The 576,716-nt window shown below is 45.8% G+C and overlaps 5 protein-coding genes and 2 long non-coding RNA genes across 21 annotated transcripts; 3 read left to right on the top strand and 4 right to left on the bottom strand.

Moving 5' to 3' along the window:
- Nucleotides 1–13,217: 13,217 nt before the first annotated feature.
- On the bottom strand, nt 13,218–30,202 carry LOC139585522 (uncharacterized). The gene is made up of 3 exons (XR_011677104.1): nt 29,951–30,202; nt 24,534–24,697; nt 13,218–20,910 (listed from the first exon to the last, which is right to left on the bottom strand). It is a non-coding gene; the product is annotated as an uncharacterized lncRNA (long non-coding RNA).
- Nucleotides 30,203–44,053: 13,851 nt separating this feature from the next.
- On the bottom strand, nt 44,054–45,357 carry LOC139585519 (uncharacterized). Its single transcript, XR_011677103.1, has 3 exons — nt 45,136–45,357; nt 44,549–44,660; nt 44,054–44,221 (listed from the first exon to the last, which is right to left on the bottom strand). It is a non-coding gene; the product is annotated as an uncharacterized lncRNA (long non-coding RNA).
- Nucleotides 45,358–46,531: 1,174 nt separating this feature from the next.
- On the bottom strand, nt 46,532–52,179 carry ACKR3 (atypical chemokine receptor 3). The gene is made up of 2 exons (XM_071418311.1): nt 52,043–52,179; nt 46,532–48,496 (listed from the first exon to the last, which is right to left on the bottom strand). Exon 2 carries the CDS (start codon nt 48,467–48,469, stop codon nt 47,375–47,377), a length of 1,095 nt encoding a protein of 364 aa, XP_071274412.1. The 5' UTR covers nt 48,470–48,496; nt 52,043–52,179; the 3' UTR covers nt 46,532–47,374.
- Nucleotides 52,180–92,330: 40,151 nt separating this feature from the next.
- IQCA1 (IQ motif containing with AAA domain 1) lies at nt 92,331–199,839 on the top strand. 3 transcript variants are annotated; one of them, XM_071418312.1, is made up of 19 exons: nt 92,331–92,653; nt 103,650–103,974; nt 106,957–107,070; nt 109,397–109,585; nt 110,306–110,377; nt 122,460–122,632; nt 145,730–145,814; nt 151,820–151,942; nt 155,939–156,014; nt 163,683–163,789; nt 163,965–164,057; nt 171,499–171,560; nt 174,019–174,101; nt 176,453–176,560; nt 178,972–179,168; nt 188,631–188,717; nt 191,277–191,454; nt 194,382–194,620; nt 199,282–199,839. In XM_071418312.1, the coding sequence occupies exons 1-19, from the start codon at nt 92,346–92,348 to the stop codon at nt 199,399–199,401; spliced, it is 2,739 nt and encodes a 912-aa protein (XP_071274413.1). In that variant the 5' UTR covers nt 92,331–92,345; the 3' UTR covers nt 199,402–199,839. The 3 variants fall into 3 exon arrangements, with proteins under 3 accessions (XP_071274413.1, XP_071274414.1, XP_071274415.1); XM_071418314.1 differs by having other exon boundaries at nt 92,513–92,685; XM_071418313.1 differs by lacking the exon at nt 188,631–188,717.
- Nucleotides 199,840–212,648: 12,809 nt separating this feature from the next.
- On the top strand, nt 212,649–225,867 carry ASB18 (ankyrin repeat and SOCS box containing 18). The gene is made up of 5 exons (XM_071418315.1): nt 212,649–213,340; nt 214,662–214,929; nt 222,169–222,667; nt 224,191–224,304; nt 225,682–225,867. Exons 1-5 carry the CDS (start codon nt 213,031–213,033, stop codon nt 225,865–225,867), a joined length of 1,377 nt encoding a protein of 458 aa, XP_071274416.1. The 5' UTR covers nt 212,649–213,030.
- An 8,958-nt stretch (nt 225,868–234,825) lies between these two features.
- On the top strand, nt 234,826–236,408 carry GBX2 (gastrulation brain homeobox 2). Its single transcript, XM_071418317.1, has 2 exons — nt 234,826–235,522; nt 235,742–236,408. The coding sequence occupies exons 1-2, from the start codon at nt 235,027–235,029 to the stop codon at nt 236,263–236,265; spliced, it is 1,020 nt and encodes a 339-aa protein (XP_071274418.1). The 5' UTR covers nt 234,826–235,026; the 3' UTR covers nt 236,266–236,408.
- A 14,602-nt stretch (nt 236,409–251,010) lies between these two features.
- AGAP1 (ArfGAP with GTPase domain, ankyrin repeat and PH domain 1) lies at nt 251,011–575,477 on the bottom strand. Of its 13 annotated transcripts, none has more exons than XM_071418328.1 (20): nt 574,912–575,477; nt 475,088–475,146; nt 470,847–470,934; nt 470,180–470,191; nt 456,659–456,744; nt 452,994–453,135; nt 449,207–449,341; nt 432,115–432,242; nt 425,729–425,884; nt 421,086–421,178; nt 383,853–383,957; nt 372,281–372,449; nt 359,171–359,332; nt 341,111–341,272; nt 309,966–310,043; nt 300,786–300,940; nt 298,592–298,682; nt 291,955–292,177; nt 260,124–260,379; nt 251,011–258,790 (listed from the first exon to the last, which is right to left on the bottom strand). In XM_071418328.1, the coding sequence occupies exons 1-20, from the start codon at nt 575,072–575,074 to the stop codon at nt 258,587–258,589; spliced, it is 2,667 nt and encodes an 888-aa protein (XP_071274429.1). In that variant the 5' UTR covers nt 575,075–575,477; the 3' UTR covers nt 251,011–258,586. The 13 variants fall into 13 exon arrangements, with proteins under 13 accessions (XP_071274429.1, XP_071274419.1, XP_071274430.1 ...); XM_071418318.1 differs by lacking the exon at nt 574,912–575,477 and adding an exon at nt 506,680–508,207; XM_071418329.1 differs by lacking the exon at nt 470,180–470,191.
- Nucleotides 575,478–576,716: the final 1,239 nt, after the last annotated feature.

Raw genomic sequence — 576,716 nt, 5'->3', positions numbered from 1 at the left:
TGGGAGCCGGCTGAACTCACTTTCCACAGCCACCAGGAGGAAGGTGAAGCTGAAATTCTCCATCCAGGAAAGGAAAACAAAACCTATTTGTTCCCTGCCGATTTTCCTGCTCTTTTTTTTCCCCCTCATCATCCACATGGGGAACAGGGCCTTTTCCTCCTGGGCTCCACCTGCCTCCAGCTGACCCACCCTTTCCCTGCCAACCTGGGGGCTGTACTGTCCAGTCCTGTTCTTTTGGGGACAGCTTTTCTCTGGAAAAACCACCCAACAGAGACCAGGAGCACAGCAAATCCACCTTTCCCAGTTTGGTGAACACAGCCCTCCTCATTGAAACCCTCTGGCCAGGCAGGAGAAAGGGGAGAAGGGCCAGGGCAGTGGGATGAGCTCCCTGATCCCAAAGGAGAGCACAGCACCCTGCAGATGTGCCTGCATTCTGAGAACCAGGGGCAAGGCTTAGGGGTACTTTTTCCAACTGCACCACCCAAAAAAAGTTAGCTGTAATTAAATAAATGAATAGAATCTCTTCCCAGACCAGCTGGAGGTGAAGCTAGAGGTGTTCCTAGAGGATGCTGGGGAAGAATTTGCACTTTTGTGAAGCTGGGCACCACACAGATCCCTCATCTGCACCTCACAAACACCCAAGGGCTAAACCTGCTTCCAGAGCAGGCGGGCTCCTCACTCCTTCATCCCCAAAAACCTGGAACACAGGAGTGGGTGCCATGGGAAGGGAGGGAGCAGAGCAAGGGACAGCAGCAGGGACCACCATGAGCCCAGAATGACTTTCCCCACCAAAGCTCCCACTTGGCAAAGGGACCAGGGCTCAGCCTGGGCACCATTTGCAAATCTGGGAGAGCCAAAGGACTCACTCCCTTGGGAAGCCAGCAGGACTTTCACCAACAGCATCAGCAAACTCCAGGGGTGGGCTCCTCATCCAGCCCCACGGAGCTGTTTTAACTCAGACACGGCAGGAAAAAGGAATAAAAGAAATAAAATCATTTGGTGTTATTGTTGGCTCCTTTTTTTGCCAGGTTAGTGAGTTAAATCAGGGGCTGACAAGTGCTGAAGCCAGCACTAGATAAACAGGGAGAGCAGGATTAGGGCAAGGATGATAAAAAAGGGAAATCTCCACCTTTTTTTTTAAAGACATTGCATTGTTAGATTGCTTCCAGCTGCCTTACCCAGCCAGGATGGCAAGAAACAGCCACCAAAGCCACCAGGCAGGAAGTGCAGGGATTAGGGAAGAAAAGGATCAGAGCCAAACACAACCTGCCCCAGGATCCAGCTCTGGGCTGGGCAGCCTGAGAGCTTGATAAAGGCAGCCAGAAGAGATAACCCACTCACAAAGCAAAAAGAGGCTGTCTGGAACCACTGCCTTTGGCCTCAAAATCCAGATTCCAGCCCCAAACTCTCCTCTGTGGGAGGCAGAAAGCAGCTGGCCAAAAGCACAGGGTGGAAGGCTCTTCACATTTGTCAGGATGACCCTCAGAAACACAACCTGGGAAAGCCAAAAGTTCCCCCCTGGATGCATCCCCAGACACCTCCTCAGCTGAGATCCCTGGTGGTGAAGGAGATGGAGCAAAAAGGGAACACAGACTCCAACAGTGCTCCCTCTTCTGGGTTCTGGCATCCACATCTGCGACAGATAAGAGTAAAATAAGTCAAAGAATTCTCCTCCAGGGGTCTGGAGACAGGAGGATCTCCTGGAGTGCTCCTTCCCACAGAAGGCAGAACTGCTCAGCTGTTCCAAGCAGCAGCAGTGACACTTGGGGAGGGGGGAACAGGGGAGAGGCAAAATCAAAATGACTGAGAGATGGTGAAATACCTTCAAAAAGAAAGCAGGAGGAAACAATTCTGGCAGCAGATAGAAGAGATTGTATCTCCTTCCAGCTTCACTGGCTGCACCCAGTGGGGAAGGACAGACCCACAGCTGCCTTCACTGCACAAAATCCCTTTTCCTTTCTCGAGACCAAGCAAATCCCACATTCCCAGTCTCCAGACCAAGCAAATCCCACATTCCCAGCCTGTAACTCTGTGGCTCTGACCCTTCCACCTGCAGCCACCCCCACCAGGCTCCTCCTCAGCAGCAGGGCTGAAGGAGTGGGGAGCCCCAAAGTTTTATCTGTGGGCAGGAGGAGCCCTCACCACAGGTTCTCATCATAGCCCTTAAAGCACCTGAGGTGCCACTTCTTGTACTGCTGCTGAGCCTCCCTTGGGCCACCTGAGGCAGATCTTGGACACCACCAGCACCCAAAGGTGCCATTATCACTGCTTTCTAATTAAGGAATGGGATTATTGCCGGGTTAATAACGATTTACTGCTCAGGTAAACATCAGTTTCAGAGGTTGTAAAGGAGTAATTAAATGGTTTAAGGTAGTTATAAGTTTCTTTGCTACAAGGCAATATATAGCTTCCAAACTCAATAGATAGTTGCTACAAGGTTGATTTTGCTTTTCTAAGCTATCACTTTTACTTAATTTTGTTGCACTGTGGACATTTTAATCTAATGGGTTTCTGTGGCATGTACACACATGATTCTATTATAACTTTTAAACTCTTAGCTCATTTTATATAACTACACTCTTATATTATAAATTCTTCACTATCTTATCAATACAGTTTTTACTTACTTAAGGTATATTTTTACTTACAACTATAAAAACAAAACTTTATGACTTTTTTTTGCTTGATGTTTGTATATTATATTTTTACATCAATTCAAGCTTTTTATAAGGCTGCAGATTAAACCCTTCAGTGTCTGTAGAAGTTTCTGGTTTTCTAATTCCCACACAAAGAGATTTTTTCCTGGGGGTTTTAGGACTGCACAGGTTCTTCTTATCCCTAGAAAATCCCAAATTCAAATTCATTTTTCCATCCCCTTTTCTCCTGGAGAGGAAGATGCTGCCAGCGTGGGCTGTCACCTGGAGCAGGCTGGAGCCCAGCAGGAGCCAGATTTCCTCACCCTGGGAATGATCTCCCTGCTGCATCCCTAGGGATGAAACAGCAGCAATTCACATTTCATCCAGGAGAAAAGTGAAAAGCTAAACCTCTCCTCCCTTGGTGGAGAGATACAGAGCCCTGGAGTTCCTGTTTATAGAACTGCAATCAGTGCAAGCACAAATTATGTAAAATCAGTCAAGAGTAGGAAATTGCCATCAGAATTCCTCTCTCTCCCTCTTTTTTTTTAATTAAAAAAAAAAAAGGCAATTTAAACCCACTGTGGCTGCTGAGCTTTCACAAAAGCTTTCCAAGCCTTCATTTCTGTGCTGTGTGTCACCACAGAAGACACACGAGACGCAGTGAATTCCCCCCAGTTAATTGGAATTATGCCACAGAACAGATGTGTGCTCTGGTGCACGGAGAGCCTCTTTCCTCTCTTCCATCCCTAAACGCCTCCTGCCTCATCCCATTAGCTCTCCCTGTGCCCCTGCATCCCCTGACGTGACATAACCAGCCCTGACACCCTCATACATCACCAGGGGAGGCAGCAGCACCTCCACACCCCTTGGGGGGAGCAAGGAGTGGTGCTGCAGCCTTGGTGGGGAGCTGGGGCTGCCGCCTTGGATTTGGGAATTTGGGAAAGCAGAGATTTCCCCTTCCTGAGCCAACTGGGATTCTGCAATCAGGCAGATTACAGGAAAGAAGGGTGGAATTCATGGGTGAATCATATGGAATTTCACCCTCTAGGCTCGGCTCCCAGCTCGTGGCAAGAGACAGAGATGGGAGCAGGAGCTTTGCAAAGCACGAAAGGATCCTCACACACACCCAGCTGTGGTGGAAATGCCTCCACCAAGCCCAGCAAGCCAGGGCTGAGGGGGAATCTGCCACTGCAGGGAGGATATAAACCCAGGGCAGAGCTGAGACAAAGGTACAGGGTGCTCTGGAGACACTTCTTCCAATGGTTAAACCCCTTTTATCTTTGGAAAGCAGCAATTTGATGCCCTTTTCCTGACCTCAGTGCCTGGCTGGGCCTTCCCTGTCAGAACCCAGGACGTTCCTGTGGCTGCCCTGGAGGGCTCTAGATCCTGGCAGGGGGCTCAGAGACCTTGGCACAGAGTCACAAACACCTGTGCCTTCCATTTTAACCCATGGAAACAATTACCAACTTTGTGTGAAGGTTTACAAGCCACAATGGTTTGAGTAGAATGATAGTGAACTTATCACCAGGTGAAAATGTAGAATTTTGAAGTTTTTAGAATGGGGGTTCAAGAAGCAAGATAGGAGAATCTAAGCATGTTCTGTCCTTCTTCTTCTTAGCCTACATCTTCTGCTGTCATGGTTGCACTTTTAGATTGGTTTAGAGTAGAGACAAACTGTCTAACATAAGTAATAATATTAGAAAATTATTGCAAATGATGTACATGTAGTTTTTATAAACAACCCTGAGAACGAGAGCAAAAAAATCCTGTCTTCTTCTTCAGCCTCAGAGCTGAAAAAAGGAGACTTTCTAACACCTCCAAGTCATCTCAACACCAGAAACCTCGTTCCTTCTCCTCCCTGGGTCACAGAATCCAAGAAAGTTTTGGGTTGGAGGAGCCGTTGAAGCTCATTCCACCCCTGCCATGGGCAGGGACAACTTCCAGCACACCAGGTGACTCCAAGGCCCCTCCAGCACTTCCAGGGATGGGTTGAGGACACCTAAGCATGGAGTTTTCCCTTCCCACTCCTGCCACGCTGAGCACAGACCACCATGGGCATGGAAAGGACACCCTTGGGCACAAACTGGTGTGGATTTCCTCAGTTCTCCTCCTCTAGCACATGTGAAACCTCCATCTCAGCCCATCCCTCCCCATTTCTGTTGTTATCATGACTCAAACTAATCTCAAATACACAAAAGTAGATTTGCACACACCCCTCTTGTGGGGCAGCACACTCAGGGTCACCTTTGATGTCCCCTTCAGGTAAGTTGCTCTGGGAAGAGCTCAGTGCAAGGTGAATTTTCCAGATGTGAGTCACTCTCTGCATCACATGCAAGGGAAAGAAAAAACAAACCAAAAACCCAGCCCAATTTTACAGCATTTCTGGAAAAGGAATGCAGGGAATGTGTCGTAAACACTCCCCCCACCAAGGAGGTGGTAAATTGAGTTTGAAACACTGAGCTTGATGGGAATTATTGCCTTTTTCTCAAAGTTTTGTTCTTCCCATTCCTCAGTTTCTTTTTATTGTATTTGAGAGGAGCAGGGAGTTTTTCCTCTGCCTGACTCTCCTGCTGTACCCTAGAACGGGTAAGCAAGGAAAAACCTGTGGCTGTGTGTTTATTGTCACTGGCTCCAGCCCAGGGAATCCCAGCCCAAACCATTGCCAAGGCCACTCTGCAGAGCACCTTTCCCACCTTGGGAAGGTCTGTAGCCAGAAACAAGGACACAAACAAAAGCACCCAGCAGTTTTTCTTCCCCTCAGTGAAAATATTTTAAGGGTGCCAGATGAAAGAGCCAAGCCTGGCAGGGCACACTGCATGGGATTTTCATGGATCTGGTTCCTTGGGCTGGGTGAAGGAATGCACTCAGATTGCTGTTTCCCCTGTGGGAAAACCCTGAATTAGCAGTTTTCCCAGAGAAAACATGGAATTAGCAGCTCTCCCTGTGCAATATTGCTGCATGCAAAACACCACAGGCTAAGCAAAAACCCACATGTACAAAATGTTCTGTCAAACTGCTCAGTGCTTGGTTTTGTCTCCTCAATCCCCTGAGTTCAGCAGTTGTTCCATCTGCTGATGGGAGCAAGGCTCTCCTTCACAGAGCCCTTTGTCACAGAGGGCTCTGCTCTGCAAGATCCAAGGGAACAGCAATCCCAAGGAGAGCCTGGAGATGCTTCAAGGCCAGCTTGGAACAACCTGGTCTAGGGGGAGGTGTCCCTGTCCATGGCAGGGCTGGAATGGGACAATCTTCAGGTCCCTTCCATCCCAAACCACTCTGGGATTCTGTGGCTGCCCGGTGTTGAATTTTTGGGATGGTTTTCCTTAGGACTGGCTTTAAAGTGCAGCAGGAACAATCGAGGGTTAACAAGGTTAGGCTGCATTATGTCCAGATGAGTATTATCAGATGACCCCAAGCAAGGGTTGTATTAAAAAATGCCTTAATTAAAAAATACAGGTCAGAAGCAGTTTAAGCTCCCTACCCCAGGTTATATTCCTTAATTAGACGGTTTGGACACATCCCTCAGAGTGATGGATGAGCTGTGGCTGCCTCGTGGCACCACAGGGAGAGGCAGGACAGAGCTCCCCAGGCTCAGGGTTGCAGCAGTTTGCTTCATCCAATTCTCCTCTCTTCTCTTCTTCTCCAAAAATTAACAGGCTGCAGGCATTCAGGGATGAGAAATCATCCATGCACCGCTGCCCTGCCTGCATCAAGGTCCTCACCAAAGCTGCCAAGCTCACAAAACTGCCCTATAAACCCCACACCCCAATTCCAGTACATTTCACTGGGTAGTTTTGCGTGAAACCAAACCCCTTCTTAGCAGCAGCATCACAATTCCCTGCTGGAGGAGATGAACCATCCCCATGGACACCAGCAGGATGGTCCTGCTTGAAACATCCACCTGGTGTTTGGGCAAAAGTGCTTTTCCATTCAAAACAACAACAACAAAAAACAAACAAAAAAACCCCAACCCCCCCCCCTCAAAACACAAAAACCCCAAAAATAAACCCAAAAAACCCTAAAAAATAAACCCAAAAAGACCCAACTCCCCCAACTTAAAAAAAACTCAGACCAAATAAAACCAAACAAAAAACCAACCAACCAACAACAACAACAAAAAAAAAAACCAAAAAACCGAAAAAACCCAAACAAAAAACCCACCAAAAAACCCCCCACAAACAACCCAAAACCCAATGTCCATTCTTCGACCAAAGAATTGGAGAAGAGCATGAGGAAGTGTCAGGAAATAGGGTGAGGAGCTGAGTCTCTCACCCTGGATGAACAAAGACCTTCAGCACTGGAAAGGAGGGAAAATGAGTCTTTTACATTACAGTTTAGATGCCAAAAAACAGATTGCACCTTCAGTAAAAGTTTAAATCCTGCCCCCAAAAACCCCCATGCCACCAAACAAACAAAAAACCCCAAACCCTTAAAAATAAATAACCCTTAAAATAAACCCTTAAAAAAATTCTTTTTATAAATTTTTTACCTCAGTATAACCCTTTGCACATTCAAATAACTTACATATTTAATTTATCCACTGCCATAAGTAGATATTTTGCTACACAGTTTGCAATTCCTTTGGGAAGGCAAATCAGTAATCTGATGGAGAAAGCCACAAACAGGAGAAGGCTTTCCAAATTAGAGGAAAACCAAAGGCATTTCCTTCAAAACAAGGTTCTTTACTTGGCTGCTTCAGGATAATTTAGGGGGTGCTTGATAGGTATTTCTGATAAAATGGAATGGGGACAATCCCAGGGACAGCTGGATTTTTTGGGATTTTTTTGTCATGCTCTGTGTGATGCTTAACAGGCTCCCTGGAACAGAGGCTAGGAAGAGTTAAGGAATAAATTAGGGATTTATTAAAAGGATACACCTTAGGCTGTACAAGAGCCTGACCAAGGTTATACCCAAGAGGGACCCCAAGTCACGAGCTTTCACACTTTTGTAAGTTTTGGTCCATTTCCACGTTGGGGTTGATTGTCCAATTACAGCTCCAGGTTCTGTGTCACAGTCATATTTTCTGGAAAAATCTCTTTGCTCAGGATTCTTCTCCTGAGAAGCTGAGAAGCCTCAGAGAAAAGGAAAACAATTCTTATCTGAATTGCTTCTCCTGTGCTTTGCTGCTTTGGAACGTGGTTGGAGATTGTTTATCCAACAGATGGTTGTTTGATTGGTTTCATGTGAGTTGCTTTCACTCTTTGGCCCATCAGGGCCAAGCTGTGTCAGGACTCTGGAAAGAGTCAGGAGTTTTCATTATTATCTTTTTAGCCTTCTGTCTGTATCCTTTCTGTATTCTTTAATATAATATAGTATCATAAAATAATAAATTAGCCTTCTGAGAACATGGAGTCAGAGCCATCATTCCCTCCTTGGTCTGGGCACCCCACAAATACAATATTTCTGCAGTCCCATCCTCCCAGATTGCTCCCCTCAATTCTCTGTTTTTACACTTTTTGGGCCTGAAGCTGCAGCAGTTTTACACCATTTCTGGAAAAGGAATGCTTTGTCCTTGCTTCTGGGGCTGGAAAGGGATTGTTTTGTGTGGCTGAACTGTGAGGAGAACTTGCTAACACCTCATACGAAGTTCAGAGTTACACACCAATGCAGTACAGAACCTGGAAAATATGAAAGCCAAAACTTATGGCATCATTTGTGGGTCTCCATTAAAAGTCATTTTTACCATGCTCCTGCCTCATTTGCATATTGAAAACTGATGAGTTCAGGGCCATGTGGGAGACACCCTGTGGCCACAGGTCTCTTCACAGAGAGCAGCAGGCACAATCTTCCCAGGATTTCTCCTGGGGAAGGCAGGGAGAAAGCTCAGAGAAAGTAGAGAAAACAATTCTTATCTCTATTCGCTCCTCCTGTTGTTTGGCACATGTGGAATGTGTTATAGAGATTGTTTACCCAAAGTGATTTTGTTAATTAGACTCTGGTGATGGTTGCTTTGATTGATTGACCAATTAGGTTAAAGCTGTGTCATGACTGTCAGAAAGGGTCATGGGTTTTTCTTTAGGTTTATAGTATAGTATAGTATATAGAAAGTTATATAGAGTATATAGTATATATTATAGTATAGAATAGTTATATAATATATATAATATACTATATATTTTTATATTATATATTTAAGATAATATATATTTTATATATATAATACTATAATATAAAATATATTTTATAGTATATATTATATATACTATATAATATACTATAATAATATATACTCTCTGTATTACTATAACTCTATATAGAGAGTCATATAGAGTATCTAGTATATATTATAGTATAGAAGAGTTAAATATAACATAATATAATATAATATAATATAATATAAATTTATATATTTTATATAAAATATGTATTATATATAATCTATAATACTATAATTTAACATATATATTATAGTATATAAAGAGTATATAGAGAATATTAGTATAATATAGTATAGAGGGTTATATAGAGTATCTAGTATATATTATAGTATATAATAGTTATATCATATATATAATATACTATATTTATATTTATATTATATATTTAAGACAATATATATATTTTATATATAATACCATAGTATATAATATATAGTGTATATTATTGTATATATTATATATACTATATAATATACTATAATAATATATACTCTATTATACTATAACTTTCTGTATAGAGAGTATGTATAGAGTATTACTATAATATAATATAGAGTGTTAGTATAGTTTGCAGTATAATATAATATAGTTTAATAAATCACTTGTTCAGCCTTCTGAATCATGGAGTCCCTGCCCGTTATTCCCTGGATGGGGGTCGTCCTGCATCGATAACCCCCACCCCGTTTTCCTGCTGCAGAAACAGCCAGAGGTGGTCCCCATCTCCTGTAAAACCACCGCGGGGACAGCACACCTCTGTTGGGACCCCCTGCATCCATCCTGCCCCCATTCCCAGCAGGGAACATCTCCATCGGGAGCAATTAGTGCGGGGCTAATCGCAGATCAGAGCCCGGTTTTGGCAGGCCCCGCCTATCCCTGTAATCCCCGCTCCCTCTGTGATCCCCGCCGGCTCCAGCCGCGCCTGCCGAGCGCTCGGGCATGACCGGGATGGGGAATGGGCTTTGGGAAGAGCTGGATGTGCTCACAGACCTCGGAGCCCGCGGCATCCCCCAGCCAGCACCCCCAAAAACACCAGCATCCTGTGAGAAATACATTTATAGTCTCAAAACTCTCAGAATTCTCAAAGCCTGACAGAAGGCTCACACATCTGTATGCAAACCTTGAGACAAGAAATGCTGACTTAGAAATGCCCTGGAATAGGACAGACATTGCTGAGAGAGAAATAGGACTAAAAACAAGTTTCCAAAATTGGCCTTGCGAATAAGGCTGGATACTTTGGAGAAATAGAGCTATGAAAGGTGCATTGCAGTAAGACCCACAAGGGGTAAGTTTTGATGAGTGGCTTTAAGGCATCTACAGCATGGTGTGGCAAAAGCTGATAGGCCAAGAAACACTTATCGTGTATTGTAATTAGGAAATAGTTGCCTTCTGATTGTGATGGCATGAATTATAACATCTGTGTTGTCTCATGAGACTGAAAATGGAATAAAAGTTTTTAAAACACCTCTCGGTTGCTCCATCTCTGGGTCAGGAAAGGGTATAATCCAACAGCATCCCCAAAAAAAACCCCAAAACCAGGGGGAAAAGCAATGAAGAGACAGCACCTCCTCTTGGAGAGCATCACTAGGGTGTTTGCAGGATCAGGGCAGGTTTTCTTCCATCCCTTCCATCCCAGGTTTGCGACTGGAGAGGAGCTCTCCCAGGAAGCCTGCGGGGCTCCTGGCTCTCATCCCCTCCTCCCCACAGCTGCACATCCCATAAATCAGCAGGAGAGGGAAGTGCAAGCAGCCATCAGGGGGTTCCTGAGGCTGAAGGGCAAACCCTGCCCTGAGAGGCACCCTGACACCTCCTCTTCCTTCTGAGGGAGGGATGGAAGGGGCTGGGACCCAGGGATCCTGATCCTCTTCCCCCTGGCTGACATTTGGGTTTAGCAGCAATTCTGCTGCTATTCCATCTCCTCAAATCCCATTCCCTTCCCCTCCATCCCAGGGATTTAGAAGGCAGCAGGATGGTGGCACTCAAGGTGAAGATGATGAGGATAAACCATGGGGAGCTGAGGAATCCCAAATGCCACATCAGAGCATCCTATGGGATGAGGGAGAGGGGGAGCAGAGCTGAGAGCAGAGCTCTGAGGCCTTTAATTCCAAACTCTGCTTTGGTACCTGTGCCTTAAAATCTTCTGTTCTTCTAACAAGCTCTGTTAAATGAGGGGGAAATGAACTTTCTAAACTGCCTCTTTGAAAGCTGGGAACCAAAGAGGAAGAACCCAAACACAGTTATATTGAAAATCCTGGGATTTTAAACTAAGAGAGACCAGGAGAGTGCCCCAAGGGGAGGCTGATTCCTGGGGCTTCATGGCTCAGCTTGAGCATTCTGCAAATAAAAATAAAATAAATAAAATAATATGAAATAATGCTGAATAATATGAATAATGCTGAATTCCAAAGGGAATTCCCAAGAGCTTCACTGGAGCATTTGCACTCCAAGCGTCACCCAAGGGAGCAGCAGGACTGATAATCCCAGGATTTGCTCCACAACACCAGTTCTTTTCCCTCTCTCCTATCTTGCTTCCCTTCCCCTCCCACTCTGGCTTTCCTGGGACTGCCTCTCCCCTGGAGCAGCAGACAGGAGGAATGTGGCACACCAGGTTTGTTTGGATAAAGCAGGTAGGGGGGATTACTGTGAGCTTCCCAGAGTGGCACGGGGCTCTGCAAGGAAAACTTGGACACAGGAGAGGGAAAAACTCCAATCCCCCAAACAATTCAAAGTGCTGGTGCTCCAGGAGTGGGGATTAGGCAGGGTGCCAGTCCATAGCTATGTTTCCAAAAATAACTGAGTCAAAAATCCCTAAATATCAGGAATTTCAGTCCATGTCCTCCAACACCCAGTGAGGAGCCTGGAGTGATGGTGGGACTGGTGTCCCTGGCTCTGGTGGCCCTGGGAGCCATCCCCAGGGAGCATGGCCTGGATCACAGCCCAGGCTATCCATCCTTTACCCATTGCCCTTTTGCAAATATTTTCCTGCTGGTGAAGAGCAAACCAAGGGGGAGAGAAGGTTTGAAAGGCACTTGAGGTTAAGTTCAGAATCCCCTGACCCCACAGGCCAGGTCTTGAGCATGCCAACAGGGAAAACAGGTGGAGAGGGATGAATCCTCAGCCATGAAGGCTCCTTGTGCTGACAAATGCTGTTCCCCACTGAGAGCGGTTTTAGGTTGTTGTGCTACCTCACAAGGAGGGGCAGCTCCAATCTCTGCTCCCTGTGACAGGGACAGGACCCAGGGAATGGCTGGAGCTGTGGCAGGGGATGTTTAGGTTGGATTTAGAAAAAGGTTCTTTCCCCAGAGGGTGCTGGGCACAGCCCCAGGCTGCCAGAGCCCAAGGAACAATGGACAATGCTCCCAGGGATGCACAGGGTGGGATTGTTGAGGTGTTGGACTCCATGATCCTCATGGGTCCCTTCCAGCTCAGGAGATTCCATAATCCAAGATATCTCTCTCCACAGCATCACTGTTTGCTCTGCCAGCAGGGGATTTTATAGAGAACAAAGGTAAAGAAATCACACTGCAAAACTACTTTTTAAACCCAGCAGAAACAGGCACAGAGCTGGAAAAGCACTTCCCATGCCTTAACCCTCCCTGGGATTCCAGTGCCCAGAGAGTGGGAGATGCCAGAGGGGCAGAGCTGGGCACACAGGAGTGGAGGCTGCAGCTGTTCCTACAGATGTGCACAGCCTCAGCCAGGATGGAAAAACCTGGAGAGGTTTCCTTCCTGAGGATCACTGCTGTGCAGGTTTTCCTCCTCTGCCTGCACATCTGGCTGTGCTCTTAGGGAGCAGCATTTGTGAAAAATCCCAAGGATATTCAGTGGTGCAGCAGGCACAGCATTGGCAGCTGGGGCAAAACAAATCTGTGATGTGCCACATTTAAAATTTGCTCAGTCTTGGTAAAACCCAGGATATAAAGTGACTCCAGTTTGGTTTTTTTGGCTGGGAGGTGCAGAGTCACCTATGTGGAAGCACTTGGAAGGTTCAGTGCTTTCCCCTGAACAGCCCCAGGAGGAGAGCCCAGCCATCCAAGCCAGCCTTCAGCACAATTCCCACAGAAATCTTGTTCTTCCAGTGGCTGGGTTTTATTTCTCGAGGTGATAACCCATAATCTCATTAGCCTGGCTCCTTCAGTGATGCAGAATATCTGATTAGCAAAGGAGCCAGGGATTCAGGAAGCAAGACTGCACCCTCATTAAACACAGGCAGTGCTTTTCCCAGCCTTCTCCTGCTCCAACAAGACATCAGTATGTACAACGTGTGCTCTGCAACTGCTTTGGTCTAATCCTCCTTTTTCTTTGCCTTTCAGCTTCTAAACCAATCTGGGATAAGCCCTGCTGAGGAAAATGCCAGGCTGGCTTGTGCCAAGTGAGTTACAAGAGCCACAGCTTTTGGTTTTGTGTGGCAGCACTTCCAGAAGCAAGTCCTGTACTGAGCCAGGTCCAGGAGGAGAGCTCTGGGATGAGTTTCCATCACCAGAGACAAATTTTCATCACCAGAGACAAGACAGGTTGGAGAGAACCAACAAGAATCCAGGATAAATGAGCCGCTTCCCAGAACCATGATTTTTTTTTAATTAAGCATCAAAAAAAAAAAAAAGTTGACAGCCTTTCTCAGACATTTCACAGCTTTCAAAGCATCAATTCTTCAAGTCAAGTTGTCCAAAAGTCTCATTATCAATACCTTCTAGCTTCTGCTAAAAGAAAAAAAAAAAAAAAAGAAAAGAAAAGAAAAAAAAGGCAGTTAAAATTTACTTTGACATTAAAACAGACAAAAAACACTTCTAAGATTACACCTATTTTACCTTGGGGGGAAAACCCCAAACTCTATGTTTTGAAGCCACGTTTGAATTCAAATTATTCTCCTTTTCATGTGTAGAAAATACTGGTGATTGGCACCAGAGTGATGGAAACCAGACTTTCAAATGAGTCTTTTATAAGGCAAAGTGCAGACAAAGAAAAATTGACTTTTAGGAAATAGCATTTTTAACAGATAAAAACAACACCATAAAATAAGTGTCATGACATGCAACCAGCAAAGTGAGTTCTGAAGGATATAAAGTAGTGAGCCAGAGCTCAGAAGACATAAAAACAGAGCTGGCATTTATCTGGAAAATCAGGATAATTGTTACCAAGCACCTGTTTTGTCTCTGTAACTCTGGAGAGTGACCCAAGTTGAGGTCACTGCTGTGCTGTGGGAGTGCAGAGCAGAGTCAGCACAGAACAATTCCCTCAGCCCAGCTGCAGGCAGCAGGAACATGGGAATTCCCTCTCTCCTGACAAGCTCTGCTGGGATATCCAGCCTGGAGTGGAGCTGTGGATGATATCTACTGGGATATGGAATGGAGCTGTGGGTGATATCTGCTGGGATATCCAGCCTGGATTGAAGCTGTGGGTGATATCTGCTGGGATATCCAGCCTGGAGTGGAGCTGTGGATGATATCTACTGGGATATGGAGTGGAGCTGTGGGTGATATCTGTTGGGATATCCAGCCTGGAGTGGAGCTGTGGGTGATATCTGCTGGGATATCCAGCCTGGATTGAAGCTGTGGGTGATATCTGCTGGGATATCCAGCCTGGAGTGGAGCTGTGGGTGATATCTACTGGGATATCCAGCCTGGATTGAAGCTGTGGGTGATATCTGCTGGGATATCCAGCCTGGAGTGGAGCTGTGTGAGGAAGGGCAGCAGTGGGAAGGGAATCCAGCATCTGCCAGGTGCCCAGGGCTTGCCATCCCATCCTGGCTTGTTCACCCCAGGGAATGCCAGGAGCACTCCCAGAGCACTAAAATGCTCTGGTTTAGGGCTTTATTCAGTGTTTTCCTCCTCAGCAAGCTGTGCAGACTTTCTGTCTCTCTGCAGCCTCCAAAATCTGGCACGCTGGAAAGGAGTGCAAGGCGAGGCAGAGCTGTTCCCTAAGGTGGGGCTGCTGGGACCAAAGGAGATGCAAATCAGCCCCAGGGAATGCCAGGAAGTGCTGGCCAGGCCTTGGGGGCTGGCTCTGGGGGCCCCCAGCCCACAGTGAGCCCTGGGTTCAGGGAGGGGACTGCCAAGTGGGCACAGACCCAAGGGCTGCCCTGGCTCCCAGCTGCAGGAGCTGCTGCTGGCCCCAGCGAGGAGCCGAGTCCCTGTGGCTCCATCAGGGATTGTTCCTGCCAAAAGATGGTGGCAGGGAGGAAGGGAGCCTTTAGATGTCCTCAGATCCAACAGAGCAGACCAACAGCTCAGACAGGCTCTCAGGGAATTTAGAATCACTCAGTGGGTTGGGTTTGGAAGGGAGCTCAAAGCCCATCCAGTGCCACCCCTGCCATGGCAGGGACACCTTCCACTGTCCCAGGCTGCTCCAAGCCCTGCCCAACCTGGCCTTGGACACTGCCAGGGATCCAGGGGCAGCCAGAGGTTCTCTGGGCACCCTGTGCCAGGGCCTGCCCACCCTCCCCATATCCCATCCATCCCTGCCCTCTTGCAGTTTGAAGCCATTCCCTCTTGTCCTGGCACTCCAAATTTTTGTCAAAGTTTGCTGAGCAGCTTCTGGACAAGTTTTTACTGTGGGGAAGTGTGCTGGTGAAACAGCAGCCAAAGGCCTACAGACTGAATCCTGACTGAGCTGACAGCTCTTAATGAGAACAGAATTCTGCAGCTGTGGAAAATAACTTGTTTTCCCTGAGAAAGAACTCTAGGACTGTGGAAAATAACTTGTTTTCCCTTAGAAGGAACTCTAGGACTATGATAAATACTAGCCACCTGTATAAACTGTTTTTATGCTGTCAGATAGAAAAATGAAAACTATCTTCCACAAAAAACTGCATGTTTGAGTGACCAATCAATAAAGTAACAACTTGTTACTGACCAGTTGGGGATAGACAGGGGATGTTCTTTAAAAAACCTATAAAAAGGGACACACAAAATAAACCAGGATTGATCCTTTCTTTTTGCATCATAAAATGTGTCTTACATCCTTCTTTATCATGCACCACAGTGACAGGGAAGGAAAAGGAGAAGGGGAAAGGAGAAGGGGAAAGAAGAAGGGAAAAGGGAAAGGAAAGGAAAGGAAAGGAAAGGAAAGGAAAGGAAAGGAAAGGAAAGGAAAGGAAAGGAAAGGAAAGGAAAGGAAAGGAAAGGAAAGGAAAGGAAAGGAAAGGAAAGGAAAGGAAAGGAAAGGAAAGGAAAGGAAAGGAAAGGAAAGGAAAGGAAAATTACTGCAGGTGCAACATTCCAGGTCTGGTAAGAAGCAAAGATCTGTGACCACTTTTGTGTTTCACTCCATTTCTTCAGCTTTGGGCTGTGTGACACATCCAGCAGCAGAGATGGGAGCTCCTCCATTAGCCCTGCTTGGAAGTTGCTTGCCTTTCAGAAAGCCACAGAATAATCCAAAGCAGCTATTGGCACCAGATGGCATTTGGGCTAGAGGGACAGACTACCCAGGGATGGGGGAGCTGCACATGATATAAAACACATTCCCAGGTTTCAGGTATCATCTGCTGGCTTTTGAGAGTCGAGTCTCCACCCAGCAGGATCCCAGCACAATTCCAGAGGCTCTGCATCCCCAGCTGACACAAGCCAGAGCTCTGCTCAGCTCAGTGGCATTGCAGCCACTCTCTTCACTCTCTTCATTGCAACTTCTCTTCAACAGGATCTGCCCCCCTCCCAAATTTCCAGCTCGGCATCCTGTGATCCTGACAGCACTCTGCTTACTCCAAGGCAATCCAAGTCTTGGCAGGACTCTGTTTAAGCACAAACATTCCCAATGTTGTGATTTTCCATCTCTAATTACCAGGAGAGTAAATTCTGCTGGGGATGAGGGTGATTGCTGCCTCCAGACTTGCTGAGGTGCTCACAGAGAGGGGGAGAGTGAAGGCCAGGGGAAGGAGAGGAGGAAGGAGGCTCTGCAGACACAGAATCATGGAATTATTTAGGCTGGGAAAGACCTTTAAGATCACCAAGTCCAGCCATCAACCCAGCACTGCCACCACATTCTAAAGTGCCACATCCACACGTTTTTTGAGAACTTTCAGGGATGGTGACTCCACCATTTCCCTGGACCACCCTTTCCATGAGGAATTTCCCCTAATGCGCCCCAATACACAGGCAGCACCCTTTCCCTCAGGGATCCAGCTTGCCCAGGGGTCCATGAGACCTTCAGAAGTGGTCCTGATGCTTCTGTTTCAGCAGCCCAGTGGGAAAATTCACACGGGAATTGTTCCTCATCCTCCTGTCCTCCACTTCCAACAAGTGCACGTGAAGGCACATGGCCTTGAGTATCCTTCCCATTCTCCCACCCTGGATGCTGCAGGACTTCCTCCAAGGATGAGTTTAAACCTCCAGCCTAAGCTCTGAGGCAAATCTTGGCTATTTACCAATTTGTTTTGTTTTTTAATCTCCTTTGCTGCTAGCTCTGTGTACTGGGGTGTGAGTTAGAGCCAGCAGCACTCATGAGCTCACAGGATCAGGAGAGAGCAGGGGAATTTGGGATACAGAAGCTCTCCTCAGGCAGAGGGGAGGTTTGCTGAGGAAGGGGTTTGCAGTGAGGGACAGTTTGGATTCCAGCAGACCAACACACCCAGCCTTTCTCATCCCACAGATTTTTTGTTCTCCACGTTTTCCACAGACAATTCCTGCCAGGGTTTTTCAGAGGTTTAATCTGTCTCTTGAGGGAGCAGATTCAGCAGAGTGATAATCTTGGCTGATTAATTTGGGTTGATTAATTTTAACAGTCTGCTTAACAACACACACCGTGTGGCCACGGCCAGAGGAGTTTCATGGCCTTCACCGAGATTTAAAGTAGGTGTGAAACGCTTTAGAAATGGGTCATTGCTGCAGGAGAGGTGAAAGCTTCACTGCCCTAATGAGGGAATGGACCAGCCAGGGGTTCCAGAGGGATTCTTGCCCTTCTCTGAAAGGTCACTCAGCGTCACCAGGTCCCTAGGTTTCCTTTAGAAAGTTGCAGAAGAAAGGACAAGGTGATCCAAGAGGTTCTGGATCTGCTTTCTGGACTTCTCCCTGGGTTTCCTTTAGAAAGTTGCAGAGGAAAGGACAAGGTGATCCAAGAGGTTCTGGATCTGCTCTCTGGACTTCTGCACCACCTTAAGGAGAAGAAATTTATGTCCTCCTCCAAGGCTTAGTGCACAACCCCTGTGAGGTGTTCATCTAAAGGAGTCACCAGACTCGAGAAAAAGAGAGAGAGCTCTTAATCAGAGAATTCCAGACTGGTTTGGGTTGGGAGGGACCTTAAAGTCCATCCCATTCCACCCCTGCCATGGGCAGGGACACCTTCCCCTATCCCAAGTTGCTCCAAGCCCCGTCCAACCTGGCCTTGGACACTTCCAGGGATGGGCAATCCACACCGCTTGTGATGTTTTAATGTTTTTGAGAAAAACAACCCCCCTGGAATGTCTTCCCTCACATTACAGGACACGACAAGGGTGTTCCTGGAACACATTTTGTGATTTGGAGTTGCAAGCGGCCAAGGAAAAAGTTTTGAGATGAGATAGCAACAAAATCGTTTTGCATTCCTAAATCAATGCGTGTGCAGGTTTTAAATTACATTTTTTCAAGTGATCTTTACTCCAATAGTACAGTGGGTTATTTAGGAGTAACTGAGGGTCCAAGACGAGAGCTGGCCCACGTGTTGAGTCTTCAAGCCACAGTAATGGCAATATTTTTGGAAAACATTGTCATATTTAGTCCAGCTAAAAAGGAAAGAATTCCAGAACTGAACTCACATGTTGTAGGAATTTATTTTTGAGACAATACTGATTTTTTCCACATTGAGCAACCTGGTCTAGTGGAAGGTGTCCCTGCCCTTGGCAAGGGGTGGAATGAGATGGTTTTTAGGGTGCCTTCCAACCCAAACCACTCTGGGATTTACTGGAGCATTTCCAGTACTTTTTACTGCACTATTTAGACCTGAACACCAAACAGAGCTGGACTTGAAATCCCTGGTGCTCACCCACCTACAGTCATCCAAGTTTTATACATAATTAAAAAAAAAAAATTATACATAAAAACAGCATTGCTCCAGAGGCACGAGCCAGGTCAGCCCCTCTCCACTGAGGGATTTGTTCCAGTCCAGCCTGCCCATTGTGCTTCTGGGCACTTATTTTCCATAATTTTTCCACAGAAAACACAGGCAGAGAGCAGGCACGTGTGTCAGGAGAGGAGAACAGGACGAAGGGATGGAGGAAGCCCATCTCCAAGAAATCCCTGATTAAAATTGCTCCCAAGTTCCTGTTTCCTCCACAAACAAAACAGGCTGTGAAAGTCCAGGCTGGGGTGGATAAAATATCAGCCACGTGCCTGACTTACAGCACTGGGACTGAGGTTTGGGCACCATGTCAAGACTTTCCCCTAGGAGCCTATCCAAACCCTCATTGCTTCTGATGTGGAATAATTTGGAAGTGTTTTTAGGCTGCCGGCTGGGATAACACAAGGGCTATTGTAAACACACACGCAGCTGATCAGCACCAAACCCACACAAATATGGGCTGCACACACAGAAATAACCTGCAAGAAAAAAAAATACAGAGTTAATCAAAAGGCTCGATTAAAGGAAAAGATGAAATCGCTGAGCGGGTCTTGAAAAAAAAACAAATATTGTTTTATGGCAAGAGTTATGTTTCACCTAATTTTAATAAATGAAACTTATTTAAATGCAGACCACTAGATTTAAAGAGCTCCAGCCAGAGCCAGCTGTCATCCAAGTGTGGGCACTGAAGCAAGACCATAATTTCCGTGGATGCTGTTTCAAAAACACTGCTGCCAGCCAAAAAAAAGTTGGGAAATTTGAGAGAGCGTGACCAGGGCAGGGAGAATAACCTGCTGCAGATCCAGTACCCAGCCTGGAGCTCCATCCCTGATGCTTCCCCATCTCTGGTTTGAGTGGGAAATGAGAGGATTGCTCATTTGGAGTCAGAGTTCTCTGGGATAATTTGGGGTTCTCCTCTATGGTCACCAGGAAGAAATTCCTTTCACCTGTGAGAATTTTCCCAGCTTTCTGGGAAACTGGGGTTTCAGTGTGGAGTGGTGTTTTGCACCTGCCAGTGGTGTTTTGGAGCTTCCAGGGCAGGCTGATGGGAGCCTGAAAATGGGTGTCTTCAAGGGAAGTCACAGCCAGATGTTGGCATCATTCACACTACAGGATGAAGAGGCTTTTTTCCAGGATTTCCAGGTGGCTCTGCTCTGCCTCGTGGCATCACATCCTTTATAATTTCCTCCAAGTTTTTTGGCAAGTAGATGAAACAACTCATGCCAATGGTGAGCAAAGAAGTCAGAGGCACCTGCAGCAAGTCCCCTTCCTGCTGGGATGCTGAGCATTTTTCCAGCTCCCCTGAGAGGTGAGATGGGACCGAGGACACAACCTCCTCCATGGCATCTGCTTTTCCTGTAGGGAATGGAGTCTCTCCCTGTCTGACCCCAAAAGGACTCGAGATCTCCAGGCCTTTCTGTCCATCCTGCCAAGCCCAGGATTTAGAGGAAGCAACAGCAAACCAGTCTGTCAGGGTTATGGATGTGGAGTTTTTACATCTTGGCACTGGATGGATCTTGAGCAGAACCATTCCATGTGTATGAGCCTTGCTCCCAAAACGAGACAGCAGAGAGTTTTCCCGGCAGCAATAAATCCATCTGGATAATAACAGAGTGGTACATGATGCTTTTGTGACTGCACCATCTGCAAACAATATTTCCCTGAGTAGGAAGTAGCTGGAAAATGAAGTAACATTCCATGTGGAGAGGCTCAGGTTCTCCGCTCTTCCAGCACTGGCGCTGCTTGGACCAGGCTCATGCTCAAAGCAATGCTTAAAATAAATAAAAGGAATTGTCCAGGCCTTACGTGGGCCTTTGGTATCTCCTGCAACCACTAGCAGGCCAGAAGGACTGATTAGAGCCCTCTGGATGTGATCCCTGCTCCAGGCCAGGCTGATTTTCAGGAAATAGCAGCACGTTGACACCATCTCCTCAGGGCAGACTCCATCCCAAGCCTGTTGAAGTCTAATCACAGATTTCCTCTGCTGCAGCAGCCTCTGGGCACAGCAATGTCATCAACTCCTGGCCCATTCACAGGGGCATTCCCCAAAGGAGAAGACTGGTGCCAAGATTACTCCAGTCAAAATCCATCAGCAGCTATTGTAGGAAGGAAAACAAAGCTCAGCACATCCAAGGCAAAGTGTGGAAAAGGGTGTAAAACAATTAAAGCACCTAATAAAGCATGGAGGGAAGTGGAGAATAGGAATTTTATGTGAGTTCATCGTGTACAAGGCTTAATTTAATCAAGATAGGAACCAAAGTCTGACCCTCCACGGGAAAGTCCTCACATCTTTGTCCTTGGCCTTGTCTGAAGGGCTTTGCTGAAGCCTTGGAGACTGTGGGCTGAGACAAAAGAGAGTCTGAATCACCCTTTGCTTGGTGACCTGTCCTGATAACCCTGTCAGTCGATTTCAAGCACTACTTTTATCCAGAATAAATGCATAGGTTTTGCATGAAACAATCAGGATCTTGCCTTTAGTTCCCCCAGATTCTCTGTTACGCAGGAAACCCTCTAACCTGGACTGGGGACAGGTTGAAATTTAAACTTTAAACTTCAAATTTAAACCTTTAAACCTAAGATCCTGTCCTAACTCAAGGTGCAGTAGGTTGCCCAGAGGAGCTAGGGCTGCCCCTGGATCCCTGGGAGTGTCCCAGGCCAGGTTGGAGCACCCTGGGACCGTGGGAGGTGTCCCTGCCCATGGCAGGGGTGGCACTGGATGGGCTTTGAGGTCCCTTCCAACCCACCAGTGACAAGGAGCACACAGGCTGGAACTGGGATCATTTCAGGAAGCAATGATCTCCCCAGGGCCTATGCACAGAAACATTAAGGAGACTCTCTGCAGGCTCCAGTGACTTTTTTTTTTTTTTCCATGTGAGGAACATTAGGAATGCATGGGCTGCAAAGCCACTATCATCATCCACAGGAAGATAAGGAGCATTGATTCAGCTCAAAGCTCAGGGAAGTGGGGAATTGGACAAGCAACCTTCACCAAGCCAGGGTTTGGAGGCACTGGGAGCAGGGATGAGGCTTCATGCACATCTTTGGAAGGGGGGGGTGATCAGAAGGAGAGCCCAAGAATATTCTCAAAGCAGCAATAAATGAAGACACACATTTTCCTGGGATGCCCTGTAACTTGATGGCATCCAAAGTGCTGAGAAAAGCAAGGTCCTGCCAAGATGGCATCACTGGGAAGTTTAGACTGGAGATTAGGAGAAACATCTTGAAAGGGTTGTCCAGCCCTGGCACAGGTGCCCAGGGCAGTGGTGGAGCTGCAATCCCTGGAGAGATTTAAAATCCACATGGATGTGGCACCTGGGGACATGGGCTGGTGGTGGCCTTGGCAGTGCTGGGGGAATGGTTGGACTCCATGATCTCAGAGGGCTTTTCCAACCTTAATGATTCCCTGATTCCATGAAATTGCAGCAAGAGAGCAACCACTTCACCGACAGCCAGGAGTCAGCGCAGAGGAGGAACTGGGAGAAGTTTTTATGACCACGAGGTGTAAAAACACATTTCTGATTTCCTTCAGAGCTCTCTGGTCATCACACAGAGCAGCATGGTTGTGACACAGAGCAGCAGAGAGGACAGCTGGATTCCTACTGTTCCCATCAGCCATCCAGCTGGAAAATCACAGACAGGAGGCAGGAATGGATGGGGCTGCACTCTCATTTTCCTGTGATGACCACTTTGCATGGTCCCAGCTCCATTTCCCCCCAGTTCCATTTGTGCTGGTGAGGGCACAAAAAACACTGACCCTGCTTCCATGAAGCCAAGCTCTGGCTGAGGCCAATCCCAGCTGGAACCAGCAATCCCATAACACCAGATGTGTGTCCAAGGAAAAGAAAAGCAGCACTCCTGCTCCTCACCCTTCCAAAAAAACCTAGTGGGACCTTGGGAATGTCACCTAAGGGGAATGTGGCAAAGGCAGGTTAGGTGTGTGCCAAAAGGGATTTGAAAAAGATGTTTGGGTTTTTTTTTTTTGTTGTTGTGGTGTTTTGTTTCTTTTAAGGACTTTTTTTTTTTTTCAAAAATCAACATTCTTTCAACACGCTTTCCTCTAGAAAATTCAACCTGCAAAAATCATTGCATATCAACATTGGGAAATGCCTGGTCAGGTCTAATTAACATTATAATTCCAAGGCAAAAGGGCTTGGCTCCACAGACCTCAGCACATGTTCTTTCACATTGGACACCACTCCCTCTGAAACACTCAGAAATTCCCTCTGCCCTTTTCCAGCGTCTCCCATCATAATTTGGATCATGAGGCTTGAGGCCAGCTGTGGATTACAAGTCCTGACCCTACTGCCAGGTCTTTGCACAGCATGAAAGGGAGGCAGCTCCACCAATAGGAATTCAGTGAAAAAACTTTTGCTGGGGGAGAAAAATTGGAAAAAGGGAAAAGTGGCTTGCTGCAGGGTGGAAAACTCAAATGTTCAAGCTGCCATTGTGTATTTTTCACCGCAAAGTGAAACACATCTCCCAGGAAGCAAGAAATTGCTTCCTGTGAGGGTGGGCAGGCCCTGGCACAGGGTGCCCAGAGAACTTCTGGCTGCCCCTGGATTCCTGGAAATGCCCAAGGCCAGGCTGGACAGGGCTGGGAGCAGCCTGGGACAGTGGAAGGTGTCCCTGCCATGGCAGGGGTGGAGCTGAATGGGCTTTAAGGCCCTTCTTGATGCTAAAACCCCCCAATCTGAGTCCAGGCTGCTCAGAAACACCCACCTGAAGGCTTTACCCACACTGTGATGACAGCCCTGGCAGCCCTCCAGGGTCATTAGCAGTTAATAATAATAACCCCAGCAGTTCTGGGCTCAGTATCACAGGGTCTGAGGGCTTTTCAAGAGTTCAGAAGTACTTAAGAGCTTGGTTTGCTTTAGCTCTGGAGAGTCCAAGCTGGAAACCTGTGTGATCCCAGACACTCCTTGTAGGGAGAGAGGGATGGTGCTGGGTGATGGAGAGGCAGAACCCGAGGGAACTTTAATGGCTCCAAGATCGAGCAGGTTGAGTAAATGTGGGAGGTAAGCAGGGAGGCCTGGACAGTCTCCAGTTTTGGACTTTGGATCCTCATTTTGTGAGGTGCCTCCAGGGAGGATCTGTGCTGAACCACTGCATCTTGCAGGGAGTTCACTGGAGCCTCTCCTTTCATGGGATCATAGAAGGGTTAAGGTTGGAAAAAAATCCTCTGGGATCATGGAATCCCACCCTTAACCCAGCACTACCAAGGCCACCACCAACCCATGTCCCCAAGTGCCACATCCTCACAGATTTTAAATCCCTCCAGGCATGGGGACACCCCAACTTTTCTGAGCAGCCTGTGCCAGGGCTGGTCAACCCTTTCAGTGAGGAAATTTATCCCAAAATCCACCCTGCCCCTGCCCTGGCCCAGCCTGAGGCCGTTCCCTCTGCTCCTGTCCCTGTTCCCTGGAGCACAGCCCGACCCCCCTGCTGTCCCCTCCTGGAAGAGCCACAAGGGCCCCCTGAGCCTCCTCTGCTCCAGGCTGAGCCCTTCCCAGCTCCCTCAGCCCCTCCTGGGGCTCCATTCCCTGCCCTGGCCATTCTCCAGTGTCCCCTCAGTGTCCGTCTGGCTGTGAGTGCCCAGAACTGGCCCCAGCCCTGGATGGAGGGGCCTCAGCAGGGCCAGCCCTGGGGACATTTGCCTTCTTGGGCACCTGGGATCACCCCTTTGGTGGTGGTTTCACCTGAAGCTCAGCTCAGTGGGTACCTGTCAGTGTCCCAGCTCCAGAGGGGTGTCGTCAGCTGTGCCTGGATGGAATGTGAGGGTTCTCTGTGCTCCCCTTCCCCTTTCTGGCAGAGCCAGAGCTGAGCACCAGCACCACTCACAACGCTCTTCCCCATCCCAGTTATGGTCCCAGAGCTCCTGCACATCTGGAAAAGCACAAAACACCCCGTGAAACAACTGCCCTGAAGTCAGATGCCTTCAACCTGAGTCACTGAGAGGAAAAAGGCAAAGGGCGTTAATCCAAGGAGTTTTGCAATGAGGAAAACAAACCCAAACCAAAAAAAAAAAAATAAAAAAAAAAAATCACACCCATCAGGGAAGCTGCCTGCCTCAAGGAACTACCCACAACAGCTCAGCTGTCTCTCAGCACCCCTGCAAGTGCAGAGCCAAGACATCCGAGCACGCTTGGACCTCCTGGAAGGAACTCCAGGGCTTGATGGTGAGTTGAAGTCAAGTCCGAACACACTTTCTGTCACCTCCACACCTCCAAGGCAGCTCACAGGGCTCTCCTGCTGGCTTCTCACTGGGATATGTGAGTCTGGGGAGTGGAATGGCAGTGCAGCCCTCCCAAAGGTGGCCATCAGCCCACATCGAGGGGGACAAGTCCAGCTGCTATCACTCAGACAGTGTTCCTCCCAACTGTCCCCCCAAATCCTTCAAAAGGATGAACTGAAATAGCTTTTCATTTTTTTTTTCATTTTTATTTCATTCCAGCCAACCAACAAGCACTTCAGCTGTCTACTTTGCCTTTTTGAATCCCCATTTTTTTTGGCACAGCTGCGTGGTCCTCAAGCAGGTATCCTACAGATACCCAACTGCTGTGCTCTGCAGCCCAGCCACCTTTGAATCCTCAATGTTAAAAAGATTTGTCAGGCACTATCTGCTTTTGCTGGATATTGCCCTCAGCCCAGTGGGACTCCTCTTTTCCCTTTGAATCTGGCAGCACAAGTCCTGCTGCCTGTAGATTTATATGGAGGTACATCAAGTTCTCCTTCCAGTAAATAGGACTGGATAATCAATTCCGAATGAAGGTTTGGGAAAAAACCCTTCACAGACAGTCCCTCTCAGGGAAGAGTTTTTAAACTGCTTCCAAGTTGCTAATAAAAAAAAATCGTTTTTAAAAGCAAATAATGATGTGCTAACAGCGCTTCCAATTTTTGGTGTCTTCCCAAAGCCACAGCTCACGAGGGTTAACATGCAAACCCAAGGAACTGTGGGAGCTCCTGGGCCTCTTGTTTGCAAAAAAAGAACATTTCAGCAGCCCCAGAAACAGGTCAAACAAACATTGCTCAAGAACCACACAGGTGATTGCTGAGCTCGCCTTGGAATGACAGGAATCTGCTGGAAGAGGTCTCTGCTGCCTATTCCAGGACTATTTCCTCCAATTCTTTTTAAGTCAGTGCTTCCAAGAGTTAAAACTCCACTGGTTTTAGCCAAGCTCTCATTTTATTTCAGGCATGAAGGGAGCAATATTTATCATTCAAAGGAGCCAGTTCTGCTTCATCCCTGCTCCTATTTCTGTCTTCTGCCTCTAGACAGGAGCATCCCTTCCCTGTGCTAATTAACAGAGGGGATAAAGGCACACCTTGGGGTTGAGGGCTTTATAGAAAATTTAATTACAGATCCTGACTTTGTAATTACCAGGAAAGACTCTCCCATTATCTGCCACGGGATCCCTGAGGCTTCACCTGGCTGGAAAGAAGCAGGAGATGGCTGGAAAGGCTGGGGTGGAAGCTGATCTCTAGACAAAGTGTAAGGCACAAGGGGCCACCAAAAAGCAGAAGGGCCACCAAAAACCTCAGTAATGATGGCAGCAGGGGGGACATCAGCAGGTCAGAAGGAGAGAGAAGCCCTGAGAGGTCACAGACACCAAAATGGGCTTGGCAGGACTGAAGGGAATGGAGGCTAAGGCCATAAGGAGATAACAAACCTGTAGCATTGCCAACACGAGCTCAGCTGGGCAGCTTTAAGTCCATCAACAGGCTGAGACTAATCAGAAGGAGATGCAAGACCAGAGCAAAAGGAAAATTCTCCTTAGAGAAGCTGAAAATGTTCCTGTGCAACCTGTGCTGCACGTTCTCAGCTCGGCCCTTGGAGCGGGGAGCACAGAGTGGCTGAAGATGATCAAGACCACTTGTGTAGCTCCATCTCCGACCTGTGAGCACTTACATACTCACTCTGGTATGTGCTGAGCTGGTGCCTCACGTTCCCCATTCCATAAATCCTCTCCCCTTGCAGGCTCAAGTGATGGAAAACGCTCTCTGAGCAGACAATGAACTCGCTGAGGTCAGAGGGGGACTGCAGATGGAGAGGTGCAGCACGAAACTGCAGCCTTGCAGGGGATACAAAGGACTCCTAAGTCCTAAACCCAAATTTTTCTAGAAGCTCTGCACAGAACACCCCAGTGGCACGGTGCACCATGACTGAATTCCCTGGGCTTTACCAGCACAGCTCCCAGTTTAAAGAGGAACCATTCATTAATGATGCACTGGGCCATTGTAGGAGTCTGAGTATTTCTCAATGCATTCAAGGCTTTGCCAGCCAGCTCCATAAATCAACTTGCTGGAAAAATTGCCTTAAAAAAAGCAATTGAATGTCGTGTCAGCAACACAACCATGCAAACTAGAATTCCTCACCTTGTGTACTCCCAGGGCAGTTTATAACCTGTATTACAGAGGTGCTGCTCTGCTCCTTGAAAATTGTCTTTAAAAATACCCAGTGAGGGAGAAAAAAAAAAAATTCCTGAGTGACTGTCACGGGGAAACAAAGCAAGAAAAGGGGAGGAAATGGCGATTTGTGGGCCACTGTTGGTGGGCACTTGAATGGGAGCCCCGTGCTTGACACTGCCATGACTCTGAACAAAACCAGAGCCAAGAGCTATTTGTCAAGGGGCACCCAGGCACACAAGTGGTGAGAACCTGGCCCTGCTGTAAAAACGTGTCAGGCACTTTTCTGTGGGGCCTGATGGAGCCCCTGATGGATCGCTGCGCCGCCGGGAGGGGCCGCATTGTGAGCGGCCAGAATGAGACATCTGCTCCCTTCTCCCTCTCCTGAAAGGACATCCTGCCTCAGCCAAGACCAAATGAGCAGCTCCTCATACACAGAGATGGCTCTGGCCTCCCTCACAGCATCCCTGAGGGCTCAGCTCGGGATTCAGGAGCTGGGATGTGCAGCCGGCATCCGCCATGGCCTCTGCTCCTCTCTGTCTATTCCACCCCCTTCTGAGGTGTCCCTGCTCAGGACACCGTGTCCAGGCTCACCCAGCACAAGCTCTTTTCCTTAAATCTGCTGTGTGGGCATGGGAATGCTGCAGGCAGCATCATGGAATGGTTTGGGTTGTTGGAAGGGACCTTGAAGGTCATCCAGTGCCACCCTCTGTCGCCACGTTTCTCTTCACAGAGAAGAGCAAGGCACAGTTCCTCCCGAGGATATTTCTGGGTTTCACATTCTCTGAACCTCAGAGAAGGAAAAAACAGTTCTTATCTTATTTGCTGCAGCTGTGTTGTACCAAAATAAAGTATAATATGGAGATTGTTTACCCAGAGTGATGGTGTTTTGTTTCCTTGGCCTGTCAGGGCCTATCAGGACTGTCAGCTGACAGTCACAAAATTCTATGCAGTTATGTACAGAGTTGAGTGCTTAACAAATTCAGTTTAAATGTAATGTAATGTAGTGTAATATAACATAAAATAATATAATGACGTCATTAATTAACCTTCTAATAAGATGAAGTCAAATAGATCATTCTCTCCCCCTCATCGGGGGCAGAAATATCCCCGATAACCCCCTGCCATGGCAGGCACACCTTCCACCAGCCCAGGTAGCTCCAAGCCCCATCCAGGCTGGCCTTGGACACACTTCCACAGTTTCTCTGGTAACCAGTGCCTCATTTTTCCCAAATTTTCCCTCATTTTTCCCAGCAACCCATCTAATCCTGTCCTCTGCCAATTTGAATCTGCTGCCCCTTGCCCTGAACATCCACTTGCCAAAAGGAACCCCCCTATCCTCTCCTCAGCCAGAGAAGGAAGGATTTGCAGCAGGATGTGAGGATTTTCAGGATTTTCTGGAGCTGCCAGTGCAAGCAGGCTCCCCATTCCCAGGTAAGCCAGCAGCTCCTGGGGATCCATCCCCTTCCCTTCCCACCCAAGGCTCACAGGCACAGCCTCAGGGAAGCAGGAATAATTTATAAGGCCTGATTTGTGGAAAAAGCAGAAAGTTTCTATAGAGGGTTTCAGTTCTGAGCACATTTTACCCCCAAGAAAATGGAAAATACCAGGATTTAACACACTGGACGAGCCTTCAGCAGCCCTCTCCTGGCACCCAACACCCTGCAAGTGTAGGATGGACTGAGGAGCTGAGGGAGGGGGAGCTGGGAGCTGCCTGGGAAGGGACTGGAGGCATAAAGAAAATAGGGGAAATAGAAGCAAAGAAAAGAACAGCAAAACGGAAGGAGCAGAAAGAAGGACGTCTGTGTGCTTCAAACGTCTCCAAACAGAGGCCCCACTTTGCAAATGCTGCTTCACCGGGGGAAGGAGGGGGGGAGGGAGGGGGAAGGCTGGTTTCCATTTCATTTTCACTTTGAAAACGCCATTTTCCCGCACATCCACTGAAGTGCAAATTTCCTCGGAAGCCGTCTGAAGAGCCAAAGCTGAACTTTTCTAAACCACATCTGCTGGGCTTTACAAAGCCGTGACTGAGGGAGCCCCCGGCAGCCGTGAGCAGCATTCCCAGAGCAGCTCCTGGAATGTCCCCAGCGCCCAGCGGGGTGACAGAGCAGCCGAGGGTGACACACACACAGGTTTGTCCAGCCCCAGAGCTGGGAACAGAGATAAGGAGAGGCTGCTGGGTGGGGAGGGGGTGATAAAAATGGGGTGACAATCAACACCTCCCCAGCTGCTGGGGGAGAGAGATCTGCCCATCCTTCTGTGAGGAGCTGAGCAGTGCAGGACGTGGGGATAACACTGAGGGAGAAGGCTGAGAATGAGGATGGGGGGTGTTCATGTGGAAGTTGTTCCCTGGACACCTCCAGGGATGGAGACTCCAAATCTTCCTGGGCAGTCCCTTCAATCCCTGAGCACCCTTTCCATGGGGAAATTCCTGCTGTGCCCACCCTGAGCCTGCCCTGGCCCAGCCTGAGGCCGTTCCCTCTGCTCCTGTCCCTGTTCCCTGCAGCACAGCCCGACCCCCCGGCTGTCCCCTCCTGGCAGGAGCTGTGCAGAGCCACAAGGGCCCCCTGAGCCTCCTTTGCTCCAGCAATCCCACCTGGAGAGCCCCACAGCCTCCATCTACTCCACATGAAGTAGTGGAGTGGGTGGGAAAACCGCATTTGGAGCAGAGTTTGGAGCAGAGCTTGTATTCACATGCTTAGGGACATGCCAAGGAAAAGCCTGGGCACTTACCTGCCATCACCCAGGGCTGTGTCCTTGCAGCTTCCCCAGATCCCAGGCAGATGGTTTGTACAAACAGCTCGGGGGGAGAGGGCTGGAATTCTCTCCAAATTCCCAGGAGGACACAGCAGCCTCCCCCCTCCCAGCACTGCCTGTCCCCAGCCCCTTTGCTGCAGCTGGAGGGGCTGGCAGGGAAGGGACAGACACGGGGACAGTGCCCAGGCTGGCAGCTGCAGCGCTGGCAGGGGTGCCCAGGGAAGCAGCTGTCCCTTCCCAGGGGCTGGGTGGCAGTGCTGGCACCCAGGGCTGACAGGGGCTCAGGGGGTGACCCTGGCTGGGTGCCCAGGGACTGTGTTTGATGGGACAAAGGAGCTGGGCAGCCCCAGTGGCACCAGCTGGCAGGGCTCAGCTCTGGGCCACTCCAGCAGACTCCTGCAGCCACTGGGAGCCAAAAGGAGGGACACAAAGCCCAAATCTGCTCCCACAGAAGGAGGCATGCCAGGCATTGAGCTGCTCCCTGCCCTGCAGCCTGTACCCCCCTCTTCCTGAGGACTGTCTGCAACAGGACAAGGATATGCAGACCATCCCAATTTCCCCAGCTCCTCCCTTTCCACAGCATTCCCATCATCAGTTGTGGGGATCTCCTTCCCAAGGCCATCCCAATTTATAAACCCAGGCATTGAGGGTGAGACAGAGCCCAGCTCGGTGCCATAGGAACTGCTCCTTTCCTGGAAATGTTAAGGTCTGTGGGTTTTGCAGGGCAAAGGAGCCCTTTGGCACTCAGTTGAATATGTTTAATGCAGCCTGTGGAGCAAACAGACCATGGTTAATGCACCCAGAATGGCTGATGACTCTCTGCTGGGCAGACATGAAGAGGGCAGTAATTCATCCCACTCCACTCTGCTGTGCACGTTCCCACTGCTCCAAGGAAGAGGTCATGCCCTCTTTTTCCTTCTCAGCAGCACCCTGTGCCTCTGGTCTCCCTCTCTGCTCTTTGCCAGGTGCTGGGAATGGCCCACTAAGCCCTTTTACTTGATTTTTCCCCTTTTTTACCCCCAAAAGCTCCCTGCAGCTCACTGCACTGAGCTGAGCAAGCCACAGCTCCCCTACCCAGTGCCCTTGAAAACAGATGGCAGGCCCAGGTTTTCCCTGACAAGCACAGGAATGAGAAGTGACATGGCTGGAAAAAACAAGCTCAATTCCTCTTGGCAGGATATTAATTTAGAAATCTCTGGTGTCGCTGCCCCGATTCACAGCGAATTTGAATCCGAGTTCTCAACAACCCAGAGGTTTGACAGGGGAGGTAATTGGAGGAAATGGCTTTGTAATCCAGCTATTGTGCTGGCAAGATCCAGCTCTCCTCAAGAACAAGGTTCACTTCCTGGCATGGCTGATTCAGCAGCATTTATCTGTCCCCAGTGCCTCCTGGCTTTGCCCCTTCAAAGCAGTGCCAGAGGTGTGCAGGGCATCCAGGATTCCTGCAGCCTGGGAGAGGCAGGAATGGGCTGGTGGAACCTCCAGGGTCAATCATTTCAAGTGGACACAAGAGCAGGACTGGGTGAGCCTGGTGTTCCACACCCCCCTGGGCAGGGCACGCAGCAAACATCACCCATGGTGGGTGCTTGTGCCATGCCAGATGCAGGAACAGGGGTGGGAATGTTCTTGTGGCAGCAATCCCACCTGGAGAGCCCCACAGGCTCCCTCTGCTCCACAGAAATCACTGGGTGGGTGGGAAAACAGCATTTGGAGCAAAGCTTGCAATCACATCCTCAGTGACATCCCAAGCAGCACATCCCTCAGGAAAACCCTGTGGAGTTACCTGACATCACTGGGTGGTGGAATCACAGAATTATTTGGGTTGGAAGGGGACTGGAAAGCCTCATTCCAATCACCTGCCATGGGCAGGGACACCTTCCACTGCACCAGGTTGCTCCAAGCCCTGTCCATTCTTCTCCTTCTTCAGAAAAAAAACACTTAAAAAAACCCATGTAAAAAACACTTCTGAAAAAAACACTGTAAAAAACCCAAAACAACTGCATTAGGTGAGGGGAAAGCAGCATCAAAGGGCCAAAGAGTCTGCCCTGGTCCTACCTGGAAAAAGGGAGAAAGAAAAAGGGGAAACAGGTCCAAAATACACTGTGAGCTGAGCAGCACTTGCCTAGAAATGCTCATGCATGATTCTTATATACACAGTTCCTGGTCATCACATGCAGCAGCTTCCCACTGCTCCAATAAACAATAAATAAATAAATAAATAAATAAATAAAAATAACAATAATAATAATAATAATAATAATAATAATAATAATAATAATAAATAATTCCAGAGATACAAGCACAACTTGGCAACACCAAACAAGGAAAGCCAAAAGAAGCCACTTTAAAAAAACCAGTATTTTTGAATAAAATATACATTTTTAAATGCTTATCCATAAGCTTTTTTTTTTCTTGATATCTACTTGAAAGACAAGTAAGGCAGAAGTTGGAGGGGTTCTCTGCACGATTTGTGAAATGAAGCCACCAGGCTACATTAGAAGCTAATAATTAATGATTATGATTAATAACAATAAGAATAAAAATAATTATAATAAAATAATAAAAATAAAATATAATATAAAATATTTAATAATAATAATAATAATAATAATAATAATAATAATAATAATAATAATAATAATAATAATTTTTCCCATTTCATTGTCCTGTGTGCCCATGCCATTCCACTGCTCACTCCGTGTTCCCAGCTGCCCCTGTCTGGGCTGGAAGGTGAAGATGCTGGATGTGGGATCCCCTCCCAGGCTGAGATGGGCTCATTTGGCAGCTGGGGCAGTGTGAAACCCTATCCCTGCTGCCCTGACAGCCCCTTGGGGAGCCCTGGTGAAATGAGCTCCTGCCCTTCAGAAGGCTCCTCTGTATTTAAATAAACAGCCTGGGGATGGAGCAGAGCAGCACTGAGGTACCCCAGTATCTGAATATATCCTTTGAGTGCACACCAAGCTGGTTTTGGGGAGGAGAAGAAAGGGAAAAGCTCTTTTTTTTTTTTTTCTTAATCTGCTAGCAAAAAAATATTGGGGCAGTAAACAGGCAGCAATCACCCAGGGATGCCTGGAGAGCTCCTACCCAGGGGCATGCAGAGCTCTCATCTGGAATTGATTTATTCCTGTTCACTCTTGGTGCTGCTCAGCTGCAGAGGTGCTTGGGAAGGGCACAGTACTGCAGATCCTGAAGAGGATCCAGTGCCAGCTCTGAGAATAACAAATCCTGGGGGTCTCTCAAACTCCTGGAGGAAGACTGCAGAGAAAATCAGCAGATATTAGGAAAAAATTGTTCCCTCTGAGGGTGGGGAGGCCCTGGCACAGGGTGCCCAGAGAACCTCTGGCTGCCCCTGGATCCCTGGAAGTGCCCAAGGCCAGGCTGGACAGGGCTTGGAGCACCCTGGGACAGTGGGAGGTGTCCCTGCCATGGCAGGGGGTGGAACAAGATGAGCTTTAAGGGCCCTCCCAACCTAAACCATCCTGTGATTCTATATTTGCTCCATGGATTTTATTCTACATCCCATTTTGCTGCTAATTCCCTCAGAAAGCTCTCCTGGTGCTGAGGATGGCCAGGATCTCATTTAATTACATCCAGCAACTCCAACTGCTGGAGCAAAACCACTTTAGGTATGACCATGTTGAACTTTGAAGAAATCCCCCCAGCCTGGTGAAAAATGAAGATTTAATTTGTATATTCCCCTGAAGTGCTGACTTACACACCTTGCAATGACCCATCCACAGCTTTACACAATCCTTCACTTTCCTCATCCTGAACACAGGTTCTGGAGGGTCAGAAAAGCACAAGATGTGCTGCCTCACCTCTGCTTTTTGGGGGAGGAAAATCCAGGAGGAAAGGAGATGCCTCCCGGGATCCCCCCCATCCCAGCTTTGCACAGGCAGGCTCACACTCAGCCTTCCTCTGGGAAGGGACCACACAGGCTCAGGTTGGAGGGGAAAAAAAGCACATGAAGATCATGGAAGTCTCAGGGCAAGTAAATGACTGTTAATTGTGAGATATTTGATTGCAAGAAGCACCAGATGGCCAGCCATCTGGTTTTTATTACAAAATTAAACAAGATTAACCCAAACAGGATTTCCTCAGCATTCTTCTCCGACTGGCTCACAAATACATCTTTAACACCTATGCTACAGATAGAGCACAATTCAGAAGCCCTTCCTGCCTTTCCCTAATCTGCTTGGGCTAAATACTCTGCTGAGCAATGCCCTTGCACCTCGAGATTTCCAGCAGGATTGAAAAGAAGCAGGGGATGGAGCAATTGAGAGAGGAGGGAGATGTCAGCTCCAAGAGAGGCAGCTCCAGCAGGAGCCCTTCCTTTCCCACTGGTTAAAAAGGCATCAGGGCAGGAGAGTTGCCAAGGGCAACAGAGGCAGCTGGGGTACCAAACCCTCCTGCTCACTGCTGGGATGGGATAAAACAGCAAAACTGGGAAGAGTTTCTCTCCTCTGAAAAGCAGCAGCCAAAACCACCTCTGTACAGGATTTTTTTTTTTGCTTTTTTACACCTTTGCCCAAATCCTCAGGAAGTTTGTCCTGGTGCTGGCACTCCCTGCCCTGCTCAGCCCCACCACTGCAGAAACTCATTTGTGCTGTGCATGATGAGGGATAACAATGCCTTGCACAGGCTTTGCCCCAAAACATGAACCCTGAAGCCAAGCCCTGCAGAAGCAGCTGAGATTTTGCTGAGCAGGCCTTGCTGGACCCAGTTAATCCAGCGAGTTTTCTGCCCTCAGCTCCCAGAGCTGCTCTGGGAGCTGTGAGAAACGACACCCACTTCCAAAAATGTAGAAGGTTGATTAAAACCTTATCAAAAATACAACAGAAGACTGAACAGAGAAAATATTACAGCACCAGGAGCAGAGGATTTTTCCCACCATGTTCTCATCCACACAATGGAGGTTTGGCCTTTTAACCGTTTAGCTCTCCCAAGGTTCTGTCCATCAACTCCTCCTTCACTGTCCAGGGGTGGAGATCACTTCCTTAAACCTTGATTGGAGCTCAGGTGCTGCCATAGTGACAAGCTGACCCTCCCAAATGTCCCAAACCCAACAATACAAGTGGGTAAACCATAACTATAAATCTATAAAACCTCTCCTAACACATATTCATGGTATTTGTCTTTTAACTGTGAATATCAACCCCTGCATCACTCATCTGTCAGAGCCACCCAGCTGCCTCTGCTGCTGCCCCTGGAAGCTAAGCTGCCACCAAGGTGGCCTTGCCTGGGCCACCCTGCAGCAGGCAGGGCTGCAGTGGGACCCTCCCTGCAGCTGGATCTCCGAGCTTTTGTCATGCAGATCACAGCCGGCCTCGTTTGTTCGCAGCAAATCGCTCGTGAATGGAACATAAAGCTGTTCCAGGGGAGATCTCAGTCCCCAGGGTAAATCCCTGGGATATGATGCATCCAGAAATTATCCATAATACCCCACTCACACCCTCCTTTCTGATCAGGAAAACCTGGTGGGAGATTTCAGCTGGAAAACAACAGGCTGGGGCTTTAGCTCATGTAAATAATTTTTGTTGTTGTTGTTGTTTAGCTTTGAAAATCTTCACTTTCAGAGCTCCCCTGAAGAGGAAAGCACCAGGGATTCCTTTCTGGGAGAGCAGCCAGCAGCTCCCTGAGCCCCAGGCAGTTTGTGCCCCGTGTCCCTGCTGCGGGAGGCTGGGGAGCAGCACACAATTCCCCATCTGCAATGTGGCAGGGTGACAGGCTCCTCAGCACAGCATTCCCACAGCCACTGCCCCTTTGGCACATTCTGCAGGCCCCAAGCTGGAGGTGGCCCAAGAGCCCAAGGTGCCCATCACCTGCCAGGCTGGGATGGAGCAGAGCAGCACTAAAGGTGCTTTGCTCCTTTTCCAGCAGCCACAGCAGCTGCCCTCCTTGCCAGGCTGCCAGCACTGGGGGTCCTGAAGGAAGCCCCAGCTCTGTCCTTCTAGTGGGCAACTCCACATCCTGGTGGCTCTTATGATCACAGGATTAGGTTGGGAAAGATCTCCAAGGTCATCGAGTCCAACCTTTGGCTGTCAGCCAGCCCAGAGCACTGAGTGTCACCTCCAGTAGTTCCCTGGACACCTCCAGGGATGGAGACTCCAAACCTCCCTGGGCAGCCCCTTCAATCCCTGAGCACCCTTTGCATGGGGAAATTCCTGCTGTGCCCACCCTGAGCCTGCCCTGGCCCAGCCTGAGGCCGTTCCCTCTGCTCCTGTCCCTGTTCCCTGCAGCACAGCCCGACCCCCCGGCTGTCCCCTCCTGGCAGGAGCTGTGCAGAGCCACAAGGGCCCCCTGAGCCTCCTTTGCTCCAGGCTGAGCCCTTCCCAGCTCCCTCAGCCCCTCCTGGGGCTCCATTCCCTTCCCCAGCTCCGTTTCCTGCCCTGGACACGCTCCAGCCCCTCAGTGTCCCTCTGGCTCTGAGTGGCCAGAACTGGACACAAAACTTGATGATGATTTTAGGTGTCACCCCAGTATGATTAATTCACCCAGATTTTAACATGTTCTGGAAACCATATAACTTCTTTCATTTTGGGTTATGGTCTGTCTTTTAAAAGTAAAGAAATAATATTTAAAATAGTCTTAAATTGGATAAAAGCATGAACTGTAAACTCCTCATGTTTCCAGCCAGTTCAGTGCCCCTTTTCATCCCACTGGAAGCCACCAAAAGGAGATTAAGTTCCCCCAAGGCCAGGTTACCCATCTCCTTGTGGCCAAAGCCCTCAGGCTTGCACAAACTAAGGACAGCTCAGAGGAAAGATCAAACATGACCCAGGTAGAGGCATATTCAGGGAATTAACTGCAAAGCTCTAATACAGCCTCTCTTCTTTCCCCTTTGCTTTTTCCACAAGAACCAGGCTTGCTCCAGCATGGAAAATGATTTTGTTTTTCACAAATTTATTCTCAGGAGTGGCTGTTCCACTCTGAGCTGCTGTTTCTCCAGAAGAACTGGGTCCAAGGCAGACACCTCAGCTGGAAAACTCCCATCCCAACAAGCAGTGTTTGGAGCTGAGAGGACATCCTAGCCTATTTTTAGGAGGAGCAGGGAATTACTAGATCAGCAATATGCTGTACTAAACATTTACAAAGCACAGCTCAAAAAGCTGGGCTTTAAACAAAAGGAACAGATGCTCTGACAAGAACCCTGCACAAAATATTTCCTTTGCCAAGTGAGTAAAGGAAACCTATTTGTTTGGGGTTTTTTTAGCTGAAGAACCAGCTTTTAAAGGCAATCCCTAGTAAATGAGGTATAAAACTGAATTCAGAACAGTTTCTCGCCTTTCTTGCCTTTCCAGCAGAGCATCCTCTGGGCTGGGCTTTCACTGCCAGCCAGCTGGGGAGATGCCCCCAAGGTGGAAGCATACACACGAGGAAAAACCAAGCACTTGAACAAGCTGTTAAAATTTGCAAGCTTTTTAAACATGATTTATCCATGCTGGGTACTCCTCTATCTCAGCAGATGCTTCCAAGTGTCTGGCACTGGAGAAAAACCCATAACTTTATTCCATGATGTATGACTAACCTGTGTTAGACTTGCACAGAAACAATTGGCTGCTGGTGGTGCAGGAATAAAAAGTCAGTGGATTGCACTGTAAACCAAAAGAGACTTCCATTTTCTTGGAGGGGTTTCACAAGAAGCTGCTTCAGTCTGTCAAACATGGATTGGAAGGGGCTGTGGGCAACCTCTTCCTCAGGAGCCACAAGGAAAAGGCACTTCCAGCCAGGAGAAGGGACCTCCACGTCTGGGACCACCCCCCAAGGGGCTTCCAGACAAAAAAAAAGAGCAGGAATTGGACCCCAGCATCTTCTCTGAGAACAGTGGGGAGCACATGGCTTTTATCTGTGCACCACTGGAAAAACCAGCATGGACACAAGTGGGGAAAACCAGACCTGCATTTAGCCTGAGGAGCGGCTTGTCTGCTTTTTGCCAAATCTGTTGGATAATCTAACAGGAGATACTGCTCCCTACAAACCACACTGCTGGCAGCAGGACCACCAGAGCACCAGGGAGGCCTGGGGCACTTCTCAGCTCCAAAATGGCTTTTACAAAGCATCAGCCCTTGTCACCTGCATCAGGGGGCCCAGAGAAATGTCCCTCAGCAGGAAAGGACCTGGGAAAGATGAGCAGAGAGCTTGGTGCTCCTTCCAGCCCTGCTGGATTTCAGGAGCCTGCAGCACCAGATAGTACAGGGCCCTGCTCCTGGCTGTAAGGCAGACATAAGGCTCCTGCAATTGCAGGGAAAAGAGTTTGCCCAGCCTCAGGTTTGCAGGAGGAGGGCAAGGAGAGCACAGGAGGCAGAGAAAAGCGAAATCAATCCAGAAGAATCCATTGTATCTATCCTGATGGATGCAGTGCTGGCTATCAAGCAGATGCTGCTGCTAAAAGCAGCCTTCCACTTCAGTGTGGGCTTCTTGAAGCTCTCACCTTCATTCCTTGCAAATGAACAACAGGAGTACCCAGAGAGGCTGCACAATATGATAAAGCTCAAACAACACCTCAGCTGACTCAAAATCAGAACTCAATGTGTTTCTGGTTAAGAGGGCAGCTTAATTTATATCTTAGAGCAGCAAAGAGGGGAAAAATCCTTCCTTAGCTGTGAAGCAGAGGTTCTGGATACAGTCAACAGCTCTGCTCTTCCCCCAGCAGTTGTCTCCATCCCTCTCCTGCGAGGAATGGGTTGATGGGTTACCTCAGAGCCTTGTTTTGAGCTGTTCTCCTTTATAATCTCCCTCTAATGCACAACTTCAGCTGTCAGTGGAAGGGGAAAGGTGATTAAATCAGCTGGTGAGGACTCCCTGCAGGAAGGTACAGCGTGTGCAACATGTGCAGCACAAACCTGCAGTTCATTTCCAGTTCCCTTTTCCATCACCCTGCAAGCTGACACAGCTTTAGCTCTGCAGCAACATGGATGTGTTCCAACTGCTTGGAAAGTGGAAAGGGCTGGTCACTTCCCAAAGGAAAGGAGAAGGGATTTGTGAGATCCCAAGCAATATTTCTGGTGCTTCCTTTCACAGTCTGTGTGACAGCAGTTCATCCTTGGGGTTGTACCACCCCCAAATGCTCTTTTCCTGCCTAGACATTGCTTGGCACAAATGGAAATAGCCTCTCCCTCCCAACAGGCAACAAGCTGTGGTCTCACAGGGCAGAGGGGAATCCAGAAACTTCATGGGAAGAAATCCAGGCTGAGAGGTGCCTGGGAATTTCTCAGTGGCTTCAGGGAAAAGAGGTTGTCACCAGATCTATGGGAAGCTCAGGGAGAAGGCCACGTGTACAGGGGCACTCCCCACCCTGCAAGCAAATCCCCTTCACTTCCCCAAACTGCCTGCACCAGACTTTGCAGCCACGTTAAGGAGTGCAGGACACAGATGCCAGCAGACTCTGCAAATTTTACACCTGGAGACATTTTACACCTGGAGACATTCCTCACTCTCATACAAACAGCACCTGGAAGTGAATGCAGAGTGAAAAATGGATTTCCAGCTCTCCAAGAGAAAACCTACCTGAGGAAAGCACGAGACTGCTGCAAGCCCACTATTTCAGAGCTGTTGTGGAGCTGAACCTGTCTCAGGGTCTGGTTTTTGTTCCTTATTAATCACTTTCACGAGCCTTTGCACTTTTGGATTCCAGCCTGACTGGAAGCAGCAGACACTGGAAAGCTCTGAGAGCTTTCCAAAGTGTGAACACCCCCCGCTCTTGGAGAAGGTTTAATGCACTTCAGGTTTGCATCCAGGCTTCCAGGGGCTGAGCCAAGCACTCACCCCTCTCAGACACACAGGGTCCTCACGTGTTTGGGAGTTTCCAGCCTGAAATCCAGGCTTTCATCCTGAAGAATCTTTGGCAGAAGCAGGGCCAAGAGATCACCAGGTGCAAAGGAGCTGAGATGGTGCCCGGGGAAGAGAGCAAAATACCAGGGCTGCTGATGGAAAAATCCACTTTCCATCCCTCCCCAGGGATCTCCTAGGCTCCATCACCCTCATCCCATAATGAGATTGAGCAAAGAATGCCTGGCATTTGCTCCACAACTCAGGCAAGGTTTAGAAATCCTTGAATGATGCCAAAAATCAAACGTGGGTGAGCAAAGCTGCCTCTGAGCCAAGGGAGCCAGAGCCTGAGTGGGGAAGAGTCTCCCTCTCCCTCTCCTGTTTTATTCTCCAGCAGTACAATGAGGGCTATTCTCTGCTGGAAGCAGGAATCCAAAACCCGCTGGTGTTTTATGGATGGAGTGCAAAGGGAAGGTATGGATTCTCCTGTGCCAGCCAACTTCCCATAAAGCAGCCATGAGGAAACACTGGAGCTGAACTGAGGGGAAGGTGTGGGGTTGGCCTTTCCAGCTGACTGCTTCCCTTGCTCTCTCAAACCCCTCAACCACAACGTGGCATTCACCAGGCCAGACAGGATGGGAAATGAGAAGGAAACCTCTCTCCCCACCACCAATCCTCTTTATAAAAACTGCCACCCACCAAAGGCACGACCTTGAGGTTCCAGCCAGCCCTGGAACAGGGTGGCTGAGCTGGGGACAGGAGATCCAGATTGTGTCACCAAGGGCCACACAGTGCAGCACTCCCACATCTTTGATCCTGCCACAAGGGAAAAGAGAGCCAGGAGGGAGCAGGGCCATGCCACAGAGGGCTCCTGGGCTGCTCCATGGAGTCACATCCTGCATTCAGGTGCTCTGGTCTCAGATATGTTACCAGGATTGATTAAATGGATTAAAATGCTCTCTGGAGTAACTCCATGTGCTTGTCACGGATAACCCTGAGCTGAACAGTCTTTGCCCAGGACAGTGAGTTGTGGTTAGGCTGTGATGGGATGCCTGGAAGAAGGGAGAAGCCAGCTTGCTGCTTGGGAGCCCTGAAATGTGCCTTTCCTTCCCTCTCACACCTTGTGGGCTCTCCATGGTGACCAGTGACAGGAGGGAATGCCAGGGAGCTGTGTTGGGGCAGGGTCAGGCTGGAGATCAGGGAAAAGTTCTTCCCCCAGAGGGTGCTGGGCACTGCCCAGGTGTGGCAGTCATATTTTCTGGAAAAATCCCTTTGCTCAGCATTCTTCTCTTGGGAAGCTGAGGAGCCTCAGAGAAAAATGAAAACAATAATTATATCATTTGCTTCTCCTGTGTTTTGCTGCTTTGGAATGTGGTTGGAGATTGTTTATGCAACAGATGTTTGTTTGATTGGTTTCATGTGAATTGTTTTGACTCAATGGCCAATCAGGGTCCAGCTGTGTCGAGGCTCTGGAAAAGAGTCACAAGTTTTCATTATTATCCTTTTGAGCCTTCTGTCTGTATCCTTTCTGTATTCATTAGTATAGTTTAGTATAGCATTCTTTAATATAACATAGCATCATAAAATAATAAATCAGCCTTTTAAGAACATGGAGTCAGATTCATTCCTTCCTGCCACGGGGCACCCTGCAAATACAAGACCCAGGCTGCCCAGGGCATGGGCACAGCCCTGAGGCTGCCAGAGCTCCAGGAGGGCTTGGACAGCACTCCCAGGGATGCCCAGAGTGAGAGGCACAGCCCTGCCCAGTGCCTTCACTCCCCTGAGAGACTCCCACAGCCCAGGCCCCAGATAATGAGGACATTGGAGAGTTGTGTGCCTGCTGGATGAGGATCCAGGGAGTGACCCCAATGGTCATGGAGCTGATGGGAAGGGATCCTGGCGAGCTGGTGACGATGGGAGCTGCAGCCAGACCCACCCTGACACACAGCCATGACTTTGTCTTATTGTGCATCGCAATTCCCCACTGCAAGACACACAAATGTGCCTGTAGGTGGCCCAGAAACACTGGCTTATAAAAAAGAAAAAGGGAGGGAAGAAAAAAAAAACCCTCAGAATGAATGCAGCGTCTGTCACCCTTTTGCAGAATTGTTATGTTTTTTGTGTGTAGTTGGTGCTTGTTTTCCAAAGATTTACATTTTTATGTGTGTGTCACTCGCTTTTCATGCATTCGGAGACCTCAGAGCTTAGAAATTCAAAACACTTGTCAGTCACGTCAATCCTTTTGGACACAACAGAGCTGCCACTTGGATGGATAAAAAAAAGCCCACAACAAAACAACAAACAAAACACACTTTTCTCTCAAGCTGTGACTCGGTCACCCCGCTCAATGTGGGCAGGACAATGTTCAGAGAAAGCAAAAAGAAAGATCTGAGTTTTCATACTCATCGGTGGAACTAAATTGATTAAGGTCATTTCCTAGGTAGGTTTGAAATCTTCTGCAACAATTTTTTGCTTTTTTGAAAAGAAAAAGAAAAGCCTTCCTCCCCCCCAACCCAAAAAAAAAAAAAAAAGGGGAAAAGTCACCACTGCAAAAACATTAAATCTGCTTGGGTAACTCAGAATGTATGTTGGCAAGGCAACATATCTCAGCTTGAACAGTAAACCTGCTATGTCAGAGGCTCTGCCACATATGAAAGAGGCTTGGGTTTCAATATCTCATGCTGAATTTACTGCTTTTCAGCCTTTCACGGCCAAGTATTTGATGTCTCTCCTTTCACTGCTGCAATCGATAGGGTGACCTTACGTAAGAGTTTCCTGACCTTTGCTGTTGTCAGTATTGTTCTGCTAAAATGTAACTTAACTCTTTTTCTTTAGTCTGGAAATAGCACTGTACAGACAGCAAACACGAGAGGGGCTTGGGGTTTTTTTCCCCCCTTAACCTAAAGGCAAGAGGCACCATCCATCATCAGAGTTGGCTTCAAACCAGAGGATGACAAGAAGCATCATCTGCAGAGGGTCTGGTTGGTTTCCCAGTGCTTTCTTGTACCTTTTTAGTAAGTTAAAAACCCCAAAAAGCCTTACTCTGATGCTCATTCCAGTGCCATCCTGCTCAGTATTTTAGGATTGAGGGGTCTCCCTGGATTCATATCACTGGGATGTTGGTACTACATTATAGCATTTTTTAAATTTTTAAATTACAGCATTTCCTTTAGCTAAGGCCTTGCATGTATTTCATGTAATAAAAACAAAGAGATCGAGACTTCTATGAACAAAAAAAGAATTGTTTTCAAACAGTAACTACCAAAGTGGAAGGAGGCTGATTTTTCTCATGGCACTGGATGTTGGAGAGTCAGCCACATGTTTTAGACTTACAGCTGGCTTATCCATGCCAGGATCTTTGGGAGCCTGGTTTGAATCCCATTATAACCCTGTAATGCAAGTGCTCTTGTGGGAGCAAACTGCCATGGTTATCCTCTGCTGTGCTGCTGTGATTTCATCTCTGAGCTCTGGCTGATGTGGGTATTACTCTGCATTAGCCATGCAGATGCACACATCACCACTCACACCCATACATTTGCACAGGATTATGGCTGAAATTCCTGATCCTGCTTATAAAAAGCCCTATAAACCCCAGAGAGCTCCTTTTAAACCAGCAGCATTATCCTACTGTAAATCCGGGGTGTAAGTCGGAGCAGGCTCTGCCTCAGATGCTCTTCAGCCACACATCCTCATGGAGCAGGGAGGCTAAAAGCAAACCCTGGGCTCTGCACACACCAATTCCCCCCAAAACCCATCCCCAGCACATCCCCAGCCCCATACCCATTCACTTTCTAAAGTAGCAGCTCCACTCTTGACATGGAGGAAGTCTCAGAAAGAGTTAGGAGCTGGGTTTGGCAGTGCTGCCCCTGCCCCCACATGCTCCAATATTGCTCACAGCTGAGTTATTTCTTGCTTCTTAGGAATTTTAACTGGCTTTTATGCTCAGTGAACTCGTGAAAGGAGAGTACCTAAAGTCAGCAGCGCTGAAACCATGAATTAGCACAAGGAGAAAGGGGCCAGTTGGGTGTTTCTTGCAGTACATTATCTGCATAATGCCAGAGGAGCTGATTTAAAGTCACTGTGCTACACCTGAACGTCATTTATGGCTCATAAAAGGAAAGCTGTGTTTAAGGAACAATAAAGCAGCACTGCACTTTGTGTGGAAGAAGAGAAATAAAGCCTTTCTCACGGAGCAGATGCATTTTTATTTGCTCAGTGCCTGCCTCTGAGGCACGTGGAGATGCTTTACCAGAAAGCCCAAGAGTTAAGCAGGAGGACTCACTCTAGGTCATGGATTATGTGCTCATTTTTGTGCTCATTGATTTGTGCTCATTTTTCCAGCCAAGCCTTAACACAGCAATTTTGACCTCCTGGAAAAGGTAAGACCTGAATCCCCATGGACACCTGTAGCTGTCAGAGGAGCAGGGAGATCCCCAGGCACAGCAAGCCACAAAGCCACAGCAGGGAAGAGCAGGGATCCTTCATAAAACAGAAGCACAGAGTCATGTTGATGGTCTGGGAGGTCTTTTCAAACAAAGACCAACCTGTGATTAATCCCCATTTGTCACCCAGCCCAGAGCACTAAGTGCCATGTCCAGTCTTTCCTTGAACACCTCCAGGGATGGGGACTCCATCACTCCCCAGGGCAGCCCCTTCCAATGCTGAACAGCCTTTTCCATGAAGAAATTCTTCCTGAACACCCCAAGTTCCAGGCTCGGGATGTTTGGCCAAACAAAGTGACAGGAGCCATCACATCAATCACTCTAAGTCACAGTCCCATCACAGATGACACCTATTTTCACTCACCTGCTATCTGCTGATAAATTCCCTCATTTCAGTCTCCGAGGAGTCCAGATCCACACTTTGGTCTCAGTGCAAACACCAGCTGGGGTATTGTGTCACACAGGAGAAAAGCTTCCTAGAGCACAGACAAGTCTTTAGCTATTACACCATTTTATGCCAGTTTGATTTTTGAAACTTTTGAGCATGAAACCAAAGTCCTAATGAGAAACACACAATTACAAACTCCATCCCTCCTGCCCCTCTGCATTGTTCTGCTCTCCACCCATTTCCCATCCTCTGCCCACCACCCCCCTTCCCACAGAGCTGTGGCCACCTCAGGGCCACTCAGCAGTGCCAGTCCCTGGAGAGGATTTGGAGAGAGGATTGGAAGGTTCCCACTTCCCAAACTGCTGCTGTGGTGGGGTGCTGCCTCCCAGCTCCACTTGTCCTTTCAAGGGACAAGGCGAGTCCTCAGCTCCAGGTTTTCCCATCAAGGAGCTGGAAAGGATCCATGTGTGCACAGTACTGACAGCAAGGGTCATGGTCCTGACCTTTCCCTGCTCCCTGTCTGACCCTGCTTTTGGAAAAGGCACCATCACACCACGATTCACCTCCCCAAGGAAGAGGCCTGGAGACTTTATCAGTGTGGTTGAAGCAGCAGGTCTGCAGGATCTCCCCAACACTCAGCACCACCCGGGCTCTGTGCAGGGCCGACGCTGCTCTGTGAATACCAAACTGCTGAGGGAAAGAAAAAAAAAACCAAAAGAAATTCTGTGAGTTTCTGCCAGTGTAAAGCTACAGCACCACGTGAGAACAACCCACTGCCTGAGAGGCAACCTGAACTGAAACAGTTCTGCTGCTCTCAAATGAGCAACACCCCACAGGGGGACAGGAGCAGGATGCCAGAGCTGTATCCAGCACACACAGCTGCACACAGGGATACTGAGGGAAGGGAAGCAATGCCCAGCTAAAGCAGGACATTAATTTCTCAGCATTAACCCATTTCAATGTCAGCATGAGGGAGAACTTCCCTTGCAGCTCAGCAGCAGCTTAAGGTTAACAGGAAACTCAAAACACCCACAGTGCACAAGAAGCATCAGCACAAAAAGCTACTCCTGCTCTCCATCCTGGCAGCTTCCCTGCAACCAGAAATCCTTTTTCTTTTGGGATTTCTCCCCATTTGGGAATGGACTGGTTGTTTTTTAGCAACACCAGTATGAGGAGGGGATGGCAGACTTAACATCTGTTTTTACAGCACAACCTTTGAGGAGGCAGTAATGGAAAGTGTAGAGAGAAATAAAAACCAGTCATTCCCAGATTGTTTGGCTGCTGGGATGGCAGAGGGATGAGGGCATGCTTGGATTGAACAGGAATTTCAGTGTAGCACTGCCCTGGAGCAGCAAACATGGCTGGGAGACATCACTGATTTGACATTAAATACCTTGTCCTGAGGTGAACACCACCACGATTCCTTTGCTGGCTGAGAGCTCCACTTGAGGCATCCCACAGTGCCTGGATCCTGCCCCACTCGGACACTATGGCCCTGCAAATCCACACCAAAGGGAAGAAGAGATAAAAAGGGATTAAGTGCTGTCAGGGCTGCTAACCCCCAATTCCACAGCCAGCAAAACCCACAGAGGGCTGAACCTGGATTAGTCCAAATATCCGCTCCATCTGCACACTTCTGTATTTTCCTTCCCTGTGTTTATTTCTAAGCTACAAACACAGCTTTCCAGCAGTCCTAGCATATTTTACCTCATAAATCCATCACTTTTACCTTCCCCACCAGCACAGACCCACTCCTCCCAGCCCTCCCTGCTCACCATGCTCCAGTACCATCTCCCATTCCTCCATCAGTTCTTTCAGGCCATCAAACACCAGGAAAACTCTGACTGACCTGTCTGCTCCTGCACCAAAGGACTGAGGTGGCCTTGATTCCTCCTTTTTGGCTTTGTTTTTTTTAACCTGAGGAGAAGGCCGGCAAGTCAAACCACTGGTAGGCACAGGTTTTGTTTTCTTTTTCTCAGATCTTTATTTTACAAAAATAACTTACAAATAGAGACAACTCTCAGCAGTAAGATCACTCACTCTGTGCAGGAGGATACAGCCTGGTGAAGCAGGGGTGTAGGAGTTAAGGGCTCTGACAATACTGTTAATTTTAACATGATGGCAGCTATATTACACTACATATATTTCATGCTCCAGCATGTGGGTGTGACACCACATAAAGCCATGGTCCATAAAGTGTGCCAGCCAGGGAGGATGCTCCCAAGAGATCATTTCCATCCTATTTATCAGCATCCCCTTGGAGCCAAACGGCCACCTAACACTCAGACTACAGCACTCTGGATACACTCATCAACAATATACTTCAAATACATGATAAAAATATATTTAACTTTCAAATACACTTGTATAAGGTACACCAAGGGGCAGAAAATAAAGTCTTGAGCTTTTAAATACAACACACTATATATATAAACATACACAAGGAGACGAGGGAATCAAGATGTGGAAGGAGAAGCTTATCCATGTTATCTATGGTACACAATGGCTTTGTCTGCTAGGAAATAATTTCCACTTGCATAGCATTGTTGAGGATTCCACACTGGGCTAGGAGGAGAAAAGGCTTTCATTTTGGTACCACTTCCACTTTGCAACTGATCCTACTCTTATATTACACTTTGTCCTCTCTCTTTTGTAGGCTGGAATTCACGCCGCGTTCGTAACAAGCACATTGAAAGGAAGGGGTAAAACAAAATAAAAATAAACAACAAACCGTAACGCACAAAAAAAAACCCCAAACACATCAGGTCAGAGAGTCAAGGAAATTCCTTTCTGGCCTTGCAGTCATTTGGCATTTTGTTCCAGAGCTGAGTATTCTGCTTCTGACACTCTGGAGGCGTCGATGAGTTTGGTGAGGCCAGTTTTGGCAGAGTACTTGAAGATGAAGGCTTTCATCAGCTCGTATCTGTAGTTGCGGTTGATGAAGCTGTACAGGATGGGGTTGACGCAGCAGTGCACCAGCGAGAAGCACTGAGTGATGTGGAGGGTGGCGTAGAGGAAGTTCTCCATCTGGCAGCTGATGGGGATGAAGTGAAGGCTGTAGAAGATGTCCAGCAGGACGGCCACGTGGTAGGGCAGCCAGCACACCAGGAACACCACCACGTAGGAGAAGATGATCTTCCCGTTGCTCTTGCGCTCCTGGTCGCTGGAGGTGGAGATGCTCTTGGCCAGGAGGAAATAAAACACGGCGATGACGGGAAAGGGGATGAGGAAGCCCAGCACCACGGAGATGAGCTCCATGCCAATCAGCCACTCCTTGAAGCTCTCCTCAGGGTAAACAGGCCTGCAGTAGGTCTCGCTGTTGGAAGAGACAGTCTTGAGGTAATAGGTGTCCGGGAGGGAGGCGGAGAAGGCCAGGAGCCACACCAGGACGCAGATGCAGCGGCGGATGATCTTCTTCTTGCGGCTGCTGGAGTTGGTGAAGTAGGCGACCGAGAGGTAGCGGTCCACGCTCATGCACGCCAGGAAGAAGATACTGCTGTACAAGTTGATGGAAAATATCAGGTGGGTTATCTTGCACGTGATTTCCCCCATGTGCCACTGGTTGTGCTGGACAAGCGAGACAACCCACACAGGCAGGGTGATGACGACACACAGGTCGGCGATGGCCAGGTTGAAGATGTACAGGTGGGTCTCATAGCCCGTCATTTTGGCCTGCAGGTTGACCCACACCACCACCGAGTTGGCCACCAGGCCTATGACGAAGATGAAGATGTAGAAGAAGGACAGGGTGTAGAGCAGGGCGCTCTTGTTGAGCGTGCCAGGGCATGTCGTGGCATCCACCGTGATGCACTCGCCGCTGCTGCACGTCCAGTTGATCTCCGTCAGGTTGGCCGTCTCCAGGAAATCCAGGATGGAAGTCAAGTCAAGCGCGCTCATGGTCGCTCGGGTTGGAATTCAAATGACCTAAAGGCAAAACAGGATTGAAAGAAATGACGTAAATTACGGAGCTATTTCTGCTGCCGTGTCATACCGGGACGCGCCGCTTTAGTAACAGCCTGCTCTTGCCAGGCACCTTCCATCAGAGCACTCCATGGAGCAAAACAACCAAGACACTCAGCAAAACTTATCTGCTTGACAAAAGAGGAGCAAGCACCAGATTTCGTGTGATTTTTTCCCCTCTCTTCCAGCTCACATCTGACATCATCAGGTTGGCTATCGTCCCTGGGTGTGAAATCTGCAAAGTACACCGTGGCCAAATAAATGTGAGGCGACTAAATCTGTCTCCTCCAGCAGAAATGATGCTCCTATCTTTCAGCAGGGGAACCTTTAAGCCATTTCATCTGCACTCCCTCAAGCACAGTAGAATTGATCTGGCTGATACATGGTACCGTAAAACATTTACCACAGGCTCTGGTCAGCATCTCGTCAAGTCATACAGATGTATAAAGGAGAAGTGGGGAACTAAAGGGCTTTGTACTCCTATCCAAACTTCAATTTAAATTCTGCTCTGTCCTCCCTCCCTCTTTTCTATTTTACAAAGTATCCCCTGCATTTAACAATCATTACGCAGCGTTGAGAAGAGAAAAAAAAACCTCAGAGCTTGACTGCTGAATAGATCTGCTGGTCTTAAGTTTTCTTTTTAGAAGAGTGCTTTGATTTCAAAACACTCCCCCAAAAGTTGGCTCCACAACTGCCTCCTTTCCACCCTTTTGCTTTTCTATATCTACTTTTGCTGCCTCTTCAGTGCTTTCTTCTACCTGCAGGCAGTGGACAAAGCAACTTGTTAACTTCCTCACCAGCAGAAAGAAAAGGCCCTTAATGGCTCACACAAAACCCCAAGTGGGCTGATAAATGCCCTTGTGGTTTTGGGGAGGTATAAAAATGCTGTCCCCCTCCCCTGGCACCCTCACAGGACCCTCAGTACCACCCACAGGACTGTGCCCACGATGGCCAGGCCGCTTCTGGAGTGCAGGATCCAGCCTGGGACGTGTCAAAATAAAGCAGTTCCCAATGGATGGATCCTTGTTCCCTCATGGCTCCACTTGAGCTGGCCCATCAGGTCAGCCAGCCCACCCATGGACACATCCAGCATCCCCAACAATGGTCACCTTGCTCTTCCCCATGACCCCACCAAGAGAGGGACCAGCCTGGGGCAAAGCCAGGGTGGCCAAGTGACCAGAGAGCAACGGGGATCTCCAAATATCCCTGACCCCACCACAGGATCTCTTGGTAGGGTTTCCAGGAGCACGGAGTGAGGGGTAAGCAGGGAAGAGCTTGGATGTGTTGAATACCCTCTCCTCACCCCCTCTCCCCAAAAAGGGAGACACAGCACCTCTCCATCTGCATAATCAGCTCTTCCCAAAGCTCCCACCCTCCTGCCTGTCAGGGACAGAGGCTCAGGAAGAGAAGGAGATAAGGGGGGAGATTACCCGAGAGGACTCAAGGCACTATTGTCCCAGCCGAGGGGAAGCTGGTGGCACTAACAATGAGGGGGGCCCTGCACGCATTCAGGGGAGATCAAATCTCTCCACAAACAGGCCCAAATTGACTCGTGAGGAGATCTGGCCTATGCCTTTCATCCTGCTGGCCTGATGAAAGACGGAGCCGAGACTCAAACCAAATTAAGCACGGCTTTTACTCAAACACTGGCTAAAGAGGGAGCTGAGCCAGGGGCAGCTCTCCATCCTGGGATAGCCGATCCTGTGCTCACCTCGGGAAAGCAGAGAGTGATTTAACCCACACTGTGCAGGGCAGAGGGGCTTGCAGGCAGCAGGGGTGGATGCTTCCCCTGGATGTTCACTTCACCCGAGGGCTGCAAGTGGGACACAAGGATGGGGCTCCTGCCAGACCTCACCCAGGGTCCCCAGCATAAACACTTTCCACTCCTCTCACACACAGGAGAAACAGCACCATTCCCAAGTTCCTGTACCTCAAAACTCTTCAGCAATTAAAGCAAACTCCCTAAAAGCCACAAAACTTCCAGCCCCAAAGCAAAGGCAGCTCCTGCTGGTATTTGGGGCCAGCAAGGGGAGCACACCCCGCTACCCCCCTGACACCCACAGAAGTAGCGTGGGTGGGCCTGGGCTTCTCTGGAAAGGCACATGGTCTAAAACAAGAGGAACAGGCTCACTCCACATCCCAAGACCCCTTTTCAGGACAGGACTGTGACCACTCAGCTCCAGCACATACCTCATGGAGAAGAAACTCAGACCTGGCTGAGGGGTGTCAGATTCCGACAGAGAGGCAGCACCAGGGCAGCAGAGAGCCCCCGAGGCTGGGGCTCACACCAGTGCTGGGGGAACCACGGCCACCACAACCACAGCTGCTGGCTCAGAGCCACTCTGGGGATGTTAGGGAGCAGGAAGGATGCTCGGGCCGATCCCAGCCCGGCTGCTGCACACACGTGCATCCATCTGCCTGTGCCTTCCGCATCCCCAGCGCGGCAATAAAAACCCGACACCGAGCTGGCCTCCCAGGCTCCAGTCCCGCCGGGGAGGAGGGCTGTGCTCACAGATTACAGCCCCACAAACCCGCCTGTAGTCTGGGATTAGCTGCTGTAACCCGAGCTCCCACTCCCACCCAGATTAGCTGGGAGGCACGGGGGGAACCCACCAGACAAACTCAATAAAGCCACTCCGTGCTCCTAAAAAAAACACCTTCAGCGCTCCCTGCAGACAGCGCAGCATCCGAAAAACTCCTAAAGGAAGCTGGGACTGTAATTTGTGTCCACGACACTGCTAAACTCCTGCAGGCCATCACCCCTTCACCTGGCAGGCACATGTGCTGAGTCCAGTCGCTGCTAGTTTACAGGACAAGAAGGAAAGGAGACGCACCCAAAATCCTGCTCCAGACCCCCAGAGCTGTCCCTGGAGCAGATGCAGCCTGCAGGATTGAATCCTCCCCATCCCACTCCCGCCGGCTGTGACAAAGCAAACCAGCACCAGCAGCCCGGTACGGCAGGGCAGTGGCCGAGCCTTCAGCAATGTGGGGAGCAGCCCACAGCCCGCTCCTGCCCGCACTCAGACCTGCCTGCCGACTGCCCAGGGCTGTGGGCAAGCTGCGCTCTGCCCTTCCCAAAGGGAGAAGGAAAAGTCAGCATGGCCGGGCAGGCTGTCACCCGCACACCTTCACCCTGCCCGTATCCCGGATCCCCAGCACGGGGAGGCGGCCACCACAAGAGGACACCCATGCCCGCAAGGGGCTTTGCGAGCCCGAGCCCGGCACATTCAAACTCCCCGGCAGTTCCGAGCTGAGCAAACAAACAACAACCGCGGGGGAAGGAGCGGAGCCGAGGATCGCACCTGGGCACGCAGGGGCACCCACACGGGAGCGGCGGCCGCTCCAAGCTCCCGCAGACCCTCCCGCCACGGGAAACCCGGGTGGGGACACGCAGGAGAGGCTCCCCCCACCCCGTGCGAGCCCGGAGGGACGCGGAGGAGGCTGCGAGCGCTCAGAGGGAGCGAGCCCAGGTCCCGCAGCCCCGCGGGGCTCCCCCGGCGCCGCCCTTACCTCGGGGCCTGACAGCAGCGCTGCCGGAGTGAGTGAGCGCAGCCCCCCCGCCCGCGCCCTTTATAGGGCCGTGAGGGGAGCCCGCCTCCCGGGGGCGGCTCCGGCCGCCCGGCTCCCAGCGGCACGGCCCCGGCACGCCCCTAAAGGCGTTCAGCAAGGCCGGAGATCAGCTCAGCTCAGCCCAGCCCAGCTCAGCCCTGCCCCGGCTCGGAGCGGCCCCGGCCCGGCCCCGGCCGGGTCTCCGGGAATGGGAGCGAGGGGTGCGGGCAGCCGGGGTAGGAGAAGGGTGATACCGGCACGGAGGGGAAAACAGGGGGGAAAGGGAGAGGGAAAAGCGGGGGAAAGAGAGAAAATGAAAAGGAGGGAAAAAGCAAGAGAGAGGGAAAAGGGAGGGAAAAAGAGAGCAAGAGAGAGAGGGAAAAGAGAGAGAAAGAGCAATAGAGAAGGAAAAGGGAGAGAAAAAGTAGAGAGAAAGAGAGCAATAGAGAAGGAAAAGGGAGAGAAAAGAGAGAAATGAGGAAAAAGGAAGGGGGAAAGAGAAAATGAAAAGGAGAGCAATAGGGAGGGAAAAGGGAGAGAAAAATTAGAGAAAGAGAGGAAAAAGAGACATAAAAAGGAGAGGAGAGAAAAAGAGAGAAATGAGGAAAAAAGGAGGAGGAAAAAGAGCAAAAAGGAGAGAAAAAAGAGGGAAAAGGAGAGCAAAAGCAGAAGAAAACAGGAAAAAGAAAGGAGAAAAAGAAAATCAGGGAAAAGGAGAGAAGAGGGAAAGTGAGAGAAAAAGCAGAAGAAAAGAGGAAAAAGAAAAAGGAGAAAAAGAGAATTGGAGGAAAATAAGGAGAGAAAAAGAGGGAAAAGGAAGGGGGAAAGAGAAAATGAAAAGGAGAGCAATAGGGAGGGAAAAGGGAGAGAAAAATTAGAGAAAGAGAGGAAAAAGAGACATAAAAAGGAGAGGAGAGAAAAAGAGAGAAATGAGGAAAAAAGGAGGAGGAAAAAAGAGCAAAAAGGAGAGAAAAAAGAGGGAAAAGGAGAGCAAAAGCAGAAGAAAAGAGGAAAAAGAAAAAGGAGAAAAAGAAAATCAGAGGGAGGAAAAAATGAGAGAAAAAGAGGAAGAAGGAGAGGAAAAAAGGGAAAAGAGAAAAAACGAGAGAAAAGAAAAAAAGAAGATAAAAAGAGAAAAATACAGAAGAAGAGAGAGGAGGGGAAAAGATGATGAAAGAAGGGGATAAAAAAAGGGGAGGGAAAGAAAAAAATATTTTAAAATGTGAAGAAGCATAAAAAAATTATGTAAGAGGGGAAAAAAAAATAAACAGCGTGTCTGTAGTTGTTTTTTATTTTCATTTGTTTTTCCCTGCCACAATAAAGTATTGAGGTAGACAAGGCAAGGGGAGGCAGCAGATCTCACCTCTGCTCCCTCCCCAAGGGCAAGAAAAACTAATGCCAAGGAAAAGCAGCAAGAAGCCAGGGAGTCACTGACTCCAGGTGTAAATCCCCTTCCTTGCATGGCTCCTGCATGGTGTAGGAATCAGAAAAATAGAAAGTTCCACAGACACTGTGGAAGAGTTTGATCTGAAACCTTAGAAGAAACTTAGAAGATTAATGTGAAAATACAATACACAGACAATAAGCAGAAAAATGATAAACTTATGTTTCTACAGTTGTAAGGAAGAAAATGCCTTGAGTGAGAAATTGTATTGATAAGATGGTGAAGGATTTATAATGTAGGAAACTGTATTGATAAGATGATGAAGGGTTATAATGTAGAGGTGTCATTTTATAGAGTAACTAAGAGTTTACAAGTTTTAATAGAAGCATATCTGTGTACATGTGGTAATATCCCATTAGATAAAAGTATCCCCAGTGCAGTAGAAACAAGTAAAAGTGATAGCTTAGAAACCCAAAATAAACCCTGTGACAACTGTCTGTTAGTTTAGAAAGTTAAACATTACCTTGTCACGAAGAAACTTGTGACTGCTCTTGAGCTATGGCTGACTGCTGCTCCTTCACAATCTCACAGCCTCTGAGACTGATGTTTATCTGAGCAATAAATTGTTCCCAGCCCAAAAATAGTCCCATCCCTTTATTAGAAACACCAGCACTCATTCTGAGGGAAAGGGGGGTCAGTCAGGCTGTGTGTCCCAGGGATATGCTGGGATTGATGTCCATCCACCTGCCCAGCCCTGCCAGCAGCACTGACAGCTCCCAAAACACCCAAACCCTCCCTCTGAGCTCACACTGACCTACAGCTCCTAAATCACCTCAGCAGGGCTGAGCCACTGCCCAGCCAGCACATGCAGCTGAGCTGACACCTCTGAACCATGACTTTTTGGAAGATACAGGGCTCAAGTTCAGCCCTTGAACCGGTCCCAAAAAACACATAATCCTATATCCACAGGCAATTAACAGGACAAGGAGAAATGGCTTCAAACTGAGAGTAGGTTTAGATGGGATATTGGGAAAAAATCTTCCCTGGGAGGGTGATGAGGCCATGGCACAGAAAAGCTGTGGCTGCCCCATCCCTGGAAGTGTTCCAGACCAGTCTGGATGGGGCTTGGAGCAGCCTGGGATATTGGAAGGTTTCCCTGCCCATGGCAGAGGGTGGCACTGGATGGGCTTTGGGGTCCTTTGTGGTTTGGGTGCCAGGGAACAAGAACACAGGGATGAGTCTCCCACCATCCCATGTATTGTATTTGTGGGGTCCCCCGTGGCAGAAAGGAATGATGAGTCTGACTCTATGTTCTCAGAAGGCTCATTTATTATTTTATGATAATATATTATAGTAAAGAATACTAAACTATACAGAAAGGATATTTACAGAAGGCTAACAAGATAATAATGAAAATTCATGACTTTTTTTAGAGCTCTGACACAGCTTGGCACTGATTGGCCAATGAGTAAAAACAACTCACAGCAGAAACCAATAAAACAATCACCTGTTAGTAAATAATTTTTAAACACATTCTAAAAAATTAAAACACAGGAAAAACAAATGAGATAATTATTGTTTTCCTTTTTCTCTGAAGCTTCTCAGCTTCCCAGAAGAAAAAGCCTAAGCAAAGGGATTTTTCAGAAAATATCAATGTATTACCCATGGGTGGAAAGGGTGTGATGTAAATTGTCTCATCTCCCTTCCTGACCCCGGCTCTCCCTGGGTGAGGTCCTCCCAAATTCACAGCTGTTGGTGAGCAAAGTGTTTCAGCATCTGCTTGAATTCTGAGTGCTTGCCCAAGTCCATGGATGTTGGTGGGATTGAAACACAGTGATGTCCGAGAGTGACAGGATTAGGTTTAAAAATAAGCAGGGACTGAAGAACTTGGCTAAATCAGGCTCTGAAAATCCTAGGGAGAAAAAAAAAAAAACCAAAAACCAAAAACAAAACTAAAGGCACTCTAGCAGCACTCTGATCACTTAGCCAAAAAAGCAAGTGGAGTGGTTTTGCCTTACTTGGTGTGCCAGAAAATAACATCAAAAAGTGCAAAGTCTTCCTCAGCTCTCCAAAAATACCAGCCAGCACCTGGAACCACAAAGCTGCTGCCAGTCCAAGAGTCACAGGCAACCTCCCCTGTCCTGCACTTGGCCCAGGGCAGAGCCCTTGCTGCCCTCTCTGGGTTCCTCCTTTCAGGTGTCATTTTCTAGGAGCACTTTCCTCACAGGAGAGCCAGGGCCAATTCCCTTTTAGCTACAAAAACTGGATTTTGTTTGGTGCTCAGGCATTAAAACTCTGCACGATGCAAAACCACCTGCCTAGACCAGAGCAAGCAGAGCTGGGAACCTCAGATCGAATCAGCAGAAGGTCGAGCTGCTGCCTGCTGCCTGCTTGCCATGATTAATTGGTGTCTGCCACCAATCCAAGCAGGTGATCCCAGAGATGTGATGGCAGATTGCAGCTGCACTGGCCAGCAACTCCTTGGAGATGCAGCTGTCCAGGTGATCCATCACTTACTGAAATGAGACAGGCTGGGAGAACTGGGATTGTTCAGAATATTCTGGGGGAGACCTTAAAGCACCTTCCAGGGCTTGAAGGGGTTCCAAGAGAGCGGAAGGATTTTGGATAAGGGGAAATAGCTTCCCACTGCCAGAGGGTGGGGTTAGGTGGAAGAAATCCTTCCCTGTGAGGGTGGGAAGGCCCTGGCACAGGGTGGCTGCCCCTGGATCCCTGGAAATGTCCAAGGCCAGGTTGGACAGGGCTTGGAGCAACCTGGGCTAGTGGAAGGTGTCCCTGCCCATGGCATGGGTGGAATGGGATGAGCTTTAAGGTCCCTTCCAAACCATTTTATGATTTAGGAAAGCAAAATTTTGCAGTTTTCACCCTGTTATGGAGGAGTCTGTGGCAACATGTCAGTGTTGGGCAAAATGCAGCACTGAAAGCCAGATCATTATTTAACTGCTTTGGTTTACATTTATGTTTTGTTTAACTGTCTGAACTACAGCGTTATTTTTTTTTTCTCCAAAAGCACAAGTTTTTACTAATGGGGGTAGGGGAGAGAAAAAATCCTGAATTTCTCCCAGTCCTCACAGCCTTTCCCTATTGACTGTGGGAACACAGGCCTAAAGCACCCTCCCTTTCTCTTCAGGCTTCCCTTTCCAGCTGGGAGGCAGAGGGAAGCTGACACCCAGCCCTGCCTACTCAAATCAACAGAGAAATTAAAAATAAAAAGTAAAAAACTCCAGTTGGCAGCTTCGAGTGCTGGGAAGACACAGGTTTGGGAATGAGAGAGAAGGCCAAGAAGGCAAAGTGCAGATTCTATTGGGTGGGGGAGCATTCTGATTGCACAGCAAGTATGGGAATGGGACAAAGGGGAAACATTTCTCCAATTGCACAAGAGAGGGTTTGCGTGCAGCAGGAGCGAGGTGGGACCAGCTTCACACACACACAGAGAACGGTGCCAGGAGCTCAAACACCTACCCAGCCACACCAAAACCCAGCACAGCCCTGGAGGAAGGCAGGCTGTGATCCATGAAGTGTCCAAAGGGGAAACCCAGCATGCTGTGCTTCCTCCCTCTGCCAAGACAGTCAGTCCTCTATCCTCTCCTGGTCATGTTCCTCGCTGCATCACAGGGATGATGGATGATGGATGGATGGATGGATGGATGGATGGATGGATGGATGGAGGGAGGGATGGATGGATGGATGGATGGATGGATGGATGGATGGATGGATGGATGGATGGAGGAACGAGCCCCTGTGCTAACAAAAGGAATGAATAGCTGACTGCGTCAGGAGTCACCTCTGCAACGGCAGCAGAAAGGAAACGAGCGGCGCATTTCCAGCAATGCTGCCCGGCTTCACTTCCCCCAGCAGCAGCAGGGAACAATCAGGGCATTTAGTGCCAAACCCTGCCCCCAGCAGCATCAGCAGCCTCAGGGAAGCCCCAGGGCTGCTCTCCTGTCCAGCTCCATCCTGTCCAGTCTGGAACAGACGCACGATGAGGAAGGCAGGGGGAAGAGAGCAGGGAGAAGCAGCCTCCCACTGCCAGGCAGGAACGTGCTCACAGGCAGCTCCAGGAAACCAGAGTCCTCCTCTGCACAAGGATGGAGCGAGCCAGAGGTGCCCCAAGCTGAGGAAGCTGCTCAGGGGGTGGGAAAGGCAGTGCTAGTGAAGCTGTGGCAGAAAAAAGCTGACCCCTTAAAAGTGGAGAAAGAAGGAAGAGAAGTGCATGGAGAGGATGCCAGGGCAACCACAGCCCATCCTAGGGCAAGGCTCCTGCTTCCCCTAAACCACTAAACCAAGCAATAAAAGAGAAATCACAGCTCAGGACTTCCTTTCCTCCTCCACAGCACCCACCTGTTAGTTCAAAAGTTCATGAGATATTATATTTTTATTGCAAAAAGCCGCTCAGGGGCTGGTTTCCATCTCTGCTGCAGCTCCAAGCCTGCATTTTCAGCTTCAGCACCACAACAGTAAGGACCAAACAGAGGAGGAAGATTTTCCAGCATAAAGCTGAGCTTCTTGGGCTGTCACAGGCCTGCAGCATCTGTGGTTTGAGGCAGCACATGCTGAAAGCTTTGTGAAAAGCTGCCGGGAGGGATCTGTGTTTTCCAGGCCCTGTCCGGCGCGGGGACACTGCCGTCAGCTCTCGCCTCCTGACAAGTGATGGTGAGCAGCTCTGACTCAGAGAGACAACTCAAAGCACACAGTGCTTCACGTGGCCCTCTTCAGCTGGGCCACCCAGGCTTTTAACCATTCTCTGGCTTTGTCCACCCAGAGACAGAATCATGGAGTCATTTATGTTGGAAAATGCTTCCGAGATCATCGAGTCCAACCTGTGACTGATCCCCACCTTGTCACCCAGAGAACTGAGTGCCACATCCAAGCATTCCTTGGGCAGCCCCAGGGATGAAGGAGAGAGAGACAGCAGGAGAAAGGTTTAAGGCCTTGTCCACCTGCATGGCAGGGCATTTTCTGTCAATCTCAGCAAGCTTTCCCAAAGCCAAGCAATAATACGGTGACAGTTCCAGCAGGATCCGCTGAGGAAAGGGCTGGCAGAGCAATCAATTTGCTATTTTCAATGTAATGAGAGCTTTCAGGAGAAATCAATTGGTGGTGGAATTAGGAATATGACCTGTGTAGCCAGTAATTATAGAAGATGGGTCTCCCCTTCACAGTTCATTTCCATCTTACCCTTTCCACTAAATAAAGGTGTTACCAATGGATGTTATTTGCTGCTTCTTAATCTGCTGTCAGAGGCATTACTGCCATTTATTTGAGAGCGTGCCAGAATGTGACCATGAGGAGGATAACATCAAACCCTGAGCCAGAAATCCTGCCTGGAGCAGCTAAGCAGGCAGCAGAGAAGATTTTTTCAGAGATACTGATTTTTACATAAACATTATTCAAAAACTTCTCCTGTCCTCACAGCGTACTCTCAGATTAGCAATGAGACGTGAACATGGCAAGGGTAGGTTTTGACAGGAGCCATGCCATGGAAATCTGCATCGGCAGCAAGTGGCAGGCTGGGGACAGAGAGAAGAAAGCAAGGAGCTGGAATTAAGATGATGGGATCCCCCCCACCTTCACTTGCTTCCATGGGAAAGAGTCCTGTAGGTGTAAAACAACTAAATGTTACAGGCCGGTAAGAAATAAAAAATTCATTAAATCGTAAATCTTTTGGAAAGGGGATCTACTGGGGAGATTATATTCACTTCTCATGGACATATTAATTCAACAGTGGCATATCATATTGTTCTCTGCAGGGGAAAAAAGACTTATTGTTTTAAAGTCTGATTTTTAGAGCAGTCCTTGAGGAAGGAAAGCAAATATAATCTTGGCAAGGAAAACCGAGTGCGCGAGCACCGAGGAAGGGACATTAAACGCAGGGCCCAAGTCCCAGCTGCTGAAAGTCAGCGTGGTTTGACTGCAGTTCTTGGAGCTGAGCCCATGCATGGGAGCTGAGAGTGAAGGTCACCTCCATTTAGCCACAACTCCTTGAAAATGTTAAGTAAGTGAACACAAAGGGTAATTTTTTACTGTGAACAGTCACTGTTTGCCCACCAGCCAACAGGTGAGAAGACAAAGACATTGCAGCTGCTTTCGTTTGATGTTTGCTGGTTGAGAACTGTCTGGTCATCTCCTTCTGGATAAATTCTGGCCCAGCAGTGGAAATTGCCAAGCTCTCCTGGCTCTCAGTCCAGCCAGACACTCAGGACTCAAGGAGAACTCAGCAGCCACCTGCAGAACATGGGCTCTCCAAAGCCCTGCTCCGTGCTCTAGCTCCTTCCCAGCCTAGGCTCCCTACATGCCAGGTCTCCATTCTCCAGGAGGCTTCAGTGGCATGTGCCAGATGCTCCTGCTGCAGATGCAGCCCCATCTCCCACCTAAATTGCATCACATGGAGACAAATAGAGCCCTGCCTCCCTGGAGAGACCTTTCCTGGCAGACACCTTGCACACAGCAAGTGGGACTGACCACAGGCCCCCTTCTACAGGTATGGTCACACTCCACCTTTGGCTTCCCACCTGTCTCCTGACCACAGAAATTTTGTGTTCCTTTGGAAGAGGAGCATCCCTGCTCCCTTTTTTGCTCCCTGCCTCACTCCTGGAGCGTACCTTTCTTCAGGGGAAACCTGTGGGTTGTAGGAAAACACCTCTATAGGGAATAGCTAGAGGAAGGTTTTCAGCAGACACACAACTCAGTGCACAGTAACTGCTCGTGCCCATGGCCTTCCCCTCACCACCCAAAGGAGTTTATTCCAGAGGAACAAGGGGAAAGCACAGCTTAAGCTCCCCACACAAGATAGCAGGGACTGACCGCAGAGCGGCTCTTGCACCATGAAACAATCGATGCCTGTTTGACCCCGTCACACTCTCAGCCAGCTCAGGCACAGATAACCCAGCCTGAGCCATCAGAAAAGATGGGATTTGCTTATCACTCAGACTGCACAGGCCACTCTGCCCAGGAGAGCTCACACATACAAGCTCCTGCAGGATTTCTAGCTCTCCACCTTCCCTTTGCCTGGCTCTCTCACTGACAGCTTCCCCAGCATCCATCCCAACGAGGTGTGAAATTTGAAGCATCACCAAAGTGCACACGGGGCTGTTCCTAGGTAATTACACGAGCAGATAAACTAAAAAAGGGCTGATGAAACATTAACCACGAGCAGGCAGAACAACAAAGGCAGTGCACCCGAACCACAAAGACTCTTAATGCAGCATTAAGTCAGCTGGACCTTAGTTGTGTATTTGCCATGTGGATTCAATACCTCCTTGAGATGGAAAACAGGAATAAGGCCCTATTTGTTTCCACACCTGGGCCAGGCTCCTAGTTGAAACAGGCAGTTCATACCAGCCAAACACTTGGACATTTAATTTCTGTTGCTGAGGTCCTTAGCAATGGCTTTAGGTTCAAGGCACACTGGCAGCAGCTCGTAGCCCAAAACCATAGGAAACCAGAGGGGTTTTAAACTGCTCAAATTATCCAGTGTGAGCATGAGAAGGAGGTAATGTGGGCTTTAGCTTCTGTCCAGGGCCCCTGGAAACTTAATCCTAGCTGATTACACCATTTCTTTTCTTTTTTTTTTTTTTTTTCATAGAAGAAATAAACAGTCTTTTGTACCAAACATAAGGCTGCCTTATTTTGAAGGAAGATTTATCACCCAGACTAAATCCATGAGTTCATTCTGGTTTTGTCCCAAACCTTCAAAGCAATGTTTTACACTTCATGACACAGTATCAGCTGGTTCTGCCTCTGTGCCAGGCCGTCCCCAAAAGACATCCTACTTTTCTTTATAAAAAACAATAAAAGAATGCAGACCATCTCATCAGTTGTTTAAAGCCTGCACAGCAAATTCCACACAGGCATGTCAGAGCCATGCAAACACATCTATAAGGACTGGCTTCCCTGCAGACCATGAACACAAGCAGTGTGTTGGGGCTTGGAGTGACCTGGACAGTGAAAGATGTCCCTGCTTATGGCAGGGGGGTGGAACAAGATGAGCTTTAAGGTCCCTTCCAACCCAACCATCCTGGGATTCCGTGGTGTGACACTGCTCAGTGGAGGGAAGTGACTGATGGGTCACACAATCTGCTGAAATAAGGATTGCTCAGTGCCTTCCCTGCACCAACAGGGGCTCTGTTGTGCTGAGCTGAAACCTTGAACTCATTACAATGTCACTCTGTCTCTGGATCCCATATCCTGTGGGGGAATCTTCTGGGAATGTATTTTGGTTCAGACTTGGGTCAAGGAGAGTTGACTTGACCTGAAAATAAATCCAGGCGATCTCGAGCTGAAGAGCCATTGACTACTGTTTGCAATACAATAAAGTGAGCAGATCAAACTGGGCTAAAAGCCAGGCTTAACATAAATCCAGGCAAAAGGGGGAACAAGAAGATGCATTCACCACCACGACAAAGGGGACATTTTTTACACTGGCACAGCTCAGAGCAGCGACTGAAAAGCGCTTCCCAGGCAGCATTTTAGTGTCCCATATGGTGTGTGCTGCTTAGCTGTGCTGGTATCTCCAACAGCCTGGCAGCCAGATAAGAGTTACACCACTTGGATATGTGTGAAAAAGATTGTGGGAATTTTTTTTTTTTCACCATTTTTAACGTCACTAGCAGGAGTTCCTCTGCTTGCACACAGGGCAGCTTTTGTGAGAGGTATTTTATATGGATCCCCAAGGAAGGGTCTCAGTGGCCGGGCTCTGAGCTCTATTGTGTGCACGTGTGTGTAATAACTCTCTGCAGCTTTTGGTTTGCAGTCCAGGTTGAACTCACTGCAGCTCTAGGATGAAACCTTCTGCTGGCTCACTGTACCACTACCTTCACTGAAGTTAGCCTTTCTCCTCTTCCAGGAGCTGTCAAAATGTTTGTTGGGTAAAGCAAGTTTTGATTCAGCTGATAATTCCCAGACCCCTACCCACATCCTCAGAAAAAGTGGACATCCCCCCAGCTCTCCTCCTTCCCAGGGCTCAGCTCCAGAAGCAGCAGCTTGATCCACCAGCTCTTTGCCCACAACACAAACCCCACTCAGCGACTTTCCCAGCTCCTCAACAAGACTGGTTGTCCAGCAACCACTCAGGAGGATCCTCTGCCCAGCCAGCAGCCCAAGCACAGTAATTTGGCCATTTTCCCAAAGTTCCAGCTTTACCAGCAAAGCTGTCCCACAAGGATCCAATGAATGCATCCTCCAGGACAAGCTGTGGGTGATGACAACATCTAGTGATGCTTGGACATCACCTTTTTCTGCCCCTGCTAAGCCTCCTCAGAGCTCTCCTAGCACAAGCCTTTACACATCTCCAACCTAGAGCAGCTGGTTCATCTCTGGATAAATATTAAATGAAGTTCAGCCCTTCTGCTGACATTCATTATCCACTCCATTTTACAATAGGGAGCTGGTCAAATCCCTGCAGCTTTCCCAGACAAAACCAGCCAGGGTTTCAGGAGATGCTTTCAGGAGATGAAGGCAGCCTCTGTGGGAAGACATGAGCGCCACATTCCTCATTTGAGTGCAACTATTTCTAAACACAGCTCAGGGAAAGCTGCATATTTATTTTTTTATTGCATTAAAACCCATTTTATTAACCAACTGGTACTTTAATGTGGATGATGCCTTTGTTTATAAAATAAATTATGCTGTTTCCTTGCATCTCCCACTGTGATTGCATGATTCCTGGTCAGATTGTATAATGTTTGATCTAAGAATGTATAAACTCCACTAAACAAAGCTGCAATAGAAAGTTGAATAATAAGTCGAGACTCCAACCTCTCTCAGGGAAAAAAAAAAAAAAGGTGAGTTTGACAAAGTAACATGCTGAGAGAGCCTGGGAATCTTTGTGATGGAATAAAGTATTTTAAGAGGGGCTGAATATTCCAACTCAGCATTTCCCATCTGCGCCTTCTAAAAGTGACAGGAACTTCACCCCTGACTCAAGCAAAATCTTCACAAATTGGGATTTCTTTTACAACTGTGTGAAAATTAACACTTTCACTTGCAATTAGCAGCATCACAGCCCTGCTCACACTTTTGCTGCAGAAACAAGCTGCACATGAATATTCACAGGCAGGCAATGCCACCTCGAAGAAACCAGTGCTGGGAAGGGCTTTACCTGTACCTCCTTCAGACAGAGGAAAGGCACAGATCAGTCTCTCCACAGGGGTTCTGCAGGTAGTTGCCCCTGCTCATCTTGGAGAGCTCTGGGACAATCATGGAATGGTTGGCAGGGACCTTAAAGCCCATCCCCTTCCACCCCTTGCCATGTCAGGGACACCTCCTACTGTCCCAGGGTGCTCCAAGCCCAGTCCAACCTGGCCTTGGACACTCCCAGGGATGCAGGGGCAGCCACAGCTGCTCTGGGCCCTGTGCCAGGACCTGCCCACCCTCACAGGGCAGAATTCCATCCCAATATCTCATCTAAACTTGCCCTCTGGCAGTGGGAAGCCATTTCTCCTTATCCTGTCCTAAATGTCCTTGTAAAATCACTTCTCACCTGAGAAGAATTTGCTCTGCTGAGGCAGGTCTAGGCATTATGCATGTAGAAACTCGAGTATTTTTTAATGGACACATCTTCCCTTCCCAAAAATACCCATCATCACAGTAGCTGAACTTCTCAACCCCTCTGTGTTTGCAGGACCATCTTAACACTCTTTTATGTAAGTCAAATTCCGCTCAGAACAGCAAAAACATGAGCAAAACCAACCTGGAGATTTTCCAGCCACCAGTAGAGGTCCCAGCATGGAGAAGACCTGCCCAGTCTTTATCCATGACCTGCCCCTTCTTTGCTCAGGTGCCAAGTGCATTGCAGCCACAGCATGAGAGTCCTTTCTGCACAGCTCACACCACTAAAACCATCTGGTAAAGAGGGAGAATTATTGATTTTAATATCACAAGTTTGACATAGAGGGAGTTAATGCAGCAGTCTTCAAAGCAAAGCTATGGCTATTTCAACTCCATCTTTCCTGGCCAGTGCAATAAAGGCTGAAGGAGCACAAGAAATGCAGGAAAGGGAAGGCACTAAGGAGGAGGAGGTGGGAAAAACTCCAGTACTGCTTCATGGATAGTCCCATTTCAAAGCACACTGCTTGTGGCCAAGCAGTGAAAGCCAAAATTATGAACTCAGTTACCAACGAGACCTGGAGCAGAAGCTGTGCCTAGAACTTTAAAAATCCAAGTGAAATGTCATTCCTTGGTGGTGTTCCATCCTCAAGCCAGTCTGAAATCATCCTCAGGATCTGATGCATGTTCTATGATGTCCTGAAGAGCCAGAAGCCACCCTGCTCCACCCTTTCCAGGAAGGATGGGCCCATCCTCTCCTCTTTCTGCACGACCTTCCCTTTCCAGGGTTTGCTCCTGCACCTTTCAGCTGCACCAAGGCACAAAAGATTTAAAAAGTGCCCATTTTCCACTGTCAAAGAGAAAAAGGAGGTTCCCTGAGGCTGCTTTCCACTCTCTAAACAGCCAAAAAGTTGTTCTCCACCAGAAAAGAGATCTGGAGCTGATCTGAAGCCCATTAGTGGAAACTGGTGGAGCCCTTGCTGTCCTCAAGGAAGCCAGGAGAGCAGAAAGCAGAGAGCCACGCTCCTCGGAGCTTAAAATATTTACTTAAAACTGGATGCCAGGAAGGTGAACCAAAACCATGCTTGAAAAGACAGAGTGGCTATTTAAGGGATGGAAAGACAGGTTGTAATTATAGGGTCATGGGATAAATTTAACATGGCTCATCTGAAACAAATTGAGAAGTGATTAGGCACCCAAAATGAAACAAACACCTCTAAGTCCTTTATTAACTCTTGCTTGGAGTAGCAGAGGAAATTCAGTTTTAAAAGCAAATGCCTTCTCACTTTGCAGAGAATTTTATAGAGATGAATCAGGTACTAAAGTTCTTGCCAGCAGTTGTTTTGCTTGGCTGCCTTAAAAGCAAACAAATAAACAAACCAAAAACCCCCAAACAACTCCTTGACTGAAACTTCAGGCTAGTCCTGGAAAACTCCCAGCCCACCAGTAGAGCTGCTGGGGAGTGTTCCAACAGGCAGGCTTTGGGCAGAAGAAAGGTTTTCTGCCGAAAAAAAAAAAGGTTGAGTTTCATGGACATATCGTCATGGAAATATTTTCAGTTTTCCAGCAGGATAAAAATTGAAGGAACAACATCTTAATTTTCAAGGTTAAGTCATCGTTTGGTCTAGATCAGCTGTTGTTCCCCACCCTTTGTGGGTGAAACTTTCTGCTGGAGTTCCCTTAACATGATTCATCCAACCCTTTCCCAGGAGAGACATTGCTTCCTTGGCATCCCTCCTGTATCCTGAGAAACACAGTCCAGCCAGAGGAGAATGGAGGCAGCTGCTCCAGGCTCTTGCACAGAAACAGGAGGACTTAATCATGCTCTTGACACGAAAAAGAAAAGGATACATTTGGTTTTGGACCAAGCAGCAACGACGAGTCAGGCACAGTGCTGTAATCAGCACACACCCACCGCTGCCTCCAGGAGCGAGGCAGGGTAATTCATGGGTTATTACAGGAAACCAGGGGACAGCAGCATTGCCACCAGGCCAGCTGCCACCTCTGCCAGTCCCTCTAAATCCTCTGGGTCCCCCAACAAGCTATGAACGGCCAGATGGATGAAGGAGAGGGTAAAAGGCACTCCCAACCGTTCTGCAGGACCTTCACCAAGCAGCCCCTGTTGAGCAAGAAGCCCACACATGATGATTGCTCTTGCAAAACAGACATTACACACACTCTCGGGGCTTTCCCAGGCTATCAAGACATTTTGACTCATCCTTCAGGACTTGGCATGAAGTACTTATTAGCACAGACAGGTGTTTGGGTAGCAGGGATGGCCAGCCATGGTAGGTTCTCCAGAACAGCTCCTCGTGCCTTGGCCATGCTGGGAAGTCAGAGCAAACCAAAGATGGATTTAGGGTAGTCCTTGGCACTCAGCATTGGTCTCACAGTGTGTTTGCACAGAGCAAAAGGTGCTGTTCACCATGTTTGGGCTGTAACCATCAGTAACTCCTGGGCCTGCCCAGGAGTTCAGGGCAGGTCAACATGCCATGAACAATTCCTGTGCTCCAGAGATCAACATTCAGCAGTGGCTGGTGTTTACCTCATACCCTGAGTCATACGACCACTGTTAGCTCTGCCTCAGCTCATTTAAGCAGACAGGGGTATGGTGATGCTATCTCAACCCCTCAAGACTTGTTTTGTTAAAGGACCCCCACGCCCTGCCTTACCTTCATGCATGTGCTGGCATTCAGCCTGGAGGAGCAGTGAGCTAGAAATCCCAACATGGAGCCAGAAATAAATATTCCTCTCTGTTTACTCACTGAACTGCAGTCTCTTGGCCTTCCCACTCAAGGAAAACTTATCTTTGTAAGATTTCAACCAGCATTTACACCCCCATAACAAGTCCACACAGAACTTGAATGAGCCAGACTAAACGGCTACGAGTGTTTTTGAGGTCATTGAAGTCAACAGAGCAAATTTCCTGTTGGGCTTCTCTCAAATAATGTAAAACAAAGCCATTTATTTACTCTCAAAAAGTATCTGGGATGACATAAGCCTGCTCTCACCAGCAAGAGGCAAGTGGGGCTTGTAATCCCTTGCATACATTTGGTCATTGAGGTCTTCTCTGAGTTACAAGTGGAACTTCACACTTTGGGACAGCTGCTTTTGGAATCCTTTAGGACCTGATGCTACCAGCTCAACATCCAGCCTATCAAGTACTGAAACAGAAACAACACTGCTGAGAGTGAACAGGATTTAAGAAGCAAAATTACCACATTTAAAACCTTTTCAGGTGTTTCAACCCTGCCACATAGGTTCAGGAAATTCTGAGGCTCATTCCTACCTTCTTTTTCTCCTTCCTGCAGATGATGTGAGGGTTTTCATGTGAGTCTGGTACATGTCAATGCCATCTGTAAGGACCCTCGTTCCTGGATATTCACCAATATTTTATTGCACAGCTGAAAAATGTGAGAAGGAATAAATTATGAAGCATCTTGAGCAATCATGCACTCCTATGAGGCACTTAGGATACTTTTAGGAAAAATGTACAACTACATTACAAAGCTCCTTGTTCTTCAAAGTGATGCTGATGCTGCAGAAAGTGATAAATCAATACTGCAGAGGGCTTTCAAAACTGCTTGTTCCTTAGGGTTTATGAGGGGGCTCTGATGTCCAAGTTAAACGTAGGGGTTGCGTGCCTCCAAACCTATGTTCTTCCCTTCTGTGGGCTTTAGGCTGCCAAATCAAATGCAGAAATAGCTTCAAAAAGGGTTCAGAAGATGTAGGCGCACCCCAAGAAGCTGAGACATTGTGCCTGCTCTTACAGACACAAAGCCATCTGAAGTACTGAGGGGCAGCAAAGCTTTGACACACGGAGAGTCACGAGCTGCTGGTGACACGGAGCCATTGGCAGCTGCCCAGCTCATTATGCCCAGCCATCCTTTGAAGGCTATCGTTCTGTGGAACAGAAATCAATACCCCACACACTGCAGTGAGCTGAGCCGGGGGCTGGGGCAGTGGATCACCGGGAAAGCAAGGAAGGGAATAACACACAGGGAGCAGGCACAGCCTCGCCTGATCCTGAAATATGGAGTGAAAAGGGGGAGCCAGGAACACAAAACCTTCAGGTTCCTGCTGCAGGGAGCCTGGTTTGTGGTCCCTCCACACAAAGGCAGGTGCTGCTAATGGGTCCTTGCCATCACCCTGTGTGGCCAGGCTGATGTCATAAGCCCCGTGTCAGACTGAGGGCTCTTATAAACACTGCCTCTGCTCCAAACCCACCATCACTTCCTACAAAAGCCCTCCTTTAATCTTCACAACATCGTCCCAAATTGCACAGGAAACACACCTTCCAGGGAAGCATTTTCATATTGATCACCCCTGGGGATCTGTGTCAGCAATGGATGAAGAAAGGCTCTAAGCACATCCGACAGGATCACTGTTGTCCAAGGCTTTGGATCTCTTTGTTGCCCTATCAAGACACGGCTCCGACCCGCTGGGCTCGTACCCCTCAATGCCAGGGGCTGGCTCCAGCTGCTTTTCATCGCTGTCTAAGAAATTATCACAGGAGACTTCATGCAATTAGGCCTCAAAAATGGGCATGTCAGTCCTCCAGGGGAACTAAGCCTGCTTCATGAAAGCCACTTCAGCCTTTGCTTTCGCTGCACAAGGTGTTTTTTTTACCCTGAGGATTTCTATTAAAGCGAGACACTAGTCAAGACACAGCAAGCCACTGTAGTTTTTTACCTCTTTGTAGCTTATCAAGGTGAATGTCAGTGGAAAAAAAATTTTAAAAATCTCAGAGGTGACCAGGCACAGAGATGGCCATCTAAAGTTACATACTTTGGTACAAGAAAAATAAAAAACCCACCCCTCTGTTTTTAGTAAAAGCAAACCTGGTCTGTCTCAGCGCCAGGACTCTGTTCAGAAATCGCCGACGGGAGCGTAATGAGCTGCACAAAGGCAGCCCTGTCACACCTCACTGCTCCTCCCTGCAGACTGAAACCTCTCTGAGGATCCTCAGCCTGCCTGAAGGCACCTTCCAGCCCCCATTCCCAGTGTCCTGGTGCCTGGCCTGGCACCAGGGTGTGTTTCAAGGCCATGCTTCTCAGGGTGGCTGCAGCATCCTGCAGGATTCGAGGCACGGGCTGCAAGCTGCTGGTCCTGCACACAAGGAATACCAGGGGAGGATGGATAAGGATAATATTTGTTCTGAATGTGTGTGCTGCAAGAGCATGCTTCAAACCCAGCTGTGCAAACAGAGAAAGCAAGGAGAGGTGTCTCTGGTGAAGGCCAGCTCTGTGTGGAAGGCTCTGGACAGCACAACTCCTTTTTCCTCCTCCACCCATTCCCAACACTCCCTGATCTCTGCAGACCTCTCAGCTTGAAGACACACGTGGGGCATCCCCAGAATTAAAAGCCTGCCATGTTATGGATTGCTTTAACTAATCCCTGTTGAAGCCAGGCTGCTGCATCTGGCATGTTCAACTCACCTGGACTGGAGCTCCAAATGGAGGTGATGCTCCCATCTCAGCAGCCCACGTTGAAATCCCAAGGCTGACAGGATTAAGGAGAGGAGACAGGAGTTGTCACTTCACCACTTCCCTTAGCATCTTCCTCTGAAGAGCTTAAGGCTTCTTACGTGGCCAAAACGTCTCCTGCATTTTCTCTGGTCTTGAAAAGCAGCAACAAATTGAGACAAGGTGAAGAACTAAAGCATTCAAAAGTTGCAGCTGACATTCCCACTGGAGAGATCCAAGCTATTCCCAAAAGGGAAGCAGTTCTGTCTTGAGAAAAACCCCTACATCTTGCATTTTGGCTGGGCTGGACCCTACAACATTTATTTTCACAGGCAATTTATGCCTATGCAGCACCTGCTCACCCAGACCATCCATCACTCTCCAGCTACCCAGGCATTCCAGAAAATAAATTGGATAAATGTGGTCCAATCCTTCCTTTTTTTTTCCTCCTGGATATGACACTTAATTCCACACTGAAAACAAATAAAAGCTGAATATCTTTCAGTGTGAATGACTGCAGGATTTTACTGCAGATGTTTTATCCAAAATATTTCCTAAACATCTTCACTCAGCAAACAAGGACTGAGCCTGTAACTTCTTATTGTGCTTCATGTTTTTATTGTGTCTCTGAAATGAAGACATCATAATACAAGTTAGTCTTGATCCCTTTTTTTCCTTAACTCTGTGTTCAGGGGAAGCAACAGGATGAACTAAAATACAAATTTACAGATAAAATTCATATTTAGCTTTATGGAGAAATAAACTTCTTTATTGCTGGACATTTTCAAAGAGATATTTCCTTACTGTGGCTGATCCAATCTGCAAAATTTCCTTTCATTTTCAGTCCGGATATAAAACATCAGTGATCCAGGGGATAGAAATATTTGTAAAATGTCCACTTTTTCCCTGGCCCTCACCAACACACAGGAATTGTTAGAAAACAAGCTAGAAGATGAGAAATAGATTCTTGGCTGAACTACAATTAAGTTGTAGCTTTCCCTTCACTTCCAGAGCTTTATTAGGCAGATTTTATTTGATGAAATCAATTATACGGCACGCTGGAGATAAGTTAGGGAATTAGCTTTGCTTATGCTAATGCCTATCACTCCAGGGTGGTTTTGCCTGGGAAGGAGGTGTGGAATTTAATGTGATTTATTTAGGAACAGGCCTCATGATTCCAGGAGGGGAAGATGGCTGCAGGGAGGAAAGGTGAGGGCAGAGCTCCTCAGGACCATCACCTGTGGCATCTGCTCATTCCCTAACATATTTTTCTTCCAGCACACAGAAGTCTTGTGGAACTTTTGAACACTGGGAGGGGCAGGGAGATGTCGACTCCTTCTGGAGCTTTTCATTGGGGTGGTTTCACCTCTTGCTGGACTAACTCTTGGCTTCCTTATTTCCAGTTCTGTTAATATAATACCAGCACTAGAACACTGCAGAAGGGCCTGACAGAGCCTGTGCCTGTGGGGAGAAATTGCTTTCCTCTCTTCTAAAAATGGGGCACCTCTCTTCTAAAAATGGGGCACCCACCTTAATCCAGCTCCAGGTGCTAAGGGCACAGATTTTCACTGTTGCTATTAACCTATCTCATCTTGAGATCCTTTGGAATTAAGCACCTCTGGAGAGGAGGGAAAACCCTTCAGTACCCATTTGACACTGGACAAAATCAAAGGCAAGTCCAAAGGCTTCACCTGATTGCAGAAGGGGACAATTATCTGCTAATGATGGTGCCTGGAAGGCACCTGATGACACAGGGCTGGGTACAAAGCTTAGGAAGCGCCACTGGTGTGAGTGCCACCTCTCCTTCCAAATGTACTACTCAGACTGGTAATAAACTGGAGACACTGGTGGTAAAAGGGCCTGACTGGATTTGACACAGAAATCTCACAAAAATTGCTCAAGTGTCCTCTTCCAAACCAAGATTTCAGAGGCTTCCAGCACTTCTTGATAAAGCAACACATTTCCAGAAAAGGCAGAACCAAATGAGCAAAGTCAAATGTGAGGCTTTGTTTGCTTTAGAGCACAGGAACCAGCCCCCAGGAATGAAACCTTATCTGGTGCCTCTAACAGGCTGGATCCCTGTGCTTGCCTTGCTCCCAGGTTTCCTCCACACAGGCTGGCCTCTGAAGAGTCCTCCTGTGGCCACATGAAAGGCTTTTCACACCTCTGCATGGCACCAGCCTTTAATGCAGCCCAAAAATCAAACCCACTCTTAGATCCCTTCCTGCTGGATCAGAGCTCAGGCTGCTCAGCCTTGAGCCCCCAACATGCAGCCTAAATGTACCGTGAAAAAATCTGGAAACAGAGGCACTTAGGCTTTTAATAAATGGAGATTTACTTAGTTTGAAGCTCAACATCAGATTTCTGCTGTACTTAAAGTAAATACCATCCATTAATGAAGAAAACATGGGAATTTTTTTTTAATAAAAATAAACACATAAGAAATTTAAAAGCTACAGCTTGTAGCTTTCTAAGGATTGCTTTTAATAAATTGTACATGTACACACTTTCATGGAAATGCATTTGACTGGGAAAAAAAAAAAAAAGCCTGTTCCAGAGCTTTTTCTCCAGTTTGATAGAAATGCTGCCAAGTTCAGGCTACCCAAAGTGAGACACATCAGGGATGTCCCTACAGCTTGGCACTGTGTGGGTCCCTGCTGGGGGCACATGGCCACTCAGACCAAGCAGAGAGTGGGGAGCAAGGCTGAGAAGGGGATGGAAATCTTAAAAAAAGGGGAAAACAACAACCAAAGCTTCCTGATGATTTTCCCAGCTGATATCAAATACCAGCACCAGCTGGTTGCTGGTGGATGGAGTCCACACCAAAGTGAGGGGTCTGGTTTCTGTCAGCCACAGCAACAGGGAGTGGGCTGAGCCCCACAGAAGGGCTGCAGCAGCTTTTGGGGAAAGCATTCCCAGGGAAAACATTCCCAAGGAAAGCAGACTCTCCTTCCCACATGCCAGCCAGGGGCACCTGCTTATCACTAGCACTATCTGTGGTGACCAAGGATGGCATGTGAGGGCACACAGTGCCAGGGGCTGGTGACCACAGCGAGGGAGCAGGCACTCCTGTGTCTCCAACAGCAGAAAACAACACAAATCCCCATGGACTGAACCCATTTACAAGTGTTTTAACCTCATTTTCACCACTGCATTCCCCTTCCCAGGCTTCCCCCCCAAGCACAACAGCAATTCCCTGCTCCCATCTCTGTGACCCTTCTGTTGTCCTGCTCCCCCACCTCTACACATGAACGTCACCTGTAAAATCCAGCCCCAGTCAGCTCTCCCTGACCTCTGCACCACACAAAAATTCCTCCTGCTAACATCAGACATGCTTGAATTAGCAAGGAAATGAAAACAAGCCACAGGAAAGGAGCGGGCTGGGGGAAAGGTGGGGATGGAATGCTAAGCAATCATGTCAAGTCACGGCTGGCCACATCCCGTTAGCCATGTCTGAGGGCTCCTTGTGTCAAAACAGCCCAGGAGCAATCCTGCCCAGCCAATCCTGCAGCTCCTTGGGCTCTTTTCTGGGACACAGCTCCTTCAAGGCATTGGCACAAGTGGCTGCACATCCCAGAGCTGCTCTGCTTTACACCAGGAGAGCCCAGAAAGCACCCAAGGCTCAGCCCTACAAAATCACCACCACTTTAGGAGATGCTTGGCAAAGTTACTGTGCAGCTGGGAGAAAGGAGCTTGGAAGGGAATGAATGAATTTTACTTGGTATTAGAAATTTGCAAAGTTCTGATAAAAGTCATGAAAATTGAAAAAAAAACCAAAATCCCAAAAACAAAAACATACCAGTGTTATTTCCAGAACAAGCTTGTTTTCCCTATTGCTGGTTCTAACACAAACACCAGGAAAGATTCCAGCACTGGCAAAAGCAACTCTTTAACCCACCTCATAAAAATAGCTGAAAGTAAGAAAATAAATTCATTTTCTTTTCATCCAATATCTCTTCAGCCTTGTTTTTGCTTGAGCATCCCAAGAAACAGAGCAGAGGTGGACAGTCCTTTCAAGGTTGACCAAATTGAAGCATTGAACAATTTCTTTAATTTACCCAAGCAGAACCCTATTCCCAACAAATTTACATGTGAAAAACTGTCTCCCAAATTAATCTAGCCATGACTCTGTGGGGGGGTAGGGGGACTGTCATTATATTGATGTATCTTTATATTTTCTATATCAAGGAGGTCTAAAACTATTTCCAACTCTCATTTTGCTTTTTTCATGAGTCTATTTTTAATGCTGTGATGTATTTTTCTCACTGATAATGCTCTTAGAAGCCCATTTCCTCCAAGCATCCCTTTAGAAGAACATGAACTGCAGGAGCAACAACCACAGCCAGAAGGGCTGGGATCCTCAACACTCAGGTTGGGCTGCAATAGCAAAAAAAAAAAAGAGAAAACCAGCAGTGTCTGGCTCTTGGTAGGCTGATTAAGTGAGAAATGAGGAGGGTTTGCTTCCCAGGACAGACTATTTGCTCCCCACCACATAAACTAGAAAGGTCTTTATATAGAGGAACATTTATTAGTTCTTCCTGAGCTCTCCAGATCTGATCACACTGCAGTACTCCAGTCTTCAATGTGATATGGAAAGAAATAAAGTTATATGGAAAGAAATTAGGTGACCACCTTCAAAAGAGCCCCACAGGTTATAACCCTGGGAGAAGACAGTCCAGGAACATTAAAGATCAGACTTAAATCCAACGACTCTAATGAAATTGTGTAGCTGCAGATGTGACTCCCTCCTTAACAGACTGGACCAAATTCAACTCTGCTCCAGCACACCCAGCCCAGCCATGGCTCCCATCTCCAGCCTTAATGAAAGCTTGTCCATGGTTTGAACCCAGCAACAATTAACCTTGACAGGGGGAGATAAGATTCAAGTTTCAAAGCACAGAGGGTTTGCTGGGGTTTTGTGCGCTTTCATGAGGCTCTGATTATTATTTTAATGCAGTTGTTTGTGGTTTAGTTTCCTTTCCTTTTCTTTTTTTATTTTTTTTCAACTCTCCTTAATGGTAACATTGAAAAGATAAAAGTTTATGCACTCAGGGCAGGAGCCAAAGGATGGCCCAAGTCCAACCTACCTTCACCCCACCACACTCCTCAGATACGCTTCCAGACAAGGAGAATCAGACAAAGAGGTGCTGTGGAGACTTCAGGACTGACTGGCCTCAGACTTTTTGGAAAAGGGAGAAGAACTCATTAGGTTAAAGGGAAAGCCAAAAGTAGTTGGGAGAGTGCTTTTTTAGGGGCCTAAAGTAAGAAGCCAACAGATCTCCACGTACTTCCCAGCAGGAAGCCTGCAGTCATCCCCAGCACTGCTGATAGCCCCCCGTGCTTGGCAAGGTTCCACCCAACCATCTGGAGCTCATCCACCAAGGTGCAGCTCTGGGGGAGGAGACAGAGGGCCTGGCAGAGGTGTTCAGAGAGGAGGAGGTCGGGAGGGGGATGAGGGCTTTGGCTCCTGAGGGTCAGTGTGGTTTCTCTGGATGGCAACTGAGGGTTGTCCATTTTTACCTCTTTGTAGCTTATCAAGGTGAATGTCAGTGGGAAAAAAATGTAAAAACCAGATAAAAAAATAAAAAAACCCAACTGCAGGTGGTGCAGCTGCCACTGGTGTGGAGAACCTGAGGATAGCCAGCAGTCAGTGCTGGCAGCAGCATGGAAACCCTCCCAAGAGCTGGGCCTGTTGCACTTTTATCGGTGCCATCACCACTCACACCTGGTGTGTCCCCCTGGCAGCTCCAGCCTCGTGGAGCAATACCTGCCTCCCTTCTGGTCTCCCCAGCTGATGTTTTGATCCTGCTGGTGCCTTCAGCAGAGCTCCATCCCACGGGGGCCAGGAGCTGGCTCGGTGCCTTTGAAGGCAGCAGCGGTGACGCTCAGCCTCGCCGAGGGATGCTAATGAGAGCCTGCTCTCTACTGAGGTGGAAGTACAGCTCTGCAGCCTCCACCAGAGCTCTCCAGACAATGCAGCCACGGGAGGTCTTTCAGCAAGAGGAGAGAATCAAAGCTGGAGAATGACCTGGTCAGAGCAGCTGGGGAAGGAGATGCAGGGGGGAGGGAGGTGGGAGAGAGCGGGCGCACTGCAAGCATTGCAGTTTTCTTCATTTTCTTCCCATGGCCATTGGAGAGGTCACAGGGGCTCTCACTATGGGCAAACATCATCTGGAAGGGTTTGCCACCTGTGGGGCTAGCAAATGTGCCAGCAGCCTAAGAGAGAAGCAAACTAGAGTGCAATATTTGGTGTTCATTTCCAGTCTCTCCAGACACACCTATGCACACTTGTGTCTCTCCCTGCTCTGCATTCATGCTGCAGGCACTGAAACCACTCATTAAGTTGAATACATGAACTTCCCTCCTCTCAGCCTAAAGCTGACCTAGAGGACACCTTGCTGGAGGTGAGGGGAGCAGGAAAAAGGAAAAAAAGCAGAGAAAGAGAAAAGGACAGGACTGTGACCGTGTTCACAGGGGTCTCAGGATGAGGGAAGAGATGAGGATCTGACTCCGTGTTTCAGAAGGCTGATTTATTATTTGATGATATATATTACATTAAAACTATACTAAAAGAATAGAAGAAAGGATTTCCTCAGAAGGCTAGCTAAGAATAGAATAGGAAAGAATGATAACAAAGGCTTGTGGCTTGGACTCTCTGTCCAAGCCAGCTGGGCTGGGATTGGCCATTAATTAGAAACAACCAACATGGACCAATCACAGATCCACCTGTTGCATTCCACAGCAGCAGATAACCATTGTTTGCATTTTGTTCCTGAGGCCTCTCAGCTTGTCAGGAGGAAAAATCCTAAGGAAAGGATTTTTCATAAAAGATGTCTGCGACACAGGACTTTTGCCATGAGACCACCAGTAGATCACATAACCACCTCCCACTGCAGCAATGAAAACACAGCCCAGGCTGAGGCTGAGCTTTTCCTTCCCAACACACACCTCCATGCTAAGGTGAAGCTGCCACATTCTCCCCATGGGAGCCTTTAAAGATGCAACTCATTCACCTTTTCCCAAAAACAACTCCTCAAGCCTCATCCCAGTGTTCCCAGATATTTTGTTCTTTGTTGGCAGGCTGTAAGCACACCCATTTGTCTCCTTAAAACTCCTGCAGCTCTCTGCCCTCATGCTAGGAGTGACCACTTACTATCTGATGACCACCCCTAGGACCAGAAACCTGGGAAGCTCTTTTTCCAAGGGCTGTTTGGAGCCCAGGAATGGCTTTTAAAGCATGTTGCTCTCACTGAAACCAGCCAAAGTTAAGGCACAGCCTTTTTTTAAAGAGCAGTCCCACAAGGCTCTGCCATGAGGATTTCAATCACTGGGGAGAGGAGAGCCAGGGATGCTCCTGGACAAGCCCTGCAGAAAAGATGCACCTGCAGGCAGAAGTCAGGTTCCTCCCAGAGCCCAAACCAGCACCAAGCCCACAGCTGAATTGTGTGTCTCCTTTCAGGTTTTCAGCCCCTAGATCAAAGGACAAAGCCACAAGGGCACAGTCATCTGTCTGACCTGTCCCAGATTTTTTGAACTACCCTAGAAAGCTACTTTGGGCTTTAGGGGAAAAAAATGCTCTTGATAACACAGAAAGCCAAGTTTTAATATTGTGTGCATCATGGTGTGGCTCACAGCAGGGCACCAACCTTGCACAAAATCTAGTTCAGGGGGAAAAGTCTTTCTAGTAGCCCAGGAGCCTCTAAAAAGGGGAAAAAATGGGGCATCACACCTCAAGAAAAACAAGACACACTGACAAACAGACTGCTCACAGCTTCCAAGCAATAAATGAGCCATGGGCAGCCTTGATTTTTAACAAGACATAAAATGGTGTATTCCAAAGCTGAAGAACAGCTCCTGGGGCCAAACCACCAATCCAGGGCTGCTTAAAAATCCCACAGCTTGTGAGACCTTGCAGATCAGTGCTCTGAGGTGCTGCTGAGCACGGGATGGTTCAGCCTTTGCCACATCCTTCCCTGCACGGCTTTCAAGTGCCAGCCGAGCACAGCGTTTTTCCTGCTGCTGGGTGATTTCAGATCCTTGACCTGGTAATGGTATCACATCTGCTAACTATTATCAGAGGGGGGAGAAAGGCTCTCCCTCCTCACTTCCCTGCTCCAGCCCCGCGCAGCACCCCGTGTTGTGTCTGTGAGAGCTGAAAGCAGCCGAGCTGCAATTCAAACAAATCAGATCTAATCACCCTTATCAGAAGGGTGATAAAATCAACGAGGCTGAGAGGCTGCAAAAACACCAGGCAAAGAGGTATTTCTTGATGGGCACGGAAAGCCAACACCTCTGAAGAGCAGTTTTCCCTGCAGAGACATTGGATCACAGCGGGGGCATTGCTGAAGAGAAGTGTCTGTGCCGGTTCCCTGCATCTTTTGCAGAACTAAAAAATGTTATTTCCCAAACTCTCCTGCTTAGGAGGGCCCTGAGACAGAGAGGGCTGCACTCCACAGTCCCCCATAGCTCCTAAATTTTGGACAGAGCAGTCACAATCACTACAGATGGACTGACACCGTGCCAGCCAGATGCTCAAGAGGTGCAGCGATGGTCCAAACAAAACTTGGAGACAGATCCAGGTGCTGTGGAGGTGACCACAAGTCTTACTTTGTTAGCACAGCTCCCCAGCCCAGAGCTGGAATCTGGCACAGGCCCAGATGAGGGTTTCTTGAGTGTCAGACCCCCTTCTGGAGGACAGCACAGCCCTGGGTGCTCAGAGAAGCACAGTGGGGCTCTAAGGGTCAATGTGCACACAGCAATATCCCACAGCTGGTTCTCTTTGCCTGCTCAGCTCCTGATCCCAAACTGACCATCTCAGTGGCCCTGTACCACGACAGGAACAGTCCTTGGCAGTTTTCCTGCCTCGGGCTGCCCAGGCTTTGTGAACTGGGCTATGATGAGATCCTTCTGGTTAAGCTCAGCTCCAGAGGAACCACCTGGAGCCCTTGGCCAGCTCCAGGAGAATCTCTGCCTTGCTCTGACTCACCTTCCCGTGGCTGAGGAGCCTGAGAAGCGTCCAGGAGAAGAGCCTTGTGCAGGATGAGGCGTGCATGGGTGTGCAGACAGACAGGGAACTTCCTGACACACAGCCCTGACCTCGCTCCAGCCAGCGTGACGCAAAACAAAGCTCCACTTACCCACTAGCAGGGGATGTCATGCAGGGATGGAAAAATGAGGGCTGGCAGAGACCTCAGGGGGTCACCTAGTCCATCTCTGTGCCAGGTTGGAAGAGTTAGCAGTGTATTATCCCTGTCAGGCACGCGTCTAACCTATTCTGAAAGGCCTCTGGTAACAAAAGCAACATATTCCTGGCTTTTGCTATTTATATCCTGATTTCGAGCACTGCTTGAAGAATGGAGGGCACAGAGGGGAATTGCTGCATAATAGCTGGGAATAGCTGCATAATAGCTGAACACTGCATTACTGAAATCTTGCAGGACCCTGGGGGAAGCTGCTGAATAGGTAAGTACATATCTGTACAAAATGTAAGGGCAGGGCCACCAGCAAGGTGACAAGTGCACATTGGAGTGCCCCAATGGGCCTGGCCAGGCCACCTGGCAGGGTTGTGACATCTGGCAGAGCTGCCCAGGGTGGTGATGGAATCTCATTCTCTGGAGACATCCAAACACACCTGGATGCGTTCCTGTGGCACCTGCTCCAGGGGGTTGGACTGGAGGATCTCCAGAGGTCCCATCCAACCCCAATTATCCTGACCCCCTTTCGCTGTGCAAGGTGGTCTCAGAGCTGCCTGGGTCCTGCAACCTTTGCCTCCCACAGAAGCTGTCCTGACATCCTTCCCAGGGATTAAAAAGCCAGGCAAATAAAGAAATAAAGTGGTGTTCCCAGCTGCATGGGAGAGGGTGTCTCTGCAAGATGGGGGTCTGGGCATATTGACACAAACACGCAGACTTTTGAAAAGAAGAGTGGAAACGCTTAGCACAAAATCCCATTAGCAAATAACGGGATTTCTGGGAGCACCATCTGTGCACCACATTGAGCACCCGCCCTGCAGCACGGAGACCCAGGCACGTTGCATATGGAAAGCCAGACAAAAGAATATACAATAATACACAAAGGCAGGGAAAACACATATAGCACGGGGAAGAAGCCAGAAGAGACTTTTTCCTCCCCATCCTCACAATACCCAGAATCCCATTCCCTTCACAGCCTTCCCAGCGTGGCTCCTGAGGCACCTCACGTCCCTTTGTGCCCACTGTGAGGCCCCGTGATGCTGCCACAGAAGGGGAGAAAGAGCTTTGACCTGAATGAGAATCAGCTGACAAACCAAAGCTGTTGAGTGCGAGGTGACACAGAGGTTCAGCCTTAGAGATGGTTTTTTTTCCCCCCTTGGGTGTTTTCCAGGGAGGTCTCCCAGATTTCTAAGGCAAGAGATTACCTGGAAAAGGCTCTGTCTCATCCGTGACCATCTTCAGCTCCACTGCAGTGGAAAAGTCCAGCAGTAGCCACGCTGGGGCAACTGAAAAAAAGCAAGAGAGGATTTGGTGTGAGTGGGTTTTGGAGAGCAAAACAAACCCAACTTTACAAGTTGGCAACTTGAAGGAGCCCTCTTGAATGACACTCGAGCACCCTTTCTCCTCTGCACTTCCAAACGTCTCCGTCTTTGTCCGCTCTCCCAAGGGCTCTTCAACAGCCTCCTCCAAAACAGCTATTACAGCAATTACTGCAATTAATTGATTTGCATATCCCCAAAGCCCCATCATTAGTGCAACACAGCCAAGCGTGTTAGTGTTTAATAATATCAATCAACAATTATTCATAACATCCCGCCCCGGCAGACCTAAATATAGAGACAAGCATTCATGCGAAAACAAAAAGGAGGGGAAAAAAACCCCAGCAGCTAAACAAAAGAATTAATTTAGAGCAGAATTAGGATCATAGAAACAAGACAGACAAGAGACAAGGTCAGATGTCTCGCTCCCAGCTGATGTGAGACTCTCCCAACCTGCCTGCTCTCAGTTACTGAGTGAGCTGCAAGTAAATGAAGTGATTTTCTCCTTGTAGTAAACAGCCAGAGAGCTGCAATGAGCACCAACACAGTGGGGTAGAGGCAACAAGAGGTGACTTCCACAGGCTGCTGGCCCTGTTCAGAACAGCACTTCAGCTAAAGCTCAAGAGGCTGCCCATTTAGGACAGCACTTAAACACATGCTGAAATTTAGGTACATGCTTAAATCCTGCTCCTCCCTGGGCCAGGCACGAGTTAAAGGGAAAGGCTGCTCGCCAGTTTTCCAGGCTTTTGTAGCAATTCAAGCTGCATCTCTTAGGGACTGTATGCTCTTTGCCAGCCTCTGGATTTGGAGCCACATGGGGATGTGAGGCCAGTGTGAGACCAACACTACCAGGATATCAGAGAGCTGACACGTCTTTGCCATCCAGGGTGTTGGATGTGCCCAGATTCCCCTCTGATCCCACATCTGCTGCTTCACTGCTCACTTCAGGGAGGGTTTCCACCACCTTCAGCACCAGGAGGAGGTTTTTGCAAGAGCACAGGGTCAGATTACATTAATGTAATTAACAGATATGTTGATCAAGCAAGGAGAACAGCTCTTGCCCTGAAACAGCACGTGGAAAACTCAGGCACACAGCTCCTCCAATGGTGCTGGCACCAAAAGCAACGAGTTTTTTATACTGCTGGAGGAACTGGCAAGACCATGGTGGTACGGTACAAAGCCACAGCCTTGCTGCAAGCTCCAGCTTTTCACTGCTGGTGGAGTCCTGCTCTGGCAATATCCTATTTATTGAAGGAATTAGGCCAGGAGGGGCTCAGGAGGTGCTTCCCGCTCTCATGGAGGCAGCTGGAGCTGGGCAGGAGTGTCCTCAACCCTCATCACTCACAACATCCCAACCATGCAGCAGCATCAAAGCCATCCTGAGCTTCCTTCATCCTCACCCAGTGCATCCCAAGGTCCCTCAGACAGCTCTGCCAGCACAATTCCAACGTGGCAAATGGTCCAGATATCACAGAGGGTGGCAGGAAAGATGGACCCGGCCATGAGGAGAAACGTGGCTGCAGGGAAGGAGCAATTCTACCCTTGCTTCCCACCCTTTGGCACTGAGACAAGCTCTCCAGAACACTTTTCCCTCTGCTTTGGCTCTGTCAATCCCATAGTCAGATCCCAACTCTGTAAATCACATCAGCCTGAGAAGAGGACATGCAACTTCCCAGCTCTGGGCCCAGGGCTCCTGCTAAAACTACTGACTGCAGACTAAACAAAGCTTTTTTTTACCCTGCCCACAGTCTGGACTCCTAACTGGAGACTCATCCAGCATGAAATCTATTCCCATTCCTTCCCCACCCCTCCCTGCCTCCATCGGTGCTGATGCTGGGGGACACATTGTGCCTCGATCATAGGAAGGAATAAAATGCAACGTCTCGTTGGCAGCACTCTAAATAGAAAGAGAAATAAGATTTTAGAGCCCCCTTGCCTTTTGTTGGCCTTCCAGCTTCCCCCAGTGCCTGTAGCCACACACAACGAGCTGGGAGGTGTGCCCAAAGCAGGAGCAGGAAGCAAAGCAAACTACAATTGCAGTAAACCACTTCAAAAAGGCTTCGGTTTCACTCAGAATTGCCTGAAAGGAAACTTGACGCCTCATCCTTCATCTTTCACACGTTTGAAAAGAAACATTAGTCTGATTGTCTGGGTTTTTCTTGGGAAAAAATGCATTTCTGGAAGTCAGAGTTTAAAAGAAAAACATAAATAGGAAATATAAATGCTTCCTTAAAGCCATATTCGGGTTGTTTGTGAAAATCCCCAGCAGCTTTCATTGCCTCCCAACAGCGACTGAGAGATTTCAGGGGAAAAGTAAGACATTAGAGGCCACACTGCTATTTTCCAGGAGAACGTGGAAGGGGAAATCCAAACCAACTCCGAGCACAACGCTGAGGACCTTAGAGAGAAGTTTGCCTGGGGCAAACATCTCCTAACTGGTGTAATTACCGTGAAAGGTCATCAAGGACACCTCCCTGTGCATGCTAGAAAAATTCATGTGAGCATTTCGCGTGGTCAGCGCAGAGTTCTGACATTGGGCCACACGAGATGACATCAGCAAACAGGCATTCCCCTCGGAAAGAGCTGAGGACATGGAGCACCTTCCAACTCCTTGCTCTCTTGATTTGAAACACGGCCATTAACAAGTCCAAAGCGACCAAAAAACGGGGATAAAAAGCGAAGGCTGCGCACGCATTGGCAGCAGTGAGGACAAAAGAGCTCAGTCTGCAGACATAATTGGATTTAAGAGCCAAATTTCTCCCGGGAGCTGGCTGCTGGGAGGTTCTCCTGTGTCCCATGATCCAGCAGGAGCTGGCTCCTGCCCATGGTGCCTTTGGGGTGGCAGCCAGGTCCCGTCGCACGCCGACATCCACGTGTGGCTTTAGGGGAGCCTTAACGAAAGGCAGATGCAGAGAGAGGTTTGCAGGAATCAAACATCATCCTGAGGTGCTTCCCTCCCCAGGTCCCCACCGAGGAGGGATGGGCTGCTGTGGAGAGAGGTCCCTCTACAGCCTCATCCCACAGCTGGAGCCGTGTCCCCTCTCCTAGGACACCTCGAGCAAGGAATCCTTCAAACCCTGCCCTCCTCTCTGTACAACATCTGGGACTGGCCACATCTGGCCACCTGGTTTCACCTGTCTCAGGCAGAATGACCATTCTGGGGCTGGACTGCTTCATCCAGAGCCCCACATCTCCCTTTCAGAGGTGGGGGAGAAAGGCCTGACCCATTGCAGGCCTTTGTGAGGACTCGCTGTTGGCATCTGCCTCTCTTGGCAGGATGAGTGTACAGTCATTCAGGCTGGAAGGGATCCTCACAGCCCCATCTGCTCCAAATCCCTGCTCAAAGCTGCAGGAAACAAACCCAGCACATCCCCCCTCTGCTCCTGCAGCCAAAGGCACAGGTGGGGGACACGTGAGGAGCAGGGAAGGATGCAGGACATCTCAACACAAGAAAAATCCTGCTCTGAGCACTGTGGAGAACAAATTTCCTGGGCGAGAAGAGGCTGCTGAAACACAAATAGTCCTGCCTGAACACCTCAGCTCTAACCTCTCCCTCCAGACACAAAAAGCCCTCCCCACAAAGCAGGTTTTAATCCTCAAGTCCCATCCAAAGAAACACTCAGGCAAAGAACTGACCTTTATCTGCAAAAACAAGTATCCTTGGTGCTTTTTTTCCTAAACTTTACCCCCTTCTTCACAGACCTGGTGGCCCTGCTGTGCACCTCACAAAGCAGAGCTGTCCCAGCAAGGGCCCACCTGCTTCATTTACCCCACGCAGCCAAACTGAGGTAAGAGCTGGAACTGCTGCCTCAAAGGTGTCCCACCACCACACACTATAATAATAATAAAGAAAATAAAGAATTTTCTGTCAAATAAAGAAAATTCTGCAAAGCCCCTTTTTGGCTGAGCAAATTCACCTTTTCATACTTGGTGATACAAGAAGCAGAAAAATCCCTTCTCCAACTTAGACCAAACCTTTCCCTGTGCTCATTCCCAGTGACAACCCTGCAGCACTTATGAGCTGTTCCTTCTCTGGCCTTTTTGTTTCATTCCATAACACCAAAAGCAGAGCCAGGCCTGGAAATTAAACTGCACCCACTAGTTTCATTCATAAATTTGGCTGCACAACCACCAAGTCATGTCAGCTATTGTTGTTATTTCTCACAGTTTACCACCTCCAGGCCAAGGAGTATTGTTTTTATTGCTATTGTGAGAACAAGAGCAGGGGAAAAAAATAATCTTATGCTTCCCTTCCCCTCCCAATAAAATATAATAGAGAAAAAAAAAAAACCAAAAAAACTCAACAGGGAGGATGTTGGATCCTCAAGGATTTTTTTTTTTTTTGGAGCTATCTACAGGAGCTCAGCCTGGTGCTGCAGGTTTCTGAGTCTGAATTTTTATCAATGGGCTGCACTGGGTCCATTTGAAAAGCCAGCAGGTGTTCGAACAATGAAGCAGAGCTGCCTCTACATCTGGGCCACAAAAGTCATCGCCGTGTTTACAAGAAACAGGATAAGCAAGAAAACATCCTGCCACAGGCACCTAAAAAGCTGCAGCCCCTTGTTATTCTTTTTTTCTTTTTTTTTTTTTTTCTCACACTGGGCTGTTTATTTATAGCACAAGAAGCTGAACCAGGAGGAGGAAGAAAAGAAGTGAGAGGTTTCTCACTCGTTTCCACACAGGAGTGACGCACGTGCGACGTGGCAGGCGCTGGCTTGTATTGTCCCTTCAGCTCTGGGATCTCATTAACCCCTCAGCTCTGGCTGCAATTAATTAATGACCAGGGCACAACCTGCTGGGTTTGTTTCATCTATGTGACCAGTTAAGCCTGACTCATTCTGGGACACCCTGGAGGGAAACTGAGTCACCATGTACTGGAAATAACGTCCCTAAAGCCTAAACTCACAGACATTATGGGGGAGGGATGAGGGAAACTCCTCATCCTCAGCACTTAAGGTTGGATCCTGAGGGCCAACAGAGCAAGAGGCTCTTCCAGAGCTCAGAGAGGACACAGAGGAACTTCTTCCCTTGCACAGTGCACCAAGCACATCTGCAGAACCAAGGGTTGTCACCAGATTTCAGCTGCTGATGGCTTGTGGTCCCCCACAGAACCACTGCTTCTGCAAGTTCTTTCTCATGACATTTTGCTCTGCTTCATTTCAACTTTTAAGTTTTAAACAAAGCAGGACACATCCAATTTAGTAACAAGATCAAGTTTTTTTTAATCAAATTCATTGAAGATGCACCAAAATGAAACCTCTAAAATATTTCTCACCATCCTTAAGAACAGCTTGGGAAGCTCCAAGGCATCTCTGCCTTCCAGACTAACACTTTGTGACTCAAGTCATTCTTAGGTCCAGCAATTAAGTGTTCCCTCACTTCATGTCCTCCCTTTACATTTTCACTTCTGGAAGCCTTCAAAACACACCAGTTAGAGCCCCCCCCTCAGAAACCTGGGGGAATGAGAGCTGAGCTGCTCAGCCTCTCATGGAGTTTGACTTCCTTGCTTTTGAGCTGAGTCAAAGAGGATTAACTCAACAGGTGTTTTACTGAAGAGTGGGAGGGAAAACAAAACAAAACACAATGAAACAACTGCCTACGTGCACGAATAGCAGATGAATTCCTCCTCCTTTTCTGAGGAATGAACTGCTAAAGCAGATGGCAAACATCCCCTTCTCCTCCAGCCCTGAGTCACTCTTACTTCTGGCTTTAAACACTTCAAGTCCCAGAGCTCAAATGCTTCCCCTCAGTCAGGTCTGGAAGGGGATCTTGCTGATACAGACCTGACCTCTGAAGAGTTGAGCTGCTTCCACTGCCCCTGATTCGTGGTCTTCTGCACCCTGGTCATGCTCAGAGACACCAGCAGGAGTACAAAGGACTTTCCAGCAGTCTCTGTGCCCTGTGCACGGAGTAGGATGGCTGAAGCCCAGACTACTGCCCTGTAAATTCATGATAACACCTCACAGCTCTTTTTTCATGAGCAGGAAGAACATCAAACAGCACAGGAATAAACAGAGACCAGCATCTTCCTCCCCTTTAGGCCATGGAAAGCAAATTACAAATTGCTGTTCTGATTTCTCACCAACCCAGGGCTCTCCAGCTGGTCCCACCAAACCTCCTGTTGGCCACAGCATGAGACATGGGAGCTTGGGTCAGCTAAAATCCCACTGCAGCTGGAGGGAGCAGACAGCAGCTGAGGCTGTTCAGTGTTTGTGGAGAATTTCTTGAAGCTTTCAGCGATTAATGTGCACATAAGCCAGTGTTAACACCCAAACTTTGTCATTTTTCCATCAAAATCATGAGAAAAGCACATAAAGCACTTCAGATTGCTGATGGTGAGCCTGTACAGTGAGGAAGTGGTCAGAGGCTCTGTATATCTTAGCAGAACTGAAAAGGGTCTGTCTAGAAGTGTCATTCCACATGCCATACTGAATATATCTTCACAAGAAATGCTACTTATTTCCAATATTTGGGTTGCAGGATGATACAGAAGTGAACTTTGCCCCTATAAGTGACTAAAGCTTGACAGAGGGTTTGTGTGAATTTATTAAAAACTCCTGAGCCGAAGCCAAACATTCAAGCCAACCAATGTCCTAAAACGTCTGCTTACAAATTACTTGGATAATTGCCAGAAGCCCAAGTCTGGTCCCTTTTTCTGTTTCTTTCTCACCCAAAAAACATCTGGTGTGTGTTGCCAGTCTGTATTGACTGCTCTCTTGATGCTGTAGGCATCTTTAGGAACAGCATCCTATATAATTAAATAGCTGAGTGCTGACGAACTGTTGTCAAGACAGAATAAAATCAATCCACTCCCTGTTGTGTCATAATGATACAGAGCTGGCACTGTTTGAACCAGCTTCTTTGGAAAGCTTTAATTTTATCAAACAACACTCTTTCAGGAGAGATGATTTGGGGTTTTGCTTTTTAACAAAGAGAGAAGTGGAGTGCAGCACACGGCACTTAATATCTGGCTGAGATTTAAAACGCATGCTCCTTATGAAGTGTGACATTTTATCCCTGAAGCCACAGGAACATTTCCCACATTTAAGTGATAGAGGGAAAATTCTTCAAATTAGATTTGAACTTTATACCTTCTAATTCTGCTGCAATCCTCCTCCTCCATGTATCACACTCGGGCCTGATGAACACACTGTTATATCAAAGTCTAAAGGACCTGAATGCTGACAAATCCCCTTCACTTAGCCTGGAAGTAAGCAGCAAACCTCCTGGAGATCCAGGAGTCCATGTTAACTAGGAAAAATAGTCTGGAAGTAAGCAGCAAACCTCCTGGAGATCCAGGAGTCCATGTTAACTGGGAAAAAAATATCCTGGAAGTAAGCAGCAAACCTCCTGGAGATCCAGGAGTCCATGTTAACTGGGAAAAATAGTCTGGAAGTAAGCAGCAAACCTCCTGGAGATCCAGGAGTCCATGTTAACTGGGAAAAAAAAAACCTGGAAGTAAGCAGCAAACCTCCTGGAGATCCAGGAATCCATGTTAACTGGGAAAAATATCCTGGAAGTAAGCAGCAAACCTCCTGGAGATCCAGGAGTCCATGTTAACTGGGAAAAATATCCTGGAAGTAAGCAGCAAACCTCCTGGAGATCCAGGAGTCCATGTTAACTGGGAAAAAATAGCCTGGAAGTAAGCAGCAAACCTCCTGGAGATCCAGGAGTCCATGTTAACTGGGAAAAATAGCCCAGCCACTGGTCACAAGGCTGAATGCAGTGGTCAGAGCAGCCCAGCTGGCAGAGCCACCCCTCGTAGGTGTCACCGTGAGCTGGAAGCCAGCACTTGAGGCCACAAGGGTGACTCCAGTCCCCAAGGTTTGCAAAGGGGCACCCAGAGCTCCTTTAAACATTTCCATCCAAGCCTAAAGGAAAACCAAACATGCACCTGCAAGGAAGTCAAGGTCAGAGGGAGGGAGCAGCCCTCCTACAAAGGTGGGCTGGGTGAGCTGGGGGTGTTCACCTGGAGAAGAGAAAGTTCCAGGGAGACCTCAGAGCCCTAAAGAAGCTCCAAGAGATCTAAAGAGGAACTTTGGACACGGGCCTGGAGTGCCAGGGCAAGGGGGAATGGTTTTAAACTGAAAAAGGGCAAGATTAGGTGGGATAATGGGAAGGAATTGTTCCTGTGAGGGTGGGCAGACCCTGGCACAGAGTGCCCAGAGAAGCTGTGGCTGCCCCTGCATCCCTGGAAGTGTCCAAGGCCAGGTTGGACAGGGATTGGAGCAGCCTGGGACAGTGGAAGGTGTCCCTGCACATGGCAGGGGGTGGGATGGGATGATCTTTGAGCTCCCTTCCAACCCAGACCATTCTGGGATTCTGTGAAGCCCTGAGCAACAACTCCCCAGGCTTGCCCATCACAAGGTCCTGCTTCTCACTTTCCAGACTCACAGGTTTGCTGTGCAACTCAGCTGGAACCAGGTCCCCATTTGGGGACAGCTATCCTGCTGTAACTGCTGTCACAGCCATCTCTCCCTTCTGGGAGAGCTCTTCTGTTGAGCCCTTCAGGATGAGAGGGACCCACAAGGATCATCAGGTCCAACTCCTGGGCCTGGACACCCCAAAAATCCCACCCTGTGCCCAAGAGCCCCTTCAGAGGAAGCTGCAGACCCTGGTGAGGTCTGTCCTCTGTCTCCTCTAGGCTGAACAAGCCAAGTGCCCTCAGCTGCTCCTTCCCTATCTTCTGTCTCTCCTTTGAACACCATCTAACAGCTTTAGATCTTATCTAAAGCTGCCCCCAGCACTTTAGGTTAGGAGGTGAGGCTGCCCCAGCCCAGAGCAGACAGGACAATGCCCTCCCTGGCCTGGCTGGCACTGCTGGGGTGATGCCCCAGGACAGGGATGTCCCTCCTGACTCCAGGCACCGCTGGCTCAGATCCAACTGGCCATCGACCAGCACTTCCAGATCCCTGCTGCTCTTTCACTCCCCAGTGTGGCCCTGCCTCCAGGGCTGCCCCATTCCAGCTGCAGAATCCAGCACTCTGTTAAAGTTTCACACAGCTAGTGGCTGCCCAGCCTCACAGAGCACATGCCACACTACATCCCAGGCTGTCACACTTGTGTCACACCCTGTGGCCACACAGCAAACAGAATGCTGGACTCCCAAGTGGTGGCCCAAAGCCTCAGCCCACCACGGATGGAGGAGGAAGCCCTGACCCACAGCTTCTCCCTTTGCATCTCTCTGGGCCAGCAACACTCAGGAAAAACCCACTCCACCTTCCACCCTGCGCCTCGAGGGACAGCCCAGACCTCTGGAAGTGCTTTGAAATACAAGTTGCAAAAGCAGAACATTATTCTCATTACGTTGCTTGCTTTCCCTAAGCCCTCCTCAATAACAGACAGGTGCACTAAGCTCTTTGCCAGGGACCCACGTTGAGAGGAACAAGACCCTCCAGTTTTATGTTTTACCCCCTTTGTAAGCTCACAGTCACCTCTTAAGCTTGTAATAAAAGATTTTTTTTTTTCAAAAATGATGGCACCTAGTTTCCAAGGCAGCAGGACTTTTAAGCCTGTGTTTGCAAGAGCCTGAGGAATTAGAGATGCCAAAAGGCACAGGCTGTACAAAACCCATCCCCTGTTCCTGCTGGATAGATCAAATAACACACTTGGAGTTTTTAATGCAACACGAGCTGGAGGAGGAAGTGGCCAGTGATGCTGTACAAAAAATGTACAATGAGTGGGATAACAACTACAAATCCCTTTAATCTCTGGTCTTACCTCGACATCTCAGACTGTTTGGAGCCTGCAGGGATTATTGGAGATGTGTGATTCCAGAATGGAAAGAGTGAGATGCTTCATGACTGACCATGAGTGGTCCCCTGGACCTCAGCTGCAGTGAGCACAGAATCACAGGATCACTTTGGTTGGAAAACACCTCCAAGATCATCAAGTCCATCAACCTGTGACCAATCCCCACCTTGACATCTAACTCCAAGCACTGAGAGCCATGTCCAGGAGATCCTTGGACACCTCCAAGGGATGGGGACTCCACTGCTGCCTGGGCAGGCCCTTCCAAGGCCTGAGCACCTTTCCATGGAGAAATTCCTGCTGATGTCCAACCTGAACCTGCCCTGGCACAGCTTGAGCCCATTTCCCTCCATCCTGTCCCTGTTCCCTGGAGCACAGCCCGACCCCCCGGCTGTCCCCTCCTGTCAGGAGCTGTGCAGAGCCACAAGGGCCCCCCTGAGCCTCCTTTGCTCCAGGCTGAGCTGTGGGGACATCAGAGCCCAGGCAGACCTGTGTCCTCTCACTCCAAATGACTGAAAAGCTCAAGGAGTCAACTGGAACCCTGTTGGAAATGAGAACATCTCCCACTCCCTGCTTTCTCCGTTTATAAATGTCTATTTTCTTAGGCTAAACCAATTTACTCACTCTCAGTCATACACAGCTCCCATTTCAGCTCCAAAAAGGCTCCTTTCCCATGGAAGAAAAAATAAAAATCAACTCTACTCATTTCATAATTATTTTTCTTCATGACTTTTCCCAGCAACACAACTCATTTTTTTCCCGAGTTCTCTATGAACTGATGAAAAGGAAAATCCCCTCAGCCTCCCTGCATGCTCTCATGTACATCACTTAAGCTTCTTTGTAGCTCAATTTCCCATTTTTAAAAGGAAGACATTTGCTTTCCTCCAACTTTTTTTAGGGGGGTTGGAGAGTGGAGAAGGCAGGTGGGGAAGTGAGCAATGAGTATTATTTCATCATTATTACAACAACAATCTTGTGTACTGTGACACCGAGGGTGCTAACAGAGGGCAATAAATTCAGATTAATAATTAACATCCACATCGTATCAAGCCATCTTGGTGCTTTCATTTCAACTGCTTCAGAAATCTTCCTACTTCTTTATTGCAAACACATGCAATAGGTCGATCAGTCCTTAAAACCACACACGCTGATGGAGACAGCGCTGCTGGGACCCTGCAGGTAAAACTTTTGGCTGAAAAAAGCACAGTTTGGCATCAGAAGCGGCGTACAGATGCCAGCATCAATGGAAATAAAAATGCAAGGTTCCTATTTGGGTTGCAAAGACTGGAATATTTTATTAAAAAAGGAACAAAATACAAGTTACTTACTGCTTTTGAGACCCTCCTGACCGGCAGGAGGATGAGGATCAGGCACTGGAAGGAAGCAGACAAATTTCCCATGTTAATTTCAGCGTGAAGAACCACTTTGATATTAACATTGAAAATTACAAGCTGATTTTACAGCATTTTCCAACCTCAGCACAAAGAAAATGCAACAAGTTCTCCCAAAACCCCCCCACTGATCCTATACACTTAAAGAAATGATGTGGTGGGCATAGTCATCATATGGCTTGAAAAATAATATCCTTAGATGCTTTTATTATGGTCTTCAAGATTCATGTTTTCAAGCTTTTCCTCCAAAACCAGGGAGGGCTAGAAACTTTATTTCAAAAACTTGATAGCCAAGAGTCTCACCTAATTATGTGAGCTGGGGCTTCAATGGGAGAAAAAAAAAAGGAGGGGGGGAACAAAGAAAAGGAATGCAAGCATACAGAAATTTGTGTAAAAAAAATATGATCACTGGCAAAACTTTACTTATTGTCCCAAACTTCTTGTTTTTTTCCTTCTCACTGGCTCTGTGGATAAGTGCATCTCCCCCCCTCCCAAAATCTGTGCTGTAATCCTGTCCTCTAAATTGGTTTTTTAAGTCCTAAGGGAATGGAAGACCACTAGAAAGTTGCCTCAATAGGGAAAGAAATAAGAAGAAAGAGGAAAAATGTGAATGCAACAGGGACAAGCCCTTGGTGGGAGAAGGAAATAACAGGGAGGGGGGAAAGTAAAAAAAAATAAGGAGGAAAGAGAAAAAATATAGGAAAAGGGAAGAAAAGGGGGGGAAAGTACAGGAAAGGGATAGGAACATATAGGAAAGGGGAGAAAAGGAAATATAGGAAAGGGGGGAAAAGGAAAAATACATGGAGGGAGGGAAGGAAAATAAAGGAAAGGGTGAAAGGGGGAGGGGGGAAGGAAGATATAAGAAAGGGAGAAAAAAGGAAAATAAAGTGAGGCAAAGAAAGGGGAGTGAAGGAAACTAATGGGGAGGTGAAAGTAATGGGGGGCTGGGAATGAAACTCTCGGGGCAAAAACCAAAACTAAGGGAGTGGGAGGCGTGATACTGATAGCAACGAGGGACGGTTTTAAAGTAAAAAAGGAGATATTTAGATCAGATTAAGAGAAGAAATTGTTCCCTGTGAGGGTGGGCAGGCCCTGGCACAGGGTGCCCAGAGCAGCTGTGGCTGCCCCTGGATCCCTGGCAGTGCCCAAGGCCAGGCTGGACAGGGCTGGGAGTCCCTGCCCATGGCAGGGGTGGCACTGGATGGGCTTTGAGCTCCTTTCCGACCCAAACCACCCCGCGATTCTGCGGGCAGAAAAAGGTGGAAAAAAGAAGGCGGAAGGCCTGCAGCTCCCTTGGCTCGGAGAAGAAGCTGCGGGCAGGGCTCGGCCCCCCCGGCCGTGTCCAAGGCAACGCCGCGGCCGCGGGCGGCTCGGGCCGGGCCCGTGCCGGTGTCGGTGCCGGCCCAGCGGGACTCGGCCTCGGTGCCCCGGGGCTCCAGGGACGTGTCGGTGTCGGCCCAGCGGGATTCGGGCTCGGTTCCCCTCGACACGGGCTCCCCCTCGGTGCCGGTGCGGCTCTCGGTGCTCAGCATGTCCCAGGCGTGAGTAGCCCGGGGCTGTAGCGGGGCTGAGGCGAGAATGCCCTCAGAGGGGGGAAACACGGCCCGGGGGGAGGCGGGCAGGTGCACCCACAAAGCCACCGCATCCTCTCAGGAAAGCCGGGCAAATACTGAAATTATTCCCTCAGACCCTTTGTTCAAAAGGTTCCTCTCTCTTCCAGCTCATGTTTGAGAAAATGCCCTCAGAGGGGTGAGATACAGCCCGGGGGGAGGCGAGTGCACCCCACAAAGTGACCGCGTCCTCACAGGAAAACCAGGCAAATGTTAATGTTATTTACTCGGACCCTTTGTGCAAAAGGTTCCTCTCTCTTAGAGCCCACATCGTGTCTTGTTTCCCCCCAGTAATTTTAGCACAGTGCAAAGCTTTACAAGTTTGTCTGCAAAAACCAGACAATGACGGCATTGGATCAAAGTGCCTGCAAAGAGCTGTGCTCACTGCCCCAGAAACATCACTCCAAGCCCAGCAAGTATTATTTCTGTTATTAATAATAATGTGCTGTGGTGCTGGGAGCTAAACTGTGAGCATCTTCCATAATATTATCCCTCGCTGTTGTGCTGTTTGCTGCTCCCAGCTCCAGCAGCACAGCCCAGTTTGTGGAGGCTCTTTTTCCCAGTTCCAAGCTGGGTATGGCATATTTAAGTTCACTGAATATTAGTGCATTAGGGAAAAAAAAATAGAAAACCTTGGGGAGGTTTTGCTACCTCCTTCTGCTCCTCTCCTTGACACCCAAACCTGACCATATCCAAACTGCTGTCCCAGCAGGTTGTGAGCAAAGCCTTTCCTGGCATCTTTCCCATGGTCTCCCTCCTCTGGCATCAGTGGTACCAACCTCAAAGCCCACTGCTTCTTTTACCCAGTATCCCATTTCCAAACTCACAGCTTTTTGCCAGGGAAAACACCCTCAGATCCTAAACCATCCTTCCAAATTCAGAACCAGAGCAGCTCTCCTTGTCACCAACACTTTGGGTTTCATTGAGCTGTTAAGGTTGGACAAGACTTGCAAAATCACCAAGTCCAGCCTTCAACCAAAACATAGCATTAAATGCCACATCTGCTTCCAGGGATGGATGTGACACCTGGGACACTGTTCCCCTGGGCAGCCTGTTCCAATGCTTAACTACTCTTTTCAGTGAAAAACCTTTTCCTAATAACCAATCTGAACCTTCTTGGCTTAACTTGGGGCCATTTCCTCTTATCCTGGTGCTTGTTGCCTGGGAAAAGAGGCTGAGCCCCAGCTGACCACAGGCAGCTGCAGAGAGCAATAAGGTTTCCCCTGAGATTGTTTTCTCCAGCCTTCTTTTCTCCACTTTTGCCTCCACACATTGGTAGCCCCAGCCAGATACTTCTCCACTGCTTTCCAGCCAGGCAGCTCCTTGGTTCAGGAGAGGAAGGTGAAAGGAATGAGGAACAACATCCCCAAGGGCAGGGCAGAGACTGTCTGGGGGCTGTGTCCAAGGACAGACCCAGCTCAGCCTGCAGTTGGAGGAGAGCTTGGTTAGATCCCTGGTGGATTCACTGCAGGGCTTGTATAAATCCTGCCTAACACTCTCATGGAATCAGTTAACTGAAGTTCACAGGGTAGTGGAGAGTTGTCTGAATTGTGCTCTTTAAAAGAAAAAAAAAAAAAAAGAGATAAAGGAAGAAAGAAAAAAACCCCACAAAAGCAGCATTTGACCTCTTCTTCAGAGTTATCTCAGAATCTGTCATTCCTACCCAGTCTCTGAATCATGGCTGCTGTTATTTGAGCCAGATTAACACCAAAGGAGTCAAACTGAGCGTAGCTGGAAAAAACACTTGTGCTTCAACTGGTTTGGCTCAGTTTAATTTTAACAGAGACAGGGATTTTAGCATTTCCTATGGCATTGCCAGCACTGAACAGCAAATCCATATAAACAGGATCATATGCCCACGCCACATGACAAGAACACACATCCACTCCTGTTTCTGAGCAAGGTGCTGCTCAGGGACTCCAGTTTGGTGTTGAAGCTCCTTGGCTCTGGTTGCTGTAATAACACTGTAGCTGTGCACAGCACAGGATTTACAGCTGGGCTAATCCAGCCCTTCCTAAACAAGCCAGAGTTGGATCTCAAAGGCTGCTGTTAAGGTGGTTGGTTGCAGTGAGGTTATGCTGGCTGTGTACCATAAATCAGAGTTGTTTAGGTTGGAAAAGCCCTCTGAGATCATCAAGTCCAAGCCTTAACCCAGCACTGCCAAGGCCACCACTAACCCAAGTGCCCAGGTGTCACATCCAAATGGCTTTTAAATCCATCCAGGGATGGGGCCTCCACCACCTTCTTCTTTCCATGAAGAACTTTTTGTTACTATCCAGTCTATCCTGTGTCCTCTCAGTAGCTAATTCCCAGTGGGGTTGATAAGAAGGCTGGAGAGGGACTTTTCACACAGGTATAAAGTAATAGGACAAGGAGGAATGGCCTTAAGCAGGAGGGCAGGTAAAGATGGGATATTGAGGAGAAATTCTCCCCTGGGAGGGTGGGCAGGCCCTGGCACAGGGTGCCCAGAGCAGCTGTGGCTGCCCCTGGATCCCTGGCAGTGCCCAAGGCCAGGCTGGACAGGGCTGGGAGCAGCCTGGGATAGTAGAAGGTGTCCCTGCCCATGGCAGGGGTTGGGATGGGATGAGCTTTGAGCTCCCTTCCAACCCAGACCATTCTGGGATTCTGTTCTTCTCTAAACCTTCCCTGGTGCAACTTGAGGCCATGTCCAAGGTATTTTAAATGCCACATGACAAAAGTGAATTACCACAGCCTGCCTTAACTGAAGGCAGTGAGACAGAGAGACAATAATGAAAGGGGGCAAGGAGAAAGAGCTTTGGTTCTTCAGAAACAGGACTGCTACACAGCTTTCCTTGAGCTAAACCTTGGGTTCTGAGGCATGTTCAGCACTCTCCGGGTGCTGTGATTCTCAGAGGTGTGGGCTAAAGCAGCAGGTGTCATTCCCCTGCCTCAGGAAGCTGTGTCAGGGCAGGGAGGGTGCTCAGAGAGCAGCAATGCTCTCTTAGGGTCACTAAGTGCAGCAGGCAGCCAAGGGAGAAGTCAGCATGTCCAGACATGCCTGGGATTTTCCAGGGACAGTCTGAGCCCTCTGGAGGGAACAGAGCCATCAGTGTAGGGTGATTAAAAAGTGCTGGGGTATCTCACTTCCCAAAGCACTCAGCCCCAGCCATTTGCATGCAGATGTACCTTCTGTTCCAGACACTGGAGATTCACAGAGATGCTGCTGCATTTATGTTTTCCTGCTGTTTCCTCCTTTTTTATGGATTTGTTTACCCTCTCCTTGACCCCTGGGATCCTGACCAGTGATTTCTTACCTTGCCCCTGACAGCCCTAGCCCAGACACGTTCAAAGCCAAGCCTTGGCACTGCTAGCACTCCTGCCAGGTTTTAATCAGCTACAAGACATTTGCCACTGCCACCAAGGAGCTTTAAACAATCAAAGCGCTTTAAAATTTAATCTCGTGTCACAAATAGAATTTATATTAATTCACTGGTTAAATATTGATCTAAGACAAGATCCTGAGCATCTCCCTTCCCGCTTCCAACAGAAACAACCAAAGCAGAGCTCTCTGTTTTACATCACATCCCCGAGGCTCAGCTGAAGAAAATTAAGGTTGCAACACCCAGATGTGAAAAAAATGTCAGTGCAACTTCTAATCCCCTCTCGTGTCCCCCCTCAGTTCTGTGGCTGCATTACGATGCAGTTTCTGATGCTGTGATCACATCCTATTCCCTTCCCACGGGGCCCCAGCCTCATTCAGCCATTGGTCCGTTGTTGAATATTTCTTTTTATCCCCTCATTCAGCGTCTGGCCCCAGGCCATATTCTTCAAATTCCAACCAAACGCCACAATTATTAGCTTCCTCCTGGGCATTCCTTGCATGTTCTCTCTCATACATCTCCCAAGCAGTCAGAGATTCATCTTTGCCCCTCTTTCCACCCCTGGTGAGCATTAGCACATCATCTTGCTTATGTTAAGGCAGGAAATCAGAGACAGGATCAAATTGATCACAGCTAAGACTCAAAGCTACAACTCCCTCCTGTGCCTCCCTTCATCCTTAATGAGCAGGTAGGGAAAGATCTTGTGTATTACTCTTTCAGTGTCTCCTCTGGGAAAAAGCATTGTCAGTGGAAATATCCCAGCAGCACTTGTGCTGTAAAACAGGGAAAGAAAAGGCTCTAGTTTTCCAGGAAACTGAGTAGATGGTGTCAGCTTTGTGCCTAAAGCCTCCTGCTCCTGGCAGGGATAGAGCAGCACCCAGACACAGCCCTTTATGCTTGGCATTGTAGGCAGCTGGATGGGTAACTGCCCCTTCCTTTTCCAAGGAAGAGAGGGGTAAAAAGAAAAAGATTATACAGGATGGTTAAAGCTGAAATAAACTTTGTTGTCAGAAGCAGTAAAGTGTGTTATGGGCAAATCCTGCTTGGAAGGAAAAATTCTGCTTGCAAAGGAGAGGAGGCTGCTGTTCATGTGACACAGAAGAGTTTGGGGTGGGAAGGGACCTTGAAGCTCATCTCCTGCCAGGGGCAGGGACACCTTCCACTATCCCAGGCTGCTCCAAGCCCCATCCAACCTGGCCTTGAACTCTTCCAGGGATCCAGGGGCAGCCACAGCTTCTCTGGGAAACCTGTGCCAGGGCATCCTCACCTTCACAGGGACAAATTTGTTCCCAATATCCCATCTATCCCTGCCCTCTGGCAGTGGGAAGCCATTCCCCCTTTTCCTGGCACTCCAGGCCCTTGTCAGTAGTCTCTGTCCATCTTTCTTGCAGGTTCCCTTCAGGTACTGGCAGGCCACAGTTAGGTCACCCCAAAGCTTCTCTTCTCCAGCATTCCCAATTCTCCCAGCCTTTCCCCATGTAGCTGCCCCATCCCTCTGCTCATCCTGGTGCCTCCTCTGGACTCTCTCCAGCAGCTCCAGGTCCTTCCTGTGCTGGGCTCCAGGGCTGGACACAGCTCTGCAGGTGGGGTCTCACCTGAGCAGGGCAGAGGGGCAGAATTCCCCCTTTCCTGCTGCCCAGGCTGTGGGATCAGCCCAGGGCACAGCCCAGGCAGGAGCTGAGGGACAGGAGGGCAGCCTCTGGAGCATTTGACAGCCCAAAATAGCTTTTCCCACACCTTAATTTCTTTGTCATTTAGGAAAACGTTGTTTTTTTAAAAAACTCATGAAAGAAGACAGTTCTTTTTCCTGCCAGCCTTGTGAGTTTGGCTGGAGCAGGTGCTTGAGACCTGCTGAGGTGTGTTGCTGCTGCTGCTCCATGGAGCTGCTTCCTTGCCTTCCCTGCAGTTTCCCATTACATTTCTGCCACACAAATCTTTTATTCCCCCTTCACTTTCTGTCATAGTACCCAGGACTGAAATTGGAGATGACAGAAGCACAGAGCTGTTCACGTTAACAATGCCAGCAGGCTGTGTGTTTTCTTCTCTTGTCACAACCAAAGCCTACTGAGGTTTATCCTTTATTTTCCCCCAAATGCTTCCAACTCTGTAAAACATCGTGGCTGGAGCAAGCCTGCTTAAAAAGTCATCTGGCAGAGTCACATTCACCACCAGCTGAGAAGTTTGGCATAATTGTGAGACTAATCTTATTTTAGAAGCAAGGCAGGCTTAAACAGGCTCATGAGCCTGAACTGCTCCAGACTGCAGGCTAAAGGCTTTGAAATCAGCAATTAATTCCAACAACATTTCAAGCAATTTGGTTCACAGGATCAGTGCTGAGTTGGAAGGGACCCACCAGGGCCATTGATCCAACTGCTGGCCCTGCACAGGACACCCCAGGACCCCCACCCTGTGCCTGGGAGCATTGTCTAAACACTTCTTGAACTCAGACACGTTTTGTTCTAAGGCCACACTGATCTCGGATTATGCCTGCACCTCTGCAACACAAAAAATGTTTGCCTATAATAGGGCAAAAGAGAAAAGGGGGGGCTACTCCTGTAATGTAATCACCACCCAACACCTGTGAGGGAACAGGTAACTGCTGACCTGGATCAGCCAGCATCATCCTAAGCCTGGTCATTTTTAGAAAGAGAGAAGAAAAAAAAAAAAAGCAGCAGCAGCATTAAAAACCCTTTTTCCTCTCAGGGCCTCACTTTCTCCTCCCAACCTTTGTCTCTTGTTTCTTTATTTTCCAGAGGCTGCAGGGCAGGGCTCCCTCCCCCGTGTTTGCCCAGGGCTCAGCACAATGCCTGACCTGTCAGGCTCCCAGTGTGGCCAGGGGACCCTGAGCAGTGGCCCCTGCGTGCACTTCCTTGTCACCAGCCCTGCATCTCTGTCTCTGCTGCCTGTGTGTCCTGTGCCAGGCTCCTCAAGCCCTGCTCCACATCCCAGGAGCTGTCACAAACCCTGGGGCACTTTCTCCAGCCCCCAGCACAGCCCAGTCCCATTTCTGAGAAAGAAATACAAGGTGGGTTTGCAGTGGCAGCAGAGGTTCCTTCAGCAGCGTTTTAACACACACAATTTAGAGTTCCTTTAATCACACAGGAGTTCCCAAACGAGGCGAGGAAAGCTGGAGTCAGAGTCAAATGTTTTGCCTTCCACCTCCTTCCATCCATCAGGATAAACCAGGGAGACTCAGGCAGCACTGCACTGCAGCTTTAGCATGGGAAAGCAGGAGATATTGCTGAGGGCAGCCCAGAAAAACCTGGCAGCACAGAAGCCAGGGTTCAGCCCATGCACAAATCCAGAGACAAGCTGTGCCATGTCCTGGAATAACAGGGGTAGTGTTCCCTTTGGCAGTGAATGAACACAGAGACGCTCTGGGGGGAAGAAGAAAAGGCACACAAAGGTGACCCCACTGATGGCAGATTCTTGCCCTGGCTCAGGAGTGGCCTGAGGGACAGTTTGCATGCTCAGCTCAAACCCTTCCAAGAAGGGCATGCTTCAGCCTTTAAATCAGTCCAGCACCAGTGAGCAGGCTCACCTCAGCTGGACTCCAAACCAAGAAGCTTTTCCAAGTCTTAGGAGAGATGGGTCAAGCAAACATGCAGACTCAGAGGGCCCTACAATGCCAAAACAAGGCATATACCATTTAGCAGGATTTTAAACATCTCTTTGTAACTTCAGCAGGAGAAAAACCCTATGTTATTAAGCTTCACTCTAAATAAGGAGAGCAGGCTTTATTTTGAGCAATATATGTGAGTTTTGAACTGGCAATCAGGTTATGGGTAAAAGAAATTCTTAAACCCATGTTTTAGTCTCTGTTTCTACTTTGTGGGAGTGAAGAGAAAGGACATCAGTGAGGAGTTAAAGCTCTGACCTTCCCTCCAAGCTGTGAGCTGCCAGAAATCACTCTGGGGACTCTGGAGTTCAGTCACTTGATGTGCTTCTTCCTGATCCCATTACAGCATTGCTTATTTCCCCCATAGCACCCCTATTTGGGAGTTGCTATGACAATTTGTAACATTACTTACAGTGCTGTATGCACAGAGAGATCAGAAGACAGCTTTCTTTCCCAGGATTTTATTTTCTTAAGCCTTGAATAAGAAAGCTAGGCTCATTACCTGCACTAATAGGTGAGTTAGAGGCTCTAATCCAACCTAAATCTGGTGGAATATCCTTGGGCACAGACAGCTCAGAACAGAGCACACCCTACAAGGTGGACCAGTCACAGTAAATAAAAACCCAGTGCATTCAAGGCTACATTGTCCTCCCCCTGCAGCGTGTGGAAGCAATTTTGAGGGAGTTCACAATTTAATGCAAAGGGACACTGAGCAAATAGGCAAAAATTCCAATAGGGACTTAGGGATCACACAGTGTCTGATTCACAGGCAAGGAGAGGCAGTGCTCTCCTTTGCTTTTAAGGCATAACCTTGAAGTTACTCCTCCTGACTACCCCTGAGCACATTTGTCTCTAAAGCTGAAAGTCCCTGCCAAGTCCCCCAAAAGGAGCTCTAAACACCAGGCACAGCTCACCCTTCAGACTAGTCCAGACGGGCTCTCATTTGGGCACCAGTAAAACCTGGAATAATAATTTTAATTCCGTTTTGTGCATCTGTCCTCTAGTTTTTAACCAGGGTGAAGGGGTGCAACACTCAAATCAGATTTCTGCTTGGCCTGTACCTATCCCACACCTAAGAAACTTGGGGGCCAGGTCCCTGAACACAGCAGGTACATAGGGTTATCAGCTAAAAATTTATCACTTTCACATCCACCTTCTCCTTCAGCACTTCATATTTTCCAGTGGGCCCATCCTTTCTTTTGCCCTCGTGTTGCAAAAGCCACAATCATCCCATAATATCCATAGTCTTAACATCTGACCCCCAGCAACCGTGCCTGCAGTCATCCCTGTGCTTATCTGATAAACTAATGCTTTATGGAAGCAATTATGTCCTATCTGCAGTGCCTCATGGTAAGGTCCTCCAGCCCCTTCCTCTCCTCCCTCCACCAGCCATTCCCAATATAAAAAGAAACTGGATATGAGCTGGCTCAGCAGGAGGAACCACTTGACATTCCTCACTCAGAGAAGGCAGATTATTGTAAATCGGTCACTTCTCTGCGCACAGAGCAACCTGCACGGGAAAGGCTCCAGCCCCAGCATCCCCAGGGCTCATCAATCAGCTGGATGGCTGTGGGGACACCCCACAGGGCAGGGCTTCCTCTGAGTTTGACAAGCTGTGCCCTATCCGTGAGAAATCACACAAAGTACGCAGGACAGCGCGCCGTTTCCTCCCTCGCTGGAAAACCCGCATGCCTCACATCCTTCCGTGCCCTGGCTCCAGCTCTGCTGGCCTTGCTCGGCCCCATCTCCTCCCCTCGGCCGGCTTGGTTCTGTTTATCTCCTGCACCTGGGTTAATTGCTGCAATTGACTGATACGGGTGGTGCAGAGGGATGTAAATGAAGTAGGAAAAAAAGGGAAGGGGAAAGAGCTGGGTGGGCTGCAGAAGCATTAGGAAAAGCAAGGCCAGCTGCATCCTGCAGAAAGCCAGGTCAGCTGAAGTGTATAATACGCCCTCTAAAACGTTAATGGTGCAAATTCAATAGCAGGCTTTGGGTTGTTGGTGTTTTTGCTGACTGCAGGAGGGAATCCCACAGCCCTGTCACCACCCAGGGCACCCCACACTTGGGGCACTCGGGGGCTGGAGTTTGTCCTGTCCCACCCCACACGTGCCTCTTGCAGCAAAAGCCTTGGGTCACTCTGACCTCCAGGACTGGGAATGATAAGATCAGCTCACAGAGCTCCAGCATTTATTGTCATGCACAAACAATGCTAACATCTGTCCAGCTTTCTGGTCAGGATAAATAAACCAACACTCCCCCAGTGCAAGGTCTGCTCTCAAAGCTCATCTAACAGCAGCAGGGCCTTTTGCTGTTCTCATCCCTCTTTGAGAAGCTCTAGGAACAGCAACTTGGTTCAGCAAGGATGGGTCTAGATTGCACCATTGAAGCCTTTATTCCTAGGATTAAGGAGCAAGTCAGCTGTCCCTGTTTCCATAGCCACTGTTTTCCCCTCAGCAGGACAGTGTGAACGAACTGGTTTTCTCCCAACACAACCATGGCTCAGTGCTGAAGGAATTTCCTTGCTCTGTTCCTAGAGAGGCATTTTCAAAGACGTAGGATTTTATCACTTATCACTGCCAAGAGTCTGCATCTGGCAAAGGAGAACAGGATCCAAAAGTGTCTTCACTGCCACAGGTGTTATTAACACCTTGCCATGACAAAACTGCTCTTTGAGTTCTTCTCTGAATAAAAACCTCATGGCTCATTTCTTGCTCCTTTAGGCTCATCGCCCAGGACATTCTGATCTGCTTTTCACATGAAAAGCCACTGACAGCCAGTCCATGCTCACCTTAGAACTCCACCTATTCCTACCAAAACTACCAAGTGAGCAGCATTACTGCTCCTGGAAGTGGAGATGGCCTGAGATGACAGCTTCCATGCCACATAATCCCACAGCCACCAGAGCAGACATTTAGCAATTCCTTGGAGTGCAACAGTTGCTACCACAGAAATAAATCAAATTATTTTCCTTACCTCACATTTGAATTAGGCCCCCAACTTCACTCCAGCATTTGCACCAACCCCTCCCTTACCCTGCAGTTAACTCCAAGCAACCTCTTCAGAAAGGCAGAACAGCTTTAGAAACACAAATTGGTCCAGATCCCAAAAGTGCAGAGCTTCAAATAGTCCTTCCCCCTATTAAAAGAAGGAAGGACTATTAAAATGCCGATTAAAAGGCATTGGAGGGAGACACCTTTTCAATTAAACCATCTTCTCAATTAGCACAGCTGAATAAAACTCCTGGCACTGTTGGGGATTGTAACTTCAAGCACTTGAAGGATGCTTCAAGCCTTTTAGAATGAAGCTGGAAAGCTTTAAAGTATTAAGCTTGTTTTAATAAAACAAATCCAGAATCTTCTGCTAAGGGTTTTCAAAATACTTTGTAGTTAAAAACTGTCACAGACATATTTTCTGAAAAATCCTTTGCTAGGATTTTTTCTCCTGAGAAGCTGAGAAGCCTCAGAGGAAAAGAAAAACAACAATTATCTGCTGCTGTGGAATGCAACAGGTGCATCTTTGATTGGTCCATGTGAGTTGTTTCTACTTGATGACCAGTCACAGGTCCAGCTGTGTTGGGACTCTACCACAAGACTCTACCACAAGATTTTATCATCATTCCATTCCTTTCTTTTCTAGCCTTCTGATGAAATCCTTTCTTCTATTCTTTTAGTATAGTTCTAATGTATCATTTTCTTTTAATATAATATATCTATATATATAATAAAATAATAAATCAGCCTTCTGAAACATGGAGTCAAGATTATGATCTCTTCCTGAAATGAGAAACACCATCACAAAAAAACCTCCTTATAAATGTAATGGCTGACACTTCCAGCCTTGCTCTGTGAGAAATCCACACCCTCAGAGCCCTGGCTCTGTGTGCTCACTCCTTCTCTCACGTCAGGCTGACACGAAATTCTCCTCTTCCCAACCAGCACTTACTGCCAGATATGGGCAGACACCCAGAGAGAGCTGGACACCATGCTTCAGAGAGAGAGAGAGGAGTTCCTGCAGCCCCAGGAGGACCCTGAGCAGGTGATGAAGATGCTGGCCACTGCCTACGTGCAGTACCTGGCCATCCTGCGGAAGCTGGCCGAGGCCCACGCCCACCTGGTGCACCAGCAGAAGCGGGCAGCGGTGCGGCAGGCGCTGGATGGGGTCATGGGCCGCATCCTGGAGATCAAGGGAGAGATGGTGGCCCTGGAGAAGTGCGAGTGCCACTCCATGGCTGCCATCCTGCTGGAGCTGCAGCGTGTCCCGGTAGGGTTGCTTCCATGGGGAGCTGGTCATGGGAAAGATGGGCTCTGTTTGGAGGCCTTTTATTTGTAACCCTGCCTGCTGCCTCTCTGGGGGCACCAGGAAACTTCCATGTTTTTCACACCTCACAGACGTGATCTTCCATGCAGAGGGCAGGGAAAGGGTGACACATAGTCTGAGGGTGATCACAAATGATTTCAGGGTTCTGGAGCATTTAGTGAGGGATTCTGGGGCACACTCCTGACACTTCCAGTTGAACGCAGCGATATTGAAAGAAGCAGATGGCTCCCCAGCTGGTGTCACCACCATAATTTTGAGGGTTTTGACAGTGCAATGGCTTGTGCAGTGCCAGGAGTGCTGGCATCAGTTGGCACCCAGCTCTCTCAGAAGGAGTCTTTGCCTGGGAGCAGGAGGGTGGGACCAGATGACCCTTTGTGGTCCCTTTTGATTTGACCCATTCCATGATTCCATATTACAGCATGAATTTGTATTCATAGAATCCCAGAATGGTTTGGGGTGGAAAGGACCTCAAAGCCCATCCAGTGCCACCCCCTGCCATGGACAGGGACATCTTCCACTATCCCAGGCTGCTCCAAGCCCCATCCAGCCTTGGACACTGCCAGGGATGCAGGGGCAGACACAGCTTCTCTGGGTACCCTGTGCCAGGGCCTGCCCACTCTCACAGGGAGGAATTCTTTCCCAATATCCCATCTAACCCTTTTCTCTGTCAGTAATAACTTCACAGCTTTGCTGTTAAGTGCAGGGAGCTTGACTCTGCCAGATTTTAACGTGGGGTGAGATAGAAAATGGGCCACTGATAAGTAAAGTGGAGTCCACTGCAGCCTGCCCTTCGTGGCACGGTGAAATCAGCACCGTGAATATGACAATGAGGCCAAGCGTGGAAGCTGTGCTTTAAAAGCCGCAGGAAAAATGAGCTGGCAAAGAGGGTTACTTCTCTCGCAGACAGCTCCATCTATTGTCACATTCAGGTACCGCTGCTTTGCTAAAACCAGCTGAAATTCCTGCTTTTTGTGCTTTGAAATTCCTGCTTTTTGTGGGATGGCAGCTCCGAGATAAATTGCCCAGTATCATTATAGCATCACTCTGAGATCTGCATCGTGTTTCTGTTTGCACATCTGCAAATTTAGGAAAGGATTTGCCAGGAATTTCCACCAGCCCTTTCCCTTCAACATTAAGCAGTGTTTTAAACTATTTTAAACACATCTCCAGGGAAAACAATCCTTCAAATCATATTTTGAAATCCTTAGCACTGCTGTTTTCATGACTCAGCAGTAAATCCATCTGCAGCAAAAAGTTGGCAAGTCTGAGGATTCATGCCTGACATCTCCTCAAAAACAAGCATAAATTCAAATTCCTGCACCACACCTTAATTTTAAGAGGGCTTAACATACCTACCTACCACAAAAGAAATCAATCACTGAGGAGATTTCAAGTTTTTTCAAAGAAAAAAAATTCCATACTAGATAAGAATATAAATTTATGGGGTGTTCTTTTTAATAAAATATTTCAATATTCTTGAGAATAGAACAAAATTACTGGACAAATAACTCCTGTTTCTCAAAGGATCTGCCCAGAAAGGATATCTCCTGTCATTCCTTTCCCTTTGTTATCAGTGCTAAAATCCTGCAGGATTGAAGGCAGAGGACACAACATTTTATATTCTATGTGATGATATTGCCTGGTTTGTACTGTGTCACTGCAAGGCCAAGCTTTCCTATTTCCCCACAAGTTCTGTACCTTGTGTTTTTGTGCAGTTGCCTTCCAGCATCCAGTCACTCCATTTTCTGGGGTAATTGTGGAGGTATTTGGATCCATAAATCCCATGTGGAGCTGGGAGTGGCTAAAAAGCCACACATTTGACTTGAGGTTCAACATCCCAAGCCTGACTTTTCAGTGCTGGGCCCCAAAAAGAGATTATGAAGAGAAGCAGGCTCCCCACCCCTTCCAGCCCTGGCACTGGGGCTTTGATCTCCTTTTTCCAGTCAGTAAAAGTCACAATCCAGAATCACTTGGAATTACAGGCCAGGTGAGACATCAGAGATACTCCTACACTGATTCTGTTCCCTGGCAGCCTAAAAATCCTCTCATCCTCCAGGAGGGTGTCCAGACAAACCCTTGATTTCTTAAACCTCCAGATTTTAATCCACCCAGAGTGATTTGCACTCAGAGTACAGCATATAATCCTTTCCATCAACTGCCAAGGGTCGTTGGAAGGTGCAAACAGGGAGCTTAGCAAGACAAATATTTAGAAACTTTATCAGAGCAGACCTCTGCACTGATAAAATCATCAGGGATAAGCACAGCCTGACTTGGAAGCTTTCTTGTGGTGTCATGGTACGGATGTCCCTCAGTGTGCAGCTGAGGGAGTGAGGGATGAAACTGGGAGAAATGTAAACCAGTTACATCTTCTTAATTACAGAAATTAGTAAAGACAGGCACTTCTGGCCATGTGTGATTTTAAGAAGTGTCTGAGATACCACAGTCACAGGCAGACAGACTGTCTACAGCTCAAAATACCTATAAAAAACTCTAGAATTATGCTTTGGTTCCTTATAATGGTAAAAAAAAATGGCAAGAGAGCAGATCTATTTTTCATGTTGATTAAAACAAGAAGTGGGATGATCACACAACCATAGGTATTCAGCTTGGTGGAAATCATGTTTAAATTTCTAGCAACCCTGCCAAATATTTTAGCAATTTGATAATATAATTGAGCCATTATAAGAAGAACGATTTCTGGGCTCACATGGTTCACAAACTGGGTTGATTTATTTGTTTTTGTTGAATTAGGTCTAAAGTAATTGAAAAATAACAGCAGCTGTTACAAAGGTCAAATTCCCCAATACTCAAAAAAATACTCAACAACCTCTGTCCTTATTTTATTGCTTTGTAGAGGTGTTCAATTAATCAGTAATGTGTTTTAAATACAGTCCTAAAAAGCATCTTGTGACTTTCTTCCTCCAGGAAGACATAGAAATACCCATCCCAAAGTATTTCATTCAAGAAAACCTGGGAATCCTGCAGTACAGGGAGAAATTCCTGCATGAGATTTTGCTGAATGCTGGTTTGCTAGAACAGGTAAATGTACCCCATACCTACATATTGTGCTTGGTTTGTTTAGTTCACAGCCACATGTGTCTGAACACGAGACACTGAAGTGAGAAGTGCTTTACAGCAGTGAGGAACTAAAAGTGTGTTTACAGATAAGGCACAAGTAGAAAGAAACCTTAGATTTCCGTGTCAGACAACATCCAGTCACATCTCAAGGCTGGGTAAGACTGGAATGATTCTACTCTGCTTTCTGTGTGTGAAAATGTCAGAAAGAGCAGCACTTTGGCCAAGTCAGTGCTTTATATGTCTAACTAACCCTTATCCTGTAACTAGTCCTGCTGATGCTCTGTGCAGGCTGCCCTAGAACAGAGGCCAGACAGAGTTACAGAATAAAATAGGGATTTATTAAAAGGATCTCCTCAATGGATCCACCTTGGGCAGCACAAGAGCCCAGCCAGGGCTATACCCAAGATCAACCCAAAATGGTCACAAAAATGGACAACTGGTCAAGGGTCTCTAAATTTTGTAAGTTCTGCTCCATTTGCCCATTGGAGTTAATTGTCCAATTACAGGTTTAGGTTATGAAGTCCCATCCTGCTTGTTTTTCTCTCTCCAGCCCCGTTGTTTGTGCTCTTGGGCTGAGATTTGGATCATTTGTCCTTGGTCCCCAGCTAGAGCAGGAATTGTTTTGTCTCCCTGCTCTTTGAGGAGTGCTCACCATGCCCTCATATGAAACTCAGATTAAAGCAGTGTACACACTAAAGCAGCACAGAATCTGAAAAATATAAAAGCTAAAACCTGAAGCATCACTACTGAAACCAAACTGTCCTGGCCCAGGATTCCTCAGTGGAGCAGGCAGAACTCAGAGTTCAGGTCAGCACAACTGCTGGCATTCACTTGTTTATAACCTCTGAACAATGAGTGCAGTTTCCCCCGTGCAGATACAGAGCTGCAGCTGCTGGGAGGAGCAGAAAACTGAGTTTTGGCAGAGCAAAAGTCATTACAGACAAATACATGAGCACTGCACTGAAGGCTGCTCTGGATTTGATATACTTTTGACCTTTTGGGAGTGGCATGTTGACCCCTGAAGTAAACAACTGTGCCTACATGCCTGGATAACTTGGATTCATGGATGTTGTAGCCATAAGAGACAGTGCTGATGGCCCACTTAGTCACAGTGCTGCCCTGAATTCTCCAGCAGTGATTGTGCCTGTTGATCTCACAAAATACCAGAGGGAAAGTCCCCAGGGATGGAAGCAGCCCCAGGCAGGCTGCAGAGACAGAGCACAGGCTTCCCTGCCAGAGAGAGGCTTTGCTGGGCAGCTGCAGAGCTCCCCTGGTTGAGTTCTCTGCTCTCCTGCTGTTGCTCTGGGGAGATCCTATTTCAGCACAGTTTATCCTGGAGCCTTTTTGCTTCCCAGAGTTCTGCTCTTGCCCCTTCCCAGCGTGGCATCCATTAGGGATGAGGTTGTCTAGTGAGCAGCCAGCTCAGGCAGAGCACCAGGCTCTGGCAGGGTCCAGGCTGCTGCAGGGAGCCAGGGGATTCAATAAACAGCAATAAAATCACCTCAGCCAGTGCAAATCCAGTGTCCTGTGCTGCACTTCCAGCTCACTCACCACTGGGATTGCTGCAGGGCTGTCAGCACTTCTGCACCTCATCCTCTCAGGAAATCCTGGCTGCTGTGTAACCAACTGGAGCTCTCCATGTCCGTGGCACTGCTGTTAGGAGCAGTCCAACATAAATCAAAACCAGCAGAGTTCATCTCAGGAATCTGCTCTGCACATGGTTTATGGGATTCTGTTCAGGAAATCTATTCTGTGTAATTGTGTCCTAGAAAGCCCTGCTGAAAGTAAGTGCCACACAATATAAATATAATAATTAAATATGAGCTGCCTCCAGCTGGGAGATGAACATCAAGAAACACTAATTCAGCTTTTCCATGGGGAGCATGAGGGTTCTCAAGAGTGAGAAGGGGGAGTCCCTTCTGTTCTGATCCATTTTTCCCCTCTGACTCAGAGCAGCCCCTCCTTCCATTTTCATCTAAAGAACTGTGATCCCAGCAGCACCTCCAGAAACCCTCCCTTCAGAAAAGGAAAGGAAAACATTCCACAGCCCAATAAACTCTCCTTTTAGAAGGACAAAGCCCCATGGTTGTGTCTTTCTGCTTGAATGGATCAAGTTCAGCAGGGCTGCATGAGCCACTGTGGCTTCCCAGCAGAGCAGGTTTTCCACCTCACACATCAACAGCAGTCTCTGCTCTTTGTTTCCTAAGATACCATTTTCTAACTGAGGCAGGCAATTTACAAGACATAACTTTCCTGTGTTGATTCCTTTTTTTTGGCTGTGCTGTAGAAGGAAGCTGTCGCAGCCATGACACTTGAGGAGGGCATTCGGGTGATCCAGGTGGCAGAACGGGCTCGCCAGGGCCGCGCTCGAGCAGCCTTCATGAGGAGAATTTACCTTGAAGAGAAAAGGCACAGTAAAAAACAGGAGCAACAGATGGCTAAAAGTCCAGATGATGCTGCCACTTGCATTCAAAAGGTGGGTTTCTTGTGTAGCAACAATTCTAGCAAAACCAAATGACAATGTTTTGGTCAGGAGAGCAGCTGTAGGCAGCAACACAGCTCACGTGATGGGGAGCTTTCAGAAATGATCCTTTTTAGGGTGTCCAGCAAGGTGAAATACATCATTTAAACCACTTAAAAAATGAGACAGGACCCCCAGATGTAAGATCAATGGAACCAGTCCTGCACTGGCAATGCAGGATGACTTTGTAACTTACACGTTGTTTTTCCATTCTGATTTTTATGACCTCAGTTGCTCTTTCTGGCCTCCCCTTGGAATTCAGTGCATCTCTGAATTCATGCCTTTTTCTGTGATCTCCAGGGGAAGAGTTCATCCCATATCTGGAAAAAAGGACAGAGGGAGGTCAGTGCTAAATTCCACAAAGAGTCCTTGCACATGAATAATTCAGACAATTCAGCCTGATGAGAGCAGGAGCTCAGCCTAAATCTTATGTCTGAACTTCATGAAGCAGTGACAGTTTTTAGAAGCCACCCAGAGCAGCATGAGGGGATAACAAACCTCAAAATTTGTTATTAAAAAAAAAAAAGAATAGCAGATGGCAACCTGTTAAAAAGCAATAGTTTCAATGGTATACTGTGCCTTTCCTTCCTCTATTTGTTTTTTCCTGTGTCTGCCCCAGAAAAGGAAGCTGTACCAAGGCCCATTTGTCTGATCAGAGTTTTGTTTACAATTCAGGTCTGGCGTGGGCACAGGCAGCGCAAGGAAACAGAGAGGCTGAGAGAGGAGGAGATGATATTTCTGGGCATGGTAAGTGGGGCTGTGCCTCCAGAACACAAAATGCCACCCTCTGTTTGTTCTTCAGGCTTTTATCATTCAGCCCAAGAGGAGAAATTAATTTCTACGATTCCTCCTATTTTAAAAGGAGTCTCCAAGGAATACAGAGCTCAGCTGAAATGATAAATGGCACAGGAGTAGCACAATTTGTCTTCTGCTGAATGGGTTTGTGCTGTCCATACATTCTCCAATGTGTGTGGCAGATGTGGAAACTGCCTGTGGAGAATTTGCCCTGGGTTCCAGGGAATATGACCTAGGCATGATCAGCAAGGAAATTTTGTTAATCAGCTTTTCAGTCCTGATTTCAAGAGTGGTGAGGTGCCTTATGTCTGGAGTAGAATTCATGAAGGTTGGAAAAGCCCTCTAAAATCATCAAGTTCAAGCATTAACCCAGCACTGCCAAGCCCATCACCCCTAACCATGTCCCCAAGTGCCACATCCACACATTTTTTGAACATTTCCAGGGATGGTGACTCTACCACTTAACTGGGCAGCCTGTTCCAATGCTTGACAGCCCTTAGAGTGGGCTAAAATAATGACTTCTTCCTAACATCCAATTAAACCAAAGAAGCAAAATCCTCTTCTCCCACCCCTTTGCAAGCCACTGCCTGTGTATGTCAAGAGCAGGGAAGAGAAACCTAAGAACTGGCATGTTAATCCATCAATATTTCTCTAAGTCCATATAAAAATAATCAAAATCTTCCTCACATAACACTGCAGAGGCACAGGGAAGTGAACAGCTGCCCATGGTCAGTTAAAATGCACAAGGGTGAAAGAAAAAAATCATGGCATCCTTTCCACAAGGAATCTGTTCCTCCCACCCCCTTCCTTGCAACAAACACCCCAAAAATAGGATAAATTCTTTACTGTTGATCTTTTTTTTGCCCCCCTCCAAGTTTTTGGAGGCACTAACAGGTGTCAAGCTTCACCCAAGTCCAGCTGCAGTAGCACTGTTGGATTAAGGGTTTTTTTTGATTTAGACATGGAGTAACTGAGAGGTGTTTAAAAACTTTTATTTTTAGTTTTATGTGAAGGGTGAGATAATGCAGTTGTTATAATTTATGTTATTATTATTATTATTAGAAGCTAATTATTTCTTAATTATAATACATTATAAGTGTATTCTTCTATAAAAATTTAAAAATTTTCTACAAATCCCTTTTTCACATAGCACAGCCCTTGTACCAAGTTAAGTTCTAGTAAAGCAGCAGCACATCACAGAAACATCCAGCACTGCTCTGCATTTGTTAAGTTTATTTGTGCTTCCATGGTCCACAGTTCTTAAGTGATTAATTTATAAACTAATAATTTAATTTTGATTTAAAACATGCTTTCTGCTTTTCCCAAGCAGTTTGGGGGATTTTCTTGCCCAGCAATGGAATTGCCCTTAGCTACTTTAGAGGGTTCTGAAAACTGATTGTGCCTAGAGAATACATCTCACATCAGTTAAAAATACCATTAATACCTTACCTTTAGGATGGAAAATAATGTACATTTACCTAAGCTTTGCCATGTTAAATACAGGTAACACCTTAGGGATTACTGCCTTTAGTATCTGCTGGTCTCTAACAGCTAAACAAAACCTTGGGTGCCAATTCTGCCTCTGTTTAAGACAAAATTCCCAGAGATTTTAACCAGTGCAGACCTAAATACTTGGGATGTACTGAAAATGAGGTAGAAAGGGCACCTTTTGCAGAACAAGGGATTGTTTCCTGTCAAATCCCACGATGTTTCTACCGAGTCCTTAGGAAGGAAATGTAAATCTGGCATCAGTTATCTGAGGGTTCACAGCCAAGCCCTCATTTCATGGTGGCCAGTGTGGGAGGAACTGGAAACTAGGATGTGAACAGCCTGGTTTATGGGGAGCATAATGTAATCTATATTATCAGAGGGATGAAGGGAATTAAAACCAAACACATCGAGTGCATTCAGTTCCTGACCTCCATTTAAAAAGCAAGAGAATTGATGTTTGCTCCCCTGCACTCTGACTCATTGCTCTTTATCAAGTTTATAATCAAAGCATGTGAGGGAAAAAATGATAACTCTAAATAAAGTTTTAAAAATCCTGTTCATCTTTCCAGGGTTTTTCTATTCCCTTTCCATGCTGCATTCCCTTCCCTGGTTTCCAAAGGAAGCAGACATTGGTTCCCACTGATAGATAGGCAGGGAGCTCCAAAGGTCAAGTCCCTTTGATGTATGATCACGTCAGCCCTCTAAAAAATGACCACAGATCTTCATGTGTAAATATGTTGAATTTGCTTTTCTAATGCTGCACGACTTAGATAAATTAGAAGACCCAACCATCCATTACTCCAAGTCCATCCCAAAGGAGACTCGACTTTTGTTGCAATAAATATAAATTCTCTTATAATTAGGGCTTTTTTAAAAAAATGTCTGTGTTACTTTCAGACAAAGACTGCTTTGCACAAAGAGCTGATCCATCTGAAGTTCTGTGTAAAAGATTTCTGGGAAAATTTGATTGTGTTGGCCTAAAAAATAGGAAAATAAGTGTCAAACCCAAGAATTGTCCAGTTTTTTTGCATAATTCATTGTTATTTTCTTTACTCTCTACTTGCTTCACAAAAAAATTATATATCTTTTCTGGAATTTGATTCTGTTTCATCTTTTTCTTGATGACAGAGAACAAGCCTATGGTAGAGAGATTTTTCCTGGCTCAAAAATAAAGCCTCATTATTATTATTATTATTATTTATTAAAGCCTAATTGCAGAAACAGCATGATCCCCTCAGCACACGTTCTCCAAAGCCCCGATAAATCACACTTTGCAGTCCCAGTTTAATTTGTGAAGAGAAGCAAGCCTCCTAAGAGCACATATATCTTGCTAACTGTATCCTGAGCTGCTTCCTGATCTTCCTCACATTCCTGCCACAGGGCTGTTTACTGCCAGCTCCAGCACGACCACCAGAACCACTGCTCCAGGCACGGGGCTGTGTTTAAACCACACTGATGTGGCAAGAAAACACATTGAGCTGTCTGAAAACACAGACGTGCTGTCTGGGCAAACCTGCCTTTCCTTGCTCTGTTTTACCCTCCCAGCTCCATTTAACACACCAGGGTTTTAAACTGCCCTGTTCTTCTGGCATTTATAGATTCCCTGTCACTGAAAGCCCCCTTCGGAGGTTATGATTGTTGAATTTTGCTGCAGAACTGTGTATCCTGGCTTTTGGCAACTGCTGTGTCTCAGGGTGGTGCAGACTGCTCCTGGATCCCCCCCCTCAGCACTCTCCTGCAGGAAGTTATACTTTTAATCTCACAGCACAGGCTACTGGAAAGAGGAAAGGCTGGGTTTAACCTAAAACATTAGGATAAACAGTTTGCCATCAGACTGATTTATGAAGGGTAGGAGGATGTTGGGGACTGGAGGAACAGTTGGCTTAAAGCAATTAAGTGGGAAGAACACGAAGCCAGCAAGTGCCCAGGTGGCCAAGGACACTTTTGTGTACCTGCCCTGGGCTGGGCACTGGTCAGGCTGTTATTTTCTTTACTCACTACTTGCTTCACAAAAAATTTATGTATCTTTTCTGGAATTTGATTCTATTTCATCTTTTGCTTGATGACAGAGAACAAGCCTATGCTGTGTCCAGTTCTACCTTGTTCTTCTCAAAATATTCTGGAAGTCAGGCCAAAAAATTCCAGTCAATGCTTTGGTAAATCCTCTGTTGTGTCTGGAGGAGTTAAAGAATTAAAGTTTGCCACGTGCCTTATTTTGTCAGGATGTTCCAACATTGGCAAGTAAAAGTTGTTATTGGACCTCCTGAGAATTTTGTTGTTTCTGCACCACCCAGAGTAAATCACACTGCCTTCCCTAAACCTGCTGAGCAGGAATTAGAGGAGTCCAGGAGAACAGAATACAGAAAGACAAGTCCCTCTCTCCACCTGGAGTGCTCTGATACATTTTCCCCCAAGCCTCTTCTCCCTGGGCTGGGCTGACTCAGAGCAGCCCCTCCTTCCATTTTCACCAGAAGAACTGCAATCCCAGCAGCACATCCAGAAACCCATCCCATCAGAAAAGTAAACACTGCACAGCTTAAGGAATTCTCCTTTTAGTGCCACAAAGCCTCATGGCTCTTTCTGACTTTTTTCTCAAATGGATACAGTTCAGCAGGATGCATGAGCCATGTGGAGCCACTGTGGTTCCCACTGGAGCATCAGGTTTTCCTCTCCACACCAGATCCAGCTTCTCCTAAAGGTCCTCATAGAAACACATCTCCTAGGATATCAGACTTCCAACACATTGCAGGACAAGCCAAACCCCAGTTTAGGGTCTCACAGCTGTGAATTTACATTTACAGAGCTCTACCCTGAAATTCCAGCCTTTCCCAAAGAGCTGGAGGTGCAACACCTGCTGCTCTGTGATTCTCTGACATGCTATTTCCAACATCCTTCCTTCCTCCATATCCAAGGCCTGCCTGGATGGGGCTTGGAGCACCCTGGGCTAGTGGAAAGTGTCCCTGCCCTGGCAGGGGATGAAACAAGATGAGCTTTAAGATCCCTTTCAACCCAAACCATTCCATGATCCTTTTCACATGAAAGGATCTGTGTGGTGTTAAATCAAAAGCCGTTTTCTCCTTCTTAGCTCTTTTAAACATACCCAAATTTAGGCATGTTGTCTTGGTTAACGCTTTATTTATATCTGAGAAAACAGTCTGCCAAACATTCCTCCTTCTCTGAATTCCTGATAAATATAATTCATTTCATCCAGTCAGAAAAAAAAATAAAATCAGCATTTCCCAGAATAGCTTTCTGTGTAAACATTATAGACTATGGCTAAATAAATATTACACAGGACTTAACAAAGTACAAACTCCATCAAGTGAAATTTAAAATATTTCATCAGCTCTTGAGAGTGGGCAGCTACAGCAGTGGTGCAGATCAGGCCTGGTTTTGCCAAGTTTAAGATTAAAATGAGTTTTGCTTGCCTGGGTGTCAGCACAAAATCCTCTGTTATTTCACATCTCAGCAGTGATAACTAATCTGTCCTGTTTTCAATAGAAATTTTGAGCCTGCTTATTTTTGAAACAGAAAGACTCTGGGAAGAAAGAATGCTAAATAATTTGGCTTTCATTGGCTGCAGTCACACTAACAATGAAATCACTGCCTTTCAGAGCCCAAAACATGCTTGCCATGTTTAGTCAAGTTTAACAGCGTGCCCAGGTATCATATCAGAAATAAATAAAACCCAAATTATGTAAACTCATCTGGCCCTGCGTGTAAACCTTCAAATTTTCTTTATCTTCCTAAAAAGTATTACATGTAAATATATTTCTAAATATGTATTATATGAATCTCTAAACCAGCCATTTTCAGTATTTTTTTAGCAAGGCCTCCTACTACAAATGCTTTGTTTGAATGCATATGACAATTACTTTAATTGGCAAAGCCATTGGAGTGAGTCAGAGAGTAGGGAAGCTTTAATGAATGCAATATATTTTGCTTACTTGTTCCTTTTTTTTGTGCCTAATTTAGGAATTCAGCCATATAATTGATGTGGCTATCACCATTTGTGTACTGTGGAACCTCTATTAATACAATTTTCATTTGGGGGGTTGGAACTGGATGGGCTTTAAGGTGCTTCCAACCCAAACCACTCCATGATTTTATGATTCACAAGATAAGAGACCTCTTTAAAAATCTATTCTTCCCTCAGCCAGACAAATTATATTGAGGAAATAAAGCAAGGACATAGCTCAATCCTACTGCAAACTTTTAAATGCAGTTTGGATCACAGTTCAAAATTCAGCAGAATTGTATCATAGAATCACAGAATGATTTGGGTTGGAAGAAACCTTAAAGATGATCTCATTCCATTCCTTGCCATGGGCAGGGACACCTTCCACCTGAAGAAAAAGAGTTGTAAGTAAAGAACAAGACCCCAGCTGCTCTGACAGTAAATTATTTTAGTCTACATGCCTGTGTAGTCCAAATGTATAAAAAAAAAGAATTTCCCTTTCACTACTGGTTAAAATAAGTGACTATTACAACTACTTACTTAAAAAATATTTGGAAATTAAGCTTCTCCCCGAGAGAAGCAAATGGTAATTGTTTGCTTCTCTGAACATGAACTGAAAAAATGCTACACAACTGGTCCAAATTTTGAAATCTTACCATTAGGGGCGATGCTGGCTGTGGCAGAACATTTCCTGGAGCCCCATAAAACCACAGAGCATGTGCTTCAGCTCTGCTGTTCCAGGCCTACGACAAGAAGCTGTCCTAAATTAAGTACCCAGCAATAAAAGCTGCAGTAAATCTACCTCTCAGGCATAATAGGGATGTTGGCCTTCCAACGTGGAGGGAAATGAAATGTATTTATTTCACTGCCACCGAGCCTCTTGCCCTCCTAATGGAACAACTGAGGAGCAGTTAGTTCCACAGCAGGCCCTCCTTCTCCTCCTCCTCCTCCTCCTCTGTGAGGAAGAGCAGCCCCAAGCATGCTCAGGCAGCCTCAGCACACCTCTGAGTGCTTCACAATGAGCAGTGAAGGCTCTGCTGGGGAGCTGACTCAGCACCAAGGCAGGGCTTTCCAGCCAGGAAAGGGATCTCAGCAAGCAAAGCCCTGAGGTGGGGAGGGAAAACAGACCCAGTTCTGTGGAACCATGGAGTGCTTTGGTTGAGATGGGCCTTAAAGCCCAGCCAGTGCCACTCCTGCCATGGCAGGGACGCTTCCCACTGTCCCAGGCTGCTCCAAGCCCTGTCCAGCCTGGCCTTGGGCACTGCCAGGGATCCAGGGGCAGCCACAGCTGCTCTGGGCACCCTGTGCCAGGGCCTGCCCACCCTCACAGGGAGGAATTCCATCCCAGTATCCCATCTAAACCCACTCTGTGTCAATTGGAACCTATTCTCCCTAGTCCTGTCATTCCAGGCCCTCTCCAGCTTCCTTGTAACCCCTTCAGATACTGGAAGGGGCCCTGAGGTTTCCACACAACCTTCTCCATGCTGAACATGCCCAGCTCCCTCACCCTGTCTCTAGATGGGAGGTTCTCCTGTCCCATTATCACCCACATGGTCCTTCATCCCACCTGGGAGCTATAGGAAATGTCTTCTCCCTTCTGCTGGTGCATCATCCCCTTCCCTAAAACTTAAATTCTTTTGGGGAACGAGCAAAGAACAGAACAGAAGAATCTTAGCAGCACACTCGTGACTGATGAGTTGGAATAAAATTCTCTTTCAGACAAATGTCCATTTTGCCTTATTAATTTAAACAAGGATTTTAAAGACAAAGCCCATCAAACATTAGATAAGCCTTTTAAGTTAATGGACCATGTAGTCCTATTTTCCCACAAACTCAGGAATCTTCATAATATGTCCTATTTTTACAGCAACATCAATTATTAATATGTATACTTTTGCTGACAGAGGACCACACTAAAAATGTGAGTTTCGTTATCCAGTTCTGGGTCATTAACTGTGAAAAGCTTGTAAATATAATGGTTTATTCACATGGGAAGCCTTCATTAAGATGCATTATTCTACAACTGATGTGGCAGCATTGCATTATCAAGTTCACTGTCTCCATCTAATATTTGTAATTTGTTTCTAAATGAGTTGCTGTTTGTAGGGCAAGTTAACAAATTTGAATTTCACATGGCCAGAGAAATTTCTTAAAGATGGGAAAATGCTTCTTCCCCCAAGGAAAAGCTATTTATTAGCATCTTCCTGGAGAATGCCTCCCTTTGATTCAGAAGCAGGAACATTAGAGGCGCTGAGAGAAGGGATGTTAGAAATAAATTGGCTTTTGTCTTCCTTCCATGCACATTAGAGGGCTGTGGAAGCACACTCAGGATCGTTTCAGAGCTCCACAAGAGCCATGTGGAAACATGGAAAGCTCTTCCATGATGCTGCAAGGCACAGGTCACAGGCTGGCCAGCAGGGATTCCAGCATTCCTGCTGGAGCTGTTGGAATTCATCCTCTCTCTTGGCACTCTCCAGCCATTTCACTTCCTATTCCCTCTTGCATCTTCAGATGGCCAAAGCTTTTTCACACCTGTTTCCTTCTGAGTTCTGCTGGTTGGCAAGAGCAGGGCTGTTGGAGAGATTCTGTCTCCTTTTGAAGGCCCAGGAGCACCTGAAGATGAACACAAGGCCCCAGGTTGTGCAGCTGGCTCCTCATTCCTGAAACAGGGTTAGGAATGTGCTTTATGCTGAATGTTTTATGCTGAAACCATAAAATCATGGAATGGTTTGGGTTGGAAGCACCTTAAAGCCCATCCAGTTGCAACCCCCCAGATGAAAATGGTGTTAATAGAGGTTCCATGGCAAACAAAACCCTGAAGCTGGTGAGGTTTAGGGTGACACATGCTTCTGTGATTAGGTCAAGAACACTGGGGACAAAATAAAACAAGTTTAACAGAGCAGCTTTCTTCAAAGCTGGAAGGTATCACCTGTGCTATTCATAGCTTATTTTCTTTTTTTTTAAGTGTTTTAATAGTCTAAAACATTTTATATCATCATTTACTCGACAGAAGAAAAGCATTTTCTGTGAAAATTCCTGACAAATGGTAGACAACTGACAGTTCCATCCTCTAGACATCTTGTTACATCTCTTCAGCAGCTCCCACTGCCCCAGTGTCTAGGTTATGTTGCTAAATTCCCTTCCACACTTAATTTTGTCTAGCTCCTCTTCTTATTCCCTCCCTCCTTTATCAATTAATTCACTTCTTGAGCATCCACATGCTTGGATCAGTTCTTACATTTTTAACATAGTCCCCATTTCACTTGGCCCACGTACACATAAATTCTTTTGATGTCTCCTCATCCTTGTTTTCCTCAAGTCCATTCATTTTTTGTTTACATGACTGCATTGATTTCAAAGTGACAGAACAGAGAGCCAAGCCAGCTGTACATTCACCTGTGCTGTTGAATTTAAAAACCAAGTGCCCATGGCATGATGTCCTCACTGCCAGCCAGTGCTTTCCTCCTGGTTCTCCTCTCCCAGAAATGGAGCCAGCCTTGGGTTCCTGACTCCTCCTGCTCTTCCCCCATAGGCAGGGCACTCTGTGTAAGCTCCTCATCAGCCAGCCCTGAGTCCTTCAGGCTTTATTTCTCACAGCCAGCTGTGCTCCTCATGTCCTGCTCCCATCACAGCTGGAGCATGTTATTGCCAAACAAGAAATCAGGAGAACTGGGGGAAAGAGAGGATACAGCCTTATCAATTTCTGTTCTCTTTCATGCTTTTTCTTTAGGGAAATATTGAAGGTGAATGGCTGGAGTCTTGTTCTAGAAGTAATTCTCATTTCTTCTGTTTTCTTGTAGTAAAATGGACTGTGGAAAACAAAAAAAAAAAAAAAAATAGAATACAACAGAGCTTCTGCAGGTTTATGTGTGTACTCCAGCCCTGGTGCTGAGTACAGTGATAAACTCCTGTTAGCAAATGTATTGATAACTGAATGGTGCTCAGACAGGGAACTGGACAAATATTTACCCAGGACTGAGCTGGGTTTTGCCAACCAGAACATTCCCCATGGCCTTGTTGTTATCAGCATCTGAGCCAGCTGGTTCAGAGCTACCTGGGCTGTGTCCTCAGCAGCTTCTTGACAAGAGATATGGGCTGTAGCAATTCTCTTTTTTGAGAGAAGAATTTCCTAGTGCTGATCTCACATTGGCACCTCCTGTTTGCCACTTCAAACAGCTCTTACCTTGTCTGGCTTTGGGGCTGCTGAAAGGGGGGCTGAATAAATTCCCAGTGGGACAAGTTGGTCATGCAAGGCTCCCTCAGGATGCAGTGGAGAGCAGCTCAGAGGAGCTGCAAAGCTTCTGGGATGGCAGGAAGGAGCTCTGCTGCCTGTGCTGCTGCTCCCCACCTTGCTCTGCTCCCACTGCCCTTGCTGTGGCAAGATCCATCCTTGGCTGGCTGATCCATCTTGTTATGGAGGGAGATGAGTAACTTGAGGAGGTGGCAGGAGAGGAAAAGACAAAAGGGATTATTTTCCACTTTTTAGGGAGCTGAACTGGCTCACTGCAGGCTCAGGTGAGTGCCAGAGCCTGAGCAGAAGGGAGGGATCATGCACCCAGCAGTTGAGGTGGTGCAGGAGCTGGCCCTTCCCTGCTCACCTGGTGACATTGCACCTTTCAGTGTGCAGGCTGTGCTGGAGCGGAGCCTGTCTCTCTCCATCAGCCTCCCTAAAGCTGCAGGTTCCTCATGCCCATCTGCTGGGAATTTCTCAGGAATCCCCTGAGGATTGCTGTAGGGACACAAATAGAGGAGTTGGTTTTGGATCTCAGTCTGGAAAACAGGGCCTGTGGGGGCTCCTCTGGTTTCCAAAGGAGCCCCTGAGAGAGCAGCATCACATCTGGCTGTCCTGGGCTTTGTTTAACATCAGCAATGCAGGCAATGGTGAAATACAAATAAACACTGTCAATAGTAGCTGTGTTATGCTCATAAATAGGTGCTGGTGAGGAGGAAGATTGGAAACCACTTCCCTGAAAACTGGGAATTGAGCAGAGGCAACATCTCAGGGTAAAAGGCAGCACTTGGGGTCACATATTCAGGGAGGGAACATGTGCAGCCACCTTTCAGAAGCACACTGCCGTTCTTATTTCCTGCTGAATATTTTCTCCCTGGTGGCCTTGACCCATTCCTGGAGCACAGTGCAAGTCACACATCCCAGATGCAGTAAATTGCTTTTCTGAATGGGGCCTGTGTGCTTGCTTTGGACACTGGGGGATCCCTCTGGGTGCTCAGAAACCAAAGTTGCTTGGCACTTATTAGTGATTTTTGGAACCTGTTGGAAGCACAGAAAACCGGGGAATAACAGATCTTAAATATGAGCTGGCCAAAGCTTTGACAGAGCTTTTTGTCTTCATGGGAGGCCTCAGGAACTGAGACTTGGAGCACACCAGAAAATACATCACCAGAGCAGGAAGAATGCATTACTGAATCAGTTTGAGATATGCCAGTTAAGGACAATTTCTGTATGCTCTGAAGTTGAAAGACCAGAGCAAAATTATATTGGGTTTTTTTTTTCATGCAAACCAAGCTTTTGTTCACATATGCTGCCACCTATGTCAGTTACAAACTTTGAAAAGAAATAAAATTATACTACAAAACCAGATTGTCATATTTTCTCCTCTTTTCCCTTCTTAAATTTGCCATATACCATCAGACAATATGATTAATAATTCCCAAGTACATGAAAAAACCAATTTGCTCCAGAATTAAGAAAACCGAAAACCACAAAGCCAGTTCACAAGTTGATTTTTAAAATAGATTTTCCTCTGCACTTACAAGGTAGCAATAGCTCATAAAACACTGGGAACATCTTAATTTTATCAATGATTGCAAGCTGAAAAATGCAAAGTTTCAGCCCACCCACACAGATGGGTTTTTTCATGCTTCTGTATTTGAATACCAGAAAGACTTTCATTTTTCTCCCTCACACTACATGTGTAAAATCAATCACAGAGCAGAAATTATTGTAAGACTTGAAACTGGCTGAGAAGCCTTTCTTTCCAAGGTTATCAAATCATGGGAAACTTGGGGAGCTGTGATTTTTGTTATAGTGTTTGGGGGGAGGCAGGGGGTTGTTTATTCCTTTTTTGTTGTTGTTGTTCCTCAAGGGAAGTTGATTTCCTAAAGGAGCCTGACCAGCTGCAACAAAATACCAGGAAACCACTGACCAAGCAGTGTGCATATAAAAAGTTCAGTGCACGAATTAAAAACAATACTGGCTAATTAAAAAGCTCCAATGGGAAGTCCAGACATTTGAAAATTCAATTAAAAAATTCTCTGGCACCCTTCTGACATGGATAAAGCTGGCATTTGCAGAACAGCAGCTTTCTCACCTGTCTCATTGAGATCCAGGATCCCACGCTGCAAAGGTTGTTTTTCTACATTGCAATGTTGTTAATTAATGCTGAAATACCAACAATAGACCATTGTGTGCATCCAGGCACTTTTTATGAGCACAGGGTTGGTTTTGTTTCCTGGCTTCCTGCAAGTAAATTAAGGCTTAAGCTCAGATTCACTGTCAACCTGGCATTCCAGTAAATAATAAGTTTCTTTTCATTCATACCTTTTATTTTCTCCTCTCCTTTTCAGAGCCTGCCTCCTGAGTTGGAGGCAATGAGCAGTTTGCAGAAAACAAATGTCCTGGAAGGTGAAGTCCAGGAAAGAGCAAACTTCTCCTTCAGGCATGAGCTGAGGGCAGCAGAGGGGCCCCACATCAAGGAAACCTTCCAGGACGAGATCACCCAGTGCTTCCTGGAGTGCAGGTGAGCACAAACACTGACCCCTCAACCAGCCCATTTGCCCCAAAGAGCCTGATTTTGAGTTCCTACAAACTGCAAAATCCATCTTTAAGGCAGTGCTGCCAGTCCCAGGTGAGGAGTTAGCTCTGCACCAGCTGCAAAGCCCAAATGCTGAGCTGGAGCATTCCTGACTGGGGAGAGCAGAGCTCCTGGCAGGGGTCAGAGGTGCTCCTGCAGTCACTGGCTGTGGATCAGGCCCACAAATATTCAAGTGGGACACCTTCACCTTGCACATTACCTTGGGCCCAGTCTCTGGAATTACAAGCAGCACACTCTAAACTTCAGGAGCAGTGACTTTTCTCCCTGAGGTTTAAGAGAGGGAACTCACTCTTCCATGAGATGGAAGGACCATTATTTGCCATAGCAAATCACATCACGTCACTGGCACTGCCATCCTACTGCTGGTATTAGCCATGAATCTGAAGCACTTCTGTTCTTGAGGCCTGACCTTGGAGCCACTCCCCCAGATGGAACTTTACTCTGCTGATCTCAGGGAAACTTCACATCTCAGTAGAGTTAAGCACGTACTTACACAGTTTTAAACCCTCTGCTGACACCTCTGCTTCTCTCAGGAAGTTTACTTCAGCCAAAGAATTTTTGAGACTGGCAATTCTGACACTGGAAACTCTTGTCCTAAGGAATATGGGCTGGTTTTATAATTTTATGGGATTTGCCCCATCCAGAGGATCAGTGTGTGAAAGTAAATTGGGAAGCAGCAACCAAAACTTCCAGGATTTGGCAGCAAGGCTTCATTTGCTCTGCATAAAGCTGCTCTGCAAACTGTTTTTGTGTCTTGAGCTGCTCAGGGATGTTACAGGGCTCATATTTGTCTTGTGGACCAGTGTCATGCCCATTAATCATTCAGTGTTTGCTCGGGGTGCTGGACTTGCCTTCAGCATGCAGTTTCCAGTTGGAAACACAAATGCATTCTGATAAAATCCTGCCCTGTTTGTTCCTTGACTCCTTCAGTCAGGTTTGGGCAGCTGTGCTCCAGTGAAGTGTTTGTTAAAAAAGAAAGAATGATCAAAACCAGCACTCTCACAGGTCTGCCACAACCTATTTCTCTTCTTTCTTGCACTTTTGCTTCTTACAGACTCTCAAGACTGCAGTGTATTTTTACTCTCCTTTGGAAAGAGCTGCTGGTTTTACAAACCTCAGTTATTGCAAAGCACTTTCCCATTCCTTAAATCAGCCCTCTCCCAGGGCCTGCTCTGCACACTCCTTGAGCTGCCATTTCCTGCCATTCCCCACAGCTCCCAGCATGTTCTGAGCTACAGAAAGATCTTATTCCCTTTGCTTAATATTCCTCACCTAATAGTCATTCCCTACCATAGGTCAATTGTGTCCAATTAACTTGGCTGTGGAGCTGGGGGAGAACTCCCTGAAATACTGCAGGAACCAATGGCAATGTTTCTGTAGCAGATTAGCAGGGAACAGGCAATCTCCCAGAGAACCAGCCTGAGCCATAAACCTCTTTAAAGACATTATGAAACACTATTAAAAGTTAAATCTGGTCCACAGAGACCCTTAACAGCAGAGCCAACCAGCAGCCTAAGCCATCCAAAGGATCATTTGAGGGAGCTGAAGCCATGGTTCAGTGGAGGGAGGTGCAGAGGGGTGGCTGAGAGGTCACTTCATCAAAACCCCTGCTGCCTGATTCAGGGCAGCCCTCAGCCTCATGTACCTGTCCAAGGTGGAATGTAAAGTGCTGAGCTTTCTTTTTGCAGCCCTTACAAGCAGGATGCAACTTGCTTGCTACATTTATATCTCAGCTTCAGGTGAGACTCGAGGCTAGAGGCACACCTGAAGCCCAGCATATGAACATACCTGATTAAAGAAGCTCCAAGGATTCCTTTTTCTGGTCTGCCTAGTCAGGTTCAGTAGTCTTGAATCTCATCTAGATTTGAAAATTAACAAAGATTAAAGCAGCTGCTGGAATTTAAGCACCACATTAACTGTTCTTGGATAGTTTTATGGATAATCCCCATAGCAAGGGATTATATTAGGTGGGACTAAGATACACCCACAGGGTGCTTAGAGATAAGCCTCCAGTCAGGCTTGCTCTGCTGCATTTGAGACAGAGTGAGAAAACAGCTCCCTTCCAACCTAGTACAATAACCCACCCATCTGAAACAATATCATATTTTAACCATTAACCATTTTCTATCAAAATGGTCTGATTAGGCTTCAAACTGCTTTTTGGCTCAAGTTGTGCAGTTCTGTGGCCTGCCTGAGAGCAGGGTCATTGCAGTGGGACAGTGGGACTGCAATCTGCAGGTGGCAGAGGGACAGTGTCACACTTGTTGCAGTCAGTGTTTGATCAGAGAAGCCCAGAGTGGTTTGGGCTGGAAGGGACCTAAAAACTCATCTCATTCCACCCCCTGCCATGGACAGAGACAGTTTCCACTAGGCCAGCCTGCTCCAAGCCCCATCATACTCCCTGCTACTCTCTCCATTCAAATGAACTCTCTGTCATGACCCCTAAAAATCATTAGTGCATGGCTCAGCCAAGACCAGACAGCTCTCATTGATAAAAGCTCTTCTGATGATTTAGCAGATGAAATTCTGCCCCTGGTGAAGGCAGTGGGAGAGCTGCCATCAGCTGCAGCACAGGCTGGCCATGGCCCAGTGCTGGAGCTCATTTGACTCTGGCTGAGTGAGGCAGTGATTTACAGAGCTGAGAGGAACCAGAGCGAGCTGCTGAGCCCTGCTCTTCACAGCAGGCCTCTGTCTAAGTGACCACAATCACTTTCCCCTCAGACACATTTGTTGGCATCCAAAAGAGGTTTAAAAACAACAAAAAAATCAGCCTATTTCTCCATAAGGGGAGTGTGTGTATCCTGCAGAGCCAGGCTTTCCTGCCAGAGAACTGGGAGCTGTGTCCTGCTCAGCAGAGGGCCAGGCCTGAAGTGTCAAGGTTTGCATTAATTATTACCTGCCAGGATATATTTTGGCTGTCCCCTAAGCCAGTCTGACAGATCAACTGCTAATTGTAGCTTATAAATTATTCTTCAACTAGGTTTTTTTGACAGAGTTTACAATTTTTTATAGTCTATTAAATAAATAGATAAAGGGGAACAAAGATTCTTTTGAATAAATTGTGCTGTGTGGAGTAGAAAATAAAGCCAAAGTTCCATATTTTATCCTTCACTCTGAAAGGACTGTGATAGAAAATACAATTAGCAGGTATTGTCTTTCAGCACAGTTACTCTTAGATTACAAAAGGAATGAGCACATATTAAATTTCTCAACTTGTAAGAGCTGCTGTAAATATTTATCACTTTCATTGCACAAGGGAACAGCTTCAATCATTTCAAGACCCAAAGCAGCTTCTTAGGAAGAGAGGTTATAAAAAAGCCAAGGAAAGCAAAGCCCAAAGGAATGGACTAAATGAAATTGTTCCAGTTGCTTATATCAATCCTGCTGCAGAAAAGATAAAATAATTTTGATCTAACATTGCATTTTTCAGCCTTACCATCCATCCTTCAATTTACCTGGGTTGACTTCTGTGGAGATGCTCTTTTTTGGTTTGCAAATTATTCTCATAAGGCCTTCCAGATTTCCATGTGGCCTTGTCCAGCCATACTAGAAAAGAAAAATAATTGTTTATGAATGCTTTGTGAAGAAGCATCATGCAGTTTACCTACAGACCCACACTTCTTTTATTTTTTTCCCAACAGCAGGAGTACAAATGATCCAAAATTAGCAGTAGCTATGATTCTATAGATTTGAGTCTGGATGGTAATCACTTGAGTCCCACACATTCCATCCATTCAATTAATAACAGAGTTTCACATTAAGATACAGCAGAGCTGGGGTTTTAGCTTCAATTTCCTTTCCTGTTCCAAACCAAACCCATTTTTCTGTTAAATTTCACATTTAGGGTTTTGTGCTAAATATGCAAAGGCACTCATCATCTTCTCAACTCTTTACCCAGTGAATAAACCAGTTCCCAAAGAACGAGGCTTGTTAGACTCATCCCTAAAATGAATTTCAAAAAGGGATGGGCAGAAAAGGGGAGAAGGATGCCTTTATTATCCAGAGAAATACAGCAGTATCTTTGTCAAAGACAAGTCTTTTCTGACAGAAATCAATACAAAGGATGAGAAATCAAGATGAGGTTTTTATTACCAGAGATGGCCTCCAGAATCACAGGGGAGAGCCTCACACACGGGCTCTGCTGTGCTGTGCCTCATGCCCTCGAGCTGTAACAAATTACTCCATGAATTTCTGGCAGGATTTATCCACCACTGCTCAGAGCTCTGGGGAGCATTTCATCAGTGCCATCACTGACCTAATAACAGGGGATCTAAGTAATAGCAACTTTTATGGAGGCTGTGTGTTATTCCCACAGATTTGGGGATTGGTTTTCGGGAGGGAGGAGGCAGTGAGGGGTAAATGTGCTTTCATAATAGGTTTACACTTTACTGATTAGCTTTGAATGATCTTCTTGCTCTGCCTGCTGACTCGAGTACTGTCAGAAAAGGAATTGGCCAAGCTTCATGGTGAGTGAATGAGAGAGACTCCTCCTGAAGCAGGGGGGGTTCCTGTGCTTTATTTATTCATTTTGAACATTCCTGACAGCCAGCCCGGGCTTTGATGCAGAGGGAAGAGAAAGAAATAGGAAGTGATGGTGTTTTGTTTCCCTTTTTTCCCCAGCCTGTTTTGTGGAGCTGAGTTTACTGCCAATACTCCTGTTCTTGGGGCTCCCTGGGCAGCAGGGGGTGGGGAGGGGGGAGGCAGGAGGGAGGTGAATGGAGAGAGAGGTTTTTGCACTCAAACCCCACAGAATAGGGAAAGTGTTCATTTGTCTTGATGCCTTGTCAAGGCTGACCTAGAACAAAGACTAGACAGAGTTAAAGAATAAAAGTAGGGATTTAGTAGGAGGCCTCAATGGATCCACCTTGGGCAGCACAAGAGCCCAGCCAGGGCTACACCCCAGATGAACCAAAATGGTCACAAAATGGATGACTGGTCAAGACATCTCTCACTTTTATCAGTTCTGCTCCATTTCCATATTGCAGTTCATTGTCCCATTACAGCTTTAGGTTATGAGTCCCATCCTTCTTGTTTTTCTCTCTTCAGTCCACGTTGTTTGTGCTCTTGGGCTGAGATTTGGATCATTTGTCCTTGGTCCCCAGCTAGAGAAGGAATTGTTTTGTCTCCCTGCTCTGTGCACAGAGCTCACCATCCCATAATGTGAAGCTCAGAAGTACACACTAAAGCAGCACAGAATCTGAAAAATAGGAAGGCTAAAACCTGAGGCATCAGTGTCAGGCACTGCCCATTTCCCACTCCATGCACTCTGCTTTTTTGGAGTCAGTGGTGAAGCTGCCAGGCAATCCCTCAGCAGGGAAGCCTGGCCAACAGGACAGAGAGGGATGGCACCCCAGCAGTGCCAGCAGCAGCACCCCCTCTGCTCTGTTTCCAAGGTGTAAGAATTCCTGCCTTTTAGTCCAATACAAGGCCAGGGAATCACGGCTCCAAACCCAGCCGGGCTTGCGTCGCTTTCCAGTCCCATCTGGCTCACCTCAGCCTGCCAGCACTGCTTTCCAAGCAGCCCAGGAGCATGGACTGCACACTCCACACAGCATGGCAGCCACTCCTGGAATAGCTGATGGGAAAATTGCCTAAAAACCAGGTTTGGTGGCACAAGCCTCTCCAGCAGACAGTTGTCCAAAAGCAAGGGCCAGGCTGAAGATCCTTGGAACACAACCAGACATGGAGCCCTTTGATCACAGGCCTCTTCCCATGCAATGCCCTGTGAGTCTGGGAAAACCATTCCCTTCTTCTCTGCCACTCCTGCAGGGGCATTCCTGCTGTAGGAACTCCTGCAGGAATCCCTGCTGAAATTTGTATTTACATTTAAATACATACTATGTAAACCTTCTATCAGACTTTAAAAATTCCCTACAAATCCATTTCCCACACTGCAGGGGCGTTCCTGCTGTAGCAACCTACCCAAAAAAATGCCTCTTTGGTATTTGGCACTTGATATTCAGCACAGAGAGGAGTTGCTGTCCACAAGAGCTGTCTGTAGATGGCTGAAGAACCATTCTCTTTTCACCTAATGAAAACTCTCATTACTTGTTTTCCCTGTCATCATTGTCACATGCTCACAAACCACTTGCACGTGACATTCCACCCAGGAGCAGAAGTTACCAGCTAGGAGCAGCTGTGAGCTCATGGTAATAATCAGGATTTGGGTATAAATAAGTGGTTGTCTGCTAATTCCACCAGATGAGGATGAGCTGAACTAAATTAGAAAGAGATCTGTACCTGCACCATATTTTCTCCTGGAGCTGAATACATCTTCACCTGCTCTCTTGTACTTTGTGCAGTTTACACAAACCAAATTCTTCTGGGAATAGCACAAAAGGAGATTCTCCTTCTGAATTCTTCTGCAGGGTTGTGTCTCTTAGCCAAATCTCCTGGTTTTCCTCAGGAGAGTGCAGACAAGCTCTGAATTATGGAAATGAAGCTCTGAAAGAGGATGGCACAACCTGGGGTGTCCTCTGCCCAAACACTTGGTCTTCCTTCAGAAGTAAAGAAACATTATTAGAAGAGGCAGTATCTGGGGAAGAGGGTTTCTATCAGTAGTTTCACCTCTGTTTTCTGACAGAGCCAGCAGTCCCAGGTTTTGCCAAGGCAGCAATCCCTGTATCCCAACAATTAATGCTGGTGAGTGCCTCTGTCCCCTGCCAGGAGGCATTTCTGCAGGGACAGCTTCCATTCAGCATCCCTCTCCCTGAACACAGCCCAGCCTGCTCCCAGGTGCTTTGGGGAGTTTCAAACTCCAGCAGGAACCCCCTAGCACAGGCTGTCCAGGACCCAGCACAAATATCCTGGCAGACAGAGCCTGCTGAGCTCCTCGCTGCAAGCAGCCATGGCAGTGACTTAAAGACCATCTGTGGGAACTGAAATCCTGCCTCTGGGCTCCCGGCTCAGACAGCCTCCAAGGCTGATTAATTAATATAATTAGGAGCTGTAAACATTAATGGGTAATGTTCAAACCTTTCCTAACACGTTCTTAAAAGCTTCCACTGTGTAGTTATCTGTTGAGTAATTTTGGCAGGCATCTTTAGGGCTGGAGGGAGCAGGGGAATGGAATGCAAATGCTCCACTGGCTCACGGGAGGAGTGAACCAAAGCAAATAACCCACTGGGTTCCTTTAATAGAGGGGAAATAAGTTATCAGAAACAAGAGAATTGTTTGTTTATGGCAGGGGAGAGTGGAGCCAACAGCTCTGCAACCTGTTTTCCCATAGATTGGAATCAACTACCTAACCTGAAAGCCATTTAAAACAAAACGACAACAAAAAACCCCTTCAGGCCTTTCTTGCTTATGGGATCATCTTTTTAGAAGTGTGAACCCCTCTAATTCCAAAGGAGGGGCAGCTGTTATGAAGTCCACCTGCAGTTAATCTACTTTACTGGGTGTCCATGGATTTACAGGAGGCAGGGGACACCTCTGGAAGCTTCTGTGCAGTGGCAGAAGTTGCCTCCTTGAGTGCAAGCTCAGAATTTACGAGTGTGCTGACATTAATGGAGGCAGCTCCATGGCTTTGGGGGGCACCAGCAGGAAGCCCCTGGATTCACCTATTTCCCACACACAGATAAATCTTGGCTGCAGGTATCTGAAACAGCAAGGCCACTTGAACCCTGGTGTCACATCTCCAGAGAGGCATTGATAAGATCACCAATGCTGCTTTCTAAATCACCACAAACTCCAAGATAACGTTTTATTTCCAGTTTGACACTTGGATTTATGATTGCCACCTCTGTGCAGTGATTGAAAACACATGCAAAGGGCTCTTTGCAGTCCTGGATTTTGCTCATTCAACTATCCAAATTTCTAAGGAATTAAAAGAAGCTTCTTAAAGCAGCACAGGTGCAAATTGAGCTCCCCAAGGGGTTTTCAACATAACAAGTAATGCTCCTGCACTCTTATTTAATCACCAAGTGCACCAATGCTGCACATAAGCACATCTTCACCAGATTTCCAAACACTGTGATTCCTTTCCAGATAGACACTCACCTATCTCAGATCACAAAGCCCTTAGGGACCTTCCCTGACTGAGCTCTCCCTTCCCTGAGAGGTTTTGCATTCACTGGGAAGAGGGTCATGTCCTGATGTTATTTAATTGTCCTCATTCTAAGCAGACTCCCATTGACTTCCACAGCGATTCAGAGAATAAGACATTGTTGCTTTTGAGCCTTTTTCAAGGCTGTTACAGCCAGGCAGAATCACAGTCTCGTTCTCCAAGCAGTTGACCAATGCAAAACCAGGAAAAAACACATCTCAGTGCCGTGGCACTTGGGGCTTTCTGCCTCTGATGGGGTTTTCCCTCAGCACCTTTTGCAGGAATGCTCAGAACTTCCAGCATTTGTGAGCTGTTACCCAGCTCTCCATCAGGCAGGATTTGCACTGCACACCTCTTGCCACACGTGCACACAAATGATGCAGAAGCAACATGAAAAGCTCATTCAGATCTCAACAGCCTCACACCAGCAAAGCAACAACAAGCACAGCTCTTCTACAGACCAGGCTCTCCTCAACCTGCTTGCTCCCAAATCACTTTGCCCAAAAAGGCTTTACCTTTTCCCCATCCCATTCCTGCCCTAGTTCCTGTCTCTGTAGTTTTAGCTGTAGACCAAAGGCAAGATTGTCCTCAGCCTGTGTGAATTTTTACAGGGATAGCAGAGACATTTCTGTTCCAAAAGGCATGAAGACCAAAGAGAAAGGTAAAACTCCTGTGAGCAAAAAGATGGGTCCAATTAGACATTTTCATTTATTTAGCATAATTATGATGCCTTTAACTATATTGATCCATTCTCACAGACCTGCCCATCCTGACCACTGCTCTGTAGGATAATTCCAGGCTTCCCAATTTTTGATTTGTAGCACTCTAGAAGCAAAACTGACCATTACAAAAAACTGAGGCTAGATTCCCTTTCCTACTTTCTTCAAATGGCTGCAAGTGACCCACGGATACCCACAGTCCACTGACCTTGAGGCTAAGCCTCCTGCTTAGAATTAAAGCTCCTAAAAATATTCCCTCCTTTATACATCCAAAAGTCTGGAATCAGCTAAAGTAAATAGCATTAGTCTGAGCTGGCCCATTTGCACACAAGAAAAATAAAATCTGGTGACTAATTAGTTCATTTTCCTAAAGCACTTCATACTCATCTCCATAATACTTAGGAATTAAAAGTCTGAAAATGCAAAGTGTTCCCGACCTAATGCAGCAACCCCCCCAGTGAGATTCCCAAGGACACTTCCCAAACATTAGGTTTATTTGTTGTCATAGATACTCACACAGACACAAACATCAGTGGCACCCAGGGACTCACACTTGCCAGCAGCTTGTTATAATAAAGCTCTACATGTCTGAAAGGCAGGATTGGGCTTTTTTTTTTTGCTTTTTTTTCCTCTGGAAAATCCTGCAGGCTGTGCCCGTTCAGTGGGTGTGTTAAGCTGCTCCTCCTCTGTTCCTTTCTCAAGCAGAGTCCTAACACAGCAGGCTGGGTTTCTGAAGGCAGGAACAGAGCAGTGGGGTGTTTCAGACTGATAACTGGGGCCTGATGTTCACCTTGGAGCTGGTTTCTCTTTCAGGAATCCAGCTAGATACCTACTAGGCTTGGCCCAGGGGAGCCTGCTCTGCCATCTGATCTGCTCTTGGTTTAACCAGCAGAGCCTGGTCCTAATCAATGAGAAAGAAAGAAAGGAAGAAGGGAATGAATCCCAAGGGGAAGGGGAAGAGCCCCAGCCCAGCTATTATTTCACTCTACTGTGACAGGGAGAGGTGTCTTCTCCAGCAAGTTAATACAGAGCAGGAGGAAGAAGCAATTTTCCCCACTTCCCCATTTCCAACAAGCAAAGATCTGCTGGGATACAGAAACAAGAAACAGGCGAAGAAAAAAGAGCCAGGAGTCCCACTGGTGCCTGGCAGAAGCACTGAAGAGCCAGTGGCTGGCAGAGAAGAGGTGTTTAATGGGTATTCTGGGAAGAGAAAGACTAAGGGAAAAGCTCAGAACTAGGGAGAATAAAAATGAGCATGAAGCACAGAGCAGTGGCTCCCAAGCTACAGCCCTTGCTCCACAGATGGATCTCTTTGGAGAAGCAAGCAGAGGAGCTGGAAAAGGCATTTTCAGCCTTGGCTCTGTAGAATGCAAAGAAAAAAGGAGGCAAGTGGGGTAAAAAAGAACCGTGGCATGGACTGACACAAGCAGAGCAAAGGGAGAGCAGAAGCAGCCACGAGGAGCTGGAGAGGCAGAATCAGAAGAGAAGGGATGAAAGAGGCATAAAACTGGGGGAAAAAAACCCTATGAGTTACCATTTTGATAAATAGGCACAGTTAGGACCAAAGACTGACAGAAAATAGGAAGTGTTTCCAAGGCAAAGACAAAAGAGCAGTTCCCAAATGTCTGTGGCAGGTGAATATATTAAAAAAGACTTGATTGCCAAGAGAACAGATTTGACTTGGAGAAGATGAAGGAATCAAGTCATGGCTGGGAATGTGGCTGTGGATGACAGCCTGTTATTCTTTCCCCCAAGAGAAGAAGGATATGTTTCATTCTGAAATCCAGTTGTTTCCCTGTTTTCACTGGCAGGGGCTTTTTCCCACTTTTGCACCCTGGGGACCACAGCAGGGGAATGTCTGCTGGAACACGAGGCTGATTCAGGGCACTGTGACTCCAGTGTGCCAACAGGATTATTTAACAGGCTGCTGACAAGTTCCTCAAGTGCTGAATTCCAAGTGAATTCCACACCCAGCAGAGAAAAATCCAGGCTTACACTGCAAATCCAACAAGCAGGAGCTGAGGGGGAAGGAGGACACAGGCAACAGGAGCAGGTTATCCCCTAAACCTCAACATCTCCATGGTGGAATAGCTGGAACAGGCTCTAGGTGACAGCAGAACACTGGCTGCAGTCCCAGGGCTGGGAAATATGGCAAGCACACTTGAGACAAAGCTTTTTTAAAAATTATTTGATAATTTCCCTCAAGACTACCAGGCTGCTCCTTTGTTAGCTGGGCAGTGTGGGTTGGTGAGCACCTAGGGAAGCTCTTCCCAGGGAAAAATTTAAATTAAAGCCACTCTGTCCAAATCCTGTACTCAGATTCAAGGCTGAAAAGGTTTGATGGCAGTATTTCTGTGGGCAGAGCAAGAACTTGCCTGAAACGTGAGTCACATCCATTCCTTCCAGAGCCAATGTGTTTCAGTTTTACTGGGAATTTCAGCATGGGAGAGATTAGTCAGACTCCATCAAGCAGGTTGTTTTTATTATCCAGGTCAGAGTCCAGGGCTTTTAAGTCATGCTGCATTGCAGCCCTGTGCAGAGACAACAGAAATTCTAATTATTTATAGTCATTTACTCTAAAAACACCCAGCTATTATGGTTTGTGCGCTGTGTCAGGCAGGCTTAGGATCATCCTAGGCTGAATAAAAGACATTTAATGGCATATAAGGGAGTTTCGGTGGCTCTTCTTAGGCTCTACTTGTACAAAATAACTGTATCAAGAGTAATAATAACTAAATCAGTAAGATCTTGTGCCAAATACAAATGTGTTTGAATTTCCCCATCCCTGGAAGAGTTCAAGGCCAGGCTGGACAGGGCTTGGAACAACCTGGGACAGTGGAAGGTGTCCCTGGCCAGGGTATGGAATGAGATGAACTCTAAGGTCCCTCCAACCCAAACTATCCCTTGATTCCACAACTTGAGCAAAGGGTGTAGAAGCATAAAAAAAGCTGGTTCAATATTTCCTGAGACATTTATGGAATAGCAGGAAACTTCCTGGCCCTGAAATCTGTTCAAATACTCCCCTGTCTCTTCCCAGAGCCCCTTACTGCCTCAGTAATCCTTTGGTGGCTTGGAAAGGAAGTTTACTCTCCTGCTTTGTGTTCCTCATCACACAGGGAAACCAGCTCTAAAACAGCTCTTCCCAGATTTTTTATTTTTTTCTGGAAAGCATCTCTGATCCAGCAGCCAGTCCTGAAGCTGCTGCTTGAAAGCATGGCTGTGAGTTAAAGCCAGTGTAGCTGCAGGACTCCTCCAAGCATTCCAAGGCAAAGCACAATTGTTCCAAAACTCCAGAGCCAGAGCTGTGCCATATGCTAAGGTGTACTTCCATCATAGGCTCAGCTCTCAGGGCTGCTGCACAGGGGGTAACTCCATCCCATGACATCCTCCCACCTCCATCCCCTCCTGAAAAACCCCATCTGACACGTGGCTTTGTCCCTGTCCCTTGTCCCTGTGTGATGCCAGCCTGGCAGCGAGGGTGGGAGCAGCTGATTGCTGCCTCTCCCACGTGTGTGCCTGCATTCCCTTCTGCCCAAATCTCCCCATCCCTTGCCCCAGGGAGCTCTGCTATCCTGCAATGAGGCCATCCCAGACAACTGATGCTCTGCAGAGGCCTGGCAAGCAACACAGTCACGTCTCCAGGCCTGGAAAACAACACAAAAGATTGAGCAAAGCTGCCCTGCAGGGCTCACCTCCCAACTGCATGTCCCACCCCACCTTGCCTGTTCCACCACTTTGGGGAAATGACCTGTGTTTGGGCTCTCTGCTGCTTCCCAGAACAGGCTCCAGCTCCAAATTGCCAGAGAATATCCCTTTTATCTCTGGTTTTCCAGCCTCTTTGCCACGTTGCCAGCAACTCTCAGCAGCACCGACCCCGTCTACCAAAGAAATTATTTAAAAGCACATTATTAAGCCATCATTTAAATTAACAATAATAAAAAAGCTGCACTTTGTGCTTATTTTTGATTAAATCTGAGTGTACCCCACTGAGTAATGTGCAGAAGGAATCAGTCATTTTGAGAGGCAAAAGGTATTTAATTCTATCAGTCTGCACAATTCCAACCAATTTTGAGAAACTATGGATCACGCACCAGAGCCACACCAAAGAGGTACAGGATTAGAACATCCTAATTTTTCTCTCCCAAAACTAAAAAGGTGATAGTTAAGGAACCTGGCACCTCCAGGCATTGCAGTGTGTTTCTTGGACTGCAGAGATGACTGGGGTTTTGAGCTAAAACTCCTGATAAATGGCTGCTCTTAATACCATGCCTGGCTTAGAGCTGAGCTCATCTGGAATGTTTCTCCTGTTTTTTTCCCACACTTTTAAAATGCCAGAGTAGAGGTTCTAAATTATTTTTCTTTCTAGTGAGCTCTTTGGTTATCAGCATTGGCCAGGAGTGTAAACATCTCTAATTTTATAGATGGGCTCTGCAACATTCTCCTTTTTTCCCTGGTTTTACACTCCCTGTACACCTGATGGGGATTTATTCCAATAAGGCTGCAGAAGCCACTTGGGATGAACATGGAAAAATCAAGCACTGAGACAGCTTTCATCTGCATGAAATTGCCTCAGAATTATCATTAAATAGCTCATTTATGCTTTCACATAAACCACAGAGAACCAGATCTCTTGAAGTGGACAAGGAGCTGTCCCTGAGCCATGAGTGTTCCCTAGGGGACAAGAAGGTCAATGGGATCCTGGGGTGCATTCCCAGCTGGTCAGGGGGGGATCCTGCCCCCTGCTCAGCCCTGGGAGGCACCTCTGGGCTGCTGTGTCCGCTTCTGAGCTCCTCAGGACAAGAAGCTCCTGGAGGGGTCCAGCAGAGGCTGCAGAGGTGATGAAGGGATTGGAGCATCTCTGAGGAGGAAAGGAGGAGCTCAAGAGCAGCCACAGCAGAGATGGGACCTCTGTAACATGTATAAATATCCAAAGGGTGGATATTTATATATCTGGATATCCCAGAGCATGGACCAGGCTCTGCTCCTCAATGGGAGGACATGAGGAACAGGCAGATGCTGATGCCCAGGAGTTCCACCTGAGCAGGAGGCAGAAATTCTTCCTTGGGCAGTGACCAAGCAGTGAACAGAGTGTCTAGAGAGGCTGTGGAGCCTCCCTAACTGGGGATATTCCAGAGCCATCCAGACACAATCTGTGCCCTGTGCTCTGGGATGACCCTGCTGGAGCAGGGAGGCTGGACCAGACCCTCACTGTGGTCCCTTCCAACCTGACCCATTCTGGGATTCTGAGCAGTGAAAGAGAAAGCAGTGTCTGGTTACATCCCTAAAACCCATTTTCAGCTTCTCCTTTCCCACTGACCTCTTCCTGCTGCATCACAAGTGCTTCTCAAGGCAGTTCATTCTTGGGTGCAAATAGTGATTCCAGTTTTAAATGAAATCTCCAGCCACTCTCCCAAGCAGTGATGCAGTGCCTGATGAGCCTGGTCACACTCTGTCCTTTGGAAACTCCTGAGGTTAAATCATGGTCAGGCAGCACGTCAGGGGCACAGTGATGTGTGAGTGGGACAGCCATGACACAGTGCCTGGACAGCATTTTAATCCTGAGAGGCAAAAAATGAGTTCTGCCAGCCTGGGCTGGATTTCTGCACTGATACCACAGCCATAAGGCAGAGATAGGAATACTGAAATGTGTCTGATGCCACCTTTGATGCCACCTCAGATCCATCCATTTTCATCACACTGCAAAAATTCCATCAATGAAAATCACACCATTTCCCCACAAGCAGGGTTGTCTAATCACCATAGCACTCCTACATGTCCTCCTTGTTGGAATATTAGATATGTAGTATTGAAAATAAGGGTGGATCAAAGCACAGAGCTTCTGTGCTCCTCCCAGGCTCCCATTCCCAATTTTCCAGGCAGATCCAAAGGGTGTCCTTTTGCACAGCACACACAGGGAGGCTGGCACACCCCAGGAGCACTGCATTATCCTCAGTTTTAAGTGATGGGCCATGGCAAAGCAGTGTGGAGCAGCCAGGTTAGAGCCTTCTTCCCCTCCTGTAGAGATGCATTTTGGTCCACCTTGACTTCTGAGAAGCAAAAACATTTGCTCAAATTTCTCATAAACAAATCCCATAAAACAAAATGCTCTCTTATACTCTATTTCATTCCAAATCCCAAAGAAACTTGTGATGTTGGAGGGCAAGTTATTTCTTTTGGCTGGCCTTGCTAGAAAAAAATGGCATGCTTTATTTTCCTCTTTACAGGATTCATATTGTGTTAATAAAGTACTCTTGATTCCCTCTGGCTGACTCTGCAGGAAAACTATTCTTGAAAAGCTCCTAGTCTGGGCTAAAGTAATCTTGCTTAAAACTGCCCATAATTGTTTCAGTCCCTTAAGTTGAATGCTGAGCACTGGAAATTCTGCCAAATTTGAGCCAGGATTGGGTGTTCTATGCTGGCAGGATAAGCTGACCAAAGGTAAGGAATTCAGTAAATGCAGAGGGAATTTGACCTGGTGTTTCTTTGAGCCAGCTTCTGTATTTCTGACCTTGCTCTGAAGAGAGTGGAGAGACATGAGAAGATCAAACCAGATGAGAGTTTAATGGGAGCTATTCCATCAGCGAGGCCCCAGCCCTGGAGCAGCCCCTGGGGGCAGCTCTCGTGCTGCTCTCCTGCTCAGCCAGGGCTGCTCTCCTGCTCAGCCAGGGCTGCTTACCCTGTTCAGCAAGGGCTGCTCACCCTGCTCTCCTGTTCAGCAAGGGCTGCTCACCCTGTTCTCCTGCTCAGCCAGGGCTGCTCTCCTGCTCAGCAAGGGCTGTTCTCCTGTTCAGCAAGGGCTGCTCGCCCTGCTCAGCCAGGGCTGCTCACCCTGCTCTCCTGTTCAGCAAGGGCTGCTCACCCTGTTCTCCTGCTCAGCCAGGGCTGCTCTCCTGCTCAGCAAGGGCTGTTCTCCTGTTCAGCAAGGGCTGCTCGCCCTGCTCAGCCAGGGCTGCTCACCCTGCTCTCCTGTTCAGCAAGGGCTGCTCACCCTGTTCTCCTGTTCAGCAAGGGCTGCTCACCCTGTTCTCCTGTTCAGCCAGGGCTGCTCTCCTGTTCAGCCAGGGCAGCTCTCCTGTTCAGCCAGGGCTGCTCTCCTGTTCAGCCAGGGCAGCTCTCCTGTTCAGCCAGGACTGCTCATCCTGCTCTCCTGTTCAGCAAGGGCTGCTCTCCTGTTCAGCCAGGGCTGCTCTCCTGTTCAGCCAGGGCTGCTCATCCTGTTCTGCTCAGCCAGGGCTGCTCTTCTGCTCAGCCAGGGCTGCTCACCCTGCTCACCCAGGACTGCTCATCCTGTTCTCCTGTTCAGCAAGGGCTGCTCTCCTGTTCAGCCAGGGCTGCTCACCCTGTTCTCCTGCTCAGCCAGGGCTGCTCTCCTGCTCAGCCAGGGCTGTTCTCCTGTTCAGCAAGGGCTCTCACCCTGCTCAGCCAGGGCTGCTCACCCTGCTCTCCTGTTCGGCAAGGACTGCTCACCCTGCTCACCCTGCTCTCCTCCAAAGGCTGGAGACAGCCACCAGGAAGCTGACACTGGAAAGAAGCCTGGGGACAGCCAGACTGGCAAAGAGGGGGAGCAGCCCTTCATCCTCAGAGGAAGGCAGCTCTGGTAAACACAGGGTGATCAACAACTCCAAAAGAGTTTCCTTCTGCAAAGGAAATACACTCGAGGAATATCAGAGCTAGAAAACCAAGCATGGGGTAGTGCTGGATCTCAGTTTTCCCTCCAGGGGCAGGCATGGGACATCCAGGTGTCCTCAGATTCATCAGGAGATGCTTTCAATGTTATTCCACACCTTGCAGCTCTGCCCAAAGCTGTTCTGCACTGAAGGAGTCAAGCCAAAAACCCTAAATAACCTTCCAGGGATTTGCTTTCCAGCTCCTTTAATCTTCCCATTTCCATGCTTGATGGGTACATTGAGTGTTCTCTAGGTTAGTCTGAGCCTTCAGCACAGCTTGGTTGGTACCAGCTCTTGCCAAGCAGTTCAGTTCTATCAGCCAGGATGTGATTTCTCCCAATCCTCAGTTAATTCAAATGGGAGCTCTGAGAAAACTTTGGGCAACAATTTTTGAGTGTGTGGAGGGTCATGCAAAATCAGAGCACCAGAACGTTTCATCAGTGTCAATATTGCAAAGTTTTTCTTCTGATTGTAGCAGGTTTTCTTTTAACTTAAGCTAATATTGGAAGAATAAGTGGCTTTGGTTTTCCTTGGCATTATTCATGCCCAAGCTGCCTTTTATTCCCATTCAAAAACCTAGAGCCATTTGCAGTGCTATCATCCATGTCTCCAATTATCTCAAGGAGAAAAACCTAATCCCATTTTCAACCAGCAATGATTTGTCAGAATTTTGAAGAGAAAAAAAATAAAAATTGAAAAATCCTTTTCCCTCGTGGTTTTACAGCAGGAATCAGGATAAACCAGGAGTCCTGGCAGAGACAGCTCATGCCCCAGCCCACCTGAAGGGGAACAGAGATTCCCATTTTTCCATTGCATTAATTACTTATTGCTATCCCAAAAAGACCAGAAGGATCCTTGGAAAGGTAATAACTTCATGACAAAGCAGAACAGACTCTTTTGCTGCAAGAACTCAAGCAGCTTATGAACAACTGCACTGGGTCAGCCAAAGGTCTACCTTTCCTGGCCAGTAACACCACATGTAATAAAACTATCAGGGAGAATTACCACATTCCTCATTTAGCTCTGTCCCCTCCAACAACTGTTCCCAACTATTACTTGGCTTTGAAGTTCCCTTCTCCCATTTCAGATCTAAGGCAGGCACTGGGGACCCAAAAGACCATTCTAATTATGATAGTTACTATAATAAAGGATATCACCTTTCCCCACAAACCTTGCCTCCTCATTCCTCCATGGGAATGCTTTCCCTTGCACATTGTTGGCCTCACTATACTTGATCTTCAATTTTCAAAGCTGAATATTTATGCAGAACAATAAAGTTTCTGATCCTCCAATTACCCTGCACTGAAATGCTTCCATGCATAACAAGCACACGTACAAGCAAACACTGGGAGGATCAGGACCTGAGATAAAACATCAGTTGTAATGTTGCCTGTGTCCAAACTCATTAAAGATGATAAGAAGCCCGTGGAAATCAATCTCACTTTAGAAGTAATTCTGTATTTGCCCAGGTTATTTTTTCTGGAAGTGATTTTCAAAGAGCTAAAGAGATCACAAATACAAAAGGGAAAAAAAAAAGCACCACAGCAAAGACACCTAAAATAAACCAGCACTGCTATTTAAGCAGTCTGAGAGAATCCATATCAGGTGGGATTACAGAAACAGGCAAGAACTACACAACTGAGGAGGGTTTTATTTCCTTAAAGAGCTCCCCCCTCTTTGTGTCCCTTTTCTGCACAGAACACCCCTGTGTCCCTCCACTCAGAGCCTTCACCATCATTCATGCCTCCTCTTCTGCACACAGCCCACATCTTTTCCCCTCTTTGTGTCCCTTTTCTGCACAGAACACCCCTGTGTCCCTCCACTCAGAGCCTTCACCATCATTCATGCCTCCTCTTCTGCACACAGCCCACATCTTTTCTTCCCCTGAGAAGAGTTAAACACTCTTGTTCCTCCAAAGAACAATTTATTTTTCCTGACAAGGCCTTTTATGCAATTAGCTGGAGAAGCCCTAGCCAAAAAGAAAGAATAACACATGTAAAACCACGCCAGAGAACAGAGTAGGTAGGAACTTGTTGAGTCTATTACCAGACAAAATGTTTAAATCACTGGTGTGCTCTCATAAATCAAAAGCCATATTTAGTCCTAACTATAACCATCCCTGAGCAATGTGGAATAGAGAGAAAACACTTTAGAAAAAGTTTGAAGCTCCTAAACGAGGACGGGAGGAAGCAGCAGATGAGACAAGCACAGTGCAGGGTCATCTCCCAGACAAAGAATTTATTGAACAGGTGAGAACGGAGGTGCCACAGCATCGAGGGCTGAGCAGAGCCTGCCAATCACCCCGACTTGTCCCAGTCTGGTGGTGATTTGGAGACATTGCAGAACCATTTGAACCTAGTTAAAACTTGAACATTTATGTGGGGTTTGTGCTGTACAAATATTGAGCCCAGAAGAGCCAGAACTCTTTGCTACAGATCACAGACAAAAGGATTTGCACTGCAGACCATAAAAGATCATTCTTTTTCAATTACACTTGACAGGTCTGAGTTATTGTAAGAGGAATAGGTTTGGAGCAGTAACAGTGAACCAGAGAACATAATGTAATTTGAGAAACAGCACAAAAACCTCATCACATCCTTTTCCTTTTCAGCTGGGAGTGCAAGATCGTATCTTTTCACCCCTCCATCCTTGTTCATCCCTTTACTCTTCCACTTGAGCTGCTTTGATTCAGATTTAGGGCCCCCATTCATCCCAATTAGATGGCTTTTCTGTAAAGCTGCTTTCCAACCCCTGCTCTGCTTCCGTTGACAGGATTTCAGTGCTTTCCAGAAAAGTGATGGATTTCTCACATAGCACAATTTCTAAAGGTCCCTTCTTCAACAGCATCCTCCTCAGCACAGCAACCTTGAGCAGTTGTGTTAAAGCAGTGGCTCTGACCCAAAGAAGGATCTTTTTGCCTGCTGTGAGCTCCAGCACTCCTCATTTTTATTTGCAGCAGTGCAAGCAGAGGCTGCTGCTCGGTCCCTGGGAACAGAAAACGAGGAGCAGGTCACCCCCAGGAGCCATCCTCAGCTCCCTGCCTGCAGGCTTTGGGCTCCTGAGGGCCTCCTCAGGCTGCTGCTGGGGTTTGTCTCACAAGGAGGAGGTTTCTTCCTAGCCCTGTCCTTCCATCTCTCCTTCTTTACTCTGTTCAGCCACCGAGTCCAGTCCCACCATGGGATTTTATAAACTTCATTTGTTCCTTCACGCAATTGGTTTTTACTGGAACTGTGTCCTCCCCAAGAAATCCAGGACAATTTGCTTCTGCTTTTGCTTGCAGTGCTTAGCATGTTGTCAGCATTCCCACTGAAGCAATCACACTGAAAATAAGAGTTGCTTCTTCCAGTTCTGGCATTTACACATTTTTATGAGACGCTGGAAAAGTACAGTTGGATATTTTTCCCCCTTGCAAATGCTGAGACAGTAATAAGTAACAGATTCACAGAGTTCTGACTCGGATCTAGGTGTCTCTGACATGTACCATGTCTTTCAAATATATTACACACTCTAATGCTCCTGTTATCAAGAGCTTAAGCTTTTTACATCCTCCTCTCCCCATCAGCAGTGGAACCAGGGAGGATTCTCATCACAAAGCTCCCCTGCACACTTCCCACAAAACAAAGCAGTCTGCTGGGGCTCCAGTTGGGAGCAACTTCTTGCATCATCTGGGATCATTTTCTTACACTATTATTACCTCTAATCACCAATACTTCAATGTTTCTAGGAAGTTTCAAAAGGGGAAGGCGGTTAAAAATTATTTGAACAAATAATATTGTGAAGCAAGCTCAGAATCCCTCCAGAGTGTTTGGGACCTCCTCCTAATTCAGGAGCTGTTCATGGGACATGCCTGGTGGGACCCTCTTCAGCCCTAGATGGAGTGTACCTTATCTGATGGCACAAAGATATAAGAATTTAAAATTATAGAGTGGTTTGGGTAAGAAGGGACTTTGAACACCATTTAGTCCCATCCCACACCTTCCACTGTCCCAGGTTGCTCCAAGCCACATCCAACCTGGCCTGGGACACTTCCAGAGATGGGGGGCAGCCACAGCTTCCCTGGCTGCTCATTTTATTCTGGTGTTTCCAACTGCAAACCAAGGAATTTAGGTCCAGTTGAATCCAAATGAACATCCTAAAATAAATGCCCGAGACAACCCATTGCGATGGCTCTGAGTAGAACGCTGCCAGAAAGTGAAGGGGGAATGAAAATTGAGATTCATTATGTTTAAAGTGGACTTTTGACCAGGAAGATGAATGGCTGCATTTTTCTGGGCAAATTTACAGGCCAAATGAATCCCTGGTTTAACCTCTGAACTTGGAGGGTTTCATAAAGGGAGGAATTTGCCTATTGGGGGTCACACATGTGAATTCCCAGGCATTACAAGATTGAAGCTGTGGTCATTTCAACCTAGAAGAGAAAGAGGAAAACCCACAAGAGGGTGGGTAGGGAAATAAGATTTAAGAGTGCTGCTTCCAGACCATCAGACAGCAATGGATACACTCAAGAAGAAAGCAGATGCCCTGGATGAATTAGAACATCAAACTGTTTGGTACTCTCTGCTCTCAGGTCACTGATGACCATGGAAAATCACATCCTGCAGTGCCCTCAGCTAGAAAATCCCAGCTATCCCTGACTGCTCAGTAAATGCCTGACCCTCTTCCCATGGAAAATCCCAGCTATCCCTGACTGCTCAGGAAATGCCTGACCCTCTTTCCATGGAAAGATGGACATTGTCTTCTCCTCTCCTCGTTTTTTAACATAAGCACCTACTGAAGTTGCTACCAAAAAAACGTGAGAGGAGCCACATCACCCCAAGCAATTGCACCCTCTCAGAGGAGGAGAATCACACAGAAAATACAGATTATAAACCAGAAAACCCTTCCCAATTTCAGAATATGGTAAAATTTCTACAGCACTCAGATGTACTCAGCATACATCCCCAAAGGTAAATATCACAGGATGGTTTGGGTTGGAGGAACCTTAAAAAGAATTTCATTCCAACCCCCCAGCATCTCCAAGAGCTGTAAATGATTTAAAAAGTGAAAAAGGGAGTACAAATACCAAATGTAACATGAATAAATATTGGCAGCTGGCCCTGGTATCATGTTCAGTGGGCTCCCAGCTGATTCTTCACCCACAGTGCATTTGCCTTTCCTTCCTCCCAGCTGGCACTGAGGTAGCAACAACCTCAAGTACAAATTTTGGGAAGTTTTTTACTGTTACCAGACTTGTAGCAGCATTTAAGGCTTCACTTAACATAAAACTGAGCTATTTTCTGTCTGTCTGTAAAAAATGGAACATGAGCTAACATTAAATAATAGATCAGGCAGGGTTTTGAGGCCAAAATCCCATTCTTAATGGATTTTTAAAAAACACACTGACAAGCACAGCCCTTTGTTGATGCAGGCTGGTTTCTGGGAATGCAGTGACGAAGGATTTGCATCTGTTTGCATGTAGAACTTGTAACTGTGGAGCAAGCCAGAGCTCCCAAGCACAGATGAATGTTTGTTGATTCTGCCCTAATTGGTGTTGCATTAATAGCAGCAAGAGATCCCAACCCTACACGTGGTGCTTCAGAAACAGAACAGATGCTCTGTTCCAATGATCTCAGCTTAAAACTGAGCCTGCAGCTTAACACCAGCCTAGCAAAGTCCCTTAAAGTACCACTTGTTTTTAAAAAAAAATGAAAACATTTTTAGGAATGGTGTTGACCTTTCTGAGCTCTTTTCTTCTCCAGGGAAATTTAATTTCATTTAGAGGAAATATAACCATGCTGTTTGAAAGTATCACAAGGGTTTTTCTGCACTGTCAGAATTTTCTTTGGAACAGAAAAATCTTCCTGATATTACCAAATAAACAGAAAATATTACAAATATATTCCACCAAGCAACAAAAGGGAAAGAAGTTAAAGGGTTTTATCAGTATAAATGGCCTTGGGGCTGAAATTATTTTCTATATCTTTTAATCCCTTTCTGAAAGGTCTGGAAGCTCCCTGTGTTACCCATGAAACCTTCCCACAGTTACCAACTGCCCCTTCCCAGCTTCCATTGCCACCAAGTCCACTGGAAATTTAGGAGTGGTAATCCTCACATTTAGAGATTAAATCCTGATTTAAGCAAAATAACTCTTTGAAAAAAAAATAAAAAACAAAAACAAACTGGATGTTGAAAGCAGAGAGCTGGGCTATGAACATGAAATAATGTAAAATAACATAATAGCCATTCCCAGAACGATCTGGGTTGGAAGAGACCTTAAAGCTCATCCCTTTTCCCCCCCTGTCATGGGTAGGGACACCTTCCACTGTCCCAGGGTGCTCCCAGCCCTGTCCAACCTGGCCCTGGACACTTCCAGGTACAAACACTTTAATCTCCATCTCTCAGCTAGGCAGGAATCTGCAGTTTTAGAAATTTCCCTGAGAATTTGCAGTTTTTGTTGGGCCATGGGATAAGAGACATGGATTGGTAACTGTCTTAATGAACTTACAGGACAGAAACCACTGCCATAAGAAGCTTTCCTGCTATCTAACATCTTTATCAACCAGGGGGAAAATGATGAATTCTAATTCCTCTTCCACTTTTTTTTCTCCCACAGGCATGTCACAGGCAGGTTTCCTGACTATCCCCCTGAGAAGACAGGTGGTTCCAAGGCTATTATTATTGAAAAACATCCAGAGGAGGTACTGTCCCTCTTTTAGTGAAAAAAACCTCATGGTGTTGGAGATGGATTTGCTACAAAACATGTCTGTTTATTTAAGTAGCAATTTTCCCTAACAGTGGCTCCAGTTCTCCAAGACCCTTATGGTTAAAAGCTTTTTGTTGCAAATATAAGAATGAAGTTTTTTCCCAGGATGTTTTCATCAGGTGCTAAAATCTGTTCCCTTTTGGGCTGTGCAGCCACTTAATCACCACTGAAGGTGCTCAGGTGATGGGAAAGTAGAGAACAGCAGCAGAGGAGAGTTTCCAGTGCAGGCAGGGCTAAGCCTTGATTTACTGCCAAGGCTCATTAAGCAAATTGAACATCCCAGCTAAGGAAGTATCTCAGTTTATCTTGTGTGTTGTAGGTTGTTTTTCCTGGTAAATCCCTCTCCTGATTTCTCTGGCTAATGGAAGTGGCTGATAATCTCTTCCTCTGATCACTGGGTGTCACACAGGGAAAGTGATTAAGCCCAGCTGAAGGCAGTGCTGAGCCCTTGGAGCCTTTCCCACCCATCCCGAGGAGCCAAGGGGGTCATGGCTCTGGTAGGGGAGAACAGGAAGCAGGATTTGGCCCCTGAGTCAACCACTGTGCTGGGCTAGCAAAACTTAAGAGGTCAAAACCCAAATTCTGTGGTCCTGAAAGCCCCACCCCTGAGATTGTTGCATGATTTTTCTGCAACTGGTGCTCTAACGCAGGCATGGTAAAAGAGGATTTTTATAGAATCACAGAATGGTTTGGGTTGGAAGGGATGTAAAAATCCTCTCATTGCAGCCACCCTGACACCTCCCACTAGCCCAGGTTGCTCAGAGCCCCATCCAGGCTGGCCTTAAATGCTTCCAGGGTGGAGAATTTTGGATCCAGTCCTCACTGGGATCTCTGTGTGGTTTGGGGGGATGTAAGGACAGCACAGAGCACAGCACTAACCATCAGCTAGCTTTGCTAAAAACACAGGAAAACTGCTGCAAAGAGCTCCCTGTGCCCCACTAAAACTGAGTTTGGGGCATGCTCCTGCTTTTAGCCAAGTTCAGGGGCTAAACCCTGCTGGGCTCTGCTCTGCTGTGTGGAGTTTGTGAGGTCCCTAGGATGAGGTGAGAGATGAGAATCTGACTCCATGTTCTCAGAAGGCTGATTTATTATTCTATTCTATTCATATTATAGAATGCTATACTAAAACTCTACTAAAGAAAGAGAAAGGATACATCAGAAGGCTTTACAAGAATGAAATAATAAAAACTCATGACTGAGTCCTCAGAGTCTGACACAGCTGGCTGGGATTGGTCATTAATTAATAACAATTCACATGGAGCCAATCAAACATTCACCTGTTGGTCAACAATGTCCAAACACATTCCAAAGCAGCAAACACAGGAGCAGCAATCAGATAATTGTTGTTTTCATTCCTCTCTGAGGCTTCTCAGCTTCCCAGGAGAGGAAATCCTGGCGAAGGGATTTTTCAGAAAATGTGACAGTGACACTGCTGTTCAGGCAGGCAGAGGGAAGGAGACCCTCAGTGAAGTTTTCAGCCTCTAAAGCAGAAACTCCTGCCAGAGTCCAGAAGGTTTTGTTGGGAGCCACCCAACAAGTGGGGCTGACTGCTGGGGAAGGGTTTGGGGGATGTGGTGCCAAATAGAGCTGCCAGCATCAAGGATTAACACAGCTGGGGAAGAAAACATAGCAAGGAATTATTCTGAGCAACACTGGATATGGAGGTAGATTGTGGAGAAATGGGTTTAACTTCCCTGTCATGCTCCTTGCTTTCAATTCCCACCTTCAGCTGCTTTGTTGCCTTTGCTGAGCATCTGCTTTTTCTTTGCATGGAAAAATGGAAGCCAAAAGTCTGGAGAGGTTGTTTTAACTGCTTGTTTTCCCTGCACTCTGGGAAAAAAAAAAACCTTCCTCTATTTTCCTAACAAATTTTCACTAGTAATTATCTGATTTTCACCAATTTTGGGGCCTGGTTTTTTCTCCCTTTTTAGCCAGCAGAATGTGTGTCACAGCCTCAAGAGATCTCCCCAATGCAGCTGGCCAGAGAAAGTTCAGTGCAATCATGATTTTACCTGAATGTCAGACAAGTAAAACATTTTTTGTTCCACTGAGTCAGCCTGCATATTAAAAAAATCCCTGAGGCCACTGGGTTTGTTCCACACACTGGTCTACTGGGCAACATAGGGAAGGAAATCCTGGCCCCATGGAAGCTGATGGGAGTTCTGTCCTTGACTCCAGGGGGGACAGGAGTTCACCTCTTGTCTCTATGAGCTCCTGGATGAGCAGGGGTTGGTTACTCCCAAGTCAAACTCCATGAAAAATCAAGACTGAGCCGTATTTAAAAAGGGAGCATTTTATAAGGCTTCAGTAAAGACACTTTGGGGAAAATAAAATACAAATTAATCACTTCACGAACCATTGCTGCATTATTATGCATTCTATATTTCTTGATCCTTTGACAACCCTGACCTTACTTGACTTTGTGATGTAGCTGGCATTCTGCACAAACTGCTTCCATGACATTTTACAAATACCTTTCCAAAGACATCCCAATGCACAGCACTTGGTGCTTCAGTCAAAAAAAGAAGTGCTGTCCCTCAAAAAGAAGCTTTTTCTCTGCTTTACTTGCTCTTCAAGAGAAATTTAACATTCCAGGACATTGGTGTAATCTCCCTGCATCTGTTCCAGATTTCTGTCCCTAATGGTTTTTTATGTTTTGCTCCACAGATAATCATCAGTTGTGACAATTTTTAGCTTTGCCCTTATCCTGCTGCCAACAAAATTATGATCTTTCCCTGTAGCTCATTAAGTCTCATCACCATGAAAATAAGCCAAGAGAGTTGCCATTTCACAGGCACTTCCCCCTCTCCCAGCTCCTCATTTCCAATATTGAATAACATTGAAAAACAAAAAGAAAGGTGTCAGAGAAGGACTAAAAGCCTTAAAATATTCTGAATATTTCTAGTTAACCATGCAGGAGGGAAACTCTACTTGGCCTCTGTTAAATTACACAACACTTAAAATGCTCACCTACAGACAGCAATCTACCTACCCCAAAAAACCACACCAAAAATCCTCCATAAAGAAGAAACATTTCCTAGATTCCAACAAAACTTCTTTCTGTAGAATTAATATTCCAAGAGAGGAATTTTCCCTCCAGGAACACTGGGCTGTGTCCCTGTGAAGTGTTAGAGCCAAGCTCTGAGGCTGCTCTCACCTGCATAGCTGGAGACCCAGCATTCCCAAACTCACCCTAGCCCTGCTTTTCTTTTGGGCCCACAACTCTAAAAGGCAAGAAGTTCAAGTAAGGTTTTCTTTCAAGGAATAAGGGAAGGTTTTATTCCTGAAGAAGAACTTTTACCCGAGCCAACACCAAAACTTCCTGAGTCTGAGGACAGCAGAACAAGTGAGTCCTGCTGGCAGCTGGAAGTTTTCTTATTCTTGGCTCATACAAACCAGCATTAGACACTTTCATTCACAGGCTACACTCTGGTTTAGTGCCTAGTTCTTCCCTTGCCTCCAAAAAAAAGGAGATTTGCACTGCAAGACATTAGAAACTGATATAGGAATACAAAAGTCAATTCAACTTTCATGGAGCATCAGTTTTAAAGGAAAATGTCTTTTCAGCCACTGAAGAAAATGTTACTGGAGAAGAATCATCACTGGTACAACAGGAGTTCTAGGAAAGACTGGGAAAAAATACAAAGATGCTAAAATTCATCTGCTCCTGCTGAAACACAGTCTCTTCCTCAGTATTAAGAGTTTGCTAACTACTTTCTGTATCATTTCAAAACCAGACAACCTAGCAAAGAAAAGGGGAGTCCAAAACAACTTAAGAAAACATCTACTTCTCTTTCCACAATGAAGTTTTCTCCAGAGCAAAAAAAAACCAAAAAACCCTACACTAAAATGTGGGTGAATTGCCTACTCATCTCATACTAACATTTCCTTGCCATTCCCTTTCTTCCCTCCTGTTTTGTCAGATGGTTCAGGCATCTTCTTGCTGTGATATTTTCTGGGTTCCCAAGATGAAGGAGGAATTGAGAATCTGACTCCATGTTCTCAGAAGGCTGATTTTTTATTCTATTCTATTCTATTCTATTCTATTCTATTCTATTCTATTATATAAAAGAATGCTATACTAAAGTATACTAAAGAATGGATACAGACAGAAGGTTTAACAAGAATGAAGAATAAAAACTTGTGACTGACTCAGAGAGTCTGACACAGCTGGACCATGATTGGTCATTAAGTAAAAACAATTCACATGGAACCAATCAAACATGCACCTGTTGGATAAACAATCTCCAGACCACATTCCAAAGCAGCAAACACAGGAGCAGCAATCAGATAATTGTTGTTTTCATTTTCTCTGAGGCTTCTGAGCTTCCCAGGAGAAGAAATCCTGGCTGAGGGATTTTTCAGAAAATGTGGCAGTGACACCTTGGAGCTGGAGGGGAAGTGGTTCTGGATAAAAGAGCAGAAGCCACTCAAGGTTGGACACACAGCTTACCCCAGCTCTGCAATCCTGGAGCTGCTTGGAGCAGAGCTGGAGCAGCTGCAGCAAGGCCAGGCAGAGGCACAAGGACACTTGAGCTGCTCAGCGCCATCCCAGCAGGTTCATGAGAACACAAACTCTGGCTCACCCCTTCCAGCATCACTGCTCTGTGCAGGAACATGAAAGCAGATCAGTGCACTCAGAGTGTGGATGCACTGAGATTCTGCCTGCAGAATGGCCCTGCTGCAAACAGGGACCTTTTGTCAATCCCATGTGTGTGTGCAGGTATCCTGCTGGGCAGAGATGCTGGGGATGGTTCTGCTTCCCCTCTGCAGGCAGAGCAGAGCAGAGGTGCCAGGGCTGGGCTCTGGCTGTGTAGGAGCACTGCAGTAAAGGATACACTCTGAGTAGCTGTGTTGGTTTTGGATCCAACAGGCCTGCTGGGACACTAAAAAGCTATTCTGAACTCCAGTCAATCTGTTAATCTATCCCAGGGAATGAAATGCTTCGCTGCTTATCAGCACAAGATGTGACTGAGCAGTGCTCAGGGCTTGAATTACCATATTTAATTAAATGTAAGGTACTGAAAGGTTTGAGGAGAGCCACTAATGGAACTGCTACTAATGGCTGCAAAGCACAGCCCTTGTCATTGTCCCCTTCCAGCATCCAGTGCTCAGTACATTAAAAGGTGTACTTGAGAAAACAAATATTTTCACTGTTACAGGAAACACATCTTACAGGAAGAAATGTTTTATTTTCTACTCTTTCACAGTACTGCCAGTATTAGTGGTCCATTAATAAACTTCAATGGGTTTTCTGATTTAGACTCATTAGTGAATGATCTTAGAATTCCTCTCAGGGACAAGAAAGCTGCCTACAAACAAGAGAATGGTGGAAGCAGCAAATTTTCCCCTGCCTTTTTCAGATAATAAAGTATAATTGGCCAGGAACTAAAGATATGGGAATTGATGGAGCTGTAGCCAGTTATCAGCTGCTACTTGCTTGCAGGGATAAAGATGCTGAGCTGTCCCTGTGTATCTGTCAGGGTTTGTCACAATATCTCCATCCAATCTCCCTCAGCCACTAGAACAATTTCAGTCTTTAGCCATATATTGAAATCAGACACACCTCAGGGCAGCCTCTCAAAATCCATTCCTGTAAAAATCAATCTGCCTTACAAACACCAGGACAAATTCATCATCTGGGTCTGAGATAATTCATTATGAATTCATCATCTGGGTCTGAGTCCAGAGGGAACTTGGAGTTGTGTGTCATTAGAATATTCTGCTCTGGACAGCTTCAGGAACTGGTCTTACTCTATAAAAGCCCCCATGATTTGGGACAGAGAAATCAGCCTTTCCCCAATGATAAATCGGGATATTCAGCACCTGTGCTGCAGTTGGTCAGCACAAAAAGGCTTCTCTGGGATGGTCTGGAATTCAGAGAGTGCAGCCTGTTGGATATTGTGTTTTCCAAATCCCTTTCCTCCCTGCCTCTTTCAGATCCTTGAGGAGCTGGCTGCCAAAAAGGCACAGGCAGAGGCAGAGAAAAATGAAAAGGATAAGAAGGGAAAAGAAGCCAAGGAACCTGCCCCAGAGAAAAAGCCACCAAAAGTTGAAAAGCAGGTAAGGAATGAAAGCAGGTTGTGAAGCCTCAGGTGTGGGCAGGGGCTGGAAAGTGACATTAAAGTGGTCACCAAAGCTCCAGGCTCAGGTTCAGGACACCAAGAACTGGCTGGGGTTGATCTCTCTCAGCCTTCCCATGACCTCAGGGATTCTGGGGAACTTTTTACCTCTCATATTTTAGGAATGGCCACAATTGAGCTCAGTGGGAAGAGCTGATGGATGTGCAGACTGTCAGGGACATCAATGAGAGCAAAAATCCATTTTGGGGCTTTGAGATCATTGCCAGGACACAAAGTGGTAACCAAGCATTCTCTGACCCTCTTCCATGGAAAATCCCAGCTATCCCTGACTGCTCAGGAAATGCCTGACCCTCTTTCCATGGAAAGATGGACATTGTCCTCTCCTCCTCTCATTTTTTTAACATCAGGACCTGCTGAAGTTGCTACCAAAAAAACGTGAGAGGAGCCACATCACCCCAAGCAATTGCACCCTCTCAGAGGAGGAGAATCACACAGAAAATACAGATTATAAACCAGAAATCCCTTCCCAATTTCAGAATATGGTAGAATTTCTACAGCACTCAGATATACCCAGCATACATCCCCAAAGGTAAATATCACAGGATGGTTTGGGTTGGAGGGAACCTTAAAAAGAATTTAATGGTGCAGAGGAGTTCATCACTGCCACCCCTTGCAAAATTAGGAATTAAGAGCCTCAGAGCTTGTGTGGATTTCAAACCAACTTTTAAACCCCATCAGCCATGCATAAATAAAGCCATGCATTTTCCATGTCCTCAGGGTAGGAACTAGTTTTGTTTCAAATATCAATAGACACCACTTAATGTACAATATACCCCCTGAAATCTTTGTACACTTAATGTACAATAACCCCTGAAATCAGGTAAAGCCCTGCTTCCACAAAAGACACTTCCACCTTATTTCAGGAGCATCTTCACAGACCAAACCACCTGTGGAACAGAGCAGTGACCAAAGGGCATCTTCAAAAGCAAGCTGTGCAACAAAAATTGTCAGCTTTTGCTGAAGCAGCAGCTTTTGTTTCTCATTTACCTCCACAGTATAAACAAAAGTTAAAAGAATATCTATTTTTTTAATAAGGGTCATTAATCTCTCAGTAAATATGTGGAGGAGAAGGGTGAGTTTTCTAGGGTAAAGCTTACTCTTCACTGCAAGTTTTACACAAATTAATTTGAAGGCCTAACCCTAGAACAAATATATTTCAAAAAAATTATGCTTTTCTTGGACAAAATCCATTAATCTGGCCAAAGCTCTCAGAACATCTAGCCAGGAACCTAAATTACATGAATTTAGGAAGCATCAGTCAATTTAATTGGAAGGTAGATACCTAAATGTTAACTTGTAAATGAGCATCTTGAAAACACTATTTGGGGGTTTGGGGTGGGTGTTTTTGTTTTCCCTTTAAATAAAAATGTAAATGAAAATACAAAAATGTAAATGAAAATACACAGCAGGCTGAAGGAACAATTACATGGAAGTTTTTCAAGGTCTTTAAGCCTGATTGCTTAACTTTGGTAACTAGGAAGAGTTGTGACCGCTCCTGTGCAAACCAAATTTTTAAGTTCTGGTCACACATATCATCAGTCCCTTGTTACTGTAACCAGTTTGCTGGGTGACACTGTCAGAGCCCTGGTGAAACTCCTGAAACTGGATGGCACCTCATTCATCTGCTTAAAAACCTGATTTTTCCAGGATAAAATTGGATTCCTTCTTGGTTTTGCACATTTCTGAAGATAAGAACCAACAACAGCAGAAATGTGTCTTGATCCCCTGGCAGCCTCTGCAAGGCTGTTTTGAATTGGGGTGAAATAACAGCGTGGAGCTCTGGGGTTTTATAACTTCATGTCATTCCCATCTCCTCAGCCATCACAACTCCTGTCAAGTAAAATTCTGAGCCATTATATCAGGTTCTCTATGGTTCATTGAGAAACAACAAAGGGAACATTCTCTCCAAGGTTATAGCACTGACAGGGGGGAAAAAAAAGAGTATCTTAGACCAGTTGAGAAGTATTTGGAAAAGTTCTAACAGCAGGACTCTTATTAAAATAAGTGTAGGCTATAAGTCATAGGGATGCAGGCAGAAAAAAGCTCTGCTCCCAACTTCAGCTCTTTAAGAAAACAAAAGTTGGATCCCAGAAGGAAATTTAAGTATTTCTGAAAAGCCTGATAGCAATCTCTACAAAGAGTATTTGATATCAAAGGAACTTCACTTTTTCTTTTCTCTGCAAGGTGCTGATTTGATTTCCCTAAGGAAAAAAACAACCCATGGCTCCATCCCCAAAAAAATCCCTTTTTCCAAAAGCAGCAGCAGTCTGGGCTGCCTCACCCAGCAACCTGCTGGAGCTTGTCCCACTGAGTGAGAGCAAGGCTGTGCATCCCTGAATTTCACCCAGAAATGTCAAATTGTGAGGCACATTCCTGTGCCTGGTGAAACCTCTGAGGGGAATCTCCAAAGGAAATGTGCACAGTGAAGCTAATTCAGTTTTCCCTGCTGTCCAGTAGGAATCACCTGGTGTGGAGCTGGCTTTGGAAAGCCTCAGAAATAGACTGAGGCTCATATTTCCACATTTCTTAATTAATTCAAATTATATTGCCTAAATTCAAACATATATTGCTGGTTCGAGGGGCCTTAACTCATTTAAAACAGAACAAGCATGGACTCAATCCACTGAAAATCAAAAACTATATGAACTGGTTTCAAAGGAAAAGTTCTTTTTATTGTGTTGACTCTTGGGCTGTTAATTGAGACAAGAGAAAACAGAACAGCAACTGTCCTTAAGACACAAGAGAGTGGGTTTGATTAAAATCAATTAAATTGACACAATGATATCATTGACATCAGTGTATAAAACCACTGAAGCAAATAACTAAAACAATTCATTGGCTTATTTATAACAATAAAATGTAGATGTGTCCTGTGGTATTGAGAGGCTAAAAATGAATAACCCATTTTTAGGATGGTTTGGGGGGAATTTGTTTGTTGGGTTTTTTAATAGTTGACACATTTCCTCTCAGAACATCATGGTTGAATCATTTTCTATAAAATACCATGGAAAAAATGGTAAAAGAGGGATTCTGCCCACTGCAAATGATCCAAGGATGAACCATAACCTGTGAAACTGGGAATACATTGGAGTAACTGGGGATTTGAGCTCAAATCCTCCAACTTTTTGTTATCCTTTAAACAAAGTTCTAAAACAAAACAATTCTTGATGTTCAGTCAAGAACCTCCCAAGTCTCTTTCAAATGCATCTATAGGGTAGAAGTGATAAATGTATTATTTTCCTGTCCTTCTGGGCCCAAACTGGAATTACTGTAATGATACTTTAATTAAAACCAGATATTTGGTAACTCCCATAATGGGGCTGCAGCCGTACCTGCAGGTAGCAGATATTTCCCTAATTACAGAGCTAATTTAGGGAGTGTTTAGTTTTAATCATCCCAAGAGCTGCTGATATTTTATCTTGCTGATAACAAGTGGTTTGCAGGTTAATTAGCAAAATCCTGATCCTGTTTGGTATAAATCCACATTCACCTCCTCCCCAAACAGTGATCTAATCTCTCTTTATCAACTATTACTTCACTCACATTTTAAGATTATGACAAGATGAAGAAACTTTGATCATTTTCTGGGAGGTTTTTGCCCTCAGAAATACTGCTTCCATGAAATGAAACTGCTTCAGGAATATGGCAATAGCAGCAAAAGTAACAGAAAAAAATGGCATTTAAATGAAATTCTATTTCAATGTTGCAAGTCTCCTACCTAAATTACATTTTCAAACAAGCTGGAGTTTAATTCTTGTTTAATTTGGTGACTTCAGCTGATAAAATGACTGGTGGAAGGTGTCCCTGCCCATGGCAGGGGGTGGAATTGGATCTTTCAGGTCTTTTCCAACCCATTCCATAATTGTGTGAAACAATGCTGTCAGTAATTCCTCTCTTCACTTTGCCCCTAATCTAGGTAGTGGATGAAGGCTGGAAAATGGGTCCAAGCAATTTCCTTTTGATGCTGGAGGAAGGAAGCTCTCAGTACCAAGGTCAGTAGCAGAAGATAACAATTCCAGCTGGAATGTTCTCCCAGATCAGCTTAATGGCAGTGTCATTCCTATAAGGTCAGGTGGGCAGCTGCCCAAACTATGGAATGTTATAGAAATTAGGATGTTAGATTTAAAAATGGTGTTTAGGAAGGGAGGCTCTCAGGACCTCAATTCTTCCAAGGAAAATTCTTCTGTCAAAACCATTGAGTTAATCATGCAGGAAGGGACATTTCTGTGGGTGAAAGTGAACAAACTCAAAGCAAAGTGCTTCAAAAAGCAAAAAAAAAAAAGGCGTTTTAGGATTTTCTGAGGGTAACAAGGATGACATCAGAATAGCCAATAATTCAAAAGCAGCAGACTGTAGATCAATTTTCAGCATCAGTGTTTTCATACTCCTGTAATTCTACCTGTCCTGTCTCCTCCAAGAGTGAGAACTCATGGAAGAGTCCATGGATTCCTTCACAGCTGCTCAAATTATTTTTTATTATATCTTTGAATAGGAGGAGCATTTTCCCAAGCAGAGGCACAAAACTCTGAATGTACTTGCTTCATGTCAAGTGTGTGAAACTAAAACATAATTCAGACTGAGCAAGGGGTCTGGCTGGTTTTTCACCTGGAGAAAGCCCCAAAAAGCAGGGATTTCTTAATAAAAACCATGAAAGGGCATTTGGTTCTTTCCCAGATCTCTTCTATCCTCTCCTCTGCTTTTGATATTTCTGTTTATCTCTTCGACTCTTGTCCTCAGTGCTCAGCCTGATCCACAAGTGAATTAGGAAGTAAGTCTTGCACTTGTCTAAAGTGGAAAATTGGGTTATTTTTGCTGTATGTCTGCAGATCTTGTTCTGATACAATGTGGAAAAATATCTTTTCTGCTCTCCACTCTTCAGAGCTAGTGCCTTGCTAAAATTCCTCATATGAAAAGTCTCCATTATTCCCTCCTGCTGACAAATTACTGGTGTCAAGTTTTCTGCCTGATTTGAGCTGGCTGGAGAGAAAGAAGTGAACTTAAACTTGCTAAATGTGCATCAGTAGTTTGGCCTGACCTCTGACTCGTAACAATTAGGATTTTCTTACACCTTATAAATCACAGAGCAGCTTTCTGGCTAAAAAAATGGAGCTTTGCATCCCATCTGCTCTCAACTACCACGTCAGAACCCTGCTGAAGGCAGCAGGAGCTTTAGATAAGCATCAAATCCATCCAAACTTCTTTCCTGAGCTGGCCAAGCATGAAATGGCACCTGGAAGACAAAGGCAGCCTTGGCAAGAGTGGGGCTCCCAGCCAGGCAGTGCCCAGGGCAGGGCAGGAGGGGTTTGCCTTGGAGGGAATATGCCTGGCTGTAAACTCAGCTCAGCTGTGGGTACCAGAGTTGTCAGAACCCAGGACATCCCTCTGGCTGCCCTGCAGGACTCCAGACCCTGGCAAGGGGCTCAGAGACCTTGGCACAGAGTCACAACCACCTGTGCCTTGGATTTAGCCCATGGAAACAATTACCAACTTTGTGTGAGGAGTTACAAACCACAAGAGTTTGAGTAGGATGACAGTGAATTTGTCACAGGGTGAAAATGTAGAATTTTGGGGATTTAGAATGGGGGTTCAGGAGGCAAGATGGAGGAATCTGGTTGTGTCCTTTCCTTCTTCTCCTTCTTCTTGTCCTCCATCTTCTGCTGTCATGGTGGCACTTTTGGATTGGTTTAGAGTAGAGACAGACTGTCTAACAAAGGTGATAGGTATTGGAATCTCTGCTGGTCAGTGACCCCAAGATGTGTCAGAAAGTCTCTTTTCCCAGCCCAGCAGTGGAAGAAGGAATCAGAACCCTTCAGTTCTTGTTCTCAAGGTTGTTTATTGCTTCTTATCTATAACATTCTTTCCCTGACCTGCTGAGCTCTGTCCAGCAGGTCAGACAGAGGCACACTGACCACCCTCAAGGCAGTGTTATCTTTTTATACTAAAAACTACCTGTACTTTATTTACAATAATTTTCCAATACCTATCACCTGTGTTAGACAGTGAGCTTCTACCTTAAACCAATCCAAAAGTGCCACAATCACCCAGAAGATGGAGGCTAGGAAGAAGAAGGAAGAAGGACAAGGCACACCCAAATTCCTCCATCTTGGGACCCCATTCTAAAAACCCCAAAAATCTATTTTTCACCCTTTGACAAACTAACTATTATTCTACTTAATAATTGTAATTCCTCATATAAAGGTGGTAATTTGCTCAATGGGTCAAAATCAAGGCACAGGAGTCCTGGGCTCTGTGCCAAGGTCTCTGAGCCCCCTCGCAGGGGCTTGAGCCATCCAGGACAGCCAGAGGAATGTCCTGGGTTCCAACAGATAGGTATTGGGAAATTACTGTAAATAAAGTACACACAGTTCTTAGTATAAAAAGCCAACACCACCCCAAGGGTGGCCACTGTGCCACAGCCCAACCTGCTGGACAGATCTCAGCAGGTCAGAGAAAGAATGGAATAGATAAGAGAAAATAAACAACCTTGAGAAGCAGAGCTGAAGAATCTTGACTTCCTTCATTGTGGAGCTGGGAAAAAAGAGACTTTCTAATACCTTGGGAGCCATTCCAACCACAGAAACCTGACAGGAGTGAGGAATAAAGACACCACAGGGGGGACTTTGACAGCCGTGGAGACTCCCAAATTTCACAACTATCCTGTGTGAGGAGCCAGGGGGTTACAAGGGGATGGGGGATTGGTCACCAAACTGTATCTGAACAGCAGGACACCTGCTCTGAGCCCTGCACACACAGAACTTAGGGGGGTTATCCCCACAGTGTGAGTGCCTCTGTGATTCCCATTTCCAAACATAGAACTTTGGGGGTTATCCCCACAGTGTGAGTGCCTCTGTCATTCCCATTCCCAAACACAGAACTTAGGGGGGTGATTCCCATTTCCAAGCACAGAATTTTTGGGGGTTATCCCCACAGTGTGAGTGCCTCTGTGGTTCCCATTTCCAAGCACAGAACTTGTTGTGGTTATCCCCACAGTGTGAGTGCCTCTGTGGTTCCCATTTCCAAACACAGAACTTTGTGGGGTTATCCCCACAGTGTGAGTGCCTCTGTGGTTCCCATTCCCAAACACAGAATTTTGTGTGAGAAGCCAGGAGGGTTACAAGGGGATGGGGGATTTGTCACCAGACTGTATCTGAACACCAGGACCTGCTCTGAGCCCTGCACACACAGAACTTTGGGGGTTATCCCCTCAGTGTGGGTGCCTCTGTGGTTCCCATTCCCAAACACAGAACTTTGGGGGTTATCCCCACAGTGTGAGTGCCTCTGTGGTTCCCATTCCCAAACACAGAATTTTTGGGGGTTATCCCCACAGTGTGAGTGCCTCTGTCATTCCCATCTCCAAACACAGAATTTTGGGGGGTTATCCCCACAGTGTGAGTGCCTCTGTCATTCCCATTTCCAAACACAGAATTTTTGGGGGTTATCCCCACAGTGTGAGTGCCTCTGTGGTTCCCATTTCCCAGTTCCACACCCCACACCTCCAGCCCATCCTGCTGGAGCTGCCAGCTGCTGCCCAGCTCTGAAGGCACATGAGAAGGAGCCCTTTTGTGCACAGAGCACAAGCAGGAGCCCTCAGAGTGGAAAAGCTCTCTTGCAGGCTTCAAAGGATACCTGCAGTTCTGGCTCAGGCACAGGAGGAGTCTGTAGCTGTGCAGTTCAACTTCAGGTGGGGTTTTTTTTCCTCCTTTTCTCCTGGTGAACTAGGTCTGTTTGACACCACACTTATTTTTAGTAATTAGCTGTTTTAGCTGTTAATTTCTCCTTGCAGCACAATCCTGCAGGGCTTTTCATTGCAGGGCACTCACACAATACTACCTGGGGGTTGTCCAAAATGATTTTATTTTGAATCCAACCATAGGTTCTTTGAATCAAATTCTTTCATCAGAATCAAATCTACAACAACATCCACCCAGAACACCACAGTCTCTTGAATTTTTAATTTTTAGGCTGCTTTCCTCTCAGTAGCAGAATTATGCAGGAAAAAATTAGGTCTGAGTTTGGACTTTCTACTGAGAACTTTTTTTCCCCTAATCTTATACAGAAATAGGTCACTTGCTATCAGCATTTGCACAGAAGTTCAGCTTTGTTAGTGCAGAAATCTTGAAGACATAATTGAAGCAACAGAGGTGGATTAAGAAATGTTTCTATCAGGAGTAATTCAAAGTGTGTCTAAAGTTCCCCTAAATGACAGCTGACCAAACAACAAACATCTTTGTTTTGTCACAGCCCCCAAAACTTAATTTGAAGAAAGTGTTCCCATCCCATGAAATTGGTGCTTTATACATAGCTGACTTAAATATTTTTTAAAATATAAATCAGTTTTGACAAAAATCTAAACATTTCACTCTGTTTTTAACTCCTTTACCAAGCTAGAGCTGCTGCCTAAACTTCACTGGAAGCATTTTATCCTCCTAGATCTGTACCTGGCCATTTTTCTAGTGGCTAAACTCCACTTGCCAAGCCCTAAAACACTTATTTTAAATGATGTGGTTGGAAACAGCCTCTTTGTGTGGCATCTCCTGTCACACTGGAATAACCAGAGTTTACAGGGGGCAAATGCAAGGCTGAGCCTTTTCCTCCCTCTGTATTTTTGCAGTGTATTTTTGCAGTGTGAGGCAGCAATGTGCTATTTTCCCCATTCTACAGATCATATTTATGACTTGCTCAGTGTCACAGAGGATATTTGACTTCAAATACTCCATGGTGTGCCCAAATATTCCTTGAAGATGTGGTAATACTCTGTATTTTTAACCAGCCTTCAAAAGATTCAAATCCTTTTGCCAAGAGGTTCAAAGTGGCCATTTCAAGAGAAGCTTCATGATTCAAATAAATATTTTAGAATTGTTATTAACAGGCTGTTCTGTGAAATTCTGGGATATTGGAGTTCCCTACTGGCCTGCAGAGCTGGGATGCAGATTTAGGAGTACTCTGGGCTGCCTTTGAGCCCTGAGCTAGCTCTGCATATAAAACAATCCCCAAATAAGCAATACACTATTTTAGAAAAGGTGACATAAATTTCACCGCACACACACAGGCCCAGAAATAGCTCCTGGAGCTGGCTGACCCTGCCTGTAACAAAATACCAGACTCTGCTGACCAGCCAGTGAAAACATAACATCCTTAGCCTCCTGACCCCCCTTTAAAATTAACTTTGAAACATTTTGTTGATCTATAAAAGAATAACAGAGCATCTAGCACCTATGAGTTATTGATCTCTCCACTAAAATTAGGCCCCTCTAACCCAGTGGTTAATATAACACTGAGATAACTCATTGCCAGGTAATCCCAGAGTCTGGGGGGACCCTCCCTGCTTTGCCTGCAGTGGGTATTAACCACTAATCAATCTACAAAATGACAATAAACAATTATGAAAAAAAAAAAAACAGAATAGAAAAACCTACAGATCCCTCTATGAAAAATAAATCTCTAAAGCCTGGTACTCCTGTGAAAACATAGCACTGGCAACCTGCTGACCCAGTCAGGAAAGTGTTTAAAAGTTCACATAACTCCTATGTAATGTCCCCTTTCCCCAAGGCTGGAATTCCAGGCTGGAGGAGCTACCTCATAACTTGGGCAAATCAGCTTCTCCTGCTGAACTATTACATGACATCTGTCATGCCCTCTGATGACCCACAAGTAATTTAAAGAAATTAAATGTACTTTGGAGTTTCTTCCATTACCAAAATATCCCCTGTCCTCCTCCATCCCCACCATTCTCAGTGCTGAAATTAAGATTACTCACCTGCAAGAACTACTCCCTCTATAAACTTTGTAAAACTACAAATCTTCTGCCTGGAATTGGGCCCTGAAAAAATTTTTTGGGGGGGATGGAAAGAGCAGCCAGTCTTGGATTAATTAAAACTTGGATGTTAAAACCCTTCTGAATTTGCATGGTGCCTTCAGCAGGCCAGGGGTGCAGGGGAGAATATCAAATATGATATCTGTACAAATAGAATATCTGTACAAATAGAATGTCTGTACAAATAGAATGTCTGTACAAAACTGATTCACACAGGAGCCAACATCTGAAAGTGGAAAACTGTCATTTCAAATCATCAGGAAATTGAATTAGCACACAGCTGGAGATTAGCTGTCATTTAGGAAGATACAATCAGGGCTTGAAAGGCAAGATATGAATTGTCTTCCTTCAAATTATCTCAAGGAGTGTAGGAAAAAAAGAAGTGTTTCCATTAAAACCAGGCACTTAGAGAACTCAGATATGCACTGAGCTCGTCAGACTTCATTTAGTTTTCTTTCTAAAGAGCAAATTGCAGTTTGCCTCAACAAAAATAATGAGCTGCACCTCAGGATCATTAGGTACTTTATCATAAATAGCTTTTTTTTCATCCCCAGTTCCACAAATTCACTGTGACTGGGTGTTAGGTCTCCTTGTTACTTCTCCTTTGCACAGCACTTCAAAACAGAGGGGCTGGATCTGGTGGTTCTTGTCTCTTTTGGGCTTAACTGCCTTTTAATTTCTGAATTGAGCTTAAAATCCCCTTAAAAAGTGAAGCCTCTATGTGGCCTTGCATCCCTTGTGGTCAGCTGCAGGTTATTGCTCTGTCACCCTCACTGTCCCCTCCTCTCTCCCACCTCCAAATGCTCAGTGCTGGTTTTATTCCCGTTCCAGTGCCCCTATTCCCATATTTCAGCCTCCTGGGAATGACTACAAGGGCCAGCTCCACAGGATGCAGCAGCTCTAGCTGAGCCATGGGGAGAAGAGGGAAATTTGTGGGTTGAATTAACCCCCTTCCTTTGGTCCCCAAGCCAAGTGACACTGGTGGAGAGCACATCCTTCAGGGCAGGAGCCACCTCTGTGCCTTGTTCATGGAAAAGATTGAAGCCTTGTGCTGTGAAATGAAATGGAAAATAAAATAAAATAAATTAAATAAAATAAAATAAAATAAAATAAAATAAAATAAAATAATGCCAAAATCAGGCACGGGACAGGGCTCGTGGAGATTGAGCACGCTCCAGGCTCTCAGCTTTACAGCCTCACTATATCCCATTATCCTCCTGAATTCTGATCCCATTCTGCAACCCAAGGCAAAAGCAGAAATCCCTTAACCTCAAGGTTTGCAGATCCTAACACAACAGGGTGTTGTGGGGTTGTGAGGGTCCCCAGGATGAGGTGAGAGATGAGAATTTGACTCCAGGTTCATAGAAGGCTGATTTATTATTATATTATATTATATTATATTATATTATATTATATTATATTACTATACTAAAGAAAGAGAAAGGAGACATCAGAAGGCTGGAGAAGAATGAATAATAAAAACCTGTGACAGACTCAGAGAGTGCAACACAGCTGGACTGGGATTGGTCATTAATTAAAAACAATTAATATATTTGGATAAACAATCTCCAGGCCACATTCCAGAGGAGCAAAACATGGAGAAGCTGAAGCTTCCCAGCTTCCCAGGAGAAAAATCCTGACAAAGGGACTTTTCAGAAAAGATCATGGTGACAACAGGGCTCTGAACTTGGTGAGGGTCCCTAGAGCCTGCTGCTTTCCTGTAGCTCATCATTTAATAAAAGCTGCCTACAGCCACCCTTTCTTTTGCCTCCAGAAGCAGTTGGAGAAACCAATGGCTTCTGTAACTTTTCCCCTTTTTTTTTTCTTTCTTTCTTTTGGCTAACAGTCTTTTGGGAGAACAGAGATAACAAAGCAGATTTTCTCCAGGATCATGACCCAGAGCTGATCAAAGCAGGGGAACGGGAAGAAGTGGAGGAGGAGATCAGAGTGCAGGTGAGCTTACAATAGCAAGAGGACACTGCTCACGTGCATTACCTGGGGAGATTTTTCTCCAGCTGCAAGAACTGGCCCTGGCACAGCCCTTCCCTCCCTCCAGAGTCCCTTCTACCTGAACATTTGTGGCAGAACACAAAACTGAGGAAGGTCCCTCTGTGTTTGTCTTGGGCAGGTCGATGAAGTGATGCAGGAGAAGCTGCTGAGAGTCAAAGAGGCTGTGGATGGAGAGACAGGTCCAGGTCAGGTCAAAGCTGCCAAAGAGAAGGTAAGAGCAGCAAGGTGGGAGAATTGAGGGGCAGCCTCAATTCCATCAGTGCAAACCTCAGGGACAAACATTAAAATGTCCCCCCATAACATTTACTGAATCTCAAGTCAGGAGGATCTGAAAATCTCTTCACCTGTGGCAATTTTCAGGGCCTTCTCCATTAGCTCTTGCTCTTTAACTTGTATAAATATTGCTTAGGGCAAGTTGAGCTATTCCAGACATAAATCACTACAAGATATTTCAGATTTTCACCTTCCTGAAATCCTTGGATGCAGTCAAACAGCAAAATGGAAGCACCCTCTCTTTAGGGTGACCAGTTCAGATTTATAGTTTTCCAAGGAAAACAGGGATCTGGAGGCCAGTGAGTTTTCCAGCTGCTGGCTGTTTTCCTCCTGAATAAGGACTGGTTATTATGTTTCAAGACCATACACCAAAAAAAAATCCCTCTGAATGTTTTGATGTAACCTTTCATTTGTCTGTAACACCACATAGATCACACACAGCCAGGTACTCATTATGTTACTACATCCTCTTGAAGGGTTTGGGAATTTGCAATTAAGCCAAGTTTATTTAGGCATAAAAAATAGCTTAAACCCTCCCCAAAACATAGCACATGTCATGTTCACATCTAGTTTTATAGCATTATCATATGAAGAATTCCACAGCTTGTGGTTCTCTAAAATTCCTTACCAAAGCATTTAAATTAGAGATCATGTCAGTGCAAAATCACTCAGAGCTTACAGCCCACCACTCAATCAGCAGATCCACTTAAAACCCTCAGGGCAAATAGCCAGCCCTAATCTCATGCTGCACTTCATTTCTGTAATACCTTTTAGCATGCAAATACTTGCTGTTGCTCTACTTCTACTCAAATTATCTTTAAAAATGCTCTTTCACCTGACAAACCTCCAGGGACAATCTAATAAGAAAAGACTGGGGCAGCTCTGAAAGCTGATCCCAACTGGATTCCTAAATCTGTTTCAAAAATAGGGGGGGCTTAAGACAGACAGACAAAATATTGCAACAATCTCCCCCAAGTTTTCATGGGCAGCCACATTTAGATCAGCTGGTCTGTGCCCTGCTGCAAAATGTCCCATTGGAATTACAGAGCTTTATCTTAGGGGCTGGGTTGGGTTTGTTTTTTTCCCTTCAGTGTAGTGTTGGAATAGCTTAGGGTGGAGATTATTTAAGATTTATTTAACTTTTATCTTCCCAAGTTGTGCCAGTAGCCTGAGAGAACGAGGCAGGGAAAGAAGCACTAATTAGAGAATAGAAATTCCTTAAAGATTTCATCTAAAATAACCCCACCCAAGCCAAAACAGTTCTGTTTGAGGGATGGGGAACCAAAGGAAAGGTGCAGTTTAAGTCAAAACACATCTTCCCTGTGCAAAGCCATTTAAAATGTCCATTCAGCACTGGAAAAGGCTTTTTCCAATTAGTATTTGCATAAATATCTCAGCCATAAACCAAACCAGTGCATACCTGTGCACACAGACTGCAGATCTGCTTTAGGATAACCTGCTCTAGATAATAAGAATAATATGAGCTGGAAAGTTTTGGGAATGCCTCATTAATTTATTATTCAGCAAAAAAAATCTCTTCTCTCTCTGGAAAGTTTTTCAAGCAACATTTGAGGTTCCATATGTCTCCCCTCAGCTCTGCAGCACAAAATAACAGGCTCAGGTTCTCATTGTAGCCAGGAGTGTGTCTGAGTTCAGTGTGAAACATCCCCCCGCCAAAAAACAAAGGGGATATTCTGCATTCTCAGGAGAATTCAACATTCTTCAGAGGAATCAGACCTTCTCCTGCACTCTGGCAGTGGGCAAGGGGCAATGAAAGGGTCATTTCTTCAGGAGAGCTTTTACAGGTGGAATTTTGTGTCTAGAGACCATTATCCCAAATTCCTGATGCCACATTTGGCCATTCTCTCTGTTTTAGGGAGGGATTTCTTCTGCTCTCTTTGTCAGGGAATAATCCCTACCAGAGGCAGGTGTTCTGTGCCTTTCCAAGCCTTAAGATGAGTAGTTCCCAACTCAGAAAATTTCTGTCAAATCCATATTAAAAACAAAAAATCTGCCTGACCCACAGGAACCAATCTGAGTTTTAAAGTCCCTTTTGTGGGGAATACAATAAGGACATTTTGGAACTTGAATCTAAAGGGAAATTTCTCCCCTCCAATCAGTGTTCCAGACATCTCAGGTCTTAGATTTAAGAAAAACAATATATAACATCTCCAGGCCTACCCAGAGCCACTCCTTTATTTCCATCAGTTCTTTATCACTGATTCCCAAACCTTCAAACACCACTTACTGCTAAAAGCTGACACTTAGCCCTACCAAGGGCTGCTCTTAGACCTCCTGAAGATAAGAGGAGTTTCTTTGGAATGTCTTCCTTTATCAAAATACCCCATCCTCCTCTGTCCCCACCATTCCCAGTGCTGAAATTAAGATTACTCACCTGAAAGAACTATTCTCTCTATAAACTTTGTAAAACTACAAATCCTCCATTTGGCAGCTTTGTGGAAGAACAAACTTGGGTGAAAAAAAATTGTTCTTCTCATGACAAGTGGGTCTCCAGAGCAGCAGACTGATGTGGAAATAGCAAAATGAATTAGATTGCAGCTAATAGTCAATAAAGCACAGTGCAGTTGCTGGAGTCACAGATCCTGTGTGTGGTGGTGTTCACAGGGGTCCCAGGATGAGGGAAGAGATAAGAATCTTGACTCCATGTTTCAGAAGGCTGATTTATTATTTTATGATATATATATATATTATATTAAAAGAAAATGATACATTAAAGCTACACTAAAAGAATAGAAGAAAGGATTTCATCAGAAGGCTTGAAAAGAAAGGAATGGAATGATAATAAAACCTTGTGCCTGACCAGAGTCCCAACACAGCTGGACCTGTGACTGGTCATCAAGTAGAAACAACTCACATGGACCAATCAAAGATGCACCTGTTGCATTCCACAGCAGCACATAATTGTTGTTTTTCTTTTCCCCTGAGGCTTCTCAGCTTCTGAGGAGAAAAAATCCTGTCAAAAAGGATTTTTCATAAAATATGTCTGTGCCTCTTTCCAAGCTGGGAGCTTCCCACACCCAGGGATGGAGCAGAGTGTCCTGTTTGAGACACACTTTGCTGGCCTCTGATTCTTCCAGAGAGCCCCTGGTCCCATGACTCACTGGAAAGGGGATGGGGACACAGCAGGAACAGAGGAATTGGGTCAGCTCTGCTCTAAGCTGCATTTTCCTTCTCTTGGCACAGTGGCAGCTCATCCCCTGCCCAAGCAGGATCACCAAGGTGGGACTGGGAGCACTGGGAAAGGCCAGGCTGAGGAAGGGCTGGCAGGGAGATGTCCTCTGAGGGAGGAACATGGCAGTCACTGATCTGGAAGTTACATTTAAGAGCTTATCAGAGCTCTTTCTTTCGAGCCCATTGTGCTGCTTTTCCTGCTCTGCTCCCCCAAGGATTTATTGCTGATCCCCAGTGCAGGTAAAGCAATGCATTGGAAATGAACACACCCACACATACACAAAGGCATGGCCAGAATTCAGGGAAAAAAAAGAAAAAAAGACACAGAAAACCCAGGAAAGGGGGACATGAGAACCTAAGTGTGGAAAACTTGTTTCTGAGCTAGGCCTCAACACAGCTTTGGAGGTTCCTTTTTGGTGAAACTGGGTAGAAGCAAGAAAACCACAAGTGGCTGTGACAGAAATACTGACAAGATGTATAAATATATCTATAAATATAAACATATCTATACCTATATCTATAGATATAAATATATAAGTATAAAATATAAATATAAACATTATATTTATATGAATATAAATTAAATTAATTTCTACTAATTGTTATAAAATTAAATTAATATATAATAATTATATATAGTTATAATATAGCTATATGTATAGGTATAAGTTTATATATAATATGTAATATAGAAATATGAATATTGTATGTAAAATATAAATATCAATATAGATATAAATGCCAGGAGAGAAGCTGGGTGAGAACTGAGGAAAGGCTGGGTTTGAAGGCTCTGTTTCCCAAGCCCTGCTGGATTTCCTGTAACTGCTGCACCCAGAGCCCTCAGCCAGCTGTAGGAGCTGTCACTTCTTTGGATCCTAAATCCAACAGGGATGGCAGAGCAGAGTGCCTCATTCAGCAAGTTAATGAATCAGTGGGAGCATCTTTGTCTGAGCATTTTTCAGTGTCAGAAGCTGCTTGTTTTATCTCACCACTGCTAGAACAGACTTCTCAACCCAGGTGCCATGAAAAGCTTCACTTGCTCAACCTCCCATCTTAAACATCTCACATGATCCAAGGAATCCCCTAAAAAACTGCATCAGCTGCTGCTGTTTCCCTTAAACCACAGGAGCACTTCTGTCCTGTCCCTGTTCCCCAAGGGAACCTACAAGAACCACAGAGAGGGACTTGTTACAACAAGGGACAAGTTTTACAATGATATTTTCTGAAAAATCCTCTTTGCCCAGGATTTCTTCTCCTGGGAAGCTGAGAAGCCTCAAAGAGGAATGAAAACAATAATTACTGATTGCTGCTTCTGTGTTTGCTGCTTTGGAATGTGGCTTGGACATTGTTGACCAACAGGTGAATGTCGGATTGGTTCCATGTGAATTGTTATTAATTAATGACCAATCACAGCCAGCTGTGTCAGACTCTGAGGAGTCAGTCACCAGTTTTTATTATTCATTCTTGTTAAGCCTTCTGATGTATCCTTTCTCTTTCTTTAGTAGAGTTTTAGTATAGCATCATATCATATCATAATAAATCATAATAAACCCTTCTGAGAACATGGAGTCAGATTCTCATCTCTCACCTCCTCCTGGGGACCTCACAAACACCACAGACAAGGAGGAATGGCTTCCAACTGAGAGTGCCTTTAGATGGGATATTGGGAAGGAATTCCTCCCTGTGAGGGTGGGCAGGCCCTGGCACAGGGTGCCCAGAGCAGCTGTGGCTGCCCCTGGATCCCTGGCAGTGCCCAAGGCCAGGTTGGACAGGGCTTGGAGCACCCTGGGATGGTAGAAGGTGTCCCTGCCATGGCAGGGGTGGCACTGGGTGATTTTCCAAACCAGCCATGCCATGATTCCTGTGGTGGCCATAGCTGCAGCCAGGACTGTGAGATCACAGCCAAAGGGTGCCACAAATCCTCCAGTTTCAACCATTCCCCTCAGGGACACATTTGGACAGCCTCTCCCTCCTGCTGCCATCCCAGCAGCAGCCAGGGCTCTGGAATTGGCTCTGAAATCAGGTTCTTGTCTGCTCCAACCTCTGAGCTGCCCAAAACGTTTCGCTGGGTGGGAGAAGCCACCCCTAGAGCACAGGACAGAACCCAGTGTCCCTCCCAGCTGCCACCTGGTGCAGCTCACTCTGTGGGGTCAGCAAAGCAGGAAATCACCCAGTCAGGGCATGGCTGCACAGGAGCTCAGCTGGCACTTCAGGCAGAGCAGCCAGGAGATTTCCATTCTAAATGAGCAGCGTGTTCACATCCATTAAACATTATCATTTCCTAAATAATAGCAGTTCCCAGTAAGACATTTTGGAGACAAGCCATTGTCTACAATTCATATTTGCCCTTATCACATCTCAGCCTGTGCCAAATTCCCTGCAAGTGCTGTTGTTAATTAGGAAAACACATTTTTCCTCCACACAGTTCATTTTTGTTTTGCTCTGGAGTTACTTTATTGGTGAAGCTGCCTTGAGGACAATACCAGTTGGCCAATAAATTCAACATATGCTTTGTGTCTTTACATAGGTTGAAACGAGCTTTTCTTCCCAGTCAGACACAAATATATGTAATTTCTGGCTTGTTGGAAGAGAAGTTAAAAAGACAAAACAGGAGGAACAGCAAAAATAAACCAGTGACAGCCTCAATATTTCCACAGTTGTTAAAACAGCATGGCATGTGCTTTCTTCTTCCCAGTCCTTTTCTTCAAAACAAAATCCCCCTGGCACATTTGGATCAATATTTGCTGCCAAACTTATTTATGTAAAGAAACCTAAGGTTTAGTTCTCCAAATACAGAGTTGTTTGCTTTATCCTAACCCAAACCATCTCCTTGTGTCAGTAGCTGATCCATGTAGTGCTGGGCTTAGGCTGCATTTTCATCTGCATTATCTTTGTGGCATCACAAACAGGAACAGGTGATGGAACCACAGGTTCCTCACATTGTGTCTATCCCTGAAAAACCTGAAATTGATGTATTCCTGAAGGCTGCTGATCTATTCTGTGAAAAAGCCCAGCATTTTCCAGATAATTGGATAGGATTTTTTTTTAAACTCAACAACACAGCCTCCAGAGCTCTGCAGAAGTATTCACTCTTATAAAAAAAAGCAAAGTAAATGACTGTATTCCCAGGAAAGTGAACATAAACTTTTGGAAAGAATAAGCTGTCTTGTTCAACTAAGCATTTAAGCACGTGCTTAAATTTAAGCTGTTGGAGAAATCCCCTGGTGCACCAAGGTTTCTGTGTAAACAGCTCCACTGGAGCAATGCTGAGGTGGTTTAAGGAGCTCACACACCAGTGGTGGGCACTAACATGGATTAATGATGCCCTCTCCACACTACTAATTATCCCTAACCATATTTATGGCTCCTGAGCTGTAATTAATGGAGGGGCTTGACAAGCCTGAGTCACATCTTCCTTATTTATGTTTGCCAGGAGTTTCTTTTTGTAAGGTGCAAAGAAATGAGGGAGACGAGTCAAAATCTTTCTGTGGTGAAATTGTGGTGAAAAGATGAAAAGAGCAGGTTGTGTTTTCTGACCTCTTCCAGCTTCTTCCCTGAGGCATTAGGGAGGAGAAGGATGTCCAGTGGTTAGGAGGGTAGCCAGAGTCTCAGGAGCTTTTCCTCTCAGGGAAGCTGCTTAGATATTTTACTTAATATATATCTATTTTTTAAAAAGGCATAAACAGTCTCTGGAGCAGCTACTTAGACCCCACACCCTTTTCCTTCCTGCTTCCTTCTTGAGCAAGGGCCATGTCTCCCCTCACCCACAGAAGTGGGTTCCAGAATCACGCAACTGGAAAAGGTCTCTGAGAGATCATCGAGTCCAGCCCTTAACCTGCCCTGCCAAGGCCACCACAAACTGTGTCCCCAAGTGCCACATCCACACAGCTTTTAAAGCCCTTTAGGGCTGGGGATTCCACCTCTGACCTAGACAGCTGTGCCAATTAAAAAAAAAAAAAAGTTTAATATCCAAGCAAAAGGAAGGAGAGAAGCTTCTTCCCTTGGAGCAAAATGACCCTGGGATGCTTTGCTATGTAGCACTGCTGGTTAAGGATTTGGTTTTTGTCTTTGGGCTACGTTCAAACACTGAAACATTGGCTGTTCTGGCCCTCACTTTGCTTCAGTACATCCAAAAATATTTATCTGTTCCAAAGTCACTAACTCCTCCTTGCTTGTGTGGTCCTCAGGCAAGCAAGACACCTGCAAAGAAAAAGATATCTGAGCTGGAGAAAGATCTGACTCCTGGCAGGTAAGGAGAACCTTTCTGCATTAGATCTCCAATATCAGCCTTGGTTTTCTTCACCTTCACCACAAACACAAATTCGAGTCCCCATTGTGCTGTCACACAGCAGCAGGAGCAGTCCCTCCCCTGCAGGCAGGTGAACTGCAGTGGGCAGAGCTCAGCACATGCAGCATTTCAGCAGGAGATGGGCCCTGGGTGCATCTTTCCCCTCCCTGCAGGTGCAGAAGCACCTGGCTGGTTTGTTGGCTCTCAGATTTTCCATCCCAGTAAGGGAGGCTGCAGACACTCCCCAAATCCCCCTCATGGCTGAGCTGTGGTGTACATGCCATAAATCAGTCTCATGGATCACTCAGAGTCCTGGCAGACCTGGCCTCCTCTTGTGGACCCTTGCTCTTTGAATCACTCTTATTTTATTTGGAGCATCTCAGAGGATTTCTCCTTCTGCCCTGCCATTTTCAATGAGAGTGATGTGTTCCCTGAAAACCCAGCCATTTTTCACACTACACAGAGGCATCACCACAGGGAACAGCTGATCCAGGAGCAGGGCTGGAGAACAGCACAGTGCCAAACACAGTCAGTGAAATTCACCCCCCCAAACCCATTGGTGCAAGAACAGCCAGACCTGGACTCCATCATTTGGGTGCTGGCACCACACAATCAGCCAATGAGCTCTTTACCTGCTTTAAAATATATTTAAAAAAAAATTAAAAAACACCTCCAAGCAAATATTTAAAATCCATGTCTCATACATTCTAACAGAGCAGGACCTCTCCTACAGAACAGTGCCAAAATCTGATATATTCCCTGCTTTTAAAACTGCTCTTGCACATATCTGCTTCCTTAGATATAAACTTACCATGCAGCCAGCTGAAAACATGAGCTTTTTAGTAGCTGGCTTTTTATCTGGCATTTTGGCTCCCTGCTTTGCTCTTCCCTGCTGAGCATTTCAGAAATAACCCAGAGAGGAGCTGAATAACTGAGATTAAAATCTCCCTTTTGGCCCAGTGAAGGGGGCACAGGGGGCTCCAGTCAGCACAGACTGGTCACATCCACCTCCCTCGCAGGGGACATGCATCATTTAACTGGCACAGTAAAAATAATAAACCAGGAAAAGTAGAAGTCCTGCTCCCACCAGAGCTGCCAGGTTAGTCCCATTCCAACTTCTGTCTGGTTTATGATGCATTCCCAACATAAAACCACTGAGGATGAAAGCAAGAGTCAGAGCAGCAAAATCAACCTTGTTGAAGGTGCATTAAATTTTGGATTTGCTTATTGCTGCTCCTACATTAATTGTGCCACTAAGACTGCATAAACATAAAACTCCTCAGCTGAAATGGAAAAAAAGGCTGCAGACCTCAAATTATACCTGGAGGTTTATTAGCCAGCTGAGAGGCACTATTAAATATATTTATTGTAGCCAGACCAGGACATCCCAATTAAGATAGGTGAGAAAGACAGAATAATTGAGGGGAAAGAATGTGAAAATTGTGGAAAAACACTGAGAGATCTAAAAAGACTGAAGTCAATATTGTTTATGATGTCAATACACTGAGAATTTCTGACAGGTTTATTCAGTTTTCATCATCCTGGAAGCAGTGTTACTCTATAAAACCAAGTGCCAGAAATGTCCTTGAAATTAATACCTAGAATTCCAAAAGAAAGCATAGAGAGGATCCACATCACTAGAAAACCACACACAAATTTAAGTGTTTTAACTCCTTCATTATTGGGATCTACTTCCAGCCACTAATGGAGATAGGGAGAAACTTCCCCTGGGGAACTTTTGCCCATTTGATGGAATCCCAAACTGGTTTGGGTTGGAGAAGACCCCAAAGCCCATCCAGTGCCACCCCTGCCATGGGCAGGGACACCTCCCACTGTCTCAGGCTGCTCCAAGCCCTGTCCAGCCTGGCCTTGGACACTGCCAGGGATGGGGCAACACTTCCAAATTGGATATTTTTGCCCCAATCCCCCTCTGACCACAACCCTGTAGGTGGTGGATCTGAGTGAGGCATTCCCAGAGTGTTCCCAGAGAGATGAGGCTGTCTGTTGCCAACACAATGAATTCCAAGAAGAATTAATGAATTAGTACTAATTGGAGAGCTGGGTGAACAGGTATAGTAGTGTTAGGATTGCCATTATTGTGTAATTTAAAAATAATTTCCCAGTAATTGATATTAATGAATGAGTCCATTACACAAGTCATAACTGATCTGGCATCACCTGAAATGGGTAAATGGAGTCAGCAGGAGAGGGGGACCGAGCCTGTGAGGGAGGGAAAGACATTGCTCAGCACAAGACAGAAACTGTGCTTATTGATTTCGCACTGATGGCACTAATCATGCACCTCTGAGCCACAGAGGGCATTTATAAAGCTGGGCAAACAAATAACTCCCAGGCTGGCTCAGTTCTGAGAGCACTGAGCTTTTCCTGACCATTTCTGACTGATGTCTCTTGCCTGCAGGACCATTGATTCCCTGTACCAGCAACTTGCAGAAGAAAGATTGCTCATCCAAGTCAAGAATGTGAATCTCTCTGACTACATGGGTAAAGTACCCCTTTTGGAGCAAACATGGTGTTTGGCCAAACCTCCAGCCATTCCACCTTCACTGACCCCTATTTCAGTCAGGACTGAATTCAGGTCACTGCACTTTGAATATCTAAGGCCAGGTATGCAAATCAAGGCTGCTCAGGAGCTTTCACTTCTGCTACAGAAGGCAGGATCTGTTTGCAGAGCTGGTGTTTGACTCCAGGCAGCAACAGCAGCAACCTTGAACGGTTGTGGATGTCACAGCCACTCTGAGCTGGAGCCTTCAAGGAGCCCTTGCCAGGCAGTGCCAAGACAGTGCCAGTCTAACAGAGCAGGGGTCATAATCCATAATGCAGAATATTTCCCAGAGAGCAGCAAAAATTGTACCTCCAGCTTTTGTTGTCTTTTGTAAAGACTCAGCCCCTTCCCTGCACCTCCCTGACTGCCCATGAACTTTGAGCAGTGCTTTGAGGCATATCTGGCCCTTCATGTGAGTAAGATGTGTCTCTGCCTAGTTCTGCATTTCACACTCCTCTTGTCTGGTTTCTGTTAGCTGCAACTGCAGCCAGACCTGCTTATCTATGCTCTACAGAGAAAAAAAAAAGGGGTAAAAAAAACCCAAACCCCACATTTGCAGACTTTAGAGGCGTCTAACACCATGCCCACAAACATTTGGTGACACACAGGGAAATCACAGCATCTTAACAGCAGAAAAACCCCAAGATTCAGGTATGTCAAAGGCCATGGTTTGAATTTGCAGCCATCCAGAAGAAGTGCTACAGGCTGACAGTACAAGGCCAAGGCAGAAAAGACAAATTCAATATCACCCCCAAATGCCATGTTTATATAAACTCTTAGAAGCACCAGTTCAGCCTGCAGAGCCTCTGCCCACCCCTCTGAAGAGCTGTTCATTCTCTCAATTAAGTGTCCCATCCATTTCATGCTCATTAAAGACCACCAAGTAAAGGAAGATTTCCATTCTTTGTTCTCCCAACCTATCAAGGTCACTTTTGTCCAACAAACATTCCCCCATCACAAATGCTTTTAAAACAGCACATCTCCAACCATTTTTTGAAATCCAGAAAAACTCTTTTGAAGGTTCCAAGGACACAGTCAAAGCCTGCAGAGAAAGAAGCCTTCATCTGCTCAGCCTTCCATGGCTGGAGCCTAAGGAAGGTCACTTCCAGTTCCTGGGGAAAGGACAAAGAGTGGAACTGTGCTACACAGCCAGTAAAGGCACTGAAATGTCCCCCCTCTATGACAAACTGACATCACTGAACTAATTTTCTTGGTGACCTTATCTAAATTAGTCAGAGAATATCCACTGTGATTTATGTGCAGTTGCAATTAAACCCTTTGATGCCTTCTAATTAAATCTGTGAAGATTAATTCCTATCCCGTTCTTTTGATTTCTCCTTAAATAAAAGATAAAACCTGAAATTAATTTTATTCTTCAGAGGGGAGGGGGCAGTTGCACCAGGCCTTGTCTGCCTTTTTGCCCCCAAATTATACCTCCACTTTTGCTCTTAACCACTGCTAATTTGCCTCTGCTCCAGAGGCCTCTTGCCCTCTGCCTTCTTGTCTCCAGTAAAACATAATATATTATTATTTTTCAATAATAATCACCATAATCACATGTAATTTATGCTAAAAATAATCACTGACTGCATCACAACCGCTTTTCCTGCTTGTGGCCCATCCTCCTGTATCTTTGTTCTCCAACACTGCTTGGATATGGGCTTTGACAGGGCAAGCAATGTGATTATAGCTGTGCAACCAGAGCCAAGGCAAGATTAAATCCTTTCAGCTCATGTCAGGGATTTTTAGTTTCCTTGGGTTGTTTTGTGGAGGTTTTTTTGAATAAAAAGGGGGGGGGGGGCGGGAAAGAAGAGGTGAACTGCAAAGCAGAGGGCCCCACCAAATGAGGTGACACAGTGAGGAGCTGAGATGGGACCCAGCCAGGGAAAAGCTTGTTAAAATAGCTTTTCCCCCTTTTTGAAATCCTTCTGAGAGCTCATGGTTCACTGGGATTCTAGCCCTGCAAAATCCCAAATCCAGGAATGCTTTGCCAGCAGCGTGATTTATGGCGCTGCTAATGATTCTTCTCCACAAAGTTCCTTTCAAGGGTTACTGGAAACCGTCTGCTCTCTGCTGAACAACTTCCACAGCCTGCTCAGCTCCAGTTTCCCTCTGCACTTCACCTTTCTCAGGGCCACATTCCACCAGAAGATTGCCCAGCTCGAGTCCCTGAGCCTGGCTCTGCTGAGCGTGTGCTCCAGCCCCGTGCTGGGGCAGCTCCTCATTCCCTGAGTGATGCTTTCTGCAACAACTCTGGCACATTTGCTGAGCTCCTGCTTCCTCCTCACAGGCTACTACGACTGTCTGGGGAGCCTCCTTCGTGAGACAGGGGCCCAGCCCATGCCCTCCATCCCAGAAGTCAGGCAGCTGGTGGCACTCTATGGAATATTGCCCTTGGGTAAGAGCACACCAGAGGGCAGAGCACTCTGAGGCTTTGCTTCCTGCCAGAAAGTGCATCTTACTGGCTTTGACAGGGTTGATTAGTGGCAATCTGAAGCATTTTGCAGTCTAATTGTTTTTCAATGAAGCCTGCAGAGTGAGGGCTGTGCACTTGAACAGTGCAGAGGGGCAGGCATGCCCTCCCCAGCCCATCTCAGCTTGCATGGCAACAGTTTATGAATGGCAGCACATCAAGGGAAACCACTTGGGAAAGATAATAGCTAAAACAAGCTCCAGTGATCAAAATTAATCAAGTTAAGGGAAGGGCTAAGGTTGCAATTTACCTTTTACAAGCTGGCTAATGTTACTGGTGCTGCACGGTGCAATCGTTGGAGGAATTAGTCTGGATACATTTTGTACATCACAGAAAACACTTGTAAATGCCCTTGCAGTTTTAATGCCAGGCTTAGCCAATATCTAGCAAGGCTCTGCTGGGTCAGGTTGTTTGCTTTTAATGTAAAATCTATCCCATTTTTCACTTGGGAATGGCATTGTGCCAAACACCAGTGATTGCAAGAAGTGCCTGTCTCGGGGGCCTTTATCAAAACCTCGTTTGTGCCCCTTTCCACTCCTGATTAGATTTTCCAGCCTCAATACTTCACTTGCCTCCTTTTCCATTCCTGAATGGAATCTCAGTGGATCTCAGGGAGATTTTAACTCCTCCAGGATGTGTCAGTGTCTGCTCATCCCCCTTAGATGGGCAAAATCACCAACATCTGCCTGCCTCCCACCCTGAAACACAGAGCAAACACAGAATTTCTGTTTTCCCCTCCTTCCAAAGTGCTCAGGTTATTCTCTCCTCAGCTTGGATGGGGCTTTTCCCACCTGGAGCAACACCCTCAGCTGGTTTGGGGTAAGGCTGACGGTCTGACTGTAGTCAGCTGAGAGAGCTCAGCAGTTATCCCTGTCTGCACAATGTGTTTCACATATCCCCAGACTCCTCCAAAGCTGTGTTTCGACACCATCTGATCTAGGGAAATCAAGCCCTGAGACACCCCCTTAATCAAGAGAACCCATAAGTTTTCTGCCATTCATACAATTGGCAAAAATTCTAGGGAGAGGAGACCCTGGACTAGTTAAACAAACAAAAGGTACTTGCAAGAGCAGTTTGAAAAATGCCTTGGAGTAACAAAAGCTATTGCATGAGCCAAAAAAAAAAGGTTCAGGAATGGTTTCACCTATGGGGTGATCTGTTACGGATGACATTTCACTTAATTGGTCTCCAAACTTGTTCATCATGAGATAATTGTGTATCACAGAAGTGAAAGTTTTTCTCAAAATAGCCACCTGATGGCAAGGAAAGCCCCAGCTTAAATGGCATTAAGAAAATTACAAGCAGCTGAAAGGAGAAAGAATATTAGAAGCTATACTTCATTTTTAACACAGAGGAGTCTGCTGCTCCCCTCCTAATAAATCTTTGTGCAATAGTAATGGATTGCTGTGGAATGACCAAATATTAATAAAGCCTGGGTGGCTGACAACTTCCTACACCCTGCACCGTGCTGGAATAATGGCATTTGTCTCTGTGCTCAGTTCCCTGCCATTTATTTGGGATGTTAAACCATTAGGACATAGATAACCACCCTGATTGGATTTGTTTTAAATAGCAGCCATCCCCATTAAGCCAGAGGGCTTCTCCAGGCTGAGGCAAAGGCTCCCTCTGCAGCCCATCAGTTTTGGGGCCAGTTTCACTCCCACAATCTGGTGGACACCAGGCTGAGAGAGCTCCAGATGCAGTGGATGCTCCCAGGGATTTTCAAACACATTTAAACAGCACCACTGTTGACACAGCACATCTTTAGGCATAGAGGCAAAGTGGGCATGGACAAAACATTTGACATTTCCTGCCACTTCCACCTCTGGAGGTTCCCCTGTCCCCAGTTCATGTGCTGGCAGCTGCAGGGAAGACAAGTTCCATCCCCATCAACCACCTAAATCTGTCTGTGCTTGTGTTTTGCCAAGGTGAGGCTTTCCCAGGTGATGGATCATATTTGTCACAGCCAGGATGATTTACCTGGAGCAGCCATGGAGACAGAGTGGGAATGCTGAGCAGGCACAGCAACCCTGGCACTCACATTTCCTCTGCTCTCAAAATCATTCCTTTAGCTCACAGGGGTTTAAAAGTGAAGTTTTCCCATCAGGAGGTACAAAGAAGGGTGGGTGGGTCTTGTTCCAAAGAGAGATGTTAAATCTGCTGGGCTCTCAGCTCTGGTTTTACAGAATTGAACTCAAGAGCACTCATGGCATAGGAAGGAAACAATTAATTCATGTTATCAATTATTTATGGGGAATAAAAAAGGAGGAATCATTCCATTACCTTTATGGCAGATTTAAATGAAAGCAATAATAGTGCCTTATGACTTTTTACAGGTTCCCAAACTGTTCATGAGAATGCTCCTCTGGTGAAATCCCTGTTGCTGGCAGGACCTGCTGGTGTTGGAAAGAAAATGTTGGTCCATGCCATCTGCACAGAAACAGGAGCCAACCTCTTCAGCCTCACTCCTTCCAGCACTGGGAAGTATCCAGGCAGGGAAGGCCTCATCATGATGCTTCACATGATTCTCAAGGTGGGCAATTCTCCACAAAGGTGGCCCAGTTCTTTTGTGGGACAAACAGGGGGTTGTAGTTCCTCCCTAACAAGGAACATACACAGCTTGGGCAAAGCTGCTCAACCCAATTTGGAGTTCCTTCCCTGACTTCAAGTGTTCAAAACATCAGGAGGAATTTCTGGAATTTGTGGATAGGGCTGCCCAGGGATTGGTGGGTCCCCATCCCCGTGGATGTCCAAGGAACAACTGGACATGGCACTCAGTGCTCTGGACTAATTGAAAGGTGGTGATAAGTCAAAGGTTGGACTTGATTTTAGAGGTCTTTTCCAACCAAAATGGTTCTGTGATTCTGTGAAACCACTTGTTGACAGCCAGTGTGTTCAGCTCTGCAGAGGATTTAATTCCCCAGGAGAAATCACTGGGAGCAGCCATATTTTTCACATTAAGATTTATGGGAGCTTTGTGTTACCTTGAATATGAAAAGCAGCACAGATAAAGAAAATTCTGTTCTCTGTTTATGTGCACATCAGCCAGGAATGCTTGCCATGCAGCATTTAATCAAATGCTAGGCTGGGGGTGGTCAGAAATTTCCTCTCTGGGGCTGTTGCTGGACAAGAGCTCTCTCCCCTATATTGCTCTCTGTTTACCTATCAGCAAGTTCTTCAAAAGAAGGAATCCTGGTTCAGGATTACAGGAACAGAAATGTATGAGAAGTCTGGAAATGAAAGCAGGCATATGAACTGTGAAAAACATAGCCCAAACCCTCCTCCTAAAAAAAAAAAAAAAAAAAATAAATACACTATCCTGGCAAGTTTTCTTCCAGATTCTAAATCCTCAGCATTTCTGCTCCAGAAATGGGAGCTGGTAGACATTTCCAGACAAATAAAAAAAAAAATAAGGAAAAAGCCAAAGGGAATATTTTTCCAGTGCCAGAGGTCTACTAAAATTGGCCTTGCTGGGGATTTATCAGCTGTATTTTATGGAATCCAGCACTAGAGTGGGTTTTGTGACAGGTGAGCAAAGCCACCCTCGAGGAGGTGGTGCTGAGGGAGGGGTGGCAGTGCTGTGATCACACACCTGTGATGCTGTGGCACTGGCACTGGGCCTGGCACTCCCTGACACGATTCAGAGCCATTCTCCTGAGCTAGCAGGATAATGTCCCTCTTCTCTGCACATTTAACCTTTCTGCTCTCCATTTCTCTGCCCTCATCCATGGCAGAGCTCAGCTCTGGCTGCAGGCCAGTCCCTGCCAGAGCACAAGGGCTTGGAGCACAGGTGAAATGAGGGAAGCCTTTGTACTCCTGGACAAGGTTCCAGCTGAAGATAGCAAGGGGAATATAGCAATTTTGGTATTCTTGCATATAAATAATATGAACAATAAGAGGAGTATGCATAAGATGTGTATTTATACACATTAATAAGAATACACACACACATCATGTGTGTGTGTGCCTACATTCAAACCCCTACATTTTTCCACATTAATTAAAAATAACTGGAAATACTTCTCCAACTCCTTCCTCAAAACCATGGGGAGCAGTCCAAGCTTATTTCTCTCCTGCAAAGGACAGTGACACTTCAGTGAGCCCCTGTGAGTTCCTGGGATGGAGTTGCTCACAATCTCATGGAATCAGGGCTCTCCAGGGCTGTTGTGTTTCCCCAGTTTGAGGCTTTCCCAGGTGATGGATCATATTTGGCACAGCCCAGGATGAATTTACCTGGAGCAGCCATGGAGACAGAGTGGGAATGTGTTGTTGGTTGGGGGTTATGTACAAATCACAAACAGGATGGGATTGCTAGGAACGTGTCTTGAGTTGTTTTGGTTTTTAGCATCAGTTTTATTACATGGTTATGACAATGGGAAGATGCCAGCAGCTTACATTTTAGGCAGCAGACTAAGAACTTAATGTTACAACTTATTTTAAAAGTTTTTTGACTAATCACATAAAGTAAAGGCATATTTTTGACAGTAGTTTTATCCAATCACTATAAGCACACCTTTTACAGCTTTCCCAAAACACTCTAATTTTTTAAATTCTCACAGGAATGCTGAGCAGTCACTGCTGCAGGCACAGCAAAGGAGGCACAGCATCCCTGGCACCCTTGTTTACCAAAAGGTGACTTGCTCCAACTGCAGCACTGCTGCAAACCCTGCTGCTTCAACAGCAGAGCCAATGGCACAGCACAGGTTTCTCTTTCCTGGGTGTTCAGTCCATCCCTGGGAGGGTGGGCAGGCCCTGGCACAGGGTGCCCAGAGCAGCTGTGGCTGCCCCTGGATCCCTGGCAGTGCCCAAGGCCAGGTTGGACAGGGCTTGGAGCAGCCTGGGATAGTGGGAGGTGTTCCTGCCCATGGCAGGGGTGGCACTGGATGGGATTTAAGGTCCCTTCCAACCCAAACCAGTCTGTGACCCTCTGGCCTCACGCTGGCCTTGAGTGGTGCTGCTTGGTACTAGCAGCATCCAAATCCACTGTGTTCCATTTGCATTCCTAGTTCCTGTGGTGGTCTCAGCTCTCCCATCACCTTCTGTCCCCATGGCTGACCATTTCAGCTCAGAGCCTGTAGGTTCTCAGAGCCAGGCTGGAAACAATCCTGCCCCCACACAATTTCCACCTCTTTATTCCTGACAATGCCAAATGTGCCTCATTCCCCCCTCTCTCTGCTCCAGTCCAGCAGCACTAGCTCAGCCAAATACCTGCCTGTACCAGCAGGAATATAGCAAACATCTTAAAATAATCAATTGTTGCCTCTTACTGCGCATTTATGAGACCACAACTGGACATTGTGTGCAGTATTGGGCTGCCCTGTTTAAACAGGCCTTGACAAGCAGCTCCGGAGGAGAGCTGTGGAGATAAGGGGCAGGAAAGGGGCACACACACAAATGTCTGAGACACATCTGGACAAATCCAGCTGTTTGGGGCTAAAATAAAGCTGGAGGGAGAGGGAGTTTAGCTGCTGTTTTCAGGGTTTTCATGGGATAACACAGAGAACAGAGTCAGACTTTGCCCAGAGTGCACAGAGATGGGACAAGAAGAAATGGGAACAAGTAGCAACAAGGAAATTTGTTTGTGTATTAAGGAAAAAGTTTTATGAGGAACCAGAGGACAAGAAATCTCCTATATCCTGCAGGAATTTACTGCTACCCAAGCTGAAGAAAACAACACACATTCAAAACAAATTCCTTGACAAGAGAAAGCTGAGCACTGGTACCTGCCCTCCCCGAAAACTTCATTTTTCACCACAGTACAAAAATCTGGTTATTTGGATTAATGTAAGACTACACTGGACAGTGGCACATGTGGCAGACAAACCATGGAAGTCGCTGATAGCTTGCAGCTGATATTTTATATTTAATATTCCCAGCTCTGAGTCTTACCTGAGCCAGCACAGTACCCCCCATCTGAGGGCCCTGTGTGCAGAGATCACTGAAAATGCCCCAGATCTCCATAATCAGACACTTCTGGGCAGCTTTTTTTGGAAACAGCAACTTTTGTTAAGGCAGCTTTGTACTCCAACTTCCCAGAAGTGCCTTTATGGAGAGTTAGTCAAGCAAAATACAGACCTGGCACTGCAAGTTGTGAGTGAAGGACAGGAAACATGACAGCTCTTTGCCTCTTAAATTCTGATCCACACAACCAGGATTTAGTAAATAAGGATTTATGGTGCTCTGTGAGAAAGGTGAAGTCACCTCACACTTTTGATTACCTGTCCTATGTGCAAACAAAAGAGTTTCTGTAATGAAAGGAAACTCTGGAGAGCATAAAATGACCATGAGGAAACTTTCCTTCCATGACTGAAGTGTTGGCTGCTGGCACTTGTTTGGTGGAAGACGCCCTAAACAAGTGAATAGGATTGGGGAAAAAATGAAACTTTAATTTGTTTCAGATGCAAAAGCCAAATTCTTTTCCCCCCCACCCCCCTTTCTCAGGGAGGGGACTCACAGGAGACACAGCAGCCCTGATCCAAGAGAGCTTGTGTGTGACTCCAGGCAGGCATTTTAATGTCATCCAGAGGAAATGACTTCTCATACCAGAGCAGAAACACCAACATTTCAATCTGCCTGTTCAGAGATGGGAGGGAGATTGATATTGAATAGGGAAACTATTGAAAGAGGCTGCAAACACCAAGCTTGAGCAAATCCTGCCAGGTCAGCTCTGCTTCACAGCCAAAAGGGGAGGATCTGTGTCCAGCAGAGAAGCACTTCCCAGAAATCCTCCCCCCAAAACAAAACTCACTCTGGAAGCGTGAAGCAGAATATTCCACATTGAAATCTTATTTATTTCAATAAAATATATTGATACATTTTATTATAAAATAAATATTGAAATATTATTTCTAAAATTATATTGAAATATTATTTATTTCAATGTAATATCATGCAATGATTTCAATGTAATGAAATATTTATTTAATATTTCAATATTAAATCTTATTTATTTCTAATGTGTAATATTGTAATATAATATGTATAATATTATATATGTTATATAATTGTATCTATTATAATAATTATATATTATACATTATAATAAAATACAAGAATAATGTAATATTACATAACAATTTAATGAAATATTATTTATTTAATATTTCAATATTAAATCTTATTTATTTCTAATGTGTAATATGATAATGTAATATAATATAATCATATAATATTATCATATGATATAGCATAATATCATATTATATTATCATATTTTATCATTATAATATATCATTATATTATAATATATCATTATATTATATCATTATATTTAATATAATATTATATATATCATGTAATATTATATACTATAATAATTATATATTATACATTATAATATAATACAATAATAATGTAATATAATGTAACAATTTAATGAACTATTACTAATTTAATATTTCAATATTAAATCTTATTTATTTCTATGTAATATTACATAACAATTTAATGAACTATTATTTATTGAATATTTCAATATTAACTGAAATATTCCACACTGGAATATTCCAATTAAGCCCCATTTCCCAGCCTGAGCTGCCAGCTTGTGCCAATTACCTCTCCTATGTCCCCATAAAATCCAGGAAAGATGCAAGGAAGGGCAGGGAAGGAGGCATGGAAGCAAAATCAGATCCAGAAAGGAGCAAGGGCAGAGGGGAGAATGCCCAACTCAGTGACACAAAAGCCCAGGTAGTTCAGAGGTTTAGCTGCAGGCAATAAAAATGCCAAGCAGGGGGTTAATCACGAGCAGAGGGACCCAGCCCCTCCCAGGGTCCATCCCCTCTCAGGGCACAGAGCACACACAGAGTTCATTGTGCCCCAAGGCACACCTGAGGAAAGCTCCTCAGAGCAGCTCTGGCCAGGCTGGAAGGTTGGGGAGAGGTGGCCAGGAGGAAATGCCAGCAGGGGAGCTCTGTATGTGTGTGTCAGCAGCTCGGTGTGAGCTGTGCAGGGTCACAGAAATTAAATATTGTCCAGAAATATTTCAGCACCATCAGTGCTGGAGGACTCTTATCAGCCTCTTTGGGTCTGCTCTTTAGCAGCTCAGAGGTGACTGTACAAGTGTTACACCCAAAAAAGGGATATGATGCAGTTTATTTAGATTAAATTATACAACCCCAGCATTTAGAAGCAACAGAATTTTCAAGGCTGCCATTAATTTAATTTTTTTCCCACTGATTTGTGTTCATTTGTTCATAAGCACTGCTGTATTGTCAGCCAGACCATTGTTCTGGCAGGTTCAGGAGCTTGTCCTGGTACACTGACAGAATTCTGTGTGTGTTTAGCATTTCCATGCCACAAGACTCTCCCACCACAGCTAAAATTTGACAACAGTACAATGAGTCTTTCTTCCAGCATCCAGAACAATTCTGCTCTTGGTGCAGCTCAGCCTGCTGGAATTCTGAGATCCTTGAAGTGTTAAGTATCAAACAGTGCTCAAATATGCAATTATTTCTGTGAGAAAGCAGCTTGAACTTGTGTTACCCTAAGGTTAAAAATTAAATTTATCCTGTTGCAAGTCATTTTCTGCCTCACAAACCAGAATACAGTGGCATCATCACTAGCACAGGAATATTTACCTGGTGATGCTCCCACTGATCAGGTCTAATCACAGGTTTCAGTGCAGCATTTCTGGGGGTATAAATTACACAGCACTAAGTTTTTCAGCAGTAACTTGAGCTTCTAAAATATCTTGGACCTTTAAAAAAAAAATAATTCCATCAAATCCTTCAAGTTTGGAGGAGCCTTGTGCAACATGTGCTGGGCAAGAATCAAATTCCTGCATTTTCAAGTGTAACAATTTAACTGTTAAATTCAGGCTCCCAGGTTTGAAAAGCTGAACCTCAGGCTTTCAAAAATGCTGTTTGATCTTTGGTGACTCTTGACAGCAGGATGAGAGGGATTTTTAAATTTTTTTTCCATAATGATTTTCCCGAAGAGCAAATCTCACTCAGTGTGGTATTAGAAGGGTTAAGGGGCCATCTGCTGGCAGCTCCAACAAATTGTGGAATTGCAGCGAAGCTAATAAAATTTCAATTACAAATTAATTATGTACAGTGCATTTAATTATCCATGGATTCAAACTGTCCATGGATAATTCAAATGGAGCATTTAACAGGGGGATATACAGGCAGCTACAGATCTGCCAACAATTTAAATTAGATGCCAGTGGATTCTGGGGGTCTCATCTGGATTTCCAAGAAGAAACAGCCAGGCTCAAATACAGTGTGTTGAATTGGGTTATATGAATGTCTATTAAAACCTGAAAAATCATGGAATGTTTTGGGTTGGAAGGGATTTAAAGCTCATCCAATGGCAGGGACACCTCCCACTCTCCCAGGGTGCTCCAAGCCCCAGTGTCCAGCCTGGCCTTGGACACTTCCAGGGATGGAACATCCACAGCTTTTCTGGGCAACAAACACATGCAGGCCATTTTCTACATTTAGCTCTTTGCCTCAAAACAGAAAACACAGGGAATTCTCTCTTTAGGGGCCAAAACTGAGGTTATTCATTGTATTTCCACTTAGTGGGGAAACAAAGGGGGCAAAGATGAAAGGTGTGACCACAGTGAGTGTTCTCCTGTGAAAATGAAGGTATAATCTAGTTTCAGACCTAGGCTGCATTTCAGGGGGGCTGCTCAGCACAGAAACCATCTCCAAGCCAAACAAGGAATACCTGCACCTCCCAGCCTGTAGAGACCCCACCAGAAGGACAAAGAGAGACACCAGCAGTATCCAACCTTTGCCAACAGCTTTTGTAGCCTCTGTAACCTTTCCCCACCCTTATTTCCCACTGCAGCAGCAGGCACTGAACAGGATTCCCATGGATGTGATATCTTTTCTAATAAGTTGGTTTTGGTTTTTTCCATCTTCACTATTAACATTAAATATTTGAGTTCCTGCCATCTACTAAAGGAAAAAGCTCAGGAAGGACATGGACCTGTTGGAGTGAGCCCAGAGGAGGCCACCAATCTGATCAGAGGGATGCAGCACCTCTCCTACAAGGAAAGGCTGAGACAATTGGGATTGTCAAGCCTAGAAAAGAGAAGGTTTGGGGGTCACCTTAGAGCCCCTCCTGATGCTCTGTGCAGGCTGCCCTAGAACAGAGGCCAGACAGAGTTACAGAATAAAGTAGGGATTTATTAAAAGGATCTCCTCAATGGATCCACCTTGGGCAACACAAGAGCCCAGCCAGGGCTGCACCCAAGATGGACCCAAAATGGTCATGAGGTCACGGGGTCTCTCATGTTTATCAGTTCTGCTAGATTTGCATATTGGGGTTAATTGTCCAATTCCAGCTTTAGCCCATCCAGTCCCATCCTGCTTCTTTTTCTCTCTCCAGCCCACGTGATTTGTGCTCTTGGGCTGAGATTTGGATCATTTGTCCTTGGTCCCCAGCTAGAGAAGGAATTGTTTTGTCTCCCTGCTCTGTGAAGAGAGCTCAGCATCCCCTGATATGAAGCTCAGAACTGCACACTAAAGCAGCACAGAATCTGAAAATATAAAAGCTAAACCTGAGGCATCACTTTCAGTGCCTGAAAGAGCTACAAGAAAAAAGGAGAGAGGCTATTTACAAGGGCCTGCAGGGACAGGACAAGAGGGAATGGGTTTAAACTGACAGAGAGTGGGTTTAGATGGGATATTAGGAAGGAATCTCTCCCTCTGGCACAGGGTGCCCAGAGCAGCTGTGGCTGCCCCTGGATCCCTGGCAGTGTCCAAGGCTGGGCTGGATGGGGCTTGGAGCCTCCTGGGACAATGCCACAGGGGTGGAACTGGATGAGCTTTAAGGTCCTTCCAGCCCCAGCCATTCCAGGGTTGTACAATCCAACTGGACTTGGAGCTATCACCTGACATATTCTAGGACTGACCAGCTGCCACCCATCAAAGTGTCACACGCTGAAGGTGGCATTGCTTCCACTTCACCCCATCAGCAGCACAGCAAACAAAGTGACCAGCCCTTGTTCCCTGTGCTCTCCCCCATCCCCAGCCCACCCCTCCTGCACACCCACACTCACTCTTTGAAACACAGGCACAAAAATCAGCTGCAGAGCTGCTCACAACTTAATTCCTCCTGCCTGGCTGCCAATCAGCCAGCAGCCTGTGATGTACACAGCCCCTGGGTTTTGTCAGCTGCCTTCCTGGAAGCAGCAGCTTCAACTAGGGGGAATTAAAGGAAAAAAATAAAAAAGAAATAGGCAGGATAGAAAGAAGCTGTGCCTCTCTCTCTCTCTCTCTCTCTCGTTACCACTGGTTCCTCGAGCCGTCACTTTTTGTTGCTGAGCAAACTCTGAGAGCCACTGGAAAGTGATTAAAATTTGGCAGCAGAGTGTCTAAACCTCTGGAACGGCTCAACCTCTGGCGTTTCTATAGCAATGGGGAAGAGTGCAGGATGTGGAAAAAGCCTGTAGCATTGCTGCCATCCTGCTGTGAACCAGGGGTATCGTGCCTCCCACTTTGGAGCAGGAAAAACCAGTTTTGGGCAATGCCCCCCCCCTCCCCACACACCTTCAAATTTAATTCTTGGGCTCACTGCAAATTAAATGTTTCAACCAGAAAATTGACAAACTGTTTTGCTCAATGAAGAGTGCCCTCCCTCTCATGCAACAACCATGCCCTGCCTGTGTCCCCATCCAGAAAAGCAGGGTGGGATCCCAGCCTCAGCCTAAAGCTGCCCTTGGACTATGATTTTCCACTGAACACCAAATCCAGGCTTCATTTTGCAGGAACACAACTGAATTCATGCTGAGAAGTTAAAGATAAGCATAGCAGACAAAATGATCCAGTCTAGGGTGGGCTCTTAATGCTCCATTCCTAACTAGAAAGAGTTGGATTTGCCAAGCACTGCTACCCATGATTGCTCAACATTCCCAGGGATAAAAAATAAGCCAGGCTAATTGAGCTGCTGAAATCTGGATACAAAAGCCCAGTGAAGGTTCCCAGGTGTGAAATTGCAGCTGTTCTAATCAACTCTTTGCCTTTTCTCCCCCATTTTCTCCTAGGTGGGCAAGGAATTGCAGCCTTCAGTGGTGTGGATTGGAGACACTGAGAGAATATATTCCAAAGGGGCGTCGAAGGGAGAAGATGAGGTGAATTCTTCTTTATTTCAGTGCAGATAATTTCTCCTGTTGCACTACAGTCCACACAAAGCACATACCACTATGACCAGACCTGCCAAAGCTTGCTTGATAATAGCTTGTCTCACTAACTTTTTTTTTTTTAGCTTTTCAGAGAGTCTTGTGACTTCTTAAGAGCCCCCAAGAGGTCACATTTCTCTCTTCCACCTATCCTTGCTTTATTTAAAAATAGTCCAGTCACTGCTCATCAGTGCACTGGAAAGTAAAAGGGAAAAATGGAGAATTTCAAAATATGAGGCAAGAAGCTAAAAGTTGAGATGAGCTTAAATTGTTCAGCTCTATTAATTTGAGAAATTGGATGGAGCCAAAGTGAACAATAAAGTAACAAGGATAGATTTCCACTGCAAAAACAATGAGCCTGTGTTAAATAGTTACAACTACAGATTATTTTCTTTGGGCTCCCAGGAGTCCTAATGCCATTGCTTCCATTCCTTCCTCTCCCGTGGGGCTTCAACATTGGAAAGAAAATTAAAATTCTGCCCCATATTCACAGCAACAACACCACCCCAGTTCCTGCTGCCTGCAGAATATTTTGTTTTAGAGCTTTATGTGGAAAATTGAACCTTTTTATCTTAGAGTGTCTGTGGGGTGGTCACAAGAATGTATTTTGGAAAGGCAGCACAAGGCAACCCAACCTTGGCTGGGGCTGTTCCTTCTGCCAGGGCTGGGTGAGATGATGGGGGTGCACTAATCCTTAGAGGTGATGCCTCAGGTTTAGCTTTGATATTTTTCAGATTCTGTGCTGCTTTAGTCTGTGGGACTGGGCTTCATATGATGGGATGCTGAGCTCTGTGCACAGAGCAGGGAGACAAAACAATTCCTGCTCCAGCTGGGGACCAAGGACAAATGATCCAAATCTCAGGCCCAAGAGCAGAAACAACATGGACTGAAGAGAGAAAAAACAAGCAGGATGGGACTGGATGGGCTAAAGCTGGAATGGGACAATTAACTCCAATATGCAAATGGAGCAGAACTGATCAAAGTGAGAGACCCCATGACCAGTTGTCCATTTTGTGACCATTTTGGTTCATATTGGGTGTAGCCCTGGCTGGGCTCTTGTGCTGCCCAAGGTGGATCCATTGAGGAGATCCGTTTAATAAATCCCTGATTTATTCTGGCCTCTGTTCTAGGGCAGCCTCTCAAGGCATCAGAGGGACCCTTAGTGGTCCCCACAGTGGGAGGGAACCTTTCTCTTGGGCTCAAACCCTGACAGAGAATGCAGATGGGGACTAAAATTAGGATTAGGGGCCCAAAATGGCCTGGACTACTCATAATCCTTGCTTGCTTTGCCATCTGTGTGGAAAATTTTCTTGTCCTGCCCACTTCAGAGTCCAGGGTATCCCCTCTGGCCCTTGTACCCATCCCAAGACCTTCCCTTGATGGGAGCCTGTTGGCTCCAGGCTTGGAATCCCACACATCCCAAACTGTTCACAGCACACCCAACACTTAGAGGAGAGAGCATGAGCCTGGAAGGACAGGCAGAGGTCCCTTGGGAGTGCTGGAATTTTGGAGAATGGTTTGCATTGAAAAGAGCCTTAAAGCTCATCTGGTTCCACCTCCTGCAGGGCAGGGACATCTTCCACTAGACCAGACCCATCCTAAAAGATGAGCCAAGCTCAGCCTTCAGAAGCCAAAGCAAGTATCAGTCACTGTGCTCATCCCAGGGTGACAGAAATGCATAGCATGACCATGAGAAGAAAAGGAATGATCCACCAGATGTATTGTGTTAAGACAAGCTTATTTAGGAAAAAAAAAAATAGTGCTACTCTACCCCAAAACTTGTGGGAAAGCTTATTGATGAACAGTAATGACACCACAACAATCTGGTTAGGCTTCTCCAGCCAATATTCACTTGAACATTATCAAATATAAATAATATTTATATTGTATATGAAAGGTTCTCCAATAAAAGGTTCTGCTCAGTACTCATCTGTTCTGTAAGTAGCAGTTGAAAATGTGTTACAAAGCCAAGCAGTAAATTATTGCAAAGAAATGAACCCTGAGCTCCCAGAACCTTTGTTCTCAGAGCCTCAGCAAAGTTAGAAAGCACAGCAAAAAATAGGGAGTGTATTTTTCACACTTAGAAGTCAGAAAATCATAACCTCCAAGAGCTGGGAGGATTCCAAACCAGGTTACAATTTTCTGCCTGTCGAGGTTCATCAGGTGTGCAGGTCCCTGTAATATTTCTCCTTGAGCTGGAAATAAGGATTTCCTTCTTTAAATTAATTGTTTCCTGCCTGCCTTTGAATAACCAGACCATAAATTCAGTAGTGAAAGGCACTGGCACAAACCCACAAAAACACAAGCAGAAATCAAGTGTTTACCTGAATTTGAGGAAGCAGAATCTTCCTACTTTGTGTTAATATCTCACCAGCTCACACCAAATACAACCAGAGCACTGAAAAACCCCCAAAATCCTGTTGCAGGCAGCAGGTCCAGCTCCAGCTCATTAACTCTGAGCTGTCAGCATCCTTAACAACTCTTTCCTTCTCCTGTTTCCACGTGCTGCAGGTGAACTTCAAGCGCCTGGCCAGGCTCCTGCCCCAGTTCCTGAGGGCTCTGAAACCCAAGGACAGGGTTCTGCTGGTGGGCACCTCCAGGAGACCCTTTGATGCCAATGTGGGACCTTTCTGCAAAGTCTACCAGAAAATCATTCTCATCCCAAAGCCTGACTACCTGACAAGATTTGGCAAGTATTTCACTCATCCTCGGGGTTAATGCCACTGCTTCAAATTCCTGCTTGTTGCCTGGTCATCCTCAGAACTGCCCTTCAGCTCAAGTCATGCCTATGGTGTGTCTCAAGTCCTGGAAATGTAGGTTAAATCAATACAGGCTACTCCAAAGGCCAAATAATAAAAATGGAAGCTGGGAGAAGAGTTTAAAATACTCTTCACCACCAATTCACATTTTTCCATGAGTTCAGTGTGCACCAAGCTGAGCTGGTTCCCCCCCCCCCCCCCCCACCCCCCCATTTCAGCACACATTTTCTGTTTTAATTCTTAATTTTTTTTTCTACACATTGCTTCTGAATTTCTGGTTCCACTTTGCAGTTCTGAATTTCCAGTCTCCATACTCCAAACAACACAACTTCTCAGCCTCTCCAAAACCAAACCATGTCAGGAGGACTAAATTTTCTGTCTCACAAATTTCACTTTTTGTGCTTACAGATCACAAGAGAAATTGTACAGGCATCCATGATTTTGCATGTCTGGTCTATCAAATGTTTACAGTGACAGACAGGCCCTCCCAAATTCTGACTAAATCATTGAATATTCCATGTACTGAGACTCAAAGACTTCAAGGAAAACAGGGGTTTTTTTTAATAAAACAAACCTCCAGTGTTTTGAGGTTTTTAGGCACCCTGAAATCTGCAATAAACAGCAATAAAAGCAAACCCATTTGGCTCAGGGACCTTGCCACACAGGCACTCTCTGCTCTGTCCAGTGTCACCTTGTTACAAAACTCTGACAAACACATTGTGCAGTCCAGTTTCATCCTGCATCCCTCAAGGGCAGCCCAGGTACCCAGGTGATGCACATCTGGGTGAGCCCAGGACAGAGTTTGGCTGCCTGGCACATTGCAAACCTCTCCCAGGTTCCATAATTTTCCTGCTGTGGATGGGAAATGGTCACCAAGCAAGGGAACAAGTGTTTCATGTTAGGTGACAGCTCTGAGGAATTGCTGAGAGATAAGGAGACACAAGCAAAGCCTAGAGAAAGGAGGTGACAGCAACTGCATTTAGCTGTGCTCACTTCTGGGGGTTGAACTGCCACATTCTGGGACTCTCACCACTAACCTGGAGTCCAAAAAAATGACCAGCTCAAGAGGATTTCAACTGCACACTTCAGAATGCCCAAAAAAGTTAACTTGTGGCATTTTAAAGCAGAATAAATGTGTAGCTTTTTAATTCTTTGATGTTGCCCCATTTCAAACAGTGCCTGGCTTGTTCTTCAGCCCCAGCCTTCTCTGAAGTTCTATGGAAATTGGATCTTCAGCTCCCAATGCTGTCAGTTTTCAGTGCCTGACACCCCCTTTGAGAAGGAAAGAAACTTGTTTTGACAGAAAAATAATGACATAACAAATCCTTGTAACACACAGTGCACAGCTACCTGTGTGCTGCAGCCCTCCCTCTGGTTACAGAGCAGAGTATTCCAATCTGTGCTCAGTGGGAGCAGTAAATATACAATGGAAATCATTAAACTGGAAGATTCACAATCCCATACTGATTTCTTGCCATTAATCACCCAGCAAGGCAGTGCCTTGTGTTACACACCTGCACCAGGAGCTGCAGCACACAATATCTGCCTGTGTGCATCAATTCCTCTTTTATGAATTAGTGATTCAGCCAATATTTATTGAGCACAAGCACGAGTCAAGTGGGAGACCACAAATTGCTGGAGTGAGAAATGCAGAGCAGAGCTGTCAATAGTTATGGGCTCCAGTCCAGGGAATTGATGTCCAGGGGAGAACAAGGCAGCTTTTCCAGCAGCACCAACCTCCACCCAACATCTTCATGCTACATCTGAGCATTCAGGCACAGCAGACTCAAAATGTCTCATTCAAGAAACTTTTTAACCTCTTATCCATAATCCTCCTAATCTTTTCCAAATATTTCTATGTAATGCTTTAAAGCAAAGCCTGAGGAGGCCACATCAAAGTTCCCCTAAATTTCTCTGAAATAGAGCTTTACTTAACATAAAACAAAGCAAAAAAATTGGTATTATTCCTATTCTTTGGGAACAAAATCTCAGCCACTTCACAACCCCAAAGAAATCAATCAGGTCACAGAAGTTCACAGCTAAAAGTTACAACCAAGTTCACCTTTCAAGTAACCAGAAAACCCCAATCAGAGAAAGTTTGCACCTTTAAACATGTGCCTGATAGCTGGAAGCCTCTGGGACATGGAGCCCCTCAGCTCAGCAGGAATAAGCTGTGATGAGGGGCAGAGAAATAAAAACAGGCTGGTGGTAAAGGTAGTTAACACTGCACATCCAAATGGGAGCACTGCACAGGTTCTGTGTGCACACAAGTGGTTCTTCCCATTCGTACACACATACCCACCCCACTCTGTGTGCCCTCAATGACTTGCTGAGAAGCACTGACTGGTGGCTAAAGATTATCAGTAAGGGTTTAAAAGCACAAATGCTGCAAATCTGAAGAGGAAAGAGAGCACACCAAAAAAAAATTTTGAATTTTGGCTTTCCTGATCGATAGTCCTTATTTTCATGTTCCAGTATCAAAATAAATAATAATAAAATAGTATTATACTTGAGCTGGAAATAAGGATTTCTTCTGGAAATAAGGATTTCCTCTTTAAATTAATTGTTTCCTGCCTGCCTTTGAATAACTAGACCATAAATTCAGTAGTGAAAGGCACTGGCACAAACAAAAATTCTCAGTAAGGATTTAAAAGCACACATGCCTAAAAGCCCTATGCTGCAAATCTGAAGAGAAAAGAGAGCACATAAAAAAAAAAAAAAAGAATTTTGGCTTTCCTGATTGATAGTCCTTATTTTCTTGTTCCAGTATCAAAATAAATAATAATAAAATATCTTGCCCCTGCTTTCCTTGAATTTCTGTCTTTGCATTGTCTCTCTTGCATGTCCTGGTGCTCAGCCCTGTGGAAGCACTACATCCTGCAGTGTGGTGGGACCCTCACCAAGCTGCTGAACCTCAACTGCCTGGCCCAGGTGTCAGATGGCTTCACCCAGGGCCACGTTGTGGACGTGGTGCACACTGTGCTGACTGAGCTGAGGCTGCTGCAGATGGCCAGGAAGCCCCTGAGGACTGTTGAGTTTGTCACTTCTCTGGCCAGACACGACCCAGTGTACAACGAGGAGGAAGAAGCGTTCCAGGTGAATTCTCTGTTTCATGTCTTTTGTCATTTGGCTCGGTTTGGAAAGACAGGAGTCTGCTAAGGAAGGCAGGAGCCTCCCCTGACATGGAGAATGTAAACCCTCCCCACCCCTCTGAATTGCTATAAATTTGAAATTAAGGGGCTCTCAGGCAAAAAAATATGGGAGCAGGGAAGAACAGTTCTTTATTAGGGAAGAAAATAAAAGGATAAAATAAACAATGCAGTACACTAGAACAACACTGACAGAGTCAGAACCCAACCTGACACCCTGTGGGTCAGGGTGTTGGTGGCAGTCCCATTGGAAATGTGGCTGCAGCCCTCCTGCAGTGTCAGGGCTGGTTCTGCTAGAGCAGGGATCCTGTAGAAGGGTGCAATCTTCCTCTGAAGATCCAGTGGAAGAGGCAGCTGCTGTTCCTCTGGGAAATCCAGTGCAGAAGCTGTGCTGGTGTTCCAGAATCTCCAGATTATATCCAGGAAGGAATGCTTGGCTCCTCCCCCTGGGCTCACATCTGCCAGTGGGATGCTGTAGTTCTTATCAGCCATGCAGTGACATTGAATAGCTGTTATCAGCAGGTGTCTCCCTGGAGGGAGGAGTGGGTGTGGAAGAGATAAGGAAAACTGCCCAATTAACAGAAGACAGCTGCCATCCAGATGGTAACAGAATACATCTTGCCTTGCAGTCTGGAACACATTCCCTGCCATGTCCAGCCACACTTGGTGTAGGGACCTGCTCACTGTGCCGGTGGGTTGGCACCTCACTATTTGAATGATGATTTAGGGCTCAACAGCACCAAAACCCATCTCCCCCAAGCTGGGATGTGCCAAACCAGTCCTTATTTTGGCAGCACAGCTGGCAGAGTGCTTTGGTGAACCTGCTGCTGCTCTTGTTGAGCAGAGTGGCCTCCACATGCATGGATAAAACACACAGGGGCCATCAATTCCATGCATTTGTCCTTTTCCTTCCAGAGCTGAGGTGTTCAGCAAGCATGGATACATCACCCTGAGAAGGCAAAACACCTGGCCATTCAATGTCCAAGATCTAGGCCCTTCTCTTAAATAATTTCAGAAATAATTTCTTTAGAGTTTTTCCTTCCAGGCTTTAAAATAAATGAGTTTCTGCCTCAAGCTCCATCCCTCAGGGCTATAAAATCTTGAGGGCAAAACTGAGAGAGTTTGAGGTGTATTTTTTCACTGGCACAGGGTGCTCAGAAAAGCTGTTGCTGCTCCCTGGAAGTGTCCAAGGCCAGGTTGGATGGGGCTTGGAGCAACCTGGGATAGGAGAAGGTGTCCCCACCCACTAAGGGGTGGGATGGGAGAGCTTTAAGGTCCCTCCCAGCCCAAACCAGTCTGGGATTCTGTGATTCCACACATGCCTCAAATACCCATGGATCACCTTCCAGCCTGATAAATGCTGCAAGGTCCTTGGGCACTGGGCAGAGCCCTGCTGTGCCCCAGGGAGCCCCAGGGGCTCCCAGTGAGGTGAGACCTCTGGATTGCTCCAGCAGTCCCCAAAAGAGCTTTCTCCATCCCATGGCCCCCATAATTCCTACTGCCTCTAGGAATTATTGAGAATAATTCCTAGAAGCTAATTTCAGCCAGGAACCTTTCCTGGCTGGGAGGTTTCCTTGTTGTCCTGCTCCTTGAACCCCCCAGCACCTCCCACCACAACCAGGATGCTGATTCCCACAGTGTTCTCCAAGGCTTCTCCCACTGCTGCCCTAATGACAGTGCACATTTCTCCCAACCCTGCTGAGTACTTCCCAATTTCCATTTAGAGCCATTTGGCTCACTCAACACATGCAGAATTTGTGATATTTGGCAAATTACCCTTTTTTTTTTCCTCATGCTTGCTCACTAAACCAATATCTCTCCTCAGGGAAAGGCTAATGGTTCAGTGTTACAGCAAAGAGAAAAAAAAATACTCCATCATTCCCAGCTCCAAGCAGTGATCCATTTGTACCCTGAAACATGAGAGCAAGTATTTAGTGTGAGTTTAACTTGAAAATATTATGCCAGTCACTATAAAATGTTCCTGTTTTGTACAGCACAAAGTGCCCAGGCAGCCCTTCATTTGGAACACAGCTCAAATGATCCTGTCCTCAGCATCCCATGGCAATCATCTCCTTGCATTAATTACAGCCCTTAAGAAAGTATTTCCTTTTATCTGGTGGAATTTTGTTTCCCTTTCAAATGTCACGGAGCCTTGCTGCAGCACCTGTGATATGGCACAGGGGAGCAGGATTGTCAAAATAGCCTTGTGCATTAATTAACTCCAGTAATCCCCATCTCTCCTCACACAGAAGCCCCTCTTCCCAAGCTTCCAATCACTGCCATTTCTGGACTTTTCCCTTTGCTTTGCTGTGTCCCCTGTGGAAGTGGGGCAGCTAAAACACTGTGTTCCAAGTGAAGATTAGCCCTGTGATGAATCTTGGGTTTTTCTTTCCTGAAAGCATGAATCTCCCAGTCTAACATTTATATTCTGCCAGGGTTCCAAAATGAATATAAATAATGCAAAATTTGGTGACAATGTGATTTCTGCCTTCCATTTACTCAAATTCTGGCCCCAATTACACAGCCACATTTTTTGAAATTATAAATTAGTGCACCATGGTGGTTGATATCAATCCTCATACAGAAAGGATTTCTGGAGAGGCAAAGCCAGCTAACCACACCAGTTCTGCCTGGTAGTGACTGGACCAAAATCATGGAATGGTTTGGGTTGGAAGGGACCTTAAATCTCACCTTGTTCCGCCCCATTCCGAGGACAGGGACACCTTCCACTATCCCAGGTTGCTCCAAACCGCATCCAGCCTGGCCTTGAGCATTTCCAGGGATGTGGCAGCCACAGAATTACCCAAGAAAATGCATTCCAAAGCCTGTGGACATCATTCCTCCAAAAACCGTATATTTTAACACTGATCAGTCACTGCTGCCAGTAACTTCCATCCCCAGTGCAGCTGCTGGTGATAAATGGACTTTAATTTTAGCTGTGTCTGAGGAGCTGATTTCATGGAACAGCTCCACCAGCGAAATAGACAAAAGGTTACTGTTGTGCACTGAAATATTTGGACAAAGAATTGGGAAGAGAACAAAAAGAGACGTCCAGGGTCTCTTGGCTTCTCCTGCCAAATGCCTCGAGTCCTTTGCCACTGACCCAGAGCTGGCAGGGAGATGATCAAACAGCTCTTTCCAGCCCACCAAGCTCCCAGAAAGCTCTTGGCAAGGTTTTCCCACCCTCTCCACCTCCCACATAAGGTCTGGAGGGTGTTACACCCAGAACACAAAAATAAGGGGAATAAAATCTCTCTGGCCTCGTGGAGTCTCATCCAGGGCCAGAGACATCACTGGGCTCTCCTGGCTTCCCTCAGCTACTGCCAGGGAGCCCAAACTCACAATCCCCACCTCATCCCTCTCATGGGAAGGACCAGAAACAGCAACACATCCCAGCTCTGTGGTTCTCCCAGAACCTGGAATAGTTTGGCCTGGGACTGAGGCAGCAAAATTCAACTTCACTGAGAGCCACGGGGTTCCTGCCCACCACCATCCATGTCCTGCCTGGATGTGGGCACCCAGGAGGCTGGAAGCTGTTTTCATCAGGGTTTTTGGAGGAGAGAAGCTCAGCTAATTCAGATAATTAAAGCAGAACTGCAGTGTCCAGCAGGCAGCTGGAAATTTGACCCCATCTTGAAAAGGTGGCACCAGGAAGGACCATCTGGGGTCAGGAGAGGAACATGCTGAGTTTTCCTTCCCTATTCCCTTCCAATACCTCTTCTCCCAGCTTCTCTTCCTGTAACACACACTGGGCAAGTGGAGAAGGCAAACTCTTCAGGGATTTGGGGTGGAGCAGATGGACTTTGCAGGATGCCACGTTGAGAGGGAGCTTGGAGATGACCTGGGCAGAGATGTGACATTAAATAGCAGCCCATGGTCAGGAAGGAATGTTATCAATGCCTGGCACAATGTGAATCTCTGGTTTAGGCAGGACTTTGTTGAGTGAGGTTGTTGTAGGGAAGAAGGAGTAAGGAAGGAGTAATTCCCACCCAGAGCTGACTTCAAAGCCTCCCCTTTTCCTTCACTTCCCATCACTCTGACACAGCCTAGAGCTGCCTCCCTGACACCAGGAGCTGGGCAAGTGTGCAGAGCAGCTCCAGCAGCATCATTTACAAGTCACAGGCCTGTGAGCAGGCATCTGAAAGCAATAAACAGGTTCTTAATGCTGGGGGTTTGTTTGGCTTCCTGAGCTCCCTCATGGAAATCAAAGCTGTCTGCATCGATTTGCAGAGGCACGAGGAGGGGATGATTTGTCTGTTGCCAAGTCTGGAGCAGAGGGAGCTCTGACAAGAGCTATATTCTCTGGAAATGGGGTTGATCATGGAATTTAACATTTCCATAACTATAGCAACACAAATGGCCCAGCTAAGTATTGCTGCTAATGAGACTCAGCTCAATCAATTGCTGCACTTCTTGGGATAATAATGTTCTCAAGAGATCTGAGGGTTTCATTTTGGCTTCTCCACCAGCCAGCCTGGATTTTAAGAGGTTTGAGTTTTTTAAGGAATGCTCTGTTATAGCAGTAAAATGTTTAAGTAGTCTGACTTGCCCTGGTTTTTTGGTTTGTTTTTTTTTATTATTTTATTAAATGCTTTTTTGGTTCTCCAGGCCTGGTATGCCAAGACCCCACTGGGGAAAGCGTGGAACGCAGCACGGGAAACAAATGAAGAAGGAAAAGGAAAAAGAAAGAAAAAGAAAGGGAAAGGAAAAGGGAAAGGGAAAAAGTAACTTCCTCAAGGGTTTTTCACCTGGCCATTCCAGTCACAACTCTATTTCTCTGTGAAGGCATGACAAATTAATGTTATAGGTATTCCAGGGAAGAGAATTCCTCTCTGAATGAATTTTTTTAAAGTTAAAAAAAAAAAATCAGATGAGATGTAACATGTAGCTCTCAGAGGATAAAGAGTTAATGACCACTGACTTGCTCAAGCATTATTTATTCTAAGAGATTTTAGGGGGCAGAAGGGTTCATTACTCAGGCCTGTAACATGCCATCAACTTTTAGGCCATACTCATTTATTTCAGCAAGTAACTCTCCTTAAAAATTGATGTCACTTTAATGTCTTTCATTACTTTAATATCCTATATGCTTTATAAAACTAACTGCTTTATATATCTGTGGGTCTAAAGCATTACAGTCCTCAATAAAACCATTACAGCTCTAAAGACTGCTTTTTAATTGGGATGGATTAGGAGGCACTTGGTGCAATCCACCACAAGCTGAATATTTACACAGCTGCAGGAGGAGCAGCACTTGCACCTTTTGAGGCCTTAGCACAGACAAATTCATATCTGTGGGTGTCAGCAGAAAAAAGCCAAGCAGCCAGCTGGTAATTTGGGTGGATGGCCACCAAAATCTGGTTTAATTTTCTATTTTCCCATAGAAAGTAATGCCTGATTAGCTTGTTTGCATGAACAGCAATGTGTTTGTTGTTTAATGCACCTTGTTTACTTACAAATCAGCAGTTTTGAGGGCAAAGGATTTATAAGGACACTCTAAAATTTTGGGACACCCTACAGGACACTGATGGAGGCAGCACCACCTTCATGTCAGGCACAGGATCACATTCACCAAGATCTTCTCTAAGAGCCACAAACACCTGTTTTTCCCTCTGATCACAGAATTCCTGTGTGGACTTGACAACAGGTACCTGGAAATACCCAGCCCACCATCCCCAGGGGGCTGAGGAACCTCTCTGTGCCTGCATCAGCAGCCTGGGAGGTGCAAGCTGGGCAGCACTGCTGGAAAAAGCTGCTGGGAAGGGGATGGTGTTGAGCCCCTCCTGCTCCTAGGAGGGAACCAAAGGGAAAAAGGCACTCCTGGGAACAGGAATGCCTGAGAAAAGGGGCCTGGGAGGATTCCTGGGTGTAACAGACTGCACAGAAAAGGATTCAAGCAGTTGTGTCACTGTGCACAGTGGAAGGACCTGGATAGGTCTGGTTAATAAAGGGAATTTTCTCCCTTTAGGCTATCCCAGCACACAGGATAGAGCCACCCCAATTTGGGATTTCTCTGGCCCTTCCTAGCTGTATTTTACAGTCTGGTTCAGGGCTCCCCATGATTTCACCCTTCCATCCTTGAGGCTGCACCTCCAGCCCCACTAAGGAGATCCAAGCAATAACAGAGGGAATTCTTGTTCTATCTCCCCTGTGCCACCCCTCAGGACATTCCTGATGGACACCAGCCCTTCTCCCAGCAGTAATCCAGCTGCTGAAATCTCCACAAGAGGGATATAATGTGGGATAACCCACACTAGGAGCTGCCAGCCCCTGGCTTCAATCCATGGCAACGTGCAGCTGCAAACATCAGCTTCCCATCCCTTCTTCTTTGTGGGTGCCCAAACTCAGCAGCACACCCCAGACTGATCAAATAAGGCACTTCTAACTTCATCCTTGGGCAGAAAAGCTCCAAAGAGCTGACAGGGTTGGTGTTTCAAACCCCCTCATCCTTGCTCTCATGCACAGGGAAACTAATTTGGGTAATTCTGCCCTCAATCTTGCCGACAGCAGAGCCCTCCTCTGCACACCAGGGCTGACAGCAGGGCTGGGGTGATGGAAGGAGCACATTTCAGGAGGATGTAAGCAAGCCCATTAACTCATATTTCAGCAGCCTCACTGCAATCTCAATAGCAGAGCAAGAGCAGCTGACTGGCAGCATCCATCTCCAGGGCACAGCGAGGGTGCTGAGCTTCCACACACCTCCAGGTTTGGCCAAATAGGCACCAGTTTGTGGGGAAAAACAAACAAACAAACAAAAACTAACCAAACAAAACAAACAAAAACCAACCAACCAAACTAAAAAACAAAAAACAAACAAACAAAAAAACCAATATCCCCCCAAAAAATCCCCCCAAACCCCCACCAAAAAACCAAAAACTAACTAAACAAAAAAACCAATATATCCCAAAAAATCCCCCCAAACCCTGACAAAAAAACCAAAAAACAAACAAACAAAAAAAAACCCACCAAAAAAACCCCAAAACAAAAAAACACCCACCTCCCCCCAACCCCCCCCCCCCCAAAAAAAAAAAACCACCAAAGCACAAAAAAACCCAAATAAAACCAAGAAATAAAAAAGGGCATTTCTCCTTTAGGTGTAGCTTGCCCTCGTGGCTGCTTACATTTCTTTCTCTCTGTGAGGATCCAGAAGCCCCAGCTGGTTCAACAGACAGGCCAGGGGTGCAGGAAGGAGGTGACAAAGGGATGGTGAGGTGTCCCAGGCCAGGCTGGTGTCCCTGCCCATGGCACAGCATGGAACTGGATGAGATTTAGGGTCCCTTCAACCCAAACCATCCCATAAAGCAGAAAAGCTCTGCCCTCCTCTGTCACCATCACATTTTCTGAAAAATCCCTTCACCAGGATTCCTTCTTCTGGGAAGCTGAGATGCCTCAGAGAAAAATGAAAACAAGAATTATCTGATTTGCTTCTCCTGTGTTTTCTGCTTTGGAATGTGGTTGGAGATTGTTTATCCAACAGGTGAATGTTTGATTGGTATCATCTAAATTGTTATTAATTAATGACCAATCCCAGCCAGCTGTGTCAGGACTTGGGCAAGTCACAGGTTTTTCATTATTATCTTGTTAAGCCTTCTGTAAGTATCCTTTCTTTATTCTTTAGTATAGTTTAGTATAGCAATATAATAAATAAAATAAAGAAAAAATTAAAAAATAAAATAAATACATAATATAAAATTTAATAATAATAAAATATATAAATAATATAAAATTTAAAAAATAAATAATGTAAATTTTTTTAAAATAATAAAATTAAATTAAATTAAATAATGCAATAAAAATAAAAATAAATAGAATAATGAAATAAAAATAAAATGATAAAATGTAAATAATATAATGTAAATAATTAAATAAAAATAATAACATAAAATAATTTTATTGTATTTTATTATATAAAATTAATATACTATCACATCATTCCCTCTAAGAACATAGAGTCAGATTCATTCCTTCCTGCCACGAGAAACCCCAGAAAATACCACAAAAGGGGAGCTCTGGGGGACAGCAAAAAGGGGGCCAGGCTGCTCTGCCTGCTGGTGTGGAGGTGGCAGCAATCCAGCAGCAGCAAAGCTGAGAGAAGAAGCTGTCATGCTCATTTATATATGGAAGTGATCTAGAGAATGATCAGCTTAATTATTTAAATGTCCCATTACTATTAAATTACTGGGCATTCATTGTAAGAACAGTCATAATACAGTAACTAATTTGGTATTAATGTGAATGTCAGCATTTCATTGCAGTTATTTTGTACTTCATCATCAGATAATTTACCAATAAATTAATTGCCTTAATTGCTTCCTGCAAACTCAGGAGAACCACATATGACATGACTTTTAGAAAAGTCTTCATGCTCACTCCCCCACCCTCGAATTTTAACCACACCAAGCAGGAACTCCTCTTTGGAACACCTGGAAGGGGGAGCAGAAGAGAAATAAAAAGTCTTAGCATTTCCCTGCCCTGTGGATTTTAATGTGCTTTAAAAGCAGCCCCCAAGGCCACGCCTGGAATAGGACAGGACACAGGGAATGGCTCCCACTGCCAGAGGGCAGGGATGGATGGGATATTGGGAATTAGGAATTGTTCCCTGGGAGGGTGGGGAGGCCCTGGAATGGAATTCCCAAAGAATCTGTGGCTACCCCATCCTTGGAAGTGTCCAAGGCCAGGCTGGGGCTTGGAACACCCTGGGATAGTGGAAGGTGTCCCTGCCCATGGAAAGGGCTGGAAATACATGAGCATGAGCTGCTCTGCCTCCTCTCCTCCCCTGTGCCAGCCCACAGATGGGATCATTGGGATTTCCCCTGCCTGCCTGACAGCCACAGCCCTGGGGTTTTTTTTACTAGAATATTTCCTGAAAAGTCCCTTTGACAAGATTTTTCTCCTGAGAAGATGAGAAGCCTCAGAAAAGAAATGTAAACAATAATGATCTGATTACCTGGAATGTAGTCTAGAAGTTACTTACCAACAGGTGCATCTTTGATTGGTTCCATGTGAATTGTTTTTAATTAACGACCAATCCCAGTCCAGCTGTGTCAGACTCTCTGGTCAGTCACAGGTTTTTATTATTCATTCCTTTCCAGCCTTCTGATGTCTCCTCTCTCTTTCTTTAGTATATAATTTATTTTAATATAATATCATAATATAATGAATCAACCTCCTGAGAACTTGGAGTCAAGTTCTTATCTCTCACCTCATCCTGGGGACCCTCACAACGCCACAACAGGGATTCACCAGTAGCACTAAAACTCTGTTTTAACAGAGCTGCCACCCTCCTTCCCCCAGGAGCTCACAAGAAATTTTCTGCTGTTTTCTTCTCCAGGAGATGAGGGGGAAAGACTGCACTGAGAGCACAGGGGGGAAGGACAGCTCCTTCCCCTGTTTCTGGCTGTAAATGTTTGAAATGAGTACTCAGGGCTCTTCTGCAGAGTGCAGCAGGCTCAGAGCTCCTGCTCCACCAGGGATGGATCAAAGGGACTGCAAAGCACTAAATCTTCATTGATGCTGATTTCCCTGCTTCTGCAGGCCAGACTGGCAGCTCCAGGTGGGAACAACCAGGGAACACATCCCAGCCTGCCTGAGCCCAGGCTCACAGCACCCGTGGCAGCCCGGCATTGAAGCTGCCAGCGGAATTAAAAACAAGCCAAGGTTTCTCAGCAAAACCCCCCAAATCCGGTAACACAAAGTGAAGCTGACTGTTCTATTAACTCCCATCCTGCATCAGCAATTTTCTAAAGTGTGGAAACATTATAATTGACTTTTCTGCTAGTAGCAAAATGTCATTTTTCCTTAATACTCTCCAAGTCAGTAACGCATTTCAAAAGCCTCCGATGCCACTACCACAACAGGACTTACAAATTAGCACATTTTTAGCTTTTCATTAAACACAATGCCCCAAAAAAAAAAAAAAAAAAAAAAGAAAGAAAGGGAAAAGTCTTCTGGTATTAGGGTTTCTCTCCTCATTATTGAAAGTACTGCGACTTTGGAACTTCTGGCAGCAAATTATAATGCACTCAGCCTGGGGCCATTGTAAATCAGGGCTTCAAAAAAGGTGTCATGTAGTCGGGCCCTCTTCAAGTACTGAAAATATCAGAGTCTATTTGAAAACACCTTCTGTAGTCTCTCACTAGCCTTGCAAATCACCACAGCACTGGGTAGAGCTGCCTTTTATTTTTTTTTTTTTTTTTTTTTTTTTTTTGCCTCGTGGCATCAAGCCATTTCTATTCCGACCAGAAAAGAGGATTATTTCGTGCTGGGATTTCAAATTTAAAAAAAAAACCAAAAAACCCCTACACCTAAGATAACAAGCTGCATAAAATCCCCAAATCGTTTGGGGCTCTTGTTAGGGTTTGGACACTGCCTGTGGGGCTGTCACAGCCCTGGGCTGAAATCCCTTTTCTTGGCACAGCAGGGAAAATCCCAGGGGATGTGCCAGCATGGAGAGAACCCCATCCCACCCCAAACCCCCCCAAAACAGGTGCCACCCTGGGGCAGGGCACTGCCAGGCTCTGCACCAACCTGCCCAACAGCCTTGAAGCCAAAGGAGGGAAATGCCAACCCCAAATTCTTTCCAGCTTTCCCCAGTCCTCTGGAAAATGACTTATCCCATCCCTAACCTCCTCTGAGCATCCCCAAACAAACCCACTCAGCTTCCTAAGGTTGGAATCTCCTCTCCTGACAAGTTTGATGCTTCAAGTTGCTCCAATTAGCAAGAAAGTCATCATTAATGACACAACTAAAGCAAAGGGGGAGAGAAGCCCAAAATAAAGTTGTTCCCTTCCCAGGAGGGTGTGGGGTTTCCTGAGGCCCCTGTGGAAGGGAGGAATGATGAATCTGACTCCATGTTCTTAGGAGGCTGATTTATTATTTTATGATATTATATTAAAGAATGCTATACTAAACTATACTAAAGAATACAGAAAGGATGCAGACAGAAGGCTAAAAGATAATAATGAAAAACTCGTGACTTTCTCCAGAGTCCTGACACAGCTGGATGGAGATTGGTCATTAAATCAAAACAATTCACATGAAACCAATGAAACATTCACCTGTTGGATAAACAATCTCCAACCACATTCCCAAGCAGCAAAACACAGGAGAAGCAAATCAGAAAATTGTTGTTTTCCTTTTCTTTGGGGCGTCTCAGCTACCCAGGAGAAGAAATCCTGGGCAAAGAGGATTTTTCCAGAAAATATGACAGTGACAGGAGGGCAGCTCCAAACCTTTTATCCTCTCCCTCAGGGTGGGTTGGAGGGTCACTGGTGTGGGCACACCTGGTCCCAAAACCTCACAGGTCTTTTCTGACGCAGCCAGGACTCTAAAGCAGGTCCTGCCCTGAGCCACCATTCCATTTTATGGAATGGCTCAGTGGATCACGAGCAAATGGGAAACCCAAATCACCTGACATTCCCACATTCCCACCCCAGGCACAGCATTGTTTGTGGGATTCTGGGGAGCAAGGAGAAGCCACCATGCCTGACCACCCACTGAGGGGGATTTTGGCTTTTTGAGTCAAAATTACTCAAGTTCAAACTCCAGGAATGAAAAAACACACACACACAAAAAAAAACCCAAACAAAAAAAAAACCACCAAAAAATAACAACACAAAAAACCAAAATGAACTAAAAAAAAAAAAAAAAACAAAAACAAAAACCAAAACAAAAACAACCAAACACAAAATAAAACAGAAAGCCAAAAAAAAAAAAAAGACCAAAAGAAAACCAGAGGGAAAAGAGAATGGGGTGAAATGATGAAAAAATCCACCAAGAAATTCTGTTTGGACAGCGAGGGAAGTCATCACTGATAGGACTGGCCTGGGCATGGTGGGCTCTAAGCCCCAGTGAGGGTTTGAGGAGAGGTCAAGGCCTGGGTACAACCCTGGGCTCTCTTTAGGAATAACTGGAGCAGTGAAAGGGCTGGGGGATTAGCAGGAGATGGGAATGGTGCAAACGAGCCATTGGCACCTCTCAGCACAAAGTTTGGGAAGTGACACTCGTAATTAGCCCTAATTACTCACATCTCCATCCCAAATGCCAGCACTGCCTCCCAGAAAGCTTCTCAGGGAGGGAGGTGGTGCTGGGCAGGGAGAAACAGGGCATGGGTTGGACTCGATGGTCTTTAGAGGTCTCTTTCAACCTCATTATTCTGGGATTCTGTGCGGTGCTACCAGGCATCAGGCCCGCCTGGAATTTGGGGGTTTGGTGGGCTCGGAATGGAAGCCCCACATCAGCCCCGAGGGGAGCAGCCCCTCCTCTCCCTCGGGGTGGTTTGGGATACACACAGCCCCAAAGCCTGCCCCATCCTCACTGGGTCATTTCTGACCCTAAAGCAGGTGCTGCCCCTTTTTCCACTGTTCCCTTTGATGTTTCCAACCCCATCCCTGCTCCCTCCAATCCCCCAGCCCTGGGATGTCACTGCCCTGCTGGTGACACCACATTTCAGCCATCAGGGACACACCAAAGTCCTGTCCCCCCATAGCCAGAGTGGGGTCAGCTCAGGGGTGGCAGTGGGGACAATGTGCTGGTAGGTCCCTGCTGTGACAGATGAGCCCAGGACCAGCTGCTCTGCTCTGCACAGCACAGCACAACCTGTAATTTACAGCCCTTGCCCCACAGGTGATGGGAATGGGGGCAGAGCTCAGCAGGAACCAGGTGCTTCCCTCCTGGAGCCCCAAGGAGAGGTGGGAGCCCTGATGAACCTGGCCAAGGCCCCACTAATTAACCCTGACAGGCCCAGCTCTGGTGGTGTGTCCAGTGGGAAGGGATAAATCAATCCCCCAGAAATGGGTGTGGGATGGATGGCTGGGTTTGTTCTTCTGCACCCCAGAGGGCAAGCAATTATCTCAGGAACTTTCTGTTGAGGGTGTGCTTGGGAAACACATCCTCCAGCCCATAAATAACTCCCACAGCTGCCTGGCACTTCCAGGTGTCAAACACTAATTGTGCTCAGGGGTGACATGAAGCCAAGGGAAGGGCTTGTTGGAGCTCGTGGTGGCTTTGCACCTCCCACAGCCATGGCAGTGCTGGAATTCTCTTGGGTTTTGTGTTGCTGAAATGGGATTAAAGAGGTGTTAAAGAGCCTTTTTTTCCCAGCTCCACACTCGAAGAAGTCAGGATTCCTCAGCTCTGGTTCTCAAGGTTGTTTATTTTCTGTTATCTATAAAATTCTTTCTCTGACCTGCTGAGATCTGTCCAGCAGGTTGGGCTATGACACACTGACCACACTTGGGGTGGTGTTGGCTTTTTATACCATAAACTATGTGTACTTTATTTACAGTAATTTTCCAATACCTATCACCTATGTTAGACAGTCTGTCTCTAAACCAATCCAGAAGTGCCAACATCACAGCAGAAGATGGAGGACAAGAAGGAGAAGAAGAAGGACAGGACACACCCAGATTTCTCCATCTTGCCTCCTGAACCCCCATTCTAAACCCCCAAAATTCTACATTTTCACCCTGTGACAAATTCACTGTCATCCTACTCAAACTCTTGTGGTTTGTAACTCCCCACACAAAGTTGGTAATTGTTTCCATGGGCTAAATCCAAGGCACAGGTGTTTGTGACTCTGTGCTAAGGTCTCTGAGCCCCCTGCCAGGGTCTGGAGTCCTCCAGGGCGGCCAGAGGGATGTCCTGGGTTCTGACAGAATTCCAGCTGGGAATGGGGTGAACCTGCTTCAGATTGCACGAGCTGGGGGGAAAGGGCTGGGGTCTGAGTCCTGCAGTGCCCAGTGCTGTGTCCTCACCCTGTCATCCTCCCTAAAACCCTTTTTGGTGGCAGTCCGTGAGGGGTGAGGGTGCCACACAAATCACAGATTCGGTGTCTCCCATCCCAGGGGGAAATCCCACATTTTGGACCCCACAAGGAGCCTCTCGTCCTGAGTCTGGGTGGGGGACACGTGATGAGGGTCAGCCCAGCTGGTTTTGCAGGCTGGCACCCAGGGTGACATTCCATGAGCACATAACTCAGGGGGTAAATAACTGGGAGGGCTCCACCTTGCAGAGAGGATGTGCCCCAGGACTGAATTCCCAGGGGATAATTAACAGCTCTTCGGCAGGGAGGTGGGGAGAAATTGCATTTTTACTTAAGCTGAGAGCAAATTTTTATTATTATTCCTGTAATTGATGGGGAAAAGGAAAAAAAAAAAAAAGGAAAATCGTGCAGTTATAATTGGAAAGAGTTTGGAGAGGGGTTTATTGAATTATTTACATTTGACAAAGATGAGCCACTATAAAGCAACTGTAGCACAAGACCTTTCCATGTTATATAGAGCTGTTAAAGGGAAATGCTTAAATATCATCTAATTTCCAATAAAAACTGCACAAAATCAATGCAGCCTCGGGACAAGTTTATATTTCATCAGGCAGCAGCTCCTAAAGAGGAGCTGAGCAGCAGCAGCAGCATCTGCAGAAGTGTTTTAGGGGGGGGTTAAAGGCATGACCCCCTCCCCAGGCACAGGGACAGGGACATGTGTGTTGGCAGGGCCAGCCCCAGCACAGCCACATAGCTGGGCAGTGCTGTCACAGGGAGAGCTGCAAATATAAACGTGGGGACGTGCTGGGCACAGGGTGGCCCTTGGCAAGGTGGCACCTGGCTGCCATTGGAGCTCCCACCTCGCTGTGCCCGGGCAGGGATGGAGATCCAGGGGGGATGAGCGAGCAGCAGCCAACAGAGCCCCCCTCCCATGGCCCCAAGGTAGGTGTGGGGCAGTGGGGGCATTGCCACCCCTCATCCCACAGCCACGGGGTGCTGGGGGGACCCTGCCATCACAGGGACCCCGTCTGAGCTGTTTGGGGGGGCTGGGAGGGCATGCAAGGTTTAAATCAGCCCCTGTGCAGGAGGCAGTGCTGCACCATGCTGGAAACTTCCCTGCAAGAATAATAATAATAATGATAACAATGATGATGATAACAAAACAATGATGATGATAACAATGCCATGCCTGCTGCCAGGGGGCAGCTGTAAATCGGGGTGGTGGTGCCAGGAGCTATCTGGGTGTTTTACCAGAGCCTCATGGGGTTTGGGGCCAGCAGGGCTGAGGTGTCCCCAGAGTGAGGGCTGAGCTATGTGGGGGCACACCTGGGGACAGGCTCTCTGCAAACCCTCCTGCTGCTTGGGCCAGGAATGAGTTTTCCCAGGAATGGGGAGCTGGAGCAGGCAATGGAAGGTGTTATGAATAGACCCCCTTGATGTGGGGAAGGGAAATGCTGCAGGTTTTGTTCAGGGAGAAGGGGCTGGAGATCCATGAGGGGGAGGCTACAGGGGCTCACTTCACCTTCTTGGGCTCTGCTGTGTGCAGGGGGCATCCCTGCTTCTGAAAAATCACTTGTTTTTTCAAATTTTTAAAAGTTTAATAGTAATAAAATGGTTATAAAAATAGCAATATAATTAGAGTAATAAAAATTGTGACAATTTGGATTAGGACAATATGAGACAATAAAAACAAAGAGTTATGGATGGTCCAGGTACCTTTTCTGGGCAAAATAAGCCCGAAGTTAACAGAGGATTAACCCTTAAAAGCAACAGCCTGTTGCATATTCATACACCTCATCCATGGTGCATAAATTCCATTCAAACACAGGATTCTGTCTGGGCAGTGTCAGCTTCCTCCTCTGAATCCTGACAGCATCTTCAGGGCTAAGCAAGGTGGGAAGAAGTTCATTTCTTCTGATAATGGGGCAATAAATTCTCTCTCTCTGAAAGATTCAGGTGTCCTGTGGCTGCTATGTGGCTGTGAGCCCTTTCTTTAGAAAAACAAAGTATCCTACATAGCATAGTTTCTATTTTAACCTTATGTTATAACCCAAACACTCTACTTAAGGAAATTAATACAACATAACTTTCTAACATAATACATATAATTTTCATTTTACTATTTGCAAAAAGCCAATCATAAAATACACATTTTTCACACTGCTGAAGTAAGGACACAGCAGGATGATCCCAGTCTTGATTTTGGCAGGGTCAGGCACTCAGATCCTCAGGGCTGTGCTGGCAGGGGATGTGCCCCAGGCACACAGCAGTGACACAGGGGAGGCTGTGGGGTTTCCTCCAGCACCCAAACTCGCTGCCTGAAGGCAACAAGTGCTCTACAAGCTGTTGAAACACCCTTGATTCCCTCCTACACCCCACCAGGGGGTTCTCCCCATGCTCCTGGCCAGCCCCAGGCTGTCCCCCAGCTCTCCTGGCTCCTCTCTGCAGTGAATCCCACCTTGTGCAGCCACATTTCCCCCAAACCCAGCAGCATCCCCACAGCACTCTCCACATCTCACAGCACTTGGCTGGGCTGGCAGGAGCCCAGACCCGGAGTTTGTGTGCCAAGGGTCCCTTTTCTCCCCACCCCTGCTGTCCCAGGCTGTTTTTAACCCTGGCCTGGCACTCAAGTGTTTATATGCAAATAGATGCAGATTGAGAGGGGTCACAGGGAATTAGAGCCCACGAGGTCTGCCCTCCCTGCTAAATTTACCCAGGGAGGCAATCCCTGCTCGGGGAAGGTGATCCCTGGGCTGGGAGGCAGGATTGTCACCACAGAAATAGGAGACAGGGTCACCAGAGAGAGGAGAGGGACAGGAGCCAGGGCAGCTCTGGGAATGCCAGCCCAGGGTGAAGGATCCCTGGCTGTGCCTCTCCCTGCACCTCCAAACCCTCTGCTGGGCTGGCTGAAGGAGCCCAGGGGGGTTTTCATGCCAGGGCAGTGCTTGGGGGAGGTGGCTCAGTCCATAGCAGAGGGGGAGTGGGCACTGAAAGGCTGGGTGCAGCAAAACAGCAACCAGTGGTGAAAGCAGAAGGGAAAATGAGAGGTTTGGAGGCTCCAAACCAACACAGAGGATGGGCACAGCCAGGTGGGAATGCCAGCCTTGAGACCAAGGGGAAAAGAAGGAGAAAAAGGAAAAACCACATAGGATGGTCTCAAATTATCTCCCAGTGCTGCTCCCACAAGCAGGGCCCTTAAGGGGGGTCCTTCACCAGGAACCCCTGAGCTCAGCAGACCCCATTCCCAGGGGTCCCAGGATGAGGGGAGAGATGAGAATCTTGACTCCATGTTTCTGAAGGCTGATTTATTATTTTATGATATATATTATATTAAAAGAAAATGATATATTAAAACTTACTAAAAGAATAGAAGAAAGGATTTCATCAGAAGGCTTGAAAGAAAGGAATGGAATGATAATAAAATCTTGTGACTGACCAGAGAGTCTGAGCCAGCTGACTGTGATTGGCCATTAATTACAAACAACTCACATGGACCAATCCCAGATCCACCTGTTGCATTCCACAGCAGCAGATAACCATTGTTTACATTTTGTTTCTGAGGCCCTCCCAGCTTCTCAGGAGAAAAGATCCAAATGAAAGGATTTTCCATAAAATGTGTCTGTGACACGGGCACACCAGGGAGTTTCTGGGGCTGCAGGGCCAGAGCTGGTGTCACCACAGCCATGCTGGGGACACACACACACAGGGGACCCTCAGGTGCCTCTGGCAGCACAGGGGGTGCTGGCTCAGGGATGCTCAGGATCCCCAGGAAGATCCCAAAATGTTCTCCCAGCCTCAGGTGGGCTCCACAGAGAGGGAGTTCCAGCTCTGGTGTAACATCCCAAAATGTGCTCTGAGCAGGTTTATTCCCCACAGAGCTGGGTGGCAGGGCTGGGAAGGGGAGGCTTTGTCACCCAGAGGCTCCCAGTCAGTCACGAGATGCCAGTCTCTATTCTTGTCCCCAGCGCGGATCTCTCTGGTGACCTTGGGGAAAGGGGAAGTGGGAGCAGGGAATGCTCTGCTGGCATCCAGGGCAGCTTTCTCTCTCCTATACAAGGCACTGTCTGGGGAGCAGCTTCCCCTGCCAAAGCCCCAGGAGCATTTGTACCTTGCTGCAAGGGCCATCCCAGCATTCCAGGCTGGGCCAGGAACACGTAGCCCAGATTTTTCCACATTGCAACCACAGGATTGGAATCTCGTATGAGAACCGTCATGAAAAAAAAAGAAAATGGAGGGGGGAAAATAAAATCCTCCCAGAGCTCAGAGGACCCAAATAAGGTTATTGGGTCAGAGGACACAAATAAGGTTATTGGGGATGGACAGACAGCAGTTGACTAAATTTCTTTTTTTTTTTTTTTTTTTTTTTGTTTCCTAAACATTAGGCACTGTTTCCCTCCCAGCCTAAACACTTCTGTCTCAAGTTGGAGCCTCCAAAAAATCCAGCAGTTTAATCCAAGACGTGCTGCTGCAGCATGGCCCAGTGACCACCTGACCCTCATTGTAGCCCATGTCCATCATGCTCCAACCCCTCTGGAGATATAAATACCCCACAACAGAGCCTGGACTGGATTATAAGTAGACAATGAGCCAAGAGGATGGAACCAATGGGCTATAAAAGCCTGGCCACCCCCCCAGGCAGGACCTGCACACCAGGAAGCACTGGCATGAGCCAGGCACCAGGAGCTGGGACAGTAAAGCTGAGGATTTCCTCCAAGTTGGACCCAGAGCATCCCTTGGGATCTCGTGCTCCCATCGCCAGGTTCTACACAGCCCTGGTCACAGGGGACCTGAGGAGCCTGCAGCTCCTGACTGAGAGGTACCACCAAGATGTCAACCTGGTCTTTGAGATCAGTAAGAACCAGCTGGAGTGGCAGGTGAAAAGCCAAGCCTCCTATGGACTCTCAGGTACTTTTCCTTTGAAGGCCAGGCCAGGAAGATGAAGTCAGTGGGTGTTTACTAACCCTGAACAGGAGAGGTGCAGTGCATCTTGGTGCCATTAGTGTGCCCAAGGTTTCTGGTTAGCCCACAGTTCTGGTCACTAATGTTCACCACTTTTAATATTCTCTTCTGCTCCTACTAACCCAGTGGAAGTGTAAAATCAGTGCATCCACATGATTTCTTCAGGCTGGAATCAGGCATTCTGTATTTTGGGAATGCTCTCAGGAGGGCTCACAGCCCAGATTCCTCATGGTCCTATCAGGAGGGATAAGATGCCCTGAGGTGATGCTCCCCATGGCCCCAGGTGCTCAGGAGATGGTCCAGGAGGTCCTGGAGCTGCTGGGAAACCCAGTTCCTCTCTTTGACTCATTCCAAACCCAGCACATCCCAAACCCAGCCCTCCATCACCCTCCCACCTGGCTTGGGTGCCTTCACTCCCAGCAAAGTCAGCTTTTCCTTTCCTGGGGAATTCTGAGCTGCCTTTTAGCTCCTGCCAGCCACTTGCACATGGGGCTGCAAGCCCTGGTGGCCAGCAGGGCGTGGCTTGCCCACCTGATTCCAGCTGGAATCCCACTCCTGGATGAGCACACACTGAGGAGGTTTTGTTTCCCCTCCTGCCAACTGCAGCCAGAGCCACTGAGCTCAACCAGCCCCTAAAGCTGCCAGAGAAAAATGGGAAAAGAGGAGTCAGGAGCTGCCTCCGCCACCAGGCTGCAGGGAAGGGGAGGAGAATGCAGGGGCAGGAGTGAACCAGGTGCAATCAGAGCCCCATTTATTGTATTTGCTGGGAAATATCCCAGATGAAGGCAGGAATGATGGATCTGACTCCATGTTCTCAGAAGGCTAATTTATTATTTTATAATACTATATTATATTAAAGAATGCTATGCTATACTAAAGAATACAGCAAGGACACTTACAGAATGCTAAAAAGATAACAATGAAAACTCCTGACTCTGTCCAGAGTCTGACACAGCTTGGCTCTGATTGGCCGAAGAGCCAAAACAACTCCCAGCAGAATCCAATGGAACAATCACCTGTGGGTAAACAATCTCCAAACACATTCCACATGTGAGCACAGCACAGGAGAAGCAAATGAGAGAAGAATTGTTTTCCTTTTCTCTGAGGCTCCTCAGCTTCCCAGGAGAAAAACCCTGGGCAAAGGGATTTTATCAGAGAATGTGAATGTCACACCCATTCAGGGCTGTGAGTGCCACAGCCATTGAGAGATGTGAGTGCCACACCCATTCAGAGGTGCAAATGGCACAGCCATTCCCTTGTCCCGCAGGGCTGTGGGCTCTGGAGGAGCGCCTGGAGCTGAGCTCCCCTCTGTGCCTGGCCGCCCGCCACGGCCACCCCGACTGCCTGCGGCACCTCCTGCGCCGCGGGGCCGACCCCAACCTGGCCCCGGGGGGAGAGGCCCCCCTGCACCAGGCCTGCCTGGGGGGGCACAGCGACTGCGTGGAGCTGCTGCTGGAGTACAGGGCCCAGCCCAACCTGCTCAGCGAGCGGGGCATGGCCCCACTGCACCTCTGCACCTCGCGGGATTCCCTGCGGTAAGCACGGCACCCACCCTCTGCTGGGGCTGGCATGGGGCTGGCATGGGGCTGGGATAAATGGGAGGTGTCCCTGCCCTGGCATGGAGTGGGATGGGTTTGGATTTGAGGTCCCTTCTGTTGTAGTTGAGATGGAGACAGATGGAGACACTCTATACTAAAGCAGGCACCCCTGATGATGAGGAGAAATTATGCATCTGACTCCACTGATATCAGAAGGCTAATTAATTACTTCATTACATATATTATTCTCTATTATAGTATTCTATACTATATTTCATTGCATCTAAACTGAATCTGCCAAGCACTCGACTCAACTGCCCAGAATCTCGGGACTGTCAGCCAGCAGTCCCGACACACACACATGGATTCACTTGGCCAATGAATCAAAACACTCACACCAGAGTCCAATCCCCAACTGCTTTCAGGTAAACAATCTTCCACTGTGCATTCCACTTGTGAACAATCTCCTTAATTTTTTACTGACAACAAGAGGAGCAGTAAATGAGATAAGAATTGTTTTTTCTTTCTCTGAGGTTCAGAGAATGTGAATTATCCTTGGGAAGAAATAGCCAGAAATATCCTTGGGAAGTTGTGCCTTGCTTTTCTCTGTGAAGAGAAATGCGGCCACAACACTCCATTTCCAGATGGCTTCAAACTGGTTTTATTCTAGCAGGCATGCTTTTTAGACATTCTTACAAAGCTCAGAAGTTTACACTTTACTCATTGGTTAGAAAAGACAAACAGAGTGATTATTTATTGTATTTGTGGGGTTCCCAGATGAAGGCAGGAATGATGGATCTGACTCCATGTTCTCAGAAGGCTAATTTATTATTTTATAATACTATATTATATTAAATACTTTACTAAACTATACTAAAGAATACAGAAAGGATATTTACAGAAGGCTAAAAAGATAACAATGAAAACTCCTGACTCTCTCCAGAGTCTGACACAGCTTGGCCCTGATTGGCCAAAGAGCCAAAACAACTCCCAGCAGAATCCAATGGAACAATCACCTGTGGGTAAACAATCTCCAAACACATTCCACATGTGAGCACAACACAGGAGAAGCAAATGAGAGAAGAATTGTTTTCCTTTTCTCTGAGGCCTCTCACCTTCCCAGGAGAAAAATCCTGGGCGAAAGGATTTTTCCAGAGAATGTGAATGCCAAAATTATTGGAATAGGCAGTTGCAGGTTTCTCTTATTTATTCTCTTATTTATCCTTCTTTCTTTCTTGGTTTCTATGTCAACGACCTTGGTAGGAAATTCTTTCAGGGGTAAACATGGGTCCCCTTATCAAACATGGATCCTCTTATCAAACATGGATCTTCTTCTCGAGCTTCTCCCTGGCTCACAGAAGTTGCTGTAAAACCTCTTCCACCCAAACCTTCCAACCCAAACCGTTCTGGCATTCCGTGTTAACCTTGCTGTGCATCCCCTGTGCACACAGCCCAGGAGCTCTGCCTGTGGGAAGCAAAAAAGATGCCATGATCCATGGCAAGGCTTCCCACATGCTCCCACATCTCCCCACTGCCACAGCAGAGACAAAAACAATTTTGGTGCCAGGCACATTGCACAGCCTAAGTCTTCTCCCCATGGACAGCCCAGCCTCAGCCTTTCCTTCCACCTCTTTCCTGACTATTTCCCCTAAAATCAGTTTGTCCTGCAGCCCAGACCCAGCGCACATCCCAGGAGATGCTCAGGATGGGTTTATGGGATGTGGAGCAGTGCTCCCACCCCCTCACCCCACACAAGCCATGTAGGGATCCCCCTTGGTTCACAGGCAGGGCTGAGCTCCTCCAGGTGCACCCACATCCCACCCTGGATCAGCAGCACACAGATGAGCATAAAAATTGTCTGGAAAAATATGGAAAAACACAGAAAAATATGTTTCTGTAGGACTTTAGGTGCCTGGATAGCTAGACACACGGAATCAGGATATTTTCCTTCTTTTTTTTTTTATAAAGAGCTCAGCCACTTGATATTATCCTGATGAAACTGCTCAGGGCCACAGTGAATTCCATCACCTGCCAGCTTCCCTGGAAAGCCAGCCTGGCTCCCATCCTCTGCCCTCCAGGCAGGCAAGATTACCTGGAAGTAGGTGGTGAAAGCAAGGTTCCAGCTTGTCATGGACAGGGAGAGAGTTCTGGAGAAGAGAAGCAGCCAGAGAGGGAAAGGTTTGATCCCTGCTCATCAATAAGAGTCTCTGCAGAATGTCCAAAAACCAGCTATTAATCAACTCCTGGTTCAGCCAAAAACATCTGGGGATGAATCCAGCACATCCTTGGTGCTGTGAGGGCTGGAAGGAGTGGGATAGGAGAGAGAGGGTGCTGCAGGCAGCTCTGGCTTTAATTCCTTCACCTGAGCGCCCTTTCCACCTCCAACCTCATCCTAAAACCCCAGTGCTTCCCTCATTTTAGGCTGCCTCTCCTGAAGAGTTGGGGCCACCAAACCACCCCAGGGCGTGCAGAGGATCTCCTGGACCACAGAGGTCTTTGCTTCCAGGCTTGGAAAAAAAACAACTATTTTATATAGATGCATTAAAAACGGATCTGCTCTCACTGATTTGCATGTTCCATTGCCTTGGAAGGCAGAGGGGGATGGCAGCACAGCCACCAAGGGGATCAGACAGCCCTGAGGTGGCAACAGCTGAGTTGTAAGGCCTGGAATATTGGGGCTTTATAATGGAAATGCTGCGAGCCCCTTAACTGCGGCGCCCGGCGCTACGGGGGCTTCTACAATAACTGAGCCAACTCCCTTGAAAGATCAAAAATTAATAGACATTTCAGACAGGGTTTGAGGTTTCGACCACTGCTTTTTCAATAGCAAAGACTTTGCTAAAGTTAGAGACTGAGGAGGTCAAGCTTTGGGTAACACAAACATTTCCTCTTTGATTAGGGGGAGACTACTTTACCTCGCCTCCTTTTTTTTTATTTTATTATTTTTTTCATCGAGTAGTAGATTTTAGGTCATCCTTAATTTTTTACTGACAACAAAGAGCAGGTCATTGACCTACATAGAGAGCTATTTTATTTTTCTCCCTCTTGATAACAATGGCCAGAACACCTATGTGCCAGGTTCCTCTGTATTCCCATATACTCGGCAATTCACCATGGGGGCAGGACTTAAAACCTTTGAGCCTCTCAGTGACTGGGATAAAAAAAAATTATCTGGGCTTCCTTCCAGCCATTTGAGCTTCAGAATCCATGAGATTTCAACAAAAAGGATATCAGAGCTTTAATCTAGGAGCTTTTTGAAGAGATGGAAAAAAAAAGTTCCAGTAAAGTTCAGTCTTACCTTCTTCACTTTAGGAGCTGTTCATGCCAACGTCGGCCTATTTAGTAGAGTTCCTCTCCTTGACCTCTTTTTTACAGCCGAGATAATTAACATGGTGGGGTAAGATGAGTCTCTAAATTCACTGCACTCTCTCCCTGGCGCTCTCCCTTTTCCCTCTTAAAGCTGGGGATGATTAAAGGAGCCTACCTTTATTGGCACCCCGAAAAAAAAAAAAAATAAAAATAATTGAGGGGGAGAGGAAGAGCCTCGGCAGCAGGAAGGGGAGGGGAGAGCGGGTGTGGGCCTGGCAGGGATGCAGGACACAGCTCCTGCCTCCCATCATGGCAGGGAGGGATGCTGAACATCTGCAGAGCCCTCCTCCAGGTCTCCCTGGATGTCCCAGGCTCCCCTCGAGGCCAGGGAGAGCCTGCCTGGAGAGGAATTTCCCTTTTCCAGCCTCGCACGGAAGGAAAGAGCTCGGCAAGGGAAGAGCTCTGGGAAGCCAAGGGATGGGACAAGGAGATGTCACCCCCGCTTCCAGCTGAGCAATTCCCTTCTCTGAGCCTTCCCCCCACCCTGGGAGCTGGAGGCAGAGCTCTCCAGCTCCTCCAAGCCCCCAGAGGGGAGGGGTGGGGGATGGAGGGTGGGATGAGTCCATGCAGGAGCTCAGGGGATCCGCTCCAGGAGCGCTGGGATGGGGAGCAAGCACCATGGACAGGGGGAGTGGGAGGAAGGAGCAGGAAACAGGAGCTGAGCAGGAAGGCAGGAGCCTGAAAAGGCCAAGACAAGGCTCCCAAATGCCAGGAGATGGGGACTGACCCAGAGGGGCCGGGTCCAGGCACTCTCCAGCTGTTCCAGCACCATCCTGGGCACTCTGCCCCTGTGGCTGTGGGAATGAGCAGCACTGCAAGGGAAAAAAAGCTCAGGGATATGAAAAGCCAGCATTTAGCATCATCTAGTGCTAAACCTCATCCTCTGCTCTGTTCAGCCTTGCTAAATACGTCACTGGGAGCATTTGGAGCCATCGTTTTGGGAAGCTGGGCAAGAGCAGCTCCTGACTGGGTCCTGACAGAGGAATGAAGAGCCCAGAAGCAGCCACAGGGCTGGCCCTGCCCTCTTAGACGTGACAAAATGAGGGCTTTCACAGATAAACCTTGGGGATGGGAGGGAAAAACAAACAGGAGGTTTTTCCTTAAGGAAACTGGGGCCTGAGTGGGTTTTTGGGACTTTGGGAATTTCCCTGCAGCCTCCGCTGCCCCAAGCTTCTGCTCCTCCTGCTGGCTGTTCTTCACATCCCATTTCTAACAAATCCCACTTTCCCAGCTTGGGTGGTTTGCATCCCAGCCAGTGGGAGCCATCCTGGCATAAGGAGGATGGGCACATCCTGCCCTGGCTCTCTGATGGGTGAAGAGATTTAAAAAATCAATCCCAAATAATTTTCTCCCATTCCATTTGATCCAGGAGCTCAGGGCAGGGTGAAGGTGGAGCACCAGCACCACTCACCCCAAATTCCCTTTACCTTAAGAGGTGACTTGTCCAGCAAGGGGATGTCACCCCTTACCTGCAAATGACTTGGAAGGGAGTTTAAATTAGTCAAAATTAGGGGCCAGGCTGGATGGAAAACAAACTTACCTGTTTTGCCACTGAATTTCTGCTGAGATAAACAGAAAGCTGAACTCAGTATGCTCTTTCAGTATTCCCAGAAAACTGGAGAGGAGCCCTTGAAAAAGCAGCAACCATTACTGGGCCTTATTTAATGGGATTTTAGTCCAATCTGGTGGCAACAACCAGGCTGTGAATGAAAATACAGGAAGCCAGAAATGCTGGGGAAGTGTTGGAGCTCGTGAATTCATCAACAGAGATTTTAGAGTTTAACCAGAGCATCTCCCCAGAACCTGCTGATGCCCAGGTATCCAAACAGGAGGCAAAGGCTCCTCCCAGGCTCCCACCTTTTCCATTCACTAGAAGAGATCTTCCCTTGTTCATAACTCCCTGCCAGCATTCCCTCTGTGCCAAGGGATGAGCACCCAGGGGGAAAATCCAATATAAAGCAGCTTGGGTTTCTTCCAGCACTTGAAAACCAAAAAGAAAATCCCTCCAGGGATGCAGCCCCTGGGAAGGATGGCCTTTCCACAGGAGAATATTTGGGATGTCCAGCAGGAGATGAAGAGGAGCTGAGCTGCAAGGGTGGGGTTCTCTGTGAGGGAAAAGCCCAGGGCACAGTGAGGGTTCTAGGCTGGGTGCAGCCCCTGGCTCTGCTGAGGGACAATCCCTCTGTGCTGCCTGTGCAGGTGGAAATCATCATCCTGGGCACTCTCACCCAAACCAGGGCAATGTTTGTGCCCAGGTACAGCTGCCTCCTTGCCTGGGAATGCTTTAAGCATGATCTACCCCCCAAAAAAGAAAAAAAAAAGAACAAAAGGGGATTTTTATCACAGGCTAGGCTGCTGCATTTTTGCAGCCAAATCAGCAATATTTTTTTTTTCCCATTTTTCCTTGCAGGACCATCCTTTAGTTTGCCCTGAATACATTATTTTAGGGTGCAGAGCAACCTGTGACATCAAGATTAAGCTACTCTGGAGAGGTCCCCAGAGAATAATCATAATCAGGGCTACAAATTCCCTGGTGACAAGGATGGCTAAGACCAATAAAAGAGACCAAGTGTTTGAGTGATCCCCTCAACAGCAGCCAGCAAGCCCCAAAAAAGCCTCAGGGAAACAAAACACTCTGAAGAAAGGGATTCAGCATCCTCATGCAAAAAATGAAATTGGAAAGTGGGGGTCTGAGGATTTTGGGAATGGCACAACCCCACCTAAATCCACTCTCAGGCAACCACAGCCCAAGCAGAGCATCTGTGGTGGAGCCTCTGGTGAGGGCTGGCACCCCTGGGAGGTGCAGGGAAAGATCCTGAAGGGATTTTTCCTGGTATCTCAGGTTTGAGATGCACAGGAAAAGCAGCTCAGGGAGGTGTTTCTAGATTCTGCTCTGCCAAGGACAGTGAAAATCCTCCCAGCAAATCCTTGGGGAGGTGATGAGGCAGGTCCACAAAAAGTCAAGTATATTGATATTAGTGTTAGCATTATTAGCATTATTAGCATTATCTCATTATTTTATTATTGGTATTTTCCCCACACATGTTAGCATTCCCCTGGGCCAGGAAAAACAAGCAATATCCTGGTGCTGTCCTTCCTCCCTGGGGTTCCTCTTCTTCCCCATCCCTGCTGCTGGAAGGATCAGGCTGGGACTTCTCTCCCCCTCGTCCTGCTTCTGTGTCAGCCCAGACCCTCCCCCAGGGCTCCAGTGACACCTGAGCTGCAAGAAAAATGAAAATTAGAGAGGCAGGAAGGGATTAAAGGTTGGTGCTCCTCCCTTGGACTCCGTGATCCCTGTGGGTCCCTCCTAGCTCAGGATATTCTGTGATCCTGTGAAAACACAATCCTCTGGAGCAGGAGCACAACACAGGTGTGGGGTCCCTCCAAAGGGGAGGGAAAATCCATTTTTCAATCTAAGCAAGTGGGCTTAGGATGGTCAAGGAGTTCAGGAATGGTCAAGGATAGTCAAGGATAGTCCGGGACAGTCAGGATAGTCAAGGATGGTCAAGGACTCTCAGGTGGTCAAGGGTGATCAAGGTGCTCAAGGATGGTTGAAGACGGCCAGGGTGGTCAAGGATAGCTGAAGGCAGTCAAGGATGGTTGAGAATGGTCAAGGTATTCAAGGATGGTCAAGGCAAAGGACAGTCCAGGATGGTCAAGGATGACCATCCATGCATGACCCTGGTCAAGGGGCAGAGGGAGATACCACCCAAACCACCACTGCCCTCACTGTGGAGGGCACCAGGGCACAGTGCCACCCTCCCAAAAATCCCAGCTCCAGCATGACTTCCCCCCTCACCCCACACCACCTCCTGCCCCACCATCCCTCATGTCTCACCCCAGACCACCCCAAACCCCTTCCCACAGGTGTGCCAAGCTCCTGCTGCTGCACGGGGCGGCCGTGGAGCTGCCGAGCGAGGCGGGAGGTGACACAGCCCTGCACGTGGCCGCTAGGCACCGTCTCTGCCACCACGCCCGCCTCTACCTGCAGCGCCGCGCCCACGTCGACGCCCGCAACGCGTGCCAGGAGACGGCGCTGGGCGTGCTCTGCGGGCAGGCCCCGGCCCAGGACGACCATTCCCTTCAGCTTTTCCAGCTGCTGCTCAACCACGGCGCCGACGTGGAGGCGCGGGACGAGAGCTGGAGACGGCCCCTGCACCGGGCCTGCGGGGCGGCCAACGCCGAGCTGGTGCGGCTGCTGCTGCGGCGCGGCGCTGACGCCAACGCCATCGACTACGACGGCGTGTCCCCGCTGGGCTGGGCCCTGCAGGCCGCGGCCTCCCGCCCCGAGCTGCGGCCACACCTCACCGTGCAGCTGCTGCTCAACCACGGATCCCAGAGGATTTGGCCCCAGGCCTTCATCAAGGTACCTGCCCCAAAATGGCGCCCAGAAAATTTGGCCCCAGGTCTTCATCAAAGTACAGGCCCCAAAATGGCGCCCAGAGGATTTGGCCCTCAGCCTTCAGCAAGGTACAGGCCCCAAAATGGCTCCCAGCAGATTTGGCCCTCAGCCTTCAGCAAGGTACAGGCCCCAAAAGGGCTCCCAGAGGATTTGGCCCCAGGTCTTCATCAAGGTACAGGCCCCAAAATGGCTCTCATAGGATTTGGCCCATGGCCTTCAGCAAGGTACAGGCTCCAAAATGGCTCGCAGAAAATTTGTCCCCAGGCCTTCAGCAAGGTACTGGCCCCAAAATGGTGCCCAGAGAGCACCTGGCATGCAGGGGGTTGAGGTTGGATGTGGTTGTTAATTGTTGTGGTGTTGTTGAGGGTCCCCAGGATGAGGTGACAGAGGAGAATTGACTCCAAGTTCTCACAAGGCTGATATATTATTATATTATATTATATTATATTATATTATATTATATTATATTATATTATATTATATTATATTACATTACATTACATTACATTACATTATTATATGAAAATTATATACTAAGACTACACTAAAGAAAGAGAAATAATATAGACAGAAGGCTAGACAAGAATGGATAATAAAAAAAAAACCTGTGACTGACCAGAGTCCTGACACAGCTGGACTGAGATTGGTCATTAAGTTAAAGCAATTCACCTGCTGGGTAAACAATTCTCCAAATCACATTTGCTCCATGGAGCAAATCCATGGAGCACAGGAGCATCTGTGTCTGTCGGGGTCACCGCTCGCCATGGTGGATGGATGGCTCCATTTTTAGTCCTGGTTTTCCTAGGACTGAAATGTGCTTTTGGCTGGAAATTTGTATGGGTTTATTTTTTTTCCCCCTTCTAATTGTGCTTTAAGTATTGCAGTCCAGAGGAGCAAAACATGGAGTAGCTGAAGCTTCCCAGTTTCCCAGGAGAAGAAATCCTGGCAAAGGGATTTTTCATAAAATCTGACAGTGACAGTTGGGAGATTTGGGACATCTGAAGGTGGCAGGGTGGGAGAATTTGGGAGAGTTTCCCAGTCTGGGCAGGAGTTGGGCAGTGATGAAAGTGAAGGCCCAGCAGAAGGGCAGGATGGAGCCAGCACGGCTCAGAGGGGTTTTTCCTTGTGCACTGGAATTCTAGGGAATGACAGAGACAGGCTTGGCACACGAGCTGCCTCATGGCTCTGCGTTCCATTGATTTTACATCAAACCATAAAGAAAATATTATCATGCCTTGTCAGGCACAAGCCAAAAATGTAAATAAGGAGCAAGGGCTGCATCCAGAGGAAAAAATGCCTCAGCAGAGTGGGAATTCCCACTGCTCCAAAAGGCACCAGGAGAAACCCCACACCTGCCCCATCCCAACACGGGGGGGCTGTCCCAGCCTGGAGTGGGGTGGGGTGGGACAAACCCTGGCTGCAGCAGGTGGGTGTTGTCCCCTCTGGCCCTGCCTTTCTGTCTGAGGCCTCCCATCTTCCCTCGACAGGTGCTGAAATCCTGTGCAGCTGTGCCAGAGGTCATCGAGGTCCTCTTCAACTCCTACTCCCAAATCCCGGTGTCCCAGGAGTGGAGAGAGGCCGTGCCACAGGAGGTGTTCCAGGTGAGGCAGCCCTGCTGGTTTGAGACCCAAGGAGGGGGTTTTTCCCAAAGAATTAGGGTTTATTTTCCCCACAGAATTAGGGTTTATTTTTCCCCCAGACTGGTTTTTCCCCCCCACCCAGACTTCACTTGGATGGAGGAAAAACAAAAGGAATTTTCCCTAGAGCAGCACCACACGCCTGATCCCTCCAGGCTTGCATCCCTCCACCTCCATCATCCTCAGACTCCACATCCCTGCCCCAGCCTGCCATAAAATTCACTCTCAGCCTCCAGAAGTGAGCCTGGAGCCAGTGCACTTCCCAGCAGGAGCCCACATCCCTCATTTTGGTTGGAAAAAGCTCTTCCTTGGATGTGCAACAGGTACAGGCAGCCCACTCTGGGGTGATTTGGGATGGCTCCTGGCCCCACAGGCTGTGAGGGATGGCTGGAATGCAAACAAAGCCTTCAGGTGTTCTGAGGAATGGGACAAAGGATTTTTTTCCCCCAAATTAAGGAAAGGCTGAGGCTGCACAGCCCAATCCTGTTTTGTTTCCCTGTTCCCTCAGGGACAGACTCTCTTCTCCATCAGCTTTCTGTGGGATGCTGCTGCACCCTACCTGAGACTGGCTTCCCCCAAGGTGCAGGAGAATTGCAGCCCACAAGGTCCCAATTCCATAGGAGAATTGCAGTCCACAAGGTCCCACTTCCACAGGAGACTTGCAGTCCACAAGGTCCCAGTTCACAGGAGAATTCCAGTCCATGAGGTCCCAATTCCACAGGAGAATTGCAGCCCACAAGGTCCCAGTTCCACAGGGGAATTGCAGTCCACAAGGTCCCAGTTCACAGGAGAATTCCAGTCCATGAGGTCCCAATTCCACAGGAGAATTGCAGTCCACAGGGTCACAGTTCCACAGGAGAACTGCAGTCCACAAGGTCCCAGTTCCACAGGAGAATTTCAGTCCACAAGGTCCCAGTTCCACAGGGGAATTGCAGTCCATGAAATCCCAATTCCATAGGAGAATTCCAGTCCACACAGTCCCAGTTCCACAGCGGAATTTCAGTCCACAAGGGGAATTGCAGTCCACGAGGTCCCAGTTCCACAGGGGAATTGCAGTCCACAAGGTCCCAGTTCCACAGGGGAATTGCAGTCCACGAGGTCCCAGTTCCACAGGGGAATTGCAGTCCACAAGGTCCCAGTTCCACAGGAGAATTCCAGAGTCCCTCACCCACCCTTTCCCTGTGTTAGTGCCCGTTCCCCACACCCACAGCCACACCTGGGCTCTTTCCCTCTGACCTTCATCCCCAAACACCTCCAGCTCCTCTGGCAGCCAGGAGAGGTGTGATCCCAGGTGACAGAGCCCATGTGGGTGGCACTGTCCCTGTTGTCCCCTCTCTGCAGCAGCACCAGGCGTTCTACGAGTCCCTGCTGGGGCTGGCGGGCACGGCCCGGAGCCTGCAGCACCTGTGCCGTGCCACCATCCGGGCACACCTTGGGGACAAGTGCCACTGCCTCATCCCCCTGCTGCCCCTGCCCAGCGCCCTACAGGAATTCCTGCTGCTGGAGCCCCAGGGAGTGGTGCTGTGAGGGGGCACATCCAGGAGCACACCCAGGAGCAGATCCATGGAGCTCAGGAGCATCCGTGTCTGTCAGGGTCACCGTGGTGGATGGGTGGCTCCATTTTTAGTCCTGGTTTTCCCAGGAATAAAATGTGCTTTTGGCTGGAAATTTGTATAAGTTTATTTTTTTCCCCTTCTAATTGTGCTTTAAGTAGGTTATAAGGAGTAATAAAATGATTAGTGGCTGGTAGGAATAATGCTGATTGTAGAGGATCCCTGCAAAGCAGCAGGGGCTGCTCAGGTGTGGGAAGGGAGGGACAGGGCAGGGGACACTAAATCAGCTCAGGGGACACTAAATCAGCTCAGGGGACCCAAATCAGCTCAGGGGACCCAAACCAGCTCAGGGGACCCAAAGCAGCCCAGGGGATCCAAACTAGCCCTGGGGACCCAAACCAGGGGACCCAAACCAGCTCAGGGGACCCAAACCAGCCCAGGGGACACAAACCAGCCCAGGGGACACAAAACAGGGGACCCAAAACAGTTCAGAGGACCCAAATCAGCCCAGGGGACACAAACCAGCCCTGGGGACCCAAACCAGCCCAGGGGACCCAAACCAGCTCAGGGGACACAAACCAGCCCAGGAGACACAAAACAGGGGACCCAAAACAGCTCAGAGGTCCCAAACCAGCCCAGGGGCCACAAACAAGCCCTGGGGACCCAAAACAGCCCAGGGGACACAAACCAGCCCAGGTGAGCATCAAATTCCCTGGGATAAATGTCACCTGGGAGTGGCACAAGCAGAGGGGCTGTGTAGAAGCCCTCAGCAGGATGCAAAGTCTAGCAGCATTAATAAAGACCCTAAAATAAATTTAAATTCAGTTGTTTTAAATGTAGGAGTCACCCAGGATCTTGTGGCTATTCCATGCAGCAGGGTGACACAAATCCCTGAATCTCCTAGCCCCTCCCATACACCTTGTACCTGTCACTGTCCCCAGGCTGGCACAGGAGGGGGCTGGAAAACCCAAAATTGTGCAGTTAGTGGTTTCATTTCCCACAGTGACCTCCCAAAGGGAGCAGGAGGAGCCAGGATTTACCCTCAGGCTCCCCAGGTTAATTCCTGCTGAACCAAAGGATGTGCACACGTGCATCCCTTGGGAGAACAGCTGTCCTACTGCCACGGTGCTCCCCAAAATTCTTCCAGTGCTCAATTACACCTGGTTTTGGTTTGGTTAAAAAAAAACCAACCAAAATTATATGTATTGTATTTTTAATATATGAATATACATATTAGATATAATTGTTTGTATATATATATGCATATATATATACATATATATACACACATACATACAAATAAAAATATACATATTAGATATAATTGTGTATATATATACACATATGTATACATACACATACATGTATATAATTATAGATATAAAGACATAAATTTATATTTTTCTATATTTATGTATTTGTAAATATAGATATAATTTTATATATAAATAAATATTTTTATACAATTCTTAAAACATTTTATATATATATATAAATTTCATTTTATGTATAGTTATTTATATTTTATATGTGATTTTACACATCATATTTATATATATAATTTTGATATTTATTTCTATATAGAAATAATATATAAAAATTTCCTTTTCTATAAATATTTATATTTTTATATGTAATTTTATGTATAAATATATATTTTATATATTTTTCAATATTTATCTATATATAAAGTGCATATATTATATTTTATATAATTATTTATATTTTTTATAATTATGTATATTTTAATGTAATATTTATATATAAATATTTAATATAAAATTTTATATTTATATATTTCATATAATATTTTATATGTAATATTTTTATATTTATATATAATATTTTTATTTACATATATATTATATATATATATATATATATATATATATATATATATATATATATATATATATATATATATATATATATATATATATATAAAATATAAATAATATTTTTATATATATGGATAACTCATTTTTCCTGTTTGGCTGGACTTTGCATCCCTGGCTCCCAGAGCTGCTGCCCTTGGAGCATGGAAATGAGAAGGAGAAGGAATTAAAGGAATTCTTCCCCTCTCCCATCTTCCACCTGCTGCGTCCCTGTCCCTCCACGGACAGCCCGAGCACTGCCAGCCCTGCCCCGCCTTGTGTCCCCAACATTTTGTGCCTCCCGGGGTGGCCCCATCCCCAACCCCCGTGCCCCTTCCGTGCCTGTGGGACTCCGGGCTTTGTTTTGGTGGGAATTGTCGGGGATTCAGGCAAATTCCATCCTGGCTGAGCTGTCACCCTCATCTGAACCAAGCCAAGCTCAATGTCGCTGCTCCTGTCATCTTTGTCACCTTTGTCACCTTTTACCTCCGGGTGCGCGGGGGGGACACAGAGAGTGCCACCAGGACACCCCAAAAACCCAAATCCACAGGGGTGGAATGGGGAATGCACCTCAGAGGGGACACGAGGGGACAGAGGGCGACAGAGGCGGACACGAGGGGGACAGGAGGGGACAGGGGGGGACAGGAGGGAACAGAGGGTGCCAGGGAGGACAGGAGGGGATACGGGAGGACAGGAAGGGACAGGAGGGACAGGAGGGGACAGGAAGGGACAGGAGGGACAGGAGGGGACAGGAGGGGACACCAGTGCGGGGAGGGTGCACGGCTCCCCGCGGCCGGCAGGGGGCGCGCTTTGCTCGGCCGTCGGGGGCAGCCGGGACCCCCCGAAAAGAGGCGAAAAATGAGATTTAGAGGCCAAAAAAAAACCTCTAAAAAATGGACTCCGAGCCCTTGGGGCTGGCGGGGGAGGTTCTGCCTTCGGTTCGAGCCCTTCTGCCGGCGGCGGGGACAGCGCGGCGGCCGGAGGGATGGTGCTGGTGCTGGTGATGATGATGATGATGCTCCGGGTGGGATGATGATGATGATGATGAGGCTGATGATGATGATGCTCCGAGTGGGATGATGCTCCGGGCTGGGGTTGATAAGTTTGGCGGGCGTTTTATAAATATATATATATATATATGCTTTTTATAAATATATATATATATGCCCTAAATTATATATACCCCAAATACAGATTTTTTTTAGATTTTTTTTTCCTTCTTGGCAGCGCCTTGTTTTGATGCAGATGTTCTCGGTTTTTTCGTTTTTTTTTTTTTTTTTGGAGGTTATTATTATTATTATTATTATTATTATTATTATTATTATTATTATTATTATATTTTTGGCTATTATTATTATTTTCCAGCAGCTAAAGACGGGAGGTCACATTAACTTCTAATACGGAGACACATAAAAATGCGATTATGCCTGCTAAACAGAACACAGTAGGCTGCTAGTTAAGACAATGAGATTTCCAGGAAGCGATGCATAAATTCTTCAAAAAATGACACATTTTTCACGTTTCATTCCAATTAAATTACTGAGGCAGCTAACACAGCGCTGCACACGCCATACATTTGGGGGAAATGAAGGCTTTCTGTGTTTTTTCTCTTCTTCTTTTTTTTTTTTTCTCCTCTTTTTTTTTTTTTTTTCCTTTTTAAGTAGATCTGGATGTGCGTGTTTTCTGAAAGACGTTTAATATTAAGCTGCTATTAAGGCAAAAAATGTCAGAGACCTTCCTCTCTCCTCGAGGATTTTTTTTCCTTTTTTTTTTTCCCCTCTGTGTGTGTGTGTGTGTGTGGTTGGGCTGCTCCTGCTCGTTTTCCCACCCTGCGGTATTAAAGCACCGATGGTCCAGCTGCAAAACAATTTCCAAATAATGGGAATTCCCCGCCCTGCTGCACACACCTCTCTGATTGCAAGGAGCTGGGGAGAATTAAGGAGTGATGCGCACCTTCCCACCGGAAAATAAAAATAAAAGAAAATAAAAGTAATAAAATAATTTGGAAAAAAAAAAGGTTTTGCCGTCCCGTCTGGTGTTTTTGCCCTACCCGGGCACCCTCTGGAGCAGGATCCAGCCCCCCCGGGATGCAGGGGGGTGGTGATCCCGCTGGGAAGCCGAGTTTGCCTCTCACCATCTGAACAGGGGGCTCGTCAAGGCGATAATCAAACCCCGAAGTGGCCCCGGTAATGAAACAGCGTTTGATTTCCTTTATTTATTTATTTATTTCAATTTTTTTTTTTTTTTAAACTCGGGCTGCGCCGGGCGATCCGCAAAGCGGAGATACGAATCAGAAATGAGATTTTTTTTTTTCTTTTTTTTTTTTTTTTTGAAGTCCTAATGAACCTGATTGCAGGAACATTTATAATCCCCCATGGCTTTAAATGAAATCAGATATAATCAGGAGCTATGGGGAAAGGGAGTGTTTACAGGCAGAGATTGGGAAGTGCTGCTGTATTAGCAAAGATGCTGCTCCTTCTATTGATGTCTAAAATGATGGATAATGTGAGAATGGCAAATATACTATTTGTCTAATGGCTCTGCAATTAAATTCCCCTGTAAATGACCCATGCCTCATTTCATCCTAATCTATGGAATTTTGATTGAATTCGTCAGCTCTAATTGAAAAATACTGCACTTTAATGTCTGCACTGCAGTTTCAGGACCGCGCTGGTTTTAATGAGACGGTGCCCCTCTGACCCGGGAATATTTTAGACTTTTAGTCGGGATTTTTTTTTTAATTTTTTTTTTTTTTTTTTAACCCGGCCGATTTCTCAACTCGATTCCACGAAAAGCCGGGAACGAGAGGGTGCGTGGGGTTTGCCAGCACTGAACTCTCCGTGGCGATGTGTTTGGTTAAGATCCTCTGGAAGGCTCTTAAAATACTCGGACTCCACTTGTTTAAACCTGTATCCATTTAAAATAATTTTTAAAATAGCCTATTTGCCATTATCCGAACGAATTTCGGGATAAGAGCCGGGATTATGGAAGTCAAATTTCTTTTTTTTTTTTTTTTTTTTAACCTGCACCGTGTTATTTTTTACCCTTTTAGCCTTTTTTTTCCCCCTTACCCGAAAATCCCGAGCACCTTCAAGTTTGTTAAAAAGGGAAGGGGGGAGGAGGGAGGGGGGAAAAAAATTAAAAATAAAACCAGAAAAAAAATAAGAAGCGTGGAGTGGAAGTGGGGGAACCCCCGGGAGGGGCTGGAAGGAGTTCAAAGGGGAACACGCGAAGGAGTTAATGGGATTAAGCGGGGGATGAGGGGTTTGGGGATTGTTTCGGGGTTTGGGGATTGTTTTGTGGTTTGGGGATTGTTTTGGGGTTTGTTTTGCCTTTTTTTTTTCCCTTTCCCCTGTGCAGGGCAGGGGGGAGGAAGGAGGGGGTTCCACGCGTGGGGGGGGGGCGCATCCCCCGTGCACGGCCAGGGGCAAATCCTGAAATCCCTGAAATCCTGCCCTCCCACCCTCTGGCTGCCAGCTCCCAAAACTCTCCCAAAATTCCGGGATAAGCCCGGGAGCTGCCTCCATTCCCCGCGGGAGGAGGAGTGCGAGCCGCGGCCGCATCCCTGATTTTGGCTCGCACCTGCATCACTGAGAGCTCGCTGATTTTTGGGGGGTGATTCTGGTCATTCTGCTCAGGGTCTCCTCTATTGCTCACCTCCCTCTCCTAGGGGAAAAAAAATAATAAAAAGAAGACTTTAAAAGCACCGCAGGGTGATGTGGTTTGGGTGATTTTGGTGGCGTTTCCCACGCAATTAAAATTTCCCCGGCAAATGCAAGAATTAGCTGGAGAGAGGCTCTGGAAGCCCGGGTTTTGCTTTGGAGAAGATCAGCCGCTGCAGATCGGAGCTGGGGGTGCCCAGGGGAGGGTGGGCAGCGATCCCTTGGCAGGGCAGGCGGGATGTGCCGGGCTGGGGATGCTGTGCCCGGGGCATTCCCACCTGGAGGGGCTCCAGCGCATCCCAGCGCTCCCTTCTCTCCAAACTGCATCCCCTGCCTGCCTCCAGTTGGGGTTAAAACCCCAGGAAGGGATCACAGCCACCCCACAAACCCTGCCCGCTCCCAGCATCGCTGCTGCTCCTCCCCTGCGAGGTTTTTTGGGGACAATCCCTGCCCGAAGCCTCCTGCTCCTGCTCCATCCCGGGAGCAGCGTTTGGGTACCGCATTTCCAGCTGGAGCCGGGGCTGCTCCCTCCCCACGGCCCAGCCTGGGGGGAAAAGAGCTCCCCGAGCAAGCCCGACCCTCTGGAGCGCTGATTCCCACCAAATCTTTGGGGTTCGCCCCCTTTTTTGCCTTTTTTTCCCCCTCGCTCCCTCCTGCTCCACTCCCTGCCACAATCGCGCCCCGCTCGCTCCTGCCACAATCAGGGATCGCCGAGTTTGGTTGGGTTTTTTTGGTTTGTTTTTTTTTTTTTTCTGTGGTTTTTTTTTTTTCCTCCGGGAGAAAAAAAAAATCAGCTAATTATGTGCCGAACAAAAAGCCCATTCTTGCCCGAAATAATGCTGCCGTCCTGCAAAGGCACTTGTTTGTGGGCAAATTTTGAAGGGGGCTGACAATAAAAACAGCTGCAGGAGCTGCCTGTTGGTACACATTGCCATTCCTAATTATCCCTGCCCTTCCCGCAATCCTGAAAAAATGGGATTTTTTTTTTTTTTTTTTTTTTTTTTTTTTTTTTTTTTTTTTGCCCCTCTCGGCTCGCTTGGCTTTGCTCCCCGCTAGAATTCCCAGGTTTTTGGGGTTTTTTTAGCATGGTGGAAAGGGAGGGAGGAAGGAGAGGGATGCGATCGCAGAGTGGAGCACGGGGAAAGAGGGAAAAGGGGGAAAAAAAATGGGAGAGGAAAAATCCACGAAGCATCCACGAGGAAAATGGGAAATCTCCCCGAGCTGCTGCACATATGGTGGCCTCCGCAAGACGGAGCCAGGACATATGGAAATGAGCTGGAAAATCCAACTTTTCCCACTCCCTTCAAGTCGGAGCTGGGCCCCAAAAGTGTTTGTGCACGCACATCACACAAACCCCCCCTGCCCATCCCCAGCCGCAGCTGCTCCCCTGGCCATGCCCCCGGGAAAATCCTTCCCGCACAGACCCCCAAATCCTGCTGGGGGTCAGCACCCCAAAAACGGCAGGGTGGGGAGCCGGATGCGGCAAAAAATGCGCCGAGACCCTCAAATAATAACCCGCCCCCCCTTGTTTAATTGAAATGAACGTTTTCAGATGGTGGCTGGGGGATAAACTGACCCAGATATCCGGGCAGGGGCCGGGGAGTCTTCCAGCCCCACGCAGCGGGATTTGGGAGATTTAGGGGATTTGGGGGGCTGGCAGAGAGCTTGGCACCGCAATCCCACACGGGTTGGGTTTGGGGTGATCCTGGGGAGTTTTAGTGGGCTCCGTGGTTGTCCGCAGCGCTGGCAGGGTGGCACCGCAGGCGCGGTGTCCTGCGCGACATGTGCTACCCTGGCTGGCACAGCGGGGGATGCCCAAGAGGGGGCTCCTGCTGATCCCGGCTTTTGGGGACCCTTCCCAGCGGGATCTCCCGCTGATCCCGGCCTTTTGGGGACCCTTCCCAGGCGGGATCTCCTGCCGATCCCGGCCTTTTGGGGACCCTTCCCAAGCAGGGGCTCCTGCTGATCCCCGGCTTTTGGGGACCCTTCCCAAGCGGGATCTCCTGCTGATCCCGGCCTTTTGGGGACCCTTCCCAAGCAGGGGCTCCTGCTGATCCCCGGCTTTTGGGGACCCTTCCCAAGCGGGATCTCCTGCTGATCCCGGCCTTTTGGGGACCCTTCCCAAGCAGGGGCTCCTGCTGATCCTCGGCTTTTGGGGACCCTTCCCAAGCGGGATCTCCTGCTGATCCCGGCCTTTTGGGGAGCCTCCCCCCGGCCACAGCCGCTTTGAGGCGGGGTCTGGCTGCAGAACCCCCCAAAGCCAAGCGCAGGGGCACAACCAGCACCATTGTCCCGGGAAATCTTCAACTTCCCAAAGGCAGGAGGGATCCCACCCACCCCCAAGCAACTCCCCTCCTTTCTCTTTTTTTTTTTTTTTCCCTCTCCTTCTTTTATTCTTTTTTTTTTTTCCTGCATTTAATTTTATTTTCCAAACCACTTGATCTTTGCTTGGGAACCTCCATTAATTGCCTGGGTTTGCCTCTTCGCCTGGTCCCTTTATCATTATTTATGGCCTTTGAAATTGTGTAAAGTTCCCTTGACGTTCAATTTACAAGTTTGGGGCTTTTTTTTTTTTTTCCTTTTTCCCCCCTTTTTTTTTTTTTTTTTTTTTGTTCCAGCTTTTGTCCTCGCCAAAGACGTCGTGTTGGAAAAGGCTTTGAGCCGGCCAACATGAGAAGCTCGCCGGAGAAAAGGGAGCAGCCCCTCCATCGCTTTTAATTCCGCCGTGTTGCTGAATGGCTCTTTTACATAATTGCAGAAGCAATTTCAAAGCCAAGCCAGGGGCTGACTTTACCCAGAACCACATGGAGCCTATTTGGGGGCTTTTCAAAAAAAAAAAAAAAGAGAGAGGGAAAAAAAAAAAAAAGAAGAAAAAGAAAGGGGGGGGGAAGAAAGGGGAAAAAAAAGAAGGGAGGGGGAAAAAAAGAGGGGGTGAGCGTGAATTAAAAAACAAAAAGAAAGAAAAAAGGGAAAAAAAGAAAAAAAAGGAAAAAAAAAAAAGAAAAAAGGAAAAAAGGGGAAAAAAAGGGAAAAAAAGGGGGAAAAAAGAAAAAAAAAAAAGGAAAAAAGGAAAGAAACAGGGAAAAGGAAAATGTTTCGGGAAAAGGGCTGTTCCAGGGTTTGGGAGGCAGCGCGGGGCTGTGCGGGGGGGGTTGTCCCGGCCCGGGAGCCGCGGAGGTTCTGCGGGCGGTCCCGCGTGGGCCGCGCCGTCCGGGGCGCCGTGAATGGGGCGTGTCCCCGGGGGCGTGGCCTCGCCGCCAAACCCCGCCCCTTCCTCCTCTCCACCAATGGGCGGCGGCGGCGGCGGCCACGTGGGGCGGGCCGGGTTCCCAGGCGGCCAAAATGTGAATGGGCGCGGGGCAGCGCGGGCGGGCAGAGCGGCGGCGGCGGCTCCGCGGGGGCGCAGCGCGGGCGGGGCGGCCCCGAGGTGCGGGAGCTGCCGGGCCGCGGCCCCGCTCCGCCCCGGCTCGGCCCAGCGGCCAGCACGCCGCCGCCGCCGCCGCCGAGCAGCGGCAGCAGGATCGGGACGAGGAGGAGGAAGAGGAGGAGGAGGAGGAAGGTGCCTGCTCTCCCGCTCGCTCCCGCCGCCGCTCCGGCATGAGCGCGGCTTTCCAGCCCTCGCTGATGATGATGCAGCGCCCGCTGGGAAGCAGCACGGCCTTCAGCATCGACTCTCTGATCGGCAGCCCCCCGCCGCCCGCCCCCGGGCACTTCGTGTACACCGGCTACCCCATGTTCATGCCCTACCGGCCCGTGGTGCTGCCGCCGCCGCCGCCGCCGCCGCCCGCGCTGCCGCCCGCGCTGCCCCCCGCGCACCCGCAGCACCACCCGCTGCCCAGCCTGCCCTCCGGCTTCTGCTCCAGCCTGGCCCAGGGCATGGCGCTCACCTCCACGCTCATGGCCACGCTGCCCGGCACCTTCCCCGCGTCCCCGCAGCACCAGGAGGCCGCCAGGAAGTTCGCGCCGCCGGGCAACTTCGAGAAAGCCGAGGGCATCCCCCCGGACGGCGGCGGCGACGATGGAAAAGCTTTCCTGGGCAAGGACGGCGCCCTGCTGCCCTTCCCCGCCGCCGACGCCGTCCAGGCTTCCCTCGGTGAGTGAGGGATGGGGGGAAGCGGGAGATGATGGGGGGGACCGGGCAGCAGGGAGGGCTGAGCTCTCGGTAACATCGGAGCGAACGGAAGATGCGTTTCCCGGTAGATAGGGAAAAAATGAGGGAGAATAAAAATGAAAAAAGGGGGTGGTCGAAGCATGGTTTTTGGGGCGCTGGGATGGTGCGCGATGCTAACGCGAGGCCTCTGCTCCCTTCCAGCCGGGGCTCTCCGCGGGCAGGGCAAGGAGGACCCCAAGGCGGAGGAGGAGGCGAAAGGCAAGGAGGAAAGTTTCTCCATGGACAGCGATCTCGATTACAGCTCGGACGACAACATCGCCGGGCAGGCGGCTCACAAGGAGGAGGACTCTGGCACCGCGCTGGAGGAGAGCCCGCAGAACCCGCCCAGCTCCGGCAGCACCACGTCCACGGGCAAGAACCGGCGGAGGCGAACAGCCTTCACCAGCGAGCAGCTGCTGGAGCTGGAGAAGGAATTCCACTGCAAAAAGTACCTGTCCCTGACCGAGAGGTCCCAGATCGCCCACGCCCTCAAACTCAGCGAGGTGCAGGTGAAAATCTGGTTCCAGAACAGGCGGGCCAAATGGAAACGGGTCAAGGCGGGCAACGCCAACTCCAAGACGGGGGAGCCCTCGCGGAACCCCAAGATCGTGGTGCCCATCCCGGTGCACGTCAGCAGGTTCGCGATCAGGAGTCAGCACCAGCAGCTGGAGCAAGCCCGACCCTGATCCCTGTCCCTCCCTCCTCCCGCGCTCAGTTTTTCACGGGAAAAGTTCCCAAGCCCGGGGTTTGAAGGCGACCCACCCGCATAAAAACAAAACCGAGAGAAGCAAAAACAAAAACAAAACAACAAAAAAAAACCCAAAACAAACCCACAGAAACCATCAACAACAGCAACCAAAACGCACCGCAAAAAAACTAAACCAACACGAAAAAAAAAGAACCCCGCGTTGTGAGCGCCTGGTGAATCCCCAGCACGGGCGAACTTTAAAGCGAAACTTTGCGCTCGCCGCGAGGGGAAGAGGCTTGGGAAGTGTTTGGGAAATCTCGGAGCAGGGATATCCCGGCTGGAAGAGGCGCACAGACCCCCCCTCCCCCAGAACAGAGATATTTATTATAGCGAGGCTGCGCTGCATCCCCCGGCCGGAGCATCCCCAGCGAACCCCACCGCGCCTTTTGCCACCTTTGGGGTTTTCTTTCTTATTCGGGGGCGAAAGGTAAAAAAACATAAAAAACAAACCAACAAAAAGACGAGAGAACAAACAGACGAACAAACAAACAACAAAAAAAAAAAGCCGAAAGAAAACTCAGAGTTTCATTTCATGCCTTTTTTATTGTTTGGTTTTATTGCCGATGGCTGAGTGGCAGGCACAGGGGAATGAGTTTTTAAAATCTTTTTTTTTCTTTTCTTTTTCTTTTTTTTTTTTTTTGCCTGGCTTTCTGTCGATTTGGTTTGCCTATTCTACCAAGCCATGTTTAAAGGAGAGAAGGGGAGGGAGGGTGGGGAAGGGCAAAAAAAAAAAAAAAAAAAAAAGAGAGAAAAAAAAAGCAGCACGATCTTCACTATTGTCTTTAATTTATTTCAATGTAGCTTATTTCCTTATAAGTTATGAAATTTAAAAGCAAACTAAGTCTTGTGAATAAAAACCGACAAAGAAACAGAAAAGACTTTAAAGACAAAAAAAAAAAAAAAAAGCCAAAAAAAAGCCCTCGAGCCCCCGGCTGTTCTGTCCAGGATTTGGCGTTGAGCTGATTTTCCTTTCCCCTCCTGCGCTGCCGGAGTGGAGTGATGCTGCTCTCGCCTGTATTTTCGATTTTCTGCTTTTGTGTTTGTTTTTCATATTTTTGTAGCCACATTTATTGCCGGGGAGGGGGGAGCCGGGTGGAAAACTTTCTCTTTTTTTGGTATTTTTTTGTTTTGTTTTGTTTTGTTTTTTTCCTGTTCCCCTTATTTTGAGGGATGTGCAAGCTGCAAAAACCCCAAACAATCTGTTTGGCTGTGCGTGCTCGGGGCTGGCCGCGGGCGGGGGGCAGAGCACCCCCGGCTCTGAGCCCTGCCCGGGGGTGCAGCCCCCGCCCCGTGTTCGGGGGGTGCCGCCGCCTCTCCCTCCCACCCCCAGCCGGGGCTTTGGGGCTCCGCTGCCTCCCCCAGCCCCATTTTTGGGGTTTTTTGGGGGGTGCAGCCGCTGCCCCCAGCCCCGCGCCCGTTCCCGTTGCGGCGGGGCCGGATCGGGGCTGGGAGGGGTCGGGGCCGAAGGGTCCCGCGTCCCCCCCTTCCCTTCCCGCATCCTTTTCATCCCCACCCCCTCCTTTTTTGTTTTTTCCCCCCTCCCCATTATCCCGGCTCCATCCGTGCCGTGACATCGGCGGCGGCGATTTGGAATTAAAAATGAAATTTTCCCCAGGAAAACGGAGCGCCGGGGGGGTTTTGGGGTGGTGAGGTCTATTCAAATGAAATAATTAAATCTGGGAAGGAGGGGGGGGGTTCGTTCTGTCCCGGGACAGGCTCCCAGGCTCGGCCGCGTCACACCGCTCGCGCTTCATCACTTATTTATTATAATTATTGTAATTAATGCTGTTAATATGGTTTTGTTTGGGTCTGAGGGGGTTGGCCGTGGCTCCGGGGGTGCACGGGGGGGGGATCCCCATCCCCACCAGTCGCTCCCCAAAAAGGCACAACCCCGGCCAGCATCGCCCCACGGGCAGCCGCGGACACGCGGGAAAACACGCGCAGTTCCAGCCTACTTTAAAAAGCTTCAAAAAGCTTTTTAAAAACCTGGAATATTCATTATAATGACGATAATATTTTTGGGGGGTTCGCCGGGAGCCGCGGGACACGCGTGGGACAAACCCCCCGCGCCACCCCCGCCGCCGCTGCTGCTGCTGCTAAAAACAAAAAATCATCTCTGGAATTGCTGGGATTGATCCCGGCCGGATCCCGGTGCTGTCCGGCCAGCGCGGAGCCTGCAGCACGCTCGGCTGTGATCCCAAACCGGGGGATGCACCCCAAACCGGGGGATGCACCCACAAACCGGGGGATGCACCCACAAACCGGGGGATGCACCCCGAACCGGGGGATGCATCCACGAACCGGGGGATGCACCCCAAACCAGTCTGTGCCCCTAAAACTGGGGGATGCGCCTCCAAACCGAGGTGTGCTCCCAAACCGGGGGATGCGCTCCAAATCGGGCTGTGCCCCCCTAACCCGGGGTATGACCTCAAACTGGGCCGTGCCCCCCAAACGGGGCCGTGCCCCTGCCGGGGCTGCGAGTGCGGGGTTTTGGGGAGCAGCAGCTGCTGCTCAGCCCCGTTCCCTCCGGGGATCCCTCCCGGTGCCAGCCCCGGGCCGGGGTCCCCCCTGCCCCCCCTAAGCCGGAGCGGGGCCGGAGGGGGAAGCCCCGGGCCGGGGGCCGGAGGAGAAGGAGATAAACAAGCGAGGGGGTTGATAGCTGTCATCATCACCATCATCATGGCTTTCATTTGGCTGCCTAATGAGTCAGATCACAGGCAGAGAGAAAAATTGTCAATCGCCCGGGCTCTAATGAATTTTTTTGCAAATTGTAATCAAGCCAGGCCGTCTCAGCTCGCTGATTAATGAGACCCAGGAGGCCCGGCCAGCACCTCAGCTTTTTATTCCATCCCGTCCTCCCTGCACTAAATTAACAGCAACTTGTCTGAGCTTCAAATTAACTCCCAATGATTAATTCTGATGGGGGGGTCTGAAGAATAGCTCGTCCTAATAGGCACTGGCCTCTGATGCTGTTTGAAATTAATACACTTCCCCTTTGGCTGCCGGCTTTAATCCAAGGCTGGGCTTTGACATCACTATATTTGTTGTTACAATAAATTCCTCTTACATCTGCAGATCAAATAATCGCGGGGCTCGGGGAGCGCGGCGGCGGCGGCGGCAAACCCGAACTCGGAGGGGACGGGGAGCTCCTCTCCTCTCTCTGCTGCAAAGCCTGGCTTTAGGTTTAGCCACAAATGGGGATTTTTAAGGCTCGGCAGCAGGGCTGGGATGGCGCTGGGATGTTAAATAAGACATCATTGCCTTTAAATCCCCCCCGCTCACCTCCGTGAGCCGGCGCTGCCCGCAGCCCCCCGCACCCAGCGCAGCTCGGTTCTGTGTGTCCCGCATTAATTGCTCTCATTATCTCAGCCGGCTCCAGCTTTTCCTGCCTTTTCCCTGCCCCGGGAATGTGCCAGGACCCGGCTGTGCCCGGCCGGGCTGCGGGGGGCACCGCAACACCCGCGGGGAGAGTGCCCGGGGCCGGAATCCCCTCCCGAGGGACCGAGCATCCTCCGATGCCCCTGGGGAGGGACCCCCATCCCCGAGGCGTCCCGGGGGCTGTGTCCCCTCTGTCCCACGAATCCCGGTGCCATGAAGCACTCGGCACCCTGGCGCACCAGAGCAGCGCCGTGTGCGCGGGGACAACCTGTGTGAATTACAAACCGCTCCGTGAAAATGGATCGCTCATCCCAAAGCCTTGGGCAGCGTGGAGGGGGCGCCGCGCCCGTGTCCCCCCGTGTCCCCCCGTGTCCCCGGGGGTGCCGGCTCCCTTCCGTCCCCTCCCGCCGCCGCGGGATGCTCGCCCGCCCCTCGCTTGCTCTTTTCTCCCTCCCGCTACGCCCGGCCCATAGAGAGCCTTAATCTGTTTATTTCGAGCCACTTCATCCTCTCGGCCGCTTTTGTCCCGGCCCCAGCCTCTGGCTTTGTGGCAGCAGCGCGGAGGGTTTAAAAGCCCCTTCCCCTATAGTTTGAGGTCTCCTTGGCTGCCGGAATGACAATGGCTGAAACAGGATTACACTGACCTGATCCTATTAAACTCGCCCGTCGCTCTGTGCCGCCCTCCTTCCCTCCCTCCCTCCGGCCCCACCAACTTCACTCGCCCAACTTTCCCCGGGCGAGAGGGGGAAGCCAAAGGCCGCCCCTCCGAGCAGGCCCGATGGAGCAAGGATGGAAGGATGCAGGGATGGAGGCTGCTCCTGCTTTCTTGGCTTGTTGCTCTTTTTTTTATTTATTTTTTTCCCCTAACGGAGCCACGTGGATTTTAAACCCGCGCTTCACCTCCCAGAATCTCGGGCTCCGAACTAAAAGGCGGCGTTTCCTCGGTGTCCCGACTGCCGGCTCTGGCAGGAGATTGAGTTAAACCCGTACAGGGCGATTTCAGCAAAAACCAAAAACCACCCTACGGAATTCTGAGGCATTCGTACAGATTGAAGCCCTCCGAGCAAAACCCTCCTTTGAGGGGATGCTGGGCGCAGCGTTCTGCCTTTTTCAGACAACCCAGCGTGGGGAAAACCCTGGGGATGCACATCCCGCATCCCTGGGGGCATCCCCGGAGCATCCCCCGGGCACGGAGCGAGTCCCGGCTGCTCCCGGGACCTGCGGCAGGAGCGGAGCGGGGCAGCCGCGGGCTCTGCTGGGGATGCTCCCGGGATGCTCTCAGGATGCTCCCAGGATGCTCCGTGCCAGCACCTGCGGGGGAACGGGAATTGATGCCCCGGGGCAGTGATCTCCGGGCAGGGGGCTCGGCTGAGCGGGCGGTGGAACCGGGGCTGTTTTCAGCTGAACTGCCGGGGTGGCTGCATTGAGTCAGAGCCCTAAAACCACGCTGGAAATGGGTATTTCAGCCCCGAGTGGCAAAGGGGCCCATCGCCGGCTTTTAGTGCTCACATCCTATTAATTAACCCAGCAAAAGACAAGCCGGGGATTCCCGGTTATCGTTTTGCAGGAGAGTGTTACCGACTGTGTGGTGCCACCTGCCTGGGGCTCCCAAACTCCTCTAAAAGACCCCAAAAATGGCCTCCCCAAAAGGGCCATTTGCAGCGATTTTTAAATTTTTTTAAGTTAGCACGTCTTGATGCTACCTGAAGTGATAAAAATTGCAACTGCTTGAGTATAAACAGAATTTTTTACTGTTTTCCTCCCTGTTTTGATCCTCTTCAAGATTTTTGGTTTTGCTGCAAAAGCATCCATACTTGGGAATGTTGTGGGAAAAGGTGAGTTTGGCCCCAAAAGCCCTTTAAGAATCTGCATCCCTTGCTGGTATTCCCAGAACAGCCAAAAGCAGCCATGGGAATGGGTTAAACAAATTACCAGTGCAGAGAGTTCCCCAGTGGGAGCAGCTTTCTGTCCCCATTCCCTCTGAATCAGGCTCATGGCCATTTTTAAGACACACATCTGTATTTTTTTCCCAGCCAGATGCTGGGCTCCTAAGCCCACAGCTGCTATTTCTGCCCCCTCCCCAATTATTTTCAGATTTCCCCATTTCCAGAGAGGCAATAAGTCCCCGCCAAAGGAGGGTAATGGCAAGGCTCTCTCCGAGAGAAATTGTTAATTTGGGATTTATAAAGGACTTTCCTTAATGAATAATAGTTGAGATCGATCTGTCTTCCTGCCTGGTGCTGCAAAGTAACATTTGTAAAGTGAGGTGATCCCAATTACTCCCTCTAATGACCCTCTCCAGGAGAGATTCCAGAGCTGCAGCCAGGAACCCTCTGCTCCCCTGGTGCCAGGAGCATCCCCTGCTTCTCCCAGGGGTCTCTGGATTTATCCAGCTCCCAATCCCCATTTCCCTGGGTTTATCCATCTCCCAATCCCCCATTTCCCTGGGTTTATCCAGGTCCCAATCCCCCACCTCCCTGGATTTATCCAGCTCCCAATCCCCATTTCCCTGGGTTTATCCATCTCCCAATCCCCCATTTCCCTGGGTTTATCCAGGTCCCAATCCCCTCATCTCCCTGGATTTATCCAACTCCTAATCCCCCACCTCCCTGCCTCCATCCAGGTCCCAATTCCCCATTTCCCTGGATTCATCCACCTCCCAGTCCCCTCATCTCCCTGGGTCCATCCAACTCCCAATCCCCATTTCCCTGGATTTATCCAGCTTCCAATCCCCATCTCCCTGGGTTTATCCATCTCCCAATCCCCAATTTCCCTGGATTTATCCAGCTCCCAATCCCTCATCTCCCTGGATTTATCCAACTCCCAGTCCCCATTTCCCTCGATTTATCCATCTCCCAGTCCCCATTTCCCTGGATTTATCCAGCTCCCAATCCTCATTTCCCTGGGTTTATCTATCTCCCAATCCCCATTTCCCTGGATTTATCCAGCTCCCAATCCCTCATCTCCCTGTATTCATCCACCTCCCAGTCCCCCCATTTCTCTGGATTTATCCAACTCCCAACCCCTCTTCTCCCTGCGTTCATCCACCTCCCAGTCCCCTCATCTTCCTGGATTTGTCCAACTCCCAATCCCCATTTCCCTGGGTCCATCCAGCTCCCAATCCCCCATTTCCCTGGGTTTATCCAGCTCCCAATCCCCACCTCCCTGGTTTTATCCATCTCCCAATCCCTCTTCTCCCTGTATTCATCCACCTCCCAGTCCCCCCATTTCCCTGGATTTATCCAACTCCCAATCCCTCTTCTCCCTGGATTCATCCACGTCCCAGTCCCCTCATCTCCCTGGGTCCATCCAGCTCCCAATCCCCATCTCCCTGGGTTCATCCATCTCTCAATCCCCCATCTCCCTGGGTTTATCCAGCTCCCACCTCCCTGCCTGCTGTGGCTCAGCTCCAGGATGTCCTGCAGGATCCTGCAGGACTCACAGGAAGGTTTGGGTTGGGAGACACCTCAAAGTTCATCTCATTCCAGCCTCCCACCAGCCCAGGTGGCTCCAGGCCCTGCCCAGCCTCGCCTGGGACACTTCCAGGGATGAGCTTGGCATCCCAGAGGGGAGGGAACGATGGGGAGGTCCCCCCTGGCATTGTCACCCCCTGTGCCCAGAGTGCCAGGTCCTGACCCCCACCCACCTCCTGGCTTGGCAGAGAGAGGGGAAATGACTCAATTATTACCAATTAACTCAATTATTACTGATTACTGCCCAAAAGTGTCTTCACAGGAGAAAACACCAGCACTGAAGGGCCCTGGGATCAACAGGAGGAGAATGAATCCAGCAGCGAGCAGCAAGGCCTTTTCTCCTTAATTTTTTTTTTGCTTAAAATATGGATCCATTCCAGATCAGAGCCAACTAACAAAGTGTGGGGGGTCTCTCTCCATCTTCTCCAGGTCTTCAGCCGGAGACTGGATGCCTTCAGGGCATTGATGAGTTTGCAGGTGCCTTCTCCAGATGTTTTCCTCCCTTTCCATCCTTCCTCTCTTCCCTCTGCTTCCTCTGTGCAACAGGGAATGAAGGTGTGGAAATCCCATTCCCTTCTCTCCTTTTCTTGCTGTCATCCCTCATCCAGAGGCTGGTGGAACATCTGGAGAGCCAGGAGCCAAGGCTGGGAGGTTTTTCCCATGCTGCAAATCCTGCTTCCCTGGCTCCCCAACACTTGGGAGAGAGATACTCTCTGGATTCTGTGTGCCCCACCAGCAGTGCTCCCCTTTCTTCCGGGCCTCCACTCCAAGAGCATCAGCCCAGAGATGTCTCACCCAGCACCCAGGGAATTCTAACGCCACTTTCCCAGTAATTCCAGTGGAAAAGGAAAATCCAGGAAAAAATTACCTCCTAAAAAAAAAAAGGCAAAATAAATTTCTCTTTGAAATCCCTTCTGCACTGCTGGAGTGAAATAGAAGCACAAGTTGTAAGAGCCTTGCTCTGGGTCACCTTCAGATGGGGTGACCCAGGGACCACGCTGCCTTTGGCTGCCTCGCCCCTGCTCCAAGGACTTTTTTGGGTGTTTGAGTGCAAAGAACTCAACGCTGCTTTTCTCTCCCTGCCTGCAAAACCCATCCCCGTGCTGATGCAGAGCCTGGCACGGAGCTCAACCCTTCCCTCAGCTCGCAGGGAGGGGATTCTGGGATGGATGAAACCCCCGATTATTCCTCACCTGGCACAAAAGCTCGGCAATGCCAGCGTGAACTGGCCGGGCCCCATTAAGTGGCAGCCACCAGGCAGTAAATAAATTGGAACCATCTCCAGAGCTGATTAGCTCGCTAATTAAGCTCAGTTACGGGGAAATCTGCGGTCAATCAGCCCGGCCATTACCAGTTGGATCCGCAGAGCGGGAGATGGGGATGGTGCTCCTCTCTCTGCTGGGGAGAGCAGGGCAGGAGCAGGAGGAGGAAGAGGAGGGGGGTGAGGAGGAAGGTGCTGCCCAATCCGCTTTCCCCAGCAGCAGTTCCGAGAGGCTCATCCATCCCGGGTGTGGGAATCCTTACAATCAGAGGGTTTTAGGAGTGCTACAAAAGGCAGGCCTCAGAGAGAGCAGAACTGGGATTAGAGTTTAGCTGTAGCCATAAGATTTGTCAGCAGAAAGTTTTTATAAGAAGTAGAAAAGTAAGGACAAATAGAACAATGATCTGGGTATTAACACTTGGCTAGAATACCTCCCTCAGTTACAGAAAGGTAAATTTACCGAGATATTAGGAAGTTCTGAGCTTAATGATGGAGCTCTGTGCATTGTATTTTAATGCTTACAAGCAGGTATTGTATCCAAAATAAGTGAGCATTGTTTGACCAAAGGTACGTGTGCTTATAGTGTTTGGATAGAACTACTGTCAATCTGCTTCTGCTTTTGTGATTGATCAAAAACTTTTAAGGGAAGTTGTAACATGCAGTTCTTTGTCTGCTGCCGGGGATGTGAGCTGCTGGCATCTTCCCATTGCCATAACCGTGTAATGAGACTGATGGTGGAAGATAAAACAGCTCGAGATACGTTCCCCAGCAGTCCCGTCCCGTTGGTGATTTGTGCAAAGAGCCCAGGCAGTGATATTGGGGATGCCCCACAGCTCCCCAAAACTGCAGCGTGCCCCACAGAAAAGGGTAAAACCAGGGCTGGAGGGTGTAGTGGATTTCCTGGCCGGGCCAAGGCTGCTCCCCATGGGAATTTCCCGTTCTGCCCCATCCCTTTGCTCCTGGCTCTTGCCAGGCAGCAGCTGGGGAGGCTCAGGGGATGCTGAGGGACATCTCCATCCCCCTCTGGGGGGTTCATTTCCCTCCATCTCGGGGATCTCTGTGGTCAGGATGACCCTGAGATGTGTCAGAGTCTCTTTTCCCAGCCTGGCAACCAAAGGAATCAGGACTCTTCTGTTCTGCTTCTCAAGGTTATTTATTTGCTGTTATCTATAACATTTGTTATCTCTAACATTCTTTTCCTGACCTGCTGAGGTCCATTCAGCAGGTCAGTCCATGGCACACTGCCCAGCCTCAGGGTGGTGTTATCTTCTTATACTAAAAACAACTACCTGTACAATGTTTACAATTCCTTCCCAATACCTATCATCTACGTTAGACAGTGAGCTTCTACTCTAAACCAATCGAAAAGTGCCAACATCACAGCAGAAGACGGAGGCCAAGAAGAAGAAGGAGAAAGGCTGGACATGCCCAGGTTGCTCCATCTTGCCCCCTGAAGCCCCATTCTAAAAACCCCCAAAATCTATTTTTCCACTCTGTGCTAAATTCACTATCATTTTGTGGCCTGTCATTATTCATACAAGGTTGGGAATTGTTTTTTCCAAGGGCTAAATCAAAGGCACAGGGGTCTTGGGCTCTATGCCAAGGTCTCTGAGCCCTCTGACAGGGTCTCGAGTCCTGCAGGGCAGCCCGAGGAATTCCCTGGGTCCCAACCCCTCCAAGGCAGCTCCAGCTTCCTTGGGCTGGCCCAAAGCTGAGCTGGGATTTCCAAGCTGGTGGTGTCCATCCAGAGCTGGCAGCACTGCAGGGTGAGGTGTTCTGGTGTGATAGATGAGGAATGCCATGATTGACTCTCACCATTAATGGACAAATATCATGTACATAGGTTAAGAAAAGATTTATAATTTATAGTTCTGCTGTATCCCCTCGTGTGGTTATCAAGGGACAGCTGGGAGTGCTGGCTTGTCACTGTGGTGACACTGAACTCCAATCAGGATTTGAGATCTCCACCATTGGAAAGCAAAGAAGGGGATGATGGACAGAACTTTGGGAGGGGTTAAAGGGTTAAAAAGGGTGAAACTTGCATTGTGAGGGAGCTGAGCACATGGCGGGGAAAATCCTTTGCTCCCAGTGCTGTAATCTTTTTTCTTTATTCATTCTTCTGTTATATTTTTGATAAGGTTTAACAAACCTTCCTGAACTATGAGAAGTGAGCAGCTATTTCTCACATTTGGGAAGCCCTTTTGTCCCCCCTGCTGCCAGTGGGCATCAGGCAGGGAGCTCTTCTCTCCTCCTCCTCCTCCTTCCTCTGGAGCTCGGGGCTGCTGCAGATCCCAGCCTTTCCTTCCTTACATCCACATTCCCGGCCTTGGATTCCCACTCATCCTCCCAAACGATGCCAGTGTTTGCTCTGCACCAAATCAGCAATAAATGAGCATTTTTTACTGTAAAAGGTGACCAGGAGATTTTCCTCAGCTGAGCAAGGAGCCTTGAGTGGCAGCAGCACCAATTCCTGAAAGGCTGGAGCAAACTCCAGGGATTTTTGTGCGTTCCCTGGAAGCCCAAGGTCGATCCCTGAGCAGCGGCAAAGCTCCATGGAATGGCAGTGTGAAAAATGTGTATTTTGTGATTGGCTTTTGGCAATCATTAAAATGAATATTATTTGTGTTGTGTTAGAAAGTGATGCTGTGTTAATTTTCTTAAGTAGTGTGTTAAATATAGTTTTAGGTTATAACATAAGGTTAAAATAGAAACTATGCTATGTAGGATACTTTTTTTTAAAGAAAGGACTCACAGCCAGATAGCAGCCACAGGACACCCAAATCTTTCAGAGGAAGAGAATTTATTGCTCCATTATCAGAAGAAATGAACTTCTTCCCACCTTGCTTAGCCCTGAAGATGCTGTCAGGATTCAGAGGAAGAAGTTGACACTGCCCAGACAGAATCCTGTGTTTGAATGGAATTTATGCATCATGGATGAGGTGTATGAATATACAACAGGCTGTTGCTTTTAAGGGTTAATCCTCTGTTAACGTGGGTCCTTTTTCAGGCTTATTTTGCCCAGAAAGGTACCTGGACTGTCTGTAACTCTTTGTTTTTATTGTCTCATATTGTCCTAATCCAAATTGTCCCAATTTTTATTACTCTAATGATATTCTTATTTTTATAACCATTTTATTACTATTAAACTTTTAAAATTTTAAAAACGAGTGCTTGGCATTTTTCACAGCATCACCTCTCCTCTCCCACCGCTCCAGAGCTCCTCATCCTCTCCCTGAACCCAGGGAATCTCCAAACAAACCCATCTGGTGCCGGGCGATCACAAATAAATAAGTGCAATAATAACTAAGTGCTAATTGCTGGCGCTGGGCGTCAAATGGTTACTGCCAGAGCATTTATTGGGCAATTAAAGGCTTTACTGGGCATTAGGAGAGATCAGTGACTGCCTGGTGGGATCCCCAGCCTGGCTTTCCCTCTGCACTTGGAGTGGTTCCACCAGGAACGGCCACGTTTCCCTCCTGGTCACCCCCACAGGTTGTGCTCTGCCTTTAGGGTTGGATTTGGGCACCTGAAAGGTTTTTCCCAGCCTAAATGGTTTTCTAAAGTCACCTTCTGGGCATTGCCCAGGCGGGAATTGCGAGGTTTCATTGTGGAAAAAGCTCAATTCCTGCCTGAGATCCACCCCAGAAACAGAGGGAAAAGGGATGAGCTCAAACCCCGGGCTCAGAAGAGCTCAAATTTTGGCTGGGCTTCTCCCAAATTCCAGTGGGAGGTGGGAACCAGAGGAGCTTCCAGGTCCCTTCCAAGCCACACCATCCCATGGCCTGGATGTGGGATGCTGCAGGTGCTCAGAGCTTTCCAGGGGTTCTGGCATCAGCCAAAACGATGGAAGAGATGGAATCCACTGAGGATTGAGACACTGATGGAAGAAAAATCCACTGAGGGTTACTAAACTCACTGGAAACAGGTGACTCGGAAGTCCCTGAATTTTCAAGTTCCAGGCTGGGGAAACTCAAGGCAAAACCCCCACAAAATCAGATTTCAGACACCTCCAGCTCTGGTTTTTGGCCACTGGTGGAGAAATAAGGACCTGGCTCTTTAAGGTCACTCTGACCTGACCTCCACAGAGCACAAAATGTTTTTGTTTAAACACCAGATGGATCTGGGTCTCTTCTGGAAAACAAAGCTGTTATCAGGGAGAGTCAGCCCCATCCCACCATCTCTGAGCTTCCTGTGCTCATCCCATCGCTCCCCTCACCAGAAATCAGGAATCTGAGCAGGCTCAAGCAGGAGGTGATGGGTTTCCACCAGGCCAGACTGGGAACTCACTGGAAGGGTCCCTGCAGGAAAAAACGTGCCCATCCCATTGCTCCCCTCACCAGAAATCAGGAACCCAAATCCAGTTTGGATTTGTATTTAAAAAAAACCCAAATAAAAGCCAGCAGAAGTGCCCAGGGAATGTCCTGGATGAGGGCTAAAAGCAGGTGGTGCCTACAGAGTGAGAATCTTCTGGGCTCTGGAGGAGCTTCCCTGAGCTGGTGCTCCCAGCATCCACCAGAGTGAATCCTTTGGAGGCAAGGGTGGAAATGCACAGCAAGGCCCTGATGGCAAAGCATCAGTTTGGGCTCTTTAGGAATTATTTTTCTTCTCTTAAAAAAAAAGGAAAAAAAAAAGGCAAAAAAAGGGGATGTTTCCTCCACTCCCATTATGGGAATCAAGAGTTTTCCTTCCCAACCTCCTCCTGCCCCCCGTTGCTCTGCTGTAGGATGTTTTCTTTTTTCCCCAGGCATCAGTGAATGCCACCAGCTGGGAGCGTTCCAGGGGTACACAGGGGTGGGCTGGGGGTAAGGTGAGGAAGGTGGGCATGAAAGGCATCCTTGAATCTGCTCCACCATCCCTGAGCACCTGGATCTTCCAGGAGAAGCCAGATCTTAGGAGGCTTGTGAGGGAGTGAGAGCAGCCAGCCGTGCCCATCACGAAATCAAAACCCACATCCCTTCAGGAGAGCAAAGGAGGGGAGGGACGGATGGCTCCTAAAAAAAGGAGCACTACTACAGCTTTACACCCAGGGGGAAGCCAAACAGAGTTCTGCCAGGCTGGAAGTTCACATTTCAAATCCAGGAGGGGAGAGCACAAAGCAGCACCTCCTGCCTGGGTACTGGGGGGTTCAGCAGGGTGGGGAAACCTTGCAGGAACAAAGGGGAGCAGCTGCTGCCTGACAAACCAGCCATGTGAGCCCAAAAAAGGGGGGAAAAGGAACATCCACGAGCAGTCCTGCAGCTTTTCATCCCTCACAGTGCTGCTGGAGCCTCCCTGGAGCACTTGGGAAGGAAGAGCAGGGAAGGAAACACTAAGTTCCCCCAAATCCCAGTGGGAAAGGAGAGGTGGGAGGCTGGATGGGCAATGACAGATTTCGGTCAGGGCACAGCAGGCTGAGAGGATAAACCCCAAACCCCCAAATCCCAGGCTGTGGCAGCCCCACTCAGAGCATGAGGATACAATTTCACCTCTCCAGCCCTGGCCAGGTTTTCTCTGGAGCAGGATCTGCACTGGTGCCCTCTGGGGCACCTTGTCCCTCCTGGGGTGGCTTTGAGGTCAGCAGGACTGCAAGGTCAGGAAAAGAGCCAACCCCAATCTGCTGCTTCTCCCTCTTTTGGAGGGAAATCCCCCACTTTTCCCACCTTCCCTCATCTCTGAGCACCCCTGATTTCTCTGTGAGACAAGCACAGACTGGGCAAACCACAGCACTGGTTCTCTCTCTGTGGTGCCCTTGTAGATCCTAAATGTCCCATTTCATTCTTCACTCCAGGGTGGTTTAAATCATCTTTAAATCATCATTTCCCCCCATTTCCATGCACTTTTATGGAATCTTTCCTGCTGCTCTCCAAGGACCACACAGCTCTCCCAACTTTATGTAATTTTTTCCTTCAGGGACCCTTCCAGTGGGTTCCCAGTCTGGCCTGGTGGAAACCCATCACCTCCTGCTTCCCTCTCCATCACCTCCTGCTTGGCTTCTCCTTAAGCCTGCTCAGATTCCTGAGTTCTCCTGGGGCTGTACTCAGGACAAGACCTCTAAAACTGTAAATAAATGTCAATTACTTGCGCATTGCTCAGAGATTTGAGCTGGTACAGAGAAGCCTCGTGGAGAGGCACCATTTCCCTCCAAAGATGGGATTAGGCCATGCCACTTCCTGACCTTAGAGATGTTTCATTATTCTTACTTTAAATGATCATTTGGAGCAATTTAGCAGATACAGATGTAACCATTCCCAGCCTAATTCCTTGGATCCCCTCCAGAGAGTCTTAAAGCCAAGGTGCAACACTCACAGCTCCCTTCCTGGGGGAGAAGCACTGTTTTTAATGGAAGCTCCCATATTTTTGGCTGGCAGATCTGTCACTCACACTCCACGTGCACTCCCAGAACTCTTAGATATACACCCATTATGGCCTGGCTGACTTATTGCTTTTTAATTTATCAATTTGCACCATTACTGGCAATTCTGCCATCCCAGCTCCTGGACAATCCCTCATCTTTATGGCTGGCAAAGAGTGACAGGAGCTGAGCAGGAAAAGGAGGCAGGTGGGACCACGAAGACTCAGGCAAAGAACAAGCTGCAACCAACAAGTTTTCTTGTCTTTATTAGAAAGAGACCTATACAATATAGCAGCCTCTCTCTGCAGTACTTTACAGCTTTTTTGTTCCTTTTTTTTTTTAATTTTTACTTTTATTTTTAATTATTCAGAATACTGTACAGCTGACACAAAAAATCTCGACGTGTAGAGAGAGAGAGAGAGAGAGGAAGGGGGAACATAATACAAACTGGCATACTTAATCAAACCCAAATAATAGGAAACAACAAGCAAAGTGAAATGTTTGTCAATTGGTTTAATTACAGTACAAACAATATAAATAAAGCATCATCGAGTCATTGTAAAACAAACTTGCTGGATGAGGTAATATAAAAACAACAACAAAAGACCTTTTTTTTGCCTTTTTTTTTTTTTTTTTTAGAATTTCCACACTGTCTCATCATCATTTATACATTATTATTTACAGAAACAGAAAACAAACAAAAATAAACCCAAACCCCAACAACCCAAACCTTGCTATGAAGCCTGCCATGTGCCAGGTATCTCCTGCCTCTACCCCAGGCAGGGGTACCCTGCTCACCTGGGCTCCCTCCCTACTCAGCTGGACAGACAAACACCACAAAGCAGAAAGACCTGGAAGATTTGGGGGCTGAACACAACATCCAGCCCCTGCAGGCTGGGCCAAGCTTTTGGGAGATGCTCAAATCCTGCTGAAGCCCAGGGGTTTTAAGGCAGCAGGAGCTGCAGGTCCGAGCTCTTGGCCGTTCCAAGAGTCAGGAGCATCACAAAAGGAGTCCCTGGTGTTTTAGGGGACACTCCTGCCCCAAATCCCCCTCAGCCTGTGCACCCACATGCAGCTACCAGTGAAAGGTGCTCCTGAGAGTGACACAGCCAAGAGGGACACCTGGGGCTAGCAGAGGATGGGCACATCCTCTTCTCCTCAGCAGATTCCATGGAGAATCCAGCTGAGTCCCTGCTTACCTCAGGAAAAAACACTGGGGGGGTTTCAACAGCACTTCCAAGGAATTGAGGGAGTGGGAAAGGCAAGATCCTCCCATTGTTTCCAAGGTCCTCCCATTTTTCCATGGCCTTCCTCACAGCTCCTTCCTGCCCTCTCCCTGTGGATTTCCCCTGGGAGGACAAGAAAGCAAAGCCAGGGTAGAGATGGTGGCAGCAAGGCTGGCTCAGCTCTTCCCAGCCTGCAGCACCCCAGGTTTGTGGCACCCCCACTGCAAGATTTTGGGGCCAGTTGTGGCCAAGGACACCTGGAGGGAGGGATGAGGAGCTGCCCTTGGGGAAGAACCCAGCTCTTAGAACATCTCCCTTGCAAACATCTCCTCAAAAGCCCCAAAAGGCAGCAGGACCCCAAGGGCCACTGAATCCCTGACAGCTCACTGGTCCCACACCCAGGTTCAGCCAGAAGGATGAGTCTCAAGAAAATTGGTATTAAAAAGAGCCTCTGAAATGCAAGACTCTGTCCTTTCTACCTTCAGAATCTCCTTCCCTGGAGCTTCCCACCCCCAGGGCTGACCAGAGGGGTTTCCCCTCTCCAGCAAGGAAGGGATGTCTCCTCTCCAGCCCTGCAGGCCAAGCTCAAGGTTTTCTCAAGCTGAGTGCTGCTGCCTGAAGGAGATGGATTTTTGGAAAACCTCTGAGGCTGCAGCAAGCCTGGAGCTCATCTCCCTGCACCTCTCCATCCCTCCAGCCAGTGTCCCCCACCCTGGAAGCAGCTGGTCTGAGTCCAGCTGGGATAAACACCCATCCAGAGGCTGGCTCCAGCTCCTGGTGGTGATTGGAGCATTCCCACAGTCCCTGCCAGCAGTGTGGCACCAGTACACACACACACAGAGCAAGTGCAAAGTGACCTCCAGGTGACACCTGAGGGCTCAGGACACTCTGGCTGCACTTCACCCACCGGTTCAACTCAGCTTAACCCCTACATTTGGGATGCAGATGCCAAAAATCCCCACACCCAGCACCAAAAGCCTTCTTGGGCCCTGCAGGAGGAGTCTGGGGTGTGGGGCACAGAGGAGATGTGGAGGAGCTCTCTCTGTGAGGGGTTTTCCTCCTCATACCCTGCAATTCCTGAACACCAGGGAAGTGTTTTCAGCTGCTTCAGGAAGTACAAAAACCCCACATGGATCAGTTCTGGAAAGAGGGGAAGAGCAGGGAGCGTTCAGTGCCAGCAAGCAAGGTGCCACTGTCCCCAAGGCATGCCATGAGACCTCTGAGGTGTCCCCCACCCACCCCCCTCACATTCTGTACACAACACACAGATGGAAAAATGAGTAGCTCTGAAGCACTGCCAAACAGCCAGGCCTTAGCACTGGAAGCTAAAATAAACCACATCCAGAAAATCCATGGCTGAGGGGAAGCTGAGGCTCTGCCTGCCAACAGAACCCAATGTGCCACGGGGGTTTGGGATGCAGGCAGGCACGGGGAGATGAAGAAGTTAAAACTGCTGAAATGCACAAAGACATCTTTATTTTATCCACCCACAAGCAAAATTCTCCCCCCTGAACATGGTAGGAAACGATGGGAGTTCATTCACCCACATCTTGCTGTCACCCTGAAATGAAACATGGGGCCAGAAACATGCTTGGCAATTTGAGGCTGAAGATGGCCCTAAAAAAACCCCAAACTGACCTTTTACTTTTCAGAAATCATGCAATTCCCCTCTCTAAACGTGAACTATTCACAGCTCCTGACAATCCTGGCCAAAAGCCCTCAAACCTCCCTTTAAAGTGTGGGCCAGACTCAGTCAAGGTAAACTGTCCCAATATTTACTGTAAAAACTGGCCCATGCCAAACAACAAAGCAAAACCTACAAATATCCTAAACCAACAAATCCACCCATCTACAGCTCTGGATGTTTTGCTCTACGACCTCTATTATTATTTTCCAATAAAACCATTCAAGCCAACCTTCCTTTTTTTTTGGTAGCTTAGAACTCAAAACTCACTGCAGAACCTCTTAACTTGGGGTAGTTCAGTGTTTCTTTTTTCCCTTGAAAAGAACTTTACTCTGGAGCAGTTTTGGGCTTTTTCCCCTCTTGTGCAGCAAACACAAGAACATCCAAACCTGGCTTTTCTGTGCAGTCAATTTTACCCACAAACCATCCAGGATGGAAGGTGTGGAACTGAGGGTCCAGGCCCACAGGCAGAGATCCCACCTAAGGATAGGATTGCTGCAGCAGCCCCTGGAGGGGGAAGGAAAATGCCTGGTGCTGAGATGAGGATGGGGAAGTTGTCTCCTCTCCAGCCAAGCTGCCCCAAAGTTTGGTCCCCAACGCTCCCCTCGAGCCCCCCCTCTGACAATAACCACGTAACCAAACATGAAATGACCATTTCACCAACAACAAACCCCAAAAACCATCCCTGTTAAGGTGCAAAGGCGGCTCCCCGAGACGTTTGGGAAGGGCCCCTTGGGGACCCCCTTGTGAAATCTGTGCTTGTCTCCACTACCACTACTCTGTACTAGAAACTACAAATTACTTCATTTCTCCCCATCTCCATACAAATATAAAAGCTGAAGCTATTCCAACCCCATAGAATCTAATTTTTCTACATTACAGTGCCGGAGATCACTTCCAGACCCGGACCTGCGCTCCCACCTCGACTCCTCTCCCCACGTGACTCGGCCTTCTCTGGCCCAGGGAAATCTCCAAGTGCAGCTAAAGCTTTTTCTTTTTCTTGCACTAACACACATTAATTTAAGGGAAGGGGGACAAGACAGTGAATGAAATAATGTTTACACAGTTATTTTACACTGCACCCAAATGCTTCAAAATCCTCTCCACCTTCCAGGAGCTCACCTGGCTTTCCCAACAGCACCAAGGTTCTCCAAGCTTTCTTTCTTTTCTCTGCTCCTTTTTTAACCAACCAAAACTGGAAATCTGGTAATGGGAGCCCTTGGCCAAATCTCTGCATTCAGGGCAGGACCCTGAATTTTCCCAAGGTTGGGTCTTTTTCCTTTATGAAGAGCAAGGAGAAGGGAACTGTCCTGGCAATTTCCAGGTTCAGCTGTGACACACCCGACTGAATTCCACAGCAATTAGCCAAAGGGAGGAGGAAATGGGGAAATACCAGTGGCTGACCTGCTCCTAGTGTTTTAGTCATGGATAAAGTGCAGAGGAAGGGGGATTTCAAGGTATCTGGGATGAAGGGGAAGGGTTTGGTGCAATGCCAACCACTGCCACAGACTCCAGAGAAAACAGCTCTGGCTGCTGGGTTTCTGCTGGAATTTCTCATGGACTGGGTCACAGCTAGGGCTTGTTTTGCTCCCAACATGCTCCAAGGGTGTGAGGATTCCAAAAAAGCAACAAGAGTGGCTAAACACGAGCCAAGGAGCAGGAAAGGGGTGAGAGAATGGAGTGAAAGCATCAGGAACCATGATTCCTGTGGGATCTCCAAGTGCCAGGAGATCTTGCCTGGTTCTGCACCTGGATGGCTCCAGGGGCAGCCTCTGCAAAGTGCAAACACATCCCCTGACAGCCCTGTGGAACTCTCCAAGCCAAGCCCCACCAGGACCCAGCCAAGGAGAGCCTCCTGCACCCTCTGCCTTTCCCCCCTGTCCTCCACCCTGCAAGGAGTGACTTAGTGACAAGGGCCCTGGGTGACTTCACCCAGCAGGTCCCTTCCAGCTCAGGATATTCTGGGATCTCCTGACCTTCCAAGGGAGCTCTGCCACCTGCAGGGCTGGGAATCCTCCCCACAGACCCCCAGTCCACACTGCTTCAACACAGTTATGCCAACACTTAGGGGAAAACCACATTTAGGTTAAAAGCAACCATGCTACCACTTAATTAAAGCAGCACTTGGCTTGCCTGGATGCATAATTTTTCCTGTAACAGACTGGAATTTCCTCTCCTAAAAATATTCTGTGCTTTTTCAAGGGTTGGCTCAGAAGATTTTTAGGAAAGGACCATGAAATTTGTCCACCTGCAATCTGCCTGGTTGCCCTTGTTTCTCAAACATCACCCTCAGCCTTGTCAGAGGGAGGTGGCCCAAAGAGAGCATTAAACAATGTACAGAAAATAACCTTAATTAAGGAAAAAAAACCCCAGCTCTGAAAAGGAATGTGCACTTTGAACCCTGGGTTTGAAACACTGGACTTGGTTTTTGGGATACAAATGCCCTGGAAGCTCCTGGGGGGAGCTCTAGCACCTCTGGGATTGCCATTCCTGAATCCCTGCTGTGGCAAAGCTCCTGAGCACCAGCACACAGAGGGGGTTTCACAGCATCCCCTTCAGCTGCACATCAGCTGGGCTGTCCCCTCTCTGAGGGACCACCTCTAAGTACCAAATGTCAGGAATGGTGGAGAAATGGCAGTTCAGACAGACACCTTTTCTGAATTAAAAAAAAAATAAAATAAATTCAAATATTTAGAAGTATCCCAGTGGGAAGGGAATCAGCTGTGTCTGGTGCAGTCAGCCTAGGCTGGCTGGAGAAAGATTCCCTCCCTCAGATACTCAAAGGTTTAGAAAACAACAAAGTACAGAAGGAGAACACCACCAAAGAGGAGAAGCTGATCAATATCCCTGTGCTTCTACCTCAAGGCTCATTTTTCAGCCACAATTTTGCCTCAAATCCATAATTTTTCATTTTTTTTTTGGTTTTCTTTAAGATAGCCACATGGCATTTCTTCCTTTGCATTTTGTCCACATTCAGTTTATTTAGCAACTGCTCCTCCCATTTGTGTGCTGAGTGAAACCCAGAGCCCTGAGGAAGAGCATCTCTGAAGGTCTGGAAAATACACAGGAGCAGGTAGATCTGCAAATTACTCTGCTGTGTGCACCTCCCTGCCTTCACATAATTGCTCCTTTGCCATCCAATTCACTTAAGTTTTCGACTTTCTCCATGATAAACCATGCCCCCATCTCCACATTGCCATAAGCCACTTCTAAAGAAAAAAGAAAAACAAACAAACAAAAAAAATATCACTTTTCTGCCTGCCAAAACCTCTGCTTCCCCACGCCAGAATCCTGCTAGTGAGAAGCAGGAGAAGCTGGGATGCAAGACCAAAATGACCCAATCAGGTATTCAAACTTGGAATTGAAAGGAACTGTCCAGGGCACTTGCACAAGCCATTTTTCTCATCGAAAGCAGCGGGCTGGGAGGGAGCCCTGCCTGCCCTGCTGAAGGCTATCAATTCTGAACTTAATCAAATCTGATCTTCCCCCAGCCAGAATGGGCCTTTTTGTCTTGGCTTGTGAAAGCTTCCTGACTTCTGGAGTAAAATATATTTGCAGCGCTGAGGAACAGCCTCTTTTCTCCTTCCTAAAAGGTCTCACATGATTTTTTTTTCCCTTCCCTGATCTCCTTTTGATATGTTGTTCCTCACAGACTTTGGACAGAAGAGTTCACTGCTGGGAATATTATCAATGTACAATAATGATCTGTAACCCACAGATCCTAACTAGTTGCACATTATTTAGTTCACATCCATTACAGTTTATAAATTAACAGAGATGTCATTTTCTGTACAAAAAAAAAATCAATGTATATTTACGGTCCTTTTTTTTATTCAAATAGATTTTAAATACATAGAATCTAGAGACACAATACAAAAATCTGTATAAGTTAGGCAATGCATCACAGGAGTGACCAAAAAACTCAACACGATTTACCTTGGCAAAATGACAGAACCTATTTCTGCTGGCTGAAAATATAACCAAAAAAAAAAAAAAAAATTAGCCTTTAATGCATTTATTAATTTCACCAAACGTACTTGAAATGTTGTTTTCCACAGCGGTATTCATTATTCCTTTTTGTGTTTCAGGCTTACTCTTATTTATTTTTTCCATTTTGTTTTTACACCAAGGAGACTGCAGTCAAATAACACTCAGCAACTCATTTCCTCTCTTTGGACTGAAAAATTAAACAGATACTAAATTATGACAGTGAATTTAGAAAGGAGGGCTCCAAGGGCTCGAAAGAACATGTCTGAGATAATATGATGCTTCTAAGAATATTGCAATCACATCCAAGCAATCACCGAAGCGTGCCATGTAACTACCTCCTCAGCTAATATGCTTTTTTCTCCGTGATGACTAATCATGTTCTATTAAACAGCAGTAATGCTGGAAGAACTCAACTATACAAGTGTAATGAAGCCAGTATTCTCCCCGGACAGATTAGCTACAACTGATTTGACACATACCATCATAGGAGCTTCAAACCTGACAAACTCTGTGCTTGCTTCTGATTTATGCCGTCAAGCTCTTCGGGAGAAGAGAATGGAAATCCAGGCGCCGCAGAGGTGAAATGTTCTGATGTGCTTCACTGTCACTTAGGGAAAGTCACCGTCTCTCCTTCCTTCTTTCCTTCTTTCTTTCCTTCCTTCCTTCTGCTCCGGCTCGCCTCTGCCCCGCGGTGCCGGTGCCACGCGCGGCCTGCCCGGCATGGCCCCCAAACCAAGGGCCCGCCCACAGCCCCCGCGCTCCTCCCGGGCCCCCCGCACTCCGCTGGCACTCGGGATGGACCGCAGGGAAAAGGGAGGAGGAGGAGGAGAGGCAGCGGACTCACAGAGCGGAGCTGCGATGGCAATGGAGGAATGTGAGGCTGCAGCTGCCGCCGGGCTCAGCCAAGGCGCTCCCCTCAGATGATGGTGGGCATCCTCCCGCCGCTGTTGTTGCGGTTGTTGTTCTTCCTGGACAGGTTTGGGGTGGCCATGAGGGCAAAGCGCTCGTCGGGGCAGCCGTACTGCAGCAGCACGTCGATGCACTCCTGGCTGGAGGCCTGCCGGGCGTAGGCCAGCGCCGTGTTCCCGTGGGCGTCGCGCGCCATCACGTCCACGCCGTACTGCGGGGCGACAAGAGGGGGGAATCACAAACCACATACCTCACCTGAGCTGTTGGGAGCTGTGCTGTGACAGTTTCCAGAGGGGGTTTGGGATTGGAGGTAAGGAAGGGCGAGGGAGCAGCCCGGCAACACGAGAATGGCGGCGCTGAGCCACGTACGGAAAAAATGTTTCTCTGGGAGGGACAAAATCGTGTGGGACAAAATCTGCCCTAGCAGACTCCAAGCTAAGGGAATCTCTCCTTCCTCATTTCCCATGCTTTTCCTTCCTTTCCAACAAGCAGCAGAGAGCAGAAACATGCTTTCCCACCACCCTCTGAATGTGTGCAGTGAGGAACAGCCACCCCGAGGCCATGGTGCCCTGAAGCCTCCAGGAACAGCTCTGGCCCATCCTGCTGAGGGAGGGCAGCGAGTCCTTACCCATGTGAAAAATGCATGTATTTTATGATTGGCTTTTGGCAAATATTAAAATGAATATGTGTTGTGTTAGAAAGCAATGCTGTATTAATTCTCTTAAGTAGTGTGTTAAATCTAGTTTTAGGTTATAAAAAAATGTCAAAATAGAAACTATGCTATGTAGGATACTTTTTTTAAAGAAAGGACTTGCACTGAGATAGCAGCCACAGGACACCTAAATCTTTCAGAGAAAAAGAATTTATTGCCCTCTTATCATAAGAAACAAACTTCTTCCTGCCTCAAAGGCGCTGTTCGGATTCAGAGGAAGAAGTTGACACTGACCAGACAGAATCCTGTATTTGAATGGAATTTATGTATCATCTATGAAGTGTATGAATATGCAACAGGCTATTGTTTTTAAGGGTTAATCCTCTGTTAACAGGGGTGCTTTTTCAAGCTCGTGCTGCCCAGAAAAAGGTACCCGGACATCTGTAACTCTTTGGTTCTATTGTCTCATATTGTCCTAATTCAAATTGTCCAAATTATTATTACTCTAATTGTATGACTATTTGTATAACCATTTTATTACTATTAAACTTTTAAAATTAAAAAAACCCCCAAGTGATTGGCGTTTTTCACACCCACATGAGGATGTGGGTGTGAAAGCAGCAGCACCACCCTGAGGCCATGGTGCCCTGAACCCCTCCAAGAGCACCTCTGACCCATCCTGCTAAGGGAGGGCAGTGAGTCCTTACCTACATGAGGAGGCCATGAAGCCCTCCAGGAGCAGCTCTGGTCCATCCTGCTGAGGGAGGGCAGCGAGTCCTTGCCCAGATGAGGAGCTCCAGCAGCACCACCCTGAGGCCATGGTGCCCTGAAGCCCTCGGGGAGCAGCCCTGGCCCACCCTCCCGAGGGACCCAGCCCTGCAGGAGCCCTTACCCAGATGAGGAGCTGCAGCAGCACCACGTTGCCCTTGCGGCAGGCCAGGTGCAGGGCCGTGCGCCCGTCGCCGTCGCCGCAGGTCTCGTTGACCTCGTCCCGCGTGCCGTGGGCCAGCAGCAGGATCACCGTCCTCAAGTCCTCCTCGGCCGTGGCCCTCAGGAGGTGCTGGCCCAGAGAGAGCTCCAGGCACTGCAGAGGGGCGAGGAAGAGCTTCTGCTCGTACTTGGCGCGTATCCAGAGCTCTTTTTCTTCCCTAGGGAAGCCAGAGGGGACAGGTCACTCTCAGCTGGTGTCGCAGCCAACAGTGCTCAACCAACAAGGAGGTCGTTTCCCCTTTCAAATTTATGTCAAGAAAGCCCTCACAGGAACAGTTCAGCCAAACCTTAGGAGAACTTCACCCAAACCTTGTATTTTTAGCAATATTTGTGTTGTCCATCCTGCTGTTCCAGTGCTCAGGATCCTCCTTGATGGATGCTGTGCCCATGGGGCTGGAGGATCACAACAGCCAGGAGGTCTTAAAAAGCTCTGGGCCAGCAAGAGGTCAGGGCAAGAGCCCTCACTTTGGTCACAAAGATACAACAAGGAGCCAGGTTCCACTTCAAGGCTGGAAAACACACTGCAAAAAAATGCACCCTGTTTCTGTATCCCACACCAGAAGTAACCAAATGGGGGCTTTGTCCCCCTCGAAACTGAGTAATGCTCCCAAAGGCATAAGGATGATTTCCTCTTGTTTTGCCAAAATTCAAACCAGTGCTTTGAAGCACCTTTTCCTCCTGATTTATCAAAGAACCATCAGAAGCTTTCTGGTGCTATCAGGTTACAGCAGAACAAGGACTACAAACAAGGCCCTTCACTCGCCCCGTTTTAAAAATTACCATACAATTACATGATCTGAGAGCAGCAGCCCCAGACAAAAAAAGTCCCATTTAGAGGTCCCTCAGGTAATCTGCTCAGCCTGTGAAAACCACAAACATCACCTGAGCCAGGCAACTGGGTCCTGGTGACAGATTCTCTCCTCTGGAGTACAAAAGGCCAAGCTCTGTTTATGCCTTTCAGCCGTGTTTACACTGCTCCCAGTAATCTAGTGTCAGGTTAGCCCTAATCTGTTTTTAAATACTTATGTAAACATCTCCTTCCACCAGCAAATCTGGATTAGTTTTGCATCATTTCCTGGGACATGTGGAGTGACCTTGCTGTGACCTGCCTGGATGCTTTCAGGCCCAGCTTCCCAAAGCAGGCACAGCTTCCCTGCCCTGGCCACAGTTTGCCCCACAAACAGAGCCAGGCCTTTTCTTCAGAGCAAAAGTGCAAACAGAAAATTAGCACAGAGAGTGCTTCTTTTACCTCAAGCCTCTGAATGGCTCCTGCAAACTAAAAGACACACCAAAAAAACCCCCTCCACAACCCATTTGGGCAGTTGCAAATTAACCTTTGATGGCAGGATCTGATAAATGCAGTATGGCTGCAGGTATTCCAGATGGAGAGGAGGAAGAAAAGGAGTTCTGTTATCAGAATCTTTAATTTATGGTTTTTCTAATTACATTTTTTTAAGGTAAAAAGCCAAACTAGAACCAGTGCCACGAAAGGGATAAAGTAACACACAATTATCTACAATAAAATGGGCATTCTTGGAAAGGCTCTACTCCCAGTATCCAGCTAGATTATCTTCAAGGATGTTAGCAAAGATCTCAGATTATTTTTAAACTCACAGAGGGTTATTGAGAGTATAACCAACACATCCATGTTTAAAACGTGCCAGACTGGAAAATGAGGTGATTCAACCTGTGCTGTTCACCCCCAGTAACACACACCAGGGCTCTGGGAATTTATTTTTCATATGTCCATACATCCTAAAGGCAAAATACTCCTCAGATATGTAAGTAGTATTTTTTTAGCTTAATCAAGAGTCTGTAAATTAATCTCTCTCTCCCCCCCAGACCATCTTTGGAGTGAGAGAAACTTTTGACTCCTATCAGAGCACTGGTTGTTCAAGAAAAATTTACTTTCTATTGAGAAAAAAAGCTGTTTGACACAAATTGCCTACTTCCAATCACCATTCAGCCTAAACTGTAACAGTGAGGCCAAAAGGAGAGAATAACTGCTCAGTTCAGGCAGAGGCTCTCCAAGCTTGAGGCTGGCAGGTTCACAAACCTATCAGCACCAATTTCACATTTGCTCTGCACATTTTCACAACCCTGATGCTCCTGGAAGGATGCAAGAAAGAGAGATAGGGATGCCCCAGCCCTGCTCAGCTTTGTCCTACTGCCTCAAAAGGCTGGGGAAAGAAGAGGAAACTCTTTAGAAGCCAATGTCACAGGAAGGGGAATGTGCTGCCACCTGCCTGGGCACAAATTAATTCACTCAGTAAGGTCCAGTTCCACCTCTGGAGTCACATCAAGGGTCGTGGTGGAGCTATAAATCAAAATAAAGGTGTTTCAGAGGCCTCAGACGTTTGGAGCAGCATGTCACTGACATCAGTATGGAGTGAGATTCAAGTCTTTTTCAACAGTACAAACTGGGCACAAGGAAGATTTGGATGTTAGGGATGAAAACAAAACCTCATCAGAGGTGGGAGGAAAAGCACACTGGACTACACCTCATGGACAGCCACAACACACAGGGACTGCTTTCCAATGAGCATGTCCACAAACATCCTGCCTCCATCTCTGGCACAAACCCTTTCATTTGGATGGGAAGTCCTGGGGACTTTCCTGGGAGACAGCTGCAGCTCTGCCGCTGGCATTCATCTCAGAAACCCTGACAACAAGACATAAATACTGCAATTGTTGCTCTGATGCCCCAATTTCACTTCTGGGATCCACAGCTTGTCTTGGTTGAGGTTTCATTTCCCCCAAGGAAGGCCAGTCCAAGAGCAGAGTTGTCAGCAGTAGATCACTTAACCTCATTGCAGCTCCCCGGAGGACCACTGCTCACATCCCCTGTTAGTTAATGAGCTAAAAAATGAATTATTGGAGCGGTCAGCAATAAGCAGGAAGAGGAGGCACAGTGTTTCATTTCAGCCAGCACTGACATACCTTTAAATAAATCAACTGAAGAAGAGCACGAGGAAGTGTGAGGGAGAGCAACTCATCAGGAGAAAGACACTGAACCAGTCCCTAAAATAAAGGCTAGTAAATATTGCCCTCTTTTCCTCCCTTAATTGCAAGCCTGCCAATTCTAAATGACCCTCTCCATAGCAGACACTTCCAGCTGTAGTTGTCAAAGCCAAACCAAGACTCTTTCAGTGAACTTTCAGCAGTGGAGTCCTTGTCTCAGGAACAAATCAAAGCTGCTGTGCTGTAGAAGGAACATCTTCATGTGCTCTTATGGTCCCAATGACACCAAACACTGGAGAAGGTCTGAGCTACCTCTTCCTCATATGCAGCAAAATGAACAGATTATAAGTTCCTAGATAAACTTAGAGAAATGAACAACAGAGCCCTAAGGTCAGAAGTTCTTTGAGCCTTTTCTCTCTAAATATCTGTGTTCAAACCCTGATCTGTATCTGCTGGTGCAAACCTTACTGTGTTTGCCCCTCACACAAGGGGCACATACAGCAGAGAATCACTGCAAAACACTCCACAGAAGCAGGAATGAGTCACCAATCTTGTCCAGAAAGTGCCACCAAGCTCTCTGCTCCTGCAGCAGCCTCCATCACTCGTGAACCCCGAGAACACACAGTAGTGTGAATAACAAAATCCCTGCTGCAGCAGCAGCACTGTACACAGGTAAAAGGTTATTAGAAACAGATGAAAATTTCAGTTCTTGGTTTATTTTGATCTAATTAGGTGATTGCTTCTCAAGATAATGTCCAATTATTTAAATTACTCTGCCAGCCACATCACATCATTATTATGTGGAAACATAAATACTGGGCACTGGAAGGGGGAAGGGTAAGCAGGGAGAATCAGAGGAAAGGAAAAGCAGATTTGCTTCCAGCACAGCCTCGCTCCAGGAGCTGCCCTGTGTTCCCCAGCCGTGGGCTTGCACTGGAGATGCTCCTTGAGGAGCCCACATCCCACACAGCTCAGCCCCATCATGTGCTGCACTGGGTTTTCCACCCTACCAATGCCATCAGAAGCCTCCTCCTGTTGGTACCCACTCTTCATCCTGACTCCTCCTCGCTCTCATTCACCTCTGCCTTCACCTCCACTTGTCCCTCACAGATATTTGGTGGAGTCACATCAGCAGGCAAACAAGAAGAGGATGTGCAGGGTGGGAAAAGAAGTGGTGCTCATGCAGTGACCCAGAACTGCCTCAGTGGGCAACAGCATATGGCTGGAGAGCCTGGGAACTTGCCATCAGAATTCCACAGCTCCAGAGCAAGAGCAGCCTTGCTCTTCCCAAAGCATGACTAAAAGGATGACTAAAATGTCATGTCGTTATCCAGAGTTACTCACCACTTGTTAAAAAGCTGGAACGAATTCTGAAGGTTGAATTGGAAAGACAGTGGACAGCAGGTATTTACCATGGCACAGCATTGATTTCCCACTACCAGAAATGAGAGCAGGCTCCTTACAGGCGCTTTGAAGTGAAGTTTTATCCTCCACACCTCTGACAACACTGAAAAGCTCCTGATTTTTTTTTCATCCTTTCTTCTCTCCTGCTACAGGAACTAATTCTGTAAGAGAGGAGGCCTCTCAGTGGTGTCTCCACGGTGGCTGTGCAGGTGCTGTGCCCGTGTGTTGCCATTTCTGGTTGCTCACTGAAGTACAACCCTTTAACGCCGTGGTAACCTGGCCAGCTCAGCAAGAGCTCTGCCAAATTTCCTCTCCTGTTGGCCAGCTGACAAGGTTAATGTGTCTCTTCCAAGAAAATGAAGTAAATCTAACCCACTGCACCTCCCAAACTCCTGGAAGAGCCCCAGGATGTGTCATTAGCTTCGTGGTCCAGCACACAAGGAGCACATATCACTTAATGACCGGCACCGGGCAGCTGCATGTGCCGGGGCTTCCCCATTAAACATGATCCCAAAAAATGGCACTGCTTTGGACAGGGCTGGTGATGCAGTGCTGGGATGGATGAAAGAAAAACACTGAGGGTGGAGGCAGGATTGAAATGTTGGAGAAAGGTTAAATGCAATTAAAATGATGCTTTTAATTGCAACAGCAAAAGCGGGGAGAAGAAGAGAGGGTGAGAAGAAAGGGGCTAGCAGCAAGGAATTTCCAAAGTGCCTTCCTGCCCTGAGCAAAGCAGGAACTGGGAGGAGAGGCATGGAAGAGGGGCTGGGAACAATATGCTGAGAAAACACAGGGGCTTCCTCTCTCTCTGCAGGAGAAGACCCCTCTGCTGCATTGCAAAGGCAGCGCTGAGCAGCTGAGCGGCTCCGCGCCCCGCATGCCTCCCCGCCCGGCCGCGTTGCTAAGGGGGAAGGCACGAGCCCACCGGGAATATCCAGGTCCCTGGCAAACAAGAGGGCTCCAGACAGCAAACAAAGACCGATGGGTATTTATCCCTTAATTACTGAGAGCTTTGAAGAAACGGGCCCACTGTAAATCCCGCCCGCCCAGGGAACGGAGCGCGATTTATGCGCGCCGGGGCAAAGAGGAAATAAATATCTCTCTGGCTCCCGATCAATATTATGAGTGTTTTGCCAACCTACAGGGTGTTTTATGAGCTGTAAGGACAGAAAGGGATCATTAATAATTAAATAAAGTCTATCTATTAAGCTTATTACTTCACACAAGTTAAACATCCCCGACGGACGAAGGGCAGCCCCATAGGAAAGCTGTGGATCAGCCAGCCCGTGTCTTGCCTTGGACTCTGGTCCAAGTGAGCAGTGTGGTAACCCAGCCTGGAAATGATTTAGTTGCTGTCTGATGGGCAACTTATCTGCCTGAGGACTGTGTTCAACCCACTCTTCAAATTTTGGTCCAGGAGACAGACAATTCAGTGCTGCAAAGTCATGCCAAATTCAGGTTACTTCTACTCTCAGTCCTTTTCAACCAAACCAAATGGCACAAATCCCTGGAAGAGTTCAAGGCCAGGATCTGAGCACCCTGGGATGCTGGAAGGTGTCCCTGCCCATGGCAGGAGGTTGGAAGGAGATGATCTTGGTCCTTTCCAACCCTCACCATTCCAGGATTCTATGAAATGAGGGCGGTTTCCCACCAGCAGCACCTCGCACTGTCAGGGACTCGTTTCCTGAGGCCCCCAGCTCTGGACCTTCTCCACCATTAACTCTCCTATTCAATTTTTCAGTTTTCCTTTCACAGCAGTGTGTTTCAGGGAAAAAAAAAAAGGCCCTGCTGTGTGTGAGGGACAGAGATCACTCATTTGTGCAGAGCTCAACGTGCTTCTCAAATTAATCATGGCTTGCCTGGCACTTACCAGGATCACCATTACTTGGATTCGGTGGAGCTCTCCACCTTTTTCCCTCTCTCCTGACAGCATTCCCCTAGACAGGGCTCCAAACCAGCTGCTATTTCTGCACTTGTGGGTTACCCCTCCATGAGTAAGCAGCAGCCCTCCTTGAAGCATTAATACACCCACAGGATTTATCACTGCCCAATATTAACGACCAGCCTGGCCAAGACATCAAGGTTTACTGACTTCAGGCCTTTCAGATAAATACTCTTCAATTGTGGGCTCTGATTTATCACAGAAAATTGCAGCCAACTTCTGTTTTCATTGCACGGCACTCCATCTAATAATTTTTAAGGTTTACTCAATAAAATATATCACACCTGAGGTTTACTCCGTGTAAAGTTAAGCAAAAACTGTGACATACAACAGCAGGGGATACTGTGGGTACTAAGATAAGGCTTATTAAGTTGAGAATAAAGATCCTAAGGGTGACAACTGTAAGCTCTGCAAGTTGTTTAAATCTTTTCTCAATAAAAATCCAGGTTTTTTCTTTGTTCTGTACCATTATGTGAAATGAAAACAGTCCCTAGAGATTTAATAAAAACCTTGAAGAAGCCACAAGTTGTCCTTTTCCTCTAACCCCAAAAGCCACAGAATTTTTTGAAACAGCATTGCCAGTGACATTTCAGAAGGAAAAACCCTAACAATGGTAAACTCTAAGGATTTAGAGCTCACCACAGTCCTGAGACCACAAAGACTATTAGAAGTCTGGAACACCTCTGCTACGAGGAAAGGCTGAGAGAATTGGGAACGTTCAGCCTGGAAAAGAGAAAGCCCAGGGGGGACGTAATTGTGGCCTGCCAGTTCCTGAAGGGAGTCAGCAACAAAAATGGGGAGAGATATTTACAAGGGTCTGGAGTGACAGGACAAGGGGGAATGAGTTTAAACTGACAGAGAGTGGGGTTAGATGGGATATTGGGAAGGAATTCCTCCCTGTGAGGGTGGGCAGGCCCTGGCCCAGGGTGCCCAGAGCAGCTGTGGCTGCCCCTGGATCCCTGGAAGTGTCCAGGGCCAGGTTGGATGAGGCTTGGAGCAGCCTGGGACAGTGGAAGGTGTCCCTGCTATGGCAGGGGTGGAATTGGATGAGCTTTAAGATCTTTTCCAACCCAAACCATTCTGTGACTGTGATTTTAAACACACAGATCAGTGAAAATAATTTAAAAAGCACCATGAAGAGTGGAGGGGGATGGATTTCTCCTTGGGTGTCTAAGGAGAGACTTCTCAAGAATCTGGAATGCAAAACCCAGGAACAGCAGCTTCCTCACACCCACCCTCTGCTGAACAACAGGAAAGCTCCTAAGTTCAGGATCTGATTCCTTTTATATACTGGCACATCAGTATCAAGGTAAACATCCACACAAAATTTAACCCAAACCATAACACTATGATGGCTACCCAAAAAAAAGGCTGATAAATGAGTTATCACTGTGTGGCTCTACACACAAGTAAAGTGTTTTCCATTTATTGGGTGGTCAACCTCAACACTTGGGCACACCACAAATATTACCTAAAAAAAGCCTGCAACAGTTGCATAGAAATGCTAAAACCAAGAAGTATATTTGCTTCTTGCCTGTTTTCAGTAATAAATAAATATATATATATATGCAGGGAATAGTAATTGGAAACACGTACCTAATGCATTTCATTACTCGTGTGTAACCACACTTAACCTGATGTCTTAAGTGTATAAATCAAACTGCATTGTGCCAGTACCTAAACACAGACTGGAAATTTCAATTTGCCATTTGATATACAGTCACTCAGGTCAGAAGATTCCATTAATCTCCAATTTGTTAACACTAATTTTCTCCTACAGCAAGGTCTTGCTCAATGCAGCAGTGTTTTAAGTGGAGCTTGGGAAACCATTACTTATTAAAAAAAAAAAAAAAAAAAAAAAAAAAAAAAAAAAAAAAAAGGAATTTTTTTTATTTTTGGGGTGCCTCGACGTTGGAAGGAAACGATGAATCTGACTCCATGTTCTTAGAAGGCTAATTTATTATTTTATGATCTATATTATATTCAAGATTGCTATAGTAAAACTATACTAAAGAATACAGAAAGGATACAGACAGAAGGCTAGAAAGATACTAATGAAAAACTCCTGACTCCCTCCTCAGAGTCCAACAAAGCTTGGCCATAATTGAACAATAAGTAAAAACAATTCACAGCAGAAACCAATGAAACAACCACCAGTTGGTAAACCATGTCCAAACACATTCCAAAGCAGCCAAACACAGGAGAAGCAAATCAGATAATTCTTGTTTTCATTTTTCTCTGAGGCTTCTCAGCTTCCCAGGAGAAGAATCCTGGGCAAAGGGATTTTTCCTGAAAATATGACAGTGACACTTCTCCAGGGTGGCGGACGGGGAGCGACACACAAATATTGCAAGGCATAAATCTCAATAGTGTGTGCCAGGTGGGAGATGGAGCGAGGTGGCTGTGTGAGTGTCCCCATGGCTGAGCAGCGTGTGCAGCAGGGCTGTGCTCCTGCCATCACACAGCATTAGGGATACCACAACAGTGCCTGATGTGAGTGGCTCTGGAACGCATCCCATGGCAAACACAGTGAGGAAGAGAAATGGAGCTTCTCCTCTGCTCGCCCTGCTGCAAAGTGGAGGAGCAGCAGAACGGAGAGTGCCTTATAAATAATGAGGGAAGGGGAAAAAAACCACTTGGAGGGGGTTGACAGACTTCCAGAGCAGAAAGATGTGGGAATCCATAAAATCAGAGGGTTTTGGGAAAGCTGCAAAAGGCAGGCCTCAGAGACAGCAGAACAGAGCTAAGCAATAGCCATAAAATATGTCAGCAGAAAAATTATGTAAAAAGTAGAAAAGTAAGAAAAATAGAACAACAGTCTGTGTACTAACGCTTGGCTAGAATAACTCCCTAAGCTACAGAAAAGTTTATCTACCAAGATATTAGGAAGTTCTAAGCTTAATAATGGAGCTCTGTGCATTGTATTTTAATGCTTACAAGCAGGTATTCTATCCAAAATAAGCGAGCATTGTTTTAGCAAAAGGTACATGTGCTTGGAGTGGTTGGATAGAAGTACTGTCAATCTGCTTTTGCTTTGTGTGATTGGTCAAAAACTTATAAAGGAAGTTGTAGCATGCAGTTCTTTGTCTGCTGCCGGGGATGTGAGCTGGTGGCATCTTCCCATTGCCATAACCATGTAAAGAGACTGATGCTGGAAGTTAAACAGCTCAAGACACATTCCCCAGCAGTCCCATCCCCTTGGTGATTTGTGCAGAGACCCCCAGGCAGTGATAGAAAGAGATCTCAAATGAGTAGAAAGAAATCTCAAGTGAGAGTTTGCTTGAGGCTTCCATCATAGCATCAGTAAGGTGGGACAAGACCTCTAGGATCATCTAGTCCAACTGATCCAAAATGGTAAAAACATGTTGTGGGCTCCAGGAGAACCCAATGTTTACCAGAGGATCAAAAACTGGAAGAGGATGGTCTAATTGCAAAGCTTCACAAAGACCTTCAGAAATGTTTCTCAATTCTTTGTTAACAGTAACTCCTACAGTTTGGTTTGCAAGGAGAAACAAAAGTCCTTTCACGGGGCTTTAATGGCATCTTAATTCCAGTAGAAGCAGTAAGATGATGCTCTTTGGAGTATTTGGGAAAGAAGAACACCCTCCAACCATTACACTGAATTTATGTAAGACATAAAAGAGAAAATACAAGTAATAAACATTGTATTTGAGCACAGACTCTGAAGAAAAACACATTTGGAGCAGCAAGCAAATAAAACCAACTGCTTGCTCTGCACATGTCAGCAGTGGGAGGCAGGCAAGCTTGGAGGGGAAGGTCCAGGGGCTGGAAGCAGCTGGATGATCCCTGTGGGCAGCATTTCTGGGATCCACATTCCAGAGATGCTGCAGGGACCTCTCTGCTGTCCAACTCTTCCCAAGTAACTTGGAGCTCTCCCTTCTGCTCCCCTCACCTTCTGATGTCTCCTCATTTGCATCCCAAGTACTACAGAATCCTGAAGTCTGGAAAAGACCTCCAAGATCGAGTCCAACCTTCAACCAATCACCATGGTGCCCAAGGCACTTATTTCTGTGTCTGCTCATTCCTTGAACATTTCCAGGGATGGTGGCTCCTCCATCCCCCTGGGCAGCCCTTCCAATGCTTAACCACTCTCTCAGTGAAGAAATTTCCCTAATATCCAACCTGAACCATCTCACTGATGCCAAGGACTCTACAGAAATTGTTGATGTCATCAGACCCTTCCATCAGTCTCCCTTATTAATGGCTGTTTTTATTTAGAAAAATGATGCCTTTTTTGGCAAGGCAGAGGTCCCAAAGTATTCCCACTGTTCAGCAAGTGATGGGATTTCCTTCCACCTCAGTTTTAGTGGATTGCAGGTGTTTGATGCCCTTCTCAAACCATAAATCATAATTAGTTAAAAAAAAGGCCATTGGTAGACCTGCTCTTGTTTCTGGAAAAGCAAAGTGGATGAAGAATTTCCTTGGAATAAAAAGGGATGAAGCCTTGAGAATCCTCAGCAGTTAACACCCAGAGAAATCCATGAGGTCCCTCTGACTAAAAAACTGAAATCTCAATGATTTTTTTTTGTTTGTGCATTTCCAACAATGGGATGTGCAACACTGGGGTCGCCCAAATGTGTCCCCAAAAAGGTGACACTAGAGATGGATGTGGCTTTCAGAAGACATGGAACTGCTCAGATCCTGCTGAAGCTTTCCCAATGCACCTCTGCCTATTAATCACTTGCAAAGCTTTGGGCTTTTATGATTTACAAGCCATAAGGTGGATGTTTGACAGTGGGAAACCCAGAGACAGCAAAGAAAATCTGCACCGGGGACACCTACCAAAAGTGACAGCAAGTTCCACTTGGAGAGAAACTCAGAGAGAGCTGTGCAGGGATCTAAAGGCTGAATTAAAGCTAGAATTGAGGAATTAAAGCCTCTTGTGCAAGTGTTCCTGGTGCGTAAGTGCTCTCTCTCTCTCTCTCTCTGTCTCTCTCCCAGCAAATCTCTCTTCAGGCCACATTTGGAAATTATTTTAAAAAGATAAAATAACCCTAATCTGTTACCAATTAGGAGAAACATGTGAATATTATTTTCTAATTTGTGACTCAAAAGTGAACTCACTGAAATAATTACACTGACTCCTGAATATTCCTATTGTGCTCCTGAAAAAAAAATAAACCCAAAAACGAACAGTGGGTATATCCTCTACTGCCCTAGATGCCCTGGGGCTGAATGTATCAATAAGAACCATCAAAGCCCTGGACATGGACTGCTAAAAAACTGTAATTTCTGCTCCCAGCCCAGGGATTGCCAAACAGACTCGTTCCCTCCTAATGGTCTTTGTGCACCTTGGGCTTGTGGCAAGTCAGCACGAGCCAAGGAGGCCCAAGCTGAGTGGCCAACACGAGGTGTCCAAGCTGTCCACTGCACAAGTGACCCCTTCCAGCTGCAGGAGCTCTGAGCCAGGATTTATGAGAGAGCAGCAATGGAGATTTCTTTGTAAAACCCAGACACAGCACGACTTGAGTGAGTAACTCCTGAAAATTGGTAATTTCCTGGTGGTTAGCAGGAGAAGGCCCACCAATGGGGAAGCAGAGGCTGCTAATAAATTTATAGTGCGTTATATGCCAATTAGACCCCCTCAGCCCTTCAAGAGGCAGCACCACCAATCAGGTTATCATTCCACAAATGTACTCTTTAGGGCTGAGCTCATCACAAATCAATCCTGCATTTCAAGTGCAATTTTCATTAGCGTTACCCGGGACCGCACTGGTGAAACAATGCAGGCAGGTATTCTCCTTCTCCCCTCAGAGCACCCTTCCCTGATGCCTTGTGCTCAGCTATTTTGCTCCTCCTGGTGCACAGCCACGTCTCAACTTCAAATGGTAAATAATCACTTTGAATAGCACATTAATCCTGCGCCAGAGCAGATTTATTACACGCGTCACACACGGGAGTTTCGCCGTCACTCGCAAGCCAGCCGTGAACCCCGTGCTTAAATTACATCCTTGTACCTGACCATGCACCATGGAAGGCTCTGTCAATACCAGCAATCAGCAGCTCCCTCAGCTTCCCACCCTGTGACATCCACAAGTGTCATTTGGGAATTCAGAGAGAGGAAAAATACACCAATAAATACTCTGTAAGGTTTAGCATCTGCTTTAAACCTCTGGTCACAGCTTGAATCACAGCTTTTCCTCTGTGCAAGCAACACTGCACTTTGGATGCTCTTCTTTGCTTCATTTTTGCTGAACAAGGCCAGAAACAGCCTTTAGTTTTAGCTTTGTAACCTATGGCAGCACTGAGGTGCCTCCTGCTCAGAAACACAGGGCAGCCTGAGTCACCAGGAATGCATTTTCCTTTTCTTTTCCTTCTCAAGCTGGGTACAGACCTTGGAGAAGCACATGCAGGAACCTATCAGAGAATATCCTGAGCTGGAAGGGACCCACAAGGATCATCAAGTCACCCCAACAATCCCACCCTCTTTATCCCTGAGTGTGATATCCAAATGTTCCTTGAGCTCCTGCAAATGTTGGGGCTTGGGGCTGTGACCAACCCAACCTGACCCAAGCCTAGGTGGGGTTACAGATGAACAATCCATGTTGGGTGGACTTAAAGAACAAGGATCTCCTGACGCAAGAATTCCCAAAGCAACCTTCACTTCCCTGCTTCTCATCCAGGCAAGGTCCCCTTGAGTTATGGCAGGACCAAATTTTACTTCCTAAACCTCCCCTGCCCCCAGTCATTCTAAATTTTTATGGAGTCTCTTCACAAAAAAACCTCAGCCTAGGAAGAGCAGTGCCTGATGCCCCAAGCCTTGGGCTGTCACCTGCATCTTATTTCTACTTAACCTCTTAAATAACATTGGAATTCACTTTGTCCCCTGATGGGCTCTGTAATGAGAACCTCTTGTCAATCAGGGCTCCATTAGCCGGGACAGACTCCCACTTCCTGAAACAATTTATTGCATTCCCAGCAGCGAATGGGCCTGGCTCCTTTTGAGCCCTTTGGGTTTTTTTGGGGAGCTATTCATTGGGAGCGGGTGTCCCTTGTGTCCCTGCTGAGCGGGGCATTGTTCCCCCCATTGTGGCTCCTGGAAACGGCTTCCTGAGCTGACCCACCTCTCCTTGTCCTGCCCAGGCCCAGGGTTTGCCAAAAACTTCTTTGGGCTGCTCAGTTCAGCGGCCCAACACAAAACCCACCAGCTGTTTCCAGCCACTGGGGCAGGGGGAGAAGCCAATCCTGCTGTTAACCCCTTCCCAACAAAAGCCTGGGGACCTGGAGCCCGTAGCTCCCTCTTCCTTAAAGAGCAGGGTCTGCTCTCATTTAGCATGAAACTAAAGGCAGTTTTGTTTTCCTCTTCCTCTCTCTTGGTTACAAACTCAAATTGCAGCTCAGAGGAAAAAAATCTTACTAATAGAGGCTAAAACCACTTTGGTTGGAACATTATCTTGAGAGGAGAATTTCCATTTCCCTAAGTGTGTGCAGTCCTTACGAGGTTCATTTGCAATGAGTCTATCTGTTTTGATGAGATAATAAAATGCATTTTATTTAAAAATATCTCCATTTCCACCCCCCCCAAAGGAATTTAAATGGTCAGTTAATCTTTCTGCTTCAGAAACAACCCACTGAGTAAATAAAAGAGGGCTCAAGATTATATAAACCAAGATTTTTTTCCTATTCTAACACTGGTCTCGAAGACTAAAATACAGATGTACCTGGGCATTGGCTGTGTGCCTTTTTAGTATAAATCAGTTTAACTTTTAGCCTGGGAAAGGGAAAAAAAAAATGGAAACAAGATGATAGTTATCTGCAGCCTTCTGTGATTCTCGAGTCAATAGTAAATGGGGGGACTCGTTAGTGCCATAGTGATCCAATCAGGATGAAATTATGCAGTCATGTAAGAAATAATATCTATTAGGCTAATTTAATCAACGAATACTTTACAGATGAATTAGAATGCAGAATCCAATTATTTCAAACATTTGGACTGTCAGCCGCTGTGTTTTTGAAGCGGTGGAGGCGGGGAAAGGGAAGGCTTGAGGATCCTTTCAAGGCCAGGGTGGCTGGGCTGTGTTTATAGCAGGAGAGCTGAAAACAGCAGAGAAACTGACAACCACAATCAGCACCTTCCCTGGCTCCTGGGGCACCTTCCTCTGGGATATTGGCAGGGACAGCTCCATCTGCTCTTTGCACTGGCTCCCAGTGACTGTCTCCAGTCTTGGTGATTCCCCTGGCCAGCCACCCTTTAAAAGGAAGTGTCACACTCTAATGCCAAGGGGTGTTTGGTTACTGGGAAGGGAAGATGTGCCCCTGGTTGGTGCACAACACCCTGGTGCTGCCCATGAATTGCACATGGCATTTATTCCCTTGGAAAGCCAAGGTGCTGCTTTGTGGCAGCGTGCAAAGAGAAATGGGACAGACACAACTACTGCCAGAAGGGGAAACTGGTTTAAAACAGCACTTGACTCAAAAAGGAGTCATATTTTTAAATAAACTGCATTTTATGATCTCATCAAAACAGATAGACTCCTTGCAAATGAACCTCGTAAGGACTTGGTCTGCTCTTTGCACTGGCTCCCAGTGACTGTCTCCATTCTTGGTGATTCTCCTGGCCAGCCACCCTTTAAAAGGAAGCTTCACACTCTAATGTCAAAGGGTGTTTGGTTACTGGGAAGGAAGATGTGCCCCTGGTTGGTGCACAACACCCTGGTACTGCTTTGTGGCACCGTGCAAACAGAAATGGGACAGACACAACTACTGCCAGAAGGGGGAACTGGTTTAAAACACCACTTGACTCAAAAAGGAGGGGACAAAACTGGGGGGCTGTGAGTACACAAACCATGATCCAGCCTGACTCAACATCTGCTCTGCTGATGCTCTGTCAAACCACGACAGGATCATGAAGCTGGCCAGAAAACCATCACTGCTCCATCAAGGAGACCCAGGGATTGGCTCCTTGCTGTAGAATAAAGGCACATCCCACCCTCTCTGTGGAGAATTTTCTCCCCAATCCAGTGGAATTGCTGTTTCATAAAGTAACAAGAGCAGCCACCCTCTGCATTTTCAGTATCAGAATGGCTTGGGTTGGAAGGGACCTTCAAGACCATCTCATTCCAACCCCTGTGCCATGGGCAGGGACACCTTCCAGCATCCCAGGGTGCTCAGAGCCCCATGGAACACCTCACACACACAGAGCTGGTCTGATGATCCCATTTACCATCAGAGCAGCTGTTGCAAGAGCTGAAGATGGCAAAGGTACATGTTTTTGTGTCAAGCCTACAGCACAAAGTGACATTTTCTCCCCCTCTCTCATTATCAGTAGAAGTTGTTTGTACAGAGAAAAACAAGGCTACAAGAAAGTGATAGATACTTTAACCATGTGGAATATGTTTTACAAAGAGCTGAAAGAACTTCACAACAGAGCTTAAACTGAAAAAATCCATTTCACTCTCTGGGCTCCAGCATTTCTTTTGACTATTTGAGAGATATCATGAAGAACAGAGCAAACCTGGTGCCTGCTGCAGAGTGCGGATGCCCCACTGCTCTGTGAGCTCTGCGTGCCATTCCCAACGTACCTGGGATCCAAACATTTTTCTGCCCTGTCATCTGGAGCAGTAAATGGACTCTCTTGCTTATTTAAACATTTAATGCTCTTCTGATCCCCAAATTATGCCTGTTTCCCATGATGGATTAGCACAGGATACAGCACTGACAATTTTCTGCAATCTGCAGAATATCAAATTTTGATTACTTCAGGAGCAAAAAGTAAAGTTATAAGCAAACTGATTGATAAGGAGCAGAGGAATACTTCATGTGGTGGCTCATTGGGAGCCTTGATGAATGCCTGGCAGGACTGTGATGAGTCCCCACAGAAGACATGCAATAACTCTGAGGAGATTTAAGGTATTTATTGCTCAAATAAAACAAAACCAAGTGACACGAGTAGGTGAAGCAGCACTGGGTGATTACAATCTGCTGATCAAGACCAAGTGCAATTCCAATTTTTTTTTTTGCAGAGCGAAAAAAAACCAAACTAATTCTCCAGCTTGCCTACAGAACACTGATGGTTATTTTGGGAATTTTGGATGCTGCTTTCTTCAGGAGCAATGGGGCTGTTTCAGTGCCAGGTCTTTATGGTGGATTATCATCCAGTTAATGCTGGCAGCTGTTCTACTTCTGGGTGTCAAATTATTTAGCAGTCCATTCTTAAGATAAAGTGATAATAGATATATTTTTATCTATCTATCTATCTATCTATCTATCTATCTATCATCTCTCCATCCATCCATCCATCCATCCATCCATCCATCCATCCATCCATCCAATAAAGCTGTAATACATATAAAATATATAAGGTGTGACTTGGTGATCATGGAGGTTCTTCCCAACCTTAATAATTCTATAATTTTCTCTCTCTCTACATGCACACACATTCCCTGGGCCCCACTCCCTCCCAGCAGCAGCAGCTTTTCCAGCTGTGAGACTGAGGAGTTCCCAAAGGAGCATCCCTAACACAGTGCTCCACAGCAAGGTGTAGAGAGAGCCCCTGTGAAGGGAAGAACTGCTCTCTCCTCAGTCACAAATCTCTCTCTTCCAGGGCTTCCCCAGCAATGTTATTGTCAACAATCTCCCTGTGCTGGCAGAGGCAGATGTGATCCTTTCACTCTGGAACTCTGCTGAGCTGTGTCTCTGTGAGAATCCCTAAAACTCTCCCTGAGAGAGGGGCTTTGTACTAAAAGCATCTTCCCCCAAACAGTTCAGACTGAAGGAACTTTCTGAGAGAGACAAGGCAGGAAAAAAGCCACCAGAGGAGAGCATGATGCATTTGAATGGAGGGTTGGACCAGCAGCACCTTCTCCTTCAGAGAGGGGAGCTCACCTGAGCCACAGGGCTGTTCTGCTATTAAAAAAGGCACTTGCAGTTAAGCAGTGAAGACAACAGATTTTTTTTTATTTTCAGTTTGCTATTTCTGGGCGGGGTTGATGGATGTTTTGGACAGAAGAGGCTGAAAGGAGGCTTTGTGAGCCAGCATGATTAAAACAGTTGTCTTGAGCTGAGTTTGTCTCTTGTGAAAAGAAGTGAGGGAGACTCCAACCAATCCATCAGCAAAGCACTGCTGGCAGACACAGGCACTGATCAGACACGACAGCTTTGCAACAGGTCTGAAACCCAAGTGCAGGAAAACCACCCTGCCTGTCTGTGTGTGTGTTTGCTACAAGCATCCTGAAGATTTTCAGCTGAAAACCAAGTGCAGTAAAACCACCCTGCCTGTGTGTGTTTGCTACAAGCATCCTGAAGATTTTCAGCTTTTCCTACTCCAAGAGCCAGCATGGGAACACCAGTGGCTTTGGTGGCACTCCAAGGAGGACAAAGAAGATCGTGGTGGTAAAACAAAGGGTGCTTAAAGCCCCCAGTGTGAAACATGGTGGATTTGGAGGATTCTATGATGTGGTATTTAGGGACCTGGCAGTGCTGGGTCAAGGGCTGCACTCCATGATCTTGGAGGGCTTTCCCAACTTTACCCATTCCATAAATCCATGATGTTTTAGATGCAAAGCACAACCCTAAGGCAGGGTGTGTATTCCCAGCTATCCAAACAGAACAAACACCAAGGACCTGCTGCCTTCCCTGCAAAATGCTTGGACTTTCCAGGGCCATCCCATATCCCAAATCACTTGCCCTCTGCTGATAATGCTTAGGATGAGACTCCTAAGCTGTATCAACCCATTTTGTTTACTGTAAAATATTCTTCCACCCTGAAGGAATTAATGATTATTCTGAGATCTAAACCATGTGACAGACTTTGCTGGGTATTTTGCACAGCTTTTATAATGGGAAAAAAATATTGCTATTGCTGATGTGATCTGGCAATTAAAATATCTTCCATCTGACAAACAGAAGCAGTCAGAAGGAGCTCTGTAGAATTCCTGAGCATTTGTTTTTTAGCTCCTGGATGAGCCCAGAATGAGAACTGCTGGGTGAGACCCTAAATTACATCTTGGTGGGCATCTGATCCCAATCCCTGTGAGCTGAGTGCCAGCAGTCCCTGCAATGCTGATGTTTCCTTATGGTCTGTCTTTTGGGAACGGCTTCTGAGGGATCCAACAACCTGGCAGCCACCTCCAATCCTGCCTGGATGCTTGGAAAAAAAGCTGCAGCTCCCTCAGAGCTCAAGTGGGCAGCAGCCCCTTCACAGGAACTGGTCTGTGAGCTACCACCACATGTCTAATTAATGACCCTGCCGGTCGCAGCTGGAAGAGCTGAGCTGGGGGTGATTAATTAAATTAGCTGGCAGAGGAAATTACAGTGGAAAAGCCAAAGTTTGATTGCTCCATAATTAACCACAGTGCAAATAATATCTGCATCTATAACTTCCAGCCATGAGATCAGAAGCCAATTGAATTTGGCACTGATTGAAGCTGTAAATATCCTGTGGTGAAAAATGATAGGTTTGTTCTGAAGGGAAAACTTACAGAAATGGACATCCAGCAATGCAGGAGGGGAGCAGGGGACAGGGAGGAAAGAGCACTGGAATTAGATCCTGAGCTCAGCTGATTCCTGCAGTGCTAAGAGGACTCAAGGTGAAACAGGAAGAAATATTTGAAAATTGGAATGCTGTGAGATTCCTTAGCAGAGCTTTGGTGAATCCAGACAGCAAAAGGCACTGAGATCATTCCATCTCCTGCCTTGCTCCTGTGTTTCTTAGTGGAGGGAATCACTGCTTTCCTTGGGAAAAGACTGCACAGCTGGAGAAATACCCAGTCCTAACAGCTCCTCCCTGCTCCTACACCCTCCATCCCCCACTCCTGCTCTTAGGAGCACTTTGTTGAACTACAAGACCCCATTTTTCCAAGGAGATCACCTCCAAATGTCTGCAAACCCCTCCATCCGCCTCTAAATCATTAACATTTTATTAACCCCCTTAAGCATCTCCTGCTACTCACTGAAGACTTGAAATATTTCTTACCATTCTTCTCCAAAATTCTCTATTTTGGCAAGTTATGTACCCACCTCAATGCTGCATCACGTTGGATTGCTGGAGTCTCATCCCTGTTCCACTGCAGCTGAGTTCTGGCTTAAAGAAAGCTCAGATTTTTAAACTGTGGCCTGAAATGCAACCCCTCAAATCCCAAAATGAACCAAGATTTATTTCCATGCTTCTCAAACTGCTGTCCAATGTACTCTTGCACAAAAACTGCATGATCCAGGAAATATTTAATTTTCATTTTTTAAAGCAGTGAAACCAATTTTCCTGAGTGTTGAGTAAAGTGCACTATATTCACATACATAAGATTATTTCATGTTTTGTCTATTTTATTTCTATTTTTATACATCATCTTGAATTTATCAAGGATATTATCCATATGCTTGATAAATTCTTGATAAATATAAAATATATGCCTGACCATATGATATTTACCTGATAATTATGTTTCTCCAAAGGGAATCCCCTTTGTGTGGACCAGAATCATCCCCTGAACCAAATTTGTGGCCTCTCCTGCTCCAGACCTGAACACTCCTGTGGATACTGGCACCTACTTGACCATCAAACCCTCCTCACCAGGGCACACCAGTGCAAAAAAAATTTACAATTCCACAAAAAAACAACAACACAACATTTAATTGTGAACACCCAAGTCCTGCTCTGCTTTGCCATTTCTCTGAAAATGTGGGGAATCACAAAACCAGCTCATTTTTATCTACTTCATCACTCCTGGCTGACAACACAATTTTTGGGGTGCCCTGAGAGCCTTCCCTGTAAGCTGGGCTGTTTCCTGCATGTCCCATTATTGGTGTGGCTGTAAAAAATGCAAACCAAACCTCTCCCCCCAGGATGCCAAATGCACTTGGCTCTCACAAAACACCACATTTGACATTGGAGGCTATTTTCCTTCTGTTTCTGAGGCATCCCATGTTCTCCTCTGCCACACACATTGGTGTCAAACGAGCTGTGTGATTCCACAAAAATGCAAATGTGGCAACAAACACCAGCTAAAAATCAGCTTTGGACATGTATGAAGTTCAGAAGTCCCAAAACTTTGTCAGAAGAGCCATCCTCATCTCTCATTTCACTTGGAGCATTCCCACCATGCATCCTGCACATCCCTAAACCTTGTGTGCTCCTTCACACCTCCCAAACACCCCTTGTAAAACACACCATGACTTAAAAAAAACCATTTAAAATGTTAGTGACTGATTTCTAACAAAAAAAATCTCTGCATTTCAAAGGGTCCTGCGGCTGCTGAGTTTATCAAGCCTCCAAAGAAATTTTGTGAGATGGTGTCCAGAGCTGGGAGCACCTACACCAACCCAAACTGGAGCTCCACCACTCAAAATCGCAATTGCAGCAGCATTTCAAATAATAACACTTATTTTAAACACTGTTTTAGATAATAATATAGTTTTAAAGAATAATTTAACTTTTCTCCTTGACCACAAGTCCGAACAAGTAATCCTGATTATTTTCTGTGGTTGATTCTTTATTTTTCACCTTTTTGCCTGAATGCAACAGGTGAACCCAAGCAAACTCAGGAATCCATTTAGGACAGGTCTGAGCTGTGGGAGGACAAGTGGCCAAAGCAGATGTGGTCTGGAAAGGCTCAGCCAGGAGCACACACACATCCCTAGCAAAGGATTAAAGCTGCACATTTTGGCTTCTTGAGATGAACAAGTAAAAAAGTCAACTTCTGAATATCATCTTTTCATAAGAGAGCCTTCAGTTTCAGCACACAGTGACAAATCCTGTTCTTTCCACTTGCAGAGGAGCCTCACAAGCACTCCTGGGCTTGTGATTTAATTCAGCTTTCCAAGCCTGGCTGCTGCTGCACAGACAAGTGAAAATAAAATCAAAACATCCCATTGGAAATTGTGACCCGGATGAAACCAGGCAAATGTAAATCTTTTGGAGGAAAAGCCAAGTTAGCAGGAAGATTTCTAGGCCATGACATAATCATCTGTGCAGCATGAAGGCTTTTTGAAGCTGGGCCCATGCACACCTTTGAGGTTCACCAATTACCAGGACACGGCTTCTCCTCGCTCCCCAAATTCTCACACAAAAAATGCCTCAGCCACAGGACTTTGCTCTGTCTGCACAATCTGCTTAATAGGCACAGGCAGGGATTTCATCTCCCTCTAATTCCTCACCTGTGCTCCCCTCAGCACTTTAATTACTCCAGAGCTGCTCTGCTTTCTTCTGGTCACTCATTTCTGCTGGGGCTTTGCTGCTGCCCCCTACTCCAGCACCCACACATGGAAAAATGCAGCTGGAAGAGCATGATCCCAGATGAACAGAGAATATTTGAGAGCTGTGGGGAACCTGCATTTGGGCTGCTGTGTATATCAAGTTTCAGTCCAGTCAAAAGCCAGCACCATCTTTTCATTGCTGCCCTTTTCATTTAGTTATCTTACTGAAGTCTTATCTCCCCAGTCCCTTGCCATAGGCTACCAGCTTCCTGCAGAGCCAGAAACAAAGCTCAGTCTTAAACAAAGGGGGGAAAAAAGGGAAAAAAGCACAAAAGAAAGTTGGTCACAGTTACTGTTAGGGAGCCCTGCAGGTTCTGTAGGCAGGACCAAAGCGAGGGGATGCTGCTGCCTCTGTGCCTCGTGTCACCGGCCAGCAAAGCCACCAGGAGCACACACAGGCACTGCCTGCCTTCAAAGCATCCCACCACTGCCTTCAGCCACGCTCTGCTGGCCCAGGAGCTGGAACAGATCCATCCAAATGGCTGGAAGAGGCAGAAAGCACAGGAGGAACACAGCCACCATCACCGGTGACAGGCGCCGAGAGCTCGTGCCACGACCTTCCTGTGACATCCCACCCATGGAAAACAGAATCCTGGGGATAGCACCTCCCACCCTCCCTCTCCTCAGACTTACCCACAACCAGTTCATGTAGCTCTTTAACAGCAGAAAATGCAGAAAGAGCAGAAGGAATTTACACAGCAAAGCTCCCCCAGCACAAACCAGGACCGAAGTGGCTTTAGCTCAGAAAGCAATTGGAATTCTGTTTGGTTCAACTGTGCACAGAGGCAGATGGGACCTCAGGGCAGGAGGAATGAAAGGAACAGGTTAAACCTCAACCACACAGAAAAGCTGCAAATAAAAAGAAAACATTTTGCGTAAGTTTTCTTTCTAACAGAATGGGTATTTTCCAATCTGCTGGGTGTTTCCCCAAGTGCTTGACTCACAGCACTTCCCAAAATACTCTCAGGTGAGCCTTTGCATCTGACCTGGGCACCTCATAATAGCTGATGCTTGGCACTGCCATTTTTTAACTCAATTGCTTTGCTATTATGACATGTTTTTTATTAACATGTTTTTTAACTCAATGGCTTTACTATTATTCCTTGTTTTTTATTAAAATGTTTTTTATTATTAAATGTTTTACTATTATTACAAGTTTCAGCCTTGCAAACAGCTGAATTTCCAGAAAAACCAAGTGTCCAATGCTTTTCCTTTAAGAAGTAACTGATGAGTAACTGGTGAAAAAGAACCTTTGCCCAATGCTTTAGACAGCAAACTTCATTTTCCAGTTGCTTTTAGCTTGCCATATTTAAGATGAAACTCCCCATATGTATTCCTCAGGTGCTGTGGAGTAGCAGATATGTGCATCCACACATGTGGTGTGCAATTTAATGCCGGTGTTAACGATGCCAAGGAATTTTCTGAGGAAAAACTAACCCACAGTGGTTTCCATCTGATTCCTTTTCAGTGACCCTGGCCATCAGCCTGATGTAAGCCATGTTTCCCCTCAAGTTATAAATTCACCATCCATTTTCCCCATCTGAAATTAAAATTTTGTTCTAATTAGCCTCTTTCATTCCTCTGCTGTAGTTCCACACTGGCCTGAGCAGTTTCTAATAAACACTGATGTGGTTTTCTCTCTGTTAGTGAGCTCTGAGTTGGCCTTTTCAAGGGGCTTTTTGGCCAAGCTGATGTGAAGTCCACTGAAAACACACTGGTCTTCAAACCTCTCTAGTCTGGTAGGTGTCTGGGAGAGAACTAACACAAAAAGAGAAATAATCAGTCTGTATCCAAACAGAAAATTAAGCTTGAAGCCAAGATCCTACACAGTTTTGAGACCTTCAGGACAGGCACTCACCCACCCACCAGATGGGTTCTTATTCCAGCAACCAAAAAACCAAATCAAACGAAAAAACAAAACAAAAACTATTTTCTGTTGCTGATTATCAACTTACAGACACTCCTTTCCCCAGAAAATCCCCTTTGTTTGAGTCCTGAACTCAAATCCTAGATTTCTCCAAGTTTAGCAGCTCATTAGCTTCTTTTTCTAGGAAATTTCAGCCTTAACTTGGTATTCTTCAGCAGGGCAGGCAAATCCACAGAGAAGGAGAATCCAAATTTGTCAAGGATCTCACCAGAATAAAGGTACCTGGAGCTGAGTGTTGCTCCAAGGCCTGTCCAGGCTGGTCTTGGACACTTCCAGGGACTCAATGAAGTGGTACTGATGCTATTTAGATTGAAAAGAGGAACAGCACAGTGGCTCTTTAATAAATGCTTTCCTAACCTGCAGAAGGAGACAGCAGCACTTCCTTTTCAGGTTTCTCTTTCACCACCACCAAGGAGGAAAATAACAATTGTAATAATTATTGCAAACCAGGCTCCTGTTTACCCAGAGGCTGAGCTTTTATCAGAGGCAGCTTTGCACACAGGAAAGGTGCAGCTGAGCCAGGGAGCATTTCATCTAAAGCACTCATTAACTTGGACAAGCAGGGTCGAGGGTGTTGTGGTTGTTTTGTTTTGATTTTTAATCATCCAGGCATCTCCCAGGCTGCCGTACAGGCACCGGTGTTGCACCGGATCAGCTCCTGGGTGACAAGGGCTGCCAAGCAGCTGCAAGGACAATAAAACACAATATTACTACTACTGCTACCACCTTTCATCTTTGGAGTATTGTATCTGAGCTTCCAAGGCCTCCAAAGGACTGAAGTCTGAGCAGCAGCCACCCAAGCTGATGTTCACTCACCTCACTCAGCTCTTCCTGTCAGAGGCATTTCCTGGAAGCTACTGGTGAGTGACAATTTCATTTTTTTGCTTAAATTTAATTGCAAACCAGCCCAACGTGGAAGCACACGAAGGGCTCACTCCTCCAGCTGTATCCCAGAGTTTCCTGGCAGCACTGAATCAGTCTCTTTATTTATGTCTGCGTTTGAGGACGCGATGCCGCCGCAACCAATAATTTATCCATTTTCCTCATTATCTCCGTGAAATATCTGCTGTCCAAAACACAGCTAATAGAACTCCAGCTCGCTGGGAGTTGTGCTGCTCAGTGGAGTTCAGCCACCAGGAAGGGCAGGAGCGAGTTTTTACTGATCCTCAAGTCCAAGCTGGAAACCTTAAGCCAAACCTTAAGCCAAACCTTAAGCCTAAGCTGCAGTCCCAGAGCAGCTGTTGGGCCGGCAGCAGCCCAGCTGTCTAAACTTTATTGGCAGCAAATGTCATCCTTGCACACAGGAGCTGCGTGCCTGGCAGAGCCAAAGGCACATCTTGGGCTATCACATCCCATCACGTTCCCCTCCAGACGAGATGTGAAAACCGGAATGGGAAACGTCAACAGAGTCCGGAGCGGGGCACGGCCGCTGACAAGCACAGCACGCCGTGACAGAGATGGGCTTGGAGTTGCAATTAGTGGCACTGTCATTTTCGGGCCCTCCTGCCAATTAATTAAGCCTGTCAAATGGAAAAACAGCGGCATTCACATGATAATTTATATCGGGAGAGACTGGCCCGGCTTTGCCGCTGCTGCTGCCGCCGCCGCCAACAAAATCCCCTCCGAGCGCTTCAGGAAAAAAAAAATATAAAAAAAAATATATATAAAGAAATGGAAAGGGGAGGGGGGGGATAGAAAGAAAGAAAGTTAAACTGTCCTTGTTATAATTGTTAACTCTGATCGCTCAAGTAGAAGACGGGCTGATTAAAACTCCAAACGAGCCCCCAGCTCGCTTAAATCTCCGAGTCCGGAATGATAGAATCAGAGGAGTTTATTCATACCATTAAGCCCCAGAGAACTTAATTGAAAGAAGAGCATAGCCTGGACCTTGACAAGCGGGAGGTCACAGTAATTGCTGCCGGACATATTTAACATTAAGATAATCAGGCCATTAATTACCCTTTGGATCATTAAATCAGCCAGTTGCAAAATGAAATTTCTGCCTCTATTACTCACTTGAGAGACCACAGGGGTGGCTTTTAATTTATCAGTGAGCTTGAGATACAAAGGACCAGGCTTGGGGAGGAAGGAAAAGGGGGAGAAAGGAGGGGGTTTGCTTCAGCAGAGGCAGGAATATCAATCCGCCATGCTTGGTGATCGTGGCAAATTAACTAGGTAAGATAACCTCAGCTTCTAAAGGCAGAAGCTGGGGGTATGTAAATAGATGAGGGCAGACAGGGAGATCAGAGCCTGCACACCACTTAGCAGGATAATAAAGGAAATCATCCTTGATTATCAGTGCTAATTTGGACACTGCCGGTAGCTTGTTATGCGTGTTCTGAGTAGCATTTAATTAATTCAATTGCTTGTTAATGAGGGAAGTGACATGTGGGGAGCAGATGCCACCCAACTGCAGATGGGTTCTGGTCAGCCCTTCACAATAAAATCTTTTTTTTTTTTTTCCCCTTCTTCTTTCTTTCTTTTTTTTTTTAATTTATTTTCAAAACCCCCCTTCCCCCAGCCCTGGAACTGGAAAGGTGTCAGGCGTGGAGGAGCACTGAAAAGGCACAAAACACTGACCTCATCAGGCCAAGATCTGCCACGGAGCCAGAGCTGATAATCAGGGCTAGAGAGGTACCTGTGCTCCCCCAGGCCCCATGCATTCCCTCTGCCAGGAATTAGGACCAGCAGCAGCACAAACTGCTGGCCAAAAGGAGCAGGGGCTGAGGCAGGGGGGGAACACAGCAGCCCTACAGGATGCAGAGAGGGATCTGAGGTGCTCCGTTTCCCTCGGCTCACCCTTCATCTGTGATGAAGCATTAATTATTTTTACCAAGAAAAGGATGAATATTTTCATGGAAGGCATAGGTGTTTTATTTTCCATTTTGGTATTTTTCATCCAAGTCACTCCCAGCGATCAGCCCAGTGTCACGGCCACTCTCCTTGGAGCAGCACGAGCCAGGCTTTGGTGCAGCACTGTAAAACTCAGCTCAATGCAGAGCAGCTGCAAAATGCTGTCCCTGACACCATTAAAGTGAGTTCATTATGAGCAAGGATCAAAGTGGATCTTCCCTTGGAAGGGGAGAGTCGATTCCCAGCACCGCCAGCTCCCAGCTCAGCCAGTGCTGGATTTTCCTGTAACCCTTGGTACCCAGGATAAACAGAGAGTGCTGAGCAGACAGAGCTGAGCACTACTGCTGCTCCAAGCCCCACTTACAGAGCTTAAAACTCTGCAATCCACTCACCCCTCAATTCAAAACCACAGTTTTAACAGAGTCAGAAATTCCACCTGCTTGTGAATACTCTCAAGGAGATGCTGGAATGGTGAAGCCCTGTCTGTGTGCAGCCAGTGCAGATATTTGGCATTGTCTGAGCAGCAGAACAACATCCCAGTGTGGCTGGGATGGTGCCTGGACATGAGTCTGCCTTCCCTCAGCTTGCCTGGCAAGCTCCAGCTGGTGGAGGTGGCACATCCATTCCAATAGACCCAGGGAAACAGAGATGGAGCTCGGGGAAGCAGCGTGAGGGAGCACATAAATAACCATCTCCTGGAGTGGGCAGAGGGATGGGGGCAGCTTGTCTCCTTTGGAAAAGGCCAACACCACTTTGAGAAGTCAAATGAGTCTGCAAACCAGAAGCCACACAAGCACGAGGACAAAGCAAAACAGGTGAGCTGTGTCCAGAAAAAGCTAAATATCTGGTAGAGGATGGACACCCCAGTGCAATAGGCAAAGAATTCCCAAGCTGGCTTCCCCACATCTCCAACATTCCTCCATGGAGCTGCTCAGCCCCACAGGGCTCCTCCAGTGCTGCAGCACTCCAAAGCAGCATTGTGAGAGTGTGCTCAAACAGTATCAATAGCAATTAGAGGGAAAATCCTGATCCCATCCCCAGCCCCAGTTAATTGTTGCAACATTGATTTACTCTAATTTGACTTCTCACTCCAAATTAAACCCGCATTACCCAAGGAGGGACTGCAGGCAAGCTCCCCCTGCTCGCCCCCTCCCCTCAGAGACAATAAATTTCATATTGAATACACTTGGAAAAAAAACCTGGCAGTTGTTGCAGGATCCATACCCAAAGATCTTTTTCCTTTTTTTTTGCTCTTTCTCTTTTTTTTTTCTTCCTGGGAGTAATTAAAAGATGCTTTTCTTGACTAATGATGCCCCTGTTTAGGAATGGGAAGTCGATACTCCTTCAGCAGCAGTCAGCTTCAATTTGTCACAGGCCTCCCCAAGTTGGAGCGGCCTTCTCGGGGCTGCTGGTAATTGCTGGAACCAATTACTGACCTAATCAGGGACCCACGGACACCACAGCACGGGCCAGCTGTTCCCTGCTCCCTGCTCCCTTTCACACTCCACTGTTTGGGTTTTCCACCATTTCCCCAACTTTCTGCGCTCAGCAGAGCTTGTGTTTATTCCTCCTTCCTCCCAAAATCCCAGGGACACCCTCAGCCCTGCCTCAGCCACTTCCTTGGGGATCCCGGCACACCTGTGCTCCCAAAGCCTTCCAGTTCAGGGCCAGAGGCCATCCTGGCTGCTGCTTTTCACTGACAGGGGCACTGACTGACCTGGACACTGCAGGATGCTCTGGGTTGGAATGGGCCCTAAAGCCCATCTCATCCCACCCCTGCCATGGGGCACCTTCCTCTACACCAGGTGGATGTGAGCTGGAAAATATCAATATTAAAGGATATAGCTGGGCAACATCCCTGACCAGTGCAGGAAGGATAATACCTTTTGCTGAAGGCTTTGATTTTACACACCCTCCCAATCTCAGAACCTTTCTGGCCTTCAAAGGAAGTGTCCAGGTTGATCTTTTCCCATGATTTGCCTGGATGAAGAATCTGAAGTGCATTTGAGTGGGCTAGAAAAGGAGAGCAGCATTTCACATGGTTTAATCACGGAATCTCCTGAGCTGGAAGGGACCCACAAGGATCACTGATCCAACCCCTGGCCTGCACAGACACCCCAACAATCCCACCCTGGGCATCCCTGGGAGCATTGTCCAAACCCTCCTGGAGCTCTGGCATTCCCTGGGGCTGTGCCCATTGCCTGGGGAGCCTGGGCAGTGCCCAGCACCCTCTGGGGGATGAATCTCTTCCTAAAATCTGACCCAAACATCCCCAACACAGCTCCAGCCATTCCCTGGGTTCTGTCCCTGTCACAGAGAGCAGAGATTGGAGCTGTCCCTCATAAGGAAGGTGCAGGCCATGATAAGCTCTTGAATTTGGTATCTTATTTCTGAGTGTGCAAAATGACTGAAGGGAAGCTGTACTCACAGATCTGCTTTCAGAAATAATGGTGACATTTTCCTGGGTAAGACTCCTTCATTATGCCATGACCTGGGGTAGCCATGTGGCAATTCCTCCTGTCAGAAACCATCTCCATGAATCCTCCACCCCTTTCCTCCACTCCACAGAAACACACAGGATGCCACTGCCAGCATACAGTGATCAGTGCCAAACCTCTCCCAGGCTGAAGGGACTGCTTTGAAAGCCACATCAAGACTTTCAGGTTCCTTTTAGTCCGGCCTGGGAACACTCCTTGAGCCTCCCAGCCCAACAACTCAGTATTTGTGGAGCAGCTCATTACTACTTTTTTTTTGGTGTCCCTAGAAATCTGTGGGTTTCCACTGATGGCTTCATCCTCAACAGAAAGACACAACATGAACAGGTGAATCCCACCTGATCCCCTCTAGAAGTGTCTATTGAGGGCCCATCACAGAATCAGATTCCCAGAATGGTTTGGGCTGGAAGGGACCTTCAGGACCATCCAGTGCCACCCCTGCCATGGGCAAGGACACCTTCCACTGTCCCAGGGTGTTCCAGCCTGGCCTTGGGCACTGCCAGGGATCCAGGGGCAGCCACAGCTGCTCTGGGCAGTGCCAGGGCCTGCCCACCCTCCCAGGGAACAATTCCTAATTCCCAATCTCCCATCCATCCCTGCCCTCTGGCAGTGGGAGCCATTCCCTGTGTCCTGTCCCTCCATGCCTTGTCCCCAGTCCCTCTGCAGCTCTCCTGGAGTTGCCTCTTCCCCTTCAGTCCCTCCACAACAACAAAAGGTTTGTTTAACCCTCCTTTCAGGGCCATTTCAGCTGCTTCCAATAGAATTCCTCATGCAAAACTCCAAACAGCAGTGGGAACATGGGGAGCAGAGCCTCTACCTGAAGAACCTGGATTTATTTTATCACCACAGCTTGGACAGAAGGATTGTGATGCTGGCAGAGACCAAAGGGAAGCACAAAAGCAGGCAGACAGTTGGAAAAAGCAGAACTCTCTGGTATTTATGTAAAAAATTGCATTTCAGTCCCTGCTGCAAACAGCAGAGGAATGGGAGCAGCAAAGCAAGACTGCAATTGCTTTGTGGGAAAATTTCCACATCATCCTAATTCTGCTTTTTCTAGCACCTCTTCTATCACAGAAGCGTGAACCTGGACAGAGCTAGAAAATCCTATCTATAAAATGAATCTTTTTGTCCAAAAATGTTGCAGTGCAGGAGAGAAAGTGCAGTGATATCAGTGACAATCAGAATCAGCTGAATATAACCATGAAGATGCACAGAAACAAAGTGGGAGAATTAAAATAAGCCCTGTGTATGAAATACTAAGAGAAAAAAGTTGATTTTCTAGAAGTAAAATTCAACCCTGAGTGAATTATTAATTGAAATGGATGGTGCTCTTTTCATCACAGTCACATGGATTTTAGACTTTTCATGATGATTATTATATGACTACTGAAATAATGTGATTTTTTTTTTTAATAGCATTCCAATTGAGTGCAAGCATTTTCCTTTCAGCTGTTTAGAATTACTCACCTCAGCAGTAAGGAGCAACATATCTTTGTGAGGTGCAAGAATATAAAATCTCTGTACTGAAGTGATAGCAATGATTGAAAGTTCATTTCAATCTACCTGACGAAATCATTGTGCCCAATAATACACAGGTATAGAGCAGCCACCCCATTTGTGCCTGAACAAAACCTCTCTTTGGGGCTCCCTGAGCACTTTTAGATGCACAGCCATTCATCTAAGCAGCCTGATTAATGCAGTGGCTTCATTCTCGAAGATGAACCAAAGGTGGCACCACAAATTCATTTTTCAGGGCTAACGAAATAACGCAAGAAGGAACAGTTGACTTTTCTACACACAAGAGCACAAACCCAGCCCTCTGCTGCAGGAGCTGGCCCAGGCACAGTGATCCTTCCACCTGATCCAAAACTGGAAAAAGTATTCTCAAAACATCTGTCTTTGACACCGATCAGATTAATTCAGCATTAAAACCCCCCAGTTTTAGGTAGGACAACACCTCACAGGAAGATTTTCACTGTGTGGAGCTATGAGAGGCAGGTAAAGAGCTGTTCTCAAAGGAGACAGCCCCCCAGCAGCTCATGGTTTCACATAGATCACACCCAAAGAAAGTCAACAAGTCCATGGCTGTCACCATCGTATTTCCTGGAAAAATCCCTTTGCCAGGATTTCTTCCTCTGGGAAGCTGAGAAGCCTCAGAGAAAAAGGAAAACAATAATTATCTCATTTGCTTCTCCTGTGTTTTGCTGCTTTGGAATGTGGCTGGAGATTGTTTATCCAACAGGTGAATTGCTTTTACTCAATGACCAATCACAGCCAGGCTGTGTCAAACTCTGAAGAGTCATGAGTTTTTCATTAGTATCTTGTTAAGCCTTCTGTCTGTATCCTTCCTCTATTCTTTAGTATAGTTTAGTATAGTATTCTTTAATATAATATAATATCATAAAATAATAAATCAGCCTTCTGAGAACATGGAGTCAGATTCATCTTTCCTTCCTGCCATGGGAGCCCCTGAAAACACCACACATGGCCAGCAGGACTTGGAACACCCCTGAGCAGATTGTTGTGAAAAATTCATCCAAAGACCTGACAACCGGGTACAAATCCCCTGAAACTCTGAAGGGAGATTGTTAATGACAAACTGACAGTCCAAAAGGCAGGAACTTGGTGGCCCACTGAGACAAAGGAGCACATGACAGGACAGTTTGGATGGAGGAAGAAGCAGGTGGGAGGTTTGCATCTCCCCCTGAACAGAAAACTGCAGAGCTGCTGAGCAAACCTCCACAAGAGCGAGAAAGCAATGAGGTCACTCAAATTTTGCCACCTCCCACTTTGACACACGTTCTCCCTGGGCACACAGTGAGGCTATAAACAAGGTGAGGTTATAAACAAGGTGAGGTTATAAATCACGACTTTCCCACAAGGGAGAGCTCCAAAGCGGTGGCGGCTCGCGCCGGGCGAGGCGTGGCGAGCACGAACCCACCTGGTGGAGTCTGGGGAAGGCTTCACGTGGCCTTGGCTGTTCTCCTCCCACACACTGTTGGCCAGCTCGTTGCCAATGGCTGACATGACCTTGATGAGCTCGATGGGCCAGTCGTCCAGGTCCAGGGAGCGCACGCGGGACAGGTGCGTGCCGAGGTTGCGGTGGATACCTGAGCATTCGATGCAGATGAGGGCTCCCAGGTTGAGGCTGGCCCAGTCGGGGTCTGCAGGGCAAGGACACAGCAGTTAGGACAAGGGAACACCCCACAGAACTTCCCAGCTGGTGGTTGTGCATGAAGGTTTTGGTTCTAGAGGTGTCTTGTCCTATGGAGCAGCTGGGAGGTTGTCCAGGGTCAGTGGAGATGCCAACGATTCAAGGGTACAGAAAAATGAAACGTGGTGTCTCAAAGGATGCATCACTCCACCTCCAGCCAAAAAACCCCAATGAACTAGAGGGGAAAGGAGAAACAGAGGCAATATAACCATGGTGGTGGGTAAAGGATGATGGAGCAGTGAAGAAAGTCCCTCCCTGGGAACCCAGAGCTGCTTGTAGTCAGCTGAAAGGGGAAAAGGAGAAAAAAACAGAGCCTAGAAACAATTATCTCCTGCTAACTCCATCAATAACCACACACACCAGCAGCTATGTGTGGCCCTTCCATCTGACTCTTCTTCCATCTCCAGCATCAGGGAGATAAACACCAAGGTGGAAATGTCCCACCTGGAACACCCCCGGTTCCAGGGCACGAGCCAGAAGGATTGCACCCACCCAAAACAACCCCACACAGGGTGACACTGGGACAAACCTGACACAGGATGGGAAAGCCCATTTCCCAACATGGTTCAAAGCTCTTTTGCCACTGTACTGTGTAATTCAAATCTAGATTTGTATGGATTGCCTTCTCTCCCAACAAACATTCACCTTAACAAATGCAACTGAAGACACATGAGAGGAATTTTGGTTGGTTTTTTCCTAACCAGATCTTTTCTTCATGCCTCACTCTGTGCATCCCAAAGAACTACCCCAAATGCCATGCAGGAAAATGGGGATAAATTAAGAGGGCAGGCAATTCTTGTTCCTATCTAAACAAAATTAGGAGCTGATAGAAAATGAATTTCCAGTGTTTCCTTCTGTTGTGAAAAATTCATCCAAAGACTCGTCTCTACTTTGTGTAACCCACAACTGAAAAGCTATTTCTGGCAGCCAAAATATGTAGAAACAAAACATTTTCTAGTTCTTTCCCATGTCATGTTTGGACAAAAAATAGGAAAGGAAGTAATTTTAATTGTGAAGTCCTACATTTCACTGAAGGCACTGACTGACATTTTTCAACGAGTCCATTGAAATCTAAAAATGCAACCAAAAAGAAAAATCCCCCGTCTTATTCCAATTGAGCAGAAAAGCACATCTTTTGTTTAGAAGTTCCTGTTCATACCAAGTCCTATATTATACATAATTTAATATCCACATTATAAATATACAACATTTCAGATCTCAAAAAAATCAGGTGAAACAAAACTCCTGTCATGCTTTCCAAGCTTTTGGTACAACAACTACAACAAACTCTTTCAATTCCATAATTCTTCATATACCTCCACTGTTGTTTTGCCAGTGAGGGAAGCAGTGGTGTACCTGAAACACATTAAAAACCCCTCAAAATCTCAATTTGTTGGTATAAATTTGAACACAGCAAGTAATAATTTGGAATTTGCAAACTGTGACTCGGATGAAACCCCTGACCTGCAAAGGCCAGGGTTATCCTCACAAAAATCCAAAGTGCAATGAGCTCTAAGAGGCATGAACTCAGAATGAAGCAGGAGAATGGAATACCAACTCACATTATTCCAATTATTCTGACAGAACTGGAGTTAAGGACCTGACCTCCCTCCCAAACACCTCTCTACTTGAAGCACATGTAATGCATCTCGTACTGAAAAAATTCTTTAAATACTCCCCTGCTTCAGAGCATCATAGAATGGTTTGGGTTGGAAGAGCCTCTCAGTTGCCAGCACTGCTAGGACTGAAGGAGTCCCCCAAAACAACCACCAGGAGGTTCCATGAAATTTTAGCAAGATATTATTTTCAATTTCAACAATCTGACAACACAGAGCTGGGTGGGAATGTGGCAAACGAGGCAAGGCAAGGGCTGAACTCGTTACAGAAATAAAAATTATTTTCACCAATGCACACCACAAGTGGTTAGAAAGCTGTAATTATTCAAGGTTGGGGTTTCTTTAACTTTAAAGATGATGCAAACCCAGCTCCCTTTTCCTGCTGATGGTGAGAGTAACTCTGAATTGGAGGATGTTCACAAACATGTGGCAGGTGTGGGCATCAAGGTTTGAGCAGGTGTGGGCATCAAGGCTTGACAGCAAAAGGAAGAAAAAGCCCACTCAGTGCAGCTAGAAGTGCTTTACTTAGAATTGGTCAAACAAAAAATGAGCTTTTTAGCACCACTGAATACATCCAGATTACAATTTTCAGCTGTTCATAGCCTCAAAAATGCTCAGCTCACTCCTTCCCTGAAAATTCTTCCCCACTCTCTCACCTCAATCAGCTTCACCCTTTGGAGGTGAACACTCCCTAAGGAGAATAACCCATCCCCACTGTCTCCTTCATCCCTTTGGATTCTGATGAATGGCTGAACCTTCCTGAGGTCAGCAGCTGTGAGATATCCCTGGGCTGAGCAGCAGGAATTGCTGGAAGGAGGAGCAGAAGAGCCAGGGAAAGAAGAAGCAGGGGTGAAGGCATCTCCAGTAGCTGCAGAAGGGGGAGAGAAGTTTGCAACTCTCCTATTCTTTTTTTTTTTTCCTATTCTGCATGAAAAACTGAATTTTGTGATGAGTGGGACAAGATTGTCCAAATTATTATCTCAATGTTTGGCTTTCAAATACAAACTACACCAGAGTATATGATCAGACTCCTGGAATGGAAAACTCATGATGAGAATACATGTTTTTAAACCCTCCCTGTTTTCTTCTACAACAGCAAAGACCTGATGCTCCATCTTCTCCAGGTATCTTGGAAGAGGTGACTGCTATTTATCCTCTGCTGAGCCAAAATCCAGAATTCAGCTGGGTTTGCCTGAACTATTGGATCACCTTGGGTGGCTTTTCCAGAGAGAGTCAGCACCGGGACTCTGCTGCTTTGGAAAAGGCAACACCAGCTTCCTTTTGAAACATTAAATCATTTCCTGGGCACAAACTCCAGCTCCTAAAGAGCACTTTGCCTCTTCTCTTGCTCTGGGATGGGAATGTTGGCAGGAGAATATTGAATAACTTTAGCTGGAGGCTGCCAAAGGGCAGGGATGCTGGTGGAACACAGCTGCTGGATTAACACCCAACAAGGCAGAATTCCCTGGTGAAACAAAGTGCTCAAACAAAGTGCTCCCCCTTTCTCCAGAAAGAGGGAGAATGAGACTTCTGAAGTGGAAGATTGATGGCTCCTGAATAGAGCTGAGGGATGGCAACATCTCACACTCCTGTGCCCCCTAACATCTGGCTCTGTGGAGATGCAAACAGCGTGAGGCTTCCACCGAGTGCCTGGGTTTGTGATGTTAAGTGCTCTGGGGGTAAGGACCTCCGCAGCAAGGGAGGCAAGGGAATAAAGCAAAGCCCTGCAGAAAAAGTAGCAGGCTGAGGTTCACCTCCTCCCTGTGTGTGTGTTTACACTTTAAGATCCACAGCTTTGGAAATAGCTCACATTTTTCCAAGGAACGACAGTGGCCTTAAAATCAGGAAGGTCAAACAGCAAGAGGAGTCAAAGAGGGTATAAATCATCTGTGAGAATCCAAACAAGTCCAGCTGAGATTCCAAAGTCATCCCCCCATAAAAGCCACATAACAGAGTGTTGCCAGAATGGGCTGTCCCACTCTGCCCTCTCCCAGCAACGAGCTCCTGGCACATCCCTGCTGCTGGCACCAGGCACCGGGGCCAGCTTGACCCATGAGCAATCTGGCTGAGAACCAGATTGGGTGGGGGGAAAAAAACCCCAAAAAGGGTAAAAAAAATGCTGTTTTCTTGCACAAGCATTTTCTTGATGAAGCATTCATCCTGGCTGCATAAATCCTGGGATATGTGCATGGTTGGGGAGAGAAACACCAGCCTTGGGGGCAGTCTGGGCAGAGCTGAGGTGGATCAGAAGGATGTTGTAGAAGTTGTCTGCACTGAAGGGATTGCATCTTATAGATACATAATATAACCTCCCAAAATATATAAATAAAAATGTAATTGTATATTTTATAAATACATATCTAGTTAGCAAGGCTAGGAGCGTGGAGTGTGGGTAGGGCTGAGGTGGATCAGAAGGATGTTGTGGAAATTGTCTGCACTGAAGGGACTGCATCTTATGGATATATTATATAACATCCCACAAATAAATAAATAAATAAATATAAAAACAATAGAATATGTTTGTATATTTTATAAATAAGTATCTAGTTAGCAAGGCTAGGAGTGTGGAGTCTGGGTAGAGCTGAGGTGGATCAGATGATGTGGAAGTTGTCTGCACTGAAGGGATTGTATCTTAAAGATACATAATATAAGCCCCATAAATATATATATATATATAAAAATGGAATATGTTTGTATATTTTATAAATAAATATGCAGTTAGCAAGGCTAGGAGTGTGGAGTCTGGGTAGGGCTGAGGTGGATTAGAAGGATGTTGGGTGTGAAAGTTGTCTGCACTGAAGGGATTGCATCTTATGGATATATCATATAACCTACCATAAATAGATATATTAAATATATTTGTATATTTTATAAATATATATCTAGTTATCAAGGCTAGGAAAATGCCACCCCCAGTGGAGCAGGACCCAGCACCACTCCCACCATGGGCTGCTCAGAGGCAGCAGTGAGTGCTTCAAATGAGCTAAATATCCATAAATGAGCTAAATATCCATGCAGGTCACTCCCAGACCCCCTACTCATCCACAGCACACACCCTTCCTGCTTTCCTCCTGAGCTGCATCAAAGCTTTGGGGGAAATCTCAATGGCTGCCAGGTCACTATGAAAGAACACCAATAAATAAGACTTGCTTTGGGCCCCAGATGCTAAAACATCACTCAAACCAAGCTTTTCCCTGGTTTAGCATGTGCTGGATCACTTAAAGTCAAAGCAGGGACCAAATTATTGGTGCAAAAGCACCTGCAATAGTGTACAAATGTTCCTTTTACACTGGGGGGTCAAAATGGCTTAGGCCAGGAGTCAGAATCCCGAGCAGCCAATCTTTAAAAATAAAAATCACACCTGAAGAAAAGTAAGCGAATATTTTTCCATTTTAAGCATGTGTCAAAATGGCAAGGAAAGTTCTGACTTCCAAATATCAAAGAAATAAAAATGCACAAGTTCTCAGTCCTTTAGCTCCTACAACTAATTGCTTTAGAGCAAGAGAACTTCCTTTCTGTGGCTTTGTTGCAAACCCCTGGAACTAAAGAGCACCAGAATAATGGCCTCAGTCGGGGTTAGTGAGGTGAAGCACAGCTCAAAGTATTCCTGAGAACACTCTTCTGAACACTAAGCATATGTTTCAAAAAATAAAAAAAAAAGGGGGGGAAGAAACACAAAGGGGAAGAAAAAAAAATTCCAAAATCAGTTTTCTAGTATCCAGATATAATGAGCAATGACTTTGGTTTCTTCTGACAAGCAAGCCTGAAAAACCAAACCAAAAAAGCAGCAATCAAGCTCTACCTCTTCGAAAATATTACCATGGCACGTGTGCTCTCACCACACAAAACAGGAGGGAAATGGAAAGGACTGGTGTCAAACAGCAAACTTTCTGCCTTTTCTTTGAAGGGAAGTACAGAAATGCTGACATTCAACGTGAAACAATGAGGGGGAAAAATCAGGATGCACTTGATGTGGCAGATATTGAGCATAAATTAAGATCAAACAAGTCTGGTTAAGCAAATCCTTCACGAAGCAGAGATGTGCAAACAAGGGAGGGGATGCCACAGCAGGGAGCTGTGGAAACCCAGGACACCAGGAATATTTCTCTGTCTGCTCTGGGGTGCCCTGACCCTCAGGGCAGCACTGACTTTGCCCCTCATTCATGGAGAAAGTTTCCTAAAGATAGGAAGATAGACTAGATAGACTATTATCCACAAAAATGTGAAGTAGATTGTAGACAGCAGTGTAGGTGTATCACTTGGTGAGAGATTTAGGTTTTGGGATTTTTAGTATGTAGTGGACGGCAGCAAGATGGAGGGCACAGGGTGTCCTCCTGGGTTTCTTCTTCATGCTTCTTCTTCCTCCTTCTCAATGGGTTTGGGTGGCATTTTGTAATTGGGTGGAAAAATCTGCATTGCAGCTCTTTGGGATCAGTTATTGGGTTAAAAGGGGAAATCTAAGTGTAAATTCTTAATTGAATAGTTTAGCTTTAAAAGACCTTGTAACAAGAGATTGTTGGCCATTTTGTGCTTTCTGATGAAAAGCTGCTGAACTCATGGCTGTGAGACTGTTTTACTGATAAGAAATAACAAACACCTGAGTCCAAACAGGAATGACTGTCTGGAGTGCCTTCAATCCAAACCCAGAGAAACCAACAGCTGAACCCCCCCCAGGGAGGCAGGGCTGGGTGCTGCCAGGGCCTGGCCAGGGAGGAGGGGTCAGAGGTGCAGTCAGGTGCTGTACTCACTCTGTGCCTCGCAGTCCACGCAGTGGGAGTTGCCTCTGATGTTCCTGATGGACTGCAGGGCCATGGCCTCGTTCTGACTGGTCAGACGCGACTGCGGGGAGCCAGAGACACCGGTGAGCAGCAGGAACTCAGAAAAACCCCAATGACACCACTGTCAGCTGAATGAGCAGCCAACCCCAAAGCTCAGACCAAGGTCAAATTAATACAGTCAAGGAACCTCAAGTCTTGAGTTGCCTCTCAAGGAACAGTGGTCCCTTGGCACCTCCCAGACTTTTAGGGTCTCCAGCCTGGATTCTAACAGAGGGAAATGGAGCTTGGGAATGAACCCTGCTCTTCCCAAGAGCAGCAGCCACACTGTAGGCTTGCTTCTTGAGATAAATGAGACAAGAATATTATTTTACAAGATCAATTTCTTTTATTGATGTGTGTGCTTGTGCTAATGAAGACTAAGGGACGGTTTGCAGAAGGGGCTGGAACTTTTTCATCATCCAAAGGTCAGATTTCACCCTGTGGCTCCCCTTTAAATGCTCCCCACGATGACCTGCCCATGACCTCTGCTGGGGGAGACTCTCCTGATGTACAGGCAGATTAGCTCTAGCCAACTGTCTTAGGCTGGAAATGCAAGATGTGCCTGGGGGTGTGAATTCTATTCTGTGTCTGTTAGAGCTGGGGCAGTTCTCTTCTGTTCATTGGGCAGTTTTCTTTATCTCTCCCACAAACCAGTCCTCCCTCGGGGAAATATCTTGTGTTCATGGGCCATTGAGTGTCACTGATAAATGACTGATAAAATGACATCATCCCATTGGGAGAAGCTCCGCCCAGAGGGAGGAGCCAAGCATTCCTAACTGGATATAATCTGACAGTTGGAACACCACAGCACCTTTCCCACTGGATTCCCAGAGGAGCAGCCCTTTCCCACTGGATTCCCAGAGGAAGACCAGACCAATCTACTCCACCACTGGATCTTCAGAGGAAAACTCCACCCTTCTACAGGATCCCTGCTCCAGCAGAACCACACCTGTCTCTGCAGGAGGGCTGCAGCCACCCTTTAATGGGACTGCTGCCAACACCCTGACACAGAGGGAGTCAGGCCGTATTCTCACTCTGTCAGTGTTGTTTTGTATTACTGCATTGGTTTGGGTTTTTTTTCCTTCCCTACTAAAGAATTGTTATTCCTGCTCCCATATCTTTGCCTGAGAGCCCCTTAATTTCAAACCTATAACAGTTCAGAGGCAGGGGGTTCACATTTTCCATTTCAGGAGAGGCTCTGCCTTCCTTAGCAGACACCTGGCTTTTCAAACCAAGACACCAAGTAGGACTTGTGGATGTCCACCTGGAGACACAACTGCCATGGGACACCTGCTAAACCTGTCCACCCAACTGCCCTTTGCTGTTCCAGCCAGTTCTCCTGAGATGCTTTGGGAACCCAGTGAGAAAAACCTCTCTGAGCCATTACCCAGCCACTCTCTATCCTTTTGTATTCATCTTTTTAGGTAGGTGTTAATGTACAACCTTCCCCTTCTGTGCTCTGGTAACATGCATTCATTTCAGAATGTGTGAACCCATGCTAAGCAAGAAACATGTAAGCTGTGATTTTCCTCCATCTCAGGAATATATGTTGATAAAAACCCATTTTTTAACACAAAACGGGAAGCAAATTGTGTTATGATGATGGTAATTACTGGTGTTTGATCCAGTCTGTCACACCAGGGCAATGAAGGCAGGCATTCATTTAAAAATATGAGTCTCCCTTGCAGTATAAAATCATGAAAGACAACTGTTAGGTGGGTAATATTAAAGGAACTACAGTTCTGGACTGAAATGACCAACAATCATTGGCCATTTCTGTCCCTCAATCACCACTCAGCACCTTGCTCTCTCCTGTGAAGTGTTTACAGACAATTGCCCTCCAGACACACAAGTTCTCCCAAAATGACCATTGGCCGAAGACATCTCAGATTTTAAACATTTGTTTTGACAGAAAAGGTGAGCAGATTCCTTCTGTCACCAAAGGAATGCATTCCAAGGGGGAAAGCTGCTCCTCCCAGGCCACGTTCAGAGAGCTCCAACCCTGCTCTGCTGTGGGGGGAACACACACAGCTCGAGGAGTAAGGGCTTAAAATCCAGAATTTGCTGCCATCCTGATGATCCCCTGCCCCATGGCTTATTGCCAGCATTGCTGTGTGCCCCATACCTTGTTCTTGCTGCTCTCACAGGACTGTAAACTGGCCAGGATCTGGCTCTCTATGGCTTGGACCCATGCATCCCTCTCTTCATAGGTGGTTGCTTCAAAGTGCCAAGTCTGGCCCGTGAGAGAGACAATGATAAACTCAAAGTTCTCTTCTTGCTCTAGAAAAAAAAAAAGAAAAAAATAAATGTAATAGGAAGAAAAGATTAAGTTAAGGACAGTGAAAAGAACAATCTTGGTTGGTAAGAACTTGTGTTACTCAATGGTTTTAAGCTGAAGGAGGGTAGATTTGGATGAGATACTGGGGAGAAATTCTTCCCTGTGAGGGTGGGGAGGCCCTGGCACAGGGTGCCCAGAGCAGCTGTGGCTGCCCCTGGATCCCTGGAAGTGTCCAAGGCCAGCTTAGATAGGGTTTGGATCAATCTGGGACAGTGGAAGGTGTCCCTGCCCATTGCAGGGGGTGGCACTGGATAATTTTGAAGGTCCCTTCCAATCCAAACCATTCTGGGATTGTGCAAATCCTTTGAGTGCAGGTCTGGATCCTGCCCTGCACAGTGCACCAGGAAACAACCAGGATCCACTCTTTGCTGTGCAGATAAAGCAGTGGTTTGGGTAAATACTCAGTCCCTGTGTTTGTGAGCTTGGAATTGAGTCTGTGCCTTAATCAAACATAAAGTGGCCAACAAGCATCATTCAGATTTAAACCTGAGGTGCTAAAAGCTGCATAATGTAAAAATCAAAGGGTACCACAAAATAAAAGATGAATGGACCACAAAGAGCTGACAATACAGAATATGTAACAATTTACCCTCTTCTTTCAAGCAGTTTTTACAAGCACAGATATATTAAAGCAGATGTGGACATTTTCTCCTCTACAGCACAAATACTGGGATAATAATAATAATAATTACTGGGCTACAATACAGGCTTAAAATCAGTTCAACCTATTCAACATCCACATGTGACATGGGAGATGAGAAAATGATCTGAGAAGCCAGGAGAGAGGGTCACTGAAATATCCTTAGGGCTGCTGGAGGAGGAGGACAAGTATTCAGGCCAGAGGAGCAGCACATGGAAATACCAGCAGCACTGAAATAAATGGACACACACCCCACCTACACATGGGACACCAATGCCAAATTAAAAAAAAAAGAAAATCAAGGAAGCTGAAACAGAGCTAAGTGCAATTGGGGCGGGCTGGCATGAAGCATGAAAGGAAAAGAATAATAGAGCACAAAATTCTGGTGAACATCAGCCATAATGAGCTTCAGAAAGAACATTTTGTCTGATAATGACTGATTATATATTCAGAGCCATGGCACTACTGTGTTCCCTCATCATCTATAAACATGCAAAGATCAGGGACAAATCCAGCAGCAGATTTAAGGACAGCACTGCTGGCAGCTGTGTTCCCAAGCTGGGGGACAAGGGCTTTTCTTGGATAAACTCCATGTCATGCTGTAAGGATGCCTCAAAGGCAGCAGGAGGTGACTTGGCACCTCCAGGTGGGGATAAACACAGAGCTGAATATCATTTTCAGGTGCAGGGAGGTACCTGAAAGTCCAGTTAATTTACTGGAAAACAGTGCATGGGAAGTGGGAAAAGTGGGAAAAGAAAACATGGAATATCCAGAGTTGGAAGGGATCCAGAAGGATCAGACCCCCAACAATCTCACCCTGTCCATCCCTGGGAGTGGTGTCCAAACCCTCCTGGAGCTCTGGCAGCCCTGGGGCTGTGCCCAAACCCTGGGGAGCCTGGGCAGTGCCCAGCACCCTGTGGGGGAAGAACCTTTTCCTAAAATCCCCCCTAAACCCCCCTGGCACAGCTCCATGTCATTCACCTGGGTCAAAGATGAATGATGCACAGCTACAAGTGTTCCACTTTAGCAACACACTGTTCCAGACAAACAGGTAGAGGCATTACCCAAAATGCCATGAATTAATCATGGCCAAAGCCTCGTTTATCAAGCAGAGCTTTCAGGGTTTCCTGAGGAAGATCTAAGAGGAACTACTCCACAAGAAATGAAGTCACATTCAGCCCTGTGCACTGGCTCCTGTAGGACAACACAGGGGTTAAAGTCTCAGGAACACCACTGACTCCTCTGATCTCCTCTTTAAGAATGCTGATCACACACACTTGGAGCTGGTTTGCCCAGGAGAAATAAGCCCAGGAGAGCTGCAGCACCTTTTCAGGTGGGGCTGGAAGGACATTTTGAGGTCCAAAGAAGAAAATGGAGCTGGGGAAGGGGCTAGAGCCCCAGGAGGGGCTGAGGGAGCTGGGAAGGGGCTCAGCCTGGAGCAGAGGAGGCTCAGGGGGGCCCTTGTGGCTCTGCACAGCTCCTGCCAGGAGGGGACAGCCGGGGGGTCGGGCTGTGCTCCAGGGAACAGGGACAGGAGCAGAGGGAACGGCCTCAGGCTGGGCCAGGGCAGGCTCAGGGTGGACAGCAGCAGGAATTTCCCCATGGAAAGGGTGCTCAGGGATTGAAGGGGCTGCTCAGGGAGGTTTGGAGTCTTTAAAAAATTTTTAAATGTGACACTTAGGGACATGGATTAGTGGTGAACGTGGCAGTGCTGGATTAACTGCTGCACTTGATGATCTTGTAGGTCTTTTCTTATCTCAATAATTCCATGATTCAATATCCACTGGAGCTTCAGATTTATTCCCCAAAAAGCTGTGCTGGTTGAAGGCATCCTCCTTAATTTTTTCTGCTTAAACATGCCAATATTTTGTTTTTCCCCAAACTCAACTGTGAAACAAAGCAGCAGTGCCTGCTCCACATCAGCCCCAGGGCATTTCCTTCAGAAGACAAGGAACAAACCTGTTCCTGTATGTCCTTAAGCACAGCACACAGGAACAGGAAAATCCAGGCAGGAGGATGAAGTTGTTCACTTTTTACTCTTCAGCCAAATTATAGCTTGTGCTATTTAAATCCCTGTGAGCCCAATCACAAAATTTTATTAAACAGTTTTCCATGTTTAACAGTTATTCATGGAAAGGTCCACTATAATAGTATTTTAGCACCATCAACCTGTCGAAATCAACCTGCCCAATTACTCCAAACTACATTAATAACACCGGATATTACACTAATTGTGTCCAGTTTCTATGCAGACGAGGTCCCACGGGGCTAATTTTGCATCCTCAGGGGCAAGCAACTCAGCCATCAGCCTGATTTCACCAGGAATCCCTCCTCATTACACAAGTTCAGGCTGTCAAACTTTTTTTTTTTTTTTAAAGAAAAAAAGGTTAATGGGCCAATCAGTCATCAATTATTTCCTGGAAGGGCAGCAGAGGAAGGGTTAAAGTGTGAAGAACCAGCTGCCACTGACTTCCATTTGGAAGTTATTATCATCAACAGGAGATGTCTAAAATGCTGTTGTTGTTTGTTTTGCCTTTTTTTTTGTTTTGTTTTTGAAGAGAGAAGGGTGGCTGGGAGGGGAGGATTGGAAATGAACCAAAACTGTGAGATTGTGATGATATGGAGGGAAAAGCACAGGAGGTTTTTTCTTTTAGTGGAAGCCCACATGGAATCAGTGAATTTTAGGGTGCCCAGATGTGGCTGCCCCATCCTTGGAAATGTTCCAAGCCAGGTTGGATGGGGCTTGGAGCAGCCTGGGATAGTGGGAGGTGTCCCTGCTCATAACAGGGGTGGGATGGGATGGGCTTTAAGGTCCCTTCCAAATCAAATCATTCTGGGGTTCCAGGGACACTTCTCACCATCATCCCTCCACAGCCAACTGCATTTAACCCAGGTTCACAATTTATTTTGCTCTGCCAAAAGCCAGACACTGCCACAGCCCACCCACTTCTGGAAAACAAAGAGAGAAAATTTCTCAGGAGCAATGGATTGTGGAAGAAAAAACAAAAGTTCAGGGCATGGCCCCCCTGCCTTCCCCATGCCACGTGTTTGGGATGTGGGACTGGGATCAGGTTTAGAAACCCACACTGAAAATTACCACAGGATACAATTAGTCCATAACTTGTTCCAGAGAACTCCACTTTTAGTCTGTGGAATGTAGGGAAAACACATGTCCAGGAGCACTCACACCTCCTGGTGTCTCTCAGGAGTGGCTCTGAATAATGTGCACAAATCACTTGGTCTCCATCTCCACTCCCCTCCTATTTTACTCTCACTCTTAAGAACTGCATAAATAACACCTTGCACCACCAGTGAGTGACACAATTCCAAGTCACAAAATCCTAGAAGATCAGGTGGGGAGGGACCTCAAGGATCACTTGGTCCAACCTTTCAGCAAGGCAAGGGCTCCTTTCTGCTGTGCAGGAATCACACCCATCCTAGAAGGTGGCTTTTAAATAAATACATATGAAGGTACATCTAAGAGGCATTTATGAGTATTTTGCCAGAATAAGACTGGATTTTCTGGCTTCCAGGCCAACCAGGGTGTGCATTTATATCTCTGCCCAGCACAGCTGTGTGACAGCAGAGGATGCTGGTGCTGCTGCTAATTAACAGTAACTCATCATGCACACCTGGAGGGTGGTGCCACTCACACAGGAAACACTTCCCAGGAAGAAGAAGTCAAGTGCAGCACCAAACCCCCTCGAGGGTGTGTTTCAAATGCTCCTGAAGCACCTTCAAGAGCTGAGGTTGCAGCCTGAATCCCAGCCAAGCCTGCCTCAAGTAACACCCAGACCTATTTCAGCTCCTTTTTCATCTCTCCTGAAAATCTCTTCTGCTCGAGCACCATAACCCTTCATCCTTTCAAAAGGAGGAGAGGGAAGAGCAGCTGGGGTGCCCTGGGAAGTAACAGGAGTTGTTTACAAGCACGGTTTGTTTACAACAATTGTGTTATTTATGTCCCACGTGGGTTGGGTCAGTTACCTTTGCCACTCAGTGAGAATCACTCCCCTCACTTGGCAGATAAGTATGTTTATTAGCAGCCTCAATTAAGGAAATATTTGTGCCATGTCCCACTGGGCATGGCTATGCTAATACTTCTCTCCCCTTTCCAAACCCAGTGTCTAAATCTAATTAGTTTTGAAAATCAACCCCATCAGGACAAGGGAGCTCTGCTGTCGCTTGCCCACAGCTCTTGGTAAAGGTTGTGTTCCACTGGAAGAGTTTTATTCTGGTTTAAATCACATTTCTCTGAGTGGTGGAGAAAGGCTGAAGGCATTGAAGCCCTCTCCCTCTTGGGCTCGATGTTTTATTTGGGTGCCAAGACAACCCAAGATGAAAAATTTTTAAAAATTCAGATCAGACAGAAAAATTTAAAAAAAATTCCAGTTTACATGTAACTTCCTGCATGGCAGCAACAGCATTACTTTAAAACCAAAAGTAGCTTGGGACTGCCAAGTATGAGTACCCAAACAAAAAAGTTTTCCCTCCGTGCCCAACAAATCCAACCAAAATCATGCAACAGTAAGGAGGGGGAAAATCAGGATTTTATATCTTTATCCATGCAGAGTACAGGTTTTTAGTTCCTTAAAGATAATCCTTCCTGTTGTGCTGCAAAATCATAGAATCACAGGTTGGTTTGAGCTGGAAGAGACCACAAAGCTCATCCCGCTCCACGCCCTGTCATGGGACACCTTCCACTATCCCAGGATGCTCCAAGCCCTGTCCAACCTGGCCTGAAATATGTTGGTACAGGAGAAATTATTCTGTATTTTAATAACACTGCCATGATAACAGGTACAAGGTAGCCTTAAAACCAGAGTGGGGTTTGTTTGAAGCAGAACTCCCTGCTATTTATATGCTATATAAATATTATATACTCACTGCTATTTATACTCACTGCTATTTATATAATATACTATTATATACTGTATGCTAGTATATAATATTATATACTCACTGCTATTTATATAATATACTATTATATACTGTATACTAGTATATAATATCATATACTCACTGCTATTTATATAATACTACCTATTTGCCCCCCTAAAGAAGCAAAGGATTGCTTCAAGCCTGGCTGCCTGCAACAGGGAGCACATGGGACTCTCTCATTTGGCTTCCTATGGAAAACCACCCAAAATCTGACAGCTAAAGAGTTTAGGCAAACTCTACCATGAATGAAAGGAAGATTTCTTGTAATGAGACAGATCTGATGGAGGAGGTTACTCTGCAATTTTGGGACAAGGCAGGGGTTGGGCTCTGCTTCCAGGGAACAGGGACAGGAGAGGAGGGAATGGCCAAGGCTGGGCCAGGGGAGGCTCAGGGTGGACAGCAGCAGGAATTTCTGCATGGAAAGGGTGCTCAGGGCTTGGAGTGCAGTCCTCATCCCTGGAGGTGTCCAAGGAAGGCCTGGAGGTGGCAGTCAGTGCTCTGGGCTGGGGACAAGGTGGGCATCAGGCACAGCTGGACTCAATGGGCTGGGAGGGCTTTGCCAACCTCAGTGATTCTGTAACACCCTCAGAAGGTTGAGTCCTTCAGCTGGGATCCCACAGCTGGGGAAAATCCCACCCCAAACCTTATTTTTACTGTGAAACAGCCAGGAGAGAGCAGCCCCTCTGATGGGGAAGCCCAAGCACAGAGTCCCCCCCATGCTGGGGATTATTGAGGCCTTAGGATTTCAGCTTTTCTATTTTTCCTGTATTTGTAATCCTGCAACTCTTTAGTGTACAACTCTAAACTCCATATAAAGTGTTCCCTACTGCTTTCCCATTTTGGTCAGACAAAATTCCCCTCCAGGCCTGGGAATCAAGGACACCCTGAGAGATGGAAACAAAAGTGACTTGGGGGAACAAACTGAAATGACTTCATTACCTGCAGCTGTAATGGAGAGATTAACCCCCAATATGTAAATGGCCCAAACTTATAAAAGTATGAAAACCTTTGTCCATTTTTTGGGTGTATCCCCTGAAGACCCTTCAAGAAATACAACTGGTTTTTATTCCCTTAATTCTGTCTGGCCTTTAGGTAGCACAAAAATTACCACGAGCTACCCAGAGCAGCACCTGGACTGCAGCTTCCCCCAGCTCCAGCTGAGCTCTGCCCACCTGGCAGCACACCCAGAGCACCTAAAAACACCAGCAGGGAGCTAAAAATGATTGCAGAGCTTTCCAAAGCAGGGCTGAAGCTGAGGGAAATGTTTTTGGTGTGTGAATAGGTGTCAGTGCCACTGAGCAAGCGTGTGCCAAGGAGCAAAGCAGATTTGTTATTCTGGACTGTCATTTCCCATCATTGTTCTCTTTTTTGAAGGCATAATTATCCAAACATGTGGTTTTTAATACTTACAATGCTCATTAACTCCACATTTACATGTCTCACCATTCCAGCTCTCACACAGAACCAGCTCACAGCTAAGAACATTGAACCTCCAGCTTTTGGGGGGGATCAAACATCCAAAAAATGATACATTTGCCCAATTTTAGAATTTCATTTTGATGCTGTGTCTCAAAAGTTTCTGGGCCATGGCCAGCAGAACTGTGTTTCCATACCAAGGTGCCTTCAGTACTCAATTTGATCAGTAAGATAAAAGATTCCTCAAATTAGACAGGCCCTACAAAACCTTGATCTGTAAAACACAAGGGAATTCCATATATTTGTTCCTCTGCTGCAGTTTATGAACAGGTAAATAAAAACTCACAAGCTTCTCAAGCACTAAACCTGTAGCAACAAACACACCTGATCAGAGGAAAAATGGGGCTGGGAGGTATAAACAGAAAATAGAAAATTGAAAATTATTAAAGTGTCTTTGTGGAAAAAAGACAACCCCAAGACTTATGAATATCTGACAGTCACTCTCTGTCTTTTCATATTTATTTGAAAAGACAATGAAAGGATCAAACCAGCCAGTTTAGCAGCTCTGAAAGACAATAATTTTACACTTGGGCTGAGAAATGAAATAAAATTATAGCTCAAAAAAAAAAAAAAAAAAAGGCTGCCTTAACAAGCTGGAATAAAACCCCACTTCTGTTTCCTGTGCACACTTTGGCAGGGAGAGCCAGGCCCCCAGCAGCAGCCTGGGCTGTAATTGTGCAAAAAAAGGCTGGTGATATAAATCACCAAAGGTTAATGATCAGGATGTGAACAGAGGGACTTGTTTACAGAAATAGCATGCAATTTAAAATTTACAAGAGATTTAATGCCACCGCTTGGCAATCACTAAAATCAACAGCCCAGAAAACAGTGACATTAAGAAAAATATTACAGTTCTAATCATTCCAAAATAAGTCAATTAGTGTTAGGGCATGAGCTGGCGATTACTTGACCCATTTGGTTCGCACTTAAGTGAAGAGAAAAAAAAAAATCCCCCTCCCTTATAGCGAGATTACTGAGTTGTGACCTATTTTGCATTCCCTGTTCCTCATACCATCCCTCTTCCATGCTGCTGGAGATGGTGCTGGTGGGTTTTTTTCTCCCCCTCCCCTCCTCCTTGCTTGGTTTGCGAGTCGTTCTGACCTTTGACATTCGTAATAATAATAAAAAAAAATATATATATTAAAAAAAAAACAAGTAAGTTTGTAATTGTGTTGTTTGAAGGTGGAGAGGGGAGGGGGGGGAAATAAATACATAAAATTCCATGTGCTATTATACAGAAGGCATGATGGGTGCCTTGGGTGGGGGAAAAAAAAAAGCAATGTAAGTCAATTTGTGAACTTTGGCACTGGGTGACCTTTAGAAATACAACAATATCCAGAATTTACAAGCAAGAGTAGCACATGCAAATGACCCGGCACTGTCTCGCCTCTGGATTAGAGCTGCAAAGAACATTATGGAGAAGGCTTGCACAAAACAAATTAAGATTGTTACTTAAATGTCATGGCACACTATTGTATTTGGCTACAGATCATTACACCTGATACTAACACTTTTAAAAACCGTAATAACTTGGGAAATATTACATTGAGTGCCCACATGGAGAAAGGGAAAATATATATATATATGTATCTCTTAAAAAAAAAATAAATAAAAGGAGAAAATGGGTTCCTGAAGTAATTTAAACATCACCACTCCACGACTAGAGGGAAAGGTCAAAATTTAAGTAAGCTGAAAGGAACATGAATGGCAAAACAAAAGGCACGAAGAGAAAGATGAAAAGACCAAGTGAAATGACTCTGCAAACATGGGGTGGAAACAAACACGCATGCTCGGGGCAAATCTCATCTCCAGGGGCAGAGGGAGAGGGGCAAGGAGGGTGAAATTCTGCAGGGGTGGGTTAAAAAAAGGGGGGGAGAGAGGAGGTGTTTGTCTGGGACAGGTGGGGTTGTTACCTTCGGTGTTGGTGCTGCTGCTGCTGTAAATATTTCGCAGGCTACCAACACGGTTTAGTTTCCAAGCTTTGCGTTTGGCTGCGTCCAGAGAGCAGGAGGGGAAGAGAGAAAAAAAAAATAATAATAAAAAAGAGAATAAAAATAAAGAAAAAAAGAAGGGGAAGGAAGAAAAAAAATTTGTTTTTTTTTTTTTTTTCAATGAAAAAGGGGAGAAAAGAACCATCGAAAAGCATGTGAAGTAAAATCCAAGCACGAGCCTGTTCACACGTGAAGAGCTACACACAGAAAATGCACACAAGGACCACTCAGCCCCTGCAATCCATGGTCAGTGTGGAAAACCTCATATTCAGAGTGATTCTTCTTTCACTCACCACAACATGACACGATTTGACAAGATTAAATGGAGCTGCTATTGGAATAGACAAAAACAGACCAGTAGAAGTCAAAAAAAAAAAAGAAAAAAAAAAGGCAAAAAAAAAAAGGCAGGAAGTATTTGTGCAGAAGATACAGGACTGGACAAAACAGCTACAGTAAAATGTGATTTACTTCATGACAAAACACAGCCAGACAAGAGCTCCTTTTCCTCCAAAAGCCTGTGGGGATCACTTGGTGCCCAGAGTTCACCCTTAAACCTCCTTTTTACATCACCACCTTTAGCAACTGAGGTGATGATGTAATGACCTAAAACCCTCATCCCAGCAAATGTTCTTTGTAGCACTGAGCTCAGAGGAAGCAGAACCATAAAATAAATCCCAGAATGGTTTGGGTTGGAAGGGACCTCAAAGCCCATCTTGTTCCACCCCCTGCCATGGGCAGGGATACTTTCCACTATCCTAGGCTGCTCCAAAATTCCTCCCCCACTGCAAAATCTAAGTGTTTATTTGGAAAGGAGGGGAAAAAAAAGTCCATTTTTTTACATAGAATAGCAACACCTTTGTTTTATTAGAATTGACCCAAACTTTGAGATCCTCTGAGCTGCTGCTTCACAATGAGCAGAAAATCTGGCTCAAAAGCACCCTGCTCCCACGCTCATTAGGGGAGAGCACATTGTCACCCTCTTTAGAATCTTGAAGTTAGGCTGGGTTTCCTCACACAGGAACCAGATGAAACATCTGAGTAGATCAGGACACCTGAGAGCCACTGGAAGAACAGGGAAGTGCTGGAATTGCCCTGTCTGGAAGTGTGTAAATGGCATTTGGATGGGTTTAGCAGTGATGAGTTGCGACAGGGTTTAGCAGTGATGAGTTGGTGGTTGGACTCAAGAAGTCTCCTAAGGAACCTCAGACCCTTCTCCCTCCCACCACCAGAGATGTCCCTTACCCTTTAGGATGTCATCCACACCCCACAACACAGCCAGTTTCAGGATACAATAATTAAAAAAAATTCCTTCAATATTTATGGGGGAATTTCTGTAACGCCCCAGGGAACTCAGACCAAACAGCTGCTGACAGGGAGAAGGAACAGTGCCACAAAGTCATTCCAGGCTTTAACAGAAAGCTCCATTTTCAGCTGAAGAATTAAAGCTGGAAGAGCACTGTCTGTTAGGCCAGGTATGATTTGAATAAAGCCATCTGCAGGTTTTAATGCTCCATACTGAAGAGGAGGACACATTCTGAGTGACATCACCAAATCTAAAAGTGTTTCCATTGGGTGCATCCTTCAAGCTGGAAGGACCCTTTCATTTAAAGACCTGTTTAAGAAGTCTCTGTACTAGAGAGGCACAATTGCCCTGCAGAAAACTTGTTTTTCCTCTGAAACATTTACATATAAATAGACAAAATTGAGGTTTGGCACCCCTCTGAAAGGGAAGTTGGTCTCCAGTGCACAGAGATCCTTTCCCAGAGCCTTTCCCATTTTTCACACTTTAATGGCATGTTTTGTGTGCAGGACTGAACCTGCAGCCTGCTTTTCTATTAACCTATTGATGAAATAATCCATTTTAATGTGTTAAGTGTCAGGCCTTTCCCTTCCCTTTCAACAAATGGACTTTTCCCACTGAGATGCTGAGGTCCTGACACATCCACATGCATCCTTTGGCATCCACTGTGCTCCTGCCTGCTTCCTCCAGGTGCCTTTAAGGATTCAGTAATGCTTTGGACACTGCCAAGCAAAGGCTCTGCAGGGTGATTGATGTGCCAGGAGAGCAGAGCCATCCCAGCCTGCCTGCCTCTGGAATTACACACTGCTGGTACCCACAGCCAGGCTGCAACAGGCCCTGCAGCTCATTAGCTGCCTGCTTTGTCTTTCAATTATCTCCCAGGATATTCCGTTGGTCTGCTCTGGCTTCACTTCCTGGTCCCCAAAGTAAACCCAACAAAAGCTCTGTTGCCAGCTCCAGAGATATCTATATCTATCTATATCTATATCTATATCTATATCTATATCTATATCTATATCTATATCTATATCTATATCTATATCTATCTAATCCATATAATCTATATGTATATTTATATCATCCATATAATCTATATATATATATATATATATATATACACATATCTATGTCTATTATCCAAATCTATTTTCTATATTTTATATATATATATATGATTGGAGTTGGGGTTGGAAACCAGTATATTTTATATATATATATAAAAATATTATATCTATTTCTATCTATCTATATCTATATATCCCTATACCTATATAATCCATATTGTATATATATATATCTATATATCTATCTAGATAGATATATAGATATCTATCTAATATCCAAATCTATTTACTATATCATATATCTACAAAATATATATTTTCTAGATAAATGATATGGAATATAGATTTGGATATATTTAATATATATATTATTGAAATATATATATTTCATATATATGATTTGGATTGGAAATCAATTTATGATCTATCTATCTATCTCATATATCTATCTCATATATCTATATCTATATTTATATCCCTATATCTATATAATCCATATAATCTATATATATACATATCTATGTCTATTATCCAAATCTATTTTCTAAATAATATATATATATATATGATTGGGGTTGGAAACCAGTATATTTATATATAAATATACATAAAAATATTATATATATGCATCTCTATGTCTATAAAAACTATATTATATATAGCTATATATCTATATAGATATATATCTAGATATCTATTATCCAAGTAATTTTCTATATTATATATATATAAAATATATATTTTCTAGATATATGTTATAGAATATAGATTTGGATATATATCATATATATATGATTGAAATATATATATATATCATATATATATGATTTGGGTTGGAAACCAATATAGGATGTATCTATCTATCTCATATATCTATAGCTGTATCTATATCCCTTTATCTATAGAATCCATATAATCTATATATATACATATCTATGTCTATTATCCAAATCTATTTTCTTTCTATATATTTCTAGATTTTTTATATCTCTATATATTATATTATATTATATTATATTATATTATATTATATTATAATATTATATTTCATATAATATATATATATATAATTAGGGTTGGGGTTGGAAACCAGTATATTTTAAATAAAAATATATATAAAAATATTCTATCTATCTATCTATCTATCTATCTATCTATCTATCTCTATATCTATATAAACCTTATTATATATAGCAATATATCTATTTAGATATATATCTATATATCTATCGATTATCCAAATAATTTTCTATATTATATATATAGAAAATATATTTTTCTATATATGTGATATAAAATATAGATTTGGATATATTTCATATATATATGATTGAATTATATATATATATGTCATATATATATGTGATTGGGTTTGGAAACCAATATATGATATATCTATCTCATATATCTATAGCTATATCTATATCCCTATATCTATATAATCCATATAATCTATATATATACACATCTATGTCTATTATCCAAATCTATTTCCTATATAATATATATATGATTTGGGTTGGAAACAAGTATATTTTATATATAAATATATAAAAAGTATTATATCTATCCTTATATCTATATAAACCATATTATATATAGCTATCTATTTATATAGCTATATATCTATCTATTATCGAAATCTTTTTCTATATCATGTATATGAAAATATATATATATGATATAAATATTGATTTGGATATATTTCATATATATATGACTGAAATATATATATATTTCATATATATATATGATTTGGGTTGGAAACCAATATATGATATATCTACCCATCTATCTCATATATATATATCTATATATATCTATATTTATATATAATATGTATATAAAATACATATATGCTTAATCAAAAAACTCCAACTGGTTATCAATAACCAGATAATGAAGTAAGAAATACTTCATTATCTAACAGAAAAACTCAAATTGAAAATAAAAACAAAATCTTTAAGACAGACTGATTTTTGAAGCAATTTCTGGAAGTGTGTTTTCCTCCAAAAATGCCACGAAGAAGTGTTTCCAACTAAAGATTCCAGGAAAAAAAAAAAAAAAACAACCAGGCAAACCTTCTCAAACATCTGGAATGAAGTTGACAACTTTCCAGCATTTAATTTGACTTTTCCTGAAGAGGCAAACAGCATTGGCCCTGGGATATTGAGGATCCAGAGAAGCTATGGCTGCCCCATCCAGACCAAACCCAACATTTGAACAAACACCCCAAAGTGCCCCATTTACCCCCATTCTGAACACTCCAGGCATGGTGACTCCAGCACTGCCCTGGGCACCTTTCAGAGCAGGAATTGTCCTTGTCCCTGAGCAGGGAGGGTGGGAGCACACAGCAGGATGTGGGGACACAGATCAGCCCTTGGCTGGTGCCTCTGGGTGCTCCCTGTGAGCTGAACTACCCCCATTGGTGTAGTTTTTTACACCTGCACATCAGAGTGAGAAGAGCTATGTTGGAACAGGAAGGAAGAAACCAAGCTCCAGGACAGCCTTTTGTAAAGATATGGAGGAACTGGGAATCAATTAAACTTAATCACTCCCAATTACCACCTCTCTTTGTATCTCCTCAGGCCATAACTTTACAGCTGTGAGCAGCCAAAATTTCTGTGTTTGCCTTCTTTAATAGGGCTGCTATTTCTCCTCTGCTAATGCAGCTGCTTGTCCTGCCCAGTTTTGATTAGCCAGGTTCTGCACCAAATGCGTTTACTGCCACCACCATCACCTAGCATTGTTCCCAAAAGCAGGAGGGGTTTGTAGGAAGGGTTTAAGCCCATGTGTGATCTGAGGACACATCTGTTTGTTACCTGGCAAATTCTCTAAGGATGCTCAGGATGCTGCAGCCAACAAAACCCTGCATTAACCCTTTCCAACCTGCTCCAATATCACTGCCTGGGGTCTCTGTACAAATCACCAACGGGATGGGACTGCTAAGAATGTGCCTTGAGCTGTTTTTCTTCCAGCATCACTCTCATTACATGGTTATGGCAATGGGAAGATGCCACCAGCTCACATCCCCGGCAGCAGACAAAGAACTGCATGTTACAACTTCCTTTAAAAGTTTTTTGACCAATCACACAAAGCAGAAGCAGATTGACAGTAGTTCTATCCAAACACTATAAGCACACGTACCTTTGGTCAAACAATGCTCACTTATTTTGGATACAATACCTGCTTGTAAGCATTAAAATACAATGCACAGAGCTCCATTATTAAGCTGAGAACTTCCTAATATCTTGCTAGATAAACTTTTCTGTAGCTTAGGGAGTTACTCTAGCCAAGCACTAATACACAGACCATGGTTCTATTTGTCCTTACTTTTCTACTTTTTACATAATTTTTCTGCTGACAAATTTATGGCTACAGCTTAATTCTAATCCCACTTCTGCTCTCTCTGAGGCCTGCCTTTTGTAGCTGTCCAAAAACCCTCTGATTTTAAGGATTCCCACAATTCCCCCTTCCCACCACCATCACCTAGCATTGTTCCCAAAAGCAGGAGGGGTTTGTAGGAAGGGTTTAAATTTAAACCCATGTGTGATCTGAGGACACATCTGTTTGTTACCTGGCAAGTTCTCTAAGGATGCTCAGGATACTACAGTCAACAAAACCCTGCATTAACCCTTTCCAACCTGCTCCAATTCAGCTCTTTTCCCATTCTGATAAGCAGAAACACACTTTTATTCCTGGCAGAGTGTTCACATGCACAGATACCTCACTCCAGTGCTGCCGCCGGGCATTCCAGATGTGCTAATGTCACCTCTGGTGTGGCTGTGACAGAGCTGCTGGCTGATTAGACAAACAGTCCTCAGCCAGCTGATTAAAAGCTGCTGTGGCTGCTGGGCTTTGTGTCCGAGCCTGGGCAGCCATGGTGGAGGAGGAATTACATGAATTACATCCCTGGAGTGTGCTGAGCAGGGCTGATTAAATGAGGCACGCCACAGCCCTCAGCATCAATTATCAGAAATAATAGGATCTCTGCACCCAGGCTGGGGGAAGGGGGCTGCAGTGTCAGGTGCTTCCCAGAGCATCCTCCCAGTGCCCAGTGCCAGAAATAAAACCAGCCAGGCACCCCAGCACTGCAATTCCACACTGAGGCATGGCAAATGAGGAAAATCCTCCTCCCACAGCACAGGGCAGCTTGTCCAGGTAACACCTGCCCAGGAAAATGGATTTCTGAGAGGAGGAAGGCAGGCAAAGCTGAATATTTAGGGATAAACTTCAGCCCTCCCCCTGCTCTTCCTGGAGCTCTCCTGCACCACACGTGGTTCCAGCAGGGGCAGCCTGGGGAGTCTCCTCTCTTCTGGGGGAGCAGCTTGTCCAAGCAGACCCCACCCTCTTGTCAGAGGATTGAAATGATCTCATTGAGAGGCAGCTCAGGACATTCTCAGATCATGCCAATTTGCAAATTTGCAAATTCTCAGATGCAAATTTGCATGCAAATTTGTCTCTGTGACTGTGAAGGGGCTGGACATTGTCTTATCCTATGTGAAAGCAGAAATGACAAAAATTCCTCACGAAAGGGTTAAAAAACCATCAAAACAAACCCCAGACCTATCTAATCTAGATCTGTACATAAATAGGAATGTCTAAGTAAAATGATATTGCACTTCAAGATCTGTCCAACACTACATTTTAAAATGAAAAAATGCCACAAACTGCATGGATCTTATCAAAACACAGACTCGTGAAATGGTTTGGGTTGGATGGGACCTTAAAGACCCCTAAAGATCTGGTTGCAACCCCTATTTTAAAATATCATTATAAATATTATAATAAATATTATAATAAATATTATAATAAATATTATAATAAATACTATAATAAATATTATTCTATTATTTAAATATTTTAATACTTATACAATTCCCTATTTTTCGATTTATTCAACCAGATTTCCACAATGAACCATCTTTAAACGCCTGAAGGTGACTCTGAAGTTTCCCAACATTGCTGTTTGGAGCAGGAGGGATTATCAGGATGCATATCCCAAAAGACAAAACAAAAAAAAGGGGGAGACAGAAGATATTTCATGTGGCAACAGCTCTTACTATGCCCTTTTTGGACTCCAGAAGACTGAGAAAAAACAGGCTGATGTAAAGTAAATTATTAAAAGTGCTCAGTTACAGAAATTTCCCCAAATCCAACTCAAACTTTATGGTACAAAAACCCCAACTCTTTCCTGTGCCACTGAAATCCTTTCCCATGCTCTATTTTAGACCCAGCAAACACTCTAAAAGCAATACTTCAAATCATATGAATAGTTAATTACGTTTGCCTTCTCCTCGGCTTTGAACATTTCAAATGAAGGGGGAAAAAAATGAAAACACATTCATACTTCTGCTGGTGACAGGGGAAAAAAGTTACTTTAATTAAACATTTCTAAAAAATGTTTTTAGTTCTTTTTTTTTTCCCCTCCTCCCCTTGTAATATTTCTCCACCCAAACTTCTGCAGTAGGTAAAGGAGCCACTAAATGATTTCAGTGCCTTTCCAATGCACTATAAACATACAAGATTCCAATTGACAAAAAGGAAATGGTAATTGGAAACATTTTTCTCAGTTTTTCATTATCTGAAGCAGAAAATTATGGCTCTTTTCTACACACACACACAAAAAAATCCTTTTCAACCACCTAGAAAAATTGTCTTTTAATAAAAGCTTTAAATTATACTATCATATTTCAAAGGCAATGAACAGTTAAAGCAGCTAATCAAAGGTATAATTATTTAATGACTCTGACTGCTGCTATGTAGCAGGGCTGAAATGGCATGGCTGTGATCAGCACAGCCCCAGCTCCAGCTCTGGAGCATTCCAGCCACCCATTCCCAGGGGAAGCTCCTCCAGTTTGGGGTGACTTCACCAGGCCAGCTGAGCTATTATGGAATTAAGGGAATTTCACTGCTTTCTTTGTACACAACTGGACTAAAAAAAAAAAACCAAAAAAAAACCCACAAAAAGACCATAAGAGGTTTTCCTGCAGAGGAAAGGAAAATATTTCCCTGACAAAATGGGATTTGTCAAGATCATAACTGATTTTTTTTTCTTTCACTTTTAATGCTACATGACAGTTTTCTGTAAAGCCCAGCTGCCCCACTCTAGCAATTCAAATGTAAAACACGCCCTCCCCAAAATGTGCTTATTGAAAATTTGTCTTAAATGCATTTTAATATTTTTATTGAAAGGAATCTGTGTTAATTTAAATATATAAAAATAATTTAAATATATTTTAAAAATTTACTCCAGGTGAGTGAAGCTGTGAGCAAGCAGAGCTTCTGACTCCATTCCATTGCTTTTCTCATGTATTTTACAACTGGAAATATGACTGGAGTAACATGCAATCATCAGGCATTAATTAAAGCAGCTGTACAGAAGTGTACAGTGCACCTGGGCTTATTTTTAATTTACAACAGAGCAGTTTGTGCCATTACATCTGAGCCTCCACCCTAAATATTAACTTCTATTTTTCTGTTGTACCAAATTCCTGGGTTTGTTTTTTTTTGGCTACTCAGCTAGATTTCACAGAATCACAAAGGTTGGAAAAGACTTCCAAGATTATCAAGTCTTGACTAGATGTCACAAAGCCCAACAGCAAAGTGCCACAAATATTCATTTTCTGAGCACTTCCAGGGATGCTGACTCCCCCCACTACCCTGGGCAGCCTGTAAGATATTGGACCCTCTGGAATCTCAAAGATATTCACATTTCTACCCAATTGCCTTGATCCTGGGGTCAGTGTCACGCCTGTCACCAGTACCATGGGAGCTCAGGTGACACCAGCACTGGGGTGGCACTGGAAACCAGACACGGTGGGGGAGCTGCCCCTGCCAGCTCCGCACCTTGGGGCACTCCGGGATCAAAGGGGACACCCAGGGACACCACACCTGGCTGGAGAGACACCTGTGACAAAAACCCTGCTTGATGGGACACCAAAACCTGTTGGGTTTGTTGGGAAAGTTCTGACAAAGGCAGGAATGATGAATTTGATTTTATGTTTTTAGAAGGTTTATTTATTATTTTATGATATGATATTATATTATATTAAAGAATACTATATTAAAGAATACTATATTAAAGAATATTATATTAAAGAATACAGAAAGGATATTTATTTAATGTTAAAAAGTTAACAATGAAAACTCGTGACTCTTCTTAAGAGTCTTGCCACAGTTTGGTTTTGAGTGGTTAAAGAGTTAAAACAACTCACATTAGAATTTAGTGAAATAATTACTTGTGGGTAAACCATTTTAAAATACATTTTTTATGAGTAAAACAGGGGAGAAGTAAATGAGATAAGAATTTTTTTTTGAGGCTTTTTAGGAGAAAAATTTTGGGTGAAGGAATTTTTTCAGAGAATGTGAATGCTACAAAAACCAGCAGGGTTTGGAGAGCCCTCCTGGCAAAGGAATGGCTCTGGCTGGAAGGGTCACCCAGCCCAAGCTCCCTGCAAGAACAATTCTGGAACACAAAATGCACCTTCACTAAAGCCCACTTGAAGGAGATGAGGAAAAAAGGCTGAAGAGGAAGTAGAATTTGGGGGAAGAATCCAGGGAACTTCTGCCAAGGTGTGTTACAGAAAGCAAGTCAAGACTGAGCACCAATATTTATGGAATTCTTCCAGCTCTCATTTCCTGGAGATTTTTTGTAGATATAAGTGATGAAGAATTTGATTTTCCCAATGCCCAGGTCAGTGTCACTTTGATATTCCAGCTCTAACTTACCCTGAAATGTGAACTACTGAACAGAAATCAGAATTATTGTTACCACCTCCCATTTTGCTCACCTTTAATCCACATCATCCACCCCACTGCAGAAGGGAAGTTCACACAAGGTAAATATTGGATTTGCAGGGAATGCCCTGACAAAGGCAGGAAGGCTAATTTATTATTTTATAATACTATATTATATTAAAGAATACTATACTAACTATAATAAAGAATAGAGAAAAGATACTTACTGAATGCTAATAATAATAAAAATAATAATAAATATAAATAATAATATATCATAATAATAAATAAAAAGATAACAATGAAAACTCCTGACTCTTTCCAGAGTCCTGACACAGCTAGGCCCTGATTGGCCAAAGAGCCAAAACAACTCCCAGCAGAATCCAATGGAACAATCACCTGTGGGTAAACAATCTCCAAACACATTCCACATGAGCACAGCACAGGAGAAGCAAATGAGATAAGAATTGTTTTCCTGTTCTCTGAGGCTTCTCAGCTTCCCAGGAGAACAATCCTGGGTGAAGGGATTTTATCAGAAAATGTGACTGCCACAGGTAAATAAAAACTGAGGGACACAGAACACACAAACTCCTAATTTGTGTATATCTAACATAAAAATCAGTTCTTTGTGACTTTGCACCACTTGTGAAAATGATCAGGAGCCAACCTGCCAGAGTTGGGTGTTAATTGTTCAGCACCACCCTGCTTGTGGTGCAACATCTCCTGTGAGAGTAGGGATTCCTCACTGGAAAAATCCTGCTTGGAGCTATTCCCTGTGCTTACTTCCCCCACAAAGTGCTCAGCCACATGTGATGATTATTTCTCTACAATCCTGAATGATCATGCAAAGACAGGGGAATGATTTAGGCTGGAAAAGACCTTTCTGACCATCTCCCTTTGTGCCTGAGCTTCCACATCACCCTGCACTGACAGAGCAGGAGACTCCCAGTCCCTTGCCTTGGCTAAACTGGAAACCACAGACCTGCAGGTGTTGGGTCCTTCAGTATGAGGAGGACAACCTGAGCATGGAGGGTTCACTGGAACTCTGAGTTTGGCAGAAGTTCCTACCCAGGAGTGCAGCCACAGCACCCACAGGCTTGGCTGTGTCAGCAGGAAATTGGACAGGACATGGGGGAATGCTTTAAAACAGAGGGAAATTGAGATATTGGGAAGGAATTCCTCCCTGTGAGGGTGGGCAGGCCCTGGCACAGGGTGCCCAGAGCAGCTGTGGCTGCCCCTGCATCCCTGGCAGTGCCCAAGGCCAAGTTGGGCAGGGCTTGGAGCACCCTGGGATAGTGGAAGGTGTCCCTGCCATGGCAGGGGTGGCACTGGATGGGCTTTAAACTCCAAACCAAACCAAACCATTTTAGGCTAAATCTATTAATTTGCATTTTAGAACTCCTCAGAGCCTGCACAGGTAAACCTCATAGCCACCTCAAATGGGACAAAGCAGCATGGAATTCTCACAAGGAGTTGACAAACTTCCAGCTGATCTCCCCAAGCAATGCTTACTGCACAGTCTCCATCTCTTTGGGGAAGGAGTCTTGACCCAGCTCTCTTCCTAGGGAGAAATTCAGTACTGAGACATCCCATGGGAACAGAAAAAATCTTTCCAAGGGCAGAGAAAACATTTTGTCTCCTCTCCATAGCCTGCATTTCCAAGGGCTTCCCTCACTGGCGTTGCTATCACCTATGGCTGCCTTGGGTGGGGCTCCTCAGATTTGGTGTTAATTTGCACAATACCAGAGAAAAAATGTAAAAATCATTAGGTGGAAAATGTTTGTGATTTGCTATTCCTCAGCATCTGCCCAGATCCATCCAGCTCAGGGCTGTGGCTGCTCTTACATGAAGGTTGTCATCCCTGTAATTTGACTTTTGTAATTTGACTTTTTTTCCCAAAAACTGTGGTTGCTGGAAATCCCAGGGGAGCTGCTGTGGTTAGTGCTGGAATGAAGTTGAGAAAAGGAGGATGGGATTTGCTGTTTGGATGTTTTGAACATTAGGCAGGGCCCACACAAACACCACAAGGGACCAAGCCATGAATTAAGAGACTTGTGCCAAAGTTGTGCTACCTTTCACCTTTCCAGCAAAACCCCGAGTACCAACTCAGATAAACATTAAAGAGAAACATGAAATCCTGAATTTCCATCAGCTGCTGGTGCCACAGGCTCCCTCACAAGCCACAGCTCTGAGCTGTTCACCACTGACTGGCTCAACCCCAATGCCTGTTACTGATCACTTATTGAATAATGGAAGTGACACAACTGATAAAAGGTTTCAATCCTGGAAAAAAATGATTTATAGGATTTCACTCCACTGGCACTGTTATTTGTGTGACAAATGGTTGGACAGACACCAGTTAATCTCCACACAACTCCAGCTCAGATGTGGCAGCTCCTGCTGGAGCAGCCAAATGATCAGGCCCAGCTAAGAACAGAGCCACGCTGCTGGGAGGGGCTGAACGCTGGCATTGCACCCAGCATGAGCCCCAAACCAATGCACCCAGAGGATCTTATTTTATTTTTGGGGCTGCTGGGGCAGGCAGAGCATGGCTGGGATGAGGAGTATCCTGTAAAAGCAGCAAGGTGCAGCTGGGGAGAGCAGCCCCGCTCCTGCAGTGCAGAGATGAAATCACAAACACCAGGGAGGCATCAGAGATCTCAGGAGGCTCCAGATCCTCCATGGATTCTTCCTGATGGCCAAAGCTGAGCTGCAGCACCACCCACAGCTGTCCAGGCTGTTATGTGGCAGTGTAACATTACTGGGAGCTGCAAATCGCACCTTGCTGTCAAGGCTGTAATGTTGCAGTGCAGTATCAGTGAGAGCTGCAAATCCCACCTTGCCCTCAGCTGCTTTTGAGGCAGAATAGGCCAGGATTTCACCACCTTGAGAAATGAATGGAGTTGAAAATTTACAAGCAGCACATCACCAGCAGCTTTATCTCACTGATTGTATCAGCAGCATCCTGCTCCCTGTAGAAATCAGACCTATTTTATCATCCACTCCTTCAAAAGCAGCAAACCCCTCAGAGTGCTGAGCTGCCAGGAGTCTGCATTATTCTCTTAGGTTGCTTTGCAGCTTTGCACCCCAAATCTGCCATTTTTCTCATTCAAAAAAAATCATTTCCACATCTATAGAAATCATGCTAGCCCCTGCCATGTGCAGGGACATCTTTCACCATCCCAGGCTGCTCCAAGCCCCAATGTCCAACCGAGCCTTGGACACTTCCAGGGATGCAGGGGCAGCCACAGCTGCTCTGGGCACCCTGTGCCAGGGTCTCAGCATCATCCCAGTGAAGAGTTACTCCCAATATCCCACCTAAACCTGGACAGAGAACAGAAAGCCCCAGCAGATGAATCTCTGGGTTGGCCACAGAAAGATAAGAGCTCAGTTTGCACACAGGAGAACATTCAAGAGAGGGGGATAAGAGGACCTGATAAAGAAGAAGCAGCAAAAATTTTCTTCAGAAGGCCTAAAAGATCTCTGGAGTGGTAAAAACCCCACAGGCTGCACTCCCAGTAGCAGGAGAAATGCAGATGGAGTGTGAAGATGACTGATTCCATGGGAAGCAAGGAAAAAATCCCCCTTCACAACTGCTTCTTGTGATCTCAGGTCTAACTCGGTGTATTTGCTCTTGAAAGATACTTGTTATAATGTGGCATTAAAAATTGCTCAGCTTCTTATCCCCTGACAATCTCCTGTGAGAGACTTGGACAACTCTGTTACTGTGCCAATGGAAATTAAGTTTCTAGGCAGATTACACATCAGCCTTCCCAGGATTTCACACTGGATCAGTGTGAGGTTAAATAACACACAGATTCTTCAGGATCCCTTCCCTCTTTCCAAATTTCCAACTCCAGCAATATCCTTTTGGGATTTTTCCAGTCCTCTGTAACATTCTCACAGCTACAAGATCCCTTCAAAATTCTATGACCTTTCCACGTGGAGTTAACTTGCAGGTACAGAAATGGCACCAGAAAACCCCACAAAACACCAATACAAAAGGACTGCCAAAACACTGTGCAATCAAATGTAATAAAGCTTGATACAGATTATTTCCTTCAGTGGGCATAGCTGGACTTGCTTGGTGGGCAAGAACAAATGGGTCTGGCATAGAAAGTGAGCATGAAAAACCAGGTAAAACAAGGTGCAATCAAAAGACAATTTTCATGAGGAAATCAGAGTTATCAGCCAGACACTGCACCCCTGGCTTCCCCCAGAGTGGCAGAACTTTGTCCCCAGGTGAGCTGTAATGTCACTGAGAGGATAAAAACCCCTTAAAAATGCTATGCCAAATACAGTCAGCTTTTCCTGCTTGGGATGGAAATAAACTGGATGTGCTGAAAACTTGTGAGTAATCAATTTATGCTCTGGAGCTACTGTGAGTGGCAAAGAGGAGAACCTCTCCTCATTGATTGGTGCAGCACAGGGAAGCAAATCCACCCCAAAAATGGAGGGGAAATATGAACCCTGTCCCCAGAGATGCACAGCTGGGACAGAAACAGGCACTTGGAGGGAATTTCTTCCACCTCTCTATCTCCCAGCATTCCCACAGCTCTCATTTCAGCCTAGTCCATCCCTCCCAGCCCCTTGCAGAAGTGGTTGGACTTCTGACTAAAATTGCCAGCATGGAGGTGCCTGGCAGTACCTTTTACTTGCAGATTAAAATCTCCATCATGCCTTTCCACAAAGCTCTTTAGGAGAAAAACAAACAAAAAAAAGAGATTATTAAAAAAAATAATGTTGAATTTGCCCATCAAACTGGAGTTGATGTGTTAGGACAGACCCACAAAAAACTGAGCACCCAGTAGGGACTAAGAGCCAGGAGGTGACAATTCCAACATGTGTGAGTGTGGCACTGCCTTCAAATGACAAAACCCCTTTGTGTTTCACAGGGTGTCCAGGATCTACTTCTCCCTGGAAGGATAAGTGGAATGAACAAGAATCCTCTGAATGTTCCTTGTATATTCAACATCCTCCTCCAAGCAGGACCAAAGCCCAGCACAATTCTCAAAGAGATCCAATGTGCTGCCTTCTTTGCTGCTCAAAAAACCCTCTTGGATTTTATTCTGGCTCTGGGGGACAGTTTATGTCAATCTTTTCTTCTTCTTCTTTTTTTTTTTTTCCCAGAAGTGTTGCAGGTTAAACTTTGTGCCTAACAACCCTGACAGAGTCCCTTCACATTTTTTACATGAGCTATTGAGTAGCATTATGACAAATTATGGGGCCTGATGATATAGAAAAGGAACATCTCCTCCACTCAGAGGCTGGGGAGGAAATCAAAAGACTGAAAGAAGAATTCCTGGCCAAAAAAAACCCAACAAAAAAACCTCAGAACCATGTGGGGAAGCAGCAAGGTTCATTATGGGCAGATTATTCATGACTCAGGAGTTCATTATTAATGGATTATTTACAAGTATTTCCAATGGGCTGTCAGCTGTTCCTCTGGGAATAGCTTTTCAATAATATCCACAACTTAAAGAAAGAATGATGAGCTGTATTGATATTTTTATTACTAAAGGCAGCAGGTAATCATCAATATGTTTAAGAGAAAAGCAAAGACCTATTTCCAACCTCCTCCACAGTTATTTTTACATGTCATAACAGCTCTGGGCATACCCTGTACTCTTTAGTTAGTAATAAATGACAGGGCTGCACTTAAAACCTTGTGTACATGGAATTCTGTGGAAGCAGATCCTGATGTTCTGTGACTCTGGGATTCTATGCAGACCTGCTCTGTTAGTCCACCCTTAAAAATAAAATAAAACAAAACAAAACTAAACTAAACTAAGATAAAGTAAAATAAAATAAAATCATGTCTAAGATCACACCATAAATTGAAGCCCAGGTCTCCTCTTCCATCCTTCCAGTACATACAAACCTCCCCATCATTCCAGTACATCCCATTCCTCCACAGGTTACCAAAGCTCAGCTCCTCACTTCACATCTGGGATCCCAAGTTTAACCATAAGCAGTGGTGACCAAATTATTGAGTTTGCCTGGACAAACCAGTGTCTAACTGTACACAGAGAGACTGAGAAATAAAGATTACAGCTGACAAATCACAAAAAATTTATCAATTCTCACATTCTCCTTCTAATCACTATGGATCCTCACACCAGAGTCTTCAGGTAATCTGGTGAGCATTAACTTACATTTTACCTTATTATTAAAAACATTAAGCACATGTTAATCTATGATTTATTACAATTAGGTTTGTTCTAATTTAATTAAACACTGAGGCCTCTTAAGTATTCTATGAAGCTCAGGTATGTTGCCTGGCAAGTGGGGTGTTTCTGAAAATAATTTTTCAGGAATCCTCAGTGATATTTCAGAGATCTCCAAATGGGAACTATTACCCCAGATGAGAGCTTAGTTTCAGGATGAAAATGTACATTTAGTCACTGGGTAACTACTGCCAGACTTCCTTCCCCACATCCACCTTTCCAGGCTCAGATTGCTGGGTCACTCCTGTGTGATAAACACCAGGTCTCACCATAAAATGGTGTTTATTTACAATAAAAAAGAAAAAGCAAGCAGTTATTTCTGACTGCCCACTCAGAGCCATGCACTGAACGGTGGCCAGCCAACCAAGAAGTGATTATGTGTGTGACAATGCTGATGTGAGCCCAAAGTAATAATATTGCTTCCAATTTTAAGGTTAAGTAAACCATGAGCTTCCCTTTTATGTATAAATATGTTGGTTCAAGCTGGAAGTTGTCTGGAAAGGGACTGGATCCTTTGGTGTTTTGTTTTTTGAAAAGCCCGTGTTTACGATCATCACAAACCAGCATCACCAACAACTTTCAAATGAGGATTTAAATACAAAAATATCCTTCTTTAAAAAACATTTTCCCCTTGAAAAGCTTGCAGGACCCCTGCACACTGTGCATGCAGGCACTGGAGTCCCAAAGGGAGGAGCAGAAGGAAGAGGGAGCCAAAACAGAGTCTTGGAGCTCCCAATTCCTTGTCAAGGGAAGCAGGGGCAGAACCACTCCAGCCTGGCTGTGTCACCCATGCCCAGGGAGGGCAGGACATGGATTCAGGACATGAGGATCTCTTTTTGCCTTCCTTTGGAAGAGAAGCTGCTCTGAGTCTGTATATGCTGAGCTCTGTGTGCTCATCCCTGTGCCAGCAGCCAGGGTTTGCCTACCCTGAGAGGGGGGAGCTTTGGCTCTGGTGCATCTTTGGTGGCCAAGTCATAACAAACCTCAAGGGAAGCTCTAAATTTTTTTCTCTTTGAAACAGAGCTGTTGGGTTTTGTTCCAATGAATTCGGGTTCAGCTATTGTCTGAAACTCCAGATCCTGGTTTTGGGGGGATTTGTGCCTATTTTGAGGTATTTGCTGAGCTGTGGGTGCTCATCCCTGTGCCAGCAGCCAGGGTTTGCCCACCCTGAGAGAGGGGAGCTTTGGCTCTGGTGCATCTTTGGTGCCCAAGTCATAACAAACCTGAAGGGCAGATCTACATTTTCCATCTTGGTCTCCATCAGGGAGGTAAAACCTTTGGAAAAGTCAGCTTTTCAAGGGGAGGAATTCTCCCTCATTGGTTCTGTTGACTCTGTTGCAGTGTGGGCTCTGTTGGAGCTGCTGCCTGTGGGAATCTGTCTTGGAGCTGCCAATTCCTTGTCAAGGGAAGCAGGGACAGAACCTCTCCAGCCTGGCTGTGTCACCCATGCCCAGGGAGGGCAGGACATGGATTGGGAGCAGTGGGGGAGGAACCAAAGCCATGTCAGTGCCTGGAGAGCCTAGGGGGGCCAGCAGGGCCACAGCACCTCTCATGGGATGAACCTGCCTGGGGACAACCCAGAACATCCTTTCTGTAAAAATCCTACAGCTGTTTCCCACATCCCATATCCAACATCCCACTCCCATGGGAGATCTGCCATGAGCTGTGATGTCCTTGTCATGTCCCTGCTGAGCAGGGGGTGTCACCACAGAATCTGTTCCCTGATTGCCTCTTCCCAGCCCTCAGGTGAGCAAAACCACAGATTCCCACAGGCAGCAGCTCCAACAGAGCCCACACTGCAACAGAGTCAACAGAACCAATGAGGGAGAATTCCTCCCCTTGAAAAGCTGACTTTTCCAAGGGTTTTACCTCCCTGATGGAGACCAAGATGGAAAATGTAGATCTGCCCTTCAGGTTTGTTATGACTTGGGCACCAAAGATGCACCAGAGCCAAAGCTCCCCTCTCTCAGGGTGGGCAAACCCTGGCTGCTGGCACAGGGATGAGCACCCACAGCTCAGCAAATACCTCAAAATAGGCACAAATCCCCCCAAAACCAGGATCTGGAGTTTCAGACAATAGCTGAACCCGAATTCATTGGAACAAAACCCAACAGCTCTGTTTCAAAGAGAAAAAACCCACCAAGGTAACTTTTTTTTTTTTTTTTTGCTGTGATTTCTGCTCTGGCCCTTAAGTGGGATGTGAGAACTGATTTGAAGAAGATAAAAAAATTTTAAAAATAAATTAAAGCTGCTTTTTTAGGGATGGGGCTGGTCAATTTGAGCTTAGTTTTAGGGAAAAAACGAAACTAAATAAACAATCCAAATAAAAGGGAAGCAGTAGAAGAGGGGCAATACCATGAGGGGGGCATTTAGTGGCAGAAACACCTTCAGGAAAGGCTGGGAATTTACAGAACTACAAGAATTCCAGGCAGATGGAGAAAAATTGTACTGATTAATGGCAATAAAAATTTGGGGTGATACCAGAGCAGAGTTTTAATTGCATTTTTCCATCCCCTGGCACATCCCAAACATAAGCTCTTGATTTGATGCATGGATAATACAGCATTGTACTCCAGCTTACTATAAAGTAAAAAGCTATAAAGCTCATCTCTGAGCCACACATGCATCCAAAAATTAGGAATTGCAGGATATTCAAATGGGAGAAAGCAGAGTGGTGGCACTGAGCAAGGAGCATCACTGACAATCAATTCCCTCCTCTGGCACCTGGAGTTCCACAGGCACGGATTTTTTTTAAACGATTTTATTTTCATTTGAAGGGCTCTGAAGGAAGGAAGAAGTGACATTTTCATAGGGGAGAAACAAACAGCAGCCTAATCAGCCTCTGAGACACGAGGATCTGAATGAAGGAGCTGGCCAGTGCCCCTCTGCCTGTTTTAAAGGCCAGGGATTTATCCTCATTAGGGGATAAAACCAGCACAGGAACGTCTTTGGCTTCGCACCTCCCGACGTCTGCTGGCACGGGGGCCAAAGCAGAGCCATGTTCTGGCAGCCTGGAGGTGAAACTGCACGAATCCCTAAAAGCTGAATGCTGATCTGCTGTCATTTAACATGTGCTCAACATGTGTGCTCAGCAGCAACTGGGAATGAAATATCTTAAATATTATCAAACGCTACATCATTAAATAGAAATTAGATGGAAACAGGGGAAAGCTAAAAATTGACTAGGAGTTCAGCTCCTCTAAATGGCTAATACGGCCATTTTTCACCTGAAGCCCTCTCCAATCCAGTTTTGCCATTAAGCAAAAACCCAAAGAAAGGTAATCAATTCCAACTAAAAAGCACTTCTCCCGCAATGACTGCACTTCAAACCCCTGGCTGGCTGCCAGCCTCCCCCTCCCCAGCCCCAGCCAACAGCCATCAATGTTTCTGACTATCACAGGAGCACGAGGGGCCATGCATAATTGACTGGAAGATGGGCTAAAACTGTGCCCAATCAGTGTGTGATCAGAGCCGTGTGGAATATTCAGCACCACTTGATTACACGGCAGCGCGGCCTCGGCCGCTCTCCTCATGAAATCTCTTCAAGGTCCAGAGTACTGTAATAAGATCATTACTGTCAAGCGCTACCAATCGCAGCCAATGAGTCTTGGGATAGGAAGTCATACTTCACAAGCTCCTCTGGTCTTCTTTTTTTTTTTATTTTTTCTCCCCCTCTCCCTCTTTTTTTTTTTTTTTTTTTTTTGTATTTTACTGCGTGTTGAGGCAGCAAGGCGACGAGGTGACAGATAATGATCACATCACTGTGTGGCAACTAGAAAGGCACTTTTAAGAAAGAGCATAGAGAAATCAGCTTAAGAGAAACTCAAACAAATTTTTTTTTTTAAGGGCTTTTTCTTTTCCCCCCTCAAAAATTAAATAGAATTAGACTGTGCAGTATTCTCCTTTCATGAATTGTGATTTAATGTCATTGAATTTAATCATTTGATAGATTTTCATATTATCCCAAAGCCTATTACCTCACAGACAAATGGCCAATTTTCTCCAGCTCACGCTCACAAAAGAAACCTTTATTAATTTTTTTTTTTTCTTTTTTAGAGTCGGGGGGGGAGAACTGGTGGAAAATGTCAATGATGAGGCCTGTTCAAGTTTCCCTTTTTACCTACTGCTTCCTGGAGTTAGACACCACATATGATGCATAACATCTATCACAAGTAACTGGTCTGTAAAGAGAAAGGTGGAGGGACAGAAAACAGGAGATTAAAGCACAGGGTATAAAATAAACATAACAGCAAGCTCAGCACTGAAACCTCACACAGGGCATGTACATCTACAGTGAGGACTTCAGCTGATGTAAGGCTTAAAACTTGACAAAACAACGTGGGTTTGAAATGACTGACAAGCCAGGGGCTGGAAATAAAGAGCTCAGCATTACTGCTGCAGGGATGACATCAGTACCACAAAGGATGGGAACTGGAACAGCTCCAGTCATGCCTTTGAACTGGAGAAGGCTCCAGGGGTGGGACAATTGCTGAAGGGGAAGGGAAAGTCCACCCTGCCCACATCTCCAGCAACTCCCACCTACAGCACCTCCATCACCTCCTCCAGGCCTGGCACCTCCCATCATCTCCAGCAGATTAAATCCCATTCCACGGCATTTTCCACTTGGTGTTCCTATGGAGAACCCATCCTCATGGATTTGTGCCCTTTCAAACACATTCCACTGGCACACTGCTCCTCCAACCTACCCTTTGCATGAAGGTTGAATCCCAGAACAGTTTGGGTTTGGAGGGGATCTCAAAGCCCATCCAGTGCCACCCCTGCCATGGGCAGGGACACCTTCCACTAGCCCAGGCTGCTCCAAGCCCTGTCCAACACTTCCAGGGATGCAGGGGCAGCCACAGCTTCTCTGGGCACCCTTCTCCCCTCAGAGGGGAGAATTCCTTCCCATCATCTGACCTGAACTTACCCTTTCAGTCTGCAAGCCAATATATGCATATTCAGCCATATATTTAGTACAATTGTTCATATTTATCATCACTCTCCTCAGTTTTGGACGTGCTTTTAAAAAGATATCACAAACACTTTGACAAGGAATCAAAACAATAAGGAGCACAAATATTTCTTGATTTACAGGTAAATATTTCTTGACCCATACTAAATCCTTAATTGACTAAAATGTAGGGGTTTGCAACTAAAAAGGAATTAATGACCTGTTATTGTTCTGTATGTACCTCTTGATTACGAGCTCTTATCAGCCAAGTGCTGATATGTTTAATAAGCCTTGGGTAGATCAGACATGACACAATCCCCCTTGAATTCCAGGACTGAGCTATCCATGGCAATCCTCCACAAGCAGGGCTTCTGCAGGGAATTATTTAGGACTTGCACCCTTTAAAGAAAGCTGTTTCCCACTGGTGGGACAGTTCCAACAAGCAGATGAGCCAAAGTGCACAGGCGTCCTTCAAGAACTAGATCTTCCTTCTACACCACAATACCCTCTTTATTGAAATTGTGACAATTTGCCTTGAGAGATGAACAGGAGGACAAAGTTATACTGAGCACCTGGTTTTAGCCTTTTCACTGGCTGTAGCTTTATCATACATGATCACCCAATTTTATGATATTTTAATTTAGGTATATAGGCTTATAACAAAATGCAATTGCCCTACACTCCAGAAAAACTGGAAGGCACTTGAAGAACAGACATTTTTATTTAAGGAACAGAACTACCAACCTCTCTAGCAGGATTAACATTTCACAAACACTCATTGCTACCTCTGCAAACATCACCTTATGGACATGAGGAACCGTTTTCATAACCAAGGGGCAGTACCATGTGTTTGTGGTACTGTGTGAAGCTGGCAGCATGTTGCTGAGGACACTAATTACCCAAAGCCAGAGAAATGCTAAGGTGTCACTTGTTTTTATTCAGTTACAAAGCTGCTCAAAACTTCTTCCTTCCCCAAAAAATCAGGCCAAATCCCAGCATGGCACTGGATACCCAGCGGGCTTTCCGCTGTCGCAGTGCTCAAAACGGGACTAATTTTTAGGGAAACTTTGAAAAGAAAATAAAGTTCAATAAAATAAAAATGAATTTTCTCTCTCTCCAGATGTGCCAGTGTGTGCAACCACCACCAATTCATCCCAGGCCTCATCCTCTCCAGAATCCCTTTTCCTGCTGACCACCACTGTGACACTTTTCCTTTCAACCAGGTGGGCGGAACCGGCCGCCTCCACCGACCCCGGCTTCTGAAGGGAAGCAGGAATCTTTCAACTTGTTTAGCCTGCAATGAAGTGGGTTAAAACAATAGATGAGCTTCACCTCCCTTGTCTTTCACTCCTCAGCATCAACATAAGTGCCTTGCAGCAGCAGCAGCCCTTTCATGTCAGGGAGGCTGTGGCAGCCGAGGCTCGAGGATTCCCAAGCAGTGACCTTTCTGCCTTGGTTGAAAGCCAGGCTCTGAAGATTCGGGCTGGATTTTTTAATTTCTGCCCTCCTGCCTCCTCCTGCACAGCCCTCTGCCAGGACTGAGCTTCCTGGGGGTGAAGTCCCAGCTGCTGGCTGGAATTAGAGCCCAGGAGTGTTTTGACAGGAAGAGGTGATAAACTCACAGATGCCCAAACGAGTGTCTGGCATTATAGACAGCAGATATGGGCACACACTGCTGGGGCTTCTTCTTCTTGAAGTTCTCTTGCAGGCAGGAAAAACACAGCTAGGCATTTTGCTCATTTGTAATGCCAACTAAACCCTAAGACCTGCTTTGTTTTGGGAGGTTTTTAAAGAAATTGTTTCCTAAAAAACAGCTAGAGCAGAGAACAGTTGGTCAGGGAGGCTTACAACTCTTTTGAGATAATCTACAAACGAAGGATGCAAATACTTAACTAAACACACTCCTAAAATCTCACTGAAAGCAAACTCATTAAAGCCTAGGTTTAGAAAGTGGGGCTTTTTTGTGTCCAATATGAAATTCAGCAAAATGTCATTTGCTGAAGTTGCTGAAATGTTTCATGTACAGGAAGACCACACAAATGACACGGTGACCAACAAACTGTACACAAAGAGAATTCAGCAGTAACCCTAAATGCATTACAAACCTATTTAAACCCCCCAAACTTCCTAGGAATCTGCTCATCCTGCCAACCCCTCCAGTTCCAAATAAATGCTTCTTTTCTTCATTTAGCATTGCAGACAAAATGCCACTTTTGTATCCCTCTCTCCTTAAGCCCTGAATATTTTTCAAAACTATGAACATTTACTTCCTAAAACTTCAGGCACTTAAAGAGGCCAGAAATAGAAGCAAAACCTGCTGTCACTAAACCCTTTATCAGAAGGTGCACAGAAATACTGCACAACAGGATGGGAACATACTCCTCTTCTGTGTGACTTGGGTCTGCATTTGGGATTTTATTTTAAATTTTATATTTATGTCTATAGTTTTTAGAAGGGAAAAGTTTAAGATACCTCTTATCATTTTAAGGAGAGTATAACTGAAAAAAAAATAGGGTATTATTAAGGAATTACTATTTTCCCCTCCTGATTCATGCCCAGACTTTGTGTTGTTGCTGTACCCCAATCACACACAGCAGGCTGTAATTATTGATAGCTGATATATAGGGACCAGCTAAAATAATTAGGATGGCAATATCACCAGGAATAATTTTTGTGGCATTCCTTCATGGGCAACACCTGTTTGCTGTACATTTAATTACCCTCTAATGGACTGCAAGCTCGTTCCTTGAAGAAGTTTTGGTGGCAGCTCAGTTCTGGGCATCACTTCAAGCAACACAATCCATCCAAGGACCTCCACATCCAATGGATTGGATTCCAAAGGTTACAAACTCTTTAATAGGTGAGTGCTTTTGCCCTTGCTGCAGCTGCAGGTCAAGATATTACATTTCAGAGAAAAGGCAGTGACGACGCTGTGGCTTTTTGTGCTGGAAAGGTTTGTGAACATGCTGTCCTCTGACAATGTCAGAAGGTTTCTTCCAGACCATAAAAAGCAAAAAAAAAAAAAAAAAAAAAAAAAAAAAAAAAAAAAAAAAAAAAAAAAAAAAAAAGAAGCAAAAAAAAGCAAAAAAAAAAAAATCTATCTATCTATCTAAGAGCAGCAAGTAAAAATACCCTCCTTCATCATGGTGCTTAATTCAGTGCATGATGAGTAAGTATTAGCATTAAAAATGTCAAGTTCATCTGTCAAAGGAGGAATTTGCTCTCCCACTTTAGCTTCTTGAGTTGTTTCCACTAAACTTCCAAAAATCCCAGATGACTTTTTTTTTTTTTAACATGCTTAGAGAGATAGAATTTTTTAGTTCAGCGTGGCCACCACACTTCCTAAACACTGCACCCAAGGAAATGTTTGTTAAAATTGTGTGGAGGACACCACAATGTGGTACCAAGAACATTTAAATCACCTCCGGGTATGATGCCAGCAGGCAAATCACCAGGGTGCTCAGGAAAGCTTAGGGTGGGAGGCTGCAGGGGAAATACCCACAGCTTTTCCATGCATTTCAGTGACCCCTGTATTGCTTCTGGTTTTTTCACTTAAAAGAAGCAAAATTTCAGGTGTTATACAGAGAACTGCATTTCTCTAATTCACCTTGTCATTCTGGTTGTGGGGTGGCTGAAAGGGATACAGGGAGACACCAGCTGAAAGCACTGATGGTTTTGCTTATTGCTAAAAGAACAAATGAGAGGTGTCACTAAACCTTTTCCACAGAAAACAAATGAATATATTTTAATTTCCTGCATAACCAGGGCTCATTTTCAACACACAGTGACACATAACGTGTGTTTTTAAAAAACAAGGGTTTTTAAAAGATTTTAACTTTACCAGTTTACCCAAGGAAAATAAAAAAAAAATAGGATTTCTCAGTAAAGTGGGGTTCATCCTTTAGCTAAAAGCCAGAAAGTGTAAACCTGGAGTTGGGGCTGGACTGCACAGAGCACCAGGAAAAGCAATTACTGCACAAGGGGCAGAGAACAAATACCTTTGTGCTAACAAAACAGTTCTGAGAAGAAACATAAAAGGTCCTTCTTTGTCCTTCAAAACCTCTTTAGAACCAAATGATGAAGAAGAACATGGCTTTCAGAGAGTTTGGAAAGTCTCCCTGCAGTTGCTGCTCACCCTTGCTGCTCCTCAGGTGCCGTTTCCCAGCTCCAGCTGCGCCCACGGAGCAGAGCTGGGGGGGTTTGCCCCAAGATGCTGAGACAGGAGATGATGAATTCTCTTCCCTGGGAGGGTGGGGAGAGGCTGGCACAGGGTGCCCAGAGCAGCTGTGGCTGCTCCTGGACCCCTGGCAGTGCCCAAGGCCAGGTTGGATGGGGCTTGGAGCAGCCTGGGACAGTGGAAGGTGTCCCTGCCCGTGTCCCACCCCAGGATGGGCTTTGAGGTCCCTTCCAACCCAGCCCAGTCCATGATCCTTTGGTTTTCCCAAGGGAAGGAGTGGATGTACCCATCCCACTGGGATGTGGTGGTGCTGGCCCTACAGCACACACTGGCTGGATCTCCTGTTAATGAAAACCTTGGAGAGCAGGGATGGTCCCAGTGCTGAAAGGCAGCCTGGGGCTTTCCTAAAATCCCAGAGATGGATGGAGGGGAGGCAGGCTCAAGCTGGCACAGGCATCAAGCTTTTAAACTAACAAGAGTAAGAAAAATAAACACTGGGAAAGATCTTTCTGTGAAGAGCATTTCCAAGAAAGCTTTTTAATTTTTCTGCTTGTTTTCCAGCTGAAAAGCCTTCCTATTATCCCTGGCTGTTCCAGGAAGTGCAGCAGCACAAGGGGACCCAAACAGATGAGGCTCTGAGCAGCCATTCCTCTTTGAAACACAGCTCTGTCTAATCCTGCTCTGAGCAACTTCAGGCAGCATGGTGAGGAAAAAACTGCTGCTTGCTGGCACCTTGCCTAATGTAAGCATTCCTGCTGCTACCCTCAAAAACACCAAGGGATTTTTTTTTCAGTGACAAGTTCAGCACAGAGAACTGAAAAACTTCTCCCTGGGAAAAAAAAAAAAAAATCACAAGAATCTGATTTTCTGAGATAGGAATGGAATTTTAATTTTCCTCCAAGCGCAGTGCAGGTGCTTCAGCATTTGTGTTGCTGTGAGCATTGTCTCAGAAAAGCTGCAGGAAGATAAACCAAGTGAGATGAAAGAACCCATCCCAGAAAGAGAGGGCTGTGCATGTGCAGATAGTGTGGAGAGAGAAGAATCAGCGTGACCTTTATGGAAGGGCATAAAAGGGATGAGCATCAGGCCTTGGAATTGGTGAACCAGCCTGAGCTCAGTGTCCATCATCATGATATCTGAATACTTGGGCAGAGGTCAATGATCAAAGCAGGCACGTTCAAGGAGGGGAAAAAAGCCCTGCAAAGTGCAGCAAAAATGCTCCAGTTTGCTGAAGACCAGATTTAAACCTCATTGAACACCTCAGCTTTGGTGCAGACGAAAATGAAGGAATTCAGAATTCCTGTTTGAAAGCTGACACTTGAAACGTGCCTGGAACCAAAGGAAGGCAACACAAAATCTAGAATTACCCACACCATTTAACTCTGATCCATTGTACCTGCCTGGGAACAGCGACTGCAGGAGGATCCTCCTCCTCCTCCTCTGCACAAGGAGCCCAGGATTTCCAGGAGGAAGGAAGGAAGACCATGGGTTCTCCCACAATTCCCACCACAGGCTTCTGGAGCCAATTTGCAGCATCTCAAACACTTTGATCAAAGTGTTTGCATCTCCCAGAACACCTTTGATGGCCTATTTTGGATTTTTGGTCTTCAAAAGTGCAGTAATCCTCTGAGGGTGCAAATCTACGTTATGGTGGGGGGAGAAAAATCCCCAAGGGAATTTTTTAGGTCACTGGACAGATTTGTAGCCAAGTACTGGAGAACAAGGAAATAACTGGAAGTGAAAACAGCTTTGAAGTGCAAGACAGATGTGGAAACCATAGAATCATGGGCTATCCAGAGCTGCAAGGCACCCACAAAGATCACTGATCCAACTCCTAGCCCTGCACAGACATCCCAACAATCTCACCCTGGGAGTGGTACCCAAACCCTCCTGGAGCTCTGGCAGCCTTGGGGCTGGGACCATTCCCTGCACCCTCTGGGGGAAGAACCTTTCCCTGAGATCCAACCTAAACTCCTATGACATTCAACTGCTTGGAGAGAACACCCAGAACAGCCTGAACCTGGCTGGAGTTGAGGATCCTTGAGGCCTTTTCCAACCTCAACGATTCGGTGGCTCTGCCTTGCACCAACACAACTCCCAGAAAACCCAAAGGCTGCCAGGATTTGGGCAGAGCAGCCCCCCCCAGCCTTTCTGAGTCTTGCTAGGATGTCCTTAGAGGCAATCTCCAGCCACTATCACTCTTTGTGAGATGCCCTTCTCCTAAAAGGACAGGGAGCTGGAGCACGCCTCATTGCTTCTCCTTCAGCTCGCGCTGACGGACGAGGCTGCCTGGCCTCGCTGTCAACCATCCCCTCCCAGCCCCGCCAAGGATTCCAGGATTCAAGGACCAGCCAGATTAACTGTCTGCTGAAGGCTGCCCAGAGCCCTGGCATGCCCAGAGGAAAATCCTCACTCTGCTCTTGTGGCCAAAGTGCTGCTTTTCAGCAGCAGGGCTGTGCTTGAGAAAGATGGTGAGAAACGAAAGAATTTAACAGCCACAGAGGCTCTCCTGTGTGGCATTCACATCCTCTGAAAAAATCCATTCAGCTAGGATTGTTCTCCTGGGAAGCTGAAAAGCAGCGAGAGAGGCCTCAGAGAAAAGGAAAACAATTCTCTCATTTGCTTCTCCTGTGCTGTGCTCATGTGGAATGTGTTTGGAGATTGTTTACCCACAGGTGATTGTTCCATTGGATTCTGCTGGGAGTTGTTTTGGCTCCTTGGCCAATCAGGGCCAAGCTGTGTCAGGGCTCTGGAGAGAGTCAGGAGTTTTCACTGTTATCTTTTCAGCATTCTGTAAGTGTCCTTTCTGTATTCTTTAGTATAGTATAGTATTCTTTAATATAATATAGTCTAATAAAGTCATAATTAGCCTTCTAATAAGATGGAGTCAGATGCATCATTCCTGCCCTCATTGGTGGACCTGCATTTTATGATACTCCTGAGACACAACTGGCAAGTCCTGAATAGAACAGAACACTCTTCTCTTCACACAGAAGAGTGAACCTTCTGCCTCAGAAGACATGTGAGAAGAGGCAGGTGACAGGAAGCTGATGGGCTCATGCAGAGGTACAAACACTGTAAAGGAGGGGTTGGCACTGTTGGAGAGTGTCCAGAGGACGGGATGGAGCTGGGGAAGGGTCTGGAGCCCCAGGAGGGGCTGAGGGAGCTGGGCAGGGGCTCAGCCTGGAGCAAAGGAGGCTCAGGGGGCCCTTGTGGCTCTGCACAGCTCCTGCCAGGAGGGGACAGCCGGGGGGTCGGGCTGTGCTCCAGGGAACAGGGACAGGAGCAGAGGGAACGGCCTCAGGCTGGGCCAGGGCAGGCTCAGGGTGGACACTGGGGAATATTTCTTCACAGAAGGGGCTGTCCAGCCCTGGCACAGCTGCCCAGGGCAGTGGGGGAGTCCCCATCCCAGGAGGGATTTAGTGGCACCTGGGGACAGGGATGAGTGGTGGCCTTGGCAGTGCTGGGGAACAGTTGGACTGGATGATCTCAGAGAGCTTTTCCACCCTAAATGCTTCTACTCCCTTTGAGCTCCCTGGGTGTTACTGAGCTGCTGCTTGCCAACAACCTCCTGCCTTTCTGGAAGCACACTGATCCCATTTCCATGAGAGGGGACAGTTTTTGAGTTATAGCAAGAGGATTTCAGGTAACACAGTGTGATGCTGGAGGAGGAGGAGAGGAAGAGGAAACAGAGGAGGATGAAGGATGGACTCTGCAATCAGAACAGGGACATCAGGGACAAGAGAGCCACGTGCAAACTGCTCCCTCTGGGTCTGTGCCTGCAGCCCAGGACCACACAGGCTCCAATGCCTTGTGAAAACAATCTCCCCAGGAGAAAGAAAACATACACCTATTAACTGCTCAGAGAGAGATTTTTCAAAGGCTCTCGATATCCAGCTGGTCTTGATTCATTTTGACTTCAACAAAATATTCTTGGGCCAATGGTGAAAGCTCTGAAAAATCCCCTCTGTAATTTGCCATTGAGGTTTGAAAATAAGTGGTGTAAAAGGGTTTCTTTAAAAGAAAAATAAAAAGAAAAGGACAAATTAAAAACGAAAGGTTGAACTAAAATTTGGCTTCGGGCCATAAACTAGGGGGAAACTAACAGCAAAGATAGTTAAATGACTGGAAAGAGAACACAACAGGAGCTGTTATGAAAAAAAGCTGATGGCTTTTTAAAAAAGGATTTGTATAGATAGCTGGAGAAATAAATTCCGGATGTGATAGAAGTGCAATTGAGAAATTAAATAAATGGAAAATAAGGATGACTAAGTAGTAGTTAACATGCCCCTTCTCAGTTGTATACTATTATCACATCTATTTTTAATGTCTCTTCAGCTGTCTGCAATTGTCATCCTTTTTTCAGAACTTGTTCCAACATTCTTTGATACTGAATTAGCTGTTTTTTACTCTCTCATGCTTACAACCACATCTTTTTCTTACTCAACACTCCCCTTTTCCCACAATGCTATTCCATTGTCTCCCTTTTTCATCTCTCCTTATGTGTTGACTCCCCAGTTTCTGAGCCCTCCAACCACCCTTGTTCATCTTTCTTTTTCTGGAGCTCTTTTGGTTGAATCCTAGCATGTTTCTTTTCTTCTTTTCTAAAGCTGCAAGCATGTTTTATATCATACCTGGCTCCTGTACACATTGTTACCCCTTCAGAAGGGCATTGAACAGCTACAGCACCGTGGCAATAGTAAGCTAAACTAAGGGAGAAAAAGAAGATCTTTTTGGCTTTTGCTTTCTGGCTCATAGAAAAAAAGAACCCAAACATTTAAACTCTCCCCTTTTCCCTTTTATCCTCAAATAACACAAGCTTTCCACAAGCAGCTGAATATTCAAACAATGAGAGGCATCAGAAGTGTTGGCCATTCTAGAGCTCAGGATGTGCCTGAGGAGATGTGATAACACAAGATTTAATAATACTGAAAAAAATACACAAGTTCTGACGTGATCTGTGGGCTAGGGAGTGAATCTGAATTTTTCCTCCTTGTTAACCTTCCAAGTGTGCCTCTTCCTTACCTCAACACCTAACGATGCTCCATATTAACTTGGGGACTCTGATTTATTAAAAAAAAAAAAAAAAGGTTCTAAACACATTGCAGGCAGCTGAATTCACCACTGTGATGCCTCAGCTACTTCAGCTCCATCCTCACAAGCTCACACTTCAATTTGTCACAACTCCCTTTCCCCCGTGCATTCAGAGCCAAGGCTGGTGCTTGTTACCCTGATTTTTTAAGATTTTCTAAGCCTTCTCATGTTTACATTTCTCCTCCATAAAAGAATACAAAACAATAAGTTATTTACACTTTCTGTAAATAACTCATTGTTTTGCATTCTTTTATGGAGGAGGAGAAATCTGATGGACTGTTGGTTTGTCCAGTGTCATTGGAGAGGTGACACTGTCACCCCCCAATCCACTGTCACTTCTGGAAATCTATAAACGTTGGGGTCAAAAATGAAAAAATTCACTTTTTGCCTTGGAAGAGCTGTATGTATGTGTCATGTTATTTTGTGTCCTACAGTGACAGGTGCTGAGCTAACAACACTCCTTGGAATGGCAAAATGTTCAGAATTCAGCCTTGGATTTTGAGTTGGGACCTACCCTCAGCCGTGCCCGAGATGCCATCAGCTTTGAAGTTGCTTGTGCTTTTCTTCCGGCGGTGCTTCTTTCTGTTGGCGTGGGGGGAAGGAGGGGGGTCCAGCTTGGGGCTGGTGGTGCTGGAGATGCTGGGGCTGGAGCACACTGAATCTCCCAGGCCCGTGTCTGCAGCAGAAAAGATCAAAATGCTGTGAGATTGAAAGGAGGTGATTGTTAGAATCCAAGCTTACAAGCCCTGGCTGTCGGCAGATACGTTCTTGAGCTCCTTAAGGAGACTCTCTAAACAATGTCCGTTGTTTTTTCCAAAAAACTGATTCAAGTCCTCTTAGATTAACAGGACTCAGCAGCAATTTTAGGGGCAGGCCAGCTGGAATGCACAAAAACAATGGGAAAGCACTTTATTGCTTCCAATTCCTCCAAAGATCTTCCCTAGCCTCAAATTAATTTGTGTAGCACTTGGACATTTTAATACATAAACAGAGATATCTCTGGATCCTCTGGATGTTCTCGGCTGTCATTAATATCAGACAGACACCCACTGAAAAGCTGGTGATGGCAATAAATGTGGAAAATAAGGTAGGTAATGTGCACCTGGTACAGGTAATAACTGTGTGACAAATTCCTACCTGCTCCTCACTTCCTACCTGCTCCCAAGGAAAATAAATAATCCCATGTTACTCTGCTCAGTTTCCTGCTTTATTAACTCCAACAATTTTAAGAACTTGGGTCCTTCCACATAGTAAATATTCAAGTAACCTTAATCCAGGATTTCCCCCCAAGGTTGGTAATATGATTTTTGTTTAATTACTGGCTTGGTTTGGATTTTAATTATAAAATTCCACATAAAACCTACACTTAAAGGAAAGTGCTTGCTATTATGGAAAGTGAAGCCATTTCCAGAACCTTGCTTAAATACCATATTGCACCTTAGTGCAGTATCAGGACTGCATTTATGTGCCATATCCTTAAAATCTCCCAGACAGATATTCAGCAAATACATTCCCATGATTGCCTTTTGGGGTTAAATACTTGGTGATTGGTTTCAGAATAGCAGACACAGGGAAAAAGAATAAAAATCCTTATTATAAAGCTTATGTGTAATAACAGGAGTGCATTTAACTTAATATGTCAGAAAAATATCAAGCCAAAGATTATTAAAAAAATAGCTTTTGATTCTTTTTGCATAGTTAAATTCCCACAGAACTGCCTGTTTGACAAAAGCCAACTTATTTTGCTTTCTTTTTCCTCCTGATAAAGTTTATTTACTAATTACCCCCTAAGCACAGTTGTGCTCTAAGTTATTAGTGGGGGATAAATTATGTAGCTAATTGCCTGGCAAGAGAGACCAAACCAAACATTAATCTTTATATTAAGGATTTCTGTTCTTTTCCCTGCATCCACTAGCTTGAAACCAGTTCCCAAGAATTTAACCCCAAAAGGGAATCATGGGGATGTATTTACTCTGTATCAGTGTAGGATATTTTAAGGATTTGACCCACAAGTGGTGCAAGTGGCAGAGTTTGCTGTCTCTCCAGGAGAGGAGGGAGGCAAATCCAGGTGAACATCCTGGTGGGAATTCTCTCAGCCAAGGGGACAGAGATCCATGGCACAGAGAGAAGGTGCAGAAGAGGGTGCCAGAAACACAAAGGCATGAGCACAGATGCACTGGGGTTTCTGCCAGCCCCCAGGAGTGATCTCCAGCTTGACTCTGGAGGTTTCCAATGCTGATACTTCAACAGAAGGAGAAAACCCCCAGGTTGCCCAGAGAAGCTGTGGCTGCCCCATCCCTGGGAGTGTCCAAAGCCCAGCTGGAAGGGGCTTGGAACAACCTGGGACAGTGGAAGGTGTCCCTCTCTGACGTGTTAGAACCAGGTGATGCTTAATGTTCCTTCCAACCCACACCTTTCTGGGATCCTATGATTCAAAATGCTTCACTTCTCCCCCACCTCATTCCCAGCTTTCACTTTGAAACAATCAAACCCATCCGAGTTCTGCACCCGCAGCATCAACCACCATGCCCTGCACCCATCAAACGGTGAAAAAACCCCACAATCCTGAGGCAGCACCACAGAATACATCCTGTTAAAACCCATCAGGCTACATCCACACACTGGTGGCAGCTCTGTCTAATTTCCAGGCCGTAAATCCCCCCAACAAAACCTGCTGGAGAGCTCTGAAAAATGAGGGACGTACGGGGCTGACGCCTGGCGTCGCAGAGCTGAAGAATTAACCTCCCGTGGTAAATCCTCGTCATCCCCAGCCCCTTCCAGGTAATAACCTGCTGTCCTTGGGTCAAACTGCTCTCAAGTGGGAGCCTGGAGCTCTCCCTCCCCCTCGAGCAGCAAGGGAAGGTTGGTCCCTCATGAAGGGAGCCGAGTTGGTATCGCCGGCGCGCCGCTGCCCCGGATCCCCAGCTTCCGAGCCCACCCTTTGAGGATGGGAGTTATTGAACATTGCCCTGGTTTAAAATATGAGCAATCAAAAGGCACTGGGCTTCCACGCTGTGCTCTCCCATTTCCCACTCCTTCTCGTGCCTGACAAGGTATTCTTCAAATTGAAAAGAGGGCTCCTGAAAGCTCGGGCTTGGGGAAACTGTAAATGAGTTCAGGCTTCAGCCCGCTGAATGCAATTTCATCCTCCTGACTGAATACAAATAATGCATTTTATTTGGTATCAATTACCACGCCTGAGAACAGACGACCACTGCTGGCACTATTAAATATATATTTAAAAAAAAAAAGAAAAAAGAAAAAAAAAAGGTGGTGGGGGGGGAAAAAGGCAAGGATAAAGGCATGGCAAATTAAAAAAGCAAGCGCCTCATTACTCCCCATCTCAAGCAGTTTTGACAGAGGCACTGGAACTCATAAGCTGCGTTCCACTGGGCTGGGATGGGCTGTTTTGCAGCCATCCCGCACGCTCAATGTCAGCCATTAGTTCTTCCCAATCGGGCATCAATGTTCAACACACACCCGAAAAAATATATAATACTGGTAATAATAATAACAATCTGCAGCCTCTCCGAGCTTCAATACTTGAAGTATGAGTCAAAGCAGCAGTTTCACTTTTCACTCGGGAAGCTGACAAGCATGACTAGAGGGGGAATAAAATAACATTCAGTTCGCATAAATATCAAGCGGGCTGCTTGAGACTGATGGGCCAGGAATGTATTCTTAGCCATCATTCTGGCAGACAGGCCCAAGGACACTCATAACTTATTTTACAATCATTTAGTTTCAGCTCAAGTGGAAAACGTGACAACTTATCTCTGCTGACAAGATGCCATATCGAACCTTACAATTAACTCTCCCCCGATTATCTGCCCAGCCCATCATTAGCTCTGTGCCTCTTGATGGACTGCAGGGGCACAGCTTCCCTTGATGATGGTCATCATTTGCAGGGTGCACAGCTCCATGACACCACACCGAGGACAAAACTCACCCCTTGCCATGGAGCTGGGGTTGTCCTGACCAGCACAGCCTCGTTTTTTGTGACTGCTTTGAAGTGATGAGCAGCAAAGCGCTGCTGGAAAATGCTTTCTCCCCCCAAGTGGAGCATCCTCGTGTTTCAGCCCACGCCTGCTGCTGCTGCAACCTCCAGGAGTGAGGCAGAGATGCCCACGCTCTGTCCCAGCTGCCAGGAGCCTTCCTCGTGCCCTCCATCCCTCCCCAGCGCCATGATTAACTCCTTCAGCTGGAAGGGACAGCTGACACAGCCACAGCATGGAATTATTTGGCTTGGAAGGGACCTTACACCCCAACTCCTGCCATGGGACACCTTCCCCTGTCCCAGGTTGCTCCAAGCCCTGCCCAGCCTGGCCTTGGACACTTCCAAGGTGGTGGCAGGTGTGTAAGTATGTGTGGTATCTCACTCCATGCCCAAAAGCAACAGGTGACCCTTGGTGACCAAACACCCCTCGAGTAATGCAGAGATGGGACATAAAAACCCCACCCCTCTGCTCTTCACATGGTCATTTTTCTCTACAGGTGCAGGACCTGTGGATTAAGACAGAGACTGTTCTGCTTGTGCAAGTCCAACCCTCATTCGTGAGAATTTACCAAACAAAACAAAAAAGACAATGCAGCTTTTACTCCACAAGGCAAGTGCCATGTCTGCCTCTCTCCAAGATCCATTTTGCAATTATGGTCATGAGAGAAATTCCTTTCAAGTATGACAAACTGTGGTAGAAGAAAGGAGGGGTGGAACAGAAGAAACACTTTGTCTACAACTACAACCCAGAGTCAAGAGACAGAACATTAAATGAACACCAATCCTCAGAAGAGTCAAGAGCTGTGCTCTTGTGTTGTACTGGGCTTTATTTGCTGTTTGAAACAATTTCATATCCTCTCCCAGTGTTACAAATATTTTGTAAAAGGTAACAATTCCCACTTCCTATCTTTTCTATTATTTTGCTATTTGGAAGCTGGAGGTGATGGACAAATGGGTCTCAAAGACAACTCCATTTGTGCCCCCTAAGGACTTTGTGAGTGTCCTCCTGGATTTGAAAAGGGTGGAAAATTAACAGAATCATCACTGAATCACAGGACTGGAAGTGACCCAATAGACCATCTCATCCCACCCCTGCCATGGGCAGGGACACCTTCCACTAGCCCAAGGTGCTCCAACCCTGTCCAGCCTGGCCTTGGGCACTGCCAGGGATCCAGGGGCAGCCACAGCTGCTCTGGGCAGTGCCAGGGCCTCACCACCTCCCAGGGAACAATTCCTAATTCCCAATATCCCATCCAGCCCTGCCCTCTGGCAGTGGGAGCCATTCCCTGTGTCCTGTCCCTCCATCCCTTGTCCCCAGTCCCTCTCCAGCTCTCCTGGAGCCCCTTTAGGCCCTGGAAGGGCTCTGAGCTCTCCCTGGAGCCTCCTCTTCACCAGATGAACACTCCCAATTCTGAGCTGTCTGAAACTCAATCCAAACCCAGACTGTGCTTCCTGGTGCCCCTAGAACAGAAAAACAACTACCTTGCATCCCAAATTCCCAAGCCCCTCACCAAACCCATCTGAGATACGACTCCTTCAGCACCTGCAGCAGAGGTGCAGGAGATGCCAGCACAGGAACCAAGGAGGCCAAGGAAATGAGAGACAATCAGCCAGGCTTAGCACCCCAGGCCAGGGTAAAGGAGCTGGGGGTGGGAAAAGCAGGAAAAGAGGCAAGGTGTGAGGGACGGGAATAGCACAGCACAAAGGCTGGGACACAAAAGTCCCAGAGCGGAGCTTCGTCGTTGGCCCACGGCTGCTATTCTCTGTGTCACACACACAACCCTCTCTCCTGTGTAACCATCTGCAGAGGAACCAAGCATATTCTGACCCCTTCTATCCCCGTGCCTTTTGATTTATTTCATATTTTTGTCAAATCACCTATTTACAAAAACTTGAAACAAACTCAACAGGTGACGCTATTCTCCGCAGACCAAAGTCGAGCTTGATCTGGTTTACATTTTTCTTGCATCTTCTTGTTAAAATTTTCCAACAGGCTTTCAAAGTGAAATTAGACTTTTTTGTCAAGCCCAGCTCCCCAACACGGCCTTATTCTCAAGTGGCTGGAGATTGATTAATTTGGGTTTTTGATTTGCCCAAGTGACAAGAAGTCAGACGTTACAAAAGCGGGAGCGGTGAATGGGATCAATTAAAGAGCAGAAGCAGCAACACAATTAATAGCACCGGGTTCAGGAGCAGAGAGAAAGGGCTGATGACGAAAACAACAGCAACAGCTCTGCCTGCAGCAGGAATCTTTGCTGAGACCCAAGGAAGGCTGAATCCAAAGAGGGTGTTTCAGAACTTTCACTGTGCCATTAGTGCTGAAATGAAATAAGGCAAAGATGTCGGTAGCTGGTGGACTGAATAATAAAAAAATAGCTGGACACTTTCATCTTCCACACATGTGTTTTAAATAAAGGTGAGAAAAGCAATCCTTTTATTTAAACAGAGACTATAACTATCTGTAGTTTGTATTTCAGACCCATTTCCCTGAGCTGAGATTTTTCTGGCTGTGAAATCCACTGCTCTCCAGCTTCCCTTTACAGCTATTACCATAAATGTTCTATCAAGTTCTTTATCTTCCTCCTCTGCCTCAGACCGAAGTGAAGGGATGCAGCAATCTCACAGTGCAGATGCACAGGACTGACATTAAAATCCTGTCAGAACTGCAGCTTGGCACAAGTCCCTGGCTGTAATAAACACTTGGGAGTGGGGGAGAAGGGGTGGCACGAGACTGCAGCCTCCAAGATGAAAAAGAAAAGGCAAATATTTGTCAGGTACAGAGAGCTCACACCTTTGGAGGAATCAGGTGCATCTGGTCATTGCTGAGCTGAGCCCAGCTCAGGCACTCAAGCTATGGAGGGCTTAAATTAACCTGCTGCACTGAAGGAAATTAAAGGAGGCTCTGGATGGACATCAAAGAGCCTTGGGAGCCTTCCCTTTCCATGGCATCTCCCATTTCTGCAGCCTTGTGCCCAGAGCCTGCAAATCTCAAAGCTGTCCTGTCATCCTCAGGAAGCCCCACTGAACAACTCCCTTCCTCTAAGAGCAAATTCCATTAAACAAGGAAAACAAAACTTCCTTCTAGGCAGCAGGAGAGGGATCTGCCTGCTTTTGGAGGGTCTGGCTCTTGCACCTCCAGAGCCCAGGGCATGAGCATCCCTTCTGCTTTGTGACAAGGGAGGGACAGCATTCACAGCCTTGGGAGAGACACTCAGCCTCAGGATGCTCAGGCACAGATACTGGAAGGCTTCAGTAATTTTGGAAAGACCCTCATTACCATCTCCCTTATCTAAAGGGAAGACACATCACCTCTATCTCATTCCCTAGCAATGCACAATGTTGGGCCATCATAAAGGAAGCACGAGAGCAGAAAATGCAACAATAGAGCTTAAAAAAACCCCACAAAAGTACATTTTCCCTCCTAAGGAGCAACACATTAGAGTGCTGGCAAAACAGCATCCTGCTCCCTGGAACTTGAAGGATGGCTAGGAAGAAAAGAAGCTCCCTTTCAAAGGAAGCTCCTCATTTCCAGGAAGAATTCACCAGCTCCCACAAGGAGAGCACACAACTATTCCTCCACAATTCTCTCCTGTGCTGCCAGGATGGTGACAAGCAAAGCACAGACTGTGTTTTAGAGGACCTGCAACCTCAGAACGTGAACTGGGGATGAGATCCTAATCTTCCTCCACACATCTTGCCTGCAGCAGGTTTAGGTCAGGGGCAGGGATGATACAAACTGCTCCCTGAGCGAGCAGGGTTTGTTAATTTATCTCATCCCCCATTACACAGACACATCCCTGCACTCCCCTCCTCTGCTCTGGATGCCCTGTGGAAAGATCAAGCCTGACAAGTTGTTTGAACACATAAGGACAACAAAGCAGGAAAGAGAAGCCAGTCTGCAGATGCTGCAGGATGCCACCACACCCTAGGCAAAGTAACTTGGTGGCTCCTGCTGAACAGATCTGCAGTGGAGATGTACAGGGAACATCCCTCATTCTTCTGGCAGGAGGTTTTCACTGGGCAGCAGCAGCCCTGTGAGCCCTGTGTGGTGTCACCCTGAATTGCTGCCAAGAGGGTGTGCAAGGCTGTGGGTGTCACTGCTTCCCCCGGCCATCAGCTGGGGTGTGGAACAGAGAGGGGGAAACAGCACAGAAGGCAGAAATTCTGGGGGTTCACTGCAGGTAACTTGCTCATTTCAGGGAATTTGCTCCCTCCCCATGTAGGAGAAAGGAGATGGGTGGCTCTTTTGAAGACACACCTACCTCAGGGCAGAAGCTCCTGGTTCAATTCCCGGTCACATCTTGGTCTGTCTGGGCCAGTCTGGATGGGGCTTGGAGCAGCCTGGTCCAAGTGGGAAGTTGGAGAGGAGGGTCTTTAGGGCCCTTCCAACCCAAACCATTTTGTTTTGTGATTCTATTATTCACACATTTGTGATTCTATTATTTATGCTCTAAGTGGTTTCTATCTCCCCCTTCTGAAGCCAGGTAGATCATCAGGCACCTCAAGAATAGCTGCCAACTGCAGCACCCTGGATGTGGCAAATCCACCAGGACCATCCCCAGGAATGGTGATGGGGAACAAACAGACACTTGCAGCACACTAAAATAACACATTTTGGGTGAACAAGCTCCATCATGATCAGGTACATACAAGTGTGTGACAAATTCTATTTTAGACAAAATGAGATGCATTTAAATTCACCTTAATTACACAGAGGGGGGCAGAGCTCCACCCTGATCTAACCATCAGCGCTGTCTTCTCATTGCATTAAAAAAATCCTCATTTAACAACATTTTCCTTTGAAATAGAGCCTGCAGGTCAGCAGGCACTTGGAAAATAATGAATCCATGGCTTACTGAATCACTTCCTACTAAAATATTTACCTTGTGTTTCAAGATAGGCAAAGTAAGACAGAGAGGAAGAACTGAGTCTCTTCAAAGGATGCTCAGAGCCAGAAAGATGTCTCGTCTCTACTCCTGTACTTTAACCTTCCGTCTGTATAACCTGTGGATAACTTCAAGCTTCAAACCCACTCTGTGGTAATTGAGAAGAGGTTAGGAAACTCTCCACTGTCAGTCCACGAGACTTCAGTGACAAGCCCTAATATCAGCGTTTTGGAGGGGAAAAAAAAAATAAATCAAGGGACTTTCACTATTAACATTTTCCAATTAAAGCTGAATAATTGCTGTATAGCAAATTGGCTGTTAATTGCATCATGCTAGGCAGGAAAAAGCTAAGGCTTTCCTGGTAATGTATGCCATGAGCAGCACTGTCAGAAAGGAAGAGAAATAATGGCAGCAACACCAAGCCTGCTCTTAATCAAAGGCAAAATAAAACATTTTCCTATCGCAGACACCCAGAGCTGAAAAGCAAAGCTCTTAAAACACAAAGCTCTGTCTTTCAGAGGTGTCAGGTGGCATAACTACCATCCACAAACTTTTTGTATTCATTTCCAATTTTAATCAAGCCCTTTTCCTAGCTCTGGGATAAATAAGTGGGGGCCCTTCCTCAGAGAAGCCCCCAGTGCACTGGATACTCCTCACAGCCCAGCTGCATGAAGGGATGAGATCAACTGTGACAAATGAAGGGCCTGGGCACTTGAAAGGGAGGGGAAGCTCTCCCACCTGCAGGAAGGGAAGCTCTGAGCTCCAGCTGGCCCCCAACAATCCCCAGGCTGTGGCCAGGGCCCTGCACAGAGGCTTCTTTCACTCCCTGAGCCGCGAGCGCTCTGAGGTGGCTTTGAAGTGTTGGATTCCATAGGTAAGGAATAGACAACATCCCTAAAAAACCCAAGCTTTGAAGTGTTGGATTCCATAGGTAAGGAATACACAACATCCCTAAAAACCCCAAGCTTTGAAGTGTTGGGTTCCATAGGTAAGGAATACACAACATCCCTAAAAACCCCACTGCTCTGATGTGGGCTGGGGAGAAACCCAGCCTGGCAGCAGCCACGCTTGAGGAGGCAACTGCTCTGCTCTTAATTGGAACAGAAACTTCATTAAGGCCCAACAAGGGATAAAAGCACTGAGTGTGTTTCTTGCACACTCTTCCTCCAGACCCTACAAAACAAAGCACTGCACTCCTGGCTGCACATCGAACAAGAATGTAACATTAAACAAGGATGTAACTGTTAGAAGCATCTGCTGGAACTTGTGAAATGTGGATGTGCAAAGAAGAAATCCTCAAATCAGGAACTGCTCCCATGGGACATGAACATTTTGCTTTCTCAGCTTTGTGTTTAAACCTTTACAACGCTTAAAATAAATTTAGAATTTACACTATTAGAAAAACGGAGCTTATTTACACTAAGATAAAAAGATGAAGGAAAAATAAAAGCTCACTGATTTGAGAAGTTTATTTATTTCCCTCCTTAAGTCTTCCTTATAAAGCCCTTAAATACAGAATTCAGTGGGCTTATGAAATTTGTAAGGCACACTACTTGAATCAAAGAGTTTATAAAATGTCACATTCTGCTCTTGCAGTATTATGTCTTTCCTCTATGTTTACTTGAGAGTGTGTCTCTCGATTTATAATGTTCTCTGCAAACGTGATTTTATTTTCAAAGTCCATAACCTCCTGCAGGATATTGTGTGAATCCAGCTCATGTATTTAATTCCCTGCAATTACTGCAAACGTTTCAGATTAAAGCAAACTTAAACTGCAAACATGCAAAATAAAAACCTTTAAAACTTACACTCTTCTAAATACAAATGAGATTACAAGACAGCCTCGGTGATGAAGAATTCCCTTGTCCAGAGCTATGATCATCTCCAGTCTTACACCTTACATTAAAATGTTTTTATGTAATGATCCAAAAGAATGGTTCTAATACAAAACCAGAGAAGAGAATACATTTTGCAGACTCTAAGGGCTGTGTCTGTCAAATGTCACATGTCTGAGCTATACACATCCATGCTGGGTATCCAGCTGCCTTCCTGGAGAAGCCCTGACTTTTGGGAAGTGTTTCTTGGACAGGAGCTTGAAGAGCTGATGAAGACAACATTCACCCTCCTCACTATCCTGTCAGGTTAAAGACTAAACTCCAGGAATAAAAGTAAAGTGCTTTGTCTCGAGGGCTTTTCCCTCTTTTTTTTTCTCCTGAGTGGGGATAACAGAGAATGTGTGACAACCAAGCCCAGCTACAGGCAGAAAAAGCACTGATTTACTGAACACTGCCAGACAAACAAATCAGATTAATCAACATCAGTAACCAGGAATAAATCACCTTTTCCCCCTGTTATAAAGAACATGCTACTTGCATTTTTACTTCAGTGTAAAGCCAAACTAAATGCAAAATCTGTATTTAAACATTCATGAGTAAATGCTGGGAAAACCCAGAGCTTTATAGTTCAGTCAAGAAGTTAATTTAGTCCCATGAACAATTTACTGACAGACATTTGGCACTCCAGGCTGTGAGCAACATTAAGATCACCATCAGGTTGCCAATGTCAAATTACCTGAGGATGCAAAATCATGTGTCTTGGAATCAAGAGCAGGATTTAATTGCTGAATGCAACAATTCTTTGTGTTTTAATCAAGGGGAAAGCAGAAAGAAGAAGATCTTCAACAAGAAAAGCAGATGGAGAATTGCAAAAAGGATTTAAGCAGCAGCACTGGATAAATGGAGAAGCAGCTGAAACTCAGCCAAGCTGTGCAGAAATGCCCAAAGTCCTCCCTAAACCAACATCATGGCAGAGTTCAAACCTCAGAGGGCTCTTGGTGCCACCAGAGACACAAAGTGAAGAGCAGCTTTCACACCTTTCACTCTTTGATGTCACCTCTCTGCTGGACACCAGGCCCAGATGGCAACAGCTCATCTCCAGTTTGGTGTCACTGAGCTGCCACCCAGGGCCTGGCTGGGCAGGAGAGAGGCACAGACCCCCAGCATGATTTAGGGTGGAAAAGCCCTCTGAGACCCTTGGGCCCAGCCCCTAACCCAGCACATGTTCCTAAGTGCCACAGAGTTTTCAACACTTCCAGGGATGGTGAGCCCAAGGTTTCCTACCCAGCTGAGATTCCCCATGGTCTGCAGAACAGGAGGGGTAAGCACTGGGTGCTGCTGCTTCCAGAGGCTGTCACACTCCCAAAAACCCCAGGCAGGCAGCACCAGCTGGATGAATGCTCCAAACCCCTTTCCAGAGCACTTATTTATCACCACTGCCCTCCAGGCCTTACATTACTTTGGGGAACCACAGGTTGCAAAACCCCATCGTCCCCTGCCTGAATTAAAACCAGTTTGAAACCTCAAGTCCTGCAGGATCAGCAAATCCAAAAACTTACCAGTTTCCTCTGCTACACAGAGTTTTTTCATATTTCTGGCTGACTGGGCTTTTTCAGGTGAGAGCTTGTCAAGAATGCCAGGTAAATTTAAATACTGCAAGTTTCTCAGCACACAACCTCATGCTGAAAGGGGATGGCTTTGCAGAAATTGTTAGAAAATAGTGCTTTATAAGCCAAGTTTCCTCAAGGTATGCTGAGAAAACAAAGGAAATAATAAGTTGCTACTAGGAGAGTTTACCCTGCTCAACTGCTATAGTTTCCCTCTGGAAATATTTTGCCAAAAGCAATTTGTGGATCACAAAAAGGTATGAAAAGGAGAAGAATGTTTCCTTTCCCATCCTGTGTAAAATAATGTAAACTATGTGCACATATGATGCATGGTGAATTTTATTACATTAAGTAGTAAGAACTACAGAAAATCCCAGAGTAGCTCTAAAGCAGCTAGAAAAAAAAAAGGGGACAAAATGAATCTGTACTTGCTTTTCAGTTAAAATTTCCATATTTAAAAAGGAGGAAAAAGCTCTTCTGACCTAAACCATCTGTATACACCGACCAAAACCAATTCCAAAATTCTACAAATCTAGTTGAAATTATATAATTGATCTGGTCAAGAGCTTGCCTATGGAATTCCAACAGCTCTAAATGGTATTTTCTGATGTCAGGTTGAACCATTTCCTCTCCCAAGGCAGAGCAGAAGGCTCCATCATTTAATCATTCCCAGCACTTAGGATCAGACAAGGAAGGCAAGTTGCAAGGTCTGCATTAATATCAACACTCCAGCGACCTCTCACACCCCATGGCACAGTGAGAACTCAATTTTACATTAATAAACCCTAAGACCAAACTGTTAGAAACTCAGAAGACACCAGGTATTACAACTCCCATAAATTACAGCCGAGCTCAAATGGCCCGTACAAGCAATTGTACAGTGATAAAGCCTAAGTGGATGATATTTAAACAGATATTTGATTTACTGCAGAATTTTACATCATGCTGGAATTCAAATGACAATTTCCAAGTGCAGAGAGCAGAAATCCCTGTCCCAGGCACAGTGCTGTTTGCAGGGCTCTGTCAGGAGAGCTGAAGGCTGAATCCTTGCCTCTGATGGTCTCAGGGCACAGAAGCCAAATGAGAGAACAGGACACTGAAAAAGAGAATGAACCAAGCTGCTGCTTCATCCCCAGGTAGGAAATGACACCCTTGGTCTTCTCAGAGTGATGGCTCACAAATCTCACTTCTGCAAGGCAGCTGCCTGTGGTTCCTGGCACCACAAAAACTTCTGATGGCAAACTGTGTGTGGGGGGGTGTCTGTCTGTCTGTCAGGTTCCTCAGAGATGCACAAACTGAAGACTGGAGAGCAGACAGACTGAGCTCTTTAGGGACATCAGCACCTCTAAAATCATGGAATTAGAAAAGCCTCCAGGACCACTGAGTCCACCCTGTCACTGTCCCCAGCCCCAGAGCACTGAGTGCCACATCCAGGAGATCCTTGGACACCTCCAGGGATGGGCACTCCACACCACCCTGGGCAGTGCATTCCAATCCCTGAGCACCCTTTCCATGGGGAAATTCCTGCTGTGCCCACCCTGAGCCTGCCCTGGCCCAGCCTGAGGCCGTTCCCTCTGCTCCTGTCCCTGTTCCCTGGAGCACAGCCCGACCCCCCTGGCTGTCCCCTCCTGGCAGGAAAATTTCCTCACTGGCACAGGGTGCCCAGGGAAAGGGTGGAACATTCCATCATCCCTGGAAGTGTTCACAGAATGTTTGGATTTGGTACTTAGGGACAGGGATTAGTGATGGCCTTGGTAGTGCTGGGTTAAGGGTTGGACTTGATGATATTTGAGGGTTTTTCCAACTGTAAAAATGTTGTGATTTTATAAAAACAACAGCTGGATTTACACAGGAGGAATTGTGGCATGAACAATCCAGAGCAGAACTTTAACACCCAAACAGATCACAAATGGCTCCCCTGAGACCAGAAACCCTCCTGTGCCCCAGCAATGAGCAACTACAGATAATTCTGGGTGATAAAATAAAAAAAAAAAACCCAACAAAACATCAAGGAGGAGATTTATCAGAGGAAAAAACATCGCAGGCTTCCAGTGGGATCCAGGAAAACCTCTGGGCCAATAGCTGGAGCAGCAGTAATTGTTCCAAATCTATCAATAAAGCTGAGCTGCTCCTTCATTGACTGCAAACACCAATTTCTTTCATGGGGGATTATAAGTTGATGTTCATGGTCTCTCTACCACCATTAGGGTGATAAACAGTTGAAACTACATCAGGATCTGACACGCAGATCAATTCTGGCTCCATAAAGAATCTACACAAGAGGTTCCTGGACAGGGATTTACTGCCCCCAGTTTTTATTCTCTCTTGCTGCTAAAATTACTTCTGTCAAGCACTTACAAGAGCACGGAGGAGAAGGGGGGAGGAAAAAAAAAAAAGAAAAAGAGGAAAAAAGGCAAAAAAAGAATTAATTTTTCATGTGCTGCTGGAACAGCCTTTTGAAATTTCGGGAGTTTTTAAGGCAAATATGTTCCTGCATTGGAAATGATGCTGAACAGCAGGTGGGAGTGAGCTAAATAGTGAGCCAGCAGCACGAGCTGCTCACTATCCAGCACGCAGCAATTTGAAACACCAAACTAAGCTGTCGAGATTTTCTCCCAGGGCAGGCACAGGCTTCATGTTACCAGCACCAAATTATATTAGACATTTAATTTTAAACCTCAGGTACTTAAATGTAAAACCTTACAACAGTAATAGTCATAAAGCAGTGGGGCATTCCATTTCAGAGAATGGATTTTTCTATTTTTCCCCTTTAATTTAACCAGCACCTCCTGTTTTGTGGCTCTGCCCACTACAAAGTAATTTATCTAATTAGGAGATGTTCACAGCTGCTTGAAAGACAGAAGCCCCAGGAAACCAAAGGTCTGGTTTGGAAGACTTTGAAAAGTTCTCTGGAGCCACACAAAGTATTAATTTAATGTGAAAAAAAGGTGCAGAGAAAAATTGAATCCCAATATGTTATTTTGTCTACAATAAAACCACGTGACAATAAGCAGGCATATTCTCCAGTACATTGGCATTTGAATTCCAAAAGATGCTTAGCTTCTTGCCATACCTGCTGCTTTCACAGTATTAGCTTTTTATGACTAAAATTCAAAAATCTTTTAATGGAGAAAAAACCCCCAGAAATTAAAAAGGGTTTTTCATGCGTCAACTTGCCAACATAAAGGACACATCTCTGAGCTTACCCAAAGATGATACACTCAGAGCAATCAATTATTCTTGAGGTTTTGTAGGAGTTTTAGTGCAATACTTCTGAGTCTGCTGACCCTTAGTTGCCTAAAACTCGTTTTTAATCCAGTTTTCCCTCCATATTTATGGAAAAACAACACCTCAATTTTTTTTTTTAATATTAGAACATCTGCAAGAAATTATTTGAGGTAGGCTTCTTCACAAGTACCCACCAGTCACCTGCAATTTCAAAATAAGGATTTCATAGGTAATTCTGGCTGTCATCTCTTTTGAGCCAGAAGTAATCCCACATGAATGTCAAGTCAGAAACAGGTACTGCACATATGGGAGAGTGCAGGGCTGGGGTGGGAGAGAAGGTTCCCTTCACCAGGAGTTGCAAACCAGCTCAGGATCAGCAGCAGGAGCAAAAGGCAAGTCCAGCAAGCCCAGCATTCTGAAGTCAAGGTGATGGCAAAGGCAGGAATTCAGGGGATATTTCTACTTTTTAAGATTCTATTTCCACTCCAGTGTAGGAGTTCACTGAATTTTGGAGGTTTTCCTCCCCAGCAGCCTCACTTGGGACATGTGGCACGGGGATGGCACCTGCTCACCTGCCTGCAGGTGTGTCAGGGTGCACAGCACTGCAGCCTACAGCCCCCCTGCTTTCCCCCTACAGCCAGCACTCAACATTCTTCACCTTGCCTTAGAAAAGCCACAGGATAAAAGGCAAAAAAAGCCCAAACTTTGGTCTAACCTTTCAGAAGGGAGGTGGAGCTGGGGTGGATTAAAATGACCAAGCAAGTTCAGGAAAAGGAGGCAGAAAATGTGTGATTTGAAGATGGAAACCAGCTCAGCATCCGTGCAGGGCAATGCTGCCTCCCCTAAAAGCTTCACCAGGAGTGGGTGAGCTGGGTGGACAAAGAGGAGAACAGGGCTGGAGCATTTGTTTCACTGTGCTGCTTCACAACATCCCTGCCTTCCTGCAAGGCTCACTCAGAAAACTCTTAGGCAACATCTGGACCATTTGAATGCAAATTCTCCTGAAGGTGCTGCCTTCAGCTCCAGGAAAAGGTCTGTGCTGTGCTAAGTGTGAATTTGATAGTTAATGTCACTCTGAAACATGGTGGTCATGATTTTAAACCCTCTGCTCTCCTAAGGTGGAACTAAAAACCTGCCCAGAGATGCTCTCAGGGCTATACTCAGGTTCAGACCTTTCACAGACACAGAGATATATGTGGGACATGTGAAATAGTTCCCATATTCCCCTAACTGCTCCCATTTTAGGGGCAGCCATCAGAAACAGCATTCCTCCCTTTCTCCTGACCTGTTCACCCTGGTCTGGTAGCAAATATCACATCTACCCTTTAAAAACAATCATTGCTACAACCTCATAATTCCAAAACACCACCAGGAATAGTGCCTGCTCCTTTTAATGCTGTTAAATGCTCCACAGAGGAAACACTAAGAGTGTGCCAGGAGTGTGCAGGCAATGGAGCAAGAGCACAGCAGAGAAAGGACACACTGAGGAGAGGATCTGGAGGGTCACTTACTGCTAATATCCATCACACAGGGCAAGGAATCTGAGTATCAAGCAAACAACACACATTATGTGGCTGCTCCATCCTTGGGAGTGTCCAGGGCCAGGCTGGATGGGGCTTGGAGCAACCTGGGATAGTGGAAGGTGTCCCTGCCCATGGCAGGGGAAGATGGGCTTGAAGGTCCCTTCCAACCCAGATCATTCTGGGATCCTATGATTATGTACCTGAAATTAAAATTAAGCAGTATTGCAACTACATTAACTCTTCATGTTGAAAAAAGTATCCCAGAATGCTCTCAGGCTGTTCCAAGTCCCATCCAGCCTGGCCTTGGACACTTCCAGGGCAGCCACAGCTTCTCTGGGCAACCTCTGCAGGGCCTCACCATCCTCTCAGGGAAGGATTTCTCCCCAATATCCAAGATAAACCTCCTCTCTTTCAGTTTAAAGCCATTTCCCCTTGCCCTGTCACATAAAAAAGTCAGTGTTTAAAGTTAATCCATTTCCTTTTTTCTAATTCCAAATTTTCCCTCTGCAAGTTTCCAATTTTTCCCTCAGCACCCAACACCACAACGGGGTGGGCACATTTCATTCCCTTTTTTTTCCCTTTTGGAAAAAACCAAGAGCACCAAAGTCCCTCTTCACCCCCACAAAACTGCAGGTTTCTTACCACTGCTAATGCCACCATCCTCTCAGGGAAGGATTGCTCCCTGATATCCAAGCTAAAACTCCTCTCTTCCAGTTTAAAGCCATTTCCCCTTGTCCACATAAAAAAGTCAATGTTGAAAGTTAATCCATTCCCTTTTTCTAATTCCAATTTCCCCCTCAGACTCTGCCAGTTCAGCACCCAACACCACAACCCAGTGAGCACTGTTTCACTTCCTTTTTTTTCCCTTTTGAAAAAAACCAAGAGCACCAAAGTCACCCTTCACCCTACATGCCCCACCAGAGCTGCTAATGCCACCATCATCTCAAGGAAGGATTTCTCCCTAATATCCAAGATAAACCTCCTCTCTTTCAGTTTAAAGCCATTCCCTCTTGCCCTGTCACACAAAAAAGGTTAATGTTAATCCATTCCCTTCTTTCTAATTCCAATTTTTCCCTCTGCAAGTTCAGCACCCAACACCACAATGGGGTGGGCACATTTCATTCCTTTTTTCCCTTTTGAAAAAAAACCAAGAGCACCAAAGCCCCTGTTCACCCCCCCAAAGCTGCAGGTTTCTTACCACTGCTAATGCCACCATCCTCTCAGGGAAGGATTGCTCCCTGATATCCAAGCTAAAACTCCTCTCTTTCAGTTTAAAGCCATTCCCCCTTGCCCTGTCACACACAAAAAGTTAAAGTTAATCCATTCCCTTTTTCTAATTCCAATTTTCCCCTCAGACTCAGCCGGTTCAGCACCCAACACCACAACATGGTGGGCGCCATTTTGTTTCCTTTTTTTTCCCTTTTGGAAAAAACCAAGAGCACCAGAGTCCCCCTTCACCCCGAGGCATGTGAACCCCCCAGAGCTGCAGGTTTCTTACCACTGCTAATGCCAGAGTTGGCAATGACTGTGGCCTCACTCCACTGATCTGCACTGGAGACCGAGTAGGAGCGCTGGTGCAAACCGTCCGGGCGGCTGTTGAAGGACACCAGACTGATCCCACTGGCCATCTGAGACACAGATGTGCTAGTAGTCACGTTCCCTAGGCACAAAGGGAAAACAAATCGTGTCAATAGAGAGCACAGGAGGGATTTTGTGTCAGGATGGATGGGAGGGGGCTTAATGAGCAGAAAGAAGGGGTTACTTCAGTCACACAATGACCATCCCTGAAGTGCCGGAGCTGACGGTCCTGAGACCAGTTCAAATCCAGCTAAGAAGACAAAAAAAGCCAAGTTTTTCATGGTATCACCTCATTCTGTTCATTCACCTTCTGGGAAACATGATCTTCCACCACTCTGCTACCAGGCACACTCTCTGGAGCTTCTCTGCTTGTTAGACTGGGCACAGAAAATCAATTTTATTGTATTTGCTGGGAAATGTCCCAATGAAGGCAGGAATGATGGATCTGACTCCATGTTCTCAGAAGGCTAATTTAGTACTTTATAATACTATATTATATTAAAGAATGCTATACTATACTAAAGAATACAGCAAGGACACTTACAGAATGCTAAAAAGATAACAATGAAAACTCCTGGCTCTCTCCAGAGTCTGACACACCTTGGCCCTGATTGGCCAAAGAGCCAAAACAACTCCTAGCAGAATCCAATGGAACAATCACCTGTGGGTAAACAATCTCCAAACACATTCCACATGAGCACAGCACAGGAGAAGCAAATGAGAGAAGAATTGTTTTCCTTTTCTCTGAGGCTCCTCAGCTTCCCAGGAGAAAAACCCTGGGCAAAGGGATATTTTCAGAGAATGTGAATGCTACATCAGTTTATTCCTAAAAGCCACTGTTTATACAACTGAGCCAACTCCAACAGTTTAAATCAATCCACCTCTTAATAAGACCTGACACAAGTATGTCCCCCAAGAACACACTGATGGGGAGCAAAGGACTGCCAGCACTGAGAGACCAAGGGAGAAAAAAAAAAAATTCTTGGACATTTAATCTTAAAACAACATTGTGAACACAAAGCAGACATTGGACTGACTGCAAGTATCATTCCTGGGGCTGCTCCCAGGAATGTGACACAAAAGGGGACACACAAAGAACAGCCTTTACTCAGTAAACACTTCTGTATTTTCACAATCACTGAGGCCTAGGACATTAAAATGCTGGGAGCTGTGTGCAAGGGGGAGTGACAGGGACAGGTTTCTCACCATAAAACAGGACAAGTGGGATTAGGTTGAATACATTTTAGAGCAGAAACAATTAAAACCTTTCCAGAAACTCAGGTTTCTGATGGTCTTACTCACAACTTGCTATGGGCCAAAACCTGCTCCACGGTTTTGGGCTCTGAGCACATTTTACTCCATTCCTAGCAACAGGCCTTGCATATCATAAAGCCACAAAGAATTTACAGTTTCATTCCTCATGGCAGGCTCTCTAAAGGTGCCCCACAGGTCCTCTCTGGATTGAAGAACACTTTTAAAAAACACATGCAAAGGGAAAGGAACAGACGCAGTGTTATAACGCACCCTCACACTTTGCATTTCCATTGCACCTTCTACTGATGAGTTCAGAAAAATTAATGAATTAATTTTCAATGCTCCTGTGAGGTTGTTAATTATCTGCTATCATTTCCCCCATTTTTCAGAGGTTAAATGACCCAGGGCCACAAAGGAAGATTGTGGCAGACTTGAAAATAAAACCCAGATCTCCTGACTCCCAGTTCTATCATTATGTCTTTTCCCAGAGCAGCCTTTGGGAAGACAGCAGAGCTTAGTGAACTACTTTGTGTTTATTAGAGTTGGCATAATTGTCCCTTTCTCTCCTCCCCTTTCCCAAGACAAAATCTCCTCTTTAGTCCTTAACACAGATCCATCACAGTATCTGTGTCTTCAATGTACTTACTCAGCCCTCTAGAACTTCTGCCTGGCAATCCCTGCTTTGCAGACATGAAATATATAGACATGAAAACTCATTTGTTTCATTAGTCTAAGGTGGGTTTTGGAACCATGGTGGGACCACCCAAGGCATGAGACTACAGAGCAGAGGACTAAACTGCAATTCAGTATTTTAAAACCACAACAGAAGATGAAAACATGAGCTGACCAAAGCTGTATTTTGGCTGCCTTAAAAGAAATCTCTCCTTCCAAATCAGCTTCTGTGATGCTTACTGTGAAATCCCCTTTTCCTCTGCTTTTCACAACCCAGAAAAATGATGAATATTAATAAATTGATTTGACGATCCACCAAATTACAGGGAATGGCTGATGTGAGTGACAAGAGTTTGAGATGGAGTTCAACCAACTCCGAGTTGGTTCTACCAACTCGAGATTCAGGCCAGCACAGACACAACACAAGCAGTGATATTTTTGTGCTGACATCTTCTACCTAGCCCACAAGCTTTTGAACACAAGTGTCCCATCACCTTCTGACCATGATGCAAAACCAACACCTGGAGAAGAGACCATCAAGATTTCTGTGTCATCGTGTCAGCACCAAAAGCTCTCCTCTCCCCTTAATGCCATCTGTGGAAGCTCCAACCCCACGCTGTGACATGAACCTGTTCAGAAGTGACTTGTTCTGGGAAACAAAGCAGAATTTTTCTTCCACTGCACCTCTCTCAAAGGTTGCTAGCACAAAACAGGTGCCAAGTGCATTCATGTGACACTTGAGTGAACTGTGATGAACCCAGCCCAGCTCCTTCTTTCCTACTGCCACAGCCTGGCAACCTTTATCCTGCAACTTTTATGATAATATTTATTTATCAATTCATCATGGCTTAAATCCCACTTTGTCCAGGTGCTGCAAGGTATGTATTTTTAAGACAAATCAGACCATCAAACCAGCATCCCTGAGTAGACATCAGAAGTGACAGACTACAGAAAATAGTGTGCCTTTCCTTTCCTGTTCCCCTCCTTGATATGCTCAGCTCTAGCACAAACTTGTTACTTAAAACCTTGTTTTAAAATCATTCTTTCCCAATCCAGCTCTGATTTTCCCACTTCTCAGTCCAACTGCAGGACATGAATCCCACAATGGGCACTAAAGCTGCCACCCCAAAACAAGGACTGCTGCTCTGGCCAGAGCTTCTCCAACAGAGTCCCACAGTTCTTCCCATCTACAATGGGCAAACCCCAAACCAGACCTGGCAAAACTCCTTTAATTTTCCTCATGGATAGAGCCTGGACAGCAGAGACCAGTTCAGCCTTTCAGCAGAGAAGCAGGAGACAGTGAAGAAGAGGAGGACAGCAGTACTCAGTGAAAATGCTGAAGATGTCCCTACCCAGGGCAGGGGGGTTGGACCAGATGAGGTTTAAGGGTCATTCCAGCCCAAACCATTCTGTGGTTCCCTGATCCATGACCAGCAAAGTCTGTATGTTGGGTCAGGCTTTACATCCTGCACCTTTTGTCCCCCCAGCCAAGGACAGATTCCCATCTTCACACCGACCCCAGGCTCCTGCTCTGCTACCTGGCCCAGGCTGGAGCTGTGAAAGAGTTGCCTCTTCAAATGCATCCTGCATGCATCAGCTGGTTGCTTAAGTTGATTAGCAGGGGGCAGTTAAATTACTATGCTAATCCATGTATTCTCAGCACTGTTTCCTTGATATGGATATGTGTATATGCTTACTGGGAAGCCTTGATTAGTTCAAGCTTCAATGTGTCAAAGGCTCCAGATTCTTTCCAAAGAATAATTTTAGCTGTACTCACATCCCTAAAGTGTGGGAGCTGATTTGAAAAGGTACTTACCTCTACCATATGCTATTTTTCTTTAAACAATTTGCATTTCAAAGGGAATATGGCATTTATATTTGAATGAATATCAGTATGTTGCCAGAACTTGTCTCAAATGAGCAAAAAAAAAGATGCTGCTCTCCTATTGAACAAAAATGTTTTCATCTACCAAAGGAGCATCAAAGAAAGAGTTCCTCTTTCTAGCTCTAGACAGCTTTATTAAAACTATCTTTTCTGATGTTATAAAACACCCTGTTACGGCCGCGCTTACAAAACGTTCAAACAATTAAGCCCCACAAAACCCATCCAAATTAAGATTCAAGGTAATTTCCAGGTTTGGCCACTGCTCAGCAGAGCAGCCCCTAAGAAGAGTGAGCGTGCTCACACAAAATCCCATTTAAATGCCCATTTATTCAGTGTAAAACGCTGCAAAGAGCACGAGGAATGAAGCCAAGGAGAGTGGAGAAGCTGAGGGAAACACACACGGGGGCAGAAGCAGAACAAGGGAGTCACTCTGGCTCCTCACACACAGCCCTTCAGACTTCCAAAACAACAGAGCAGAAATGCAAGACTTAGAAATGAAATTAAAATAACCAGGATCCACCCCAACAGGGGGCTTGGCAAGATGTGAACAGTGTGAGTCTAACAGGTAAAAGCCAAAAGGTCTATTATAAAAATGGTATTAAAATATGCAATTAAGGTTAATATAAATGCTGGGTTACATATGTGGAGTGACTTGTCCAACAAAAAATAAAGCACTCATGGTTTTGGTCTTGTTTGCTCCTGTAATGGAACAGTATGAGGGACAGCATGTCTGCAATCCCACATTTGATGGTTTTTAATTTAATAACCCTGTGAATCATCACAGGTTAGTGGAACAGACACATCAGTTCAAGCCTTCACCAACTACACCACCCACTAATTCCAAATGAAGAAGGAATACAATTCACAAGCAGACCCTGAGAAGTGAGACACAAGATACTGGGCACAAGTGATTTCCATTCCCTGCTGCAGACACATTTCCTCCAAACAAATCAGCTACCAGAAGCTACATTCACAAGTGCAACTAATACACTCCTGGATTTATGAGATGAGCAGCCAGAGCAGGAGTTGTGAAGCAGAACTGTATTTTTCCATGAAGCAGCAGCGTGTGAGACTCGCAGGGGGCTGCACAGACAGACTGAATCAGATAAACTGCAGCCCTACTGCTCTGCTTTCACCATGTTTCATTTGTGCCAAGCTCCTCATGCTCATGACAAGTTTCTCTTCCAGAAAAAAAAAGAAAAAGAGGAGGAAATAAACCTCTTAAGGCCAGAGGGCTGCGCTCACCAGCTGTTAGAACTAATGAAAAATACATTAGAGTTGTGGGTCAGGAAATCCTGACTCTTGATATCAGAGGGTTAATTGTTTCAAATCATGTTGGGTCAATTTGTGTTGCAGGAATTCTGCCTATTCTTGAAATGCCCTCTAATTCAGTACCAGGCACTGTCAAGTAGGTTAGATTGGCTGTGGATGCCCCTTCCAAACCCACACTGCTCCCTGGAGTCTCTTCAGGGTGGAAAGGGAATAGCCCCACTGCTGGCTACAGAAAGATGGGAAGCATTCCCTTCCCATCCTCAGCTCTGCAGCACGCCCAGAATGAATTCCCAGAGGTGAGCAGAAACCTTTCCAGTGGGCAAACCTTTCCTGAGAAGTGTCTGACCATCCCAGCATTCCCTTCCCATCCTCAGCTCTGCAGCATGCCCAGAATGAATTCCCAGAGGTGAGCACAAACCTTTCCAGTGGGCAAACCTCTCCTGAGAAGTGTCTGACCATCCCAGCGTTGCTTCCTGCCTCTCCCTCACCCACAGATGTGAACCTTGGGACCAGGAACATTTGGGGATGCTCTCCTGGGTTCCATTAGTTTGCTGCCTCAGCATTCATCTTTTCCAGGTGCATCCTGTGCTCACTCTGGAGATTGTGCGCTCCACTGAAATCTGAGGAAACAGCTCCTTGCCTCTCCTTGCCTCTTCCACTGAGGAGAGCCCCATGCTGGGAAGGGAGGCATTGCCCAGGTGTCTGGCTGTGTTCTGAGGAGACTGTGGGACCTGAAGAGCTCTAAATTTCAGAGCCAGGTTCTTCAGGGGGGTGGAATTCCCTCAAGTACTGCCATGGATTCTGTTCCATCCCAACAGCAGTGTGCAAGCAGCACAAGGTCCCTGCCCTGCTTCATCAGGCACCTGAAATTACCTGAGGCTCCTCACACATAAAACAAGAAGGAGTGAGGGGCAGGGTTGGACACAGATGATCTTTGAGGTCCCTCCCAACCCAAACCCTTGTGACTCTATGACAAAAATCTTTCCAAACCACATTGGTTCCAGCGCTGCAACTCTCCCCCAACACGCTGATAATCACTTGCAGCACTGCAGCAGCAAACTTGCTTGTGTTTAACTTAGTTTTAAGACTTCTTTCTTCCAGAAGCATTTATTTACTCAACAAAATTCCTAAGGACAAGCAGCTATTCCTAGAGGAAGCCCTTCCATCTCCATCCCTGCCGGACTGGGCTCGATCGGCAGTGCGCAGACCGAGCAGGGTCAGTACTAATGAACAAACAAGGCAGTGCCAAGAAAGATCCTGGCAGTGAAGGACGTGGTGCTGGGAGTATAACGAGGAAAGCTATTATTCTCAGAGCATGCCAAAGCAACACAGCAAGTGTGGAGGAAAATTAAGTCATCAGAGGAGACATCTCTTCTAAAAGAAAGTTAAACCCAAGATCTTCACCGCGGGCTTCTGCTCGAGATCCCCCACTATTTATTCTGCTGGGATCAAAGCCTGCTTTCCTTCCCTGGCAGGCAGATTATTATTATTTTTCTGTAGTTTTAACAAATAACAGTAATAAATAAGATATGCTTGGCTTTCTGGGCAAGTCCTGATTGAGGCTACCTGCTTGTTCAGGGAGTGCAGCTTTAAGACCCAGAGGTGAGTGTTTTGCTGGCAAAAACTCTGCTTTTTGTTGCTCTCATTTGGCTGTGAATCCCGACAGGAACCGTGGATTTAACTTTGTGTAAAATAACAGCAGAGATCCGAACCATTCCGAGGCAGGTACAGCAGGGCATGTGCAGGCCCTGAGGCAAAGGATGTAAAATGCTTCCCAATCCCTTCGACTGTCTGTGGAAATTATCAATAATGGAACGGGAGAGGGGGTGGCAGGTCCTACCTGCACACTGCATCCCGACTGCTGAGATGAACTGGGCTAACTTTGGGAGCTTCCCACGGGCTCCAGCCCTCCCCAAACCCTGCCAGAGCCTCCTGGGGTGGGGAGGGACCACTGCTGGCATTCACCGCCTCTCCAGGAAACAGAACAAAGAAACTTTATTTTCGCAAAAGAGACAATAGATACCAACGCGAGATGACTTTTTCCTTTTTTTTTTTTTTTCTCCCCCCTCTTTTTAATAGCTATTGCCACTGTAACAGCAGCTAAGTGAATGCATGTCTGCAGTGTGAGCAGTTTTGATAAACAGCCTCTGCGGGCCACACAACGGGGATAATGTATCCTTAAGTACTGCCAATGAGCTGCCATTCTGCACAGCCAATTACTTCTGTGCGTCTGTCACTCAAAGGAAAAATGACTGAGCCCATTAGATCAAACCTTTGTCACTGTTCCTAATGCACTCTTAGGCCTCATTAATCTGAGGGAGCAGCAACACAGCCGCCGGTGCCTCATTGCCTCCCCCACAACAGGCCCACGTGAATCTTCTCATCTCTCCCCCAAGTGCACCACGTTAATCAAGCTCTCCTTATTACCCCGGTCCCTGTCACGCCGGAGAGCGCTCTCTCTCTTAAATGCTCTCATTATGGTCCATCTTTAGAGCCGGCTGAGTGGAAAAAAAAAAAAAATTAAAAAAAAAAAGAGGGGAAAAAAAAAAAAAAAAAAAAAACCACAACAAACCCTAACCAGAGAGAAAGAGAAGAGGAAAAAGCAAGTCCGATCACATTAATATTCATGACAATAATTAGTATTCTAGGTCACTGAATATTCATGCTATTAGTTTGGTTTTTTATGGGTTTGCTGGATGTCCTGATTGCTGGAGTGTGGAGGAAAACAGCATGGTTGGGACTTTAGATGTCAACGCAGTTCAATACTCCAAACACATTTGTGATTTTTTTTTTTTCCCTCCCCCGTTTGGTAAATCAGCTTCAACCCTCTCGATGGCTTTAATACCTGAAAATCACTGGGGGGAAAAGCACAGACATCACCTTTTTTTACTCATCACCTGCCAAGGTCTGAACACCCAACCAGCTTGTGCTGTACCCTGTGACCCTCAGGACACCGGGATGTCATCGGGTGGACAGGGCAGATCTGGGATTTTATCCAGGATACGGAGCCATGAAAATCATCCAGAGGGAAACAGGCACCAACTGCAGGCTCCAGTCACCTGCCTGTGACACATCCCCACCCTTCATCCACCTCATCAGCATCAGGGGTTTGCCCTCCTCCAGAAAGGATCCTCACACAGCTCGTTTTCCCCCTTTTTTTTTTTCCCTGAAGAGAAAAATCTCAGCAAACTCATCTTTCTCAATATTTAACTAACGCAGTTATTTTATCAAATATTTATTTCATTATTGTGCCCTGCTCCTTTTCTCCCATTAATAAGGGATATAGCATACTAACTAAATGAAAGCTTGTATTTCTCTAGTTCTGGAAAGGGCAAATCCTAGTCCAGAGGAAGCAGAGAAAATGACCTTGAGGGATCCCCCTCTAGTGGGATGAAAGGGAAATCTTGGATGCACTTGAAATTGGGCTTTTTTCCTTTGAAACGAACAAACTGCCAACTTCTCCTTCCCATTGCTGCAGCTGTATATCACTGAGCCAACAGCAGAGCCACCCAGATGGAAAATTGACTGGGGTGATTGATGACAAAAGTAAGTCCCAAACTTGCATTTGTGATCTGTGGCAAGTGCATGAAAATGGAGCTGGAGCTGAAGTGCGGAAAGCGTTCTGCGCCCGACTGCAGAGTTAGTGACAGCTCCCAACAACCACACCAGGCCACCCTCAGCCCCCTCCAAGCAGGGAATTCAGAGCAGGTTCCAGAATTTAGGGCTCAGTCCAGCATCTATTTGCAAAGGCACCCACGATCCACCCAAGGCTTTGGGAAAACTGCCCATGCTTCTGAGCTCTTGGCTTGATAAATATTTTTACTCATCACCAGGCTGATTGTAACATCTGAATCCTCACAGTGACCCCCCAGTTAAAAAAGATTATTACATGATCTGCAAAAACCACCAAGGATTTGACAGATGATCACAATTAATGACAGACAGGAAACTCACAGTGGTAAGAAGGTGGAGCTGCCATTCCTGCAGCATCTGAAATGTCACAAGCAGTTAGCAGATAACAACCTTCAGCACACTTAACGATGGCACTAACACATTTTGGGATACTTCACATACTGTACAGTCACCATTTTAAGGAAATTTAATAGCACCAAATTATTGAAATGAAGTGTTAATCAGGAAACAATTTATCTCTACACCATAAGCTATTTTTAGTCGTGAACTTTCTACATCAGTGGCTCTTGCTACAGCTCAGGCTTTGGGTTGTTTGGAAAGGAGAAGAAATAAATGACTCCTGGGAGAGATTTCAGGAATAAGTTCACCTTCAGGTCAAGCAGCTCAAATCCAACCCAATTCAGGAGTGAATGAAACCTGGACCCACTCCTGGCTCCAAAGTCAGGCTGAGCCAGCTCCTAAAGGGCAGAGAGACTGGCCAGTGGGATGGACAGGACTGTGGGATGGACAGGACAGGACTCTGGCCCTGCTCCCAGCTCTTAGAGAAAGCTGGAACTGAGCAAGTCCAAGAATTACCCTTTTCTGAAGGAATTCTGACTGAGCTGCATCAACAGAATGATGCTCAGTGCCATGTAAATTTAATTTCAATTTCATTTACTTCACCATTGTTTGTCAGCTTGGATTGAAAATACCACAGAAGTGACATAATTTTGGATTGAAGGGAGTAAACATCCATTTCCCCCAGCTCACAGTTTCCTACCAAGTTAGCTTACAAGTGTGAGCACCTTCCCTGAAGCCACAGTTAACAACCTGTTATTTAAAGCCTAAACAACATAAATAACAACCCAGCATCTCTTTGTATTTTCTGGGAGAAGCTGCCACACAGAATCCCAGTTCTTACACAATAAACCCCAAAGAACCCAAGAAGGGACCAGTTTTCAAATCAAAGTAAACCTTTTTCCAGGCAAGGTGCTTGGCTTTGCAACAGCAGGAGCAGCCCAACCTTCTACTCCTTTCCCTGCTTTCTGACAGCCCAGAAAATATTCCTTTTTCCTGCTGCTGTTTCACTTCCAGTTTGTTCACTGTCCCACCATGACTGTGACAACGGACTGTGACTTGATGTTAAGGGAAAATTGGTTTTTTGTTTTTCCCAAGCCCTTGTGCCAGTGGAAACCCAGCAGGGAAGAGTAATCCAGACTTTTTAAAACTCATATATTTTCATAAAGGTGGGGTTTTTTTTGTTTTTTTTTTTTTTTTTTTTTTTTTGTTTTTTTTTTTTTTTTTTTTTACATCTCTAAAATGGAAACTCTCAAGGACTGGAACTGAGTTTGTGCCAAAGAACTGAGTTTGTCCTTCCTGAATTCCCAATATTGCCCTGATCAGCCTCATTCCCTCTATTCTGCTCACAGCACTGTTATGGGAAGCACCTTGGGAAAGAACCTCCCCATGTGGGAAGAAATTCAAGGTGTCTGATCCATCACTGAGGTCCAAAAAGGCTTCAGAGAGGGAAGGGGATGAGGAAAAGGAGGAGCTTGAGCTGCTCACAGACCATGGTGGGAGCAGAAGAGTGGTTGAATCACAAGAAATTACACTCAGAGAAAACTATTTGCTGAAATATGAACTTAAAATACCAGTTACAGGTAATCAAATGGACATTTAATCCATAGATTTCTTGGTAAAGTTGGCATAGAAATCCATCCTTAAGGAGCACTTCCAAGCAGTGCTGAAGTGTCAAATGAAGACACCAACCAAGCCAAGCAGTATTTAACATTTGGGGATGAGGTAATGTGAAGCACAGAAAATACAGTGAATTTACAGGCCTAAAAATCCAAATAGGAAGTCCTGACTCTTCCTGTCTGGTCCAAACCTCCTCCACATGGCAGAGCCATGTACAAAACCCTGCCAGTGACAAGCAGTAGGTGACAAGCTCAGCCCTGTGATCCATTTTGAGGCACCACACAGGCTCAAGACCCCACTACCAAGGGGAGAGGGAGCTCTGAGGCAGCAGCACAGCCTGCAAGGGATGATTCCCAGGTGTTCTGAGCTGTGTGACAGATAACTGCAGATATTCCAGGGGTCCTTCTGCCATTCCAGAACTCAGCCCTGAGTACCTCATCAGAGTTCAGATGAAGAAGGCAGGCACAGCTTGGGACAATGCCCTTCTTTTCTTTCTTTTCTTTCTTTTTAGTAATTCTTAACTGATCAGCAGCTCCTTTTTATGTTTGCTTTTAAGCCCATAACAAGCAGCAGATGCTGCCCAGACACCAACAACAGCAAAATCTTTCAGTATTTCTAAGCAAGAGGATGAGGAAGCCAAGAGGGAGGAGAGAAGCTCCAACTATTCCCACAGTGTTATTTGAAATTCACTATCTGAATTTCCCAGCATTTGGAATTGCTGGCATAATTGACTTCTTTCTGTGTGATCAAACCTCAGGCTGGCAGGACACACACACACACAATGAGAGCTGCCTGCTGCAAACTCTCAGGGAAAGTTTCCCTCTGACCTGGCAAACCAAGTAGATGCCAAAATATGTAAATTCCATGCTACAAACCTTAAATTCTTACATATCTCTAAATATGTTTCCAGAAACTTGCTTTTTCTGCAGCTATCAAGTAATTTCTGACTGTGTTCAAATGTGCTAAAAGCTGAAATCTCTTTATTTAAACATCTCCCCTGCAGTTTATTGACTCAGCCCAACACTTTTCTTCCCTAAATTAGGAAGTATAGTGAAAACCAAAGACCTCCTCACACCTGGTCATCTAAATTATATAGTAAACTGGAAAAAACCAACCCAACCATGAATAATTTTCTCCTATGAGCTCTGCCAGGTCAAAACCTGAAGAAGGGTTTGATGAAATCATGGCTTCAGACACCTCAGGGCCCAGCCTGGGATCTCCAGGAATTTCTGCTCAGTGGCACCACTTTAAAAACCATCTCAAACAGCACCATTCAGAGTTGGAAGGGGAAAAAAACTTCTCAGTTTTCTCCCAATAAATGGAAATGTCTCAAAAATGCAGGAAATTACACCTTGGCTTGAAGGACTGAGGTTCGGAATTAGATGCTATTTAAGGTCCCTTCCAACCCAAACCAGCCTGATCCTATGAAGCATGAGACAGATAATGATTATTATTATACAAGAGAAGACACCTGAATATCCAGGAATGCCAGGGCTGCTCATCCCAGTGGGTTTTGCACAGGGACAGGAGTGTGGGTATGGTTTTGCTGGCACATGCAGGAGGTGTCTACATTACCCATAAATGCAGAAGGCACTTGGCACTTTATGGATGTCATCCCAAACATGCTGACAGAACTTCCACTAGCCCATTATGAGTTTTGTACAAGCTGTGCATTTTACAAGATAAATTGTCTCAAACGTTTTCCCTTAATGCAATTTTTTAAAATCCACTTAGCTGTATGGACAAGTACTTCAGCAAACAATAAACATCTTTGTTTAGAGCTCAGAAGGAGCTATAAACCACTTCCACCAATAAATTAAAAAGCTTTCCACAGAAGAATCTTGCTGTTAGAAGAATGCATAATACTGAACTTTCCAAAAGTGGAAAGAAGGGCTGTGGGTCTCACCAGGAGGCCATAAAAAGCCCTTTCACTATGTATTAGATAAGAGATCATAGATTCCTCCCATATGTTAATGACTGTGAAATTATGTAGGGCTTTGGCAAGTACAGGGTAACAAATACACAAAAACAGACACTGAAGGCTACCCAGAAACTCAGAATATCCTGTGCGGGACAGATCAGCAGTCAGGGCTTAAAAACTTCCACATCAGTGGGTTTGTAAATCCCAAAATGGTTTGGGTTGGGAGGGATCCTACAGTTCAACTAATTCCACCCCCTACCATGGGCAGGGGGACCTTCCACAACACCAGGCTGCTCTGAGCACCACCAGCCCGGCCTGGAACCCCTCCAGTTATGGAGAGATATCCATCCCTATCCCAGCTGTTCAGGGTAATTCCCTACAGACACTGGAAATGCAGATTTTCTGCCATTTTTTCCCCTAGCAAGGTGCTCCCTTACCTGAATTTTGCGAGATGTGTAAACTGCTCATGTCTTTGGAGAGGCCGTTGGTTTTGGGGCTGGAGATGGGGGCACAGGCTGAGGTGGCTCGGGGTGGCCTCTTGCCAGGGACCTTCACAGTGGTTCTCAGCAAGTCAATCTCTTTGCCATGAACATTCTGCATGTAATCCTGCAGAGAGAGGAGAAAACCCCAAACACAACATCAGACAGGGAGTTCTGTAAGAATTAACAGAACTAACAAACCTGGTTTCACAAGGCTCTGGCCCTACACCCTCTGCCCACACCCACCATATGGTTTTCCCCTTCCTTCCATGTTCCTGATAATCCCTTCCACACTTCTCACAATTAACTCCAGAAGTCTGGAGCTTTCTCACAGATCCTCCAACTTACAGCTGGGTAAGAGGTAATTCACTACACAGCCACGTGTGGGAATTCACCAGCTAAAGGTCCCAAACATGAGCAGAAGACCAGGCTGAGTGCCCCACATTCACTTGTGTCTCCTCTCTGCCAGTGTTTCATGCCCTCATCTCCTTCTCCCTCCAATTTAGCTGGAATGGGTCAGCAGGCACCAAAGTTACAAAAGGGAAGGTCTCAGCAATTCCAACATTGTTTCCTTACAATATGACCCTTCCTGCACCTACAGAAAATATCATCAAAGGGGGAAAAAAATCATGCAAATTATATCTGATTAGAGCAAACACTGGGAGCCTGAAGTGGAAAAGGATTTTGCTAATTCTTGCTTGGAAAGCCCACAAAGGGGAAATAAACAGAAAAGCAAATGGACATGGGTGTTTTTATCAGATGGAAAATTGATCCTGGGATAGACCAGCACAGCTATTCCCAGGAGAGGTGGTGATGTTAAAGCCAGCACACAAGACACCAGAGTTCTCATCTCCTGGTACACAGGGTTGTGGTCACTCACATTCCAGACAAAAATAATTGAAACTGGAACAACTATAGGGACATGAAAAGCAACAAAAGAGACACTCTCTTAAAGAGGACATGCAAGAGGGGCAGCACCGGAGAGGAAAATCAGGGGTGAAAAGGGGCAAGAGCACTGCACAAAAAGATACCTGGGCTGCCCAGAGAAGCTGGGGCTGCCCCTGAATTCCTGGAAATGTCCAAGGCCAGGTTGGACATTGGGGCTTGGAGTAACCTGGGCTAGTGGAAGGTGTCCCTGCCCGTGGCAGGGATGGAATGGGATGAGCTTTGGGGTCCCTTCCAACCCAAACCACTCCAGGACTCTGGGATTAAGGACCCTGAGAGAAAAACAGCGATTTGCTGTGGCTGGGAGAAGATCTGGGCTCCCACTTCACAAGAGATTGCCTGAATTTACCCAAATTCTCTATCACTGCTGCCACAATCCAGGGAGCTGATTGCTCCCTCATCAAGATTCTTTCACCTTCAGCAGTTTTTACAACACAAATGATTTATTCTGCTCAAAAATAATCAAAAATCTGGACCAGCAATAATTTCTTCATAGTTAACAGAAATCAGTGATAAAACCCTCAAACTAAGCCATCACAGCAGCTTATTTTTCCTAAGCTGAGAAGTATTAACAGGAAAAGGTGGTGTCTGAACAATTAATGGGGAGAGGACACAGAGCTCTGCTGCCAAGAGAAAAACAAAGGCAATCCACTCAGGAAAATTCCTTTACTAGGTGCTGGAGAACAAACACCTTTCATCCATAAATCATGAACTCGGTGGAACTTTCTTGTTTGGGTGTCACTTCTTCACAAATTAAAATACAATAAGCATAAGATAATTGAACATTCATTGCTTGTGGGCTGTAAAGTGAGGTTTAATCAGGGAGTGACTAAACCTCGGCTGGCCGGTGCCCTTTTCCAACAGTTTATTTAACATACAACCAACTTAAACTGGAGAAGAGGGTTTTGGATCCAGTTCAGATGAAGGCTGGGTGTGATTTCCCAACTTGAGATGTGGCAGGGTGCTGTTAAAGGCCTTTTAGCTGGGTGCAAAGCAGGCTGAGGTGAGCCACAAAACCACTTGAGGAAGCCGGGGAGTGTTGGCAAACACAAAACCAATGAGTGGCCGCCGTCGGAGCAAAGCGCCCGAACCACAACAGATGCTGGGTAGGTATTAATGTCAGCTTAAATATTTATGGGGATATATCAAATGTAAATAATAAAGGCCCTTTCATCGTGGGCAGGGTGCAGGGCGATAATCTGCAGGTCTCCCCGAGGAGGGGAGGGCAAGGAGAGCGTTCCCAGCCCCCTCAGATCCTCAGCTCGCTCGGGGAATGAAAGTTCAAACTACAAAATGACGCCGGGGCTTCAGAAGAGCAATGGAGGGTTTGATCAGATTAGAACAGATGAGGGTCTTGCTGTCATCTGGAATATGCTGTGTTAAAGAGAAGACAGCAAGCTGGATTTTGATATGCAAATGGTACAGGGATAACTCCCCAAGATGTTAGTTGTAGAAAATGCTGATCCGAGAAAAAAGGGGAAAAAAAACCCTTTAACAAGGCATGAGGGTAATTCAAAGCCAAGTACTTTTAAACAGCACTTAACAAGTCCCTAGAGCCCACTCAACAGTGGGCCACCCCAGACGTGCCATCTTCTGCCCCTCAACAGCTTGAAAAAGTAGTAATTGCGAATCCATTTGCATTTTTCTTCTCAACTTGTCCGCGTTCATCATTCGGCAAGGCAGGGGGAAAAAATAATAAAAAAAATTAAAAATTAAAGGCAGCAGCAAAGCAGAGGGACCCCTCCCCAAACACGTGGCACAGAGGAGACGCGGGCGCCCCGATCCCCCACGCCCTGCGCTCGCACCTCCGCCGCCGCTTGTTTTTTACATTTCGCTCCTAATTATGTTGCATCTATTGCCATACACTTAATTAGCTGCATTAATGTGATTTCTTTTCACATAGTCAAGCAATTAAGAGCTATGATTGAGTTTCATTCAATTAGCCTCAACAAACATGCTAATTGATGTCCCAGATGCAAATGAGGTGCGGTGAGAGAAACCTGCTAGCAATTGAGAGTTGTGGCAGGGGGGACCCGGGGCTCGCAGCTCGCTGGCAGCAGCGGCACGGCTTAACACGGCTCCCCCCACTCCCAGGGCAGGGGGGACAGCAGCCATGTCCCAGAGAGATCCCTACAGGGCTGAATGCAGGAATCACAGGATTGAATGCAGGAATCACAGGATTGAATCCAACGGGCGCCGTTCCATTGAATCCAACGGGCGCCGTCTGCGGTTCCGGTGGCTGCCGGAACGTTCCGCTGATCCCGGGATCCGAGGGCTACCAAAGGTCTCCATCCAGGCTCAGAGCTGTGAGACACCAGGCAGGCCATGGCCTGCAGTCAGCACTAACTGGCAGCTCCATCTTAGTCAGAGCAGGGCGATGCTGCCTCGGCATCCATCAATCCATAATCCCCCAAAATGCGCTCCCCGCATCGATTCTCATCCCTTCTCCTCCCCGGGTTACCGCTCCGCTGCGGCGCCACCGAGGTGTTAATTTGACTACTCAAGGCCATTGACCATTATCTACAGGACTAAATAAACTGTTAAAATATCAGGGGGAAATCAAAAAAGCTGCATTGACTGAAGATGATGCCAAATATTACTCGACAGCCCCACAAAATGAATTGCCTTGAGTAAGAAAGGAACGATGCGCCATGACACAGAATAATGTAAAGTAAAATTACTTTAGTCCTGCTCTTCATACAGCAGCTCTCTGTTTACAACAGCAGAAATTAATTTAACCAATTAACTGAGCAGGAGCCTTTCAGACATGCAAATTGAGCAAACGGACATGATCATGTTTTCTAAACAGGCCTACCCAAAAAGTGACACCCCCGTTTTTGGGGGATCTCTTTGGATTTTGAATGCCAGCAGTTGTTGAATTTACAGCTGCACATCACAGTGACTTCAGAGCCACTCCACCAAGGGCCACAAGCTGAAGCCAGGCTATGTGTGGCTCCAGCTTGATGCCTGTGTCCAAGCTAGCCAGGAGCACTTCCAGGGATGGGGCAGCCACAGCTTCTCTGGGCAAGGGCCTCCCCACCCTCACAGGGAGCAGGTCCTTCCCAACATCCAATCTGAATCCACTCTCCTTCAGCTTAAAGCCATTCCCCCTTGTCCTAGTGCTCTAGAGCCATCCTTAAGTTAAAGACATGGCTCAGATAATCAAAAACATGAATATAAAAAACATTACAGAGTTTGAGGGTTTTCAAATAATACAAGAGTGGTGGATAGGGAGAAAGCCCTTCACAGGGGTTATAGTTTTACACTGGGCAAAGGGGTTTCCAAGCTCACATTGAAATCACTCACCTCGGGATAAGCTATGTGTCACAACACTAAAATGTAAAATAATATCTGCTCCTTCCTCGAGGTCTCGCCATCTTTCTTCCATCTGTTCCACTGCCACCCTTTTCCAGTGCACCACATATGAAATGAGAGACTCTCCAAGAGCAGTGACTTTCCAAGGCTGTAATGGTATACAGGTATGAATATCCCACTTTTTTTGTCCTTTTCAGCTATTCCAATCTCTCAAAAGCCTGTTTTTCCATCACTGGGAATAGGTCCAGGCTAAGAATCCTCCCCAGATCTCTGCCTGGTTTCTACTGAGAGATGATGAGCCTCTAACCTATCCCTGGTAGTGTCCAAGGCCAGGTTGGATGGGGCTGTGAACAACCTGGGATAGTGGAAGACATGGCAGGGAGGTGGAACAAGATGAGCTTCAAGGTCCCTTCCAACCCAAACCATTCCGTAAAAAACACCTTCATTTTGTGGCAGTTTCCCCCACTGTTCAATCAGATGTAACACTCCTAAGGCTCCACTTACTGAGGTTGAAATAGTGTTTCCTGATCTGAGGCGTAATAAAAATTATTATGGAAAAGGAAGTTTATGGTTGCACCTCTGGATGACATTTTAAAGACTGTGTGCAGCGTATTTTTTGAAAGACAATTCCAATTTTGTGAGCTGACCTATTGGAGGCACAAAACCTATTGTTCACCCTCAGCAACAACCAAATCCTCTTCCCCCCAAACCAAGAGCAGCCCGGGAAATTGGATGGAGCCCTGACTTTTGTGCCTCTCCGTGGCAGTCAGACATTTTTATTGCAAAACGCCGTCTGGAAAAGATGCAAAACAAAATTGCTAAACTGCAAAAAGAAGAAAAGGAGGGGGGGGGGGAGAAAGAGAAAAAAAACAAAAGGCCCCCTTCCCTTTGCTTATTGAGTTCAAAGGCATAACATGCAGCACCCTGCAGCAAATGGGAAGCTACACTAATTTTAAAGCCATAAAACGCTATAAAGTGCCCTGCGGGGCAGGACTACACTGGAGCTAGTTGCACCTAAATAAGCCATGGTTCATTTACTTCGCAGCTTAGCCTAATGTAATCATCAGCAGATTCCTAGCCTAGAGTTGTAACAGGCACGGAGCCGCTGCCGCCGAGGCGACACTCCCAGCCATGGAGGGGCTGCCGCCACATCGCCGTTGATTAGAAAATTTTTCAGTTTTGACAAGCCCTTAATGAACATAAATCGCTCCTTGATTGGTTTCCGTGTGGGGCCACGGGCACACCTAAGAAGGAACAGCAACAAAAAAAGCCCCACAAGTCTCCCCAAGTGCTCAGCCTTTTCCCAGGAAGGGCCTGAGCTGTGGATGGAGCATCGGGATATGAGCCACAGTGGAATAAATTCATCAAATGGTCCTGGGGAATTAGCTGTCCCCCCCCCCCCCTCGCATATAAACACGGCCATAATGTCATTCAGCTTCATAATACACAGTTAATCTTAAGGAGAGCCATGAAATGTTATTTTCTGAGGAGAACAGAGGAATGGGAACGCGTTCTGGAAAACACTGATCGCCCCAAAGCGCTCTATCCTGACAAAAGGAAAGGCATCATGAATCTGTTTGCTTCACGTTGGGAATCAAGAACATTAAATTTTAGTGATAAAAAGCACTGGCTATATCTATAGTGTGGTGTTAATCAGCTCCATCAGTGTTGCAGGAGCAGGGGAGGAAGTCAGGGCAAGACCAGGAACACAACAACAACAAAATGTTGGTCCTCCTGTAAATGGTTCCCTTATTTGCACAAAATCTTAAGAAAACTCTTCCCCTTGCACTTCACTTCTCATTCAGCCTTTGTAATGAGAGCTGCTGTAAAAGACAAACCAGAGTTTTACCATCCTGAGTAATTTATGAAGCATTTATACCCACAGCAGTTAGCTCGGCTGGACAGGAAGCTCTAATTTTATAAAGCCCCCTGATTAATTATTAGCTTGGCTTTTGCCTTTTACATTGCAACTTATTCTGATCCTCAGAATTACCTTTGGCTTTCAGAAGGAGCAGACAGATACTGAAATGTGTGTTTGCTCCAGCCTTGTGCAGCTCTGCCAAAGCACAATTGTGTTTGCCACACTACTGAGTGTCGACTCCCTCGAGGGCACGGAGGCCTGGACAGATCCTTGTGGGTCACTTCCCACCCAGGATATTCTGTGCTGCTGTAATCTTCAGTTTTATATCTTCCTCCCAAATTTATCTTCACTCCATTACATCTTTCAGATTAAGACAATAAAGAAATTCTCCAAGAAGCTCAAAAGTGACTGAGTGATCTGTACTGCTACAGCACTTTATAAAAATCAGGAATTACTATACTCGTGTTTAACTGTTCCTATCATTAATTTTCTTCTATCCTAACCAATGTTTTAGGCATGCTAGTTGATGCAATAGTAACTAAAATAAAGCCTCTGATTTATATTCATCAATACTCAAGCTGCAGGATGTGTTTTGATCACTGCTCTCTCAGGAGGGAGAGCCACATCACACGTGAAAGGTACCACAGAATCCCAGAATGGTTTGGGTTGGAGCAGACCTTAAAGCCCACCCTGTTCCACCCCTGCCATGGACAGGGACCTTCCACTATCCCAGGTTGCTCCAAAGCCTCTCCAGCCCAGCCTTCAGCACTTCCAGGGTCCTTTTGTGACTCTCAGTCTCTCTTTACCAAAGGCTGATTTGAGGATTAGCTGTTGATAGGAAATGCCAGTTGAAAGGCCCTTCAGAGCCAGCCAATATCCAGCTTTACATTCCTTCAGAGCAAAAACAAAGGGGGAAAAAATGGACATACATGATGGTATTTTAGAAATATATGAGCATGAATATTTTTATTAAAGCAACACAAACAACACACTTCAGAGCTATTGAACTGCCTGAGGCAACAACCTGGAAATAAGGCTGAGCTGCAATGATGGCTGTGGGGGATATTCCTAATGGGAAGGGAAGCACGGTTCCTTGGCTGGAGCAGCACCAGACTCTGGGGGCACACTGCTCTCAAGGATGAGGGGAGATGGGATCCTGCATTTTCAAGCAGCCTTTTTGTTTCCAAATAGTTCAGGAAAATCACAAGAGCTGGTAGCAAAAATTTCAACTGCAGCTCTGAGAGAAATGCTGGGACCTGAGAAAAATGCATGGAGCTACAACACTTCCAGATACCAACACAGAGGCTCTAAAGCCTCCTGCTTCACTTTTTCTGGAGGAAATGACCAGGCAGAGAAACAACACCTCAAGCCTTAAGGAATTTTAACATCTTTGTAGGGTCTTCCCAGAGAACGTGTCCACATAATGTACTGCTGAAGCTCTTGTGCCAAGTCTAGCCTAGTGTTGGATCTGACTCTCTATCAGGCTGAAATGTTGCCCTTTTTAAAAAAACAATCCAATATATTTGAGGATAGAACAACACTGATAATGTTCACATAGGCTGCTCAGCCAGCCACACTGTATTTAAGGGAGAATTTGGAACTGTGGCTCCTGTCACATGAATTGAGCAAACCAGGTGAATCCACACCTCTTTCATGGAGATAAAGCCAGATTTTCCCCCCCTCAATCACATTTACAATCCCCAGGTCATCACACTAGACCAGTGAAGATGAAGGTTAAAGGCTGCAGCCAGCAAACACCAACCTTGCTGTGCACATGGGGTTTGTGTACCTGCTGTGTTCTAGGTGGGCATCACACCTTCCTTCTCACGTATTTAAGAAGCTCTTCTTCCCCCATAAGGTGCCCCAGCACTGAAATCAAATCTAGACCAAACTAAACATAAAAGGGGAAAACTGCCCTTACCAAAAAATAGCTGTTTTCAGCCTTTTTTTTCCTTTTTCCTTCTTTTCATAACCGAGGCGCAGCGATGGTGAAGATACGAGAGCAGAGAAGGGACATCCACAGCTAAAGCTGTGTCACGTGCTGACCCGTGGCACGCTGGCAGCCCTGTGGCAGGCAGCCAGTGGTGAGCCATCATCAGCTATTCATCAGGAGAAGGCTCAGATAAAGCAGTGCTGCCCAGCAGGTATCCTGGTGAATGCATTCCGGGAGCATCCCTCCATTAAAAAGCCAGGAGATGCCTCGGCAAATTCCCCCGGGGCCCTTTGGGGAGGCTGACATGGAATTTGCCGGCCAGAATTTTAGTGATCCACTCCATAGCTCTGCTCCTGAAGCCCAAGATGAATAGGGAGCTCTGGTGAACTTTGAAGCCTGAGGGTCAAAGTTCTCTCTCATTATCCCCAACCATTTTCTATCTGCGCAGCTCCTCGGCGTCCCAAGGGACGGGAAGGTTTGAGGCTCTTGAAAAAACCTGACACGACCAAGTCAGGAAACAGTAGGGTGCTTATGTACACATATTTTTCTTCCCCCGTTTCCCTCTCCCCCCACTTTCTTGAAAAGAAACGAGAGGGATTTTGCTATTGTGTCAAACATCAACCTGGTGGCACCAGGAGTCACTCGTGTGCCTGGCACAATGCCGCGCTCGTTTCCGCACGCTGCCCTGCCAAACAGGCCTGACCCTCCCAGGGACACCTCTTCTGCAAGAAAGGGCCTAATTTGATTTTTTCCCTCCCCACCCCAAAACCTTTCATTGTGCAGGCAATGCTTTCAAGGAGGATGTCAGGGCTGGATTCTGCAGTACCTATTTTCTGTGTTTAAACCACTGCTTCGTGCCCGAGCTGCTACCAAATGCATCTGGCAGAGACAACTGATCCACCTGTGGCCAAACCTCGAGCAGTATTTAACACAGTGCTCACTATCAGCCACTAAACATTGTAATTGGCCCTTCAAACACCAAGGTGTTAGGCTCTGACTCAAACCACAGGCTGGACAGACCAAATGATCCCCTCTATTTCCTTTTTCTGCCACCACTAGAGGCCAGCCCACCTTTGACTGCAATTAAAAATTCACTCCAGAATTAAAAGGGCAACATTTTGATGAACTGAAATGATCTGCACATTTGAAACAACCTCAATCTGATTAAAGCTAGGCCTTGCACAAGTTTAAGAAACTGACTTTAGACAGCAAACAAAAGCTCTTTTCTTCACTGCTGCTTAATGGGAAACTTGGTAGGAATAAGGCCCTGATTTTTCAAAACAATGTAAGAAATGATCCCAGACAGCAATGCAAGCACAGCATTAAAAATTCATCACTTTCTTGTGAAAAAAAAGGAACAAAAAATTACTGACAAACAGAAACTCGCAAAACCAAACCAGAAACACAGTATCAGAGCTCTGGTTGGGGGAAGACCCTCTCACCTGACAATTCCCAAATTGTGACATTCCTGCCAACAAAGTTTAGTACAAAGTGTACTGGGAGTGTGACTGAAAATATTTGTGGTTCCCTCACAAACCCTTCTGATCCACACAAGGAGGAAAAGGCAACACCGAGCCCAGCACCTTCTTCTTGAGGTGGGGGGGGCACAGTGGAGGACAGAGGGAAACAATTACAGGCTGGTAATTACTTCTTCTTTAAATGGATTCCCTCTAATCTCCAATGGATTTACCTCTAATCTCAAAGTAATTACGTGTAACCTCAGTGGATTCTCACTCTGGGGGCGACGCCGTGGCTCTGGGGGAGCCTGCAGAGGAGAAGTTTCTCCATTGTCTGCCAGAGCAATGGAAAACTCACACGTGCAAGGCCCTGCCAGGAACAATAGAGCCTTTTCCAGCAGCCAGGAAGGGGCCAGGGCACACACAACAGCCTCCTCCTCCTCGCTTGGTGAGCAGCACAATCTAATGCCCACTCAGGTGGCAGCTCCACGGGGAGAGCAGAGTCCATGCTTCCCTTCTGGAAGCAATGCGAACACACAAATCTGGGTGTTTCAGGGCTGCTTCACAGCAGAATTAGGCACATTTAGAGGCACTAAAATTGGGCAGAAAGACATGAACTCCATCACACAAAGGAGCAGTGAAAACCCTGCTCCAGAACACCAGGGCTGAGGGACAAGGTTTCTGATGGGAAGCAGCAATGCCTGGAAGCTACTTGTCATCTAATTTACCACATAATGTGTAAGAGACATGGACATCACATCAGAAACCAGAGCAAAGCATCATTATGGCAGGACCTGAGACCATAAAATCTTGTGTCAAGGCAGGGGAAAAGTGCTAATATTCCATAGACAGGGAGCAGCAAGTGGGGGCAAGCACAGCATCAGCGAGGCCAGACATGGATGTGGCACTCGGGGACGTGGTTTAGTGCTGGGCTGGATGATCTTAGAGTGCTTTCCAACCTTAATGATTCTAGGGTTCCATGCTCCTCAGACACCACCAAGCTACAGCAGAAGTTTCCTGCCAGTTCCAGGTGCAGGTCTGTAAACCCCAGAATTTATAGAAAATCCAGCAAAACCTTGATTTTCACTCCTTAATGCAAAAGTGACCAGGAGCTCAAGATGCCACCAATAGGCTTAGAAACAGCTGGCCCTAAAAACATTACAAGTGGCAACCCTCTGATTTGCATGTGGGATGATGATAAAATAGAAGATTAGGTATTATATAAAACCACACATACATGCATATATTTATATATATATTTATATACTTGTATTTATTTTTATATATTTATATATGTAGGTGGATATTTCTATATATCTATATATCTAATATCCATATATCTCACATCTAGATCTATCTATCTATCTATCTATCTATCTATCTATCTATCTATCTATCTATCTCTGGTTATATATATGTATAATATATATTTTACCTTGGTGAGGGTCACACCATGATTTCTGGGGTGGGCTAGTCCTGAGTGGGATGTCTGTGCTCCTTCCACCCCCAAATCCATACTAAGAATTGTGCCACACACTCTGAGGGGCAGACAGCATCCTTGGGACAGGGATAGATGCCTCAACATGGAAAAGTTGTATGGAACATATTTTAATGGCTATGCCACTTCCAAAGAGCTGCTCAGAATTACTCCTGGATAAACCACAAGCCCTGCACACTGACAAAGACCTCTCCTCACTCTTTACTACCCCTAGAAAACTTTTCCTTGTGAAACACTTGTTTTTTAACCCTGGGATCAACAACAAGGCTATGAAAGAAAATAAAACAGAAAATAAAGCAGGAAATAAAGGCTTTAAACAGTTCCAGCAGCCTCTTGGGATGCAGGGAAGCCCCAGTCCCAGTGGAGTCAGAGGAACTGGAGTGCGCTCAGACCTCAGGCGATGATTCCCTGAGAGGGAGGGGAATGAGGAGAGAGGAGGAAGCTCCCTGAGCACAGAGGTCCCACCTAGGCCTGGCTGACCCTGCTGCAGGGCTGGGGCTCCCAGGGCAGGGGGTACTCACGTGCAGGCTGGGGTGGTAGGTCAGCACGCCGTTGTCACACAGTGTCACGTACTTCTTCTTCCACTCCTTGTTCAGGGACTTGCCACTCCGCTTCAGCAGCATCCCCTGGTGGGGCACAGAGAGGGAGAAGGTGTAATGACAACACAAACCACACACAACTGCCTAAGACACAGACAGAGAGAAGAGGAACTGCCTTTCCAGATGAGCATTTTCAGACAGGCTTTCTCCTGACTCTCCCACAATGCACACTCCCTCCACTGGCTTTGTCCAGTGGGTAGAAAAACCCTCTTTTTCCTTGAATTCCATGCCTCAGGAAAGCACATTTTAGTGTGACCCACAAGGATTCCTAGCTGATGAAGACACCATGTTCTGCATTTCCTTATCCTCTAAAATAAATGATGAGCCCAGGTTGAGGAGGACCCTGCTATTGTGTGGCCTCTCCCTCCAGCATCTCCTGGGGATTCCATGCCCACACAAGAGCACACATCTATGTTCTCATTCCCTCTGCACAAAGGTGACACCACCATGGAAACCCCTCACTGCAGCAAAAGAAACCTCAATCCCAGGCAAGAGTAACAAAACAGAACCAGAGCAAATACAAAGTGTTTCAAGTAAATCCTGGATAATTTAATGACAGCGGTGTGACTGGAGAAGAAAGGAGGTGGGCAAAGTGAATCTCCTTTCCACAATATTCAGTCAAGGATGAAGGACAACAATCACAGAATCCCAGAATGGTTTGGGTTGGAAGGGACATTAAAATCTAGCTCCAACCCCCAGCATGGGCAGGGACACCTTCCACTGGATCAGGTGGCTCCAAGCCCTGTCCAACCTGTCCTGGAACACTTCCAGGGATGGTGCAGCCACAACTTCTCATCAACAGCAAAGATTAAAAGTCATCATTGTGTTCCTCCAGCAAACAAACAGACAGGAACTGCTACTGTACATTGGCCTGTTCTCACCTCCAAAACCAAAATTCACTTTGAAAAGTAAAATACTGTGTGCTGTAGAACACTCCAGGTAGCAAATGAAGGATGCATTTCCTTAGGAAATTTTTATTTTCAACCCAAGCCAGAAGGCAGTTCCTAATGGATCCAGACAGTGTTGTGGTTGTGCAAAGCCTTACTGGAATGTCCAGTGGAGATCCCATGCTCCGTACCCACCACAGGGACACAGTGACTGCTGTCACTGATCAAGCCCTGTGCAAAGCAGACACATATCCATTTCAATAAATCCCAATCAGGAATCCACCCCACACCAACTTCAACTCCCTAATCCCTCTAAAACAAGTTTTTCCCTTCTCATGGTACAAGGCAATTAAAACAAAGAGAAAACAGAACATAGAAAGATGCCCTACCAAGCACGGCGCTTCCAACTCCCATGGAGTTGTTAACAGTGGTTTAAGCCTTGAAAACGAGTTCCACTGTTTGTTTTCCCATTCAACTTGCAGCTTTATGAAGTGATCCCTCTGCAGACCCTATCCCAAAGCCAGGAGGGGACACAGGTCAGCTCCACTCAAGCAGAAGCCCTGCTCCTGGCCACACAGCTGGAGCAGAACTTCAGAGGAGAACCCTTCCCAACACACTCCACGGTGGGACCACAAAGAAAAGTTCTGCTGGACAATGAACAGCACAGGGATCCAAATTCCCAACTTTCTGCCTGCCTGTGGGTCACATGTCTGTTGTTTTTTTTTTTTTTTTTTTTGTTCTGCTCCTTGCTAGAACTCAAACTTTTTCAAGGAGAACGGGGCTTCTGAAACGCCTCCTCACAAAAGCTCCTGCTCATCCCAATTACTGCCTGCCGGCGCCTGGAGACGTTGTTTTCTTCTATTAAAAAATGAAAGCTTATTTCTGCCTTTGACTCTCCTGTTTGTCTATAGGAGGTGATCTGTCTCTTCACCTTTCTCATCTTTCATACCTCACCTGCAGCACAGCACTGGTGTTTAGGGGGACCCAATTCTAGTTAGTGCTGTGCCGAGGGGATCAAAAATTACTGTTTCCCTGCACTGGTTTGTTCTTCAGACCCTCTAATGGGGAAAAAGCAGTAAGGATCACAATGGGGAATTTTTTTTCCCTTTACCTTCTTTTTTCAAGTTTTGAAGCCAGTAAAATGTACATATTTCATAACCTTTTAACTGTCCCTTTGCTATACAGAAAACATGTTATTACTTACATAATTTTCAATTTGTGTCAATTATAATCTCAATAAAGAGTAAAAAATCTATGACCATCATGATTTTTACTACTTAAAGTTTTGCTGCTATCTAAGTATGAATTATGACATTCTAGTTTTGGATCTAAATGAAGAAAATTATTCAAAATGAGGTTTTACCATGTTTTTAAAGCAGAACTCTGTGCTTTGATGTAAAAAAAAAAAAACAAACAAAAACCAATCCGCCCAGCTCAGAACTGAATAGGGATGATGGACCTATTTGTGCCTAGCCAACAAACCAGACTTCCCAATCCATTTTCTTCAGGCATTCCTTTGGCAAACAGAATCATTTTCACATTATGTGATAATTAAAAGTATCTTGAAGTACCTGGAGAGCAAACTGCTGTGAATACAAGGAGCTAACTTAAAGTGCTATAAAGCAAAGCAGCCCATATAAACCACAGTTTTTATCCCCAAGGCCACCACTTTGTGGTAATTTTATAGAATGGTCTGGAGAAATGGTCTTAGAATCAGCGTTTAGATCAGTTATAAATGCACTTTAACGTTAACTACACGTAAAAAAAATGGCCCACATGACAGGAAATGTTATTTAAAAGAAAAAAAAAATCCCCTTGCTTCAGTCACATTGTGGTTACATTTGAGTCACATCAGATCCTGTACTGAGGAAATGAGATCCAGGGGTTCCTGCTGACCCCTGATACCTCCAAGGCAATTCAGAGGCAGCTTGGGCACGTCCCCAGTCACTGCTAAACAGGTCCCCATGTACACACAGCACACTGGAAAAATCCCATTTCAGTCCCCAGGCTGGACAGTAAGAGCCTACATAAATCTTCTACTCCAAATACCAATTTTTTTGGCTCTAAATAATCCCTGCCTCAAACAATTATTAATTGGATGATGCTATTTTCCCTAATTTCTACGAAATCTTTAATTTCTCACAGCCCTCCATGGGCAGTTGGGTGCAGCTCCAGAGCCTCCAGACTCAACACTAAGAATTTAACACCTCTGATTTCCACACAAACCAAGAAGAACTTCACACCTCCAATAGCTTTTCAATTTTTTTTTTTTTTTTTTTTTACCACCTTCCCTCCAAAACTGCAATTCTGTGTTGAAGGGAGGAATGGTGAGTCCTCCAGCTTGTGGTTTGAAGCAGCTGGAGGAAAAAGGCTCCAAGTGGAGTGCACGGAGCTCAGTCCCTGGGTTTTGCTGGAGGATCCAGGGAGTGAACAGAGCCGGCTCTCCATTAGTAATGTGTGTGCTACATCTACTCCCAGGAGGTCATTGCAAGCCAAAAGCAATGTTAAGTGTACAAGCTTTAAATAACTTACAAAGTTAATGTAATGAATGCAAGTGTGATCTGAAATCCATCACTCAGTGGCTTGCTGTAGCCTCAAGCTGTGATAAAACACCACTCATAAATTTATATTAAAACTCTGTTCGATAGCAATTATTTACCAACAAAGATTTATTGATTGCATTTGCTGTTAGGGACTGGGGCCCTAACTGAGTCAATCAGCTTAGGCTGCTGAGCTCCAGGGCACCTGGGGAAGTTACAGACTGCCAGCAGGCTCTGCAATCCCAACATTACCGTGGGAGTAGGAGCAGCTAATGAAAAACCACCAGCCCCGGATTGATTGGAGCCAAGGTGGAAAGAAAACAACACACCCAGCACTGGTGAAGGGACCAGGGCATGTGGAACACCCAGCTCACCTGAATACACAGCAAGCAGCAAAATCTGGCTGCTCTGGGTGCCCTCTGTGAGCTCCAAACCTTGCTTGCTTAAATAACTCAGTGGTGAAACAATCATCAGTTTGTTCTACTGAAATATTTTAGGTTTTAAATAGCAAATTATCAGCATTTCAAAAAGTGACCCCTTGAAGTTGCTAAATGCTGCATTGAAGATGCTGGCAGGTGAGAAGCCTTAAAAATGTTTTTTTAAGTCAGCAGAGCCAAGATTGGACCTTCTGGAAAAGGAAATGTGGTACCTACAAGGCAGGGGTTGGAACTAGATGAGCTTCAGGATCCCATCCAACCCAAACCATTCCATGATTCCACTTTGGGTTCTATTTCCTTTCAGAAATTTACCCCACTGCCATGGCTGAGGTGCAAACTTCTGCCAGCCTTTTATTTCCTCTCCTCCCTAATTTTTAGCTGACCCCATATTGTTTCCCTGATGCTGTTCTGACAGAATGAAACAGGTAATCTCACACTTCATCATTGACAACATAAATTCCTAATTTTCCACTCAGGTCTGTAGCTCCCACAGCCATGATTAGCAGCTAGCACTGCTAGGAATTTTCTACAGCTCCTGTGCTACCTGCTCAGAAAAGAAGAACTCTCAGCCATGAAAAACCTCCTCCTTCAAATAACTCTGAAGGCAGCCACTCAGTCAGGATCACAAACTAATTGTTACATACTAATTCTGGCCAATAAAACACCCACTCCTGTGAATCTATTAATGTGGAGAACAAATGCAGGTGAAACCCCCAGGATTCAGTGACCAGCCAGCTCTGCACAGTCTGTCCAACATCACCTGATAATAAACAAGGGATTCATTTTTCAGTGATATTTTTTGCCTCCTGAAGATTTAGTTGTAACAGGTTTCTGGTGGTAAAGTCCATTCCTCAGCAGCTCAAACTGTTTCACCCCCAAACAATACCTGCATGCCAAATGAAGCTTTTGGTAATGACTGAATCATTGATCCATAGAGAGTCAGAGAATCCCAGAATGGTTTGGGCTGGAAGAGACTTTAAATTTCATCTCATTCTATCCCCTATCATTGGCAGGGACACCTTCCACTAGACCAGGTTGTTCTGTCTTTAAACCTAAAATCCTCTAGGAAATAAACTGTTGAAGATTCCCAGTGTATGGGGAATCCTTCCATAAAAATGTAACTTGTTTTTTCAGTTTCCCAAACTTAAATCTTTTTTCCCCTCAGGAATTTAAGGGAATGCTGCTTGGTCTTTTGGTCAATGAGACATGAAGCTGGTTTAAGTTTTTATGCTTGGAAACCTGTAGCAACCTTCTGATACTTAAAGGGGGCTTATAAAAAAGAGGGAGAGGAACTTGGGATAAGGGCCTGGAGTGCCAGGACAAGGGGAATGGATTCACACTGCCAGAGGGAAATTGGGATAAATGGGATATTGGGAAGGAATTGTTCCTGTGAGGGTGGGCAGGCCCTGGCACAGGGTGCCCAGAGCAGCTGTGGCTGCCCCTGGATCCCTGGCAGTGCCCAAGGCCAGGCTGGATGGGGCTTGGAGCAGCCTGGGTCAGTGGAAGGTGTCCCTGCCCATGGCAGGGGGTGGGATGGGGTGAGCTATGAGGTCCCTTCCACCCCAAACTATTTTGGGATTCTATGACCTCTTACAGTAGCAGAGCACAACTGGGGACCAACTGAACCACAAAAAACAAAACAAAACAAAACAAAACAAAAAAAAAAAAAAAATCCAAGCAAAAAAAAAAAAAGCAAAAAAAAAACCACCCCAAAAAACCCCAAAAAAGGTTACAAGAGCATGGAGTGGCTCTGAAGAGTTCTGAAAACAGGAGAGCTCAAACGTTCTCCAGCTTCAGTATCTAACAATAACATTGCAAAAAAAGCCCTCCAAAACCTTGTGTGTTCTTACTACAGTTATGCACAAGGAAAACCCCTCCCACCTCCCTTAAAAACTGGCACAGCAGCAGCAGCAGAGTTTTGCTACAAAGATGCTCCCACACTGCAGAAACTATTCAAATTTATGTTCTGCGCCTTTAGGAGGAAATGAAATCAGAACATTGCACCCAATTCTCTTCTAACACTCCCTAAACACCAGGCAGTGACTGCACAGCAGGTAATTACTCCATGAATGGTTACCTAATGCTGGGGCTCATCAGCCACGATTTCCATTTGAAGACAAAGAACAGAGAGGATCTATCACCTGACTTGGGGAGCAGAAGATAATGGCTTTGCTTAAACTTGAAGGACAATCAACCTGCAACTCGTTATTTTCCAAGCTCTCTGCACACAAGCTACGAAAGAAAATTAGAAAGATGTACTGAAAAAAACCCCAGTGCTGATTAAGCAACTCTTACAGTTCATCACAGCACCAGCAAGGAAGACTGCCACCAAAGGACAGCCCCCAAATTCCTGCAAGGAATAGCAGCACTAAGGACAAACTCAATGGAAGAACAAACTTAGCTGCATCTCACTGTTACTGCATCTTTATTTTTAATCCCAGAATGGCTGGAAGGGACCTGAAAGACCATCTCATTCCACCCCCTGCCATGGGCAGGGACACCCTACATGATGCCAGGCTGCTCCAAGCTCCATCCAACCTGGCTGCTCCAGTATTTCAGCCTCTGGATCTTGCCAGCACAGGTGATGCACAAATTCCTCCAACTCTTCTTGAGTTCTCCTTCAGCTGGCAGCTTTGGGACTCTTTCCTTAGCCCTTCTTTATGACTATTTCTAAAATGAGACTAAAGTCAACAGCACATTGCAAACTCTACAGTTACAGCCATCATACCACCTTCCTGTGGAGCTGAACATCCAAGTGTGTTACAGAATGCAATCAGGTTTTTAAGGGACTGGCACATCCATTGTATTTGCTGGGAATGCCCCAGGCAGGAATGATGACTCTGACTCCATGTTCCCAGAAGGCTAATTTATTATTTTATTATACTATATTATATTAAAGAATATTATACTATACTAAAGAATACAGAAAGGACACTTACTGAATGCTAAAAATGAAAATAATAATAATGCAAACTCGTGACTCTCTCCAGAGGCCTGACACAGCTTGGCCCTGATTGGCCAATGAGTGAAAACAACTCCCAGCAGAATCCAATGGAACAATCACCTGTGGGTAAACAATCTCCAAACACATTCCACATGTGAGCACAGCACAGGAGAAGCAAATGAGAGAAGAATTGTTTTCCTTTTCTCTGAGGCTCCTCAGCTTCCCAGGAGAAAAACCCTGGGCGAAGGAATTTTATCAGAGAATGTGAATGCCACACACATCTTTCATTCTAACCCCAGTTTACCTCTCTGAACAGGACACAGTACAAGAAAATCACATTATTTTCCTGCCTCGCAGTAGTTTCTGCCTCTGTTGCCTTCTAAGACTTATTCTGCTTACTCTGGACTGCTAAAAAAATAGGAAAAAAAGGAATCCCAGCCCTTAATAATCTCCAGTAGTTGGTTTATTAACCCCTTGGCACTGGCAGCTGTGGTTTCCCTGACACCAGTGAAATGCACTTGGATGCAAATCATTACCTTGGGCAAAGGAAAAGCAGCGTTGGGAAGAGAGCAAACACCACTGTGGGAAAGGCTCTGGGAATGGCTGAAGGGGCAGGCATGAAAAGGGAGCCCCAAAACATTGACTTCTCTCAAGAAACAAACAGCCTTGGGTGGGTGGAGGAAAACAGGGACTCCTCGTGCAGGCATGACCACTCCTAGGCGGAGGATCTGCTTTTCCTCACAGGAGCACTCCCCAAAATTCTCTTTATCATGTTTTATATAAAGTAGGGATTTGGCTGGGGGAGCGGAAAAGGGAGAAAAGCTATGAAAAGCTTAAAACCCAATTTTAACTTTCTCTCCTGACACTATAGTGTTTCCATAGAAACATCAGGAAGACCACTTAAGAGCAGCTTTTTTTTTTTTTTTTTTTTTTTTTTTTTTTTTTTTTTTTTGTAGCCATGTTTGGCACCATACCCCTCCCTTGGCCAACCTATTATTTCACAAATGGATGCTTTCTGCAGCCCCGTTCTGTGCAGGCTCCGATGGAAAAGCGGGGGAAAAAAAAGAAAAAGAAGCCAGGATCTTTAACCAGTTCCCTTGTGGTCCCCTCCCTTTTTTGTTGGTAATATTTCTGTCGTTCTGCCGGGGCTGGATGGTACAAAGGGTTACACTTTAATTGAGCTGTCAGCATCTCCAACAATCCTATAAAACTCCGATTATGCACGGCGGGGTTAGTGACACACTTGTTATTGTGGATGCCCTATTTGCTAAACCCGGGCCCCCCCCCCCACAGGTCACCTCACCCAGGCGACCTTCCTGTCATTAGCCTCGTCTATTCCTACCTCACCGCTGTGAAAATCACACAAGGAAAGGCTTCAAAGCCCTTGCCAGGACTGAATTCGACCAGGAGCTAATCACCCACAAATCCAGCTCAAATGGCAATAATTGGCTAAACTGCTCACCTCTCCAGAGCTCAGCAGTAATTTGGGATAATAAAGAAAAGAATTATTCAGCTAACTGCCCTGAAATGTATGCTTTGTGACCGACACACTTCACATTTTAATAATGATGGACACAAAATCCAATTTAATACAGCATCGGCTGAATAACAAACCCAAGAATGCTGGCAGGGAAAAAAAAAGTGTGTGCGTGTGTGTTCTTTTTTTTCCTTAAACTGTGTTCCATGTTATTGTACAGAAAGGATTCACACTTCGTGTCAGGAAATTTTGGGACCAAAAAGGCCTTCAACAACCAACCTCAGAAACTCTGCTCCGTAATGTGATTTTGAAATTTATTTTAAATTTTTCTTAATCAAAAGGAGCGTCCTCCTTGAAAAATAATTTTTGCTGAACAGTTATACCTCTGGTCCTCAAACTTTTGTAGGGGTAGGAGAATAAATATCCTTTTAAAAAAAAAAAATCTGCATTAGAAGGCCACCTTCTTCATAATTCTGATTAACAATATTTCCTGATTGCTCCATTTTTCTACTTTTACACCTCGTCCTCTGGTCAAGGACCATCAGCATCAATGACCCCACCAAAGAAAGGTCTGCCAGGACACACTGAACTGGTTCAACACTGCAGAGATCACAGAATCCCAGAATGGTTTGAGCTGGAAGGGACCTTAAACCTCATCTCGTGCCTGCCATGGGCAGTGACACCTTGCACTAGGCCAGGGTGGGTGAGCAGGGCCCATCAGGATGCTCCAGCACTCTTCCATCCACACAGCCTGCTCCCTTTCCTCCAATCTCTCCCAAGACTAAGAGAAAAAAAGGAAAACAGATGAAATAGGCATTCCTGGTGGTGTTCCTGGGATGTGCAGCTCCCCCAAAGGAATGAAGGTGCTGATGGTCCTTCAGAGATGCACTCAATGTATGCTGGGCACTGTCCTCTCATCATTATAGCAGGAAACAAATCAGGAACCTAGTGAGGAAAAATGCTTTTCCTACTGGATCCTGCTTCCTGGAGTTCATGAAATCATGTTTCACATTCTCAAAAGAAGCTGCAAAAAATGTAAATTCCATCTTCAACATGAGGGAAATGCTTTAAGAAATGTAGAACATGCCAAGACACACAGGACAACTGCATGAAGAGAGCTACAAGCACATCCCTCTGCTGCTTGCTGAGTGTGTGAGCAGCCATGGAGCCAGAGAGATTAGAAAAATGATGATTTGCCTACTGCTGCAGCAGAGACACAACTTTTTAAACAACTCTTTTCACAACATACACAACTGTTTGCTCTTCTTACGAATCAGTCAGTACTTTATCATCTAAATACAAAATCATTTTGGCTTCAGCTGGGAATACAGAAAAATGTGCAGCTAATTCACTCAAAAGCCTTCTGGTCTTGGCCAAGGACCATGACTTGAGTCACACTGGAGAAGACCTTTGGCAGGGTGTAAAATTTGGCTCAAAAACCACCCCCACACCACCTCAGCTGGTTGGGGTGTCTGTGCAGGGTCAGGATTTGGGCTGAATGATCCTCATGGATCCCTTCCAGCTCAGAATATTCTGTGATTTGATGCTTCTTTCACACCAAGGCATCTCCACATCTCCAACACCTCCCTGAACCCAGGGAAAACCTATCCAAGGCCATTTCCCAGGATTTAAGGGTACAACCTAAAAAGGCAGCTTTCGAGTACAGGTTCTTCACCCTGTGTTCTTAAATTGTTACAGCAAAAAGGCAAAGTGACTGCTGTGAGAAGCAGAACTCACCCATTTTTACTACAGAAGTTGTTAAAGAAATTAGAGTTAATAAAACATGAGACATTGCCAGTGCCAGTCAACTGCAAGAACTTTTCTGAGAAATTACAAATCAATGCTTTTGACAAGGTTATTATCAGGATTCCTGAAGTAATAACCTGAGACACCCCAAAATTTGGTTTTTGTTATTTAATATTCTTCTTCTGAGAAGAAAAGGTTTTTGTCCTGGCCTGCCTTGCTTTATATACAGCACTCACTCCTCCTCTCCCCCACTTCCCGAGCTTAGCATTAATCAGGGCAATTTCAAAATAAAGGATTCTGCATATTGTGTCAGCAAGTTAAAAATTGTAATATTGTTTTAATGTTAAAATCACTCCAGATACAATACTTCCTGTGTAGTGTATTTCATGGCTCATTTGCTTCAACAGATATTAAGCTTCAGTCAACAATTAACTACTGACACCTTTATTTATTTATTTTTTTAAACCAAGAAGATTTAGCAGAAGAGCTAAAAGCACAGCTTGGATTTATTAGATGGATGCTAATTTGATGTCACCAGTTTATTTCATTTCTATCAAGTATCCATTCTTGTGAATTATAGGGTCACTCAACCCACATTTCAGATGAACTGAAACTCAGATTTGAGCACATCTTTCAGCCCAAAAATTGCTGCAGAAGTACACCAGTTTAAAAGCCCATTTGAACTGTTAATTGTTTATCACTTACCACACGAGATCGTTCCCAAACACAGCCAATGTTTAAATGGGGTTTTGGACTCGGCACTCGTGGTTTTCTGCAAGGACCCCACTGGCACTGCCTTCAGCCTGGCTCCACCTGCAGTTTCATGGTGCCACCCCTGGGACAGAAGCCAAACCATCCCATTCCTGCATCAAAAGGTATTTCCATGGTGACAGCAGCAAAATCAAGCTCTCATCAGAAGACTTTACCTCTCTCTGTCCAATCCCCATCAGAGGGATGCAGAATCCTGGAATGCTTTGGCTTGGAAGGGTCCTTAAACACCATCTACTTCCAACCCTTCCAAGAGATGTGAACCCAAGCCATATTTTGCACTTCATGAGGAATTTCCATCTCTCAGAAGCCTAGGGACACGATTTTGGATCACTGGCTTGTACCCAAATGATGTCAGGAATACAGTGTGACACCAGCCAGGGAGATCTGGCCCCCAAGTCCAGAGCAGCAGAATTAACAGGATGTTGTAAACATCTTGTAAACATCTTGTAAACATCTTTGTAAACAACTAAACCCACTTGGAAATCTCTACTCCTAGAGAAAGCTGAGCTATAGTTCAGTGGCCAAGTGTGATGCACCACAAAGAGTGACAGACCACGTTCCACTCTGAGCATTCCTGGAAGGACACCTGGGAGATGCTTCTGGAAGAAATTTTTCCCTGGTTTCCCCACATTTCTCCCTGCAAAGCCTTGAATTTCATCATGTGTGATCTGTAAGGCAGAACACAGGTTGCCCTGGGAATTTAATGCACTGGTCACTCAGCTTTTTAATGTTTTAGAATATTCAGCAGTGACAGCAGATATGGCAAAGACTGTTATTACATGCTATCTGTTTATTAGGACTTATTCATCTATTTATTAAGACTATCTGTTTATTAAGATTTATTCCTCTGTTTATTAAGACTTATTTAGAGGAGTCACAGAATTGCAGAATGGGATTAAAGCTCACCCTGTCCCACCCCCTGCCATGGCAGGGGCACCTTCCACTGTCCCAGGTTGCTTAGAACCCCATCCAACCTGGCCTTGGGCACTGCCAGGGATCCAGGAGCAGCCACAGCTGCTCTGGGCACCCTGTGCCATTCTCTGTGCCACCCTGCCCACCCTCACAGGGAACAATTCCTTCCCAATATCCCGTCCATCCCTGCCCTCCTTCAGCTTAAGGAGTCAATCCATAAGTTGTTAAAGCAGAAAAACTCAAAGATGTTTCCACAAACAAAGATATTTGTTCCTTCCCAAAATCATGTAAAGATGCACACTTTATTTCCCTTTGAAGAGTGGTCTCACACACATGTTGATCCCTCAGTTTTAACCTCATTAATATTTCAGAGGGAGAGACAACAAGAGCAGAAGCTGCTCCAGAGGCTACGGTTGTTTTACGACAGAGTAACCCAGATCCAAGTGGCTTGCAGCAACACAGACAAACACCACGTTCAGAAAAGGTAATTTATAAAGCTCATTTATGGATTTCTCTCTGCAGTTACTTGGCTGTGCACTAGGCAAGCTGTAAAATGTTGGAGACAATCTCCCTCAAAAAAAAAACCCCAATAGAATCCATTATTTATTAAGTGATCAGCCGTGGACCAGATGAAAGACTAATTTTTAACCACCTTTCCCAATTTCCTATAGATAAAGAACATGTTTGTAAAGACAAGAAAATGAAATAAATATATATATATAAATAAAAATGCAAGGTACCCAGAGTGCAGCTAATGGGATTTGACGCTGGCTTTAATTTTAATGAAGAAAGTTGCCAGTAGCAACAAAACTGTCAGCAGCAGCCAAGCACCATTAATAAAGACCCAGACAACATTAGTGGCACGGCAACAGTACAAAAGGTTCCCCCCGGTTCATGCTGTGCTAAATTGGCTGCCCAATTTTTCTTAAGTGTCCATACTATTTAGAAGACAATTTATTAATTTTTGTCATCCATTGTCACTTGACAGGCCATCATTTTGCATCCCGAATTTGAGATGAAAACTAATTGAAAAGACTGGCAGTATTTATGAGGGGTATTATTTGTCAATTATGGCTGCTGATGATCCCAGGTCCTACCAACTTTAACACCCCGTGCCTGGGTGGTGTCAGCCGGACCTTTTTTGATTTTTTTTGGTCATTTCCATGTTAGTTCTAGGAAAGTGACAAAAAGCAATGATAAAATCAATTCAGCAAACTCGTTAAGGAACAGGGGCCCATCAATCCCTGCTCTGAAATCACTGGAGTGGGGGAAAAAAAAGCACTGGTGTGGCCTGGGGAATCACAGCTTTCCAGGACACCTTCCAAGGAAAAATCCCCATCTCTTTGTTCCCTACAAGCAGGACACATTTTCAAATACTCCATAATTGAAATTAACCCTGCAACTTTACCCAGGCTGCCTGAAAGGGAAGGTTTTACTCTCTTCTCACTGCCCTTAAACTGCTTCTCTGCAAGTCTGAAGGCCTGAAATGCCCTGAAATTCCTAAATGCAAGGAGTCACAGAAACACAGAATATTCTGAGCTGGAAGGGACCCACGAGTATCAGAGTCCAGTTCTTTCATTCCAGCTTTATTTTCCTGAAACTCTTGCCCAGCCTTTCAGAAAGGTTCTCCTGCTTCCCACCTTCACATACCTCAAACAATGATACAAAACATCCCAAGAAAACCCCAATGTTAAAACAGCAAAGAAAATGAGGTTACACCACCCATCTCAAGCCTTTTCTGCTTCCACCACCTGTGGTGGAGCCCAGGGTGAAGCAGCTGTGCCCTGTAGGCCATGGTGGGGCTGAGATCCACCTGAATCCCACAGAAAACCCCACACCAGAGCAGGGAGATGCCCAAAGGAACCTCTGCCCCATGGGAAACTCCTGCTGGAGCAGGGTCCTGGCAGGACCCATGGAGAGAGGAGATCACCCTGGAGAGATCCTGAAGGACTGACCCCATGGATAAAGGGACCCACACTGGAGAGATCCTACAGGACTGACCCCATGGATAAAGGGACCAGATGGTGAAGGGTCTCTCCCTACCCTTATCCCAACCTATGAGCCTGTTTCCTAAGTTTTAAAAGGCTACAATATTTATCTCTTTCCACCTTAATTCTCTATTTAGCATCAGTAAATCTTAGTATTGATTTAAATATGGATATTCTTTAACTTGTCCTGTAACATACTGCACTTGCTTCTGAAGATCTGAACACTTGAAGATCACAGCTAAAACCTGATTTAAACATTCCTTTAGGTACAAAGCACATCATTTCCTTTACCAAAAGCAATTAAAAAGCCTGAAACTTTCATCTACTATACCAAGTTTTCTCTAATACTTATAGCAAAATGGGCATTAAGGGGAAAAAAATGCATTTTCAAAAGAAAAACTTAAAACTACAACTACACTAACATATATTTGTTAGTCTCTATTTAAATGATAGTTTTTTCTATCTCTATTTGCAATATACTGTTGATTAAATAAAAAATCCAGCGACAATTAAACAAGAAGAATTTTCTTCTATCAGAAAACCAAACATGTAAACACGAGACAAACCCAGCTGAATCCATCCCATTAATCCACACATGTTTTCCAGAGGACACTGCCAGCTCTGCTTTAAAAAAAAAAAATTCAGGGATAGAATTGCCTCATCTCTTACATTTCAGAGGCAAATTCAAAGCAAAAGCTTTTTCCCTCCACTGTTTCCTAGAATAAAAATAATGTGCTTTTAGTTACCCTTCTGCATGAGGTAACACCATCCAAGGTTGATGTTCGTTTGCAATATAAATCCTCAACCTGGAAAACATTTTGGCACGGTTCTTACATCAGGGATGATAATTATGTTCTTTCCTTCCACTGCATTCATGCTTGGCTTCCCTCACTCACAGAACGCACAACTGAGTGTCTCTTTGCTCCCTCTGGATCACCTTCAGTGGCAAGGTGCAAACCCAAAACTCTGAGGAGCTCCATGTCCCCTTGGAGCCACCTCCAGAGGTAGAGATTTCACAGCCCCTTCAGATATTTGCTCCAATACTGGAACTTGGTGGGAAATAACACTTTTCTGCATCTCTAATTGGAATTTCTCCTGTCCCAAACATGTCACAGACTACCTTCCTCCATCCTTCCTATCAATTAGCAGGGAGGTACACAAGAATTTGCCTTCCTGTGCTGGGATGAGGTGCACATCCTGCACAACTGAGGAGCTTCACTAACCACAACCATCACAGCACAGCAGCTGCAGGGCTCTGTGACCCACTTGGACAACCTAGAAGTTATTCCAAACTGGAACAGCTTCATTCTGCCATCAGCAATGTCTTTTATGCAGTTACACTGTGCCATCTTAACTCATACGTTACTAATTCAACTTCCAGGAAGATCCTAAATGGGGTAGGTGTGCACACAGAAGCTTGAATCCCTAAAGAATTGTAGCCAAACTAAAAATGTATATTGCTGCTGAAATGCCAAAGAAATAGGAAAACTTTACCAGGCTATTAAAGAGACCACAGAAGAATAATGCTTTATGTATTTTCAAAAAGAATCAAGCCTTCCTGGCACTGAGAAACCTGAGTTCCATTTCCTAGTGCTGACACTGAGATTAAGGAGAACCAGAGCTCATTCCAAGCTGGAGTCGATGCCGTAAGACACAGGAGTCTTCATCTCCAATTCAAACACTCCGGGTGAAGGCAAAACACATAGACTTGCTGGGGAGCCTTGTTCTCCTGCAGCAGCCAAACCTGTCTACAAACCCACCCCAGTGCCACGAGCCTACTGTAAACACAGCAAGAAAGCTCCTCTCCCCAGTGCAGCCAGAGAAGGACACAGCTTTGAGGGAGGATAAATCTGACATCCCAGTCCCCTTCTGACGGGGTCTCTGGTGTCAAGATGACCCCGAGGTGTTCGAAAGTCTCTTTCTCCCAGCCCTGAGACCAAAGAAGAAGACAGAATTCCTTGACTCTTGTTCTCAAGGTTGTTTACTTTCTGTTATCTGTAACATTCTTTCTCTGACCTGCTGAGATCTGTCCAGCAGGTTGGGTTGTGGCACAGTGACCGCCTTGGGGCGGTGTTAACTTTTTATACTAAAACCTATGTGTACTTTATTTGCAATAATTTTCCAATACCTATCACCTATGTTAGGCAGTATGTCTCTACTCTAAACCAATTCAAAAGTGCCACCATGACAGCAGAAGATAGAGGACAAGAAGAAGAAGAAGAAGAAGGAGAGGACATGCCCAGATTCCTCCATCTTGCCTCCCCATTCTAAAAACTCCAAAATTCTACATTTTCACCCTGTGATAAATTCATTAACATTCTACTCAAACTCTTGTGGTTTGTAACTCCTCACACAAAGTTGGTAATTGTTTCCATGGGCTAAAATCCAAGGCACAGGTGTTTGTGACTCTGTGCCAAGGTCTCTGAGCCCCCTGCCAGGGTCTGGAGTCCTCCAGGGCAGCCAGAGGGATGTCCTGGCTTCTGACACCCTCCATCCACCTCAACAGGCAGGAACTCGACACCTTTTACAATCCTGATGCTTTTAAGATATGTGGCTAAAGTTTCTCCCCTACTGCAAGCAAACCAGCTCAGCCCACAACATAAAGGTGATAAGGCCACCAAAAAAAACCAGAGCAAAACCTAATTTATCTTCCCGGTATTGTCAAGGTGAATTAGATGGCAGAAGAAATTAAGGGTCCTTTGTCAGCATCCCAACTTTCTGGAGAAATGCCCCATTCCTGTGACTAAATCCACCTTTGTAAGCTCTTTGTTGGGAAGTGTCAGTGGCGGATCAGCGCCGGGCAGGGTGACGGGCGCACAGAAGCCGGGCGGGAGCTATCGGGGCTCCGATCTGGAGCTCACCTCCACGTTAACTCCTACGGCTAATTCATCATCCCACCACGACAGCCCGGCTGATTGGGATCCTGGCAGGACAATACAGGCCCAGGCTGACCACCAAAGCCCAGCCCAGGGGAGGAGGGGCTGACGGGCACGCCATGGAGAAGGCCTGAGATAAGTGCTGGCTGTCAGCGCAAGGACAAAGAAGGGCAGGCCCTGGGGAGAGAAAGGAGATAAAAAAAAACCTCGACAACTGCTTTATCTGATGAGGGTTATGGCTAATTAATTATAAACTCAATTACCTAACCCTTACTTCAGCAGTCTCTATTCATTAAGAGATAAAACCTGACTGACTGCTAACTTTCCCTTGCACACCCGCACACACAGCACGCCGGATTCGGGTTTGCACCCTTTGCCCCACGATTCCTTCAAAAAGCTCTGCAAAAGCCTTGTCCCTGTCTGTCAACTTTGTGCTGGCAGGATGGAAGATTCCTCCTTTCTTTCCTTCCCCCCTGCCACCCAAGGCACCCTCTGTGGCGCCATGGGAGGGCCAGGCCTCCATGCTGTGCATTGGCATTTAAAAGCAAAGCCCTGGCATTAAACAATGGGCATTAGGGACATCAAAGCCCCCTTTTCACACCAACTCCCTGCTGCCTCCCCTGGCTTCTGATCTGCTTCACATTTCCAGCTGAGCTTTTAATTTTGGGTGCTAGAAGCTTGGTGGAGCAGCTCAGCAGCATCAACTGAACGTGATTCTTACAAAGTTTGAAGGTACCCACGAAAATGAGAACCATGAACTCTAAAACCCCTCAGCCAAGCTGAGGCTTGCTAATAACACGAGCTGAATTTTGCATGTAAGGTAACAAAAATGTCTGTTCTATCACTGCTCAGGTTCCAGCCGTGTTCCTGCCGTGCTTGGCCTCTCCTCCAGCTCGAGTTCTTGCCCCCATGCCTCGTGCTTGACACAGGCTCAAACATCCCTGTGGAATCAATGCTGCCCATTAAAGGAAGGCTCCTCTTAATCTCTTTCCAAAGCTGCAGACCTGTCTTGCTCCCACCTTTTGAATCCACGGATATTCTCAAATCCACGTTTTTCTTTGGCTGCCCTTTGCTCTGGCTTTTCCATTTTTACAGGATAATGTTCTTTACTCACCTATTTTAAAGAGAGAGGTCTCATCTATATGTGTGTGTGTGTATATCCATAATTATCCATATTTATATGAAACAACAAGGTGATGACACTCACATCAAAACTTTTTAAAGAATAATTTCTTCCACTCTGTAGAACAAGGGATCCCAGCTCTGGGTCCGTTTCTCACATTTAGTCCTGCTTCAAATCCCTGTAAAGTGTATTAATGACCCTAGATTTTGGTTCATTCATGGTGTGTGGCCTTTTAGGTCACTTTTCCATAATTTATATGCACCAAATGAAATAAGACAACACAGTTAAATAATCAGGCTGAGCAACATACATTATTTAAGCCCTTCACAGCAAAGACATTATTATTATTATTATTATTATTATTATTATTATTATTATTATTATTATTATTATTACTACTACTACTATTATATTTTGGCCTCTATTATGATTATTATTGTTATTCAGTCTTAGTATATGGTCTTGGTTATTACCTTATTCAACAGGATTTATTTTACTAACACTCAGGGTTTTGGACTTCAGTGATGTGGTCCAATGGTTCACTTCACTCCTCTGATGCTTAGGTGTGGCAGTGCTTTTCTGAAACCTGTTCCAGCATTTGGTTCCCTTTCTCCTTTGTCCTGCTGATACTCCAGGCCTTCCTTACATCCCACCTTGCTCAGCTCCATCTTTCAAGACTTCCCAAAGAAGATAAAAATATGTTGTTATACAAACTTTACAGAGAGACTTTGTCACTCTGTAATTTAACAACTTTTGTCTCATGATTTTAAAGTGTATCACAAAGACAAATTCAGCTATAATTAAAGGCTGTCCACTTTGATGGAGCCTTTCAAAATCTGAAAATAAAAATTCTTAAACACCATAACCTCATGGAGCAGACAACTCATCTTTGTTGATCTTCTAGGTAACATGACAAATAATAATATCACCCACCCTGAGCTCCTGTACTATTCTGAATATCAACTCCATACCTTCCCTCACCACAACCAATTCCAAATCCAATTCATATTCACTTCCTTGCTCCCCTTTTCCATTAAGTTGGAAGGCTTATGCCATGCTTTTATGGTTGAGTTCTTCCCACTAAAATTTCCTGATAGATCCCTGTGGTCTTCTGAACTTCTTTTGAACTTCCTTGGCAGCACACACCACACTGCAACATCACCCACATCTGAATCACCCTGTGTTGTCTCTACCCCCTCTGACCAACAATTCTGAAGATATTCCAAAATCACGGAATGGTTTGGGTTCAAAGGGATCTTAAAGATCATCTCCTTCCAACTCCCTTGCTCCATTAACAAAGTTTTTAGATCAATCCTATTCCCTGCAGCTCTCACTTAATCCTTCACCCAATAAATGCAATTACAGGTGATTAGTATGCCTTGAATAAAAATAAAGTTTTCTGTTTGCATTCTAAAATATTAAGAAGAAAGTCTGCACTGGCTTTATTTGGAGTTTTTATCTGAGGTTGCCAAGATAGCTGACACCTCTGGTCAAATCCCAAACTCTAGCTGCTGGGAAAGGCAGATTCACCCATCCCCTTCCCTTTGTTTCCCATAATTGGAACAATGCCATGAAATCCCTACAGCAAAGGAATGAGGGTGCACCAAGCCACAAATCAGAAGGTCTCATTTGCTTCCAAGCTGCCTTCCACCACCCTTCTCCCTCTTTTCTGGGGCTGTAACTCTTCCCTGTTTTGACATGAGCACAAGTCCAGCTGTGCTCTGACCTCCCTCCTCAGCAACGTCTATGGAGGAGTTCACTGCTCCCTCTTTATCCAGCTTTGCTACAAATAATGACCATTTTGAGTCTCTTCCCCTATACATATTCACTTTTATGTACTCCTATAACTTTTTATCTAAAGGAAGATGATTGTACTTTCAACAAATTACAGCTTAAAAGAAAGAAACAGGAACATTAAAAAAACTCAATGCCGTTTTCCATCAACAATTCCACGCAGCTCCTTAACTTAAAAATATAAACTAGGCTTGAAACAACCCCACACTCTGCAAAAACTGTCCTCTCAACTGCCTTCCCATAACACCAAGAGGATTAGGGAAAAAAAGGAAGACTTGTCCCATTCATCAATAGAGGAGTTATTCATCCGAAGTTTATTATCTCAGGTAATTTGATCAATACACTTCACCTTTATAGTCCCGTTGTCCTTGTGAGCAAAGCATTTTGCCTTTTATAGTGAGCTGGTTATTATGAAGGCTATTCACAGGGAAATTCTCTGCAGTTAAAAGTTTTTCCAATTAACTACATTTAACACCACTGAAGCCATAAAGCGGCGGTTCCATCTCCCATCGTTGTTGTCGGAGTGTGGCGGTGCTCAGGAGGCAGGCAGAGCACATTTGGCAAAGACATCCACCAACACACTGGGATGGCAGTCAGGGAAAGCCTGCCAGCCAACACAGAAAGACTTTTTCAGTGCAGAGTCAGGAGTGTGTACCACAAAAATAATCATAAAAGGTGGATCAGTAGGAAGCCTTGAGAAAATCACAGAGAGGTGCCTCAGCCCTTGGAATGCTCCTCAGATCAATCCTTCTCCTTCCAGGCAGTGTCAGAACTAACTCCTGGAGTGGTCTGGATTGGAAAGGACCCCAAAGTTCATCTGGTTCCACTCTCCTGCCATGGGCAGGGACACCTCCCACCAGACCAGGCTGCTCCAAGCCCCATCCAGCCCAGCCTTCCTGTGTTCCCTCCTGAGTTTTCTCAGCCCAGAACTTCCAGGGAATCACAGCATGGGAGGACAAATTCCCTGATGTCCTCTGGGTTAGGTTCTCCAAATCCCTCACCCCACACATGAGCTGCCTCCTCCTCACTTCCTAACCCTCACAAAGGACAGGGCAAAAGGCTTCAAAACAGAAGCAAAGCACCAAATTCTCAGGGATCAGCTGTTCTAAGGAGAGAAACCTCTAAAAACTCGCTTGAAAATAAAAAATTATTATTCCTTGTGAGATATCCTCAGAACAAACTAGTTCATTAAACTCGTATCAGCACTTGTAATTGGCCCTTGTTGGCCAATAGAAGGAGACATTTGCAACTTTTCCCAGGAAATTATATTCTAAATCCTTCATAAGGTGGACCTTGTCCTTTTCTGAGGAAACTTGATAGCAGTCTTTAGTATTCACTGGCATAATTAGGACTGCAGTTAATTTCATTAAATTCTCTTGCTGCTAAATGAAGCAGATTATGAGACATCTTTTATTGCAAGGCATGAAATTACAGCCTGTCAGCTGCCAATGGTAGAGTAAAACTAATGAATTACAGGGTAAATAACACCAGAATTAACCAGCCAATTTAACATAGCAGAGAACAAAGTCATTTTTACTTGGAGCCACCACTGCTGGGATCCCTTTCAGCTGAAAGGGAACCAACCTCAAATCCAAATAACCAGGAAAGCCATGTTTCTTGGGCAGCAATGTTAAAAAACCAACACTGCCAAGAAGCTGGGAGAAAATTGGTCAGATAGGTACAGAAAGGCATCGCTAAAATATTTAAATTGTGCTATGTCCAAGTAGTTTGTGCTGATGTATTATCCTTTACCCAGCCCAGGAAAAAGGGCAGGGGAGCATTAATTTGTTGCTATTATAACTGGTTTAATGGGGCCAGCTCTTTGCAGGCAGCACGAGACACAATCCCCATTAATGAGGGACAGACACACTGTGGGCAGATAATTAAAGGAAAGGGAAAGCAGGTGCCACCAGCCACTTCCATCTCCTACTCCTGTCCTTCCAAACCTCTGGCACAGGGCACAGGAGGTGCCTCCTCCCTGCACAGCAGCCCAGGCCACCCTCCCTGCCTGGAGGGAAGGATGGATGCCCCTCTGAGCTCTGAGCAGGAGCTCCCACAGTCAAGGACTCTTCCCAACACACTCCTCCAGCCTGTCAGGCTGTTGGACACACACAGATTTTTGGGGCTCAGGAGAGAGATTTGCTCTGCATAGGTTGGTGTCTCACCCCCACACCACCTATTTTTTAAATTGCCTTAAATTATTCTTATAGAATTTTATTTAACCCTAGTTGTAGAAGGAACAAACCCCTTCTCTGCACTTACATGGAAGTCTTGTTATGTGGAAACAGAGGCTGAGGAGAAGAATGGCAAAGTGCTCATCCCCACTCAAACAAAGGGAGATACCTGAGTGCCTGGACAGCAGAAAGAGTCCCACAGCCCTGGCTATAAAAACCCAATAAACCCAAGGTAAATGTAAATAAAGCTTTCATCTCAAATGAATGATCTCACTTTTCTGCATGTAACCCAAGGATTGTTTTTCCTACAGCACGTTTCTCCATCTCCAGGAAACAGAGTCAAGGTACATCAGGGGTCAGCAAGGAAAAGGTGCAGGGAGAGAGAAAGCCCCTGTTATCAAAAGGGCTGATCGTTTCCTCACTTTAGCAATCATTTCAGATCTGTCATCAGTCCTACACCAACAAAAATGGTTAAAAAATGGTGCTTCTGCTTGCATTTCCAACAGGTTTCTGAGAGACACCACCTCAAGTCACCTTTGCAACCTTTCAGAGCTTTAAGTTCAACATCAACCAAGTTTGATGGAGGGGCAGGAACACCAAGGGGGTGTTCTGGCAGGTTTGGTGAAGTTTCATATGTGCTTTCAAGACTGAAAATCCCTGTGGTAAACAGACTGCAGCTGGAATATTGTGCTGGAGGATGGAGCAGGAGCCCACCTGGACTTGGTACCAGCATAGCACACATTGTTTCTATCTCACAGGTGAGGCAGGGTAAAAAAAACTCATGCAATTTATCTTTCTAGTGGAAAGTGTTCCAGGGGGTGGAATGAGATGAGCTTTAAGGTCCCTTCCAGCCCAATCCATTCTGTGATTCTATGTCTGACTTCTGTTTTTAACAGAAAAACCTGAGATGCTCACTGACCTTCAAAAAAAACAAATTTACATTTAAAACTCCAAATGTAAATCTACAAACCCTACCTATAACAACTAAAAGCAAACAAAAGGAGAACCACAGAGCAGAATTTGTGAACACCTTCCACTGGAGGGGTTGCCCCAAGCCTCAGCCATCCTTCACCTCCATGCTGAAGCTTCACCTCCATCCTTGTGTCCATGCTGGGGTGGGAAAAGGAGAGAGCAGGAGCCAAGGGAAGCCAAGCAGGCACTGAACACTGCAGAGTGGTAGAACAGCAAAACTCCTGTGCCACCACTGCTGATGCCACTCCAGAGCTCTTTGGGACAGGACACCAGCACCATTCAGAGAGGCTGGAGGAGAAATTACCTATGCAAAAAAGCATTTTTGGCCAAAGAGCAAACCTGATTTTAGAAGTTCCTGTCCATGCTGAGAGCTCAGGAATGGGGTTTCCCTGGCATCCAGGTTCTCCAAGCACACACACACATGTGTTATACAGGAAAGTTTGGTGCTCCCTGGAGCTTCTGTCCAGCAGCACCCAGCTCACCAGACCCCTTCTCCAAGCATGTCTGAGACTGGTCCTGCCCTGCAGTCATCCCCAGCCCGTGCAGGTCCTTCCACACTCCAGGCAGAAATGCTGCCTCTCCTAATTTCCTCTTTCTTTACTCTCTGTGGTTTCAAATTCCCACCCTATTTCAGGCAAACTTTTTAACACCTCCAGAACCACTCTGGACCACCACTGATGCCTTGCCTCCAGCAGAGGGAAGCTCAGCAGTTTGACAGCATGAATGCATCAGCTCCAGGGGAATTCCTGAGCTCTACAGACCAGAGCTCCAGGAGTGATCAGCTGGAACCAGCTCCAGGCACCAACAAGGAGCTCCAGAGGCACCCAGGAATCAATCATGGTGTTTACTGCTTGGAGCCAGCCCCTCTGGGGACTGCTGGGCCACTTTCTCAGAGACCCTAAGGATTCCTGATGTTACTGAGAGCATCACCTGGTTTTTATTCTCACTTCCCATCTCCTTCAGAGTCTTTGGTCAATATCTTCCCTCCTCTCTCTCACCTGTTCAGTACAGATTTTGCTTCTCACAGCAGCACAAGTTTCCATTTGAGCTCTGTCCCTCCAGTTCTGTTTTCCATCCCAATGTCATTGTCCCCTCTTCTCTTACCACCCAAGCCCCTTGTGTTTGCTTCAGGGAGCTTGGAATCCCTGTGCTGCACAAACAGGCAAGAAACCTCTTGCTTCATTCAAAACACCACATCAACATTAAAAAGTGTCACTTAATTGGAGCTAAGTGTGACTTAATCTGTAGCAGGAATTATTCAGAGCAATCACTGTGCTGCAAGATTAGAGCACCAACAGCAGTGATTGTGCACCTATTAGTTCTCAGCTACAAATACAGCATTGCCATGAATTCCCAACTCCCAGCAGCATTTGCTGCACGAAGGGCAAATTCATAAAATGATCCCAAGTAGTTCCTTGCCTTGCATCAGCTTAAGCAAACACAAAATGTCAATGCTCAGAATGCTGGGCACACTTCAGCACTGGAGGGATGCACATCTCTCCTGCCACAGCAGGAAAGGGTTGTGCAGCTCACCTGCCTGACACAGCACAGGAAATCTGAAAATCTGTGTCCTTCAGGAGATCTGGCTCACACAAAAAGTCAACATACACATAGAATTCCAGATCTTCAGACTCAGGCTTGAGTATTTGTTTAACATGAAACACACCAATCATACATATCTTTGCACTTACTCAGTTTGCATCTTCAAGAAGAGTTTTCATCCAGTTTGCTCAAAGCTCAGCTTTTAGTCAATGATTTCCAGTGCATCTCTCCCTCCACATAAAATTGTTTTTTTTTTTAATTTGGCCATGAAACAGCCTGTACAATTTTGATTCCTACAGCGATGATACCTGCCACCTTAAACAATCCCTACTCTTCAATTCTCCTCCATTCCAATGTATTGCTCACTTCAGACAGCATAATTTCTAAACAATTCAACCACTTTGGTAATTTTAGTTGATTTTTCTTTCCAATACCTCCCGCACTTGAGGATTTCTTAATTTCCCTCCCCCCAAAATACTCACAGAGAAGAGAGCATGAGATGTTAATCTAGCTCCTTGATTTGTAGCAGTTCTGCACTTCTCTACCCAACCATTTAAATGCTGTCATTCATAATAGGGTGATATACTGTACTATAAACCCTTTTGCAAATGGTACGTCTTGGTATTTTTCTTTTGTGACAAAGACTCATATTAGTTATAAAGGGGGAAGAAATGCACTCAGAGCTCAGATCTACCTACATCATCTCACTGCTCAACAGCCTCTCCCCTTCTTTAAAAGAAAATCCACACCCTCTTCCTTAAAGCAAACCGAAATCACTAAGCTTTTATTTTCCTGGTAGAGAACGTTCCATGGTCTGACAGCCCCCGGAGGTCAGCAGCTTCCTCCTGTAGCATTAATCCTGAAACCACGCAATCCCAGGCTGGTTTGGGTTAGAAGGGACCCTAAAGCCCCACCCTTGCACGGGCAGGGACACCTTCCACTGTCCCAGGTTGCTCCAAGCCCTGTCCAGCCTGGCCTTGGACACTTGCAGGGTCCCAGGGGCAGCCACAGCACGTTTGAGGCTCATGTCAGGTCCTGGCCTTGATTCCAGGGACAGTGACCCTGGGGTCACTGGAGAAGTGTCTTGGTGAGGTAGCCCAAGCACATAAAAGCAAAAGCTGCATAGAGGTCCTTCTCCAGCAAACCCACAGGTCTGACACCATCTCAACCCACAGCTCCTTCTCCACCCAACCTACACACCCTACACAGCCCAACCTACAGGCCCAGCACTGCCCCACACTGCAGGTCCCTCTCCATCCAACTTTCCAAATTTGGGTTAAAGCAGCTGAAGGGTGAGTGGTTTTTAGTCCAGGTTCCATTCCAGGTCATTTTCCCACACTGCCCTTGTTTTCCTGCTTCTTTTAAACAAGGATGAAAATACACTTTTCAAGCAGACACATGGCCCTGTCCCCAGAGCTGGGCCAACTTTAGTCCCCTTCCAGCCAGCCCAGACCACACTCTGGCTTTAGGGCTTGTTTACAGCCCCCACAGACCAGATCCAACCCACATGGCAGCTTTTAGCCAAACACATTTGGATAAACTCTCAATTAAGACGTACTGAGGCTGTAACAAAACATTTTACATCTGCTATGTTTGCTTCATGCACTTACTTGGAAATTCCATCAAAAATCCAATTGAGTTTTCCTGGCAGGTTTTAGTCTGTATAAAACCACTCTGTCTGTTCCTCATTGGAATAGCTTCTGGTCAGGAAAACTAAACCCCAAAGTGTGTGTTTGCATTACTTTTGCCTTCTCTCTAACAGTAGTAACAAAGTTCATTTCAAGCTTTACAGCTTTTAGGACATCTGTGAGTGAAATATATCCAGGTCATCTGATCATGACACTCATTCCCAATTTATCACCATGCAAAGGATCCTTTACAATAAACAAAACACTAAATTATAAGATTTTTTTTCTCCCTGTTTTAACCCATGCAAAATAATCTGAGATTTTATTTGTAAGAATTGCACTTTGATTATAGAATCCTTGAGAGGCTTGGGTTGGAAGGGACCTTAAAGACCATACAAATTCCATGGGCAGGGACACCTTCCACTATCTCAGGTTGCTCCAAGACCCCTCCAACCTGACCCGGAACATTTCCAGGGATAGGGCATCCACAGCTTCTCTGGGCAATCTGTGCCAATCATTCCCTTTAAATTCAAAATATTCAAGTACCAACATCTGGCCTGGCTGCTGAGACTGTTCTAAAGATGTGCTGATAATTACAGTAGTAACAGGATTCTTTTTTAAAGCAGGTTTAGAGAAAACAGTATTTAAACCAAAGTGCAAGGACTTCCACACATATTTCCAATATCTAAACCAGTTAGAGTACCCATGTTTCAAACACTCCCTGCTCCCCCCCAAGCAATATTCCTTTTTCATGGCATTTATTGGTTTTAATTTGCCATTCTTCACTATGCTCTGGGAAAATACTTCCTCACACATTACACACACTGAAGTGCCAACGCTTGAAAATAAAATACAAACACAAACCCACAAAATAAAACAGGAAACTAGGGATGCTGGGCCAACACCCCCAATCCAGATCCACACACAATTACCACACAATTAAATGGGAGCAAAAGAATCATGAAAATACTCAGAATGCCCAAAGTTTGCTTTATTCAAAAAATTAGGCTAAAGGGCTTTAACTGCGTGCTGTTCAGTTTACTCTTTTGATTGCTTTACCACTATGTAAATCAATTTGTTAATGTTCCTTACAAAATGCATGAGCCAGTTATACTGACAAACACACAAAGCTCATTCGTAATTAGCAGTTAATTAGTACGAAGGAACAGATGCTGTTAGAGTTTCAGCAGGCGAACAGGTTCTGTAAACAATGCTTATAAATCTAAATGAATTTATTAACCACAATGCAACTGTCAACGTTTTGCTGGCAACCATACAAATATGGTGGAATCCCCAAAACATCTTTCCAACATATTAATAATCCTTGTGTCAACCCCAGTCTATTGGGCAGCCTCACTTGCTAACTGTCAGAAGCCTCCTACTTAATCTTCTGGTGTCACTTCTCAGGACTAATTCCTCATGCCCTGGGAGGAAGAGCTGCAGCCACCAAAGGCAGCCCAGATGTGCACGGATTCTCCTCAGAACAAAGGTGTTTTCCCACTGCCTCCCTGAGCGAGCCCATAGTGCTGGATGGCACCTGGCCCAGGGCATGGGCACCCTGCTCACCTGGGGTTTGGCTCCAGGTGATCCTTAAAGATCCCTTCCAACCCAACCCATTCTGATTCCTGATCTCATCCACTGAAAACAAGTAAGGCCAGTTCTTCCTGCTCTCCTGGCTGATTTGGGGATGTCCCCCCATGCCAGGGCTGAGCTGCTGCTGACACAAGGGATTGCAGGGGGTTCTGGCAGCCCAGAAGGGCTTTGGGTTGGATATCAGGGAAAGGTTCTTCCCCCAGAGGGTGCTGGGCACTGCCCAGGCTCCCCAGAGCTCCAGGGGGGTTTGGACAGCACTGCCAGGGATGCCCAAGGTGGGATTGTTGGGGTGTCTGTGCACAGCCAGGGGTTGGATCCATGACCCCTGTGGGTCCCTTCCAGCTCTGGATATTCTGATTCTGTGGTTATAAACTCATGCACTCAGGCACTGACTGATACCATTGTTTTGTGGGGTTTCTTTGATTGCCTGGGTCGATGAAGGTGGCTCAAATAAAGAGATTGCATCTTGTAAAGCATTTTCTAGATGCAGCTGCTGAAGCACCACCTCTAGTCACAGGCTTTTGGCCAGGGGCCAGCTGAGACCCTCAGGGCAACAGTGAAGATCTCTCAGTGCCCTCACTGCTGTCACTCTGCATGTCACACTGACATACCACCCTGATATATTACACCATTTCAGCACTGGAAAATTCCAATAAATTTTTTAAAGTCATATTACAGCTTTTTTTATTGATGTTCTCTTTTACACCTCCGTTGCTTTTGCTCATTCCCTCCTCTCTACCAAAGCACTCTGACACCTCTTCCCCATGTTCTGTCCCATGGACATTCCAGGATTTGCATGAGAACATCCCAAATGTATTAAATCCTCCATAGTCTCACCAGAGAGACTGCTTGGCTTGCTTCCTCTAGGCTCCAGCCCTACTCACTGCATTGGTAGTGGATCCAAAATCCTGGAATTTGGGGAAGCCTGTTCTCTGCTGGAATGCAGCACCAGGCACAAGGGGAGCATATTCAGGGTAGAGCCTCAGAAAAATACAAATACTCTCTCCCTTCTCTTATAAACACTGGAAAACAGATCCTGACTGGTTTATGCTGAAGAGCAGCACCTGCTCCTTTTCTACAATAGGGATCTTCCCCCCCTTAAAAAAAAATTCAGGTAAGGGAAACTCTTTCCTTACTATTTCTGCAGAGGCTGATGATCCCCTGGCACTCTCCTCCTGCCTGCTTCCATTCTCCTTCCACAGCCTCTCCAAGGATGCTCAACCTGATCAACACTCTATTCCAAACAAAAGCTGGAATGTCTCCTCTTGAATCTTAAGGATGAGCAAGAGCTACAATCACCCCTGATGTGCCAGCTAGGAAATCATCAGCTGCTACTCAAACCCACAGGTTTGTCCCTGTCTCTTTCACAAAACATCAAGAGCATTACATTTGGACAGGATTTGAAGTAAATAATTAAATAAATAAAGAGGATGGAGTTGAACATTCCTTATTGGCAGTCATAAGCAATCTATGACCTCTTATAGCATTAACATATAAAAATTTAGGAAACACATTTATAAAACACAAAATTTCCCTCTGTTTTTAAAGTTGGTGATCTGGCTATTTTCCATCATTGCCTTACAAGGCACTGTTCTCCTTTGCTCACTTTGAGGCAGGGTCACACAAATAAATGGAATATTGTGTTTGAAATGGTGTGCCCCCTACCCAAATCAACACTAATAAACATTTAAATACACACTTGGCTCCAGGTCACAGCCATGGCAAGTTAAAAAACATGACAGAAAGTTAATTTCTCTGAGAAGTCCATTGATAATGTTTCATTTATGGACCCTTAAGTGCACCTGTGGAACAGCTGTAGCAGGCTCACCTTGCTCTAACAATGGCTGGGACTATCACTGTATGACAGTCCTGGGTATTTTAAGCATTTAGAGATAAAATAACAACATTTTATCAGATGTGAAACAGAAAACCCATGTTTTAGGGACTCTGAAAAATTAGGAGACTAATTACAAGAAACATATTAGAAATTCAATCTTGATAAGTCAAACTCCAGCTCCTTCCTGCAACCCTCAGACATGCCAGGAAGGGAAACCAGTGAACCCCAGAAAGCAGGAGGGAGCAGATGGGAGGGGATCCAGCAGGACAAAGGGATGCATGAGGAAAAAGAGGAATTATCTCCATCAGAGAGGCTGAGGCTCGTGCCCAGCTCTGCCTGCTGTGGCCAAGGGGCAGAAGGGGCAATGCCCTCGGACTGGAAACCACATCCTTGGCCAAGGGAAGGGTTTAACACCAGGAGCTCCCAGCTCCAGATGCCCAAGAGAGATTTTCACTGTTATTTTATTGTAAATTCTAAGGACTACAGCTTTTCTTGGGATGGTATCTGCAACTCATCAAGTGGAAAAACCCACAAATCTGGCTTTCACAGTCAAATTAAACATTATTCCAGGCAGGTACATGGAGCTGAAGCCATTCTTCTGATGTAAGGGCACATTTGATCTAATTGGAAAAAATATTTCAAGTGCACTGGGAATAGTCACTGTTAACTGAATGCAACAACGAAAAAGGAAAAAAGAGCATGCAGACCCCAGGGAATTACCAAATCAATTAACAACTAATTCAGGAACTAATTTCTGTATTGCCTCTTAGCACAAAACTGTATCTTTAATTTCTCCTGCAATAAGCATCACCATGATAGTCCTAACACACTCTGACGCTTTAAATGAGTTTACAAGTATCTCTTTTTGATTGGCTATATAACATTATTTCTTCACAGTTCAATGCAACCATAGCCAAGTGCTCTGAAATATTTAATTATACTGGTAGCAACCAGTTAACAATTTACAGAACCACGGTGAGTACAAAACATTTTATAACTGGTAATCAGCTAATTAAAAAAAAAAAAGGCAGCAAAAATGTGTATGTTCTGATTATAAACAATTGCAGAGGAATTACACAGAAGATTTCAGCACTAAGAGTATTTGGCTCAAAACCATACCCTGGTGTTTGTACAAGCTGATCTGGAGACTGATTACTGTGATTAGACAGACGTGTGACAGAGGAAATTACACCTCACGCTGGAGATAAATAAATCAAACCATGTCATCTGCCAGTTCCTTGGAAATCACAGCAGCTCTGACTTTGGCAGAGCTGCTCCTTGGAGACTCCCAAGCCTGGCTTGCAAACAACACTCCACAAACCTACCTGAGCACCACCAGGAAGGAAACACACAAACAGGAGCAGTTTTGGAGAAGGCTCCTTCCAGGAGCTGAAGGGAGAAAGTTGGAGAGAGACTTTTCACAAGGGCCTGGAGTGCCAGGACAAGGGGGAGGGGATTCACATTGGCAGAGGGCAGGGCTGGATGGGATATTGGGAATTAGGGATTGCTCCCTGTGAGGGTGGGCAGGCCCTGGCACAGGGTGCCCAGAGCAGCTGTGGCTGCCCCTGGATCCCTGGCAGTGCCCAAGGCCAGGTTGGACACTGGGGCTGAGAGCAGCCTGGGACAGTGGGAGGTGTCCCTGCCCAGGGGGTGGGACTGGATGGGCTTTAAGGCCCTCCCAGACCAAACCATTCTGGGATTCTGTGTTTTGGAGCAGAAGCACCAGCACAGGGGGCTGTGTCTGTGTGCAGTGGAACAGGGGGTTCAGTGCACAAACACACAGCTGTAAGGAATGGAAGCAGATCCTGGGCTCTCTGTCCCTCCACATGTTTGCTGCCATCCTCCTCCTGAAATGCTTTTGGCCCTTACCTGCATGAGCCACTTTTATTTCAAAGCACAACCTGCTGGTGAACTCAGAGAGAGGCCATCAGATAAGCCCTGGCACCAATGGCTGTAGCATCATCTGTCTGTCCTGCTCCTCTAGATGGTTTTTTTTCACCCTGTCAAGTCAGATGAATTAAGCAGGAAGAGCTGCTAAGATCACTGCTTGTTTGTTCTCTCTTCTGGTGGACTCCAAGTAAACATTTGCAGCCAGGAAAGAGCAAAGAGCATTTGCTGCTTGTGAGGACAGCCAGTCTTGGATGTGACACTTGCCTGGAGCACTGGGGTGCTCTTGTGGGAGTGAGGATGACTAAGGACATCACTCTGACTGAGCAGATGTGGCAGATGATCCCTTTCCAGAAGCCATTTCCCAGACACTGCTGTGCCTGCTGAAATGCTCCCACAGCTGGACAGACAGCTGTGGGTATTTTAAGGCTCCAGGTAGCATGATCTCTCTGCTTCAAGGGAAAGAGCAACATAACAAGAGTGTTGTGTGCTATTCCATGCTAGATTTGTGTAACTGGTGCTTACACATCCCAGCTAGGGCTAAAAATGAACAAAAATGAGGTTAGGGAGCAGCTTACTCAAAAATGAGGTTAGGAAATCAGTACTGAAGCAGAGGAAGTAGAAAATCACTACTAAAAAAGAGGCAACACTGACCTACACCTGCAAGGAGCTGAGCAGAAGTGACAGGTTTTTTATGCCAGGTTTGACATTTGATGAGAGCATCTTCAAAGTTACCTTTGCTGAGTTTAATGATTTTTAAAATAAAATTAAAATGTACATTGGGAAGTGGCAGTTTTGTTTATGCCCATCCTAAGGAAAAACTGTAACTTGTACATCAAGGAACCAAACTCTTCTTCATGAACAGCAAATCAGTGATGCCACCCCTGTGCCTTGACATAAAAAATATTTGCCATTTTTAGGTCAGAGTAAAGGGAAAAAAAAAAAAGACAAAATACCTAATTTCATTAAGATTACTTTAATGTACTTAAATATGCCAAGCTGGCAGGCAAAGAAGGTCATTTGAAATATCACCTAAAAGTAAAGCCTGAATAAGATATTCCACTTTCTCCATTAATCCAGCCATTTGCAAACTGAGGGAAGGGAATGGATTCTGAAGTTCACCTTTGCAAGTCATGGATGGCAAATTTTTCCCTGTGTCATCAATACAGCACTAACCATTAGAACATTTATTTCTAATCCAGGCTTCCAGTTTGTCATCCCTAAATGATGCAGCAATTTGAGGGCATGAAAGGGGCAGCACCTCCCAGAGTAAGCCAAGGGCGGAGGCAACGTGGCAAACACTGATTTTGGCCAGTTTTTGGTAAAAGAACAGCCAAGGTTATATGGCTGGAGTATATAATGATGTGAGCATCTGTGATTAAGTGCAAAGGGCAAAGAGAAGAAGGGCTGGGAGCAGAAAGTCAAGGCCAGCTCTTATGTATTTATTTACACTCCAGTCTGGGGGGGGGATGGGGGCAGGACAGAGGAAAAAAAATAATAAAAATTAAAAAAAAAAAAAAAAAAAGAAAAAAAAAAAAAAAAAGAAAGAGCACACAGCTGCCATCCCAAAAACAGACCTCCCATCTGCCACCCACGATTTGCATGTCACCTTCTCCAGGCTCATTTGTACTTCATTAACTGCCATTGACTTAACAAGATTTATGCAAATGACACCATAGGAGCTCGCTAACTCCCACTGCAATCAAGTGATTATGTATGTACAATTCTCCACAGCAATGAAAAATTAATACATGACAAGCCCCCTCACCGCTGAGCTGAGCTTCTTGCTTTTATTTTTCTTGTTGTGTGCATTTTTTTTTTAATTTGAATATGCCCTACTGATAAAGATTTCCCAAACCCACAAAAACCAAAGTAATTTTCCCAAAACGCTACAAAACCTCCCATCCCAGAAAGTCAATTCCTCAAAAGTGGGCAGCCCAATGTGTGCTTCAAAATATTCTTCAAAAAATTCACCCAGGCTACCAGGAACAAGATTTCTTTTCCAGACTAAATGGGTTTGGAAGGAGGATTCTCCAACCATAGCAAGCCACTCACTTTAAGAGTCTTATTAGCAATGCTACAGAAAATAGCTTAAATATTCTTAGTTTAAGCACCTCTTTCTCAGAAGTACAGAACTTCCTGTGGATTTTAACTTGAAGCCAATATTGCTCTGATTTCTCTTTTTCTGATTTCTCTGATTGCTCCTTTTCTGACTCTGATTTGCACAATATTTTTAAATAGCACACAAGTGAAATTTTGTATCATTTAAAAAAACTTCTGATATTCCCAGTTCTCAGAATCTGCTAAAAGTCCAAGATTTAAGACATGCTGATGTGGCTGTGCATGCACAAGGTACTAGAAATCTGCCTTCCCAAAATTTCACTCACTATAAGAATATTTTGGCAGGAGCAAGCAGGCACCCTTTAGAAACAAGCCTGTTTTTCATTGCCTACATTTTGGATTTTTGTTGGGAGCAGTAAGGGTCATCAGGACAGTTTTATATGGCTTAGCCCAATAAAACCAAATTTAGCACTGCAGTGAAAAATCAGCTTTACCACGTAGAAAGGACACAGAGAATAAGAACATTAACTCTTTTTGACCAGGCTGCTCTGAGTTAAGGATAAAGCCCTGAAGGAATGAGGTGTTTTCTTGGAAGAAAACAGGCTATTCACAACTTTATCTCCTTAATGGAATCCTGGAATGGTTTGGGTTGGAATGGCCTTTACAGCCCATCTCATTCCAACACCCTGCCATGGGCAGGGACACCTTCCCCTAGACCAGGTTGCTCCATCCAAATTCTCCCAGACTCTCAGGGATTTCCCTCAAACCCACAGGGATTCAGGCACCAAGAACAGGAATGCAGGAGCAGGTTGCAACTCCTGCCTTCTTTTGACCCAAACCCACTGGCAGCTGTGCAGGTCCATCCCTGGGGCCCAGAATGATCAGCAACTCTTCCATAGTGCTGGGACAGATTCCATTTTTTCCTCAAAACCAGAACATTTCCAGCCTCCAAGGAACTTGTTTTGGCTGGAGGTTTTATCATTTGTTTGTGGGGTGTGGTTTGGTTTGGTTGTTTGCTTGGGTTTTTTTTGGTAAAGCTTTTGTTGTTGTTGTTGTTATTGTTTAGTTTTGTTCTCCCACAGCATTCTCTCCTGGTAATGCTGCAGCCTGAAATCAGATTTCTGCTTCTATCCCAAGTATCCCAAGCAACAAGAGACAGGACAAGAAGAAACAGCCTCAAGTTGCACTAGGGAAGGTTCAGGTTGGCTGTTTGTAAAAATTTTTTCACAGAGCTGCCCAGGGCAGTGGATTTAAAATCCATGAGGATGTGGTGCTTGGGTACATGGGTTAAGGATGGCCTTGGCAGTGCTTGTTTCAACACTGGACTTGGTGATCTTATAGGGCTTTACCAACCTTTATGGCTCTGTGACTCCATTTGCCACAGAAAACATCATGATGGAAGGGGTTTCTCATCTTAAGAAGAACAGCACCACAAAGATTTTTAGGCCCAGAAGCTCCCTTCCACATCTGTCTTATTCCCAGTTAAGGCATGAAATAAAAGGCACCAACTTTCCCAGCAGGAATTTCCTCTGCCTCAGAGAGCTCCTGTCACTGCCACATTTTCTGAAAAATCCCTTTGCCAGGATTTCTTCTCCTGGGAAGCTGAGAAGCCTCAGAGAGGAATGAAAGCAGTAATTATCTGATTGCTGCTCCTGTGTTTGCTGCTTTGGAATGTGGTCTGGACATTGTTGACCAACAGGTGAATGTTTGATTGGTTCCATGTGAATTGTTTTGACCAATTGTTTTTGACCAATCACCATCAGCTGTATCAGACTCTGAGGAGTCAGTCACCAGTTTTTATTATTCATTCTTGCTAAGCCTTCTCTGTGTATCCTTTCTCTTTCTTTAGTAGAGTTTTAGTATAGCATTCTGTGATATAATATCATAAAATAATAAATCAGCCTTCTGAGAACATGGAATCAGATTCCTCATCTCTCACCTCCTCCTGGGGACCTCACAAACTCATCAAGCTCCAAGCACCTGGCACCTGTCGAGCCCCCAAGAACGTGGGGCTGTATCAGCAACTGAACCTGGAGCCACCCCTACTGACCAGACCTCCAAAATCTCTCCTCCTGACACCTAAGAGTGATGTGAAATCCCACTGGGAGCAGCCACCCCTGCAGCACTGCAAAAACCTCCCAACTCCCACCCCAAAGAACAGGATGGACCTGCTGAGGATGCACATCAAGGGTTTGTGGGTAATGGCCTGTAGGTGACAAAATGAAATTACCATACTTGGGCTTAGTAACAAGGAGGACACGTTCCCAAAAGATTGGTCATATTTGGTACACAAGCAGGCTGCAAGGAGAGCTTTTCCATACAGAAATTCCAGATATTGTAAGGGATATTTCTTTACAACACGCTGTGGCACAATCACACTCACAATGTTTACCTTACAATGCTCTTCCTATGAGTGTATTTTTAGTCAAATTGATTCCATACAACAGCATTTTAGGAAAGAACAGTACGTATGCCTGGAATAAACACTGGCACATCTATTCCTCAGTTTTACATTCTCAGCTGCACTTTTGTTTAATTAGCATTACCCAAAAGGATTGCAGCCGGTCTAACCCATCCTGTGCCATACAAAAGCTGTAGGAAAATAAAATTGCAGCTTGCTTTAAATGCCTGTAATCTCCTCCCCTGAATGCAGAGCCAAATACTGAACTCCTCTGCTTTCAAACTGCTCTTCTGGATTGCAGCGTGCTTGATTAAAATTTGCCTACTAGAGATTCACACACCACAGCATTTTTGCTGCCTGATGGTCCCAAAAGGTCTTTCAGAACGACTTTAGGAAGAAGAATCACAGCTAATAGTTAAGGGAACAAAATCTACTCCTCCTCACACCCAGAAACAGAGGAAAACCACAAAACACCCCAAAATATGCAAACCCAGCTCCACACAGGACATCCAGGGCTACCTGGCAGATAAGGCACAGGCTGAGGGAAGATCAGGAGAGGCCAGTGAGCCTCTGGAGGGCAGGAAAGGCACGAAAACAACTGGAAAGAAAATAAGTGGAAAAGAAAGGGAGCTTATCTCTAGCAAGGCAACTCTAACATGTGAGTAAACACTTGGAAACACTGACAGAGAAACTGTGTGAGAAGCATTCCATGGGAATGTGGAGATCTCAACCACATGGATCCAGTGCCATTTCATTTGAGCAAGTAAATCATCTCATTCCCCAAACACTTCCCATCCAAGGCTGGCACTGCTTTTGCCTTTCAAAGGAGTGTTCCCAGCTACAATTTAGCATCGAGTTTCCAGGCTAATGAAAGTGCATCTAGGCTAGTAAAAACAGACCAAAACAAATCCTCGGCTTCAAGTCCTGTTGTGTAATGAGAAAGTTTAATTAAGGCCACACATTACAGCTGTAAACGTTCTCTTATATAATAAGGTCTAAATGAAACTGAACCTAATCAAAGTTACAATTCCTTCATTAGCAAATTACAAACAAGAGCGCACAGCTGACACACCGGCCATGATTATCACAACTAATTGCCTCGTTGTTAGGGAGCAGCCTGAAACTGTGTTCAGATGTCCGTCTGTGGTAGCAAATTAGGGCCACATCAGGCTATTCCTGCCATCACAAGGGGCTCTTGTCGAGCGATCTGATTTACCCTGCGCCTGGCAGCACTCGGCCCAATCAAAGCCCCCTCTACAAAGGCAGCTTTGAAGCCAGCACAGCCTAGAAACCCGCTCCATATGCAGGCCGGCAGACTGCACTTCATTAGGCCTGTTGTCACATTTTCCCTCTTCTTATTCTAATGATCCTATTTTAATACACATAGGAACCTCTCCTAATTGATGTCAAGTGAGTGACTTCCACATTCATCACCGGCGCACATCAAACGCCGCTCGGGCGCTCGGCCCCGCCACCACCGTGCCCGGACCCGAGGTGTGTGTCTTGTCTCCCAACTATGGAAAGCAGGGAAGAGGAAAAAAAAAATACAACTATTTCGGCATTACCTGTTTAATTGGGATTGCACGGCCGCTTCCAATGCTGTCTGTTCTGCTCTCCAGGACCTTCTTCTCTTTGTCTGGGTCACTCCCTTTCCGAGACTGCAGAGCGAAAAGAAAAGTTTGTGCTCTATTAAATGCACACAGAGGATGCTTTTATTTGACTTTTTTTCTTTCGGTGCAATTAAAAAATACTTTGGCAGGTAGATATAGGCTCAAAATCGAATCTACACAAGTACACAACCATCCTAAAAATGAATAAATTTCCCATCCATCACCCATAAATTTCAACCATCCACTAGCTTGAAGTGCATTTGCGTTTAAAGAGTTTCAGCTTCTCTGCCTGAAGACCCATAACATCAGAGGACACGTTTCTGAAGTTTCCAACAGCAGCTCCAAAGGGGAATGAATGTGCCATCTCCTCATTAAAAAAATTTAATATAGCCATGCATACATTTAATTCACACCTGTGTGGCTCTTAGAAATGTCAGCAACTATTTAAAAATATGATTTTATAATGCTGGATTTGACCATATGGACTACAACTTACTATTTTTTTTTCTGCTTTGGGACAGTCAGAAAGTTGCAACTGTGAGAAAAGCCAATGACTGGAAAAAGTTATCTGAACACAGTGTGGAAAAATTAGCATGAGGAGAATTTTACCAGTGTCTAAAACCCGAGTTGCTTTATCCTGGCTTCCTCCAAGGCTGGAAGGAGTGAGGTCACAGCACTCCCTTCATGACTTGATCAAGTTCTATGGGAATGTGAAGAAGTTATTCAGATCGCAGCCCGTTATTGCGACAGAACGCACGGGCGCAGCGGTGATTTTGACGGATTTATTTTATTACAAAAAGAAGACCTGAGAGTCATCCTCCTTAATAACTGCGCTGACAAGTGACAACTTCACTCCATTACTTTCCAATGGGAACATTACTCACACAATATGGGAAATGGGAAAACAGTTCCGCGTGCTTTTCAAACTGCGGCCACGCCAGAGCCCGCTGCGGCGGGAAGAGACACCGAAATCAGGAGAGAAGCAGGAGCGTGGATCGCTAATGCCCCTTTCCCCCGTGCCACAAAGGGGTGGGAGGAAGGATAAAACCCAGGAGCAGCTGCCCTGGGGAGTGAGGGGAGGGAGGAGTGTGAGTAAGAGCAGCACATTCGCACAGCGGGGATGCCGCGCTGCCGGGAACGGGCTGCGATGGCCAGTTACTATGGTTGGGGGCAATGGAATGGCGTGCCGGGGAATTAAACAAAGAACAAATGAAAGCAAGCAAAACAAGTGGGAGGGGTGAAATCCAGCGTGCAGGATAACTATTGTTCCTTGTCCTTCAAGACAGATTTCTGCCTCTGAAAGTGCCACTTCCCAAGAATACGAGGCAAAACAAAGCTTCAATGGGGCAAGGCGCCCGTAAGTGACATTGTAAAGAAACTCAGTGAAGGTGCCCAAATCCCTGGGAGGGGAGTTGTCAACTTGAATGTTTCTTTTTTATCTGACTTTTTTTAGAGAAAGAAGCCTGCCTCTGAAATGCAGGCTGAATATCTACGCGCTGTTTTTCATTTCTGGTTTTAAATCATCACCATTCCCTAAAAGTTACTGCAGCTGGAAATCACAGGCTGCACGTGGAAGGGAAATGCCTACGTGCAAAACACTGGTAAATGCCAAAAGTACAGAAATGTACGGATTTCTGCTGGGCAAATTCCCTTCTAGCTGCAGATTCCCTTCTGGCTGCTCGCAGTCACAGAATCCCTAACGTTTTCCAGGGGAGAATCTTCGCGCGCTCCGCTATTTATAAAGATAAATTGTGCAGTGAAACAGAAATCTGATCTTTTATGCTTTTGTACCTATGACACACACAATATGTCTTATATCCTAGCAGAAAAAAAATCCACTCCAGACCATGCTGGAGCAACACTTCCCAGGACTTTTTCTGATGGCACATCTACACAATAAATGGTTCTATTTTAAACTTGGTTCCAGCAAACCAAAAAAGGTCTGGAAAAATGAAAGCACCTGCACAAATATCATTGGAGTGATTTCCCCGTTGCACTGCGATTCACTCATGGACTTAATGCACGTAAAACTTGGGCCAAGATGTCACATCTGAGTTTGGGCACAACCAGACCCAGATCAGCAGTGCTGAGCACCCCAAAAATAAAATACTCATCTTTAACAGTAGATACTGAGACATGGAGCTCATTTTAAGTCTGAAAAACTCCCTTGGAATTCTGTAAATATGTAAAACAGGTAACTCTGAATGTGGGAAAGGTGATGCACCTTTCTATGCCAGAAATTCCCTCACCTAGTGTGGGATCAGACATAGTCAGAATCAGCTCAGTGAACCTCATAAATGCATTTCAAATCCTCACCTGCCCTATACAAGATTATTTGGTGGTCCCTGTTATCACACTGTTCAAACAAAGGATATAAACTCTTCTAATATTTCATCTATCTTATCACTTAAGGGGAAAATCAGCTGCTGCAACAACAGCTTTACAACAATTAATTTACATTAATACTCAATGTAAAAAGATGAGATACTGCATTTAATGCACTGAACATGTTTAAAAATTCTCATCCCTATTCCAACTCAAAAACTGTAATTAAGAGGAATCAAATCTTTTCTACTTAGCCCAGTCCTCTTCCAACAACAGAATATCTAAAGATCACTAAACAGATTACTTGTGCTAGATAACAAGGGGTAATTTGCAATTATTAAACAGAAATGTATCTGATTCTGTAAGAGATAAAGGCATAAATGACTGGGAAGGGAAGCACAGCAAGAAACCCAGAGCTAAACAGTAAAATACTTTAATTACACACTGTGTTCATAACCAGCATTTTCTGGGTAGTTATCTATTTATTCAATTAAATAATTCCAGGTTGTAACTTGGCACAGAAGCTGGGTTACAGCAGAGTGGGTGTTAAGTACTTCACGACATAGATTACAGGGCCACTCATTAAACAATCTCACTACACCCACCTTAAAAGACACAACTAAATCTGCAAAGGCAAATTATTATTTTTCCCAGTTAGCAGACATTAAGACAACTATCAATACCCTCTCGTGTCAGTAAATATGGCTCTCACTAATTATCACAAACCAGAGCTTTAGCCTGTTTACAGCTGACTTAACATTCTTCTCCAGCCTTTCCTGTGACTGTAGATGGGTCTGTTTTTCTCTCCTCCCTTTCTCAAATTTACAGCTGCTCCAAACTGAACCATTCCCAGTTTCCCAAATGCCAAGAGCACCTGCAGAGCCCTGGCAGCCCCTCACACATCCTTCAGCCCAGCCATGGATTAAGGGTGATGTTTTCAGGGATGCAGCAGCAATCCAGCCCTGTTTCCCGAGCTCTGACTGCTGCTGGTTTCTGGGCTGACACTGACATCTAGTGGGGCTGGGAACTCTGCAATTCTCCCACCCAGCTCCAGCTTATTCCCACCAATGGGAAGAAATCCGCACGGCTGTTATCAAATATCAGCGTCAAAGCTGGGACTCTTCTTCCCAGGTCAGTCATTTGCACCCAAACACAAATGCTTGATTTCCTCTCCTTCACAGGACTGGGAGATCTGGGTTTAAATCAAAATACCTCTGTTGGGAGGGACACAGATCCCTGGGGCTCTGTGCTGTCACTCAGAGCTCCAAAATGGTGACAAAATGCTCCACTTGATGAAGGTGGAGAGCTCAGATTTCCCTCAGTCTCAGGAAATGGTTTTTACGGGTTTGTATGTGGGAAGTGAGCATGATATCACCTTTGGAATAAAATATATAAATTCTCCATGTTGACAGGAAAGCTGTGGGCTCCTAAACACAACTAACATGTAGCTACAACCCCCAAGGGAGTTACACGAGAGCCCAGAGCCATTCTGAGCTTGCTGTGACATGTGTGACCTGTCAAAAAACTGCTTACAAACCACAATTACACCTGCAACAGATCCCAGAGCTTTCAGCAAGAGGCTTAAACCAAGGAAACCTTCACTCAGGGCTTCATTAGCATCTCCCAAACTACTTCTGCATAACAAAGACCTGTCAAATTGCACCAGGCAGCTTTCTATTTGATTATTTTTGTTTAATTTTGGGTTTTTTGGCCTCTCAGTGAAGCACAAAACAGGAGGTTTGGAAAGAAAAATATTTGCTTTAATCTCCATCATCTTTTTAAGCCCTGGAGAAGAAAAAAAGTGAACTGATTCTATATAGTAGTAAAAGTAGAATGGGGTAGTTATGGAACAGTTTGGTTTGGGAAGGACCTCAAAGCCCACCCAGTGCCACCCCTGCCATGGGCAGGGACACCTTCCACTATCCCAGGCTGCTCCAAGCCCTGTCCAGCCTGGCCTTGGGCACTGCCAGGGATCCAGGGGCAGCCACAGCTGGGGCTGAGGCTCAGGCTGTCCCCAGGGCAGCTGGGGCTGAGGCTCAGGCTGTCCCCAGGGTGGCAGGGGCTGAGGCTCAGTGTCCCCAGGGCAGCAGAGCCCCTGGCTGAGGCTCAGGCTGTCCCCAGAGCAGCTGGGGCTGAGGCTCAGTGTCCCCAGGGTGGCAGGTGCTGAGGCTGTCCCCAGGGCAGCAGAGCCCCTGGCTGAGGCTGTCCCCAGGGTGGCAGAGCCCCTGGCTCAGTGTCCCCAGGGTGGCAGAGCCCCTGGCTGACTCACTCACCGTGAAGAGGTTGGAGCGGCGCTTGGACTGTTTACGGACAGGAGTTGGAGTGTTGGCAGTGGGAGGAACATCAATCCGCAGCTCCTTCTGGCTGGTGCTTGGAGTTGATGGGACAGAGGAGGAATAATCACTTAAACTCCCTCCTCCATTACTGGTCTGCAAGGATTAAAGGGAGTTTTAAACAGTGGCAGGCTGCTTTCAAGCAATGACAATCCACAGCTGTATCTTATTTACTCCTGATTTACTCCAGATTTATGCAGAAGTGCAGCCAGGGCTCAGGGGCTCAGCAGGGCTGCCCTACTGCCACTTTTCCGCACATTTCTATTCCAAGCCTTTGGACATCTCCCCCACCATTATTTTTTGAATACTCAGATAGCTCTGTTTATACAGCAGGCACATTTTCATTCTACACAGTACAACCTTAACTGGGTAGCAACAGTTTCATTTGTTTTCTAGTGTATGAGTAAACAAAACATTGGGGAAAACCTTCCAAATCTGGATTTCTACTAAACTAAATTGTAAATACCCAGTGCCATGGAGTTAAACCTACTCTGGAGATACCAGATTATTGAGAGCTGATGAAGAAAATGAAAATAATTCAGGGTTGTAAAATGGCTACCAAGGGGTTGAGTAAATCCCAACATATTCCAAGCATCACAGGCTCTCCCACGAGGACAATCAAGTCCAACTCCTGGCCCTGCACAGGATTTGCTGAAGCCACTGGTGCAAAGATACAAAACTTGTGAGTAAGATATTCCAATGTATTTGAAGCAGCCAAAACTGTGATGTTACATCCTAGTCCTAAAAGAAATAAAGTTTTGAGCCCATAAAACAAATAAATGAACAGAGGTAGCAAATTCCTGAAAGGAGGAAGGTGAGGAAACCAGACAGAATGGAAAGGATCTAAAGGTGATTAAGAAAAAAGTATTATTTTTTTTCTTTAAAAGACATAAAAAAGCACTAAAGTACTAAAAACACCACTGAAGGAGGAGATGCTCTGGGTGCTGATGGGGGACTGAGGCAGGGGAACAGGGAACATTCTGCCTGCTGGGGATGGAAAACTCAGCAGAGGAGCAGCAGTGGATGAAGGGGCTGGGCAATAACTCACAGGTAATTCTGGAGGGAAAAGAAATGTCTGGGATGCACAGAGAAGGGGGAAAGGCCATCTTTAAAGCAGTCAAGATTCCTGGAGGAAGTGAGGAAAGGTGGTAAGAGAGTATTTCCAGAATTCCTGAGGAGAAAGATGCCTCCTGGGACTTCCCCCATGCTCCTTGGGGATGGGGATCTGAAGCTGTAACCAGTGAGGATGGAAAAGCAGGAGACAATCCCTCACAGCCCCCAGCTGAAATCTCTGCATGTTCCAAGTTCTCTTCTGGTTCCTGCAGCTTTCCCAAAGCAGGGAGCAGAGGTGAAGGCTCTGCAAGGGCAGGGCCAGAGACATTTCCTGCAACACTCTCAAGTGCCAGAGGCAGCGGCAGCAGAACTGGGAGATGTGTACAAAACAAAGGAGATGAAATGATGTAACAGGAATGATCACTTCTAGTGTCCTCATGGAGAATGGTAACACTGCACAGATGAGCAGGACAAGCTGGGAAGAAGTGGCCTCAATTACCCCACATTTGCTTTTCCTGTCTCTGTAGCAGCTTGTTCCCAAAGCACTGGATGTGTTGGAGATGAGAAGGGTGGCAAGGAAATCTAATTTTTTTAAAATTGAAATTAACAAAATTGAGATTTATGCCATAAGAGCCTACTTTGCAGGTGTAGAACATAAAGGATTCCCTAAAATTTTACCTTTTAAATCCTTCATCATTTTATAGCATCATTTTACACTTTTTGCAGCTGTCTCGTGGATTTCTAAGTGATTTATAAGTAACTCCTAAAGGAAAACACAAACCTGTTGGATATTCTATTCCCCTAAGACACAGAGAGAGTTTCTATAAAAGAACTCCTGCAGGCAATGTTTCTCTGCTCACACACCAAGCCCAGGGGATTTCCAACTTTGTAAATAAAACTCTGAGGTGATTTCAAAATAAGCCACTGGCTGGAACAATGAAAAACACAACCAGAGAGAATGGCTGCAAAAACCATAGAATGGTTTGGGTTGAAAGGGACCCCAAGGATCATCTAATTCCAACTCCTTGCCATGGGCAGGGACACCTTCCACTGTCCCAGGCTGCTCCAAGCCCTGTCCAGCCTGGCCTTGGGCACTTCCAGGGATCCAGGGGCAGTCACAGCTGCTCTGGGCACCCTGTGCCAGGGCCTGCCCACCCTCACAGGGAGGTATCTAAAATGCTTGTTCTAGATAAATATTAGGTTACTTAGAAACAACCCTGTAAATACAAAAGGATTGTGAAATATGTGGCATTAAATACATTATCATTCCTTGTTTAGTTTTAGTTTTGACATTCCAGAAAATTTCTAAAAAGCTTAACAATAATCAGGTCTCACATAGAATAAAATAATGGATGACCAAGCTGACTGCACTTTGCTTTTCGTAATTTAATTCACCTTTCTGGACAATCATGTTGTAGTAAAAACTGTCTGAAGGCATTGTGCAAACATGAATAATGCCTCACTACAGATTTACAATAGGTAGTAAGGAAAGAGCTTGTGTGGCAGCCACACCTGAGCTGCAGCTTTGTAGTGGATGTTAAGCTCCAGACCTTCCCAGGAATAATGCAAATTTCCTTGGAGAATGACACTGCTGACCAGGAAACACAACTCTTGGCACTGCAGTCCACAGGGATGGACACTGAGGGGACACTGGAGAATGGCCAGGGCAGGGAATGGAGCCCCAGGAGGGGCTGAGGGAGCTGGGCAGGGGCTCAGCCTGGAGCAAAGGAGGCTCAGGGGGGCCCTTGTGGCTCTGCACAGCTCCTGCCAGGAGGGGACAGCCGAGGGGTCGGGCTGTGCTCCAGGGAACAGGGACAGGAGCAGACGGAACGGAGGCTCAGACTGGATATCAAGGAAAATTCCTTCACCAAAGGGTGACTAAAGTCCCTCTGTCCTAGAGGAATGCACAGAGACCAGGCAGACATGGAAACATGGTGCCATTTCCAATCTCCTCTCACAGCAGAATGTAACAGCTGAATTCCAGGAAAGGCAGCCAGTGTGAAAACATATCCAGACTGCAGATTTCTAGGAATTATTGTCACTGGTAAAACAATCTTTCCATCTCTACCTTCAAACCTGCAGCTCACTGCTGGGGATTCCTGGCTGGAATCTGCACATCCATTTGTCTGGAGAGGGGCCTGGAGCCTTCCACACAAACAGCAACAGCAGCTGTTGTGCCAGAGGCTTTTCCAGCTGTTTTTACAACATTGCAATGCCCAGCCCAGCTGCAGGTAACTCCTGAGCAGGTTATCCAGCCCCCACACAGAGGCACTGAGGACCAAAGGTGGGGCTGAGCGGCCTCATGGTTTGGGAAGCAGATGATCTCCACTTCCAGGGGCTGGGCAGAGGAAACAGCCCTTTGGAACTGTTTTTATTGGCACTATTCTGCTAAGTTAATGTCTTAATGTCTTACACCTGATATGTTAGCTATAAAGGACAAGCAACTCCTCTAGCAGCAGGATGAATTTAGGGAAAAGGAATGGCTCTGTGGAGTTTTGTGAGGGAAAAGGGAACTCATTCTTCTTTGAAATTAGACTTAGCATGGTATACAAGCATATCATGCCTAAGAAGATTGTCAAGGCATAGGGGAATGTGGGAATGAAAAGTGGGATAGACATGCAGAGCAGAGAGATCCTGAAGTGACTGGTCTGTACTTGTAAAAAGTAAATTAAAGACCTATTCCAAGATGCCCTGTGGCCAATAAAAGGCCTCCAATCCACTGCACAACATTTCTTTCCCTCTAAACAGCTCAGTCTACCTCTTGAAGTGTTCCAAAAAGCCAGACAGTGGGCTGTGACTGGAATACATGAATGCAAGCAATGTTCCACCATCCCTCTTGTTGACAGAGTATACAACAGCTCTGTCCATCATGCTCATGAATGATAATCCTTGGATTTGAGAATAAAATTCTTTCCATGTGTTCTGTGCTGCCCTGAAAGCCAACAGAGGTACCTGAGGTACTTGAAAGGGTTTTCAAGGAAAACCTTCCCCTTGACTGACATACATGCTAAAAACTAAGTCAGAAGGAGAATTAAGCAGCATCTACTACAAAGAAAAGTGGATTTTGTCTTTGGAATAGGAAGCATCTTACTGTGTGGGACAGGCCTCAGGAAATACATAACTATAGCTACTCCTGAGAGCATTTTCTGAAGGGATCTTACTGAGGCAGGCACCACCTCAGACTCCTGGACATGCAGATGGAGAAGCACCCACACACACAGATGAGTCTGCCACAGAATCCCAGAGTGGTTTGGGTTGGAAGGGACCTCAAGGCTGATCCCATTCCAACACTCTGCCATGGGCAGGGACACCTTCCACCAGACCAGACTGCTGCAAGCCCTGTCCAACGTGGCAGACTGAAACCACAGAAGCCCTGGATGGTGCTGAGCCTTAGAATTCACCCCAAGGTATGCTAAGGACTACTCTGGTTAATGTGACACTCAATACCTTTCTTTTTCTCTCTCTAAAGCCTAAGCTTTTGACTGCAGAGTCATCTGGAGAGTTTGCAGGAGTTCAATCCCCGGGATGATCCAACCAGAGATGGAACAATATCTGACTTGAGCTGAAGTGCTGTGTGCAAGCACTGCCTCTGAAGGCCTCTGCTCCTGTGGAGAATGCAAGTGGCAGGGCACTGCACCGCTAACGGGGTTGATTCATGGAGGAAATCTTCAGAGGAACATCATTACACCAAGAGAGACGTTCCAAAGGGCAAGACACCAGCCAGTCTTCCAGCCAAGATCAGAGATGGCAAATCTTGCCCCAGATCATCTTAAACTTGGAATTGCAGTTGCAAAGTTCTTTTAAGTCTGGGATAAGGATTCAGCTTCCTTCCCTTAAACAAGGTCATACTGCCTTTAAGTGTAGCACAAAGGAGATAAGACATAAAACAGATTGCTGGCCTCTACTTTTAGGCATGACATCAGTCTCAGAAGAGAGACATCTTTGACTGGTGATGCAATTGCCCCTTTAGGTAATTATGACACCTGCCAAAGGCAGTAAAGAACATTATTTCACTTTTATTGAAACGGAATCTAGGGAGCCTTATCACAAAAGCTACCTTGCCTTGATTTTCCCAAACAGCTCTTATCACTGGCAAGAAGTTTGCTGCATAGGTGATGGTACTGGTCTAGAATTTGGTGTTTGCTGTTGACCTTCAAACCAGATTTGGGTAGGAAGCCAGTGAGCCCCCAGATATTTTATTTCCTTCATCAAAAAAAGCTTCATTAACAAAAAATGCCCCCAGAGAGGGCGAGTTCCAAGGGCCTGTGGCCATGAACTGGTCAGAGAAAACCTGGAAGGGGAGAGCCTCTCCCATGGGAGAACTTGTCCTTCACCAGAAGGTGCCAGGGCTCTTCTGAGGAGCAACACACCTCAGTCAGCACCTGCTTTAGAAAGGGGGGTCTGAACTCCAGCATTCTCTTTGGGCTCATCAGCAAAAGCCACAGTGACTGTGATCAGATCAGGACTCAGTAAGTCACAGCAGAGAACTCTGAAGACTAAACTGGCACCTGCATCTTTAGGGTGATAACCCAGTGGGACAAGTTACTCCCTTCTGCCAAAAAGCAGGCACTCTGTGGGATAAAGGTCCACAGCAAAACAAATCCTCACGTGGCTGGCTCAGGACTGCAAAATAACCTGTGCATTATTGAGTTTAGACTGAAAGCCACACCAGAATGGCTGTGGGTACCTGACATCATTCAGTTTATATCCATCCCAGCTGGGGACAAGCCCAGAGATGATCAGTTGACACTAGAAAACAAAGACACTGAGGAAGGGCATTGTCAGGAAAACACAGGGGAGCCTGCAATGCACATGGGTAAAAGTTGGTATTAACCATAATGTTGGTATTAACCATATATTTCTCAAAATACCGTCAAGTGTAAAATTCCACCACTCTAACCACTGGGATACACCAGCTCAGCACGAGAGTAACCACCAAAAACACAGCAAGGGGATGTTGAACCACAGCACAGCAAATCCTGCAACTGCAATGATTGGCCTACCCAGACCTGCAGGCTGCTGGGTATCAATGAGAATGATCAAAGCAGGCTTATCAATTCCAAGCAGGCTTTAAAGCCAAATTATTCTGCTTTGCTACTTTGTTTCTTAAAGAAAAAATCCAAATATCACTTCAAACTATAGACCACTGACAGCATTAATAAAATGGCAACTACCTCTTGAGCAGCAAGGAGAGCACTTGAAATGGCAGGAAACACATCAGAGATGAAAAACAGCTTATCAGCTCCTTTCCCAAGCATTGATTTTGTCTGTACCTGGCTGATATGTACGGCAGAAACCTGGGCAGAACACACGGAGGAGTGGCTCGGAGAGTTGGGCAGAGATTTGCAGGGTCCGATTGAGAGCTGCTGCTTCTTCTTGGTGGAAACGATCTTCTGGGCAACTGAGGGGAGACAGAACAGCCAGGCAGGTCAGGCAGGGCACACAGAGGGGGAAAACACACAGTGAACAACACACACAAACTGGGGGGGCACCACCAAAGCCTGCTCCAAAAGCTGAGTGGGTTGCAGGGAAGGGGAAGGGCGCTGGTTTTCCACAGCGCTCCAAGGGAGACTCCAGCTGGGTTCTCCACATAGAAAATGTGACTCCAGAAGTCTCATTCCACCAGGTGAGCACCAGAGGACTCAGGGAAAAAATGACAAAAAGCAATACCAGGAATGCTGTACTGAGTCCTCTCTGTGTTTGTGACCCCACACTAACAAAGCTCATCAGTCTTGGGTGAGAGAGACTCATCTGAGGCTTATGTTTTTCATAAAAGCTCATGGTAGCAAATATTTTCCATTCTTCTTTGGGATATTCTCCTGGCAGACAGGAGATACATGGTCTCTGCTGCCAAGGAATAAGATGGATTTCCTTTTTTTTATCAGCCATTGCACCAGGGGAATCCACTGTGGAGCCCAAACCAAAGAGAACTGGAATATTAGAACTGATAAAGGGTTCATGACAGCCAATAAATACCTGGATTGGTGGTACCACACATCCCAGTGAAATTCTTTATGGAAAGAAGCTGTATCATTATTTCTAATTTTAGCTTTTATTCCTTCACAGCAGCAGCACAGCTGGAAAAATGCCTTTTTTTTTTTTTTTTTTTTGCAATTTATTAAGACATTCTCTTCAGCATGGAAGGAGAAGCAGCATTTATCAAACAGATACAGGGATCAGAGCCATTAACATCTCTATACACAGCTTGGCAGACCCATAATAAAAAAGATCAAACAGAACTGATGTGGAATGCAGCAACTTCCAAACCTCTCCTACAATCTTTCAATTTAAACAACTCAAACCATTTCAGAAATTCATCCCATCACACACTGGAACTTGAGCTCATGCTGCTAATTCAGCTAAAGCCTTTGGAAAGAGCTCTTTTTATGTCATAAATACATAAAAATAAAATGTATTGCTACCTTTTGAGTCACAAATTAAAAACCAATCAAAATTTCAGTCTTTGGAAATAGGTACTTGTGTAGTGGCTAATCAAAAATGCCACTAACTAAATTCAGCTTCCTTGCATGCAGTTTTCTTCATGAAGGGAAGCACTTCACAAAACTTGTGCCAAGAAATCTGAAGTCACTTGCAGCACCTCCACCAAAGCCAGTGACATTTACTAGCATCTCCTTAAAAAGTTCCCCAGAAACTCCTTGGAATTAAGCCAACAGAACCCAGTCTGTCTTGTTCAGCAAACACAAAAAGACAATTATGTAAATTCCAAGATTATTTTCCCTCACTACATTACAACACAGGCAGGGACAGTGTAAGCATAGTTTCTTCTCAAATGAATGCAATTTTAATAACAAACTGGTCTGTGGCTTATGTTTTTCATGTAAATGAATGATGGCATAACCATGATTTAGTGAGAATACATTGGATAAAGAATGGCTCATATATATGAAGAAGCAGCTTCATTAGTTACATCCCACCTCCAATAGGCCTCTTATCATCCTGAAAGGATGATATCAATTAATTTATCTTCCCCTAGCATATTGATCATAACCTTCATCAGCTAATAATGTTTAAATTAAAGGGGAATATCGTAGCACTCTGTCATTTCAGACCCATTGGGTTATTGATCTGGGGCCTGGGAAGCTATATATTAAAATATTTTAAAACACATTAGCAAGTTAAGAGAGCAAACCAAAGGTCAGACTTTAACATATGCACATGGATTTGTCTTCATCCTATGTGGTACACACCTAAATTAAGACCCAAACTGAACAAAAACCACACATGAATGAAAACCACCTCATCTGCAAAAGCTCCTGCTCTCACATGGCAGAGATAATTAGCCAAGGAATATATTTACCTCTTCCCTGCAATGTGGCTACAGGGGTTTTGGCAGCATTGGCACACACAGCACAGTCTGGGCAAGGAAGGGGAAGGAAAACAGATGAATACCAACTTTATCCAGATATCAAAATAATCCAGAGAGTGAGAAGCATTTAAACTCATTTTAGGAATCAGTTGAATTGTCTGTACTTTTATATACTAAATTTATCAGTTGGGGACAGGTTTTATTATAATATATCAGTAGTATGAAAAGCTATACAAAATTTATGTGCAAAGTCAAGAACTCTTCTGCAAATAAACAGGGATATGCCATGGATACTTAAGAATTGTAAACAAAGAGAAACTGATATTTAGCAAAATTTGGCCTTGGAGGGCGACTGATGCTTATTTTTTATACATTTAAATTTAATTCCATGAGCCAGAATGACTGGGAGTTGTATTCTGCTTGAAGGCATTGATAATTAAAAGCATGTGAAATTCCCACTCTGAGTTGGGAGGGAAAGCTCCTGGCTTGAATGCCTCTCCTTCCATGCCTGACCTAGCTCACCACAACAAAATTAACCTTCCCACCCCCTGCCACTTCCATCTCAAACGCTGCTTTTTGTTAGGCAAAAACCCACTCATTCCTCAGCATCTCCTGCTCCCTGCCTGCCCACGGGGTTTTAAGGGAGCCCTGAGCAGGAGAGCTTGGAGCTGCACATGGAACTCTGAGGATCTCCACATAAACCACGTTTTCCAGAGGAAAACGGTGAGCACAGCTCATTTCCCCAGGCAAAGCTGAGGAGCAGAGGACTGAATTCCCTGGGGGATGAGGAGCACAGGACTGAATTCCCTGGGGCTGAGGAGCACAGGACTGAATTCCCTGGGGGATGAGGAGCAGAGGACTGAATTCCCTGGGGCATGACGAGCAGAGGACTGAATTCCCTGGGGCATGACGAGCACAGGACTGAATTCCCTCGGGCATGAGGAGCAGAGGACTGAATTCCAGGGGAGATGAGGAGCAGAGAACTGAACTCCCTGGGGGATGAGGAGCAGAGGACTGAACTCCCTGGGAGATGAGGAGCAGAGGACTGAATTCCCTGGGGGCTGAGGAGCACAGGACAGAATTCCCTTGGGGCTGAGGAGCACAGGACTGAATTCCCTTGGGGCTGAGGAGCAGAGGACTGAATTCCCTCAGGGATGAGGAGCAGAGGACTGAATTCCCTGGGGGATGAAGAGCACAAGACTGAATTCCCTGGGGATGAGGAGCAGAGGACTGAATTTCCTGGGGGATGAGGAGCAGAGGACTGAATTCCCTCAGGGGAGGACCAGGGTGGTGCCTCCATAAGGAACTGGCTCCTCCTGGTGCTCTGTTTGGGAGCTCATCCCCTTTAGGAACGAGTGCTGGTGCCAGAGGAGCTGCCCTGGTTCAAAGGGCTGCTCACACATCAGCTCCTACTCGACCTTGATGCCTTGTGCAGGCTGCCCTAGAACAGAGGCCAGACAGAGTTACAGAATAAAGTAGGGATTTATTAAAGGGATCTCCTCCATGGATCCACCTTGGGCAGCACAAGAGCCCAGCCAGGGCTGCACCCAAGATGAACCAAAATGGTCACAAAATGGACAACTGGTCATGGGGTCTCTCACTTTGATCAGTTCTGATCCATTTGCATATTGGGGTTAATTGTCCAATTCCAGCTTTAGCCCATCCAGTCCCATCCTGCTTGTTTTTTCTCTCTCCAGCCCACATTGTTTGTGCTCTTGGGCTGAGATTTGGATCATTTGTCCTTGGTCCCCAGCTAGAGAAGGAATTGTTTTGTCTCCCTGCTCTGTGAAGAGAGCTCAGCATTCCCTAATGGAAGCTCACACTAAAGCAGTACAGAGTCTGAAAAACAGAAAAGCTAAAACCTGAGGCATCGACCTCATCAGCACAGCTCCATCCAAGGACAAGGATGAGAAAGGCAGGGACTTCAGAGGAAAATACTCCCTAGGAGGAGCTCAAGGCACAAGGTGAGAGTCTGCTCCAGCCCCACATCTCAGAAAACTGAGAACACTCTGCAGCACCCCAGAGAGTTGAGGGAAACCTAATCCAGGCTGAGACCTGATGTCTCCCTGCTCCTAACATGGAGCAGCTGTCTCCCTGCTCCTAACATGGATCCTGGAAAACACCCAAAGGTACCAGCAGTCTGATCACTTTTCATTCCCAAGAAGCAGGGAATACAGCTCTTCCTGTGCTCTTTTTTATACATTTAAATTGCTCAGCCAAGGAAAGCTTGGAATATTAAAAGGGCAGACTCCAGACACAGAGACCTGTAACATGTGGTGCCATTTCTCTTCTTAGTGATCACAGTGCAGGGGTGCTGCATATTTTAGGAGATGCAAACACTCTTCTCCAATTACCACTAATTTAAATCAAAACTGGTTTCTCATCAAAACCTGTGTAAGACCATCCATCTCCTCTGCATGTCCAAGAAGGAGTAAACAGCAGGTTCAGTTAAAACCTGCCACTTGTACAAAAGATGGGAATGCAGGAAATTTTCCTTCACCAATGAACAGACAGAAAATGGCCTTCAGTTGAAGCTGGAATGCTGACAGCTGAGTGAAAAATATCAGCAGAGATAAACACTTGTTTAAATAAATACCTGTTTTAACTACTTGGGGGAAAATAACATTGTAAAATTGGGGTTTTTGGGTGAGCAAGTATTTGCTTTTACCTTAAAAAACACAAGTGAAAGATGTTAAGATATAGAGCAGCTTACATTTTTACAGCAGCTGCCTTTTAGCTTAATATTCCATGTTTACAGGATAAGTAAGGGTTCAATAAAAGCAAATTTATTCCACAATTACATATTGCAGGAGAGGCAGTAATAACTACCAGAGCAAGCCTTAACCACAAATGCTTCCAAATGGGAAACATTAATGTAAGTAGCCACTATTAAGGCCATTGTGCCTGTTATTTTAAATTCAATCAATTTTCTAGGCTAAACAACCTTTATATTCTTCTGTTTAAAAGGAGAGCTTGGCATCCCACGTGTCATGTGTAATAGAGAAATGAGTGCTGGACAATTCTAAAGCTGGGGTTTGGAAATGGCAATTTATCCAGCTAATTCCTGGCCAGGTGCAGCCAGAAATGCCTGAAGTTACTTTGCCCTGAAGAAGTGGTGCCACTGTGAAGCCACACCAGGGAAAGGAGCTCCTGCTCTGCACTGAGCATAAACCCCCTCCATGCTCTCTCTGACAGCCTGTGCTGAGACTTGCTGGGAGAAACCTCAATGACCAAAAAAAAAAGTCCAAATTGACCAAAAAGATACAAATCTGTAGTGCAAGGCACCAAAAGCATTAGGAAGTTGTATAGGACAAAGTGCTTGGTTAACAAATCTTTGCTTCTTAAACCTTGTCTTACAAGATATGAAAATACAGCTGTAAATCAGGCTCAGTATTAAATATCTTTCATCAATGCCAACACATATTTTTTTCCTCCACAGGTAACTCTAATTAACACTGCACATCACTTATTCCCAACTTCCATGCAAATCACTGCCTTCCAAGACTAGGTAAGCAAATATGCCAATAAATCCACTGGAAACAATCTGGCATCTGAAGCAATTTAAAAAATAAACCCATGTTTTCTTCACTGCTTCAACTGTGCTGCAAGCAGAAGCACACAACTTGAGGATTTAAGGGGAACATTGTGCCAGACACACAGGTAAAGTCTCCTGCACATGGATTTACCTTACCAGGACCTCCTGGAGCTCTGCTGACCTTTCCATGAGGGCAGAATAAAGTCATAAATCCTGTTAGATCCCACACAGAGTTTTGATTTTAAATGCAAAGATTAAAAAATGTTGAAACAAGAAAAAAAAGTTGAAATGTTGAAAAATGTTGAAACAAGAAAAAAACTCAAAGAGAATGTTGTCAAATGGATGTGTTTTGTAAAATGTCCATAAAGGATACAACTGACTTGTTAATTACCCTTTAAGAATAACATTCCTAAGGATAACATTGTATGTAATAATTACATTGTATGCAATAATCATTGTATGTATTTAATTCTATGTCAAAACATAAAATTGCTTTTACATCATATCAAACCATAGGTTTAAGTAACAGAAAATTATATGATACTTCAGGATTTTACCACCTTAGTGAGTCATTTCCTACTCCTATTTTGAGGCAGCTTCATGAAAAGCCCACTTTGGGGCACACACCACCAAATGACTGCTGTCATAGAGAACATTTCTGCTGTCTGAAGAGTCATGGACACCCAATGAGCTCACTAACAGAGCACAGAGAAGGACACAGTGACAGAAAGCTGCTGGTTGTGGCACTGCATCTCAGATGCATCCAACTCTCTAGAAAGAAATAAACTAATCACATTTACTAAATCACATTCAACTTAAGTCATACCTCATCCAGACAGTCCTATTAACTCAACTTAAAGAAAAAGCTCACCAAAAAAAAAAACCAAGAATAATCAATGGTTTTCTTTTTGCAACTGCCAAAATGACACAAAATTGCTACCTAGCAACTCAAAGGCTGAAGTCAGAGGTGTAACCACACCATGAAATCACACAGCTACATCCAGACGGGGCACAGCTGGTTCCAAAACAAGGGCCATGATTGCTGGGGTATCTAAGAAAAAAGTTATAGTCACCTAATACTTTGAACAAATATCACTTTTTTGCACATTAAATATTCACAGATATTATTCCTCAAGATGTGAGCATTCTCCTCAGGAAAGAGCAACCAGGTTTATGACAGCAACAGCAAAAAAAGGTGCATCAACACATCACTGCTTCTGAAGCACAGCTTATCCATGCTGCTCACCAAACCCAAGCTAGAGAATGTTCTTGTCCTTTAAAGAAATACCACCCTCAAAACAAAGCACCAAGCACCTAAATAAGATTAAATAAACCACCTCAGTCCATGAGCTCGCTGCCCACTGAGCCATCACAATCCACCTCTCAGGCACACAGAGGCCTGCTGGAAAAAGAGTTAAGCTGTGTTACAACACCACAGTGCAGGTGGAATAAATCCTGCTCCCAAAACACCCTCCAGAAATCCAGCAGCACATAGGAAGTCATCTCCTCCACCACTACAAGCTAAAAATCCTCTGGGTATGTGGGTTTATGCACATCCAGCTGTCACAAAAGCAGTTCCCTGCCAGAGCAGAAGCATCATGGAGCATTTCACATAAATCTCCCAAAACACATAAGCCCCCCCTTTGCACTTTAATCATTTGCTAACAGTTACAATAAGATTGTATTAAAAATTTAAACTGCCCTACTTAATGCAATTTACCTTCAAAGGTCCATTTCCAGAGAATGAAGCCGAATGATATAAATGTCGAACACTTGATCAGATTTATGGCGCCCAAGAATATTTCTCTTGATACAGATCTGACGAGTGAAGGCTAATGGCTTTAGTTTTATTACTTTTTAAGCACTTAATGGGAAAATTTAGACATTTTCACAAGACTAAGCTGCAGCAAGAATGGTGCATTTAGAGGATGACAGCAGAGGAGAGAGCTGTGTGCTCTGGTTAAACAGCGGCGCTATGAAGCGAGAGATGAACGCCAAGTATTTATCCTGATAATTTGTCACACAACAGTTAGGCCTGAGTGCCTCTGTTAGGGCAGGGCAGCACAAAGTGCTGACTCCACAGCCAAGTTCCCAGATGGAACTGGGGCCAAACTCCAAGGGAAAGACAACTGGAGTCACAGTGGGACTGTAAAAGCTGAGTGATAGTGCCAGGGGTGCAGATCAGCCAGTGCCTGCAGGTGATTAGGAAACAGCCCTTCCATTCTTTAGGGAATCCCACCTTTTCACCCCAGCCATGTTCTCCATAAATGCTACAAAGCAATAGTTTCACTACTCCAAAACCACTTTTTTTATCCCCCTATTTAATTTTTTTTAACTGAAAGACAGCTGGGAGTCCTCAGATTTCAATTAATGTCGAGGTACTTGGCCAATCAATCAGCAAGTGCTATAAATTCCCCTCTATTTCTCATTAGTTACACTATTGCACAGCTTAAATCTAAACATACCTTTCTGGGAGACTGTAAATTACCAGGCCTAAGACACAAGTGAGTGCATCAGGCATCAGGAGGGGCATAAATGATGGGAGTGAGGCCATTGTGTGTGCGCTCAACTCCAGCTGATTTACTCCTCACCAGGGCTTTTTTCACACCCAAGGAGCAGCAGCACAAGTGCCACCAGCAGCACTCCATCTCCTGCAGTTTGCATATCTGACTTGAGACCAGTAATGACCTGTCTTTATTAACATTAACAAGTTTTATGCCCCAAATCCAATTTTCCATGGGAAAAAATATTTCTTCAACATCTGCCAATAACGTTCTTTCATTAAGTGCAGATAGAGCTTGAAGAAAAACAAACCTCTGCCTTAAATTAAAATTGGTTCTGTGGCTCTGAAAGCCACTTTAAGCCTTTCCAAAGTTGAGACAGTGCAGAAGTGACCTGACACAAAAGGCTCTTGTGCTGAAACTAAAAGGAACAAACATTCACACATTTATTAACAAAACTATTCAATTTTTAGTCATGTACCAGCTTTATAATAATATGTGAACTAAAGATCATAAGTCAGCACTCCACAGAGGTTGCTGAGGGAATGCACTTGTCACAGATGACAAATATGTTCCAAAAAATGTTTTCTATCAGAGTTAGAATTTATTAAAAATTTAATTTGACGTTTTGAAAGTTGCAGGAAATAATGAAGTGAAGTCACATGTGGGAACTGTCAGGGATCACAGGAATCACAGGGCCCTTTAGGCTGGAAAAGCCCTCTAAAATCAAGTCCAAGCACTACCCCAGCACTGCCAAAGCCACGACTAACCACATCTCCAAGTGCCACATCAAGAAGTGTAAGAGTCCCCCAGTTTTCCTAACCCTTTAATAAAACATGTTGAGCCCCTGTGATCAGGGGTAAAATTTAATATTTGGGATCATTTTCATAATTGAGGCAACCCATGCAGTCCCATCCATCTGCCAGCTAATTTTCCTCCCTGATTTGAGCTTATTTCCTAACCAAAATGCAGCATGCACAGCTGAAACAAGTCCACACGGATCCCAGACTGGTACCCCTGCAAAGACCAAGCTAAAGAAGTACCCAAAATCTACAGAGACTATTCAAAAACAGCTCTGTGCTGCAGATTCATCTCTTGAGTTGTACAGAATGGTGTTGGGCTGGATTTTGTCTTTTCCACAAAGTATTGACCAGATCCTGCAGCAGGCAGGACCTGACCTTGCTGTGTCTGGCTCACACAGAACTCCAGTAAAGAGGAAAGGAAGAGTGAAAGAGAAGGAAGAGTGAAAAGGGAAGAGTTTGATGCAGAGAACAGCAGTCTCAATGTTCAAGACTGGCCAACAACAGAAACTGAAATGAAAGGAGGAGCTTACAGATAACTTACAGATAAAGCTGCACTGACATTTGACCAAAATCACACAATGCTTTTCTTCTAGAGGAAGAGGAAGAAGCCTCAGCTTTGATGGGCACAAGTTGTCTTGTGCAGCACCACCTCATCAGACCTAACCCTCCATGTCCAAGTTCATTATACACAATTAAAGATTCTCTATAGAGAGGGAGGAAGGAAAAACGCATCTCCTCAATTTGGAAGCAGCAGCAGCAGCACTGGTAGTTTGCTGGTGCAGGAATTCCGAGGGGAATGCCAGCACTGTGCCCTGCTCCACACTCCACCCCCCGCATCCAGGGAGGCTTTTAAAGCTGAATCCACGCTGCAAACAGCTCAATGGGATTTGCATATGCATACAGATTAGCTGAAAGGCAGCGATTTGCAATGCGCTTCCGAAGTGGCTTTTGAGGAACCAGCTATGCTAATAATCAACTTTGATGTTGAAAATGTGTTTGTTGCACAACAGAGGAGGTTACAAAAGGATTATGTTTATTACACCAGTTTTAAACGTTTGATAGCTCAGACAAAAGCATCTCTTTATCATAAGGGGGCAAAGCGGGATCTTCTCTTTAATAAATGCTCCTAAACACGTCCAGAACAGAATGAAGTTACAGAAAGGGCATTCTGCCTTCCCTTTCTGTTTTCACACAACGCATCTCCTGGGTTAGCTCTTAATCTTCCATTCCTCAATATTAAGCCAACAAAGGTTGTTTTGTTTTGGTTTTTTTGGTTTTTTTTTTTTGCAAGCAAATTTAAAGAGAAATCCACAAAGGACAGTTAAAACCAACAGCCAAGGGAAGACATATTGAGGATAACGAAAAAAATTGAAAAATCAAGCTTTAGATATTTCATGCTGCCCTCTGCATGTGAAGGCTTGCTGGAGAAGGTGTAGAAAACAAAGTGGCAGATGAGGTGTATGGGTTTTAAGATTTGTCAATAAAAAATTAAGAAGAAAATGTCAGATTAAATGATCAAACCACAATCACAGAAGTGTAACAAAGAGCACAGCAGTAGGAAGAGAGGCAGAGATATGCTGGGCAAGGCAGAGCATCCCCCAAAATGCAGCAAACGAGGCACAGTTTACACAGAACACTCAGAAATCAAGCAGATATGAGGAAGAAAAAGGTTCTGGCTGAGATAAAGCAAATATACACAGGCACTTTGAGGAGGTCATGCTCTGCTGAAGCCCCTCCTGGCCCTCACCTAACCTTGTGGTCACTTCCTCTGCAGCAGCCAAAGCATCCTCACTCTAACAGGTATCACCAAGCAGAATTTCATTTTATTTGTTTTTAAAGCCTCCCCTCTGGACACAGCCCGTGACTGAGCCCTGCCAGCAGCTCTGCTGTGCTGTCAGTTTGCTGTTCAGCTCACTTGGCTCAAAAAGAATGGCAGAAATTGTCACTGCTGCTTTCAGCTCCGCCAGGAACTGCAGCATGACAACATTTATTTATTGGCTTATTTCTGTTCTGCCTTTCCTGGTGTCTTTACTGAGAAAAGGAGGGGTTTGAAAAATAAGGAATTTTCAAACTTCCTCCTTCTTCCAGAATTTCTTGCTCCTGTTTCTAGAAAACAATTTCCTACTTGCTTGCCAGACACTCCACAAATGTGTTTATAACACTTTATCTGCCAAGCACAACACACATGAGTCTGTCAAACACACTGATTCTGCCTCTTACTCTCATGTAAAATTTAAAAAAAAAGGCAATTTACCCCCAAACAACCACCTTCTTTCCTGCCCCAGGATTTCAATTAGAGTTTACATTATAGAATATGACTTTACTGGACTAATTCTGAATCTTCACTACTGAAAACCTAAATTATTTTGCATTTTGAAGAGATGTTGATCAACATTCTTGCTGCCATTTAATGAAGAATTCATCAATGTTGAACTAGGTCTTGCATTTATTGTGCTCTCCAAAAAATTTAACAGCTGTCACCTATTGTACAGAACCAGCAGCTCTGCTCTAGGTTTTGAGTAACCTGCCTCACTGCATACATTTCAAATTAAGACTTAAAGGAAGTGCCATGAAATAACCACTATAAAATTAAAAGTCACATAAAAAGTTCTGCAAGACATTATGGTTTTCTACGAGTCACCTACTGAATGACACATCAGAGCTAAAATCAAAACCTCTCTGGAACTTTTACTGGCATTAAATCATTCTATTCCTCCATGCTCATTGTAGCACTTTTAAAATTCCATGCCCTGGAGTACAGCTCCTCATCCCATTATTTGATTCCAAGCTTGAAAAACTGGATGCAGACGAGTCACTGAAAGAGCTCTTTTCTTTCCTTCACACATTTGTGGATCCAGGTGCGGTGTTGAAAAACCTGATAGAGCAGTACCAGTCTCCAAGTCCCCAATGCCTGCAAAATTGCTGCAATTTTCACCCAAAAATTGGCCAAAAAGGTGAAGTCTGTGCCCACCAAACAGCATGGCAGCAAAACTGGACAGCACCAAGCATGAGGGGAACTGCACAGAGACCTCCTAAGTTCTTGGGGACAACAGAAAAAGAAAGTAATGTGTAAAGTGTGAAATTTGGTAATCAGTCAGAAAATATAAATCCAAGGACTTGGATCCATTTTCCAGCCCAATCCTACTGATGCCAACTGCTCCCCAGGATGAAGGCTTCTTCACACCTGGTTCACCAGGCAATGCTCAATTCACACAGCTCATTTCAAGCCTGGGTTACATCAAGTTTGGATATTGGTTAATATCTGGATATTGGTTAATATCCTGCTAGTTCACCTTCCTACAACAACGTGCAGTCTGATTTATGGCACCAGAACTTGTCATCTGCTGAATGGGGCTGAGGGATTACCTGGAAACCAGAAGAAACCTCTATGCAAACAAAAACAGCCACCAAAAAACCCCAAAGAACAGTGGAATTAAATGCTTGTTTCCAAATTAAATCTTCTCCTTGTTCAATGGCCCATAAGAGTTACAGGTGGAGTGAAATTCTTGTTTCCAAACTAAATCTTCCCATTTATTAATGGCCCGTAAGAGTTACAGGCAGGAAGGATAAAGTGAAGTGTAAGGGCAAAGCATGAGCAAGAGTGAAGCTGAAGCAAGTTCAGAATAAAACACAAACAGAAACACCTCACAAGACGAGGGTGACCAGATTTTTGCGTTTATATATATTTTTTTCCGGCCGATTTTGGCTGCCGGAACGTTTGAACGTCCCCGAGGGGCTCCGCGGCGCCGCCGCCGCCATCACGGGCCCCTCACGCCGCGGCTCCGGCGCCCCCTGGCGGCCGCTCCCGCCGCGCTCCGTTATTCCCCCGGATTAATAAAATCAAAACGTGCATTAATACAATCAAAAGGTTAATTTTACGTTAAAACAAACGCCTTAAAACGAACTTAAAACTGAAACGACTTAAAATGAACAGGGGGGGTTTAAAATGAACTCGGCTTGAGCATTTGTTGCTCCAGGCTAAGCCATGATATCGAGGAAAATAAATTGACTCCCTCATGTCACTTTCTCGTTAGAAAAAACCTGAAACGAACAAACCAGGAAGATACAAATATCGAACCGGCCAAAACATCGATTTGTGAAGCATGGAAGAGTCAGCAGGTTGATCCAGACCATGTGTGACCATCCTGAAGCTCATCACACACCATGTTCCCAGAGGCCTCAACCCAACTCCAGGGAAACCCAAGGAAACCCAAGGAAATCCAAGGAAACCCAAGGAAATCCAAAGCAATCCAAGGAAATCCAAGGCAATCCAAGGAATTCCAAGGAAACCCAAGGAAATCCAAGGAAATCCAAGGAAATCCAAAGCAATCCAAGGAAACCCAAGGAAACCCAAGGAAACATTGGGTCCCCACCAGCCCAGCCCAAGCAGAGAATCCCTCAGGCCACATCCAGTGCCAAAGTGCACATTGATCTTCCCAAACCAGCTGTCGGGATGGGACCCATTTACTTCCTTTTTATTTACTTCCCATTAGGCTGATGAACATTTCCTAATGAAAACACATCTATAAAAGCTGACTTGGTAATGCTGATGGCAAGTGACAGCCCTTCCCCTCGATGAGGCTGGAGCAGGAATAATTTGTCATCTCCCATCCCTTAACAGAGAAATGGTGCTTTGAAATTCACCTTTGTTCAACACCACGTGGGAAATACTATTTGGATCTGGAAATGAAATACTCCTGGTAGATTTTTTTACACAGAGTAGACACGCTCCTTAATAAAAGACTAGTTAATTTGCAAATAAAGCATCCAAAAATACTGGCAGCACCAGAGCAAAGTGCAAATTGTGAGGCAGCAGTGGCCTCTGCCACCACATACCTGCAACTCCTGCCTCAATATTCACAGGGTTATATTGTTATTTTGGGCAGTATTTAGATCAAAATCTGGGTGTTACAGCCATCTAGATGAGGTAAAACCCCCTTGGTTGAACTGCTGAGCTACAGACACAGATTCAACTCTGAACCTAAGTTAGACTCAAACCCTTTTGTTTCACACCCTGTGATAGTAAAATTTTATCCTCTAAATATTTGAACATTTGCTCCTTTGTGGTGTCAGAGACTCGCATGGCCCACAGCTAAATGGGTCAGGGAAAATCCAAACATAAAGCAGGGAAAGATGTGTGGTTCTGAATACACCATGAACAGAAATAAAAGCAATTCTCATGCATTAATGGTACATCAAGCTAATTCAAGAAGGCTAAAACCATTAAAAAGGCATCCTGGGGCAGTACACAGTCATTACAATACTGTGCTGACAAGAAGTATTAAAATAATCATTTTCACTGTCATTGATAGAATCCATTCTGATAAGCAGGGGGAAAAATTCCCTAATTCTTAATTGGGAATATGAAGCAAAATGGATCTTATTAGCATTTATCTAATTTTTAAAATGCAATTCCCTTGTTCAACTATTCAAAATAGCAAAAAAATAAGAAAGGATTTATTATCCTCCATCGTTGGGCACATTACTAAACTAAACCCTTCAAACACGGAACTCCTCTTTTTTATTTCAGCCTGAAATTCAGGTTTTACTTCCCAACAGTATGTTTTAAACCTCAGTGGGACATGGTTGAAGGTTAGAAACCAGCAGAATGTGAAGGACAATTTTGGCTTTCACTTTACTTAGCTTTCCTCTCACAAAATATGAACCAATGGACTTGATGATCTTAAGGGTCTTTTCCAACCCAAGTGATTCTATGATTCCATCTCTGTTACAATCAATGGTGAGCTTATCAGCTGTAATGAAGCGCTGGAAACGAGGTATTTGGATTGAACTCGAGAATAAAGTAGCATTTTCATAATAACAATAATCATTCAAGTTAAATTATTTTCCCACTCAGCTGTGGAGAAAATGGGAAATGAGTTATCACAGAAGAATCATAACAGATGACCACTAAGTTCAGTAGCTGCTTGCAGGGGACAAATTTGAAATTTAATTTCTAAAGTGTGTGCAATGAAGGAGTAAAAAGCTCTTCAATGCCATTTCCAATTTCTTCCTCCAAAAGGTATGTCTACATCACAGCCAGGCACAACACAGAAACAAGAAAAGAGATTTTAAAATAAGCTTGCAAACAAAGCAGCCCAAACCAGGAACTGGTGTCAAAACCCACCAGGTGTGTGTGGAAGAGAAGTCTGTAGGCTGGAACATCCTCAGGTGAATTTTATTTCTTTTTTTTATCAGAGAATCCCAGAATGGTTTGGAGTGGAAGGGACGTTAAAGCTCATCTTGTTCCAACCCCTGCCAGGGCAGGGACACCTTCCACTACCCCACTAATGTGAACCCTCTGAAGAAGCCACAAAAAAACCCATTAAAGCTATGCTGAACCTGAACACCCCAGAGCAGCACAAACCAAGGGACATTTAATCAAGTGCTCCCTATTAACAGCTTGCACTGCTCATTCACACCCCCCCATTTAATGGGGTTAAGAAGTTGCTTTGTTTCCTGCTGAAACAAACAGCAAAAATTATCAGGAATTGGATTCGGTCCCAGACGTGTCTGGCAAGTGTAACCCATTCATACAGAAGCATTTCTAATCCTATTAGCTGGCAAATATTAAAGAGTTGGTTGGCTGCCACGAGGGCAAAACAACACCCTGATATTTCTTAAAACACATGAGCCCTGTCAATTCTTTCTTACCACCAAAGAGAGACAAATGAGCCCCCTGAAAGCTTACAAGTTTATCACACTAGCTTTGTGCCAAGAGACTTCTCTCCAAATCTATGAGAAAAGGGAAAAAAAAAACCAAGAAGGAGGCTGCAGACAGAGCCACAAACACCAGGACTTGGAATATATAATTAACAATCTAACTATAGCCAGCACTCCAAAATAAATGTGCTAAACAAAACCCCCTAATGGCTCTTTGAAACTCCTAATCAATATAGAAAATCTAGGCAGTCAAAACAGTAATTTTTGCAACTGGTTCAACAGAAAACAGGGAGCAAAGCAAGAAGATGCAGCTTCAAATGCTCTTCTCTGAAATCTGACCAACACCATGGGTTAAAAAAGGATGCAAGTCAGTATTTTCCACATAAAATGTACAAATTTTTTGACTCTTTTTATCCTATGCAAAAATTGCCACCTTTTTTGTTTTGAATGTAAACATTAGAATGTATCTCCTTTTTATATCTCCTTTTTATTCCACGTAAAAATTTGGTATTTTTGCCTTTTTTTTAAATTTGAAGCATCTTTTCACACCCTATTGCAAGGTGCTGATGTGACACTGCCTTATGTAAGCACAGGCAGAGCAGGACTTTGCAACGAGAAGCTGGCAACAGAAGGCCCCAGAACTAGGGGCTCTGAGAAGCATTAACATTTAATTAATTAAAAAGGTTTTCAGACACAGAAAACTGCTGTGATGAGAGACTGGCACATTCAGCCACGAGAGAAGCATGGCAAGACGAGAAGCCAGCCAAGCCCCAGGACACTTGGTTGAAATTCCACTAGAGGGAGCACACATCCCATCTCATACAACTCCAGGACCATGGAATTATAAAATATCCTGATCTGAGAGGGACCCACAAGGATCAAAACCCCTACAAAGGACTCTCAGAGAGTCCCAGAATGGTTTGGGTTGAAAAGGAGCTTAAAGCTCACCCTGTGTTACCCCTGCATGGGCAGGGACACCTTCCACTGTCCCAGGCTGCTCCGAGCCCTGTCCAACCTGGCCTTGGGCACTTCCAGGGATCCAGGGGCAGCCACAGCTGCTCTGGGAAACCTGTGCCAGGGCCTGCCCACCCTAACAGGAACAATTCCTTCCCAACATCCAACCTAGCTCTCCATTTTTAACACCCCATGAACATTACGGTGCTCGAAAGTCGCATTTTCAGCTCCTCTGCACAAACAGCCCCTCAGCCTCTCCACTAACGCTAGAACCAAAGCAGAGAAAACTTTGTTACAATAAAGCAGCAGCAAAGAAAACTGAAAATTAGGCAAAGACTAAAAATAGCTTAAGATGCTTGAGACTAAAGGTGCTGGTGGAGAACACATCAGTGCACATACGATGTGTTAAGGAGTCATCTTAGAAAGTTAAGGAGCCGTCTTAGAAAACACAACAAAAATAGCCAAAAAACAGCATTTTCTTGAACTGAGCAGGCAAATATGTGAGCTATCCCAAAGGGTCATTACTCAGAAAGGACAGCTAGAGGGTGGGGTGATGTGCTGGGTGCCAGAGGGCAGCTGTACCGTCATGGAAGACTCTCTCCACGTTGAGCCCGTAGGTCGCGCAGGTCTCGTAGTAAGTGCATCTCTTGAGGTCATTGGACAACTTCCTGGCTCTGGCATCGTCGATGACACGGGGGTTGGTGGAGCTGATGGCATCTGCAGAGCCATAGGGGGAAAACATCCATTAATGGTCACTTGCAAACACCAGCTTGGGACTCACAGAGTCACAGGAGGGGTGTGGAAGTCGGGAAAGACCTCTGAGATCACCGAGTGTAACAACAACCCACAGTCACCACTGACCCTTAGTGCCCCATCCACGTGGGTTTGGAGCACTTCCAGGGATGGTTCCAGCTTGACAGCCCCTTCTGTGAGGACATTTTCCCTAATATCCAACCTGAGCCTCCCCTGGTGCAACTTCAGGCCAGCTCCTCTCATATTGATCAATACCAAGCAGTGAGTTTAAATACAAACCATGAAACAGGGTGTACATCACTCTGATTTATATCTCCTTATTAAAATTACCAGTACACTGATTCTAAAAGCCAGGAGGAAAACCTCCAAGGCTTTTTGCTTTCCTTAAATACATATATTGAGCTCAGTTGGTACACAATCACATGAAAGAGCATGAGCTCTGATGTAAAACATATTTAGGGAAACAAGTGGGTGATTAGTACAAACATGTCAAATGGTTCTTACATCTCTGTAAGTATCAGTGACTATAGAGTATGAAATATTAAACATGATGTATTTTAAAGAAATAGAACTTAATTGTAAATTACTTTCTCAAACTGCCGTAAAGGCACCCAGAGATGTTGTGGGAACATACTGCAAAGCTGATAAAAATTGTCTTTTTCTATACCATCAAACTTGGTAATTCTCTCCAAGAGCTTCTTCTCATGGAAGCTGAAATTTCAGTTTCTAGAGCTTATCCAGAGGAGCTGAAAAAGCCTCACACCAGAATAGACGAAGGAGAAGCTTCTTTCTTGCTACTCCATCATAGTGATGAACTCTGTATACAAAGGTGATACTATCTGAAGTGATAATCTTATTAACAGACCTTGAAAAGGAATTTTTTTTTTCCCCAGGAGTATTGTGTTACTCTTCTGCCCCATCCCTGGAAGTGTTCCAGGCCAGGCTGGATGGGGCTTGGAACAACCTGGTACAGTGAGTGGGAGGTGTCCCTGCCCATGGCAGGGGGTGGCACTGGATGATCTTCAAGGTCCCTTTCAGCCCAAACCATTCTGGGATTCTACAACAGGCAATTATTTCAGCATTTACAGCTTCCCAGAAAGCCTTCCTTAAAATCTGTAACCACCCACAGCAGCAAAACAGATTTGTTCTTTGGGAAAAAAGCATTAAAAAAAAACCCCTAAACATGAACTCAGTGCCTCTTGCAACGCTGTGTGTGAGGCTCTGCCCCGGGCACGGCAGGACCAGACCTCAACTGATGCTGTCATTACCTCCTCATCAGATCCAATTAACAAAAATAGAGCAGCAATTAAGAAAAGCAGGAGCCCGTTCTTTATCAGCAGAGGGCGCTGGTAGCATATGCCCAGGAAGGAACCGAGAGGGTTCAGCTCCAGAACACCACAACTCCCCAGAGTTTGCCTCCTTGTGCCCAGGTGGGTCAGGCTGGGGCACTGAGCTGCCCTTGGAAGCCAGGGGAGAACATCTGGAAGTGTCACTGTTGTGGGAAAGATTTCATTTCGCATTGCATTTCAGGAATACCTGACACAACCAAGAAGTCCAGGTTGGACACGGCTTGGAGCAACCTGGACTAGTAGAAGATGCCCATGCCCATGGCACGGGGTTGGAATTAAATGAGCTTTAAGGTGCACTCCATCCCAAACCATTCTGGGATTCTATGATATGAAAGGTTTATTTCAAATATGTATTTTAACAAGTGAATTTAGGTATTCATATATTTTATTTCATTGTAAAACACAGACCAAAAACTCTGTTTTTTCCTGATGCTTATGAATAGAGTTAGCATTATTTCATCTTTTAAAAAAATCCCCTTTGCATCGGTGCTGCAACAGAAAATTAACTTTTCTTTTACTGGAAGTAACAGGAAGGAGATGGAAAACCATACCCCAAACCATAGCCCAGAAGGGGGTCAGAAGGGCACAAAGAAAAAAAAAGGTTGGAGAAATGTTTCCCCTTCACCTTCTCAACTCCAGCTTCAAGCCCAAAACATGGCCCTTCAAAGCAGCTCCTTTCTGCTTTTTGGTGGAGTTTCTGCTGTCCTAAGACTTTTTCTGTTCCTACTTCTCCTTTTCCTTCTTATCATCTGTTTCCTCCCTCCAGCTGGGCTGTGATTCCTCCTTCCCTGCTGCCCACACATCCCCTCTGTGCTGTCACCCCTGGGCAGGAGGCAGGGGAAGGCCAAATGCTCCCTGACCATGTGGCTGAAAAAACACCAAAAAGCTCCAACACCACCACAACCACTGGGACATACTAACAAGGAGGATGCCCAAAACTGAGCCAAGAACAATTCCCAACACCTGTGTTCTGCCTCTAACACACAACAGCAACCTGGTGAGGCTCAGCCTGGAGAAAAGGAGGCTCAGGGGGGACCTTCTGGCTCTGCACAACTCTTGCCAGGAGGGTGCAGCCATGTGGGCTCTGTACCCAAGGAACAAGGGACAGGACGAGGAGAAATGGCCTCAAATTGTGCCCAAAGGGTTGTCCAGCCCTGGCACAGCTGCCCAGGGCAGTGCTGGAGTCACCACCCCTGGAAGGACATAGAAGTTGTGTGGGTGTGGCACCTGGGGACATGGTTTAATGCTGGCCTTGGCAGTGCTGAGGAAACAGCTGGATTTGGTGATTTAAAAGTTTTTTTCCAACCTTCATGATCCCGTGGTCAGGAACAGAACAGACTCAGCTCCACCAATGCAGCAAACCAATCAGGATGGGAAACTGGTGAAATGTTACTGGGCTATGCTGGCACAAGGCAGCAGAGAATATTCAAAAAACCACTCAAATGCCAAAGAAACTGAAATATTTTGGGTACCTTTCCCTTACCATATTTCCCCTCAGGACAGCTGCTATTTCAGAAGGAAAAACTGGGGGGATAGGTTGGCTCAGGTGGCAAAAAGCTGCATTTTTACTTGATTTACAGGAGGTCTCCCAGAGGCACAGCCTGAGGCCAGGCTTCACTTCTGCCTCCTACCCTGCTGCCTCTCAGCAATGCCAGGGTGTTGAACCCTTCCAGACTGCCAAGCTCATGGAAACTGGTCTGGCTGCAGAACTTCCCCACACAACTGATTTACCTGCCCAGATTCAACCAGGGCATCTCCCTGCTGGGCAAGAAAACCACCACCACCAGCACACATTGAAAATATTATTTTAAATTTCCTTGCAAGCCATAGAATCCTGGAATGGTCTGAGTTGGAAGGGACCTTAAAGCTCATTGTGTTCCACCCCCTGCCATGGGCAGGGACACCTTCCACTATCCCAGGTTGCTCCAAGCCCCATCCACCCTGGCCTTGGACACTTCAGGGATCCAGGGGCAGCCACAGCTGCTCTGGGCAACCTCTGCAGGGCCTGCCCACCCTCAGAGTGAAGAATTTCTTGTGCATATCTGACCTAAACTTCCCCTCTTTCTTCACTGCTGAGGTCCTACACTCTCCCTCTCCAAGCGAACTGCCAGGACATTTTTTTCTCACCTCAAATACTGTCCTTGCAATGCCACAGCTCTGTAGCAAAGGGCAAAGGACAGGACATGGCTTTGCCAGCTTGGAGGAGTCCATGTGGTCTCCAAGGCCCAGCTGAGAGCATTGCAGCTGGGAATGAGGGCTGCACTTACCCTGGGTGCCCACCAGGACCATGGGGATCTCACTGGTGTTGCGATAGCTGGCCATGCGGCTGTAGTAGTGGTAAACGGTCTGGAAGCTGACCTCATCCTCCAAGCTGAACACAAAGATAACAGCATCCACCCACATGGCAAACTGCAGGATGAAAATGGGAAAGGCCAACTGTGAGAAGAGCAGCGAGGAGGGGGAAGGAAGGAAAAGCAAGAGAGAAATGTTCTTACCTTCCTGCAAGGAAAATACACACCAGAAAATCTCACACACAAAAAAGGCCTCAACAGGGTTAGGATCAGTTGCTAAAATGATGAATCTCATCACCCTGCACACCATGAGGATCTGGGATACACAAGGGATTTCCCCACATGAGCACCACTGCTTCACTGGGGTGTGTAAGCAGCTACTGCCAGTGCACACTGGGTTTGATTTCCAGAAAACACAGCAGGCTGAGGTTGCTGTCTCTGTGCATTTGAAAGGAGCAGCACTCATCTGCAGTGCTCACTGAGCCCCCATGCTGCCATTTGCATGCATGCCAGGACGGGCACTGCTAGGAATTCTCACATCTCAACCCCATTAATTTGAGACTTGCAGTTCTCCACCATACAGACACTCTGAGCTGAGCCAGCAGCACCAAGTGCCTCGCTGTGCTTTCAGTGGAAGAGCAAACTGCTCTCTCTTGGCATCAGGAACCTGCTGAGAGACATGCAGGTGCTCCTCAGTGACCATGCAAGTGAGAAGCTTTTAGCTCACAAGTGAGTTAAGACATTTAACTCAACAGTGAACATGAACAGGACATCAAGAAGAAACTCCAGCTTGCTTCACTGCCTTTATTTTTCCCTAAGTGACTCCATTCCTACCCAAATTCAGAGCAATGGAAACAAGCTTCAGCCAAGGGGATTTTCATGCTTTGTTATATTATTACTACAACGTGCCAGGGGACACACTGAACACAGAGGTTCACTGGGGAAAGGCTCTGCATATTCATGATGATTGTATTGAAACCAAACACTGTCTGGGCTGTTATGGGGTAAAAATAGACCAAATAATTGTTTTGAGGTTTTCAAGACAGTCAGGAGGACAATCTTCCAGAGGGGAAGGAGAGGACTGGTTAACACACAGCAGAGTCACTGCCAGAATAAGGTCAACCACCACACTGTTAAACTGTTCAAACCAGAAGATGAAACCACAGGAACTGGAGACAGCATCATTAATCTGGGAGATGTGGGCTTGGGTCTCATTATAAAATGGTTTTTGTTGACTGGACTCAGAAGCATCATGCCAAGGACTCTTCCCAACAACTGGGAATGTCCTTAAGGCATCCATTTGGAAGCCAACAGTCTCTCTAAACCCTCTGAATGTTTGAGCAGTGTGTACAGCAGCCTTCTAATAAAGATCATTTTAAAACACTCCACAGATTTACACTGTGCAGTTCCAGCAGACACAAAACATTTCCAGCAATTCCTTATTTCACTTTTCATATTGAAATGAAGCTTAATCTTTGTGGATATCAGACCTGTGGTACAGAAAACCAAAGGAATTTTAGGAAACACAAGGTCTGGAAGCCCTGGATGTCTCATCCAGAGTACTGTGCAGGAAATGGCTTGAAACAAGGACAAATCAGCTGCTGGTATAGAAATCCATTCTCAGACTTATTACTGTGAGTGAGCAGAGGTGTTAGCTCAAGGCAAGCCCAAAAGCATATTGTAAAAAATGTTTTAAATTTAAAAACTGCATGCAGCAGCTCATTGTAGGTCAGCTACCAGGTTAATTTGGTTTTACAATAGGAAATTGAATTATTTTCATCTTTGAACAATTTTATCTTAGGCAAAGAAAGGAGAGATCATAGACCCACAAAAAGAGTATTAAGGGCAGTTTGTTTTTTCTCACTTCCTGCCAAAAAGAAGGGGACAGTAACCTGGGGAATACCCATGACCCAGTGCCACAACTCCACATGTCAGCTCCTTCCTTACTGCAGGTGGAATTCAATCCCAATTATTCATGAACACACAAGCAAACTTTTCATTGCAGGAATTAATGAACAGATTAAAGATTTTTAATAGACATGTAACTTGAAATTACACCCAAAAACTCCAAAGGGAATTTACAGGAAAGCCTCATGCTGAAAGGTGAGACAGCACTGACACCTCAGACCTCTTCAGCAAATCACGAGGATGGAGAACAAATCTCAGCCACCACAGGATCCCAGAGTGGTCTGGGTTGGAGGGACCTTAAAGCTCATCTCATACCAGCCCCCTGCCATGGGCAGGGACACCTTTCACTGCACAAAGCCCCAAATTCACCTGGCACATCCCAGGAGCACACCCTGTGCTGTTCATCAGTCTGCAGCCAGCTCCTGTGAGCTCTGCAAAGCCAGGCACAAACCCATCTCAGATTGTTGCATGTACCTTTGTACCTCCACTATTCACATTTTTAGATGAGTGAGTGTTCTCTAAGCATTAGGGGCTGCTCCAGCCAAATCCCTCCCAGCCCCAGACAGAGCTGTCCTTGTTGCTCCTGCTGCCAGATGTGCCAGTGCTTTATTCTGTCCTGTGACTTCCTTCCCTCCTTCCAGGATGTCTCTCTCCGCCTCCATTTCCTCCTCATCCTTTCTCTTCCCCTTTGTCCTGGCACCTTCCCCCACGCTCTCACCCTCCTGGAGCTGTGCTGCTGCATTGAAACCCGAGCTGCTGCTGCTGGCACTGCTCCCCCTCAGCTGTTTGGCAGCTCCTGATGCTCAATTATTGCTTGTTTGGAAGCTGATCCCTCCCGGAAGAGCCTGGCAAAGCCAGGCCAGCAGCAGCCAACACTCAGGAAATCCTGCCAGTGCCCAGGTGAGGAGAGGTGGAGGAGGAGGAGGATGTCCAAGACAAGGATGCTGCCTGCAGGCAGCACAGATGCTTTAATCTGAGGTGATTTAAGCAGCACATGAGCAAACTCTTGCTCAAAACAGAGAAATGGTCAAGCACTCAAACGCCCAAGTGTCTTCTCCACAGCCAGGGGCTTGGCCAGGCTGGGGGAGCTGGGGGTGTTCAACCTGGAGAAGAGAAGGATCCAGGGAGACCTCAGAGCTCCTTCCAGAGGGCTGGAGAGGGACTTGGGACAAGGGCCTGGAGTAGGGCAGGACACAGGGAATGGCTTCCCACTGCCACAGGGCAGGGTTAAATGGGATGGTGGGAAGGAATTCCTCCCTGGGAGGAGGGTGGGCAGGCCCTGGCACAGGGTGCCCAGATCCCTGGCAGTGCCCAAGGCCAGGCTGGATGGGGCTTGGAGCAGCCTGGGATAGTGGAAGGTGTCTCTGCCCATAGCAGAGGGTGGGAGTGAGACGAGCTTTAAGGTCCCTGCCAATCCAAACCATCCTGTGCTTCTATGAAATCCTGATGTGTGACCAGGGGAAGCACAATGCTTGGGAATTCAGTATAAATGAGCTGGATATCCTGACTTGCACAGTCTCAGTCAGAATCCCAAATATTTGCTACACACACTCATCCATCCATTGTAACTGAAATCCCAACCATTTGCTGGACAAAATCTTTTTCACCTGAGGGTGATGCTGGAATTCTCCTGGCAGGAAGATGAGAAGGAGCCAGAAAGAGCCAGAACAAAGCAGAGCCAGTTCTTTGAAAGGAACTTTTGAAAAACAAGGGAAGCGAGGCTTTGGGCTCACCTGTGCCTCTGGAGGGCCTCCTTCATCTCTGATCAGCAGCAGGTAGCTCTGTCCATCAACCACTATCTCCTTCTTGAATCTCCCACCTGCCACACAAAGCAGCTGGTTACAGACAGCAGAGGTACAGAACACACAGCAGAAAAAGGCTTCGCTTGTGGAAAAGAAAGCTCTTTGCAAATTAACCAGCAGCTGGAATGTTACTGAGGCTCAGATGCACATACATGGGAATTACTTCAAATTAAGGCATGTACTTGCCTTATATTTATATATATTTATATAAATATATAGTGAGAAAAAACAGGAATTGCATTACAACCCACACTAGGTGTCCTTGGGTTGATGCATACAATTAAAACCCTGTATGTGTCACCTTTGTTTTTAGTAATTGGGAAAGAAGTGTCTGTAAGGAAGGCAAAGTGCACACAAACATCGTGTCTCCTCACCAAAACCAGTTTCCTGTGGCATCCAGCATTTCCCCAAGGGAAGCCCAGTTCTCAGAGCACACAAGAGTGGGATGTTATGGGAATGAGAGCTCCACACTCACACACCACAGTTAGGGGAAGGTACCACACACATGTTAGACAAAAAAGCTACGATGGTGCTGCCTCTGGAGAGATGTGCTAAGCTAGCAGAGAAGCCTGTGCTGCTGGCTTGGCATGAATCCCACACCTGGTCTGCACACCTGGATAAAGAGAGGGCAGCCATAGCCTCCAACCACATCCTACTCCTGCTCCTGGATTTCCAGGGGGTGCAGAACAAGGGGTGCCTGGGGCCACCAAGGAGGATCCAAGCCCAGCAGCTGCTCTGTCACTGCCTGGCTCACAGGGATTCAGCCACCACCCCAGGGCAGGGCTAGGACTGCTTCTTTTGGGGCTAAAAGCATATTTTGGGCACTCTGCTGCCTCTCTCAGAAATGACAAATCCCATTTAGGGCTTCTGGTGTGACAGAGCCTAAGCCAGGATTAGCAAGCTTGGCCTAAGCACAGGGGAGGCATTTAGGCTCCTCTCCTGGAGCAAACCCACTCTTATCTCCCCACCTAAGTCCCAAAGCCCCCAAGGCCTCCAGCTCTGCATCACCCACCCTCACAGCTGAGCTTACCATGCTGAGATAAAACACATCCATTAACACACCCTAAACTTCTCTCTTTATCCTATTTTTAAAAACTGGAATTAGTTCTGATTTGAACCCTATTTCTCAGCTCCAAAATGTGTCATTCCACAGAAACCAGTGGTAGAGAGCCAACAGCTCTGCCTTGCTCTCCAAACAAGCTCCCTAAGCAAGTAAGTCAGCACTCCCAGGCTAATGCTGATGCTCAAAACACAACAATCTGCACAAAAATTGCTGCCTTAAGGGAACCCAATGCTGGCTTAGACCCACCATTCCCCCCCAGCCCAACCACAACAGCAGCCTTCAAACCAAGATTACTCCACAGCTCAGCTCTGTGCAACACTTAAGCATGTTTAAACACATTTTGTGTTTAATAAAAGATGTAAGAATTAAGAGGTTTTTGTGGGTTTGTGCTGGGGTTTTTTGTTTGGGTTTTTTAAAATCTTTTCTTTATAAATTTATCCTATTAGCAGTATTAAACATGCAGCAATGAAGACTATCACATTTCTGGTTGTTTAATGGCACAGAAGGAGCAGAAGAGCCACGAATGGATTTTCATTATCTCGCTCACAAAGTGGATTTCAATCCTACCCTCACAGATCAAGTGGCAGATAGATATCTATCATTACTGAACCTGAAAAGAACAATCCCAAACAAGTGTAGAACTTGTAAAGGAAACAGCCTCAGCTCTCAGGAACTGGATTTCTATTAATCAGGCCATTATTTCTATACGCTGTCGATTAAATGTGCTTCCCAATGAAGTGTTAACTAAGATGAATTACTTAACACAGAGCCCTCCAGAGAGGGGCTTTAAAGCTGTAACTAACAATGGAAATACACTGTATGCCTGATCAGAGAGGGAAAGTTCTGCCTAATTGCCATTTCCTATTTCCTTTTTTTTTTTTTAAACACTGCAAGTTCCCCCAGCTAATTACAAAATACCACACACCGAATGCGTTTGGGAGCCAACTCATTATTCCCATGGTCAACAGGATGCCTTGCCAGTCTCACTGTACCTTCAAACAGTCCTCAGAGGCACAAAGAAGGTACAGACAGGGTGGATTAAAAAGCTTAAGCAGAGAATTGAAAACTAAAAAAAAAAAAAATATTTGAGTGTCCAGCTCACAAACATGAGCCCTATGAGATTTACTCTTCATGATTTGACTGTTGAGAGCAGCTTGGAAAAGGGTATTAAATTTAATAAATGCAGTGCAAGTTAGTCAGCAGCTCTTTTCCTATGTGAATCCACACTAAATGATCACCTTGGGGACCTGCTCCTTGCCTTCCCCAAAACCACTGGGCATGGAGCTCAGTGCAATTATTGTTATTTCCAGTATTAAATTCACATCCTGACGTGCTGTCCCACTCCACTGAGGGCTGTCACCCTGCTGCAGCCAACAGCCACAGTCAGCTCAAATCTGCTCAAGTGCCTTCTTCACCCTTAAAAGCAGGATGTGCTCATTAGCTGGAATAGGCACATCCTCACAATCCTTGATTTTTGTGTGGATGTAAGTATTTCATGACAAACAGTTTGAATTTAACACCCCTCCAACCAAACTGTTTCAAAGAATGCCCTGCATTTCCAAGCTGTACTAAATATTTCAAAACAAATCTGAAGGCTCAGAAATGGAACAGCAAACTCACGCTCATCCCTTGAGTAAGAATTATTTTATGCAAATCTCAGCTCACAGCAGGACTCATCCCTAATAACTTGTGCTTCTACACCATTAAGGAGCCCTTATCATGAGCACAGCACAAAATTAGGTGCTGCACAGGACAGAGATTAAGAAAACCTACCTTAATATCAAGAATTTATACAAACAAAAGCATAAACAGTGAAGAATGGAAAGAGCAAGGCTGTACCCTGCAGGTATCTGTGGTTGTAGTGATTAAGGCAAACAAACAATAAACTGCTTTTCCTTTGATTTGATGAGCCTTGATGAGATCCAGGAGCACTTTGGGCAAGGGCAGCAATTTTGGGGTGCTTCAGCTTGGACAGCACCACGTTCTTTTTCTTTTTTTTTTTTTTTAATATATCCAGGGGTTTGTAAAGAAGCACAGGCAAAGAGGAATTACAGAGATCGGCCAGTTCAAATATTGGACTACAGCAAACCATGAGGAAGCCAAACACTCTCCCAGGGCTCCAAAATACCCCCTATTTTCCTAAATATCTGCCTATGTGACAGAGGCAGGAATTACTGTCTAAACCAACAGCACTGAGAACAAAGAAATGACCTTCATAATATAGAGAAGGAGCTCAAAACCCACAGCACCACTCCCAGGGGAGGTGGCTGGCTTTGCTCTGGTCCCATCAGGATTATGACACATGCAGCTTTTTAATGAGGGAGCTCCTCAGCTCCCAGATGTACCTGCCAGGGGAGGGGACGACTGGTGGCCAAAGGATGGGGCACCACAGGCACCTCAAGGCAGTTATTCCCAGTTTTCCAGGGCTAGAACAGTACCCATTGCCACAGGCTCATTGTCAGATGAGCACAGAATTTTTGCAGGTGACAAATACTCCTGTCTGTGCCCGAAGTCGTGAAGCAGCCCCCAAACCACCCCGGCTCTCCCAGGTGCACCTGGCCACACTCCTGCTGTAAAATGCCCCACGTGAATACACAGCTTTGAGCAACACAAAGCTAAATAAATGCTGTGCATCAGCAATTCACAACCCTGGCTGAAGAGCCAGCACAAATTGGAAGAGGGGGGATCAAGCACAGCTTCCTGATCTCATTGTCATGCACGACCCTCCGTAAGGTGAGCGTGCGGAATCGGCGCGGCGACACAGAAATTAACCGGCGAAAATTGGAATGAAATTTAAACACTGCACACATTTGCAATCAGAGGTGCTCTTTGTAACAAAAGCTGGGTATTACATGGGGAATTCTGGGCATGGAGGCTTTAATCCAGGCTCTGACAGCCTGGCCACCCCCTCCTCTCGCCCAGAGCTGTTGCAGCGCGTAATTGCTCAGCGGAGCAGCCGCTGATTTTGCTGCTGCATCCCCAGGCTCCACTGTGCTCACCAGGCTCTTTATTCAAGCAAATTGCCACGGGGATGAAGTTATTTAGCCATGTGAGAAGGATAAATTCGGGGGGCCGGCCACACGACAAGCACAGGCAGCAGCTGAACGTCTACTGTGGCAGGGCAAGACAGAAGGGAGGACTGAGGCAGCTCTAAAGGAGTCAGGCAGCTCCTGGATTGAATATTCCCAGTGACATGTGCATTTTGACAACAGCAGCCAGTTGGCTCACACATGCACGTTCTCTCCCTTTTTTTCCCCCACATCAGTGCCAAGAACCTGGCTCCTCTTCAGGGAAACACGTTCAAAAATTCTCTGTTCAAACAGATGGCCACATAGTGGTCTTCTGGTTTGCTACTCATGGTTTTTTTATTTAAATAAACTAATTTTAAAATGTTTTTCGCAGCATTGCCTTAAAAGGAAAAAAAAAAAATTTAAAGAAGGAAAAGGTTCTTCCCCCAGAGGGTGCTGGGCACTGCCCAGGCTCCTCAGGGAATGGGAACAGCCTCAATCCTGCCAAAGCTCCAGGAGGGTTTGGACAACGCTCTCAGGGATGCACAGGGTGGGATTGCTGGGGTGTCTGTGTTGGATCAATGATCCTTCCAGCTCAGGATATTCCATGATTCTATGATTTTGGGCATTTCCTGAATACAACCACTGTGCTAAACAACAATTCAGAAACTGTGAGCAGCTGAGCTGGGTCAAGGATCAAGGACCAAGGAACCATTGCTGCCACACAAGACTGAAGATGCTAGAGGAGCCCTGGACTCCCTTCCCAAAGACTACCTGGGTAAAACAAACCCCAAAAGCCAACAAAAGCAGCCTAGACTGAGCTTTTCAACCCCCACCATCTGCTTTTCTCAACAGGTTTAAGATATAGTCCAGGAAATCCATGGAGAGGTCCTGGAAGTATCAAAACATACCCAATTACAGCAAGGTACCGCCCCAGGGACCATATATAAATGCAACATTGCATCTTACAATCTGATCTTTACCTAAAAACTGGCAAGGAAGCACTAATCCATGATCTCACAACTCCATGGAAAGAGGGTTCACTGCTGGAATTTTAGTAGCAGCTGCAATGACATTTAACAACTGAATTCTGAGATGCACTCACTGATGTATTTGCAGTGCCTCTCCAGAAGGGCAGATGCAATGGGTTCCCAAAACCTGGCTGTGATTTGAAGGGAGATCAATGGAATTTTAGGGTTTTAACTATTTAGGAAAAAAGCTTACCCTTCAAAAATATATAAAAATTACCTCAAGCTGCATAGAACCTCCAGGGTTGGATAGGACAGTGGGAAAAAACTGTGAGGCTGGGCAGGCCCTGGCACAGGGTGCCCAGAGAACCTCTGGCTGCCCCTGGATCCCTGGCAGTGCCCAAGGCCAGGCTGGATGGGGCTTGGAGATACCTGGGACAGTGGAAGGTGGAATGGAATGAGCTTAAAGGTCCCTCCCAAGCCAAACCATGCTGGGATTCCATGATAAACAGGCTGAGCTAGATCCAGTGTTTTATCTCAAGCAGCAGGAGAGGAAGGTGATTGATTAACCACCAAGATAAATGGGAACCAACCAGAGGCAGCCTCTGAGCAATTAAGTTTCCCTCATTAGCCAGGGACAGGGCTCACTCAGGAGCAGAGCATGTTCTACTTTCACTGCAAAGCTCCTGACAGCCAGAGCAGACTGGGCTAAGCCAATTAGAGAGGGCCAGTCTTAAAAAAATCACTGTAATGTGAGTGCAGCCAGAGAGGTAAGGCACACTCTGTCCCCATCAAATGACTCATCTGAAAGAAGCAGCACGATAGTAATCCAAGTTTCTGCAGCAGTTTCAACCCTCCTGCACCCACTTTATTAATAACCTAGAAGATGGAAGTAACAGGCTATTTAGTTTCTAGATAATGAAGCAGGAGGGACTGCAATTATGGTAGAAAATTGGATTGTACTTCAAGATGACTGTAATGAGCTTGAGAAATAGAGGGGAAAAATAAAAGCAGCATCACAGGGACAAAAGTGGGGACAAGGCAGCTGTGGAAAGATGGGGCAGGATGGCAAAAACCTCTGGCAGAAGAGAGAAAATCAGCTGGGAATTCCTGCAGAGTGCAGAGAACGGGACAGCTTGTCCTAGCCCGTGTCACCATGCCAGCCTCGGCCTGTGCTGATCTGGATAGGGCATCCATGGCAGATAAGGACCAAAACCTGCCTACAAAACACCCAGGCAGAAAAATAAACATGTGCACCCTGGTTATTTAGGAGAACAGACTAGGAAGGGAGAAGAGGTGTGAGTTCTTACTAAGAAATAAACTGCTGATCCCATTTTAGGGCAAGAGAAATACTTTTCCCATCTTTCTAGTTATTAATTGTTATGGTCCCAGGTAAACAGGCAAGAATATCAAGTGGGAGCAGACATACAAAGCACTAAATGCCCATTCCAGGGCTAGCCCTTGTGTTCAGACACCCCTCAGTCCAACATGAAGCAGGAACCCATCTTTATCAGACACCCACTGCAAAAATTGTGGCACTGAGCATGAAAAAGCTGAACATGTTGTGTGTTCTCCTAGTTCAGAAGCGTTTCTGACAGATTAAAGGGCAGGAAAAACAACCCCCTGGAACCTGTGGGGAGGCCCCTCCTCTGAAACCCCCCCAGGGCCCTCACAGCCACCCAACCTCCCCAATATCAGGGAATATTGTCAGACACAAGCTGACAAGGACCTACAATTCAGTCACTGCTCCCATTTCTACCAATAGCTCATTTTTCACCTTTTTTTTTTTTTTTAATTTCCTTCTCTTGGTTTATTTTACTGACAGCAGGTGCAGGTGCAGAGAGTTGCTTACACCTCACACCCACTCATTGTATATACACAAGTCTATATATACAAGTCTAATTTTAAAAGCTTATTTTTATCAAAGCAGTCAGAGACAAAAAAAACCCAGCGACTCAGCTCCTTCATGCAGGATGTGATATCACTTTAGCACACTCCTACCTTTTCCACCACCAGTCTTTTCCAGTTTTAAACACTTACAGCCCAAAACACCACTTTCCAAACAGAGCTCCTCACAAAGCCAGCCCCATGATTTAAAACATCATCCTTTATTTTTGCTGCAGCTCCTTCTAAGTTGGCTTCTCAGGCATTTCATCTTCCAGGCAAACCCATCCCAGCTTTCAATCTAACACCAAATTCAACTGCTCAAAATTTCTGCTTGACCTCACAAGCTTCCAATATAATTGTAAAATCCCAATGTGCACTAACAAACCCAAAACAGCTCACCAAGATAGCCCAAAATGTAAGCACTGATGCAGAGATCTCAGGCTTTTTCTTACCTCTCTTGCCTTTCCAAACACCCCTCTGCTTTTTATACCCAGCCAGCTTCCCTAATACCTGTCCTTTCATTGCACTTTTACATCACAAATAGCAACTGAAGTTAAAACTGGACTTAGCAGTGATTACACCATAATCATAATTTTACCCACCCTAAAATGGGAACAAACCCCTGGTGACAGCCAGCTGTGGCAGCAAATTGAGGGGTCTGTTGAGAATTCAAAATATTGTGAGTGTTTCTTTTTGATACAACCTCACATAACAACAACAGATTGAGTGAAGGGGGGGAAAACAAACAAGCTCACAATAAGAAATCAAATACAAGCTGAACTAGGAACATGCTCAAAGAAAAATATTAAAACCTGGCTTTGAGATCAAGAGTGGAACAGTGGGCTGTGATTTAGAAATCCATCCAGAAGGAGAATTTGAGAAATATTTGAGAAATAAAAGCAAAGGCAGGTCCAGCAGGAGCCGCTCCAAAGTGGCTTCAAAAGCAGCAGAGAGCAGTGGAGACTCAAAGCCACGGAATGCCAGAGGAGTTTGGGCTGGAAAAGCCCTCTCACATCACCAGTGTGACCCCACCCAGCACTGCCAGGGCCACCTCTAACCCCTGGGACATCCACATGGCTTTTTGGAACACTTCCAGTGATTCCCTCACTGCCCTGAAGAGCCTGCTCCAATGCCTGACAACCTTTTTGGGGAAAAACTTTTCCTTCATACCTGACCTAAACCTCCCTGGACACAACTCTAGGCCATTTCCTCTTGCAGCATCACCCACTATTGGGAAAAGTCACTTTTACTCCTGTGAAAAGCCTAAATTTGTAACAGAAGTTCTATAAATCTGCTTTATTACAGATTTTCCCTGAGACACAACCTTCAGAGAAGCACACCAATGCTGCAGACATTATTTCCCAAAAATCCCTGGCCATTCAAGGTGGTAAAGAGAACACCTTGAGGACCCTCAGGGAACACAACCTAAAAGGGAAGCTCTTCTGGCAATCTGCTTCCTCAGCACCTCCTAAAGAGCAAATACTTGAGTTTTTTCCTTTAATTAACAGAGCTCCTTATTTGTGTGACACTTGAAGCAGTCCCCAAGCTGACAGCTGGAACAGAGAGGTTTTCAAAGGGATTTTTTTTTCTCTAACCCACACAGGCAATCCCAGGAGGGTGTGGAGAGGGAAGGGCTCCAGAGGGGAGAGGGCAGAATGCATAAACACCCTCTTTTATGCTGAGCCTGAAAGGCTCCAAAAGCCCAAGAGAACCCTCTGCAGCAGTGCTTTAAAGGGATCAAAAAAGAGACAAGTGTTGGTTTATAGCTGGGTGTCAGCATGAAATGCCAAATAAAAATAATCACAGACAAAGAACTGGAAAGAGGTAATTTTGAAACACATGTCCCAAGTCATCACTGGCTTCTGAACACGAGACAGAGCCTGCCTGTGGGTTTGCAGGCCAAAAAAAAAAACCTTCATCTGCCCCAAAGTGCTGAGGGGGCTCGTGAAAACTGCACCAAGGATTTTAAACCAACACAGAAAATTTCAGCTTCCTTGGGGGTTTTGCAGCCCAAGAACCACAAAATGGTTTAAGGTTTATGTGGCTTTTTAAAACTCATGTTGGCATTCTTGCAAAGCCTCCCTGTGTAAATTCTTACATGTATGATGGGGATTTTCTGGCATTCCAGAAAATGCTGAAGGAAAAGGCAGGAGTGATTGCAGGGAAAGCACCAAGTGCATCCTCACAGGACACATTTCTGTGCTCTTCATTTACATTGCAGCCAGCTGCTCGCTGAGAACAGAGCTCACAGATTAGTCTGGGACACATCCTCCCTTTATTCATCAAAGATCAAATTTGGGTGTTCAGTAAATATGGTCTTCCTACATATTTGAGAAATATTAACTGGATAAAAATAGCAATGGCTTCTGTAAAGGGAGTGGGAGCCTCAGGAACCTGATTGTTCACAGCAGGCAGAACTGCAAGAATCATGTGGAAAAGGGGACAGGAACCCCAGGGCTGCAGAGGGGACAAATTGTCCAGTTCTGCTGCAGCCCCCATGTTCTGTTCAACCCAAAACACAAACCCTGACCCCAACCTAAGGACAGATCTCCCAGCACAACCCCAGCAAGCAAAGAAAGATCCCAGAGTGGTTTGGGCTGGAAGGGCCTTTAAAGCCCATCCCATTCCACCCCACACCTTCCACTACCCCAGAGTGCCCCAAGCCTGGCCTTGAACACATCCAGCCATGGGGCAGTGTTTTTATCCCTTTTTTTACTTTTTTTTTCCCAGGTGAAGCAGGTCCACACTCTTGGATGCAGGCCAGGCTCAGAGCTGAATGAAGACACCTGGCAGGTCATCCCAGTTCATAGATTATGGCTGAACTTTCTGCATCCATATTGTGTAAGGGTCTGTGGCCAGGAGCAAATCTCTTAAGAGGATGTGAACAAAAGCAGCTGAATTTTGAAAGCACTCTTCCTCAATCCTCCTTGCATAATTACCCGTTGCTGAGGAAGCAGCAGGCAGGAACAGTTACTCGAGATAAACTGAAAAACATGGACATGCATCCCTCAAGATGGAATCTCTACACAGAATCAGAATCCTTTAGGTTGGAAAAGGCTTGAAGATCATCAGTGCATGCTTTTGTTACAGGCTGGCAACTTATTTTCATGATATGCTTCAAAGGGAAGGCTGAGGGTGACACTTTATTTGGTATTTTAATATTAAACATGACCATTGCTGCCACTCAAGTGACACACTGCTCACTGTGGCACTGAAAAAGTTCTGTGGTGAAGGCTGAAACAGTATAAAATATCTTTAGGTCAAATTTTGAAAGAGAGTAAATGATCACAGCTTTCTGAAAAACACATTAAAGGTTTTATTCTGTATCTTTTACTGGAGGAAATTTGATTTCTAGCATAAGTTCCTTCACAAAGAGAGATGAAACTGCCACTGACTGCAACAGCTACTTGCTGCCTCAAGTTGGGATGGTGGATGCTTTTATGCTTTTTAAAACACTAAAAATAATTACTCCACATGAAATGAATAAATAACTCTTAAATATATCCCAGAGTACATAGAGGAAAAAAATTCCTTTTTTGTCATCCCAGCCTGGGCCACAGCTTGTCTTTTTTTGTTTTGTTTTATTAGACTCACTGGAAAACTAAGTACTGAAATAATCATGACATGACTTAAAATATTCACAGACATGCCAGAGATGTGGAAAAGCCTTTAAGTCATGTTTCACACCTCTGTGGCTTTTTGGAAACAAAACCTAAACAAGTAACAGAATCCTCCTGCCACTCACTACTCCTGTAAACTTCTGTTCACCTTGGTCTGCAAAGAATTCAGTCTCAAATTCCACATACAGCACACATCTCACTTGACTCCTACAGGCAGAATTCAATTCTAGATGGGGGAAATCAAGCCACAACATTTCCCACAGGTCACTTGATGTTTCAGCAGGTAAAGCACCCAGCAGTGGCAGTTTTTATTCCATATTGCTTTGAAGGACCTTAGAAGATTACAAATCCCTAGGATCCCTTATCTCCCATCATTTCTGTGAAAAACACATTTACTCTCTGGTGAAAATTTAAAAAGTCTAATAAAGGATAATAGGAGACAAGGATTATAGAGTAAAGGTTATTACAGCTAAGAGTACACTGTTATCTTTGGGGATACTCTTTAAATACTTTTATATCAGCTTGTTCTATATTCATAGGCTCCTCTACATAGCAAACTTTTCTTTAAATCAGTTCACATGTTCTAAGAACTGTTTAGTAAATCTTCTTTTTGGGTCTTTTTTTAGAGCATGTGTATTCTTTGGTTATGGTTTTTGTCTGCTCTTATCACCTCCAGTTTTTGGGCTTTGGTCTACACTGCCTTCAGACATTGAATGTTGATAGTTGGCATATTTGTAGTAGGTGTCTCCTTTAAATGTTTATTAGATGTTATCTAAGTAGGTATTTTAACTTATATCAGCTATTTCACTACTATGGCTAAGCTTAATTAACAACAGAAATAAAAACTAGATCTTCATAACAAAGTTACTTTAACATCACACATATAGAATCCACTTTAATATTTGCAAAAAGCCAGTATTAAAATACATACCTATAACAATTTCCTTCTTGTATCATCACAGAAAAAAAATGGAAAAGTCCCAGAGTACTGAAATTCCCCCCTGACAGCAGGGTAACACATTGCTGCTTTTTTTACATCTGATTTAAAATGTGTCACTCAGCAGCACAGCTGAGTGGATGCTAAATATGCAAAGGAAAACTCTCAAGGCCGTTTTTCTTCCTAATAAAAACTTATTCTTTGAGAAAACAAAGGTTTGCAAGTTGCAAACACAGGAGGGACTGAAAAGTTCAGAGCAGAAATAAGAACTGGGGCAGGCAGTGAGAGAGAAGCGCAGGGTGAAGTGCAGGGTTCCTCCTCATGGCAGGGAGGTGGTGATGGGCAGAGAGAAATCTCTCACTGAGAGAGCTGAAGGAAACCTGAAACCATCTTTACATGGCTCAAATTCATTTCCTGGGATGCTGGAGCCCTCAAGGCCTGCAGGAGATGTGGATGCAGGGCAGGTTTCCTGGTAATTGCAGCCATTTAGAGGCAGAGGAGAGCAGAAATAGCAGCCCCTGGCCCTAATCACCACTTCCACATGAAGCAAATATCCATCACTTCACCCACTAGGCACTGATTTTATGATGCCTGTTAAATTTAGCTGTTAGGAAGCCATTCCAAGCCAGTAAACTCAGGTTTTCCTTAACTGATCAAGCAGCTGACACCTTCACATCCGACATGCATCCTCTTCTTTATCAAATTTAACAGTCTGACACATTTATAGTCCCTCAGGAAAGGAGCGAGGGGAGGATCCACAAGGGTCTCCAGCATGAAGGATTTTCTAGGGACTTGTTTGAAGGACCTAAAAGTGCTCAAGACCAGGTTGGAGGGGGCTTGGAGCACCCTGGGATAATGGAAAGTGTCCCTGCCCATGGCAGGGGTGGAACAGGGTGAGTTTTAAAGGCCATTCCAACCCAAACCTCTCTGTGCTTCTGTGATTCTCTGACAGAGAAGTAAAACACAAATCCCCCCTGCAGATGTTTACTGAGGGTAATTTATATGGGTTGAATTTCCTTTCATGCTGACTTGATTGGAAACCTTGACCTGATCTCTCACAAGGCAAATCAGAGCTCTTAATTATTCCAGTTTTCCTCCTGTTAATGAAATGCAACAGTGTCATTAGTGAGGCTTGTCAGGCACACTTATGTGCACAGAAATGATTTGACACTGCTTTTGTCATCTAATCCTTGCAGGAAAAACAGTCCCAACGTCACTCCAGCACTGTAAATAAAAATCCTTCAAGACAAAGAGGACAGATGGCAACACTCCCAAGGAATATCACCTAAAATGTTCATCCTTTAGGAGGAGAGGAGGGTAGCCCTGTCAACAGTCAGGAGATTTGAATCTTCCAAGAGAAAAAAACCCCCAAAAACGTAACCAAATATCCTCTGTTCATGAAGTGGAGGAAGAGATCTGTCAAGACAGTGATTTTTGCTGAAGATTTGCTGCACTCAGTGCCTCTGCAGCCTCTGTCAGCATTTCTCACTATCAGCTGCCACAAGATGATCCACACACACTTCTGTGCACAGGCTCAATTGCTACCATCAATTATTACTGTCAGCCCTAGCTACAAACCAGCAAAAGCATTCAGGGCAAACTTACAAACTGCAGGACCTCAGTGTCAGTGCAGTTCCACAGGAAAATTCCTTGTCCATCCCTCCCTTCCCCTCTCCTCCCATTTTAACTCCAATCCCAGGCTGTTAAAATGTCAACTACCAAGCTGAACCAGCTTCCTGTGGTAAGAGTTAATTGGAAACAAATGTTATCAGAGATGCATGAAACTACAAACTACTGCTGAAGAGACAACTACAGCAAGAGACAACAACAGTGAGATGCACTAAAGACTTGAAATCAAAAGGGAACAACTCAAAATGATACACAAAACAAGGGGGGAAAACGCTCTAGTACAGAAACCACCATCTGGTCCTTCAAAACCAGAGCTGCCATGAAGACAATGTATAGTTACCTGCATCCATATCTGCAAAGAAGGGAACAGCCAGTAAGGGAAAGAAGGAACCAGAAATTCAGTGTCTCAGAGTTGGATTTAAAAGTTCATAAGGAGAACAGATAAAGAAAAATAATCAAAAAAGTATTTACTGTAAGATAAACCTTGATAAGGTACTGTGATGATTTTTGATTTCAAGCTATAAACTGGATTAATGTTAAACACTACAGCGAACAAATTAATTTTCTATGCCATAAAAACATTTTTAAAAAAAACACAAATATTTAATATATTAAACAGTAAGTAAGTTACACATTTTTAGGTGAAGATTTTTATTCTCCTAACAAGAAACCCACCACTACAGACAGTAACTGTGGCTTTCAACAGCCCAAGTGAAATCAGCAGCACTACTGAGAGCAGCCAACTCCTCCTCCATCAGGACTAATTCCCATATGGACACTCACTGGGGGCCAAAGTATTTAAAGGATGCAAAGCAAAGTATTTAAAGGATGGAAAACCCACAATTTTATTGTACATACTTAGCCCGCTCTGGAGAACGTCAAAGCAAAAATCCCCATGCATTTTGAATAGCACGTGGGATTTTTTTTTATCATTTCTGCATGATCAAAAATGAGCAAGGATGTGGCTTGTGGGGGGAAAGCAGGGTGGGAGCTGTGGATGCACCTACCTTCAGGTGACTCCTCCTGGACATAGGTGCCGGTCAGGTAGCGGTGCACCAGCGCCGACTTCCCGCTCGCCAGGTTCCCCACGATCCCCTGACGTGCAACACGGAAAGAAAGCAACAAAAAACTCAGCTGCAAGCCACCCCTGCAAAAAGCTGTGTCTTCAAGCAAAATCTACACGTGGAATAACACCCCAAGGAACAGACAGGGAGCAAAACGTGCCAAGAGATAAATGAACTTTGATTGTATTTAGTGTGAGGAAACCAGTTGCAGTTATTATAGGGTATAGGTAGAAGTTGAGGAGGGTAAGTTTAGGGTTGTAGATAATAATGATTGCTATTCAGCCTAGGTGGGAGATGGAAGAAAAAGCTAGGATTTTTCAAATTTGTGTTTGGTTGAGTCCTATTCATTCTCCTAGGGCCACTGAGAAGATAGCCAGGATGGTTAGGAGTGTAGGGTTTAATGAGGGTGAGGTTATGAAGAGCAGTGGTTTGGGGTGGGGGGGACCTGAGAGATCATCTTGTTCCACCATCCCAGGGTGCTCCAAACCCTGCCCAACCTGGCCTTGGACACTGCCAGGGATGGGCCACCCTGTGCCAGGGCCTCCCCACCCTCCCAGGGAAATATTTCAGCCCAACCCCACAGAGTTTTCTTCCTGGAGGTGCTCAACTGCCCACGGGCTTGAGGAGATTAGGGGCTGGAGGCTTTAAAGGGGAGCACAGAGCTGAGGACACTGTGCTCCCTTCTTGGGGGAGGGAGGTGATGGAAGCTTCTCTTCCCCGTTGAAACAAACCCAGCCTGCTCTGCTCTCTCCTGTTTACTTGACCCTCACCAGAGGTTCAGAACAGAAGGTCCCTGGAGAGAAGATGAACTCTGCTGATCTGCCTGGATTGCCAAAGGGGCCGAGGCAGCAGCCACGAGCTGCACATTCCCTACCCCATCTTCTCAGCCCCAGCTGGCAGGACAGCACCCTCCTGATCAAAACTGGCTTGGTGGGACCCAGCCAGGTGTGCTGGCACCCCAAATTCCCCCCTGCCTGAGGCTGATCCCACAGCGTGGGCAGCAGGGGAGGGACGGATGCTGGGATGAGTCACGGGAAGAAAATGACATCTCCAACACGTGTCACTCACCCCCAGAACATGCAGCAATCTCTCCAATTAATGCCTTTTCCCTCCATTACATGCCCATGAGCTGCAGTACATTTGTCTACTCCCACTCACACCACAAACCCACTGAGAGCTGAGGGAGCCTTGTGAGCAAACAGCTTGGCCCTGGCACCTCCTCTCGTCCCCAAAGTGACACCATCTCCCCTTCCACACAAAGCTTCCCTAGGAGAAGCTCCTACAACAATGTACAAAGTCCTCCCCATTCAGGATTCACCACTGAAAAATAGTTATTTTAGTGTGTGAAAGCTGAACTGTATTTTTCATGGTCTACACATGTGGCCAAGACAACAATTTTCCAGTGAAACCTTCACTTAAAATGATTAGCCTTGTGTGGATGGAAATTAATTTTGTTTTCTAGTACACTCATGCCAAAACTGCAACTGCCAGGGAGAACAGAAAAGCATCAACCTGGGGGTCCAGTCAGAGGCAACACCCCATGGCTGGGATGCCCTATTCTATCCAGACACCCTCAAAATTTAAAAGACATCAAGATTCAAGAACACAAATTTTATATAATTTTTTTTTTAAATATCCCAAAGGTCACACCATTTGACAACACTTCAGGTTCTCTGACACATTCCTACAAAATAGGAACAATAAATTTTACACGGGGGGGGGGAGGGGGAAATCTGACTTCTGATACAGTTTCTCTGTTTGTCAACATTAATATTTGCTTTAAGGCTGATCCCCCACAGCATGACAAAAATGCCAGCCTGTTTTCACAGCAGTCATATTCCTCTCTCCCCTGCTTTACACACAAACAATCCCAGTCATCTCCATTTATTTATGGATATGCCTGAAATGCACCAAGTTATGACAAGCACGTTAGAGAACAAAAATACCACCCTAACCCAGTTCAGGGAGGAGAAAATTCAGCTACAACTCACTGCTCTTTTCAGTTCTGACTTGTGCAACACTGAATCATTTATTTCCATGTGCCAGACATGCTGTAAAACAAACCCCAGCCACTTTGCCCACGCCTCCTAAAGCCTGTTGGGGAAAATCAGAAACTGTATTGATGGCACTTGGCATTTTAAAGCTGGCCAGGAGAGGAGCCTGGCTGCACTTGGCAGATTTTTTTTGCAGGAAATTTGGTGATTTTATCCAGCAATCTCTCATGTTTATTCTGCCTAACACATCCTCATTTAACATTTGAACAAAGAGGGCCCAGGAACACCAAAGGCAGAGGTCTCACCAAGATCTTGACCACAATAAAAGCATCAAAATCCATAAGTAAAACCCAAGTACTGGATCAGCAGGGAACCAGTTACAGAATCCCAGACTGCTTTGGGCTGGAAGGGACCTCCAAGCCCATCCCATCCCTCCTCCTGCCATGGACAGGGACACCTCCCACTATCCCAGGCTGCTCCAAACCCCTCCAAGGTGGCCCTGAATGTCCTTCTGAGCACTGGAAGGAAACCAAGCTAAAGAAAGGAGGCAAAGACTGCTGTCCTTTCCTCAGAGGCACACTGAGAAATACCTCCTTCCTTTATTGCAGCCCTGGGGGCTCTCTCTGCTCTCCCAGAGCCAGTTTCTGTTCCCTTTAAAGAAAAGGGTACAACACAGCCGCTCTAGAAATAAATCAAAGATAAATAACAACAATAATCCAATTAAGGACCTCCCAGCCTGTGCAAGGGGACAACCTCTCCCTTCTACATGGCCCTGATGTTCCTCAGCCCCAGGAGCACCTAGGATGAGGCTGAAGTAAGGGAATGGCGGGGGGGGACACACAGGGCAGATGTGCAGGAAAGGCAGAGCAGATTTCAGCTGGGCTTCCTAATTTACCCTTCCTCTTGGAGCACAAGTTCACAGGCACAGCTGGTGCTGCTGGCTTCCATCATTTGCAGGGCTATAATCAAATTATTATTTTTGTAACAGCAGCAGTTGTGCTTTTCCCCTTGGGCAGCTCCTGTGGCACGCTGACCACTGCAAATCCATTCTCTGCAGCAGCCACACAGCTGAAATCTGAAATTTCCCAGCCCTGCTTCAGTCAAATCAGGGGCAGGACACCCAAGGTAACTCTCCCATGGTGCAGCCAGGCTGGCAAAAGAGAAAAATGTACCCTGAGACCATCAGCTGGTGCTCAGCAATGGTTTGTGCCCTGAACCCCAGCATGGGGTGCCTGCAGCTCTGCTCTCTCCTGCAATTCCCAGTTTTCTTGGGGGGTGCTGTGAATTAGCAGGGCTCAGAGGAGGGGAAGGGATGGGCAAGGAAACCCAGGATAAGCCAGCTCACAGTGCTGGAATCCTACTCAACCAACACCTTCCAGTCCTGAATTCCTGGTTTTTCATTGTGTGAGGTATTTGGGGCCTTCCTAATGACACTATCTGTTTAACAAAACCTGGTGACCCTTCCTGCACTAGGGAATTACATCCACTGACTGCCAGGTTTTTCCTGCACTCACCTTGAGCACTGCTAAAATCAAAGCAGCCACAGAACTGTAGTTGTGAGGATGCTGCTGCCATTAAAATGCCTTTATTAAAAGTGCATTTACCCTGCTAAGTGTGGCCTTGCAGATTCTCTCACTTCCACAAAACACTACTGTCAACTCAGATTTTGGGAAAAGCTTTAAATTCTTTAAAGAGAGGGAGAACAGACATTTGCTCCTTGAAATCATGGAAACTTAAAATGGGGAGATAAAATGAGCTTTACATGTCAGCTGCTAACTTCCACTGCCCTCCTAAGACTTCCCTGCTGAGAGGATCCCCCTTGGAAGCTGGTTCATGGAGCAGAACAAACTCCAGCAGCAATAAAACCCTGAGAGATCTTTGAAGTATGAGCAAAATGAATATTGAATATACATAAAGGTAGCCTCAGCTCTGGAAGTGTTCAGGGTCAGGTTGGAGGGGGCTTGGAGCAGCCTGGGATAGTGGGAGGTGTCCCTGGAATGGGATGAGCTTTGAGGTCCCTCCCAATCCAAACCCTCCTGTGAGTCTATAATAGACATGGAAAGGGAAAATCCTTTCCTTATTAAACTGCTCTCCACATTCCCCCAGAAGCAGCTGGAGTGAAGCTTGGGAGGTCCCCAGTGGTGTGTGACATTCCCAGCGTGTCCCAGGCAGGAGCAAACACCAACTCACCACTTTCAGCTCGGGCACAGAGCGGCTCAGTGTCCATTCCTGGCTGTTCACAAAGGCATCTGTGGAAGAGGAGAACATTCCCAACATCAGGATAATGACATTTCATGCTCTGCTGCAAACAATTTCATGCCACAGCTTTGGAAATGTGAGACCAAAGGTCCGATTCTGGGGAGGTTGACAGTCCAACATGACAAAAAGCAGGGAAATTGTACAAAAAATCCCCAAAATTCCCATTCTGCATGGATCTGCTCCCAGCAGCAGGTGCTCCCACATCATCCCAGAGCTCAAACTCACTCCAGTTAGAGCAAAGGCTCTCCCAGTGTGTACCTGCTTAAGCCATTTCCCATCCACAGGAAAAGCCCTGGGTTTGTCACATTCATGTCACCACTGCAGCTGCAGTCACTTCTCCACCAGGGTAAATAAGAAAATCTGCTGGCTGTGAAACATGCTATTTTCTGCTGCACATCACACTTCATGTCAGCAACTGCAGCAGCCAGAGTCAGTGGGAGCAGCCCTGCTCAGGCAGGGGAAAATCTCTTTTTATTCCTCAAACACATCATTTTTTCAGGAGCATAATCTAGGCAGAAATAAACCACAGAGCCATTTACTACAATATTAATTAAAAACTGCTTGTGGCAGGGGTTGATTCCTTGAAGAAAGGCAGGTTTATCACAGAAATTAAGCTCTTGGGCTGCACCTGGCTCCTACCTCACTGACAATTCCACACCAAAGAACAAAAATAAGGCTCCATTTTTCTGTATTTAAAAACATTTGTCATTTTGTTCCTTCCATAAAGGCCTGGTCAGCTGTAAGCAGACAGAGAGTGATGTTTGTGTTACAAACCCAGCGTGGATGCTGATTTAACTCCTGCACAACCTGTGCTGCACAGGATGCTCCAGCTGAGCAGATCAGCTCCAAGCCCAGAGAAATGGAGCAGCACTGAGATTCCTGGTGCTCCAATCAGTCCCTGAGGCCACAGGAGATAAGAGCTGCAAGGTTAAAACCACCCTGGTTTTAAACAAACCTCTCAGGGTCCTGCCAGCCACTGCTTCCCCTCCAATGCACCCATCAGCAGCAGGAGAAGGCTGCTCCATTTGATTTTTTTCATCTGGAGAAGAAAGAAATTGGAGGCAATTTCCTACTCCAGATGTGACCCTCACTGACTCCAGAAACCATCCAAGCTCTCTCAGCAGCCCCCTAAAAACAATCACAAAGCAAACTTGTGTTTTCTAGTCTATCTCCATTAAATGCATTGCTTTTGCCTCAATAGTCCAAAAAGACCTCTTAGCCAGGAATTAGGAAACCTTCTGCAGTTTTACCTAACACATCCCTTTGTATTCCAGCTGTGAATAAATCCTGTGTGTATCTGTATGAGAACACAGGGAAAATAATCAGTATTTTGGGACAGGTAGGTGTGCTGCCTCCCACACACTCATGGGCAGGAGAAGGAAAAGCAAAGGCTCAGAGTGAAATTGGGTTCAACCTTTGGCATTGCAGGTGCAAGAGAAGACACTGTGCTCATGCAGCTCCTGTTCCATGGCCTGAATTCCCAGTGGATCAAAACCCCCAGGAAAACCTTTCTGAGGCACACCCAGAACTTGAGATGGAGACAGAACCAGCAGCAGTTTCCATTTGGGAAATGGGAATGATCGAGGCATTCCAAAGGGAGCACAGCTGGTCTGGGATGTTTTCCTGCCTTCCTGGGAGGGAGGAATGTTTGCCCAGACAGGGAGCAATGGGATGGGAGCTTTAGAGTGGGTATTGGGGGAAAAATGTCCCTGCCCTAACAGGAAACCATCAACTCCCATGGTTTGCTGTGGATTTGGGAAGGAGCAGCCAAGGCTGAAGGGGATGAGGAGGTTTCAGCTCAGCTCCAGACTCTCAGGAGTCAAGGAAAACCATCAGGAGCCTCTTAGCCCTGACTTGTGGAGGTTTAGGTGTGTGAAACAAATTGGGAGAGCTCCCCATTAAATGTCAACAAGCTTCCATACAGGAGAACCACTGGATTTTATCATCATGGAAGATTAAAACAAGGTGAGTGAGCAAATCACTGCTGCTGACTTGGAGAACTGCAAAAAAAAAAACCTGCCAAGCCAAAGGGGAGCTGCACAAGGGTAAAAGAACACCACAAATCTTGTAAAAACCTTAAAATATTGTTTTGGAACACCTGTGCTTTCCAAAAGGACAAACCAGGGAGGCAATGAAAGCTGGAATCCCAAAAAACACAGAGGCCAAAAGACAAAGCAGAAGGTGGGCAGTTGCAGAAAGGGAGGATGACCCAGCCCAAGGACTTGAATTTATTCCTCCTGCTTGGTTCTTCCTTCATAAAAATGCACCAAAACCCCACACCAGGACCTTCCAAAACTCTATCAGATCTCAAGGACCCTCAGTGTGGGCAGTATGTGCATTTTAGGCCCAATTACCAATATAAGAAATAAAATAAAATTCACTTGGCAAGGTGCTGGAGTTCTTGACAAAGCTACCTTTCCCTTTTTTACTAAAGTCTGCCCCCACACAGGTTTTGAGCATCCAGAATACTTGGGAATGGTTGAAATTCCATTTTATTGGCAAAATATGCCTGTTAAACAAACAAACAAACAAAACCAACCAAACAAAAAAAGCCCAAAAAACCCCAAACAAACAAACAAAAAAAAACCTACCCTCACACCAAAAACCCAAACACCTTGACCTCAACCCAACTAATTTAGATTTAAACTAAAATCTCCCACTTCTATTATCCCCAAGTTGCAATTAATTTACATAAGGTCTCCCAGTGCCCTTTAAAAAAATAAAACCAACTTATTTCTGCTAGGAGATCCATGAGATTGCTCTACACTGGCATGTTTAGAAGGAATTACCACAGCTAAACACAGACCATGGCATAAAACAGCACCTGGTCTATTCTGCAGTGTGAGGTTTGTGTGCCATCATTGGGATGGACTTGGAAGCAGCCTCTGCCCAATTCCTTCTGGGAATACCTCAGGAAAAACTGATTTATTCCTAGAAGTCAAGGTGAAAAGGTGAAACACTCACAGACAGAACATGGCAAACAGGTTATTTTCCTAAATAAAGAAAACTGACTTAGAGCTACAGCATGAACCATTGGATCCATCAAACTGGAGCAGGCAGAGCCCAAATTGTCCAGCCCACAAAAATCCTCTGAAGCTGAAGCTGCCACCCCCCAGCAGCACATGTTGATTAAACTCATTGGAAGAGATTTGCATAATAAACAGAACCACATGGATGAAGCTGGGGTCTTGTTTGCATTACTGCCCAGCCCTGGAATTCCAGTGAACTCAACCTCCACATGTGCAAGAAATGGCTTTTAGCAATAATTAATCACAGTTGCATCTGCTGCTCCTTTCATTTCTGCACCACTGATCAAAAGCTTCAAATATTCATGGTGTCACTGGTGCCTTTTTAAAACGTGCACCAAGATCATTTAAGCTGCATTTCCTTCCCAAAGTTGACTCTGCCACAACAGAAGTCTTCTTCTTTTTTTTCCCTCAATTCTTCTGTTTTGATTTCTACCACTACAGTAAAGCAAGAACTCCAAGAGGATCCTCACCTGTTTTAAAACCTCAGTTTAGTAACTCAGCCCCATCCAGAGGAACCTTCTTAATTCCAGTATTAAGAATGAGATGTTGGTTCCACCACATGAATCCCAGACCCCCATGACGGGTTTGGGGTGAGTTTGAGGTTTAAATTTGCTGTTTTGGGGTCAGTTTGGGACCCCCCATGTGGGGTTTGGGGTCAGTTTAGGGGTTTGGGTTTGCTGTTTTGGGGTCACTTTAGGGGTTTTAGGGTCACTGTGTAGTTTGGGGTTGGAAGCAACCTTAAAGCCCATCCACTCCACCATGAGCAGGGACACCTCCAATACCCCAGGAGCCCTATCCAAACTGGCCCTGGACACTTCCAGGGATGGGGCAGCACCTCCTGGGGTGGAATCCAGGGGTTTGGTGGCCACTCTTGCCCAGGTCCATGCACCCCATGGCACAGGAGAGCAGCTGACCCCAAGGCCTGGCTGTTCCAATATTCCATATTTAAAAGCCCTGCTTAGAATTTCCCAACAGAAAAATCTACTTCTTCAAATGCAGGAATGACCACTAAAACCAAAATAAATATCAGCAAAGCAATGCTAATGAGAGAAAACACAGGGTCAAGGCCAATCCCAGCATCCATGGGTCAGAAGAGGGGAGGGAAGGCATGAAAATCAGAAATGTTTCCCAGCAGTGACCCCAGCAAGGGCCTGGCTGTCCTGAGTCCAGCACTCTGGCTCATCCCATCCCTGAGTGTTCACACTGGAAACCTTCTCCTAAATTAACTCCATTTACTGTCATGGAATCGTGGCAGTAAATTGAATTAATCAGCAGCAGCAAGGCAGCCAATGGGAGCTCTGAGAAAAAGATTCTAAAAGCTGGGGCCAGTCAGATTTACAGCACCCTCTCCACCCTCTGGGACCATCCCTGAGGATAAACCCCAGCAGCCAGAGCAGTTTGGCTGTATTATTATTATTATTATTATTATTATTATTATTATTATTATTATTATTATTATTATTATTATTATTAGTTTAGGAGAGCCTGGGCAGCCCCAATATTAACCCAGCCCTGGGCAGTGCCAGCACAGCAGCCTGCCCATCACCAGCCTTGTTCCACTGACCTTGTTCTGCCCCTTTTTCACCCAAATCTCTCACCCTTGACAAGCAAGCTGAGAAGCTCAGAGCTTTCTCTTCCTCTGATCCAGATGGAAAGCCAGTGGCAAAAGGAGTGGTGAGGGAAAGGTGGGCAGATACCTCTGCAGGATGAAAGGACTTAAATCTTTCCTAATTCTTGCAAAGTTTCTCAGCAAAATCTTCCCTCAGGCAATCCCAACATTACTTTGCTGTCCCTCTGAACAAGGAAAAGCTGTAAATAAATATGGAAAAGCCAAGGGGTTTCTCTGGAAACCCTCAGCTAAAGATGCTTTTTGCTAAGAACAAGAGCCCTCAAAAACACGGGGATGAATTATAAGCACCAACAGCCACATCACGTGCTGCTCTCCCCCTTCAATAATTCCTGCATTACAAGCAATATTTAGAGTTTCTTCTGCTTTGAAATAAAAACCTGAGAGTGAACTGGTACAGAAAATATTCCTACAAGCTCCCACTTGCCCACAAGGATGCAGGTAAGGCCACACATGGCTCTCTTGGAGCTGTATCAAAGCAGCACTTTCAGGATGTATTTCCCAAAGCTCCTGTGCTGATTTTCTGAGCAAAGAGGGAAATGTGCAGCTTTTGGGTTGAGACCTGTGATCCTCCTAAAACATGCATTTTTCAGGGGGGTTAATCTCACAGCACATCCTCTCCAACCCAGCCCCCAGCATTTTGGGTCAAAGCATTGAGTCAGCTCCAACAGAAAACAGCAGAAAACCATCCTGACATGTTGATTTCTAAGCTTTGCATAAAATATTATTTGGAAGGTCGTGTCATGTTTCAAAAGGTTCTTTTTCTATGTTTTATGGGGCTCTGAGCACCCTTTATGGGTGGGAGGTGTTCCTGCCCATGGCAGGGGGTGGAACTGGTTGGGCTTTAAGGTCCCTTCCAACACAAATCACCCTGGAATTCTATGAATTTTTATACCTGTTGTGTTTGGGTTTTTCAAATCAGTTTTTTATATGAGTCCTCTCTGCTTGTTCACCCTGTTCCATTACACCAAACAATAACTACAAAGCAGTAACAAATAAAACCTTTAGAAAACCCACCAGGATGATTTAAGGTTTTATTTCCTCCCTGCTCAGTGTGACAGAATCACGGATTCTATGGAATTACTGCTGCAACCACCCAGCTCCAAGCAGTCCCTTTTTTCCTTCCTGAGCTGCAGATGTGTAATTTATAATTCTCAGGCAGTTTAGGCAGAGAGCAGCATTGCAGCTCCCTGCCCTGCTCCTCCTGTGGGTGGGAGCTCCAGCCAGGCTCTGGGAATGCCATCCCAGGCAGGACAAAGCTTTATTGACACCTCACCAACAGCTCCAGTGCCCACACTGCAGAGCAAACCACCAAAGTGCCACAGAGAATTCAATCCCAGCCCTAAAACCAGAGGGATTTCAGGAGCTGGCAATTCAGGGCTCCTCCCATCCCTGTCAGGATGGATAAAACCCCACCAGCTCCAGCAGAAATGTTTGATACTGGGCAGATTTATCTCTGGCCATGCCCAATTCCTAATTACAAACAGGAGAACGAGGCTGAGCTTTGAGCAGTTCAGGCACCAGGAATCCCAGCCCGTGCTCATCAGAGCCTCCCTTATCTCTGACATCTGAAAAGCCTCTCCCAGTAACTGAGAACTGTATTAAAGAGATATTTAGGTCAAAGCTGTAATCTCTGCTCCAGCAGCATCTGGCAGCTGCAGCAGCAGTGTTATCCTTTGTGCTGCCATGGAAACAAAAGGAGGACCAGGGATGCAGAGAGCTGCACAAGCTCCCCAGCTCAGCCTTTCCCAAAATATGCTTTGGGCTTGGGAGCTGGGGAGCACTTGGCTCTCTGCACAGTATTTGGGTTTTGGCTTCAATTTTCTAATTGTTCCAACCAAAAGGTTTTTTGCTGCTGTTAATATTCCCCCTCTCTCACTCCTCACAGCTTTCTGCTGGGTGCTGAAAGAGGTGTAACCTCCTTAAGGATAATGCTGTGCTTCCTACAAAAGGAATGAGGGATACTGGACCTAAGTACATTCCCAAAGCCAATCTCATGCACAAAGTTTTACATCCAACATCACCAAATTATTTGTTTTGCCCTTAAATATAAAGCAGCTCCAAGCCTGACTATTCATCCTAAGCCTCCCCAGCCCACAAAACAAATCCCAAAACCAAACAGAGCAGATATTTTGGCTGCAGGCTTTTTACAAGAAAAAATAAATTACATACTTAACAAGGACAACTTCCCATTCCCTGTATTTTCCCAGTTGGGTTGGGTCCTGGAGCTGGCACACACAGTTAGTGTAAGAGAAATTAAAATCCCCCAGATGAAAGCAGAGTTTTCTGCTGTGGGAGAAGCACAGAGCAGGGGATGGTGTGGGTGAGGAGTGTCAGGAACATCATTCCAATCAAATGCACATTTCCCAACACATCCCTTACAGAAATGTGGCAGTGGGAAGCTGGGCCAGCCCCTTTTCCAGCAGGCAATGACAACCCCACCAAGAGGCTGAAAGGAACATAAAGAGCAGACAAAGAGAAAATGAAAGCAGCCCTGGAGCACAACTGCTCCCTGCTCCAATAAAACTGGGAAGGGAAATGATCATCTCTGCAGTGCAGCAACATCTCTGATTTCAGGCAATAAACAATATTTCCTAAGGGCCAAATCCCCACAGAAATTCAGCTAAACACAGAACCACAGCAGGAAAAGAGTGGAAAGAGTGGAAAGCAGGAAAAGAAGGCACTGGAGAGGGAATGGTTGCTAAATGCTTTATTTTGTTGTGTCTGCCAAAAATCAGGGCAGGCTGAGAGGTGAGATCAGTTTTCTCCCATCTCCTGCCTCAGGGGAAGGGCAGTGCCAGCACAGGAAAGAGGATCCCACAGGGAGCTCAGTGAAAAGCTGGAGATAAAGTTTTGACTTGAGACAGGCAGGAGGGAAAACCCCCAACAAAACCCATGTCCCAAGGAGCAAGGATGTCCAAAGCACCCAAAGTGAGACCCTTGAAAAGCCACAGCCTGGGCTGCCTCTCCTGACTACAGACACAAACTAGGAATCAGCCTTTTTCTTATTCCGATCTGAATATTAATGAGGAACCTCCCTGAGAAGCATCAAAGATGAAAAGGGACAGCTTCTGCAGTTGGCACGAGAAAAATCGACATGAAAGGAGAAATTAAAAGAGATGAAGTGGGGGGAAAAGAGCATTTTGAAAGAATATAGGAACAGATTTATCTGGCAAGAAGAAAGTCCCAATAGAGATGCAAAAAAAACCCCCCCCCCCAAAAAAAAAAAAACCCAAAAAAAAAAAAAAAACAAAAAAACAACACAAAAGGGAGGGCAGGCTGCAGAGACTTTTAGCTTTTAATTTTCAGATAGGTAAAAATGGCTGAAACTCAAAAAACAAGTAAAAAGAAAAGGGGAACTTGGTGACTACTTGATAGAGAAGAAAATGGAATCATGGAATATCCTGAGCTGGAAGGGACCCACAAGGACCATCCAGTCCAAGCCCTGGCCCTGCACAGAATCCCAGCAATCCCACCCTGGGCATCCCTGGAGCATTGTCCAAACCCTCCTGCAGCTGTGCCAGCCTTGGGGCTGTGCCCATTGCCTGGGGAGCCTGGGCAGTGCCCAGCACCCTCTGGGGGAAGAACCTTTCTCTAAAATGCAACCTAAACCCCCCTGACACAGCTCTAGAAGCAATGCTAAGTAAAACTCAGCACACAGTAAGGCAGTCTGCCCAGGATTCCCAGCCCTGGCATTGCACAGGGGAGTTTGTTCTGGGTAACACCTGAGCATCACCAACATTTAAGCAGCAGAACATGGAGCAGATGGCAGTAAATGAGCAAAACCACAGCAGCCTTGGGGGGAAAAAGGTCTAGGAGGAAGGAGAGAATGGGAATATCAAGACAGGCTTAATGGAACAGAAGTACAAACACCTGAGAGTGTTTAACACCAAATCCCAGACTAAAAATTGGCAGGGGCCTGGAGTGCCAGGACAAGGGGGAATGGCTTTAAACAAAAGGAGGGCAGGCTTAGATGGGATACTGGGAATTAGGAATTGTTCCCTGGCAGGGTGGGCAGGCCCTGGCACTGCCCAGAGCAGCTGTGGCTGCCCCTGGATCCCTGGCAGTGCCCAAGGCCAGGCTGGATGGGGCTGGGAGCAGCCTGGGACAGTGGAAGGTGTCCCTGCCATGGCAGGGGTGGGATGGGAGGATCTCTGAGCTCCCTTCCAGCCCAATCCATGCTGGGATTCTGTGAACAAGCAGCTCAGGCAGAGGCAGCCTCTCTCCACAGCCACTCACAGCTGTGCATCTCTGCTGAGGACACTGCCAGGTCCTGCAGGCACCCACAGCTCCATTGTCTTTGGGATTACAACAGAAGGGAAAACTGCTGGGCTGGGTTGTAATCTGCCTCTTCCCAGTTTCACTATGTGCTCTTTAACCCTTAAGTAAGCAGGGAGGAACAAGAGTGACTCCATCTTTAGCTCCCCCTCCTCCCTCACGCTGATCCCCCCTGGCTGCCCCACTCCTCAGGGGGGTTGCTCTTGCCTGGACCAACTTCACCTTCCTTTTTCTCTCCCCACACTGACCCACAGCAAGCTCCAGCCACCAGAACATCCGGCACCAACCACCACCAGGTTCTTCTGTAGCTGTGCACAGCCAGCTCCTGGGTTTTTGCTTTCCCTGGGCAGTCATCAGAACCTTAAACTGAAAAGGCTGCAGCTGATTCCTCCAGGATTTGCTGCTGGGTCTTTTCAACATGGAAAAAAAGAACTCAATTATTTATTCCTAGACATGATTTCCTACTTTTAAAAACTTCCATGCACAAGAGGACCCTGCCTCTTACCTGCTCAGCTCAAGCCTTGAACAAGGCAGCTCAGCTCAAGCCTTGAACAAAAGCAATTAAATGAAAGATTTCCCTTGTCCTTCCCTACAAGTAAATGTGAGCTGTGATTTCCCCATAAAAGCCAAGTCTGCCCTACCCCAGTACCTCATTTATCCATCCCCTACAGACCCCACTCTCAGATCCAACTCTGGTTGCACTCTGAGGGTGATTGATTAATGCACACAGAAGCAAATTCTGCCCTTGTCACACCCAGGATGGAGTCAAGGTGCTTTAGTGGGTGTGATCCTACAGCCACCTGAGCCTACAGGAACTCCTATAATCCAACTGAACCACAAAAACTCCTACAACCCAGCTGAGCCTACAGAAACTCCTATAATCCAACTGAACCCCCAAAAACTCCTACAACCCAGCTGAACCCACAGAAACTCCTACAACAACTCCTACAGCCCAGCTGAACCCACAGAAACTCCTACCGCCCAGCTGAACCCACAACAACTCCTACAAGAACTCCTATAACCCAGGTGAACCTGCAGAAACTCCTACAAGCCAGCTTGAACCTACAACTCCTACAATCCAAACCCAGCAAAAACTCCTACAAAAACCCCTACAACCCAAACCCAGGTGAACCTACAACAATTCCTACAACCCAGCTGAACCCACAACAACTCCTACAGCCCAGCTGAACCTACACAAACTCCTACAGCCCAACTGAACCTACACAAACCCCTACAGCCCAGCTGAACCCACAACAACTCCTACAACCCAAACCCAGCTGAACCTACACAAACCCCTACAACCCAAACCCAGCTGAACCTACACAAACCCCTACAACCCAAACCCAGCTGAACCTACAGCAACTCCTACAACACAGCTGAACCTATAGAAACTCCTACAACCCAGCTGAACCTACACAAACTCCTACAACCCAGCTGAGCCTGCACTCTTTCCACCCCAAAATGCCCCTGCACTCTCCAGGCACCTGCAGAGGAGTGAGGCTGCCATGGAGGATTCCTCATCCTTCTGCTGCCCTGGGCCACCTGCTGCAGTGACAGCACCCAAACCCTGCAGATTGGCACAATTCAATCCCAAATCAGCCCATTTTCCTTGCCTGTGCACCCAAACCTGTGCTCTGACATCATCTGACCTTTTCCAGTGCCTTTAGCTGAGGCTACAGGAGGTTTGTGCAGAAACACATCTAGAAAAACATTTCCCCTCTCCACCAGGGAAATGATGACTTGTTTATGCAACACATTTCTGAAAACATTTTTTAGAACTGGAGTCATGTCTCCCACATTGCTATGCTGGTTGTCAAAACAGAGCCTCTTTTTCCCTGACTGCACCATATGTAATCCTAAATCCACTTTCCCTAACTTGATATCACCCATGCAAGATTTGGAGATGATTAGTGGAAAACACACAAATGAGACACTGTTCTCCAGAGAACAGCCCAGCAGGGATAATCTGACTGGGTTTATAGTTATTAGCCTGATGCACATCTCACTTTGTTTAAACAAAGCTTTTGTCAAATGTCAAAAAAAAAAAACAAAAGAAAGAGAGTTGATGCAATCCAAGGCATGGTCTCAAAGGGAATTAATGCTGATCTGGAAGCAGAGCAAAAGCCTTGGTTACAGCAACAGGGAAACAGTGCAAAGGGGCCCATTCTCCTTGGCTTGCACAGAGATCCACTGGGAGAAAAAGGCTGATTTCCTAAAAAGTGGGCTGGGGAACACATGCCCTGTGTGCATGGGAGCATCTCCCTGACCTGATGGGGAGAGGAGAAGGCCCCATAAAGGTTCCCAGCACAGGCAGTGCCCTGGATGCTCTCCCTGCCCTGGGAGCTCTGCTCTGGCAGCACCCTCACCTCAGCTGCACAACTGCTTTTTATCTTCCTGCAACAAGGCTGATACCCACTTACCCCATTTCATTTCCCTGCTGCCTGTGAAGCCACCAGGACATGAAACCAGCACTAAAAACCTGGGAATTAGCACAGCTGAGCCAGGGCTGCATCCTCAAGCCAGCACAAAGCCAATCAAGCAGGGAAGGGCTTGGGTCAGCCAGCACCTCTTGCCTGAAAAGTGCTTAAAACCAGTTAAGAACAGTCAGAAAAAGATAATCTGTGACTAAAAGCTCCATTAGGAAAGAGTTTCCTTCCACAGCTGCCTATTTAAAAAGCACCTGCTACCAACCAGGCCTTTTGGAAAACACAGGACCCGTGCAAATCCCAAGTCTTGATTTTGGAAACCCAAACCATTGCTCACATGAACTTTAGACTCAGAGGCTGCAACACAAAGGCTCTCTCAGCTCTCCCTGCAGATAAAGCTGCAGCTTTGGAGGAAGCCAGAAGGAAGGAAAAAGCACCAGGATGCCAAGGTCCATTCCCTACCATTCCTGTGGCTCCCCTTCCACACAGCACCTGGGGAATTCTTGCAGTGCCTGAGATCTAAATCAACACAGAACCACTGCAAATATCCACTTATTAATCCTTCTCCATTTGAGGCTTATAGAGCTGAATGTTTACTTTGCCAGAACTGGTAATATGACATATTTTTAAAAAAAGTACTCATCCAGGAAATCAGACTGTTGTGGGTCTCTGCAAAAATCCTGCCCTCTGGCTATTTGTGTTTCCTGGGTGAACCAAAAAACTCAAGTGTGTTTTCCAAGCTCCAGCAGGCTCCCATCACCTCAGGCACATACTTTAAACTCAAAGCCCTGCACTAGAAATGATATCTTTAAAGGAGCCCATGCAGAGCTCAGTAATCAGAAACCAATTTTGTTCACTTAAGAGACCAAACCCCTCTGTCCTTAAAGTGTTGGCCCTGATGTTTTTCACACTTGCTATTTTACAACATGCAAATGAGGCCTGTTAAAGGATAATTTGGGAAAAATGAGCTATTTTTGCACAAGCCCTCTTGCTGCATCTTGACCTATAATGTGCTCTGGCAAACCACACTGTAAACTGAGCCCTTGCTAAAACCCTGCACCCAAACACTTGAAATTCTCCCTTCAAATTCTGTTCCCTACTAATCCTATAACCTATTTCCTTTCTATGAGCTGAGAAAAGAAAGCTGGGGGCCAGTTTCTATTCTTTGTCACCTCTGTGCCACTTCCTCAGGTAAACTCGACCCCATCAGCCACTGAAAAATTCATTATTAAAAAATTCTTTTCATGTTTAGGGAAAAAAAAGGTGCCAAAAACGCACCTAAAGATCTAAAATGTAGTTCAAAGCCAACAAGAAGGGTGTCAGCCTCTACTCCAGCAACACCACCAGCACTCACTGTTCAGAAAATAATTAACACAATCAAGTGCAGCCTTAAATCTTGAATGAAGAGCAGCCACTTGGGAGCAGGACAGGGGGGGAAACAGTCTCCAAATCCCCAAAGATCCCCCAAAAACAGCACAGAAGGTGTGCCACTGAATGCACATTGCAGAACCACAGGGACCAGAGCCAGGGAGCCCTGTCCTTGGGCTCTCTCACACACAGAATGTGCTCAGCACATCAAGGCAGCTTCTGGGGCACATCAAAACCACCTCTGGCTGCTCCTCCCACGGGAAGGGATTTGTTTTTTCCCAGGCAGAGGCAGGGGGAGGATGAGGATGAGGAGAGCAGTGCAAGCTGCTGCCAGCAGCTGGAGCAGACCCCAGCACAGCTACAGCATTCTGGATTTGTTTTAAGTTGCAGTGCATCAGAGTTCACATCCCAGAATGAAAACAAAGCAAACCCCAAAATAAACTTCACTCTCTTACTAATTAAAGGGATTCTTTCCTCCAGGAAGGCCAACACAAACCACTGCTGTGGGGTTAAGGATGTATTTTTAGCACTCAGTCCCTTCCAGCATTTTTATGGAGGCTGTGCAGGGAAACCAGAGCCTGACTGCCCCTGTAGCATCCTCAGGAGCTCTGTCTAGGAAGGGGTTTTTTTTCCCCCCCCTTAAATTTATTTGAAATGCCACAAGATATTTGCATAAGCTGAATCCCAGCAATAGTGGAATTTCCTCTCCAGCATCCCCATTTTCATTCCCTGTCATGGATCCAGTGGATTTTGACAGCCACCCAGAGAATGGTTTGGTTTGGAAGGGACCCAACCCCATCTCATTTCACCCCTACTATTTTCACCACCACCTTCCACTGGACCAGGATGCTCCAAGCTCATCCAACCTGGCCTGGAACACTTCCAGGGATGCAGCAATTTCAAAAAATATTTTATTTAATAATTCTGGCACATTTTTAATTGCCCTTGCTGGCCTTTCCATTTAATTCACAGCAGTGATGGGGGCTTACCATACTGCAGGTCACACTGCCAACGAATAATATTATTTATAAGATAAAAGTCTGAACTTACCAGTGATAGGCATAGGTTTGAAAGCAAAGGAAAAACAAGCATTTCCAAATTTACTGTCTACATCTACCTTTAGAAAACTGAGCCTCTCCATTCCCACTTCCAACAAAGGAAGGAGAAACACCTGATGTGACTTTAAAGGTGTTTGCAGACAGCTGAACTCCCCAGAGTCAGACATTTATCTTTCAAATTAAACAGAGGTGTCACCACAATCCTTATTGTTAAAAAAAAAAAGAGGAAATATGCTGAATTTTAAAAAGGGACTATTGGAAATCATGGCACAAGAAAACTGCTCCCAAAGGCATGACATACGAAAATCTCACTTTCCCAGTGCAAGTCCACAGCTTTTCTAACAAGCCAACAAGTTTCCACTTGTAACTTGGTCCCAAACCACGGCTCTAAGGTTGTTCCAACCACATTCCAGATTTTTTTCTCTTGACTGCTCAAGACATCTAACCCCAGGATTACAGAAGTGGCATCAAGCTGTACCTGATGGAAGCAGAGCTGGAAAAGTGAGGTGCCTCCTGCTCTGAGTGTTCTGTTTAGGGAAATCCAAAGCTGGTTAAATACAGAAATCTGAAAAATTAATTCAGATTCAGTAGATGTGTTTATTATCCATATATGCAAGAAAATGTGGGGACAAACCTTTATATATGGTGGTAAAGCAACCCCAGCAATGAAATCTCTTCATTCCACAAAACCCTGAGGTTTTTCCATGTTCATGGATAAACAATTTTATCCTAAACACCAACAAGAAAACCCAGCTCATTTCATAACAGCAGTTTGGGTGACCCCCAACGCTGAAATCCAAGTCTCCAGCCCATTTTAACAGAAGGCAAAGGCAATGCCAGCTGTACCAGCTGGCCCCAGTTAAACACCTCACCTTTATCAGCTCTGGAAGCATTTCCTGGTGGGCTGAGAAGCTGAGAACCACCCACCATTCATGTCCCTGCTGACTCACACAAACATTCATCAACTTTTAAAGGTGGTGCTCTACCACCTTCTGCAAATTACAACCAGCTCAGGGAGATGAGGAGAGCACAGTGAGGGAGCTGACAAGACCCACCTGGATGTGCACCAGAATATTCCCCATTCAATAAAATATTCCCCATTCAATAAAAGCAGGGTGAACAGTTCTAGCAGCTCCTGCTTATTTATGTAAAAACATACTTCCACTTATTAAAAATCACAGAATCATTTGGCTTGGAAAGGGCCTTAAAAGATCCTCTACTGCCAAGGGCAGGGACAGCTCCCACCAGAGCTGCTCTGGGCTCCACTCATCCTGTGCACTCCAAGAAGAGGCACAGAACACAGATTTCAGACAATAAATCCCTCTTGCCCAACTCATTCTCCCCTTATCCAGACCATAAAATGAATATCTCAGGACAATTTGCTCCCTTTATCTGCCTCGCTGCCAGCCTCCACAGCAAGAGCAGAATATTTACAGATCATTTCAGGACTGGCCATTTCCCAGTTTATCATGGAGCCTAAAAGAGTGGGAGGATCACATCCTGCTGCCCTTCCCTCTGGCAGGACCCACAGGAGGCTCACAAAAGGCTCAGAGCAGTTTTAAGCAGCATCACCTTACCAGGCTGCATGACAAAATTAAAGGCTGCATGCAAACCTACAGCTTTTATAGCAGGAAAAAAACTGTTTTGATAAAAAAGCTGGACAGCAGACAATGCAAACTGAAAATATTACCTTGCATGGGCTCAAACTGCCCTCTCTAATGAAACCTTTGCATCCCTGCTTCCAAAGGTGCCTCCAGGCTCCTTAATCCTGCCTCCCTTGGAGGAAATGCTGCCCAGGTGCTTCTTGTGAGGGGATTTTTTTAAAAAGTCACTGTGATGCCCAGCCTCACAGCTGAGCATCCTCAACATGCCCTGCTCTATCCCAAGCACTGTGGACACACATCAGGAAGTGCCTGTGTCCCTGTTAAAACACAGGAAATTCAGGGTGGAGAAGAGCTCCAAGATCAAGTCCAAGCAACTAAGCCAGGTGTGTGCCTACAACCAGACATGTTTGTCATCTGTAAAGCTCTAAAGCAATTATCATGGTGAATTATACCAAAAAAAAAAAGGAAAAATCTCAAACTATGTTACCTATTAAATTGCTTTAGGCACCGTAATACACAAGAAGAATGAACAAAATGATCTAGGGAAGCATTAGATGAGTTTTTCCCCATTAAAAAGGCAGGCAGAGAGTCACTGGATGAAGAAATCTCTGCACAGACCAGTCTCCAAAGGAAGGAAAAGCCTGAGATAAATGCACTAAAAAACCCACCATGGATTTCAGGCTGAAAATTGGTTCCTCTGAATGAAACCCCTGCTCAGGACTGCACCTGGCACCAAGCACTGCAAAGCCCTGGCTGCTCTCATCAGCCCTGCACCCAAAAATATCCATGAGCTGCCTGTTCCCAAGGCTTTGCTCTGCCACTGGAGTGTCCCCAAGGCTGTCCCTCCATCCTTCCCCAGAATCCACAACCTGCCTCCCTCATCCCCACTTCCAACAAAGCAAAGGAGCATTTGCACCTGGAGGGAAAAAACCTCCTGTGATTTTAAAGGTGTTTTCAGACAGCTGAACTCCCCAGAGTCAGGCATTTATCTTTGAAATTAAATAGAGATGTCATCACAATCCTTATTGTTAAAAAAGAAAAAAAAAAGGGGGGGGGGGGGTGAAATCTGCTGGATTTCAAAAATTGGAAATCACAGCACGAGCAATGGAAAGCTGACATTCCCCAGCTGATACCTGGGGAGTAAAATGTCCATGAGGAATTATGAGATTTTCTGCAGAAACCAAAGAATAAGCAATATAAATTTCCAATGCTTTGAGACTGTATTTGCCAGCCTGTACTCAGGCACACAATGAGCATGAAGCATTTTGAAGCTATAATGAAGCATTTGGCAATCAGAGCCTCAGAAATTCACTGATTTACCCCAAACCATGACATCCACCTTAACCACACCACAACACTCCAGGGAATAAATCTCACCACCCAGACCAAAAACTGCTGGGGAGGGAGAACCCCTGGAGCTGGAAGCAGCTCCTTTATCAAGAGAACAAAACCCAGACCTGAGCTGTGGAGCCCCAAAGCACACAAATCCCCTGGGTGCCCCCAACAGCAGCAGCAATAAAGGAGAAATGTGATGCCCTTCTTCCCAGGCTGCTCCAGCACAGGAGGTTTCTTCTCAGGAATTCCCAAATTATTTCCAGAAGTGGTTTATAACATGCCCAGGGACCAAAGCTGCCAACAGCACAAGAGTCTACTGCAAACTTGACCTTTGGGGTTTTTGCATTGATCCCCCAGCCCTTATTGGTATTTTCCAAGAAAATCCTATACTGAAATCTCACTTGAATATAAACAGTCACAGAGTTTCCAGCTCAAAAATCTGCTGTAGGAATTAAAGGCCACACTCCTTCCTGAAAACTCAGGTGACCAGAACCTCAAAGACTCAAGACTTCAAAAGCTGTGCTGTAATTCAAGCTGCATTTACACAAACTGGCTCCCACTCCATGGATCAATTAGCATCCTGGAAATGCTCCTCAAAAATGCTGCCAAAATCTGTGACAGAATCAGTAAAAATGCCCTTAAAACCCCCAACAAAACAAAACAAAACAAAAAAAAACAAAAAAAACAAAAAAAACCAAAACAAAACAAAAACAACCAAAAACCAACGAAACAAAAAAAAAAAACCACAAAAAACCCAAAACAAAACACAAAAAAACCCAAAACCAAACAAAACCCAAAACAAACCAACAAACACAAAAAAAATTTAAAAACACAAACAAAACTAAACCAAAAAAAACTTAACCAAAAAGCCTCACAACCACTTTGAGGCCCAAGGTTTTAAGCACAAGTCATCCACTGGAAAAAAACATGACATTGAAATGAAGGAAAAAAATACAAGTGAGAATGCTGCAAAACTGCTTATTTCAACACCCAGCTGATTTTATTGGTTCTGCCATCACTTTTTCCTAGGTTTGGCCTGCTGGGTGCATATTCCACTAAACAAACATGAAGAAATAAAGGTGGTAAAATTCACTTGAAGTGATTTCATGAGTTGGAGTTGAACACAAGTGCCTTTATTACTCAGAAATTCCCAGCCCAGAGAGCAAGGACACAGCCTGACTCCAAACTCCTATAACACAGCTCACCAGCTCAGCCACAGCCATAAAATTATTAAATATAATTTAATTTAAATGTGCCTGAAATAAAGGCATTGCAAGCAAACTCCACTGGACATGGATTTTATACATTATATATATTAAAAAAGTGTGTATATATACATATATATATGTATTATATCTATGTATTTATATATGTAAATAAATAATATGTAATCTCCCCAAAATGCCATGCCATTGAAAAAAAGGGAATTAAGAAAAAAAAAATTCCTCTGGCTGAAAAGGGTACAGGAGCTGACAAGATAAGCTGAACTCCAGTGGTGTGAGCCCAAATTTAGCCTTGGTTTATCTGGGAAGCCTTTGTGGAGGTTCCATGGGGCTCCTTGGGCTCTCATCCAGCACCCACTGCTTGTTGGTCAAGTATTAATCAAAGCTCATCATCTGAATGACTGAAAAAATGCACAGAAATCCATTTGTATTAATCTTAGCAGGGGGAAAAAACCAGTTTTATGTTTTTGCTGTGATTTTTGTTCAGTTTTTACTGCACAAACCCGTTCCTTCCTCCTCCCTGAGGAGCTGCTGGGGACAGGGACAGCAGATGTAAACAGCAAAGGCCAGCAGTGTTTGTGATGACTGCAGTGACACATTCCTGGGATTATTCTGCAGGAAAGGAACTCAGCTTGGATCCAGAAAGAAATCAGCTTTTTATTTGGAGTGTGAACCACACAATCCTGCTGCAGCAGTGGAATGCACAGGAGGAGTGGGAGCAGGAATTCTCCATCCCTAATTCGCAGAGCTCTCTGCAGCTGGGCTGGGGAACTCAGCTCCAACCTCGGGGTTAGCAGGGGCTGGGCAAGGAGGCTGCAAAAGCCAACAGGGCCACCCCAGAAGCCACCAGCAGTGGCTGTTTGGGGACAGGGCACTGAGCTGGCATCCAGCTGCAGCAAAGCTGTCTGAAGCCCTGTGCTTGTGGGAACAGACACGTTTTATAAATCATTGCTACACCATAACTGTGGTATTTGCTGGGTCCCCAGGATGAAGGAGGAATTGAGAATCTGACTCCATGTTCTTAGAAGGCTAATTTATTATTTTATGGTATCTATTATATTATGTTATGTTATATTAATACTATACTAAAACTATACTAAATAATAGAGAAAGGATACATCAGAAGGCTTCACAAGATAGTAACTAAAAACTCATGTCTGACTCCTCAGAGTCTGACACAGCTGGCTGCGATTGGCCATTAAGTCAAAACAATTCACATGAAACCAATCAAACAATCACCTGTTGGATAAACAATCTCCAGACCACATTCCAAAGCAGCAAAACACAGGAGAAGCAAATAGGGTAATTATTGTTTTCATTTTCTCTGAGGCTTCTCAGCTTCCCAGGAGAAGAACTCCTGGCAAAGGATTGTCATATTTTCAGAAAATATGACAGTGACACATAACCAACTCCATGAGCCACTAAATGCTGCCAAGCCCCCAACACCAAACTGGTTTTCCATCCAAACTGGTTTTCCACACAAAAACTACCTGTCTCCATACTTCACCCCCACTATTTATGGGCAACATCTCACTGATACAGCTGATTCTCAACCCTAAAAATACAGACCAGGCACACTCAGATCACACCCCATGTCTTCTTTATTTGGGGATGGAAAGGGATTTGTTATCAGCCAATTCCTGGCATACTTTGCAAGAGTAGAGGTTAAGGCAAGCTGTGACAGGAATATTGCCTGTGAGTGTAAAGAGGAGCTGCACCTTAACACCTCTGCCTGGTTACTGCAGCACCTCCACAGGCACGGCCTGGGCTCCTCCTGCCACAGGAACCCCCAGGAGGGACTCCAAGAACAATTCCCTCAGTGGGCTCATTTCTTTTCCAAGCCAGCATTCCCAGGTGGAAGCCCACAAGGTGCCCAGACACACATTCAGGAGCTGCAGGGATTTCACACACAAGTTCCAATGGTACAGTGTGAAATTAAACATCTGGGACTGCCATCCATAATCCACAAGGAAATCAGAGCTTCCAATTTCATGGCAAAAGACACCTAATCATCAACAGCATCATTTAACAGTTACCTAGAACAAAACTGTGATTAACACAGCAAATAAATCCCACTTTGTTCTGGAGTCCTTTATTTTAAATGCAGCTTTCTGTTGCAGAAAAAGCAACCCCAGGAAAGCCCTGCTTCCCAGATGCTTCCTTGCAGACCCTCACACTGGGGCATTTTCTGGGGTTTCTTGTGGCAGGAAGGAATGAATCTGACTCCATGTTCTTAGAAGGCTAATTTATTATTTTATGATACTATATTATATCAAAGAATGCTATACTAAACTATACTAAAGAACACAGAAAGGATACAGACAGAAGGCTAAAAAGATAATAATGAAAAACTTGTGACTGCCTCCAGAGTCCCAACACAGCTGGACATTGGTCATTAAGTTAAAGCAATTCACATGACACCAATCAAACAATCACCTGTTGGATAAACAATCTCCAAACCACATTCCAAAGCAGCAAAACACAGGAGAAGCAAATGAGATAATCTTGTTTTCATTTTTCTCTGAGGCTTCTCAGCTTCCCAGGAGAAGAAATCTTGGCAAAGGGATTTTTCCAGAAAATATGATGGTGACATCACACTTCATTCAGAAGGGACACAAAGGTCCCTCAAAATCAAGCACTGCTATTTCAACACCCCAAATCAGGATGGGTTCCGAAGGGATCAGATGAGAACTGCCAGCCAAAGCCACCCAACAGGAAGGTTCCCTGTTTGAAACAAAGGATAATACAAATCCTGCTGCTGCTCTGGCTGGGATTTAGGTGGGAACAAGAGCTGAGTGGTCCTGACACCATCTGCAGGAGGAGCTGGGTCAGGAATGCTGCAGGGCAGAAGCCTCTGTGGAGATCCAGGATCACAGAATGCTCAGGGACAGCCTCTGCCCTGCACTGATTTGTTCCTGCCACACTGGGAAGGGTACCTGGGCTGGGAACTGCTCTTACACAGCCTGGGAGAGCTCCTGGAAAGGGCTGCTCTTGGCTTTTAGCTTCACCACTGAAGTGTGACCTGGCACTGTGGCAGAAATGCACAGAAGCAGGGCAAGGACACACTGCACATCCACCTGAGGACAGAAATAGCACATCTGCCCGGGACTGTGACATCTTAATCAGAGCTAAACTGAATGAAACCATCTGCCAAACTGGAAAACAAAGCTCTGCAGCCTTCATAGAAAATAGCAGCCATCATGTTTCTACTTTACAGCCACAACTGAACTGAAAAACTGTCAGATTCCATGACTAAACATATATATGAAAATATATATTCCAAAATATAAATATAAATATATACTCTATAATGTATAATTTATTTATATTTCATTTCTTATTAGAAATATTTATATAATCTATAATATGAAATATAATATATAATTATATTATGTAGATTATATTATATATCTATATAATATATATAATATTTTATATATAATGTTGCATTTTACTATATAATTTTACAATATAATATGTTATATATTATGTAAATATAAATATTTTGTATTGTGTATATAAATATGAAAATAAATATAAAAATAGGGATACATAAAAATATAATATATAATTATATAAATATAAAATCATTATATATTATATATTATAGTTCTATATATTTTAATATAATTATTTTTATCTATTTATTTTTCTTTTTATATATATTTTATTTTTTATATATTTTAATATATATTTTATTTATTATATTTTTATTTTAATATATTATATTATTTATAGTAATACAGATTATTTATTATTATTTCTTTTAAGTTTTTTAATATTTTAATATAATATATATATATATATATATATAAAATATAAACAAATCAAACACTAAAAAAAACCTTCAAAGAACCTGAAGGCTTTAAAACTTTGGATATGAAAATATATCATTTTTATTTATACAGTTTATATACATATATATATTTATTTGTTTTAACTTGGGCATCCCTCCAAGGGCTTTTCAGAACAAGTTCTCCCACCCTAGCAGCTGTGTTTCCTGAAGGAAGAGGGCAGTGAGAGCACAACCAAGCCTTTATCTGCCTGCAGTGCTGTGTGATCAGCCCCTGCTCAGGGTGAGTTCTCCTCCATCTTTGGGTTAAAAACAGACTCGGTTCCAAGGGCTGCAGCTCAGGGCACCAGCAGTGACTCAGTGGCCAGGACACACCTGAGCCTCGCAGGGCCTCCCCAGGTGGCAGCAGTAAAACCTGGCCATAACCTCAGGAATGCTCAAACCCCACCACAAAGCAAACCAAGGGCAGGATTTCGCTTTTCACTCCCCACCCTTTGTGTTCACAAGAGCAAGAGATAAGAAGGGGCAAAAGGGAAGGATTCCCACGAGTTTGCAAGGCAGCCAAAGAGACTCCCGGCATTTCCATGCCTCTGGTGCACACACACAGAAATAACCAAGCTGTTTGCACATCTTTATGCACAGCCAAACACACATCTCTCTTATCTGATCCCAACCTGCTTTTTTCAGAGCCTGTCATTCTCAAATAACCTCACCCTGAGTCACCTGGGAAGCTCTGCAGATACCTAAACTGGAAATCAAGGAATTTTTTTTCCTGAGAACTTCGGTTCCCCTCCTTGAAGGCCCCATCCCCACCTCACCCAGAAGCTGAAGTTCAGCTCTTCATTCACAGCAACCTTCTAATCTCAAATACCATCATCATCTGCCCTGAGCAGTGACTTTGCAGCTAACTCAGAAACAGCCAGGAATTCTGAAGACTTAAGACATGCTAAGATATTTCGGAGAGATTAGAATCAGATACAAAAATAACATATTTTGGCCAGAACTGCTCACACTCAAAGGCATTTCACCAGCACCCAGGTGACCCCACAGAGACAGTGCCCTGCAAAGGGGAGCTGAAAGAGGCCCCTCACTCCCAGGGACTTCTGAACACTGCTTTTAAAACATCTTTTTTTCAGAAAGAGCCCTTTAGTGTTGCCCTCTTCTTCCTCTGACCCTTGGGAAACAACCCTGCTATGCACAAATCTACATGGAATTAAAAACATCTCTGGTTAACTCTTGAATAGCACAAGGCTGCTCAACACCATGCTGGAAATGAGGAAATTCCTGGCCAACAGCACAAAACCAGCGATAACACCTTCACCTGAGGGCAGAAATTAGCCTCTTTTTATTAAAACAAACCCTTCATTGACAAAGTTAATGGTTAAGGGTGTAAGAAGGCTCTGGGGAAAACTCTCTGTGGACTTCGGGTACCCAAAGGGGCTTTACACATGGGCATACAGTGACAGGACAAGGGGGAGCTGTGTTAAAGTCAAATATTTAGATGAGATATTGGGAATAAATTCTTTATTCAGAGGATGCTGAGGCCCTGGCACAGGGTGTCCAGAGCAGCTGTGGCTGCCCCTGGATCCCTGGAAGTGCCCAAGGCCAGGTTGGACAGGGCTTGGAGCAGCCTGGGACAGTGGAAGGTGTCCCTGCCATGGCAGGAGTGGCACTGGATGGGCTCTTCATGGGGAGGGGACAAGAGGACACACACAGTGACAGGGTACCAGTGACAGCCAGGGAGGATCTGCCATCCTGGGAGCAAGGAAAGCAACAATCTGCACCAGGGATGAGGCAAAACAGGTGAATTTTCAATTCAACTCAGGGTAGAGAAGACAAAATTTTAATTTCTCTCCAAAGCCTGAGCACAATCCCCTGAAAGCTGTGAAGAGCAACACATGGTCAATTTTAACAGCTTCAGTAATTAAACTGGAGAAAAGTTAAACCTTGTCTCCTCCATGAGCACAACATCAGATTTTTCCCTGCAGGACACAGAGGTCGAGGCACAAAAGCTGTTGCCTTGCCAACATAAATATTTCTGTATCTGTGACCAGAGGAGCTTCTGAATTAGGATGTTGCATAAAGACCAGTTGGGTCAACATCCCAGCTTCCCAGGCATTTAAACCCAGACAGGAACACAACAGGAGCCCTGGAGAGCAGGGGATGTCTCAGGCATTCTGTCATTGTGACACTCACCCTAAAGAAAGCTTAGGGGTTTGGGAGCCTTAGTTCTGGGAGCAGGGAGAGCATCAGCTCTGCAGGAATGCCCAGAAGAGCATTCTAACTAACTAGATAGATAGATAGATAGATAGATAGATAGATATAGATAGATGATAGATAGATAGATAAATGATAGATAGATAGATGATAGATGATAGATAGATAGATGATAGATGATAGATAGATAGATAGATAGATAGATAGATAATAACTAGCAGGGTTAAAGGCCACTACTGATTTCTCAGGGCTCAGCCTAAGCAAAGGAGTGCCACTTAGCAGAGAGGACAAACAATAACTCATTAAGGTGAAATTTTGTGCTTTTAACACCCAAATAACACCTGCACCCCCAGAAGCAGCAGAGAAACTAAGGAGGGAGGCAGCTCCATAAATGCCTCACACATCCCTACAAATCAAATCAATCCAGCTGCACTGAGTGGTTCAGCACCCACTTTTGCAAGAGTTTTCCCTTATGTTTAATACATTGGCACTGCTGTCAGGCAACTGTTTGCAGGGGAATAAGAGGGAAAAAAAATCTCTCATCAGAGGTACAGAAGCCTGTTCTCAAACCCCATACATGTATATGTATTTGTATATACACACCAAGTCCTAAACCAGCATTTTCAGGAATCCAGATTCTCTGTCAGAGGAGCCAGACAAGCTGACTGACAAACACATGCAAACAAAGAGGGATTATAAATCACTTGGAAGCAGCAGGAGCTGGCAGCACTCAGCACAGTGTTTGAGCTCCCCTTCATATCTAAGTAGCAAAACAGCAGCATCTAATCCTTCCAAGTAGGAAAGATCTGCTGGGAGGCTTCATTCACAAAATGGGAGCTGGGAAGAACAAGAACCCTCTACTAACACTGGGATTTTCCCAAGAAACTTTGAATTTATTTCTTATTAAGTACCTTCAAGACTGCAGTGAACTTCCCCAAGCTCAGCAGTTGAGTCACATCATCAATTCATTTAAAAATCAAAGTTGCTTGATACAACCAGAAGTGACACTGCTGAATCTTTAATTCAACAGCTCTATCTATAGGCTAGTGGAAATAAAGGTACAAATAAGGGGTGTCAGGCAATACAGAGGGAACATTTCTGAAAGCAAGGAGACAGACTTGGAGCACCACCCACGTGGAACATTTACAGCCAGGAAACACAGACTTGCCTGCCTAAATCCCAGGGCTGGACTGGCATTACAGCCAGATCCTGCAGGGCTCCTCACAAAGCCCTTGCTGTAACATCTCAATGCATGGAGAGATTACTCTGGGTTATCACTTCAGACAAGTGACCTTTACAGCTTCATCTGGCCAGCCTGAGCAGAACCCAAACCACGAGCACAAGGTTAAACGATGACTGAAGTGAAGCCACTTCACAAACACCCCTCCAAACGAGACCTCCTGACCAAGTGACCCTGATGGCAAACACCAGTCCCTGCCTGCTCCAAAGCCCTTCCAGCTGCTCCTGCAGCCCAACAGCTGCACTGCAGGTCTCTCTCTGCCTTGCTTCCCTTCTTGTTCCCAAAGGAAACCTCAACAAATAGCAAGGCAAACCATTAATGCTGCCTGTGATGATCAAAAAGAGCCTGCAGAAAGCTGCAGCGTGCTGTTTGCTTATTCTCTCGCTGGCGTTCCCCGCCTGCTTTGCTTTGGAGCAACATTTGGTACTATTTTGTCAATAAAGCACAAGTATTTGTCACACACTGTCATTATGTAGCAGCCTGAACCATCCAAACTCATCCAACACCCCTTTTTCAACTCCCATCAAGATAATAGCTTTATGCTGGATGCTTTTCATGAGCAAAATAGATGATAGGGTTCAATATAGTGACATTTCTTTCTCCTCACACATGAAAAAAGCCATTCTGTAGTTTTTGGCAGAAAGGGCCTCTCACTGTGTGTTTACTGCAGTTGCCATGGGGAAATCCCAACACCACTTATCAAAAGTAACACCAGCACATTAACAGTCTGCATTAATGATTTCTTGTTACATCCTAGGCAGCCCAAAGCGCAAAGGAATATTCAGGCATTTAAAACATTTGCTCTCTGCTTTCCAAACACCGATTCCCGAGGTTATGGCCATGCCAAAGAAAACCCCACACCTGCCATGGTTTTACACTCATTATAGTGACTGCAGAGTTGAACTTGGGCAATCAGTGCTCAACTACTGCTGGTCATCAGCTCTCTGGGATCAAAACTAGCTCTGCTCTGCAGCAGAGAGCCAAACTGCTCCTTCAAATACACCCAAGTGGTTCTTCAGTGGTGATCTAGGAATCCAAGACCTGGATGCAGCCCTGCTGATGATCTTACACTGCTCTGAAATTCTATTCTGTGAAATGGGAGTGATGGCAGGTTCTGGCTGCTTCACTAGAGGAAGGGTTCAGCATCTGGTACCAGTGATTTCATTTTACAGGGCAAAATGACCATTTACATCCAGTACAGAACTGCAGTCAGGTCATGCAGCAACTATGAGCAACTACAAACTTCCCACTGGTCTCAGGAAAAAGCTCATCTGCCACCTCACATACAGACTCCACCTCTGAAAAACCAGAAATTGCAGACTCACCAGGAGGAGCAGAGGGTTCCAGAGGAGCCCCATGCTCCTCAGAATCACAGAATCCTCTAGGTTGGAAAAGCCCTCCAGTGCCATTGAGTTGAACCTGTGCCTGATGCCCACCTTGTGCTCTTGAGTGCCACATCCAATTTTCCTTGGACACCTCCTGGAATGTGGACTCCAAACCTCCCTGGGCAGCCTCTGCCAATCCCTGAGCACCCTTTCCATGCAGAAATTCCTGCTGGTGTCCACCTTGAGCCTGCCCTGGCCCAGCCTGAGGCCGTTCCCCCTGCTCCTGTCCCTGTTCCCTGGAGCACAGCCCGACCCCCCCCCCCGGCTGTCCCCTCCTGGCAGGGAATTCCAGAGAGGGAAAAGACCCCTCTATATCCTCCTTTTCTCCAGGCTGAGCCCCTTCCCAGCTCCCTCAGCCCCTCCTGGGGCTCCATTCCCTTCCCTGGACATTCTCCAGTGTCCCCTCAGTGTCGGTGGGGATTGCCCCCAGGGCTGGACACGGCCCTGGCTGGAGGGGCCTCAGCAGGGCCAGCCCTGGGGACAATCCCTGCCCTGGGGGTGTCACACCATGGCTGGCACAGCCCAGGGGCCACTGGCCCACCTGGGCTCACTTTCAGCTCCAGGTCCTTTCCTTAAGGAACCTTTCCTGGCACCCTTCCCTGAGCCTGGGGGGCTGCAGGGACAGGACCTGGCACTTGGCTTCTCCTCACACTGAGCAACCTCAGGTTAAGGAATTAGGAGGAAAGGAAAAGGAATTTTGTGTTCTGAATGTTTCTTTTCCTTGTGCAAGCTGTGCTGTGGTCATCTGCATGAGACCACACATGGTTACCTGGAGTGGTAAACAAGGAACAGGCAGATCTCTGGCAAAACAACAGAGCACTAATTCAATTTACAAGGCTCAGTTTGGGAGGGAATGGAGATGAATACCTGCACAACCCTTTGCAGAAATATTCACTGATCTGCCCCAACAAAGTTACCCATTACTGCCATAAGGTATTTAACTGCCAACTTTATGGGAGAGGCATTAAAATTCTACATTTCTTTTCAATTTTAAGAGAAAAACAAAGACCATGGCTGCTAGCAGCTGGCACATCCTTCAATATTGTGCACACATTAATCCATCTCATTCTCTAATTCAGCCAGTGACCTTAATACCAGTTCAGTTCTTAATCACCTGCCTCTATCAGTGCAGCTGGCATTCATTTTGCTTGACACAAGACCTACCCAATCAGTAATAAAATAAAAAAACTCTTAGACAATGCTTGAAAATGCTTGAGCCCAACTACAATCCATTTATCTGCTGGGTTTTATTTTCATAACAGCCTCTAGACAACACTCACTAGAACTGAAACAGCTGAAAGAGTGCTGGAGGCTTTTACTTCATGAAATCAGGGACTCTCCAGTGCTGAAAAAGATTATGCTGATGCCAGCAGAGCCCCACAAACCTGCAGCTCCAGCCCAGGGAGGCACAGAGCACCAGTTCCAGTGCATTTGCATCCCCCTGCTCAATCCCATGTGCTCCAGGTCTGTGCCCAGCCATCCATGCACACAATGGGAATGCCAGCAGCACAGCAGAGCAGTGACCAGGGCAGCAAGGAGATGACACAGAACTAACAGGAATTATCTCAAGTGGAGCTTTGCAAGGAAGAGGCTGGAGGCTTCCAACAGAAATCACTCAGCAGCTTCCCCCTGCTTCCCACGACTCTAAGCTGCACAGAATTTGAGATAAGAGCTTAAAACTAACTCCTCTAAAACCTCAGGGGAAAAACCCTCAAAAGAGCAGTTTATTATATTATGATGATATTCTTTTTGATAGTCAACAATTTTGATACCCAAATCTGCTTAGTGTATCCCAAAGAGAGGTTATTCAAACAAACTTATCTCAGACCAAAAGCAGAAAGTGAGAACCACTGAAAAAGGAACTATTTTAACACCGTCCCCCACGCCCTCAGCCTCAGAGCCATCCTCCTCCTCTTCCTCCACAGCAGAGAGGGTTCCTCTCACCAGGAAAGAATAATGAAAACTTCAAGGAGAAAAAAAGTTTACATGAGGAATGACATTCCCCTTAAGGACTTCTTCTAAATGGTTTAAGGCAAAAATAACTCCTCTGGCTTGAAGTTTATGGGAGTTTCTCTTTCTGCCTCTGGGGATAGTGGTCATGCACATAGAAAACTTTTCTTCCTTCAAATAAATGGATCCCCTGTTTCCCCTTGCAAGAGTTTTGGGAATTGTTACTTGCATAGGATTTGAGGCCAACAATATCAGAGCAAATGGGGTTTGCAGGTAGGAAAGGAAAAGGCTTTTGAGTCCCAAGGGCTCTTTAGTGACAGCCTGAATAACTGCTGAGACTCTAGACTGATCCCAGCCAAAAATCAACCTTTACTGACTCCACAGCTAAGTCAAACTCAGTAACATCAAAAACATGTAGATTTAAAAATTCTTGACTCTTCTGCTTAAAAACTTGTCCAAAACTATGTTACACCTGACTGTGGTAGGTAAAGTAAGGTATTTTTCAGGAAATATCATCCAAGCAGATATTGCAGTGCCCAGGTGAATATTTGAAGCTAAAAATGCCAACAAGCTACATTTCTTTAAACTTCTACTTTCTCTTAAGACCCTGGGCAGGCTTTTTGTTTCAAGTAAAAAAAATCAAATAACTCATTCACAGCAGCAAACACAGAGAATACCAAGGCTACAAGGGAAACAAGTGTAAAATCATAAAATTACAGCCTGGTTTGGCTTGGGAAGGACCTTAAAGCCCATCTCATCCCACCCCCTGCCATGGGGAGGGACAACTTCCACCATCCCAGGCTGCTCCAAGCCTTACCCAACCTGGCCTTGGGCACTGCCAGGGATCCAGGGGCAGCCACAGCTGCTCTGGGCACCCTGTGCCAGGGCCTGTCCACCCTCACAGCCAAGAATTTCCTCAAGTTTCTGGGAATAAAACCCACACTGAAATTGAGGTTCCACCTGGGTGTCTACAGTTAGTCCAGAATCTGTGCACAGGACTGTCAGGAGCACACCAACTCCACATCAACTAAAAGAGGCAAGAAACAACTTCTGGCCAAACAGCAGCTTGTTCCAACCTTAAAATATGAAAATATATTTGGCATGCTAACTAGTAATAACTAATTAAATGTATTTCTTAACACACAGTAGGAGAAATTAAAGACAAATTAGTTCAAGTTCAGCTTTCTAGCAGCCACCAATGAGCAACAGCTGGAGCTGTACACAAGCTTTTTTCCCAAGCTGCAATTTTATGGAAAAAGGGAGGGAAATAGAGCACACCAGGCCTGCTAACCCATAACACAAGGCTGCCACACTGCTGCCTACTGCAGCCACACCACTGGGACTCGTTTTTTTGCACAAGGATTCATTGCCCCAGACAGATTTGGTGGTGGCACGCACAGAAGAACCTCTCTGGAACATCTCAGTGCTGTTTACCAAGAGTTTATTGATTAACTGAGGTCTCCTCCCAGGCTGGCAGGACTGTGCTCCCAGAACACGAGGAGAGCAGGAGCTGGAGGGTGCTGGCACAGGACAGGCACCAAGAGCCCAATGAAGTAATTCCCTGTTGTGGTTCCCTTGAACTTTAACCAAGGTCAGCCCACAATTTCCGTCAAGATTATTCCAAGCCCACATGAATGCCGCCACATCAATAAAACCTTACAGTCCTCGGCTACCAGGTCGAAATATTTGGCTCTGCTCCTGATTCCTCAGACTCTGGGCACACTCCACTCGCAGCAGGAGCTCTGCATAGGGAAGGGGCTGGCAGCTGGTTATTGCTTTCCCCAAAATAAACCACCTGGGCCCAACTCCACACCATCCTCTGCTGTACCTGGGCCTTTAGGAAAGCTTAATCTAATTGAGAATTGTGTTTTTCAGAAAAGCAGCAACTCAGAGATCATTTGCCACCTGATAAGCACTTTGGTGCTCAAAGGGGACTGTAATTGCTGGTTAAATGTTTCATCACAGATACTTATTAAAGATCTGAAAGCACAGCTGGAAGAAAGCACTGGCTCACAATGAAGCTCCACAACCAGCATTTCTGGTTTGGCACGTCCCAGCCAGCGATACCAGGATGCTTGCAGGTCCTCACAGAAAGCAGCTCGTCAGCTCTTCCCTGCCACCCCGCAGCAAGGTACCTCCATCCCACAGCCAAGGTTCTTCTTCAAGTTTTTCTTGTATCTGAGGGATTCACAAACCCCCAGAACTCCCTATCTGATTTCCACCTAGACTAGAAACGTTCTGGCCAATTTGTACACAGCTATATAAAATGACTCAAATAATATAATAATTCAAAGAGTGTGGCTTCTGAGTCTGTCCTGTGTTTTCCAAAAATACCTAACTCAGTTCAAGCTCTTTTATTACAATGAATATTTAGGATTTATGAGACATTTGCACCAGTATTCACTCACTTCTCCAGCAGTGCCCATTTCTAACCAACACAACCCATCCTTCAGATTACAGAAGCCTTTCCAAAAGGAGAAAGTGTCAGTGCTGTGCAGCACTGGGCCACCCAGTGACCTATATACAGCAGCACTCCAGCTTCTATTCCATAATTAAACAAGCCACACTTGCCTCACTCATCTGTCCTAGAATGCACAGCCAATCACCCCAGAGAGGGATTTTTGGTTCAGGAGGACACACAGCCTGACCTGCACTCCGCACAGATGCACTACCATGTGCTTCAAAGCACGCTGTATCCATAGAATTAGGAATGGTGTGGACTGAAAGAGACCTTAAACATCATCTCATTCCATGTCCCTTGACATGGGCAGGGACACCTTCCAGTAGCCCAGGCTGCTCCAAGCTCCATCCAGCCTGGCCTTGGACACTTCCAGGGATCCAGGGGCAGCCAGAGCTTCTCTGTGTGTGCCTCAGCACCCTGATGTAGCCCAGTGCAGCATCTCCCTCTCCTCGCACCCAGCAGCCCCCTGACCCCACCGTCCATCCCCCAGCACCAACGCCGAGCACCCAGAGACGACAAGCACGGGCACCTTTCTGGGGGGACCCGTTGATGCTCTCGGAGCTGGACTGCATCTCCACGGCACCTCTCCTGAGGCTGCTGAAATAAGCCCTGGACCTGGAGAAGCTGCTGCGGGGGGAGCGCCCGTGGGGGCTGCCGAAGAGGGCGGTGGGCCCGTCCCTGCGGGCGAAGATGCCGCTGAAGAAGCGCAGCAGCCGGTGCTCGCTGCCAGCCGCGGGGCCCTCCCGGCCGAGGCGCTCCGAGAGCCGCTGCAGGTCGCTGTTATCCAGGGTCCGGTTCTTGCTCTTGCTGCGCTCCCAGCGCTCCAGCCGGGACAGCGGCTCGGCCTGGCTCAGCACCTCGCCCACGTCCAGCGTGTTGCGCTTCTCGGGGGGCTCGGCGGGCAGCGCGGCGGGCGGCGAGGGCGGCGGCGGCCCGGGCAGGCAGCCGGAGCTGCTGTGCCGCCGCACCCGGGCCGGCTCCGCAACGCCGCCGCCGCCGCTCCAATGCCTGAAGCTGAAGCTGCGCCGCAGCAGCCCCGAGTGCCGCCGCGGGCTGTGGCCCCGCTCCGCCGGGGCCGGCTCCTCCCCGGGCCCCCCGGCTTCGTCCTCCTCCTGCCCGGGCGGGGATGCGGCGGCGGCCGCGGCTGCTCCGGGTCCGGCGCTGCCCCGCGGCGCCCCGGGCGGGGGCGGCCCCGCTCTCCGGGGCACCTTGAGGCGGCCCAGCTCCAGCTGCCCCGTGCTCAGCGTCCGGAAGGTGCGCAAGCCGCAGGGGCTGGGCACCCTGTCCCGCTCCTCGCCTTCCTCCTCGCCCTCCTCCTCCTCCAGCAGCAGCAGCCCGGCCCTGGTGAGGCTGGAGGAGCCCGGCGGGCGGCTCCGCCCGCGCCGGGGCAGCTCGGGGCCGGCGCGGTCGCTCTCGGGCCCCAGCAGCTCCTTCTTCACCATGGTCACGGAGATGCGGTACACGGTCTTCCTCTGCGGGGTGCCCCGCTGCATCCTCTCGGGGGAGGAGGCGGCGGCCGGCGGCTCGCTGCTGTCCAGGAGGTACATGATGGCTCTGCCCTTCAGGCGGGCATCGGCGCCGAGATGGACGGACGGACGGACGGACGGACGGACGGATGGATGGATGGATGGATGGATGGAGAATCGCTGGAAACGCACAGCCACAATCCACTGCAACCCGGTTTAAAAAAATAATGAAATAAATAAATAGTAATTTAAAAAAAAATGCTCCGGTGTCACACCCCGCTCTGCGGCGGGGTCAGGCTGGGCTCCGGCCGCGCTCCCCGCCGGCGGCCGGCGTCCATGGCAGCGGCATCCCGGAGAGGCACCGAGGCACGGCTCACATCCACGGCACGGCACGCATCCTCCTCCCGCGGAGTCCCGCTCCGCTCCTCACGGCACGGCAGCCGCAGCAGCGGCTTCCCAGCTCATTGTTTACAGCGCGGCCGCACGGCTGCGGACCCGGCCGGGTTTCTCCCTGCCCTCTCGGCCGGGTAAATCCGATTAGCATCCGCGGCGGGTCCGGCGGGCGCGGGAAGGGCCGGCGGGAGCGGAGCCGGCGGTGCCGGAGCCCGGCGCACGCCCCGGGGCGGGCAGCGCGCAGCGGAGCGGCGGGGCCCGAGCGCGGCACCGGCAGCCGCTAAGAGACGGCGTGGATCCCGCCCGCCCGGAGCGGCGGCAGAGAGAGCCAGCATTCCCTCAGCCGGATCCTCTTGGGAAAGGGATGCACATCACACTTCCCTGCCAGCAGCACCAGGATTGCCTGGGCCAGCTCCTCTCGGGAACGGGATGCACATCACGCTTCCCTGCCAGCAGCACGAGCAAGGCAGAAGCACGGAATTGTCCTCTGCAGGTCAGCCAGTGCAAGCCCCTGGCCAGGCAGGGTTACCTAGAACATGCTTGTGTTCTCACAGGAGCACATCCAGGTGAGGCTGGAACGGCTCCAGAGAGGGAGACTCCTCAGCCTCCCCGAGCAGCCTGTTCCCATCCTCAATATACTGAAGTTATTCCTCGTGTTGGTGTGAGCAGCCTGTTCCCATCCTCAATATACTGAAGTTATTCCTCGTGTTGGTGAGAGCAGCCTGTTTCTATCCTCAATATACTGAAGTTCTCTCTCGTGTTGGTGTGAAACTTCTCGTGGTTTATGGCCATTGCTCCTCATCCTGCAGGCTGGATGCCACTGCAAAGTCTGCCATCACCTTCCTTTTGGGATAATTATAGGTGTTAATGGGACCCAGGATTTATCCAGGCCCATAAAAGGGGCAAGGCGTGTGGTGCTCAGCTTGGACCACACTGTGAGCTCAGATCTTGGCTCATTCTGCATCCGAGACAACACTTCCTCCTCAAAAACAGTCAAAACGACCCAGAACCGATTTCTTTTTTTATCTGTGACCCTCCTTAATAAATGTTTGTTCACAGCAACGCTCTGCATGATTACCAAGCCCCATTACTAGAGTGGTTAGTCATGCAGAAACCCTTCCCAAGCAGCGGTTTCATCAGAACCTGGCTCTGGTGCACAGCTGGAGCAGGGCGTGTCACACACACCCCCTTTCACACCCACTTGCCAGTGCCTTTGCAGGGATGCTGAGGTCATTAACAACCAGTAAATGCCCACTCTTAGTCACTCGCAAACCAGGATGGCAGGAAAAAAAAAAAGTTACACAACCTTAGGAAAAATGTTTTTAGGTTCCATGCCTAACATCCCATAAAAAGTCAGGCTTGAAAAAGCACCTGCAGCTGCCTTGCACCTCCCTCCCATGTCTACAATCAAAACATCCCTCACCAATGCCAGTGAGGGTCAAAAGCAATAAAAAGGAAGGAAAGCATTGCCACTTCCACCACTAAACCCCAAGAGCCACCTCTACGGGTATTAAATCCCCCAGGGATGGGGGCTCCACCACTGCCCGGGCAGCTGTGCCAGGGCCTGGCCTCCCTTTGAGTGAGGAACAGACCTGGAGGCACATCTGGGGAGGGCACAGCCCCAGCAGCAGCTCCAGGGGGAGGCTGGACTCTGACTCAGGAATCAGGGATGCTCTGCTCCCAGCCTCTGCACACAGCCATTTATCGGGGACACTGCCATCCCACAACTGCTACTGTGTTAACACAGAGAATTCCTGATTTAGCTCATTTCTCCGGGTATCAGTGTTGTCTTTAATGCTGACTAATTAACACTGATTATTCCTCTTAGCTCTGTTCACCATGGAATAGAGCAGCACCTGTATCTTTAGCAGACAAGGATTCAAGACCAGGGGCTTGGAGCAGCCTGCTCTAGTGGAAGGTGTGGCTTCCCTTGGCAGAGAGCTGGAACAAGGTGATATTTAATGCCCCTGGGATTCTAAGAGGTCTCCCTTGGCCAGCCCGAAAACAAATTTCCAGTCCCTTCTAAATGTTGTTTGCTGCCATAGAATGACAGCACATTTCTCCATTTCTCTGACACCCAAAATGCCACTTCCAACGGGTATTTCCAAAGGGGAAAAAAAAAAAAAAAAGAAAGGAAAGAGACAGGGGAAGGAAAGACCTGTTATAAAATATGAGCCTAAGAGTGAAAAATTGCATATCTTTTCCTCAAGATCCAGATCTTGTGGAAGATCTGTAGATCCAGCAGAGCTGGAGCATGTGGGGCTGCTGGGGCTGATCCCGGCTCTGGCTCCAGGCCGCGCTTTGCAGCGCGCCGCGCGGGGAGCGCAGCCTCCTCACTCGGAGCGGGATCAACCATTTTTCATCCTCCCGGCGTGACAGACCCCTCCAGAGGAACCACTTTAGGCGCACACAAATAGCCGGCACATTCCTGCAGCCCTCTCCGTAGCATCCCGCACCCCCCTGCTCCCCGCATCCTGCTCCACTCGCACCGGGGCGGGAACGCCGACATCCATCATCCCTGGGGATGCTGCTGCAGCAGCTCTTCCTACGGGCACTAAGTGGTACTCCAAGGTTGCTCTGCTGCTACTCACCACAACTTACCACCGTGCAACTTCTTGTAAGGCTTTCTGTAAACAGGACGGGCTGTTTTGCAGCCGCTGGTGCAAAGCCCACCATCACCTGGTGGTCCTACCATCCCCCTTCACCGCGGCCAGACCAACTACAGGAATCTGCTTTAACAGCGGGTTATCTCAGAGCAGGGAGCTCATTCACGGGGCAAGGGATGTCATGTAGAATATTCCGGACGAGCCCCAAGCTGCCCCAGCCGGGGGATGCTGTCCCGAGCCGGGGGGTGCTGTACAGAGCCGGGGGATGCTGTACGGAGCCGGGGGATGCTGTACGGAGCCGGGGGATGCTGTACGGAGCCGGGGGATGCTGTACGGAGCCGGGGGATGCTGTCCCGAGCCGGGGGATGCTGTACAGAGCCAGGGGATGCTGTCCCGAGTGCAGCACCCCGAGCCCGGCCCCCGCCGCTCGTCCCGGCCCGCAATCAGCACAGATCCGCTCCCAGAACGGGAGAAGTCCCTCAGGCCCCGGGACAGGAGCAGCCAGGAGGCACGGCAGCCAAGCCAAACAAGGCCTTTGGCTCGCAGCCTGCGCCGTGTGTCCTGAAGGGCCCTCGGCAGCCGCTCCCGCTCACCTTTCATCATTGCACGGGTGCGCGGGAGCAGAGCAGGACGCACGGGCTCCACAAACACCGAGCTCTGCAGGGTGCCAGCCTCTCCGGGGGCTGGGGCACAGGGGGTTACGCCCTCCATTCATCCCACAGCGTTCCAGCACTGCAAACTGCTCCCTGACCCTCTGCCAAGATCACAGAAAACCCCCAGAGGACTGCTTGGCAAGGTCCTGCTGTCCCTCCAGTGCGGTCACACTGGAAAGTAGAACCATGGAAACCCTCCATGCCATGCAGCCAGGAAAAGGCACCTCTGCCATCTCCCACGTAGGATAAGCTCTCCACCAGAATTTGGAGTTTCACAGTTCTCAGCAATGAGAATTTCTTTTCAATCAGTGAAACACAGGTGTCTCAAACACATCCTCAGAAAGCCTCAAGCAAATCTGGTGTGCTCAGAGTGAGTGCAGAGGGAGCTCTCTGAACACTCCATCCACTGATGCCCAGCCCGGGTGATGTTCTGGAGCTGAGTTTCACATCCCCAGCACTCACTGCCTGCTCTCCATCAACAACTGCAGAGATGACCCTGCTGGCAGGAGGAGCATTCCTGCTCTCCAACAGCTGCACAGCAAGGTCACTGTGAGCAGCAAACACTGCTGCTACTGACTTTATAAAGCCAACACTTCTTGTGTCCCTCCAAGTGATGCAAAATAGGCGTTGCATTTTCTCTTTTCCCAAGAGCTCTTTGCAAAAATAATCATCATTCTTTGATTCCTTGTTCTTAATTCCTTACAGGTGTTTCACATTCTGCCAGCAGATCTAACACAATCTGCCAATTTACAAATGTAAAAGCCCAGACACAGAGAAAGAGCAGTTGGACTTGCTGATCTGAAATGTCTTTTCCAACCTGAACAATTCTGGGATTCTGTAAAATGCCTCATATAAACCAGCAGCATCTCAGAATGAACATTTCCATGCTGAGACAGACTGGACAGGTTTGTCAAAGCCTTCACACAAGTCCTGTGAAGCTGCTTGTTTGCATGCCCATGTTTTGGATTTTATTGGACACTTCACTGCCTTGTCTTTTTTTTTCTTTGGTAAGAAAAGCAGCCCTAAATGTTACCATTTTTTTGCAGACTGCAGGTTCAACTATAGTGTCACAGACATGTTTTATGAAAAATCCTTTCCTTAGGATTTTTTTCTCCTGAGGAGCTGAGAGGCCTCAGGAACAAAATGTAAACAATGATTATCTGCTGCTGTGGAATGCAACAGGTGGATCTGGGATTGGTCTCATGTGGTTGTTTCTAATTAATGGCCAGTCACAGTCCAGCTGTCCAGACTGTCTCAGTCAGTCACAAGATTTTATTATCATTCTTTTTCTATTCTTAGCCAGCCTTCTGATGAAACCCTTTCTTCTATTCTTTTAGTATAGTTTTAATGTAATATATATCATAAAATAATAAATCAAGCCTTCTGAAACATGGAGTCAACATTCTCATCTCTTCCCTCATCCTATAACCCCTGCAAACACCATCACACCATAGAACACTCCAAGTAGTGGTTCCTTTGACAAACTGATTGTGGAAGGCAAAATTGGGTCACCTGAGCAATTCTGAGGAGCAATTTGGCCAGGATTCCCCGTTTGTCTCCCAGAGAGGCGGCGCTGCAGCCGCTGTTTGTCAGCACGGATCAGTGCCCACGCAGCACACAGGAGAAGGCATCTGGACCAGAACAACATTGTGCTGCAGGGGAGCAGCAGCACAGAGCCCAGGCTCAGGGGCTCTGCATTAGGGCACTGAGCTGTGCTCTCCTGTCACTCTGCACTTGTCCATTAAACGGGCCTGAGGTCACTGCAGGCAATGCTCTGCTCACGTGAAGAACAGAGACATCTCACAACAAAGCAGAGAGCAGGGGCTGCCAGCACAAAGGCAGCACTTGGCACCAATAATGATCCTACTGCCAGCACAAGGAAAGCACATTCCTGCCCTAAAAACACTCCATGCTGAGCTGGAAAGGGAGTAAGGAGCATGGGTGTTGAGTTTGTGAGGTCCCCAGGACAAGGTGAGGAATCTGACTCCATGTTCTCAGAAGGCTATTATATTATATTATATTATATTATATTATATTATATTATATTATATTATATTATATTATATTATATTATATTATATATCATATTTATTATACTATACTAAAGAATACAGAAAGGACACTGACAGAAGGCTTAACAAGAATGAATACTAAAAACTCGTGTCTGACTCCTCAGAGCCTCAACACAGCTGGACCATGATTGGCCATTAAATTAAAACAATTCACATGGAACCAATCAAGCATTCACCTGTTGGTCAACAATGTCCAAGCCACATTCCAAAGCAGCAAACACAGGAGCAGCAATCAGATAATTGTTGTTTTCATTCCTCTCTGAGGCTTCTCAGCTTCCCAGGAGAAAATCCTGGCAAAGGGATTTTTCAGAAAATGTGACAGTGACACGTGGGATGCACAGTAAAAATGCACATCAATCATTTGTCTCACCAGGAAAGAGGTAAAATGTTTGGCATTGCTTCTCCTGGAAGACCATGCCTTATTGCCAGGGACATTCCACCACATGGGATAATAAAAGTCACAACAATTTTCATTTTCATGTCTCAGCGTGGATGATGGTGCTTCCTTTCACATCAATTATGCCTCTTATGTACTTCATAGTCTAAAAGGCTCTTGCTTCATAAGACTACATTATTTTATAAATAGAATAATGAAATACCTTTGACTCACATTCATTCATTAAAGATGAGGGTAGGGATCACTCATCTTTATGTGAAATGGAGAAAAATGAAGCTAAGTCAGTTATGATTTTTTTAAACCACGACACATGCTAGCATTATTTTTTTTTTTAATTATCTTCAAGCAAATTCCATAAAATTTCTGATGTCCAGGCATAGCAGGTTTGATCCCTGCAATTTACTTAAAAGAGCAGAATAAACCCCCCTTTTTTAAAGGGAAAGAGTACAAAACCTCTTGAATTCTTCTGCATGACTGAGATCATCCTTTTGATTTCTGCCCCCAAGCTGATGGAGCTGTTAAAATTAATATATTGTGCCCATCCATCAGCTTAAAACCAAAACAACACACCTGACTGCAGCTGGATTTTCACTGAATAAACCAGGGTAGTCCTCACTTATCTTCTCACTGAACAAAGAGGCATCCAGAGAATTAAGTGTGAGATTCACTTGCCCATTTTAAATAACGGGTTTTTTACATCACATCACCTGACAGAGGAGTTGTATCCTCTGTTGTATTTAACTGAAGCAGCAAAAATAAAACAGGAAAACTGAAAGAGGTCATAGAAGCTACACACTAATACTTCAAGCTTAGACACTAAAGCTTGTTGTCCTGATAGCTACATTGTTGAATTATAGACACAAAAGTTGACTTCCACTTCTATAAACTTGGTTTATCATTCTGCCATTCCCCAAGGCCTTGGGGATGGAGCAGCCAATGCTAAAGCCACTCCCACAGGGCATCCCAAGACTCTGCTTCCACTTCAATCCCAGCTGCCAGCACAGATCTGCTTTTATTCACAGAGGTGACCATAGAAATGAGAATTCTGTGACTTTAATTTGCTTCTAAGCAGGCTGCCGGTGCCAGCCAGGAGCCCTCCTTGCTGCTCCTTTCATCTCCTGAGCCAGCAGACAGACAGCCAGCCAGCCAGCCAGCCAGCAGGGCAGCTTGGCCATCCCAGGGATGCTGGGGAAAGCATCAGCTGATCCAGCTCCAAAGGGCTGCTCCTGTCACCTGCCTGCCCTCCCAGCTGCTGGCAGGCAAAGCTGCCAAGAATAAACTGTAAGAAAACTCATCTTCCTGCACAGCCAGCCTTCCCTGAGGGGGCTGCTGACAGCCCAGGTTTGTGCACACCGCTGCTTTGGGATCTCACTTTAAATACAGGTATTATTAACAGATAATGCATTCATGAAAAGCCATGTTTGTCTCCACAAGAAACACTGCAAATCTCAAATCTCTTACCTCATTTTGGATCTCAGGCCTTTCTTTTAGAAGCAAAATGCTTTTTAACTCAGGCTATCATACATTTCCTTTAATCCCCTCCCTGGCACAGTAAAATATTGTGACAGGCAGCATCAGCTGTAACTCAGGACTGCACCTTTTGCTTATTACTTGTGGTGTTTCAGTACCTCTCACAAGCAGGAGGATTTCCAGATGCCTGCCAGCTACTCAGTGCTCCTCATTTTTTTAGGCAGGTTGTTTTTCACCTCAAATCACCCAGACACTCAAACTGCACTGCAGCAAGGCAAAGAGAACTCAAGAAAGCACTTTTGGCTAAATTTCAGCTCCCAACTAATGGAAGCAGGTGAACTTGTCACTACCAAGGATCTGGTGAGCACTCAGGCACAGGATGATCTGACAAAGCCTGGGCAGGCTCTGAAGGGCCATGAAGACAGAGGGCTGTGTGTTTATGGAAAAGGATTATTCCAGAAGCACAGGCTTGGATCCATCAGTGGTGTTGTGAGGTTTTCAGGACAAGGTGAGAGATGAGAATTTGACTTTATGTTTTTAGAAGGCTGATTTATTATTTTATGATATTATATTAAAAGAAATTATATACTAAAACTATACTAAAGAGAGACATCAGAAGGTTATAAAAGAATGAATAATAAAAACTCATTACTGACTCAGTCCAACACAGCTGGCTGTGATTGGCTATTAATTAAAAACAATTCATATGTTTAGATAAGCAACCTGCAGACTACATTCTAGAGGAGTCAAACATGGAGAAGCTGAGGCTTCTCATCTTCCCAGGAGAAGAAATCCTGGCAAAGGGATTTTTTAGGAAATATTAAGGTGACATGCATGAGTGTAAGGAAGAGGGAGGATGTGCTGTGACACTGCTCCTGCCACAGCCTGAGCAGTGCCACTCTTTGGGAGCCTGGTTATTCAACTGCTGCCACTACCCAGCACTTCCCTGCAAAGCCAAGTGGCACAGCACACAGCACAGACTGACTCTGGATTTTTTAACTGCAGGCAAGAAAACGAAGCAAGGAGCAGGAATGGGATGGGGAGGGAGGTCTGGGCTCATCTACAAGGAGATGGCAGAAGGACTCTCAGCTATGATGTTCCATTCTGGATACAGACATTCCACAGGCTCAGACTGGACCTACCTCAGGGAACAGAGGCTTGGGGTGCACTCACAACTTCACACTCCCTTTTACAACCTCAGAAATTGACTGTGGCTTTCCCCACAGGTTTCAGGGAGATCTGAGGGCACATGAAGGGGGCTTAGAACAAGGCTGCAGAGCAACATTTCACAAGGGCTGGTAGGACAGGACAAGGGGGAATGCCTTTAAACAAAAGGAGGGCAGGGATGGATGGGATATTGGGAAGGAATTGTTCCTGTCAGGGTGGGCAGGCCCTGGCACAGGGTGCCCAGAGAAGCTGTGGCTGCCCCTGGATCCCCGGAAGTCTCAAAGGCCAGGTTGGATGGGGTTTGGAGCAGCCTGGGATAGAGGGATGTGGGCCTTCCATGGCCTCTGAGGTCCTTCCAACCCAAACCACCCTGTGGTTGTACAGCACCACTCCTCTGTCTCTGCAGGGTATTTTGTGGGTACACAGCTTTGTGTGGGTTACACAACCATGGCCTTGTGGCTGCGGACAGAGCAGATGGGAGCTGCTGCCAGCCCTGGCCCTGCAGGTGCTGCCCTCAGTGAAGCCACCCCAGTGTTATGCAAGGCCTGCATTGAGAGCCTGCTCGATGCCTTTCTGCCACTGAACACACCATGACGTCTGTAAAAGCTTCCAACAATCACCCAAACTCTTTAAAAAGCTTCTCTCTTTATAAACCAAGTACAGCAGCAAAGAAAATGTGATGTGAAATCAGCTTGAGTGGCTGTGTTTTCAAGCCAGCCTCGAGCTAAGAAGCCAAAAAGGTTCTAAAAACACAAAGAGAGTGGGTCTGGGTAAGGCACTTTTGTGCAAAGCATGCACTGACCCAAGGGGCACTGAAGGACACAGACAGGCTGCTAAAATGAACCATGCAAAGCAGCAAAGCCAAACAGGTTCAACTCCTGCACAGCTTCCTCGAGTCTGTCCCAGCCCAGCAGCCACACCTGCACACCTCCTTGGGAATGGAGGGACCACTGGGCAGGGGGAAGAGAAGGGGAGGCTCCATTTAGACCAGAGATTATCCTTAGGAGGATAATTGGGGTGTACAAGCAAACTCAGGAGGTGCAATGTGAGAGAGCAGCCAGGGAAGCTGCTCTGGAGGGGCTGGGCTGCTTCCCTCCAGCTTTGCAGGAATGTTCAACAGTGGCAGGAGGCAGAGATCCAAAACACCAGCCTGGATCAGCTGGGAAATGCTATTTAACAGCAGCACTGCAGTGCTTCCAACAGATTTGGAATTGTAAAATCAGAGTGGTTTGGGTTGGGAGGGACCTCAAAGCTCATCCCATTCCACCCCCTGCCATTCCAGGGACACTTCCCACCATCCCATGTTGCTCCAAGCCCTGTCCAGCCTGGCCTTGGGCACTGCCAGGGATCCAGGGGCAGCCACAGCTACCCTGACACCCTGTGTCCCACCCTCCCAAGGAGTAATTCCTTCTGTTTGCCAAATTTCTAGATGTTCAGCCTGTCTCTAATCAATAGACAAAGATACCACTTGAACAAAAGATCAAAATCTGAAGAACAGCATTTTCCATCGAGGATGTACATTTCTTAGCAATAATTTCTAATATATAGATTTGCCTCAATGCACTACAACACACATTCCCCCTTCACCATCTCACATCCCACGTTGTACATCCCATTTCAATGGACAATCTGCCTGTTATCTGCAGACCCAGCATTAGTTCTAATGCAGAAAACTCATCCTTTACCACTTCAGAAGATCTGCCTGAAACAGAAGCACTCATTAAGGCAGAGACCAGCAGGAAACACAGCTCTATATGAATTTTGATTAGACTGGCTCTGAAAGGAGAAGCTAATTCCTGAAGCCAGCCCTTTCACCATGCACAGGGCTATAAAATGTGCCATTTCCTCCTGGTCCTCCACTTCTGCCCCTGCCCTCCCCCCTGTTATTCCAATGGTTTCCATGCCATTTCATTAGCAGGATAAAAAAAAAATTAACATAATTTTCTAACATGCCAAAAAAAAAAAATTAAAAAAAGGGTGGGGGGTGGGGAGGGGGCTGGAAAATTCACTTCCTTGCTTTTGCTGTTTTAGCTCCAAAGCTAAGCAAGCCCAGCTGCTCAGGAAATACCATTGGAATGAACACATTATTGAACATGGAAGAATCAATCGAGATTGCTGTCAAAAATTTCACATGCTGCAAGCAGGCCAGCAATCAAAGGCCCTTACGAAATACTTCTCAGCCATGTTGAACAACTTCATCTTTCAAAACTCAGGCACATGATCAAAATTACTTCCAAAAGAAAAGGAAAAAAAAAAAAATAGAAATCACAGAAAAAAATACCTGAATTAGAGGAATTTCACCAGGAAGCCAGGAGCTATTATTTGTTATTAACACCTGACACAACATGACTGTTCTCTAGGTATTGCATTTATTCCAGTGATTTATTCAAATGAAGAGGGGGGGGAAAAGAAGTTGGAGCTCAAGATTCCTTCTTTCCAAACAGCAAAGCCTGCTCATTTTGTGACTGATTTCATCCTGGATTCTTTTCACTGACACATTTGCTGACAACACACAAAGAACATTGACTCTTTTAAAGGACAACCTCAGCCTGTTTTGCTGTGAATACTTGAACCCCACAGAGGTTTCTCCTCATCAGCTGACACTGATGAACACTTTGACCATGCCAGAGTTGCTCAGGGCTCTCCTACAGCCACAAGGAGGAAATGTCAGAGCTTGGAGCAACCTGGGATAGTGGAAGGTGTCCCTGCCCATGGCAAGGGGTGGAACTGGGTGAGCTTTGAAGTCCCATCCAACTCAAACCATTCTGGGGTTTTATACCAGGTTTCACATGTCCTGGTGCAACAGATTGGTTTGTTTATGGTTTTTTTTCCCTGCATTTCCATAATGCTGTGCCACTCTGAAGTATCTGCAGCAAGTCTGCTCTTCCTTGCATCAACAGATGGAATGTAGCTGCCTGTTCAGCTCCTTTTCCAAGCAAATCATTTGGATTCTTCCTTATTTCCTTTAAAGAACCTTTGGTGGCCTTCATCATGTGACAGTTCAGAACTTGCAGCACACAGGAGGACACTGTGAACTGAGGCTGTCCCTGCAAATTCTATATTCCTCCATCACTAAGCAATTTTTGCTGGTTTTTTCTTATTTTTTCTCTTAACTGTGTTGACCATAATCATCTCATGGAATTTAGCTCTGAGATATCCCATTTGACAGTATCTGAATCTCTTAATTTCTTTAGTATCTGATCTCATGTGTCTTTAGTTACTGAAATGTTCCCAAAAAGAGGCCACTTCATTCAAAAACCCTGTACCTCTACAGGAAATAGAAAATGAAAAATGAACAACCAACCCTCAGGGTACAGTGTAAATAAAACAGAAGAACACCCTCAAGAACCTCTTCTTTTCCCTCCTCACCCCAACATCCCCAAGATACAAAGAAGCTACAACCTTCATCATTCTGTGACTCCACCATGAACAGAAAAACATATTAATAACCACTTTTATCCATTTCTGGCACCTCAAAACACTGCCCCCAATGTGTATTTGAAGCCTGGCTCAAATAAATTGTTGCACAAGGATGATGCTCTGCATCCTTCTGTTTATACCCCAGACAGGGGGGTTGAGTACATTTCTTATAAAAGCAAATAATTACAGAAAACTTAAGCCCCCTGCTGCTCCTAATTTGAACTGTTCTTTCAGCTCCAAGCCACAGCAATTGCTAATGGTCTGGATTACTTAGCAGAAATTAAGTTTTGTCTTAGAATCTCTCAAATTAATGACTTCAGCGTGGAATAAGCTTTGTGAACAAGAGTCCTGAGGATCCTGGCAAACACAAGAAAATAAAGAGAACACAGGTTTTGAAGCTGAAGACTAAAAGGCTGCTTTAAAATTAAGATTATTTACAACACATGAAAGCTGAGCAGATAATGTATTTGCCTTCCTGAGTAGAGAGAATGCATGCACTATATCAAAAATTCATTCAAGAATTCAAGTCTTGTCCACCTTGAAGAACAATGAATGTCTTTATTTTCTCTTCCCTTCTTATCAGGAATGGATTTTCAAGTATGCTCCTTCAACTTTTATTATGGCTTTTATGTCCAAGTTAAATAGTTTGCTCTTGGCACAAGTGAAACTAAATACTGACAGTTATTGACTGTAAAAGGAAATTCTTAATTGGATGAATTACACCCTCTTGATTCTAACAACAATTCTGTAGAAATGTTAAATCACACACAATTGCTGGCACCATGATTCCCTTTTTTTATTATACAGCTCAAGTTCCCAGAATTATACCTTACTGCAGTGAAAGAAGTATATTAATTGAGTAAATTCATATGAAGATTTCTTTTATTATATGAAGATTTAGGCACTTTTAAGGTGTTTGGTACTTCAATTAACTTGCAACATTATGAATTGTACAATCAGAACGCTCTTGAATAATGTTTAATTAGGACCCAAATGTCACAACAAAGGTTATCAGAGGTGTATTTAAAAGCATGTTTTACCTGGGAAAAGCTCATCTTGATTCAAGCTGTGAAGTGATTTGAAATTCAGTGAACTGGGGGAATTATTATTAAAGTAGAAGGCACAGATCTTCTGAAGAAATACTGAATCCCAGAACACAGAGCTTGCTGAGCAATTAACATAAATCATTCTGACCTGTGCCTTTCCCTTGTTCACTGAAATTGGGATGCTCACAGCACAAGGAATATCCTCAGGAGAGAAAGGCTGAGTATTTGTTGTTCCACCCAACGAGCACCTCAAGAAGAAAACTACCAGGTGAAGAGTTCCAGCTGGAGCTGGGATTTTTCACAAGTTAAAACAATCCAGGTTTTATGCAGTAATAAGACACCTAACTGAATGATGTCCTTCTGTCCAAGAGGAAGGAGTGAGGCCACAGATGGCTGCCAACTGCACCTTGGTAAGAAGCACTTGAGTGCAAAATTCTTTACCCGCCTTACATCTTCTCTGCCTTTCTTCACCAGGCAAGAAAGTGAAGTAAACCTGTCCTTGCAATTAAAATCATTATGTGACCACGAGAGGGTGAGAACCCCAAGAGGAACTGACTGATCCAAAATTTGGATTTTACCCCCAGGTTGGTGACTGCAGTTCCTCTGACTGAAGACTGTCACTGTCACATTTTCTGGAAAAATCCCTTTGCCAGGATTTCTTTTCCTGGGAAGCTGAGAAGCCTCAGAGAAAAAGGAAAACAATATTACCTCATTTGCTTCTCCTGTGTTTTGCTGCTTTGGAATGTGGTTTGGAGATTGTTTATCCAACAAGTGATTGTTTGATTGGTTTAATGTGAATTGTTTTTACTTAATGACCAATCACTGTCAGGCTGTGCCAGGACTCTGGAGAGAGTCACAAGTTTTTCCTTATTATCTTGTTAAGCCTTCTGTCTGTATCCTTTCTGTATTCTTTAGTATAGTTTTACTATAGCATTCTTTGATATAATATAGATCATAAAATAATAAATCAGCCTTCTAAGAACATGGAGTCAGATTCATCATTTCCTGCCTGCCACGGGGGACCTTGAAAATACCACAGGAGACCACCCAAACCTCTGAAGGGCCCCAAAGGACACAAAACCAGTGAGTGCATCATCAGGATTCACCAAAGCACAGGGCAGTGCAAAGCCTGGCCTCAGAAATCACACAGTGACAAATCTCTGGCCCTTCAGCCAGCCAGCATAAGGGAATTTTAGGAAAACAGGCTGCAGCTTCTGCACTGAATTTTACCCAATCTGGCAGGTCCCAGTTGCAAACAACCTCAGCAGATTTTGAAGGCACAGCATTGGGTTAGATGTGCTGGGTTAGATGTGCTGGCTTGGAGCCACAGGTGGAGCTGAGGCTCTGCTGTCACCCTGTCCCTGTCACCCTCCACCAGGCAGAGGTGGCTTTTCCTGGAGCTCCTGGGAACCTGGGGCAGACAAGGCTGGACAACCAGCAGCAATCTTTGTGTGTTTGCCTCCAGCTACTGTCCCCAGAGATCAGGATCACCTTCAAAGCAGTCAGGAAACACACCCAGACAGGTACCTTGGCAATCCTTTATTGCCAAAGCTACAGCTCAGCCCCTTCCTGGGCCAGCTGGAGCTGATGTGGGAATCCAGGACTCCTGGACAACTCATCAATAGGATTGAGCAGAAGCCATTTATTGTTCACCTTACACACATATTTATTTCTAGCTCATACCAACTGCTAAGTACTCACTTCTTGGTTGGTGCCTTCGTCTTGTTCACCCCCTTTCTGCCTGCATTTCTCAGAGTGTGTGATTGGTTACATTCCAGCTGTTTCACAGTCCTCTGTTATTGACTTCTTTCTGTCTTAGCATTCAGTTTCTCAGCCTCTTCTTCCTTAATTTAGCACAATTTCTGTTTCAGAAGTCTGGGTGAGTTCTGAGGCTTTGCTAACACACTTAGCAGCAGGCTGGCTGGTGCACACAATGGCCTAACCCTGCAAATACATTGCAACAACCTCATGTGGGTTTCACTCCTCTCCAGCCTCAGTTTCCATGGATATCTCTGCTTACACACAGGAGGGGAAGCCACAGCACAGAAACCTACCTGAAACACTTGCAAAACCCCAGAGCTGGGTGTTTTACATGCTCCTATTACCTGGACTTGGGGGGAGAGCAGAGGAGAGCCAGAGAATAGGAAATACTTCCAGAAAGTTTTGTCAAACATGGGGAATGCAGGGGGTTTTGGTTGTTTTTTTTTCCCAGGTCACACACCAGACAGGTTTTACACAGGTTTTGGCCTGACCTTGCCTTGTGCAGGAGATGAGATTAGATGACCACCTGTGGTCTCCCCAACCTGAATTTTCCTGCACAGGTAAAGGCTTTAAAACTGCTCAAACATGATTTTGCTATATTAAGTTTCATCTCAAATGAAAACACTTTAAAAATTGAGTATTTCTCTAAGGAAAGCAAACTCCTATCTATCCCTTTCATAACATTCTGTGTGGTATAACAAAGTGGGAGAATAAAGCAATTGGGGGGATTTTCCCCCTCATAACAAGCACACACAAATGATGAAGGTTCAAGCTTAAGAAAACAAAAAAACCCTAATCATAACATATTCATGTTACATGAAAAAAAAATCTCATTAAATCCATAGCAATATGGCAACAATGCTTCCTGACACAAGTAATCATATATTAATAACCCTAAATCAGATTTTAGACTGGAATATCACTTACAGAAGAGAAGAACCATATCCAAAACAACATTCTTTAAAGACACTGAACCGTCTTCTTGAAATATTTTAAAGCAAAACCAAACAAGTGCAGGGTAGCAGAAGGAAAGGGGCTTTACCCCAACAGCAGCTATCAGAGGCCACCCCAGGATGTGCTCCCCTGGGAAAGGCTCCTGGGCTCAGCTCCCAGCACCTCCCAGGGAGAGAGGGAAAACTTCGTCCTTACCTATGGACAAAGCCCTGAGTGCTTTGGTAGAGGAAACACTCAGCCCATAACCTTTCCAGTTCCCAGTTCTCTTCCTATCACTGCAGGCACTGCTCTCTCTCCTTTCCTGGGTTTCATTTAACATGGAGCACAGGGATCCATCCCTTCATGCCTCAAAGCAGCCTCCCTCTTCTAATGCCTCCTTTTTATTTGCCTATAAAAAAGCCTAATTACTCAGCTGCACCATTTTCTGCAAAAACATCTGAATACTCCCACAAGATGTACTGGCTTGTTTAAACACCAGGTAATAGGAGCATTAAAAGATTCATCCTTCCATAAAAAGCAGCTTCAGTCCTATCACACAAGATGAAATTCCAAGACATAACTTATCCATTAGCAAAATTAGTTACCCTAATGTATGGATCACCAAAACTCCCACTGCAGGGACTGCCAAGTTTTTCTCTCTGCATAAGTTCCATGACAGTTTTCTTTAAATAGCTGAAATTTCAAGTGCTTTCCAAGTAAAACACAAACTGTGAATTACAGTTCAATCATAACCATACAATAAAAATCATCTTTATACAACCACCAGCACTTTCAGGTCATTCCCCCTGTACACCATTGTTCTGTAAGGATGCCACAAGACATTTTCATTAAAAAAAAAAACAGATGAGGTTAGGATTTTCTAGCATTTAGTCCAATCAGAGCAAGATTCAAAGACAACTTCTGGGAGAAACTCAGAGTTACTCCTAAAAACTGAACTTTCTGTTTAACACAAAGGGTTTGCTCTTCACCCAGGCCTCAGTGAGCCACTGACAGAGCAAAAGGTGCTGCTCACAACTGGCATGATCACAGATTGGAAATGCTTCATGTAGATGAAAAACTTAATTCATGAGGGGTTTCATGCAGGTGCTAAAAACACCTCATGAAGTGTTCATTACTCACTTCAAGAGCTCTTGTCTTTTCCAAGACATACAGTTAGGGCTCCAAATGTTATTGAAAATGTATATTCCTACTTTACAGCAAATTAGAACCCTGCTCTTTTACTGCTTTAAGTATTTCTATCCATAATGGAAAGAATAATAATAAAAAAAAACCCTCACACAATTTTGCATGTATTCATACTTAACTGTTCAGCAAATCTAATGCTAAAGGTTAATCTTGAGACAAGGACCAGATGTTCAGTCAGAAGGAAATTTTTCTCAAGAGGAGATACCCAGGAAGTCTGTCTCTCCAAGCTGCTCCAGCCCACAGAATTTCCCACCACATGTATCCAACTGGGAATAACTGTGACTCAGCCTCCAAGTTAACCATGTACAGAGCAGAAACACCAACTCTGAGGGCTCCAGCACAGAGCCTGGCAAGCACATGGAGCACTCAAAGTTCTGAAGCATTCAGGTGAGCATCACACCAAGCACACACAGCTCCTATCAACATCATGATTCTTGTTACAAGCTTCACAAGGAACTGTTAATTCTCTAAAATCTGAGCCTTGGGGCTGTTTTAAATGACAAACAGAGCATTGCTGTGGGTTCTCACCAGCAGAACATTTCACAGGTCAGTTTAACACCAGTGGATAAGCTGGCTGAGTCTTTTCTTCTCCAGGATGAGCAGTCCCAGCTCTCAGCCTCTCCTCACTCCATCCCTTCATCATCTTTCAGTCCTCACCAGATTTGCTCCAGTAAATCCATATCTTGCTTTTACAAAGCAGCCCACAATGAACAGTAGGAGTCCAGAGGAAGGATCAGCTCCCTCTCTGTGCTTCAGCCTTCCTTCAGAAAAGGAATCCTATCACAGTCTGCTTTGGGTGGGATGGGACACCAAAGCCCATCCCATTCCATCCCATCCCTTTTCACTGTCCCAGGCTGTTCCACTGCCAGGGATCCAGGGGCAGCCACAGCTTCCCTGGGCACCCTGTGCCAGGGCCTGCCCACCCTGACAGGAACAATTCCTAATTCCCAATATCCCACCCAACCCTGCCTGCTGGCAACAACAAAATTGTGCCTTTCACTCCTTAAAGCCACGGGAATCATTAGGAATAGGGAACCCAGGGCTGAGGCCAGGCTAAGGACAGGCTTAGCATGGGCTGCCACACACACTTGTAGCCAGGAGAATTTTAGTTCCTGCTGAATTTAACCTCTTGTTCTTGGCACATCTTGTTTCCCTCAGCTTGAGCAAAAAAACAAAAACCCCACTGTCCTGGATTGCCAAGCAAACTGTATTCTAATACCATCTGGATGGCAGCTTTCCACTGTTCAGTGGGCAGCTTCCTTATCTCTTCCACACCCCCTCCTCCCTCCAGGGAGACACCTGCTGATAACAGCTATTGAATGTCACTGCATGCCTGATAAGAGCTACAGCATCCCACTGGAAGATGTGAGCCCAGAGGGAGGAGCCAAGCATTCCTAACTGGATATAATCTGGAGATTCTGGAACACCAGCACAGCTTCTGCACTGGATTTCCCAGAGGAACAGCAGCTGCCTCTTCTTCCACTGGATCTTCAGAGGAAAACTCCACCCTTCTACAGGATCCCTGCTCCAGCAGAACCACACCTGTCTCTGCAGGAGGGCTGCAGCCACCCTTTAATGGGACTGCCGCCAACACCCTGACACACAGGGAGTCAGGCCGTATTCTCACTCTGTCAGTGTTGTTTTGTATTACTGCATTGGTTTGGGTTTTTTTTTCCTTCCCTACTAAAGAACTGTTATTCCTGCTCCCATATCTTTGCCTGAGAGCCCCTTAATTTCAAACTTATAACAATTTAGAGGCAGAGGGTTCACATTTTCCATTTCAGGAGAGGCTCTGCCTTCCTTAGCAGACACCTGTCTTTTCAAACCAAGACACCCACGTAGGTAAAGCCACAGGAACAAGCCATTATCACAGCACACACTGCTGACTCCCAAACACCAGCAAGCCTCCCTGGCTGGAGCTCAGCATTCCCCAGTTGCCAAAATGCAGTGGATATCCATGTGTATCCCTGTGTCTGGCCTGGCAAGCAGCCAGCTGCAGATGCTCAGAGATTTTCAGTTACTTGCAACAGTGCAAGGCCCTGTTTCAAAATGAGGATAAAACATCTATCCCCAGAAAGAAGAGGATTAGATATTCATTTAGGGGTTTTCATATTAAATCCAGATCCTGCTAACGATGGGATGCCCTCTAAACCAATCCTAAATCCCCCTGTGGCCCCAACATGTCCTAAGATATCTTTAAGCTATTCTGCAACCCAGCAGGACAGAAAAGCCCCTCCCCAGGTCTCTGTGAGTGAAGAGGGCAGAACACAAACAGCACAAAGGGAAGTTTATGGTGAATTACACAATCTGTGCTCACCTCCTTCCCTTCCACTAGCCAGGATCCCATTGCAAAGTTCCTTAAAAACAGAAATTATTTGCAGAATAATTTAAAACAGAAAAGAAAGGAGTTAAGAAGGCTGAAAATATCATTTTTATTGGCTAAGAAAACCAACCCTGGATCCCCATACTACTCTCACGAGAGCTTTATTTGACCAAATCTTCATAAGGCTTTTCTGCTCCAACACTGCATTTTGGGGACAACCACAACCTTGCACAGGCTTTGAACACAAATCAAATGGCATTATGGTCATCAGGAGAAATCTACCCAAAAGATTCAGCTGCATTTTGGGTTTTTTCTGGACTGTTTTGGGGCAGAGCATGGCAGCTCCAAGCTGTATAAATCCACCAGAGCAGGGCATGTCTTGGCTGAAACATTTCAACAAGCACCTAATAAATAAGATATAGGGAAGCTGTATTATCATACCAAGGAATGATGATTTTACTCACCTGACAAGTATTTTTCAACAGCCTCCTGAGTAGCTTAAGGTTGCTAATAATACAATTATTGATTAAGACAGGAAAATATATCAACCAAGCCACATCTTGGAGTGTAAATCTTATGCCTTGACCTTTCTGAAATGCTCCAGCCATAACGAAATAAAACCGACAAATATTTCATTTGGAAAAGCACACCAACATATTTTAGGTATCACCTGAAAATCCACAGCCCTTTCCAAGCCTTACATGAGATAATTATTGAATCATTAAGGTTGGAAAAGACCTCCAAGACTGAGTCCAAGCATTAACCCAGCACCAGAGCAGATTTGCATATCTACAAATATTGCAGGTTCTACAAGCAAAGCAACATCAAACTACCATGAGGTGTGCTCATCTACCAGCAAAGCCACTGCAAGAAAAGCTTCCACTCTTTGATACAGACTGAAAAGCCTTTAGTAAGGATCTGCTTCAACCTAAGCATCAATGTTCTTCAAATTGGAAGTACACCTGCCAAGGCAAGAATGCTTCTATTTCGTATTTTCCATCAGGAGTTTCCCAGCAGCAAGGATTGGGAGCAATTGATGTGAGAGGTACAACCCCTGCCTGCCTGCTTCCCCAGGCAATCTCTAGGACAAAATACAGCCATTTGGTTAAAGCTGTACAAGTCCATTTCCCAGCTGGTTCACCAACTGCCTCACCCAGGCAACTCCCACAGCTGTATTTTCCTCTAATATTCACTTCAGCCATCTCTCCTCAGGCTGTCACAGCCACGTGCTGCCACCTGACCCTCATTTCTTTTGCAAAATTAATGATTTTAGCCAGCATGCTGAGGACTGTGTTGAAATGCATGCACTCACTTACAGGTACAGGGGAATATTTCCAGTCTTACATGATTTTTTTAAAACCAGGCAAGAAAAGCCATTTATATTTTATTTATTTTTTACCATCAGCCCTTCAAGGCAGGTTTCAGCAATAGGAGAACACTGCAAGTAATTGGGATTCTCCTTCAGTTCCCTCACTGCTACAGCCAACATGAGGGACAGGGAAGATGGCACTGATGTGCCTGCTGGAATACCAAAGAGTGCTGTGACCTTCCCACCCAAAGCTGCTTTACAAGTCTGTTTTGTGATTATCCCACAGTTCAGGTGGATGTATCAGCTACTTAAAATTACTTTCTCAGCTCCTTGCCCATTAGTCAAACAGAAACCAATTCTTCACTTCCTCATCTGCTTCCCAGTCCAGGAACATTCATTTCATTTTCAGGTATTTTAAGAATTTTCTGCTAAATTCACTATTTTTTTTTCTGTCCTTCCTGCCAGCTCTTCAGGCACCTCTTCTGCTACAGTGAATGCAGGGAACATTTGAAGGTTCCCTTCCTTAAAATTAAATTAATTCAACTATCTTAGGGAAGTTTATTGGAATGGCTTCCCATTTTGTTCACAATACCCTGAGAGAAGAGAAATGGTCACCTAAAACAACAATCAGGTTTTTCCCAAGGCCTACATGGCTGCTTTCCCAACTTTTTCAAAGCAATTTCAGAGGAAGAAAACAAACTGCAGGAAAAATACCTTTTTCAATGATCAAAATGTTCAAATGGAAAAAAAACCCCAAACCAAAAATAACATTGTGTAGGGTTTTTTTATTCACTCCAGTAGCCTATAAAAACCTCCTTTTCCAGTCACAAGGGACAAAAGTGACATTTCCATTGTCTATAGGCAAGCCAATTGAATTTGATGTCTGTTGATAAACACTGAACAGGAATAAACAGCTTGCAGAAGCCATGCACTTGTGCTAGAAGGCAAATCTGAGGATCTGTCGGCCAAAATAAAGATTAACAGTGCCCATGGCCACACACAGAGAGCAAGATCAGGTGCTGAACAATGGAAAAGAGCCCCAGATATTCCTACAGCAGTGAGGGAACCACTCCTTAGGTCTGGTTATGTGGCATTCACATTTTCTGGAAAAATCCCTTCACCCATGGTTTTTCTCCTGGGAAGGTAAGAGGCCTCAGAGAAAAGGAAAACAATTCTTCTCTCATTTGCTTCTCCTGTGCTGTGCTCACATGTGGAATGTGTTTGGAGATTGTTTACCCACAGGTGATTGTTCCACTGGATTCTGCGGAGAGTTGTTTTGGCTCTTTGGCCAATCAGGGCCAAGCTGTGTCAGACTCTGGACAGAGTCAGGAGTTTTCATTGTTATCTTTTTAGCATTCAGTAAGTGTCCTTTCTGTATTCTTTAGTATAGCATAGCATTCTTTAATATAATATAGAATTATAAAATAATAAATTAGCCTTTTGAGAACATGGAGTCAGATCCGTCATTCCTTCCTGCCACAAGGGTCCCAGCAAATACAATACTGGTCACATTCCAGGATTTGAGATGTTCTGCCCAGCAAAGATCAAAGTGTTAAAATTACATGACAAAACACAAACCAGATCAATTCCAAGGGCAGGTCTGAGCCACCAGGCAACAGCACCCACCAAAAACTGGAGAAATGGATTTTCACCCTGCTGATTGGAGAAAATGCCAGCCCGGTGAGGAAGGAGAGGAGGAAGCCACTGGAGGAATTGCAAAGCAGAGCAACACAAATTGTGCCTCAGCCATTGAATTACAAACAAGGAGGAGCTGCCAGGGAAGGCCTGGGCTCAGCCAGCCCCCAGGGGATGGGATGGGATGGGAGGGAAGGAAGCACAACAGGCCTGATAAGATCAGCCTCCTGCCCCCAGAAGCTGAAGCCACTCCAGCTTTCAGCCTAATAAAGAACATCTTTAAAACCAGGACTGAACATCTACGGAGAGAGGTTCAGCCCAGAGGCCAGGCTACAAAACCAGCCTCAAACTCCACTCCTGAAAGGAGAGAAAATTCATGTTACTGTTCCCCCACCCAGGGGGACAAGGTGAGATTGGGATTCAATTTTTGGAAGCGATCTGAGTAAACAGACCCACTTTAAACCCATGGAAAGTACAGGAACACACAATTTCAGAAATCAAAATCATCACTGTAATCCAGGGAGCTTCCCTGTCTGGAAGGATTCCATCCTCCTGGAAGAGCTGGGAAAAGGATGTGACTCCTCCAGCAGGAGAGCTGCTCCTGTCTCCCTCTGGGGCAGTGGGAATGTCACAGGGCTGTGCAAAACCATGGTCCCAGAAAACCCAAGAGATGGCAGGGATGGCTGCAGCAAACCCAGAACAAGGGCCTTCCCCCTCCTTAAGGCATCCACAGCTCTTCCACGACACTTGAACAAAGGCATCATTCCCACTGCAGTCTGGAAGTAGATGTTTCCTAATGCCCAACAGCTTGGAAAACCATTTTAACCACAGCCAAGGCACAGACTTGCTGCTGATTTAGCTGGTTTGATAACAAAGCCAGGTCTCTTCCCTTGTCTTCTGCTTCCAGGTGATGGTTTGAGGTTTAATCCAACATTTTGCAGCAATCTTAAAGTAAAAACAATTATCCCTTTGAGACTTGTTTAGGATAACTTCACCATTTCAGTCATGTACCTCAGTCCCCCGAGGGCTACTGAACATTTTCCATTTCTTTACTGTATAATTAAACCTTTAGTATGCCATGAATTTCTGCCTCAACCCCTCTGCTTTACATTTGTCAACACACTTCACTCTGTCCTCATTCCATTCCTTACATTGGTTTAACCTGGTAAATGACATTCTTAGCAAAAAATGTTGTTCTTCTTAAAATACAAGCTTCTCCAACTCAACAAATATCCACATTGTCAGACAAAAATGTTGTGGAAGAGAAGGGTGACCCCACCAGGATTTTGTTATGCCCTTAAACCCATCAGGAAGAATGCATCTAAATTCAAATTAAAACATGACACAGAGCAAAACGCCCCCAGAAATAATGACATGAACTCAGGAAGAAGTGATAAGCAAGGAGGAACTACTGGAGGGGGAGAGGAGAAGAGCTAGACATAGAAGGGAATCACACATTACCCAAAACTGTATTTTATGACAACCCAGCACAGGTAAGTCATAAATCTGCTTCATGAAATCTGGTGTTGGCAAAGTTGAAATCAAATAAGCAAAGAACAGAAACTCACTATTCCTAAAGAGAACTGGGAGTGACCTAAAACATCAGTTAAAAAAAAAAACTTAATCAAAGAAGATTTTGCTCATAATTATTCCCTGTACTGCAGAAAGTATTCACACAGTTGTTATGCTACTTATTGCTTCTGTGCTGAATGCTGAACACCTTTCAGGAAATTCAACAATAACTGTACAAACAAGCTGTATTCTAGTTGCATACCATTCCAAATTATACTTCTCTTCACATTTGTACGGCATTAAACCTGCAAGAAGATTGCCTTCCCATGGAAGGGATCTGGGAATCCACAGAACCCACGAAACAGCCAGAAGGCAAATGCTTCTAAGAACTAGGTCACTCCTGCTGCTTCCAAATTATTTACAATCCCCAAACAAGGCTGCAAACACAGCCAGCATTAACATCGGGGGCACTACAGGCAGAGCGAGCACGTGCACTCAGAGAGGGGAAAGAAAACACTGCACTTCAGCACTCACTGCCAAATCATGGATAACTCTCAAATAACAGACCCTGACTCCAAAAAGCCACTTGTCTTGCCCTGACACAACAGCAATTCGTGTAAAATTTAAGCGCAGCCTTAGTTCAGTGAGCTACGGCTGTCGAAAGCGCGTGACACAAAACATCCACGTGTGCTCCAGGTTTGGAAAGTGTCCATTGACCTCATTAGAAAAGGTTGTATTTGGTACTTTTCACTGTTTTCTAGGCAAGAAAAAGCCTATTACTCCAAACCTCTGCTTTGCAGGGGCCCCAGATATTCTGCCAGCCCCTCATTAGCTTCAGCTGATACCCACTAACTCTTCTGGGATACCAACAGCATTTGAAGGATCCAGCCTTCACACACTGCTCTCAATTTTCTGCCAGCACTGTGGCAAATCACTGTTTACAGCCAGCCATCCTCCACTGGAGAGCTAAAACCCCATAAATTATAAAAGCCAGCCCGTCAAACCTTATCTCTGTACCTGCAATAATTCCGCAGTGCGACACGGCTCCCCTTGGAGTCCCTCTCCCCCTCCCAGCCTCCACAGCACAGCACACTTGGAGCAGAGACTCCTTAAAAACCAACAAACTGAGGTCAACTCACAAAAGAAATGTGACTTCCTAATATTTCATTCTGCTGGCAAAACAAGATGCCTCTGCAGCTGTAATTGTCCTTGGAGCTCAGCCATTTACGTGCTTTCACTTTCCAGATAAAAATGACCCTCATCTTTCCAGGATACAGGACTATCAACAGGGAAAAAACATGTCAGCAGCACCATTTATCCTACATAGGATGCATGCGTGGGGTTACCTAGGATGACCTTCCTGAGGACTCTCAGCTCAGCACCAGATGGGATTTAAATACACATACCCCCATCCTAATACTGCTAAAGCATTTCCCGCTGTGGAAAATGCAGAAATTAGTACCTGCTACAGAACAAAGGAATTGTGGTCCAGACCAATTCCTTCCTGAAATGATTTGAAATGGTCACACAGAAAACAACAGATGATAGAGTTGCTCCATGAAAAACAGTGAAAACCAAAATCCCTTCTTAATTCAAACAGTGATAAAAAATGTGGAATTAAAACTGCACAGCTAGCACCAACACGTTTTTAATTTAAAATATAAAATATATATATATTCTCCCCACAGGCATGCAAGGGAGATCTGAACACAAAGGAACTTTTCCTGGCATGGTCCAAGCAGTTGGGTATCACCAGCTTCAAACCAAGCAGACTTCAGGGACCCTACAGAACTGCAGTCCTATCTGCTCAGTGGAATAAAAATCACCACAACCTTGCAAAGGTCAAAAGCTTTCTCTCAGAGCCAAGATCTCCCAGTCTGCTTGCTACAGGTCTTAAAACTTGACACAAAAAAGAAGTCAAAAGTACCTTGTGGTCTGGAAGGTCAGTGAGGCCAACTGCAGGTACCTCACAAATAGAACAGGAGACCTGAACCACCACAGAACTATTTTTCCTTTTCAATTACCACTGTGTATGACCTTATCAAAAGGAAGGAGACTTTCAAGGGAGATAAACATCAACTGATAAACCAGACCTGGAAAACCCAAGTCCTTTTACTACAGAAGCAGATTCATATTCAGGCTGCAGGCAGGCCAGGGGCTGCAGGAGGGCATTGTACCTCTCTGCTCTGCATTTGGGACAGTTTTGGGCACCAGAGCATCAGAAGGATCTAAAGCTGCTGGACAGCATCCAAGGGAGGGACACAGAGATGCCAAAGGGCCCAGAGGGGAAGCTGAATGAGGAACAGCTGAGCTAAACTGGCTTGTTCTCCTGGAGGAGATTGGGGTCACACCCCCCTGGGGGCTGCAGCTTCCTCCTGAGGGACAGCTCCCATCTCTCTAGCCAGGGACAGGAGCCATGGAACAGCCACAGCTCTGCCAGGGAAGGTTTAGGGGGGCTAAAAGGAAAAGGTTCTTCTCCCAGAGGGTGGCTGGGCACTGAACAGGCTCCCCAGGAAATGGTCACAGCCCCAGACTGACAGGAGGCCAGGGTCAGTGCTGGGGGATGCTTGGACTCAATCTTAGAGGTCTTTTCCAGCCTTAATGATTCCATGACTCTACACTGCTGCAGCATATGAATTAGGTAACCATGCAGAGCAGTGAGATCGTTCCAAAAGCAGAGGGAAACACAACAAAATAGGAATCTAGTAGGTGTCACCTTGATTTTTTAACATTTTCTAAGCCTTCTGATGTTTACATTCTTGTAATGAACTTTCTCACACGCTTCATGTAAATAACTCATTGTTTTGCATTCTTTTATGGAGGAGGAGAAATTTGATGGACTGTTGGTTTGTCCAGTATCATTGGAGAGGTGGCACTGTCACCCTCCAATCCACTGTCACTTCTGGAAATCGATAAATTTTAGAATCAGAAATTAAATATTCTCTTTTTTACCTTAAGAGAGCTGCATGTCTCTGTCATGTTATTTTGTGTCCTACAGTAACAAGTAGGAATCTTTTAGGATACTCATCACACATGCCAGGTATATTTCATTTTCATTTGCTTCTGAAGTGCTGTTATCCCTCACTGCCTTTCCAAACCACAGCTGACCACAATGATGATGAATTTGGTCTCCATCAATCTGAATGGCCAAAAGTCAAGTGTCTTGTGCTGTATTTTAACTTACACTGGCAAAATTCAAGCCAGCTCTTATCTCAGTCTTGACATGATTTTGCTTAGATCCTCCTAGCTCTGCTTTCAGGTTGTGTGTATATTCCATAGGGTGCCTGCTCTGTAAGCACAGCTGTATGTGAAATTTAAATACCACTTCCAAATCCCTGGAACGCTTTTCTAGCCTCAGCTAAAATACCCATGTATTGAATTAGCACTTCTCTCTTAGGAGTAACATTAATTTTCATCATTAACCGAGCACGTGTCCATCCATTTTTAAAGCTGTGCTTCCTCCAAGGGAGAGAACAGGAGCTGAAAGGGCTTTTATTTTCTTGTGGTGAAGGCATGCTAAAATAGACATAAAACGCCTGGCATAGTGCAGAGCCAGGTGTCCATTTTTTCCTCTTAATGGCTGGAGGCAAAGAGCAAAAATAGCTTTGACCCACTTCTGCAGGAGCCCATATGACCATTCTGTGTTAAGCTCACACGAAGGCAGACCATGCTCCTGTTCTGTTAATTTATTCTCTGCAGAAAACAGCTGAACCAAAGGGATTTTCAACTCGCTTCACTTGCCATACACGCTCACCAGAGTTCACCCCAGTGAAAAAATTACATTTCTTTTAAAATATTATTCTTTTCAGACAAGTACCATAGCATGGTCTTACTGGGAGGAAGTGGAATTTAAAAAAAAAAGGAAATCGGGAATTTTTCAAGCAAGACGCTTAGATAAAATCCTCACTGTAGCAGCAGTGCCTGTATCATTCCCACCAGGCTTACTCTGCTGCAAAAGCACCACTTAGAGTGAATAATCATCAGCATACACATGGAATACTGAAAAGGCTTTGGAGAATACAGAAGCTCATCAGGATAACAGAATTATGAGAATAAAGGCCAGTTATTTACATATATTGAACTATCCCTTCACATCCTGCTTTGTCTTTATTCCTAAGGCAACCCATCTTCCAGCTGATTTTTTAGCATTATAAGGGCAACACCAAACAGACACCTGCCTACAAGCAGACTTGCTCATAAACCATTTCCAGATTCAGAAAGAGCAATGCCTTTTTAGAGCAGAGGTGATTTGGACATATCAAGCATATTTTCAATTTTTCTCCTTCAAGTTCCAGACACTGAGAAGAGTCAAGAGACTGAGAGTCAGCCCTCTGAGAGAATGGTTGGGTTGGAAGGGACCTTAAAGCACATCCAGTGTCACCTCCTGCCATGGGCAGGGACACTTGGTACTACCCTAGGTTGCTCCAAGCTCCATCCAACCTGGCCTTGGACACTCCCAGGGATGCAGGGGCAGCCCCAGCTTCTCTGGGCCTCTGTAACCAATCCATTCTTGTCTTCTCTCTCTTAGAAGCCTTAAGAGCCTCACCCTTTCTCTGAGGTCAAACACCAGAGCTGCTTTCCCCAGGCTGACCCCAGCTGACTTGAAGCTCCAGCAGCCACAGACACCTGATCCACAACAACCACCAAATTACCCTCCTTGGGTCCAGCTCTTCTTCTGTGGAACAGAATGGTCTTGAAGGCCCTTTCCAGCCCAAAGCAGTCCATGAATCTGTGATTTCACTACATATGCACAAACACCACTGTCCTGGAAGTGCACTGCCAAGAGTTAGCCTAGAGAAAGTCACAGCAAGCACTGTAACAACCTGCACCCAAGGGCTGTGGAGAGCTGCACTTCCACACACACTCCAGCTCTGTTCCTAACAGGGATGGCATTAAACAAAAGGCTGGCAGACATCAGCAGGACTAACAGCAGAAGAGAAGCACAAGGCTTCCCAGCAGATTCCTTCTCCCTTTCTGTTATGGAGAGAGCACACCCAAGTGCACAAAGCAGGTGACAATTATTTTAAAGTTACAAAAACCCCACCTCTTCCTTGCCCAATTATGAGGTGTGGATTTTAAACCTTCTGGAAGGGAAGAACCAAGAACTCATCTTCAATATCCTCAGCAGATCCCTGCACAGAAGACTGACAAGCCAAGTGCCATGAGCAGATGGTTCAAGGTTTAGCAGAACCACTGTCATATGCTAATTTGCTATTAATTACAGAAGCTGTCATGATTACTGCAGCACAGTGCACTGAGGAAGGCTGCCAGAAAGCACAGCCCTTAAGGAAGGTTTCTGATTAATAAAGTTTTGGATAAAAATGTAGCATTTCTAGTGACCAAAGGGTGAAGAACATACAGTCATTGTGTTTGCTACTACACACACAAAATCTGACATTCCATGTGCAAGGCATCAGCACCAGTGCTAAACACAATCCTTGCTGGTGTAGGGTGGAATCCCAGACTGGTCTGGGTTGGAAGAGACATTAAAGATCATTTCATTCCCTCCCCCATTGCCATGGGGGGACATTTACTGCCTCCTGCTCCCACATAATTGTGTTTTCTATCAGTCACCTTTACCCCAGTTTTGAACTGCTGACTTGAAAGCTCAACACCATCACCAGGTTTTGAGCAAATGCTGTCACTCATCACTTTTCTCACACATAAGTTGGTAAGAAAAATGCCAGCAGGTGAAAATAAAAGCTTACCTCACAATTTCTTGCCTCAGCATCCCATCAGCTGGGGGACAGAACACGAATGACTTTGTCCTGCTAAAGTTTGCCTAAAGGGAGGGATAAAGCTACCCAAATCTCCATATTCCCAAAAAGTTTAATGTGTATGTAAATAGATGTTTTTTATTTCCATCAACATTTTTGTGACCCTCAAAATACCAACACCTCTCTGCCTATCAATTTTCCACCCTTTCAAAGACAATTTCCATATGGATTTTGTACAGAGCAGGTTGTCAATAACAGCATAATAGAGATTTATATCCCTACCTTTGTCAATTCCTAGAGGTTTGCACTCAGGGGTGGTAGTCATTTGTCCTTCCAAGTCTTATCAGTCAGAGCTGCTCAAAGCCCAGGCAGACAGGGAAAAGAGATATCAAGAAAGGATAGGAACAACCAAAAAACTTCAGGAATTTCCTTCCCCTCAACACACAAATCCTATTAGCAACTAAGTAGTTGTCAGTGTGAATGACTAACAGCAAATATTTCATATATCATCTGGAAAGAGCCAAGCCCCTGAGATCTCATTATCAGAACCAAGTGCCCCAGCTGACATGAATTATTTACTGCAAACCAGTGTTTTTGATTATGCATATGCATTATATGCTGAAGGTACATCTGTGCTCCAGTTTTAAAGCACCACATGAAGACAAAGCCAGAAACAGCTAAAATCTAACATTCATTCCAGAAAACAAGGTGATGCTCTTGGCTGGTAAGTTTACCCATCACAAGTGATAGTACACAGATGTTTGCAATACAACCCAAAGGTAAATCATAGCAGCCTGGAGAATACAGGCATTTTTCTTCCTTTTCTTTTTTACACCCTGACAGAAAGGAAATTCTTGGTCTTAATCACCTATACCCAAAGCACAAGGTGATCCATTTCAGTTATCTGAGTGACAGCACACAGGGAGACACAGACACACTCCTTCTCATTCCCCTCATGTGTTTCAGACCTGTTTCTATCCTCTACAGTGCAATTTCAGAAGGAAATCTATTACTCATACTAGAGACCAACAGCTTGTGGATTGCAGCATCCAAACTCTGACCATGGAGTTTCCCCCATTTCTTCTCCTTCTTTGACCCCCAGAAAGCAGCCCTAAGTGGGTTGCCTGCTCACAGCTTCATCAAAATAGAGAGAAGCCTCACTTGCTTCTTTTTTAGGACCACACCACAACACAATAATTTCCTACTTCCATTCCATTAACATCCAACTCAACAGGTATTTTGACACTGATGCCTCTGACAGCCATGAAAGTGCCTGCAGAGCAGGTAGAGTGGTATCTTCCATTTCAGTGTTAAATCTAGTCTTATCTTTATGCAGAATCATTATTTTCATGTAACAGAATTTAGAATATTTGTAACACTAGTCTGAAAAGCAGCCTAAGCATGTATGAATACAAAAGGCTTTGCTGATGGAAAACAGACAGCAATTATCACCTCAGTATTGGGGGGCTCATTCCCAGCACTTCATTAGGCTGATTTAAGACAGCTTTCATATATATAACATAAACTCCTTGCTCCTATACAGGGAACTCTTCTTCCTTGTGCTCCAAGTCTTTATTCCCCTTGTTTAATCAACCAGACCGTGACCTGAAGGCAGAAATTACAGGTGTAACGTACACAAAAAACAGCTCAGCTCCCAACACCTCTTTTAAAGCACAACTCCACTCCTGAACACTTAGATACATTCAGTGCATGCGTTTAAATTTGTTCCCACTGCTCTTTACAGCAACTACCTGGACTTTTTCTTAGAGAGAAAAGTCAAGGGGATTGGTCTTGCTGTGGTTTAACCCTGGTCAAGGAGGAACATCTGTTTACAGCACCTCTCCCTTATCAGCTTGGAGATATTGACAAGCAGAACAAAGGACGGAGCAATTACCAGGCCAACAAGGCACAGAAACATCCTCAGGGGATCTGTAAGCATCCTACACTGTTAATTTTAACCACCAAAGCAGACATCTCAAAGGGGAACTTTTAAAAGCAGAGGAATTTGATGTCCACAAGCCCTTCTGGAAAGCTACCCACAAGCTGAGAGTATCAGCCAGAGAGAAACAGGATCCAGCCAGGGAGTAACAGCCCAGGTTACCTCCTGCCCGTGCTGAGGGCAGGGAACAGTGTTAGCACCTGAAAGCAAAGCAGCACTGACCCCTGCCAGATCACCTCCCAGTGCTCAGGGTTAAGATTTATCTTCTCCTAAACCACGCAGATCCACGTTCACATTCCAAAGAAATACACAAGAATATGAGTTTGCAAACGTAAGTGAAATAACGTTTTCTATCTGGTCAGAATAAACCAAGGTCTCTGCTCTGCTACCAAATACATCTAAAACTGGTAGCTGCACTTGAGACCAATGCCAGTGACCCAAATCCTTCCTCCTTTTGCCTTCTGTCTTCCAAATCTTCTCATTCCCACCACTGGCATCCTCCAGCCCCTCCCCAAAACACCAGCCTTCCTCTAACAGCACAGTGCCAAATTCAGATTCTCCTATTACAGATTCTCCTATTACATCCTGTCTTGCAACAGTCCCCAGTTGTGTTGCCAGGCTTTCCCCCCTCAGCTGGAAGCAGAAAGGAGCCTGCACATGCAGGGAACAATCCCCACACACAGCAGGCTCTGGGAGCCCCGGATCTGGAGGCTTCATTGGCACAACTGTTCCCATGGCAGGCACTGCCCATCCCTCTGCTGGCTCTGCAGGCAGGAGAAGGGAACTATTGAGCTCAGCTCCTGCATCTGTCCAGAGCTGCATCTTTACAGCTCACTGCTGGCCTTGTCTGAATCAGAGAGTGGGGGTTTAAAATGCAGGCAACCATTTCAATGAGCTCCTCAGCATTATTTAGCAGCACTGAGAAATACAGTTTGCTACCAAGCTTAGCCCCAAGATTAATGGCCAACATGCCCCACATTCCTAATTTATCACTGCAAATTTACAAGTAGATTCAATAAGTAGTATAAACACACAAGTGTAATAGATAAATTACTGGTGCTAGAATATTTTAACCTGGAGCCAAGTACAAAATATGAAAGCTGAGGTTATTTTGATTATAGATTTCAGCTGTGGGTTTTGATGTAAAGAGGAAAGTTAGGCACTAATTAACCCCTTGAACTGAATGGCAGGAGCACAGAAACAGGAACAGTCACCAAAGGTGCCCCAAAATGTCAGGTTTTAGAACAACAGCCCAGAGTTACCTGAAATTCCAGGTCTTCCTTTGCCACAGCCAGGGGCTAGCTTTTTCCTAGCAGCAGTAAACCCACCACCCTAAACATAAGACCTGAACTGAGAATGCACAGGAAAAGCTGCCCTAATCAAATAAAGCAATGATAACTTGCAGTCAGAATTTCTATGCCATGCCTTACACACTAACACTGAATTAGGAGATTTAGGAAGCTTCCATGGATTGAACTCTACTCCTGTGTGCACAGGCTCATACAACACTAGAAGAGCAAAGACTTGGCACTGTGTTTTGTGAATTGTTTTAGTTCTGTTATCTCACAGAAGGACAGAATATCCTAAGTGGGAAGGGACCCCTAGGGATCATCAGTCCAACTGCTGGCCCTGCATGGACACCCCAACAATGCCACTCTGGGCCTGACAGAGTTATCCAAACCCTGCTGGAGCTCAGGCACCCTTGGGACTGTGATCAATCCCTGGGGAGCCTGGGTAGTGCCCACCACCCTTCAGCCTTACATTATTCATCTGCCTCTGTGCCAGCTCACAAACCTTTAAGCAGGGAAGATTCCTGAGATATCCACAATCAGAATTCCACATACCCAATCCTTAATCCCTTCTTTAACACATTCATTCTTTCTCTGCTCTCCCTAGGTGTGAACCCTGGACGTTTAAATATTCCTTTCACCCTTACCCCAGCCTGGGAGACACTCTCATTCTCAACTCCCAGTACATTTATTTGCTCCAGAAATCCTTGGAACAGCATCCCCAGACACCCACAGCACCCTGACACACACAGAAGTACATCCTAAAGTCTGAATTACCTCTTTTGGGAAGGTTACTCACACAAACTAATGACTCCAGGTGCTATTTCCATATCAGCAAGCACTCCTTCCAGGGCATTGTTTTCCATATGGTCCTGCACAAACAAGCTTCTAGAAAGCTCATAGTTATTCTCACTGCTGTAAAACAGGAGGAAAGGAAAAACACAGACCCATAAATTGCTTCTATTAAGTTCATTTATTCTATGGACAGTGCATAATTGTCATAAAACAGTTCACCATGAGTGGTAACTTTCCACAAAGCTGACAGCCCATTTCTGGAGAGTTCTACTTTTGCATATGAGGGAAAAAGAGTTAGTGCCAACACCTATAAAATTTGTGACAGTGCTAAGAAAAATTACATCTCCTTAGGCACTTTTCCTTTAAAAAAAGAACCTCTGAACTCACAGTCATACATATCTCACTAAGCAAAAACATGCTGGGAATGTTCAAACTGCTCTCGTGCTGCCTGAAATCTCTCAGCTCTGGGTTTCTGTTTTGGTTTTGTTTAACCTTGGCCTGTGAACTCTCAGTGTCAGCCACACCTCCCATAACTCTTCCCATGGAAAGAGATTTCAAAGTTGAAGCACAGGGATGTGAGCTCTCTCTCCAAAGCAAGAGCTGAGCATGAAGCACAAGTCCCACAACAGGTATTTATTTAATACCATTACTCTGGACACCTCTGGGCAATTTTCTAATTAAAGCAAGTAGCTGAGAGGTTCAGAGGCTTCAGTTTCATCCTGTGAAGAAGCAAGATAAGGTGAGAGTGGAATAATCTCAGGGTTTCCAAACCAAAGCAGCATGCAGCACATGGAAGTTACTGTGCACCAAGTTGTTGTACTGTCCTCTGAAAGCTCTCTCAAAATGATGCAAATTAAAATTCTTCCTTTAGAGGACTGACTGCAAGTATTTCTTTATACATAGAGCAGGTGGGAATGGCAACATACAAACAATTTATGGGGGCATCCTCAAAACTGACTTTAAAAACTGTCCTACTATTCTTTAGGCAAAGGCAGCACTATACTGCTGCAACTACTACCCTCTGTGAGGTTAAATACATGTAACTATCAAAAAGGGGATTGACTTGTAGGTTCTGAGGTTAACAGGAGGATTTGATACTGTGAACAAGTCTCTGGGTCTTGTCCCACAAGATAAACCCTCACAGAACTTGGACACTCACACCCTCAGAGCCTGCATTCAGCTAATCCAGCCTCCTTCCTTCATCTCATTTTACACAACAGGGTGAAATGTTATAAACCAAAAGGCAAACTAGAAAACTGCTGGGAGAGAATCAATTCTCATTGTGACTCATACTGCTAGAAGAGCCCCAAAACACCCTTAGAGAAAGAATAATAATTATTTGCAAAAACCCTGCAGAAAATAAGAGAAAAAACAGGAAAATCCCCCTGATGCAGGAACACTTGTACAGCAGCATTTTGAGTCCCAGTCCTGTTTTCAACTGGCTTTCTTAATTTCTTCTGCAAGTCCAACAAAATGCAAAAACAAATGACAGGTTCTCCTTTTTCCTACATATCACTTGGCTTTCATCCCATCTTCAAAGGAGTGGAGAATCCAGTTTGACTTCTGTATCTCATTACCTCCATCTACTGGCAAGAGCTGCTCCTGGCTTACAAACCCCCTCCAGACCCAGCTCATACTTAATTCTTTTCAAAAACCCTAATTTCAGAAATACTGATAATTAAATAAGTGAGAAAGAAGAATACAAACAATTCAATTCCAAACTACCTGAAGGTACAGGCCAACTTGTAGACCTCACACCACTTCTTTTTCTGTTGTCTAGAATTTATTCCTCTATACCAGTGTACAAAAAAAAAAAAAATCTTTGGGTTAAAAATCAAGAGCAGGAGCCACAGCCCAAGAGTCCATTTGAAATATTAATGTGATTTCCCTTTAAACTTCACAGCCTTTACTGGTAACACATTAGACATAAAATCAGAAAATCCTGGAGTGGTTTGGGTTGGAAGGGACCTCATAGCCAAACTCATCCCACCCCTGCCATGGGCAGGGACACTTTCCACTGTCCCAGGCTGCTCCAAGCCCTGTCCAGCCTGGCCTTGGGCACTGCCAGGGGTAGGGCAGAAGAGAACAGAAGCAAGAACAGCTCCTATTTAAAAGAATTCCTGGACTAGCACAAACATCTCAAGGCAATCACACTCCCAGCCTCTATTCCTACACAAAGCCATAGCTCATCTGCAAACCAGTTCTTCAAAACAAGTCAACAACAAAATAAATAACACACTACAATTCAGGCCCATCAAAACATATTTTTAACACTAATGAAGCTGGTGGTCTCTACAATCTTGCTTCCCCTACATTTACCCTTATTAAGGGATCCCATTAATCCCTTATTATTGGGGATCCTCAAATGTGCCTGGAAATTCTCCTTATATTCAGCTGTTCTCTGTAAAGTATTAGATTATTTTAAGACATCAAAACTATCTGTTCAAAAGCAAAATAAAATGCATGCATTCCTTTTTCCCAGACTTTTTTATGTTATTTATTGTACTGCTCCTCAGCCCCAACTCTCACAGTTGTCAGCAACCAGAAGAGGGCAACATTTGAAATATTATGTCAAACCACAACCAATTCCATCAGCTGCAGAGCACTGGGCCACGCTTAGTCTTACCAAAAAGCACCAGGTTGTCCCAAAGCTCCTCACTTATCACTGTTACACGATATAAAATTTCCATTTCCTCTTTCTACAGATCCAAGATCTCCACTGAGTGATTTGATCAGAAGATTTTTGTAAGCAGAGAATTACTTTCCCATCAGCACTGCAGCATCATGATGCTTCAGCCCAAGCAAAACTGTTCTGCAGACACACTACTGTTAATTTGTATTATTTTATGCAATCAATTTAAAAATGAGACCTTTTCTGAAGCATTTCTGACTATTTACCACCCCATGTTCCTAAAATACACTCAGCGTGCACATGTTCCTTTTTTCATGCAACTTACTTAACTTTCACAATAAAGTCAAAGTGATGATTCACTTAAGGGAAATGCAAAACCTTTTCATCTCATGATAAATAACACAGATTCAGTTATTCTTTGAAATTCAGTGAGCAAAACATGCTCTGATCCATCCAAGACAGTGCTGCTCACTGATCCACAAGCAGAGGCACAAAATTCTCTAAGAGACTGCTGCTATGGTGATGCCTCTTCAAGAGTGAGCAATATCCACAAAAACACCGTGCAGAAACGTGGCAAAAAAACTCCTTTGGGTTTTAAATAGTAAATTTCAATTTGGGGACTGAGAGAGAAATGTTACCATGGAAAAACAGTTTCAAGAAAGAATCTGAATGCCCTCAATCAAAGTTAAATCTGGGATTCACCCAGAGGTTTGTTTTTCCTTACATGGATACCAACAGGCTGCATTCATTTAATCTTTAAGAAGTGTATTGCTGCTAAATCTGATTTTTTAGTTGTTCCTCAATGCCTGGCACAGTTTACACTTGAGAATGAACCTGTGTTTATGAGTTTGTTCATACTGTGCTTGATCAAACCTGTTCTAACTTTACCTGGTCCAGCTTGGTGCTGGCTGTGAGGAACCCCATAAGGAACCAGCACATGAAGGCATCCAGCACTAATCCCTGCCTGAAAACAGAATATTCCCAACTGGGATTGATTTGGGTGTAAGGATGAAGATGCTTGGCATTCTGTATCAGAATCCTTCAAGATTTCAGCCCAGTTTCCATGAGAACTAAGTACTCACTGTTTAAGTCAGGCTGATGTAATTTAAATTCCCCATGGTTTTACAGATGTGTTGAGTTTTAAAATACAATAAAATATTTTCAAGCTATGACATAAAGAAATTTTAAAACAACCAAATTTTACTTGTTAAGTAAGCTTCATCTGTGGGGGAAAAAAGGTCAAAATTTTGTGACAGAAAAGTAAGCAAAAAAGGAGTAAAAATTAATCACAGAAGAAGTGGAAAGGCCACAGTGATTTACTAATACTGATTTAAACATGCAGTCCCAGGCTGATCTTTCCCCAGTTATCTAGGAGGAAAAGGAACCCTAAGTGCCCTTTTGTACTAACTCCCAAATACCAAGAGTTTGGGACAAGAAATGTCACATTTTTTTCCAGTATGTCCAGATAAACTGGCCCTTAAGGCTGACTAATTAGGCAGCTGTTTAAGGGAATGAAAGATCATGAACCAAAAAGCTCCTGAGCCAAGATCAAACAGTTTTGTGTGTGCATGATCCCCCTCAGATGTTTTCCCAGAACTGCACTTCCTGTGCAGTAGCTGCTTTAAGCAAAATATTCACACAGACTTAAAATTTAGCAGGTGGGACAAGTGTTTGTTAATAAAAAAGCTTTTGATTTATCTTATTGTGAAAAAATTAAATATATAATTAGTTCTGCAGTCTCCTACTTCATGACAACAGAGCACACACCATCCTCTTCTTGCTTCAGGTTTCTCCTGCACTCATCCCTGTCAATAATCAAATAACCAGATCTAGAAATACTGAGAGTATTATACTGAGTCAGACATCAATATTGATAGAGGCTTTTTATTAAGTTGAAAGTCATTTGTATTCTTACTCCTCTGCCAGGATTGTATGATGTTTTTCATTTGTCCATCTACTCAAGTACCAACATTGCCATTTTCTCAAAAAAGCACTCTTTTAACATGATCATAATTCAGATTGTTTCTTCCCATATACACAGCCCACATTTATACTGTTTCCCTTCAGCATATTATACATCCTGTTCCAGCTAGAGAAAACTGACTACATTTAAAATGAAATATTTCCCATCAAACCAAGACCTGCAAGGCCTAGAGCCAGTATTAGAGGTTTAAGGGATTCCAAACCCCTGGATACTCATTAGCAAATGAGTCTCCAACACCATGTTCCTGCAAGATTTTAGCCTCACTTGCCAGTAGTCTTTGGACTGTCACTGGACTGACATCACAGCAAACTCTCAGCTCAACATCCTTCTGCTTCCAAAAGTCACCTGAATTACTGGTGTTTGAGTTCCTCATGTACCAATCAATTCTGCTTTTATTCATATACCAGTTATGAATGTTAATTACTTTGCTATATGCCAATTTATAGATGGTGATAGCTGATGATTCTGGAATGGCAAAACTCCACAAAATAACTGAAAATAAACCCAGAATAAGGCCAAGTGTTCCCTTTTTTAACAGGTTATCAGAAGAGGTCCTGATGAGGCAGTGGTAAATACTGCTTAGGCAAAGCTACTCAAACTAACACAATGCTTCCTCATGGAAGAGAGGATTCAGGATGGGAAGCAATATTTCACCTTCAGAGGTCATGAGAACATCTGCATCTCCTCTGCACAGGTACAACCCACTGATCAAGAATGATCTGCCCACAGTATTTATCTTGCTACTCTGTTCTCCAATAGACACATAAATATAGTCACATAAATATTGTCTGGTTAAAAAAAAGCATCCATCAATCCAACAATTACTTTCCAATATTTTAAGATTATGAATATTGCTAATCACAGTAAAACAATCTTGTTCTGTCCTTAGTGCACTGTTTCATCTCTACTCACACAAACACTGAGAATTTTAATTATTTTTTTTTTTTTAGAGATTAGGCACACTTATTAAAAACACCTTGATGAACTGGAAGGTTCTTTGTCTGGTTGCAGAGCCCCTCCTCTTTCTTTAGTTCACTGCACAGTTCCCAGCACCTGAGCACTTTCAATTAATCACTGAAGTCCCTGCAAAACTGAAATGCTCCATTTATTCTGCATAGCCTGGGCCTTCAGAAACTTATCCAAATTCCTCTTTCCCATTTCCAGAGTCAGGATGCTTTTAGCAGCTTGACAATATTACTTTGGTACAGAAGACTTCATAAGAACTTCAAATTCATTTGTAACTGCTACTTACAGAATCTCAGACTGTTTTGGGTTGGAAAGGACCTTAAAGCTCATCCAGTTTTACCTCTTTCCACTCTCCCAGGCTGCTCCAAGCCCCATCCAATCTGGCCTGGAACATTCCAGGGCAGCCACAATTTAAAACCTCATGTTAAGTCTGCCTCTGTTAAATCCTGGCTTGGAAAGGACTTATCACTTATATATGAAAGGACAAATTTTAAAAAACCCACTCTAAAAAACTCTTATTTCCTTTCCTAGCACCTAAAATTCTGAAAGTTAAGAGAATTCCCTGCTAATCATTTTTCAAACCATGTGTGGTTGAACTTGGTCACCACCAGGATGTCCAGGGTGCAAGATCCAAGCAGGCCCTGATGCTGCCAAGAGTTCAATTGACAAGAGCCTGATGAGCATCAGGCAAATCCTCCAGAGCCTCACTTCTCATTTTTAATAAAAGCTGACACTGGATCATATTAGCTGCAGTTCCAAATACAGTAAATACCACCAGCATGTATTTATATTTACCAAAAGCCCAATTTTTTTTGTGTGTGTTATTAATTTTATACAATTAGCATGTTCTTTTGACAGGCACCAAGCTTAGATGAGTTCATATTGGGCAGAAGTTAATTAGTGCTTAATTCCAAAAGCAGAAAATTGAACAGTTTGGGGATGGGATTTATGTAGCAGTATTTTTTGCTGCTGTTGTTGCTACTATATTGGGGGTTTTTAAGAGGTTTCCACATTTTTGTCTTCCCAAAGAGACTGCTTGAAGCAAAGTCATGAATTCTGTGTATTATCAGCTCCCTCAGCAGGCAAGGAGCACTGCTCATTATCACTATCTTTGCATTTACTTGGACCTGTTGCTCCTGGGATACCAACAATATGCCTGAGGCTTACAATACCTCTGAACTCCCCAAAAAAGGCATTTCTTAATGTGGATACTCCCTAAAGGAAAAAAAAACCTGAAGTTAAGACCCTTAAAAGCACAGGCATCAATTTTTGTGTTATACACATGAAGTTTATTCATCATTAATGACAAACTTTCTGTCACATCACATTTTCATTATTATCCCCTAATTTAACATTCAAATCCCTCTGCAGACATTAACTGAGTCTTAACTGCTGCCACTATGTTTTAAGATGTTCTCCATATGAAATGTTTCTGAAAAGAAGCTCAAATTAATGTCACTGCAGGATTGTCTCTGGATGGGACACTCAGGTTCTGGTCTGCTTAACAAGGTGGTGGCCAAAGGCTGAACTTGCTGGTCCTGGAGGCCTTTTCCAACCTTAATGATTCCATGTTGAGGAACAGTGAAACCACAGCACTCTGAGTTCTGCCATCCAAAAGTTTCATTTTGCTATTTTTTAACTACCTGAAGATAAAATATAAGCATAATAAAGTAACTCTGAGTTGCTTACAGCACACTTGAGCTGAGTTGCTTACATCAGACACTTGAACTCTTCAGTGCAAATACTGAAACTCTGCTATAAAGAATTATTTCATTCTTTTTATTTAACCTTCTAAACCCTCCCAAACTCCCACCCCCCTAAAAAATTACATTTCCCAGATTGTGATGTACTCCATGTGCTCATTTTGGCTCTACCAGGGGAAGAACCTGCTACCATTACAGCTGTGCCATGAATCCATACACTCAGATTTCAAGGATTTGTTTTACAATGGGTGTCTTAAGCCCGAGGAAAAGGAGAGGAGGACACCTCAGAGCCCCTCCCAGAGCCTAAAGGGGCTCCAGGAGAGCTGGAGAGGGACTGGGGACAAGGGATGGAGGGACAGGACACAGGGAATGGTTCCCACTGCCAGAGGGCAGGGATGGATGGGAGATTGGGAATTAGGAATTGTTCCCTGGCAGGGTGGATGGGATATTGGGAATTAGGAATTGTTCCCTGGGAGGGTGGGCAGGCCCTGGCACTGCCCAGAGCAGCTGTGGCTGCCCCTGGATCCCTGGCAGTGCCCAAGGCCAGGCTGGATGGGGTTTGGAGCACCCTGGGATAGTGGGAGGTGCCCCTGCCATGGCAGGAGTGGCACTGGATGATGTTCAAAGGCCCCTTCCATCCCAAACCAAAGTGAAGGATTCTGCAATGACTCCATAAATGCCTTTACCTGAACCACTCCAGTAACACCCAACTGACATTTCCAAACCTTGGCCTGATGAGAAACAACCAGTTTTTAATCTCCTCCATAACAGACTATGCTCAAGCACTGGAAAACTGACTTCATCAGCTACAGAATTCAGGCCAGCAAGATTCTGGGTAGTCTAAAATCGTGAATATCACAGTCATGTGAAATGCCAAAACTTCACATTCCCCACAACTAAAACTTGATTCCATCTTGTGGCTATAGTATATACAAAGTATCTCTAAGAAGGCTTTGAAAAAAAAGTAAACAGCTTTGAAAAGTGGGGGTTTTACTGTGTAAACTTCTTATTTTTCTCACTCAGCAAAAAAACCAAAAAATCTATGAATAAGCAGTTCTTTTAAACATTTCAGAAATAGTGTATCTTTTCCTTTAACTAACCATTATTACCAAAAATGCCTTCAGGGGGCTTCTCTGGAAGTTTTCAAGGTGAGGAGGAGAAATCAAATGTCAGTGAGGTTTCCTGTGCCAGAGAGTAAGGAAAGCCAAGGGAAGCACATCACTGAGGAGGATTACAGGCCCCACAGACTGACAGGAGTTCAGGTTTCCATGACTTTCTCAGACAAGGCATTATGTTTTGAAGCCTGTTACATTCAGCATTCATTCTGTTGCATCTACTTGCACTGCATTCCCTCCATACACAAGTCATGCTGAGCTGCAATTCTCAGGTTTGTGCTAAACCCTCACAATATCTTCTTTGCAATAAGAATCCTAACAGCAGCAGGCAGTGAAGCTCTGCCCGACCAAAGCACTCATTCCAGACACCAGCTGAAGCAGCACCCTGGGCAAGTAATTCAGTTTCAGATCACAAAAAATTACCTATTGGTTGAGAGCTCACAAACACAAGAAGGAAACACTAAGTAAGTCTGCAGCAGAAGATTTGGTGTCTCAACAGGAAGATAAGGAAACCATCTGACTTATCTCCATCATGCTCTCACTGAAGCAGCCTCACAGAAATAGAGCAGGTCATGAATTTTCTGTAAGGAGAATTGTAGAAGCCCATCAAATATTAAAAAGCACTGCAGATGTCTGCAGTCCTTTTTAAAAGCTTTTTTCAGATGAGCAAAGAGGACAAATTAATTAATTCGATTAACTATTTCCAAACATTCCACTTGTACAGATCATTACCTTTCTTCAGATGTTTTTAATACAAAACTAGTCTGTTCCTCCAGGGTTTTCATTGCAGAGCTTCTCTCTAACTGTACCACTGTTTGTTTATTCAGGCTTTCAGAAGAATTCACAGAACCTTACTGCTTTCTGCCCAACCTAAAGCAATAGTTGCAGCTCCCTGATTTTCAGAAAGCCTCTGCTATCAGCCACATCTCCAGGTTACCACTTGCACAAGCAAAAACCTTAAGTACAAATACGAAATTACCTGCGATGCAAAAACAGCCTCTTGAAAATTATCAGGAATGCATATGAATCACTTCAGCTTATTGAATTACTGCATCTACCCCACAATCCACTTAATGGGCTTTCTTAAATTAAATTTCTCTCCACCAAACACATCTCCCTGTCACATGACACGAGCTGAATACCTACAGAGAGTACTGAATTTTCATCAGATCCAGCAGCAAGGTACCTGCCTGAGTAATTCTGGCAAGATCAACTTGTTTGTGTTCCAAGCAATCCTTCATTAGGGCATTACTTAAAAATCAGTCTGTTTCTAAATAGGAAACCTGCTCAAAGACATTATTCCAGAACAGAAACTGGACTGAAAGCTGAAAAACATCATACCTATATTCGAAATGCCATCTTCTTCCAGTTCCTTTGCAGCAAATAACATCCTTTCCAAAGCAGCAATTGCAGAAATCAGCCTGTGCACTGCTTAGATGCCCCTATGCTGATTGAAACACATCACCAAGGCTTCGGTCAGTGAAGGACAGAGCTCTCTGAGGTGCCACCTTCAGCCACCCAGAGCTCCCCAGCTCCTTTTGCATCATCCAGGCAATCATTTCCTGCTCTTACATAAGAGCAGAGCTCCCAGGTGCCCCCGTTTGCAGCACAGGGCTGGCACTGCAGGAAGAGGCTGTGGATGCCCCGTGCCAGGCCCAGCTCTCCCATGCACTGACCTAAGAGGCAGCAAATCAACACTTTGGGATCTCTGCTCCTCAGGGCTTCTAAAAATAGAACACCAGCTGCTATCAGAGCCTGTGTGCTGATACCCAGCACCACCAACCACATCTAAGACGTCCCATTTCCTTAATGCCACAGGCAGACAGATTTATATTGTACTCTGTATCTGACAGTGATAGGCTGCCTGATATCAATGTGGTTCTCAGCCTGATAACCAGGGTAAAAAACCCAAACAAACCTTTTTTTAGCATAACCTTGCATGCCAGCTGTGGTTACTTCAGGCTTTAGATGCTACCAAGTGGAGACCCTGCTCAGATTTTCCCAGCACAAGTGCAAAAGACCGTTCTCAATGCACAGACCTCACACATAACTGGCATTGACAATTGGCACTGACACTCTTGGATCCAACGACATGAATTTATTATGAATTGAATCAGCTTTCAATTAATCAGATTAGCACCCCAGCTGTGAATACATACACTTCAGAACCTTATTCTTGGACTGTGACCTCCTGTTATCTCACACTATCACAGAAATTTAATCTGTCAAACAATCCAGTACAAAGTCCATGCAATTACATCCGCTTAAGTACAAATCCACGCTTGGCTGTGAGCCCTCAGCAGATACATCTTGTTCATATGTCAGTCAAGTTTTGTTCAAGTAATTACAGCCTCTTTCTTACTGGAAACAGCTACTGATGTTTGCAAAGCCTCCAATTTCCAAAGCACTGAAGGGCAAGCCAGGATTGGGACTTCCAGTTTTACCAAGAGCAAATTGGAGGAGGGACATGAAGTCAGGATCACTGAGGCTTGCTGTGGATCAGCCAGTCTATCCCAGCTGCAACAGGGATGCTCCATTAACATTCACCACTGACTGGTCTAACTACAAAATGCAGATCAAGCTGAATCTTGTCATGATTCACAAGTTTCTCCACTTGTACCTTCCTTGACAGAGAGAACTTGATGACTGCACCTTCCATCTTTCTGGTTTTAACCAATGCACACCTCAGATGGTTTAAAACAGAACAGAGAGGATCAGAAACACCAACTGCAACACATTGGAGAGGCACAATACAACCTGAAGCAGAAACCACTTCTCTTATTCCTTACAGAAATCCCTTGTGTAGGTCCCTTCTTTTATTCCTTTCTCCCTCTATTCACAGAATGGTGCTCAGGCAGATTTCAGCTCAAATAAAGTGTATGCATTGTACCTTAACTAGTTTTATAATAGGCAGCAAGGAAGCAAAATTGGACCTCAGTTACTTACAATAGCATATAGGCTATAAGATACCTAGCTGTTTAAGTCAGAAAAATTAATAAAAGGATCCCACAGAACTTGGCCTTCTGGCTATTCACTCCTCAGATTACAAATGCCCCACAGATTCTTTTCAATGTAACCAACTTTATTCAATAGAACTCTGATTGTAATCTCCTTTCACAGTATTTTTAAAAAATATACAAGCCAACAAATACTCTCATTACCCTCCATCCTTTGTACAAGACACACATAATAGCTTTATATTTGTTAAATTAAATTAGATGAAACTTAATACACCAACCTACAGAGGAAAGCTAGTTCAATCAGTTCTTCAGTCTTGTTCCTCTATTCAGTTTCTACTTATCCAGGTGTTATTGGTTCAAGTCTGTTTTTTTTAGTTTCTGTAGTATAAGAGCCATGTAAAGAGATTTAATGACTCTGAGCTACTACTTTTTTCTAGCAGAAAACATGTTCAAAATTCTGTCATTTCACTTTACTCTTCATTTATCACCATTTGGTTAATTTTGAACCCTTTAGCAAGTGTTACATCATGAGAGTGTTGCTTAATGTCTTTAAAGCAGTCATGATCAACCACAGAAGATTTTATTTCCGTTTTATAGATAATTATCTAGGGCTAAACACTCCACACACTTTTTCAGTTATATCTGTTACTTCAGTAAACCTTCCCAGGTAGGAGGTAGTGATTTCCTCTAGCATTATTTATGAGTTTTCAGTTAAGGAAGCTGATTCCCCCTTGCTGGAATTATTTTATAGCTGATCATCAGAACGTTACAGCACCAGCCAACCCAACAGCATTAACTCCTCAGCATAAGGCCTTCCCATTATTATCATCTGATAAATGTAATTCAGCCATTACACAGCACTGTTTATTCACTGCTTTGGCTGTTTGCTGCCCTTTGTTGATGCAGCAGAGGCTTGGTTTAAGCTACAGGAAAACACCTGCAGGGCTAATCCTCAAGCAACAACTTCAGCTCTTGCACATGCCCCATGCTCACAGCAAAGTTTGCTTTACTCTTTTCCATACACAAGACATGGCAAACAATTTATCATGGAATGGTTTGGCTGGAAGGGCCATGAAAGTCCACCTTGTTCCACCCCCTGGCATGAGCAGGGACACCTCCCACTGTCCCAGGCTGCTCCAAGCCCTGTCCAGCCTGGCCTTGGACACTGCCAGGGATCCAGGGGCAGCCACAGCTGCTCTGGGCACCCTGTGCCAGGGCCTGCCCACCCTCACAGGGAACAATTCTGGACCAGCAATTTCAAGCCTTAAATTATCTTGCTCCTACACATCAGCTGTGCTCCTGCTATTCAACACAGTTGCAGAGAACAGGCAGCTGCCCTTGGCTGCTTTAGCCCCAGAGGTCAGGCAGAACTAAACCACGGGCTTGTCTGCAGATCTGCTTTCCAAGTGCATTTGTAGCCACCACATCCAACCAGCACTTCCCACAGATGCCTTGGATGTGAGGCAAACCACAGAATGCTCACTCAGGAACTGAGCAGCTTATCCTCAAAATACTGCAGGCTTTCAGAGTGACCTAAACCAACTAAGTGGGCAAAAATGAGCCCCTAGCAGCAGCAAGTCTTGGGCAAATGGTCAGCACAATCCATTCTGTGTATTTATCTTTGCATTACAAAGCTCCAATCTGACCTTTTAAAAGCTTCTGATATCCTACTTAACAGGGGTAGCAGACAGATATTTCTTTGTGTGTTATTCCAAAATGGAATGATTTTGCTTTACATTTTACATACTTTTTAGGTTTGTACCTATACATACTATGGATCCTTTTGTTACCATCCTGGCTTACACTTCACATCAATATTTCAACAGTTTTCATCGTCAGCCATTGTTATGCTAAAACCTAGGTGTTAGCAGAGCTCTATTTTTGAAGTTGTCTGCCAGAGCATGTCTCACTCAAAGCAGCCTGTCAAAGAAATTCACCCCCAACACGAACAAAGAGAGATTGAAAAAGTAGTTGATGTCATTTTATTTTTTTCAATATGAGAACAAGTCAGTGAGACAGATCTAGATTTTTATGAAACATAGTAAATTAAGCTATTTGCAAGGCCTACTGAAATTCAGGAATCTGCCAGAATAATTATTTTTAAATTAATTATTTTATTTAATTGATCCATATTACATTTGGCACAGCCAACTCACAACCCACACTCCATAATCCTTACCTTATCCTAACGTGAGGAATTCCCTTGTAACAGAGTTCATTTATGGAGAAGACATGGGATTCATTTCATGGCATCTTTATTTTGGAATGACAAATTTGCCAATTAAAATTTAAAAAAAAAACCATGAAAGGGACAAGAATTCAAGGAAAGCCTGAATTCAACCAGGTAGCTCAATTTAAGGTAAGTTGAGGTTGAACTGAAGTCACCCCTCACTGGAATCTACTCTAAAGAGCAGCAATTCCTGGTAGTTGATGTTTTCTGCATTTCCTCCTCAGCCATCAACCAACTGAGGCTAATCATCACCTTTTCCATTAGCACAGGGCTGGAGAACGCTCTGGGAACATCTGCCTTCAATAATTCATCTCTCACACTAATAAACTCCTGAGCCAGTGGCTGCAGATGCTCCTCACTTTTCCCCTTCCATACAAGCCCTAATTACTTCTCTGAGTGTGTTTATTAGCTTGGACAGCCGCCCACCTCCCTTTTCAGCTCCCTGCTTATCATCTGCCCTCCCATGCAAATAAACACTCATAAAACCTGAAACCTCCCAAAGATCTTGTGGAGAACCACAGCCCATCTCCATCATTAGCTGTTAGCACAAAGGAGGCATCTCACAAGGATCCTCATTAGAAGGTTCTTCCAAGAAGTAGAGGGTAATCATCAAGGCAGTGGCCCTCAGTTATTTAACACTCACACTCCTTTTTCCTTCCTGCCTGGGATTCTCCCTGTTCCAACACATGGGCAGCAAGCTGGGCCCCCTTCACTTGTTTCCATTTCAGCCACTGCCTGAATTTGAATTTCAGATCAAAAATCAAACAGCTGATCTGTAAACCAATAAGCAAAGTTATTTTCCAAGCAAATGCCTTTAACATCACCAAGTCAATATTTCTAATGAAGCAAAAGGTAAAAAGCTCTTATAGCTGAGTCTTAAAGCAAGCAAAGAAATCAAATTTGTACTGACCTTTTAACATGCATGTGCACTCTTTTTTCAGTTATAAGCATAATATACTAATTATAAAACACTAATTCAGAGCTGAGTATCAGCCTCTTGGCTTGGTTCTTATACTGTATTTACCACTATTTAAAAAGAAGCATCTGAGATCCTTCCATAGCAATTTCACTGCTCCGAGGCAATGGTTTAATAATTATTAGCCTGATTCTGTCATTTCTAAAGAAAAACAAACAAATAAACCCAGCCAAGTCCCAATTCATTACAGTAGTACCAGACTCCCCTAGTATTGTGACTTTTTATATTTCACTTCAGTTGCTCAAAGTCAATATAAATTCTTTTCACTGCACAGTTACTAGGCCAAAGTCAAAATGCTTTCTTCCCAGTTCAGCCACATCAGGCTGATCTTCATCTCTTTCCCAGAACTCTAATTAAGTCCTTCTCATAACTGCTCAGAGAATGCAATAAGATCCAATTTCTTTGCAATATTTATTATTGCAGTTATCATCTTGCAACAGCTACAGCCAAGTAAGCATCTGACCAAGTCCTAAAAAGTACCATTGTTTTGCTTAAAACCTTCTCCAAGTGCCTCAGTCCCAATCAATGTGAGACATGACTCAAGAGCGAAGGAATCTGCAGATCCACAAAACTGAAATAAAAATTAGCTGTGAGTAGCAGCCAGCAGCCAAGGCAAATCGATTGGTGCCCCTGATCAGCACACAGATCACAGCTCTGCTTTCTGCACAAACTGAAGGTGTCCAACTCAGTTATGGTCTGAAACGACAGAGACTGGCCACTTCTGCAGTGTTACAGCTCAGCCAGAAAAGAAACAACTCTTACTTCAATGCTTGGCCCTGGCCATCTGGCTGAGCCCACAAACAAACCTCAACGAGCCCCACTTCCAGAGCCAAATGAAACATTTCCACCAGAAAACACTTCCTGTTGACAAACAAAGCCCTACTGACTTGCTATGTATTTCTAGGAAATAAAGCAGTATTTTGCAGATTTGTTTGTAAAGATAATCACTGCGAGCGATTACAGGATCAAGCTCTTGATCAGATTTAAGTGTTCAATACACACTGTCTGTCTATTTACAAACACCTGGTGATAATCCCGTGTTGTCCTAGACAGAGAGGGATAAAAAACAGTTCTGAATAGTGAGTGTTTCTTTCTAGGTAACTTGAGGAAAAACTTACCTTGAATTATACAGGAAATAATTAAAATTATCAAAGCAGTGGCTCTGAGGAGCAGCACCCAGCCCACATTTAAACCAGGACAAACATTGGCACCTCAGCTCCTGCCATCAGAAAAAGGATGTCATTTCCAAAGCTTTTATTCCTCTCAGTATAGGACAACAGGGGATTATCACCAGGTGTTGGCAAACACTCCCCCCACAAAGCTGGGAGGTTCTGCAACTGCAGTAACACAGGCAATGGTTGTTTTCAGCCAGGTTTCACACTAACACTGCCTGAGCCCAAGCAGGAATTATTCAAAATTATTTTCAGACATAAACCAGTAGCAACCTGCTATATAATTCTTCACTCTGGTTCATGACAAATGAAAGTTCTAATTCTCTTAGGCAAACAGTGAATTATTGCAAACTGAAATAAGCTTTCAGTGAAGTGGTTCAGCTTCCAGGAGAAATGCACTTGTTAGATTAATTCCTGCTAGGTTTTCATCTGGATGCAACACAGGGGTCACTCCCAACATGCTGACCCTTGTCCCACAGGATCAGGACTTGCATTTAATACACATTCTGGCACAGCTACAGTGCCTGAAGTTTGCACAGCCTGGGCAATTACCTGAAACTGAAGAGAAACCCGAGGGCTAGTCAGTGGAGAACTCCTAAGCTTCAACCACACTGGAAAATTCAACACAAAACTGCTGCATGCCACCATGGCTTCTTACACATCTTCCAGGGAGTGAAAAGTCCCTTTATTTTCAGTGTTATTAAGTATGTAGCTACTAGTGGCATTTCAAGAACACAGGAGCTAAAATTAGCAGAAGCTGCAAGCAGCACGCATTTTAAAAAGGCCAACGCTCCTAGCAGTAAGTCAGAATGTGTTTTCATTAAACCTCACCTAGAAATTAAGATCCAGGTCATCTGGAAGGTGCTTGAGTTTAATGGGGATGAGCATTCTTTACTGAATGCTGAGGTGTCTAACAACACTCATCAGTAAAGATTCACACTGACTGACAAAGCTACCTCTGCAGTGAGACCTCCCTGCCACTGCCAAAGCACTAGATCTGGTGTTTTACTCACACCTCCAAGCCATTCTTCCATCTCCAGGCAAAAAAAAAAAAAAAAATATAAAGTGGAAAATACATATTAACAACTTGAAATCTGTTTTTAAACAAACAAACAAAAAGTTATACAGCTTAACTAATAGCTATCTAGCAGAAATTCAGTAACATTATATCAACAGATTTGTCTCAGATGTCTCTCACTCCCCAAAGGACCAACTTTGTAAGAGAAAACTTCCTCCTGTTTGCATACTCTGAATATTCAAGAGTGACACATTAGAAATCAGATTGCCTTGAATATGGCAACACTGTTCAAAATTTGCAACTCTTACATCATTGCAACATTTTTCTGCAAGTTTAGATTATAGAATTTGAGAGTATCAATATGAGAATCACAGGTTATAGGAAAGGTTTTAGAACAAGTAGAGGGAAAGAAATTGCACAGAAATGCAGCACAGTATTTGTAACAGACATATTACAGTTAGTGAGACCATTTATCTCCACTCAGTACTTCTACAATTAAAAAAAAATTCTCAACACATGATCTGAATGCTGAGTATTTAGAAAAGAATGTAAATGAAACTTCCAACACTCCTAGCTTTACTGTGAGTACAACAGCAAAGAAAACTCATTGATTTACCCTGAAATCCTGTGAACTGTGCTTTCTGCTCACAAACACTTAATGCTTCAAGTTCCTAACCCCTGGTATCATATCTTCAGCATAAAAGGTGAAAATTGTAAGCATGATTGTTCAGCAATGCTGAGAATCTTTCACTAAAGCTTTGTAACTTGTGATGCAAATTTAACGTGTACTAAAAACCTGAAGACATGAACCCTGTGTTTTTCACTGCAATACAAGATGACATTTCTGAAAAGCTGGCGATGTATGTTCTGAGCAGGGTTACTGCTCTGACTGGGCTCTATCTGCACTCATCCATTATCAGACTACTCAAACACCTCAGTATCAGGTCAGCCAGCAAAAAGGAAGCATTAGGACAACATGAGAAGGCTGATCTAGGCTGGCCTGTTAGTTTATTTTTTCATTCAATTAAATTTCCTGATAAATGTTTCCATGGAAAGTTTAGATTGGCAGAATTCTCATCTCCACAGCACTCTGTGGTTTCCCAGAGTCACTGACAGAGGGAATCCGCTACAGAACCCTCTGATTTTGTAGCAGGGAAGAGAGACTGAGTGAGTCAAATGTACTTGGGACTCAAGCACTCATGAATTTGGGGATAAATCATCATTTTCCACAAAATTCAAGCAACCCAATGCAAAACTTAATTGTGTATTTTGGCCAACAGTTGCTCCTCTAAGTGCTGCAATTATCTCACCATTAAGGGATTACCACAGTCACGCATTAATTACAAAATTACTTAGATTACACCATACAAAGTAGCCAACACCGGAGCAGCATTAGCATTACTTGACTTCAGGAACACGCTCCTGATTTCACTCAAACCTAGGATCCAGATTTTCCAAGTTAGAGAAATCCTTTGTTCTCCACTACAGGGGGTGTTGAGATGGTAACAAACTGTAACTTTCACTCACAAGTCTAGCAGACAACCTGACCATTCTACAAAAAAGCAACAACTCTGCATAGTCAAGGTTAATCAAACATTTGGAATGAAGACTAGATTTCCTTTCCTTAACATGGTTTGGGTTGGAAGGACCTTCTCTCCCAGAGAAACAGGTTCCAGTTTGTTAGGGCCTGGAAGTTATTTTACACTGAGGTGTTTAGCAGCAAGTTTCTGTGCAGCATCCTACCCTGCTCTGCTCCTTGAGGAAAAGCACATTTAGGTGTAAGACAGCAATTCACCAAACAGAGCCCAGAGCCCTCCACCAGCCCACCAGCTCTGCAGCAGCAAATTAAATGAAATATCACAGGCTCACCCACTCTTCAACTACGCTCTCAGAGGGCCGTGAAGATCTGCATCTGTTTTTAGCAAGTTTATATTCTGCTGCTCAACTTTACCACAAGTCTTGCACATTTCTAGTATTATTTTCAGCTAAATCCAACCTGGGAATCAAGCAGCACATCACCTCATTTTGAATTCAAGTTGAATGGAGGTTGTAGTAACTCTAAGGCACAAAGGAGCAGAGTAATATAATCCTCAGGTTACAGACTATGCTTACCTGACTAGCGTAAAGAGGCTTTACTCTGTGGGGGTTTAACAAGAATTAAAAGAAAAGCTTAATTCCCCCCCACCCAAATCACTCTCAGCATCTTTATTTATTATTAATCAGGTCTCATCTGCTCAATACATCATTTCCATAAGATTAGCAATCAGCCACATGTTATAAGAAGACAACAAATTCTGAGTCCTTTTCCCTACATAAAGCTTCCACCTCCTCAAGAGTAAACAAAGAGCAGAAGCTCAAACAGTTTATTGCCTTTTATGCAAGTCAGCCCCTGGATGAAAAACATTACAGAGAACAGATCTGATTTTCAATCTCAGTTATTTCCATCTTGTACCACAATTTGTCATTAGCCCTCATCTATTCCTTCTTAGAAATACTCCCCATCACCTCCCACTTGAATGCAACACAAATACAAGTAATTTGATTTACTGCTCTTTTAAAGGAATTAACACACTGGGTTTCATTTTAAACAGGTAAAAGTTAACTCCAAATTCATACATTTGCTGACAAGTGGACCTAGGATCCAAATTAAACAAGTGCCAAGCAGTTAAAAATATTTGCTTTCACATCAGCTGCTCATTATCACATAGCACATATAAATGTCTAAATACAGAAATTGGTCAGAAAGTTGGCAATCACAGGGACCAGAAGGAGAACTGGATCCAGCAAATCCCTTCACAACATGCAAGCACACTAAAGTGATAATCCAGAAGCCTTCAAAATTCTCTCAAGTTATGTCATTTTAGTTCCTATCTCAAAGTCTCCCAGAACAGCTGTTTGTCCTTGACTATTACAAGAATTTGGCTTCTTTTTGCTTCCAGAAGCCAACAGCCTGCAAGCACTCAAGAAGTTTGGGAGAGTAAAAGCAATGTACACTGAAGCTGCTGCATTCCAGCCACCACCTATGTTCAATGGCCTGTTTGTCCTGCTTGGAGGCAAACTCTGAGCAAAAAATGCTCCTTTGCAAGTGAGGAAACCACTCACTATCCCACAGCTCAAGCATATACATCTATCTTGACCATTCAAATCCATTTTTACAGCTCCACAGGAATTACCTATAAGCTATTACAGCTAGAAATCAAATCTCACACTCTCTCCCCATGATGGTCACATCCCTCAGCAGCATCAGAGCTTCCACTTGCCCACATTCCCGAGGACATCAAACCAAACTGAGCTCTCCATACACAGCTCCCAGGCTTTCCAAGTCCATTGCTCTTCCCTCAGGTGTTTTGGGTTGCAGACAGACACATCTGCATGTACATTTTTAGCAATTGATTCAAGCTCTAGGGCCGGCAGCAACCACACTGAGCTTTCAGTTCCCTCTGCTCAATGTGGAATTGCTCCTGCAGTAGCTTGGCCACAGCACCCAAAACACAAAACCCACCGTGGATGCCAAGAGATGAGCCACTGTCACTACTACAGAGGCAACATTTTCCAGATGCTTACTGTACTATCTCCTAAGACTCAGGTTTTACATTCTGCTTGAAAAACTGGACTAAAATTAGTCTTGTCTAATTCTTTGCTTTTTTACTATTTGAGTCTGTATAGGATGGTAATACAACAACAATTTGGCTATACACAATCTGGAGGACAGTTCATAATCAGTATTACCCTGTTGCCATCACTGCTGCTTTTCTAGACCTTTATCTAAATTTCAATCAGGTATCTTCAAGTTCAAGCCCACTACACTTGTTCTTGATTTTAGTTTTTAACTCCTGAATGTGTAAGAAGTGCCTGTTACACCCACAGGTAACAATTTTCCTCAATCCAGAGGTGATCCTCAGAGCAGACCCATCACACAAGCCAAGGACCCAAGAGTGATTATAACAGACACCAACCCAAACAAAGAGTCACAGGGTAGCAGAGGGTTTTTCTGGCACTCTGTAGTGTTCTCCACACACTATTCCCACTGAAACCTGCACCTTAATCCCTGTCCAGGGAATATATTACCCTGAGGACAATAAATGTCCAGTCTCTGCTGGCATACCTAGATAGGAACAGCCTTTTTATTGATGGCATCAAGTTCACAGAGGCAAACAAGAGACAGATGCTGAAATAACAGACACTGTTCATTCTCAGGAAGAACACAGAATTACACAACTGTGTTCACTGCTGTTTGTAGCAGCTTGTTATTTTGGATTATTTTTTTTTTACTTACATCCTCAATGATCTTGTTTGAATAAGATCTAATCCCATCTGTAATTGTAATTTATCCATATTTCATTTCCCTAATGTGGCATCACTCACCAGCTTTTATCAAATATCACCACTTACCTAGCAGGCAATATTTCCACCTACTGAGTACAGAAACAGTATGAGAACAACACAAAAGCAGCTGCAGAATGTCAGGCAAGGAGGAGAAATGTCTCCATGTTGCATGGTAACACAGGTTCCTCTGACAGCACTTTCCACTGGAATTCAGGAATACCAGACAACTTCTAAAACACTCCAGTGCTGCTTTCCTCCAAGATGATGGCATTTGTATTCAAGCTTCTAGCAGGTAGCTGGTTCAGCCTGAGTACACCACCTTATTTACATATTAATTTAAAAAATAATCATCCAAAACACCAGCAGTAGTTACCTGCGTCCCTACAAATTCTGACAAAATTCATTTTCCCCATTTATCAACCAGGATTTTAAAAAGCTATTGGCCTACTTAGCAAATCAAGGGATATAAATGTGAGCTTTAATTTTAATAACATGTCATTACCTAACAACAAGTAATCCCTAAAGGGACATATTTGCACTTTTTAGGTCACTGAGGTATTTTGCCTCTTGCTGTTGACAGGCTATATTCAAATCACAGCCAAACACCTGTATTTAAATGTTTTTTGCTTCCAAATTGACTAATTTCTTTCAGCTGTCTGTAATCTCATTTCAGTGCTTGCTGTGAGAGCAAGCCAGTCAGGCTCAAATTAGAAAATTTGATATGATTGAAGTGTCTAAATCACCTTGAAATATTAAGTTTGAGATAGATTAATGCTCATTTTGTCAAACACCCACTTTAATCCAATATGTTACAGAAGCACAGCAATCCTCCCCATTCACACAGAGCAGCCTGTACAATTCTCAGTCTGAAGAATCAGCTCCTTCCTGAAACAGCTCTTGCCTTATTTAAGAAAAGGTAAAAGTCATCTCTTTAGACTACTGCATCCCATAATCTAAAATCAGGATTTTCCCTATCAGCCTGGAAATACAAAATCTCTCTGGTTTATATTAAACTTCATTGGTTTACACAGCAAAATAGTCAAAGCACATATCCTCTACTAGAATCACAGCCAAAATACCTTCATTATCCCAACATTGCATGAATATCTCCATTTTATCTTCCTTATGTTTTCCCACTGCAGTTTTTGCTGCACTGACATCAGCACCACCACCTCAAAAGGCACACCGTGTTTTCCATTACATAAAGCTGCACAGACAGACATGCTCTGCCTTCACCATATAGATAACACACAAAAACTATTACCACATAGATGATGGCAATTTTCCAGCTTAAAGGGGAGGGGAAGCATGTTCTGGAATATTTTTTCAGCTGTTGTTTAAATCCCACAAAGAACAACAACGAGACTACATGAAAGCCACTGAATTTCTCATTTAACATTACAGTGACTAAAATGGACCAGCACTTGAATTCGGCATTTAAAGCAAAACAATTGTTTACATTTGTCTGCAGACCAGTTTTAAAACACATGTAATGCTCCATCCTAAAAGCTTTTGTCAGATAATTTGGAGAGGAGTAGCAAGTGAGCAATTAGTACATGCAGTTCACATCAACTACCACGCCAATTACCACCATAAATCAAACCAGCATCCCTCTGACTGAAGCCTATTATGCGGGAAGCAAGATGTTCCTGCAAGCAAAATATTCCCAGAGAAGTGATGTCTTCCTGGAAGGCACCTAGGGCTCCTGAGCCCAGCTCCAATCCAACTTTTATCAGCTCTTAGGCAGCTATCCAGGCAGGTGTCTGCTGTAGGTACTGATCACCTGGCACCCAACACCCACACCCATCCTCCCCCGGTACTCAGCCCAGCCTTTGCTGTGCCCAACCCTACCTAAAGTTCATTTTCAAGTAAGCCAACAGCCTTCCATCCAATAACTGATGTACTGTTGTACATCCAGATGCTCTAAAATGCCACAGCCTCATAGCGGTGAGGCATTTTTGAAGCTTAATTAATGCAGGTTAAAATTAGACTCTTATTTTGCATGAGAAAAATAATGAAAGGGGACTAAATGGATGAGTTGCCTCAGGGTATAGGAATCGTTTTCCTCAGCTTGTTTCTGCTCCTCCTTGCTTTCATTTACCCAGCTCCAAGGGTGGAACTACAGCTTGCCATTCAAGTAGCAGAACTGCCATGGGAAAATGATAAACCACCCCAGCAAGGTCCCACCTGCACTCAGGCTGCAGTTATAGATTTTGCTGTATTCAGGACATACCAGCACAATTGTCAATTCTTACAGTCTCATCATCCATCATTCATGTCACCACCCTGTGCAGGGGCTCAGAAGCTGGCCCAGGGACTCCCAGAGATCTTTCAACCCCAAGCCTGAACAGCAATCCAAAACTGATTTTAGGCAGGAAAACTATTACTTGGCTTTATTCACAGTGGAAAGAAAATAATCCTATTAATTCTTTAGCATGTATTGAAAATATGAACAAAGCTTTACTACAAAAGCACTTTAAACTCTGCTACATCATTGATTTTATGTTCATGACAGCAATGGTACATTATTTTCCTTCATTGTCATTATTTATTAGATTTGATAGTTGACAATTGTACCCTTGGCAGCACAAGCAATAACACCTTCTGGCCAGAAACAGAGGTAGTGCAATTCATGACAAAGTGATTTTTTATTATCAGAATCCTCACAATCAAATACTCACATCTCTTAAGACTTTCCAAGCTATCATTCTAGTTTTAGTGCTCAACAGTGATCCAAATCAGAGATTTACAGCCCATCTTTTTCTCTCTCCATACCTCCTCCATAACCTGCCTCCCACAGCAGTAGATATTAAGCTGTATGTCACTTCAGTGATAGTAAGTGCCTATCTCTGACTTTTGATTATTTCTTACCAGGCCAAATTTGTCATGTCACATCACCTCATCTAAATATAAACACCTACTAGGCCTCTCCATGAGCTGTACTATGTCTGGAATAGTTTACTATGACCTAATATTAATTAATGTTTTCTCTTTCCACTTCGGGAACAACTCAGTCACTGAAGCCTAACTCAGACCATTACATAAAATTTACAAAAGAAAAGACATCAATATTCTAACCTAGGAATCCAATGGCAGCTCAATTACTCCCTCTTACTATTCCAGCATTACTAAATGGATGAAATGAGTTTCCAAGAGATCCTTTGCACCCTGCAGTCAGATCAACTTTTTGAAAGCAACACAGGTAATTTCTTAGGCCAAGTCTATGACAAGAAGTGCCATCGGTTCCTGCCATAAATTGGCTTTATGGATTTCTTGCCTGCATTCATGTGCTACAGCTGCCACAGGAAGGCTGAGGGATGACCTGATTTTTGCCTTGGAGACATGAAAATTACTATAAACGTTCAAGCCACCTCAAGCAATTTCACTGAATGAGTAATTCTGACTGTAGCAGTACAGAAAGCAGGTGGGGAAAGGACCATTCCATCAATTGGTACCTGCTAACCTAGTTCAGAGCAGCAGATTTAAACTGCAAAGCCATAATCATTTTTATGCTGTGAGAACCCTCCTAGATCCTTTCCACATAGCTCTAAAACTACCCTCCCCAAGTTTCTAGGCAAGCCTACTTAAGATTGTTTCCTGGACCTGGACATGTATTTCAACTTCATGTTTATCAATCCATCCACAGCCTTAAAACATTTCAATCTCCTTCCTCACCTCCCTAGTTATGGAGCATTTCCCTGATTTTGGCTGGTGTATCTTTGAGGAAATTCACTGCTGGATGAAAAACAGCAGCTGTCCAAACACTGTCTGATCTTGCACAGCAAGGTCACCCTCCAGAACCACAGAATCTCCTGAGCTGGAATAATCCTGATCCACAAGGATCATTGATGCAACCCCTGTCCTGCACAGACACCCCAACAATCCCACCCTGGGCATCCCTGGGAGCATTGTCCAAACCCTCCTGGAGCTCTGGCAGCCTTGGGGCTGTGCCCATTGCCTGGGGAGCCTGGGCAATGCCCAGCACCCTCTGGGGGAAGAATCTCTTCCTAAAATCTGACCCAAACATCCCCAACACAGCTTCGTGCTGTTAGAGATGCTCTAACAAAGGGTTCCACAGATACTGGGGGAGAATTTAGGGGGGGGAAAAAAAGAAAAACAGGAGAAGTAACATCTCTTCAACACTAAAACTTTCAAGTCCAAGATGATTCTAACCAGGCAGAAAATTCCTCATTTGTCCACTGGCCATCTCTAAATTCACGTGCCAGGCACCCGAGCTGGGATGTTGCCCAAGTGATGCAAACAGCTCCTGGCACACAAGGGGTTAACTCAGACACAGCAGCACTTGCCAGGTTAAATAGGATCCATTTAAATGATTGCTGTCTGGGCATTCCAGTGCCATGCTTTTAGCATATTTCCTCTGGAGAGCACAGTTGCTGTGATACCAAAAAGACAGGCGTCCTGGCTGCTGTCCTGAGCATGAGAAGCTCAAACAAAGATAAGGATCTCTCACATTCGAACCTGCTGTATCTGTATAACCCAGTCCTGATGCTACAAAACCCTGCCACAGTGACTGCCTGGCTGTGTCATTCCTTCCTCTGGTTAGGGAATTGGAGAAGGCAGTTGTAAATTATAGAGACAGTGGGAGAATTAATAAGGAATTTACTAAAAGGAACAACATCTGTGGTTTTAGTTTAATAGAAAATGTAAGCACTACCAAGTCGAGGTTTTGAGTTAAGTCATGTTGAGCATTGATTTGGTTTAAGCTATAAACAGTTTCTCAATCCCTTTAAGCAATGAAAAAAAATTGAAAATTTAAGCTTCTCACAGACAAACACAAAGCAATACACACAAAGCTATAGATTCAATTCCAGTGCTCCCCAGAGTCTCTTTGCTTGCCTGTATCTTTCTTTGGGATAAAAGGGGAAATTACCAAACAAAGTAACTGCCTCATCATTGGGTTTACATTCATTATCCAACCATGTAAACTAGTAAAGCTACAAAGGAAACACTGAAATTACATCTTTCACACAGATCAACCTTGTGGTTTTAGCTCTGGCTTCCTGAGGTGGTTAACTGAAGCTTCTTTAAGCAGTAAGAAAGAAAAGTGAAAGAACAAGTCATTCTCTGGTTTAGAAATGCACCACTATCTTAACACCCTGTCATCTGTACCACTATGCAGGATCCAAATAGATTAGTCAGGATCCTGAAATTGCATTAATGAGGCTGAATGTGCACATACTGATTAAGTAACACATCTGCTTCTACCCACTTAAGAAAAAAATGATTAAATACTTCCAGAGGGCTTTGGAATTGCCAGCTGCCCACAATGGACTCACCACCACCAAGAAAACCTGACATCCTCACCATTTCCACCTTGGGACTAAGATTTAAAACAAACTTTCTAAGAAATCACAGATGCCTGGTAGCCAAAATACATGTAAGTGAGACATTACCTTATTTCTAACACGGATCACAAGATTTATGCTGCATTTATAACCTTAGCACAATTACAAGAGAATCACAATTAACTGCAAACAACTTCAGATCAAAACCTACTAGGAAGTGGTTGAAAAGTCTCTCCTTACAGACACTAGGTTAAAATCACCCTCCTTTTCAGTCTCCATTGGTACAGAAATCACAGAAGTCAAACATCAAAAGTCAGCAGCATCCCAACTTGTCCACATCTGGCACTGCCTTTGCTCTGTTTCATGGTGTGAGGACAGGCAGGTACACAAAAGAGAAGCTGAGCCACAGTTCTCCCTCAGTACAGGTGACTCAAAGTACAAACAGTGCTTGAAGGCAGTCAAGGACAAAAACTAATATAACAGAAGACAAATCTCTTACTGCCAGAGACATCAGGATTATCAAAACTATTGAATATACCACTTGCTGTCTCAGAACAGAAAACTTTATCCACTGTAGATTACTAAGCAATCATTTTGGATTTGTTCCACAACTGATATAAAGCCGTGCGTACGAAGGTCACACAAAAAACCCCTCACATAAAAACTAACAATTGCAGAAAGGGATGTTTGAAATGCACTGTCTGCAAAAGGTCACACAGTTGAGATGCAACTGAGTTCTGAGATTTTTCTGGAGCTTACATTACCTTTTCTTCAAAGATTTGCTAAAAATATCAACACTACCATTCACCTTGCTCATTGGTAAGGACAAAACCAATCCCAGTGGTGATACAGTGGAGAACAGAGTATTCCTGAAGTCTGGGGAGTTGTTCAACTGCCTGGCACTACTCCAAGCCTCTCTTATTAGCCAAAAAGCATGTGGGATTTTTTAATTTCACTTACAAACATACTGCAGCCTTACAGTTATAACTGCATCCCTTAAATATTAGCAATTAATGACATAACTGAGGTGAGGATACAAGGTTTCACAGCATGATCAAAGAAACAAACCTATTCCTTCAGGTGGCAAAGTTCAGGCTAAGCCCATGGCTGCTTCAAGTGCTGGAAAAGAAGCACTTCTCCTAATTGGAAGATAAGTCCTGTGAAGACACTTAGCTTGAGCACCGATGTCACCTCCCGGAAACCACAACTGCCATTTGTTAGTGCTCAGTACAATGCAGAACACAAACACAGCAACCCAGCTTCCAAAGTGTTTCCTTTTCCCAAGAGCCCAAGCTGAGCAAAAGCAAATCCAATGTCCTGTCTGCTGCACTGCCGAGTGCCCCTCTCGGGGAGCAGGACTCATTTGCCAATTTAAATAGAAATAAAAACAGTGGTATGTATACACAGCAGCACGAACCCTTGTATCAGCATTATTGCCTGCTGCTTTCAACTAATCCCCCAAAGCAAACGGTGGGAGAAGGCCCGGCACACTCCCTGAAAACTCCAAAGCCTCACTACACGTTTGCTCCACCAACATCAGCTGATCCACAGCAGGTCTCCTTTTGTGCCCCGGGGAAAGAAGTTATCCTCAGCAGTTAATGGTTTAAGGCTTTCCTCCTGATCTGGAAGTCTTCTGCGCTTGCTCAAAAGCAGCTGATATTTAATCATGCAGCTTTTGCAGAGAACAGCAGTGAAGCGTATAATTTAAAGCCAGAATAAGACATTCCAGGAACTTCAGACACAGCTATCAAAACTAGTTTTTAGTTTACCCTGCAAGTACAGTTAATATCGCACATTTGAATCTTCTCATTTACCTACATGCTGGAGTCTGACATCTTCAGCATTAAAAAGAAATATCTTTCCATTTGCATATGAGCTACACAAACAGCAAAACGTGCTGCATCTCACCAACTTCTTCACACTGGAGGTCTACAGACAACAAGAGTAGATCACAGAATGGTTTGGTTTGGAAGGGACCTTCAAGATCATCCAATTCCACCCCCTGCCATGGGCAGGGACTATCTCACTATCCCAGGCTGCTCCAAGCCATGTCCAACCTGGCCTTGAACACTTCCAGGGATCCAGGGGCAGCCACAGCTGCTCTGGGCACCCTGTGCCAGGGCCTCAGCACCCTCTGAATGTTACCTTTGAGGCAGGTTAACAGCTCAGGACACAAAGGTGCACAATCAGCAGAAAAGAGCATTAAGAGACTTGCCCCCAGCACATTGCCCTGGCTGTGACAGGAAACAATCCTCAGCCAAGCCAATGCTCACTGTGTTTGTGCAAGCTCAGAATCCACCTGGATACACTTACTCACCCGCTCTGTGGGCAGATTCCCCACACCTGAATCACCTGGATTTAATCCCCCAGCAAACCAACAAAAACAGCACATTGCCATGCTCTGCTGTGCTCACCCAGCAATCTGAAACAAGATGGCTGTTGGGAGAATCAGATTGATCTGACAAATCACACAGTTTGAGCCACAGTTCCAAGATGCAAACATAACAAAAGCTCAAAGAGGCCAATTGCTATTGTGGTTTCTAGATGCAGTTGTTTCATCAGATATCTGAGAAAGGTTTCTTCAGCTTTGGTCAGTGATACCTAAATAGCTGAACTATGCCACCATTCCCTCGATGTATTGAAATAATGGAACGAGTACCCAGAGACTCCCAGAATGGTTTGGGCTGGAAGGGACCTTAAAGCCCATCCCATTACACCCCCTGCCACGGGCAGGGACACCTTCCACTATCCCAGCCTGCTCCAAGCCCTGTCTAAGCTGGCCTGAACAGTTCTATTTCCCTAGAGAGAGCGATGCTTTTGCAGCACATGCATTTTTCAATCATTTGTCTCAGCCTTCAATAGCAGCAGAAGTGTTTAGACACCACTGCTGCCTCAACCCAACACTGAGTATGGCTCCTGCTGTAACATTGCTCTCAACAGACTCAATGCCAGCATCCAAGGGGCTGCAAAGTTGGAGGGCTACAACAATCAGATGCCTCTAAGGCTCAGGTACTTCAAGAGTTTTAGCTCCACCCTGAATTACTTTATTTTCAGCAAACAGTACTTTTAAAAGTGACCAGAAGGAAAAAAATAAAGCAAGGTTTGTACCTTCTCCCATTTTCTCCCACCCACACACTTGCCAGTGTATCTTTGCACTGCCTTGAGCAAGTTATTTCTAATGTACAATCTCATTTCCCCTAAGACTTCAATTATTTTTTCACAATCACTTAATAATCATCATTTCAAAATTAAAATTCGCATTTACAACATGCTTTTTAAAAATTTACTTTTAACAGAAAAACTAGAATAAAGACCACAAAATGCTCTGGAACACAGCAATTCATACCTACATGATGTCTGGTATGGTATTCTTACCAGTTAAAGCAATAATTTCCCCTTAAATAAATAAATAAATAAATAAAAGCTACTTGAGATGCTCAACACCTGCTGCATCAGCATGTTAGTACTAAGTATATTAATATTTTTATAGACTATTAATAATGTGTACATCATCTTGGCTAAAGTGTTTTAAAGCCTTTTTATGAAGCATTAAAAATTAGATTTTTCACCATCTTTCTTTGGTTTTCCATCTTGCTAAAGTTTATAAAAATAGAGTGCTAGTCTGAGCCTGGATGGTGAGAAACTGGAACTGACATATTCAGCTGTTACCTACCCTTGCAGATCACCACACCGTGAAACCTCAGAATATTTTCAGTACCCCAAAGACCACTGAAACCAATTCATATTTTCTCTCCCTGTTTCTAAGCACACAACATCCTTGCTACAAGGAATGTTTAATGTTGACCAAGCAGCGGTGCTGTGAACTACAGAACATGGGAAGGCAGATTTTACTATGGTAAAGTCTGTGTAACAGATTAATAATATTAATTACACCGTCCTTAAAGTAATATAACAGTCTAAGTTACTGTAAAACTGATTGGCTAGTTAGCATGAACTTCCTACAAAAAATACAGAACAAATGCTTTTCAACTGTTGGCTCTGCAACTGTGAGACATGCAAGAACCTGGAAGCAGCCCACTTTTATTTCAGCACCTTTATCCACTGAGGAAAAAGTCATGAAGTATTGTCACCCAGAACTGTTTTATCCAGTATCACATGTAACTTAGAATAACACAAGGCAAGAAATCTCTGCAAAAAAGGAAGGACAAATCAATTCAGGACCCAGTTTAGCACTTGCTCCCTTCATATTAGATAGCACTCTTGCACTTGAATATAAACAACTGCTGCTGAAGGGAGAATTCGAATCTCAGATTATTTCAACAGTCTTTGGTCCAGCAAGTATGCCCAGACACCCCTATGAACTCCAAATGTAAGAGGAACTCCAAATGTAAAAAGGAAGAGGGTTTACACTGCCAATAAAACCTGAAGTGCTGGAAAGACAGTGCCACTCTACATAGGAAAGAAAACTCTAGGAATCAGTAATAGGAACTCCACTGAAAGTCCCAAATTGCTTAAAATTCCAAGCATGTTCTTCTCCAGAGCTGTCAAACCTCTCTTGAGCAGGAGAGTATTAAATGAGCAGTTCAAGGAGCACATGTAGGCTGGAGTTGATGTTTAAAGCAGCCTGAACTTAACAAGACTATACTCTTCTCTTTACGGGGTACAGTTCTCCTTGCAGTGGAAGGAACTCTTCCAGGAAGTCCCTTGGTATTTTCTCACAGCAGCCACATGCCAAGCACACCACAATTCCTGTCAGTGAACCTCAAGTACCCTGAGGTTAAAGGATTTTGTGATTTGGGGAGTTATCAGTACAACACTAAGCTCTTTGCAGCAAAATTGGAAGGCAACCACCACAAGCCAAATGTCTGTTTTTCCTACATGCAACACATGGCACTACCACACGGATTTAAAAGCTGCTATCAGTGAGAAAGAGTTAGCTAAAGGAGGTTTACCCAAAAATACAGCCTGGCGGAGTTGTAATCCAAAGGGGTGAGGAGTTGTTGTTTTATCTCTAACTCTGCAACTATTCCATTTTTAAATATTTAAGAGCTAGCTGAAGAGCCCTCAGAAGACATACAATACATTCATTTTCTAGAGAAATCGTTCCCAGCTATCAGAGCTACTGCTCTCATGACTCAGTGTCCAATAAAAGTTAGACAGCAAATTATCTGTGAAGGTTTTACTCATCCTCTCAGCTCTTGAAACATGTTTTTAGACTGCTATTTTGGTTTTCAAGTCTTTTGTGATTGACAAATGAGCTGAGCCACAGTTAGGTAACAGAAATCATTAATACATGAAAAGACTATCACGAGTCACATGCTAAGGAGATAACTACATCCAGTGCTCCACATCCTCCTCCCACTTCCACACAAGCCTGGCACATCACTGGAGCCCAAGCATCTTATTCACAAACACGTTTATACCACAGAAACATGTATTAATTACCACTTGAAAAAACGCTCTGCTGCAGGCATCATCCATCCCACAGAAATCCAAACAGCAGCAGCACAGAGAAGGGGACAGTGCTTCCCACCAGATGTATTAATAAGTTTTAAACTGCTCAGGAGAGGAAAGAAAAGGCAAAGCACCCTCAGGAGGGGATAGCCCCACACCATAGTCTCAGTAGTGACTGCTAAAGCAGAGAATATGCACAAATCTCCAGCACACACTTGGTCAGATGTAGATGTGAGTTGGGGACTGCTCTGTAATAAGTGACAGGCACTGCCAGCCTCCCTGCTGTGCCACACAACACACTAACCCCAAAATGTTAACTGCAAGAACCAGGATTTCTGTCTATTCAAGCTCCACTGCTCCAGAGGCACACAAATAAATCTTTCAGGCAGCAATCTCAATAGCAGCTTCTCCATCGGGACGTTTTGATTGCATATCATTTAAAGAGCAGCTAGGCCACCAACACAAGACGGTTTTAGGCAGCTCTATCTCAGCTGCTGTACATCACACTCTGCTACCTTGAATCCCTTCCAAAACAGCGACAGGATACTCCAGTTGGAAAAGCACACGATGTGAAGCTCAGCAAGTTATCATGCAAAATAAGTCATAAATTTCTCCACAAAATACATATTCCTAGCCAATACCGTTTGCTCTTTTTAACTCCACCGACAGTTAAGAAAAAATATCTGCAGACTTCCCTACGCTGGTGATTTCTTTCCTTATTTTGTGCATCCTAAGCAGTTCAAGCCTGTGTAGTGCTCCTGCGGGGATAGACGCACATAAATCTAAGCTTAGAGGGCTGTTATCTCCATCTTGCCTCCCGACCTGTTTTTACACTACTGCACAGACCGACACCGCTCTGTAACCCAGCTGCACGTCTTGTTTACCCGCTTCACACCACCAAACCACAGCCCCACACTGTCTCCATCACATGCTGCAGGGAGCGCCGGAGAAAATTTCATTTTCCCGAACCCTTCTGCAGGCAAAGCGAGCATCACCTTTCCACCGTACCCCAGCCCGAAGGAGCCCGCTGCTCTCCCGCACAGCAGCGGCAGACGAGTAGCACGAGTAACTTCTAAACCCCACAAATCCCAGCAGAGGGGCCACCCGGGGCATGCAGCGCCGAGGAAATGATGGGGACCAAGCGGGAACACCTTCTGCTCCCTGAAAACGCCAGCCACGAGGGGTGGAGGAAGGAAGGACAGGCAGCCCGGACCCGCGGGCTGGGGGGCACGGGGAAAGGGGGAGATGGAGGGAAGTGGGGAGCAGGACCATGGGCTTGGGAGATGAGGGGGAGCAGGGCCATGGAGGAGGCGGAGCGGAGGGGACAGGGCTATTTACGGGGTGGCAATGGTAGGGGGGAAGAAGGGGAGCAGGGAGGGAAGGGTAAGAAACAGAGCCATGGGCTGAGGGAGGATGGATAAACAGAGCCGTGGTCTTGGAGAAGGGACGGGGGGGGATGGATAAACAGAGCCATGCGCTGTGGGAGGCTTGAGACGGAGAACAGGACTGGCGGACGCTTGGTGCGGGGGAGCAGAGCAGTGGGCTGCGGGAGGGTTTCGGGGCGCAGGGCCATGGCCTGGGTAAGCTTCGGGGGCTGCAGGGCCAGGGGTTGGCGGAGGTTTTGGGGGGTGCAGGGCCATGGGCTGGGGGAGGTTTTGGGGGGTGCAGGGCCAGGGGTTGGGGGAGGTTTTGGGGAGTGCAGGGCCATGGGCTGGGGGAGGTTTTGGGGGGTGTAGGGCCAGGGGCTGGGGGAGGTTTTGGGGGGTGTAGGGCCAGGGGCTGGGGGAGGTTTTGGGGCACCCTGCGCCGCTCGCTCCCTCTCCCCGCCGTGCCGGGGCCGCCGTCTCACCTTCGATGGCGATGACATGCTCGCGGATCTGGTTCTGCAGCACGGGCTCCTCCACCCGCTCCAGCAGCTCGTAGATGGAGTAGATGTTGGGGTGCACCGACTCGAAGCGCTGGATCTCGGCCCGGATGGCTGCCGAGTTCGCCAGCTGCTGCTGGTAGTTCATGGCGCGGCCGCTCCGCTCCGGCCCCTTCACGCCGAGACCCCCGGGCGGCGGCGGGGGCGAGCCCGGGCCGCCGCCGCCGCCTCACTCACCGGACACCCCCCCCCGCCCCGTGCCGGGCCGGCAGCAGCGCCTTGGCCTCGCAGCGCGCTGTCACTTCACGACGGCGGCGGCGGGGCGGGGCAGGGCCGCCCCCGGCCCCATGGAGGGTGGGAGGAAGGACCCGCTCCCGGTCGCGGTCCTGCTCCGCCGGTCGCGGTCCCGCCGCCTCCTCAGCCCCTCACGGCTCCCGCTCCCGGTACTGCCGCTGCCGCCGCCGCCCCCGGCGCGCGCGCCCCCCCCCAGCCAATGGCCGGGTCCCCCCCGGCAGGCGCGCGCCCCCGAAGCAGCCAATGGTCAGGGCCCCGCCGCGGCCTCGCGCCCTCCCGCGCGCTCGCCCCGCGTCCTTCCCCGCTTAGCCCCGCTTCACGCTGGCGCAGGCCACGCCTCCTCCCTGTGACGTCATCGCGCAGATCCCGCACTGCCCCGCCCTCGGGCACGCTGGGAAATGTAGTCCCGGAGGGAGGCGCTGAGGGAGGGTCGGGGTGGTGCCGCTCCGCGTCCCCTCAGGGACACCGGACCCGTCTCGAACCCGCCCCGGTCCCGCTCTGGTCGGAGAACTCGGGGCTCGTTCCCAGGAACGGCCGGCAGCGCTCACCCCGCAGGGCAGGATGGAGCCCCTCACCGTGAGTCCGGCCCCGCGGCCGCTGGAGCCCTGAAAGTGATGAAAGTAGGAGTTTGTGCCCAAAGTCCGCCATTCACGCCTGGAATGGCAGCCCCAGCCCTGGAAGGGTTCCAGGCCAGGTCAGACATTGGGGCTTAGAGCGCCCTGGGATAGTGGAAGCTGTCCCTGGAATGGCAGGGGTGGACTGGGATGATCCTTAAGGTTCCTTCCAGCTGAAACAATCCTATAATTCTATGGCTTATCAGAATTGTCTGGTGGAGTAATGAAGCACTGTTGGTATTACACAAACAGGGTTATTTGCAATATCGGCAAGCAAGCTGTGCCCTGTCAGCCACTGACCTCGATGAATCCATTTTTGTGATCAATATTCTATGGATTTAAGCTCCAAAGCTGTGAAACGTGAAGCAAACTTTGCTGTAGGAAACAGCATAAGGACAACTTGGTATAGGATAGCCTCAGGAAAACTGTATCCATCCATTCTAGTGACATATACCACAGGAAGGAAGACAGTAATTTCGATAACTTCCCCCCCCGATAACTTCCCCCCCAAAATGAATTTTTTTGGGTATAGAGCTCTGGCCTGGGGTGGAATGAAATGAGCTTTAAGTCCCTTCCAACCCAAACTGCTCTCGATGTGATGGTTTGCCCCAAAAAAGAAAGAACTAAAGAGGTGACAAATGAAGCTGTGGTATGAGATTGAGTCTTTGGATGCTGCTGGGACTGGAGCTTCCTCAGCAGTGGTTGATGTCTGCTGCAGGAGTTGTCTTCTGCTCATCTGAACAGTTCAGGGGCATACTGCCATAGATGCCTGGGTCTTCTTCTCTCCTCCTTCTCCGCAGAATTTGGCATCATTTTTATCACCTTTCTCGTTTTTATTTTTTAATCCTAGGAGGAAATTCTTGAGTGGATAAAGAAATAAAT

Source organism: Agelaius tricolor, unplaced genomic scaffold, assembly GCF_023055355.1.
Source record: "Agelaius tricolor isolate 1412-34295 unplaced genomic scaffold, bAgeTri1.0.p SCAF_83, whole genome shotgun sequence".
NCBI lineage: Eukaryota > Metazoa > Chordata > Aves > Passeriformes > Icteridae > Agelaius > Agelaius tricolor.
The sequence above is the reverse complement of the archived record's forward strand: the minus strand, read 5'-3'. Positions and strand labels throughout refer to the sequence as shown.

Excerpts from the sequence above, each read along its gene's own strand:
- GBX2 (XM_071418317.1), top strand. The coding sequence starts at position 235,027 with ATGAGCGCGGCTTTCCAGCCCTCGCTGATGATGATGCAGCGCCCGCTG. Across the intron at positions 235,523-235,741 it reads CGCCGTCCAGGCTTCCCTCG|CCGGGGCTCTCCGCGGGCAG; the intron begins GTGAGTGAGGGA and ends GCTCCCTTCCAG.
- IQCA1 (XM_071418312.1), top strand. The coding sequence starts at position 92,346 with ATGGGCTTTGAGCTCCTTTCCGACCCAAACCACCCCGCGATTCTGCGG. Across the intron at positions 176,561-178,971 it reads CTATGGAATATTGCCCTTGG|GTTCCCAAACTGTTCATGAG; the intron begins GTAAGAGCACAC and ends GACTTTTTACAG. Across the intron at positions 194,621-199,281 it reads AGGAGGAAGAAGCGTTCCAG|GCCTGGTATGCCAAGACCCC; the intron begins GTGAATTCTCTG and ends TTGGTTCTCCAG.
- ASB18 (XM_071418315.1), top strand. The coding sequence starts at position 213,031 with ATGGAACCAATGGGCTATAAAAGCCTGGCCACCCCCCCAGGCAGGACC. Across the intron at positions 213,341-214,661 it reads AGCCTCCTATGGACTCTCAG|GGCTGTGGGCTCTGGAGGAG; the intron begins GTACTTTTCCTT and ends CTTGTCCCGCAG. Across the intron at positions 222,668-224,190 it reads GGCCCCAGGCCTTCATCAAG|GTGCTGAAATCCTGTGCAGC; the intron begins GTACCTGCCCCA and ends TTCCCTCGACAG.
- ACKR3 (XM_071418311.1), bottom strand. The coding sequence starts at position 48,469 with ATGAGCGCGCTTGACTTGACTTCCATCCTGGATTTCCTGGAGACGGCC.
- AGAP1 (XM_071418318.1), bottom strand. The coding sequence starts at position 507,697 with ATGTACCTCCTGGACAGCAGCGAGCCGCCGGCCGCCGCCTCCTCCCCC. Across the intron at positions 453,136-456,658 it reads GAGGCCCTCCAGAGGCACAG|TTTGCCATGTGGGTGGATGC; the intron begins GTGAGCCCAAAG and ends TTCATCCTGCAG. Across the intron at positions 292,178-298,591 it reads CGTGGACTGCGAGGCACAGA|ACCCCGACTGGGCCAGCCTC; the intron begins GTGAGTACAGCA and ends CTTGCCCTGCAG.